Below are 576,716 nucleotides of genomic sequence, written 5' to 3'. Positions count from 1 at the left end.
TTTCACCCAAGTTGCCACCACGAAGAGTATTAAAATAGTGATCTTACGTTTGCCAGACACTTAATTCTCACTTAAACTCACAATTACACAAATATAGTATGGGTTTCTCCAGGCCGTGAATTCATTAGAGCACAGAGATAACGCTGACAAAGTTTTAGGAATTATTGAGAAATATCTCCAGGATTAAATTACAAGAAAAATAGGTGAATAAACAAGACATACATATAATTACACAGAATGATTTAAAGTAAAAAGAAAGGTATAAAGAATCAGAATCCAAGGTGTCTTATGCTGAGATCTTAGATGATCTGGGTGGAGTGAGTCCACCAGGCATCATGATGGGTAGCACCCCTAGCTCCCAGCTACTCCCTGAGAGTGAACAACTAGCAGTTTGGGTTGCTGGGCCTTATAGTCCCATGACTTTCAGCCCCCACCCTTTCCAGGCTCAAAAATAGTCAATTGTTCTCCCAGGGTCTGTGTAGATGCAAATTAGCACAACTACAAGACCTGACACTCATAACTCCCTGGACCGTGAAGGTATTTTGTGAAAGGAAGACTGATAGCATAAGGTGTTACAAATGACCGTTTTAGCAGCCAGTGTGTCTGTGTACTGAACATTCACAATGCCCCCCCCTAGGGTGAGAGCAACCGTTACATCTAGGAAGCTTTGTTTTCACAGGCTAGGGGATATATTCAATTGGGCGTGAGGTTTAGCGAAACTAAAACCTCGCGCCCCTTGCTCCCAATTTTGGAATCCCACGGTATGTGCGTTCCCGATACCCGTGAAATTCATTTAAAAAAAAAAGTTGACTCGGGGGTTTTCATCAGTGATAACCACGTGCTGCGCAAATATATAAAAAAAAAATCACTTACCTGCCCGGGGGTCCCCGGTGGTCTCCATGGCACCTGGTGGCTTCCCCTCTCTCTTCTTACTGGAGAGGAGGCTGCTGGGATTCCCAGGGACTCCTGGGAGGCTCCAGGGCCTGGTGGGTTGGGCAAGGGCAGCTGGGAGATGTAGTTCTCCCAGCACCCATTACAGGGGGGTCACAGAGACACTGGGGGCACACTGACACCGGGACACACACAAACTCATGCGCACACACTTACAAGCACCACACACACTGACATACTCACCCCTGCTGCAGAAGAGCCGGCTCCCGACGCAGGATGAAGAAGCCAGCATTGCCGAAGGTAAGTAATTAAGGACTAATTAAGTTAATTGGATACTTCCAATTGCTTAATTAGTCCTCAGGGGGGGTGCCACGGGGGTGTCAGAGCAAGCCCCGGTGATTTTACCTAAAATCATTGGGGCTTGCTCTCGATAATATCCACACTCCCCATACATTGGTACATTGGTACATTAGTATTAATACATTAGTATGGGGATATTAGTACATTAGTACATTAGTATGGGTACATTAGTACATTAGTATGGGGATGTGGAAATTGTGGTATTCATCAAATTCCGAAAATGATCAATTTTCGGAATTTGATGCAGTTACTATTCGCCACTGTGAGGTGGCGAATAGCAGGTGAAACTTACCTGTATCTGCATGTGCAGGTCCCCCGACGAGTCCCTCCGGTGCTCTGCTCCGTCCTCAGGCTCTGGAGGCTGGTCTGTCATGTGTGCTCCCCAGCAGAGCACAAGAAAGTTTAGACAAAAACAAATTTTTTTTTTTTTTTCTAATCCGTCATGTGGTCTGCTGGGAAACCACATGACAGACCAGCAGGACGGAGCCGGAGGCTGCTGCACGGACAGGTAAGTCGGGGGGGGGTAGGTGAGCGGAGTGGGGAGGGGGGGTACACAAACTTAACGCATCTGTAGGCTGTGCTGCGCAAGCGCTGGTTTTACAGATGTAACAGCGCATGCGCAGCACTGTTTCCAGATGCGATAAGGTAGTGTAGGCAGGAAAAGTATCTATTTCCCGAAAAGCTGTCATCGCAAAAATGACAGCTTTTCGGAATAGACAGTTATGGAGAGGTGGAATGATGAATTTCACCTATAATTAGCTAGAACTCCATGCAAGTTCTAAAGCTAATTATCTCCAGAGAATTTTTAGGTTTAATGAATAGGCCCCTGGGTGCTCATTTCTGTGCCCATCTACTTGACTGAGGATAGCTCCCAGACCGTAGTTAGAGGCATCAGTCTGTACAATAAACCTGCATTTAAAATCCAGGGCCGGCAGCTCAGGAGACTGAGCCAGGGCAGACTTCAGGGCTCGGAAGGCCTGCTCACAGTCTGCCATCCATGCGACTAGATTCAGATGCTTCTTTTTGGTCAGTTAGGGGCTTGGCAAGGGCACTGTAATTGGGTATGAATTTACGGTAGTACCCCACAGTCCCCAAGAATGACCTGACCTGTTTCTTGTCCTGAGGGGTAGGCCATGCTGTGATAGCCTCCACTTTGCTCGGGTCTGGGCGCAAAGTACCTTCCCCTACGTAGTGTCGCAGGTACTGCACCTCAGTCATGCCAAGCTTGCATTTCTCTGGCTTGATAGTCAGACCTGCTCCAGTGATTTTGCACAACACACTATCAAGGTGTCCAGGTGTTCCTCCCATATCTGGCTGAACACAGCAATGTCATCTAGGTACGCTACTGCATGTCCCTCCTGGCCTGCCAGCAGGTCATTGACCAGACGCTGAAAGGATGCAAGGGCATTTTTCATCCCAAAGGGCATTACAAGGAACTTGAACAGCCCAAATGGGGTGATAAATGCAGACCTCTCACGGGCTTCAGGAGACAATGGAATCTGCCAGTATCCTCGGCTGAGATCCATGATAGTGATGTAGCGCGCCTAGGCCAGCTGATCCAGCAAGTCATCTATCCTAGGCATGGGGTATGCATCGCACACTGTGGCCTCATTCAGCCTCCTATAATCAACACAAAATCGGGTACCTCCACATTTCTTGGGAACCAGGACCACAGGGGCCGCCCATGAACTATGAGACCTCTGAATCACCCCTAGCTGCAGCATCTCATCAATTTCCCTTTTCATGGACGCTAACACTTCTGGGGAGGTGCGGTAGGCTGCCTGTTACAATGGGGTATGTGTTCCAGTGATAATATGATGTGTCAGCTAGGTGTGTATTGCCAGGCGACCTTGTAATATGTGTATGATACAGGTGTAGGGTGTCACTAGGTGTGTATTGCCAGGCTTCCCTGTAATATGTGCCTGATGCAGGTGTAGTGTGTCACTAGGTGTGGATGTAGGGTGTCACTAGGTGTGTCTTGCCAGGCTTCCCTGTAATATGTGCCTGATACGGGTGTAGTGTGTCACTAGGTGTGTCTTGGTAGCAGAGCCGGATTTAGACCTCATGGGGCCCTAGGCAAGGTACCGGTTTGGGGCCCCCTCCCTCAAACAATCCTGTGCATACATTACAGTAGGTGTCTCTGGACCCCACTTGGATTGTCACAGGCAAAAATGGGAAAGAAGGAAATGGGAGGAAAGGGTGAAAAATAGGGTGAGACAGGAAGAAAGCTCATCAGGGTCCCTACCTGCCTGGCCTTGTTGGGTGCAGCACTGCTGCTGCTGCTGATTGCTACTGGTGGGTGGCGGTGGGGCTAGCCAGATGGATGATGGATCACCAGCAGGGAGGGACAGGGGCGGATCTAGACTCTTACTTTTGGGTGGGCGGTGTGTGTATATGCAGTGGTGGCAAGGCTGTGCTTGCCACCACATCGGCGATCCATCCATCATCATAGATCCCAATGGGGGCCCAGGGAGTGAGGTACGTGTCGCCTGGGTCCTCAGACTCCTCATTAATCCGGTTTTAGTCACCTGTAGGAGGGGGACCTTGTGTGTCATATCAGAGCCGGGCTAGACCAAGTAGAACCCAGGACAAAAAAATCAATACAGGTTGAGTCTCCCATATCCAAATATTCCGAAATACAGAATATTCCGAAATACGGATTTTTTTTGGCTTGACTGAGAAAATTAAACCTTTGATTTTTGATGGTTCAATTTACACAAACTTTGTCTAAGGCAGAAATTATTACAAATATTGTATAAAATTACCTTCAGGCTGTGTGTATAAGGTGTATATGAAACATAACTGAATTTTATGTATGTACACAAACTTTGTTTGAGCAACAAAATTATTGAAAATATAGTATAAAATGACCAGCAGGCTGTGTGTATAAGGTGTATATAACACATAAATGCATTATGTGTGTATATTGGGGACCCATTCCCAAGATATTCCATTATGATATGCAAATATTCCAAAATACGGAATATTCCATTATCCAAAATACCCCTGGTCCCAAGCATTTTGGATATCGGAGACTCAACCTGTACTGTATTTGTGTGTACTAAATAAAAACTCACCTTACCTATATGGTGGTTTCTCGGCAATGGGGAACCTCTAAAGAAATTGATCCTCCATGGGCAGACAGTGTCCTCAATCAGTAGTCACTATTCACGTTGAAGATCACATGGTCCGGAAGATGCCTGTTTGTGTAGGAATATAACCAATGTCATCATCGTACAACAGAAGTTCAACCTGAAATGTGCCCCCTGTGTCCCCTCCAGCCTCCTGCGCCATGTTCCCCCCAGCTTCCACCTATCTATGTCCCCTCCAGTCCCCTGGCATTCCAGCCTCCAGTCCTCTGTGTACCCTCCAGCCCCCCATCATTCCAGCCTCCAACCACCAGTCATTCCAGCCTTCTGCCCTGTTTCCCCTCCAGCCACCTGTCATTCCAGCCACCTGTCCTCTCCAGCCCCTCATCATTCCAGCCTTCAGCCCTCTGTGTCCCTTCCAGCCGCCTGTCCACTCATCATTCCAGCCTTCAGTCCTCTGTGTCCCCTCCAGCCCCCTATCATTCCAGCCTCCTGTCCCCTCATCATTCCAGCCTTCAGTCCTCTGTGTCCCCTCCAGCCCCCTGTCATTCAGCTTTCAGCCCTCTGTGTCCCCTCCAGCCCCTCATCCTTCCAGCCTTCAGCCTTCTGTGTCCCCTCCAGCCACCTGTCATTCCAGCCTCCTGTTCCCTCATCATTCCAGCCTTCAGTCCTCTGTGCCCCCTCAAGCCCCCTGTCATTCAGCTTTCAGCCCTCGGTTGATGCTAGATCCAGAAGCGGTTCTAGGTCCGGGCAAGCTGGGCCATCACCCGAAGCGCCATGGTGCCCGGCGGGCGCTGGAAAAGCCGACCCTCCCTCCTGGTGCTAAAGTGTTTATGAAGCTTCAGGGGGAGGGAGCGGAGGAGGGAAGGGGCGGCCACACAGGACAGCACTGGGCGCAGCAAAGCCTAGCACCGGCCCTGGCTAGATGTGGCTAAAGGACCTCTCTGACGTATCAACCACGTGACCGCTGCAGGAGGCTGGACTGCTCCTGCATTACCATCCAGGAGGGCACAGAGGGGGCATAAATATCTGGTGAGCGTAGCGAGCCACCGTGCCCGAAGCGTGGCGAGCGTAGCGAGCCCGCGAGGGGACACTTTTGGTCCCCCGTTAGCATCCCTGCCCCTCCCCCTTTCATGCCGGGTCACGTGGGTGTGACATCACAGGTCCCCTGCAGCCCTCTATTCTAGTCATAACCTTCAGCCCTCTGTGTCCCCTCCAGCCACCTGTCATTCCAGTCTCTAGCCCCGTGTCCCTTAAAGCCCCACAACATTCCGGCCTCCTGTCTCCCCTCCAGGCCCATCATCCTGTCTCCCCTCGAAGACCCCTGTCATTCCAGCCTCCAGCCCCGAGTAACCTCAACAACCAACCAGCTCCCCGGCCAACCCTCCAACTTACCTTCATTTCGGCAGCTGGACTGCTCCATTTTCTTTGAGTTTGGGGTCCTGCTGCTCCAACAGCGGCAGCCAGTGTAGTAGTGTGTGCTGCTTGCTCCTAAGGCTCTGACTCTTCCTGACTTAGCACTGAGTTGTCTCTGCAGAGAGCCGTCTGGATCGAGGGGGCATGGCCTAATCGCAGGTCCGTGGCCACACCCCCTTATGGGGAAAAAACTTTGTTTTCCCCTTTTGTGTTACGGGGGCCCTGGATCCACCACAGGAGGGACACAGCGGCAGGCCGTGGATCCGGTGAGTCACACACACGCAGACCCTTCCCTCTTGCGCAGGCAGGCTGCCTCGTGCACACAGTCTCCCTTTCCCAGAAAGCACCATGCAGACAGTCGTGTGGGACTCTCTGGGTGAGGAGGCGGGACCGCGTGTCCTCATGGCGGTACTCGCGAAGTGCTCCTCTGGGAGTCCTGTGACCGGTGATTTCTAAGGGCAAAGGGGCCCGTCCACAGGCCCCTTGGGTCCCACCGGGCCCTAGGCGAGCGCCTAGGATGCCTAGCGGGAAATCCGGCCCTGCTTGCCAGGCTTCCCTGTAATATGTGCCTGATACGGGTGTAGTGTGTCACTAGGTGTGTCTTACCAGGCTTCCCTGTAATATGTGCCTGAGACAGGTGTAGGATGCCACTAGGTGTGTATTGCCAGGCTTCCCTGTAATATGTGCCTGAGACAGGTGTAGTGTGTCACTAGGTGTGTATTGCCAGGCTTCCTTGTAATATGAGCTTGAGACAGGTGTAGTGTGTCAGTAGGTGTGTATTGCCAGGCTTCCCTGTAATATGTGCCTGACACGGGTGTAGTGTATCACTAGGTGTGTATTGCCAGGCTTCCCTGTAATATGTGCCTGATACGGGTATAGTGTATCACTAGGTGTGTCTTACCAGGCTTCCCTGTAATATGTGCCTGATACGGGCATAGTGTGTCACTAGGTGTGTATTGCCAGGCTTCCCTGTAATATGTGCCTGATACGGGTGTAGTGTATCACTAGGTGTGTATTGCCAGGCTTCCCTGTGATTTGTGCCTGATACGGGTGTAGTGTGTCACTAGGTGTGTATTGCCAGGCTTCCCTGTGATTTGTGCCTGATACGGGTGTAGTGTATCACTAGGTGTGTATTGCCAGGCTTCCCTGTAATATGTGCCTGATACGGGTATAGTGTATCACTAGGTGTGTCTTACCAGGCTTCCCTGTAATATGTGCCTGATACGGGCATAGTGTGTCACTAGGTGTGTATTGCCAGGCTTCCCTGTAATATGTGCCTGATACGGGTGTAGTGTATCACTAGGTGTGTATTGCCAGGCTTCCCTGTGATTTGTGCCTGACACGGGTGTAGTGTATCACTAGGTGTGTATTGCCAGGCTTCCCTGTAATATGTGCCTGATACGGGTATAGTGTATCACTAGGTGTGTCTTACCAGGCTTCCCTGTAATATGTGCCTGATACGGGCATAGTGTGTCACTAGGTGTGTATTGCCAGGCTTCCCTGTAATATGTGCCTGATACGGGTGTAGTGTATCACTAGGTGTGTATTGCCAGGCTTCCCTGTGATTTGTGCCTGATACGGGTGTAGTGTGTCACTAGGTGTGTATTGCCAGGCTTCCCTGTGATTTGTGCCTGATACGGGTGTAGTGTGTCACTAGGTGTGTATTGCCAGGCTTCCCTGTAATATGTGCCTGATATGGGTGTAGGGTGTCAGTAGGTGTGTCTTGCCAGGCTCCTGTAATATGTGCCTGATACGGGCATAGTGTGTCACTAGGTGTGTCTTACCAGGCTTCCCTGTAATATGTGCCTGATACGGGTGTAGTGTGTCACTAGGTGTGTCTTGCCAGGCTTCCCTGTAATATGTGCCTGATACGGGCATAGCGTGTCACTAGGTGTGTCTTACCAGGCTTCCCTGTGATATGTGCCTGATACGGGTGTAGTGTATCACTAGGTGTCTTACCAGGCTTCCCTGTGATATGTGCCTGATACGGGTGTAGTGTGTCACTAGGTGTGTTTTGCCAGGCTTCCCTGTGATATGTGCCTGATACGGGTGTAGTGTATCACTAGGTGTCTTACCAGGCTTCCCTGTGATATGTGCCTGATATGGGTGTAGGGTGTCACTAGGTGTGTCTTGCCAGGCTCCTGTAATATGTACCTGATACGGGCATAGTGTGTCACTAGGTGTGTCTTACCAGGCTTCCCTGTAATATGTGCCTGATACGGGTGTAGTGTGTTACTAGGTGTCTTACCAGGCTTCCCTGTGATATGTGCCTGATACGGGTGTAATGTGTCACTAGGTGTGTATTGCCAGGCTTCCCTGTAATATGTGCCTGATACGGGTGTAGTGTGTCACTAGGTGTCTTACCAGGCTTCCCTGTGATATGTGCCTGATACGGGTGTAATGTGTCACTAGGTGTGTATTGCCAGGCTTCCCTGTAATATGTGCCTGATACGGGTGTAGTGTGTCACTAGGTGTCTTACCAGGCTTCCCTGTGATATGTGCCCGATACTGGTGTAGTGTCACTAGGTGTGTATTGCCAGGCTCATGTAATATGTGCCTGATACTGGTGTAGTGTGTCACTAGGTGTGTCTTGCCAGGCTCATGTAATATGTGCCCGATACTGGTGTAGTGTGTCACTAGGTGTGTCTTGCCAGGCTCCTGTAATATGTGCCTGATACGGGCATAGTGTGTCACTAGGTGTGTCTTGCCAGGCTTCCCTGTAATATGTGACTGATACGGGTGTAGTGTTTCACTAGGTGTATTACCAGGCTTCCCTGTGATATGTGCTTGATATGGGTGTAGGGTGTCAGTTGGTGTTTCTTGCCAGGCTTCCCTGTAATATGTGCCTGATACGGGTGTAGTGTGTCACTAGGTGTGTATTGCCAGGCTTCCTTGTAATATGTGCCTGATACGGGTGTAGTGTGTCACTAGGTGTGTATTGCCAGGCTTCCCTGTAATATGTGCCTGATACGGGTGTAGGGTGTTACTAGGTGTGTATTGCCAGGCTTCCCTGTAATATGTGCCTGATACGGGTGTAGTGTGTCACTAGGTGTGGGTGTAGTGTGTCACTAGGTGAGTCTTGCCAGGCTTCCCTGTGATATGTGCCTGATACGGGTGTAGTGTGTCACTAGGTGTGGGTGTAGTGTGTCACTAGGTGAGTCTTGCCAGGCTTCCCTGTGATATGTGCCTGATACGGGTGTAGTGTGTCACTAGGTGTGTATTGCCAGGCTTCCCTGTGATATGTGCCTGATACGGGTTTAGTGTGTCACTAGGTGTGTCATGCCAGGCTTCCCTGTGATATGTGCCTGATACAGGTGTAGTGTATCACTAGGTGTGTATTGCCAGGCTTCCCTGTGATATGTGCCTGATATGGGTGTAGTGTGGAACTAGGTTTGTACTGCCAGGCTTCCCTGTGATATGTGCCTGATATGGGTGTAGTGTGTCACTAGGTGTGTCTTGCCAGGCTTCCCTGTGATATGTGCCTGATACGGGTGTAGTGTGTTACTAGGTGTGTCTTGCCAGGCTTCCCTGTATTATGTGCCTGATATGGGTGTAGTGTGTCACTAGGTGTATCTTGCCAGGCTATCCTGTAATATGTGCCTGATACGGGTGTAGTGTGTTACTAGGTGTCTCTTGCCAGGCTTCCCTGTATTATGTGCCTGATATGGGTGTAGGGTGTCAGTAGGTGTCTCTTGCCAGGATTCCCTGTAATATGTGCCTGATACGGGTGTAGTGTGTCACTAGGTGTGGGTGTAGTGTGTCACTAGGTGTGTCTTGCCTGGCTTCCCGGTAATATGTGCCTGATATGGGTTAGTGTGTCACTAGGTGTGGGTGTAGTGTATCACTAGGTGTGTATTGCCAGGCTTCCCTGTGATATGTGCCTGATACGGGTGTAGTGTGTCACTAGGTGTGTATTGCCAGGCTTCCCTGTAATATGTGCCTGAGACGGGTGTAGGGTGTCACTAGGTGTGTATTGCCTGGCTTCCCTGTAATATGTGCCTGATACGGGTGTAGGGTGTCTCTAGGTGTGTATTGCCAGGCTTCCCTGTTATATGTGCCTGATACGGGTGTAGTGTGTCACTAGGTGTGTCTTGCCAGGCTTCCCTGTGATATGTGCCTGATACGGGTGTAGTGTGTCACTAGGTGTGTATTGCCAGGCTTCCCTGTGATATGTGCCCGATACGGGTGTAGGGTGTCACTAGGTGTGTATTTCCAGGCTCCCCTGTAATATGTGCCTGATATGGGTGTAGTGTGCCAGCCAGCTGACCTAGCTGTACCGCAGACAGTGTCTCACCTTGGCGAGCGTCTGTCAGAGACCCTCCTTCCTGGCCAGCAACTGCCAGGTCTAACAGGGGTTGACACACAGAAGGAAAAGGCTCTTTGCTGGGGCACACTTGAGTAAAGTTTCATATCACATAAACATTTAAATCATTATTTTTATTAAATTTACATAAAATTGTGAGGTATTCTTATATAAAACACAAATGTGGTCAAAAAATACTTTGACCGTACAAATACAAAAACTCAGATATAGATAATATGAACCGAGCTAAGTGGTGAAAATAATAAACCAAATCAAATCTACATTCCACAACTTACATAAAAAAATGTCATACTATCTCCAATCCATATATTGATGGCGTACGAGTATAAATAATTAGTTCAAGCAATGTCTGTTTCCAAAATATTATCCTCAATTAACACTGTATTTGATGACAATAGGGTTCTTTATATCGCAAAGACTACTATTGGATGCATAATGATGTCATTTCTGCATGTTATGTATACAGTATATTTATTCAAAGTAAACGTATATTCTATAATTAAAGTATGCTTATGCATAACTTTTAACAATAACTGTTTTATTACTAATTGGACTCTCCACTGAGTGATAGTCCTACATTTTTATGCAAATCTGTGGAAACCATGTGTTAAGGAACATCGATTTTTCCAAATGAATTAATCCTACAGTCACACTTTTCTGAACCTGCCCAATCTCGTTCGATCTTGGAAGCGATACAGCAACAGGCCTGGCCAGTACTTGGATGGGAGACCACCTAGGAATACCAGGTGCTGTAGGTTAATCCACATTGGAGGATTGGGTTAAACACTTGGAAACAGACATTGCATGAACTAATTATTTATACTCGTACGCCATCAATATATGGATTGGAGATAGTATGAAATTTTTTTATGTAAGTTGTGGAATGTAGATTTGATTTGGTTTATTATTTTCACCACTTAGCTCGGTTCATATTATCTATATCCGAGTTTTTGTATTTGTATGGTCAAAGTATTTTTTGACCACATTTGTGTTTATATAAGAATACCTCACAATTTTATGTAAATGTAATAAAAATAATGTTTTAAATGTTTATGTTATATGAAACTTTACTCAAGTGTGCCCCAGCAAAGAGCCTCTCTTTTCCTTCTGTGTGTCAATACATGTTTATATTAGGCTTTGGGACCACCACCAATATCATAATTTAAGATAAATTATTTCGAATTATGTGATATATTTGGTTTATCTATTTGTGATTATAAATCATTAGTCACTTAACTACAGGCTTGCCTACCCTCCCGATTTGGCCGGGAGCCTCCCGATTTTTGGGTGCCGCTCCCGGCCCCCCGGAAAGGCAGGCAAGCCTCCCGGAAGCTTGAGACCCTCCCCACCTCCCCCCTGACAAAAACGGAACCCCCCACAGCGGGGGGCCTGGTGACGCGATTCACGCAGAATTGCGTCATCGTGGCCCCGCCCCCTGCTTCACAATGCTGAAAATAACAGCATTGTGAGAAGGGGGCGGAGTCACGATGACGCAATCATGCGTCCCCGCCCCCATCCCCGCCCCCAGTGTGCCACCAAATGGCCGCCCCCACCCCCGGCTCCGCCCCCAATGGCCGGCCCCGCCCCCTGCTATTAGCTGACAATCAGCTCCCTCCCGGAAGGCTGGAGCTGATTGTCGGCAAGTATGCTTAACTAGTCACATTTTCGGTTCTGTGCGGAATTTCCCTTCTTTTCTCTTGTTTGAAGGTCTAACATGGGGTCAGGTTCCTGCTCATTTTAGGCAAGTTACACACAACTGAAACACACGCTTCCCAGTAATGATACGCCTTCAGCATGATACTGTGGTAGATTTTCTTTTTACAGCCTGCCTCCTGCACCACTACATAGTCTACATCATTGATGGGCTGTATTATGGGAATTGGTATGAAATACTGCCGGCCGCACGGTTCGATTCCCGGCAGCGCCTGGCCGACAAAAGCACAGTTCCCGGCAGCGGAAGCCCGACAGCGCTGGAAATCCCGATCGGCGCTAAGGTACGTATAAACTAACCTAACCCCCTAACCCTCCTTAGGGGTGCCTAACCTCCGCCCCAAGTCCTAACCCTAACCCCCCCTTCCCCGCTGCCTAAACCTAAGTCCCCCTGGGGAGTGCCTAACACTAAGTCCCCCCTGGGGGTGCCTAACCCTAACCCTCCCTCCCCCGAGCCTAACTCTAACCCTCTCGTGGGGGTGCCTAACCCTAAGTCCCCCCGGGTGCCCTAAACCTAACCCACCCCCCGTGGCTGTCCGCTTGTCCTTCAATCGGGATGCTGGGCACCTGTCTCCTGGCATTGGGGAAATGACAGGCATCTAGATATAGATGCCCAGCATTTCACCCTCACCGGGATATGACAGTCGGGAAGACGGCTGTCGGTATTAAGGAAGCCGGTTTCCCGATTGTATACTGTATTATGGAGTAGGGGCCTTGCCAGGCAGCCTGCAACTTGTTCTGCCACAGCGGGTTTAGGACCAGAACCTTCTGCCCTACCTCAAGTATGCGCTCTCTCACATGGCAATCATACCACCTCTTCATTTTTGCCTGCGCAGCTTTAAGGTTATCCTGCACCATCCCCATCGGGGTTTGCAGCTTCTCCCTGAACTGTACCATATAGTGAACCACTGACTGCTCAGGAGTGACCATCTTACCCTCCTACTCTTCCCTGATCAGATCTAAAGGGACACACATGCAGTTCCCATATAGGAGTTTGAAGGGCGAGAATGCGGTTGATTCCTGCGGCATCTCGCGGTATGCAAAGAGGAGGTGCGGCAGAAATCTCTCCGTCTCTTCCCTAGGACTCCACAAAGGTCTGCATCATCTGTTTTGGGAACCCCAACCTGGAAAATATGGTGATAAGGGCTTCGGCAACCTTATCTGCCTGGATAGAAATATAGATAAGGGAAGGTGGAGGTAGGGAAGGATTGATTACACAGGAATATTGGTGGGTAAAAAAAGATCGTTATAAAGTAATAAAGGTAGAAGGTGCACCCTAGGAGTAAATTGAGTATATCAGAGAGAAGAGAAAAAGGACTCCGTATGTAGGGCACACTCCTATAGAATTAGGAAACTATAAAATATAACTTTTATTGAAATTCATTAAAAAGGAAAAGAGAAAAAAAAATGGCCAAAAATATCGATCAGGTTGGACAAAACAAACAATTCTCCAATCGTAGGAGATACACTGTAATATTACTGCAGTTTATGTTGTATACTTTGGTCAATACCTATGGAAAAAATATATCATATGTATATCTTTCAAAAACCACAAGGCAGGACTTTTAGGTATTAAGATATACAATTTGCATGTAATCGGCAATCACAATTGTTTTTTGTATATATTGAAATATATACAACAGTCAATAATCACAGTTGTTTCATATATATATATATATATATATATATATATATATATATATATATATATAGCACTTAGCTAAGCAAGTGTTCTAGATTGCCTCCAAGCAGATTCTTGCTATGCAGTCATCTCAATTTATGTTGTATATTGAGTCAGTGCCTATGGAATATATATCTCATGTTCATAGTTTCAAAAACCACAAAACAGGACATTGAGTATTGAAATATACAATTTTGAATGAAATCGGCAATCACAATCGTTTCCTGTGTATATTGAAATATATATGACAATTGGTAATCACAGTTGTTTCTGATATATATCTATATATATAGCATTTAGCAATGCAGGTATTCAGGATTGCCTATAGGCAGATTTCTGCTATGCATCCATTTTCAATAGAGGAATAAACAGTGAATCTTCCTAAGTGTGGTAACAGCAATAAAACACATGTATATTACAGTGAAATTAGCACAGTGCAAAAAAGGGGCAAAATAATAAATCATATGAAAGTGAAAAAAATACACACAATTAAAATTGCTATACACCACGGATAACCACAGTAATATATTAATATTGGTAGAGGCATCCCTCTATTCTACCTATGATACTAAGTATAACAAAATGATGATAGATATAGATGAAAGAGTTTTGTACCTAAACACCTGGGATCTGCTGTCTCCTGTCTTATAAATATACAGAGGACAGAAAATGAGAGTCCCCAGTACTGGCACAATGAGGTAAGATAAGGTGCTTCCGCTTTTAAAGCCAATTCACGCTGTTGTCCCTGTTGCCTAACAGCAGCGCAAGGAGTCCCGGTGGCTAGCAGTAATGGGAGAGCAGCAGGGAGTCCCGGTGGCTAGCAGTAATGGGAGAGCAGCAGGGAGTCCCGGTGGCTAGCAGTAATGGGAGAGCAGCAGGGAGTCCCGGTGGCTAGCAGTAATGGGAGAGCAGCAGTGAGTCCCGGTGGCTGGCAGTAATGAGAGAGCAGCAGGGAGTCCCGGCGGCTGGCAGTAATGAGAGAGCAGCAGGGAGTCCCAGTGGCTGGCAGTAATGAGAGAGCAGCAGGGAGTCCCGGCGGCTGGCAGTAATGAGAGAGCAGCAGGGAGTCCCGGCGGCTGGCAGTAATGAGAGAGCAGCAGGGAGTCCCGGCGGCTGGCAGTAATGAGAGAGCAGCAGGGAGTCCCGGCGGCTGGCAGTAATGAGAGAGCAGCAGGGAGTCCCGGTGGCTGGCAGTAATGAGAGAGCAGCAGGGAGTGCCAGTGGTTGGCAGTAATGAGAGAGCAGCAGGGAGTGCCAGTGGTTGGCAGTAATGAGAGAGCAGCAGGGAGTCCCGGCGGCTGGCAGTAATGAGAGAGCAGCAGGGAGTCCCGGCAGCTGGCAGTAATGAGAGAGCAGCAGGGAGTCCCGGCGGCTGGCAGTAATGAGAGAGCAGCAGGGAGTGCCAGTGGTTGGCAGTAATGAGAGAGCAGCAGGGAGTGCCAGTGGTTGGCAGTAATGAGAGAGCAGCAGGGAGTGCCAGTGGTTGGCAGTAATGAGAGAGCAGCAGGGAGTCCTGGCGGCTGGCAGTAATGAGAGAGCAGCAGGGAGTCCTGGCGGCTGGCAGTAATGAGAGAGCAGTAGGGAGTCCCGGCTGCTGGCAGTAATGAGAGAGCAGCAGGGAGTCCTGGCGGCTGGCAGTAATGAGAGAGCAGTAGGGAGTCCCGGCGACTGGCAGTAATGAGAGAGCAGTAGGGAGTCCCGGCTGCTGGCAGTAATGAGAGAGCAGTAGGGAGTAGAAGGAAGTACCTGATACTTAGTCTCCATTCATATGTGGTAACCGTGGTGTGGGGGTCCAGAGTGCTCCCTGAGGAGCCCCCAGCAGGCTGCCCAACACGTGTTTCGCTGGGGCTTTGTTACCGAAGCACAAGATGGTGATGATCAGACCAGGGTTAAATAGCACCGGCCACTGACTGATAGTTTGTCCTATTAGATTGACAATTATATCAGCCAATCTGTGCATAGTATCAGTAGAGGAACAAGACTGTGAGATGTTCTCATGTTCATGTAATCAGTGCAGTACTGACAGCTTGTCATGCTTACAGCTGATATAGCAGCAATGTAATTAAAGTTTGTGCTCATGGTTACATTTGAATAGAGGGAAAAGAAAAAAATACCGCGACTAAGAGCCCGTGCAAGCGCCGACCCACCGTCACTGCTGCCCCCCCACCGGCGCTAAGCCCCGCCCCCCGCGATCCAGGACCCCCATGACCCCCCCTCCCCCCACGCAACCTGCATCTTCCTGGCCTCCGGTGATCTTCTCCGGGCTTCCCGATCAGGTGATCTCCCATACTGCACTGGGGCCTGATCACCTGATGACCGGGCAGCAGTGTACTGTACGGAGACCAGCTGACCGGAGAGGAGCCTTCACCGGAGGCCCGATCACCGGTCCCTGGATTCAGGTAAGTAAAAAAAAAAGTTTAATTTTTTTTTCTTTTTTTTACAGCAATCAGCTTGCGGTCTGTTTAGACCACACAGCTGATTACTGGTACCAGCTCCCACCTCTGTTAGAGCAGAGTGGGAGCCCGGTAACCAGGGGAGACCCTGGATAACGCCACCTCCAGGTGGCGCTATTATCACAGGGCTTCCCCCAGTATTTTTTTACAATTTATTTTTAGTAACTATGGTCGGATCACATTTCCCATTACAATTATGGGAAATGCGATCTGCTTTACTAAAAATAAGTGATACTAGGGGTTGGAGTAGAATTTTACTAATTCTACTCCAATTGCCGTATAGTAACTACAGGTGAAACTAAAATAATGTGAAAAGGGTGAGAAAACACAAAACAGCATTTATCACATTATTTTAGTAAAAATAATGTTAATAAATAGAGCCCATACACATACACACACATACATACATACATACATACACATACATACACAAGCAAACCAAAACAGGATGCAATATGCAATTCTCCATATACGTATTTGTCTCTGTGAATACAAAATCCAGGAGACATTTATTTCTACTTCATATTAGCTCTGCTTTTTCATGAACTCTATCTAGCTAATTCACATATACAGATAAATGAGAAATATTCTTCTGATAATAGGTGTTAAAATATAATTAAGTGTATGATTAATAATTATCATATAGTTTGCTATAATAGTTCATAAAATATAATACAAGTATGTTGAAACAGATGATCATTGAAAAACAAGTTAAAATTACTGTGATAAAAAAATAGTATTGGTGAAACCGATGAGAAAGACAATTGTAAAATATGTAAGAAGGTGCATATAAATTATTAATTATTAAGTTAATAGATGTGCGTAAATATAGTGTAGATAAATCTCTTCATTTTTGAAGATAAGTGAAAGAATAAATAAATTTATATTTATATATATATATATATATATATATATATATACACACACACACACACACACACACACATATATATATATGTATATATATATATATATACATACACACATATATATACATACACACATACATACATATAGATATGTGAGAGAGAATGAAACAAAACAATTGTGCAATTTAGATATTAATGTGGTGGGGTGCCTATGTATGTATATACATACACTCATTCCTCAAAATACCATATTTGTATATAAATCAAAACATGTGTAGAAAAATAAAGAGGTATGAATATAAAACATAATTCTGAACATCTGATAAATAATTAAATAGTCCATATATATATATATATATATATATATATATATACACATACACACATATACATACACACATACACATATACATACACACACAGATATACACACCTGTGGAGCATAGCAGAAATCTAAAGAGATTTTTAGGTGATGTCTATTTCATGAGAGATATATTATAATCATGAAGAATATATTCATTAAGAAAAATATATTTGGGAAATGATATAAATCTAAAGATGGAATCTTCAATATGAGGAATGGAAAAGCAGAGTATGTGATCATGTCATGAAATTAAGTATCAAGGAAGGGACTGTAATTAATAATTTCATTCATCCCATGAGGATTAACAGAACCCATGCAGAAAGTCCATTCACATTCTTTCTTTAACAGCTCTCTTGTTAGGTCTCCCTTTCTGATGTTCATTGATGTTTTTTCGAGACCAAAAGCTTTCAGATCTTTGTGCGATCCATGATGTTGTAGGAAAAAATGTTTGGCAACCGTTGTGATTTTTTTTAAATTCTGTATATCAGATGAAGCATGCTTGATATTCCCTATGTTCCTATATTCTTTGTTTCACTGGTCTAGTTGTCATTTCTATGTAGCGTTTAATACAGGTACATTCAAGGCAGTATATCACTGCCTTGGTATTGCAGATGATAAATAGTTCAATTCTGTACCTTTTTCCAAATTGATCAAAAACTTTTTTCCTCTTAACCATATTTGGACAGGCTTTTCATAGGCCACATGGAAAAGAGCCCTGAATTGTTGGTTTCTTCTTACTTTCTGTTGAAAAATGGCTATGAACAAGAATATCTTTTAAGTTTGTAGCCCTACGCCAACTAATTGAAACTCTTGGATCCAAGTGTTTATTCAAATCTGGGTCAATCATCAAGACATCCCAGTGTTTTTGAAGGATGTTTTTCAAGAGTGCCACTCCTTGCAATAGTTTCTGATGAATCTTATCTTGTCAATTTTTTCTTCTTTCAATTTATTAGTGGGGAAAATTAAAGAGTCTCTCTTTGTTTTAGAAACCAGGTGTCGTGCTTTTTTAATAGATTTTTTACTATAGCCTCTGTATTCCAGTCTCTGAGCCAAATTGTCACATTGGATTTTAAATTTGTGATCATCAGAGCAGTTCCCTCTCAACCTCAAAAATTCTCCCTTAGGAATATTTTGAATGGTTGGTGGGAAATGACAGCTCTTCTGGTATAAGAGGCTGTTGGTTGAGGTAGGTTTCCTATACAAATCAGAGACAAGATTTCCTTCAGTATCAATTAAAATTCTAAGATCCAGAAAGGTGATGGTTTCTTGGCTGATTTCAAAAGTGAATTTCATGTTCAAGTTGTTTTTATTGAGCTTAGTCATGAATTCGTGAAATTTGTCCGCAGTGCTTCCGGATACCGTGTGGCATAATCTACCACCATCAAAATATATTCCTTCCCAGAGCTACTGAGAATAGCTAGGGGACCCACAATGTCTACAGCAACCTGCTCAAAGGGTTCTGAGACAACTGGCAAGGGTATTAAGGGCGCCCTTTTTTCAGATTATAAAAGTCTGTCACTTTCATTCTGTCAATCAACTGATGCATCATGGTTGAGAAGTGCGCTAACAGTTCTGTATATGTGTCAGAGGGACTGTGCTTTGTGTCTCTGATTTTCTGCTGATAAGCTTCAGGGGTGAGGTTGAATCGCTTTAGCAGTGCCTCCTTAATGGTGTGGTAATCACCATCCAGCTCTGGAGGAAGGTCAGCAAATGCCTCCAGCTGGCCCATTCACTGGGTCCCAGTGCAAATTGTCAGCAAGTCCTTTCAAATCCCCTCAGGAATGTATCAAGGTTGCCGTCTTTTTCCAACATAGGGAATTGGGGATTTTTCCTACCCAGGTCACAGGTGGTGTTCTGGCTGTGGAGTCTGGCCAACTCTAGCTGGAACTTATATTCGGTCTGGTGCTCTGCAGCCTCAGCCTCTCGGTTGACTCTACGCTCGGCCACCTCTCGGTCTGCACTTCATTTGGCAGCTTCAGTTTCCTGGTCAGCTCTGTGTGCTACAGCTTCTCTGTCAGCTGTAGCTTGGTACTGCTGCACCAACTGCAGAGTTGTTGCAGGATCCACATCTTTCATATGCCTGGCAGCCATTTGAAGGTAATTCTCTAGTGCAGACTCACTTGATCCAGCAGAGTGGTCTGATCACAGCTGGGCATCCGTTGTAATCTCCAGTACAGACTGAGCTTTTGCAGCAGGGTTGTCCATTGTCTGGCCACATTCAGCAGCAAGGTTCTGATCAGCCTCACTTGTGCTTGGGCCAGTCGATCTTTGTTCTGGCCTGTCCAGGCAATGTTCCTCTGAACACAGATGACCACAAGATCATCCCTTCTCAGCTGCACGTACTCCATGGACATCATTCTGGACCTCAAACTTTTTGCCAAAGAAAAAGATAGAAAAACAAAAACAAGAGAGAGGGAAGGAAACAGAGATCAACTCTGCACAGTATGTCTTTTTAAAATTTTAACCCTGAGCCTACTCTCTGGAGAATTAGGGTGCTATCTTTCTGAGAAGCACACACCGCTAATTAATTTAAGCTCTTATGATAAAAATAGAAAATACCACCCTTTGCCACCAGTTTGTCATGACACCATGCCCAACCTACGCGCAGTTATGCCAACCTGACATAGCTGGGTGGTTGTGACGTGGGTTTCACCCAAGCTGCCACAATGAAGAGAATTAAAATAGCGCTCTTACAATTGCCAGACACTTAATTCTCACTTAGGGGCCTATTCATGATGTTAATTATCGAGGTCCGAACGGACCCTGACAATTAACATTCTAATTCGCCGCGGCCACTGGAGCAATTCAGCATTGCTCTGGCATGGTGGCAGCTGATGTAAAATCAGCTGCCCCCGCCAGTGGATTCACTGCTCCTTGTCGGAGCAGTGATGGCGGTGCACATGCGTGACCTACAGGTCACGCATGCGCACAAGAGCCCCGACATCCAGCGGAAGGAGCCAGACAGGGGCGGAGGGATCTGAAAGGATCCCTTCTCGCAATCCTGACCTACTTCCCATAGGGAAGAGAGGGTTGCGAACACCAAGCGGGGGTATTCACCATCTGAAGATGGCGAATGCCCCCACAGTCAAGCTCCAAAAATATAATATTTTTGCAGCTTGATGAATTCTGTCCCCATACTGGAGATATCTGTGATACTAGTGTATGGGGACAGCGGGCCATTCCACAAATAGAGGTAAGTAGGAGATATCTGTGATACTAGTGTATGGGGACAGCGGGCCATTCCACAAATAGAGGTAAGTAGGAGATATCTGTGATACTAGTGTATGGGGACAGTGGGCCATTCCGGGAGAGGAAGGTAAGTAGGAGATATCTGTGATACTAGTGTATCCACAAATAGAAGGTAAGTAGGAGATATATGTGATACTAGTGTATGGGGACAGCGGCCTTTCCGGGAGAGGGTGGTAAGTAGGAGATATCTGTGATATTAGTGTATGGGGACAGCAGGCCATTCCACAAACAGAAGGTAAGTAGGAGATATCTGTGATATGTCCTGCTTCACCTTCTTAATGAATGGCCCGAGTACTTAATTGTCAGAATTGCAGGTGAAAATGTGCTTTTTCATCTGCTTTTGTGACAATTAAGTGATAATGAATAGGCACCATAAACTCACAATTATTACACAAATATAGCATGGGTTTCTCCAGGCATGTGAATTCATTAGAGCACAGAGGTAACGCTGATAAAGTTTTAGGATTTATTGAGAAATATCTCCAGGGTTAAATTACAAGAAAAATACCTAAATAAACAAGACATACATATACAGTAATTGCACAGAATGATTTAAAGTAAACAGAAAGGTATAAAGAATTAGAATCCTAATAGGTCTTACACTGAGATCTTAGACAATCTGGAGGGTAGCGCTCCCTGATTGTGAACAACTAGCAGTGTGGGTTGCTGGGCCTTATAGTCCCATGACTTTCTCTCCCCCAGCCACCCCCACCCTTTCTATGCTCAAAAATACTGTCAATTATTCTCGCATGGTCTGTGTAGATGCAAATTAGCACAACTACAAGACCTGACACTCTTATAACTCCCTGGACCTTGAAGGTATTTTATGATAGGAAGACTGATAGCATAAGGTGACAAATGATGCTTCTAGCAGCCAGTGTGTGTGTACTGGACTTGCACAATGGCCCCTCGTAGGGTGAGAGCAAATGTTACATCTAGGAAGCTTTGTCTTCACAGGCTAGGTGTCACTTATTTGTTCCAATTAGCTTCTGCAATCCAGTTTTGACACACTACCCATTCCTAGCAAACAGCCATTCCTGAAATATGGAATTATAATAACACACACTTTATCCAGAGCACACGAAATATGTAAAGTCATGACATGGGGCTTTGATGAATTGCCGTAACCCATGGCGGAGGTCACACTGTCTATCTGTTAATCCACTTCTGGAGCAGACTCCCCCAGTGGCATTAAGATGTAAAAAACACAACTCTGGGCTCCTGATCACTACATATAGATGTGTCCACAATTCCACATACATCTTTCCTAAAATCTAGCCATATGGCAAAATGTGCTGAGCCTTTGAATCTGTGATTTAGCCACTCCTTGGAATTTTTCTCAAAATTTGCTACTTTAATCTGCTATAATTATACGGTATGAATACTTTTATAGAAAAAAAGATGGGATCAATCCAGTTGCTACTCATCATGGAGCGTCTCAGCCGTGCTGGCATCTCGTGCAAAATGAAGCAAAAAAGGAAAGGTATATGAGGACACATCTGTATATATAATAAAGCTCCCAGTTCTGGGGTCTGTCTTTTAGTTTGGGCTAATCTCTTGAACCACTGGATGGATTTTGATGGGTTTTTACTATTCTATACAGCATTGGTTAAGGAAGGTTTAGGTGTATGAACCAGTCATCTGTGACAAGAGGGAGCTGAGGAGTGATAACTTTAGTGAAGTAAGTCACATAAAAAAAATCTTGCACCAAGCTGCTGTATAGGAGCTGGCCAGGATGCTGAAACAGCAAGAGAGCATCTAAAACTGATGCTTGGAATGAAGCAAATTACAGAAAAAAATCAGATGTGTTGTGGGACTGAATGCAGCTGCAGGCCCGAGGGCTGCACTCTGATTGGCTATCATTGTCTCAGAGAGTGACAGCAATAGCAATACCTTTGGGGATCATGTTGTTTATTTCCTATAATGCCATTACATTGGAGACCTGCAACATTTTGGGGATTCTTACAGATCCGGTGAGCTCTAGCCATTATTACTCTGTTATTGGACTTTATTTTAATGCTATGAACATGCAAAGAAAAGTACAGTATATGTATTTTTTTTCTCTTTTTTATGGACATTTTAAAAAAAGAGGTTTTCAATTTTTTTCCTTCCTGCTATATATTCATAGACAGGGAAATATAACATACAATCTACACTGCAATTTCAGTTTGGAGTAATATTATTTTTACAACAGAACATATATTTGTTAATTTTTTTGCTACTAGCTGCCCAGTCTGTATATCTGTCTGTCTGTATATCTGTCTGTCTGTCTGTCTGTCTTTTTCATCAATATTATTTTCACTAAAATAATATGAAAACTTGTGTTTTCACACATTTTTACATTATTTTATTTGGACAAAGAGACTGCAATAATATAGAAACCAATTCTGAGAAGGTCACTATCAGCAAAAAGACTGCCATCATATAGAAACAGACAGTGAGAAGGTCACTATCAGCAAAGAGACTGCCATCATATAGAAACAGACAGTGAGAAGGTCACTATCAGCCAATAGCCTGCCATCATATAGAAACAGACAATGAGAAGGTCACTATCAGCAAAGAGACTGCCATCATATAGAAACAGACAGTGAGAATGTCACTTTCAGCAAAGAGACCGCCATCATATAGAAACAGACAGTGATAAGGTCACTATCAGCAAAGAGACTGCCATCATATAGAAACAGACAATGAGAAGGTCACTATCAGCAAAGAGACTGCCATCATATAGAAACAGACAGTGAGAAGGTCACTATCAGCAAAGAGCCTGCCATCATATAGAAACAGACAATGAGAAGGTCACTATCAGCAAAGAGCCTGCCATCATATAGAAACAGACAATGAGAAGGTCACTATCAGCAAAGAGACTGCCATCATATAGAAACAGACAGTGAGAAGGTCACTATCAGCAAAGAGCCTGCCATCATATAGAAACAGGCAGTGAGAAGGTCACTATCAGCAAAGAGCCTGCCATCATATAGAAACAGACAGTGAGAAGGTCACTATCAGCAAAGAGCCTGCCATCATATAGAAACAGACAGTGAGAATGTTACTGTCAGCAAAGAGACTGCCATCATATAGAAACAGACAATGAGAAGGTCACTATCAGCAAAGAGACTGCCATCATATAGAAATATAGAGTGAGAAGGTCACTATCAGCAAAAAGACTGCCATCATATAGAAACAGACAGTGAGAAGGTCACTATCAGCAAAGAGACTGCCATCATATAGAAACAGACAGTGAGAAGGTCACTATCAGCAAAGAGCCTGCCATCATAAAGAAACAGACAGTGAGAAGGTTACTGTCAGCAAAGAGACTGCCATCATATAGAAACAGACAATGAGAAGGTCATTTTCAACAAAGAGACTGCCATCATATAGAAACAGACAGTGAGAAGGTCACTATCAGCAAAGAGACTGCCATCAAAAAGAAACAGACAGTGAGAATCTTACTTTCAGCAAAGAACCTGCCATCATATAGAAACAGACAGTGAGAAGGTCACTATCAGCAAAGAGCCTGCCATCATATAGAAACAGACAGTGAGAAGGTCACTATCAGCAAAGAGCCTGCCATCATATAGAAACAGACAATGAGAAGGTCACTTTCAGCAAAGAGACTGCCATCATATAGAAACAGACAGTGAGAAGGTCACTATCAGCAAAGAGACTGCCATCAAAAAGAAACAGACAGTGAGAAGCTTACTTTCAGCAAAGAGCCTGCCATCATATAGAAACAGACAGTGAGAAGGTCACTATCAGCAAAGAGCCTGCCATCATATAGAAACAGACAGTGAGAAGGTCACTATCAGCAAAGAGCCTGCCATCATATAGAAACAGACAGTGAGAAGGTCACTGTCAGCAAAGAGACTGCCATCATATAGAAACAGACAGTGAGAAGGTCACTGTCAGCAAAGAGACTGCCATCATATAAGAACAGACAATGAGAATATTACTTTCAGAAAAGAGACTGCCATCATATAGCAACAGACAATGAGAAGGTCACTATCAGCAAAGAGACTGCCATCATATAGAAACAGACAGTGAGAATGTCACTTTCAGCAAAGAGCCTGCCATCATATAGAAACAGACAGTGAGAAGGTCACTATCAGCAAAGAGCCTGCCATCATATAGAAACAGACAGTGAGAAGGTCACTATCAGCAAAGAGACTGTCATCATATAGAAACAGACAGTGAGATGGTCACTATCAGCAAAGAGCCTGCCATCATATAGAAACAGACAATGAGAAGGTCACTTTCAGCAAAGAGACAGCCATCATATAGAAACAGACAGTGAGAAGGTCACTATCAGCAAAGAGCCTGCCATCATATAGAAACAGACAATGAGAAGGTCACTTTCAGCAAAGAGACAGCCATCATATAGAAACAGACAGTGAGAAGGTCACTTTCAGCAAAGAGCCTGCCATCATATAGAAACATACAATGAGAAGGTCACTTTCAGCAAAGAGCCTGCCATCATATAGAAATAGACAGTGAGACGGTCACTATCAGCAAAGAGACTGCCATCATATAGAAACAGACATTGAGAAGGTCACTATCAGCCAACAGCCTGCCATCATATAGAAACTGACAATGAGAAGGTCACTATCAGCAAAGAGACTGCCATCATATAGAAACAGACAATGAGAAGGTCACTATCAGCAAAGAGACTGCCATCATATAGAAACAGACAGTGAGAAGGTCACTGTCAGCAAAGAGACTGCCATCATATAGGAACAGACAATGAGAATATTACTATCAGAAAAGAGACTGCCATCATATAGCAACAGACAATGAGAAGGTCACTATCAGCAAAGAGACTGCCATCATATAGAAACAGACAGTGAGAATGTCACTTTCAGCAAAGAGCCTGCCATCATATAGAAACTGACAATGAGAAGGTCACTATCAGCAAAGAGACTGCCATCATATAGAAACAGACAATGAGAAGGTCACTATCAGCAAAGAGACTGCCATCATATAGAAACAGACAATGAGAATATTACTATCAGCAAAGAGACTGCCATCATATAGAAACAGACAATGAAACAGACACAGACATCCATCATATACTGCCATCATATAGATACAGACAATGAGAATATTACTATCAGCAAAGAGACTGCCATCATATAGAAACAGACAATGAAACAGAAACAGACATCATATAGAAAAAGACAGTGAGAAGATTACTATCAGCAAAGAGACTGCCATCATATAGAAACAGACAATGAGAAGGTCACTATCAGCAAAGAGACTGCCATCATATAGAAACAGACAGTGTGAAGGTCACTATCAGCAAAGTGACTGCCATCATATAGAAAAAACAGTGAGAAGGTCACTATCAGCAAAGAGACTGCCATCATATAGAAACAGACAATGAGAAGGTCACTATCAGCAAAGAGAATGCCATCATATAGAAACAGACAATGAGAATATTACTATCAGCAAAGAGACTGCCATTATATAGAAACAGACAATGAGAAGGTCACTATCAGCAAAGAGACTGCCATCATATAGAAACAGACAGTGAGAAGGTTACTGTCAGCAAAGAGACTGCCATCATATATAAACAGACATTGAGAAGGTCACTATCAGGCAATAGCCTGCCATCATATAGAAACAGACAGTGAGAAGGTCACTATCAGCATAGAGACTGCCATCATATAGAAACAGACAATGAGAATATTACTATCAGCAAAGAGACTGCCATCATATAGAAACAGACAATGAGAAGGTCACTATCAGCAAAGAGACTGCCATCATATAGAAACAGACAGTGAGAAGGTTACTGTCAGTAAAGAGCATGCCATCATATAGAAACAGACAGTGAGAAGGTTACTGTCAGCAAAGAGACTGCCATCATATATAAACAGACATTGAGAAGGTCACTATCAGGCAATAGCCTGCCATCATATAGAAACAGACAGTGAGAAGGTCACTATCAGCAAAGAGACTGCCATCATATAGAAACAGACAATGAGAATATTACTATCAGCAAAGAGACTGCCATCATATAGAAACAGACAATGAGAAGGTCAATATCAGCAAAGAGACTGCCTTCATATAGAAACAGACAGTGAGAATATTACTATCAGCAAAGAGCCTGCCATCATATAGAAACAGACAGTAAGAAGGTCACTATCAGCAAAGAGCCTGCCATCATATAGAAACAGACAATGAGAAGGTCACTATCAGCAAAGAGACTGCCATCATATAGAAACAGACAGTGAGAAGGTCACTATCAGCATGGAGCCAGCCATCATATAGAAACAGACAGTGAGAATATTACTATCAGCAAAGAGACTGCCATCATATAGAAACAGACAATGAGAAGGTTACTGTCAGGAAAGAGACTGCCATCATATAGAAACAGACAGTGTGAAGGTCACTATCAGAAAAGTGACTGCCATCATATAGAAACTGACAGTGAGAAGGTCACTATCAGCAAAGAGACTGCCATCATATAGAAACAGACAATGAGAAGGTCACTATCAGCAAAGAGACTGCCATCATATAGAAACAGACAATGAGAATATTACTATCAGCAAAGAGACTGCCATTATATAGAAACAGACAATGAGAAGGTCACTATCAGCAAAGAGACTGCCATCATATAGAAACAGACAGTGAGAAGGTTACTGTCAGCAAAGAGACTGCCATCATATATAAACAGACATTGAGAAGGTCACTATCAGGCAATAGCCTGCCATCATATAGAAACAGACAGTGAGAAGGTCACTATCAGCAAAGAGCCTGCCATCATATAGAAAGATACTGTGAGAAGGTCACTATCAGCCAAGAGCCTGCCATCATATAGAAACAGACATTGAGAAGGTCACTATCAGCCAAGAGCCTGCCATCATATAGAAACAGACAGTGAGAAGGTCACTATCAGCATGGAGCCAGCCATCATATAGAAACAGACAATGAGAATATTACTATCAGCAAAGAGACTGCCATCATATATAAACAGTGTGAAGGTCACTATCAGCAAAGAGCCTGCCATCATATAGAAACAGACAGTGAGAAGGTCACTATCAGCAAAGAGCCTGCCATCATATAGAAACAGAGAGTGAGAAGGTCACTATCAGCAAAGAGCCTGCCATCATATAGAAACAGACAGTGAGAAGGTCACTATCTGCAAAGAGCCTGCCATCATATAGAAACAGACAGTGAGAAGGTCACTGTCAGCAAAGAGACTGCCATCATATAGAAACAGACAGAGAGAAGGTCACTGTCAGCAAAGAGACTGCCATCATATAGAAACAGACAGTGAGAAGGTCACTGTCAGCAAAGAGACTGCCATCATATAGGAACAGACAATGAGAATATTACTATTTGAAAAGAGACTGCCATCATATAGCAACAGACAATGAGAAGGTCACTATCAGCAAAGAGACTGCCATCATATAGAAACAGACAGTGAGAATGGTACTTTCAGCAAAGAGCCTGCCATCATATAGAAACAGACAGTGAGAATGTCACTATCAGCAAAGAGCCTGCCATCATATAGAAACAGACAGTGAGAAGGTCACTATCAGCAAAGAGACTGCCATTATATTGAAACAGACAATGAGAATATTACTATCAGCAAAGAGACTGCCATCATATAGAAACAGTGTGAAGGTCACTATCAGCAAAGAGACTGCCATCATATAGAAACAGACAATGAGAAGGTCACTATCAGCAAAGAGACTGCCATCATATAGAAACAGACAATGAGAAGGTCACTATCAGCAAAGAGACTGCCATTTTATAGAAACAGACAATGAGAAGGTCACCATCAGCAAAGAGCCTGCCATCATATAGAAACAGACAGTGAGAAGGTCACTATCAGCAAAGAGACTGCCATCATATAGAAACAGACAATGAGAATATTACTATCTGCAAAGAGACTGCAATTATATAGAAACAGACAATGAGAAGGTCACTATCAGCAAAGAGCCTGCCATCATATAGAAACAGACAGTGAGAAGGTCACTATCAGCAAAGAGACTGCCATCATATAGAAACAGACAATGAGAATATTACTATCAGCAAAGAGACTGCCATCATACAGAAACAGACAGTGTGAAGGTCACTATCAGCAAAGTGACTGCCATCATATATAAACAGACATTGAGAAGGTCACTATCAGGCAATAGCCTGCCATCATATAGAAACAGACAGAGAGAAGGTCACTATCAGCAAAGAGACTGCCATTATATAGAAACAGACAATGAGAAGGACACTATCAGCAAAGAGACTGCCATCATATAGAAACAGACAGTGAGAAGGTTACTGTCAGCAAAGAGACTGCCATCATATATAAACAGACATTGAGAAGGTCACTATCAGGAAATAGCCTGCCATCATATAGAAACAGACAGTGAGAAGGTCACTATCAGCAAAGAGCCTGCCATCATATAGAAAGATACTGTGAGAAGGTCACTATCAGCCAAGAGCCTGCCATCATATAGAAACAGACAGTGAGAATATTACTATCAGCAAAGAGACTGCCATCATATAGAAACAGACAATGAGAAGGTCACTATCAGTAAAGAGACTGCCATCATATAGAAACAGACAGTGAGAAGGTCACTGTCAGCAAAGAGACTGCCATCATATATAAACAGACATTGAGAAGGTCACTATCAGGCAATAGCCTGCCATCATATAGAAACAGACAGTGAGAAGGTCACTATCAGCAAAGAGACTGCCATCATATAGAAACAGACAGTGAGAAGGTTACTGTCAGCAAAGAGACTGCCATCATATATAAACAGACATTGAGAAGGTCACTATCAGGCAATAGCCTGCCATCATCTAGAAACAGACAGTGAGAAGGTCACTATCAGCAAAGAGCCTGCCATCATATAGAAAGATACTGTGAGAAGGTCACTATCAGCCAAGAGCCTGCCATCATATAGAAACAGACATTGAGAAGGTCACTATCAGCCAAGAGCCTGCCATCATATAGAAACAGACATTGAGAAGGTCACTATCAGCAAAGAGACTGCCATTATATAGAAACAGACAGTGAGAAGGTCACTATCAGCAAAGAGACTGCCATCATATAGAAACAGTGTGAAGGTCACTATCAGCAAAGAGACTGCCATCATATAGAAACAGACAGTGAGAAGGTCACTATCAGCAAAGAGACTGCCATCATATAGAAACAGACTATGAGAAGGTCACTTTCAGCAAAGAGACTGCCATCATATAGAAACAGACAGTGAGAAGGTTACTGTCAGCAAAGAGACTGCCATCATATAGAAACAGACAGTGAGAAAGTCACTATCAGCAAAGAGACTGCCATCATATAGAAACAGACAGTGAGAATATTACTATCAGCAATGAGCCTGCCATCATATAGAAACAGACAGTGAGAAGGTCACTATCAGCAAAGAGCCTGCCATCATATAGAAACAGACAGTGTGAAGGTCACTATCAGCAAAGTGACTGCCATCATATAGAAACAGACAGTGAGAAGGTTACTGTCAGCAAAGAGACTGCCATCATATAGAAACATACATTGAGAAGGTCACTATCAGCCAAGAGCCTGCCATCATATAGAAACAGACAGTAAGAAGGTCACTATCAGCAAAGAGACTGCCATCATATAGAAACAAACAGTGACAAAGTCACCATCAGCAAAGAGACTGCCATCATATAGAAACAGACAGTGAGAAGGTCACTATCAGCAAGGAGCCTGCCATCATATAGAAATAGACAGTGAGAAGGTCACTATCAGCAAAGAGCCTGCCATCATATAGAAACAGACAATGAGAAGGTCACTATCAGCAAAGAGACTGCCATCATATAGAAACAGACAATGAGAAGGTCACTATCAGCAAAGAGACTGCCATCATATAGAAACAGACAATGAGAAGGTCACTATCAGCAAAGAGCCTGCCATCATATAGAAACAGATAGTGAGAAGGTCACTATCAGCAAAGAGCCTGCCATCATATAGAAACAGACAGTGAGAAGGTCACTATCAGCAAAGAGACTGCCATCATATAGAAACAGACAGTGAGTAGGTCACTATCAGCAAAGAGACTGCCATCATATAGAAACAGACAGTGAGAAGGTTACTATCAGCAAAGAGTCTGCCATCATATAGAAACAGACAGTGAGAAGGTCACTATCAGCAAAGAGACTGCCATCATATAGAAACAGACAGTGAGAAGGTTACTGTCAGCAAAGAGACTGCCATCATATAGAAACAGACAGTGAGAAGGTCACTATCAGCAAAGAGACTGCCATCATATAGAAACAGACAGTGAGAAGGTCACTATCAGCAAAGAGACTGCCATCATATAGAAACAGACAGCGAGAAGGTCACTATCAGCAAAGAGACTGCCATCATATAGAAACAGACAGTAAGAAGGTCACTATCAGCAAAGAGACTCTCAGATTAATGTAATAAGTAGAGTAGTATGAACGGTGACAGCAGGGTTATTTGGGGTCTCAGCTGGGGGGTATGATGTTTCTTGGTGTGATTAGTAACAGGAAGTATAGAGGATGATTTCAGTACTACAATAATACGTACACAGCGCCTGGTTCTGTGTGACGCTAATGTGTTCTCAGCTGCGATTTTGCACAGAATGCAGCAGCGACAATATGCTAATGGTAACAAAGCTTCTCCCTGAGCATAGGGACGCTCACCGCTGCCTTCTCATCTGCATATGGTGTCACTTACTTGCATAAATATCAATAACATCGACGCACATCGAGCAGCCATCTTGCCTTTGCAGCAGGTCGGACTCTCATGCTACGATGGAGATTGCAGAGGCTAATTTATGCATGCCAATGAAATGGCATTTTAAATGGTCAGACACACCTGACTTTGCCTAGCCAACCCCCATTACCTTCCCAAAACACTGACTACCTGTTACTCACTTGCTGAGCAAATCCTCTGTGTGAGCATAATCACAAAACAATGTGCACAGTGCGGCTTACACACATGCATGTGAAATGTTAAACAATCGCTCCATCTATGTAATATCAGCATCTCTATATCGGGCTCACAGTACAGCATTGTGTCATACCTGAGATGAGTTTATTCTGTCGTGCACTAGGTGGCGCTGCAGTCACTCGTCTCTCTCTCTGTGGATCTACATTCTCATACATAATATCCTCAGCATCGCTCTCCTGGGACCTGTCTGGATGGAGAAGTGACATTGTAATATTACATGATGAATAAAGTGTGAATGTGGAGAGAGAATGTCATATAAGTGAGATATTTTGGTCGTTGGCATAAGATTATTGATGAACAGGAAATTATAGGAAACAGGGCGGTAATTCAGCACTGGACAGAGTGCAATGCTGCACATAAGCAGTCCTTGCTATTCCGTCCTTGCAATTATGGTAAAGCAGCAGGAGACGTTATGCCCCCAGCATGCAGTAATGATCCGAGGTGTATCCATGGATTCAGCATCGGATTATCGGCGTGATCCTTGGCCAGCTGAGTGACCATGGGGAAATGCAGACCGGCCATCGCATATGTCCAAAGGAGGCCAGTAATCTCCATTCACTGACAGAGATCCTGGCCTCTTCCCACCCCCCCCAACAGTGGCGACACACCTCCTTTTTTGAAGACAGGGACCATTACTTCCCCCTCCCGGCTCCCAAATGGCAGCAGACTGTCAATCACTGACTGCCTGCTGCCAGACTGCATCCGATCAGGCGCATGTGCAGAATGGGTCTTGTGCACGCACAGATTCTCGACTATCGGGCATCTGAGTTCAGCAGCGCATGGCTAAATGAGGCCCACAGTTACTATGTCTTTTAGGAAAACCATTTACATCCACATCTTTCTCATCTACAGAGTGATTTCTATCTGTGTGTGACCTGTGCATCCCTATGGGCCCTTTCCCTTCTATACCGTTTTGTATGTTTGGCTCTGTCCTTTCTTCTATACTGTTATCAGGGCTGGATTACTAATGAGTCAGGTGGAGCTACAGCTCCTGGCCCACCATGAAAATAGGCCCACAGGATCCACTTGTCACAAATGGTGTCTGCGAGTTACCAGTCTCAGGTGGTGATCGGGATTCAACAGAGACCGGCATGACTGGAACCACAGATGACGTAGATAGCTCTATTTGCAAAGTTTGTGTAGCAGTGAAAACTGCCTTTGATGATAAATGACAGGAACTAGGAGGAACCGGACTGGGACCGGCAGGAAGACTTGTTGAGTTGAACTGATGAACTAGGTACTTGACTCTGGACTGGAACTACGTGGATAGAACTGATATGACAGGAACTTGACTCTGGGCTGGAATAATGTGACAATGGCTGAAGGGAAATCAGGTAATGCTGAGATGAGGGTTAAACAGGGTGATCCGGAAATGCTGTGACAAGGTTGGAACTCAGGTGCAGGCTGGATTGGATAATTGGGAATAACAGGTTTCAGGAAGGAATGGGTAGGTTTGGGAATTTTAAGTTCAGGGAGGGAGGAGGTAAAAGGAGCAGGAGTTGATCCACAGCAGGAAGCAAGGCAGGGTGATACGATGCAGGTTTACAGAGTGCCAGGGACCAACCAGGAGTAGGACTAGCAGCAGAGCACAGACCAGGTATTGCTGTAACAGGACGTCTGGATGCCAGGTATTACTGTAGCAGGTTTTTGGGATGCACCAGGGGTTGCTGTCAGCAGGTTACTGGATTGCCAGGTTTAGCTGTAGCAGGTTTTCTGGATGCACCTGGGGTTGCTGCCAGCAGGTTTACTGGATTGCCAGGTATAGCTGTATCAGGTTTTCTGGATTGCACCAGGGGTTGCTGTAGCAGGTTTCAGGGATACACTAGAACGCAGAAACAGCATGAACCATACACCACGGGAAGACCAGATGTTCAGGCCCAGAATGCTATCAGGGGAGGAAATATATACCATGGGTCTGGCAGCAATTGGTGGATACGGACAGGTGGTCTGGTAGTAGCATTCTGAGTGGTGGAAGGCACAACATGCAGAGGAAGTATTCATTTCTGCAGCTCTGAGAATCAGAACCACACCTGTGATTCCAATCAGGGCTAGCAATGCTCACAGACAGAGGAGGCTCAGGTGGACAATCAGTGTGGAAGGGAATGCACACAGAGAAGTGTAGCAGCCAGCAGGACCAGAGCAGATCCTCCAGGCAATCACACACACAGATCCACGGAGCCAGCTGGCAGTGGAAAGTCAACAGGCAAAAGGTAAAAACCAGACAGGGTCGTGACACCACTGCAGTGAATGCAGTTTTGACAGGAAATGAAATAAAAATCCCTGTCAATGCTGTCTGCACTGCAGCAGAAGGATCCAAAGCCCCAGCCATTCACCCCCTCTACTCTCCCCACATCAGCCATCCGAAGCGCTATATATATATTTTGTGATAACTTGGGTAGTTTGCTCAGTAGAGGGTGGATTGGTGCAGTGTTTATGTGCTTTAATGAGGATCCACACACAGCTTTTAAGTAAATAAATGATTCTTTACTTTCCAGCATGGAAACCAGGAAATATAAACAGAAAACAATAAATAACCAACCCGTTTAGGGCATCTAACTCATTTATTGACCCCTGATTATAAGGGTGCAGCTAGTCTGCCAATAAAGTCTCTGCCTGCTTCTCTGTAGGTCTATTGCCTGCTCCAGTCTGGCTTGGCTGCCACAGTTATACAAACTCAGTCAGTCTTGGTGGCTTTCCCTGTATCCTACAGGTATACGCCCTGGCTTCCTCAGCCTGCAGCCCAGCTGCTTGAATATCACAGTCAGAGGGTTATAGTCCCCCGAGCCTCCTGCAGGTCCAGATTCAGGTCCCTTGGCCCCCAATGGCTTGACTTAGCTTCACTGGGCTCTATGGCTTCCACAGTCCCACTTGGACTGTCTCCAATGGCAGCCTGAATGGTCTGCCTTTTCATCAGTCCACACCTAAGCTCTCTCCACAAGGCAGCCATTACACATCTTCCAAAATTCTTTCCTCTTCTGTGTGGGCTGATATCTCCTGCCCCACACAGAACTTGCTGCTTACAGCATCATCTCTGGTGATACTGCCACATATCCCCCTCCACAGCTTGAAACCTCTGGGTTCAGTGACATGGGACGAGGCATTCTCATGATGATGTCCCTCTTCACTCTCCTCATGAGGGAAATCCACCGCATCTACGGTTATACAAACTCTTGTGATCTCTGGGGTCTCATCCTCTAGATTCCAAAATTTATTTTCCTCCTAACTTTTTCTTCACTTTATGGTAGCAATGGTACTTCTTGCTTTCTTTTTGCAGTACTTGAGGCTCATTCCTGGGTACCACATCTGGCATTAAACACTTGAAGTAACTTTTCCTAAAGTGACATGCTTCATCTTCATATTTGTCAACTGCATCAAAATCAAGCAAGTTATTTTCCACAGAATCTGCTGGATTGGACAAAGAACAACTTCTCCTTTGTTTTTTTTAACAGTATCAAGGTTTCTCTTACTTATACCTCTTAAAGTCACATCTTTTGGCCAACTTCTGCTTGTCACATCTTTAACCTTCAGCCTTGAAGCCCTGTATTGGCTACTGGCATATTTCATTGATAACTCCTCTTCTTTCAAGGGGCCAACATTATCCTGAGAGTCACCAGCATCACAACTTCTTTATCTCATGGCTTTGATGGCTATCTGCCACTTCATTATGGCATAGATCTCTTGATTTTCTTGTGTTCCTGATTTTTGAGCCTTGAAAATATGATGAACTTCAACATGTTCCACCAGCACAGGTTGAAGTTCACTCTCCACAGGGGTCTTTTTTTCCAATTCAGTTTAGCTGGACTTTTTGCTTCAAGCTTTGTAACTTGAGACCACTCCACTTCCCCACAGACAAATTCAGCAGCATTGCAAGTTTCATCCCGCTTGCATGAAGGCATTGTTTCACATACATGAGTATTATTTTTCATAATACTCTCAGAATTAACCTTCTCCAAGTTTCTGCGTTCCATAGTAAAACGGTGTAACTGAGTCACCTTCTCATCACTCTGAACACACGGCAACAAGTGAGTCTCATCCTTTGAAGCCATCACTATCTCCGTAGACTTCTGTACATTCCTGCACCTTTGCTTGACAGGTCATGCAATTACCACCTGTATATGTCAGTTCTTTATTATCAACTTCGGGCACAGTTTTGCAATCTGGACCTGTGCCCTTTTGGGAGGATTTCACACCATCGTCTATCACTGTAATCTGAAAGACACTGCAAGGAATCTCATCCACTTTTAGAAGATGGACCATTAGGGAATTTTCCAACTCTATGGTCCCACTGCTCATCACACAATACACTCTGCACTGGTAGTATATCACTCTGCGCACCAGCCTTTTCAGGATCAACCTATAACAATTGCTGCTTGTGTTTATGTACTTCTGCCACACTGGGTTCAGCGAAGATATTAGATGCCATTTTGTGTCCAGAATCCAACTTTAGAGAGTTATTTAACTTCTTTTCTTCTGATTTTCCCAATACCATGTGGAACTTTTTCTTAGCCACAGACAGCTGCTCTTCCAGCTGGACAATTTTCACAATGGCGCTTTCCTACTTGCTCTCAGATTGCAGCAGATTGCGCTCCACAGCTTCATATTCAGCAAGTCTTAAATTTTGTACAATAATTTCAGACTCTGCCATGTTTAATTCACATTGCAACTCCATTTCTTTCGTATTACTTTCCACTTGGAATATTGCAACTGGTCCTGTGTGCTTAGCGACACTTCTCAAGGTTCTCCCTCTGTTCTTGCAACTTCAAAATCATGCCATGGGCAAGGTACAGCTCTCTCTCCAAAGATTCAGGGCCTGATTCAGAGCCGGATGCTATTTGCGGACGCTCGTTCAGAAAAAGGGGCTGGCTATTTAAATTGAGCGCTCGCTCTTTGCGGTCTGTTGACGCCTCTATGTCTGAGCGAGCGAACAAAACATGCGCTCGCTATTTTGTAAAGACGCCCCTTGGCCGCTTGCATCATACGTCATCTCCGCTATTTATTAGATTAATCTAGTACATCGAAAGGTGTATGAACTGCTCGCTATTCTTGTGGTAGCATTTTCCTACCGCAATCATGCGAGCAGTTCAGGCTAAAAGACAACCAAGTGACGCGGTCGATGATGCTGCTTTGATAATTATGCACACCCTTAAAACGCCCGTTTTGACCGTTTGGCACGCCTGCGTTCGGATCTCCACTCCCCATTTTTAAGCACCTTCCCCTGTTATCACCCACAAACGCCTCATCCTGTCACTCAAATTAGCAGGCATTCGCTATTTTGGGAGCACACGATTTCCGACCACACTGACTGGTTGGCACATGCTCATTACGACTCATACGCATGTGCAGATGTGCGAACATCGCTCGGAGCAAACGAGCGGCCGCTTACGAATTGCTCTGAATCAGGCCCTCAGTTTGCTCTGTGGATTTATGCAGACTTGTCTCCAGGAATACATTTCTTTTCGTCAGACATTCTGAAACTGCTCTGGTTGCATTTAAATAGGAGTGAAGAGTTTGTACTTGCTCCTTACAGCTGACTTCAAGATGGACCATCTCTGTCTCTTTTTCTTAATGGTCAGTTTCCCACTGAGAGCCAGACTGCAGCATCTGGAGATACTTCTCTTTTACTTCACAAAACTTTTTAGCCAGAGAACTTTTCTCCAATTCACAGTCTTTAAGCGTTACTTGTGTGGACACAATCAAAGAGTCTTTTTCTTTTAACACCAGAGTCATGTCTGTCACTTTCACTTGCGTGCGCTCTGCATCACTCTGATGTCTCTGGACACATTCAATTCGTCCACTTTCTGTTGAAGTAAAACACACTTTTGCTGCAGTTCAACAATATATTGCTCTAATACGTCATTCTTTGCTAGGAGCCCATCATTCTCATACTTTGTAATACATTTGAATGCTTCAGACTCCTCAAGGCGTTCAGACATTGCTGCCAATTTGAGGTCTGTCTCTTTAAGAACTTCACGATTTTTTATTTCATTCTGCACAAATGCCATTTTCAAAGAAGACAACTCACTCTGTGAGCCGCATTCAATTTGAGTCGAGCCGCAATACCCTTCCGCAGCCCGAACGTTCCGCCGGCTTCGCTGGTTTTACCTGCGTAAAAGTATCGCGCGCGTCGCCGCGTATCCCCATATTCAATTTGAAAGTAGGTGGAAACGGCACCCGGGGAAACTGAAACCAGCGGAAAGTACTGTCAGATTTGGGGAAATCAGCCTGACACTCCCCAAATGATGCTCTGACATGGGGGTTCACTATGGTACCCCCCGATTTGGCTTGCTGAAGGTATTTGGGGTTTTTAAACGGGCTCAATAGCTGACAAATAGTGTTTTTCAGTACTTGATGCAGAATAGTATTTAGGAGTATTTTTTCCTGAAAATAATTTATCCCAGCAAGTTTGTGGTACTTGAAAATGGGGGTCAGCAAATGTAAAAGTTGCTAAAGTGATTTTGAAAAAATCTTGAAAAATCCACCTTCTGCAAACACCTGCAATCAAAAAAACACCTGGGGCATACTTGGGGACCCCCCAGAGTCAAGTTCGCTGGTTTTTAACTTTTGCTCCCCAACATTTTTTTTTTTGCCCCTTTTTTCAAAGTCATTTTTAGGGGTGAGCGGGTTCGGATTTCTGAAATCCGAACCCCCAAGAGCCACCCCGATCCGAGGCCGATCCGAGTCGGGCTCGACTTTTCCCGCCTGACTCGGATCTGAAATCAAGGCAAAACGTCATCATCCCGCCTTCCGGGTCTCGCGGGTTTTGGATCCTATATAAGGTACCCGCGTCGGCGCCATTTTCTCACTCAGCTGTGGACAGTGAAGAGGGAGTTTGGGAGTTAGGGCTGGCTGGGCTGTGTAGTGTAGTGCTGAGCTGTGCTGTTCTGCGCTGTGCTATGCTGCTGTTGTCCATAGGGGCTGTGTCCACTCCTTCAAAGTCCATAGGGGCTGGCTGGACTGTGTTGTGCAGTCAGTTGTCCATAGGGGCTGTGTCCACTCCAAAGTACTGTGCAGTGTCCCAGTCTTAAAGGGGTGCTGTAGTGTTGTCCAGGGGGTGCTCTGTCCATCAGGGGTGCTCCCCCCAAGTGCAAAAAAATATATCTTTTCTGTGTTTGTGAATTGTGTGCACTGTGGCTGCACTGCATCAGCAAAGGAGCAGCTCCAAGCATGCGCCTGTGTCCCATAAGTAAAGGGCCGGCTGGCTTGTCCGTTAAAGGGTGCTGTAACTCCCAAAGTACACTCCAAATAAAATAAAAAAATATTTTCTGTCTGTGAATTGTGTGCACTGTGGCTGCACGTGCATCAACAAAGAAGCAGCGCCAAGCGTGCGCCTGTGTCCCATAAGTAAAGGGCCGGCTGCCTTGTCTGATAAAGGGTGCTGTAACCCCCAAAGGACACTCCAAACAAAATAAAAAAATATTTTCTGTGTTTGTGAATTGTGTGCGCAGTAGCCGCACGTGCATCAACAAAGTAGTGCCAAGTGTGCGCCTGTGTCCCATAAATAAAGGGCCAGCTGGCTTGTCCGTTAAAGGGTGCTGTAACCCCCAAAGGGCACTCCAAACAAAATAATTTTTTTTTTCTGTGTTTGTGAATTGTGTGGGCTGTAGCTGCACGTGCATCAACAAAGGAGCAGCGCCAAGCGTGCGCCTGTGTCCCATAAGTAAAGGGCCGGCTGCCTTGTCTGATAAAGGGTGCTGTAACCCCCAAAGGGCACTCCAAACAAAATAAAAAAATATTTTCTGTGTTTGTGAATTGTGTGCGCAGTAGCCGCACGTGCATCAACAAAGTAGTGCCAAGTGTGCGCCTGTGTCCCATAAATAAAGGGCCAGCTGGCTTGTCCGTTAAAGGGTGCTGTAACCCCCAAAGGGCACTCCAAACAAAATAATTTTTTTTTTCTGTGTTTGTGAATTGTGTGGGCTGTAGCTGCACGTGCATCAACAAAGGAGCAGCGCCAAGCGTGCGCCTGTGTCCCATAAGTAAAGGGCCGGCTGGCTCATTTCTTAAAGGGTGGTGTAACCCACAAAGTGCACTAGTCTCCAACAAAAATAAAAAATTATTTTCTGTGTTTGTGTGCGCCTTAGCCGCACGTATATATCAATATAACATAAATGGAGGACCAAACTGTTTCCGATAAAAATAAAATAGGGAAAGATCAAGAACCACTTTCTCCTAGTGCTGTTGCTGCTGCTGGGAGTTGTTCATCATCCCAGAGAGGAAGTAGGAACACCACTACTTTTACTAAACAATTGACCCTCCAACAGTCCCTAGCGAGGAGGATGATGTACGACAGCAGTCATCCTGAAGCAAAACATATAACTGAGACTGCTATGTTGGTGTTATATGTGCATCCGGTATCCGCCATTAGTGCAGAGGGATTTAGACAATTGATGGAGGTAGTGTGTCCCCGGTTCCAAATCCCATCTAGATTCCACCTGCATCCTCAAAGCAGCAGCGACAAGCGTGCGTCTGTCTGTTAAAGGGTGGAGTAACCCTCAAAGTGCGCTCCACAAACAATAAAAAAATTCTTTTTTTTTCTGTGTTTGAGAATTGTGTGGGCTGTAGCCGCACCTGCATCCTCAAAGCAGCAGCGACAAGCGTGCGTCTGTCTGTTAAAAGATTACATCGGTGACAGCATCCAAGTAGGCATGTCAGGCAGTCCGTAACCTGTACTGGCAGGAAAAAGAGGCAATTTGGAGGCCCCTGTACAAACTGGCTCTATTTTACCTGAGTTGCCCCCCCTCCATGGTGTACTCCGAAAGAGTGTTTAGTGCAGCCGGGAACCTTGTCAGCGAAAGGCGTAGGAGGTTGCTTCCACAAAATGTGGAGAAGATGATGTTCATAAAATGAATTATCAACTCTTCCAGGGAGACCAGCCTCCAGAACGTACAGAGGGACCTGTGGTGGTGTATTCCAGCGGGGACTAATTAATACTCTGTGAGGATGAGGATGTACACAACACTGAAGAGGGTGAGGAATCGGTCGATGAGGAGGATGAGGACGCTGAAATGTTTGGTTTGTTAAAGTGTGCATGTAGTGTTTATACAACATAAGGGTGGGTGGGAGGGCCCAAGGACAATTCCATCTTGCACCTCTTTTTTTTCTTTGCATTATGTAGTGTTTGGGGCCTAGTTTTTCAAACTTCCATCCTGTCTGCCACTGCAGTGTCACTCCTTGATGGGCCACGTGTTTGTGCCGCCCACTCGTACCTCTTAGCATAGTCATCCAGCTACCTCGGTGCAAGATTTTGGACATAAAAACACTATTGTGAGGTGTGAGGTATTCAGAATAGACTGGAAATTAGTGAAAATTAAGGTTATTTAGGTTAATAATAGCATAGGAGCAGAAAAACCCACAAATTCTGTGATTTTAGCTGTTTTTATGCTTTTTAAAAAAAAATACAGATCCAAAACACAAAACAAAGAACCCAAAACATGAAGAAAGATCAAGATCTAAAACCAAAACACAAAAACACGAAAAGTGGCCGATGCACACCCCTAGTTTTTTTTTTATTACCTTTAGAAGACTGTTGCACCCCAAAACCCCAATTCTGCACTTTTTTCCACCACCCATTCATAGGCGATACTTTTCTGCCTATTACATTGCATTGACTTTCCACCTAGGCGGAAAGTCTTTCAAATTGAATACGGTGTATAACCAAAACCAGCGAAAATGATGTCATTGGTGGAAACTTAACACCGATCTTGACTTTTCGCTCCAAATTGAATACGGCTGTATTTTCAATTTGTGCATGCAAAAGCTTCTTTTGTAGACTTGTACTTCTAGTCACTTATCTGGTCACAATAGCGCATAAGTGTTTCATGCCAAACTTCACACAGACAGTCAACTTCTTCTTTGCTGACATAGGGCCTGATTCAGACCCGCTCGTGAGTGCTGAGCGCTCGCAAGCGGGTCGATGGTGCCCATGTGCGCATGAGCACAACGGAGGGAGCTACATCGTGCGCATGCGCGAGACCCGAATAACGACGGCCCAGCTGTCGCTATGGGTCTCGCACCAAAGGGGGCGTGCTGTCGATGGTGAGTGACAGCACACCCCCTTTGGTGGGCGTGCCGGGGGCGTGTCTGCCCAGATGGAGGCGTTCCCATGATAGAGCCAAAAGCACTCCGGGCTTGCGGCAGATGAGACCCTACCACAAGGGTCTCATCGCAAACCCGATGGTCGCAATGGTCTTGACCATCGCGACCATCTTTTTGGACGCTCGCATAAGCTGTGGGTGGTCACCCACAGCTATGCGAGTGGCCAGGAGGCCGCTCCAATTTCAGCTAGGATGGCCCTGATTCAGAGCGAGCGCTGTTGTCAGATTGTCCGGCTCTGAATCAGGCCCATAGTCCTCTCCTAGTGGACCTTGCACCATACACTGACCACACACACTGACATTTTTAGTCTACTTTTTTAATGTCTCTTTGTGTGGATAGACACTTTTTACCCTACCATTTTGAAAGGATTCACCACAGAGGACTTCAAACAGTTTTAAATCACTTCTATGTTACAGACTTTCTTCACTTTCAGACTGTAGAGTCCAGGCCAGGTTTTCCATCTCTCTCTATTGAGAATTAACCTTTGTAGAAGGTCTTCTGCCTTTAGAATATTTCTTTTTATTTCCCATAATTGTTGGCACAAAATACACAGGAACAAATTTTCAACACAGCAAAACATTTTTTTTCATGTGGCACTACAATTCCCAGCATGTATCAAGCAGTCTCAACAGCCTTTCAATAGGAATCTCTTCTCCATTAGTACTGCACCTTGACTTCATAAGCTTGATTTCAACAGAATAAACCACAAAAGCCCCCTCCTCTCTTAATACACCCCTGCCTGTGATGTTACTGGGTGAGTATGAGGGGTGTCTGTGAGGAGTGAGTATGGGGAAGTAACAGAAGTGACCATGGAGACCATGAATGTGTGCTAACACTCTGCTATCAGTGCACCATGGCATCCACCATCAGCAGTGTAGCTTCTGAACTCGAGCTAAGTGTGGCCTCTGTGGCTGTGGCTCTGCATTTGGGAAATCAGCCACATTCACTGACACAACCATGACAATCCCATAACGTGCCAATGAGAAGGACATTTTTTGTACCCACTTCAGGCCACCTCCCAGATACCACCCAGAAATGCCCTATGCCAGTGCCTCACCTCAGGGGAACACGTGCGCTCAGGGGAACACGTGCGCTCAGAGGAACACGTGCGCTATACTAGTTTGCAGGACTTTTTACACAGAAGCATATAATCGCTGAGCTGGGCAAATATCGGCATTATATCTATATCTGAATCAGGCGCTGAGTTTGGAGTAAACAAGAGCAAGTAACTGGGCACCTGGACAAACCATACTGCAATGCAAGGGGGGCACATTTATTATGTTTGCATGCAGGCAGGGGCTTTTACAGACTATGTGTAGCCCCCTCCTCTCTGGTGCCCCATTAGATCCTGACTTGGTGCCAGAATTTACTGCCCAGTGAGGGTCTCATGGAAAATGGTGCCTGTGTCTTATTCCCGAGGACATGTCTACTCTGCATGTGGAACTTACCAGGAAAATGGCAGCCGACATTTGCACTGTGAGTTTTGCTGCTCTATAGCGATGGCCCAGCTTTGCGAAGCAGCACTACGGAGACTGTGGAGAGGTAAGTATAACTAATGCCCTTCCCATCCCCCTCCAACTCACCATGGCCCAGCAGACAAGATAGATGGTACATGACTGTCATACAGAGCCAGAGGGATGGTACATGACTGTCATACAGAACCAAAGGGACGGTACATGACTGTCATACAGAGCCAGAGGGATGGTACATGATTGTCATTCAGAGCCAGAGGGACGGTACATGATTGTCATAAAGAGCCAAAGGGACGGTACATGATTGTCATACAGTGCCAGAGGGACGGTACATGATAGTCATACAGAGCCAGAAGGATGGTACATGACTGTCATACAGAGCCAGGGGGATGGTAGATGACTGTTATACAGAGCCAGAGGGATGGTACATGACTGTCATACAGAGCCAGAGGGATGGTACATGAGTGTCATACAGAGCCAGAGGGATGGTACATGACTGCCATACAGAGCCAGAGGGTTGGTACATGAGTGTCATACAGAGCCAGAGGGATGGTACATGACTGTCATACAGAGCCAGAGGGATGGTAGATGACTGTTATACAGAGCCAGAGGGATGGTACATGAGTGTCATACAGAGCCAGAGGGAAGGTACATGACTGTCATACAGAGCCAAAGGGACGGTACATGATTGTCATACAGAGCCAGAGGGACGATACATGAGTGTCATACAGAGCCAAAGGGACGGTACATGAGTGTCATACAGAGCCAGAGGGACGGTACATGAGTGTCATACAGAGCCAGAGGGACGGTACATGAGTGTCATACAGAGCCAGAGGGACGGTACATGAGTGTCATATAGAGCCAGAGGGACGGTACATGAGTGTCATACAGAGCCATAGGGATGGTACATGAGTGTCATACAGAGCCAGAGGGATGGTACATGACTGTCATACAGAGCCAGAGGGATGGTACATGAGTGTCATACAGAGCCAGAGGGATGGTACATGACTGTCATACAGAGCCAGAGAAATGGTACATGAGTGCCATACAGAGCCAGAGGGATGGTACATGACTGTCATACAGAGCCAGAGGGATGGTACATGACTGTCATACAGAGCAAGAGGGACGGTACATTAGTGTCATACATAGCCACAGTGAATGTACATGACTGTCATACAGAGCCAGAAGGATGATAGATGACTGTCATACAGAGCAAGAAGGGCGGTACATGTATGTCATACAGAGCCAGAGGGACGGTACATGAGTGTCATACAGAGCCAGAGGGATGGTACATGAGTGTCATACAGAGCCAGAGGGATGGTACATGACTGTGATACAGAGCCAGAGGGACGGTACATGACTGTCATACAGAGCCAGAGGGACGGTACATTAGTGTCATACATAGCCAGAGTGACTGTACATGACTGTCATACAGAGCCAGAAGGATGATAGATGACTGTCATACAGAGCAAGAAGGGCGGTACATGTCTGTCATACAGAGCCAGAGGGACGGTACATGACTGTCATACAGAGCCAGAGTGACGGTACATGACTGTCATACAGAGCCAGAGGGACGGTACATGACTGTCATACAGAGCCAGAGGGACGGTACATGACTGTCATACAGAGCCAGAGGGACGGTACATGACTGTCATACAGAGCCAGAGGGATGGTACATGACTGTCATACAGAGCCAGAGGGATGGTACATGACTGTAATACAGAGCCAGAGGGATGGTACATGACTGTCATACAGAGCCAGAAGGATAATACATGAGTGTCATACAGAGCCAGAGGGACGGTTTATGACTGTCATACAGAGCCAGAGGGACGATACATGAGTGTCATACAGAGCCAGAGGGACAGTACATGACTGTCATACAGAGCCAGAGGGATGGTACATGAGTGTCATACAGAGCCAGAGGGATGGTACATGAGTGTCATACAGAGCCAGAGGGATGGTACATGAGTGTCATACAGAGCCAGAGGGATGGTACATGAGTGTCATATAGAGCCAGAGGGATGGTACATGAGTGTCATACAGAGCCAGGGGGATGGTACATGACTGTCATACAGAGCCAGAGGGACTGTACATGACTGTCATACAGAGCCAGAGGGATGGTACATGACAGTCATACAGAGCCAGGGGGACGGTACATGACCGTCAAACAGAGCCAGAGGGACGGTACATGACCGTCATACAGAGCCAGAGGGATGGTACATGACTGTCATACAGAGCCAGAAGGATAATACATGACTGTCATACAGAGCCAGAGGGACTGTACATGACTGTCATACAGAGCCAGAAGGATAATACATGACAGTCATACAGAGCCAGAGTGACTGTAAATGACTGTCATACAGAGCCAGAAGGATAATTCATGACTGTCATACAGAGCCAGAGGGATGGTACATGACTGTCATACAGAGCCAGAGGGATGGTACATGACTGTCATACAGAGCCAGAAGGATAATACATGACTGTCATACAGAGCCAGAGTGACTGTACATGACTGTCATACAGAGCCAGAAGGATAATACATGACTGTCATACAGAGCCAGAGTGACTGTAAATGACTGTCATACAGAGCCAGAAGGATAATACATGACTGTCATACAGAGCCAGAGGGATGGTACATGACTGTCATACAGAGCCAGAAGGATGGTAGATGACTGTCATACAGAGCCAGAAGGACGGTACATGAGTGTCATACAGAGCCAGAGGGACGGTATATGACTGTCATACAGAGCCAGAGGGATGGTAGATGACTGTCATACAGAGCCAGAAGGACGGTACATGAGTGTCATACAGAGCCAGAGGGACGGTATATGACTGTCATACAGAGCCAGAGGGATGGTAGATGACTGTCATACAGAGCCAGAGGGACTGTACATGAGAGTCATACAGAGCCAGAGGGACGGTACATGACCGTCAAACAGAGCCAGAAGGATGGTACATGACCATCATACAGAGCCAGAGGGAGGGTACATGACTGTCATACAGAGCCAGAGGGATAATACATGACTGTCATACAGAGCCAGAGGGATGGTACATGAGTGTCATACAGAGCCAGAGGGATGGTACATGAGTGTCATACAGAGCCAGAGGGATGGTACATGAGTGTCATACAGAGCCAGAGGGATGGTAAATGACTGTCATACAGAGCCAGAGGGATGGTACATGAGTGTCATACAGAGCCAGAGGCATGGTACGTGACTGTCATACAGAGCCAGAGGGATGGTACATGAGTGTCATACAGAGCCAGAAGGATGGTAGATGACTGTCATAAAGAGCCAGAGGGACGGTACATGAGTGTCATACAGAGCCAGAGGGACGGTACATGAGTGTCATACAGAGCTAGAGTGACTGTACATGACTGTCGTACAGAGCCAGAAGGACGGTAGATGACTGGCATACAGAGCCAGAGGGACGGTACATGAGTGTCATACAGAGCCAGAGGGATGGTACATGACTGTCATACAGAGCCAGAGGGACGGTACATGAGTGCCATAGAGAGCCAGAGGGACGGTACATGAGTGTCATACAGAGCCAGAAGGACGGTACATGACTGTCATACAGAGCCAGAAGGACGGTACATGAGTGTCATACAGAGCCAGAGGGACGGTACATGACTGTCATACAGAGCCAGAGGGACGGTACATGAGTGTCATACAGAGCCAGAGGGACGGTACATGAGTGTCATACAGAGCCAGAGGGACGGTACATGAGTGTCATACAGAGCCAGAGGGACGGTACATGACTGTCATACAGAGCCAGAGGGACGGTACATGAGTGTCATACAGAGCCAGAGGGACGGTACATGAGTGTCATACAGAGCCAGAGGGACGGTACATGAGTGTCATACAGAGCCAGAGTGACTGTACATGACTGTCATACAGAGCCAGAGGGACTGTACATGAGTGTCATACAGAGCCAGAGGGATGGTACATGACTGTCATACAGAGCCAGAGGGATGGTACATGACTGACATGCAGAGCCAGAGGGATGGTACATGACTGTCATGCAGAGCCAGAGGGATAATACATGAGTGTCATGCAGAGCCAGAGGGACGGTACATGACTGTCATACAGAGCCAGAGGGATGGTACATGACTATCATACAGTGCCAGAGGGTCTGTACATGACTGTCATACAGAGCCAGAGGGACGGTACATGACTGTCATACAGAGCCAGAGGGATGGTACATGACTGTCATACAGAGCCAGAAAGATAATACATGAGTGTCATACAGAGCCAGAGGGACGGTACATGACTGTCATACAGAGCCAGAGGGACGGTATATGACTGTCATACAGAGCCAGAGGGACGGTACATGACTGTCATACAGAGCCAGAGTGACGGTACATGACTGTCATACAGAGCCAGAGGGACGGTACATGACTGTCATACAGAGCCAGAGGGATGGTACATGACTGTCATACAGAGCCAGAGGGATGGTACATGACTGTCATACAGAGCCAGAGGGATGGTAGATGACTGTCATACAGAGCCAGAAGGATAATACATGAGTGTCATACAGAGCCAGTGGGACGGATTATGACTGTCATACAGAGCCAGAGGGACGATACATGAGTGTCATACAGAGCCAGAGGGACAGTACATGACTGTCATACAGAGCCAGAGGGATGGTACATGAGTGTCATACAGAGCCAGAGGGATGGTACATGAGTGTCATACAGAGCCAGAGGGATGGTACATGAGTGTCATACAGAGCCAGAGGGATGGTACATGAGTGTCATATAGAGCCAGAGGGATGGTACATGACTGTCATACAGAGCCAGAGGGACTTTACATGACTGTCATACAGAGCCAGAGGGATGGTACATGACAGTCATACAGAGCCAGAGGGACGGTACATGACCGTCAAACAGAGCCAGAGGGACTGTACATGACTGTCATACAGAGCCAGAGGGATGGTACATGACTGTCATACAGAGCCAGAAGGATAATACATGACTGTCATACAGAGCCAGAGGGACTGTACATGACTGTCATACAGAGCCAGAAGGATAATACATGACAGTCATACATAGCCAGAGTGACTGTAAATGACTGTCATACAGAGCCAGAAGGATAATACATGACTGTCATACAGAGCCAGAGGGATGGTACATGACTGTCATACAGAGCCAGAGGGATGGTACATGACTGTCATACAGAGCCAGAAGGATAATATATGACTGTCATACAGAGCCAGAGGGACTGTACATGACTGTCATACAGAGCCAGAAGGATAATACATGACTATCATACAGAGCCAGAGTGACTGTACATGACTGTCATACAGAGCCAGAAGGATAATACATGACTGTCATACAGAGCCAGAGTGACTGTAAATGACTGTCATACAGAGCCAGAAGGATAATACATGACTGTCATACAGAGCCAGAGGGATGGTACATGACTGTCATACAGAGCCAGAAGGATGGTAGATGACTGTCATACAGAGCCAGAAGGACGGTACATGAGTGTCATACAGAGCCAGAGGGACGGTATATGACTGTCATACAGAGCCAGAGGGATGGTAGATGACTGTCATACAGAGCCAGAAGGACGGTACATGAGTGTCATACAGAGCCAGAGGGACGGTATATGACTGTCATACAGAGCCAGAGGGATGGTAGATGACTGTCATACAGAGCCAGAGGGACTGTACATGAGAGTCATACAGAGCCAGAGGGACGGTACATGACCGTCAAACAGAGCCAGAAGGATGGTACATGACCATCATACAGAGCCAGAGGGAGGGTACATGACTGTCATACAGAGCCAGAGGGATGGTACATGAGTGTCATACAGAGCCAGAGGGATGGTACATGAGTGTCATACAGAGCCAGAGGGATGGTACATGAGTGTCATACAGAGCCAGAGGGATGGTAAATGACTGTCATACAGAGCCAGAGGGACGGTACATGACTGTCATACAGAGCCAGAGGGACGGTACATGAGTGCCATAGAGAGCCAGAGGGACGGTACATGAGTGTCATACAGAGCCAGAGGGACGGTACATGAGTGTCATACAGAGCCAGAGGGACGGTACATGAGTGTCATACAGAGCCAGAGGGACGGTACATGAGTGTCATACAGAGCCAGAGGGACGGTACATGACTGTCATACAGAGTCAGAGGGACGGTACATGAGTGTCATACAGAGCCAGAGGGACGGTACATGAGTGTCATACAGAGCCAGAGGGACGGTACATGAGTGTCATACAGAGCCAGAGTGACTGTACATGACTGTCATACAGAGCCAGAGGGACTGTACTTGAGTGTCATACAGAGCCAGAGGGATGGTACATGACTGACATGCAGAGCCAGAGGGATGGTACATGACTGTCATGCAGAGCCAGAGGGATAATACATGAGTGTCATACAGAGCCAGAGGGATGGTACATGACTGTCATACAGAGCCAGATGGACGGTACATGACTGTCATACAGTGCCAGAGGGTCTGTACATGACTGTCATACAGAGCCAGAGGGACGGTACATGACTGTCATACAGAGCCAGAGGGATGGTACATGACTGTCATACAGAGCCAGAAGGATAATACATGAGTGTCATACAGAGCCAGAGGGACGGTACATGACTGTCATACAGAGCCAGAGGGACGATACATGAGTGTCATACATAGCCAGAGGGACGGTATAAGACTGTCATACAGAGCCAGAGGGATGGTAGATGACTGTCAAACAGAGCCAGAAGGATGGTACATGACTGTCATACAGAGCCAGAGGGATGGTACATGAGTGTCATACAGAGCCAGAGGGACTGTACATGAGTGTCATACAGAGCCAGAGGGACGGTACATGAGTGTCATAAAGAGCCAGAGGGACGGTAGATGACTGTCATACAGAGCCAGAGGGATGGTAGATGACTGTCAAAAAGAGCCAGAAGGATGGTACATGACTGTCATACAGAGCCAGAGGGATGGTACATGAGTGTCATACAGAGCCAGAGGGATGGTACATGAGTGTCATACAGAGCCAGAGGGATGGTACATGACTGTCATACAGAGCCAGAGGGCTGGTACATGACTGTCATACAGAGCCAGAAGGATAATACATGACTGTCATACAGAGCCAGAGGGACTGTACATGACTGTCATACAGAGCCAGAAGGATAATACATGACAGTCATACAGAGCCAGAGTGACTGTAAATGACTGTCATACAGAGCCAGAAGGATAATTCATGACTGTCATACAGAGCCAGAGGGATGGTACATGACTGTCATACAGAGCCAGAGGGATGGTACATGACTGTCATACAGAGCCAGAAGGATAATACATGACTGTCATACAGAGCCAGAGTGACTGTACATGACTGTCATACAGAGCCAGAAGGATAATACATGACTGTCATACAGAGCCAGAGTGACTGTAAATGACTGTCATACAGAGCCAGAAGGATAATACATGACTGTCATACAGAGCCAGAGGGATGGTACATGACTGTCATACAGAGCCAGAAGGATGGTAGATGACTGTCATACAGAGCCAGAAGGACGGTACATGAGTGTCATACAGAGCCAGAGGGACGGTATATGACTGTCATACAGAGCCAGAGGGATGGTAGATGACTGTCATACAGAGCCAGAAGGACGGTACATGAGTGTCATACAGAGCCAGAGGGACGGTATATGACTGTCATACAGAGCCAGAGGGATGGTAGATGACTGTCATACAGAGCCAGAGGGACTGTACATGAGAGTCATACAGAGCCAGAGGGACGGTACATGACCGTCAAACAGAGCCAGAAGGATGGTACATGACCATCATACAGAGCCAGAGGGAGGGTACATGACTGTCATACAGAGCCAGAGGGATAATACATGACTGTCATACAGAGCCAGAGGGATGGTACATGAGTGTCATACAGAGCCAGAGGGATGGTACATGAGTGTCATACAGAGCCAGAGGGATGGTACATGAGTGTCATACAGAGCCAGAGGGATGGTAAATGACTGTCATACAGAGCCAGAGGGATGGTACATGAGTGTCATACAGAGCCAGAGGCATGGTACGTGACTGTCATACAGAGCCAGAGGGATGGTACATGAGTGTCATACAGAGCCAGAAGGATGGTAGATGACTGTCATAAAGAGCCAGAGGGACGGTACATGAGTGTCATACAGAGCCAGAGGGACGGTACATGAGTGTCATACAGAGCTAGAGTGACTGTACATGACTGTCGTACAGAGCCAGAAGGACGGTAGATGACTGGCATACAGAGCCAGAGGGACGGTACATGAGTGTCATACAGAGCCAGAGGGACGGTACATGACTGTCATACAGAGCCAGAGGGACGGTACATGAGTGCCATAGAGAGCCAGAGGGACGGTACATGAGTGTCATACAGAGCCAGAAGGACGGTACATGACTGTCATACAGAGCCAGAAGGACGGTACATGAGTGTCATACAGAGCCAGAGGGACGGTACATGACTGTCATACAGAGCCAGAGGGACGGTACATGAGTGTCATACAGAGCCAGAGGGACGGTACATGAGTGTCATACAGAGCCAGAGGGACGGTACATGAGTGTCATACAGAGCCAGAGGGACGGTACATGACTGTCATACAGAGCCAGAGGGACGGTACATGAGTGTCATACAGAGCCAGAGGGATGGTACATGAGTGTCATACAGAGCCAGAGGGACGGTACATGAGTGTCATACAGAGCCAGAGTGACTGTACATGACTGTCATACAGAGCCAGAGGGACTGTACATGAGTGTCATACAGAGCCAGAGGGATGGTACATGACTGTCATACAGAGCCAGAGGGATGGTACATGACTGACATGCAGAGCCAGAGGGATGGTACATGACTGTCATGCAGAGCCAGAGGGATAATACATGAGTGTCATGCAGAGCCAGAGGGACGGTACATGACTGTCATACAGAGCCAGAGGGATGGTACATGACTATCATACAGTGCCAGAGGGTCTGTACATGACTGTCATACAGAGCCAGAGGGACGGTACATGACTGTCATACAGAGCCAGAGGGATGGTACATGACTGTCATACAGAGCCAGAAAGATAATACATGAGTGTCATACAGAGCCAGAGGGACGGTACATGACTATCATACAGAGCCAGAGGGACGGTACATGACTGTCATACAGAGCCAGAGGGACGGTACATGACTGTCATACAGAGCCAGAGTGACGGTACATGACTGTCATACAGAGCCAGAGGGACGGTACATGACTGTCATACAGAGCCAGAGGGATGGTACATGACTGTCATACAGAGCCAGAGGGATGGTACATGACTGTCATACAGAGCCAGAGGGATGGTACATGACTGTCATACAGAGCCAGAAGGATAATACATGAGTGTCATACAGAGCCAGTGGGACGGATTATGACTGTCATACAGAGCCAGAGGGACGGTACATGACTGTCATACAGAGCCAGAGGGACGATACATGAGTGTCATACAGAGCCAGAGGGACAGTACATGACTGTCATACAGAGCCAGAGGGATGGTACATGAGTGTCATACAGAGCCAGAGGGATGGTACATGAGTGTCATACAGAGCCAGAGGGATGGTACATGAGTGTCATACAGAGCCAGAGGGATGGTACATGAGTGTCATATAGAGCCAGAGGGATGGTACATGACTGTCATACAGAGCCAGAGGGACTTTACATGACTGTCATACAGAGCCAGAGGGATGGTACATGACAGTCATACAGAGCCAGAGGGACGGTACATGACCGTCAAACAGAGCCAGAGGGACTGTACATGACTGTCATACAGAGCCAGAGGGATGGTACATGACTGTCATACAGAGCCAGAAGGATAATACATGACTGTCATACAGAGCCAGAGGGACTGTACATGACTGTCATACAGAGCCAGAAGGATAATACATGACAGTCATACATAGCCAGAGTGACTGTAAATGACTGTCATACAGAGCCAGAAGGATAATACATGACTGTCATACAGAGCCAGAGGGATGGTACATGACTGTCATACAGAGCCAGAGGGATGGTACATGACTGTCATACAGAGCCAGAAGGATAATACATGACTGTCATACAGAGCCAGAGGGACTGTACATGACTGTCATACAGAGCCAGAAGGATAATACATGACTATCATACAGAGCCAGAGTGACTGTACATGACTGTCATACAGAGCCAGAAGGATAATACATGACTGTCATACAGAGCCAGAGTGACTGTAAATGACTGTCATACAGAGCCAGAAGGATAATACATGACTGTCATACAGAGCCAGAGGGATGGTACATGACTGTCATACAGAGCCAGAAGGATGGTACATGAGTGTCATACAGAGCCAGAGGGACGGTATATGACTGTCATACAGAGCCAGAGGGATGGTAGATGACTGTCATACAGAGCCAGAAGGACGGTACATGAGTGTCATACAGAGCCAGAGGGACGGTATATGACTGTCTTACAGAGCCAGAGGGATGGTAGATGACTGTCATACAGAGCCAGAGGGACTGTACATGAGAGTCATACAGAGCCAGAGGGACGGTACATGACCGTCAAACAGAGCCAGAGGGATGGTACATGACCATCATACAGAGCCAGAGGGAGGGTACATGACTGTCATACAGAGCCAGAGGGATGGTACATGAGTGTCATACAGAGCCAGAGGGATGGTACATGAGTGTCATACAGAGCCAGAGGGATGGTACATGAGTGTCATACAGAGCCAGAGGGATGGTAAATGACTGTCATACAGAGCCAGAGGGACGGTACATGACTGTCATACAGAGCCAGAGGGACGGTACATGAGTGCCATAGAGAGCCAGAGGGACGGTACATGAGTGTCATACAGAGCCAGAGGGACGGTACATGAGTGTCATACAGAGCCAGAGGGACGGTACATGAGTGTCATACAGAGCCAGAGGGACGGTACATGAGTGTCATACAGAGCCAGAGGGACGGTACATGACTGTCATACAGAGTCAGAGGGACGGTACATGAGTGTCATACAGAGCCAGAGGGACGGTACATGAGTGTCATACAGAGCCAGAGGGACGGTACATGAGTGTCATACAGAGCCAGAGTGACTGTACATGACTGTCATACAGAGCCAGAGGGACTGTACTTGAGTGTCATACAGAGCCAGAGGGATGGTACATGACTGACATGCAGAGCCAGAGGGATGGTACATGACTGTCATGCAGAGCCAGAGGGATAATACATGAGTGTCATACAGAGCCAGAGGGATGGTACATGACTGTCATACAGAGCCAGATGGACGGTACATGACTGTCATACAGTGCCAGAGGGTCTGTACATGACTGTCATACAGAGCCAGAGGGACGGTACATGACTGTCATACAGAGCCAGAGGGATGGTACATGACTGTCATACAGAGCCAGAAGGATAATACATGAGTGTCATACAGAGCCAGAGGGACGGTACATGACTGTCATACAGAGCCAGAGGGACGATACATGAGTGTCATACATAGCCAGAGGGACGGTATATGACTGTCATACAGAGCCAGAGGGATGGTAGATGACTGTCAAACAGAGCCAGAAGGATGGTACATGACTGTCATACAGAGCCAGAGGGATGGTACATGAGTGTCATACAGAGCCAGAGGGACTGTACATGAGTGTCATACAGAGCCAGAGGGAGGGTACATGAGTGTCATAAAGAGCCAGAGGGACGGTAGATGACTGTCATACAGAGCCAGAGGGATGGTAGATGACTGTCAAACAGAGCCAGAAGGATGGTACATGACTGTCATACAGAGCCAGAGGGATGGTACATGAGTGTCATACAGAGCCAGAGGGATGGTACATGAGTGTCATACAGAGCCAGAGGGATGGTACATGACTGTCATACAGAGCCAGAGGGATGGTACATGACTGTCATACAGAGCCAGAAGGATAATACATGACTGTCATACAGATCCAGAGGGACTGTACATGACTGTCATACAGAGCCAGAAGGATAATACATGACTGTCATACAGAGCCAGAGTGACTGTACATGACTGTCATACAGAGCCAGAAGGATAATACATGACTGTCATACAGAGCCAGAGTGACTGTAAATGACTGTCATACAGAGCCAGAAGGATAATACATGACTGTCATACAGAGCCAGAGGGATGGTACATGACTGTCATACAGAGCCAGAAGGATGGTAGATGACTGTCATACAGAGCCAGAAGGACGGTACATGAGTGTCATACAGAGCCAGAGGGATGGTATATGACTGTCATACAGAGCCAGAGGGATGGTAGATGACTGTCATACAGAGCCAGAGGGACTGTACATGAGTGTCATACAGAGCCAGAGGGACGGTACATGAGTGTCATACAGAGCCAGAGGGATGGTACATGAGTGTCATACAGAGCCAGAGTGACTGTACATGACTATCGTACAGAGCCAGTAGGATGGTAGATGACTGTCATACAGAGCCAGACTGACTGTACATGACTATCGTACAGAGCCAGAGGGATGGTACATGACTGTCATACAGAGCCAGAGGGATGGTACATGAGTGTCATAGAGAGCCAGAGGGACGGTACATGAGTGTCATACAGAGCCAGAAGGATGGTACATGACTGTCATACAGAGCCAGAAGGATGGTACATGAGTGTCATACAGAGCCAGAGGGATGGTACATGACTGTCATACAGAGCCAGAGGGACGGTACATGAGTGTCATACAGAGCCAGAGGGACGGTACATGAGTGTCATATAGAGCCACAGGGATGGTACATGAGTGTCATACAGAGCCAGAGGGACGGTACAGGACTGTCATACAGTGCCAGAAGCATGGTACATGACTGTCATACAGAGCCAGAGGGATGGTAGATGACTGTCATACAGAGCCAGAGGGATGGTACATGAGTGTCATATAGAGCCAGAGGGATGGTACATGACTGTCATACAGAGCCAGAGGGATGGTACATGACTGTCATACAGAGCCAGAGTGACGGTACATGACTGTCATACAGAGCCAGAGAGACGGTACATGACTGTCATACAGAGCCAGAGGGATGGTACATGACTGTCATACAGAGCCAGAGGGACGGTACATGACTGTCATACAGAGCCAGAGGGATGGTACATGACTGTCATACAGAGCCAGAAGGATAATACATGAGTGTCATACAGAGCCAGAGGGATGGTACATGACTGTCATACAGAGCCAGAGGGACGGTACATGACTGTCGAACAGAGCCAGAGGGACGGTACATGACCATCATACAGAGCCATAGGGATGGTACATGACTGTCATACAGAGCCAGAAGGATAATACATGACTGTCATACAGAGCCAGAGGGACTGTACATGACTGTCATACAGAGCCAGAAAGATAATACATGACTGTCATACAGAGCCAGAGTGACCGTACATGACTGTCATACAGAGCCAGAAGGATAATACATGACTGTCATACAGAGCCAGAGTGACCGTAAATGACTGTCATACAGAGCCAGATGGATAATACATGAGTGTCATACAGAGCCAGAGGGATGGTACATGACTGTCATACAGAGCCAGAGGGACGGTACATGACTGTCATACAGAGCCAGAGGGACGATACATGAGTGTCATACAGAGCCAGAGGGATGGTACATGACTGTCATACAGAGCCACAGGGATGGTACATGAGTGTCATACAGAGCCAGAGGGATGGTACATGAGTGTCATACAGAGCCAGAGGGATGGTACATGAGTGTCATACAGAGCCAGAGGGATGGTACATGGCTGTCATACAGAGCCAGAAGGATAATACATGACTGTCATAAAGAGCCAGAAAGACGGTACATGACTGTCATACAGTGCCAGAAGGATGGTACATGACTGTCATACAGAGCCAGAGGGATGGTAGATGACTGTCATACAGAGCCAGAAGGATGGTACATGAGTGTCATATAGAGCCAGAGGGATGGTACATGACTGTCATACAGAGCCAGAGGGATGGTACATGACTATCATACAGAGCCAGAGTGATGGTACATGACTGTCATACTGAGCCAGAGGGATGGTACATGAGTGTCATACAGAGCCAGAGCGATGGTATATAAGTGTCATACAGAGCCAGAGGGATGGTACATGACTGTCATACAGAGCCAGAGGGATGGTACATGACTGTCATACAGAGCCAGAAGGATAATACATGAGTGTCATACAGAGCCAGAGGGATGGTACATGACTGTCATACAGAGCCAGAAGGATGGTACATGACCGTCATACAGAGCCAGAGGGATGGTACATGACTGTCATACAGAGCCAGAGGGATGCTACATGACTGTCATACAGAGCCAGAGGGACTGTACATGACTGTCATACAGAGCCAGAGGGACGGTACATGAGTGTCATACAGAGCCAGAGGGACGGTACATGACTGTCATACAGAGCCAGAGGGACGGTACATGAGTGTCATACAGAGCCAGAGGGACTGTACATGACTGTCATACAGAGCCAGAGGGATGGTACATGAGTGTCCTACAGAGCCTGAGGGACGGTACATGAGTGTCATACAGAGCCAGAGGGATGGTACATGAGTGTCATACAGAGCCAGAGGGATGGTACATGACTGTCATACAGAGCCAGAGGGACGGTACATGACTGTCATACAGAGCCAGAGGGACGGTACATGACTGTCATACAGAGCCAGAGGGATGGTACATGACTGTCATACAGAGCCAGAGGGACTGTACATGACTGTCATACAGTGCCAGAGGGATGGTACATGACTGTCATACAGAGCCAGAGGGATGGTACATGAGTGTCATACAGAGCCAGAGGGACGGTACATGAGTGTCATACAGAGCCAGAGGGATGGTACATGACTGTCATACAGAGCCAGAGGGATGGTACATGAAAGTCTTACAGAGCCAGAGGGATGGTACATGAGTGTCATACAGAGCCAGAGGGACGGTAGATCACTATCATACACAGCCAGACGGACGGTACGTGACTGTCATACAGAGCCAGAGGGACGGTACATGAGTGTCATACAGAGCCAGATGGACGGTACATGACTACCATACAGAGCCAGATGGACGGTACGTGACTGTCATACAGAGCCAGAGGGACGGTACATGAGTGTCATACAGAGCCAGAGGGATGGTACATGAGTGTCATACAAGGCCAAGGTGATGGTAACTAGCTTCTAGAACTGTGTTTGTAATGTTATATAGGTTACTTACTAACAGTGATTCTTTTCTTCTAGACATCTAAGGGCCTGTTACAGAGTACACTTTTGCCACTGCAGCTTTGATCTCACTCAGTTATAGTGTGAAAATACACAAATGTTAGTAGAAGCATTTCCTGCGTATATCTCCACAGTGCACAGGTAAACGGAGTTGTTGTTTCATCTCGAACTGTGCAAATCATGAAACACCCACTTACTAATGTGTGTACTGTGTATATCTGTTGGCCAGACCACCCAAACATCGGACAAACATCGACTGCGCCACTAGGTCCTCGGTCACAGAGATTGAACTGTGTAACTTCGACAGAATATGGCCACTGTCTGCAGTACCGCGAGCGAGAACTTGGTCGCATGTTCAAGCACCCCCGTGCCCACAATACAGCCTCTTTTTGCGTTAAAGTTTGGTTACCTCCCAATCATCACCCAGATTTGCACGTCCTTCACAGTTATCTTCTCATATCTCTGATAATTAGTACGCAACTATGTGCGCTTAATCGCCGCTTGTGCGTGCGTAGTAAAGATTTCCTGCATGCACATAAGAAAAACAATCGCCCATTTGTACAAATCTAAATCAGGCCCATAGTAAGTATTTCTGAATTGTTTTGAGACTCTCATTTGCGTATTAATTACTGATAATTGACTATGTTGCTTATAATTGCTTGAACTTTCTAAATTATATTAGCTTCATTTTTTACAAGTATTATATTTTGTTATGGAATTTAATATATCCTTATAATTGTGAAGATTATTTTTTATTTAATGATTATGTTAGTGAATTTGGATGTGTGTTGTAGCTTAATCTCTATAGTAGGAATATGGCTGCATGTACTGTGCAACTTCTATATCAGGGGCCTTCCTTTCACTGTGCAGTGTTCCCAATTCCATAGCACCAGAATACTTTTACAGTATATAGGTTCAGCTGATTTTTATAAAGGATGTGCGCCAACCCCTGTGTTTTTGTTTTGGTCTTGGATCTCTATCTCCTCTTGTTTTGGACCTGGATTTGGTTTTGCCAAAACCGCCCCTTGCGTGTTTTGGTTTTGGATCTGTATTTTTTTTTAAAACAATTGATTAAACTGCTAAAATCCATCATTTTTTCCCTACAGTATTATTAACCTTAATCACATAAATTTCCACTAATTTCCAGTCAATTTTGACCTCCTCACACATCACAATATTGTTTTCATCCGGTTTAGGCCCAACATTTGCACAAAGCTAGCTGGCTGACTAAGCTGAGCGGCAGCAGTGGGCGGCACAAACATGTGGCAGTTCAACTTCCATAATGGTACATCAGGAAACAAATGTTTTTATTATTCAAGAGGCCTGAGGGAGTTGGAGTGTGTATGTAGTTGAAGGCACGGACAGGAAGAGTTGATTGTTAGTACATTTCATTTTTTTTTATTCCTAAGCAAATTTATGAGGAAAGAGGGGAGAGCATGGGTGAACAATATGTCCCATGTTTTGCCCACAAAATCAATTTGGTGGTTCAGAATATTTTTTTTTATTAAAGGGGCATGCAGGAGAATCTGTCTGTGGCCATAAACATTTCTGGACATTTTTGGCATTCAGCAACCACATGTCAAATATTGCAGCAGCAGTGGCAGTTCAACTTACAACATGGCACATCAGGAAACTAATGTTTTCATTATTCAAGAGGCCTGAGGGAGTTGGAGTATGTATGTAGTTGAAGGCAGGGAAAGGAAGATTTGATTAGTAGTACATTTAATATAATTTTTTGATTCTGAAGCAAATTTATGAGGGTGGAAGGCAGGGAAGGAGGGAAGGCATTTACAAAAAATATTTAAATCATTCATATCAGTCCTTGCCCCAGAAGAATCCTTGAGCACTATGCCTGCTGCTGCTATGAGTGGATTTTCATCACAGAAAGTGGACCAGGAAGACTACTAGTAGTACTTTAAAAAACAATTGACTGTTAAGCAATCCTTTGTAAGGGGGAGCAAGTATGACAGCAGTCAACCAGTTGCATAATGGATCACTGACGCCATAATATCTATGCTGGTATTAGATGTGCATCCAATATCCACCAATAATGCAGTGGGTTTTAGACAGTAATTGAGGTCCTGTGTCCCCACTACCATCCCATCAAGATTCCACTTCACTAGAAAAGCAATTCCAACCTGTACAGGAACATTAAAAAAATCTTAAGATATCTAGACAAGCTGAATAGAGCAAATGCAAGATTTAAGATACAAGGTTTAAGTCATACATTGTGTCTTTCTTACCAACTGACACAGATCTAAAGAGATGCAAAGAGCTGTTGGTAAGCAAATTGTCAAGTCAAGTGGCAAGTGATGCAGTGATGGCTTCTCCTTCAGTTTCACCAGCAAGTGCATCTGCTGAGAAAAAACTAAACTATCCCAAAAGACCCACTGGTGATGCAGATGTGTCAACACAAAACACAAAAACATTTTGGAAGGATGCGCTGCATATGACATAACAGGGAGGAGATTCCTAGATGGATAAGGTTCCTACCTCTACTTACTCTGGCTTTACAAAGGGTACAGTTGAATTGACAATTGTTGTCCGGATTTGGGTACAAATAATTCCACACATTAGAAGTTAATTTTTTTGTCTTGTGCCCAGGCATGACAATGGGCTTTTCCTTATCATGGACAATAACTGTTTCTTCCACTGGTGCCTGATTTACACAAACAACATCTGTATCCATATTAGCATCAGCTACACAAATACCCTGCTCATCCTGATGCACTTCCACAGAAGCATCAGCACTTTGTTGTGGTCTGTTATTCGGCGTGTAGTCTAATAATTTATTCACGATTGAGCAAAGAAATGAAAAGTTGAATATTAGATTGTGCTACTGCTTACAATGTCACAAGATTTTTAATGAATACACTACATTTTCCACTCAGTGTCACAATATTTTTTTAAATGAATACATATGTTTCCTTAACAGTGTCACAATATTTTTATGAATACACTGCATTTCCACTAACAGTGTCACAATATTTTTATGAATACATTGCGTTTCCACTAACAGTGTCACAATATTTTTTACGAATACACTGTTTTCCACTTACAGTGTCACAATATTTATTATACACTGTGCTACCACTTACAGTGTAAAAAACAATATGTGTAAGAATATTACACTGCGGCCTGACCGGCAGCATCACAGTAAAAAAAAACAAAAAAAATTAAAATAATAATAATAATATAGTACACTGGGGTACAGCACAAAAAAAATATTAATTATATTATTAACTTTTATTTATTTATTCACTGGGCACCCTTGGATGGACAGAGCACCCCTGGTTGGACACAGCAGCCCCTGCCCTGGATGGAGACATAAACCCCTGGATGGACACAGCTGCCTCTTCACTGGATGGACACAACAGCCCCTGGATGCACACAGCAGCCCCTGCCATTAATGGACACAGCAGCCCCTGGAAGGACACAGCAGCCCCAGCCTTTGACAGACCCAGCAGCCACTGCCCCTGGATGGACACAGCAGCCCCTGAATGGACACAGCAGCCCCTGGAAGGAGACCGCAACTCCTGGATGGACACATCAGCCCCTGCCCTAGATTGACACAGCAACCACTATATTGACACAGCAACTCCTGGATGGACACAGCAGCCCCTGGATGGACATAGCAGCCACAGCAGTCACTGCCCCTGAATGGAAACAGCAACCCCTAGCTGTACACAGCAGCCCCTGGCCTGGATGGACACAGCAGCCCCTGAATGAACACAGGAGCCTCTGGATGGACACAGGAGCCCCTGCCCTAGATGGACACTACAACTCCTGGATGGACACAGCAGCCCCTGCCCTGTATGGACACAGCAACCCCTGGATGGACACAGCAGCCCCTGCCCTGGATGGACACAGGAACCACTAGATGGACACAGCACATCCATTCACTACACTTTCCACAGTCGGAGTGACATGGTGCTGGAGACCAGGTACTTTTATAGTATTCAAAACCCACGAGAACCCGACAGTGGGAGGATGATGTTTTGCCTCATTTTGGCAGGAATCCCCAAGCCATGCTCGGATCTCGGCTCATATCACGAAGTTCAGGTGGCTTCAGTTCTCTGAGATCCAGACCCGCTAATCTCTACTTTTTATATATATACATATATACACACCAAATATGTAATAGTAATGATAACCAGTAACAGGAGTGAGAATAACCAGTAACAAGAGCGATGATAACCAGTTACAAGAGCAATGATAACCACTAACAAGATTGATGATAACCAGTAACAAGGTTGATGATAACCAGTAACATGGATGATAGCAACCAGTAACAAGAGCGATGATATCCAGTAACAAGAGCAATGATAACCAGTAACATGTGTGAAAATAACCAGTAACAAGAGCAATGATAACCACTAACAAGATTGATGACAACCAGTAACAAGAGTGATGATAAGCAGTAACAAGAGCAATGATAACCACTAACAAGATTGATGATAACCAGTAACAAGGTTGATGATAACCAGTAACATGGATGATAGCAACCAGTAACAAGAGTGATGATATCCAGTAACAAGAGCAATGATAACCAGTAACATGTGTGAAAATAACCAGTAACAAGAGCAATGATAACCACTAACAAGATTGATGACAACCAGTAACAAGGGTAATGATAACTAGGAACATGGATGATAGCAACCAGTAACAAGAGCAATGATAACAGTAACAAAATTGAAGATAACCAGTAAGAAGATTGATGACATCCAGTAACATGAGCGATGATAATAACCAGTAACAAAACTGATGATAACCAGTGACAAGAGAAATGATAACCTGTAACAAGAGATAATATAACCAGTAACAAAAGAGATGATAAGCAGTAACAACAGATGATAACCAGTAACACAGATGATAATATCCAGTGACAAGAGTGATGATAACCAGTAACAACAGATGATAACCAGTAACACAGATGATAATATCCAGTGACAAAAGAGATGATCACCAGTAATAAGAGTAATGATAACCAGTAACAAAAGAGATTATAAAGAAGTAACAAGAGAGATGATCCCCATTAACATGGATGATAATAACCAGTAGTATGAGTGATGATAACCAGTAACAAGAGAGTTGATAACCAGTAACAAGAGAGTTGATACCAGTAACAAAAGCGTTGATACCAGTAACAAGAACAATGTTAACCAGTAACAAGAGTGATGATAACCAGTAATAAGAGCGATCCTAACCAGTAACAAGAGTGATGATAACCAGTTACAAGACGGTTGATAACCAGTAACAAGAGTGTTGATAATCAGTAACAAGAGCAATGATAACCAGTAACAAGAGAGATGATAACCAGTAACAAGAGAGATGATCCCCATTAGCATGGATGATAATAACCAGTAATATGAGTGATGATAACCAGTAACAAGAGCATTGATACCAGTAACAAGAGAGTTGAAACCAGTAACAAGAGCATTGATAGCAGTAACAAGAGCGATGATAACAAGTAACAAGAGCAATGATAACCAGTAACAAGAGAGATGATAACCAGTAACAAGAGAGATGATCCCCATTAGCATGGATGATAATAACCAGTAATATGAGTGATGATAACCAGTAACAAGAGCGTTGATACCAGTAACAAGAGAGTTGAAACCAGTAACAAGAGCGTTGATAGCAGTAACAAGAGTGATGATAACCAGTAACAAGAACAATGATAACCAGTAACAAGAGCGATGATAACCAGTAACAAGAACAATGATAACCAGTAACAAGAGTGATGATAACCAGTAATAAGAGCGATCCTAACCAGTAACAAGAGTAATGATAACCAGTTACAAGGGCCATGATGACAAGTAAGAAGAGCGATGATAACCAGTAACAAGAACAATGAGAACCAGTAACAAGAGTGATGATAACCAGTTACAAGGGCGATGATGCCCAGTAACAAGAACAATGATAACCAGTAACAAGAGCGATGATAACCTGTAACAAGAACAATAAGAACCAGTAACAAGAGCGATGATGACCAATAATGTCACAACTAATGATGGTAACCAATTACAAGAGCGATGAAGACCAGTAACAAGAACAATTATAACAAGTAACAAGAGCTAAAGTATAATAACCAGTAACAGGACAGATGACCAACAGTAACAGGAGAGATTATACCAGTAAAAGGAGAGATGACAAACAGTAACAGGAGAGATGATAACAAGTAAGAGGAGAGATTATACCAGTAACAAGAGCTACAGTATAATAATCAGTATCAAGAGTGATGACAAACAGTAACAGGAGAGATGATACCAGTAACAGGAGAGATTATACCAGTAACAGGAGAGATAACCAGTAACAGGAGAGATAACCAGTAACAAGAGCGTTGATAACCAGTAACAAGAACAATGATAACCAGTAACAAGAGTGATGATAACCAGTAACAAGAACAATGATAACCAGTAACAAGAGTGATGATAACCAGTAATAAGAGCGATGATGACCAATAATGTCACAACTAATCATGGTAACCAATTACAAGAGCGATGATAACCAGTTACAAGAACAATTATAACAAGTAACAAGAGCTAAAGTAGAATAACCAGTAACAGAAGAGATGACAAACAGTAACAGGAGAGATGATACCAGTAACAGGAGAGATGATACCAGTAACAGGAGAGATTATACCAGTAACAGGAGAGATGACACCAGTAACAGGAGAGATTATACCAGTAACAGGAGAGATGATACCAGTAACAGGAGAGATGATAACCAGTAACAAGAGAGATGATCCCCATTAGCATGGATGATAATAACCAGTAATATGAGTGATGATAACCAGTAACAAGAGCATTGATACCAGTAACAAGAGAGATGAAACCAGGAACAAGAGCATTGATAGCAGTAACAAGAGCGATGATAACCAGTAACAAGAGCAATGATAACCAGTAACAAGAGCAATGATAACCAGTAACAAGAGAGATGATAACCAGTAACAAGAGAGATGATCCCCATTAGCATGGATGATAATAACCAGTAATATGAGTGATGATAACCAGTAACAAGAGCATTGATACCAGTAACAAGAGAGTTGAAACCAGTAACAAGAGCATTGATAGCAGTAACAAGAGCGATGATAACCAGTAACAAGAGCAATGATAACCAGTAACAAGAGAGATGATAACCAGTAACATGAGAGATGATCCCCATTAGCATGGATGATAATAACCAGTAATATGAGTGATGATAACCAGTAACAAGAGCGTTGATACCAGTAACAAGAGAGTTGAAACCAGTAACAAGAGCGTTGATAGCAGTAACAAAAGCGATGATAACCAGTAACAAGAACAATGATAACCAGTAACAAGAGTGATGATAACCAGTAATAAGAGCGATCCTAACCAGTAACAAGAGTGATGATAACCAGTTACAAGGGCGATGATGACCAGTAACAAGAACAATGATAACCAGTAACAAGAACAATGATAACCAGTAACAAGAGCGATGATAACCAGTAACAAGAACAATAAGAACCAGTAACAAGAGCGATGATGACCAACAATGTCACAACTAATGATGGTAACCAATTACAAGAGCGATGATGACCAATAATGTCACAACTAATGAAGGTAACCAATTACAAGAGCGATGATGACCAGTAACAAGAACAATTATAACAAGTAACAAGAGCTAAAGTATAATAACCAGTAACAGGACAGATGACTCATTGTAACAGGAGAGATGATACCAGTAACAGGAGAGATAACCAGTAACTGGAGAGATGACAAACAGTAACAGGAGAGATGATAACAAGTAACAGGAGAGATGATACCAGTAACAGGAGAGATGATACCAGTAACAGGAGAGATGATACCAGTAACAGGAGAGATGATACCAGTAACAGGAGAGATAACAAGTAACAGGAGAGATGATAACAAGTAACAGGAGAGATGATAACAAGTAACAGGAGAGATTATACCAGTAACAGGAGAGATAACCAGTAACAGGAGAGATAACCAGTAACAAGAGCGTTGATAACCAGTAACAAGAACAATGATAACCAGTAACAAGAGTGATGATAACCAGTAATAAGAGCGATGATAACCAATAATGTCACAACTAATTATGGTAACCAGTTACAAGAGCGATGATGACCAGTTACAAGAACAATTATAACAAGTAACAAGAGCTAAAGTATAATAACCAGTAACAGAAGAGATGACAAACAGTAACAGGAGAGATGACAAACAGTAACAGGAGAGATTATACCAGTAACAGGAGAGATACCAGTAACAGGAGAGATTATACCAGTAACAGGAGAGATGATACCAGTAACAGGAGAGATGATACCAGTAACAGGAGAGATGATACCAGTAACAGGAGAGATGATACCAGTAACAGGAGAGATGATACCAGTAACAGGAGAGATGATACCAGTAACAGGAGAGATAACCAGTAGCAGGAGAGATGATAACCAGTAACAGGAGAGACGATACCAGTAACAGGAGAGATTATACCAGTTACTGGAGAGATGATACCAGTAACAGGAGAGATGATAACAAGTAACAGGAGAGATTATACCAGTAACAAGAGCTACAGTATAATAACCAGTATCAAGAGTGATGACAAACAGTAACAGGAGAGATGATACCAGTAACAGGAGAGATTATACCAGTAACAGGAGAGATAACCAGTAGCAGGAGAGATAACAAGTAACAAGAGCGTTGATAACCAGTAACAAGAACAATGATAACCAGTAACAAGAGTGATGATAACCAGTAACAAGAACAATGATAACCAGTAACAAGAGTGATGATAACCAGTAATAAGAGCGATGATGACCAATAATGTCACAACTAATGATGGTAACCAGTTACAAGAGCGATGATGACCAGTTACAAGAACAATTGTAACAAGTAACAAGAGCTAAAGTATAATAACCAGTAACAGGAGAGATGACAAACAGTAACAGGAGAGATTATACCAGTAACAGGAGAGATACCAGTAACAGGAGAGATTATACCAGTAACAGGAGAGATGATACCAGTAACAGGAGAGATTATACCAGTAACAGGAGAGATTATACCTGTAACAGGAGAGATGATACCAGTAACAGGAGAGATGATAACCTGTAACAGGAGAGATGATACCAGTAACAGGAGAGATGACAAACAGTAACAGGAGAGATTATACCAGTAACAGGAGAGATACCAGTAACAGGAGAGATTATACCAGTAACAGGAGAGATTATACCAGTAACAGGAGAGATTATACCAGTAACAGGAGAGATGATAGCAGTAACAGGAGAGATGATAACCTGTAACAGGAGAGATGATACCAGTAACAGGAGAGATGATACCAGTAACAGGAGAGATGATAACAGTAACAGGAGAGATTATACCAGTAACAGGAGAGATTATACCAGTAACTGGAGAGATGATACCAGTAACAGGAGAGATAACCAGTAGCAGGAGAGATGATAACCAGTAACAGGAGAGATGATACCAGTAACAGCAGAGATTATACCAGTAACAGGAGAGATGTTAACATGTAACAGGAGAGATTATACCAGTAACAAGAGCTACAGTATAATAACCAGTATCAAGAGTGATGACAAACAGTAACAGGAGAGATTATACCAGTAACAGGAGAGATAACCAGTAACAGGAGAGATAACCAGTAACAAGAGCGTTTATAACCAGTAACAAGAACAATGATAACCAGTAATAAGAGTGATGATAACCAGTAACAGGAGAGATGATACCAGTAACAGGAGAGATAACCAGTAACAGGAGAGATGATACCAGTAAATGATGATAAATTAAACCACTGATAATAAGAATAATTACATTGAAGAATTATAGATATTACTTGAATTCTGTATAGGAAATAATCAGTTCTCTGATTGTAAGAACCAATTTCATATAAATAAATGCAATATTACCAAGTAACAAGAGCTAAAGTATAATAACCAGTAACAGGAGAGATTATACCAGTAACAGGAGAGATACCAGTAACAGGAGAGATTATACCAGTAACAGGAGAGATTATACCAGTAACAGGAGAGATTATACCAGTAACAGGAGAGATAACCAGTAACAGGAGAGATTATACCAGTAACAGGAGAGATTATACCAGTAACAGGAGAGATGATAACCTGTAACAGGAGAGATGATACCAGTAACAGGAAAGATTATACCAGTAACAGGAGAGATGATAACAGTAACAGGAGAGATTATACCAGTAACAGGAGAGATTATACCAGTAACTGGAGAGATGATACCAGTAACAGGAGAGATAACCAGTAGCAGGAGAGATGATAACCAGTAACAGGAGAGATGATACCAGTAACAGGAGAGATTATACCAGTTACAGGAGAGATGATACCAGTAACAGCAGAGATTATACCAGTAACAGGAGAGATGATAACATGTAACAGGAGAGATTATACCAGTAACAAGAGCTACAGTATAATAACCAGTATCAAGAGTGATGACAAACAGTAACAGGAGAGATTATACCAGTAACAGGAGAGATAACCAGTAACAGGAGAGATAACCAGTAACAAGAGCATTTATAACCAGTAGCAAGAACAATGATAACCAGTAATAAGAGTGATGATAACCAGTAACAGGAGAGATGATACCAGTAACAGGAGAGATAACCAGTAACAGGAGAGATTATAACAAGTAACATGATAAATGATAACCAGTAACAGGAGAGATGATACCAGTAAATGATGATAAATTAAACCACTGATAATAAGAATAATTACATTGAAGAATTATAGATATTACTTGAATTCTGTATAGTAAATAATCAGTTCTCTGATTGTAAGAACCAATTTCATATAAATAAATGCAATATTACCATCGGGTTTGGTTTCTTTTAGCTGTAAGTTGTCAAATTTCAGGTCGGCGTAAGTCACTGCATCAGCCGTCCCCATCACTGTTACTGGCAGATGATGTGAGTGGGGTCAGTGAGTTACTGTATGAGGAGGGGAAGGAAGTGAGGGTAAGGAGAGAAGGGGAATTACTTGTACGGTCTGATAGTTACAGAAAGGAGTATGATAAATACTGTGTGTGAGGATACCGGGTTTATGGTGCATTATTTTTGATTGTCACCCTTCACAGCCTTGTGCAGCACCCTGGTTCCTTTATCAGTCCCCTGGATCACACAGGAATGACACAATAGCAAAGGTACTATGTTACCTTTATTTTACACACACACTATAGTCATGTAAATAGCAACTATATACAATATATTAGGGGTGTGCACCGGCCACTTTTCGTGTTTTGTGTTTTGGTTTTGGATCTGGATCTTTCTTCGTGTTTTGGATCTGGATTGGTTTTGCCAAAACCACCCTTCTGTGTTTTGGGTTCTGGGTTTTGTGTTTTGGATCTGTATTTTTTAGAAAAAAAGCATAAAAACAGCTGAAATCACAGAATTTGTAGGTTTTTCTGCTCCTATGCTATTATTAACCTCAATAACCTTAATTTCCACTCATTTCCAGTCTATTCTGAACACCTCACACCTCACAATAGTGTTTTTATGTCCAAAAGGTTGCACCGAGTTAGCTGGATGACTATGCTAAGCGACACGAGTGGGCGGCACAAACACGTGACCCATCTAGGCATGATACTGCAGTGGCAGACAGGATGGCAGTTTGAAAAACTAGGCCCCAAACTGTACATAATGCAAAGAAAAAAAGAGGTGCAAGATGGAATTGTCCTTGGGCCCTCCCACCCACCCTTATGTTGTATAAACAGGACATGCACACTTTAACAAACCAATCATTTCAGCGCCAGGGTCTGCCACACAACTGTGGCTGAAATGATTGGTTCGTTTGGGCCCCCACAAAACAAGCTGGCAATTAATCTGTCCCTGCAAAAACTGGCTCTACGGAGGCAAGATGTCATCCTCTTCCTCCTCATCCACCGATTCCTCACCCTCTTTTTTATGAACATCATCTTCTCCACATTCTGTGGAAGCAACCTCCTATGCCTTTCGCTGACAAGGTTCCCGGCTGCACTAAACACTCTTTCGGAGTATACACTGGAGGGGGGGCAACTCAGGTAAAATAGAGCCAGTTTGTACAGCAGCCTCCAAATTGCCTCTTTTTCCTGCCAGTACAGGTATGGACTGTCTGACATGCCTACGTGGATGCTGTCACCGATGTAATACTCCACCATTCTGTCAATGGTGACAGTATCATATGCAGTGACAGTAGACATGTCAGAAATTGTTGCCAGGTCCTTCAGTCCGGACCAGATGTCCAAACTTGGTCCTGCCTGCCCTGCATCACCGCCAGTGGGTTGCTTAGGATACCTAAGTTTTTTCCTGGCAGCCCCAGTTGCGGGAGAAAATGAAGGAGCTGTTGACGTGTCACGTTCCGCTTCAGCTGACAGTGTGTTCACCAGCAGGTCTTTGCACCTCTGCAGGCTTGTGTCGGCCGGAAAGAGAGACACCACATAGGCTTTAAACCTAGGATCGAGCACGGTGGCCAAAATGTAGTGGTCTGATTTCAACAGATTGACCACCCTGGAATCCTGGCAAAACGAATGAAGGGCTTCATCCACAAGTCCCACATGCCGAGCGGAATCGCTCTGTCTTAGCTCCTCCTTCACTTTCTCCAGCTGCTTCAGCAAAAGCCTGATGAGGGGAATGACCTGACTCAAGCTGGCAGTGTCTGAACTGACTTCACGTGTGGCAAGTTCGAAGGGCTGGAGAACCTTGCACAATACGGAAATCATTCTCCACTGCACTTGAGTCAGGTGCATACCCCCTCCTTTGCCTATGTCATAGGTGGATGTATAGGCTTGTATGGCCTTTTGCTGCTCCTCCATCCTCTGAAGCATATAGAGGGTTGAGTTCCACCGCGTCACAACCTCTTGCTTCAGGTGATGGCGGGGCAGGTTCAAGAGTGTTTGCTGGCGCTCCAGTTTCGGGACGCAGTCGCTGAATGGCGAAAGTGGCCAGAAATTTTTCGGGCCACCCAAAGCGTCTCCTGCACGCCCCTGTCGCTTTTCAGAAAATTCTGCACCACCAAGTTTATTGTGTGAGCAAAACATGGGACGTGCTGGAATTTGCCCAGATGTAATGCCCGCACAATATTGGTGGCGTTGTCAGATATCACAAATCCCCAGGAGAGTCTAAGTGGGGTAAGCCACTGGGCGATGATTTCCCTCAGTTTCTCTAAGAGGTTGTCGGTGGTGTGACTCTTACTGAAACCGGTGATACACAGCGTAGCCTGCCTTGGAATGAGCTGGCGTTTCTGAGATGCTGCTACTGGTGACGCTGCTGCTGTTGCTGCGTAAGGTGATACATCTACCCAGTGGGCTGTCACAGTCATATAGTCCTTAGTCTGCCCTGTTCCACTTGTCCACATGTCCGTGGTTAAGTGGACATTGTGTACAACGGCATTTTTCAGGACACTGAGGACACTTTTTCTGACGTTTCTGTACAGTCTCGGTATCGCCTGCCTAGTGAAGTGGAATCTAGATGGGATTTGGAACCGGGGACACACTACCTCCATCAATTGTCTAAATCCCACTGCACTAATGGCGGATACCGGACGCACATCTAACACCAACATAGCAGTCAAGGCCTCAGTTATACGTTTTGCTTCAGGATGACTGCTGTCGTACTTCATCCTCCTCGCTAAGGACTGTTGGAGGGTCAATTGTTTAGTAAAAGTAGTGGTGTTCCTACTTCCTCTCTGGGATGATGAATGACTCCCAGCAGCAGCAACAGCAGCAGCGGCAGCAGTAGGTGTAGCAATGCAGGATCCTCCGGAGGAATCCCGGATAGGAGAGTCAGTCATGCCAGTGACATGGCCTGCAGGACTGCTTCCGATCCTGACTAAGGAGGAAATTGACGAGGAGTGAGTTGATGGTGTGGTTTGCAGGCGCTTGGATACAACAGGACAACGGGATTTAGGTGTCCCTGGACTGCTTACGGTCTTAGCCAAAGTTTCTGAACTTGACAGTAACTTTTTATGAACGCGCTGCAGGTGCCGTATAAGGGAGGATGTTCCTAGGTGGTTGACGTCCCTACCCCTACTTATTTCACCTTTACATATGGTGCATATGGCAAGACAGTTGTTGTCCGGATTTGGATAGAAATATTGCTAGACCAAAGAGGTGGAATGTTTGGTCTTCTGCCCAGGCATGACCGTGATGGGCTTTTTCATCCCACGGACAACAACTGTCTCCCCCGGAGCCTGATTTAAACAAACCACATCACCATCAGAATCCTCCTCACCAACTTCCTCCTCAGCGCCAGCTACACCAGTATCCTCATCCTGTTGTACTTCAACAGTGACATCTTCAATTTGCATATCAGCAAGTGGACTGTGGGTGCTCCTTTCAGCACTTGCAGGGGGCGTGCAAATGGTGGAAAGAGCCACCTCTTCCCGTCCAGTGCTGGGAAGGTCAGGCATCGCAACCACCACAACACTTGGACTCTCCTTGGGGATTTGTGATATCTTCTTAGAAAGCACAGTTCTTCGCTGTGCTTTTGCCAGATTAAATCTTTTGATTTTTTTAGTGGGAGGAGGGCTTCCATCGTCATGTGAAGCTGAACCACTAGTCATGAACATACTAGGGATCGACCTTAGCCATTCCTTGCCACTCCGTGTCGTAAATGGCATATTGGCAAGTTTACGTTTCTCTTCAGCTGATTTAAATGTTTTTTTCAAGGTCATTTTCCTGAACTTTGTCATTTGGGATTGTATGTGCCCTCTATTATGACATTGGGCATCGGCCTTGGCAGACGACGTTGATGGCATGTTATCGTCTATGTCATGACTAGTGGCAGCAGCTTCAGCACTAGGAGGAAGTGGTTCTTGATGTTTCTCTATTTTATTTTTATCGGAGAAAGTTTGGTCCTCCATTTATGTTATATCGATTTGATATATACGTGCTAAACACAGAAAATATTTTTTTATTTTTGCTGGAGAGTAGTGCACTTTGTGGGTTACACCAGCCTTTAAGAAATGAGCCTGCCAGCTCTTTACTTATGGGACACAGGCACACGCTTGGTGCTGCTCCTTTGTTGATGCACGTGCGGCTACTGCGCACACAATTCACAAACACAGAAAATAATTTTTTTTTTGGTTTGGACTGGAGTGTACTTTGGGGGTTACAGCACCCTTTAACGGTCAAGCCAGCCGGCCCTTTACTTATGACACAGGCGCACGCTTGGCACTACTTTGTTGATGCACGTGCGGCTACTGCGCACACAATTCACAAACACAAAAAAAATATTATTTTTTTAGCACTAGGGGGGAGCACCCCTGATGGACAGAGCACCCCCTGGACAACACTACAGCACCCCTTTAGGACTGGGACACTGCACAGGACTTTGGAGTGGACACAGCCCCTATGGACAACTGACTGCACAACACAGTCCAGCCAGCCCCTATGGACTTTGAAGTAGTGGACACAGCCCCTATTAACAACAGCAGCACAGCACAACACAGCCAGCCCCTATGGACTTTGAAGTAGTGGATAACAGCAGCACTACACTACACTACACTACACAGCCCAGCCAGCCCTAACTCACACCCTCCCTCTTCACTGTCCACAGCCTCGATTTCAGAATCCGAGTCAGGCGGGAAAAGTCGAGCCTGACTCGGATCGGACTCGGATCGGGGGGGCTCGGGGGGGTTCGGATTTCAGAAATCCGAACCCGCTCACCCCTACAATATATACAAAATTACCAGGAGTATTAGCTAAACTTTAAGGACCCCACCATGTCCCTAAAAATGAGGCCCTTCAGTATTAGAAATATGGACAGTAACTCCATCCTGCTTACCCACCTGGGCTGGGGATAGCTACACCTGAGAGAGGCTGCTGTGCAACTCCACGTTTCTCAGGAAAATGCTTCCTGTGTCCATGACTTGCTGATCCCAGCTGCTGAGTGCTGCTGCTTCCTCCACATCCTCAAAATATTGTAGGCGACACTGCAGCTGCTCCCAGACACTATTAAGCTCTCCTGGACTAAGGACACATTTCCTATACACACTGAAGACATTGATTGGGTTGTCCTGCTGATCATGCACCCATCGGATAAGAGTGCGGTGTGGGCATTCATGGGTGGGGTTGCTGCTGCGGAGCTGCCATTCTGCAATTAGGTCCCCAGACTCATTTTTGCTAAAAGATTGCTGGATTCGACTAGCAGCATATATTCTCTCTTCCAACCATGCAGTGGACCTCTCAGTTGTCCACCTGGGTGGCACCATCATTTCCTCTTCCCTCTGTGTTAACTTTTCTGGCTCCTTCCCAAGAACCCTTCTAGCCAGGGCTGGCACTCTGGTCTCAGTGGCCTGGCTTCTCTGCTATATCTGGAACGTGGAGCTACTTACTTCTTGCATGAACTGTTTCCACTCCAACATATGCAGCAGATTTTCTTCTACAGCACCACTTTTACACTGCATGAACTCATCTATCAGGTTTTCCATTTTCTCCTCTGTAGTAGCTCCCGTCCACAAGCGAGTCCACTGACACGCTCCATCCCAATACTCCTGAATGGGCTGCATCTTTGAGGATTCCTCATCCACAAACTTCACTGTTCTGGGAGACCTGGGGCACTTCTTGCAGTCACAAGCCACCGCTGCATCTTGTTTGACAACAGTACTCAGGGAGTCCCTCTCAGGTCTGTTGCTAAGAAATCAGGACACCTGGCTGCTACTCCGTGAGGACCTCCTACCTGGCTGCACTGTCCTGATTGAATCCCTCTCCTTTTTCACCTCTTCTGATTCTCTGCTCGGATGCCAGCTATAGCGTTCAGCACGTGTCTTCAGGAGACCATTCTCGTGATGTGTTCCAGTACCTCCTGTCCAGCATGTATATCTTTAGCCTCAGCCAGACTCTGGCATCTCAGTGGACTTTTTGTTATTTACATCATGGCAGTCTCGGCCGCAGTGCTGCTTCTGAGTGGATTTTTGGTTACCAACTTAACAGCTGTCTCAGCAGCACTGCAGCATCTGAGTGGACTTTTGTCACTACTTCATGGCTGTCTCAGCCGCATCAAGGCTGTTAGACCACAGCTCAGCAAAAGACTCTCATGATTGCCTTGGTTGCAACTTTTTCACAAGGCCACATCTCAGCCAAGTACACATCAGTCCTCAAGGCTGCAACTTGTCCACAAGTCTATATTCCAGCCAAGTACATATCAGCCCTCAAGGCTGCAACTCAGACTCAAGGCCGCATCCCAGTCAAGTACATATCAGCCTTCAAGTCTGCAACTCAGCCACAAGGCTGAACCTCAGCCAAGTATATATCAGCCCTGAAGGCTACAATTATAATTTTCTCACATCTCCAAACCTTGAACATATCAGTACTCGAGGCTGTGACTCAGCCAAATGTCCACATCTCCTACTTTGTTATCATCAGACCTTTCCGACTACTGCAGGCCTTAAGGCTACTTTCCGACCCAGTATTCTTCAGTTCCTTTGTGTTCAACTTTTCCGATTACCTAAACCATTCTTAGGCTTTTTTAGGGAACTTCTTCCCCCTTCTTGGGGACATTTTCCAAATGGGCTGTGACAGTAGGGCTTCGGTCTGCGTCCCTTGCTGGACACCCTCACTGCATCTTCCATTTCTAGGATACGGCACACTCCTCCTTTCCCTCACTTGCAGACAAGCCAATACTTAAGTGGAATTTTGCTTTTGCTTAATGTCCCCACACAAGTTTCTTTCACTACCTCCGGCACCCCCTGCTAGAATTATGGATTATGGGTTCCTCCAAAGTGAGATAATACTGGGCAGTCACTGACTATTGTGTTTCAAAGCCTGGTCGTACCACAATATTAACCCCTAGCTCTCCTGCCTTCTGGCTGTGCGATCCCCACTGCTTGCCACCAAATGTGAGGATAATGGGTTTATGCATGCATTATTTTTAGTTCTTTACATTGCGGAAGTCTCAGCCACACTGAGTCTGAGTGGATTTTTGGTTACTAATTTCACAGCAGTCTCAGTTGCTCTGCTGCATCTGAGTGGACTTTTGTTACTACATCACGGCTGTCTGAGCCGAATCACAGTTGTTAGGCCACAGACTAGCAAAAGACTCTCACGACTGCCTTGTTCACAACTCGGCCACAAGTACACATCAGCTCTCCAGGCTGGAACTTGGCCACAAGGCCACATCTCAGCCAAGTAGACATCATCCCTCCAGGCTGCAACTCTGCCACAAGGCCACACCTTAGCCAAGTACACATCAGCCCTCAAGTCTGCAACTTGGCCACAAGGCTGTATCCCAGCCAAGTACACATCAGCCCTCAAGGCTGCAACTTGGCCATAAGGCCGCATCCCAGCCAAGTACACATCAGCCCTCAAGGCTGCAACTTGGCCAAAAGGCTGCACCTCAACCATGTACATATCAGTCCCCAAGGCTGCAACTTGGCTACAAGGCCACACCTCAGCCAAGTACACATCAGCCCTCAAGGCTACATTTATCATTTTCTCACATCTCAAACCTTGTACACATCAGCACTTGAGGCTGTGACTAGACCAAAGGTCCACCTCTCCTACCTTGTTATCATCAGACCTTTCCGATTACTGCAGGCCTTAAGGCTATTTTCCTACCCTGTATTCTTCAGCTCCTTTGTGTTTATCTTTTCTGATTACCTAAATCATTCTTACACAGTGAATCTACCCAGGGAATCAGAACACCTTTCTCTCTTTGTGCACTTTCCCCCCTTCTTGGGGCCATTTTCCAAAATGGCTGTGACAGTAGGGCTTCAGTCTGCATCCCTTGATGGACCCCCTCACTCTCACTGCAACTACCATTTCTGGGACATGTCACACTCCTCCTTTCCCTTGCTTCCAGAAAAAGTCACCCTGGTCAATAAAACACTTAAGTGGAGTTTCGTCCCTGCTTAGTGTCCCCCCTCATGTTTCTCTTTTACTACCTCTGGCCACCCCCTGCTAGAATTATGGTTTATGGGTCCATCCAAAGTGAGCTAATACTGGGCAGTTAGTAACTATTGTGTTTCAGAGCCTGGTCGTACCACAATATGAACCCCTAGCTCTCCCTCTTTCTGGCTGTGCGATCCCCACTTCTTGCCACAAAATGTGAGGATACCAGGTTTATGCAGGCATTATTTTCCTCTATTGCCCTTCACCGACTTGCACAGTACCTGGTTTCCAAGAGTTCCTCGGAATGCACAGATTGACAAAATAGCAAAGGTACAACGTTCCCTTTATTTTACACAGCATACTATAGTCATGTAAAAACAGCAAAACAAACTATATACAGAATTGCCAGTATTATTAGCTAAACTTTGAGGACCCCACCACATTCCTAAAAGAGAGGGCCCTTCAGTATTAGAATTGGGAAGAGTTACTCCATCCAACATGGCTGGGGATAGCTACACATGAGAGAGGCTGCCATGTGCCTCCACACTTCTCAGGGAAATGGCTTCTCCATTTGTGTCTTGCTGATGCCAGCTGTTTGACCTGATAGTCCTCTACTTGCAAGAAGCAGGGTGCACTGGCCAGTCACCTGGCTCCAGCCAGTGCACCAGCCGCACACCTGGGACAGCTCCTGAGAGAGCATATATGTGTTGGCTGCATACCCTTCAGTAGACCTTATCCATAGAGCAAGGTCTGTGGATGGCAGGCTGGCAGGATCTCCCCACTCCTGTACCAAGCTCTACATATGCCCTGCCATTCAGGCTAGAAACTCCACTCTACTCAATAAAAGCCTGGGGTTTGGCATTTTGATACATTCAATTTTCCCATGATTAGGTGACACCCCTGAGCCCTGGTATTGGGTGGTTTGAATGCAGTGGCTGGCTATAGAGCAGTTAGTGAGTCTGTTTTTCCCTACTCCCCCTGTGGATTTCAGGTTCCAGGTGGTTAGCAAAGACCACACTACAGGAGAACAATGTACACTTAATCATGTTGATAAGAAGGCTGGCTCCCCTGGGGCTATAGAAGGAGTCCCTATTAACCCCTTATCATCGTTTGTGATGCCAAAGGCCTTCCAGATGATAAGTTGAGATGAGAGCTGAATTAGCTTAAGACTATATAAGAATCCTTAGTTTTTTGTAATTGGTTAGAATTTTGGTCATCTGTTGCTAGGTAGAGAAGTTTGATGGGTTTATTTTAGGGATGTGCAGGCTCGGTTCTACTCGGTTCCGTTCGTTTTTTTTTACCGAATCTTATTGGCTATCCAAAACTCATGACAGCTGATACCCAATAAGATTCGGTAAAAAAATCCGAACGGAACCGAGTAGAACCGAGCCTGCACATCCCTAGTTTCTTTGGTTGGTTGGTTGGTTTCTGACCATGTGTGAGTTTTTGGGAGTGGAATATGTGGACTTTATAAGGCTGGTGTATGCCCAGCACCTTTCTGGATGGTGTTTGTCCCTTGGTGCAATCCTTTGGACAGTGACCGTTGATATTTAATACTTGCATTCTCCCTGTCTGTGTGTTCCTGTATCTTTTCTATCACCCCTTTTTCTTCCCTTTGTTTCCCCTTTTTATTCTTTTTCATCCACTTTTCTCCTGCTCCATTCTCACCCCCCCTTCATTGTTCTTCCCCAGCTCCATCCTTTCCTCTTTATATGATCTTCCCCCTATCTCATCCCTGCCCTAAGCGCAACTCCCCTGTCATTTTATGGATACTCCATGCCCCCTCCTGCCCCTTCCCAGCAAAACCTCAGCCTCCCTTCCCTGATGTACCACCCTGAAGCCTCATCTTCTGCCTGGGGCTCGGCCATGTCCCCTGCCTCCAGTTCCCTGCGGCCTCGCATGTCCCCTGCTACCCTGGAAGAGTGGTCCTGTCTCCAGCGGGGTCACTGCTCATCCCAGCATCCTTCCAGCGTGCCCCAGCAGGCACAGCATCACTTCCGGCGCCTGCGGGTGGCCTCATTCTTTCACCGCCTCCCACACCCAGGCTGAACTTGGCACCTGCCATCCCCTTCCACCGTGTACCCCCCTTCAGTGCTGTATCAAGCTGTGAGAGGCCTGGTTTACAGCCCTGTTTGCGCGGTCCCCCTGCAGGGGTAGCAGCTGCCATTTTGTCCATTCTTATCAGGGTATAGCCCCTGCTATTTCCCTGGGGGGTAATATTGCTAGGGGATCCTTTCTGCAGCACCCCCTCATTTTCCATTGGGGGGGGTCTGTTCCCACCCCTACCCCCCCTTTCCATTGCCTGCCAGCCTTTTCTTCTTTGTTAGCCCACTGGGTCCCCCCCTTCCATGCAGTGCGGTATCAAGCCGCGGGGTCCTGGCACCATGCCCTGCCTGCAATGCACCCCCACCCTGCTGGGGCTACATTAGCCACTGCAGCCATTTTGTTTGCTGGCCCCACCCCCCTACATGCAGTTCCAGCCATTTTCCCCCTCCAAGGGCTACTTTTCCTTTTCCATCATCCTTCCTCCCTTGGGGTGGTTTACCTCCTGCATCTTCTTTCCATGCCCCTCCATTGCCTGCCTGCCTGCATTCCCAACCCCCCTGTCTGGTCATCTCTATTTTTCCCCTCTGTTCCCAACCCCCTCATGGTTTCCCATCTTTTCCTGGCCCATGTTCTCCTCCTCCTTTTTGTCCTCCAGCTGGCCTCCATTCCATTATCGATCCCTTTTTCCCATTATTCTGTGAATGTTCTTCTTTTTTTTGCCCCCCCCCCGTGTCCTGTCATAGCCAGAGCTTTTGGCTTCACTACATGTAGCTTTTGTTGTCTCTTCTCCTTTGCCTCCTCCCACTGCACCTTCTCCTCCTGTTCCTGCACTTCACCCATCTCTGGTTCTTGGTACTTCTGCTGTGGTGCCCGGTGATGTAACATTGTCTGTGGCTTGCTGTAGTGTTTTGCCTAGTGTTCTCACGATGAATTCTGCTTGTAATGGGATCTTGAGTGGAAGCAATGTGGCAGGTATTACCACAGGTGTAGTGATCATTGCCCCTGATGTTGCGGTGCTTATGGCTGGTGTTGATGGAATTCTGGGGTCGGCTGGTGGTGAGCCTGTTGTCCCTCCTTTGGTGTTTTCTACCGATTATTCAGTGTCTAGCGATAGTAGCTCTTCGTCAGAGTTGCCGGCACACCCGCGTAAGTTGTTGTACATGGTTGCATGGAATTTAGTTACAAAGGCTGCTAAGCGTCAGTCAGTTCTAGTTGCTATTGTGGCACCAGTTGAGGATTCTGGTATGGTGCACTGTGCTAATACAGCAGAGGACAGGGGTTTGTGTAAGGGTAAGTTTGTGGATGTTTTTCCCTTATGGATGACATGTGCATATCCTTAGAAGAGGCAGGGAAACCTGGGGGGTGGGTGAGGACTTTTGCTGCAGTTATCACCCCTGGCTTAGTGGCATCCTCGTTTTTCATCCTGCTACCTCAAAACTCACCATATTCATTTGGTGCTTTATATGTTTGTGAGATCCAGGGGTTATGTTTGGAGAGATTGCGATGAACAGTTTTGTTGGTAGCAGGACGGTCAGCTGGTTATGCCACTGGGCCATACAGCTGTTGAGGTGGGTTAGCAGTTACCCAGAAGGCTAAGGCATCTGTGGAGTGGTTCAAAGGGCAGAGTTGACAAATAAGGTTTATTCTCCCTGTGGTATTAGATGAGTTGTCTACATGGTTGGGCTGGTATCCCTTGCGGAGATACCCAAGTTTGCTGTGGGGTTTTTAGTGTGGCTTTACGGTTACCTGTAGATACTGTAGTGCATTGCATGTGGTCGCCCCTCCCCTGGAATTTGCATTCGGCCAGAGAGCTTCCCCATGTGGTATGACAGAAAGTGTTTGCTGAAGTGGCTTTGGGCCATATGTCTGGGCCTTTTACCATTCCTCTTTTGTCGGACCTGTGCATTTCCCCTCTCAGTGTCATGCTGATGTAGGTCCAGAGTAAATATTGTTTGATTCTGCATTTATCGTGTCCTCATGGGGTCTTTATGAACGATGCAATCCCTGACTTGCTTTGCCAGGTTCAGTACCAGTTATTCGATGTGGCACTTGCATTGATATAGGGTTTTGGTCCTAGGGCCTTGATGGCAAAATTGGATTTTGAATCCATTTATTGTCTGCTGCTATTGCACCCTTAGTCCCTATGTTTATGGTTTTAGGTTGGATGGTCAATTTTTGTTGACAGGTGCCTTCCCATGGGCTGTGCATATTTTTTAAAAGTTTGGTATGGGTCATACGGGAATAGCACATTAAATGAACGATTTATGTTAGTCGGCCCATCAGATGGTGCAATTTGTGAGGAGGTCTTGTGTTTTTTGTGCAGGAGCTTGATGTTGCAGTTGCCTTGGAGTAGACGGAAGGCCCTATTTCCTGCTTGTGTTATCTTGAAATTGAAGCAGATATAGTTGCTGTGTGCTGCCGGCTGATATGGTGCAGCGGTTGCTACTGTAGGTTCAGTGTTTGACTCCTCTTGGGTTAAATTGCGTCAGGTGCAGCGGTCCTAGGTTAATTTCATTTTGCTTGCTGGATTATCCGATGGGGCAGGTGTTTGCAGCAAAGTTAGAGCATGCTATTGCGGGGGTCCCCAACCTGCATTTCTGTGTCTGCCTTTACAGAGAAATCCTGAATGACCTCAAGGTTTGGGCTTTATTTTAGTGGATTTAAATTTTAGAGTTGATTTGTGTCATGACCAGGGTTTCTCAGCATGCCGGCCAGCAGGTCATACCTGTGAGGATGCTATGGCAAAGGGGCGTCAGGTGGTGGCGCTGGTGTCTGGTGGGGTGCATTGGCTGCGCGTAGTCCTGTGCGGGCATACTGTCCCTCTGGTCTGGTTAGGCCTGGTGGTGCTTCCGTTCCATTCTGGCATGGGTGCTGCCATCTTGCCTCTGGACATAGTTGCCCTATCCTGGTGTGTCACATGCTCTCTATAGCCTGTCACAGTGCGGCATTGGGTTATAAAGAGAGTGCATAGCTTCCTTTCATTGCCAGTGCAACGTGCTTCTCAGCAAGAGCTCAGAGAGTTCCTGTGCTTGTTCACCTGTCTGTTGGGATCATTACCTAGCCTGCTTCACCCTGCCTTTTCCAGCCCCGCTGGATTCTCCTGCCTCCTCCATTGTCTCTCCCTTGCCTGAGTGCCTGTGTCAGCTGTTACCCTGCTCCATGCCTCCACTTGCATTTCCTGTGGACATTATTTCTTCAGCGTGCAATTCACCTCAGCCTGCCATTCACCTCAGCCTGCAATTCACCTCAGCCTCACAAACCTGGAATACTAGACTGCCTTCTGTTATCACTAACTGGACTTTTTCCCATTACCTCACTACAGTTTCCAAGTGCACTTTAGTGCTATACCCAGACTTTTTGTTTTGCCACATTCATGTCTGTTAAGCCACTCATTAAAAACTCCACGTTTATTTTTAAATCTGCTTCAGTGTCTGCTCCTGTTACCACCCCGGGCCCACAACAAAACCAGCACTTCACAATTTGGTCCTTGCAGCCGGTTGACAATGCTAAGTTACAGTTGTTCACCGATGCTGCTGGTTCAACTGACTTTGGAGCATTCATTTAAGGGGACTGGTGTATTGCTCCATGGCCTGCATCATGGATATCATGTGGCTTTCAGTCTAACCTGCTGTTATTGGAACTTTTTCCAGTTATAGTGGCTCTGGATTTGTGAGATGTTAAGTTGTCTTTATGAATATAATATTTGGTGCGGCAAGCTGAGTGGTGCACGCTATTAATAATAATCAGCGTTCTTCTCCTTTGGCGCTGCATCTGTTGGGGTTCTTAATTTTGAAGTGTTTGCAGGTTATTATTGTTTTTTACGGCGCAACATGTGCCGGTCATTGGGAATGGGATAACGGATTCCCTATCCCATTTTCAATTTGATTGGTTTCGGATGTTGGCCCCTGAGGCTAATCTGATTGAGAAGGCTTGTCTGTCTTCTGTCTGACAGATTGTCAAGCTGGGCTAGTTGGCATGGCTCAGAGGTCCCTGGCTCTGTCTACTTTGTGGGGTTGCGAGGCAGCATGGCGAGACTGAGAGACTTATCTGGTAGGTGTCCTACTGCTGGTAAGTCTTTAGATCAGCACTTGGTTGGGTTTGTGTGGGGTGATTATGAGAGGGGCCGCTCTGAGACAGCCATGACTTCCACCCTAGCGGGTACTGCTTTTACTCTTGCTTTCATGGCGGTTATGACACCACAAAGTAATTTGTGCTGTCTAAGGCCCTTAAGGGTGGTCTGAAGAAAGCTCCATGGTAGGTGATTCTTGCATCCCAATTGATATGGCACTGCTGCTACATCTGGTAGGGGTGATTTCATTAATTGCTTCTTCTGACTTTGAATCGGTTTTGTTCCAATTAGCATTTGCACGGGCATACTTTAGCGCATTTCGATCCATTACTTAAGCATGTGGCACTTTAGACCGGGGCTGTCCTGTGCAAAATCCCCCATTCTAATACTGATTAGTTAGGGTGCGGGTGCTGGGTTACCAAAGAGCCTCACCCTGTTACTGAGTTTTGCCCTTTGTGCTTGGCTGGTTATATGAGGGTCTGTGCCCATCAGCTGGCCCATAATGGTTATTGCATGTGGAGTCCTCCCCCTGGACTAAGTTCCAGTTTGCTGTGTTTAAGCACTGCTTGGGTCAGTTGGGTTTTGATGTTGCACAGTATGGTACTCGCTCTTTCCGTATTGGCATAGCTGCTTGCACAGCGGGCAGTGGGTTACCTCCATATGCCATTCAAGCTATTGGTAGATGGAAGTCATCCACCTTTAAGTCATATGTTAGATGTGTTAAGCTTTAAGTTGTGTTTTTTCCTACCCAGAAACGTTGTTTACCCACCAGTTTTTGAATGGCTAGCATTCAAAAATTGAGGGTGTGAACTGATTTTTTAATTTTTCCTCCAATAAGGCCGCAATTCAATTTGCTTATTATTCATTGGTCGCGGGAGGTTTTTGGGATTTTCTTCACTTGGGTATTGCTACTAACATTCTCCTTCTAGGTTACCACTCTATCCTTTTTCTTTTATATGTTCTGATTACTGACATTTTAGTGCTGTTTGTTCATTACAGCTTTGTTACAGCTCCATGTCTTCTGAGCAAGTGTGGCTTGTGGGCCATTAATTTATTTATTGGGCTGAGAAGCATGGGATGGCAAGAGGGTGGCCCTGTTAGGTGGCCATCATGTTTGGTGGTCTTGAGGTCCGAGTTATGCATTGGTCGCCCTTTTATTCCTTCTGTTTTATCATGAGAAGTGCTGTGGGCGCCCATCATGGAGGTGATGTTATTGGACAGTCGGGGGTATTGAGCTGATTTTGTGGATGAATGCTGACTTGGCCGCCCTATGGTCAAAGTGTGCTTTTTGTGGTTGGATATTGTCCCTCACAATGTATGAACAGTTTTCTAGAGACCTTTTGGAATAGGTTATGGCTCTTAGAAAGATTAATTAGGTTGCTTCTCGTTTTGCTTCTGGGTCTGGTGGTTTGTTGATGTGCACCCAATTTTGCGGCTGGAACAGGCTCAAGTTTTTCGCTCTGATGGGGTACATTTGTCAGAGTTATGGTAGGTGTGTTTTTGGTTGCTGTTTTTTCTTTTTGGATGTGGGCTAGTGTTTTGGTTTGGGTGGCAGGCTGCGGTTCTTTGAACCTGGCATTGGCGTGAAGGTGCTTCAAACCAGCGGCTCCATAAGGTGTTAGAAAACACTGTGGAGCACATTTCCTTTATGGGTCATAGTATGGCTTACCTCTGCGGGAGGACTTTGGGCATCCATCTCTGCAGACACGCACATACTATACAGTATTATAGGGGGTTGTGAGTCTTCACAGCTCAGCTTACAATGACCACAAGGGAGGTGTATCAGTCACTCCCTAATATTGGTTAAGTAACATATGGATGGAGCTGAGTGTTTGTAGCATCCTTCTTTGCCCCCCAAAAGTAAATTAAAACCTCAGGGTCATACCTTCAATAAAAGCAAGTTATGACCATTTAACCAAAACAGTCTGTGTCCGTGTCTTTATTTTAGTATAAGTTAGTTGTAAGTTGTTATATTGTCTTTAATTGCAATTAACTTATGGATGCCTTATAGCTCCCTGTCTGTAGCTTAGAGGGTGGGCTGTGTGTGGTATCAACTTTGGGACTTCCTGTAAGTAACCCAGCAGTACTCAGTCACCTGGCTAGGTCTGGAGTGCTGTCAGGCACACCATTTCACCCCCTGTTTCCTTAAAACACAAATAAACCATTAAGGGGATGCAACGGCAATGTTCCCTTATGTAATACCTAAAGGTCTGATTCAGCATTTATCACTATTCTGTTAATGCGCACATAATGCAGTTGTACTATCAGCAGTCATATGCAAGTGCATTGCAATCAATGCCTCATATAAGGATGCCCACTTTCCCTCATCTCACATCTGTAATACTTAGTGATTGTTTTGCTATATTGCTAACAGCGAGAAACATCGGACCCATACGCACACCTGCACAAGCCCAGACCTTACTCAGAAATTGCTAACAGCCAAGCACACTATGAGACCTCAGGCTGCGTAGGCTGTAGCAGTGGATAGTATATGCTAGTCCCTGCAACGGCATTGAAACGTTATGGCACACCTGCGTTCGTCCGACCACCCCTCCGTCACCACCCACAAATGGTACTTCCTGTCAATCACTCTACTATAGGTCTGTGTAGCCTCTGCGATTGCAGTCCTGATCGCAATAGCTAGTTCGCGCACGTGCACTGCGATGCAACAATTGCCAATTGCGTGCGTGTTAGCAACTGCGATCCTTGCTGAATCAGGCACTAAATACAAACATTCCACCATTATTACATATATCATATGCATCCTATGAGCAGCATTTAGATCTATAGATATGATTCACTGACAGGCGCAAAGCAGCTATATAACAAGAGGGACTGTTGCCCACAGTAGGGTTACTATTACAGACTGAAGTAACAGAATGTGTTCATTATTCATCAATATAAGATCCTAATAATGCAAATGATTCAGTAAGGATCACAATGGCTGCGATTACGCTTGCAGTATCAATGCGATGATATGCTAATGTCTGTGATAGCAAAGTAAACTCAGCACAACATAAGAATGCCCACATCACCTTACTCACATCCGTAAAACTTAGCAAAATAGGGAAACCATCGGTAACATGGAGTACCATCGCAGCCTCACGCACACTTGTAACATGGAGTACCATTGCAACCTCACACACACTTGAAACATGGAGTACCATTGCAGCCTCACACACACTTGTAACATGGAGTACCATTGCAGCCTCACACACACTTGTAACATGGAGTATCATTGCAGCCTCACACACACTTGTAACATGGAGTATCATTGCAACCTCAAACACTCTTGTAACATGGAGTACCATCGCAGCCTCACACACACTTACACAGGCTCTGACCTTACTCAGGAATTACTAACCTCATCACACGCAGTGACTACACAAGACTGAGAGACCATCAGTAACATGGAGTACCATCACATCCTCACACACACTTACACAGGCTCTGACCTTACTCAGGAATTAGTAACCTCATCACACGCAGTGATTACACAAGACTGAGAAACCATCAGTAACATGGAGTACCATCACATCCTCACACACACTTACACAGGCTCTGACCTTACTCAGGAATTACTAACCTCATCACACACAGTGATTACACAAGACTGAGACACCATCAGTAACATGGAGTTCCATCACATCCTCACACACACTTACACAGGCTCTGACATTACTCAGGTATTACTAACCTCATCACACACAGTGATTACACAAGACTGAGACACCATCAGTAACATGGAGTACCATCACATCCTCACACACACTTACACAGGCTCTGACCTTACTCAGGAATTACTAACCTCATCACACACAGTGATTACACAAGACTGAGAAACCATCGGTAACATGGAGTTCCATCACAGCCTCACACACACTTACACAGGCTCTGACCTTAGTCAGGAATTACTAACCTCATCACACACAGTGATTACACAAGACTGAGACACCATCAGTAACATGGAGTACCATCACATCCTCACACACACTTACACAGGCTCTGACCTTACTCAGGAATTACTAACCTCATCACACACAGTGATTACACAAGACTGAGATACCATCAGTAACATGGAGTACCATCACATCCTCACACACACTTACACAGGCTCTGACCTTACTCAGGAATTACTAACTTCATCACACACAGTGATTACACAAGACGGAGAAACCATCGGTAACATGGAGTACAATCACAGCCTCACACACATTTACACAGGCTCTGACCTTACTCAGGAATTACTAACCTCATCACACACAGTGACTACACAAGACTGAGAGACCATCAGTAACATGGAGTACCATCACAGCCTCACACACACTTACACAGGCTCTGACCTTACTCAGGAATTACTAACCTCATCACATACAGTGATTACACAAGACTGAGATACCATCAGTAACATGGAGTACCATCACATCCTCACACACACTTACACAGGCTCTGACCTTACTCAGGAATTACTAACTTCATCACACACAGTGATTACACAAGACTGAGAAACCATCGGTAACATGGAGTTCCATCACAGCCTCGCACACACTTACACAGGCTCTGACCTTAGTCAGGAATTACTAACCCCATCACACACAGTGACTACACAAGACTGAGAGACCATCAGTAACATGGAGTACCATCACAGCCTCACACACACTTACACAGGCTCTGACCTTACTCAGGAATTACTAACCTCATCACATACAGTGATTACACAAGACTGAGATACCATCAGTAACATGGAGTACCATCACATCCTCACACACACTTACACAGGCTCTGACCTTACTCAGGAATTACTAACTTCATCACACACAGTGATTACACAAGACTGAGAAACCATCGGTAACATGGAGTTCCATCACAGCCTCACACACACTTACACAGGCTCTGACCTTACTCAGGAATTAATAACCCCATCACACACAGTGACTACACAAGACTGAGAAACCATCAGTAACATGGAGTACCATCACAGCCTCACATACACTTACACAGACTCTGACCTTACTCCGGAATTAATAACTTCATCACACACAAGGATTACACAAGACTGAGAAACCATCAGTAACATGGAGTACCATCACAGCCTCACACACACTTACACAGGCTCTGACCTTACTCAGGAATTACTAACCCCATCACACACAGTGACTACACAAGCCTGAGATACCATCAGTAACATGGAGTACCATCACAGCCTCAGACTCACTTACACAGCTCTGACCTTACTCAGGAATTACTAACCTCATCACACGCAGTGATTACACAAGACTGAGACACCATCAGTAACATGTAGTACCATCACATCCTCACATACACTTACACAGGCTCTGACCTTACTCAGGAATTACTAACCTCATCACACACAGTGATGACACAAGACTGAGAGACCATCAGTAACATGGAGTACCATCACAGCCTCACACACACTTACACAGGCTCTGACCTTACTCAGGAAGTACTAACCTCATCACACACAGTGATTACACAAGACTGAGACACCATCAGTAACATGAAGTACCATCACAGCCTCAGACTCACTTACACAGGGTCTGACCTTACTCAGGAATCGCTTACCTCAGCGCACACCTTGAGCACACAAGCTGCATATGACATCACAGTGGCTAATTTATGCATGCCCTTGTAATGGTGTTCACACGCACTGGCATACATGCATTTTGCAGACCACACCCCCATCACCCCCCTTAAATGGAACTTCCTGTCAATCAATCTGCGAAGGTTCTGCATAATAACTGTGATCGCAGTCCAGATTGCAGTGAAGAGTTCACAAACAAGCTCTGCAATGCATACACATGCGCAGAGCGCAACAATCATCCAATCACAGTTGTGATCATTATTAAATCAGGCCCAATGTCCATAGCAGTATAATGTACAAACACTTCATCTGCATTATTATTTGCTAAGTTCCGCTGACACACATGCCATGGTGCTGCACAGGAGAAAACACCTATTGTCCACCTTCTGCACTTATACACTGAGAAGGAGAAAACAGGCTGGTAAGAAGTACACTGTCAGGGTCAGAGCCGTAACTAGACTTTTTGGTGCCCTGTGCCAGAAAGAGCATTGGCGCCCCCCTCATTTTTCAAAGGGACATAATGCACCCAAGAAAGGGCCATGGCCTCATGGGGAAGGGCCAGGGAAGAAATAGGGGAGGACAGGAGATGCTGGGGATAAATAGGGACATAATATAGTGCACCTGAGAGAGGGCAATGGGAAGAGACAGGGGAATAATATAGTGCACCTGAGAGAGGGCCATGGCCTCATGGGGAAGGGCCAGGGAAGAGATAGGGGGGGCAAGGAGATGCTGGGGATAAATTTGGACATAATATAGTGCATCTGAGAGAGGGCCATGGCTTCATGGGGAAGGGCCATGGAAGAGTTAGGGGAGGCCAGGAGATGCTGGGGATAAATAGGGACATAATATAGTGCACCTGAGAGAGGGCCATGGCCTCATGGGGAAGGGCCAGGGAAGAGATAGGAGAGGCCAGGAGATGCTAGGGATAACTAGGGACATAATATAGTGCACCTGAGAGAGGGCCATGGCTTCATGGGGAAGGCAAGGGAAGAGATAGGGGAGGCCAGGAGATGGTGGGGATAATTAGGGACATAATATAGTGCACCTGAGAGAGGGCCATGGTCTCATGGGGAAGGGCTAGGGAAGAGATAGGGGAGGCCAGGAGATGCTGGAGATAAATAGGGACATAATATAGTGCACATGAGAGAGGGCCATGGCCTCATGGGGAAGGGCCAGGGAAGAGATACGGGAGGCCAGGAGATGCTGGGGATAAATAGTGACATATTATATCGCACCTGAAAGAGGGTCATGGCCTCATGGGGAAGGGCCAAGGAAGAGATAGGAGAGGCCAGGGGATGCTGGCAATAAATAGAGACATAATATAGTGCACCTGAGAGAGGGCCACGGCCTCATGGGGAAGAGCCAGGGAAGAGATAGGGGAGGCCAGGAGATGCTGGGGATAAATAGGGACATAATATAGTGCACCTGAGAGAGGGCCATGGCTTCATGGGGAAGGGCCAGGAAAGAGATAGGGGAGGCCAGGAGTTGCTGGGGATAAATAGGGCCATAATTTAGTGCACCTGAGAGAGGGCCATGGCCTCATGGGGAAGGGCCAGGGAAGAGATAGGGGAGGCAAGGAGATGCTGGGGAAAAATAGGGACATAATATAGTGCACCTGAGAGAGGGTCATGGCCTCATGGGGAAGGGTCAGGGAAGAGATAGGAGAGGCCAGGAGATGCTGGGGATAGATACAGATATAATATAGTGCACCTGAGAGAGGGCCATGGCCTCATGGAGAAGGGCCAGGGAAGAGATAAGGGAGGTCAGAAGATGCTGGGGATAAATCGGGACATAATATAGTGCACCTGAGAGTGGGCCATGGCATGGGGAAGGGCCAGGGAAGAGATAGGGGAGGCCAGGAGATGCTGGTGATAAATAGGGACATAATATAGTGCACATGAGAGAGGGCCATGGCCTCATGGGGAAGGGCCAGGGAAGATATAGGAGAGGCCAGGAGATGCTGGGGATGAAATAAGAGGAAGCTACAAGCAAGAATGATAATAAACTGAAATTTTACAGGCCCAAACAGCGCACCCTGACCTGTGGTGCCCTGTGCAATGGCGCCGGCCGCACTACCCTAGTTATGGCCCTGATCAGGGTCTGTACCAGAGACGAGCCAGGCAGGGGTGAGTCCTGACACATACAATGCTCGGAGCCTATGACATACAGGCGCTGAGCTCTGGGGCAGATACAGGATAATGATGGTCGTTGCCTCAGCTAATGGGGAAGGGCTAGGGAAGAGATAGGGGAGGCCAGGAGATGCTGGAGATAAATAGGGACATAATATAGTGCACATGAGAGAGGGCCATGGCCTCATGGGGAAGGGCCAGGGAAGAGATACGGGAGGCCAGGAGATGCTGGGGATAAATAGTGACATATTATATCGCACCTGAAAGAGGGTCATGGCCTCATGGGGAAGGGCCAAGGAAGAGATAGGAGAGGCCAGGGGATGCTGGCAATAAATAGAGACATAATATAGTGCACCTGAGAGAGGGCCACGGCCTCATGGGGAAGAGCCAGGGAAGAGATAGGGGAGGCCAGGAGATGCTGGGGATAAATAGGGACATAATATAGTGCACCTGAGAGAGGGCCATGGCTTCATGGGGAAGGGCCAGGAAAGAGATAGGGGAGGCCAGGAGTTGCTGGGGATAAATAGGGCCATAATTTAGTGCACCTGAGAGAGGGCCATGGCCTCATGGGGAAGGGCCAGGGAAGAGATAGGGGAGGCAAGGAGATGCTGGGGAAAAATAGGGACATAATATAGTGCACCTGAGAGAGGGTCATGGCCTCATGGGGAAGGGTCAGGGAAGAGATAGGAGAGGCCAGGAGATGCTGGGGATAGATACAGATATAATATAGTGCACCTGAGAGAGGGCCATGGCCTCATGGAGAAGGGCCAGGGAAGAGATAAGGGAGGTCAGAAGATGCTGGGGATAAATCGGGACATAATATAGTGCACCTGAGAGTGGGCCATGGCATGGGGAAGGGCCAGGGAAGAGATAGGGGAGGCCAGGAGATGCTGGTGATAAATAGGGACATAATATAGTGCACATGAGAGAGGGCCATGGCCTCATGGGGAAGGGCCAGGGAAGATATAGGAGAGGCCAGGAGATGCTGGGGATGAAATAAGAGGAAGCTACAAGCAAGAATGATAATAAACTGAAATTTTACAGGCCCAAACAGCGCACCCTGACCTGTGGTGCCCTGTGCAATGGCGCCGGCCGCACTACCCTAGTTATGGCCCTGATCAGGGTCTGTACCAGAGACGAGCCAGGCAGGGGTGAGTCCTGACACATACAATGCTCGGAGCCTATGACATACAGGCGCTGAGCTCTGGGGCAGATACAGGATAATGATGGTCGTTGCCTCAGCTAATCGCCGCATGTATACGCAGGACGGATATTGTATCTGATCTGATAATTAATGCACTTATGGCTTGGTTGTGTGTAATTGTATGTAGGTTTGCAATGAACACACCCAGTGTCTAATTCAGAATTAAATGTTGTTTATAGTCTCTTACATGTCAATTTCTATCTACTTTGTATAAATTCCCCTCTGCTTCCCCATTCACACAACTTTATTATTTCACTTCTTCATTATAAGCCACTCATCTGTTACATCTTTGTACATATTATTCAGCTACGGTCATGTGCCGTATATTTCCTCTTTAGTTGTGGTTTCTCAGTAACGGTAGGGAGACTTCCGTTGTTACTGATTACTAGACATAAGGCACTAAATAAAAATGATTGATCTTCACAGGTTCTGTACATCTTCCTCACAGTAACTCAGCCCTGATGGTGAGAGATCGGTGAGCAGCTGAAACACCTTAACTCAGAGGTTCCCAAACGCTGTCCTCAAGGCTCCCCAACAGTTCAGGTTTGAGAGATATCCATGGTTGAGCACAGCTGGTTCAATCAAATTGACTGAGCTACTAATATTAAGTTACATGTGCTCAACCATGGATATCGCTAAAACCTGCAATGTTGGAGAGCCTTGAGGACCACATTTGAGAATCTCTACCTTAACTATTAATCCATGTCTTTTATTTCTCACTACTTCTTATTGTTTCTCAAATCCCCAAATTTTGCTCTTTCCTATGGGAGGGAGTTCCAGGGATGCGCCGCCTTCTCACGGACTCCCTGGTGGCTGTGTGCATGCGCGATGTCAGGCTATACTGCCTCCAATGATGAATAGGCCCCTGAAAGAGATGTTGATTCACAGGGGGCAATTCTGTTTGACCTGGTTATCTTCTTCATGTGGCCCAAACCAAATCCTGTACTTAATTGGGGGTCTATTTATTGTCCCTCTCAGAAATTCAGAGTTTCTATCACTATAAGAAAATAATGTGTCTCACAAGTGATGGCAGAGGTAAAAGCAGAGGGGTGTGGTCTGGTGTAGCATGGAGTAGGCGGAATCTTGCCACCTCTCCTGTTCTCATCCTGAGTTCTCACTCATCCTCTGGCAGCTGGATAAGTAACACAATCCCCTCTCTCCCTGGGATGCCAAGCCTGGAGGTCTGAACCCGGGGGCCTCTACTTGGTGCTGGTGCTTCCTGCCACCTCCCAAGCTCTGCAGACTGTATGGCGGTGTTGCATTGATCCATTGTCCTCCTCCTGCTGACTCCCTGCTGGTGATACTGGTCTGCTGCCTTTATGCTGGCTCCACTGTGGTGAGTGGTTTAGTCCTGGACTTCCAACTTAATTTATAATTATAGGCACCTGTGTTTAAATTAGGGGTGAGCGGGTTCAGATTTCTGAAATCTGAACCCCCTCGATCCGAGGCCGATCCGAGTCAGACTCGACTTTTCCCGCCTGACTCAGATCTGAAATTAAGGTAAAACGTCATCATCCCACCTTCCGGGTCTCGCGGGTTTTGGATTCTATATAAGGGACCCGCGTCGGTGCCATTTTCTCACTAGGCTGTGGAAAGTGAAGAGGGAAGGTGGGAGTTAGGGCTGGCTTGGCTGTGTAGTGTAGTGTAGTGTAGTGGAGTGTAGTGTTGTGATGTGCTGCGTTGTGCTGCTGTTGTCCATAGGGGCTGTGTCCACTCCTCCAAAGTCCATAGGGGCTGGCTGTGTTGTGCTGTGCTGCTGTTGTCCATAGGGGCTGTGCCCACTCCTCCAAAGTCCATAGGGGCTGGCTGGGCTGTGTTGTGCAGTCAGTTGTCCATAGGGGCTGTGTCCACTCCTAAGTCCTGTGCAGTGTCCCAGTCCTTAAGGGGTGCTGTAGTGTTGTCCAGGGGGTGCTCTGTCCATCAGGGGTGCTCCCCTCAAGTGCAAAAAAATATATATTTTTTCTGTGTTTGTGAATTGTGTGTGCAGTAGCCACACGTGAATCAACAAAGTAGCGCCAAGCGTGCGCCTATGTCATAAGTAAAGGGTCAGCTGGCTCATCCGTTAAAGGGTGCTGTAACCCCCAAAGTGCACTCCAAAAAATATTATTTTATTTCTGTGTTTGTGAATTGTGTGCACTGTACGTGCATCCTCAAAGCAGCAGCGCCAAGCATGCGTCTGTATGTTAAAGGCTGGTGTAACCCCCAAAGTGCACTCCACAAAAAATAAAAAATTCTTTTTTTTCTGTCTTTGTCAATTGTGTGCACAGTAGCCGCACGTGCATCAACAAAGTAGCATCAAGCATGCGCCTGTGTCATAAGTAAAGGGCCGGCTGGCTTGACCGTTAAAGGGTGCTATAACCCCCAAAGTGCACTCCAAACAAAATAAAAAAATATTTTCTGTGTTTGTGAATTGTGTGCATTGTGGCCGCACGGTTATCAACAAAGTAGCGCCAAGTGTGCGCCTGTGTCATAAGTGAAGGGCCAGCTGGCTTGTCTGTTAAAGGGTGTTGTAACCCCCAAAGTGCACTCCAAACAAAATAAAAAAATATTTTCTGTGTTTGTGAATTGTGTGCACTGTGGCTGCATGTGCATCAACAAAGGAGCAGCGCCAAATGTGAGCCCGTGTCATAAGTCTTTTAAAGGATGGTGTAACCCCCAAAGTGCGCACCACAAAAAAAATGCACAATTCTCATTTTTCTGTTTTTGTGTGCGAAATGTATGCACAGTAGCCGCACGTGCATCAACATAGGAGCAGCGCCAAGCGTGCGCCTGTGTCCCATAAGTCTGTTAAAGGGTGGTGCACTCTAACAAAAATAATTTTCTTCTGTGTTTGTGAATTGTCTGCACTGTATGTGCATCCTCAAAGCAGCAGCGCCAATCATGCATCTGTCTGTTAAAGGGTGGTGTAACCCCCAAAGTGCGGTCCACAAAAAATAATAAATTCTTTTTTTTTCCTGTGTTTGTGAATTGTGTGCACTGTAGCTGCACGTGCATCAACAAAGGAGCAGCGCCAAGCGTGCACCTATGTCCCATAAATAAAGAGCCAGCTGGCTCATTTCTTAAAGGGTGGTGTAACCCACAAAGTGCACTAGTCTCCAACAATAATAAAAAATTATTTTCTGTGTTTGTGTGTGCCTTAGCCGCACGTATATATCAATATAACATAAATGGAGGACCAAACTTTCTCCGATAAAAATAAAATAGGGAAAGATCAAGAACCACTTCCTCCTAGTGCTGAAGCTGCTGCCACTAGTCATGACATAGACGATAACATGCCATCAACATCGTCTGCCAAGGCCGATGCCCAATGTCATAGTAGAGGGCACATACAATCCCAAATGACAAAGTTCAGGAAAATTACCTTAAAAAAAACATTTAAATCATCTGAGGAGAAATGTAAACTTGCCAATATGCCATTTACGACACGGAGTGGCAAGTAACGGCTAAGGTCTTTCCCTATGTTCATGACTAGTGGTTCAGCTTCATATGACAATGGAAGCCCTCATCCCGCTAAAAAAATCAAAAGAGTTAAGCTGGCAAAAGTACAGCGAAGAACTGTGCGTTCTAAGAAGATATCACAAATCCCCAAGGAGAGTCCATGTGTGGTGGCGGTTGTGATGCCTGACCTTCCCAGCACTGGATGGCAAGAGGTGGTTCTTTCCACCATTTGCATGCCCTCTGCAAGTGCTGAAAGGAGCACCCACAATCCACTTGCTGATATGCAAATTGAAGATGTCACTGTTGAAATACAACAGGATGAGGATACTGGTGTAGCTGGCGCTGAGGAGGAAGTTGGCGAGGAGGATTCTGATGGTGATGTGGTTTGTTTAAATCAGGCTCCAGGGGGAGACAGTTGTTGTCCATGGAATGAAAAAGCCCATTACGGTCATGCCTGGGCAGAAGACCAAACATTCCACCTCTTTGGTCTGGCAATATTTCTATCCAAATCCGAACAACAACTGTCTTGCCATATGCACCATATGTAAAGGTGAAATAAGTAGGGGTAGGGATGTTAACCACCTAGGATCATCCTCCCTTATACGTCACCTGCAGCGCATTCATAAAAAGATACTGTCAAGTTTAGAAACTTTGGCTAAGACGGTAAGCAGTCCAGGGATACCTAAATCCCTTTGTCCTGTTGTAACCAAGTGCCTGCAAACCACACCGTCAACTCCCTCCTCATCAATTTCCTCCTTAGTCAGGATCAGAAGTAGTCCTGCAGGCCATGTCACTGGCATGACTGACTCTCCTATCCGGGATTCCTCCGGAGGATCCTGCATTGCTAAGCATTCTGCTGCCGGCGCTGTTGCTGCTGGGAGTCGTTCATCATCACAGAGAGGAAGTAGGAACACCACTACTTTTACTAAACAATTGACCCTCCAACAGTCCTTAGCGAGGAAGATGAAGTACGACAGCAGTCATCCTGTAGCAAAAGGTATAACTGAGGCCTTGACTGTTCTGTTGGTGTTAGACGTGCATCCGGTATCCGCCATTAGTGCTGTGGGATTTAGACAATTGATGGAGGTAGTGTGTCCCCAGTTCCAAATCCTGTCTAGATTCCACTTCACTAGGCAGGCGATACCGAGACTGTATAGAAACATCAGAAAAAGTGTCCTCAGTGTCCTGAAAAATGCGGTTGTACCCAATGTCCACTTAACCACGGTCATGTGGACAAGTGGAACAGGGCAGACTAAGGACTATATGACTGTGACAGCCCACTGGGTAGATGTATCACCTTATGCAGCAACAACAGCAGCATCACCAATAGCAGCATCTCAGAAATGCCAGCTCGTTCCAAGGCAGGCTACGCTGTGTATCACCGGTTTCAGTAAGAGACACACCACCGACAACTTCTTAGAGAAACTGAGGGAAATCATTGCCCAGTGGCTTACCCCACTTAGACTCTCCTGGGGATTTGTGATATCTGACAATGCCACCAATATTGTGCGGGCATTACATCTGGGCAAATTCCAGCATGTCCCATGTTTTGCTTACACAATAAATTTGGTGGTGCAGAATTTTCTGAAAAGTGACAGGGGCGTGCAGGAGATGCTTTGGGTGGCCCGAAAAATTTCTGCCCACTTTCGCCATTCAGCGACTGCGTGCCAAATACTTGAGTACCAGCAAAAACTCTTAAACCTGCCCCGCCATCACCTGAAGCAAGAGGTTGTGACGCGGTGGAACTCAACCCTCTATATGCTTCAGAGGATGGAGGAGCAGCAAAAGGCCATTCAAGCCTATACAGCCACCTATGACATAGGCAAAAGAGGGGGTATGCACCTGACTCAAGCACAGTGGAGAATGATTTCCGTGTTGTGCAAGGTTCTCCAGCCCTTCTAACTTGCCACACGTGAAGTCAGTTCAGACACTGCCAGCTTGAGTCAGGTCATTCCCCTCATCAGGCTTTTGCAGAAGCAGCTGGAGAAAGTGAATGAGGAGCTAAGACGAAGCGATTCCACTCGGCATGTGGGACTTGTGGATGAAGCCCTTCATTCGCTTTGCCAGGATTCCAGGGTGGTCAATCTGTTGAAATCAGACCACTACATTTTGGCCACCGTGCTTGATCCTAGGTTTAAAGCCTATGTGGTGTCTCTCTTTCCGGCCGACACAAGCCTGCAGAGGTGCAAAGACCTGCTGGTGAAAACACTGTCAGCTGAAGCGGAACGTGACATGTCAACAGCTCCTTCTTCATTTTCTCCCGCAACTGGGGCTGCCAGGAAAAAACTTAGGTATCCTAAGCAACCTGCTGGCAGTGATGCAGGGCACATAGGACCAAGTATGGACATCTGGTCCGGACTGAAGGACCTGGCAACAATTTCTGACATGTCTACTGTCACTGCATATGATACTGTCACCATTGACAGGATGTTGGAGGATTACATCGGTGACAGCATCCAAATAGGCATGTCAGACAGTCTGTACCTGTACTGGCAGGAAAAAGAGGCAATTTGGAGGCCCCTGTACAAACTGGCTCTATGTTACCTGAGTTGCCCCACCTCCAGTGTGTACTCCGAAAGAGTGTTTAGTGCAGCCGGGACCTTGTCAGCAAAAGGCTTAGGAGGTTGCTACCACAAAATGTGGAGAAGATGATGTTCATAAAAATGAATTATCAACTCTTCCAGGGAGACCAGTCTCCAGAACGTACAGAGGGACCTGTGGTTGTGGATTCCAGCAGCGATGAATTAAAGCTCTGTGAGGATGAGGATGTACACAACACTGAAGAGGGCGAGGAATCGGTGGAAGAGGAGGATGAGGATGACATCTTGCCTCCGTAGAGCCAGTTTGTGCAGGGACAGATTAATTGCCAGCTTGTTTTTGTGGGGGCCCAAATCATTTCAGCCACAGTCGTGTGGCAGTCCCTGGTGCTGAAATGATTGGTTTGTTAAAGTGTGCATGAACTGTTTATAGAACATAAGGGTTGGTGGGAGGGCCCAAGGACAATTCCATCTTGCACCTCTTTTTTTTCTTTGCTTTATGTACTGGTGTGGGGCCTAGTTTTTCCAACTGCCATCCTGTCTGCCACTGCAGTGGCACTCCTAGATGGGTCACGTGTTTGTGCCGCCCACTCGTGTCGCTTAGCATAGTCATCCAGCTACCTCGGTGCAACCTTTTGGACATAAAAACACTATTGTGAGGTGTGAGGTGTTCAGAATAGACTGGAAATTAGTGGAAATTAAGGTTATTGAGGTTAATAATAGCATAGGAGCAGAAAAACCCACAAATTCTGTGATTTTAGCTGTTTTTATGCTTTTTAAAAAAAAAATACAGATCCAAAACACAAAACCCAGAACATAAAACACGGAAGGGTGGTTTTGGCAAAACCAATCCAGATCCAAAACACGAAGAAAGATCCAGATCCAAAACCAAAACACAAAAAGTGGCCGGTGCACACCCCTAGTTTAAACACAATGCTCATCAATTAACCAGTTTCACACAGGTGACTGCAATCACATATTAGGTGGGAAGTCCAGGACCAGAGCATTTTGTACCTGATGGAAGGGGTCATGTTGGAGGGACTGCATCCTGTGAGTTATCATCTCAGTTCCATAGATCACTTCCTATGTGTGCGGGAATGTAACCTGGCTTCTGTGTACACAACATTCTCATTTCAGATCAAATTCCTATTTCTCATTTCTCCCTCGCTCCCTCTGTTGATTGTCTTTGGAGTTTTAGGAGAGTAGTTGTGACAGGAGAGTATCAGTGATAGGAGAGTAGTAGTGACAGGAGAGTAGTAGTGACAGGAGATAGTAGTGACAGGAGACAGCAGTGACAGAAGAGTACTGGTGACAGGAGATAGCAGTGATAGGAGAGTATCAGTGACAGAAGAGTATCATTGGCAGTAGATATCAGTGACAGGAGAGTATCAGTGACAGGAGAGTATCAGTGACAGGAGAGTATCAGTGACAGGAGATAGCAGTGACAGGAGAGTAGCAGTGACAGGAGATAGCAGTAACAGGATAGTATCAGTGACAGGAGAGTAGCAGTGACAGGAGATAGCAGTGACAGGAGAGTAGCAGTGACAGGAGAGGATCAGTGACAGGAGAGTGTCAGTGACAGGAGAGTATCAGTGACTGGAGATAGTAGTGACAGGAGCGTTTCAGTGACAAGAGAGTAGTAGTGACAGGAGAGATCAGTGACAGGAGATAGCAGTGACAGGAGAGTGTCAGTGACAGGAGAGTATCAGTGACAGGAGATAGCAGTGACAGGAGATAGCAGAGACAGGAGAGTAGCAGTGACAGGAGAGTAGCAGTGACAGGAGAGTATCAGTGACAGGAGAGTATCAGTGACAGGAGATAGCAGTGACAGGAGATAGCAGTGACAGGAGAGTATCAGTGACAGCAGAGTAGTAGTGACAGGAGAGATCAGTGACAGCAGAGTAGTAGTGACAGGAGAGATCAGTGACAGGAGATATCAGTAACAGGAGAATATCAGTGACAGGAGATAGCAGAGACAGGAGAGTAGCAGTGACAGGAGAGTAGCAGTGACAGGAGAGTATCAGTGACAGGAGAGTATCAGTGACAGGAGATAGCAGTGACAGGAGATAGCAGTGACAGGAGAGTAGTAGTGACAGGAGAGATCAGTGACAGGAGATAGCAGTGACAGGAGAGTAACAGTGACAGGAGAGTATCAGTGACAGGAGATAGCAGTGACAATAGAGTATCAGTGACAGGAGAGTAGTAGTGACAGGAGAGATCAGTGACAGGAGATAGCAGTGACAGGAGAGTATCAGTGACAGGAGATAGCAGTTACAGGAGATAGCAGAGACAGGAGATATCAGTGACAGGAGAGTAGTAGTGACAGGAGAGATCAGTGACAGGAGAGTAGTAGTGACAGGAGAGATCAGTAACAGGAGATAGTAGTGACAGGAGATAGCAGTGACAGGAGAGTATCAGTGACAGGAGATAGCAGTGACAGGAGATAGCAGTGGCAGGAGATAGCAGTGACAGGAGAGTAGCAGTGACAGGAGAGTAGCAGTGACAGGAGATAGTAGTGACAGGAGATAGCAGTGACAGGAGAGTATCAGTGACAGGAGATAGCAGTGACAGGAGAGTATCAGTGACTGGAGAGTATCAGTGACAGGAGGTAGCAGTGACAGGAGAGTATCAGTGACAGGAGAGTATCAGTGACAGGAGATAGCAGTGACAGGAGATAGCAGAGACAGGAGATATCAGTGACAGGAGATATCAGTGACAGGAGAGTATCAGTGACAGGAGATAGCAGTGACAGGAGAGTATCAGTGACAGGAGATAGCAGTGACAGGAGATAGCAGTGACAGCAGAGTATCAGTGACAGGAGATTATCAGTGACAGGAGAGTATGAGTGACAGGAGAGTAGTAGTGATAGTAGTGACAGGAGAGATCAGTGACAGGAGAGTAGTAGTGACAGGAGAGATCAGTAACAGGAGATAGTAGTGACAGGAGATAGCAGTGACAGGAGAGTATCAGTGACAGGAGATAGCAGTGACAGGAGATAGCAGTGACAGGAGAGTAGCAGTGACAGGAGACAGCAGTGACAGGAGAGTATCTGTGACAGGAGATAGTAGTGACAGGAGATAGCAGTGACAGGAGAGTAGTAGTGACAGGAGAGATCAGTGACAGGAGATAGCAGTGACAGGAGAGTAGCAGTGACAGCAGAGTGTCAGTGACAGCAGAGTATCAGTGACATCTCCTGTGTTAAGTCTCTTATTGAATACTAAAATAACAGTAATAAAGGAAAATGTATAAGCACAAAACATTTGACATGATGCTTTGCCTCCCCTTTCTGTTTTATAATCTAAAGCTTTTGTTCCTGATTTCATTAGGTTATCTTCTTCTCTCTATAGGGCCCCTTACACTTCATTATTAATAAATGGGGTTAAAGGGGATGATTTTATATCATGGGTCGGGGAATGTGGCATGGCTGTATGCTTTCCCCCATTACCAAGGGCATAGAGAGCCGGGCATGGGGGGAAGGGGGCATGGCCTAATCACGGGAGGAATGACCACGCCCCCTTTGGGGAAAAACACCTTTTGCACCATTGAAATGGAGCTGCGTGCTGGTAAGAGGGGTGCTGTGAGCCCCTTAGCCTGATCCAAAGCCAGGGGGACATGATCAGTGTGATCACCCCTCCCCCACACGCAGAGGAGACTTCCTGCTGCAGCTCCCTAGCAGTGAGCAGTCTCCCACTGCAGTCCATCGGCCCTAACCCGGTAATTAGTAACCGCTACCCCCCTCTTTGCACCCCTGCCCATTACTTTTCAACATGTCCTTTCGTGTGCTTTTGGGGAAACTACAGATCTATCCAAGCATATCAAAATAGGGTAGCATTTGCATATTACTTGCTCCTTTATGTAGGTGACCCTTCAGGAAACTTTGGCCCTCATTAAGAGGCGCTTGCAAGAAGCGAGTGCTCGTTCTGAATGAGGGCGGTTGCTTCTATTTTTAAGTGTGGCCTCCTGGTCGCTAGCTAAACTGTGGGTTACCAGGTTGATGTTCACGATGGTCAAGACCATCGCAACCATCGGGGCTTGCAATGAGACCTTAAGGTTGGGTCTCAGCAACCGCAAGCCCCAGGGAGCTTCCTGCTCTGACTGCAGATGTCAGTGCGGCCACCCACAAAACGGCAGGCATTCCGTAAGGAACGACTCTGTTTGTGAAACCACCCCCCCCGCCCTGCCTACAAAACAGTCTGAGCTGTCGATCAACATCGACAGCCGGCCCTTTTGTAGTGAGCTCCAGAGCGAGAGAATTTATCTCTAGCTACGGGGCTTGCGCACGCATAGTGCAGCTGCTGTGCGTGCGCAGGGCCTAAACATCGACCCGGTTGCGAGCACTCAGCGCTTGCGGCCGGGTCTGGATGAGGGCCTTTGAGTCTTATATTGATCAAAATCCTATGGCAGCATCTCTGGACAAGTTGTTAATGCAGACGCATCAGTTGGGATGATGATTGGACCCGGTCACTCCAATACAATGGTCTGCTTCTTCTCTTACTTGTCTGGAAATCACACTCCCTAAGATCCCTGGTGATCATTATAGACTTAATATGTCCTGAGTTATTTAACATATGAAATACAAAACTAAGGGTTTGTTGTCATCTTGCCCTCTCCTACAGTATCTTGGAAGGGCTAATTTGATCAAGATGGACATGTTCCTTAGACTGCTTTATTTCTTGCAGGTCTTCCTTACTAAAAAGGATGTTAAATTGATACACACATACTTTTGCAATTTTATTTGGTACTAGATGGGATACCTAGCTAGCCCTGAGTTGAAGACTGGACCCTGAAGTACACCTGCAGTCTTTATTTGTTTACAGTGTCCTCACCTATTGCCTTGATCCTGTAAAGGACCCCACTGTTTGCTAACATACATGCAAACAAGAGTGTGGCTGCTATGGTGCCTGAGCTGCCTCTGTGGTCTGCCACTCCTCCTGCACCCAGTCACACATACAAGGTGGGCCTGTCCAGTCAGGGCCATCAAGGGTGGCCCAAATGTGTCAGCAGTGTTGATTACGTGCTGGCCCACCAGCTGTGTGCCGTTGTGCTAGCTGTAATTAGCTGGCAGCCTGGCATCAAATCCACATGTGCTGGCTGCTGATGGCACACAGGGGGAGGTGAGAGGCTGCTGGAGGGACATGGGGAGTTGAGTTGCTGGGGGGCCATAATGTGTAAGGGGCATTACTGTGTGGCAAAATGTTATGAGACATTACTGTGTGGCATAATGTGTAAGGGGCACTATTACTATGTGATGTAATCTGTAAAGGGCATTATTGTGTAGTATATTTTATAAGGGGCATTACTGTGTGGCATAATGTATTAGGGTCACTACTACTGTGTGGCATAATGTGTATAAAGGGTACTACTGTGTTGCATAACCTGAATAACATTGTGTGGTATAACATGAATGGACTCTGGACCTGATTCAGACCCGGTAGCAAGCGCTGAGTGCTCACAACAGAGTCGATGTTTGCCCACTGGGCATGTGCACCATGGAGCCAGCTCCGTTGTGCGATTGCACGAGACCCAGCTAGCAACAGGTGCTCTGTCACTCTGGGTCTCGCACCAAAGGGGGTGAGCTGTCGATGGTGATTGACAGCTCGCCCTGTTTGGTAGGTGGGCAGGGGGGTGGCTGGCCAAACGGAGGCATTCCCGAAGGAACGCCTGCCATTTGGGGGAGGCCCCACTGACATCACCAGTAATGTCAGTGGGAGAGCTTCCTGCTCTATTAAAGCCAGGAGCTCTCTGGGGCTTGCAGCCATGAGACCCTACCACAAGGGTCTCGTTGCAAGCCCGATGGTCGCGATGGTCTTGACCATCATGACCATCAACCTGCCCGGTTGCAATAGCTGTGGGTGGTCACTGACAGCTATGCGAGCAGCCAGGAGGCCGAACAATATTTAAAAAAACATCCTGATTCAGAGCGAGCGCTCGTTCAGAGCATCCGTCTCTGAATCAGACCCTCTGTGTGGGCAAATGTATGTGTTTTTTAACCTCTGGGGGCCCTTTTAAGATCTTGCTATGTGGATCACAAAGTTCTAGTTATGCCCTTTCATACAATCTCATAGGGCTGACTAATATATATGGTCACTTTAAATATGAACTTGCATGAGTTCACACTTGCTCAGACTGTGAGGATAAAAGGATACTTTGTACCTTTCACAAAAGATTTTGGCAAACTGCCAATTTTTTTTACTGGAGCCAGCCCCGGAACTTGTGTAATTAAGAGTGTCCCCATATTTAGGGATTGTGTGACAGTGTGTGGCCCTGATGAAGTTCAAAACTAGGCAAAAATCTTATCCTGGTCAAACTACACCACTATGCCAAATTTGGCGGAGCTAGGTCCAAACTCGGGCTGTGCATAAAGGACAAACAGACAGGCAGACAGACATACAGACAAATAGGCTATCTCATTTATTGTATAGATGATGGGAGACCTTGTGTTAGTCTTCTAAAATTATGTCTACCACGATCAAATAGGGGTACTAATTTTCCTGGCAGAACAATATAGCCATGCAGCCCATTTACATTATTAAATCCGCTGGCTTCATGGGTGATCTTTTTATGCCAATCCTTCACTAGATCCCAATTACATGTTTTTACACTTACATGACCAGTAAGGCATGTAGTCCAGAACCCGACTGTCTAAATCCTGACCACCGGCTTCCAGACACTGTTATCCCAATCGGTAGACCGATGCCCGGCATACCGAACGAAGGTAAGCCGGGCACAGGCAGCCACGGGGGGGAGGGTTTGGTTTAGGGCTCCCGGGGGGACTTAGGGTTACGCACCCCCTTGGGAGGGTTAGGTTTAGGCTAGGGGAAGGGGGGGTTATGTTTAGGCACTTAGAATAGGGATTAGGGTTAAGCACTTGGGGGGAGGTTAGGGTTAGGCACCCCTAGGAGAGGGTTAGGGTTGGGGTAGGGAATTAGGTTAGCAATACTTACCTTAGGAATGATCAGGATTTTCACCCTTGCCAGACACCTGAATAATAATTATCTCATTTTCAGGATCACCCCCATCTTTGATCAACAAGAAAAGCTTAGCACATTATCTGACACCGATTAGGTCTTACGCCCATAGAACCTTAGATCTCCTCTTTCTTCACAATTTGGAATTAAAGGATGGATTCCTACCCTTTCACTACATGAAACTTGGGGGGATTAGCTCTTTGTAGATACACAGCTTGCAGTAATTAGAACTTTGTCAATGTATAGTTGAAATCATAATATATGTATAAGTTTGTAACCAGTCTGTTAAATAATTAATTTCTACATAGGTATATAAGTTGTAAGTTGTAACACACAACCCTTGCTGGGCCCCATTGAGGTTTGAAAATAGATTGTATTCATACAGTTGCAGTCTGCACATACTGGCCAGATTCACCTATTGAGGTCAAACAAGACATAAATTGAGGGGCCTAACTTATACCTGTCACTATCAGAGATGTATAATGAGCCATTCATGGCTTATATGGTGTTATCAGTAGAAAGTGAGCCACTTTCCAATAGAATGACCATTGTAAGATGTGTAGAGAGTGACGCTAAGCATTATTGGTTATTGACAGTGATGCCCATTTTCTCTAGACAAAGGGGCTTTGAGAGTTTATCTTCAGACATTAGGACATGTCATTACTGTATTTCTTTGTCTGAGTATATGTTAGTGCTTACAGAGCATGTGCATGAGGTAAGAATATTCCATGCTATGTTGTACCAATCAGTACTTGGTACCCAGTATGTAACTAATATGGGCTTAATATCCAGAAAGCCAACAACCTATACTAGGGTATATAAATCAAGAGCTAGACAAAGACTCTATGGCTCGTGCGTGGACCTGAGACTGCAGTACATGGTGCCTGCAATGTATATTGGACTACCTGGGTGTTGTTGAAATGAGGGCTCCCCAGATGAAGATGAAGTACATCTTATGTTGGAGATGTCATCTGAATATCTAGACAAAAGTTGTGTATACTGTATACTTTGTATGTTGTTTGTTAATTGTTTGTTTGTTACTTGTAAATAAAGTGTGTTCATTTGTACTCACTCAAATGGTCACGTGTGTGTACTATTCATTTTGATCAGAACGAAACCCACCGTTATGCACTTGGTGTAGAGAAGTGGGATCGGAAGGGTTAAATAGTTTGTGACCAATTGACAGATTCTGTAAAAAAAAACAGGCAATATGATGTTTTGCTTTTTCTCTTGCTGTCCAATACACTGTATTATATTTCATCTGTCTCATTCCTATGAGAGAGGATTATGATTTAGCTGAAATCACATTGTATGATGTTTTCTATTATTCTTAAAAAAAAGAATAGAAAAAATGCTTTGCAAATTAAAACATGTGAAAATTGCAACAGGTAGATTACAGAATAAATTGATAAAATTTCAGAAATGTGTTAAAAACATCTTAGTTTAATCCAACATGTTTGGGGACGCTTTTATAATGTAGTGATGTGAGGCTTTTGAAAGCAAATGATTTTGAATCAGAAGATGAAATGTTGCCATTATGTGTTTCTGAGAGTTCTGAAAGTCTGCCTTTAAGAAATTCCATAGGGAGTGGTACTGAGCTTTTAGAAGCAAGAGTTGAGATGTCAGCTGGTGAGTTACACACAGCTAGCACAGAAATTAGTGAGCTTGAGATACATAGAGAAGTGTGTGAAGTTACACAGATAGAATTTCAGACAGAGATTGAGCAATGTATTCACACTACAAAAAATGTGTTTGATCAGAGAAGTAATTGTGTGATGAAAATGTCTGATGATTTGACAAACTGTGAACAAAATGTTGAAACCTTTGAATTCAGAGAATATGTCCAGAAATCAGAGTCAAAATTTAATGCAAATGAGGTTTCTAACAAAATGCCATTGGTTTGTAGTACTCCTTAGGTGAATGATGGTATATCTGAATTGCCGAGTACTGTCCCATTTGCAATTCACTGTGAAATGAATGAAAACCAAGAAATGTGTGAGTGCCCATTAAAAGAGATGTTGCTAAGTGAAGGGGTGGTGATGACGCCTGTTGCCTTGCCCAATGAGACAAAAGCCAAAGGGTGGAACATAGGTAGAATTTCAAATTAAAAGTCCACGCCCCTGATACTGAAGAATACCCCCACAAGAATATGACTTTTACATGGCATGATCAGCATGTCATTGTTGAGTTTAAAAATGCAAAAAGTGAACAATATGTGTTTTCTGATGAAACATCCATTGCAAATGATGTTTATGGTTTACTTGCTCATTGTGAAGGAGGGGTTTGTGAGCACACACTGACTAACCAGAAGGGGCATACATGCATTACAGACACACTGATTGTGGGAATATTTTGTGACAAAGTTGCAGAGTTTGAAAATTGGAACTTCGCATCCCAGTGTATTTCCTTACAAAGTCTTACCAGCCAAAGGTTTTGAAACAGCTGAAAGGCACACAGTTGCTAATGACAACGGCAGAAACTCTCATGTTGATTGAGGAGTTCAAAGCACTACTTGCTGGCCATGTGAAATTTAAAACAATATTTGAACTGTCCATTTTGGATATCTTTATGAAAACAGCTCCACAGTGGTGGGAAGATTTCCAAGACAGAGAGCATTATTGGTTTAAGGACTATGGTGCTGCCTCCACCCACACATAACCTTTGTGGAGCTTTGTTGGAGCAAAGCAGCTATCTTTACAAGCTAACAGACAAAAGACAGAAGAAGGGGCTAGTGAACTTGTTGCAACTATGACTGTTTTCCAAGTCACTGACAAGACTAAAGGCCCTGTAAGTCTTCACACTGAGAAATGGACATTTGACACAAAGTCTATATGGACTGCTGTTCAAAGCTGTTCAAAGCTGGAAGAACAACGTGGGACATGCTGATACACACACCTACAGCTTTAATGGTGTGTAAATAAGTGATCTGAGCACAGAACATGGTGTGCCATTCACCGCAAAGACAGCACTCATGGTGCTAGAACTGTTAAGCCATGATGGAGCTGACACTGCATTCGTGCAAGCTCAAATCAAAGGGATTCCTTATATCCAAACCATGGTCAGACACACTGCAAAAAACTGTTACATTTGCCAATGGCTGGGAATGTGGCCTACTATGCTTGCTACTGATAGGCCTCCCTACACCCCTGCTTTTATGCAATACACCCATGGAGGGCAACCGGGCACTGTGCACTTTAGGAGGAGTACTGGGCTATTCCACCACTAATTACAGTGTAAAAGATTTCTCCATGGAGAATTCTGAAGGGGGGGCAGAGTGTTCAAGGGGCTACACCTCAAAAGCTATAGGAGGTACGGATCTGAAATTTGGTAAGGGCGAGTAGAACTGTCGCACGGTGCTGCTTGCCAAATTTCAGGGCAAAAACATTAAAAATGTGGATTTGGGAGCAATCTAAATGCTCCAACTGTCAATTTTTCTGACCTTGTGAATTACTAACGCTTTTGTGCAGTAGTCTATTGGGGATTTTTGGGAAGGCAAAACTCAAGTTAGGGGTGGAATTTAGACTTGGGGTTTGTTTTATTAGGTAGCTATTGTGCCAGGGTACATGCTTTTGGGGTTCAGATAACTTAGAAACTTACAGTTTTTAAACTATTACCTCAAGAATGCGCCATTATACAGACAGGACTTTTCAACTTATTGCGCAGCCGCAGTAGGAGCCTCCATTAGGGGGGTGTATGTACTGTGACTTCATTGGGAGCACAAACATGGCTGCCCAGCAATGACAGCAGAGACTCCGGGGCTATACAGTTGCCGCTGGAGCCGGCGGTTCCTTTAGGCAGCTGCGGCTGCCTTCCAGAAGGGGCATGGTTTTGCCCTCACGGAAGCCATGTGAGGATACCCAGTGATGCCTGCACATGACAAACACCCACCCCCTAAGACAAGACATGCCACTAGAACTACCCCCACCACCGCCGTAGGTGATAAGCCATGAGCTATTGCTTGTCACCTGCGGTGGTGGTGGGAGCAGCACCTAGTCTGGTTCCGGTGGCTCTGCTGCCGGCTGGAATACTTTCCTCCCCGGCAAGTGCAGTGAGAGACAGCTGCCTGTGTGTACCCGGCCGGTCCTCCCTCCTCCTCCTCTCCTCCATCCCCAGCTCCCAGCCTCCTCCTCCATCCCCAGCTCCCAGCCTCCTCTTCCCTCCATCCATCCTCCTCCTCTCCCCTGGCCCTCTGGATCACACACAGCAGCAGCCGCCCCCCTCCCTCCAGCAGCCAGGTGTGATGGAGCCTGCAGGATCCGCGTGTCTCTCCCGGATCCTCCTCCTTGGGACATGGCGGACGGGGCCGGCTCGTGGTTTACCCGGTAGGGCATGGCGGCCCGAGTACCAGATCACACCCGGTGGGTGGCAGCGGCAGCAGAGGTGACCCAGCTTCAGGTAAGAAGATGGCAGGTGAGGTCCACCTGCGGCAGCTGGAGCACCTGATCCTGGAGTGGCCGTGCCGCGGGGCAAGGATGAGTGTGGAGAACCTGCTGGCCTCTCTGCTCTGCCTGTACGACGGGTGCTCCAGCTCCACTGGGAGAAGAACATCCATAAATACATCGAGTGGGGTGAGTCACCCGGGCACCGCTGCTGCTGGCACATGGAGGGGGTGTAGGGGGTCACTGGCATGGCCTATGGGGAAGTGCCCATTCTGGGGTGACACTGAGGTTACTGTGATATTATGTGGGAGGGGCAATGCTCATCATGTGGTGACACTGCTGTTGCTAGGGGTTACTGTGGTGTTGCAGGTAGAGGGACAATGCTCTTCCTTGGGTGACACTGCTGTTGCTGGGGCTTATTATATTACAGAAACCCCCTACCCCTGTGTTTGTGACACCCTGTACCCCCCTACCCCTGTGTGTGTGACACCCTGTACCCCCTTACCCCATGTGTGTGTGACACCCTGTACCCCCTACCCCTGTGTGTGTGTGTGACAACCTGTACCCCCCTACCCCTGTGTGTATGTGACACCCTGTACCCCCCTACCCCTGTGTGTATGTGACACCCTGTACCCCCCTACCCCTGTGTGTGACACCCTGTACCCCCCTACCCCTGTGTGTGTGTGACACCCTGTAGCCCCCTACCCCTGTGTGTGTAACACCCTGTACCCCCCTACCCCTGTGTGTGTGACACCCTGTACCCCCCTACCCCTGTGTGTGTGACACCCTGTACCCCCCTACCCCTGTGTGTGTGTGTGACACCCTGTACCCCCTACCCCTGTGTGTGTATGTGACACCCTATACTCCCTACCCCTGTGTGTGTATGTGACACACTGTACCGCCCTACCCCTGTGTGTGACACCCTGTATCCCCCTACCCCTGTGTGTGTATGTGACACCCTGAACCCCCTACCCCTGTGTGTGTATCTGACACCCTGTATCCCCTACCCCTGTGTGTGTATGTGACAGCCTGTACCCCTTACCCCTGTGTGTGACACCCTGTACCGCCTACCCCTGTGTGTGCATGACACCCTGTACCCCCCTACCCCTGTGTGTGTGTGACACCCTGTACCCCCTAGCCCTGTGTGTGTGTGACAACCTGTAACCACCTACCCCGTGTGTGTGTGACACCCTGTATCCCCCTACCCCTGTGTGTGTGTCACACCCTGTATCCCCTACCCCTGTGTGTGTGTGACACCCTGTACCCCCCTACCCCTGTGTGTGTATGTGACACCCTGTACCCCCTACCCCTGTGTGTGACACCCTGTACCCCCCTACCCCTGTGTGTGTGTGAAACCCTGTACCCCCCTACCCCTGTGTGTGTGAGACACCCTGTACCCCCCTACCCCTGTGTGTGTATGTGACACCCTGTACCCCCTACCCCTGTGTGTGACACCCTGTACCCCCCTACCCCTGTGTGTGTGTGACACCCTGTACTCCCCTACCCCTGTGTGTGTGTGACACCCTATACCCCCCTACCTCTGTATGTGTATGTGACACCCTGTACCCCCCTACCCCTGTGTGTGACACCCTGTAGCCCCCTACCCCAGTGTGTGTGACACCCTGTAACCCCCTACCACTGTGTGTGTGTTTTTCCTTAGAGGACACTACTAATGTACGTGGGACCTGGGTAATTCAATTTTTATTTTGCCAAGACCCAGGATTTGCCTACTTTGGAAAGAAGAGGACAGATCTACGCAAAGGAGGAGGTGAGTATGGGATTTTATTACAGGTACACCTTTGGATTACTTACTGGAGAAGAGGACAGAATGGCTTCAGGGATACTAGGTGAGTATGTGAGATAGTGTGAGTACATGTGTGTGTGCATGTGTGAGTACATGTGTGTATGCATGTGTGAGTATATATGTGTGTGCATGTGTGTGTGCATGTGTGTGTGCATATGTGAGTACATGTGTGAGTATATATGTGTGTGCATGTGTGAGTACATGTGTGAGTACATGTGTGAGTGCATGTGTGAGTACATGTGTGTGTGCATGTGTGAGTACATGTGTGAGTACATGTGTGTGTGCATGTCTGAGTACATGTGTGTGTGTGTGCATGTGTGAGTACATGTGTGTGTGCATGTGTGAGTACATGTGTGTGTGCATGTGTGAGTACATATGTGTGTGAATGTGTGTGTGTGCATGTGTGAGTATATATGTGTGTGCATGTGTGTGTGGATGTGTGTGTGCATATGTAAGTACATGTGTGTGTGCATGTGTGAGTACATGTGTGAGTACATGTGTGAGTGCATGTGTGAGTACATGTGTGTGTGCATGTATGTTTGAAGGAAATTATACTTTTCTATGATGTGTCTTCTGTTTTTTTTTTATATTGCTTCTGTTGTGGAACTACAGCTACCAGCAAACCCGTAATGCCCCGCATGTTGGTACTTGTGGTTCTCCAAGTACCAGCATGCAGGGAAGGTTTGCTGGGAACTGTAGTTCCACAGCAAAGCCAATATTTATATTTTCAAATGCACCACACTTGACATAATCAACCCAGCACCCACCACCCAGGGGTGCTGGGGATAGCCCCTGGCTATCAACCTGGGCCTGGGGTGCCCTGAGGAGGGAAAACCCTTTATTGGGGGGTCCCCAACTCCCCAGGGATCCCCGGTCAGGGGTGATGCTGCGGCTGGGGGGCCCGGTGAAAGGTCTCCCCTGGCTGTGGCATCACCCCCCGCTAGAAGGAGTCTGGTGCTGGTTTTGGGAAATACAGGGGGAGCCCTACACATTTTTTTCCACTGTATTTCCAGAACCAGGACCGGCTCAGAGCCCTATGCTGGTTGCGCTAAATACGGGGGACCACTACATCATTTGTCCTCCGTATTTTGACAAGCAGGACAGGTTCTGAAAAGCCTGGTGATGGTTGTGCTTAATACAGGGGAACCCTACGTCATTTCTCCCCTGTATGTAGCACAACCAGCACTGGGGCTCCAAATCCCGGTGCTGGTTGTCTTATAGGGGGCAGGGATACACCGTTTTTTTTAACACATTACATTTTTAACAGATTCGTAGATGGATCTCACTGCTGCATTCGTGCATCTGTTACTTATTGATTTGATTTTCTCAGGTACATACACACTACCAGTGAGCCCTCTGTCACCCACTGATGCCCCCTTTGCACTGCACCGCTGCAACTGCTCTGCACCGCCACTGCTGCCGCTACCCCACACGCTACAGCCATCTCGCACTCTGCACCTCCCAAATTAACCTCCCTTGTGCTGTCCCCTCTTCCACCTGCGTTAAGGCCCCCAATACATCAGAGATGGATTGCAGCAATCATGCAATTTGCAATCGATTGTGTATAAAAATCTTTCCCTTTTTCAATTGATTGTGGCAATTCTGCAATCTGAAATCGATTGAAAATGGTAAAGATTTTTATACACAATCGATTGCAAATTGCACGATTGCTGCAATCCATCTCTGATGTATGGGGGCCTTGAGTGTGCCATTTTGTTTCCCTTCTCCCCTGCAGGTGGCCGGGTTTGATCATCCAAACCCTGATACAGGTAGTTAATACATTTTAAAAAAGCTATGAAATTCCATATTTCAAAAAACCTAACAGTTTCACATGTCCCATTATGACTGCTTGGACATGATCTGAAAATTCACAAAGCCTATTGATTTTATGCCACTCAAACTTCAAAAACCAATGAAATTACGATCATTAAGGCTGACGCCTTAATGGACGTGTTCCTTGCGCAATACAGATATGGTATGCCATCACACCATCACAAAATGAGATTGCGGTCACTCACAGATTATGTCTAAGCAGCCTCACTGGGACATGTGAAACCGTAAGTTATTTTTGTCTATGGAATATATATATATAAATATATATATATATATATTAGGGGTGTGCACCGGCCACTTTTCGTGTTTTGTGTTTTGGTTTTGGATCTGGATATTTCTTCGTGTTTTGGATCTGGATTGGTTTTGCCAAAACCACCCTTCCGTGTTTTGGGTTCTGGGTTTTGTGTTTTGGATCTGTATTTTTTTTTTAAAAAGCATAAAAACAGCTAAAATCACAGAATTTGTTGGTTTCTCTGCTCCTATGCTATTATTAACCTCAATAACCTTAATTTCCACTCATTTCCAGTCTATTCTGAACACCTCACACCTCACAATAGTGTTTTCATGTCCAAAAGGTTGCACCGAGGTAGCTGGATGACTATGCTAAGCGACACGAGTGGGCGGCACAAACACGTGACCCATCTAGGAGTGACACTGCAGTGGCAGACAGGATGGCAGTTAGAAAAACTAGGCCCCAAACTGTACATAATGCAAAGAAAAAAAAGAAGTGCAAGATGGAATTGTCCTTGGGCCCTCCCACCCACCCTTATGTTGTATAAACAGGACATGCACACTTTAACAAATCAATCATTTCAGCGCCAGGGTCTGCCACACAACTGTGGCTGAAATGATTGGTTCGTTTGGGCCCCCACAAAACAAGCTGGCAATTAATGTGTCCCTGCACAAACTGGCTCTACGGAGGCAAGATGTCATCCTCATCCTCCTCATCCACCGATTCCTCACCCTCTTCAGTGTGTACATCCTCATCCTCACAAAGTATTAACTCGTCCCCACTTGAATCCACCACCACAGGTCCCTCTGTACCTTCTGGAGGCTGGTCTCCCTGGAAGAGCTGATAATTCATTTTGATGAACATCATCTTCTCCACATTCTGTGGAAGCAACCTCCTACGCCTTTCGCTGACAAGGTTCCCGGCTGCACTAAACACTCTTTCGGAGTACACACTGGAGGGGGGGCAACTCAGGTAAAATAGAGCCAGCTTGTACAGGGGCCTCCAAATTGCCTCTTTTTCCTGCCAGTACAGGTATGGACTGTCTGACATGCCTACTTGGATGCTGTCACCGATGTAATCCTCCACCATTCTGTCAATGGTGACAGTATCATATGCAGTGACAGTAGACATGTCAGAAATTGTTGCCAGGTCCTTCAGTCCGGACCAGATGTCCAAACTTGGTCCTGCCTGCCCTGCATCACCGCCAGCGTGTTGCTTAGGATACCTAAGTTTTTTCCTGGCAGCCCCAGTTGCGGGAGAAAATGAAGAAGGAGCCGTTGACGTGTCACGTTCCGCTTCAGCTGACAGTGTGTTCACCAGCAGGTCTTTGCACCTCTGCAGGCTTGTGTCGGCCGGAAAGAGAGACACCACATAGGCTTTAAACCTAGGATCAAGCACGGTGGCCAAAATGTAGTGGTCTGATTTCAACAGATTGACCACCCTGGAATCCTGGCAAAGCGAATGAAGGGCTTCATCCACAAGTCCCACATGCCGAGCGGAATCGCTCTGTCTTAGCTCCTCCTTCACTTTCTCCAGCTGCTTCTGCAAAAGCCTGATGAGGGGAATGACCTGACTCAAGCTGGCTGTGTCTGAACTGACTTCACGTGTGGCAAGTTCGAAGGCCTGGAGAACCTTGCACAACACGGAAATCATTCTCCACTGCGCTTGAGTCAGGTGCATACCCCCTCCTTTGCCTATGTCATAGGTGGATGTATAGGCTTGTATGGCCTTTTGCTGCTCCTCCATCCTCTGAAGCATATAGAGGGTTGAGTTCCACCGCGTCACAACCTCTTGCTTCAGGTGATGGCGGGGCAGGTTCAAGAGTGTTTGCTGGTGCTCCAGTCTTCGGCACGCAGTCGCTGAATGGCGAAAGTGGCCAGAAATTTTTCGGGCCACCCAAAGCGTCTCCTGCACGCCCCTGTCGCTTTTCAGAAAATTCTGCACCACCAAGTTTATTGTGTGAGCAAAACATGGGACGTGCTGGAATTTGCCCAGATGTAATGCCCGCACAATATTGGTGGCGTTGTCAGATATCACAAATCCCCAGGAGAGTCTAAGTGGGGTAAGCCACTGGGCGATGATTTCCCTCAGTTTCTCTAAGAGGTTGTCGGCGGTGTGCCTCTTACTGAAACCGGTGATACACAGCGTAGCCTGCCTTGTAACGAGCTGGCGTTTCTGAGATGCTGCTACTGGTGACGCTGCTGCTGTTGCTGCGTAAGGTGATACATCTACCCAGTGGGCTGTCACAGTCATATAGTCCTTAGTCTGCCCTGTTCCACTTGTCCACATGTCCGTGGTTAAGTGGACATTGTGTACAACGGCATTTTTCAGGACACTGAGGACACTTTTTCTGACGTTTCTGTACAGTCTCGGTATCGCCTGCCTAGTGAAGTGGAATCTAGACGGGATTTGGAACCGGGGACACACTACCTCCATCAATTGTCTAAATCCCACTGCACTAATGGCGGATACCGGACGCACGTCTAACACCAACATAGCAGTCAAGGCCTCAGTTATACGTTTTGCTTCAGGATGACTGCTGTCGTACTTCATCCTCCTCGCTAAGGACTGTTGGAGGGTCAATTGTTTAGTAACAGTAGTGGTGTTCCTACTTCCTCTCTGGGATGATGAACGACTCCCAGCAGCAGCAACAGCAGCGGCAGCAGTAGGCGTAGCAATGCAGGATCCTCCAGAGGAATCCCGGATAGGAGAGTCAGTCATGCCAGTGACATGGCCTGCAGGACTACTTCCGATCCTGACTAAGGAGGAAATTGACGAGGAGGGAGTTGACGGTGTGGTTTGCAGGCGCTTGGATACAACAGGACAACGGGATTTAGGTGTCCCTGGACTGCTTACGGTCTTAGCCAAAGTTTCTGAACTTGACAGTAACTTTTTATGAACGCGCTGCAGGTGCCGTATAAGGGAGGATGTTCCTAGGTGGTTGACGTCCCTACCCCTACTTATTTCACCTTTACATATGGTACATATGGCAAGACAGTTGTTGTCCGGATTTGGATAGAAATATTGCCAGACCAAAGAGGTGGAATGTTTGGTCTTCTGCCCAGGCATGACCGTGATGGGCTTTTTCATCCCACGGACAACAACTGTCTCCCCCGGAGCCTGATTTAAACAAACCACATTACCATCAGAATCCTCCTCGCCAACTTCCTCCTCAGCGCCAGCTACACCAGTATCCTCATCCTGTTGTACTTCAACAGTGACATCTTCAATTTGCATATCAGCAAGTGGACTGTGGGTGCTCCTTTCAGCACTTGCAGGGGGCGTGCAAATGGTGGAAAGAGCCACCTCTTCCCGTCCAGTGCTGGGAAGGTCAGGCATCGCAACCACCACCACACTTGGACTCTCCTTGGGGATTTGTGATATCTTCTTAGAAAGCACAGTTCTTCGCTGTGCTTTTGCCAGCTTAACTCTTTTGATTTTTTTAGTGGGAGGAGGGCTTCCATCGTCATGTGAAGCTGAACCACTAGTCATGAACATACTAGGGATCGACCTTAGCCGTTCCTTGCCACTCCGTGTCGTAAATGGCATATTGGCAAGTTTACGTTTCTCTTCAGCTGATTTAAATGTCTTTTTCAAGGTCATTTTCCTGATCTTTGCCATTTGGGATTGTATGTGCCCTCTACTATGACATTGGGCATCGGCCTTGGCAGACGACGTTGATGGCATGTTATCGTCTATGTCATGACTAGTGGCAGCAGCTTCAGCACTAGGAGGAAGTGGTTCTTGATCTTTCTCAATTTTATTTTTATCGGAGAAAGTTTGGTCCTCCATTTATGTTATATCGATTTGATATATACGTGCGGCTAAACACAGAAAATAAATTTTTTTTTGGTTTGGACTGGAGTGTACTTTGGGGGTTACAGCACCCTTTAACGGTCAAGCCAGCCGGCCCTTATGACACAGGCGCACTCTTGGCACTACTTTGTTGATGCACGTGCGGCTACTGCGCACACAATTCTCAAACACAGAAAATAATTTTTTTTTTGGTTTGGACTGGAGTGTACTTTGGGGGTTACAGCACCCTTTAATTGTCAAGCCAGCCGGCCCTTTACTTATGACACAGGCGCACGCTTGGCACTACTTTGTTGATGCACGTGCGGCTACTGCGCACACAATTCACAAACACAGAAAATAATTTTTTTTTTGGTTTGGACTGGAGTGTACTTTCGGGGGTTACAGCACCCTTAACGGTCAAGCCAGCCGGCCCTTTACTTATGACACAGGTGCACGCTTGGCACTACTTTGTTGATGCACGTGCGGCTACTGCGCACACAATTCACAAACACAGAAAATAATTTTTTTTTTGGTTTGGACTGGAGTGTACTTTCGGGGGTTACAGCACCCTTAACGGTCAAGCCAGCCGGCCCTTTACTTATGACACAGGCGCACGCTTGGCACTACTTTGTTGATGCACGTGCGGCTACTGCGCACACAATTCACAAACACAGAAAATAATTTTTTTTTTGGTTTGGACTGGAGTGTACTTTCGGGGGTTACAGCACCCTTAACGGTCAAGCCAGCCGGCCCTTTACTTATGACACAGGCGCATGCTTGGCACTACTTTGTTGATGCACGTGCGGCTACTGCGCACACAATTCACAAACACAGAAAATAATTTTTTTTTTGGTTTGGACTGGAGTGTACTTTCGGGGGTTACAGCACCCTTAACGGTCAAGCCAGCTGGCCCTTTACTTATGACACAGGCGCACGCTTGGCACTAATTTGTTGATGCACGTGCGGCTACTGCGCACACAATTCACAAACACAGAAAATAATTTTTTTTTGGTTTGGACTGGAGTGTACTTTCGGGGGTTACAGCACCCTTAACGGTCAAGCCAGCCGGCCCTTTACTTATGACACAGGCGCACGCTTGGCACTACTTTGTTGATGCACGTGCGGCTACTGCGCACACAATTCACAAACACAGAAAATAATTTTTTTTTTGGTTTGGACTGGAGTGTACTTTCGGGGGTTACAGCACCCTTAACGGTCAAGCCAGCCGGCCCGTTATTTATGACACAGGCGCACGCTTGGCACTACTTTGTTGATGCACGTGCGGCTACTGCGCACACAATTCACAAACACAGAAAATAATTTTTTTTTTGGTTTGGACTGGAGTATACTTTCGGGGGTTACAGCACCCTTAACGGTCAAGCCAGCCGACCCTTTACTTATGACACAGGCGCACGCTTGGCACTACTTTGTTGATGCACGTGCGGCTACTGCGCACACAATTCACAAACACAGAAAATAATTTTTTTTTTGGTTTGGACTGGAGTGTACTTTCGGGGGTTACAGCACCCTTAACGGTCAAGCCAGCCGGCCCTTTACTTATGACACAGGCGCACGCTTGGCACTACTTTGTTGATGCACGTGTGGCTACTGCGCACACAATTCACAAACACAGAAAATATTTTTTTTTTTGGTTTGGACTGGAGTGTACTTTCGGGGGTTACAGCACCCTTAACGGTCAAGCCAGCCGGCCCTTTACTTATGACACAGGCGCACGCTTGGCACTACTTTGTTGATGCACGTGCGGCTACTGCACACACAATTCACAAACACAGAAAATATATTTTTTTTTGGTTTGGACTGGAGTGTACTTTCGGGGGTTACAGCACCCTTAACGTTCAAGCCAGCCGGCCCTTTACTTATGACACAGGTGCACGCTTGGCACTACTTTGTTGATGCACGTGCGGCTACTGCGCACACAATTCACAAACACAGAAAATATATTTTTTTTTGGTTTGGACTGGAGTGTACTTTCGGGGGTTACAGCACCCTTAACGGTCAAGCCAGCCGGCCCTTTACTTATGACACAGGCGCACGCTTGGCACTACTTTGTTGATGCACGTGCGGCTACTGCGCACACAATTCACAAACACAGAAAATAATTTTTTTTTTGGTTTGGACTGGAGTGTACTTTTGGGGGTTACAGCACCCTTAACGGTCAAGCCAGCCGGCCCTTTACTTATGACACAGGCGCACGCTTGGCACTACTTTGTTGATGCACGTGCGGCTACTGCGCACACAATTCACAAACACAGAAAATAATTTTTTTTTTGGTTTGGACTGGAGTGTACTTTCGGGGGTTACAGCACCCTTAACGGTCAAGCCAGCCGGCCCTTTACTTATGACACAGGCGCACGCTTGGCACTACTTTGTTGATGCACGTGCGGCTACTGCGCACACAATTCACAAACACAGAAAATAATTTTTTTTTTGGTTTGGACTGGAGTGTACTTTCGGGGGTTACAGCACCCTTAACGGTCAAGCCAGCCAGCCCTTTACTTATGACACAGGCGCACGCTTGGCACTACTTTGTTGATGCACGTGCGGCTACTGCGCACACAATTCACAAACACAGAAAATAATTTTTTTTTTGGTTTGGACTGGAGTGTACTTTCGGGGGTTACAGCACCCTTAACGGTCAAGCCAGCCGGCCCTTTACTTATGACACAGGCGCACGCTTGGCACTACTTTGTTGATGCACGTGCGGCTACTGCGCACACAATTCACAAACACAGAAAATAATTTTTTTTTTGGTTTGGACTGGAGTGTACTTTCGGGGGTTACAGCACCCTTAACGGTCAAGCCAGCCGGCCCTTTACTTATGACACAGGCGCACGCTTGGCACTACTTTGTTGATGCACGTGCGGCTACTGCGCACACAATTCACAAACACAGAAAATATTTTTTTTTTTGGTTTGGACTGGAGTGTACTTTCGGGGGTTACAGCACCCTTAACGGTCAAGCCAGCCGGCCCTTTACTTATGACACAGGCGCACGCTTGGCACTACTTTGTTGATGCACGTGCGGCTACTGCGCACACAATTCACAAACACAGAAAATAATTTTTTTTTGGTTTGGACTGGAGTGTACTTTCGGGGGTTACAGCACCCTTAACGGTCAAGCCAGCCGGCCCTTTACTTATGACACAGGCGCACGCTTGGCACTACTTTGTTGATGCACGTGCGGCTACTGCGCACACAATTCACAAACACAGAAAATAATTTTTTTTTTGGTTTGGACTGGAGTGTACTTTCGGGGGTTACAGCACCCTTAACGGTCAAGCCAGCCGGCCCTTTACTTATGACACAGGCGCACGCTTGGCACTACTTTGTTGATGCACGTGCGGCTACTGCGCACACAATTCACAAACACAGAAAATAATTTTTTTTTTGGTTTGGACTGGAGTGTACTTTCGGGGGTTACAGCACCCTTAACGGTCAAGCCAGCCGGCCCTTTACTTATGACACAGGCGCACGCTTGGCACTACTTTGTTGATGCACGTGCGGCTACTGCGCACACAATTCACAAACACAGAAAATATATTATTTTTTTAGCACTTGGGGGGAGTACCCCTGATGGACAGAGCACCCCCTGGACAACACTGCAGCACTCCTTTAGGACTGGGACACTGCACAGGACTTTGGAGTGGACACAGCCCCTATGGAGAACTGACTGCACAACACAGTCCAGCCAGCCCCTATGGACTTTGAAGTAGTGGACACAGCCCCTATTAACAACAGCAGCACAGCACAACACAGCCAGCCCCTATGGACTTTGAAGTAGTGGACAACAGCAGCACTACACTACACTACACTACACTACACTACACAGCCCTAACTCCCACCCTCCCTCTTCACTGTCCACAGCCGAGTGAGAAAATGGCGCTGACGTGGGTACCTTATATAGGATACAAAACCCGCGAGACTCGGAAGGCGGGATGATGACGTTTTGCCTCGATTTCAGATCCGAGTCAGGCGGGAAAAGTCGAGCCTGATTCGGATCGGACTCGGATCGGGGGGGCTCGGGGGGGTTCGGATTTCAGAAATCCGAACCCGCTCACCCCTAATATATATATATATATATATATATGATCAGTTTTAAACCCCTCTTTCAAAATCCTGCGTTTGCCACTGAAAATCATACTTATTTTATATTTATTTTATGAAGGCTTACAGTATATTTAGTCCCACATATATCACTCCCTCGGAATGGTGCTCTTTGGGCCTGATTCAGAGATGTACGCTAACCCAATGGCTAGGGCACATCTCCGATGGTGGAAGGACTGCGCATGTGCAGCCCTCTGGCTCTGAATCCACTAGCTGTGTCTCTTGGCCGCAGCCTGATTGACAGGCTGTGTCATTATGGAGGTGGAGCAGAGGTGTTCCCTGGCAGTGGGATGGTAGGCATCCTCATTCAAAGGAGTCTTAATGTTTTTTTATTTTCTGGACTTGTTATTAAAATTAGAGGTCCTGTTTTTTATCTGTAATATTTTTAATGTAATAGCTGTTTGAAGCAGTATTATGCTATGTACTGTACCTCTATTTACTTTTATGTTGGTACATGAAATATCATCTGGAAATCCTCTGTTGGAGATGCAATAAAGGATTTTAATGAAATCTACTGTATGCTGTTGAATCCTCTTTATGTGAGGAAAATTATAAGGTAACCTTAAAACCTGAAGGGGTATTAAGAGGTGTTTACTTTAAATATATCAAGAGGTATGTACCTTGAACATCAGGTGGATAGGACTGTTTTGTCAACACCTATTTTCAGATATAAATAATCCCTCACATTGGGTGGATAAACAATCATTTTAAAATACTACACTATGGGCCTCATTTATTAATGAGTTTTATCACCAAAATGAGTGATACATTTCACTGTTAATGATAAATGGTGCTAAAGCCAATCAGCTCACAACTGCTGTCAACTATTAGAAAAGTGACAGTTGGGAGCTGATTGGCTGGAGCAACATTATTCATACACAGTGACATTTATCACTCATTTTGTCATACCTCCCAACATGACCCTCTCCAGGAGGCACACCATGCTCTGGTCCTGGACTTCCTTGGTAATGTATGATGGGTGGAGGCTCCAGAGGTGGGGCTGCAGTACAGTCCAAAATTCAAATAGGGGAGTCATACCAACTGCCAGTGAGTCCCAGCCAGTGATGTTTGGCAGCGGTTGAAATGACAGTTGGTGTGACTCCCCTATTTGACTTTTGAACTGCGCTGCAGCCCCACCTCTTACTATGGAAATCCAGGACCAGAGCATTGTGTCCCTCCTGGAGAGGGTCATGTTGGGAGGTATGTTTTGGTGATAAAACTCATTAATAAATGATTGTTTCCTTTTGTTCTCATAATTTTGAGGTAAATATAAGGACACAAAGGGCTTGGATGGAATTGCAGAGCCGCCCATAAGCGCACACAAGCGGCTGTGCAATTCTGTCCATTTAAAATGCAAATTCAGAAGGAGATGTCGCACACATACACACACACACACATATACACACACACATATACACACACACACATACATACACACACACACACACACACACCCTTGCTGCATTCGCGTGATCTCAGCTCTGTGACTAAGGCTGCAGCCTGGTGTCACCATCAGAACAATTGCAACTGATGGTTGCCGATGTTCCTTAGGCCAGGCTGTGGGAGCTAAAGCTTCCCATAGCCTGGCCGGGTCCTGGCAGCTTGCAAGGCCAGAAAGTCTGCATGCACCCATACAGTCTCTGCCCTTATCCCTCCCGGAAAATGGGGGCAACACGCCCATTCCGGGAACGCCGCCAGGGAACATCCCCATTCTACCTCCAAAACACTGCAACCTGTCAATCAGGCTGTGGTCAGGAGACACTGCAAGCGGACTCAGAAGGTTGCGCATGCACAGTCCTCCCACCATTAAAGATGTGCGCTAACCATCAGGTTGGGGTACATCTCTGAGTCAGGCACAAAGAGTGCCATTCCGAGGGCGTGATATATGTGGGACTATACATACTGTAAGCCTCCATATAATAAACATAAAATAAGTTAGATTTCAGAAGTTTATTAGTGTATTATATGATTAAGCACCTACAGGTACAATAGTTTACTTTAAAAAATAGAAACATTGTTTAACATCAGTTAACATCGATGTTTCAGAACCAATGTTGAGGTCTAAACAATGTTTTGCCATTAATGTTAAAAACATTGGCACAGTACTTTCAATGTTGTCTTTTCATGTCATATCCTTAGTGCACACACTCCAAGCAGCTCTCCCTGATAACAGCTTCTCTGGCTAGTGAAGATACATAAGTAGCGTAACCATTGCCACCAGCAGGGGGCGGCAAAGATAAGGAAGTACAAAAGTTTATATATATATATATATATATATATATATAAATATATATATATATATATAGCAACTGACATACTGTGTATACTTTACTGTAATAACAGAGTGGAAAACAAAACATTGTAGTTCCAGCTACATTACTGGTCAATGAATGTACAATATAACCATGGAAAATTAGTACTATTTTGGGAGGAAAGGAGGGACCAAAAGTACAGTACAAAATTGTCTCTAGACACAAAGGGCAACATTAATGAGTAGTAACAAAACACAGGGGGAGAGCTAATGAAAACTTGATTTATTGTCTATGGAAAAAGTGCAGCCTTTACAAATGAATTCCTCCTTCCCCCTCTGTGTTGAGACAAGCAATGGGTTAATCTGAAAAAGGACATGAACACACTGTAAATTACTGACAGCCAGTTTTTGAATTATAATATATATCTAGAACCAGTACTGTATATGAAATATGGAGCCATTTTTACAAGCATTATTTTCTATGTTTATCTAAAATGTGATTTTATGTCTCAGTATATGAAGTATGGAGCCATATTTTCAAGGGGAAATTTCTATACTAAGAAATCACTACACACATGCCATCCTCACTGACTCAGATTCCCACATAGTGTTCATGGTGTTCACACCCTCTATATGAAATATGATATTATTCTAAAAAGTTTTATTGTTATTACAATAATATTATTGATATTATTATATTATTGAATTATATACATTTATTTCTGGAGCAAAAAAAAAAATATTTACACTGGGATTCAAACCCTAACTGCCAAGTGTGATGTGCAGTGATTTAACCACTATGCCACAATACCAGTGGATGGGGAGTACCAAATCTGTCTTTTCAGGAACTAATGATAGTTTCCTAGTGACAGTTTTTTTGACCCTAGTACAGTGATTTAGCGGCAAATGCATATTGCACCTTTAAAAAAAGAAACATTCCTCAATACTCCTTGTTTGCCCTCTATTAAAATCCAAAGCAGACCACTACTGTATCTTTGCAACATAGGTGGAACACTATTAAGTGCTACATTACATGATACACTGGCTACCCAGTGGTGAAAGTATGATTGCACCTTTGCTGTACTGCTGAGAGCATGGCACAACAACATATGAGAATTGATGTCATGACAAATTGAGAGCCATGGCACAATTTTGAGAAAGGTGTATGTGGACACATCTGTAGGTGTGGCACCATGAGGTTGGTCGGTAAGGGATGGGGAGAAGAGCTTTGGGCCCACAGTCACATGAATAGGATAGGTTACATAGCAGTCTGTGCACAGGGCACACAGTGACATTAGTGAGATAGGTGTGGTACCATGCATGTGGCCAGTAATGGGTGGGGAGAGGTCTTTCAGCCTACAGTCACACGAATAGGATAGGCTACATAGCAGTCTGTGCACAGGGTACACAGTGACATTGGTGAGATAGGTGTGGCACCAGTCGCGCAGCCGTTAATGGGTGAGGAAAGGTCTTTCCAGTCACACTGCTGGCACTCAAAGCCGCATTTCACCACCGGCTCTCCAGCCACACTACCGGCTCAAATCCGCATCTCACCACCAGCTCACCAGTCACTACCGGCTCTCAAAGCCGCATCTCGTTCCAGCCACACTACCAACTCTCAAAGCTGCATCTCACCACCGTCTCTCCAGCTACACTACCTGCTCAAAGCTGCATCTTACCACCGGCTCACCAGCCACTACCAGCTCTCTAAGCCGCATCTCACCACTGGCTCACAAGCTGCACTACTGGCTCTCAAAGCTGCATCTTATCACTGGCTCTCCAGCCACACTATCGGCTCTAAACTGCATCTCAATTCTGGTTCTCCAGCCACACTACCAGATCCCAAAGCTGCATCACTGGCCTCCAGGCCACTGCATCAACTCTTCAAATTTTACTATTGGCTTTAGCAGCACCATCGGCTCTCATAGCTACACAATCTCCTGACTTTTCTCCCAGTTTCCAGTATCTTCTGCTATTCTCTGGATTCCGAAGGTAACCAGTGTAAACTTCTACTACTTCGAGCATTAAGTCCAGGTGGCCACTTAAGTACCGGTAAACGTCTTTAAGTTCTAAGGGAACAGCGGGTGGCTGTTAGTGGCAGAAGACCTCGCTAGCCTGGATTCTAGGGGTTTACACAGAACAGCCTAGGAATCCGTGACATTGTAGTCAGCCCAAAAATTATTAAAGGAAGATAATTTGGAACTGGCACAGAATCATGCCTAGCTGTTTGCAGCACAGTTTCAAGTACTCACACAAAAGGTCCAAGAGCTTTCCCTTCATGCTGAGGAGGTCCGGTCTCCTGTAGTTTTGGTAACTGTCGAAGAACCCAAGTTGAACCTGTCAGACCATTTTTTGGGGGACCGCAGACAATTCCTCAACTTTAGGGAGAATTGTAAATTCTACTTCAGGTTACATCCTGCTTCTTCTGGGACAATCTCAATGAGTAGGGCTGGTTATTTCCCTTCTCCAGGGAGATCCTCAGACTTGGGCATTTGGGTTACCCTCAAAACACGCAGCTCTCCAATTGGTCAATGCCTTCTTTACTGCCTTGGGATTATTATATGATGACCCAGACAGAACTGCTTTGGCTAAGTTGAAAATGCACTCTCTCAGACAGGGACAGAAGGCTGCAGAAGATTATTCTACTAAATTCCATAGATGGGCAATGGATTCTGGTTGGAATGACTTGGCCTTACGCAGTCAATTCCATCTTGGACTCTCTAAGGCCATCAAGGATATCCTTGTCCATCATCCTCCTTCTGAGTCTTTGTGCGACCTCATGCATAATGCAATCAGAATTGACTGTTGTCTCCTGGAATGAAGTCTGGAGCAGAACCTTCCTACAAGATTGCCCCGGTCTACAATCTGGGTTCCATCTTTAGATCCAGTGGAGCCTATGCAAATTGGTGCCTTTTGGTTACCTCCAGAAGAGAGACTCAGGAGACGTTACCAGGGTCTCTGTTTGTATTGTGGAGACAAGAATATTCCCTGAGTATTTGTTCACTCAGGTCAGTAAAAGGCAAGGCCTAAGTGTTCAGGAGGAATTACATTTATTTATTTATTAACAGTTTCTTATATAGCGCAGCACATGCCGTTGCGCTTTACAATTTGAATCAATATTAACATTATACTGGGTTGTAAAAGACATACATACATACATATATAAGGGTACGAGGGCCCTGCTCACAAGCTTACAATCTATAGGGAAGTAGGTGTTGATATACAAGGAGAGGTGCTACATATTGCAAATTGGTCCAGCCCGATTGCAGATGTTCTTGGTGGGCTGTATAATTCAATCACACTGGAAAGTTGGCCTAGGGTTAGGAGGATGTTAAATTGAAGAAAGAGGAGATGTGATAGGTGTTTACTATAAGAAAAGAGTTAGATAGGGAGCTATAAAAGGTTAGGTGGGCGGTCCTGGAATCTGATAAGCTTATCTGAAGAGGTGAGTTTTCAGAGAACGCTTGAATGTTTGGAAACTAGTGGAAAGTCTTATTGTGCATGGGAGGGTATTCCACAGGGTGGGTGCAGCCCGAAAAAAGTCCTGTAACCGTGCATGGGAGCAAGTAATGCGCGGGGATGAGAGACGCAGATCTTGTGCAGATCGGAGGTGTCGGGTTGGAAGATATTTTGAGATAAGTGAAGAGATGTATGTTGGTGTGGTTTGGTTAATAGCTTTATGTGTGAGTGTAAGCATTTTAAATTGAATACGGTAGAAGACCTGCAGCCAATGGAGGGACTGACAGAGTGGATCAGCAGACACTGAATGTTTGGTGAGAAAGATCAACCTCGCAACTGCATTCAAAATGGATTGTAGTGGGGAGAGCCTGTTTTTGGGAAGACCAATAAGGAGACTATTGCAATAGTCAATGCGTGAAATTAGGAGTGCGTGTATTAGAGTTTTTGCAGTGTCTTGCATAAGATATGGTCGAATTTTGGCTATATTTTTTAGATATATGTAACAAGATTTAGAGACAGATTGAATGTGGGGAACAAAAGACAGTTCAGAGTCAAGGATGACACCTAGGCAGTGAGCTTGTGGGGTGGGGTTGATTGTTGAGTTGTCAACAGTAATAGAGATATCAGGTTGGTAACTGCTATTGGCCAGTGGAAATATAATTAATTCTGTTTTGGATATATTAAGTTTGAGGTGGTGAGATGACATCCAAGATAAAATGGCAGAGAGACATTCAGTGACACGGACCAGCACAGATGGTGACAAATCTGGGGAGGATAGGTAAATTTGAGTATCGTCTGCGTACAGATGATACTGAAAACCAAAAGAGTTGATTAGTTTGCCAAGAGAGGTGGCATATATTGAGAAAAGCAGAGGACCTAATACTGAAACTTGTGGTACTCCAACTGATAGAGGTAGCGAAGTGGAGGTAGAATCAGAAAAGCGAACAGTGAAAGAGCGATTAGATAGGTAGGATGAGAACCAAGAAAGGGCTGTGTCTTGATGACCTATGGATTGTAGTGTTTGTATGAGAAGAGAGTGGTCAACAGTGTCAAAGGCCACTGAGAGATCTAAAAAAATTAGAAGTGAATAATGGCCTTTAGCCTTTGCAGTGACCAGATCATTTACTACCTTAGTCAGTGCTGTCTCAGTGGAGTGTTGGGAACGAAGGCCTGACTGAAGTGGATCCAATAATTTGTGGGTGTTAAGAAAGTGTGTGAGGCGAATGTAGGCAAGTCTCTCCAGTAGCTTGGAGGGGCAAGGTAGCTGGGAGATAGGACGGTAATTTGAGAGAGTGTTAAGAGTCAGATTTTTGTTTTTTTCAAAATGGGAGTGATCACTGCATGCTTGAACAGTGATGGAAAGATACCAGTAGAGAAAGAGAGATTACAGATTTTAGTTAAGTGTGGAAAGAGCACAGGAGACAGAGCTTTACTGATTTGTGAGGGTATAGGATCAACAGGAGAGGTAGTAGAGTAGGAGGATGAGAAGAGTGTAGCTACTTCATCTTCATTAGTGGGGTCAAATGATGAGAACATTTAGGCCTGGCTCCCATTTCCTCTGAAAATTCAATACTAGTCCCTGCAGCTATCCAACTTGTTGATTCCTCCTTGGCAACTTTTGCATTTCCGGATAGTGGTGCAGTTGCAATTTCATGATTTAATTTTTTTTAATCTCTGGGTGTACCCACTGTTCCTTTGGATCAGGAAATTCCTATCTGCAGACTGGATGGAGGAATGGTCTCCAATTGTCACATTATATTCAATACACCTCCTCTCCCAATGACTATTGGAGTTCTACATTCAGAGGTTATTTATTTTTTCCTTCTCCACTGTCACCCATTGTCCTTGGTCTCCCTTGGTGCAGGAATCATAATCCCATCATTGACTGGTCCTACAGGGAAATCATGAGACGGAGTCGTGCCTGCCAGTCTCATTGTCTTGCTGTACCTGTCAGGGCGGTTTAGCCTGCTGTTGTCAAAACTTCTCCAACCATTCTTGTCCAGTACTGGGATTACTCCGATGTCTTTTCTAAGCAATTAGCTAGTGCCTTTCCTCCGCATCGGTCTAATGACTGCGCAATCAATTTAATCCCTGGTGCCAAGCTCTGGTTGTAATCTTTATCTAATCCGGAAGATAAGGCAATGAAGGAATACATCAAGGATGCCCTAGCAAAGGGATTTATTCATCCCTCTAAATCTCTGGTTGGAGCTGGTTTCTTCTTTGTAGGGAAGAAGGATGGGTCTTTCCGTCCTTGCATTGATTACAGGGGTCTCAACAATATCACTGTTAAAAACTCCTACCCACTACCTCCTTATTTCAGTTCTTTTTGATCAGCTGCATCAAGCCACTATCTTTACTAAGATCGATCTTCGGGGAGCTTACAACCTGATCCGAATTAAGAGTGGCGACGAGTGGAAGATGACTTTCAGTGCTCATTCAGGACACTACGAGTATGCTGTTTGGCATAGCCAATGCCCCAGCGCTCTTTCAAAATCCTGCTAATGATGTCCTTCAGGAATTCCTGGGAAGTTTTTAGTTGAAAACTTGACGACATTCTTATTTTGCCACGGTCAGTGGATCAACACCATCAGTATGTTTGCCAAGTTTTGCAGAAGTTGTGAGAGAACCATCTGCATGATAAGCTGGAGAAATGTGATTTCGATGTTTCCCAAATTTTCCTAGGCTACATCATTTCCTCCCAGGGATTTTCTATGGATCCTAGCAAAGCTGAACTGGAATAGGTTCAACCAACTACCCTTAAAGTGATTCAGTGCTTCCTCGGCTTTGCTAATTATTATAAAAAGGTTCATCAAGTCAATCTCTACCATTGCAGCACCCATTGTAGAAATGACCAATAAGGCATCTGACACCTTCAATTGGACTTCCAAAGCTTTTCAGACTTTCAAAGCTCTTAACACCACCTTCACACAGGCTCCAGTGCATGCGATATCCTAATACAGATCTCCCATTTATTCTGGAAGTTGAGGCCTCTGAGGTTGGAGCTGGAGCTATCCTGTCTGAGAAGGATGCTGTTGACAACAAGTTGCAACCCTGTGCATTCTTTTCCCACACGTTCACCTCCGCAGAACGCAACTACAATGTGGGTAATCGAGAGTTGCTTGTGATTAAGTGGGCCTTCAAGGACTGGAGGCAATGGTTGGAAGGGGCCAAACATCAAATCACAATTGTTACTGACCATAGGAACCTGTCATATATCCAGTTTGCGAAGAGATTGAACTCCTAACAAGCACGCTGGGCGTTGTTTTTTACACAGTTCAATTTCCCTATATCATTTTTTCCTGGATGTAAAAACATCAAGGCAGATGCTTTTTCCAGAAACTTTGTTCTAGTGCAGCAGTTCATTAGTTCCGATGAACCGATTATACCTGAATCTCGCATTCATTGTGCTATAACTGGGAATTTGGCTTAGTTTAACCAGGCCTGTCTTTTAGAATCATATCCAGATAAACCTTATGGTCCTCTATTTGTTCCAGAAAGATTCAGGAAGTCAGTATTACTGGATTTCCATTCTTGATGAGCCTTCAGTCATCCAGGGATCAGTAAGACTTTAGAGCTACTCTCCTGTTTAGTCTGGTGGCCCTCTCTGAGCAAAGTTGTTTGTGAATTCATCCTGGCATGCGAGATCTGTGCACAAAACAAAACACCTAGGTCGGCTCTTTCTGGTCTATTGCTGCCTCTCTCCATACCTAAGAGACCTTGGATACACATAGCCATGGACTTTATTGTGGACCTCCCTGTGCTGCTTGATGCTTTGTTATCTGGATGGTGGTGAACAGATTTAGTAAGATGGCACACTTCATTCCGTTGACTAAGCTACCATCTACCAATAAACTCTCCAGCTTGTTCCTCCAGCATATCGTTTGCCTACATGGTCTACCTGTGGATATTGTGTCGGATCCTTTGAAGTCTTCTGTTCTTCCTTAGGCATCTGCCTCAGCCTTTCTTCAGTGTACCATCCACATTCCAATGGGCAAACTGAGCGTCTTAATTAGTCTTTGGAGCAATATGTATGCTGTTATGTCTACAAATGTCATTATGACTGGGTTTCTCATATGCCGCTTGCTGAATTTGCTTTTAACAGCATCCTCAGTGTCTCCTTTCTTTTGCCTCACTGGTCAACAACCCAGAGCAAATTCTTTCAACTCCACCTTGCCTGTTTTGTTTTCTGTCTCTGGGCTTTGGTCTATTTGGAGTAAGGTTCATCAAAGCCTTCGGAAGATCTCCAAGGAGTCTGCTGATAGACATCGGAGGTCATATACTGTATCTTCAAGAAAGATGATTTGGTTTGGCTCTTTACACAAAACATTATGCTTTGCCAACCTACTCATAAACTAGGGCCATGGTTCATTGGTCCATTTCACATCATTGCTCAAGTTAACCAAGTAGCTTTCAAGCTTCAATTATCCAAGTCTCTTCTCATCAACAACACTTTCAAGCTTCAATTATCCAAGTCTCTTCTCATCAGCAACACCTAACACTGTTCTTTGTTCAAATCAGTTTTGAAGTCTGTCAAATTCAAACCTAAGTTTCCATACAGACCTGCTTCGATTGTGGTCCATGGTCAACGCGAATTTGTAGTTGAAAAGATCTTGGACTCTAAAGTTTCCAGGGGTTGTTTGCAGTTCCTGGTCCACTGGAAGGGCTATGGCCTGAAGGAATGTTCTTTGATTCCTCAGAATGCTTTACACGCTCCTAGACTTAAGAAACTTTTATTTTGAGATTTTCCTGATAAACCAGGCTTCGGACGTTCTTTAACCCCACATCAAGGGGAAGGGTGGTGTACTGTTACAAGTCGTGGTCACGACTTGTTTCCTTCCAGCGATTTACCTCCTTCTGGCAGTGCTATTCTAGTTCCATCAGTTGCTTTGCGATCCGTACACTGCAGAATGTCACATGTTTTCCACAACACGGCATGATTGGGTCATTTTCCTATTTGTGCATGCTGGCCCTTTGCTGACTCACCGACTATAGCGTTCCTAGTGGATCTCTCAGCCCTGCTGCATGGTCAGCACTCTTGTAAGCTTTCCTTTGCTTTGTATCCAGCGATATCAGCTTCCTAGCCGCAACACCAACTCCCAAGCTGCTACCAACTTTGTTGCCACTCCATCGGCTTTCCAGCCGCACAATCAGTTGTCAAACCATCAACGGCTCACAAGCCGCACTACCGGCTCAAAGCCACATCTTGCCAATGGCAATCCAGCCAAATTACCAGCTCTCAAAATCGCATCTCAATACCGGCTCTACAGCCACACTACCAGCTCAAAGCCGCATCTCACCACTGGCTCTCCAGTCACACTTACCAGCTCAAAGCCACATCTCACCACTGGCTCACCAGCTACTACTGGCTCTCAAATCCACAACTCACCACCGGCTCACAAGCCACACTTCAGGCTATCAAAGCCACATCTCATCACTGGTTCTCCAGCCACACTATCGGCTCTAAACTGCATTTCACTCCCGGTTCTCAAGCCACACTACCAGCTCCCAAAGCCACATCACTGGTCTCCAGGCCACTTCATCAATCCTTCGATTTGTACTATCGGCTTTAGCCGCACCATTGGCATTCTAAGCCGCACCATCAGCTCCCTAGCTGTACTACTGACTTTTCTACCAGTTTCCAGTATCTTCTGCTTTTCTCTTGATTCCAAAGGTAACCAGTGTAAACCTCTACTACATCTTCAAGTTCTAAGGGAACAGCTGGGAGCTGTTAGTGGCAGAAGACATCACTAGCCTGTGTTCTAGGGGTTTCCACAGTACAGCCTAGGAGTCCATAACACCCTCACAGTTCAACACCTCCTATCCTCCAACACTCTACTCCTTCCCTCACACTCCAGCCCCTTCTTTTCCTCCATCATCCTACTTACTTTACAGTTGATTTAGTCAGTAAATATCAGAGAGAGGATCTGTAGTGTTGCACTTCCTCTCCCAAATACCTCATAGTCCACCACATTATCCCAGCACAACCAGTGTGTGTGTAGTACACTGAGCCATTGCAGACTTCTTGATTTATCACTCACAGTCACCCTGCTCCTTACATCACACTACAGCCCCTTATCTCCTCCATCACCCCGCGTCTTCCCTCACACTCCAGCCCCTTCTCTCCTCCATCACCCTGCTTCTTCCGTTACACCCCAGCACCTTCTCTCCTCCATCACACTGCTCCTTCACTCACACCCCAGCCCCTTCTCTCCTCCATCACCCTGCTTCTTCTGTTACACCCCAGCACCTTCTCTCCTCCATCTCACTGATCCTTAGCTCAAAACCCAGCCCCTTCTCTCCTAAATCACCCTGCTCCTTCCCTCACACCCCAGCACCTTCTCTTCTCCATCACCCTTCTCCTTTCTTCACACCCCAGTCCCTTCTCTCCTCCATCCCCCTGCTCCTTCCCACACCCCAGACCCTTCTTTCCTCCATCACCTTGCTCCTTCCCTCACACCCCAGTCCGAGCCTAAAATTTTTGGTAAGTGAAGATATTTTGGTGCCCCCTGGCTGAATTTGCACAAGGTGAAGGTGCGTGCACCCGACAAAGGAAAGGGGTGTGGTCTTGAGGGAAAAGCCATACTCACGAGCACCAATCATGCTGGGTACATGTCCAGTGCTCTTGGAGCTGCTGGGCATCCTCCCAGTCCCTTTCTCCAGTCAATAGATGCCGCATGCATGCGCATGTCATCTATTCACCATTTCCCCTACCCCCCCATTGGGAACACTTTGTTGGCAAAATAGGGATGGTTGGGAGGCATGCTAAAAGAAAGGGGCATGGTCACACAATAGTATTCCCAATTCAAACTACACCACACAGTAGCACGATCTTATTCACATTACACTGCACATAGGCTCTCCTATCCTCCAACACTCTACTCCTTTGCTCACACTCCAGCCCCTTCTTTCCTCCATTACCCTGCTCCTTTCCTCACACTCCAGCCCCTTCTCTCCTCCATCACCCTAGTCCCATCTCTCCTCCAACACTCTACTCCTTCCCTCACTCTCCAGCCCCTTCTTTCCTCCATCATCCTACTTACTTTACAGTTGTATTAGTCAGTAAATATCAGAGAGAGGATCTGTAGTGTTGCCCTTCCTCTCCCAAATATCTCATTGTCCACCGCATTATCCCAGCACAACCAGTGTGTGTGTAGTACACTGAGCCATTGCAGACTGCTTGATTTATCACTTGCAGTCACCCTGCTCCTTACCTCACACTACAGACCCTTCTCTCCTCCATCACCCTGCTCCTTCCCTCACATCCCAGCACCTTCTCTCCTCCATCACCCTGCTCCTTCCCTCACACTCCAGCCCCTTATCGCCTCCATCACCCCGCATCTTCCCTCACACTCCAGCCCCTTCTTTTCTCCATCATGCTTCTTACTTTACAGTTGCATTAGTCAGTAAATATCAGAGAGAGGATCTACAGTGTTGCCTTTCCTCTCCCACCTACCTCATTGTCCACCGAATTATCCCTGCACAACCAGTATGTGTGTAGCACACTGAGCCATTGCAGACTGCTTATCGCTGCTGCAATGATTTATCACTCACACTCACCCTGCTCCTTACCTCACACTAAAGCCCCTTCTCTCCTCCATCACCTTGCTCCTTCCTTCACACCTTATATCCTCCATCACCTGCTCCTTCCCTCACACCCCAACCCCTTCTCTCCTCTATCCCCCTGATCCTTCCCACACACCCCAACCCCTTCTCTCCTTTATCCCCCTGCTCAATCCCACACACCCCAACCCCTTCTCTCCTCTACTGCCCTGCTCCTTCCCTCACACTCCAACCCCTTCTCTACTCCATCCCTCTGCTGCTTCCCTCACACCCAAACCACTTCTCTCCTCCATCCCCCTGCTCCTTCCCTCACAGCCCAACCCCTTATCTCCTCCATCCCCCTGCTCCTTCCCTCACACCAAAAGCCCTTCTCTCCTCCATCCCCCTGCTCCTTCCCTCACACCCCAGCACTTTATCTACTCCATCACAATGCTCCTTCCCTCACACCCCAACCCATTATCTCCTCTATCCCCCTGCTCCTTCCCTCAAACCCCAGCCCCTTATCTCTTCCATCACCCTGCTCCTTCCCACACACCCAAACCCCTTCTCTGCTCTATTCCCCTTTTCCTTCCATCACACTCCAGCCCCTTATCTCCTCCATCACCCTGCTCCTTCCCTCACACCCAAACCCCTTCTCTCCTCCATCACCCTGCTCCTTCCCTCACACCCAGCCCCTTCTCTCCTCCATCCCCCTGCTCCTTTCATCACACTCCAGCCCCTTATCGCCTCCATCACCCTGCTCCTTCTCTCACACCCAAACCCCTTCTCTCCTCCATCACCCTGCTCCTTCCCTCACACCCAGCCCCTTCTCTCCTCCAACCCCCTGCTCCTTCCCTCACACCCCAACCCCTTCTCTCCTCTATCCCCCTGCTCTTTCACTCACACCCCAGCCCCTTCTCTCCTCCATCACCCTAGTCCCATCTCTCCTCCATCCCCCTGCTCCTTCCCTCACACCCCAACCCCTTCTCTCCTCTATCCCCCTGTTCTTTCACTCACACCCCAACCCCTTCTCTCCTCCATCACCCTAGTCCCTTCTCACCTCCATAACCATGCTCCTTCCCTCACACCCCAGCCCCTTCTCTCCTCCATCACCTTGCTCCTTCCATTACACCCCAGCCCCTTCTATTCCCCATCCCCCTGCTCCTTCCCTCACACCACAGCCCCTTCTGTCCTCCATCACCCTGCTCCTTCCATCACACCCCGACCCCTTCTCTCCTAAATCACCCTTCTTCTTCCCTCACGCCCAAGCACCTTGTCTTCTCCATCACCTAGTCCCTTCTCTCCTCCATAACCATGCTCCTTCCCTCCCACCCCAGCCCCTTCTATTCCCCATCTCCCTGCTCCTTCCCTCACACTCCAGCCCCTTATCTCCTCCATCACCCTGCTCCTTCCCTCACACCCAAACCCCTCCTCTCCTCCATCCCCCTGCTCCTTCCCTCACACCCCAACCCCTTCTCTCCTCTATCCCCTTGCTCCTTCCCTCACACCCCAGCCCCTTCTCTCCCCCATCACCCTAGTCCCTTCCTCCATAACCATGCTCCTTCCCTCACACCCCAGGCCCTTCTCTCCTCCATCACCTTGCTCCTTCGCTCACACCCCAACCCCTTCTCTCCTCCATCACCCTAGTCCCTTCTCTCCTCCATAACCATGCTCCTTCCCTCACACCCCAGCCCCTTCTCTCCTCCATCACCTTTCTCCTTCCATTACACCCCAGCCCCTTCTATTCCCCATCCCCCTTCTCCTTCCCTCACACCCCAGCTCCTTCTGTCCTCCATCACCCTGCTCCTTCACTCACGCCCAAGCACCTTGTCTTCTCCATCACCTAGTCCCTTCTTTGCTCCATAACCATGCTCCTTCCCTCACACCCCAGCCCCTTCTATTCCCCATCCCCCTGCACCTTCCCACACTACACAGCCCCCTCTATTCGCCATCCCCTTGCTCCTTCCCACACACTGCAGCCCCTTCTGTTCCCCATCCCCCTGCTCCTTCCCACACACCCCAGCCCCTTCTATTCCCCAGGCCCCTGCTCCTTCCCACACACCCCAGTCCATTCTATCCTCCATCACTCTGCTCCTTCCATCACACCCCAGTCCTTTCTTTCCTCCATCACTCTGCTCCTTCCATCACACCCCAGCACCTTCTCTTCTCCATCACCCTTCTCCTTTCTTCACACCCCAACCCCTTCTCTCCTCTATCCCCCTGCTCATTCACTCACACCCCAACCCCTTCTCTCCTCCATCACCCTAGTCCCATCTCTCCTCCATAACCATGCTCCTTCCCTCACACCCCTGCCCCTTCTCTCCTCCATCACCTTGCTTCTTCCATTACACCCCAGCCCCTTCTATTCCCCTTCCCCCTGCTCCTTCCCTTACACCACAGCCCCTTCTGTCCTCCATCACCCTGCTCCTTCCCTCTCACCCCGACCCCTTCTCTCCTAAATCACCCTTCTTCTTCCCTCACGCCCAAGCACCATGTCTTCTCCATCACCTAGTCCCTTCTCTCCTCCATAACCATGCTCCTTCCCTCCCACCCCAGCCCCTTCTATTCCCCATCCCCCTGCTCCTTCCCTCACACTCCAGCCCCTTATCTCCTCCATCCCCCTGCTCCGTTCCTCACACCCCAACCCCTTCTCTCCTCTATCCCCCTGCTCCTTCCCTCACACCCCAGCCCCTTCTCTCCTCCATCACCCTAGTCCCTTCTCTCCTCCCTCACACCCCAGCACCTTCTCTCCTCCATCTCACTGATCCTTAGCTCACAACCCAGCCCCTTCTCTCCTAAATCACCCTGCTCCTTCCCTCACACCCCAGCACCTTCTCTTCTCCATCACCCTTCTCCTTTCTTCACACCCCAGCCCCTTCTCTCCTCCATCCCCCTGCTCCTTCCCACACCCCAGACCCTTCTTTCCTCCATCACCTTGCTCCTTCCCTCACACCCCAGTCCGAGCCTAAAATTTTTGGTAAGTGAAGATAATTTGGTGCCCCCTGGCTGAATTTGCACATGGTGAAGGTGCGTGCACCCGACAAAGGAAAGGGGTGTGGTCTTGAGGGAAAAGAAATCATCACGAGCACCAATCATGCTGGGTACATGTCCAGTGCTCTTGGAGCTGCTGGGCATGCTCCCAGTCCCTTTCTCCAGTCAATAGATGCCGCATGCATGCGCATGTCATCTATTCACCATTTCCCCTACCCCCCCATTGGGAACACTTTGTCGGCAAAATAGGGATGGTTGGGAGGCATGCTAAAAGAAAGGGGCATGGTCACACAATAGTATTCCCAATTCAAATTACACCACACAGTAGCACGATCTTATTCACATTACACTGCACATAGGCTCTTCTCTCCTCCAACACTCTACTCCTTCCCTCACACTCCAGCCCCTTCTTTCCTCCATCATCCTACTTACTTTACAGTTGTATTTGTCAGTAAATATCAGAGAGAGGATCTGTAGTGTTGCCCTTCCTCTCCCAAATACCTCATTGTCCACCGCATTATCCCAGCACAACCAGTGTGTGTGTAGTACACTGAGCCATTGCAGACTGCTTGATTTATCACTCGCAGTCACCCTGCTCCTTACCTCACACTACAGCCCCTTCTCTCCTCCATCACCCTGCTCCTTCCCTCACATCCCAGCACCTTCTCTCCTCCATCACCCTGCTCCTTCCCTCACACCCAAGACCCTTATCTCCTCCATCACCCTGCTCCTTCCCTCACACTACAGCCCCTTCTCTCCTCCATCACCCTGCTCCTTTCCTCACACTCCAGCCCCTTCTTTCCTCCATCATGCTTCTTACTTTACAGTTGCATTAGTCAGTAAATATCAGAGAGAGGATCTACAGTGTTGCCTTTCCTCTCCCACCTACCTCATTGTCCACCGAATTATCCCTGCACAACCAGTATGTGTGTAGCACACTGAGCCATTGCAGACTGCTTATCGCTGCTGCAATGATTTATCACTCACACTCACCCTGCTCCTTACCTCACACTAAAGCCCCTTCTCTCCTCCATCACCTTGCTCCTTCCTTCACACTTTATATCCTCCATCACCTGCTCCTTCCCTCACACCCCAACCCCTTCTCTTCTCTATCCCCCTGCTCCTTCCAACACACCCCATGCCCTTCTCTCCTTTATCCCCCTGCTCCTTCCCACACACCCCAACCCCTTCTCTCCTCTATTGCCCTGCTCCTTCCCTCACACCCCAGCCCCTTCTCTCCTCCATCACCTTTCTCCTTCCATTACACCCCAGCCCCTTCTATTCCCCATCCCCCTGCTCCTTCCCTCACACCCCAGCTCCTTCTGTCCTCCATCACCCTGCTCCTTCTCTCACGCCCAAGCACCTTGTCTTCTCCATCACCTAGTCCCTTCTTTCCTCCATAACCATGCTCCTTCCCTCACACCCCAGCCCCTTCTATTCCCCATCCCCCTGCACCTTCCCACACTCCCCAGCCCCTTCTATTCGCCATCCCCTTGCTCCTTCCCACACACTGCAGCCCCTTCTGTTCCCCATCCCCCTGCTCCTTCCCACACACCCCGGCCCCTTCTATTCCCCAGGCCCCTGCTCCTTCCCACACACCCCAGTCCATTCTCTCCTCCATCACTCTGCTCCTTCCATCACACCCCAGTCCTTTCTTTCCTCCATCACTCTGCTCCTTCCATCACACCCCAGCACCTTCTCTTCTCCACCACCCTTCTCCTTTCTTCACACCCCAACCCCTTCTCTCCTCTATCCCCCTGCTCATTCACTCACACCCCAACCCCTTCTCTCCTCCATAACCCTAGTCCCTTCTCTCCTCCATAACCATGCTCCTTCCCTCACACCCCTGCACCGTCTCTCCTCCATCACCTTGCTCCTTCCATTACACCCCAGCCCCTTCTATTCCCCATCCCCCTGCTCCTTCCCTCACACTCCAGCCCCTTATCTCCTCCATCACCCTGCTCCTTCCCTCACACCCAAACCCCTCCTCTCCTCCATCCCCCTGCTCCTTCCCTCACATCCCAACCCCTTCTCTCCTCTATCCCCATGCTCCTTCCCTCACACCCCAGCCCCTTCTCTCCTCCATCACCCTAGTCCCTTCTCTCCTCCATAACCATGCTCCTTCCCTCACACCCCAGCCCCTTCTCTCCTCCATCACCTTGCTCCTTCCATTACACCCCAGCCCCTTCTATTCCCCATCCCCCTACTCCTTCCCTCACACCCCAGCCCCTTCTGTCCGCCATCACCCTGCTACTTCCCTCACACGCCGGCCCCTTCTCTCCTAAATCACCCTGCTCCTTTCCTCACGCCCAAGCACCTTGTCTTCTCCATCACCTAGTCCCTTCTCTCCTCCATAACCATGCTCCTTCCCTCACACCCCAGCCCCTTCTATTCCCCATCCCCCTGCTCCTTCCCTCACACTCCAGCCCCTTATCTCCTCCATCACCCTGCTCCATCCCTCACACCCAAACCAATTTTCTCCTCCATCCCCCTGCTCCTTCCCTCACACCCCAACCCCTTCTCTCCTCTATCCCCCTGCTCCTTCCCTCACACCCCAGCCCCTTCTCTCCTCCATCACCCTAGTCCCTTCCTCTATAACCATGCTCCTTCCCTCACACCCCAACCCCTTCTCTCCTCCATCACCTTGCTCCTTCCCTCACTCCCCAACCCCTTCTCTCCTCCATCACCCTAGTCCCTTCTCTCCTCCATAACCATGCTCCTTCCCTCACACCCCAGCCCCTTCTCTCCTCCATCACCTTTCTCCTTCCATTACACCCCAGCCCCTTCTATTCCCCATCCCCCTGCTCCATCCCTCACACCCCAGCTCCTTCTGTCCTCCATCACCCTGCTCCTTCCCTCACACCCCGGCCCCATCTCTCCTAAATCACCCTGCTCCTTCCCTCACGCCCAAGCACCTTGTCTTCTCCATCACCTAGTCCCTTCTTTCCTCCATAACCATGCTCCTTCCCTCACACCTCAGCCCCTTCTATTCCCCATCCCCCTGCACCTTCCCACACTCCCCAGCCCCTTCTATTCCCCATCCCCTTGCTCCTTCCCACACACTGCAGCCCCTTCTGTTCCCCATCCCCCTGCTCCTTCCCACACACCACAGCCCCTTCTATTCCCCATGCCCCTGCTCCTTCCCACACACCCCAGTCCATTCTCTCCTCCATCACTCTGCTCCTTCCATCACACCCCAGTCCTTTCTTTCCTCCATCACTCTGCTCCTTCCATCACACCCCAGCACCTTCTCTTCTCCATCACCCTTCTCCTTTCTTCACACCCCAGCCCCTTCTCTCCTCCATCCCCCTGCTCTTTCCCACACACCCCAGCCTCTTCTCTCTTCCATCACTCTGCTCCTTAGCTCACACCCCAGCCCCTTCTCTCCTAAATCACCCTGCTCCTTCCCTCACACCCCAGCACCTTCTCTTCTCCATCACTCTTATCCTTTTTTCACACCCCAGCCCCTTCTCTCTTCCATCCCCCTGCTCCTTCCCTCACACCCCAGCCCCTTCTCTCCTCCATCCCCCTGCTTCTTCCCTCACACCACAGCCCCTTCTTCCCTCCATCACCTTGCTCCTTCCCTCACACTCTGGCTGGAGCCTAAAATTTTTGGTAAGCGAAGATATTTTGGTGTCCCCTGGCTGAATTTGCACATGGTGAAGGTGCGTGCACCCGACAAAGGAAAGGGGTGTTGTCTTGTGGGAAAAGCCCTAATCACGAGCACCAATCATGCTGGGTACATGTCCAGTGCTCTTGGAGCTGCTGGGCATGCTCCCAGTCCCTTTCTCCAGTCAATAGATGCTGCATGCATGTGCATGTCATCTATTCACCATTTCCCCTACCCCCCCACCTGGAACACTTTGTCGCCAAAATAGGGATGGTTGGGAGGCAGGCTAAAAGAAAGGGGCATGGTCACACAAGTATTCCCAATTCAAACTACACCACACAGTAGCATGATCTTATTCACATTACACCGCACATAGGCCCTGATTCAGAGCCGGATGCACTGATAGAGCCCTTGCTCTGAATCAGGGCCGTCCTTCTTAATTTTTAGAGCGGCCTCCTGGCCGCTCATATAGCTGTGGGTTACCACCCACAGCTACAGCGAGCGGCCAGGAAAATGGTTGCAATGGTCAAGACCATCGCGACCATCGGGCTTGCGACAAGACCCTTGTGGTAGGGTCTCGTTGCCGCAAGCCCTGGAGTGCTTTCCTCTATCAGAGCCGAGAGCACTCCCACTAACATCACTTGTGATGTCAGTGGGGCTGGCCCCAGATGGTATGCGTTCCCATGGGAACGCCTCCATCTGGGCAGCCACGCCCCCGGCACACCCTGAATTAGGCCCTCAGTTCCTTAACCATCCAGTCGAACCTCAGTTCTGTGTCTATAGCAATTTATTAATTCCATTAAAGTCTGATCCGAAAAGGTTAAACAGTATTTGGGAAGTGCTGATTCTTTGCTGCAAAGTCTGAAGACTAATTAGGGTTGTTTTCCTTCCTGGTGCAGCTAAAACTCTAATAGCTCAGGGTATTAATTGTTCATTGCTCTGATTAATCCCTGTTTCAAGCAATCAACTTAAGTGGGCTGAGTTCTCCTCAGTTACTTGGAGGAGCTACAAAACTGAGCACATCTATTATTATTATTAGCATTTATTTATATGGCGCCACAAGTGTTCCGCAGCGCCTTACACAGTACAAAAACAAATTGTATACAAGTGACTTACAGAACAATACAATACAGGACATGGATAATATATATTGCTACATTAGTGACCATATCACCCAGATAAGCAACAGAGCATAAGCAACCAAGTGTTAGGTGCCCTAGTGGTGAGTAAGAAGTAAATGACACTATAGTAAGGAGAAGCACAAGAGGGTAGATGGCCCTGCTCGTGAGAGCTTACATTCTACAAAGGTGGGGGAAGACAAACTGGGTTGACACAGATGGGGTAGATGGGGACGAATGAGCATGTAGCAAGGAGTTAGAATGATAGCTGGAAGGCTTTGATGAAGTAGTGGGTCTTGAGAGCCCGTTTGAAGGATTGCAAACAGGTGGAGAGTCTGATGCGGAGTGGGAGAGAGTTCCAGAGGTGGGGAGCAGTGCGGGCAAAATCTTGGAGGCGGGAGTGGGAGGAAGTAATCAGCTGGCATGAAAGGCGGCGTGCATTCGTTGAGCAAAGAGGGCAGAGAGGAGCATGAAGGGAGATGAGATCAGAGATGTATATGGGAGAAGATTGGGTGAGGGCTTTGTGAGCGAGCGTGAGAACCTTAAATTGGACTCTGAAAGGGAAGGGGAGCCAGTGTAGGGCTTGTAGGAGAGGGGAGGCAGATACAGAATGTTTGGAGAGGAAGATAAGCCGTGCAGCAGCATTGAGGACAGACTGGAGAGGAGAGAGATGGGATTTGGGGAGGCCAGATAGGAGGAGGTTACAATAGTCCAATCTGGAGATGACCAGTGAGTGTATGAGGGTTTTAGTAGCATCCTGGGTGAGATAGGGTCTGATCTTAGAAATATTTTTGAGATGGAAATGACAGGACTGTGAAAGGTTCTGGATATGTGGTTTGAAGGAGAGGGATGAGTCCAGGATAACTCCAAGACAGCGCACCTTGGGACTAGATGAGATAGTTATTCCATCAATTGATAAAGAAATAGTGGGAAGTGAGGTGATGTGGGAGGGTGGGAAGATGATTAGCTCTGTCTTAGACATATTAAGTTTAAGAAATTGCTGGGACATCCAGGAAGAGACAGCAGAGAGACAGTTGGAGATACGAGTCAGAAGAGAGGGGGAGAGATCAGGGGAGGAAAGGTAGATTTGAGTATCATCAGCATAGAGATGATAATGGAGGTCAAAAGAGCTGATGAGTTCACCTAGAGAGGAAGTATAGAGGGAGAATAGGAGAGGACCAAGAACAGAACCTTGGGGAACACCTACTGTAAGAGGCTGTGGAGGGGAAGAGGAGTCGTGAGAGGAAACTGAAAAAGATCGGTCAGAGAGGTAGGATGACAGCAAGGAGAGGGCAGTTTCACGTAGACCAAGGGAGTGAAGGATATTCAGCAGGAGAGGGTGGTCCACAGTGTCAAAAGCAGCAGAGAGATCAAGGAGAATGAGAAGAGAGTAGTGGCCTTGGGATTTGGCAGCAAGGAGGTCATTGCTGACTTTTGTGAGGGCAGTTTCAGTGGAGTGGAGAGAATGGAAGCCAGACTAAAAAGGGTCAAGGAGGGAGTGGGAGGAAAGAAAAGGCGGTTGTAGACAATCCGCTCAAGGAGTTTGGAGGCAAAGGGGAGGAGAGAGATGGGACGGTAGTTAGAAAGAAGGTTAGGATCAAGGGTAGGTTTTTTAAGAATGGGGGAGACAAGGCCATGTTTGAATGCAGAAGGAACAGTGCCTGATGAGAGGGAGAGGTTAATGAGGTGGGCAAGATGGGAGCAGGCTGAGAGAGAGAGGAAGCGGAGGAGGCGGGAGGGGATGGGATCAAGGGGGGAGGTGGAAGGGGGGGGAGGACCGGATGAGGGCCATGACTTCCTCTCCAGATACAGGGGAGAAGGATGTTAGAGTTGGTAAAGTTGATGGGGAGGGGTGACTAGGGAAAGGAGGAGGTGGAGAGCTGGGGGACTGATTGGATATGATGTCCTGACGTATGGAATCAATTTTAGATGTAAAGTAGGTAGCAAAGTCAAGGGCAGTCAGCAAGGAGGGGAGACGAGGAGGGGGTGGGCGAAGGAGGGATTTGAAAGTAGTGAAGAGACGCTGGGGATTAGAGGACTGAGAGGAGATGAGGTTCTTAAAGTATGACTGTTTGACTGTTTAGAGAGGGAGAGCGCAGCACTATAGGATGAGAGCATAAATTTGAAATGGAGAAAATCTGCCTTAGAGCGTGATCTTCTCCACTGTCGCTCGGCTGTTCGAGAACACTTTTGCAGGTATCTGGTGCATTTGGAATGCCAGGGTTGAGGAGTAGATCTGCGAGTGTGAATAGTGATCGCTGGGGCAACAGAGTTCAGAGCAGAAGTAAGGGAGGCATTGTATAGAGAGGCGGCTTGTTCAGGGCAGGAGAGAGAGAGGATAGGGGAGAGAAGTGAGTCAAGCAGGGAAGAAAAGGAACCTGTGTCGATAGTGTCAATGTTATGCTTAGTAATGGAGGCTTTTGGAGGTAGAGGAGTGGAAGGAGAGAGGGACAGGTTAAAAGAGAGAAGGTGATGGTCAGAAAGAGGCAATGGGGAATAGAGGTGGTCAGAAATATCACAACGTATGATATCACAATATCATACTGACAGACCTGAATGGTGTAGTGCTGCTGTGACATGAATACTGACAGACCTGAATGGTGCGCTGCTGTGACATGTATACTGACAGACCTGAATGGTGTAGTGCTGCTGTGACATGTATACTGACAGACCTGAATGGTGCGCTGCTGTGACCTGTATACTGACAGACCTGAATGGTGTAGTGCTGCTGTGACATGTATACTGACAGACCTGAATGGTGCGCTGCTGTGACCTGTATACTGACAGACCTGAATGGTGTAGTGCTGCTGTGACATGTATACTGACAGACCTGAATGGTGTAGTGCTGCTGTGACATGAATACTGACAGACCTGAATGGTGCGCTGCTGTTACCTGTATACTGACAGACCTGAATGGTGCGCTGCTGTGACCTGTATACTGACAGACCTGAATGGTGTAGTGCTGCTGTGACCTGTATACTGACAGACCTGAATGGTGCGCTGCTGTGACCTGTATACTGACAGACCTGAATGGTGTGCTGCTGTGACATGTATACTGACAGACCTGAATGGTGAGCTGCTGACATGTATACTGACAGACCTGAATGGTGTAGTGCTGCTGTGACATGTATACTGACAGACCTGAATGGTGCGCTGCTGTGACCTGTATACTGACAGACCTGAATGGTGTAGTGCTGCTGTGACATGTATACTGACAGACCTGAATGGTGCGCTGCTGTGACCTGTATACTGACAGACCTGAATGGTGTAGTGCTGCTGTGACATGTATACTGACAGACCTGAATGGTGTAGTGCTGCTGTGACATGAATACTGACAGACCTGAATGGTGCGCTGCTGTGACATGTATACTGACAGACCTGAATGGTGTAGTGCTGCTGTGACATGTATACTGACAGACCTGAATGGTGTGCTGCTGTGACCTGTATACTGACAGACCTGAATGGTGTAGTGCTGCTGTGACATGTATACTGACAGACCTGAATGGTGCGCTGCTGTGACCTGTATACTGACAGACCTGAATGGTGTAGTGCTGCTGTGACATGTATACTGACAGACCTGAATGGTGCGCTGCTGTGACCTGTATACTGACAGACCTGAATGGTGTAGTGCTGCTGTGACCTGTATACTGACAGACCTGAATGGTGCGCTGCTGTGACCTGTATACTGACAGACCTGAATGGTGTAGTGCTGCTGTGACATGTATACTGACAGACTTGAATGGTGTAGTGCTGCTGTGACATGAATACTGACAGACCTGAGTGGTGCGCTGCTGTGACGTGTATACTGACAGACCTGAATGGTGCACTGCTGTGACCTGTATACTGACAGACCTGAATGGTGTAGCGCTGCTGTGACATGTATACTGACAGACCTGAATGGTGTAGTGCTGCTGTGACATGTATACTGACAGACCTGAATGGTGCGCTGCTGTGACCTGTATACTGACAGACCTGAATGGTGAGCTGCTGTGACATGTATACTGACAGACCTGAATGGTGTAGTGCTGCTGTGACATGTATACTGACAGACCTGAATGGTGCGCTGCTGTGACCTGTATACTGACAGACCTGAATGGTGTAGTGCTGCTGTGACATGTATACTGACAGACCTGAATGGTGCGCTGCTGTGACCTGTATACTGACAGACCTGAATGGTGTAGTGCTGCTGTGACATGTATACTGACAGACCTGAATGGTGCGCTGCTGTGACCTGTATACTGACAGACCTGAATGGTGTAGTGCTGCTGTGACATGTATACTGACAGACCTGAATGGTGTAGTGCTGCTGTGACATGAATACTGACAGACCTGAATGGTGCGCTGCTGTGACGTGTATACTGACAGACCTGAATGGTGCGCTGCTGTGACCTGTATACTGACAGACCTGAATGGTGTAGCGCTGCTGTGACATGTATACTGACAGACCTGAATGGTGTTATGCTGCTGTGACATGTATACTGACAGACCTGAATGGTGCGCTGCTGTGACCTGTATACTGACAGACCTGCATGGTGAGCTGCTGTGACATGTATACTGACAGACCTGAATGGTGTAGTGCTGCTGTGACATGTATACTGACAGACCTGAATGGTGCGCTGCTGTGACGTGTATACTGACAGACCTGAATGGTGAGCTGCTGTGACATGTATACTGACAGACCTGAATGGTGTAGTGCTGCTGTGACATGTATACTGACAGACCTGAATGGTGCGCTGCTGTGACCTGTATACTGACAGACCTGAATGGTGTAGTGCTGCTGTGACATGTATACTGACAGACCTGAATGGTGCGCTGCTGTGACGTGTATACTGACAGACCTGAATGGTGTAGTGCTGCTGTGACATGTATACTGACAGACCTGAATGGTGCGCTGCTGTGACGTGTATACTGACAGACCTGAATGGTGTAGTGCTGCTGTGACATGTATACTGACAGACCTGAATGGTGCGCTGCTGTGACCTGTATACTGACAGACCTGAATGGTGTAGTGCTGCTGTGACATGTATACTGACAGACCTGAATGGTGCGCTGCTGTGATGTGTATACTGACAGACCTGAATGGTGCGCTGCTGTGACCTGTATACTGACAGATCTGAATGGTGTAGCGCTGCTGTGACATGTATACTGACAGACCTGAATGGTGTAGTGCTGCTGTGACGTGTATACTGACAGACCTGAATGGTGAGCTGCTGTGACATGTATACTGACAGACCTGAATGGTGTAGCGCTGCTGTGACATGTATACTGACAGACCTGAATGGTGCGCTGCTGTGACATGTATACTGACAGACCTGAATGGTGTAGTGCTGCTGTGACGTGTATACTGACAGACCTGAATGGTGTAGTGCTGCTGTGACGTGTATACTGACAGACCTGAATGGTGTAGCGCTGCTGTGACCTGTATACTGACAGACCTGAATGGTGTAGTGCTGCTGTGACGTGTAAACTGACAGACCTGAATGGTGTGCTGCTGTGACCTGTATACTGACAGACCTGAATGGTGTAGTGCTGCTGTGACATGTATACTGACAGACCTGAATGGTGTGCCATGCCTCTTCCCACCTTACAGAGATGAGCAATGCACTGCTGAGCCTGCTGGGACACCCTCACACCACAGCCACACCTACTCCCAGCATACAGAGAAAGGACCGAGTGACGCAGTTATCACACCTCCTGTTCCTTTGTTCCGCCCTCTCTGTTTACCTTAATTTCGGCATACCTATGATGTGGTGTGAGCCAAAAGATCACTGGAGTGACTGCTATTTTGTGCTATAAATGTGAAGGGTATGAATCGATTTAAGAAACACAAATGGGAATACCCAAGTATGAATTCTGCAAAACAACCGATACCACATAGCGAGGATTTACCTGTACCATCATTCAGTTCTTTGTGCGAAGTTGAATGTGATGATGTAAAAATGTTCATTCCATCCAATAAAAGTGACAACACAGATGAAAGTGAGTTTGCAGAAAGTTCCTCTACACCAAATAAATTTTGTCAAAAGGAACTAAACGATGTAATTTGTGACTTAAATTTTTAGAAAAAAGGAGCCGAGCTTTTAGCATCCAGACTTCAAGAGAAGCTCTGTCTTGAGCCGGATATTACTACAACGTCGTATGGAAATAGAGAGCTAGCCATGCTACCGTTCTTTAGCCAAGATAACCATCTTGTGTATTGCAACAATTTTCCGGAACTTCTCCAGATGATGGGCTTACCAGAATATCGAATAGAAGACTGGCGGCTCTTTTTGTATAGTTCTTAAAGGAGCTTAAAATGCGTAATACTGCACAATGGGAATAAATTTGCGCCGATTCCTATCGGTCATTCAACAAAACTTAAAGAAATGTATTAAAATATCAAATTAGTCTTAGAAAAAATAATTTATTCTCAGCTTCAGTGTCTGTTTGTGTTGATTTAAAAATGGAAAACTTTCTTCTTGGGCAGCAAAGTGGATATACTAAGTATCCTTGTCACATATGCTTATGGTATAACAGTGGCATCACAAGGGGGGTGCGGGCTGCACCAGGGTGTTACTCGCTGAGGGGTGACACCAAGGTGCAGACTGACACTCCCCCACAGTGACAGTAGCTGGGTGCTGCACTGCAGTATTAAGTGCAGCACCCGGCTCCTGACACTGTGAGAGAGCGGCGGCACTGCAACACAATGCAATCAGCACCCCCTGCACCCCCTCCCAATATAAAAAAAACGGGACAAGAGGGATTGGGCCACGAGGCCACGCCCCATCCCACGAGGCTACACCCCTTTGCACAAGGCAATGCCCCCTTTTGGGGTGCGCATGGCTGCGCTGTGCTCACAACGTCCCTCCCCGCACCGGGTGACACAGCGAGGAGGGACGCCACTGTGGTATAGTGGTGCAAAACAGAAGCACTGGCAGCAAACCGTATGGCCTCCAAGAGAAGTTATAACTGTAGGAGAAGCCAACATTATTCATGAGCCCTTAATTGACAGAAAAAAAATCATACTGCCACCTCTCCATATAACACTGGGTTTAATGAAGCAATTTGTAAAATCATTGGACAAGTCAGGTGATTGTGTCATGTATATTTGTTGAACATTTCCATCTCTTAGTATTGAAATTTTTAACTATTTTTAACATTGTTTAATAAATTTTTTCATAAATATTAAAGACGTATGCATATCTCAAAAACTAGAGCCAATTATAAAATAATCATGGCATATTCATGGCAATAGACTGACTGATCCCCACTGTTATCTATGTATAATTAGTAATGTTGGAGTTGTGCACTTGTAGTTTTTCTTTTTGTGTCTGCAACAATAGTCTCAGCAGGTAGCACCTACCATTATATATATATTCAGGGTGTGCAGTCTAGGCCCCTTTATCAGTTTATCAAAATGCTAATTGCAGTGATGGGGCTTATTCACTTCCCTCTGCTTATTTACCACATTATAATAAGTGAGTGGCCCCGTGGTTCTGACCTTATAATCTATAAAGCAGTGCTCTGTGCTTCTTGAGTAGCATTGGAGTACCTGTAACTTTTACATTAAAGTAAACTTTATTCCTCCTTATATAGTATCTGGTGGCATGCCACCTATACACAGACCCCCTTGGGCAGTATACTGCGCACAGTACTATACACTACCCCTTGTGATGCTGGAGGGACCCCTGGGTGTAACTATATAACACACAAGGGTAAAGTAAGACTCAGCAAATAGTTGGAGAATGCCCCATTGGCACCATGCATGGGCACACCCTGCAAAAACTCCCTGAATTATTTATCTAAATTAGGCAAGTACCATATGGCCGTAGCACCCTAGTGACCATCTGGGTATATCTACTGAGAGTGCTGGCCCTGCATATACAGAGTGTTCTGGTGGAAAGTCAGTGGTTCAGACAGCCTCACACTCTGCACTATTACCCCAGGGAGCATCTAGGATGTGTGTCTACCTCTGCAGTACAAACTCTTTTAGTAATTTAGAAGATCAGAACAGTCGCCCCCACAGGGGATCAGAGCATGGGAGGGGGGCCCACACAGGGGATCAGAGCATGGGAGGGGGGTCCACATAGGGGATCAGAGCAGGTGCCCCCACAGGGGATCAGAGGTGGGGGCCCACATAAGTGATCAGAGAATATGAGGGGGCCCACATAGGGGATCAGAGCATGGGAGGGGGGCCCACATAAGGGATCAGAGCAAGGGAGGGGGGCCCACATAGGGGATCAGAGCACAGTGGGGGGCACATAAGGGATCAGAGCATGGGAGGGGGGCCCACATAGGGAATCAGTGCAGATGCCCCCACAGTGGATCAGAACATGGGAGGGAGGCCCATACAGGGGATCAGAGCATGTGAGGGGGCCCACATAGGGGATTAGAGCACAGGATGGGCACATAAGGAATAAGAGCACTGGGGGTCCCATAGGGGATCAGAGCTGGGTCCATTAGAGGGGATCAGAGCAGGTGCCCCCACTGAGGAGCAGAGATGGTCCTCTATAAAGTCTACCTACTGTCCATCTTCTTCTAGATGTCTCTTTCCAAAAAAAACAATATTCTCCCCAATACAGCGCAGGGTTCCCATATTGAAGTTGCATTTCTCTGGTTTCTTCTGGCATATCCAGGGCAGATAAGAAGAGCACCCCATGGTTCTTAGCTGCGGAGTTGCTATAACACAGGGATAATTGTTGTTCTCCTGGAAATCTGTCCTGTGAAGAGAGAGAGACATTATAATAATAGATGTCACTAATTGTCATATACATTCCAGAAGTATTAATGTGTGTATGACATCCTCAGCATCCTGACCACACCTGAAGCAGATTCCACTCACCAGAGACCTGATATAGAAATGGAGGCTGGTACACTCACCAGAGACCAGGAGCCTGATATAGAGATGGAGGCTGATACACTCACTAGAGACCAGGGGCCTGATACAGAGATGGAGGCTGATACACTCACTAGAGACCAAGGTCCTGATATAGAGATGGAGGCTGATACACTCACTAGAGACCAGGGGCCTGATATAGAGGTGGAGGCTGATACACTCACTAGAGACCAGGTTGCTGATACAGAGGTGGAGGCTGATACACTCACTAGAGACCAGGGGCCTGATACAGAGATGGAGGATGGTACACTCACTAGAGACCAGGGGCCTGATACAGAGATGGAGACTGATACACTTACTAGAGACCAGGGGGCTGATATAGAGATGGAGGCTGGTTCACTCACTAGAGACCAGGGGCCTGATACAGAGATGGAGGCTAATACATTCACTAGAGACCAGGGGGCTGATTCAGAGATGTAGGCTGGTTGACTCACTAGAGACCAGGGGCCTGATATAGAGATGGAGGCTGATACACTCACTAGAGACGAGGGGGCTGATACAGAACCCTTGTGTGCCAGCATGTGGTGGTGAGTGTAAACACTCCACCATTGGATGCACCATCTGCACTTGAGGTAGCCTAGTGGGTAGATGTGCGATTGGTAATGCAGGTGCCTTCTCAGATGCGCCTTTGATACTCCCATAACATGGACAAGAGACGCCCTTTGTTGACACTTTAGCTCACCTCCCAGTGTCCACCCTGAGACACCCATGAATCACAGATGCCATCTGCAATCATAGTGAAGTCGTATGCAACTGCATAAACCAACTGCAATCACACACCCTGGTAAACGCATGCGCATTAGTAAAAGAAAACTAAACTGCGTAAAGATTAGGGTTGCCTTTGTCTCCATCAGGCCCAATGTTCAGGGAATTCTCAATTTGGGGGGAGGGAGAGGGACAGATGCACTAAACAAAGAGTTCATCTGAAATGGTGACATAATGTGCTGGACGTTGGTCACGAGGATGTAAGACATACCGGCACAAGTGTTATATTTGTAGAATAAGTTATGAGTTCAATCAATGGAGAACAACATGAAATACTGCACATGCCTTGTCCCATAGATGAAATGGAGATGTTTTTGGAGAGAAAATCAGGTTAAAGACACAGAAAGGGGGGGATATATTCCTAATAATGGTGCTCCTCAGTCCCCTCCCTATTCATTGTCTTCATCTGAGTTTCCCCCCAAATACACCTCCATTTTATCTGTGGTATAAGGTATGTGCAGTACTTCATGTAGTTCTCCATTGACTGAACTTTATTTTGTGCACCCTTTTATCAGATAATAATAGCCAATGGTCATTTCATTATAGAAAAATAGTATATTTGCAGCCAGAGCCTGCCCACATGTGGCTAAAATCAACACCTCGGGACTGAAGGTGTCATGCCTTCAGCATAGGGTTTGTTATGTTACACTAATTCACATTAGCAGCCCCACCTAGTGGTCAGGACAGCAGCAGTTTAAATCTGATCTATTTTGTCCTTATTAACATTCCATAGCAGTCTAGCAATGCATTCTGGGCTAAAGGAGCTGTAAGCAGCCATTTTCCTTTCTCACATGGTCCCAAACAATCTTCATTACATATGCTAAACCTGGTACAACATCCGATGGTGAGTTCTAAGCTTCAACTGTGCCATCATATTGTAGATCTGCTTAGTCAGTAATGCATGTTAGCTGTACTATGTGACACTACAGTCTATACTTTGCATACTGTATGTTTCATGTTGTTTGCATATCCCATGTAATGTATATGTTTGCCTTGCATTCCCATGTACATATAGTAATAGCTTTTCATTGTTTGTTTACAGTTTTACCACTACTTATCATCACTCATATCATCACTTGCACACACACGTGCACACTTGTTTATACTAGGGGTGAGCGGGTTCGGATTTTTGAAATCCGAACCCCCCCGAGCCCCCCCGATCCGAGTCAGGCTCGACTTTTCCCGCCTGACTCGGATCTGAAATTGAGGCAAAACGTCATCATCCCGCCTTCCGAGTCTCGTGGGTTTTTGGATCCTATATAAGGTACCCGCGTCGGCGCCATTTTCTCACTCGGCTGTGGACAGTGAAGAGGGAAGGTGGGAGTTAGGGCTGGCTGGGCTGTGTAGTGTAGTGCAGAGTAGTGTTGTGCTGTGCTGTGCTGCGCTGTGCTGCTGTTGTCCACTACTTCAAAGTCCATAGGGGCTGGCTGGGCTGCGCTGTGCTGCTGTTGTTAATAGGGGCTGTGTCCACTACTTCAAAGTCCATAGGGGCTGGCTGGACTGTGTTGTGCAGTGTCCCAGTCCTAAAGGGGTGCTGTAGTGTTGTCCAGGGGGTGCTCTGTCCATCAGGGGTGCTCCCCCCAAGTTCTAAAAAAATATATTTTTTCTGTGTTTGTGAATTGTGTGCGCAGTAGCCGCATGTGCATCAACAAAGTAGTGCCAAGCGTGCGCCTGTGTCATAAGTAAAGGGCCGGCTGGCTTGACCATTAAAGGGTGCTGTAACCCCCAAAGTACACTCCAAACCAAATAACAAAATATTTTTTCTGTGTTTGTGAATTGTGTGCGCAGTAGCCGCACGTGCATCAACAAAGTAGTGCCAAGTGTGCGCCTGTGTCATAAGTAAAGGGCCGGCTGGCTTGACCGTTAAAGGGTGCTGTAACCCCAAAGTACACTACAAACCAAATAACAAAATATTTTTTCTGTGTTTGTGAATTGTGTGCGCAGTAGCCGCACGTGCATCAACAAAGGAGCAGCGCCAAGCGTGCGCCTGTGTCCCATAAGTAAAGAGCCGGCTGGCTCATTTCTTGAAGGGTGGTGTAACCCACAAAGTGCACTACTCTCCAGCAAAAATAAAAAAATATTTTCTGTGTTTAGCCGCACGTATATATCAAATCGATATAACATAAATGGAGGACCAAACTTTCTCCGATAAAAATAAAATAGAGAAAGATCAAGAACCACTTCCTCCTAGTGCTGAAGCTGCTGCCACTAGTCATGACATAGACGATAACATGCCATCAACGTCGTCTGCCAAGGCCGATGCCCAATGTCATAGTAGAGGGCACATACAATCCCAAATGACAAAGTTCAGGAAAATGACCTTGAAAAAAACATTTAAATCATCTGAAGAGAAACGTAAACTTGCCAATATGCCATTTACGACACAGAGTGGCAAGGAACGGCTAAGGTCGATCCCTAGTATGTTCATGACTAGTGGTTCAGCTTCACATGACGATGGAAGCCCTCCTCCCACTAAAAAAATCAAGAGAGTTAAGCTGGCAAAAGCACAGCGAAGAACTGTGCTTTCTAAGAAGATATCACAAATCCCCAAGGAGAGTCCAAGTGTGGTGGTGGTTGCGATACCTAACCTTCCCAGCACTGGACGGGAAGAGGTGGCTCTTTCCACCATTTGCACACCCCCTGCAAGTGCTGAAAGGAGCACCCACAGTCCACTTGCTGATATGCAAATTGAAGATGTCACTGTTGAAGTACAACAGGATGAGGATACTGGTGTAGCTGGCGCTGAGGAGGAAGTTGGCGAGGAGGATTCTGATGGTGATGTGGTTTGTTTAAATCAGGCTCCGGGGGAGATAGTTGTTGTCCGTGGGATGAAAAAGCCCATCACGGTCATGCCTGGGCAGAAGACCAAACATTCCACCTCTGGCAATATTTCTATCCAAATCCGGACAACAACTGTCTTGCCATATGTACCATATGTAAACGTGGAATAAGTAGGGGTAGGGACGTTAACCACCTAGGAACATCCTCCCTTATACGGCACCTGCAGCGCGTTCATAATAAGTTACTGTCAAGTTCAGAAACTTTGGCTAAGACCGTAAGCAGTCCAGGGACACCTAAATCCCGTTGTCCTGTTGTATCCAAGCACCTGCAAACCACACCGTCAACTCCCTCCCCATCAATTTCCTCCTTAGTCAGGATCGGAAGTAGTCCTGCAGGCCATGTCACTGGCATGACTGACTCTCCTATCCGGGATTCCTCCAGAGGATCCTGCATTGCTACGCCTCCTGCTGTTGCTGCTGCTGGGAGTCGTTCATCATCCCAGAGAGGAAGTAGGAACACCACTACTTTTGCTATACAATTGACCCTCCAACAGTCCTTTTAGTACGACAGCAGTCATCCTGAAGCAAAACGTATAACTGAGGCCTTGACTGCTATGTTGGTGTTAGACGTGCATCTGGTATCCGCCATTAGTGCAGTGGAATTTAGACAATTGATGGAGGTAGTGTGTCCCCGGTTCCAAATCCCGTCTAGATTCCACTTCACTAGGCAGGCGATACCGAAACTGTACAGAGACATCAACAAAAGTGTCCTCAGTGTCCTGAAAAATGCCGTTGTACCCAATGTCCACTTAACCACGGACATGTGGACAAGTGGAACAGGGCAGACTAAGGACTATATGACTGTGACAGCCCACTGGGTAGATGTATCACCTTACGCAGCAACAGCAGCAGCGTCACCAGTAGCAGCATCTCAGAAACGCCAGCTCATTCCAAGGCAGGCTACGCTGTGTATCACCGGTTTCAGTAAGAGGCACACCACCGACAACCTCTTAGAGAAACTGAGGGAAATCATTGCCCAGTGGCTTACCCCACTTAGACTCTCCTGGGGATTTGTGATATCTGACAACGCCACCAATATTGTGCAGGCATTACATCTGGGCAAATTCCAGCACGTCCCATGTTTTGCTCACACAATAAACTTGGTGGTGCAGAATTTTCTGAAAAGCGACAGGGACGTGCAGGAGACGCTTTGGGTAGCCCGAAAAATTTCTTGCCACTTTCGCCATTCGGCGACTGCGTGCCGAAGACTGGAGCGCCAGCAAACACTCTTGAACCTGCCCCACCATCATCTGAAGCAAGAGGTTGTGACGCGGTGGAACTCAACCCTCTATATGCTTCAGAGGATAGAGGAGCAGCAAAAGGCCATTCAAGCCTATACATCCACCTATGACATAGGCAAAGGAGGGGGTATGCACCTGACTCAAGTGCAGTGGAGAATTATTTCCGTATTGTGCAAGGTTCTCCAGCCCTTCGAACTTGCCACACGTGAAGTCAGTTCAGACACTGCCTGCTTGAGTCAGGTCATTCCCCTCATCAGGCTTTTGCAGAAGCAGCTGGAGAAAGTGAAGGAGGAGCTAAGACAGAGCGATTCCACTCGGCATGTGGGACTTGTGGATGAAGCCCTTCTTTCGCTTTACCAGGATTCCAGGGTGGTCAATCTGTTGAAATCAGACCACTACATTTTGGCCACTGTGCTCGATCTTAGGTTTAAAGCCTATGTGGTGTCTCTCTTTCCGGCCGACACAAGCCTGCAGAGGTGCAAAGACCTGCAGGTGAAAACACTGTCAGCTGAAGTGGAACGTGATACGTCAACAGCTCCTTCTTCATTTTCTCCCGCAACTGGGGCTGCCAGGAAAAAACTTCGGTATCCTAAGCAACCCGCTGGCGGTGATGCAGGGCAGGCAGGACCAAGTTTGGACATCTGGTCCGGACTGAAGGACCTGGCAACAATTTCTGACATGTCTACTGTCACTGCATATGATACTGTCACCATAGACAGAATGGTGGAGGACTACATCGGTGACAGCATCCAAGTAGGCATGTCAGACAGTCCGTACCTGTACTGGCAGGAAAAAGAGGCAATTTGGAGGCCCCTGTACAAACTGGCTCTATTTTACCTGAGTTGCCCCCCCCTCCAGTGTGTACTCCGAAAGAGTGTTTAGTGTAGCCGGGAACCTTGTCAGCGAAAGGCGTAGGAGGTTGCTTCCACAAAATGTGGAGAAGATGATGTTCATAAAAATGAATTATCAACTCTTCAAGGGAGACCAGCCTCCAGAACGTACCGAGGGACCTGTGGTGGTGGATTCCAGCGGGGACGAGTTAATACTCTGTGAGGATGAGGATGTACACAACACTGAAGAGGGAGAGGAATCGGTGGATGAGGATGAGGACGACATCTTGCCTCAGTAGAGCCAGTTTGTGCAGGGACAGATTAATTGCCAGCTTGTTTTGTGGGGGCCCAAACGAACCAATCATTTCAGCCACAGTCGTGTGGCAGACCCTGGCGCTGAAATGATTGGTTTGTTAAAGTGTGCATGTCCTGTTTATACAACATAAGGGTGGGTGGGAGGGCCCAAGGACAATTCCATCTTGCACCTCTTTTTTTTCTATGAATTATGTACTGTTTGGGGCCTAGTTTTTCAAACTGCCATCCTGTCTGCCACTGCAGTGTCACTCCTAGATGGGCCACGTGTTTGTGCCGCCCACTCGTGTCGCTTAGCATAGTCATCCATCTACCTCGGTGCAACCTTTTGGACATAAAAACACTATTGTGAGGTGTGAGGTGTTCAGAATAGACTGGAAATGAGTGGAAATTAAGGTTTTTGAGGTTAATAATAGCATAGGAGCAGAAAAATCAACAAATTCTGTGATTTTAGCTGTTTTTATGCTTTTTTAAAAAAAAATACAGATCCAAAACACAAAACCCAGAACCCAAAACACCGAAGGGTGGTTTTGACAAAACCAATCCAGATCCAAAACACGAAGAAAGATCCAGATCCAAAACCAAAACACAAAACACCAAAAGTGGCCGGTGCACACCCCTAGTTTATACGCATCTATTTGTGTACATCCATGCAAGTTCCTCTATCGAATAATAAACTCAGGTCTTCAGATGACATCTGACTGGATTATTGGAAGATAGAGTATTAATTATACTGGCTGCTACAAATTTGTCAGACACTTGTGGGGCAGTACAGTAAAACATCGGGCTCCCAGCATGTGATGCATATATCTGACTTCATCAGCAACATTTTCTGTCAGCAGATACATAGAGACTCACAGATCTGTTACACTGCCAGCCAGAGCTACCTGCATATGACAGTATAAGAGTTTCTATACAGTCTAACATGGCAGCTCAGCAATAGGAGTACCGCCATTGACTACACAGGAATTTCATACTGTCTGTATTGCCACCTGCATATGACAGCACAAGAGTTTCTATACAGTCTAACCATGGCAGCTCAGCAATAGGATTACCGCCATTGACTACACAGGACTTTCACACTGTCAGTACAGCCACCTGCATATGGCAAGACAACAGTCCCTGCACAGTCAAACAGCCTAACAACAGTCGCAATACCCTGACTGCTCAGAGACCTGCTACAGTGTCAGCTCAGTTATCTGCACATTACAATACAGCAGCCTCTACACAGTCAAGCATTTCCATTCCATCATCATGTCACAAAAAACAACATCTTCATACAAAACAAGGTCCCAAGTCTCTAGTTCCTCCAAATCTTTATCTGTCAGCAATGCAGCCATAATGGCACGCGCAAAAGTGGAAGCTGCAAAAGTGTGGGCCACCTTTGCAGAACAAGAGATGGGATTGAATATAGAAAAATCAGGTTTAGAAGCAGAGAAAGGAATAGAGAGATCACATCTGGATGCAGAAAGAGACATGGAGAGGTCACGTCTGATGCAGAAAGAGTTATGGAGAAACAGCGCCTAGAAGCAATTAGTGAGAAGGTCACTGCAGAGAAGGAGGCAGCAGCTGCTATCGCTGAAGCAGCATTCTTACAATCTGTAGAACTTCTTAATATAAGGAAGATCAATGTGCTTGACACAGAGCTTAGATCGCAGAATTCACAACGCACATCACAATATGTAAATCAAGCATCCAAAATGGACAGCAAACCAAACACACTATGCAGTGCCCCCACTAGTCAACAGTGAACTGCAAACTTGCAAACAAGGGAATTCTAGACACAGGGAACCCATGAGGGACAATCTTCCCCCACACAAGGTGTCTGACTCTGCAAACTACAACAAAGGCACAACTACCCGCACACAAAAGTGGTATGATACAAGCCAACAGGAACCAAACAATCCTAACAGGTATGACCACGCACCATTTACTGCACAAACAGCATCTCCTAGAGCCAATCAAGACACATTAGACTTTGCCAAGTTTCTTGCTCGCCGTGAGCTGGTCACAAACGGACTCTCAAAGTTCAATGATCGCCCTGAGAGCTTCAGAGCCTGGCAATCCTCTTTCCAAAATGTAATCAGAGAGTTAGACCTTTCACATAGCGAAGAGATTGACATTTTAATTAAATGGCTTGGGAATGAATCCGCTGAACATGCTAGAAGGATAAGAGTGATCAATATTAACCACCCTGAGAATGGCCTTAACAAGATCTGGGATAGATTAAATGAGTGCTATGGCTCACCAGAGATAATGGAAAGTGCACTATTCAAAAGAATTGATGATTTCCCTAGGTTACCTAACAAATCCTTTCAGAGACTGAGAGAATTAAGTGACCTACTAATGGAGCTTCAAGTAGCCAAGTGTGAGGGAGACTTACCAAGACTTGCCTTCCTCGACACAGCCAGAAGCATTAACCCTATAATGCAAAAGCTACCTTACAATCTGCAGGAGCAATGGCTCACCCATGGTTCCAAATATAAGCAGCGGCACAACGTACCATTTACACCATTCTCTGTTTTTGTGGACTTTGTGCACCAACAAACTAAGACCAGGAATGATCCTAGTTTTTCCTTTACACTGACCAGCTCAACCCCTATTCTACCTAAGCCCCGCAAAATGTCAGTCGCAGTTCACAAGACTAATGTGCATTATACGGATTCTTCCCACAGGTCTACCTATTCTACTCATCAAGAGAACAAAGATAAAGATCCTGCCAAGCAGTGTCCCCTGCATAACAAACCGCATCCTCTCCTGAAATGCAAAGCCTTCAGAGAAAAGTCCCTGGAGAACCACAAAGCATTCCTAAGAGATAATAGCATCTGCTACAAGTGCTGCTCTTCTACAACCACCTTGCCAAGGATTGTAAGGTTAGTGTTAACTGCATAGAATGTCACCGCACAGAACACAACACAGCTCTACACCCTGGACCTTCCCCATTGACTTTACAACACAGATATGGTGTCAGGGAGCATGGCGGGGAGCTCTGTGTGGAGCAAAGAGACACTACTGCAGTCATACAAGAGATAACTTCACAATGTACTGAAGTCTGCAAAGACACTATTAGTGGCAGATCTTGCTCCAAAATATGTTTGGTCAGAGCCTACCCCAATGGCCAGCCAGAGAAAGCTGTCAAACTTTATGCAATCCTAGACGACCAAAGCAACAAGTCTCTAGCTAGATCAACATTCTTTGATACCTTTACCATCAAAGGACCCAGCACTCCATACTCCTTAAGGACTTGTGCAGGAAGTTTTGAGACAATGGGGAGAAGTGCAATCGGCTATCAAGTCGAGTCCTTAGACAGAAAGACATGCCTTCCCTTACCCACTATCACTGAATGCAATGAGATCCCTGATAAAAGGTCTGAAATCCCTACACCAGACGCAGCTATCCATCATGCACATTTAAAACGTATAGCACATCTGATACCAGAACTGGACCCACTAGCCCAGATAATTCTACTCATTGGGAGAGATATCTTATGAGTCCTCAAAGTCAGAAGTCAGATTAACGGTCCACACAATGCTCCTTATGCTCAAAGATTAGACCTAGGATGGGTCATAATAGGAGAAGTATATCTTGGTAAAGTGCATAAACCAGTTATTGTCAACACCATGCTTACCCGTACTTTAGAAACGAATGCCCTTCTCTATTTCAACCATGTCACAATCACTTCCTCATAAAGGAACTACCACACTGCACTGTCATAGTCTCTCCTAGTGACAACCACATCTGTGACAGTTACCAAGAACATTTGGGGTGCACAGTCTTCCAAAGAACAAAAAGGGATGGTCAAGTCGCAATGTCCATAGAGGACAATCTATTCCTGGAAATAATGAAAAAGGGACTAGTCAAAGATGATGCCAACAGTTGGGTTGCACCTCTACCCTTTAAAACACACAGACGGCGCGTAACCTAACAACAGAGAACAAGAATTTAAATGCTTCTCTTCACTAAAACACAACTTCCACAGGAAGCCAGAAATGAAAGATCACTTCTCTTTCATGGACAAAATATTTGAGAACGGTCATGCTTAGATAGCTCCCATTCTTAAAGACACAGATGAATGCTGGTACTTACCAATGTTTGGAGTATTCCACCCAAAGAAACCAGGTCAGATCAGAGTCATGTTTGATTCCAGTGCCAAGTTCATAGGCATCTCCTTAATTGATGTTCTCCTGACAGGACCAGACCTTAACAACAAACTCCTTGGAGTACTCATACGTTTCCATAAGGACTCTATTGCCTTCACAGCTGACATTCAACAAATGTTTCATTGCTTCCTCGTGAGGGAAAGTGACAGGAATTTCCTAAGATTCCTTTGGTTCAGAGACAACTACCCCTCTAAAGATATTGCAGAGTACCACATGAGGGTACACATCTTTGGTAACAGCCCTTCCCCTGCAGTTGCCATCTACGGACTCAGACGTTCAGCTCAAGAGGGTGAGCTAGAGTATGGTTCTGATGTTAGACATCTTGTGGAAAAAGATTTCTATGTAGATTACTGTTTAAAATGTATGCCAACAGATGAGACAGCAATCAGCCTCCTCAAGAGAGCTCAGGAAATGCTTGCCTGCTTTAATCTCAGGCTTCACAAAATAGCTTCCAACAGCAAAGGAGTGATGGAAGCCTTTCCTTCTCAAGATCATACCAGTGACTTAAGGGATTTAGATTTAGGAACCAATTCTCCACCAGTTCAACGTAGCCTTGGACTTTTATGGGACTTAAAATCTGACTCCTTTACCTTCCATGTGAACAGAGGAAAGACCCTACACCCGCAGAGGTGTCTTGTCTGTTATAAACAGCTTGTATGACCCCTTAGGATTTGCTGCTCCTGTCACTATCCGAGGTAAAGCCTTGCTTAGAAACCTAACCTGTGAGTCATCCGACTGGGACGCGCCACTGTCTCCTCAGAAAAGAGATTAGTGGGAGGAGTGGAAAAGTTCTCTGTCCACCTTAACCAACCTTTATATTACATGTTCATATGCCTTTTATAGAAGTACAAAACCTGAGACTATGGGGCATATTCAATTAGCCACGGGGTTTACCCCGCGGCTAATTTGCGCGCTGGATGGGATTCATTTAGCGGGGAATCCACATGCGGGTGTACCTGAGACCCCGCACGTGAGTCCCCGCTCTTAGACTTTACCTCGCACCTCATGTAGGTGCGAGGTAAAATCAGCGTGAGGCCGCCCTATTCGGCCTCGCGCGAGCAAGAATAACACACTGATTCCGCAGTTCTCGTGGAATCAGTGTGTTCTCACGTGGAAGTCCTGTTTTTTGACACGGGGTAAAAGCTATTCTATTCATTAGCTTAACCCCGCGTCGCGGGACTTTCACCCCTAAATTACTCGCGGGAGAAGTCCCGCGGGTAATTGAATATGCCCATATGTGTATTTTCTGATGCTTCAATCCAAGCAATTGCCGTTGTTGCATATCTAAAAACTGTGGATATTAGAGGCCAGTGTCATATTTTGTTTGTCATGGGCAAAGCAAAGTTAGCACCATTTCCAGAGCATACCGTACCATACCCAGGCTAGAACTTTGTGCTGTAGAACTCAGAAGGTGTTAGGATTGTAAATAAGGACGAATACAATAGAAATTTCCATTATATTTACCTTTGCAGAGACAGTATATGCTAACTCAGTTTGTGCTTCGGAAAGCCAAATGTTTTTGGGAAATATTATTAGTTCCTTAAAATGTAAGATGTGTTTATTATTTATATCTTGTGAGACACTATGATTGGCTAAAAGGAAGATAGGGTGGATTTACCCCATGTGGTATTAAGTGTAGGAATGGGATAAAAAGGACCTGTGAGCCCTGTGTATATCTGTGTGTAACTTTTTGAACATCAAGACTTCTATATCATCTGTATGCTGTACCCCCTTGAAGCTAAGTGGAAGGGTCTTTTTCAAGTATGTTGAGCAATAAACATTTTGCCTGACTACGACTGCATCGGAATCCTGCGACCAATAGAATTGAGCAAAACACTATTCCATTCTACAGCTGTTCTGGGTTGAGCCCAAGCATCTCCAAAGCTCAAGCCCTCTGCCATCTACCATGCAGAGCGGGGTCCATTGCGAGGGATCAGGAGCAATCAGCTGACACCAATCAGGAGGTGTAGCTGCAGCTAGTCAACGCATACGCAGCAAAAGCGTTTCCTGGTGCCGGAGGTAAGAGCCTGAGTGTACCTAAGGAGCAGTTAAAACGCCAATGGTAGAGTTTGGTGGAGGCTGCGTTGTTGAACACACACTGTGCAGTGGGTGGAGTCAGTGACAGGCAGTCACTGATGATGAGCAGGAAACCCTGATATCTCAAGATCCAGTGGGGGTCAAACCCAATCTGTGATCAAGAGTGGAAGCTGAGGCCATCCAGTCACAATATTAATTATAATTATTATTTTATAATTTGCAAATGATATTTCTTTACAATCTGACAGAAGAGAGCACAATCCGTCTGGTCTGTCATCTGTGCAGAATGCCACAAACTACGCATTTGTTTTTTCATTATCAGAATGAAGACATAAAATGCAAAAATATTGTATTTCAGGACGTTTATTGTATTCTCATTCTCACTGAGATTAAGTTGATACATATGATATCAAAGCAAAAAGTAGCCAAAATTTACATGATATCTGATGGAAAAAAATGGATCTTTTATAATAATAGAGAGTGATGGAGATATACAGTAGAATGACTATTAGGTGGTAGGGCCTGGCAGGTTATCTGTCCTCCATATCTGCCTGGCTTTATGCCAAGCCTTAGCTGCAGAGTATGGACTGTAAGGCTTAGGGCACATACCTCATACCCCCCTCTTAATCCAGTTGTGTAAACAGCAGTATTCTGAGGGCTACTCACTGATTGGACTGGTCTGGCCACTTCCACATCTTGCCAACCTTCTGTAAACCAATCCAGTAACGTGCTTCACTCTTTTTAATCAATTCCTGAAAAAAAGAAAACACACAATGTAACAACCAGTGGACACATTCTGTAATGTGACCGAAGGTGACTCTCATCCCTCATGGGCAGATTGCTCCCACAGAAGAACACAATAGGAGGAGCGATTTATCTCTATTGGTCACCAGAAAGCAGGAGGAGATGAGCTTTAGAAGGAAATTGCATACTGGGTAGGAATGGTGAAATGTATGAGAGAGACTGCAGCAGTCATGGCAAGAAGAGACAGAAACAGATGAGCTCATTCAGACCCACTCGCTAGATGCGATCGCGCACTCCGAGCGAATGGAAATTTGGCTAAGTGACGCAGGGCAAGTCGTAAGCACTCCCACTTTGTTTTGGCGAGCGATCACTTTTTGTTTGTAGATGCCCAGCAGCCTGTCTAAAGATGCCCACTTGCATATGTCATCTCTAGGACGTGCATGAAACCATTGGTACATCGAGCACGATCGGTTACAATCACAGCGCTTGTGGTTGACTATACCCTTCCGCAAGCACTGCGAGCACTTCAGTGTATATTTCTAGCAAGTGAGATTTCCTATGATGCTGGCTGTTAATTATGCATGCCTCTGAAATGGCGTTTAAAAACTTAGGCATGACTGCGTCCATAACTCCACTCCCCCGTTACTACCGCCCTGCCCCTGTTACCACCCGCAAACGGCCTCTCCTGTCACTCACTCCTCTGGGCGGTCTTTGCAGAGCGAGCGAGCATATCCTGATCGCTCCTACTAGTTTGTGTATGCACACTGCCAACTATACACATGCGCACATTTGCCAACATCGCCAGCAACAAGCGATTGCTTGTTAGCGAGCAGGTCTGACTCAGGACCAGTGAGCTAGACAGTCCCTCAGGCAGCATCTGATACTGCTGACTGCTACAGTAGTCCAGAGAATCAGTACATGTGACAAGACCTGTAATACATACACAGATTACGAGCTTCCTCCTTCCTTCCCCAGCAACCAAGTGCAGAGAGAGAGAGAGAGAGAGAGAGAGAGAGAGAGTACTGTATGAGCCAGAGGGAGTGTGAGACAGAGGGAGTGAGATGGAGAGTGTAAGATAGAGAGCATGTGACAGAGGCCCTAGTTCAGAGCCGGACCTTCTGACAGAGCGCTCGCTCTGAATCAGGGCGTCTTTTTTTTTTTATGGAGTGGCCTCCTGCTGCTCGCATTGCCATGGGTTGCCACCCACAGCTAATGCAAGCAACCAGGATGATGGTTGCGATGGTCAAGACCATCGCGACCATCGGGCTTGCGACGAGACCCTTGTGGTAGGGTCTCGTGGCCGCAAGTCCCATAGAGCTTTCAGCTCAAACAGAGCCGAAAGCTCTCCCACAGCCACCCCCCATGGCCCGCCCACCAAAGGGGGCGTGGTGTCACTAAACATTGACAGCATGCCCCCTTTGGTGCAAGACCCAGAGTGACGAATTGCCCGTCGCTATCCGGGTTTCATGCATGCGCACAACGGAGCTGGCTCCATCATGCGCATGCGCTCTGGGCCACCATCGACATGGTTGTGATTGCTCAGCTCTTGTGACTGGGTCTGAAACAGGCCCAGAATGTGAGATAGACAGTGAGACAGAATGAGACAAAGTGAGTGTAATGGAGGGAGTGAGATGGAGAAAGTACTGTATGAGGGAATGAGACAGAGGACCTCATTCAGACCCGCTCACAAGCACTATATGCTCACAAGTGGGTCGATGGTGAGGGCCTGCGCACGTGCAGTGCTCGCAGTGCACATGCACAAATGGGGCGGCTGTCGATGTTGCCCCGTTTTGTAGGCGGGGTGGCCGGACAAACGGAGGCATTCCTGAAGGAACGCCAACCGTTTGTAGGCAGCCCTGCTGACAGTGATGTCAGTAGGGAGCTTCCTGCTCTGTTAGAGCAGGAAGCTACCTGGGGCTTGCGGTAGACGAGACCCTACCACCTGGAGGCCGACTTCTAAAAACAAAGCGGCCGCCCTCATTCAGAGTGAGCGTTTGCTTATTGCGAGTGCTCTGAATAAGGTCCATAGAGTGAGATGGAGAGAGTAAGATAGTGTGAGTCAGAATGTGAGATAGAGAATGAAACAGAGGCCCTGATTCAGAGCCGGACGCTCTGACAGAGCACTCGCTCTGAATCAGGGCTGTCCTTAATTTTTAGAGCGGCCTCCTGGCCGCTCGTATAGCTGTGGGTGACCACCCACAGCTATAGCGAGCAGCCAGGAAGATGGTCACGATGGTCAAGACCATCACGACCATCGGGCTTGCGACGAGACCCCTGTGGTAGGGTCTCATTGCCGTAAGAACTGGAGTGCTTTCGGCTCTATTAGAGCCGGGAGCACTCCCACTGACATCACTTGTGATGTCAGTGGGGCCGGCCCCAGACGGTAGGCATTCCCATGGGAATGCCTCCATCTGGGCAGCCATGCCCCCGGCACGCCCACCAAAGGGGGCGTGCTGTCACTCACCATCGACAGCACGCCCCCTCTGGTACGAGACCCGGAGCGATGGCTTGCTATCCGGGTCCTGCGCATGCGCACGATGGAGCCGGCTCCATCGTGCGCATGTGCACTGGCCAACATCGACCCGCTTGCAAGCGCTCAGCGCTCGCGAGCGGGTCTGAATCAGGCCCAGAGAGTGGGACAAAGGGAGTGAGATGGAGAGAGTAAAATAGAGGACCTCATTCAGAGCCAGTTGTAAGCGGCCGCTCGGTCGTACTCCTAACGACCGCAAGACTGAAAAAGGAAGCGATCGCACGGCTGGTCGGTCGCAACCAAAGTGACGCCCATACGTGAACAATGCACCTCCTCTATCTAGCAAGTGATAGCAGCTAGCGATCGAGTTGATCAATGTCAGTCATTGTCAGTCGCTGTATGTTCATTTTCTTCTGATGGTTGCGGCCGCTTGTGTTGTGTTGATGCCCACAAAAAAAAAAAAACGCATAGAATAAGCCGTCACCATGAAATATATTTATTCTTATTATTCGCTAATGCAAGCGCAACTGAATCAATTACATGCCAATTAGCAGTGTTATTAGCTACAAACAAACGATTATTAGCTGCTTGCATTGTGTGGCACAAATTAGAAACATCAAACATAACATCAGTCACATTCGATAGTATCGATTGTACTCAGGGGCTTGAGAGAGCACATACCCAACCTCAAGCTGTACGATCAGCCAGGCCTCTAACCTGCTCGCAGAGTGACGTTTTACTACTTCCGGCCTTTTATGTCGGTCGTAGCAGGAAATTTATGTACGCCCCTAAAACGCCCTGAAAACGGTGAGGAACGCCTGCGTATTCAGACCACCACCCCCCGTCAGCACCCACAAACGGCCTTTCATGCCAATCAACTCTCGGAAGCCACTTCCTGCTCATAAGCCGTACGATCTACAGCATTTTGGATCACAAGGTCTTGTACGCACATGCGCATAACTAACCGTATGCATGCGTGGTTTGGAAACATCGGATGCGTATGACAAAGCGGCCGCTTACGATGACTCTGAATCAGGTACAGAGTGTGAGACAGAATGAGACAAAGGGCCTGATTCAGACCTGCTCGCTAAGATGCATACTCTCGCTGCTGCTGATGGTATGCAATATGTATGCATTGTGCATGTGCGCATACCTTAGCGAACGATCACAATGCATTCGCTCGCTGCGCATAGACAGCCCAGCAGAGTGAGTGAGAGGAGAAGCCGTTTCTAGTTGGTAACAGGGGCTGGCCATTAAAAACAGGAGAGTGGAGGTGTAAACGCAGGCATGCCTGAGGATCTCAGCGGCGTGTTAGAGGTGTCATAATTATAAGCCAGCGTCATAGTAGACGTCACCTGGCTGGTTTGTACACTGAAGTGCTCGCAGTGCTTGCGTCAGGGTATGGTCAACCTCAAGCGCTGCGATAGCATCCGATGTAACGATGGTTGCATACACTTCCTGGACATGATGTGCACAAGTGGCCAACTTAAAACAGGCTGATGGGTGTCTGCACACACTGTGATCGCTCTCTAAGAAATACTGCTGTTCGATAGCACTGCCTACACAATTTGCATACACATCGTGGGACAGTATACATCTTAGCGAGCAGCTCTGAATCAGGCCCAAAGTGAGTGTGAGATGGAGAGTGTAAAATAGAGAGTGTGTGAGACAGAATGTGAGATAGACAGTGAGACAGAATCAGAAAGTGAGTATTAGATGGAGGGAGTACTGTATGAGGGAATGAGACAGAGAGTAAGATGGAGAGAGTAAGATAATGTGAGATAGAGACTGAGACAAAAAGAGACAGAGGGGCTGATTCAGACCCGTTCACTATGACGCAAAAGCTCGTAGCTTGCAAATAGTCTCTAACTGCTCCTGCATCATAATGCACGTGTGCATAACAATGGCAGCGTCAAAGTACACCTATGATAGTACATCCCTTGGTGGGATTTCACTCTGAAGAGATCGCTGTGCTTGCGGCAGGGTAAAGGTAACCTTAAGTGCTGCGATCATATCCGATGGTGCTCGATGTACCAATGGTAACAAACACTTGACCAGGAGATGACATGCACAAGTGGGAATCTTATGAATGGCTGGTGGGTGTCTATATACACAAAGTGATCGCATGCCAAGACATGATGGGCACGCTTATGCCTTGCCATGTGATCGCCTGCCATGACCTCACTTAGCCGAATATGCATACGCTGGGAGCGAGCGTACACATCTAGCGAGTGGGTCTGAATGACCTCCAGAGAGCGAGACAAAGGGAGTGAGATGGAGAGAGTAAGAGAGTGTGAGACAGAATGTGAGATAGAGAATGAGACAGAAAGAGAGAGAGTGAGACAAAGGGAATGAGATGGAGAGAGTAAGAGAGTGTGAGACAGAATGTGAGATAGAGAATGAGACAGAAAGAGAGAGAGTGAGACAAAGGGAGTGAGATGGAGAGAGTAAGAGAGTGTGAGACAGAATTTGAGATAGAGAATGAGACAGAAAGAGAGAGAGTGAGACAAAGGGAGTGAGAAGGAGAGAGGAAGAGAATGTGAGATAGAGAATGAGACAGACAGAGAGAGAGTGAGACAAAGGGAGTGAGATGGAGAGAGTAAGAGAGTGTGAGACAGAATGTGAGATAGAGAATGAGACAGAAAGAGAGAGAGTGAGACAAAGGGAGTGAGATGGAGAGAGTAAGAGAGTGTGAGACAGAATGTGAGATAGAGAATGAGACAGAATGTGAGATAGAGAATGAGACAGAAAGAGAGAGAGTGAGACAAAGGGAGTGAGATGGAGAGAGTAAGAGAGTGTGAGACAGAATTTGAGATAGAGAATGAGACAGAAAGAGAGAGAGTGAGACAAAGGGAGTGAGATGGAGAGAGTAAGAGAGTGTGAGACAGAATGTGAGATAGAGAATGAGACAGAAAGAGAGAGAGTGAGACAAAGGAAGTGAGATGGAGAGAGTAAGAGAGTGTGAGACAGAATGTGAGATAGAGAAAGAGACAGAAAGAGAGAGAGTGAGACAAAGGGAGTGAGATGGAGAGAGTAAGAGAGTGTGAGACAGAATGTGAGATAGAGAATCAGACAGAAAGAGAGAGAGTGAGACAAAGGGAGTGAGATGGAGAGAGTAAGAGAGTGTGAGACAGAATTTGAGATAGAGAATGAGACAGAAAGAGAGAGAGTGAGACAAAGGGAGTGAGATGGAGAGAGTAAGAGAGTGTGAGACAGAATGTGAGATAGAGAATGAGAAAGAAAGAGAGAGAGCGAGATAAAGGGAGTGAGATGTAGAGAGTAAGATAGTGGGAGACAGAATGTGAGATAGAGAATGAGACAGAAAGAGAGAGAGCGAGACAAAGGGAGCGAGATGGGGAGAGTAAGAGAGTGTGAGACAGAATGTGAGATAGAGAATGAGACAGAGAGAGAGTGAGACAAAGGAAGTGAGATGGAGAGAGTAAGAGAGTGTGAGACAGAATGTGAGACAGAGAATTAGACAGAAAGAGAGAGAGTGAGACAAAGGGAGTGAGATGGAGAGAGTAAGAGAGTGTGAGACAGAATGTGAGATAGAGAATCAGACAGAATGTGAGATAGAGAATGAGACAGAAAGAGAGAGAGAGTGAGACAAAGGCAGTGAGATGGAGAGAGTAAGAGAGTGTGAGACAGAATGTGAGATAGAGAATGAGACAGAAAGAGAGAGAGTGAGACAAAGGGAGTGAGATAGAGAGAGTAAGAGAGTGTGAGACAGAATGTGAGATAGAGAATGAGACAGAAAGAGAGAGAGTGAGACAAAGGGAGTGAGATGGAGAGAGTAAGAGAGTGTGATACAGAATGGGAGATAGAGAATGAGACAGAAAGAGAGAGAGTGAGACAAAGGGAGTGAGATGGAGAGAGTAAGAGAGTGTGAGACAGAATGTGAGATAGAGAATTAGACAGAAAGAGAGAGAGTGAGACAAAGGGAGTGAGATGGAGAGAGTAAGAGAGTGTGAGACAGAATGTGAGATAGAGAATGAGACAGAATGTGAGATAGAGAACGAGACAGAAAGAGAGAGAGAGTGAGACAAAGGCAGTGAGATGGAGAGAGTAAGAGTGTGAGACAGAATGTGAGATAGAGAATGAGACTGAAAGAGAGAGAGTGAGACAAAGGGAGTGAGATGGAGAGAGTAAGAGAGTGTGAGACAGAATGTGAGATAGAGAATCAGACAGAATGTGAGATAGAGAATGAGACAGAAAGAGAGAGTGTGAGACAAAGGGAGTGAGATGGAGAGAGTAATAGATTGTGAGACAGAATGTGAGAGAGAATGAGACAGAAAGAGAGAGAGTGAGACACAGGGAGTGAGATGGAGAGAGTAAGAGTGCGAGACAGAATGTGAGATAGAGAATGAGACAGAAAGAGAGAGAGTGAGACAAAGGGAGTGAGATGTAGAGAGTAAGAGAGTGTGAGACAGAATGTGAGATAGAGAATGAGACAGAAAGAGAGAGAGTGAGACAAAGGGAGTGAGATGGAGAGAGTAAGAGAGTGTAAGACAGAATGTGAGATAGAGAATCAGACAGAAAGAGAGAGAGTGAGACAAAGGGAGTGAGATGGAGAGAGTAAGAGAGTGTGAGACAGAATTTGAGATAGAGAATGAGACAGAAAGAGAGAGAGTGAGACAAAGGGAGTGAGATGGAGAGAGTAAGAGTGTGAGACAGAATGTGAGATAGAGAATGAGACAGAAAGAGAGAGAGTGAGACAAAGGGAGTGAGATGGAGAGAGTAAGAGAGTGTGAGACAGAATGTGAGATGGAGAATGAGACAGAAAGAGAGAGAGTGAGACAAAGGGAGTGAGATGGAGTAAGAGAGTGTGAGACAGAATGTGAGATAGAGAATGAGACAGAACGAGAGAGCGAGAAAAAGGGAGTGAGATGTAGAGAGTAAGAGAGTGTGAGACAGAATGTGAGATAGAGAATGAGAAAGAAAGAGAGAGAATGAGACAAAGGGAGTGAGATGGAGAGAGTAAGAGAGTGTGAGACAGAATGTGAGATAGAGAATGAGAAAGAAAGAGAGAGAGTGAGACAAAGGGAGTGAGATGTAGAGAGTAAGATAGTGGGAGACAGAATGTGAGATAAAGAATGAGACAGAAAGAGAGAGAGCGAGACAAAGGGAGTGAGATGGAGAGAGTAATAGAGTGTGAGACAGAATTTGAGATAGAGAATGAGACAGAAAGAGAGAGAGTGAGACAAAGGGAGTGAGATGGAGAGAGTAAGAGAGTGTGAGACAGAATGTGAGATAGAGAATGAGAGAAAGAGAGAGAGTGAGACAAAGGGAGTGAGATGGAGAGAGTAAGAGAGTGTGAGACAGAGAATGAGACAGAAAGAGAGAGAGTGAGACAAAGGGAGTGAGATGGAGAGAGTAAGAGAGGGTGAGACAGATGTGAGATAGAGAATGAGACAGAAAGAGAGAGAGTGAGACAAAGGGAGTGAGATGGAGAGAGTAAGAGAGTGTGAGACAGAATGTGAGATAGAGAATGAGACAGAAAGAGAGAGAGTGAGACAAAGGGAGTGAGATGAAGAGAGTGTGAGACAGAATGTGAGATAGAGAATCAGACAGAATGTGAGATAGAGAATGAGACAGAAAGAGAGAGAGAGTGAGACAAAGGCAGTGAGATGGAGAGAGTAAGAGAGTGTGAGACAGAATGTGAGAAAGAGAATGAGACAGAAAGAGAGAGAGTGAGACAAAGGGAGTGAGATGGAGAGAGAAAGAGAGTGTGAGACAGAATGTGAGATAGAGAATGAGACAGAATGTGAGATAGAGAATGAGACAGAAAGAGAGAGAGTGAGACAAAGGGAGTGAGATGGAGAGAGTAAGAGAGTGTGAGACAGAATGTGAGATAGAGAATGAGACAGAAAGAGAGAGAGTGAGACAAAGGGAGTGAGATGGAGAGAGTAAGAGAGTGTGAGACAGAATGTGAGATAGAGAATGAGACAGAAAGAGAGAGAGTGAGACAAAGGGAGTGAGATGGAGAGAGTAAGAGAGTGTGAGACATAATGTGAGATAGAGAATGAGAGAAAGAGAGAGAGTGAGACAAAGGGAGTGAGATGGAGAGAGTAAGAGAGTGTGAGACAGAGAATGAGACAGAAAGAGAGAGAGTGAGACAAAGGGAGTGAGATGGAGAGAGTAAGAGAGTGTGAGACAGAATGTGAGATAGAGAATGAGACAGAAAGAGAGAGAGTGAGACAAAGGGAGTGAGATGGAGAGAGTAAGAGAGTGTGAGACAGAATGTGAGATAGAGAATGAGACAGAAAGAGAGAGAGTGAGACAAAGGGAGTGAGATGGAGAGAGTAAGAGAGTGTGAGACAGAATGTGAGATAGAGAATCAGACAGAATGTGAGATAGAGAATGAGACAGAAAGAGAGAGAGAGTGAGACAAAGGCAGTGAGATGGAGAGAGTAAGAGAGTGTGAGACAGAATGTGAGATAGAGAATGAGACAGAATGTGAGATAGAGAATGAGACAGAAAGAGAGAGAGTGAGACAAAGGGAGTGAGATGGAGAGAGTAAGAGAGTGTGAGACAGAATGAGAGAGATTATGAGAAAGAAAGAGAGAGAGTGAGACAAAGGGAGTGAGATGGAGAGAGTTAGAGAGTGCAAGACAGAATGTGAGATAGAGAATGAGAAAGAGAGAGAGTGAGACAAAGGGAGTGAGATGGAGAGAGAAAGAGAGTGTGAGACAGAATGTGAGATAGAGAATGAGACAGAATGTGAGATAGAGAATGAGACAGAAAGAGAGAGAGAGTGAGACAAAGGGAGTGAGATGTAGAGAGTAAGAGAGTGTGAGACAGAATGTGAGATAGAGAATGAGACAGAAAGAGAGAGAGTGAGACAAAGGGAGTGAGATGGAGAGAGTAAGAGAGTGTGAGACAGAATGTGAGATAGAGAATGAGACAGAATGTGAGATAGAGAATGAGACAGAATGTGAGATAGAGAATGAGACAGAATGTGCGATAGAGAATGAGACAGAAAGAGAGAGAGTGAGACAATGGGAGTGAGATGGAGAGAGTAAGAGAGTGTGAGACAGAATCTGAGATAGAGAATGAGAGAAAGAGAGAGAGTGAGACAAAGGGAGTGAGATGGAGAGAGTAAGAGAGTGTGAGACAGAGAATTAGACAGAAAGAGAGAGAGTGAGACAAAGGGAGTGAGATGGAGAGAGTAAGAGAGTGTGAGACAGAATGTGAGATAGAGAATGAGACAGAATGTGAGATAGAGAATGAGACAGACAGAGAGAGAGAGTGAGACAAAGGCAGTGAGATGGAGAGAGTAAGAGAGTGTGAGACAGAATGTGAGATAGAGAATGAGTCAGAAAGAGAGAGAGTGAGACAAAGGGAGTGAGATGGTGAGAGTAAGAGAGTGTGAGACAGAATGTGAGATAGAGAATGAGACAGAAAGAGAGAGAGTGAGACAAAGGGAGTGAGATGGAGAGAGTAAGAGAGTGTGAGACAGAATGTGAGATAGAGAATGAGACAGAATGTGAGATATAGAATGAGACAGAAAGAGAGAGAGAGTGAGACAAAGGCAGTGAGATGGAGAGAGTAAGAGAGTGTGAGACAGAATGTGAGATAGAGAATGAGAGAAAGAGAGAGAGTGAGACAAAGGGAGTGAGATGGAGAGAGTAAGAGAGTGTGAGACAGAGAATGAGACAGAAAGAGAGAAAGTGAGATAAAGGGAGTGAGATGGAGAGAGAAAGAGAGTGTGAGACAGAAAGTGAGATAGAGAATGAGACAGAAAGAGAGAGAGTGAGACAAAGGGAGTGAGATGGAGAGAGTAAGAGAGTGTGAGACAGAATGTGAGATAGAGAATGAGACAGAAAGAGAGAGAGTGAGACAAAGAAAGTGAGATGGAGAGAGTAAGAGAGTGTGAGACAGAATGTGAGATAGAGAATGAGACAGAATGTGAGATAGAGAATGAGACAGAAAGAGAGAGAGAGTGAGACAAAGGCAGTGAGATGGAGAGAGTAAGAGAGTGTGAGACAGAATGTGAGATAGAGAATGAGACATAAAGAGAGAGAGTGAGACAAAGGGAGTGAGATGGAGAGAGTAAGAGAGTGTGAGACAGAATGTGAGATAGAGAATCAGACAATGTGAGATAGAGAATGAGACAGAAAGAGAGAGAGTGAGACAAAGGGAGTGAGATGGAGAGAGTAAGAGAGTGTGAGACAGAATGTGAGATAGGGAATGAGACAGAATGTGAGATAGAGAATGAGACAGAATGTGAGATAGAGAATGAGACAGAAAGAGAGAGAGTGAGACAATGGGAGTGAGATGGAGAGAGTAAGAGAGTGTGAGACAGAATGTGAGATAGAGAATGAGACAGAAAGAGAGAGAGTGAGACAAAGGGAGTGAGATGGAGAGAGTAAGAGAGTGTGAGACAGAATGTGAGATAGAGAATGAGACATAAAGAGAGAGAGTGAGACAAAGGGAGTGAGATGGAGAGAGTGAGAGAGTGTGAGACAGAATGTGAGATAGAGAATGAGACAGAAAGAGAGAGAGTGAGACAAAGGGAGTGAGATGGAGAGAGTAAGAGAGTGTGAGACAGAATGTGAGATAGAGAATGAGACAGAAAGAGAGAGAGTGAGACAAAGGGAGTGAGATGGAGAGAGTAATAGAGTGTGAGACAGAATGTGAGATAGAGAATGAGACAGAATGTGAGATATAGAATGAGACAGAAAGAGAGAGAGAGTGAGAAAAAGGCAGTGAGATGGAGAGAGTAAGAGAGTGTGAGACAGAATGTGAGATAGAGAATGAGAGAAAGAGAGAGAGTGAGACAAAGGGAGTGAGATGGAGAGAGTAAGAGAGTGTGAGACAGAGAATGAGACAGAAAGAGAGAGAGTGAGACAAAGGGAGTGAGATGGAGAGAGTAAGAGAGTGTGAGACAGAATGAGAGAGATTATGAGAAAGAAAGAGAGAGAGTGAGACAAAGGGAGTGAGATGGAGAGAGTTAGAGAGTGCAAGACAGAATGTGAGATAGAGAATGAGAAAGAGAGAGAGTGAGACAAAGGGAGTGAGATGGAGAGAGTAAGAGAGTGTGAGACAGAGAATGAGACAGAAAGAGAGAGAGTGAGACAAAGGGAGTGAGATGGAGAGAGTAAGAGAGGGTGAGACAGATGTGAGATAGAGAATGAGACAGAAAGAGAGAGAGTGAGACAAAGGGAGTGAGATGGAGAGAGTAAGAGAGTGTGAGACAGAATGTGAGATAGAGAATGAGACAGAAAGAGAGAGAGTGAGACAAAGGGAGTGAGATGAAGAGAGTGTGAGACAGAATGTGAGATAGAGAATCAGACAGAATGTGAGATAGAGAATGAGACAGAAAGAGAGAGAGAGTGAGACAAAGGCAGTGAGATGGAGAGAGTAAGAGAGTGTGAGACAGAATGTGAGAAAGAGAATGAGACAGAAAGAGAGAGAGTGAGACAAAGGGAGTGAGATGGAGAGAGAAAGAGAGTGTGAGACAGAATGTGAGATAGAGAATGAGACAGAATGTGAGATAGAGAATGAGACAGAAAGAGAGAGAGTGAGACAAAGGGAGTGAGATGGAGAGAGTAAGAGAGTGTGAGACAGAATGTGAGATAGAGAATGAGACAGAAAGAGAGAGAGTGAGACAAAGGGAGTGAGATGGAGAGAGTAAGAGAGTGTGAGACAGAATGTGAGATAGAGAATGAGACAGAAAGAGAGAGAGTGAGACAAAGGGAGTGAGATGGAGAGAGTAAGAGAGTGTGAGACATAATGTGAGATAGAGAATGAGAGAAAGAGAGAGAGTGAGACAAAGGGAGTGAGATGGAGAGAGTAAGAGAGTGTGAGACAGAGAATGAGACAGAAAGAGAGAGAGTGAGACAAAGGGAGTGAGATGGAGAGAGTAAGAGAGTGTGAGACAGAATGTGAGATAGAGAATGAGACAGAAAGAGAGAGAGTGAGACAAAGGGAGTGAGATGGAGAGAGTAAGAGAGTGTGAGACAGAATGTGAGATAGAGAATGAGACAGAAAGAGAGAGAGTGAGACAAAGGGAGTGAGATGGAGAGAGTAAGAGAGTGTGAGACAGAATGTGAGATAGAGAATCAGACAGAATGTGAGATAGAGAATGAGACAGAAAGAGAGAGAGAGTGAGACAAAGGCAGTGAGATGGAGAGAGTAAGAGAGTGTGAGACAGAATGTGAGATAGAGAATGAGACAGAATGTGAGACAGAGAATGAGACAGAAAGAGAGAGAGTGAGACAAAGGGAGTGAGATGGAGAGAGTAAGAGAGTGTGAGACAGAATGAGAGAGATTATGAGAAAGAAAGAGAGAGAGTGAGACAAAGGGAGTGAGATGGAGAGAGTTAGAGAGTGCAAGACAGAATGTGAGATAGAGAATGAGAAAGAGAGAGAGTGAGACAAAGGGAGTGAGATGGAGAGAGAAAGAGAGTGTGAGACAGAATGTGAGATAGAGAATGAGACAGAATGTGAGATAGAGAATGAGACAGAAAGAGAGAGAGAGTGAGACAAAGGGAGTGAGATGTAGAGAGTAAGAGAGTGTGAGACAGAATGTGAGATAGAGAATGAGACAGAAAGAGAGAGAGTGAGACAAAGGGAGTGAGATGGAGAGAGTAAGAGAGTGTGAGACAGAATGTGAGATAGAGAATGAGACAGAATGTGAGATAGAGAATGAGACAGAATGTGAGATAGAGAATGAGACAGAATGTGCGATAGAGAATGAGACAGAAAGAGAGAGAGTGAGACAATGGGAGTGAGATGGAGAGAGTAAGAGAGTGTGAGACAGAATCTGAGATAGAGAATGAGAGAAAGAGAGAGAGTGAGACAAAGGGAGTGAGATGGAGAGAGTAAGAGAGTGTGAGACAGAGAATTAGACAGAAAGAGAGAGAGTGAGACAAAGGGAGTGAGATGGAGAGAGTAAGAGAGTGTGAGACAGAATGTGAGATAGAGAATGAGACAGAATGTGAGATAGAGAATGAGACAGACAGAGAGAGAGAGTGAGACAAAGGCAGTGAGATGGAGAGAGTAAGAGAGTGTGAGACAGAATGTGAGATAGAGAATGAGTCAGAAAGAGAGAGAGTGAGACAAAGGGAGTGAGATGGTGAGAGTAAGAGAGTGTGAGACAGAATGTGAGATAGAGAATGAGACAGAAAGAGAGAGAGTGAGACAAAGGGAGTGAGATGGAGAGAGTAAGAGAGTGTGAGACAGAATGTGAGATAGAGAATGAGACAGAATGTGAGATATAGAATGAGACAGAAAGAGAGAGAGAGTGAGACAAAGGCAGTGAGATGGAGAGAGTAAGAGAGTGTGAGACAGAATGTGAGATAGAGAATGAGAGAAAGAGAGAGAGTGAGACAAAGGGAGTGAGATGGAGAGAGTAAGAGAGTGTGAGACAGAGAATGAGACAGAAAGAGAGAAAGTGAGATAAAGGGAGTGAGATGGAGAGAGAAAGAGAGTGTGAGACAGAAAGTGAGATAGAGAATGAGACAGAAAGAGAGAGAGTGAGACAAAGGGAGTGAGATGGAGAGAGTAAGAGAGTGTGAGACAGAATGTGAGATAGAGAATGAGACAGAAAGAGAGAGAGTGAGACAAAGAAAGTGAGATGGAGAGAGTAAGAGAGTGTGAGACAGAATGTGAGATAGAGAATGAGACAGAATGTGAGATAGAGAATGAGACAGAAAGAGAGAGAGAGTGAGACAAAGGCAGTGAGATGGAGAGAGTAAGAGAGTGTGAGACAGAATGTGAGATAGAGAATGAGACATAAAGAGAGAGAGTGAGACAAAGGGAGTGAGATGGAGAGAGTAAGAGAGTGTGAGACAGAATGTGAGATAGAGAATCAGACAATGTGAGATAGAGAATGAGACAGAAAGAGAGAGAGTGAGACAAAGGGAGTGAGATGGAGAGAGTAAGAGAGTGTGAGACAGAATGTGAGATAGGGAATGAGACAGAATGTGAGATAGAGAATGAGACAGAATGTGAGATAGAGAATGAGACAGAAAGAGAGAGAGTGAGACAATGGGAGTGAGATGGAGAGAGTAAGAGAGTGTGAGACAGAATGTGAGATAGAGAATGAGACAGAAAGAGAGAGAGTGAGACAAAGGGAGTGAGATGGAGAGAGTAAGAGAGTGTGAGACAGAATGTGAGATAGAGAATGAGACATAAAGAGAGAGAGTGAGACAAAGGGAGTGAGATGGAGAGAGTGAGAGAGTGTGAGACAGAATGTGAGATAGAGAATGAGACAGAAAGAGAGAGAGTGAGACAAAGGGAGTGAGATGGAGAGAGTAAGAGAGTGTGAGACAGAATGTGAGATAGAGAATGAGACAGAAAGAGAGAGAGTGAGACAAAGGGAGTGAGATGGAGAGAGTAATAGAGTGTGAGACAGAATGTGAGATAGAGAATGAGACAGAATGTGAGATATAGAATGAGACAGAAAGAGAGAGAGAGTGAGAAAAAGGCAGTGAGATGGAGAGAGTAAGAGAGTGTGAGACAGAATGTGAGATAGAGAATGAGAGAAAGAGAGAGAGTGAGACAAAGGGAGTGAGATGGAGAGAGTAAGAGAGTGTGAGACAGAGAATGAGACAGAAAGAGAGAAAGTGAGACAAAGGGAGTGAGATGGAGAGAGTAAGAGAGTGTGAGACAGAATGTGGGATAGAGAATGAGAGAAAGAGAGAGAGTGAGACAAAGGGAGTGAGATGGAGAGAGTAAGAGAGTGTGAGACAGAGAATTAGACAGAAAGAGAGAGAGTGAGACAAAGGGAGTGAGATGGAGTGAGTAAGAGAGTGTGAGACAGAATGTGAGATAGAGAATGAGACAGAATGTGAGTTAGAGAATGAGACAGAAAGAGAGAGAGTGAGACAAAGGGTGTGAGATGGAGAGAGTAAGAGAGTGTGAGACAGAATGAGAGAGAGAATGAGACAGAAAGAGAGAGAGTGAGACAATGGGAGTGAGATGGAGAGAGTTAGAGAGTGCAAGACAGAATGTGAGATAGAGAATGAGACAGAAAGAGAGAGAGTGAGACAAAGGGAGTGAGATGTAGAGAGTAAGAGAGTATGAGACAGAATGTGAGATAGAGAATGAGAAAGAAAGAGAGAGAGTGAGACAAAGGGAGTGAGATGGAGAGAGTAAGAGAGTGTGAGACAGAATGTGAGATAGAGAATGAGACAGAATGTGAGATAGAGAATGAGACAGAAAGAGAGAGAGTGAGACAAAGGGAGTGAGATGGAGAGAGTAAGAGAGTGTGAGACAGAATCTGAGATAGAGAATGAGAGAAAGAGAGAGAGTGAGACAAAGGGAGTGAGATGGAGAGAGTAAGAGAGTGTGAGACAGAATGTGAGATAGGGAATGAGACAGAATGTGAGATAGAGAATGAGACAGAATGTGAGATAGAGAATGAGACAGAAAGAGAGAGAGTGAGACAATGGGAGTGAGATGGAGAGAGTAAGAGAGTGTGAGACAGAATGTGAGATAGAGAATGAGACAGAAAGAGAGAGAGTGAGACAAAGGGAGTGAGATGGAGAGAGTAAGAGAGTGTGAGACAGAATGTGAGATAGAGAATGAGACATAAAGAGAGAGAGTGAGACAAAGGGAGTGAGATGGAGAGAGTGAGAGAGTGTGAGACAGAATGTGAGATAGAGAATGAGACAGAAAGAGAGAGAGTGAGACAAAGGGAGTGAGATGGAGAGAGTAAGAGAGTGTGAGACAGAATGTGAGATAGAGAATGAGACAGAAAGAGAGAGAGTGAGACAAAGGGAGTGAGATGGAGAGAGTAATAGAGTGTGAGACAGAATGTGAGATAGAGAATGAGACAGAATGTGAGATATAGAATGAGACAGAAAGAGAGAGAGAGTGAGACAAAGGCAGTGAGATGGAGAGAGTAAGAGAGTGTGAGACAGAATGTGAGATAGAGAATGAGAGAAAGAGAGAGAGTGAGACAAAGGGAGTGAGATGGAGAGAGTAAGAGAGTGTGAGACAGAGAATGAGACAGAAAGAGAGAAAGTGAGACAAAGGGAGTGAGATGGAGAGAGTAAGAGAGTGTGAGACAGAATGTGGGATAGAGAATGAGAGAAAGAGAGAGAGTGAGACAAAGGGAGTGAGATGGAGAGAGTAAGAGAGTGTGAGACAGAGAATTAGACAGAAAGAGAGAGAGTGAGACAAAGGGAGTGAGATGGAGTGAGTAAGAGAGTGTGAGACAGAATGTGAGATAGAGAATGAGACAGAATGTGAGTTAGAGAATGAGACAGAAAGAGAGAGAGTGAGACAAAGGGTGTGAGATGGAGAGAGTAAGAGAGTGTGAGACAGAATGAGAGAGAGAATGAGATAGAAAGAGAGAGAGTGAGACAATGGGAGTGAGATGGAGAGAGTTAGAGAGTGCAAGACAGAATGTGAGATAGAGAATGAGACAGAAAGAGAGAGAGTGAGACAAAGGGAGTGAGATGTAGAGAGTAAGAGAGTATGAGACAGAATGTGAGATAGAGAATGAGAAAGAAAGAGAGAGAGTGAGAGAAAGGGAGTGAGATGGAGAGAGTAAGAGAGTGTGAGACAGAATGTGAGATAGAGAATGAGACAGAATGTGAGATAGAGAATGAGACAGAAAGAGAGAGAGTGAGACAAAGGGAGTGAGATGGAGAGAGTAAGAGAGTGTGAGACAGAATCTGAGATAGAGAATGAGAGAAAGAGAGAGAGTGAGACAAAGGGAGTGAGATGGAGAGAGTAAGAGAGTGTGAGACAGAGAATTAGACAGAAAGAGAGAGAGTGAGACAAAGGGAGTGAGATGGAGAGAGTAAGAGAGTGTGAGACAGAATGTGAGATAGAGAATGAGACAGAATGTGAGATAGAGAATGAGACAGACAGAGAGAGAGAGTGAGACAAAGGCAGTGAGATGGAGAGAGTAAGAGAGTGTGAGACAGAATGTGAGATAGAGAATGAGACAGAAAGAGAGAGAGTGAGACAAAGGGAGTGAGATGGTGAGAGTAAGAGAGTGTGAGACAGAATGTGAGATAGAGAATGAGACAGAAAGAGAGAGAGTGAGACAAAGGGAGTGAGATGGAGAGAGTAAGAGAGTGTGAGACAGAATGTGAGATAGAGAATGAGACAGAATGTGAGATATAGAATGAGACAGAAAGAGAGAGAGAGTGAGACAAAGGCAGTGAGATGGAGAGAGTAAGAGAGTGTGAAACAGAATGTGAGATAGAGAATGAGAGAAAGAGAGAGAGTGAGACAAAGGGAGTGAGATGGAGAGAGTAAGAGAGTGTGAGACAGAGAATGAGACAGAAAGAGAGAAAGTGAGATAAAGGGAGTGAGATGGAGAGAGTAAGAGAGTGTGAGACAGAATCTGAGATAGAGAATGAGAGAAAGAGAGAGAGTGAGACAAAGGGAGTGAGATGGAGAGAGTAAGAGAGTGTGAGACAGAGAATTAGACAGAAAGAGAGAGAGTGAGACAAAGGGAGTGAGATGGAGAGAGTAAGAGAGTGTGAGACAGAATGTGAGATAGAGAATGAGACAGAATGTGAGATAGAGAATGAGACAGACAGAGAGAGAGAGTGAGACAAAGGCAGTGAGATGGAGAGAGTAAGAGAGTGTGAGACAGAATGTGAGATAGAGAATGAGACAGAAAGAGAAAGAGTGAGACAAAGGGAGTGAGATGGAGAGAGTAAGAGAGTGTGAGACAGAATGTGAGATAGAGAATGAGACAGAAAGAGAGAGAGTGAGACAAAGGGAGTGAGATGGAGAGAGTAAGAGAGTGTGAGACAGAATGTGAGATAGAGAATGAGACAGAATGTGAGATATAGAATGAGACAGAAAGAGAGAGAGAGTGAGACAAAGGCAGTGAGATGGAGAGAGTAAGAGAGTGTGAGACAGAATGTGAGATAGAGAATGAGAGAAAGAGAGAGAGTGAGACAAAGGGAGTGAGATGGAGAGAGTAAGAGAGTGTGAGACAGAGAATGAGACAGAAAGAGAGAAAGTGAGATAAAGGGAGTGAGATGGAGAGAGAAAGAGAGTGTGAGACAGAATGTGAGATAGAGAATGAGACAGAAAGAGAGAGAGTGAGACAAAGGGAGTGAGATGGAGAGAGTAAGAGAGTGTGAGACAGAATGTGAGATAGAGAATGAGACAGAAAGAGAGAGAGTGAGACAAAGAAAGTGAGATGGAGAGAGTAAGAGAGTGTGAGACAGAATGTGAGATAGAGAATGAGACAGAATGTGAGATAGAGAATGAGACAGAAAGAGAGAGAGAGTGAGACAAAGGCAGTGAGATGGAGAGAGTAAGAGAGTGTGAGACAGAATGTGAGATAGAGAATGAGACATAAAGAGAGAGAGTGAGACAAAGGGAGTGAGATGGAGAGAGTAAGAGAGTGTGAGACAGAATGTGAGATAGAGAATCAGACAATGTGAGATAGAGAATGAGACAGAATGTGAGATAGAGAATGAGACAGAAAGAGAGAGAGTGAGACAATGGGAGTGAGATGGAGAGAGTAAGAGAGTGTGAGACAGAATGTGAGATAGAGAATGAGACAGAAAGAGAGAGAGTGAGACAAAGGGAGTGAGATGGAGAGAGTAAGAGAGTGTGAGACAGAATGTGAGATAGAGAATGAGACATAAAGAGAGAGAGTGAGACAAAGGGAGTGAGATGGAGAGAGTGAGAGAGTGTGAGACAGAATGTGAGATAGAGAATGAGACAGAAAGAGAGAGAGTGAGACAAAGGGAGTGAGATGGAGAGAGTAAGAGAGTGTGAGACAGAATGTGAGATAGAGAATGAGACAGAATGTGAGTTAGAGAATGAGACAGAAAGAGAGAGAGTGAGACAAAGGGAGTGAGATGGAGAGAGTAAGAGAGTGTGAGACAGAATGTGAGATAGAGAATGAGACAGAAATTGAGTTAGAGAATGAGACAGAAAGAGAGAGAGTGAGACAAAGGGAGTGAGATGGAGTGAGTAAGAGAGTGTGAGACAGAATGTGAGATAGAGAATGAGACATAAAGAGAGAGAGTGAGACAAAGGGAGTGAGATGGAGAGAGTGAGAGAGTGTGAGACAGAATGTGAGATAGAGAATGAGACAGAAAGAGAGAGAGTGAGACAAAGGGAGTGAGATGGAGAGAGTAAGAGAGTGTGAGACAGAATGTGAGATAGAGAATGAGACAGAATGTGAGTTAGAGAATGAGACAGAAAGAGAGAGAGTGAGACAAAGGGAGTGAGATGGAGAGAGTAAGAGAGTGTGAGACAGAATGAGAGAGAGAATGAGACAGAAAGAGAGAGAGTGAGACAAAGGGAGTGAGATGGAGAGAGTTAGAGAGTGCAAGACAGAATGTGAGATAGAGAATGAGACAGAAAGAGAGAGAGTGAGACAAAGGGAGTGAGATGTAGAGAGTAAGAGAGTGTGAGACAGAATGTGAGATAGAGAATGAGACAGAAAGAGAGAGAGTGAGACAAAGGGAGTGAGATGGAGAGAGTAAGAGAGTGTGAGACAGAATGTGAGATAGAGAATGAGACAGAATGTGAGATAGAGAATGAGACAGAATGTGAGATAGAGAATGAGACAGAAAGAGAGAGAGTGAGACAAAGGGAGTGAGATGGAGAGAGTAAGAGAGTGTGAGACAGAATGTGAGATAGAGAATGAGACAGAAAGAGAGAGAGTGAGACAAAGGGAGTGAGATGGAGAGAGTAAGAGAGTGTGAGACAGAATGTGAGATAGAGAATGAGACAGAAAGAGAGAGAGTGAGAGAAAGGGAGTGAGATGGAGAGAGTAAGAGAGTGTGAGACAGAATGTGAGATAGAGAATTAGACAGAAAGAGAGATAGTGAGACAAAGGGAGTGAGATGGAGAGATTAAGAGAGTGTTAGACAGAATGTGAGATAGAGAATGAGACAGAATGTGAGATAGAGAATGAGACAGAAAGAGAGAGAGTGAGACAAAGGCAGTGAGATGGAGAGAGTAAGAGAGTGTGAGACAGAATGTGAGATAGAGAATGAGACAGAAAGAGAGAGAGTGAGACAAAGGGAGTGAGATGGAGAGAGTAAGAGAGTGTGAGACAGAATGTGAGATAGAAAATGAGACAGAAAGAGAGAGAGTGAGACAAAGGGAGTGAGATGGAGAGTGTAAGAGAGTGTGAGACAGAATGTGAGATAGAGAATGAGACAGAATGTGAGATAGAGAATGAGACAGAAAGAGAGAGAGTGAGACAAAGGGAGTGAGATGTAGAGATTAAGAGAGTGTGAGACAGAATGTGAGATAGAGAATGAGACAGAAAGAGAGAGAGTGAGACAAAGGGAGTGAGATGGAGAGAGTAAGAGAGTGTGAGACAGAATGAGAGATAGAGAATCAGACAGAATGTGAGATAGAGAATGAGACAGAAAGATAGAGAGTGAGACAAAGGGAGTGAGATGGAGAGAGTGAGAGAATGTGAGACAGAATGTGAGATAGAGAATGAGACAGAAAGAGAGAGAGTGAGACAAAGGGAGTGAGATAGAGAGAGTAAGAGAGTGTGAGACAGAATGTGAGATAAAGAATGAGACAGAAAGAGAGAGAGTGAGACAAAGGGAGTGAGATGGAGAGAGTGAGAGAGTGTGAGACAGAATGTGAGATAGAGAAAGAGACAGAAAGAGAGAGAGTGAGACAAAGGGAGTGAGATGGAGAGAGTAAGAGAGTGTGAGACAGAATCTGAGATAGAGAATGAGAGAAAGAGAGAGAGTGAGACAAAGTGAGTGAGATGGAGAGAGTAAGAGAGTGTGAGACAGAGAATTAGACAAAAAGAGAGAGAGTGAGACAAAGGGAGTGAGATGGAGAGAGTAAGAGAGTGTGAGACAGAATGTGAGATAGAGAATGAGACAGAATGTGAGATAGAGAATGAGACAGACAGAGAGAGAGAGTGAGACAAAGGCAGTGAGATGGAGAGAGTAAGAGAGTGTGAGACAGAATGTGAGATAGAGAATGAGACAGAAAGAGAAAGAGTGAGACAAAGGGAGTGAGATGGAGAGAGTAAGAGAGTGTGAGACAGAATGTGAGATAGAGAATGAGACAGAAAGAGAGAGAGTGAGACAAAGGGAGTGAGATGGAGAGAGTAAGAGAGTGTGAGACAGAATGTGAGATAGAGAATGAGACAGAATGTGAGATATAGAATGAGACAGAAAGAGAGAGAGAGTGAGACAAAGGGAGTGAGATGGAGAGAGAAAGAGAGTGTGAGACAGAATGTGAGATAGAGAATGAGACAGAAAGAGAGAGAGTGAGACAAAGGGAGTGAGATGGAGAGAGTAAGAGAGTGTGAGACAGAATGTGAGATAGAGAATGAGACAGAAAGAGAGAGAGTGAGACAAAGAAATTGAGATGGAGAGAGTAAGAGAGTGTGAGACAGAATGTGAGATAGAGAATGAGACAGAATGTGAGATAGAGAATGAGACAGAAAGAGAGAGAGAGTGAGACAAAGGCAGTGAGATGGAGAGAGTAAGAGAGTGTGAGACAGAATGTGAGATAGAGAATGAGACAGAAAGAGAGAGAGTGAGACAAAGGGAGTGAGATGGAGAGAGTAAGAGAGTGTGAGACAGAATGTGAGATAGAGAATCAGACAATGTGAGATAGAGAATGAGACAGAAAGAGAGAGAGTGAGACAAAGGGAGTGAGATGGAGAGAGTAAGAGAGTGTGAGACAGAATGTGAGATAGGGAATGAGACAGAATGTGAGATAGAGAATGAGACAGAATGTGAGATAGAGAATGAGACAGAAAGAGAGAGAGTGAGACAATGGGAGTGAGATGGAGAGAGTAAGAGAGTGTGAGACAGAATGTGAGATAGAGAATGAGACAGAAAGAGAGAGAGTGAGACAAAGGGAGTGAGATGGAGAGAGTAAGAGAGTGTGAGACAGAATGTGAGATAGAGAATGAGACATAAAGAGAGAGAGTGAGACAAAGGGAGTGAGATGGAGAGAGTGAGAGAGTGTGAGACAGAATGTGAGATAGAGAATGAGACAGAAAGAGAGAGAGTGAGACAAAGGGAGTGAGATGGAGAGAGTAAGAGAGTGTGAGACAGAATGTGAGATAGAGAATGAGACAGAAAGAGAGAGAGTGAGACAAAGGGAGTGAGATGGAGAGAGTAATAGAGTGTGAGACATAATGTGAGATAGAGAATGAGACAGAATGTGAGATAGAGAATGAGACAGAAAGAGAGAGAGTGAGACAAAGGGAGTGAGATGTAGAGAGTAAGAGAGTGTGAGACAGAATGTGAGATAGAGAATGAGACAGAAAGAGAGAGAGTGAGACAAAGGGAGTGAGATGGAGAGAGTAAGAGAGTGTGAGACAGAATGTGAGATAGAGAATCAGGCAGAATGTGAGATAGAGAATGAGACAGAAAGTGAGAGAGTGAGACAAAGGGAGTGAGATGGAGAGAGTAATAGAGTTTGCGACAGAATGTGAGAGAGAATGAGACAGAAAGAGAGAGAGTGAGACAAAGGGAGTGAGATGGAGAGAGTAAGAGAGTGCGAGACAGAATGTGAGATAGAGAATGAGACAGAAAGAGAGAGAGTGAGACAAAGGGAGTGAGATGTAGAGAGTAAGAGAGTGTGAGACAGAATGTGAGATAGAGAATGAGACAGAAAGAGAGAGAGTGAGACAAAGTGAGTGAGATGGAGAGAGTAAGAGAGTGTGAGACAGAATGTGAGATAGAGAATGAGACAGAAAGAGAGAGAGTGAGACAAAGTGAGTGAGATGGAGAGAGTAAGAGAGTGTGAGACAGAATGTGAGATAGAGAAAGAGACAGAATGTGAGATAGAGAATGAGACAGAAAGATAGAGAGTGAGACAAAGGGAGTGAGATGGAGAGAGTGAGAGAGTGTGAGACAGAATGTGAGATAGAGAATGAGACAGAAAGAGAGAGAGTGAGACAAAGGGAGTGAGATGGAGAGAGTAAGAGAGTGTGAGACAGAATGTGAGATAGAGAATGAGACAGAAAGAGAGAGAGTGAGATGGAGAGAGTAAGAGTGTGAGACAGAATGTGAGATAGAGAAAGAGACAGAATGTGAGATAGAGAATGAGACAGAAAGATAGAGAGTGAGACAAAGGGAGTGAGATGGAGAGAGTAAGAGAGTGCGAGACAGAATGTGAGATAGAGAATGAGACAGAAAGAGAGAGAGTGAGACAAAGGGAGTGAGATGTAGAGAGTAAGAGAGTGTGAGACAGAATGTGAGATAGAGAATGAGACAGAAAGAGAGAGAGTGAGATGGAGAGAGTAAGAGTGTGAGACAGAATGTGAGATAGAGAATGAGACAGAATGTGAGATAGAGAATGAGACAGAAAGAGAGAGAGTGAGACAATGGGAGTGAGATGGAGAGAGTAAGAGAGTGTGAGACAGAATGTGAGATAGAGAATGAGACAGAAAGAGAGAGAGTGAGACAAAGGCAGTGAGATGGAGAGAGTAAGAGAGTGTGAGACAGAATGTGAGATAGAGAATGAGACAGAAAGAGAGAGAGTGAGACAAAGGGAGTGAGATGGAGAGAGTGAGAGAGTGTGAGACAGAATGTGAGATAGAGAATGAGACAGAAAGAGAGAGAGTGAGACAAAGGGAGTGAGATGGAGAGAGTAAGAGAGTGTGAGACAGAATCTGAGATAGAGAATGAGAGAAAGAGAGAGAGTGAGACAAAGGGAGTGAGATGGAGATAGTAAGAGAGTGTGAGACAGAGAATTAGACAGAAAGAGAGAGAGTGAGACAAAGGGAGTGAGATGGAGAGAGTAAGAGAGTGTGAGACAGAATGTGAGATAGAGAATGAGACAGAATGTGAGATATAGAATGAGACAGACAGAGAGAGAGAGTGAGACAAAGGCAGTGAGATGGAGAGAGTAAGAGAGTGTGAGACAGAATGTGAGATAGAGAATGAGACAGAAAGAGAGAGAGTGAGACAAAGGGAGTGAGATGGTGAGAGTAAGAGAGTGTGAGACAGAATGTGAGATAGAGAATGAGACAGAAAGAGAGAGAGTGAGACAAAGGGAGTGAGATGGAGAGAGTAAGAGAGTGTGAGACAGAATGTGAGATAGAGAATGAGACAGAATGTGAGATATAGAATGAGACAGAAAGAGAGAGAGAGTGAGACAAAGGCAGTGAGATGGAGAGAGTAAGAGAGTGTGAGACAGAATGTGAGATAGAGAATGAGAGAAAGAGAGAGAGTGAGACAAAGGGAGTGAGATGGAGAGAGTAAGACAGTGTGAGAGAGAATGAGACAGAAAGAGAGAAAGTGAGATAAAGGGAGTGAGATGGAGAGAGTAAGAGAGTGTGAGACAGAATGTGAGATAGAGAATGAGACAGAAAGAGAGAGAGTGAGACAAAGAAAGTGAGATGGAGAGAGTAAGAGAGTGTGAGACAGAATGTGAGATAGAGAATGAGACAGAATGTGAGATAGAGAATGAGACAGAAAGAGAGAGAGAGTGAGACAAAGGCAGTGAGATGGAGAGAGTAAGAGAGTGTGAGACAGAATGTGAGATAGAGAATGAGACAGAAAGAGAGAGAGTGAGACAAAGGGAGTGAGATGGAGAGAGTAAGAGAGTGTGAGACAGAATGTGAGATAGAGAATCAGACAATGTGAGATAGAGAATGAGACAGAAAGAGAGAGAGTGAGACATAGGGAGTGAGATGGAGAGAGTAAGAGAGTGTGAGACAGAATGTGAGATAGGGAATGAGACAGAATGTGAAATAGAGAATGAGACAGAATGTGAGATAGAGAATGAGACAGAAAGAGAGAGAGTGAGACAATGGGAGTGAGATGGAGAGAGTAAGAGAGTGTAAGACAGAATGTGAGATAGAGAATGAGACAGAAAGAGAGAGAGTGAGACAAAGGGAGTGAGATGGAGAGAGTAAGAGAGTGTGAGACAGAATGTGAGATAGAGAATGAGACATAAAGAGAGAGAGTGAGACAAAGGGAGTGAGATGGAGAGAGTGAGAGAGTGTGAGACAGAATGTGAGATAGAGAATGAGACAGAAAGAGAGAGAGTGAGACAAAGGGAGTGAGATGGAGAGAGTAAGAGAGTGTGAGACGGAATGTGAGATAGAGAATGAGACAGAAAGAGAGAGAGTGAGACAAAGGGAGTGAGATGGAGAGAGTAATAGAGTGTGAGACAGAATGTGAGATAGAGAATGAGACAGAAAGAGAGAGAGTGAGAGAAAGGGAGTGAGATGGAGAGAGTAATAGAGTGTGAGACAGAATCTGAGATAGAGAATGAGAGAAAGAGAGAGAGTGAGACAAAGGGAGTGAGATGGAGAGAGTAAGAGAGTGTGAGACAGAGAATTAGACAGAAAGAGAGAGAGTGAGACAAAGGGAGTGAGATGGAGAGATTAAGAGATTGTTAGACAGAATGTGAGATAGAGAATGAGACAGAATGTGAGATAGAGAATGAGACAGAAAGAGAGAGAGAGAGTGAGACAAAGGCAGTGAGATGGAGAGAGTAAGAGAGTGTGAGACAGAATGTGAGATAGAGAATGAGACAGAAAGAGAGAGAGTGAGACAAAGGGAGTGAGATGGAGAGAGTAAGAGAGTGTGAGACAGAATGTGAGATAGAGAATGAGACAGAAAGAGAGAGAGTGAGACAAAGGGAGTGAGATGGAGAGAGTAAGAGAGTGTGAGACAGAATGTGAGATAGAGAATGAGACAGAATGTGAGATGGAGAATGAGACAGAAAGAGAGAAAAAGTGAGACAAAGGCAGTGAGATGGAGAGAGTAAGAGAGTGTGAGACAGAATGTGAGATAGAGAATGAGACAGAAAGAGAGAGAGTGAGACAAAGGGAGTGAGATGGGGAGAGTAATAGAGTGTGAGACAGAATGTGAGATAGAGAATGAGTCAGAATGTGAGATAGAGAATGAGACAGAAAGAGAGAGAGTGAGACAAAGGGAGTGACATGGAGAGAGTAAGAGAGTGTGAGACAGAATGAGAGAGATAATGAGACAGAAAGAGAGAGAGTGAGACAAAGGGAGTGAGATGGAGAGAGTTAGAGAGTGCAAGACAGAATGTGAGATAGAGAATGAGACAGAAAGAGAGAGAGTGAGACAAAGGGAGTGAGATGGAGAGAGTAAGAGAGTGTGAGACAGAATGTGAGATAGAGAATGAGACAGAATGTGAGATAGAGAATGAGACAGACAGAGAGAGAGAGTGAGACAAAGGGAGTGAGATGGAGAGAGTAAGAGAGTGTGAGACAGAATGAGAGAGAGAATGAGACAGAAAGAGAGAGAGTGAGACAAAGGGAGTGAGATGGAGAGAGTTAGAGAGTGCAAGACAGAATGTGAGATAGAGAATGAGACAGAAAGAGAGAGAGAGTGAGACAAAGGGAGTGAGATGGAGAGAGTAAGAGAGTGTGAGACAGAATGTGAGATAGAGAATGAGACAGAATGTGAGATAGAGAATGAGACAGACAGAGAGAGAGAGTGAGACAAAGGGAGTGAGATGGAGAGAGTAAGAGAGTGTGAGACAGAATGTGAGATAGAGAATGAGACAGAAAGAGAGAGAGTGAGACAAAGGGAGTGAGATGGAGAGAGTAAGAGAGTGTGAGACAGAATGTGAGATAGAGAATGAGACAGAATGTGAGATAGAGAATGAGACAGACAGAGAGAGAGAGTGAGACAAAGGGAGTGAGATGGAGAGAGTAAGAGAGTGTGAGACAGAATGTGAGATAGAGAATGAGACATAAAGAGAGAGAGTGAGACAAAGGGAGTGAGATGGAGAGAGTAAGAGAGTGTGAGACAGAATGTGAGATAGAGAATGACACAGAAAGAGAGAGAGTGAGACAAAGGGAGTGAGATGGAGTGAGTAAGAGAGTGTGAGACAGAATGTGAGATAGAGAATGAGACATAAAGAGAGAGAGTGAGACAAAGGGAGTGAGATGGAGAGAGTGAGAGAGTGTGAGACAGAATGTGAGATAGAGAATGAGACAGAAAGAGAGAGAGTGAGACAAAGGGAGCGAGATGGAGAGAGTAAGAGAGTGTGAGACAGAATGTGAGATAGAGAATGAGACAGAATGTGAGATAGAGAATGAGACAGAAAGAGAGAGAGTGAGACAAAGGGAGTGAGATGGAGAGAGTAAGAGAGTGTGAGACAGAATGAGAGAGAGAATGAGACAGAAAGAGAGAGAGTGAGACAAAGGGAGTGAGATGGAGAGAGTTAGAGAGTGCAAGACAGAATGTGAGATAGAGAATGAGACAGAAAGAGAGAGAGTGAGACAAAGGGAGTGAGATGGAGAGAGTAAGAGAGTGTGAGACAGAATGTGAGATAGAGAATGAGACAGAAAGAGAGAGAGTGAGACAAAGGGAGTGAGATGGAGAGAGTAAGAGAGTGTGAGACAGAATGTGAGATAGAGAATGAGACAGAATGTGAGATAGAGAATGAGACAGAATGTGAGATAGAGAATGAGACAGAAAGAGAGAGAGTGAGACAAAGGGAGTGAGATGGAGAGAGTAAGAGAGTGTGAGACAGAATGTGAGATAGAGAATGAGACAGAAAGAGAGAGAGTGAGACAAAGGGAGTGAGATGGAGAGAGTAAGAGAGTGTGAGACAGAATGTGAGATAGAGAATGAGACAGAAAGAGAGAGAGTGAGAGAAAGGGAGTGAGATGGAGAGAGTAAGAGAGTGTGAGACAGAATCTGAGATAGAGAATGAGAGAAAGAGAGAGAGTGAGACAAAGGGAGTGAGATGGAGAGAGTAAGAGAGTGTGAGACAGAGAATTAGACAGAAAGAGAGAGAGTGAGACAAAGGGAGTGAGATGGAGAGATTAAGAGAGTTTTAGACAGAATGTGAGATAGAGAATGAGACAGAATGTGAGATAGAGAATGAGACAGAAAGAGAGAGAGAGTGAGACAAAGGCAGTGAGATGGAGAGAGTTAGAGAGTGCAAGACAGAATGTGAGATAGAGAATGAGACAGAAAGAGAGAGAGTGAGACAAAGGGAGTGAGATGGAGAGAGTAAGAGAGTGTGAGACAGAATGTGAGAGAGAATGAGACAGAATGTGAGATAGAGAATGAGACAGAAAGAGAGAGAGAGTGAGACAAAGGCAGTGAGATGGAGAGAGTAAGAGAGTGTGAGACAGAATGTGAGATAGAGAATGAGACAGAAAGAGAGAGAGTGAGACAAAGGGAGTGAGATGGAGAGAGTAAGAGAGTGTGAGACAAAATGTGAGATAGAAAATGAGACAGAAAGAGAGAGTGAGACAAAGGGAGTGAGATGGAGAGTGTAAGAGAGTGTGAGACAGAATGTGAGATAGAGAATGAGAGAAAGAGAGAGAGTGAGACAAAGGGAGTGAGATGGAGAGAGTAAGAGAGTGTGAGACAGAGAATGAGACAGAAAGAGAGAAAGTGAGATAAAGGGAGTGAGATGGAGAGAGTAAGAGAGTGTGAGACAGAATGTGAGATAGAGAATGAGACAGAAAGAGAGAGAGTGAGACAAAGGGAGTGAGATGGAGAGAGTAAGAGAGTGTGAGACAGAATGTGAGATAGAGAATGAGACAGAAAGAGAGAGAGTGAGACAAAGAAAGTGAGATGGAGAGAGTAAGAGAGTGTGAGACAGAATGTGAGAGAGAATGAGACAGAATGTGAGATAGAGAATGAGACAGAAAGAGAGAGAGAGTGAGACAAAGGCAGTGAGATGGAGAGAGTAAGAGAGTGTGAGACAGAATGTGAGATAGAGAATGAGACAGAAAGAGAGAGAGTGAGACAAAGGGAGTGAGATGGAGAGAGAAAGAGAGTGTGAGACAGAATGTGAGATAGAGAATCAGACAATGTGAGATAGAGAATGAGACAGAAAGAGAGAGAGTGAGACATAGGGAGTGAGATGGAGAGAGTAAGAGAGTGTGAGACAGAATGTGAGATAGGGAATGAGACAGAATGTGAAATAGAGAATGAGACAGAATGTGAGATAGAGAATGAGACAGAAAGAGAGAGAGTGAGACAATGGGAGTGAGATGGAGAGAGTAAGAGAGTGTAAGACAGAATGTGAGATAGAGAATGAGACAGAAAGAGAGAGAGTGAGACAAAGGGAGTGAGATGGAGAGAGTAAGAGAGTGTGAGACAGAATGTGAGATAGAGAATGAGACATAAAGAGAGAGAGTGAGACAAAGGGAGTGAGATGGAGAGAGTGAGAGAGTGTGAGACAGAATGTGAGATAGAGAATGAGACAGAAAGAGAGAGAGTGAGACAAAGGGAGTGAGATGGAGAGAGTAAGAGAGTGTGAGACGGAATGTGAGATAGAGAATGAGACAGAAAGAGAGAGAGTGAGACAAAGGGAGTGAGATGGAGAGAGTAATAGAGTGTGAGACAGAATGTGAGATAGAGAATGAGACAGAAAGAGAGAGAGTGAGAGAAAGGGAGTGAGATGGAGAGAGTAATAGAGTGTGAGACAGAATCTGAGATAGAGAATGAGAGAAAGAGAGAGAGTGAGACAAAGGGAGTGAGATGGAGAGAGTAAGAGAGTGTGAGACAGAGAATTAGACAGAAAGAGAGAGAGTGAGACAAAGGGAGTGAGATGGAGAGATTAAGAGATTGTTAGACAGAATGTGAGATAGAGAATGAGACAGAATGTGAGATAGAGAATGAGACAGAAAGAGAGAGAGAGAGTGAGACAAAGGCAGTGAGATGGAGAGAGTAAGAGAGTGTGAGACAGAATGTGAGATAGAGAATGAGACAGAAAGAGAGAGAGTGAGACAAAGGGAGTGAGATGGAGAGAGTAAGAGAGTGTGAGACAGAATGTGAGATAGAGAATGAGACAGAAAGAGAGAGAGTGAGACAAAGGGAGTGAGATGGAGAGAGTAAGAGAGTGTGAGACAGAATGTGAGATAGAGAATGAGACAGAATGTGAGATAGAGAATGAGACAGAAAGAGAGAGAAAGTGAGACAAAGGCAGTGAGATGGAGAGAGTAAGAGAGTGTGAGACAGAATGTGAGATAGAGAATGAGACAGAAAGAGAGAGAGTGAGACAAAGGGAGTGAGATGGAGAGAGTAATAGAGTGTGAGACAGAATGTGAGATAGAGAATGAGTCAGAATGTGAGATAGAGAATGAGACAGAAAGAGAGAGAGTGAGACAAAGGGAGTGACATGGAGAGAGTAAGAGAGTGTGAGACAGAATGAGAGAGAGAATGAGACAGAAAGATAGAGAGTGAGACAAAGGGAGTGAGATGGAGAGAGTTAGAGAGTGCAAGACAGAATGTGAGATAGAGAATGAGACAGAAAGAGAGAGAGTGAGACAAAGGGAGTGAGATGGAGAGAGTAAGAGAGTGTGAGACAGAATGTGAGATAGAGAATGAGACAGAATGTGAGATAGAGAATGAGACAGACAGAGAGAGAGAGTGAGACAAAGGGAGTGAGATGGAGAGAGTAAGAGAGTGTGAGACAGAATGTGAGATAGAGAATGAGACATAAAGAGAGAGAGTGAGACAAAGGGAGTGAGATGGAGAGAGTAAGAGAGTGTGAGACAGAATGTGAGATAGAGAATGACACAGAAAGAGAGAGAGTGAGACAAAGGGAGTGAGATGGAGTGAGTAAGAGAGTGTGAGACAGAATGTGAGATAGAGAATGAGACATAAAGAGAGAGAGTGAGACAAAGGGAGTGAGATGGAGAGAGTGAGAGAGTGTGAGACAGAATGTGAGATAGAGAATGAGACAGAAAGAGAGAGAGTGAGACAAAGGGAGTGAGATGGAGAGAGTAAGAGAGTGTGAGACAGAATGTGAGATAGAGAATGAGACAGAATGTGAGATAGAGAATGAGACAGAAAGAGAGAGAGTGAGACAAAGGGAGTGAGATGGAGAGAGTAAGAGAGTGTGAGACAGAATGAGAGAGAGAATGAGACAGAAAGAGAGAGAGTGAGACAAAGGGAGTGAGATGGAGAGAGTTAGAGAGTGCAAGACAGAATGTGAGATAGAGAATGAGACAGAAAGAGAGAGAGTGAGACAAAGGGAGTGAGATGGAGAGAGTAAGAGAGTGTGAGACAGAATGTGAGATAGAGAATGAGACAGAAAGAGAGAGAGTGAGACAAAGGGAGTGAGATGGAGAGAGTAAGAGAGTGTGAGACAGAATGTGAGATAGAGAATGAGACAGAATGTGAGATAGAGAATGAGACAGAATGTGAGATAGAGAATGAGACAGAAAGAGAGAGAGTGAGACAAAGGGAGTGAGATGGAGAGAGTAAGAGAGTGTGAGACAGAATGTGAGATAGAGAATGAGACAGAAAGAGAGAGAGTGAGACAAAGGGAGTGAGATGGAGAGAGTAAGAGAGTGTGAGACAGAATGTGAGATAGAGAATGAGACAGAAAGAGAGAGAGTGAGAGAAAGGGAGTGAGATGGAGAGAGTAAGAGAGTGTGAGACAGAATCTGAGATAGAGAATGAGAGAAAGAGAGAGAGTGAGACAAAGGGAGTGAGATGGAGAGAGTAAGAGAGTGTGAGACAGAGAATTAGACAGAAAGAGAGAGAGTGAGACAAAGGGAGTGAGATGGAGAGATTAAGAGAGTGTTATACAGAATGTGAGATAGAGAATGAGACAGAATGTGAGATAGAGAATGAGACAGAAAGAGAGAGAGAGTGAGACAAAGGCAGTGAGATGGAGAGAGTAAGAGAGTGTGAGACAGAATGTGAGATAGAGAATGAGACAGAAAGAGAGAGAGTGAGACAAAGGGAGTGAGATGGAGAGAGTAAGAGAGTGTGAGACAGAATGTGAGATAGAAAATGAGACAGAAAGAGAGAGAGTGAGACAAAGGGAGTGAGATGGAGAGTGTAAGAGAGTGTGAGACAGAATGTGAGATAGAGAATGAGACAGAATGTGAGATAGAGAATGAGACAGAAAGAGAGAGAGTGAGACAAAGGGAGTGAGATGTAGAGAGTAAGAGAGTGTGAGACAGAATGTGAGATAGAGAATGAGACAGAATGTGAGATAGAGAATGAGACAGAAAGATAGAGAGTGAGACAAAGGGAGTGAGATGGAGAGAGTGAGAGAATGTGAGACAGAATGTGAGATAGAGAATGAGACAGAAAGAGAGAGAGTGAGACAAAGGGAGTGAGATAGAGAGAGTAAGAGAGTGTGAGACAGAATGTGAGATAAAGAATGAGACAGAAAGAGAGAGAGTGAGACAAAGGGAGTGAGATGGAGAGAGTGAGAGAGTGTGAGACAGAATGTGAGATAGAGAATGAGACAGAAAGAGAGAGAGTGAGACAAAGGGAGTGAGATGGAGAGAGTAAGAGAGTGTGAGACAGAATCTGAGATAGAGAATGAGAGAAATAGAGAGAGTGAGACAAAGGGAGTGAGATGGAGAGAGTAAGAGAGTGTGAGACAGAGAATTAGACAGAAAGAGAGAGAGTGAGATGGAGAGAGTAAGAGAGTGTGAGACAGAATGTGAGATAGAGAATGAGACAGAATGTGAGATAGAGAATGAGACAGACAGAGAGAGAGAGTGAGACAAAGGCAGTGAGATGGAGTGAGTAAGAGAGTGTGAGACAGAATGTGAGATAGAGAATGAGACAGAAAGAGAGAGAGTGAGACAAAGGGAGTGAGATGGAGAGAGTAAGAGAGTGTGAGACAGAATGTGAGATAGAGAATGAGACAGAATGTGAGATAGAGAATGAGACAGAAAGAGAGAGAGTGAGACAAAGGGAGTGAGATGGAGAGAGTAAGAGAGTGTGAGACAGAATGAGAGAGAGAATGAGACAGAAAGAGAGAGAGTGAGACAAAGGGAGTGAGATGGAGAGAGTTAGAGAGTGCAAGACAGAATGTGAGATAGAGAATGAGACAGAAAGAGAGAGAGTGAGACAAAGGGAGTGAGATGGAGAGAGTAAGAGAGTGTGAGACAGAATGTGAGATAGAGAATGAGACAGAAAGAGAGAGAGTGAGACAAAGGGAGTGAGATGGAGAGAGTAAGAGAGTGTGAGACAGAATGTGAGATAGAGAATGAGACAGAATGTGAGATAGAGAATGAGACAGAATGTGAGATAGAGAATGAGACAGAAAGAGAGAGAGTGAGACAAAGGGAGTGAGATGGAGAGAGTAAGAGAGTGTGAGACAGAATGTGAGATAGAGAATGAGACAGAAAGAGAGAGAGTGAGACAAAGGGAGTGAGATGGAGAGAGTAAGAGAGTGTGAGACAGAATGTGAGATAGAGAATGAGACAGAAAGAGAGAGAGTGAGAGAAAGGGAGTGAGATGGAGAGAGTAAGAGAGTGTGAGACAGAATCTGAGATAGAGAATGAGAGAAAGAGAGAGAGTGAGACAAAGGGAGTGAGATGGAGAGAGTAAGAGAGTGTGAGACAGAGAATTAGACAGAAAGAGAGAGAGTGAGACAAAGGGAGTGAGATGGAGAGATTAAGAGAGTGTTAGACAGAATGTGAGATAGAGAATGAGACAGAATGTGAGATAGAGAATGAGACAGAAAGAGAGAGAGAGTGAGACAAAGGCAGTGAGATGGAGAGAGTAAGAGAGTGTGAGACAGAATGTGAGATAGAGAATGAGACAGAAAGAGAGAGAGTGAGACAAAGGGAGTGAGATGGAGAGAGTAAGAGAGTGTGAGACAGAATGTGAGATAGAAAATGAGACAGAAAGAGAGAGAGTGAGACAAAGGGAGTGAGATGGAGAGTGTAAGAGAGTGTGAGACAGAATGTGAGATAGAGAATGAGACAGAATGTGAGATAGAGAATGAGACAGAAAGAGAGAGAGTGAGACAAAGGGAGTGAGATGTAGAGAGTAAGAGAGTGTGAGACAGAATGTGAGATAGAGAATGAGACAGAATGTGAGATAGAGAATGAGACAGAAAGATAGAGAGTGAGACAAAGGGAGTGAGATGGAGAGAGTGAGAGAATGTGAGACAGAATGTGAGATAGAGAATGAGACAGAAAGAGAGAGAGTGAGACAAAGGGAGTGAGATAGAGAGAGTAAGAGAGTGTGAGACAGAATGTGAGATAAAGAATGAGACAGAAAGAGAGAGAGTGAGACAAAGGGAGTGAGATGGAGAGAGTGAGAGAGTGTGAGACAGAATGTGAGATAGAGAATGAGACAGAAAGAGAGAGAGTGAGACAAAGGGAGTGAGATGGAGAGAGTAAGAGAGTGTGAGACAGAATCTGAGATAGAGAATGAGAGAAATAGAGAGAGTGAGACAAAGGGAGTGAGATGGAGAGAGTAAGAGAGTGTGAGACAGAGAATTAGACAGAAAGAGAGAGAGTGAGATGGAGAGAGTAAGAGAGTGTGAGACAGAATGTGAGATAGAGAATGAGACAGAATGTGAGATAGAGAATGAGACAGACAGAGAGAGAGAGTGAGACAAAGGCAGTGAGATGGAGTGAGTAAGAGAGTGTGAGACAGAATGTGAGATAGAGAATGAGACAGAAAGAGAGAGTGAGACAAAGGGAGTGAGATGGAGAGAGTAAGAGAGTGTGAGACAGAATGTGAAATAGAGAATGAGACAGAATGTGAGATATAGAATGAGACAGAAAGAGAGAGAGAGTGAGACAAAGGCAGTGAGATGGAGAAAGTAAGAGAGTGTGAGACAGAATGTGAGATAGAGAATGAGAGAAAGAGAGAGAGTGAGACAAAGGGAGTGAGATGGAGAGAGTAAGAGAGTGTGAGACAGAGAATGAGACAGAAAGAGAGAAAGTGAGATAAAGGGAGTGAGATGGAGAGAGAAAGAGAGTGTGAGACAGAATGTGAGATAGAGAATGAGACAGAAAGAGAGAGAGTGAGACAAAGGGAGTGAGATGGAGAGAGTAAGAGAGTGTGAGACAGAATGTGAGATAGAGAATGAGACAGAATGTGAGATAGAGAATGAGACAGACAGAGAGAGAGAGTGAGACAAAGGCAGTGAGATGGAGAGAGTAAGAGAGTGTGAGACAGAATGTGAGATAGAGAATGAGACAGAAAGAGAAAGAGTGAGACAAAGGGAGTGAGATGGAGAGAGTAAGAGAGTGTGAGACAGAATGTGAGATAGAGAATGAGACAGAAAGAGAGAGAGTGAGACAAAGGGAGTGAGATGGAGAGAGTAAGAGAGTGTGAGACAGAATGTGAGATAGAGAATGAGACAGAATGTGAGATATAGAATGAGACAGAAAGAGAGAGAGAGTGAGACAAAGGCAGTGAGATGGAGAGAGTAAGAGAGTGTGAGACAGAATGTGAGATAGAGAATGAGAGAAAGAGAGAGAGTGAGACAAAGGGAGTGAGATGGAGAGAGTAAGAGAGTGTGAGACAGAGAATGAGACAGAAAGAGAGAAAGTGAGATAAAGGGAGTGAGATGGAGAGAGAAAGAGAGTGTGAGACAGAATGTGAGATAGAGAATGAGACAGAAAGAGAGAGAGTGAGACAAAGGGAGTGAGATGGAGAGAGTAAGAGAGTGTGAGACAGAATGTGAGATAGAGAATGAGACAGAAAGAGAGAGAGTGAGACAAAGAAATTGAGATGGAGAGAGTAAGAGAGTGTGAGACAGAATGTGAGATAGAGAATGAGACAGAATGTGAGATAGAGAATGAGACAGAAAGAGAGAGAGAGTGAGACAAAGGCAGTGAGATGGAGAGAGTAAGAGAGTGTGAGACAGAATGTGAGATAGAGAATGAGACAGAAAGAGAGAGAGTGAGACAAAGGGAGTGAGATGGAGAGAGTAAGAGAGTGTGAGACAGAATGTGAGATAGAGAATCAGACAATGTGAGATAGAGAATGAGACAGAAAGAGAGAGAGTGAGACAAAGGGAGTGAGATGGAGAGAGTAAGAGAGTGTGAGACAGAATGTGAGATAGGGAATGAGACAGAATGTGAGATAGAGAATGAGACAGAATGTGAGATAGAGAATGAGACAGAAAGAGAGAGAGTGAGACAATGGGAGTGAGATGGAGAGAGTAAGAGAGTGTGAGACAGAATGTGAGATAGAGAATGAGACAGAAAGAGAGAGAGTGAGACAAAGGGAGTGAGATGGAGAGAGTAAGAGAGTGTGAGACAGAATGTGAGATAGAGAATGAGACATAAAGAGAGAGAGTGAGACAAAGGGAGTGAGATGGAGAGAGTGAGAGAGTGTGAGACAGAATGTGAGATAGAGAATGAGACAGAAAGAGAGAGAGTGAGACAAAGGGAGTGAGATGGAGAGAGTAAGAGAGTGTGAGACAGAATGTGAGATAGAGAATGAGACAGAAAGAGAGAGAGTGAGACAAAGGGAGTGAGATGGAGAGAGTAATAGAGTGTGAGACAGAATGTGAGATAGAGAATGAGACAGAATGTGAGATAGAGAATGAGACAGAAAGAGAGAGAGTGAGACAAAGGGAGTGAGATGTAGAGAGTAAGAGAGTGTGAGACAGAATGTGAGATAGAGAATGAGACAGAAAGAGAGAGAGTGAGACAAAGGGAGTGAGATGGAGAGAGTAAGAGAGTGTGAGACAGAATGTGAGATAGAGAATCAGGCAGAATGTGAGATAGAGAATGAGACAGAAAGTGAGAGAGTGAGACAAAGGGAGTGAGATGGAGAGAGTAATAGAGTTTGCGACAGAATGTGAGAGAGAATGAGACAGAAAGAGAGAGAGTGAGACAAAGGGAGTGAGATGGAGAGAGTAAGAGAGTGCGAGACAGAATGTGAGATAGAGAATGAGACAGAAAGAGAGAGAGTGAGACAAAGGGAGTGAGATGTAGAGAGTAAGAGAGTGTGAGACAGAATGTGAGATAGAGAATGAGACAGAAAGAGAGAGAGTGAGACAAAGTGAGTGAGATGGAGAGAGTAAGAGAGTGTGAGACAGAATGTGAGATAGAGAATGAGACAGAAAGAGAGAGAGTGAGACAAAGTGAGTGAGATGGAGAGAGTAAGAGAGTGTGAGACAGAATGTGAGATAGAGAAAGAGACAGAATGTGAGATAGAGAATGAGACAGAAAGATAGAGAGTGAGACAAAGGGAGTGAGACGGAGAGAGTGAGAGAGTGTGAGACAGAATGTGAGATAGAGAATGAGACAGAAAGAGAGAGAGTGAGACAAAGGGAGTGAGATGGAGAGAGTAAGAGAGTGTGAGACAGAATGTGAGATAGAGAATGAGACAGAAAGAGAGAGAGTGAGATGGAGAGAGTAAGAGTGTGAGACAGAATGTGAGATAGAGAAAGAGACAGAATGTGAGATAGAGAATGAGACAGAAAGATAGAGAGTGAGACAAAGGGAGTGAGATGGAGAGAGTAAGAGAGTGCGAGACAGAATGTGAGATAGAGAATGAGACAGAAAGAGAGAGAGTGAGACAAAGGGAGTGAGATGTAGAGAGTAAGAGAGTGTGAGACAGAATGTGAGATAGAGAATGAGACAGAAAGAGAGAGAGTGAGATGGAGAGAGTAAGAGTGTGAGACAGAATGTGAGATAGAGAATGAGACAGAATGTGAGATAGAGAATGAGACAGAAAGAGAGAGAGTGAGACAATGGGAGTGAGATGGAGAGAGTAAGAGAGTGTGAGACAGAATGTGAGATAGAGAATGAGACAGAAAGAGAGAGAGTGAGACAAAGGCAGTGAGATGGAGAGAGTAAGAGAGTGTGAGACAGAATGTGAGATAGAGAATGAGACAGAAAGAGAGAGAGTGAGACAAAGGGAGTGAGATGGAGAGAGTGAGAGAGTGTGAGACAGAATGTGAGATAGAGAATGAGACAGAAAGAGAGAGAGTGAGACAAAGGGAGTGAGATGGAGAGAGTAAGAGAGTGTGAGACAGAATCTGAGATAGAGAATGAGAGAAAGAGAGAGAGTGAGACAAAGGGAGTGAGATGGAGATAGTAAGAGAGTGTGAGACAGAGAATTAGACAGAAAGAGAGAGAGTGAGACAAAGGGAGTGAGATGGAGAGAGTAAGAGAGTGTGAGACAGAATGTGAGATAGAGAATGAGACAGAATGTGAGATAGAGAATGAGACAGACAGAGAGAGAGAGTGAGACAAAGGCAGTGAGATGGAGAGAGTAAGAGAGTGTGAGACAGAATGTGAGATAGAGAATGAGACAGAAAGAGAGAGAGTGAGACAAAGGGAGTGAGATGGTGAGAGTAAGAGAGTGTGAGACAGAATGTGAGATAGAGAATGAGACAGAAAGAGAGAGAGTGAGACAAAGGGAGTGAGATGGAGAGAGTAAGAGAGTGTGAGACAGAATGTGAGATAGAGAATGAGACAGAATGTGAGATATAGAATGAGACAGAAAGAGAGAGAGAGTGAGACAAAGGCAGTGAGATGGAGAGAGTAAGAGAGTGTGAGACAGAATGTGAGATAGAGAATGAGAGAAAGAGAGAGAGTGAGACAAAGGGAGTGAGATGGAGAGAGTAAGACAGTGTGAGAGAGAATGAGACAGAAAAAGAGAAAGTGAGATAAAGGGAGTGAGATGGAGAGAGTAAGAGAGTGTGAGACAGAATGTGAGATAGAGAATGAGACAGAAAGAGAGAGAGTGAGACAAAGAAAGTGAGATGGAGAGAGTAAGAGAGTGTGAGACAGAATGTGAGATAGAGAATGAGACAGAATGTGAGATAGAGAATGAGACAGAAAGAGAGAGAGAGTGAGACAAAGGCAGTGAGATGGAGAGAGTAAGAGAGTGTGAGACAGAATGTGAGATAGAGAATGAGACAGAAAGAGAGAGAGTGAGACAAAGGGAGTGAGATGGAGAGAGTAAGAGAGTGTGAGACAGAATGTGAGATAGAGAATGAGACAGAATGTGAGATATAGAATGAGACAGAAAGAGAGAGAGAGTGAGACAAAGGCAGTGAGATGGAGAGAGTAAGAGAGTGTGAGACAGAATGTGAGATAGAGAATGAGAGAAAGAGAGAGAGTGAGACAAAGGGAGTGAGATGGAGAGAGTAAGACAGTGTGAGAGAGAATGAGACAGAAAAAGAGAAAGTGAGATAAAGGGAGTGAGATGGAGAGAGTAAGAGAGTGTGAGACAGAATGTGAGATAGAGAATGAGACAGAAAGAGAGAGAGTGAGACAAAGGGAGTGAGATGGAGAGAGTAAGAGAGTGTGAGACAGAATGTGAGATAGAGAATGAGACAGAATGTGAGATGGAGAATGAGACAGAAAGAGAGAGAAAGTGAGACAAAGGCAGTGAGATGGAGAGAGTAAGAGAGTGTGAGACAGAATGTGAGATAGAGAATGAGACAGAAAGAGAGAGAGTGAGACAAAGGGAGTGAGATGGGGAGAGTAATAGAGTGTGAGACAGAATGTGAGATAGAGAATGAGTCAGAATGTGAGATAGAGAATGAGACAGAAAGAGAGAGAGTGAGACAAAGGGAGTGACATGGAGAGAGTAAGAGAGTGTGAGACAGAATGAGAGAGATAATGAGACAGAAAGAGAGAGAGTGAGACAAAGGGAGTGAGATGGAGAGAGTTAGAGAGTGCAAGACAGAATGTGAGATAGAGAATGAGACAGAAAGAGAGAGAGTGAGACAAAGGGAGTGAGATGGAGAGAGTAAGAGAGTGTGAGACAGAATGTGAGATAGAGAATGAGACAGAATGTGAGATAGAGAATGAGACAGACAGAGAGAGAGAGTGAGACAAAGGGAGTGAGATGGAGAGAGTAAGAGAGTGTGAGACAGAATGAGAGAGAGAATGAGACAGAAAGAGAGAGAGTGAGACAAAGGGAGTGAGATGGAGAGAGTTAGAGAGTGCAAGACAGAATGTGAGATAGAGAATGAGACAGAAAGAGAGAGAGTGAGACAAAGGGAGTGAGATGGAGAGAGTAAGAGAGTGTGAGACAGAATGTGAGATAGAGAATGAGACAGAATGTGAGATAGAGAATGAGACAGACAGAGAGAGAGAGTGAGACAAAGGGAGTGAGATGGAGAGAGTAAGAGAGTGTGAGACAGAATGTGAGATAGAGAATGAGACAGAAAGAGAGAGAGTGAGACAAAGGGAGTGAGATGGAGAGAGTAAGAGAGTGTGAGACAGAATGTGAGATAGAGAATGAGACAGAATGTGAGATAGAGAATGAGACAGACAGAGAGAGAGAGTGAGACAAAGGGAGTGAGATGGAGAGAGTAAGAGAGTGTGAGACAGAATGTGAGATAGAGAATGAGACATAAAGAGAGAGAGTGAGACAAAGGGAGTGAGATGGAGAGAGTAAGAGAGTGTGAGACAGAATGTGAGATAGAGAATGACACAGAAAGAGAGAGAGTGAGACAAAGGGAGTGAGATGGAGTGAGTAAGAGAGTGTGAGACAGAATGTGAGATAGAGAATGAGACATAAAGAGAGAGAGTGAGACAAAGGGAGTGAGATGGAGAGAGTGAGAGAGTGTGAGACAGAATGTGAGATAGAGAATGAGACAGAAAGAGAGAGAGTGAGACAAAGGGAGCGAGATGGAGAGAGTAAGAGAGTGTGAGACAGAATGTGAGATAGAGAATGAGACAGAATGTGAGATAGAGAATGAGACAGAAAGAGAGAGAGTGAGACAAAGGGAGTGAGATGGAGAGAGTAAGAGAGTGTGAGACAGAATGAGAGAGAGAATGAGACAGAAAGAGAGAGAGTGAGACAAAGGGAGTGAGATGGAGAGAGTTAGAGAGTGCAAGACAGAATGTGAGATAGAGAATGAGACAGAAAGAGAGAGAGTGAGACAAAGGGAGTGAGATGGAGAGAGTAAGAGAGTGTGAGACAGAATGTGAGATAGAGAATGAGACAGAAAGAGAGAGAGTGAGACAAAGGGAGTGAGATGGAGAGAGTAAGAGAGTGTGAGACAGAATGTGAGATAGAGAATGAGACAGAATGTGAGATAGAGAATGAGACAGAATGTGAGATAGAGAATGAGACAGAAAGAGAGAGAGTGAGACAAAGGGAGTGAGATGGAGAGAGTAAGAGAGTGTGAGACAGAATGTGAGATAGAGAATGAGACAGAAAGAGAGAGAGTGAGACAAAGGGAGTGAGATGGAGAGAGTAAGAGAGTGTGAGACAGAATGTGAGATAGAGAATGAGACAGAAAGAGAGAGAGTGAGAGAAAGGGAGTGAGATGGAGAGAGTAAGAGAGTGTGAGACAGAATGTGAGATAGAGAATGAGAGAAAGAGAGAGAGTGAGACAAAGGGAGTGAGATGGAGAGAGTAAGAGAGTGTGAGACAGAGAATTAGACAGAAAGAGAGAGAGTGAGACAAAGGGAGTGAGATGGAGAGATTAAGAGAGTTTTAGACAGAATGTGAGATAGAGAATGAGACAGAATGTGAGATAGAGAATGAGACAGAAAGAGAGAGAGAGTGAGACAAAGGCAGTGAGATGGAGAGAGTTAGAGAGTGCAAGACAGAATGTGAGATAGAGAATGAGACAGAAAGAGAGAGAGTGAGACAAAGGGAGTGAGATGGAGAGAGTAAGAGAGTGTGAGACAGAATGTGAGAGAGAATGAGACAGAATGTGAGATAGAGAATGAGACAGAAAGAGAGAGAGAGTGAGACAAAGGCAGTGAGATGGAGAGAGTAAGAGAGTGTGAGACAGAATGTGAGATAGAGAATGAGACAGAAAGAGAGAGAGTGAGACAAAGGGAGTGAGATGGAGAGAGTAAGAGAGTGTGAGACAAAATGTGAGATAGAAAATGAGACAGAAAGAGAGAGTGAGACAAAGGGAGTGAGATGGAGAGTGTAAGAGAGTGTGAGACAGAATGTGAGATAGAGAATGAGAGAAAGAGAGAGAGTGAGACAAAGGGAGTGAGATGGAGAGAGTAAGAGAGTGTGAGACAGAGAATGAGACAGAAAGAGAGAAAGTGAGATAAAGGGAGTGAGATGGAGAGAGTAAGAGAGTGTGAGACAGAATGTGAGATAGAGAATGAGACAGAAAGAGAGAGAGTGAGACAAAGGGAGTGAGATGGAGAGAGTAAGAGAGTGTGAGACAGAATGTGAGATAGAGAATGAGACAGAAAGAGAGAGAGTGAGACAAAGAAAGTGAGATGGAGAGAGTAAGAGAGTGTGAGACAGAATGTGAGAGAGAATGAGACAGAATGTGAGATAGAGAATGAGACAGAAAGAGAGAGAGAGTGAGACAAAGGCAGTGAGATGGAGAGAGTAAGAGAGTGTGAGACAGAATGTGAGATAGAGAATGAGACAGAAAGAGAGAGAGTGAGACAAAGGGAGTGAGATGGAGAGAGAAAGAGAGTGTGAGACAGAATGTGAGATAGAGAATCAGACAATGTGAGATAGAGAATGAGACAGAAAGAGAGAGAGTGAGACATAGGGAGTGAGATGGAGAGAGTAAGAGAGTGTGAGACAGAATGTGAGATAGGGAATGAGACAGAATGTGAAATAGAGAATGAGACAGAATGTGAGATAGAGAATGAGACAGAAAGAGAGAGAGTGAGACAATGGGAGTGAGATGGAGAGAGTAAGAGAGTGTAAGACAGAATGTGAGATAGAGAATGAGACAGAAAGAGAGAGAGTGAGACAAAGGGAGTGAGATGGAGAGAGTAAGAGAGTGTGAGACAGAATGTGAGATAGAGAATGAGACATAAAGAGAGAGAGTGAGACAAAGGGAGTGAGATGGAGAGAGTGAGAGAGTGTGAGACAGAATGTGAGATAGAGAATGAGACAGAAAGAGAGAGAGTGAGACAAAGGGAGTGAGATGGAGAGAGTAAGAGAGTGTGAGACGGAATGTGAGATAGAGAATGAGACAGAAAGAGAGAGAGTGAGACAAAGGGAGTGAGATGGAGAGAGTAATAGAGTGTGAGACAGAATGTGAGATAGAGAATGAGACAGAAAGAGAGAGAGTGAGAGAAAGGGAGTGAGATGGAGAGAGTAATAGAGTGTGAGACAGAATCTGAGATAGAGAATGAGAGAAAGAGAGAGAGTGAGACAAAGGGAGTGAGATGGAGAGAGTAAGAGAGTGTGAGACAGAGAATTAGACAGAAAGAGAGAGAGTGAGACAAAGGGAGTGAGATGGAGAGATTAAGAGATTGTTAGACAGAATGTGAGATAGAGAATGAGACAGAATGTGAGATAGAGAATGAGACAGAAAGAGAGAGAGAGAGTGAGACAAAGGCAGTGAGATGGAGAGAGTAAGAGAGTGTGAGACAGAATGTGAGATAGAGAATGAGACAGAAAGAGAGAGAGTGAGACAAAGGGAGTGAGATGGAGAGAGTAAGAGAGTGTGAGACAGAATGTGAGATAGAGAATGAGACAGAAAGAGAGAGAGTGAGACAAAGGGAGTGAGATGGAGAGAGTAAGAGAGTGTGAGACAGAATGTGAGATAGAGAATGAGACAGAATGTGAGATAGAGAATGAGACAGAAAGAGAGAGAAAGTGAGACAAAGGCAGTGAGATGGAGAGAGTAAGAGAGTGTGAGACAGAATGTGAGATAGAGAATGAGACAGAAAGAGAGAGAGTGAGACAAAGGGAGTGAGATGGAGAGAGTAATAGAGTGTGAGACAGAATGTGAGATAGAGAATGAGTCAGAATGTGAGATAGAGAATGAGACAGAAAGAGAGAGAGTGAGACAAAGGGAGTGACATGGAGAGAGTAAGAGAGTGTGAGACAGAATGAGAGAGAGAATGAGACAGAAAGATAGAGAGTGAGACAAAGGGAGTGAGATGGAGAGAGTTAGAGAGTGCAAGACAGAATGTGAGATAGAGAATGAGACAGAAAGAGAGAGAGTGAGACAAAGGGAGTGAGATGGAGAGAGTAAGAGAGTGTGAGACAGAATGTGAGATAGAGAATGAGACAGAATGTGAGATAGAGAATGAGACAGACAGAGAGAGAGAGTGAGACAAAGGGAGTGAGATGGAGAGAGTAAGAGAGTGTGAGACAGAATGTGAGATAGAGAATGAGACATAAAGAGAGAGAGTGAGACAAAGGGAGTGAGATGGAGAGAGTAAGAGAGTGTGAGACAGAATGTGAGATAGAGAATGACACAGAAAGAGAGAGAGTGAGACAAAGGGAGTGAGATGGAGTGAGTAAGAGAGTGTGAGACAGAATGTGAGATAGAGAATGAGACATAAAGAGAGAGAGTGAGACAAAGGGAGTGAGATGGAGAGAGTGAGAGAGTGTGAGACAGAATGTGAGATAGAGAATGAGACAGAAAGAGAGAGAGTGAGACAAAGGGAGTGAGATGGAGAGAGTAAGAGAGTGTGAGACAGAATGTGAGATAGAGAATGAGACAGAATGTGAGATAGAGAATGAGACAGAAAGAGAGAGAGTGAGACAAAGGGAGTGAGATGGAGAGAGTAAGAGAGTGTGAGACAGAATGAGAGAGAGAATGAGACAGAAAGAGAGAGAGTGAGACAAAGGGAGTGAGATGGAGAGAGTTAGAGAGTGCAAGACAGAATGTGAGATAGAGAATGAGACAGAAAGAGAGAGAGTGAGACAAAGGGAGTGAGATGGAGAGAGTAAGAGAGTGTGAGACAGAATGTGAGATAGAGAATGAGACAGAAAGAGAGAGAGTGAGACAAAGGGAGTGAGATGGAGAGAGTAAGAGAGTGTGAGACAGAATGTGAGATAGAGAATGAGACAGAATGTGAGATAGAGAATGAGACAGAATGTGAGATAGAGAATGAGACAGAAAGAGAGAGAGTGAGACAAAGGGAGTGAGATGGAGAGAGTAAGAGAGTGTGAGACAGAATGTGAGATAGAGAATGAGACAGAAAGAGAGAGAGTGAGACAAAGGGAGTGAGATGGAGAGAGTAAGAGAGTGTGAGACAGAATGTGAGATAGAGAATGAGACAGAAAGAGAGAGAGTGAGAGAAAGGGAGTGAGATGGAGAGAGTAAGAGAGTGTGAGACAGAATCTGAGATAGAGAATGAGAGAAAGAGAGAGAGTGAGACAAAGGGAGTGAGATGGAGAGAGTAAGAGAGTGTGAGACAGAGAATTAGACAGAAAGAGAGAGAGTGAGACAAAGGGAGTGAGATGGAGAGATTAAGAGAGTGTTAGACAGAATGTGAGATAGAGAATGAGACAGAATGTGAGATAGAGAATGAGACAGAAAGAGAGAGAGAGTGAGACAAAGGCAGTGAGATGGAGAGAGTAAGAGAGTGTGAGACAGAATGTGAGATAGAGAATGAGACAGAAAGAGAGAGAGTGAGACAAAGGGAGTGAGATGGAGAGAGTAAGAGAGTGTGAGACAGAATGTGAGATAGAAAATGAGACAGAAAGAGAGAGAGTGAGACAAAGGGAGTGAGATGGAGAGTGTAAGAGAGTGTGAGACAGAATGTGAGATAGAGAATGAGACAGAATGTGAGATAGAGAATGAGACAGAAAGAGAGAGAGTGAGACAAAGGGAGTGAGATGTAGAGAGTAAGAGAGTGTGAGACAGAATGTGAGATAGAGAATGAGACAGAATGTGAGATAGAGAATGAGACAGAAAGATAGAGAGTGAGACAAAGGGAGTGAGATGGAGAGAGTGAGAGAATGTGAGACAGAATGTGAGATAGAGAATGAGACAGAAAGAGAGAGAGTGAGACAAAGGGAGTGAGATAGAGAGAGTAAGAGAGTGTGAGACAGAATGTGAGATAAAGAATGAGACAGAAAGAGAGAGAGTGAGACAAAGGGAGTGAGATGGAGAGAGTGAGAGAGTGTGAGACAGAATGTGAGATAGAGAATGAGACAGAAAGAGAGAGAGTGAGACAAAGGGAGTGAGATGGAGAGAGTAAGAGAGTGTGAGACAGAATCTGAGATAGAGAATGAGAGAAATAGAGAGAGTGAGACAAAGGGAGTGAGATGGAGAGAGTAAGAGAGTGTGAGACAGAGAATTAGACAGAAAGAGAGAGAGTGAGATGGAGAGAGTAAGAGAGTGTGAGACAGAATGTGAGATAGAGAATGAGACAGAATGTGAGATAGAGAATGAGACAGACAGAGAGAGAGAGTGAGACAAAGGCAGTGAGATGGAGTGAGTAAGAGAGTGTGAGACAGAATGTGAGATAGAGAATGAGACAGAAAGAGAGAGTGAGACAAAGGGAGTGAGATGGAGAGAGTAAGAGAGTGTGAGACAGAATGTGAGATAGAGAATGAGACAGAATGTGAGATATAGAATGAGACAGAAAGAGAGAGAGAGTGAGACAAAGGCAGTGAGATGGAGAAAGTAAGAGAGTGTGAGACAGAATGTGAGATAGAGAATGAGAGAAAGAGAGAGAGTGAGACAAAGGGAGTGAGATGGAGAGAGTAAGAGAGTGTGAGACAGAGAATGAGACAGAAAGAGAGAAAGTGAGATAAAGGGAGTGAGATGGAGAGAGAAAGAGAGTGTGAGACAGAATGTGAGATAGAGAATGAGACAGAAAGAGAGAGAGTGAGACAAAGGGAGTGAGATGGAGTGAGTAAGAGAGTGTGAGACAGAATGTGAGATAGAGAATGAGACATAAAGAGAGAGAGTGAGACAAAGGGAGTGAGATGGAGAGAGTGAGAGAGTGTGAGACAGAATGTGAGATAGAGAATGAGACAGAAAGAGAGAGAGTGAGACAAAGGGAGCGAGATGGAGAGAGTAAGAGAGTGTGAGACAGAATGTGAGATAGAGAATGAGACAGAATGTGAGATAGAGAATGAGACAGAAAGAGAGAGAGTGAGACAAAGGGAGTGAGATGGAGAGAGTAAGAGAGTGTGAGACAGAATGAGAGAGAGAATGAGACAGAAAGAGAGAGAGTGAGACAAAGGGAGTGAGATGGAGAGAGTTAGAGAGTGCAAGACAGAATGTGAGATAGAGAATGAGACAGAAAGAGAGAGAGTGAGACAAAGGGAGTGAGATGGAGAGAGTAAGAGAGTGTGAGACAGAATGTGAGATAGAGAATGAGACAGAAAGAGAGAGAGTGAGACAAAGGGAGTGAGATGGAGAGAGTAAGAGAGTGTGAGACAGAATGTGAGATAGAGAATGAGACAGAATGTGAGATAGAGAATGAGACAGAATGTGAGATAGAGAATGAGACAGAAAGAGAGAGAGTGAGACAAAGGGAGTGAGATGGAGAGAGTAAGAGAGTGTGAGACAGAATGTGAGATAGAGAATGAGACAGAAAGAGAGAGAGTGAGACAAAGGGAGTGAGATGGAGAGAGTAAGAGAGTGTGAGACAGAATGTGAGATAGAGAATGAGACAGAAAGAGAGAGAGTGAGAGAAAGGGAGTGAGATGGAGAGAGTAAGAGAGTGTGAGACAGAATGTGAGATAGAGAATGAGAGAAAGAGAGAGAGTGAGACAAAGGGAGTGAGATGGAGAGAGTAAGAGAGTGTGAGACAGAGAATTAGACAGAAAGAGAGAGAGTGAGACAAAGGGAGTGAGATGGAGAGATTAAGAGAGTTTTAGACAGAATGTGAGATAGAGAATGAGACAGAATGTGAGATAGAGAATGAGACAGAAAGAGAGAGAGAGTGAGACAAAGGCAGTGAGATGGAGAGAGTTAGAGAGTGCAAGACAGAATGTGAGATAGAGAATGAGACAGAAAGAGAGAGAGTGAGACAAAGGGAGTGAGATGGAGAGAGTAAGAGAGTGTGAGACAGAATGTGAGAGAGAATGAGACAGAATGTGAGATAGAGAATGAGACAGAAAGAGAGAGAGAGTGAGACAAAGGCAGTGAGATGGAGAGAGTAAGAGAGTGTGAGACAGAATGTGAGATAGAGAATGAGACAGAAAGAGAGAGAGTGAGACAAAGGGAGTGAGATGGAGAGAGTAAGAGAGTGTGAGACAAAATGTGAGATAGAAAATGAGACAGAAAGAGAGAGTGAGACAAAGGGAGTGAGATGGAGAGTGTAAGAGAGTGTGAGACAGAATGTGAGATAGAGAATGAGAGAAAGAGAGAGAGTGAGACAAAGGGAGTGAGATGGAGAGAGTAAGAGAGTGTGAGACAGAGAATGAGACAGAAAGAGAGAAAGTGAGATAAAGGGAGTGAGATGGAGAGAGTAAGAGAGTGTGAGACAGAATGTGAGATAGAGAATGAGACAGAAAGAGAGAGAGTGAGACAAAGGGAGTGAGATGGAGAGAGTAAGAGAGTGTGAGACAGAATGTGAGATAGAGAATGAGACAGAAAGAGAGAGAGTGAGACAAAGAAAGTGAGATGGAGAGAGTAAGAGAGTGTGAGACAGAATGTGAGAGAGAATGAGACAGAATGTGAGATAGAGAATGAGACAGAAAGAGAGAGAGAGTGAGACAAAGGCAGTGAGATGGAGAGAGTAAGAGAGTGTGAGACAGAATGTGAGATAGAGAATGAGACAGAAAGAGAGAGAGTGAGACAAAGGGAGTGAGATGGAGAGAGAAAGAGAGTGTGAGACAGAATGTGAGATAGAGAATCAGACAATGTGAGATAGAGAATGAGACAGAAAGAGAGAGAGTGAGACATAGGGAGTGAGATGGAGAGAGTAAGAGAGTGTGAGACAGAATGTGAGATAGGGAATGAGACAGAATGTGAAATAGAGAATGAGACAGAATGTGAGATAGAGAATGAGACAGAAAGAGAGAGAGTGAGACAATGGGAGTGAGATGGAGAGAGTAAGAGAGTGTAAGACAGAATGTGAGATAGAGAATGAGACAGAAAGAGAGAGAGTGAGACAAAGGGAGTGAGATGGAGAGAGTAAGAGAGTGTGAGACAGAATGTGAGATAGAGAATGAGACATAAAGAGAGAGAGTGAGACAAAGGGAGTGAGATGGAGAGAGTGAGAGAGTGTGAGACAGAATGTGAGATAGAGAATGAGACAGAAAGAGAGAGAGTGAGACAAAGGGAGTGAGATGGAGAGAGTAAGAGAGTGTGAGACGGAATGTGAGATAGAGAATGAGACAGAAAGAGAGAGAGTGAGACAAAGGGAGTGAGATGGAGAGAGTAATAGAGTGTGAGACAGAATGTGAGATAGAGAATGAGACAGAAAGAGAGAGAGTGAGAGAAAGGGAGTGAGATGGAGAGAGTAATAGAGTGTGAGACAGAATCTGAGATAGAGAATGAGAGAAAGAGAGAGAGTGAGACAAAGGGAGTGAGATGGAGAGAGTAAGAGAGTGTGAGACAGAGAATTAGACAGAAAGAGAGAGAGTGAGACAAAGGGAGTGAGATGGAGAGATTAAGAGATTGTTAGACAGAATGTGAGATAGAGAATGAGACAGAATGTGAGATAGAGAATGAGACAGAAAGAGAGAGAGAGAGTGAGACAAAGGCAGTGAGATGGAGAGAGTAAGAGAGTGTGAGACAGAATGTGAGATAGAGAATGAGACAGAAAGAGAGAGAGTGAGACAAAGGGAGTGAGATGGAGAGAGTAAGAGAGTGTGAGACAGAATGTGAGATAGAGAATGAGACAGAAAGAGAGAGAGTGAGACAAAGGGAGTGAGATGGAGAGAGTAAGAGAGTGTGAGACAGAATGTGAGATAGAGAATGAGACAGAATGTGAGATAGAGAATGAGACAGAAAGAGAGAGAAAGTGAGACAAAGGCAGTGAGATGGAGAGAGTAAGAGAGTGTGAGACAGAATGTGAGATAGAGAATGAGACAGAAAGAGAGAGAGTGAGACAAAGGGAGTGAGATGGAGAGAGTAATAGAGTGTGAGACAGAATGTGAGATAGAGAATGAGTCAGAATGTGAGATAGAGAATGAGACAGAAAGAGAGAGAGTGAGACAAAGGGAGTGACATGGAGAGAGTAAGAGAGTGTGAGACAGAATGAGAGAGAGAATGAGACAGAAAGATAGAGAGTGAGACAAAGGGAGTGAGATGGAGAGAGTTAGAGAGTGCAAGACAGAATGTGAGATAGAGAATGAGACAGAAAGAGAGAGAGTGAGACAAAGGGAGTGAGATGGAGAGAGTAAGAGAGTGTGAGACAGAATGTGAGATAGAGAATGAGACAGAATGTGAGATAGAGAATGAGACAGACAGAGAGAGAGAGTGAGACAAAGGGAGTGAGATGGAGAGAGTAAGAGAGTGTGAGACAGAATGTGAGATAGAGAATGAGACATAAAGAGAGAGAGTGAGACAAAGGGAGTGAGATGGAGAGAGTAAGAGAGTGTGAGACAGAATGTGAGATAGAGAATGACACAGAAAGAGAGAGAGTGAGACAAAGGGAGTGAGATGGAGTGAGTAAGAGAGTGTGAGACAGAATGTGAGATAGAGAATGAGACATAAAGAGAGAGAGTGAGACAAAGGGAGTGAGATGGAGAGAGTGAGAGAGTGTGAGACAGAATGTGAGATAGAGAATGAGACAGAAAGAGAGAGAGTGAGACAAAGGGAGTGAGATGGAGAGAGTAAGAGAGTGTGAGACAGAATGTGAGATAGAGAATGAGACAGAATGTGAGATAGAGAATGAGACAGAAAGAGAGAGAGTGAGACAAAGGGAGTGAGATGGAGAGAGTAAGAGAGTGTGAGACAGAATGAGAGAGAGAATGAGACAGAAAGAGAGAGAGTGAGACAAAGGGAGTGAGATGGAGAGAGTTAGAGAGTGCAAGACAGAATGTGAGATAGAGAATGAGACAGAAAGAGAGAGAGTGAGACAAAGGGAGTGAGATGGAGAGAGTAAGAGAGTGTGAGACAGAATGTGAGATAGAGAATGAGACAGAAAGAGAGAGAGTGAGACAAAGGGAGTGAGATGGAGAGAGTAAGAGAGTGTGAGACAGAATGTGAGATAGAGAATGAGACAGAATGTGAGATAGAGAATGAGACAGAATGTGAGATAGAGAATGAGACAGAAAGAGAGAGAGTGAGACAAAGGGAGTGAGATGGAGAGAGTAAGAGAGTGTGAGACAGAATGTGAGATAGAGAATGAGACAGAAAGAGAGAGAGTGAGACAAAGGGAGTGAGATGGAGAGAGTAAGAGAGTGTGAGACAGAATGTGAGATAGAGAATGAGACAGAAAGAGAGAGAGTGAGAGAAAGGGAGTGAGATGGAGAGAGTAAGAGAGTGTGAGACAGAATCTGAGATAGAGAATGAGAGAAAGAGAGAGAGTGAGACAAAGGGAGTGAGATGGAGAGAGTAAGAGAGTGTGAGACAGAGAATTAGACAGAAAGAGAGAGAGTGAGACAAAGGGAGTGAGATGGAGAGATTAAGAGAGTGTTAGACAGAATGTGAGATAGAGAATGAGACAGAATGTGAGATAGAGAATGAGACAGAAAGAGAGAGAGAGTGAGACAAAGGCAGTGAGATGGAGAGAGTAAGAGAGTGTGAGACAGAATGTGAGATAGAGAATGAGACAGAAAGAGAGAGAGTGAGACAAAGGGAGTGAGATGGAGAGAGTAAGAGAGTGTGAGACAGAATGTGAGATAGAAAATGAGACAGAAAGAGAGAGAGTGAGACAAAGGGAGTGAGATGGAGAGTGTAAGAGAGTGTGAGACAGAATGTGAGATAGAGAATGAGACAGAATGTGAGATAGAGAATGAGACAGAAAGAGAGAGAGTGAGACAAAGGGAGTGAGATGTAGAGAGTAAGAGAGTGTGAGACAGAATGTGAGATAGAGAATGAGACAGAATGTGAGATAGAGAATGAGACAGAAAGATAGAGAGTGAGACAAAGGGAGTGAGATGGAGAGAGTGAGAGAATGTGAGACAGAATGTGAGATAGAGAATGAGACAGAAAGAGAGAGAGTGAGACAAAGGGAGTGAGATAGAGAGAGTAAGAGAGTGTGAGACAGAATGTGAGATAAAGAATGAGACAGAAAGAGAGAGAGTGAGACAAAGGGAGTGAGATGGAGAGAGTGAGAGAGTGTGAGACAGAATGTGAGATAGAGAATGAGACAGAAAGAGAGAGAGTGAGACAAAGGGAGTGAGATGGAGAGAGTAAGAGAGTGTGAGACAGAATCTGAGATAGAGAATGAGAGAAATAGAGAGAGTGAGACAAAGGGAGTGAGATGGAGAGAGTAAGAGAGTGTGAGACAGAGAATTAGACAGAAAGAGAGAGAGTGAGATGGAGAGAGTAAGAGAGTGTGAGACAGAATGTGAGATAGAGAATGAGACAGAATGTGAGATAGAGAATGAGACAGACAGAGAGAGAGAGTGAGACAAAGGCAGTGAGATGGAGTGAGTAAGAGAGTGTGAGACAGAATGTGAGATAGAGAATGAGACAGAAAGAGAGAGTGAGACAAAGGGAGTGAGATGGAGAGAGTAAGAGAGTGTGAGACAGAATGTGAGATAGAGAATGAGACAGAATGTGAGATATAGAATGAGACAGAAAGAGAGAGAGAGTGAGACAAAGGCAGTGAGATGGAGAAAGTAAGAGAGTGTGAGACAGAATGTGAGATAGAGAATGAGAGAAAGAGAGAGAGTGAGACAAAGGGAGTGAGATGGAGAGAGTAAGAGAGTGTGAGACAGAGAATGAGACAGAAAGAGAGAAAGTGAGATAAAGGGAGTGAGATGGAGAGAGAAAGAGAGTGTGAGACAGAATGTGAGATAGAGAATGAGACAGAAAGAGAGAGAGTGAGACAAAGGGAGTGAGATGGAGAGAGTAAGAGAGTGTGAGACAGAATGTGAGATAGAGAATGAGACAGAATGTGAGATAGAGAATGAGACAGACAGAGAGAGAGAGTGAGACAAAGGCAGTGAGATGGAGAGAGTAAGAGAGTGTGAGACAGAATGTGAGATAGAGAATGAGACAGAAAGAGAAAGAGTGAGACAAAGGGAGTGAGATGGAGAGAGTAAGAGAGTGTGAGACAGAATGTGAGATAGAGAATGAGACAGAAAGAGAGAGAGTGAGACAAAGGGAGTGAGATGGAGAGAGTAAGAGAGTGTGAGACAGAATGTGAGATAGAGAATGAGACAGAATGTGAGATATAGAATGAGACAGAAAGAGAGAGAGAGTGAGACAAAGGCAGTGAGATGGAGAGAGTAAGAGAGTGTGAGACAGAATGTGAGATAGAGAATGAGAGAAAGAGAGAGAGTGAGACAAAGGGAGTGAGATGGAGAGAGTAAGAGAGTGTGAGACAGAGAATGAGACAGAAAGAGAGAAAGTGAGATAAAGGGAGTGAGATGGAGAGAGAAAGAGAGTGTGAGACAGAATGTGAGATAGAGAATGAGACAGAAAGAGAGAGAGTGAGACAAAGGGAGTGAGATGGAGAGAGTAAGAGAGTGTGAGACAGAATGTGAGATAGAGAATGAGACAGAAAGAGAGAGAGTGAGACAAAGAAATTGAGATGGAGAGAGTAAGAGAGTGTGAGACAGAATGTGAGATAGAGAATGAGACAGAATGTGAGATAGAGAATGAGACAGAAAGAGAGAGAGAGTGAGACAAAGGCAGTGAGATGGAGAGAGTAAGAGAGTGTGAGACAGAATGTGAGATAGAGAATGAGACAGAAAGAGAGAGAGTGAGACAAAGGGAGTGAGATGGAGAGAGTAAGAGAGTGTGAGACAGAATGTGAGATAGAGAATCAGACAATGTGAGATAGAGAATGAGACAGAAAGAGAGAGAGTGAGACAAAGGGAGTGAGATGGAGAGAGTAAGAGAGTGTGAGACAGAATGTGAGATAGGGAATGAGACAGAATGTGAGATAGAGAATGAGACAGAATGTGAGATAGAGAATGAGACAGAAAGAGAGAGAGTGAGACAATGGGAGTGAGATGGAGAGAGTAAGAGAGTGTGAGACAGAATGTGAGATAGAGAATGAGACAGAAAGAGAGAGAGTGAGACAAAGGGAGTGAGATGGAGAGAGTAAGAGAGTGTGAGACAGAATGTGAGATAGAGAATGAGACATAAAGAGAGAGAGTGAGACAAAGGGAGTGAGATGGAGAGAGTGAGAGAGTGTGAGACAGAATGTGAGATAGAGAATGAGACAGAAAGAGAGAGAGTGAGACAAAGGGAGTGAGATGGAGAGAGTAAGAGAGTGTGAGACAGAATGTGAGATAGAGAATGAGACAGAAAGAGAGAGAGTGAGACAAAGGGAGTGAGATGGAGAGAGTAATAGAGTGTGAGACAGAATGTGAGATAGAGAATGAGACAGAATGTGAGATAGAGAATGAGACAGAAAGAGAGAGAGTGAGACAAAGGGAGTGAGATGTAGAGAGTAAGAGAGTGTGAGACAGAATGTGAGATAGAGAATGAGACAGAAAGAGAGAGAGTGAGACAAAGGGAGTGAGATGGAGAGAGTAAGAGAGTGTGAGACAGAATGTGAGATAGAGAATCAGGCAGAATGTGAGATAGAGAATGAGACAGAAAGTGAGAGAGTGAGACAAAGGGAGTGAGATGGAGAGAGTAATAGAGTTTGCGACAGAATGTGAGAGAGAATGAGACAGAAAGAGAGAGAGTGAGACAAAGGGAGTGAGATGGAGAGAGTAAGAGAGTGCGAGACAGAATGTGAGATAGAGAATGAGACAGAAAGAGAGAGAGTGAGACAAAGGGAGTGAGATGTAGAGAGTAAGAGAGTGTGAGACAGAATGTGAGATAGAGAATGAGACAGAAAGAGAGAGAGTGAGACAAAGTGAGTGAGATGGAGAGAGTAAGAGAGTGTGAGACAGAATGTGAGATAGAGAATGAGACAGAAAGAGAGAGAGTGAGACAAAGTGAGTGAGATGGAGAGAGTAAGAGAGTGTGAGACAGAATGTGAGATAGAGAAAGAGACAGAATGTGAGATAGAGAATGAGACAGAAAGATAGAGAGTGAGACAAAGGGAGTGAGACGGAGAGAGTGAGAGAGTGTGAGACAGAATGTGAGATAGAGAATGAGACAGAAAGAGAGAGAGTGAGACAAAGGGAGTGAGATGGAGAGAGTAAGAGAGTGTGAGACAGAATGTGAGATAGAGAATGAGACAGAAAGAGAGAGAGTGAGATGGAGAGAGTAAGAGTGTGAGACAGAATGTGAGATAGAGAAAGAGACAGAATGTGAGATAGAGAATGAGACAGAAAGATAGAGAGTGAGACAAAGGGAGTGAGATGGAGAGAGTAAGAGAGTGCGAGACAGAATGTGAGATAGAGAATGAGACAGAAAGAGAGAGAGTGAGACAAAGGGAGTGAGATGTAGAGAGTAAGAGAGTGTGAGACAGAATGTGAGATAGAGAATGAGACAGAAAGAGAGAGAGTGAGATGGAGAGAGTAAGAGTGTGAGACAGAATGTGAGATAGAGAATGAGACAGAATGTGAGATAGAGAATGAGACAGAAAGAGAGAGAGTGAGACAATGGGAGTGAGATGGAGAGAGTAAGAGAGTGTGAGACAGAATGTGAGATAGAGAATGAGACAGAAAGAGAGAGAGTGAGACAAAGGCAGTGAGATGGAGAGAGTAAGAGAGTGTGAGACAGAATGTGAGATAGAGAATGAGACAGAAAGAGAGAGAGTGAGACAAAGGGAGTGAGATGGAGAGAGTGAGAGAGTGTGAGACAGAATGTGAGATAGAGAATGAGACAGAAAGAGAGAGAGTGAGACAAAGGGAGTGAGATGGAGAGAGTAAGAGAGTGTGAGACAGAATCTGAGATAGAGAATGAGAGAAAGAGAGAGAGTGAGACAAAGGGAGTGAGATGGAGATAGTAAGAGAGTGTGAGACAGAGAATTAGACAGAAAGAGAGAGAGTGAGACAAAGGGAGTGAGATGGAGAGAGTAAGAGAGTGTGAGACAGAATGTGAGATAGAGAATGAGACAGAATGTGAGATAGAGAATGAGACAGACAGAGAGAGAGAGTGAGACAAAGGCAGTGAGATGGAGAGAGTAAGAGAGTGTGAGACAGAATGTGAGATAGAGAATGAGACAGAAAGAGAGAGAGTGAGACAAAGGGAGTGAGATGGTGAGAGTAAGAGAGTGTGAGACAGAATGTGAGATAGAGAATGAGACAGAAAGAGAGAGAGTGAGACAAAGGGAGTGAGATGGAGAGAGTAAGAGAGTGTGAGACAGAATGTGAGATAGAGAATGAGACAGAATGTGAGATATAGAATGAGACAGAAAGAGAGAGAGAGTGAGACAAAGGCAGTGAGATGGAGAGAGTAAGAGAGTGTGAGACAGAATGTGAGATAGAGAATGAGAGAAAGAGAGAGAGTGAGACAAAGGGAGTGAGATGGAGAGAGTAAGACAGTGTGAGAGAGAATGAGACAGAAAAAGAGAAAGTGAGATAAAGGGAGTGAGATGGAGAGAGTAAGAGAGTGTGAGACAGAATGTGAGATAGAGAATGAGACAGAAAGAGAGAGAGTGAGACAAAGAAAGTGAGATGGAGAGAGTAAGAGAGTGTGAGACAGAATGTGAGATAGAGAATGAGACAGAATGTGAGATAGAGAATGAGACAGAAAGAGAGAGAGAGTGAGACAAAGGCAGTGAGATGGAGAGAGTAAGAGAGTGTGAGACAGAATGTGAGATAGAGAATGAGACAGAAAGAGAGAGAGTGAGACAAAGGGAGTGAGATGGAGAGAGTAAGAGAGTGTGAGACAGAATGTGAGATAGAGAATCAGACAATGTGAGATAGAGAATGAGACAGAAAGAGAGAGAGTGAGACATAGGGAGTGAGATGGAGAGAGTAAGAGAGTGTGAGACAGAATGTGAGATAGGGAATGAGACAGAATGTGAAATAGAGAATGAGACAGAATGTGAGATAGAGAATGAGACAGAAAGAGAGAGAGTGACACAATGGGAGTGAGATGGAGAGAGTAAGAGAGTGTAAGACAGAATGTGAGATAGAGAATGAGACAGAAAGAGAGAGAGTGAGACAAAGGGAGTGAGATGGAGAGAGTAAGAGAGTGTGAGACAGAATGTGAGATAGAGAATGAGACATAAAGAGAGAGAGAGTGAGACAAAGGGAGTGAGATGGAGAGAGTGAGAGAGTGTGAGACAGAATGTGAGATAGAGAATGAGACAGAAAGAGAGAGAGTGAGACAAAGGGAGTGAGATGGAGAGAGTAAGAGAGTGTGAGACGGAATGTGAGATAGAGAATGAGACAGAAAGAGAGAGAGTGAGACAAAGGGAGTGAGATGGAGAGAGTAATAGAGTGTGAGACAGAATGTGAGATAGAGAATGAGACAGAAAGAGAGAGAGTGAGAGAAAGGGAGTGAGATGGAGAGAGTAATAGAGTGTGAGACAGAATCTGAGATAGAGAATGAGAGAAAGAGAGAGAGTGAGACAAAGGGAGTGAGATGGAGAGAGTAAGAGAGTGTGAGACAGAGAATTAGACAGAAAGAGAGAGAGTGAGACAAAGGGAGTGAGATGGAGAGATTAAGAGATTGTTAGACAGAATGTGAGATAGAGAATGAGACAGAATGTGAGATAGAGAATGAGACAGAAAGAGAGAGAGAGAGTGAGACAAAGGCAGTGAGATGGAGAGAGTAAGAGAGTGTGAGACAGAATGTGAGATAGAGAATGAGACAGAAAGAGAGAGAGTGAGACAAAGGGAGTGAGATGGAGAGAGTAAGAGAGTGTGAGACAGAATGTGAGATAGAGAATGAGACAGAAAGAGAGAGAGTGAGACAAAGGGAGTGAGATGGAGAGAGTAAGAGAGTGTGAGACAGAATGTGAGATAGAGAATGAGACAGAATGTGAGATGGAGAATGAGACAGAAAGAGAGAGAAAGTGAGACAAAGGCAGTGAGATGGAGAGAGTAAGAGAGTGTGAGACAGAATGTGAGATAGAGAATGAGACAGAAAGAGAGAGAGTGAGACAAAGGGAGTGAGATGGAGAGAGTAATAGAGTGTGAGACAGAATGTGAGATAGAGAATGAGTCAGAATGTGAGATAGAGAATGAGACAGAAAGAGAGAGAGTGAGACAAAGGGAGTGACATGGAGAGAGTAAGAGAGTGTGAGACAGAATGAGAGAGATAATGAGACAGAAAGAGAGAGAGTGAGACAAAGGGAGTGAGATGGAGAGAGTTAGAGAGTGCAAGACAGAATGTGAGATAGAGAATGAGACAGAAAGAGAGAGAGTGAGACAAAGGGAGTGAGATGGAGAGAGTAAGAGAGTGTGAGACAGAATGTGAGATAGAGAATGAGACAGAATGTGAGATAGAGAATGAGACAGACAGAGAGAGAGAGTGAGACAAAGGGAGTGAGATGGAGAGAGTAAGAGAGTGTGAGACAGAATGAGAGAGAGAATGAGACAGAAAGAGAGAGAGTGAGACAAAGGGAGTGAGATGGAGAGAGTTAGAGAGTGCAAGACAGAATGTGAGATAGAGAATGAGACAGAAAGAGAGAGAGTGAGACAAAGGGAGTGAGATGGAGAGAGTAAGAGAGTGTGAGACAGAATGTGAGATAGAGAATGAGACAGAATGTGAGATAGAGAATGAGACAGACAGAGAGAGAGAGTGAGACAAAGGGAGTGAGATGGAGAGAGTAAGAGAGTGTGAGACAGAATGTGAGATAGAGAATGAGACAGAAAGAGAGAGAGTGAGACAAAGGGAGTGAGATGGAGAGAGTAAGAGAGTGTGAGACAGAATGTGAGATAGAGAATGAGACAGAATGTGAGATAGAGAATGAGACAGACAGAGAGAGAGAGTGAGACAAAGGGAGTGAGATGGAGAGAGTAAGAGAGTGTGAGACAGAATGTGAGATAGAGAATGAGACATAAAGAGAGAGAGTGAGACAAAGGGAGTGAGATGGAGAGAGTAAGAGAGTGTGAGACAGAATGTGAGATAGAGAATGACACAGAAAGAGAGAGAGTGAGACAAAGGGAGTGAGATGGAGTGAGTAAGAGAGTGTGAGACAGAATGTGAGATAGAGAATGAGACATAAAGAGAGAGAGTGAGACAAAGGGAGTGAGATGGAGAGAGTGAGAGAGTGTGAGACAGAATGTGAGATAGAGAATGAGACAGAAAGAGAGAGAGTGAGACAAAGGGAGCGAGATGGAGAGAGTAAGAGAGTGTGAGACAGAATGTGAGATAGAGAATGAGACAGAATGTGAGATAGAGAATGAGACAGAAAGAGAGAGAGTGAGACAAAGGGAGTGAGATGGAGAGAGTAAGAGAGTGTGAGACAGAATGAGAGAGAGAATGAGACAGAAAGAGAGAGAGTGAGACAAAGGGAGTGAGATGGAGAGAGTTAGAGAGTGCAAGACAGAATGTGAGATAGAGAATGAGACAGAAAGAGAGAGAGAGTGAGACAAAGGGAGTGAGATGGAGAGAGTAAGAGAGTGTGAGACAGAATGTGAGATAGAGAATGAGACAGAAAGAGAGAGAGTGAGACAAAGGGAGTGAGATGGAGAGAGTAAGAGAGTGTGAGACAGAATGTGAGATAGAGAATGAGACAGAATGTGAGATAGAGAATGAGACAGAATGTGAGATAGAGAATGAGACAGAAAGAGAGAGAGTGAGACAAAGGGAGTGAGATGGAGAGAGTAAGAGAGTGTGAGACAGAATGTGAGATAGAGAATGAGACAGAAAGAGAGAGAGTGAGACAAAGGGAGTGAGATGGAGAGAGTAAGAGAGTGTGAGACAGAATGTGAGATAGAGAATGAGACAGAAAGAGAGAGAGTGAGAGAAAGGGAGTGAGATGGAGAGAGTAAGAGAGTGTGAGACAGAATCTGAGATAGAGAATGAGAGAAAGAGAGAGAGTGAGACAAAGGGAGTGAGATGGAGAGAGTAAGAGAGTGTGAGACAGAGAATTAGACAGAAAGAGAGAGAGTGAGACAAAGGGAGTGAGATGGAGAGATTAAGAGAGTTTTAGACAGAATGTGAGATAGAGAATGAGACAGAATGTGAGATAGAGAATGAGACAGAAAGAGAGAGAGAGTGAGACAAAGGCAGTGAGATGGAGAGAGTTAGAGAGTGCAAGACAGAATGTGAGATAGAGAATGAGACAGAAAGAGAGAGAGTGAGACAAAGGGAGTGAGATGGAGAGAGTAAGAGAGTGTGAGACAGAATGTGAGAGAGAATGAGACAGAATGTGAGATAGAGAATGAGACAGAAGGAGAGAGAGAGTGAGACAAAGGCAGTGAGATGGAGAGAGTAAGAGAGTGTGAGACAGAATGTGAGATAGAGAATGAGACAGAAAGAGAGAGAGTGAGACAAAGGGAGTGAGATGGAGAGAGTAAGAGAGTGTGAGACAGAATGTGAGATAGAAAATGAGACAGAAAGAGAGAGTGAGACAAAGGGAGTGAGATGGAGAGTGTAAGAGAGTGTGAGACAGAATGTGAGATAGAGAATGAGAGAAAGAGAGAGAGTGAGACAAAGGGAGTGAGATGGAGAGAGTAAGAGAGTGTGAGACAGAGAATGAGACAGAAAGAGAGAAAGTGAGATAAAGGGAGTGAGATGGAGAGAGTAAGAGAGTGTGAGACAGAATGTGAGATAGAGAATGAGACAGAAAGAGAGAGAGTGAGACAAAGGGAGTGAGATGGAGAGAGTAAGAGAGTGTGAGACAGAATGTGAGATAGAGAATGAGACAGAAAGAGAGAGAGTGAGACAAAGAAAGTGAGATGGAGAGAGTAAGAGAGTGTGAGACAGAATGTGAGAGAGAATGAGACAGAATGTGAGATAGAGAATGAGACAGAAAGAGAGAGAGAGTGAGACAAAGGCAGTGAGATGGAGAGAGTAAGAGAGTGTGAGACAGAATGTGAGATAGAGAATGAGACAGAAAGAGAGAGAGTGAGACAAAGGGAGTGAGATGGAGAGAGAAAGAGAGTGTGAGACAGAATGTGAGATAGAGAATCAGACAATGTGAGATAGAGAATGAGACAGAAAGAGAGAGAGTGAGACATAGGGAGTGAGATGGAGAGAGTAAGAGAGTGTGAGACAGAATGTGAGATAGGGAATGAGACAGAATGTGAAATAGAGAATGAGACAGAATGTGAGATAGAGAATGAGACAGAAAGAGAGAGAGTGAGACAATGGGAGTGAGATGGAGAGAGTAAGAGAGTGTAAGACAGAATGTGAGATAGAGAATGAGACAGAAAGAGAGAGAGTGAGACAAAGGGAGTGAGATGGAGAGAGTAAGAGAGTGTGAGACAGAATGTGAGATAGAGAATGAGACATAAAGAGAGAGAGTGAGACAAAGGGAGTGAGATGGAGAGAGTGAGAGAGTGTGAGACAGAATGTGAGATAGAGAATGAGACAGAAAGAGAGAGAGTGAGACAAAGGGAGTGAGATGGAGAGAGTAAGAGAGTGTGAGACGGAATGTGAGATAGAGAATGAGACAGAAAGAGAGAGAGTGAGACAAAGGGAGTGAGATGGAGAGAGTAATAGAGTGTGAGACAGAATGTGAGATAGAGAATGAGACAGAAAGAGAGAGAGTGAGAGAAAGGGAGTGAGATGGAGAGAGTAATAGAGTGTGAGACAGAATCTGAGATAGAGAATGAGAGAAAGAGAGAGAGTGAGACAAAGGGAGTGAGATGGAGAGAGTAAGAGAGTGTGAGACAGAGAATTAGACAGAAAGAGAGAGAGTGAGACAAAGGGAGTGAGATGGAGAGATTAAGAGATTGTTAGACAGAATGTGAGATAGAGAATGAGACAGAATGTGAGATAGAGAATGAGACAGAAAGAGAGAGAGAGAGTGAGACAAAGGCAGTGAGATGGAGAGAGTAAGAGAGTGTGAGACAGAATGTGAGATAGAGAATGAGACAGAAAGAGAGAGAGTGAGACAAAGGGAGTGAGATGGAGAGAGTAAGAGAGTGTGAGACAGAATGTGAGATAGAGAATGAGACAGAAAGAGAGAGAGTGAGACAAAGGGAGTGAGATGGAGAGAGTAAGAGAGTGTGAGACAGAATGTGAGATAGAGAATGAGACAGAATGTGAGATAGAGAATGAGACAGAAAGAGAGAGAAAGTGAGACAAAGGCAGTGAGATGGAGAGAGTAAGAGAGTGTGAGACAGAATGTGAGATAGAGAATGAGACAGAAAGAGAGAGAGTGAGACAAAGGGAGTGAGATGGAGAGAGTAATAGAGTGTGAGACAGAATGTGAGATAGAGAATGAGTCAGAATGTGAGATAGAGAATGAGACAGAAAGAGAGAGAGTGAGACAAAGGGAGTGACATGGAGAGAGTAAGAGAGTGTGAGACAGAATGAGAGAGAGAATGAGACAGAAAGAGAGAGAGTGAGACAAAGGGAGTGAGATGGAGAGAGTTAGAGAGTGCAAGACAGAATGTGAGATAGAGAATGAGACAGAAAGAGAGAGAGTGAGACAAAGGGAGTGAGATGGAGAGAGTAAGAGAGTGTGAGACAGAATGTGAGATAGAGAATGAGACAGAATGTGAGATAGAGAATGAGACAGACAGAGAGAGAGAGTGAGACAAAGGGAGTGAGATGGAGAGAGTAAGAGAGTGTGAGACAGAATGTGAGATAGAGAATGAGACATAAAGAGAGAGAGTGAGACAAAGGGAGTGAGATGGAGAGAGTAAGAGAGTGTGAGACAGAATGTGAGATAGAGAATGACACAGAAAGAGAGAGAGTGAGACAAAGGGAGTGAGATGGAGTGAGTAAGAGAGTGTGAGACAGAATGTGAGATAGAGAATGAGACATAAAGAGAGAGAGTGAGACAAAGGGAGTGAGATGGAGAGAGTGAGAGAGTGTGAGACAGAATGTGAGATAGAGAATGAGACAGAAAGAGAGAGAGTGAGACAAAGGGAGTGAGATGGAGAGAGTAAGAGAGTGTGAGACAGAATGTGAGATAGAGAATGAGACAGAATGTGAGATAGAGAATGAGACAGAAAGAGAGAGAGTGAGACAAAGGGAGTGAGATGGAGAGAGTAAGAGAGTGTGAGACAGAATGAGAGAGAGAATGAGACAGAAAGAGAGAGAGTGAGACAAAGGGAGTGAGATGGAGAGAGTTAGAGAGTGCAAGACAGAATGTGAGATAGAGAATGAGACAGAAAGAGAGAGAGTGAGACAAAGGGAGTGAGATGGAGAGAGTAAGAGAGTGTGAGACAGAATGTGAGATAGAGAATGAGACAGAAAGAGAGAGAGTGAGACAAAGGGAGTGAGATGGAGAGAGTAAGAGAGTGTGAGACAGAATGTGAGATAGAGAATGAGACAGAATGTGAGATAGAGAATGAGACAGAATGTGAGATAGAGAATGAGACAGAAAGAGAGAGAGTGAGACAAAGGGAGTGAGATGGAGAGAGTAAGAGAGTGTGAGACAGAATGTGAGATAGAGAATGAGACAGAAAGAGAGAGAGTGAGACAAAGGGAGTGAGATGGAGAGAGTAAGAGAGTGTGAGACAGAATGTGAGATAGAGAATGAGACAGAAAGAGAGAGAGTGAGAGAAAGGGAGTGAGATGGAGAGAGTAAGAGAGTGTGAGACAGAATCTGAGATAGAGAATGAGAGAAAGAGAGAGAGTGAGACAAAGGGAGTGAGATGGAGAGAGTAAGAGAGTGTGAGACAGAGAATGAGACAGAAAGAGAGAGAGTGAGACAAAGGGAGTGAGATGGAGAGAGTAAGAGAGTGTGAGACAGAATGTGAGATAGAGAATGAGACAGAAAGAGAGAGAGTGAGACAAAGAAAGTGAGATGGAGAGAGTAAGAGAGTGTGAGACAGAATGTGAGAGAGAATGAGACAGAATGTGAGATAGAGAATGAGACAGAAAGAGAGAGAGAGTGAGACAAAGGCAGTGAGATGGAGAGAGTAAGAGAGTGTGAGACAGAATGTGAGATAGAGAATGAGACAGAAAGAGAGAGAGTGAGACAAAGGGAGTGAGATGGAGAGAGAAAGAGAGTGTGAGACAGAATGTGAGATAGAGAATCAGACAATGTGAGATAGAGAATGAGACAGAAAGAGAGAGAGTGAGACATAGGGAGTGAGATGGAGAGAGTAAGAGAGTGTGAGACAGAATGTGAGATAGGGAATGAGACAGAATGTGAAATAGAGAATGAGACAGAATGTGAGATAGAGAATGAGACAGAAAGAGAGAGAGTGAGACAATGGGAGTGAGATGGAGAGAGTAAGAGAGTGTAAGACAGAATGTGAGATAGAGAATGAGACAGAAAGAGAGAGAGTGAGACAAAGGGAGTGAGATGGAGAGAGTAAGAGAGTGTGAGACAGAATGTGAGATAGAGAATGAGACATAAAGAGAGAGAGTGAGACAAAGGGAGTGAGATGGAGAGAGTGAGAGAGTGTGAGACAGAATGTGAGATAGAGAATGAGACAGAAAGAGAGAGAGTGAGACAAAGGGAGTGAGATGGAGAGAGTAAGAGAGTGTGAGACGGAATGTGAGATAGAGAATGAGACAGAAAGAGAGAGAGTGAGACAAAGGGAGTGAGATGGAGAGAGTAATAGAGTGTGAGACAGAATGTGAGATAGAGAATGAGACAGAAAGAGAGAGAGTGAGAGAAAGGGAGTGAGATGGAGAGAGTAATAGAGTGTGAGACAGAATCTGAGATAGAGAATGAGAGAAAGAGAGAGAGTGAGACAAAGGGAGTGAGATGGAGAGAGTAAGAGAGTGTGAGACAGAGAATTAGACAGAAAGAGAGAGAGTGAGACAAAGGGAGTGAGATGGAGAGATTAAGAGATTGTTAGACAGAATGTGAGATAGAGAATGAGACAGAATGTGAGATAGAGAATGAGACAGAAAGAGAGAGAGAGAGTGAGACAAAGGCAGTGAGATGGAGAGAGTAAGAGAGTGTGAGACAGAATGTGAGATAGAGAATGAGACAGAAAGAGAGAGAGTGAGACAAAGGGAGTGAGATGGAGAGAGTAAGAGAGTGTGAGACAGAATGTGAGATAGAGAATGAGACAGAAAGAGAGAGAGTGAGACAAAGGGAGTGAGATGGAGAGAGTAAGAGAGTGTGAGACAGAATGTGAGATAGAGAATGAGACAGAATGTGAGATAGAGAATGAGACAGAAAGAGAGAGAAAGTGAGACAAAGGCAGTGAGATGGAGAGAGTAAGAGAGTGTGAGACAGAATGTGAGATAGAGAATGAGACAGAAAGAGAGAGAGTGAGACAAAGGGAGTGAGATGGAGAGAGTAATAGAGTGTGAGACAGAATGTGAGATAGAGAATGAGTCAGAATGTGAGATAGAGAATGAGACAGAAAGAGAGAGAGTGAGACAAAGGGAGTGAGATGGAGAGAGTTAGAGAGTGCAAGACAGAATGTGAGATAGAGAATGAGACAGAAAGAGAGAGAGTGAGACAAAGGGAGTGAGATGGAGAGAGTAAGAGAGTGTGAGACAGAATGTGAGATAGAGAATGAGACAGAATGTGAGATAGAGAATGAGACAGACAGAGAGAGAGAGTGAGACAAAGGGAGTGAGATGGAGAGAGTAAGAGAGTGTGAGACAGAATGTGAGATAGAGAATGAGACATAAAGAGAGAGAGTGAGACAAAGGGAGTGAGATGGAGAGAGTAAGAGAGTGTGAGACAGAATGTGAGATAGAGAATGACACAGAAAGAGAGAGAGTGAGACAAAGGGAGTGAGATGGAGTGAGTAAGAGAGTGTGAGACAGAATGTGAGATAGAGAATGAGACATAAAGAGAGAGAGTGAGACAAAGGGAGTGAGATGGAGAGAGTGAGAGAGTGTGAGACAGAATGTGAGATAGAGAATGAGACAGAAAGAGAGAGAGTGAGACAAAGGGAGTGAGATGGAGAGAGTAAGAGAGTGTGAGACAGAATGTGAGATAGAGAATGAGACAGAATGTGAGATAGAGAATGAGACAGAAAGAGAGAGAGTGAGACAAAGGGAGTGAGATGGAGAGAGTAAGAGAGTGTGAGACAGAATGAGAGAGAGAATGAGACAGAAAGAGAGAGAGTGAGACAAAGGGAGTGAGATGGAGAGAGTTAGAGAGTGCAAGACAGAATGTGAGATAGAGAATGAGACAGAAAGAGAGAGAGTGAGACAAAGAAAGTGAGATGGAGAGAGTAAGAGAGTGTGAGACAGAATGTGAGAGAGAATGAGACAGAATGTGAGATAGAGAATGAGACAGAAAGAGAGAGAGAGTGAGACAAAGGCAGTGAGATGGAGAGAGTAAGAGAGTGTGAGACAGAATGTGAGATAGAGAATGAGACAGAAAGAGAGAGAGTGAGACAAAGGGAGTGAGATGGAGAGAGAAAGAGAGTGTGAGACAGAATGTGAGATAGAGAATCAGACAATGTGAGATAGAGAATGAGACAGAAAGAGAGAGAGTGAGACATAGGGAGTGAGATGGAGAGAGTAAGAGAGTGTGAGACAGAATGTGAGATAGGGAATGAGACAGAATGTGAAATAGAGAATGAGACAGAATGTGAGATAGAGAATGAGACAGAAAGAGAGAGAGTGAGACAATGGGAGTGAGATGGAGAGAGTAAGAGAGTGTAAGACAGAATGTGAGATAGAGAATGAGACAGAAAGAGAGAGAGTGAGACAAAGGGAGTGAGATGGAGAGAGTAAGAGAGTGTGAGACAGAATGTGAGATAGAGAATGAGACATAAAGAGAGAGAGTGAGACAAAGGGAGTGAGATGGAGAGAGTGAGAGAGTGTGAGACAGAATGTGAGATAGAGAATGAGACAGAAAGAGAGAGAGTGAGACAAAGGGAGTGAGATGGAGAGAGTAAGAGAGTGTGAGACGGAATGTGAGATAGAGAATGAGACAGAAAGAGAGAGAGTGAGACAAAGGGAGTGAGATGGAGAGAGTAATAGAGTGTGAGACAGAATGTGAGATAGAGAATGAGACAGAAAGAGAGAGAGTGAGAGAAAGGGAGTGAGATGGAGAGAGTAATAGAGTGTGAGACAGAATCTGAGATAGAGAATGAGAGAAAGAGAGAGAGTGAGACAAAGGGAGTGAGATGGAGAGAGTAAGAGAGTGTGAGACAGAGAATTAGACAGAAAGAGAGAGAGTGAGACAAAGGGAGTGAGATGGAGAGATTAAGAGATTGTTAGACAGAATGTGAGATAGAGAATGAGACAGAATGTGAGATAGAGAATGAGACAGAAAGAGAGAGAGAGAGTGAGACAAAGGCAGTGAGATGGAGAGAGTAAGAGAGTGTGAGACAGAATGTGAGATAGAGAATGAGACAGAAAGAGAGAGAGTGAGACAAAGGGAGTGAGATGGAGAGAGTAAGAGAGTGTGAGACAGAATGTGAGATAGAGAATGAGACAGAAAGAGAGAGAGTGAGACAAAGGGAGTGAGATGGAGAGAGTAAGAGAGTGTGAGACAGAATGTGAGATAGAGAATGAGACAGAATGTGAGATAGAGAATGAGACAGAAAGAGAGAGAAAGTGAGACAAAGGCAGTGAGATGGAGAGAGTAAGAGAGTGTGAGACAGAATGTGAGATAGAGAATGAGACAGAAAGAGAGAGAGTGAGACAAAGGGAGTGAGATGGAGAGAGTAATAGAGTGTGAGACAGAATGTGAGATAGAGAATGAGTCAGAATGTGAGATAGAGAATGAGACAGAAAGAGAGAGAGTGAGACAAAGGGAGTGAGATGGAGAGAGTTAGAGAGTGCAAGACAGAATGTGAGATAGAGAATGAGACAGAAAGAGAGAGAGTGAGACAAAGGGAGTGAGATGGAGAGAGTAAGAGAGTGTGAGACAGAATGTGAGATAGAGAATGAGACAGAATGTGAGATAGAGAATGAGACAGACAGAGAGAGAGAGTGAGACAAAGGGAGTGAGATGGAGAGAGTAAGAGAGTGTGAGACAGAATGTGAGATAGAGAATGAGACATAAAGAGAGAGAGTGAGACAAAGGGAGTGAGATGGAGAGAGTAAGAGAGTGTGAGACAGAATGTGAGATAGAGAATGACACAGAAAGAGAGAGAGTGAGACAAAGGGAGTGAGATGGAGTGAGTAAGAGAGTGTGAGACAGAATGTGAGATAGAGAATGAGACATAAAGAGAGAGAGTGAGACAAAGGGAGTGAGATGGAGAGAGTGAGAGAGTGTGAGACAGAATGTGAGATAGAGAATGAGACAGAAAGAGAGAGAGTGAGACAAAGGGAGTGAGATGGAGAGAGTAAGAGAGTGTGAGACAGAATGTGAGATAGAGAATGAGACAGAATGTGAGATAGAGAATGAGACAGAAAGAGAGAGAGTGAGACAAAGGGAGTGAGATGGAGAGAGTAAGAGAGTGTGAGACAGAATGAGAGAGAGAATGAGACAGAAAGAGAGAGAGTGAGACAAAGGGAGTGAGATGGAGAGAGTTAGAGAGTGCAAGACAGAATGTGAGATAGAGAATGAGACAGAAAGAGAGAGAGTGAGACAAAGGGAGTGAGATGGAGAGAGTAAGAGAGTGTGAGACAGAATGTGAGATAGAGAATGAGACAGAAAGAGAGAGAGTGAGACAAAGGGAGTGAGATGGAGAGAGTAAGAGAGTGTGAGACAGAATGTGAGATAGAGAATGAGACAGAATGTGAGATAGAGAATGAGACAGAATGTGAGATAGAGAATGAGACAGAAAGAGAGAGAGTGAGACAAAGGGAGTGAGATGGAGAGAGTAAGAGAGTGTGAGACAGAATGTGAGATAGAGAATGAGACAGAAAGAGAGAGAGTGAGACAAAGGGAGTGAGATGGAGAGAGTAAGAGAGTGTGAGACAGAATGTGAGATAGAGAATGAGACAGAAAGAGAGAGAGTGAGAGAAAGGGAGTGAGATGGAGAGAGTAAGAGAGTGTGAGACAGAATCTGAGATAGAGAATGAGAAAAAGAGAGAGAGTGAGACAAAGGGAGTGAGATGGAGAGAGTAAGAGAGTGTGAGACAGAGAATTAGACAGAAAGAGAGAGAGTGAGACAAAGGGAGTGAGATGGAGAGATTAAGAGAGTGTTAGACAGAATGTGAGATAGAGAATGAGACAGAATGTGAGATAGAGAATGAGACAGAAAGAGAGAGAGAGTGAGACAAAGGCAGTGAGATGGAGAGAGTAAGAGAGTGTGAGACAGAATGTGAGATAGAGAATGAGACAGAAAGAGAGAGAGTGAGACAAAGGGAGTGAGATGGAGAGAGTAAGAGAGTGTGAGACAGAATGTGAGATAGAAAATGAGACAGAAAGAGAGAGAGTGAGACAAAGGGAGTGAGATGGAGAGTGTAAGAGAGTGTGAGACAGAATGTGAGATAGAGAATGAGACAGAATGTGAGATAGAGAATGAGACAGAAAGAGAGAGAGTGAGACAAAGGGAGTGAGATGTAGAGAGTAAGAGAGTGTGAGACAGAATGTGAGATAGAGAATGAGACAGAATGTGAGATAGAGAATGAGACAGAAAGATAGAGAGTGAGACAAAGGGAGTGAGATGGAGAGAGTGAGAGAATGTGAGACAGAATGTGAGATAGAGAATGAGACAGAAAGAGAGAGAGTGAGACAAAGGGAGTGAGATAGAGAGAGTAAGAGAGTGTGAGACAGAATGTGAGATAAAGAATGAGACAGAAAGAGAGAGAGTGAGACAAAGGGAGTGAGATGGAGAGAGTGAGAGAGTGTGAGACAGAATGTGAGATAGAGAATGAGACAGAAAGAGAGAGAGTGAGACAAAGGGAGTGAGATGGAGAGAGTAAGAGAGTGTGAGACAGAATCTGAGATAGAGAATGAGAGAAATAGAGAGAGTGAGACAAAGGGAGTGAGATGGAGAGAGTAAGAGAGTGTGAGACAGAGAATTAGACAGAAAGAGAGAGAGTGAGACAAAGGGAGTGAGATGGAGAGAGTAAGAGAGTGTGAGACAGAATGTGAGATAGAGAATGAGACAGAATGTGAGATAGAGAATGAGACAGACAGAGAGAGAGAGTGAGACAAAGGCAGTGAGATGGAGTGAGTAAGAGAGTGTGAGACAGAATGTGAGATAGAGAATGAGACAGAAAGAGAGAGTGAGACAAAGGGAGTGAGATGGAGAGAGTAAGAGAGTGTGAGACAGAATGTGAGATAGAGAATGAGACAGAATGTGAGATATAGAATGAGACAGAAAGAGAGAGAGAGTGAGACAAAGGCAGTGAGATGGAGAAAGTAAGAGAGTGTGAGACAGAATGTGAGATAGAGAATGAGAGAAAGAGAGAGAGTGAGACAAAGGGAGTGAGATGGAGAGAGTAAGAGAGTGTGAGACAGAGAATGAGACAGAAAGAGAGAAAGTGAGATAAAGGGAGTGAGATGGAGAGAGAAAGAGAGTGTGAGACAGAATGTGAGATAGAGAATGAGACAGAAAGAGAGAGAGTGAGACAAAGGGAGTGAGATGGAGAGAGTAAGAGAGTGTGAGACAGAATGTGAGATAGAGAATGAGACAGAAAGAGAGAGAGTGAGAATAAGGGAGTGAGATGGAGAGAGTAAGAGAGTGTGAGACAGAATGTGAGATAGAGAATGAGACAGAAAGAGAGAGAGTGAGACAAAGGGAGTGAGATGGAGAGAGTGAGAGAATGTGAGACAGAATGTGAGATAGAGAATGAGACAGAAAGAGAGAGAGTGAGACAAAGGGAGTGAGATGGAGAGAGTAAGAGAGTGTGAGACAGAATCTGAGATAGAGAATGAGAGAAAGAGAGAGAGTGAGACAAAGGGAGTGAGATGGAGAGAGTAAGAGAGTGTGAGACAGAGAATTAGACAGAAAGAGAGAGAGTGAGACAAAGGGAGTGAGATGGAGAGAGTAAGAGAGTGTGAGACAGAATGTGAGATAGAGAATGAGACAGAATGTGAGATAGAGAATGAGACAGACAGAGAGAGAGAGTGAGACAAAGGCAGTGAGATGGAGAGAGTAAGAGAGTGTGAGACAGAATGTGAGATAGAGAATGAGACAGAAAGAGAGAGAGTGAGACAAAGGGAGTGAGATGGAGAGAGTAAGAGAGTGTGAGACAGAATGTGAGATAGAGAATGAGACAGAAAGAGAGAGAGTGAGACAAAGGGAGTGAGATGGAGAGAGTAAGAGAGTGTGAGACAGAATGTGAGATAGAGAATGAGACAGAATGTGAGATATAGAATGAGACAGAAAGAGAGAGAGAGTGAGACAAAGGCAGTGAGATGGAGAGAGTAAGAGAGTGTGAGACAGAATGTGAGATAGAGAATGAGAGAAAGAGAGAGAGTGAGACAAAGGGAGTGAGATGGAGAGAGTAAGAGAGTGTGACACAGAGAATGAGACAGAAAGAGAGAAAGTGAGATAAAGGGAGTGAGATGGAGAGAGTAAGAGAGTGTGAGACAGAATGTGAGATAGAGAATGAGACAGAAAGAGAGAGCGTGAGACAAAGGGAGTGAGATGGAGAGAGTAAGAGAGTGTGAGACAGAATGTGAGATAGAGAATGAGACAGAAAGAGAGAGAGTGAGACAAAGAAAGTGAGATGGAAAGAGTAAGAGAGTGTGAGACAGAATGTGAGATAGAGAATGAGACAGAATGTGAGATAGAGAATGAGACAGAAAGAGAGAGAGAGTGAGACAAAGGCAGTGAGATGGAGAGAGTAAGAGAGTGTGAGACAGAATGTGAGATAGAGAATGAGACAGAAAGAGAGAGAGTGAGACAAAGGGAGTGAGATAGAGAGAGTAAGAGAGTGTGAGACAGAATGTGAGATAAAGAATGAGACAGAAAGAGAGAGAGTGAGACAAAGGGAGTGAGATGGAGAGAGTGAGAGAGTGTGAGACAGAGAATTAGACAGAAAGAGAGAGAGTGAGACAAAGGGAGTGAGATGGAGAGAGTAAGAGAGTGTGAGACAGAATGTGAGATAGAGAATGAGACAGAATGTGAGATAGAGAATGAGACAGACAGAGAGAGAGAGTGAGACAAAGGCAGTGAGATGGAGAGAGTAAGAGAGTGTGAGACAGAATGTGAGATAGAGAATGAGACAGAAAGAGAAAGAGTGAGACAAAGGGAGTGAGATGGAGAGAGTAAGAGAGTGTGAGACAGAATGTGAGATAGAGAATGAGACAGAATGTGAGATATAGAATGAGACAGAAAGAGAGAGAGAGTGAGACAAAGGCAGTGAGATGGAGAAAGTAAGAGAGTGTGAGACAGAATGTGAGATAGAGAATGAGAGAAAGAGAGAGAGTGAGACAAAGGGAGTGAGATGGAGAGAGTAAGAGAGTGTGAGACAGAGAATGAGACAGAAAGAGAGAAAGTGAGATAAAGGGAGTGAGATGGAGAGAGTAAGAGAGTGTGAGACAGAATGTGAGATAGAGAATGAGACAGAAAGAGAGAGAGTGAGAATAAGGGAGTGAGATGGAGAGAGTAAGAGAGTGTGAGACAGAATGTGAGATAGAGAATGAGACAGAAAGAGAGAGAGTGAAACAAAGGGAGTGAGATGGAGAGAGTGAGAGAGTATGAGACAGAATGTGAGATAGAGAATGAGACAAAGAGAGAGAGTGAGACAAAGGGAGTGAGATGGAGAGAGTAAGAGAGTGTGAGACAGAATGTGAGATAGAGAATGAGACAGAAAGAGAGAGAGTGAGACAAAGGGAGTGAGATGGAGAGAGTAATAGAGTGTGAGACAGAATGTGAGATAGAGAATGAGACAGAAAGAGAGAGAGTGAGAGAAAGGGAGTGAGATGGAGAGAGTAAGAGAGTGTGAGACAGAATCTGAGATAGAGAATGAGAGAAAGAGAGAGAGTGAGACAAAGGGAGTGAGATGGAGAGAGTAAAAGAGTGTGAGACAGAGAATTAGACAGAAAGAGAGAGAATGAGACAAAGGGAGTGAGATGTAGAGAGTAAGAGAGTGTTAGACAGAATGTGAGATAGAGAATGAGACAGAATGTGAGATAGAGAATGAGACAGAAAGAGAGAGTGAGACAAAGGCAGTGAGATGGAGAGAGTAAGAGAGTGTGAGACAGAATGTGAGATAGAGAATGAGACAGAAAGAGAGAGAGTGAGACAAAGGGAGTGAGATGGAGAGAGTAAGAGAGTGTGAGACAGAATGTGAGATAGAGAATGAGACAGAAAGAGAGAGAGTGAGACAAAGGGAGTGAGATGGAGAGAGTAAGAGAGTGTCAGACAGAATGTGAGATAGAGAATGAGACAGAATGTGAGATAGAGAATGAGAGAAAGAGAGAGAGTGAGACAAAGGGAGTGAGATGGAGAGAGAAAGAGAGTGTGAGACAGAGTATGAGACAGAAAGAGAGAGAGTGAAACAAAGGGAGTGAGATGGAGAGAGTAAGAGATTGTGAGACAGAATGTGAGATAGAGAATGAGACAGAAAGAGAGAGAGTGAGACAAATGGAGTGAGATGGAGAGAGTAAGAGAGTGTGAGACAGAATGTGAGATAGAGAATGAGACAGAAAGAGAGAGAGTGAGACAAAGGGAGTGAGATGGAGAGAGTAAGAGAGTGTGAGACAGAATGTGAGATAGAGAATGAGACAGAATGTGAGATAGAGAATGAGACAGAAAGAGAAAGAGTGAGACAAAGGGAGTGAGATGGAGAGAGTAAGAGAGTGTGAGACAGAATGTGAGATAGAGAATGAGAGAAAGAGAGAGAGTGAGACAAAGGGAGTGAGATGGAGAGAGTAAGAGAGTGTGAGACAGAGAATGAGACAGAAAGAGAGAGAGTGAGACAAAGGGAGTGAGATGGAGAGAGTAAGAGAGTGTGAGACAGAATGTGAGATAGAGAATGAGACAGAAAGAGAGAGAGTGAGACAAAGGGAGTGAGATGGAGAGAGTAAGAGAGTGTGAGACAGAATGTGAGATAGAGAATGAGACAGAAAGAGAGAGAGTGAGACAAAGAAAGTGAGATGGAAAGAGTAAGAGAGTGTGAGACAGAATGTGAGATAGAGAATGAGACAGAATGTGAGATAGAGAATGAGACAGAAAGAGAGAGAGAGTGAGACAAAGGCAGTGAGATGGAGAGAGTAAGAGAGTGTGAGACAGAATGTGAAATAGAGAATGAGACAGAAAGAGAGAGAGTGAGACAAAGGGAGTGAGATGGAGAGAGTATGAGAGTGTGAGACAGAATGTGAGATAGAGAATCAGACAATGTGAGATAGAGAATGAGACAGAAAGAGAGAGAGTGAGACAAAGGGAGTGAGATGGAGAGAGTAAGAGAGTGTGAGACAGAATGTGAGACAGGGAATGAGACAGAATGTGAAATAGAGAATGAGACAGAATGTGAGATAGAGAATGAGACAGAAAGAGAGAGAGTGAGACAATGGGAATGAGATGGAGAGAGTAAGAGAGTGTAAGACAGAATGTGAGATAGAGAATGAGACAGAATGTGAGATAGAGAATGAGACAGAAAGAGAGAGAGTGAGACAAAGGGAGTGAGATGTAGAGAGTAAGAGAGTGTTAGACAGAATGTGAGATAGAGAATGAGACAGAATGTGAGATAGAGAATGAGACAGAAAGAGAGAGAGTGAGACAAAGGGAGTGAGATGTAGAGAGTAAGAGAGTGTTAGACAGAATGTGAGATAGAGAATGAGACAGAATGTGAGATAGAGAATGAGACAGAAAGAGAGAGTGAGACAAAGGCAGTGAGATGGAGAGAGTAAGAGAGTGTGAGACAGAATCTGAGATAGAGAATGAGACAGAAAGAGAGAGAGTGAGACAAAGGGAGTGAGATGGAGAGAGTAAGAGAGTGTGAGACAGAATGTGAGATAGAGAATGAGACATAAAGAGAGAGAGTGAAACAAAGGGAGTGAGATGGAGAGAGTGAGAGAGTATGAGACAGAATGTGAGATAGAGAATGAGACAAAGAGAGAGAGTGAGACAAAGGGAGTGAGATGGAGAGAGTAAGAGAGTGTGAGACAGAATGTGAGATACAGAATGGGACAGAAAGAGAGAGAGTGAGACAAAGGGAGTGAGATGGAGAGAGTAATAGAGTGTGAGACAGAATGTGAGATAGAGAATGAGACAGAAAGAGAGAGAGTGAGAGAAAGGGAGTGAGATGGAGAGAGTAAGAGAGTGTGAGACAGAATCTGAGATAGAGAATGAGAGAAAGAGAGAGAGTGAGACAAAGGGAGTGAGATGGAGAGAGTAAAAGAGTGTGAGACAGAGAATTAGACAGAAAGAGAGAGAATGAGACAAAGGGAGTGAGATGTAGAGAGTAAGAGAGTGTTAGACAGAATGTGAGATAGAGAATGAGACAGAATGTGAGATAGAGAATGAGACAGAAAGAGAGAGTGAGACAAAGGCAGTGAGATGGAGAGAGTAAGAGAGTGTGAGACAGAATGTGAGATAGAGAATGAGACAGAAAGAGAGAGAGTGAGACAAAGGGAGTGAGATGGAGAGAGTAAGAGAGTGTGAGACAGAATGTGAGATAGAGAATGAGACAGAAAGAGAGAGAGTGAGACAAAGGGAGTGAGATGGAGAGAGTAAGAGAGTGTCAGACAGAATGTGAGATAGAGAATGAGACAGAATGTGAGATAGAGAATGAGAGAAAGAGAGAGAGTGAGACAAAGGGAGTGAGATGGAGAGAGAAAGAGAGTGTGAGACAGAGAATGAGACAGAAAGAGAGAGAGTGAAACAAAGGGAGTGAGATGGAGAGAGTAAGAGATTGTGAGACAGAATGTGAGATAGAGAATGAGACAGAAAGAGAGAGAGTGAGACAAATGGAGTGAGATGGAGAGAGTAAGAGAGTGTGAGACAGAATGTGAGATAGAGAATGAGACAGAAAGAGAGAGAGTGAGACAAAGGGAGTGAGATGGAGAGAGTAAGAGAGTGTGAGACAGAATGTGAGATAGAGAATGAGACAGAATGTGAGATAGAGAATGAGACAGAAAGAGAAAGAGTGAGACAAAGGGAGTGAGATGGAGAGAGTAAGAGAGTGTGAGACAGAATGTGAGATAGAGAATGAGAGAAAGAGAGAGAGTGAGACAAAGGGAGTGAGATGGAGAGAGTAAGAGAGTGTGAGACAGAGAATGAGACAGAAAGAGAGAGAGTGAGACAAAGGGAGTGAGATGGAGAGAGTAAGAGAGTGTGAGACAGAATGTGAGATAGAGAATGAGACAGAAAGAGAGAGAGTGAGACAAAGGGAGTGAGATGGAGAGAGTAAGAGAGTGTGAGACAGAATGTGAGATAGAGAATGAGACAGAAAGAGAGAGAGTGAGACAAAGGGGGTGATATGGAGAGAGTAAGAGAGTGTGAGACAGAATGTGAGATAGAGAATCAGACAGAATGTGAGATAGAGAATGAGACAGAAAGAGAGAGAGAGTGAGACAAAGGCAGTGAGATGGAGAGAGTAAGAGAGTGTGAGACAGAATGTGAGATAGAGAATGAGACAGAAAGAGAGAGAGTGAGACAAAGGGAGTGAGATGGAGAGAGAAAGATAGTGTGAGACAGAATGTGAGATAGAGAATGAGACAGAATGTGAGATAGAGAATGAGACAGAAAGAGAGAGAGTGAGACAAAGGGAGTGAGATAGAGAGAGTAAGAGAGTGTGAGACAGAATGTGAGATAAAGAATGAGACAGAAAGAGAGAGAGTGAGACAAAGGGAGTGAGATGGAGAGAGTGAGAGAGTGTGAGACAGAATGTGAGATAGAGAATGAGACAGAAAGAGAGAGAGTGAGACAAAGGGAGTGAGATGGAGAGAGTAAGAGAGTGTGAGACAGAATCTGAGATAGAGAATGAGAGAAATAGAGAGAGTGAGACAAAGGGAGTGAGATGGAGAGAGTAAGAGAGTGTGAGACAGAGAATTAGACAGAAAGAGAGAGAGTGAGACAAAGGGAGTGAGATGGAGAGAGTAAGAGAGTGTGAGACAGAATGTGAGATAGAGAATGAGACAGAATGTGAGATAGAGAATGAGACAGACAGAGAGAGAGAGTGAGACAAAGGCAGTGAGATGGAGAGAGTAAGAGAGTGTGAGACAGAATGTGAGATAGAGAATGAGACAGAAAGAGAAAGAGTGAGACAAAGGGAGTGAGATGGAGAGAGTAAGAGAGTGTGAGACAGAATGTGAGATAGAGAATGAGACAGAATGTGAGATATAGAATGAGACAGAAAGAGAGAGAGAGTGAGACAAAGGCAGTGAGATGGAGAAAGTAAGAGAGTGTGAGACAGAATGTGAGATAGAGAATGAGAGAAAGAGAGAGAGTGAGACAAAGGGAGTGAGATGGAGAGAGTAAGAGAGTGTGAGACAGAGAATGAGACAGAAAGAGAGAAAGTGAGATAAAGGGAGTGAGATGGAGAGAGAAAGAGAGTGTGAGACAGAATGTGAGATAGAGAATGAGACAGAAAGAGAGAGAGTGAGACAAAGGGAGTGAGATGGAGAGAGTAAGAGAGTGTGAGACAGAATGTGAGATAGAGAATGAGACAGAAAGAGAGAGAGTGAGAATAAGGGAGTGAGATGGAGAGAGTAAGAGAGTGTGAGACAGAATGTGAGATAGAGAATGAGACAGAAAGAGAGAGAGTGAGACAAAGGGAGTGAGATGGAGAGAGTGAGAGAATGTGAGACAGAATGTGAGATAGAGAATGAGACAGAAAGAGAGAGAGTGAGACAAAGGGAGTGAGATGGAGAGAGTAAGAGAGTGTGAGACAGAATCTGAGATAGAGAATGAGAGAAAGAGAGAGAGTGAGACAAAGGGAGTGAGATGGAGAGAGTAAGAGAGTGTGAGACAGAGAATTAGACAGAAAGAGAGAGAGTGAGACAAAGGAAGTGAGATGGAGAGAGTAAGAGAGTGTGAGACAGAATGTGAGATAGAGAATGAGACAGAATGTGAGATAGAGAATGAGACAGACAGAGAGAGAGAGTGAGACAAAGGGAGTGAGATGGAGAGAGTAAGAGAGTGTGAGACAGAATGTGAGATAGAGAATGAGACAGAAAGAGAGAGAGTGAGACAAAGGGAGTGAGATGGAGAGAGTAAGAGAGTGTGAGACAGAATGTGAGATAGAGAATGAGACAGAAAGAGAGAGAGTGAGACAAAGGGAGTGAGATGGAGAGAGTAAGAGAGTGTGAGACAGAATGTGAGATAGAGAATGAGACAGAATGTGAGATATAGAATGAGACAGAAAGAGAGAGAGAGTGAGACAAAGGCAGTGAGATGGAGAGAGTAAGAGAGTGTGAGACAGAATGTGAGATAGAGAATGAGAGAAAGAGAGAGAGTGAGACAAAGGGAGTGAGATGGAGAGAGTAAGAGAGTGTGAGACAGAGAATGAGACAGAAAGAGAGAAAGTGAGATAAAGGGAGTGAGATGGAGAGAGTAAGAGAGTGTGAGACAGAATGTGAGATAGAGAATGAGACAGAAAGAGAGAGCGGGAGACAAAGGGAGTGAGATGGAGAGAGTAAGAGAGTGTGAGACAGAATGTGAGATAGAGAATGAGACAGAAAGAGAGAGAGTGAGACAAAGAAAGTGAGATGGAAAGAGTAAGAGAGTGTGAGACAGAATGTGAGATAGAGAATGAGACAGAATGTGAGATAGAGAATGAGACAGAAAGAGAGAGAGAGTGAGACAAAGGCAGTGAGATGGAGAGAGTAAGAGAGTGTGAGACAGAATGTGAAATAGAGAATGAGACAGAAAGAGAGAGAGTGAGACAAAGGGAGTGAGATGGAGAGAGTATGAGAGTGTGAGACAGAATGTGAGATAGAGAATCAGACAATGTGAGATAGAGAATGAGACAGAAAGAGAGAGAGTGAGACAAAGGGAGTGAGATGGAGAGAGTAAGAGAGTGTGAGACAGAATGTGAGACAGGGAATGAGACAGAATGTGAAATAGAGAATGAGACAGAATGTGAGATAGAGAATGAGACAGAAAGAGAGAGAGTGAGACAATGGGAATGAGATGGAGAGAGTAAGAGAGTGTAAGACAGAATGTGAGATAGAGAATGAGACAGAAAGAGAGAGAGTGAGACAAAGGGAGTGAGATGGAGAGAGTAAGAGAGTGTGAGACAGAATGTGAGATAGAGAATGAGACATAAAGAGAGAGAGTGAAACAAAGGGAGTGAGATGGAGAGAGTGAGAGAGTGTGAGACAGAATGTGAGATAGAGAATGAGACAAAGAGAGAGAGTGAGACAAAGGGAGTGAGATGGAGAGAGTAAGAGAGTGTGAGACAGAATGTGAGATACAGAATGGGACAGAAAGAGAGAGAGTGAGACAAAGGGAGTGAGATGGAGAGAGTAATAGAGTGTGAGACAGAATGTGAGATAGAGAATGAGACAGAAAGAGAGAGAGTGAGAGAAAGGGAGTGAGATGGAGAGAGTAAGAGAGTGTGAGACAGAATCTGAGATAGAGAATGAGAGAAAGAGAGAGAGTGAGACAAAGGGAGTGAGATGGAGAGAGTAAAAGAGTGTGAGACAGAGAATTAGACAGAAAGAGAGAGAATGAGACAAAGGGAGTGAGATGTAGAGAGTAAGAGAGTGTTAGACAGAATGTGAGATAGAGAATGAGACAGAATGTGAGATAGAGAATGAGACAGAAAGAGAGAGTGAGACAAAGGCAGTGAGATGGAGAGAGTAAGAGAGTGTGAGACAGAATGTGAGATAGAGAATGAGACAGAAAGAGAGAGAGTGAGACAAAGGGAGTGAGATGGAGAGAGTAAGAGAGTGTGAGACAGAATGTGAGATAGAGAATGAGACAGAAAGAGAGAGAGTGAGACAAAGGGAGTGAGATGGAGAGAGTAAGAGAGTGTCAGACAGAATGTGAGATAGAGAATGAGACAGAATGTGAGATAGAGAATGAGAGAAAGAGAGAGAGTGAGACAAAGGGAGTGAGATGGAGAGAGAAAGAGAGTGTGAGACAGAGAATGAGACAGAAAGAGAGAGAGTGAAACAAAGGGAGTGAGATGGAGAGAGTAAGAGATTGTGAGACAGAATGTGAGATAGAGAATGAGACAGAAAGAGAGAGAGTGAGACAAATGGAGTGAGATGGAGAGAGTAAGAGAGTGTGAGACAGAATGTGAGATAGAGAATGAGACAGAAAGAGAGAGAGTGAGACAAAGGGAGTGAGATGGAGAGAGTAAGAGAGTGTGAGACAGAATGTGAGATAGAGAATGAGACAGAATGTGAGATAGAGAATGAGACAGAAAGAGAAAGAGTGAGACAAAGGGAGTGAGATGGAGAGAGTAAGAGAGTGTGAGACAGAATGTGAGATAGAGAATGAGAGAAAGAGAGAGAGTGAGACAAAGGGAGTGAGATGGAGAGAGTAAGAGAGTGTGAGACAGAGAATGAGACAGAAAGAGAGAGAGTGAGACAAAGGGAGTGAGATGGAGAGAGTAAGAGAGTGTGAGACAGAATGTGAGATAGAGAATGAGACAGAAAGAGAGAGAGTGAGACAAAGGGAGTGAGATGGAGAGAGTAAGAGAGTGTGAGACAGAATGTGAGATAGAGAATGAGACAGAAAGAGAGAGAGTGAGACAAAGGGGGTGATATGGAGAGAGTAAGAGAGTGTGAGACAGAATGTGAGATAGAGAATCAGACAGAATGTGAGATAGAGAATGAGACAGAAAGAGAGAGAGAGTGAGACAAAGGCAGTGAGATGGAGAGAGTAAGAGAGTGTGAGACAGAATGTGAGATAGAGAATGAGACAGAAAGAGAGAGAGTGAGACAAAGGGAGTGAGATGGAGAGAGAAAGATAGTGTGAGACAGAATGTGAGATAGAGAATGAGACAGAATGTGAGATAGAGAATGAGACAGAAAGAGAGAGAGAGTGAGACAAAGGGAGTGAGATGGAGAGAGTAATTGAGTGTGAGACAGAATGTGAGATAGAGAATGAGACAGAAAGAGAGAGAGTGAGACAAAGGGAGTGAGATGGAGAGAGTAAGAGAGTGTCAGACAGAATGTGAGATAGAGAATGAGACAGAATGTGAGATAGAGAATGAGAGAAAGAGAGAGAGTGAGACAAAGGGAGTGAGATGGAGAGAGAAAGAGAGTGTGAGACAGAGAATGAGACAGAAAGAGAGAGAGTGAAACAAAGGGAGTGAGATGGAGAGAGTAAGAGATTGTGAGACAGAATGTGAGATAGAGAATGAGACAGAAAGAGAGAGAGTGAGACAAATGGAGTGAGATGGAGAGAGTAAGAGAGTGTGAGACAGAATGTGAGATAGAGAATGAGACAGAAAGAGAGAGAGTGAGACAAAGGGAGTGAGATGGAGAGAGTAAGAGAGTGTGAGACAGAATGTGAGATAGAGAATGAGACAGAATGTGAGATAGAGAATGAGACAGAAAGAGAAAGAGTGAGACAAAGGGAGTGAGATGGAGAGAGTAAGAGAGTGTGAGACAGTATGTGAGATAGAGAATGAGAGAAAGAGAGAGAGTGAGACAAAGGGAGTGAGATGGAGAGAGTAAGAGAGTGTGAGACAGAGAATGAGACAGAAAGAGAGAGAGTGAGACAAAGGGAGTGAGATGGAGAGAGTAAGAGAGTGTGAGACAGAATGTGAGATAGAGAATGAGACAGAAAGAGAGAGAGTGAGACAAAGGGAGTGAGATGGAGAGAGTAAGAGAGTGTGAGACAGAATGTGAGATAGAGAATGAGACAGAAAGAGAGAGAGTGAGACAAAGGGGGTGAGATGGAGAGAGTAAGAGAGTGTGAGACAGAATGTGAGATAGAGAATCAGACAGAATGTGAGATAGAGAATGAGACAGAAAGAGAGAGAGAGTGAGACAAAGGCAGTGAGATGGAGAGAGTAAGAGAGTGTGAGACAGAATGTGAGATAGAGAATGAGACAGAAAGAGAGAGAGTGAGACAAAGGGAGTGAGATGGAGAGAGAAAGATAGTGTGAGACAGAATGTGAGATAGAGAATGAGACAGAATGTGAGATAGAGAATGAGACAGAAAGAGAGAGAGTGAGACAAAGGGAGTGAGATGGAGAGAGTAAGAGAGTGTGAGACAGAATGTGAGATAGAGAATGAGACAGAAAGAGAGAGAGTGAGACAAAGGGAGTGAGATGGAGAGAGTAATAGAGTGTGAGACAGAATGTGAGATAGAGAATGAGACAGAAAGAGAGAGAGTGAGAGAAAGGGAGTGAGATGGAGAGAGTAAGAGAGTGTGAGACAGAATCTGACATAGAGAATGAGAGAAAGAGAGAGAGTGAGACAAAGGGAGTGAGATGGAGAGAGTAAGAGAGTGTGAGACAGAGAATTAGACAGAAAGAGAGAGAGTGAGACAAAAGGAGTGAGATGGAGAGATTAAGAGAGTGTTAGACAGAATGTGAGATAGTTAATGAGACAGAATGTGAGATAGAGAATGAGACAGAAAGAGAGAGAGAGTGAGACAAAGGCAGTGAGATGGAGAGAGTAAGAGAGTGTGATACAGAATGTGAGATAGAGAATGAGACAGAAAGAGAGAGAGTGAGACAAAGGGAGTGAGATGGAGAGAGTAAGAGAGTGTGAGACAGAATGTGAGATAGAAAATGAGACAGAAAGAGAGAGAGTGAGACAAAGGGAGTGTGATGGAGAGAGTAAGAGAGTGTGAGACAGAATGTGAGATAGAGAATGAGACAGAATGTGAGATAGAGAATAAGACAGAAAGAGATAGAAAGTGAGACAAAGGCAGTGAGATGGAGAGAGTAAGAGAGTGTGAGACAGAATGTGAGATAGAGAATGAGACAGAAAGAGAGAGAGTGAGACAAAGGGAGTGAGATGGAGAGAGTAAGAGAGTGTGAGACCGAATGTGAGATAGAGAATCAGACAATGTGAGATAGAGAATGAGACAGAAAAAGAGAGAGTGAGACAAAGGGAGTGAGATGGAGAGAGTAAGAGAGTGTGAGACAGAATGTGAGATAGGGAATGAGACAGAATGTGAAATAGAGAATGAGACAGAATGTGAGATAGAGAATGAGACAGAAAGAGAGAGAGTGAGACAATGGGAGTGAGATGGAGAGAGTAAGAGAGTGTAAGACAGAATGTGAGATAGAGAATGAGACATAAAGAGAGAGAGTGAGACAAAGGGAGTGAGATGGAGAGAGTGAGAGAGTGTGAGACAGAATGTGAGATAGAGAATGAGACAGAAAGAGAGAGAGTGAGACAAAGGGAGTGAGATGGAGAGAGTAAGAGAGTGTGAGACAGAATGTGAGATAGAGAATGAGACAGAAAGAGAGAGAAAGTGAGACAAAGGCAGTGAGATGGAGAGAGTAAGAGAGTGTGAGACAGAATGTGAGATAGAGAATGAGAGAAAGAGAGAGAGTGAGACAAAGGGAGTGAGATGGAGAGAGAAAGAGTGTGAGACAGAGAATGAGACAGAAAGAGAGAGAGTGAAACAAAGGGAGTGAGATGGAGAGAGTAAGAGAGTGTGAGACAGAATGTGAGATAGAGAATGAGACAGAAAGAGAGAGAGTGAGACAAAGGGAGTGAGATGGAGAGAGTGAGAGAGTGTGAGACAGAATGTGAGATAGAGAATGAGACAGAAAGAGAGAGTGAGACAAAGGGAGTGAGATGGAGAGAGTAAGAGAGTGTGAGACAGAATGTGAGATAGAGAAAGAGACAGAATGTGAGATAGAGAATGAGACAGAAAGATAGAGAGTGAGACAAAGGGAGTGAGATGGAGAGAGTGAGAGAGTGTGAGACAGAATGTGAGATAGAGAATGAGACAGAAAGAGAGAGAGTGAGACAAAGGGAGTGAGATGGAGAGAGTAAGAGAGTGTGAGACCGAATGTGAGATAGAGAATCAGACAATGTGAGATAGAGAATGAGACAGAAAAGAGAGAGTGAGACAAAGGGAGTGAGATGGAGAGAGTAAGAGAGTGTGAGACAGAATGTGAGATAGGGAATGAGACAGAATGTGAAATAGAGAATGAGACAGAATGTGAGATAGAGAATGAGACAGAAAGAGAGAGAGTGAGACAATGGGAGTGAGATGGAGAGAGTAAGAGAGTGTAAGACAGAATGTGAGATAGAGAATGAGACATAAAGAGAGAGAGTGAGACAAAGGGAGTGAGATGGAGAGAGTGAGAGAGTGTGAGACAGAATGTGAGATAGAGAATGAGACAGAAAGAGAGAGAGTGAGACAAAGGGAGTGAGATGGAGAGAGTAAGAGAGTGTGAGACAGAATGTGAGATAGAGAATGAGACAGAAAGAGAGAGAAAGTGAGACAAAGGCAGTGAGATGGAGAGAGTAAGAGAGTGTGAGACAGAATGTGAGATAGAGAATGAGAGAAAGAGAGAGAGTGAGACAAAGGGAGTGAGATGGAGAGAGAAAGAGTGTGAGACAGAGAATGAGACAGAAAGAGAGAGAGTGAAACAAAGGGAGTGAGATGGAGAGAGTAAGAGAGTGTGAGACAGAATGTGAGATAGAGAATGAGACAGAAAGAGAGAGAGTGAGACAAAGGGAGTGAGATGGAGAGAGTGAGAGAGTGTGAGACAGAATGTGAGATAGAGAATGAGACAGAAAGAGAGAGTGAGACAAAGGGAGTGAGATGGAGAGAGTAAGAGAGTGTGAGACAGAATGTGAGATAGAGAAAGAGACAGAATGTGAGATAGAGAATGAGACAGAAAGATAGAGAGTGAGACAAAGGGAGTGAGATGGAGAGAGTGAGAGAGTGTGAGACAGAATGTGAGATAGAGAATGAGACAGAAAGAGAGAGAGTGAGACAAAGGGAGTGAGATGGAGAGAGTAAGAGAGTGTGAGACAGAATGTGAGATAGAGAAAGAGACAGAATGTGAGATAGAGAATGAGACAGAAAGAAAGGGAGTGAGATGGAGAGAGTGAGAGAGTGTGAGACAGAATGTGAGATAGAGAATGAGACAGAAAGAGAGAGAGTGAGACTAAGGGAGTGAGATGGAGAGAGTAAGAGAGTGTGAGACAGAATGTGAGATAGAGAATGAGACAGAAAGAGAGAGAGTGAGACAAAGGGAGTGAGATGGAGAGAGTAAGAGAGTGTGAGACAGAATGTGAGATAGAGAATGAGACAGAAAGAGAGAGAGTGAGACAAAGGGGGTGAGATGGAGAGAGTAAGAGAGTGTGAGACAGAATGTGAGATAGAGAATCAGACAGAATGTGAGATAGAGAATGAGACAGAAAGAGAGAGAGAGTGAGACAAAGGCAGTGAGATGGAGAGAGTAAGAGAGTGTGAGACAGAATGTGAGATAGAGAATGAGACAGAAAGAGAGAGAGTGAGACAAAGGGAGTGAGATGGAGAGAGAAAGATAGTGTGAGACAGAATGTGAGATAGAGAATGAGACAGAATGTGAGATAGAGAATGAGACTGAAAGAGAGAGAGTGAGACAAAGGGAGTGAGATGGAGAGAGTAAGAGAGTGTGAGACAGAATGTGAGATAGAGAATGAAACAGAAAGAGAGAGAGTGAGAGAAAGGGAGTGAGATGGAGAGAGTAAGAGAGTGTGAGACAGAATCTGACATAGAGAATGAGAGAAAGAGAGAGAGTGAGACAAAGGGAGTGAGATGGAGAGAGTAAGAGAGTGTGAGACAGAGAATTAGACAGAAAGAGAGAGAGTGAGACAAAAGGAGTGAGATGGAGAGATTAAGAGAGTGTTAGACAGAATGTGAGATAGTTAATGAGACAGAATGTGAGATAGAGAATGAGACAGAAAGAGAGAGAGAGTGAGACAAAGGCAGTGAGATGGAGAGAGTAAGAGAGTGTGACAGAATGTGAGATAGAGAATGAGACAGAAAGAGAGAGAGTGAGACAAAGGGAGTGAGATGGAGAGAGTAAGAGAGTGTGAGACAGAATGTGAGATAGAAAATGAGACAGAAAGAGAGAGAGTGAGACAAAGGGAGTGTGATGGAGAGAGTAAGAGAGTGTGAGACAGAATGTGAGATAGAGAATGAGACAGAATGTGAGATAGAGAATAAGACAGAAAGAGATAGAAAGTGAGACAAAGGCAGTGAGATGGAGAGAGTAAGAGAGTGTGAGACAGAATGTGAGATAGAGAATGAGACAGAAAGAGAGAGAGTGAGACAAAGGGAGTGAGATGGAGAGAGTAAGAGAGTGTGAGACAGAATGTGAGATAGAGAATCAGACAATGTGAGATAGAGAATGAGACAGAAAGAGAGAGAGTGAGACAAAGGGAGTGAGATGGAGAGAGTAAGAGAGTGTGAGACAGAATGTGAGATAGGGAATGAGACAGAATGTGAAATAGAGAATGAGACAGAATGTGAGATAGAGAATGAGACAGAAAGAGAGAGAGTGAGACAATGGGAGTGAGATGGAGAGAGTAAGAGAGTGTAAGACAGAATGTGAGATAGAGAATGAGACAGAAAGAGAGAGAGTGAGACAAAGGGAGTGAGATGGAGAGAGTAAGAGAGTGTGAGACAGAATGTGAGATAGAGAATGAGACATAAAGAGAGAGAGTGAGACAAAGGGAGTGAGATGGAGAGAGTGAGAGAGTGTGAGACAGAATGTGAGATAGAGAATGAGACAGAAAGAGAGAGAGTGAGACAAAGGGAGTGAGATGGAGAGAGTAAGAGAGTGTGAGACAGAATGTGAGATAGAGAATGAGACAGAAAGAGAGAGAGTGAGACAAAGGGAGTGAGATGGAGAGAGTAATAGAGTGTGAGACAGAATGTGAGATAGAGAATGAGACAGAAAGAGAGAGAGTGAGAGAAAGGGAGTGAGATGGAGAGAGTAAGAGAGTGTGAGACAGAATCTGAGATAGAGAATGAGAGAAAGAGAGAGAGTGAGACAAAGGGAGTGAGATGGAGAGAGTAAGAGAGTGTGAGACAGAGAATTAGACAGAAAGAGAGAGAGTTAGACAAAAGGAGTGAGATGGAGAGAGTAAGAGAGTGTTAGACAGAATGTGAGATAGAGAATGAGACAGAATGTGAGATAGAGAATTAGACAGAAAGAGAGAGAGAGTGAGACAAAGGCAGTGAGATGGAGAGAGTAAGAGAGTGTGAGACAGAATGTGAGATAGAGAATGAGACAGAAAGAGAGAGAGTGAGACAAAGGGAGTGAGATGGAGAGAGTAAGAGAGTGTGAGACAGAATGTGAGATAGAGAATGAGACAGAAAGAGAGAGAGTGAGACAAAGGGAGTGAGATGGAGAGAGTAAGAGAGTGTGAGAAAGAATGTGAGATAGAGAATGAGACAGAATGTGAGATAGAGAATGAGACAGAAAGAGAGAGAAAGTGAGACAAAGGCAGTGAGATGGAGAGAGTAAGAGAGTGTGAGACAGAATGTGAGATAGAGAATGAGAGAAAGAGAGAGAGTGAGACAAAGGGAGTGAGATGGAGAGAGAAAGAGAGTGTGAGACAGAGAATGAGACAGAAAGAGAGAGAGTGAAACAAAGGGAGTGAGATGGAGAGAGTAAGAGAGTGTGAGACAGAATGTGAGATAGAGAATGAGACAGAAAGAGAGAGAGTGAGACAAAGGGAGTGAGATGGAGAGAGTGAGAGAGTGTGAGACAGAATGTGAGATAGAGAATGAGACAGAAAGAGAGAGTGAGACAAAGGGAGTGAGATGGAGAGAGTAAGAGAGTGTGAGACAGAATGTGAGATAGAGAAAGAGACAGAATGTGAGATAGAGAATGAGACAGAAAGATAGAGAGTGAGACAAAGGGAGTGAGATGGAGAGAGTGAGAGAGTGTGAGACAGAATGTGAGATAGAGAATGAGACAGAAAGAGAGAGAGTGAGACAAAGGGAGTGAGATGGAGAGAGTAAGAGAGTGTGAGACAGAATGTGAGATAGAGAAAGAGACAGAATGTGAGATAGAGAATGAGACAGAAAGAAAGGGAGTGAGATGGAGAGAGTGAGAGAGTGTGAGACAGAATGTGAGATAGAGAATGAGACAGAAAGAGAGAGAGTGAGACTAAGGGAGTGAGATGGAGAGAGTAAGAGAGTGTGAGACAGAATGTGAGATAGAGAATGAGACAGAAAGAGAGAGAGTGAGACAAAGGGAGTGAGATGGAGAGAGTGAGAGAGTGTGAGACAGAATGTGAGATAGAGAATGAGACAGAAAGAGAGAGAGTGAGACAAAGGGAGTGAGATGGAGAGAGTAAGAGAGTGTGAGACAGAATCTGAGATAGAGAATGAGAGAAAGAGAGAGAGTGAGACAAAGGGAGTGAGATGGAGAGAGTAAGAGAGTGTGAGACAGAGAATTAGACAGAAAGAGAGAGAGTGAGACAAAGGGAGTGAGATGGAGAGAGTAAGAGAGTGTGAGACAGAATGTGAGATAGAGAATGAGACAGAATGTGAGATAGAGAATGAGACAGACAGAGAGAGAGAGAGAGACAAAGGCAGTGAGATGGAGAGAGTAAGAGAGTGTGAGACAGAATGTGAGATAGAGAATGAGACAGAAAGAGAGAGAGTGAGACAAAGGGAGTGAGATGGAGAGAGTAAGAGAGTGTGAGACAGAATGTGAGATAGAGAATGAGACAGAAAGAGAGAGAGTGAGACAATGAAAGTGAGATGGAAAGAGTAAGAGAGTGTGAGACAGAATGTGAGATAGAGAATGAGACAGAATGTGAGATAGAGAATGAGACAGAAAGAGAGAGAGAGTGAGACAAAGGCAGTGAGATGGAGAGAGTAAGAGAGTGTGAGACAGAATGTGAGATAGAGAATGAGACAGAAAGAGAGAGAGTGAGACAAAGGGAGTGAGATGGAGAGAGTAAGAGAGTGTGAGACAGAATGTGAGATAGAGAATCAGACAATGTGAGATAGAGAATGAGACAGAAAGAGAGAGAGTGAGACAAAGGGAGTGAGATGGAGAGAGTAAGAGAGTGTGAGACAGAATGTGAGACAGGGAATGAGACAGAATGTGAAATAGAGAATGAGACAGAATGTGAGATAGAGAATGAGACAGAAAGAGAGAGAGTGAGACAATGGGAGTGAGATGGAGAGAGTAAGAGAGTGTAAGACAGAATGTGAGATAGAGAATGAGACAGAAAGAGAGAGAGTGAGACAAAGGGAGTGAGATGGAGAGAGTAAGAGAGTGTGAGACAGAATGTGAGATAGAGAATGAGACATAAAGAGAGAGAGTGAAACAAAGGGAGTGAGATGGAGAGAGTGAGAGAGTGTGAGACAGAATGTGAGATAGAGAATGAGACAGAAAGAGAGAGAGTGAGACAAAGGGAGTGAGATGGAGAGAGTAAGAGAGTGTGAGACAGAATGTGAGATACAGAATGGGACAGAAAGAGAGAGAGTGAGACAAAGGGAGTGAGATGGAGAGAGTAATAGAGTGTGAGACAGAATGTGAGATAGAGAATGAGACAGAAAGAGAGAGAGTGAGAGAAAGGGAGTGAGATGGAGAGAGTAAGAGAGTGTGAGACAGAATCTGAGATAGAGAATGAGAGAAAGAGAGAGAGTGAGACAAAGGGAGTGAGATGGAGAGAGTAAAAGAGTGTGAGACAGAGAATTAGACAGAAAGAGAGAGAGTGAGACAAAGGGAGTGATATGGAGAGAGTAAGAGAGTGTTAGACAGAATGTGAGATAGAGAATGAGACAGAATGTGAGATAGAGAATGAGACAGAAAGAGAGAGAGAGTGAGACAAAGGCAGTGAGATGGAGAGAGTAAGAGAGTGTGAGACAGAATGTGAGATAGAGAATGAGACAGAAAGAGAGAGAGTGAGACAAAGGGAGTGAGATGGAGAGAGTAAGAGAGTGTGAGACAGAATGTGAGATAGAGAATGAGACAGAAAGAGAGAGAGTGAGACAAAGGGAGTGAGATGGAGAGAGTAAGAGAGTGTCAGACAGAATGTGAGATAGAGAATGAGACAGAATGTGAGATAGAGAATGAGACAGAAAGAGAGAGAAAGTGAGACAAAGGCAGTGAGATGGAGAGAGTAAGAGAGTGTGAGACAGAATGTGAGATAGAGAATGAGAGAAAGAGAGAGAGTGAGACAAAGGGAGTGAGATGGAGAGAGTAAGAGATTGTGAGACAGAATGTGAGATAGAGAATGAGACAGAAAGAGAGAGAGTGAGACAAAGGGAGTGAGATGGAGAGAGTAAGAGAGTGTGAGACAGAATGTGAGATAGAGAATGAGACAGAAAGAGAGAGAGTGAGACAAAGGGAGTGAGATGGAGAGAGTAAGAGAGTGTGAGACAGAATGTGAGATAGAGAATGAGACAGAATGTGAGATAGAGAATGAGACAGAAAGAGAAAGAGTGAGACAAAGGGAGTGAGATGGAGAGAGTAAGAGAGTGTGAGACAGAATGTGAGATAGAGAATGAGAGAAAGAGAGAGAGTGAGACAAAGGGAGTGAGATGGAGAGAGTAAGAGAGTGTGAGACAGAGAATGAGACAGAAAGAGAGAGAGTGAGACAAAGGGAGTGAGATGGAGAGAGTAAGAGAGTGTGAGACAGAATGTGAGATAGAGAATGAGACAGAAAGAGAGAGAGTGAGACAAAGGGAGTGAGATGGAGAGAGTAAGAGAGTGTGAGACAGAATGTGAGATAGAGAATGAGACAGAAAGAGAGAGAGTGAGACAAAGGGGGTGAGATGGAGAGAGTAAGAGAGTGTGAGACAGAATGTGAGATAGAGAATCAGACAGAATGTGAGATAGAGAATGAGACAGAAAGAGAGAGAGAGTGAGACAAAGGCAGTGAGATGGAGAGAGAAAGATAGTGTGAGACAGAATGTGAGATAGAGAATGAGACAGAATGTGAGATAGAGAATGAGACAGAATGTGAGATAGAGAATGAGACAGAAAGAGAGAGAGTGAGACAAAGGGAGTGAGATGGAGAGAGTAAGAGAGTGTGAGACAGAATGTGAGATAGAGAATGAGACAGAAAGAGAGAGAGTGAGACAAAGGGAGTGAGATGGATAGAGTAAGAGAGTGTGAGACAGAATGTGAGATAGAGAATGAGACAGAAAGAGAGAGAGTGAGACAAAGGGAGTGAGATGGAGAGAGTAAGAGAGTGTGAGACAGAATGTGAGATAGAGAATGAGACAGAATGTGAGATAGAGAATGAGACAGAAAGAGAGAGAAAGTGAGACAAAGGCAGTGAGATGGAGAGAGTAAGAGAGTGTGAGACAGAATGTGAGATAGAGAATGAGAGAAAGAGAGAGAGTGAGACAAAGGGAGTGAGATGGAGAGAGAAAGAGAGTGTGAGACAGAGAATGAGACAGAAAGAGAGAGAGTGAAACAAAGGGAGTGAGATGGAGAGAGTAAGAGAGTGTGAGACAGAATGTGAGATAGAGAAGGAGCCAGAAAGAGAGAGAGTGAGACAAAGGGAGTGAGATGGAGAGAGTGAGAGAGTGTGAGACAGAATGTGAGATAGAGAATGAGACAGAATGTGAGATAGAGAATGAGACAGAAAGAGAGAGAAAGTGAGACAAAGGCAGTGAGATGGAGAGAGTAAGAGAGTGTGAGACAGAATGTGAGATAGAGAATGAGACAGAAAGAGAGAGAGTGAGACAAAGGGTGTGATATGGAGAGAGTAAGAGAGTGTGAGACAGAATGTGAGATAGAGAATGAGACAGAAAGAGAGAGAGTGAGACAAAGGGAGTGAGATGGAGAGAGTAAGAGAGTGTGAGACAGAATGTGAGATAGAGAATGAGACAGAATGTGAGATAGAGAATGAGACAGAAAGAGAGAAAGTGAGACAAAGGCAGTGAGATGGAGAGAGTAAGAGAGTGTGAGACAGAATGTGAGATAGAGAATGAGAGAAAGAGAGAGAGTGAGACAAAGGGAGTGAGATGGAGAGAGAAAGAGAGTGTGAGACAGAGAATGAGACAGAAAGAGAGAGAGTGAAACAAAGGGAGTGAGATGGAGAGAGTAAGAGAGTGTGAGACAGAATGTGAGATAGAGAATGAGAGAAAGAGAGAGAGTGAGACAAAGGGAGTGAGATGGAGAGAGTAAGAGTTTGTGAGACAGAATGTGAGATAGAGAATGAGACAGAAAGAGAGAGAGTGAGACAAAGGGAGTGAGATGGAGAGAGTAAGAGAGTGTGAGACAGAATGTGAGATAGAGAATGAGACAGAAAGAGAGAGAGTGAGACAAAGGGAGTGAGATGGAGAGAGTAAGAGAGTGTGAGACAGAATGTGAGATAGAGAATGAGACAGAATGTGAGATAGAGAATGAGACAGAAAGAGAAAGAGTGAGACAAAGGGAGTGAGATGGAGAGAGTAAGAGAGTGTGAGACAGAATGTGAGATAGAGAATGAGAGAAAGAGAGAGAGTGAGACAAAGGGAGTGAGATGGAGAGAGTAAGAGAGTGTGAGACAGAGAATGAGACAGAAAGAGAGAGAGTGAGACAAAGGGAGTGAGATGGAGAGAGTAAGAGAGTGTGAGACAGAATGTGAGATAGAGAATGAGACAGAAAGAGAGAGAGTGAGACAAAGGGAGTGAGATGGAGAGAGTAAGAGAGTGTGAGACAGAATGTGAGATAGAGAATGAGACAGAAAGAGAGAGAGTGAGACAAAGGGGGTGAGATGGAGAGAGTAAGAGAGTGTGAGACAGAATGTGAGATAGAGAATCAGACAGAATGTGAGATAGAGAATGAGACAGAAAGAGAGAGAGAGTGAGACAAAGGCAGTGAGATGGAGAGAGAAAGATAGTGTGAGACAGAATGTGAGATAGAGAATGAGACAGAATGTGAGATAGAGTATGAGACAGAAAGAGAGAGAGTGAGACAAAGGGAGTGAGATGGAGAGAGTAAGAGAGTGTGAGACAGAATGTGAGATAGAGAATGAGACAGAAAGAGAGAGAGTGAGACAAAGGGAGTGAGATGGAGAGAGTAAGAGAGTGTGAGACAGAATGTGAGATAGAGAATGAGACAGAAAGAGAGAGAGTGAGACAAAGGGAGTGAGATGGAGAGAGTAAGAGAGTGTGAGACAGAATGTGAGATAGAGAATGAGACAGAATGTGAGATAGAGAATGAGACAGAAAGAGAGAGAAAGTGAGACAAAGGCAGTGAGATGGAGAGAGTAAGAGAGTGTGAGACAGAATGTGAGATAGAGAATGAGAGAAAGAGAGAGAGTGAGACAAAGGGAGTGAGATGGAGAGAGAAAGAGAGTGTGAGACAGAGAATGAGACAGAAAGAGAGAGAGTGAAACAAAGGGAGTGAGATGGAGAGAGTAAGAGAGTGTGAGACAGAATATGAGATAGAGAATGAGCCAGAAAGAGAGAGAGTGAGACAAAGGGAGTGAGATGGAGAGAGTGAGAGAGTGTGAGACAGAATGTGAGATAGAGAATGAGACAGAATGTGAGATAGAGAATGAGACAGAAAGAGAGAGAAAGTGAGACAAAGGCAGTGAGATGGAGAGAGTAAGAGAGTGTGAGACAGAATGTGAGATAGAAAATGAGACAGAAAGAGAGAGAGTGAGACAAAGGGAGTGATATGGAGAGAGTAAGAGAGTGTGAGACAGAATGTGAGATAGAGAATGAGACAGAAAGAGAGAGAGTGAGACAAAGGGAGTGAGATGGAGAGAGTAAGAGAGTGTGAGACAGAATGTGAGATAGAGAATGAGACAGAATGTGAGATAGAGAATGAGAGAAAGAGAGAGAGTGAGACAAAGGGAGTGAGATGGAGAGAGTAAGAGTTTGAGACAGAGAATGAGACAGAAAGAGAGAGAGTGAGACAAAGGGAGTGAGATGGAGAGAGTAAGAGAGTGTGAGACAGAATGTGAGATAGAGAATGAGAGAAAGAGAGAGAGTGAGACAAAGGGAGTGAGATGGAGAGAGAAAGAGAGTGTGAGACAGAGAATGAGACAGAAAGAGAGAGAGTGAAACAAAGGGAGTGAGATGGAGAGAGTAAGAGAGTGTGAGACAGAATGTGAGATAGAGAATGAGACAGAAAGAGAGAGAGTGAGACAAAGGGAGTGAGATGGAGAGAGTGAGAGAGTGTGAGACAGAATGTGAGATAGAGAATGAGACAGAAAGAGAGAGTGAGACAAAGGGAGTGAGATGGAGAGAGTAAGAGAGTGTGAGACAGAATGTGAGATAGAGAAAGAGACAGAATGTGAGATAGAGAATGAGACAGAAAGATAGAGAGTGAGACAAAGGGAGTGAGATGGAGAGAGTGAGAGAGTGTGAGAAAGAATGTGAGATAGAGAATGAGACAGAATGTGAGATAGAGAATGAGACAGAAAGAGAGAGAAAGTGAGACAAAGGCAGTGAGATGGAGAGAGTAAGAGAGTGTGAGACAGAATGTGAGATAGAGAATGAGAGAAAGAGAGAGAGTGAGACAAAGGGAGTGAGATGGAGAGAGTAAGAGAGTGTGAGAAAGAATGTGAGATAGAGAATGAGACAGAATGTGAGATAGAGAATGAGACAGAAAGAGAGAGAAAGTGAGACAAAGGCAGTGAGATGGAGAGAGTAAGAGAGTGTGAGACAGAATGTGAGATAGAGAATGAGAGAAAGAGAGAGAGTGAGACAAAGGGAGTGAGATGGAGAGAGAAAGAGAGTGTGAGACAGAGAATGAGACAGAAAGAGAGAGAGTGAAACAAAGGGAGTGAGATGGAGAGAGTAAGAGAGTGTGAGACAGAATGTGAGATAGAGAATGAGACAGAAAGAGAGAGAGTGAGACAAAGGGAGTGAGATGGAGAGAGTGAGAGAGTGTGAGACAGAATGTGAGATAGAGAATGAGACAGAAAGAGAGAGTGAGACAAAGGGAGTGAGATGGAGAGAGTAAGAGAGTGTGAGACAGAATGTGAGATAGAGAAAGAGACAGAATGTGAGATAGAGAATGAGACAGAAAGATAGAGAGTGAGACAAAGGGAGTGAGATGGAGAGAGTGAGAGAGTGTGAGACAGAATGTGAGATAGAGAATGAGACAGAAAGAGAGAGAGTGAGACAAAGGGAGTGAGATGGAGAGAGTAAGAGAGTGTGAGACAGAATGTGAGATAGAGAAAGAGACAGAATGTGAGATAGAGAATGAGACAGAAAGAAAGGGAGTGAGATGGAGAGAGTGAGAGAGTGTGAGACAGAATGTGAGATAGAGAATGAGACAGAAAGAGAGAGAGTGAGACTAAGGGAGTGAGATGGAGAGAGTAAGAGAGTGTGAGACAGAATGTGAGATAGAGAATGAGACAGAAAGAGAGAGAGTGAGACAAAGGGAGTGAGATGGAGAGAGTGAGAGAGTGTGAGACAGAATGTGAGATAGAGAATGAGAGAAAGAGAGAGAGTGAGACAAAGGGAGTGAGATGGAGAGAGAAAGAGAGTGTGAGACAGAGAATGAGACAGAAAGAGAGAGAGTGAAACAAAGGGAGTGAGATGGAGAGAGTAAGAGAGTGTGAGACAGAATATGAGATAGAGAATGAGCCAGAAAGAGAGAGAGTGAGACAAAGGGAGTGAGATGGAGAGAGTGAGAGAGTGTGAGACAGAATGTGAGATAGAGAATGAGACAGAATGTGAGATAGAGAATGAGACAGAAAGAGAGAGAAATTGAGACAAAGGCAGTGAGATGGAGAGAGTAAGAGAGTGTGAGACAGAATGTGAGATAGAAAATGAGACAGAAAGAGAGAGAGTGAGACAAAGGGAGTGATATGGAGAGAGTAAGAGAGTGTGAGACAGAATGTGAGATAGAGAATGAGACAGAAAGAGAGAGAGTGAGACAAAGGGAGTGAGATGGAGAGAGTAAGAGAGTGTGAGACAGAATGTGAGATAGAGAATGAGACAGAATGTGAGATAGAGAATGAGAGAAAGAGAGAGAGTGAGACAAAGGGAGTGAGATGGAGAGAGTAAGAGTTTGAGACAGAGAATGAGACAGAAAGAGAGAGAGTGAGACAAAGGGAGTGAGATGGAGAGAGTAAGAGAGTGTGAGACAGAATGTGAGATAGAGAATGAGAGAAAGAGAGAGAGTGAGACAAAGGGAGTGAGATGGAGAGAGAAAGAGAGTGTGAGACAGAGAATGAGACAGAAAGAGAGAGAGTGAAACAAAGGGAGTGAGATGGAGAGAGTAAGAGAGTGTGAGACAGAATGTGAGATAGAGAATGAGACAGAAAGAGAGAGAGTGAGACAAAGGGAGTGAGATGGAGAGAGTGAGAGAGTGTGAGACAGAATGTGAGATAGAGAATGAGACAGAAAGAGAGAGTGAGACAAAGGGAGTGAGATGGAGAGAGTAAGAGAGTGTGAGACAGAATGTGAGATAGAGAAAGAGACAGAATGTGAGATAGAGAATGAGACAGAAAGATAGAGAGTGAGACAAAGGGAGTGAGATGGAGAGAGTGAGAGAGTGTGAGAAAGAATGTGAGATAGAGAATGAGACAGAATGTGAGATAGAGAAAGAGACAGAAAGAGAGAGAAAGTGAGACAAAGGCAGTGAGATGGAGAGAGTAAGAGAGTGTGAGACAGAATGTGAGATAGAGAATGAGAGAAAGAGAGAGAGTGAGACAAAGGGAGTGAGATGGAGAGAGTAAGAGAGTGTGAGAAAGAATGTGAGATAGAGAATGAGACAGAATGTGAGATAGAGAATGAGACAGAAAGAGAGAGAAAGTGAGACAAAGGCAGTGAGATGGAGAGAGTAAGAGAGTGTGAGACAGAATGTGAGATAGAGAATGAGAGAAAGAGAGAGAGTGAGACAAAGGGAGTGAGATGGAGAGAGAAAGAGAGTGTGAGACAGAGAATGAGACAGAAAGAGAGAGAGTGAAACAAAGGGAGTGAGATGGAGAGAGTAAGAGAGTGTGAGACAGAATGTGAGATAGAGAATGAGACAGAAAGAGAGAGAGTGAGACAAAGGGAGTGAGATGGAGAGAGTGAGAGAGTGTGAGACAGAATGTGAGATAGAGAATGAGACAGAAAGAGAGAGTGAGACAAAGGGAGTGAGATGGAGAGAGTAAGAGAGTGTGAGACAGAATGTGAGATAGAGAAAGAGACAGAATGTGAGATAGAGAATGAGACAGAAAGATAGAGAGTGAGACAAAGGGAGTGAGATGGAGAGAGTGAGAGAGTGTGAGACAGAATGTGAGATAGAGAATGAGACAGAAAGAGAGAGAGTGAGACAAAGGGAGTGAGATGGAGAGAGTAAGAGAGTGTGAGACAGAATGTGAGATAGAGAAAGAGACAGAATGTGAGATAGAGAATGAGACAGAAAGAAAGGGAGTGAGATGGAGAGAGTGAGAGAGTGTGAGACAGAATGTGAGATAGAGAATGAGACAGAAAGAGAGAGAGTGAGACTAAGGGAGTGAGATGGAGAGAGTAAGAGAGTGTGAGACAGAATGTGAGATAGAGAATGAGACAGAAAGAGAGAGAGTGAGACAAAGGGAGTGAGATGGAGAGAGTGAGAGAGTGTGAGACAGAATGTGAGATAGAGAATGAGACAGAAAGAGAGAGAGTGAGACAAAGGGAGTGAGATGGAGAGAGTAAGAGAGTGTGAGACAGAATCTGAGATAGAGAATGAGAGAAAGAGAGAGAGTGAGACAAAGGGAGTGAGATGGAGAGAGTAAGAGAGTGTGAGACAGAGAATTAAACAGAAAGAGAGAGAGTGAGACAAAGGGAGTGAGATGGAGAGAGTAAGAGAGTGTGAGACAGAATGTGAGATAGAGAATGAGACAGAATGTGAGATAGAGAATGAGACAGACAGAGAGAGAGAGAGAGACAAAGGCAGTGAGATGGAGAGAGTAAGAGAGTGTGAGACAGAATGTGAGATAGAGAATGAGACAGAAAGAGAGAGAGTGAGACAAAGGGAGTGAGATGGAGAGAGTAAGAGAGTGTGAGACAGAATGTGAGACATAGAATGAGACAGAAAGAGAGAGAGAGTGAGACAAAGGCAGTGAGATGGAGAGAGTAAGACAGTGTGAGACAGAATGTGAGATAGAGAATGAGAGAAAGAGAGAGAGTGAGACAAAGGGAGTGAGATGGAGAGAGTAAGAGAGTGTGAGACAGAGAATGAGACAGAAAGAGAGAAAGTGAGATAAAGGGAGTGAGATGGAGAGAGTAAGAGAGTGTGAGACAGAATGTGAGATAGAGAATGAGACAGAAAGAGAGAGAGTGAGACAAAGGGAGTGAGATGGAGAGAGTAAGAGAGTGTGAGACAGAATGTGAGATAGAGAATGAGACAGAAAGAGAGAGAGTGAGACAAAGAAAGTGAGATGGAAAGAGTAAGAGAGTGTGAGACAGAATGTGAGATAGAGAATGAGACAGAATGTGAGATAGAGAATGAGACAGAAAGAGAGAGAGAGTGAGACAAAGGCAGTGAGATGGAGAGAGTAAGAGAGTGTGAGACAGAATGTGAGATAGAGAATGAGACAGAAAGAGAGAGAGTGAGACAAAGGGAGTGAGATGGAGAGAGTAAGAGAGTGTGAGACAGAATGTGAGATAGAGAATCAGACAATGTGAGATAGAGAATGAGACAGAAAGAGAGAGAGTGAGACAAAGGGAGTGAGATGGAGAGAGTAAGAGAGTGTGAGACAGAATGTGAGACAGGGAATGAGACAGAATGTGAAATAGAGAATAAGACAGAATGTGAGATAGAGAATGAGACAGAAAGAGAGAGAGTGAGACAATGGGAGTGAGATGGAGAGAGTAAGAGAGTGTAAGACAGAATGTGAGATAGAGAATGAGACAGAAAGAGAGAGAGTGAGACAAAGGGAGTGAGATGGAGAGAGTAAGAGAGTGTGAGACAGAATGTGAGATAGAGAATGAGACATAAAGAGAGAGAGTGAAACAAAGGGAGTGAGATGGAGAGAGTGAGAGAGTGTGAGACAGAATGTGAGATAGAGAATGAGACAGAAAGAGAGAGAGTGAGACAAAGGGAGTGAGATGGAGAGAGTAAGAGAGTGTGAGACAGAATGTGAGATACAGAATGGGACAGAAAGAGAGAGAGTGAGACAAAGGGAGTGAGATGGAGAGAGTAATAGAGTGTGAGACAGAATGTGAGATAGAGAATGAGACAGAAAGAGAGAGAGTGAGAGAAAGGGAGTGAGATGGAGAGAGTAAGAGAGTGTGAGACAGAATCTGAGATAGAGAATGAGAGAAAGAGAGAGAGTGAGACAAAGGGAGTGAGATGGAGAGAGTAAAAGAGTGTGAGACAGAGAATTAGACAGAAAGAGAGAGAGTGAGACAAAGGGAGTGATATGGAGAGAGTAAGAGAGTGTTAGACAGAATGTGAGATAGAGAATGAGACAGAATGTGAGATAGAGAATGAGACAGAAAGAGAGAGAGAGTGAGACAAAGGCAGTGAGATGGAGAGAGTAAGAGAGTGTGAGACAGAATGTGAGATAGAGAATGAGACAGAAAGAGAGAGAGTGAGACAAAGGGAGTGAGATGGAGAGAGTAAGAGAGTGTGAGACAGAATGTGAGATAGAGAATGAGACAGAAAGAGAGAGAGTGAGACAAAGGGAGTGAGATGGAGAGAGTAAGAGAGTGTGAGACAGAATGTGAGATAGAGAATGAGACAGAAAGAGAGAGAGTGAGACAAAGGGGGTGAGATGGAGAGAGTAAGAGAGTGTGAGACAGAATGTGAGATAGAGAATCAGACAGAATGTGAGATAGAGAATGAGACAGAAAGAGAGAGAGAGTGAGACAAAGGCAGTGAGATGGAGAGAGAAAGATAGTGTGAGACAGAATGTGAGATAGAGAATGAGACAGAATGTGAGATAGAGTATGAGACAGAAAGAGAGAGAGTGAGACAAAGGGAGTGAGATGGAGAGAGTAAGAGAGTGTGAGACAGAATGTGAGATAGAGAATGAGACAGAAAGAGAGAGAGTGAGACAAAGGGAGTGAGATGGAGAGAGTAAGAGAGTGTGAGACAGAATGTGAGATAGAGAATGAGACAGAAAGAGAGAGAGTGAGACAAAGGGAGTGAGATGGAGAGAGTAAGAGAGTGTGAGACAGAATGTGAGATAGAGAATGAGACAGAATGTGAGATAGAGAATGAGACAGAAAGAGAGAGAAAGTGAGACAAAGGCAGTGAGATGGAGAGAGTAAGAGAGTGTGAGACAGAATGTGAGATAGAGAATGAGAGAAAGAGAGAGAGTGAGACAAAGGGAGTGAGATGGAGAGAGAAAGAGAGTGTGAGACAGAGAATGAGACAGAAAGAGAGAGAGTGAAACAAAGGGAGTGAGATGGAGAGAGTAAGAGAGTGTGAGACAGAATATGAGATAGAGAATGAGCCAGAAAGAGAGAGAGTGAGACAAAGGGAGTGAGATGGAGAGAGTGAGAGAGTGTGAGACAGAATGTGAGATAGAGAATGAGACAGAATGTGAGATAGAGAATGAGACAGAAAGAGAGAGAAAGTGAGACAAAGGCAGTGAGATGGAGAGAGTAAGAGAGTGTGAGACAGAATGTGAGATAGAAAATGAGACAGAAAGAGAGAGAGTGAGACAAAGGGAGTGATATGGAGAGAGTAAGAGAGTGTGAGACAGAATGTGAGATAGAGAATGAGACAGAAAGAGAGAGAGTGAGACAAAGGGAGTGAGATGGAGAGAGTAAGAGAGTGTGAGACAGAATGTGAGATAGAGAATGAGACAGAATGTGAGATAGAGAATGAGAGAAAGAGAGAGAGTGAGACAAAGGGAGTGAGATGGAGAGAGTAAGAGTTTGAGACAGATAATGAGACAGAAAGAGAGAGAGTGAGACAAAGGGAGTGAGATGGAGAGAGTAAGAGAGTGTGAGACAGAATGTGAGATAGAGAATGAGAGAAAGAGAGAGAGTGAGACAAAGGGAGTGAGATGGAGAGAGAAAGAGAGTGTGAGACAGAGAATGAGACAGAAAGAGAGAGAGTGAAACAAAGGGAGTGAGATGGAGAGAGTAAGAGAGTGTGAGACAGAATGTGAGATAGAGAATGAGACAGAAAGAGAGAGAGTGAGACAAAGGGAGTGAGATGGAGAGAGTGAGAGAGTGTGAGACAGAATGTGAGATAGAGAATGAGACAGAAAGAGAGAGTGAGACAAAGGGAGTGAGATGGAGAGAGTAAGAGAGTGTGAGACAGAATGTGAGATAGAGAAAGAGACAGAATGTGAGATAGAGAATGAGACAGAAAGATAGAGAGTGAGACAAAGGGAGTGAGATGGAGAGAGTGAGAGAGTGTGAGAAAGAATGTGAGATAGAGAATGAGACAGAATGTGAGATAGAGAATGAGACAGAAAGAGAGAGAAAGTGAGACAAAGGCAGTGAGATGGAGAGAGTAAGAGAGTGTGAGACAGAATGTGAGATAGAGAATGAGAGAAAGAGAGAGAGTGAGACAAAGGGAGTGAGATGGAGAGAGTAAGAGAGTGTGAGAAAGAATGTGAGATAGAGAATGAGACAGAATGTGAGATAGAGAATGAGACAGAAAGAGAGAGAAAGTGAGACAAAGGCAGTGAGATGGAGAGAGTAAGAGAGTGTGAGACAGAATGTGAGATAGAGAATGAGAGAAAGAGAGAGAGTGAGACAAAGGGAGTGAGATGGAGAGAGAAAGAGAGTGTGAGACAGAGAATGAGACAGAAAGAGAGAGAGTGAAACAAAGGGAGTGAGATGGAGAGAGTAAGAGAGTGTGAGACAGAATGTGAGATAGAGAATGAGACAGAAAGAGAGAGAGTGAGACAAAGGGAGTGAGATGGAGAGAGTGAGAGAGTGTGAGACAGAATGTGAGATAGAGAATGAGACAGAAAGAGAGAGTGAGACAAAGGGAGTGAGATGGAGAGAGTAAGAGAGTGTGAGACAGAATGTGAGATAGAGAAAGAGACAGAATGTGAGATAGAGAATGAGACAGAAAGATAGAGAGTGAGACAAAGGGAGTGAGATGGAGAGAGTGAGAGAGTGTGAGACAGAATGTGAGATAGAGAATGAGACAGAAAGAGAGAGAGTGAGACAAAGGGAGTGAGATGGAGAGAGTAAGAGAGTGTGAGACAGAATGTGAGATAGAGAAAGAGACAGAATGTGAGATAGAGAATGAGACAGAAAGAAAGGGAGTGAGATGGAGAGAGTGAGAGAGTGTGAGACAGAATGTGAGATAGAGAATGAGACAGAAAGAGAGAGAGTGAGACTAAGGGAGTGAGATGGAGAGAGTAAGAGAGTGTGAGACAGAATGTGAGATAGAGAATGAGACAGAAAGAGAGAGAGTGAGACAAAGGGAGTGAGATGGAGAGAGTGAGAGAGTGTGAGACAGAATGTGAGATAGAGAATGAGAGAAAGAGAGAGAGTGAGACAAAGGGAGTGAGATGGAGAGAGAAAGAGAGTGTGAGACAGAGAATGAGACAGAAAGAGAGAGAGTGAAACAAAGGGAGTGAGATGGAGAGAGTAAGAGAGTGTGAGACAGAATATGAGATAGAGAATGAGCCAGAAAGAGAGAGAGTGAGACAAAGGGAGTGAGATGGAGAGAGTGAGAGAGTGTGAGACAGAATGTGAGATAGAGAATGAGACAGAATGTGAGATAGAGAATGAGACAGAAAGAGAGAGAAATTGAGACAAAGGCAGTGAGATGGAGAGAGTAAGAGAGTGTGAGACAGAATGTGAGATAGAAAATGAGACAGAAAGAGAGAGAGTGAGACAAAGGGAGTGATATGGAGAGAGTAAGAGAGTGTGAGACAGAATGTGAGATAGAGAATGAGACAGAAAGAGAGAGAGTGAGACAAAGGGAGTGAGATGGAGAGAGTAAGAGAGTGTGAGACAGAATGTGAGATAGAGAATGAGACAGAATGTGAGATAGAGAATGAGAGAAAGAGAGAGAGTGAGACAAAGGGAGTGAGATGGAGAGAGTAAGAGTTTGAGACAGAGAATGAGACAGAAAGAGAGAGAGTGAGACAAAGGGAGTGAGATGGAGAGAGTAAGAGAGTGTGAGACAGAATGTGAGATAGAGAATGAGAGAAAGAGAGAGAGTGAGACAAAGGGAGTGAGATGGAGAGAGAAAGAGAGTGTGAGACAGAGAATGAGACAGAAAGAGAGAGAGTGAAACAAAGGGAGTGAGATGGAGAGAGTAAGAGAGTGTGAGACAGAATGTGAGATAGAGAATGAGACAGAAAGAGAGAGAGTGAGACAAAGGGAGTGAGATGGAGAGAGTGAGAGAGTGTGAGACAGAATGTGAGATAGAGAATGAGACAGAAAGAGAGAGTGAGACAAAGGGAGTGAGATGGAGAGAGTAAGAGAGTGTGAGACAGAATGTGAGATAGAGAAAGAGACAGAATGTGAGATAGAGAATGAGACAGAAAGATAGAGAGTGAGACAAAGGGAGTGAGATGGAGAGAGTGAGAGAGTGTGAGAAAGAATGTGAGATAGAGAATGAGACAGAATGTGAGATAGAGAAAGAGACAGAAAGAGAGAGAAAGTGAGACAAAGGCAGTGAGATGGAGAGAGTAAGAGAGTGTGAGACAGAATGTGAGATAGAGAATGAGAGAAAGAGAGAGAGTGAGACAAAGGGAGTGAGATGGAGAGAGTAAGAGAGTGTGAGAAAGAATGTGAGATAGAGAATGAGACAGAATGTGAGATAGAGAATGAGACAGAAAGAGAGAGAAAGTGAGACAAAGGCAGTGAGATGGAGAGAGTAAGAGAGTGTGAGACAGAATGTGAGATAGAGAATGAGAGAAAGAGAGAGAGTGAGACAAAGGGAGTGAGATGGAGAGAGAAAGAGAGTGTGAGACAGAGAATGAGACAGAAAGAGAGAGAGTGAAACAAAGGGAGTGAGATGGAGAGAGTAAGAGAGTGTGAGACAGAATGTGAGATAGAGAATGAGACAGAAAGAGAGAGAGTGAGACAAAGGGAGTGAGATGGAGAGAGTGAGAGAGTGTGAGACAGAATGTGAGATAGAGAATGAGACAGAAAGAGAGAGTGAGACAAAGGGAGTGAGATGGAGAGAGTAAGAGAGTGTGAGACAGAATGTGAGATAGAGAAAGAGACAGAATGTGAGATAGAGAATGAGACAGAAAGATAGAGAGTGAGACAAAGGGAGTGAGATGGAGAGAGTGAGAGAGTGTGAGACAGAATGTGAGATAGAGAATGAGACAGAAAGAGAGAGAGTGAGACAAAGGGAGTGAGATGGAGAGAGTAAGAGAGTGTGAGACAGAATGTGAGATAGAGAAAGAGACAGAATGTGAGATAGAGAATGAGACAGAAAGAAAGGGAGTGAGATGGAGAGAGTGAGAGAGTGTGAGACAGAATGTGAGATAGAGAATGAGACAGAAAGAGAGAGAGTGAGACTAAGGGAGTGAGATGGAGAGAGTAAGAGAGTGTGAGACAGAATGTGAGATAGAGAATGAGACAGAAAGAGAGAGAGTGAGACAAAGGGAGTGAGATGGAGAGAGTGAGAGAGTGTGAGACAGAATGTGAGATAGAGAATGAGACAGAAAGAGAGAGAGTGAGACAAAGGGAGTGAGATGGAGAGAGTAAGAGAGTGTGAGACAGAATCTGAGATAGAGAATGAGAGAAAGAGAGAGAGTGAGACAAAGGGAGTGAGATGGAGAGAGTAAGAGAGTGTGAGACAGAGAATTAGACAGAAAGAGAGAGAGTGAGACAAAGGGAGTGAGATGGAGAGAGTAAGAGAGTGTGAGACAGAATGTGAGATAGAGAATGAGACAGAATGTGAGATAGAGAATGAGACAGACAGAGAGAGAGAGAGAGACAAAGGCAGTGAGATGGAGAGAGTAAGAGAGTGTGAGACAGAATGTGAGATAGAGAATGAGACAGAAAGAGAGAGAGTGAGACAAAGGGAGTGAGATGGAGAGAGTAAGAGAGTGTGAGACAGAATGTGAGACATAGAATGAGACAGAAAGAGAGAGAGAGTGAGACAAAGGCAGTGAGATGGAGAGAGTAAGACAGTGTGAGACAGAATGTGAGATAGAGAATGAGAGAAAGAGAGAGAGTGAGACAAAGGGAGTGAGATGGAGAGAGTAAGAGAGTGTGAGACAGAGAATGAGACAGAAAGAGAGAAAGTGAGATAAAGGGAGTGAGATGGAGAGAGTAAGAGAGTGTGAGCCAGAATGTGAGATAGAGAATGAGACAGAAAGAGAGAGAGTGAGACAAAGGGAGTGAGATGGAGAGAGTAAGAGAGTGTGAGACAGAATGTGAGATAGAGAATGAGACAGAAAGAGAGAGAGTGAGACAAAGAAAGTGAGATGGAAAGAGTAAGAGAGTGTGAGACAGAATGTGAGATAGAGAATGAGACAGAATGTGAGATAGAGAATGAGACAGAAAGAGAGAGAGAGTGAGACAAAGGCAGTGAGATGGAGAGAGTAAGAGAGTGTGAGACAGAATGTGAGATAGAGAATGAGACAGAAAGAGAGAGAGTGAGACAAAGGGAGTGAGATGGAGAGAGTAAGAGAGTGTGAGACAGAATGTGAGATAGAGAATCAGACAATGTGAGATAGAGAATGAGACAGAAAGAGAGAGAGTGAGACAAAGGGAGTGAGATGGAGAGAGTAAGAGAGTGTGAGACAGAATGTGAGACAGGGAATGAGACAGAATGTGAAATAGAGAATAAGACAGAATGTGAGATAGAGAATGAGACAGAAAGAGAGAGAGTGAGACAATGGGAGTGAGATGGAGAGAGTAAGAGAGTGTAAGACAGAATGTGAGATAGAGAATGAGACAGAAAGAGAGAGAGTGAGACAAAGGGAGTGAGATGGAGAGAGTAAGAGAGTGTGAGACAGAATGTGAGATAGAGAATGAGACATAAAGAGAGAGAGTGAAACAAAGGGAGTGAGATGGAGAGAGTGAGAGAGTGTGAGACAGAATGTGAGATAGAGAATGAGACAGAAAGAGAGAGAGTGAGACAAAGGGAGTGAGATGGAGAGAGTAAGAGAGTGTGAGACAGAATGTGAGATACAGAATGGGACAGAAAGAGAGAGAGTGAGACAAAGGGAGTGAGATGGAGAGAGTAATAGAGTGTGAGACAGAATGTGAGATAGAGAATGAGACAGAAAGAGAGAGAGTGAGAGAAAGGGAGTGAGATGGAGAGAGTAAGAGAGTGTGAGACAGAATCTGAGATAGAGAATGAGAGAAAGAGAGAGAGTGAGACAAAGGGAGTGAGATGGAGAGAGTAAAAGAGTGTGAGACAGAGAATTAGACAGAAAGAGAGAGAGTGAGACAAAGGGAGTGATATGGAGAGAGTAAGAGAGTGTTAGACAGAATGTGAGATAGAGAATGAGACAGAATGTGAGATAGAGAATGAGACAGAAAGAGAGAGAGAGTGAGACAAAGGCAGTGAGATGGAGAGAGTAAGAGAGTGTGAGACAGAATGTGAGATAGAGAATGAGACAGAAAGAGAGAGAGTGAGACAAAGGGAGTGAGATGGAGAGAGTAAGAGAGTGTGAGACAGAATGTGAGATAGAGAATGAGACAGAAAGAGAGAGAGTGAGACAAAGGGAGTGAGATGGAGAGAGTAAGAGAGTGTCAGACAGAATGTGAGATAGAGAATGAGACAGAATGTGAGATAGAGAATGAGACAGAAAGAGAGAGAAAGTGAGACAAAGGCAGTGAGATGGAGAGAGTAAGAGAGTGTGAGACAGAATGTGAGATAGAGAATGAGAGAAAGAGAGAGAGTGAGACAAAGGGAGTGAGATGGAGAGAGTAAGAGATTGTGAGACAGAATGTGAGATAGAGAATGAGACAGAAAGAGAGAGAGTGAGACAAAGGGAGTGAGATGGAGAGAGTAAGAGAGTGTGAGACAGAATGTGAGATAGAGAATGAGACAGAAAGAGAGAGAGTGAGACAAAGGGAGTGAGATGGAGAGAGTAAGAGAGTGTGAGACAGAATGTGAGATAGAGAATGAGACAGAATGTGAGATAGAGAATGAGACAGAAAGAGAGAGAGTGAGACAAAGGGAGTGAGATGGAGAGAGTAAGAGAGTGTGAGACAGAATGTGAGATAGAGAATGAGAGAAAGAGAGAGAGTGAGACAAAGGGAGTGAGATGGAGAGAGTAAGAGAGTGTGAGACAGAGAATGAGACAGAAAGAGAGAGAGTGAGACAAAGGGAGTGAGATGGAGAGAGTAAGAGAGTGTGAGACAGAATGTGAGATAGAGAATGAGACAGAAAGAGAGAGAGTGAGACAAAGGGAGTGAGATGGAGAGAGTAAGAGAGTGTGAGACAGAATGTGAGATAGAGAATGAGACAGAAAGAGAGAGAGTGAGACAAAGGGGGTGAGATGGAGAGAGTAAGAGAGTGTGAGACAGAATGTGAGATAGAGAATCAGACAGAATGTGAGATAGAGAATGAGACAGAAAGAGAGAGAGAGTGAGACAAAGGCAGTGAGATGGAGAGAGAAAGATAGTGTGAGACAGAATGTGAGATAGAGAATGAGACAGAATGTGAGATAGAGAATGAGACAGAAAGAGAGAGAGTGAGACAAAGGGAGTGAGATGGAGAGAGTAAGAGAGTGTGAGACAGAATGTGAGATAGAGAATGAGACAGAAAGAGAGAGAGTGAGACAAAGGGAGTGAGATGGAGAGAGTAAGAGAGTGTGAGACAGAATGTGAGATAGAGAATGAGACAGAAAGAGAGAGAGTGAGACAAAGGGAGTGAGATGGAGAGAGTAAGAGAGTGTGAGACAGAATGTGAGATAGAGAATGAGACAGAATGTGAGATAGAGAATGAGACAGAAAGAGAGAGAAAGTGAGACAAAGGCAGTGAGATGGAGAGAGTAAGAGAGTGTGAGACAGAATGTGAGATAGAGAATGAGAGAAAGAGAGAGAGTGAGACAAAGGGAGTGAGATGGAGAGAGAAAGAGAGTGTGAGACAGAGAATGAGACAGAAAGAGAGAGAGTGAAACAAAGGGAGTGAGATGGAGAGAGTAAGAGAGTGTGAGACAGAATGTGAGATAGAGAAGGAGCCAGAAAGAGAGAGAGTGAGACAAAGGGAGTGAGATGGAGAGAGTGAGAGAGTGTGAGACAGAATGTGAGATAGAGAATGAGACAGAATGTGAGATAGAGAATGAGACAGAAAGAGAGAGAAAGTGAGACAAAGGCAGTGAGATGGAGAGAGTAAGAGAGTGTGAGACAGAATGTGAGATAGAGAATGAGACAGAAAGAGAGAGAGTGAGACAAAGGGTGTGATATGGAGAGAGTAAGAGAGTGTGAGACAGAATGTGAGATAGAGAATGAGACAGAAAGAGAGAGAGTGAGACAAAGGGAGTGAGATGGAGAGAGTAAGAGAGTGTGAGACAGAATGTGAGATAGAGAATGAGACAGAATGTGAGATAGAGAATGAGACAGAAAGAGAGAAAGTGAGACAAAGGCAGTGAGATGGAGAGAGTAAGAGAGTGTGAGACAGAATGTGAGATAGAGAATGAGAGAAAGAGAGAGAGTGAGACAAAGGGAGTGAGATGGAGAGAGAAAGAGAGTGTGAGACAGAGAATGAGACAGAAAGAGAGAGAGTGAAACAAAGGGAGTGAGATGGAGAGAGTAAGAGAGTGTGAGACAGAATGTGAGATAGAGAATGAGAGAAAGAGAGAGAGTGAGACAAAGGGAGTGAGATGGAGAGAGTAAGAGATTGTGAGACAGAATGTGAGATAGAGAATGAGACAGAAAGAGAGAGAGTGAGACAAAGGGAGTGAGATGGAGAGAGTAAGAGAGTGTGAGACAGAATGTGAGATAGAGAATGAGACAGAAAGAGAGAGAGTGAGACAAAGGGAGTGAGATGGAGAGAGTAAGAGAGTGTGAGACAGAATGTGAGATAGAGAATGAGACAGAATGTGAGATAGAGAATGAGACAGAAAGAGAAAGAGTGAGACAAAGGGAGTGAGATGGAGAGAGTAAGAGAGTGTGAGACAGAATGTGAGATAGAGAATGAGAGAAAGAGAGAGAGTGAGACAAAGGGAGTGAGATGGAGAGAGTAAGAGAGTGTGAGACAGAGAATGAGACAGAAAGAGAGAGAGTGAGACAAAGGGAGTGAGATGGAGAGAGTAAGAGAGTGTGAGACAGAATGTGAGATAGAGAATGAGACAGAAAGAGAGAGAGTGAGACAAAGGGAGTGAGATGGAGAGAGTAAGAGAGTGTGAGACAGAATGTGAGATAGAGAATGAGACAGAAAGAGAGAGAGTGAGACAAAGGGGGTGAGATGGAGAGAGTAAGAGAGTGTGAGACAGAATGTGAGATAGAGAATCAGACAGAATGTGAGATAGAGAATGAGACAGAAAGAGAGAGAGAGTGAGACAAAGGCAGTGAGATGGAGAGAGAAAGATAGTGTGAGACAGAATGTGAGATAGAGAATGAGACAGAATGTGAGATAGAGAATGAGACAGAAAGAGAGAGAGTGAGACAAAGGGAGTGAGATGGAGAGAGTAAGAGAGTGTGAGACAGAATGTGAGATAGAGAATGAGACAGAAAGAGAGAGAGTGAGACAAAGGGAGTGAGATGGAGAGAGTAAGAGAGTGTGAGACAGAATGTGAGATAGAGAATGAGACAGAAAGAGAGAGAGTGAGACAAAGGGAGTGAGATGGAGAGAGTAAGAGAGTGTGAGACAGAATGTGAGATAGAGAATGAGACAGAATGTGAGATAGAGAATGAGACAGAAAGAGAGAGAAAGTGAGACAAAGGCAGTGAGATGGAGAGAGTAAGAGAGTGTGAGACAGAATGTGAGATAGAGAATGAGAGAAAGAGAGAGAGTGAGACAAAGGGAGTGAGATGGAGAGAGAAAGAGAGTGTGAGACAGAGAATGAGACAGAAAGAGAGAGAGTGAAACAAAGGGAGTGAGATGGAGAGAGTAAGAGAGTGTGAGACAGAATATGAGATAGAGAATGAGCCAGAAAGAGAGAGAGTGAGACAAAGGGAGTGAGATGGAGAGAGTGAGAGAGTGTGAGACAGAATGTGAGATAGAGAATGAGACAGAATGTGAGATAGAGAATGAGACAGAAAGAGAGAGAAAGTGAGACAAAGGCAGTGAGATGGAGAGAGTAAGAGAGTGTGAGACAGAATGTGAGATAGAAAATGAGACAGAAAGAGAGAGAGTGAGACAAAGGGAGTGATATGGAGAGAGTAAGAGAGTGTGAGACAGAATGTGAGATAGAGAATGAGACAGAAAGAGAGAGAGTGAGACAAAGGGAGTGAGATGGAGAGAGTAAGAGAGTGTGAGACAGAATGTGAGATAGAGAATGAGACAGAATGTGAGATAGAGAATGAGAGAAAGAGAGAGAGTGAGACAAAGGGAGTGAGATGGAGAGAGTAAGAGTTTGAGACAGAGAATGAGACAGAAAGAGAGAGAGTGAGACAAAGGGAGTGAGATGGAGAGAGTAAGAGAGTGTGAGACAGAATGTGAGATAGAGAATGAGACAGAAAGAGAGAGAGTGAGACAAAGGGAGTGAGATGGAGAGAGTAAGAGAGTGTGAGACAGAATGTGAGATAGAGAATGAGACAGAATGTGAGATAGAGAATGAGAAAGAAATAGAGAGAGAGTGAGACAAAGGCAGTGCGATGGAGAGAGTAAGAGAGTGTGAGACAGAATGTGAGATAGAGAATGAGACAGAAAGAGAGAGAGTGAGACAAAGGGAGTGAGATGGAGAGAGTAAGAGAGTGTGAGACAGAATGTGAGATAGAGAATCAGACAATGTGAGATAGAGAATGAGACAGAAAGAGAGAGAGTGAGACAAAGGGAGTGAGATGGAGAGAGTAAGAGAGTGTGAGACAGAATGTGAGATAGAGAATGAGACAGAAAGAGAGAGAGTGAGACAAAGGGAGTGAGATGGAGAGAGTAAGAGAGTGTGAGACAGAATGTGAGATAGAGAATGAGACAGAAAGAGAGAGAGTGAGACAAAGGGAGTGAGATGGAGAGAGTAAGAGAGTGTGAGACAGAATGTGAGATAGAGAATGAGACAGAATGTGAGATAGAGAATGAGACAGAATGTGAGATAGAGAATGAGACAGAAAGAGAGAGAGTGAGACAAAGGGAGTGAGATGGAGAGAGTAAGAGAGTGTGAGACAGAATGTGAGATAGAGAATGAGACAGAAAGAGAGAGAGTGAGACAAAGGGAGTGAGATGGAGAGAGTAAGAGAGTGTGAGACAGAATGTGAGATAGAGAATGAGACAGAAAGAGAGAGAGTGAGACAAAGGGAGTGAGATGGAGAGAGTGAGAGAGTGTGAGACAGAATGTGAGATAGAGAATGAGACAGAAAGAGAGAGAGTGAGACAAAGGGAGTGAGATGGAGAGAGTAAGATAGTGTGAGACAGAATGTGAGATAGAGAATGAGACAGAAAGAGAGAGAGTGAGACAAAGGGAGTGAGATGGAGAGAGTAATAGAGTGTGAGACAGAATGTGAGATAGAGAATGAGATAGAAAGAGAGAGAGTGAGACAAAGGCAGTGAGATGGAGAGAGTAAGAGAGTGTGAGACAGAATGTGAGATAGAGAATGAGACAGAAAGAGAGAGAGTGAGACAAAGGGAGTGAGATGGAGAGAGTAAGAGAGTGTGAGACAGAATGTGAGATAGAGAATGAGACAGAAAGAGAGAGAGTGAGACAAAGGGAGTGAGATGGAGAGAGTAAGATAGTGTGAGACAGAATGTGAGATAGAGAATGAGACAGAATGTGAGATAGAGAATGAGACAGAAAGAGAGAGAGTGAGACAAAGGGAGTGAGATGGAGAGAGTAAGAGAGTGTGAGACAGAATGTGAGATAGAGAATGAGACAGAAAGAGAGAGAGTGAGACAAAGGGAGTGAGATGGAGAGAGTAAGATAGTGTGAGACAGAATGTGAGATAGAGAATGAGACAGAATGTGAGATAGAGAATGAGACAGAAAGAGAGAGAGTGAGACAAAGGGAGTGAGATGGAGAGAGTAAGAGAGTGTGAGACAGAATGTGAGATAGAGAATGAGACAGAAAGAGAGAGAGTGAGACAAAGGGAGTGAGATGGAGAGAGAAAGAGAGTGTGAGACAGAATGTGAGATAGAGAATGAGACAGAAAGAGAGAGAGTGAGACAAAGGGAGTGAGATGGAGAGAGTAAGAGAGTGTGAGACAGAATGTGAGATAGAATGAGACAGAAAGAGAGAGAGTGAGACAAAGGGAGTGAGATGGAGAGAGTAAGAGAGTGTGAGACAGAATGTGAGATAGAGAATGAGAGAAAGAGAGAGAGTGAGACAAAGGGAGTGAGATGGAGAGAGTAAGAGTTTGAGACAGAGAATGAGACAGAAAGAGAGAGAGTGAGACAAAGGGAGTGAGATGGAGAGAGTAAGAGAGTGTGAGACAGAATGTGAGATAGAGAATGAGACAGAAAGAGAGAGAGTGAGACAAAGGGAGTGAGATGGAGAGAGTAAGAGAGTGTGAGACAGAATGTGAGATAGAGAATCAGACAGAATGTGAGATAGAGAATGAGACAGAAAGAGAGAGAGTGAGACAAAGGGAGTGAGATGGAGAGAGTAATAGAGTTTGCGACAGAATGTGAGAGAGAATGAGACAGAATGTGAGATAGAGAATGAGACAGACAGAGAGAGAGAGTGAGACAAAGGCAGTGAGATGGAGAGAGTAAGAGAGTGTGAGACAGAATGTGAGATAGAGAATGAGACAGAAAGAGAGAGAGTGAGACAAATGGAGTGAGATGGAGAGAGTAAGAGAGTGTGAGACAGAATGTGAGATAGAGAATGAGACAGAAAGAGAGAGAGTGAGACAAAGGGAGTGAGATGGAGAGAGTAAGAGAGTGTGAGACAGAATGTGAGATAGAGAATGAGACAGAATGTGAGATAGAGAATGAGACAGAAAGAGAGAGAGAGTGAGACAAAGGCAGTGAGATGGAGAGAGTAAGAGAGTGTGAGACAGAATGTGAGATAGAGAGTGAAAGAGAGAGAGTGAGACAAAGGGAGTGAGATGGAGAGAGTAAGAGAGTGTGAGACAGAGAATGAGACAGAAAGAGAGAGAGTGAGATAAAGGGAGTGAGATGGATAGAGTAAGAGAGTGTGAGACAGAATGTGAGATAGAGAATGAGACAGAAAGAGAGAGATTGAGACAAAGGGAGTGAGATGGAGAGAGTAAGAGAGTGTGAGACAGAATGTGAGATAGAGAATGAGACAGAAAGAGAGAGAGTGAGACAAAGGGAGTGAGATGGAGAGAGTAAGAGAGTGTGAGACAGAATGTGAGATAGAGAATGAGACAGAATGTGAGATAGAGAATGAGAAAGAAATAGAGAGAGAGTGAGACAAAGGCAGTGCGATGGAGAGAGTAAGAGAGAGTGAGACAGAATGTGAGATAGAGAATGAGACAGAAAGAGAGAGAGTGAGACAAAGGGAGTGAGATGGAGAGAGTAAGAGATTGTGAGACAGAATGTGAGATAGAGAATCAGACAATGTGAGATAGAGAATGAGACAGAAAGAGAGAGAGTGAGACAAAGGGAGTGAGATGGAGAGAGTAAGAGAGTGTGAGACAGAATGTGAGATAGAGAATGAGACAGAAAGAGAGAGAGTGAGACAAAGGGAGTGAGTTGGAGAGAGTAAGAGAGTGTGAGACAGAATGTGAGATAGAGAATGAGACAGAAAGAGAGAGAGTGAGACAAAGGGAGTGAGATGGAGAGAGTAAGAGAGTATGAGACAGAATGTGAGATAGAGAATGAGACAGAATGTGAGATAGAGAATGAGACAGAATGTGAGATAGAGAATGAGACAGAAAGAGAGAGAGTGAGACAAAGGGAGTGAGATGGAGAGAGTAAGAGAGTGTGAGACAGAATGTGAGATAGAGAATGAGACAGAAAGAGAGAGAGTGAGACAAAGGGAGTGAGATGGAGAGAGTAAGAGAGTGTGAGACAGAATGTGAGATAGAGAATGAGACAGAAAGAGAGAGAGTGAGACAAAGGGAGTGAGATGGAGAGAGTGAGAGAGTGTGAGATAGAATGTGAGATAGAGAATGAGACAGAAAGAGAGAGAGTGAGACAAAGGGAGTGAGATGGAGAGAGTAAGATAGTGTGAGACAGAATGTGAGATAGAGAATGAGACAGAAAGAGAGAGAGTGAGACAAAGGGAGTGAGATGGAGAGAGTAATAGAGTGTGAGACAGAATGTGAGATAGAGAATCAGACAGAATGTGAGATAGAGAATGAGACAGAAAGAGAGAGAGTGAGACAAAGGGAGTGAGATGGAGAGAGTAAGAGAGTGTGAGACAGAATGTGAGATAGAGAATCAGACAGAATGTGAGATAGAGAATGAGACAGAAAGAGAGAGAGTGAGACAAAGGGAGTGAGATGGAGAGAGTAATAGAGTTTGCGACAGAATGTGAGAGAGAATGAGACAGAATGTGAGATAGAGAATGAGACAGACAGAGAGAGAGAGTGAGACAAAGGCAGTGAGATGGAGAGAGTAAGAGAGTGTGAGACAGAATGTGAGATAGAGAATGAGACAGAAAGAGAGAGAGTGAGACAAATGGAGTGAGATGGAGAGAGTAAGAGAGTGTGAGACAGAATGTGAGATAGAGAATGAGACAGAAAGAGAGAGAGTGAGACAAAGGGAGTGAGATGGAGAGAGTAAGAGAGTGTGAGACAGAATGTGAGATAGAGAATGAGACAGAATGTGAGATAGAGAATGAGACAGAAAGAGAGAGAGAGTGAGACAAAGGCAGTGAGATGGAGAGAGTAAGAGAGTGTGAGACAGAATGTGAGATAGAGAGTGAAAGAGAGAGAGTGAGACAAAGGGAGTGAGATGGAGAGAGTAAGAGAGTGTGAGACAGAGAATGAGACAGAAAGAGAGAGAGTGAGATAAAGGGAGTGAGATGGAGAGAGTAAGAGAGTGTGAGACAGAATGTGAGATAGAGAATGAGACAGAAAGAGAGAGAGTGAGACAAAGGGAGTGAGATGGAGAGAGTAAGAGAGTGTGAGACAGAATGTGAGATAGAGAATGAGACAGAAAGAGAGAGAGTGAGACAAAGGGAGTGAGATGGAGAGAGTAAGAGAGTGTGAGACAGAATGTGAGATAGAGAATGAGACAGAATGTGAGATAGAGAATGAGAAAGAAATAGAGAGAGAGTGAGACAAAGGCAGTGCGATGGAGAGAGTAAGAGAGTGTGAGACAGAATGTGAGATAGAGAATGAGACAGAAAGAGAGAGAGTGAGACAAAGGGAGTGAGATGGAGAGAGTAAGAGAGTGTGAGACAGAATGTGAGATAGAGAATCAGACAATGTGAGATAGAGAATGAGACAGAAAGAGAGAGAGTGAGACAAAGGGAGTGAGATGGAGAGAGTAAGAGAGTGTGAGACAGAATGTGAGATAGAGAATGAGACAGAAAGAGAGAGAGTGAGACAAAGGGAGTGAGATGGAGAGAGTAAGATAGTGTGAGACAGAATGTGAGATAGAGAATGAGACAGAATGTGAGATAGAGAATGAGACAGAAAGAGAGAGAGTGAGACAAAGGGAGTGAGATGGAGAGAGTAAGAGAGTGTGAGACAGAATGTGAGATAGAGAATGAGACAGAAAGAGAGAGAGTGAGACAAAGGGAGTGAGATGGAGAGAGTAAGATAGTGTGAGACAGAATGTGAGATAGAGAATGAGACAGAATGTGAGATAGAGAATGAGACAGAAAGAGAGAGAGTGAGACAAAGGGAGTGAGATGGAGAGAGTAAGAGAGTGTGAGACAGAATGTGAGATAGAGAATGAGACAGAAAGAGAGAGAGTGAGACAAAGGGAGTGAGATGGAGAGAGAAAGAGAGTGTGAGACAGAATGTGAGATAGAGAATGAGACAGAAAGAGAGAGAGTGAGACAAAGGGAGTGAGATGGAGAGAGTAAGAGAGTGTGAGACAGAATGTGAGATAGAATGAGACAGAAAGAGAGAGAGTGAGACAAAGGGAGTGAGATGGAGAGAGTAAGAGAGTGTGAGACAGAATGTGAGATAGAGAATGAGAGAAAGAGAGAGAGTGAGACAAAGGGAGTGAGATGGAGAGAGTAAGAGTTTGAGACAGAGAATGAGACAGAAAGAGAGAGAGTGAGACAAAGGGAGTGAGATGGAGAGAGTAAGAGAGTGTGAGACAGAATGTGAGATAGAGAATGAGACAGAAAGAGAGAGAGTGAGACAAAGGGAGTGAGATGGAGAGAGTAAGAGAGTGTGAGACAGAATGTGAGATAGAGAATCAGACAGAATGTGAGATAGAGAATGAGACAGAAAGAGAGAGAGTGAGACAAAGGGAGTGAGATGGAGAGAGTAATAGAGTTTGCGACAGAATGTGAGAGAGAATGAGACAGAATGTGAGATAGAGAATGAGACAGACAGAGAGAGAGAGTGAGACAAAGGCAGTGAGATGGAGAGAGTAAGAGAGTGTGAGACAGAATGTGAGATAGAGAATGAGACAGAAAGAGAGAGAGTGAGACAAATGGAGTGAGATGGAGAGAGTAAGAGAGTGTGAGACAGAATGTGAGATAGAGAATGAGACAGAAAGAGAGAGAGTGAGACAAAGGGAGTGAGATGGAGAGAGTAAGAGAGTGTGAGACAGAATGTGAGATAGAGAATGAGACAGAATGTGAGATAGAGAATGAGACAGAAAGAGAGAGAGAGTGAGACAAAGGCAGTGAGATGGAGAGAGTAAGAGAGTGTGAGACAGAATGTGAGATAGAGAGTGAAAGAGAGAGAGTGAGACAAAGGGAGTGAGATGGAGAGAGTAAGAGAGTGTGAGACAGAGAATGAGACAGAAAGAGAGAGAGTGAGATAAAGGGAGTGAGATGGATAGAGTAAGAGAGTGTGAGACAGAATGTGAGATAGAGAATGAGACAGAAAGAGAGAGATTGAGACAAAGGGAGTGAGATGGAGAGAGTAAGAGAGTGTGAGACAGAATGTGAGATAGAGAATGAGACAGAAAGAGAGAGAGTGAGACAAAGGGAGTGAGATGGAGAGAGTAAGAGAGTGTGAGACAGAATGTGAGATAGAGAATGAGACAGAATGTGAGATAGAGAATGAGAAAGAAATAGAGAGAGAGTGAGACAAAGGCAGTGCGATGGAGAGAGTAAGAGAGAGTGAGACAGAATGTGAGATAGAGAATGAGACAGAAAGAGAGAGAGTGAGACAAAGGGAGTGAGATGGAGAGAGTAAGAGATTGTGAGACAGAATGTGAGATAGAGAATCAGACAATGTGAGATAGAGAATGAGACAGAAAGAGAGAGAGTGAGACAAAGGGAGTGAGATGGAGAGAGTAAGAGAGTGTGAGACAGAATGTGAGATAGAGAATGAGACAGAAAGAGAGAGAGTGAGACAAAGGGAGTGAGTTGGAGAGAGTAAGAGAGTGTGAGACAGAATGTGAGATAGAGAATGAGACAGAAAGAGAGAGAGTGAGACAAAGGGAGTGAGATGGAGAGAGTAAGAGAGTATGAGACAGAATGTGAGATAGAGAATGAGACAGAATGTGAGATAGAGAATGAGACAGAATGTGAGATAGAGAATGAGACAGAAAGAGAGAGAGTGAGACAAAGGGAGTGAGATGGAGAGAGTAAGAGAGTGTGAGACAGAATGTGAGATAGAGAATGAGACAGAAAGAGAGAGAGTGAGACAAAGGGAGTGAGATGGAGAGAGTAAGAGAGTGTGAGACAGAATGTGAGATAGAGAATGAGACAGAAAGAGAGAGAGTGAGACAAAGGGAGTGAGATGGAGAGAGTGAGAGAGTGTGAGATAGAATGTGAGATAGAGAATGAGACAGAAAGAGAGAGAGTGAGACAAAGGGAGTGAGATGGAGAGAGTAAGATAGTGTGAGACAGAATGTGAGATAGAGAATGAGACAGAAAGAGAGAGAGTGAGACAAAGGGAGTGAGATGGAGAGAGTAATAGAGTGTGAGACAGAATGTGAGATAGAGAATCAGACAGAATGTGAGATAGAGAATGAGACAGAAAGAGAGAGAGTGAGACAAAGGGAGTGAGATGGAGAGAGTAAGAGAGTGTGAGACAGAATGTGAGATAGAGAATCAGACAGAATGTGAGATAGAGAATGAGACAGAAAGAGAGAGAGTGAGACAAAGGGAGTGAGATGGAGAGAGTAATAGAGTTTGCGACAGAATGTGAGAGAGAATGAGACAGAATGTGAGATAGAGAATGAGACAGACAGAGAGAGAGAGTGAGACAAAGGCAGTGAGATGGAGAGAGTAAGAGAGTGTGAGACAGAATGTGAGATAGAGAATGAGACAGAAAGAGAGAGAGTGAGACAAATGGAGTGAGATGGAGAGAGTAAGAGAGTGTGAGACAGAATGTGAGATAGAGAATGAGACAGAAAGAGAGAGAGTGAGACAAAGGGAGTGAGATGGAGAGAGTAAGAGAGTGTGAGACAGAATGTGAGATAGAGAATGAGACAGAATGTGAGATAGAGAATGAGACAGAAAGAGAGAGAGAGTGAGACAAAGGCAGTGAGATGGAGAGAGTAAGAGAGTGTGAGACAGAATGTGAGATAGAGAGTGAAAGAGAGAGAGTGAGACAAAGGGAGTGAGATGGAGAGAGTAAGAGAGTGTGAGACAGAGAATGAGACAGAAAGAGAGAGAGTGAGATAAAGGGAGTGAGATGGAGAGAGTAAGAGAGTGTGAGACAGAATGTGAGATAGAGAATGAGACAGAAAGAGAGAGAGTGAGACAAAGGGAGTGAGATGGAGAGAGTAAGAGAGTGTGAGACAGAATGTGAGATAGAGAATGAGACAGAAAGAGAGAGAGTGAGACAAAGGGAGTGAGATGGAGAGAGTAAGAGAGTGTGAGACAGAATGTGAGATAGAGAATGAGACAGAATGTGAGATAGAGAATGAGAAAGAAATAGAGAGAGAGTGAGACAAAGGCAGTGCGATGGAGAGAGTAAGAGAGTGTGAGACAGAATGTGAGATAGAGAATGAGACAGAAAGAGAGAGAGTGAGACAAAGGGAGTGAGATGGAGAGAGTAAGAGAGTGTGAGACAGAATGTGAGATAGAGAATCAGACAATGTGAGATAGAGAATGAGACAGAAAGAGAGAGAGTGAGACAAAGGGAGTGAGATGGAGAGAGTAAGAGAGTGTGAGACAGAATGTGAGATAGAGAATGAGACAGAAAGAGAGAGAGTGAGACAAAGGGAGTGAGATGGAGAGAGTAAGAGAGTGTGAGACAGAATGTGAGATAGAGAATGAGACAGAAAGAGAGAGAGTGAGACAAAGGGAGTGAGATGGAGAGAGTAATAGAGTTTGCGACAGAATGTGAGAGAGAATGAGACAGAATGTGAGATAGAGAATGAGACAGACAGAGAGAGAGAGTGAGACAAAGGCAGTGAGATGGAGAGAGTAAGAGAGTGTGAGACAGAATGTGAGATAGAGAATCAGACAATGTGAGATAGAGAATGAGACAGAAAGAGAGAGAGTGAGACAAAGGCAGTGAGATGGAGAGAGTAAGAGAGTGTGAGACAGAATGTGAGATAGAGAATGAGACAGAAAGAGAGAGAGTGAGACAAAGGGAGTGAGATGGAGAGAGTAAGAGAGTGTGAGACAGAATGTGAGATAGAGAATGAGACAGAAAGAGAGAGAGTGAGACAAAGGGAGTGAGATGGAGAGAGTAAGATAGTGTGAGACAGAATGTGAGATAGAGAATGAGACAGAATGTGAGATAGAGAATGAGACAGAAAGAGAGAGAGTGAGACAAAGGGAGTGAGATGGAGAGAGTAAGAGAGTGTGAGACAGAATGTGAGATAGAGAATGAGACAGAAAGAGAGAGAGTGAGACAAAGGGAGTGAGATGGAGAGAGTAAGATAGTGTGAGACAGAATGTGAGATAGAGAATGAGACAGAATGTGAGATAGAGAATGAGACAGAAAGAGAGAGAGTGAGACAAAGGGAGTGAGATGGAGAGAGTAAGAGAGTGTGAGACAGAATGTGAGATAGAGAATGAGACAGAAAGAGAGAGAGTGAGACAAAGGGAGTGAGATGGAGAGAGAAAGAGAGTGTGAGACAGAATGTGAGATAGAGAATGAGACAGAAAGAGAGAGAGTGAGACAAAGGGAGTGAGATGGAGAGAGTAAGAGAGTGTGAGACAGAATGTGAGATAGAATGAGACAGAAAGAGAGAGAGTGAGACAAAGGGAGTGAGATGGAGAGAGTAAGAGAGTGTGAGACAGAATGTGAGATAGAGAATGAGAGAAAGAGAGAGAGTGAGACAAAGGGAGTGAGATGGAGAGAGTAAGAGTTTGAGACAGAGAATGAGACAGAAAGAGAGAGAGTGAGACAAAGGGAGTGAGATGGAGAGAGTAAGAGAGTGTGAGACAGAATGTGAGATAGAGAATGAGACAGAAAGAGAGAGAGTGAGACAAAGGGAGTGAGATGGAGAGAGTAAGAGAGTGTGAGACAGAATGTGAGATAGAGAATCAGACAGAATGTGAGATAGAGAATGAGACAGAAAGAGAGAGAGTGAGACAAAGGGAGTGAGATGGAGAGAGTAATAGAGTTTGCGACAGAATGTGAGAGAGAATGAGACAGAATGTGAGATAGAGAATGAGACAGACAGAGAGAGAGAGTGAGACAAAGGCAGTGAGATGGAGAGAGTAAGAGAGTGTGAGACAGAATGTGAGATAGAGAATGAGACAGAAAGAGAGAGAGTGAGACAAATGGAGTGAGATGGAGAGAGTAAGAGAGTGTGAGACAGAATGTGAGATAGAGAATGAGACAGAAAGAGAGAGAGTGAGACAAAGGGAGTGAGATGGAGAGAGTAAGAGAGTGTGAGACAGAATGTGAGATAGAGAATGAGACAGAATGTGAGATAGAGAATGAGACAGAAAGAGAGAGAGAGTGAGACAAAGGCAGTGAGATGGAGAGAGTAAGAGAGTGTGAGACAGAATGTGAGATAGAGAGTGAAAGAGAGAGAGTGAGACAAAGGGAGTGAGATGGAGAGAGTAAGAGAGTGTGAGACAGAGAATGAGACAGAAAGAGAGAGAGTGAGATAAAGGGAGTGAGATGGATAGAGTAAGAGAGTGTGAGACAGAATGTGAGATAGAGAATGAGACAGAAAGAGAGAGATTGAGACAAAGGGAGTGAGATGGAGAGAGTAAGAGAGTGTGAGACAGAATGTGAGATAGAGAATGAGACAGAAAGAGAGAGAGTGAGACAAAGGGAGTGAGATGGAGAGAGTAAGAGAGTGTGAGACAGAATGTGAGATAGAGAATGAGACAGAATGTGAGATAGAGAATGAGAAAGAAATAGAGAGAGAGTGAGACAAAGGCAGTGCGATGGAGAGAGTAAGAGAGAGTGAGACAGAATGTGAGATAGAGAATGAGACAGAAAGAGAGAGAGTGAGACAAAGGGAGTGAGATGGAGAGAGTAAGAGATTGTGAGACAGAATGTGAGATAGAGAATCAGACAATGTGAGATAGAGAATGAGACAGAAAGAGAGAGAGTGAGACAAAGGGAGTGAGATGGAGAGAGTAAGAGAGTGTGAGACAGAATGTGAGATAGAGAATGAGACAGAAAGAGAGAGAGTGAGACAAAGGGAGTGAGTTGGAGAGAGTAAGAGAGTGTGAGACAGAATGTGAGATAGAGAATGAGACAGAAAGAGAGAGAGTGAGACAAAGGGAGTGAGATGGAGAGAGTAAGAGAGTATGAGACAGAATGTGAGATAGAGAATGAGACAGAATGTGAGATAGAGAATGAGACAGAATGTGAGATAGAGAATGAGACAGAAAGAGAGAGAGTGAGACAAAGGGAGTGAGATGGAGAGAGTAAGAGAGTGTGAGACAGAATGTGAGATAGAGAATGAGACAGAAAGAGAGAGAGTGAGACAAAGGGAGTGAGATGGAGAGAGTAAGAGAGTGTGAGACAGAATGTGAGATAGAGAATGAGACAGAAAGAGAGAGAGTGAGACAAAGGGAGTGAGATGGAGAGAGTGAGAGAGTGTGAGATAGAATGTGAGATAGAGAATGAGACAGAAAGAGAGAGAGTGAGACAAAGGGAGTGAGATGGAGAGAGTAAGATAGTGTGAGACAGAATGTGAGATAGAGAATGAGACAGAAAGAGAGAGAGTGAGACAAAGGGAGTGAGATGGAGAGAGTAATAGAGTGTGAGACAGAATGTGAGATAGAGAATCAGACAGAATGTGAGATAGAGAATGAGACAGAAAGAGAGAGAGTGAGACAAAGGGAGTGAGATGGAGAGAGTAAGAGAGTGTGAGACAGAATGTGAGATAGAGAATCAGACAGAATGTGAGATAGAGAATGAGACAGAAAGAGAGAGAGTGAGACAAAGGGAGAGAGATGGAGAGAGTAATAGAGTTTGCGACAGAATGTGAGAGAGAATGAGACAGAATGTGAGATAGAGAATGAGACAGACAGAGAGAGAGAGTGAGACAAAGGCAGTGAGATGGAGAGAGTAAGAGAGTGTGAGACAGAATGTGAGATAGAGAATGAGACAGAAAGAGAGAGAGTGAGACAAATGGAGTGAGATGGAGAGAGTAAGAGAGTGTGAGACAGAATGTGAGATAGAGAATGAGACAGAAAGAGAGAGAGTGAGACAAAGGGAGTGAGATGGAGAGAGTAAGAGAGTGTGAGACAGAATGTGAGATAGAGAATGAGACAGAATGTGAGATAGAGAATGAGACAGAAAGAGAGAGAGAGTGAGACAAAGGCAGTGAGATGGAGAGAGTAAGAGAGTGTGAGACAGAATGTGAGATAGAGAGTGAAAGAGAGAGAGTGAGACAAAGGGAGTGAGATGGAGAGAGTAAGAGAGTGTGAGACAGAGAATGAGACAGAAAGAGAGAGAGTGAGATAAAGGGAGTGAGATGGAGAGAGTAAGAGAGTGTGAGACAGAATGTGAGATAGAGAATGAGACAGAAAGAGAGAGAGTGAGACAAAGGGAGTGAGATGGAGAGAGTAAGAGAGTGTGAGACAGAATGTGAGATAGAGAATGAGACAGAAAGAGAGAGAGTGAGACAAAGGGAGTGAGATGGAGAGAGTAAGAGAGTGTGAGACAGAATGTGAGATAGAGAATGAGACAGAATGTGAGATAGAGAATGAGAAAGAAATAGAGAGAGAGTGAGACAAAGGCAGTGCGATGGAGAGAGTAAGAGAGTGTGAGACAGAATGTGAGATAGAGAATGAGACAGAAAGAGAGAGAGTGAGACAAAGGGAGTGAGATGGAGAGAGTAAGAGAGTGTGAGACAGAATGTGAGATAGAGAATCAGACAATGTGAGATAGAGAATGAGACAGAAAGAGAGAGAGTGAGACAAAGGGAGTGAGATGGAGAGAGTAAGAGAGTGTGAGACAGAATGTGAGATAGAGAATGAGACAGAAAGAGAGAGAGTGAGACAAAGGGAGTGAGATGGAGAGAGTAAGAGAGTGTGAGACAGAATGTGAGATAGAGAATGAGACAGAAAGAGAGAGAGTGAGACAAAGGGAGTGAGATGGAGAGAGTAATAGAGTTTGCGACAGAATGTGAGAGAGAATGAGACAGAATGTGAGATAGAGAATGAGACAGACAGAGAGAGAGAGTGAGACAAAGGCAGTGAGATGGAGAGAGTAAGAGAGTGTGAGACAGAATGTGAGATAGAGAATCAGACAATGTGAGATAGAGAATGAGACAGAAAGAGAGAGAGTGAGACAAAGGGAGTGAGATGGAGAGAGTAAGAGAGTGTGAGACAGAATGTGAGATAGAGAATGAGACAGAAAGAGAGAGAGTGAGACAAAGGGAGTGAGTTGGAGAGAGTAAGAGAGTGTGAGACAGAATGTGAGATAGAGAATGAGACAGAAAGAGAGAGAGTGAGACAAAGGGAGTGAGATGGAGAGAGTAAGAGAGTATGAGACAGAATGTGAGATAGAGAATGAGACAGAATGTGAGATAGAGAATGAGACAGAATGTGAGATAGAGAATGAGACAGAAAGAGAGAGAGTGAGACAAAGGGAGTGAGATGGAGAGAATAAGAGAGTGTGAGACAGAATGTGAGATAGAGAATGAGACAGAAAGAGAGAGAGTAAGACAAAGGGAGTGAGATGGAGAGAGTAAGAGAGTGTGAGACAGAATGTGAGATAGAGAATGAGACAGAAAGAGAGAGAGTGAGACAAAGGGAGTGAGATGGAGAGAGTGAGAGAGTGTGAGATAGAATGTGAGATAGAGAATGAGACAGAAAGAGAGAGAGTGAGACAAAGGGAGTGAGATGGAGAGAGTAAGATAGTGTGAGACAGAATGTGAGATAGAGAATGAGACAGAAAGAGAGAGAGTGAGACAAAGGGAGTGAGATGGAGAGAGTAATAGAGTGTGAGACAGAATGTGAGATAGAGAATGAGATAGAAAGAGAGAGAGTGAGACAAAGGGAGTGAGATGGAGAGAGTAAGAGAGTGTGAGACAGAATGTGAGATAGAGAATCAGACAGAATGTGAGCTAGAGAATGAGACAGAAAGAGAGAGAGTGAGACAAAGGGAGTGAGATGGAGAGAGTAATAGAGTTTGCGACAGAATGTGAGAGAGAATGAGACAGAATGTGAGATAGAGAATGAGACAGACAGAGAGAGAGAGTGAGACAAAGGCAGTGAGATGGAGAGAGTAAGAGAGTGTGAGACAGAATGTGAGATAGAGAATGAGACAGAAAGAGAGAGAGTGAGACAAATGGAGTGAGATGGAGAGAGTAAGAGAGTGTGAGACAGAATGTGAGATAGAGAATGAGACAGAAAGAGAGAGAGTGAGACAAAGGGAGTGAGATGGAGAGAGTAAGAGAGTGTGAGACAGAATGTGAGATAGAGAATGAGACAGAATGTGAGATAGAGAATGAGACAGAAAGAGAGAGAGAGTGAGACAAAGGCAGTGAGATGGAGAGAGTAAGAGAGTGTGAGACAGAATGTGAGATAGAGAGTGAAAGAGAGAGAGTGAGACAAAGGGAGTGAGATGGAGAGAGTAAGAGAGTGTGAGACAGAGAATGAGACAGAAAGAGAGAGAGTGAGATAAAGGGAGTGAGATGGAGAGAGTAAGAGAGTGTGAGACAGAATGTGAGATAGAGAATGAGACAGAAAGAGAGAGAGTGAGACAAAGGGAGTGAGATGGAGAGAGTAAGAGAGTGTGAGACAGAATGTGAGATAGAGAATGAGACAGAAAGAGAGAGAGTGAGACAAAGGGAGTGAGATGGAGAGAGTAAGAGAGTGTGAGACAGAATGTGAGATAGAGAATGAGACAGAATGTGAGATAGAGAATGAGAAAGAAATAGAGAGAGAGTGAGACAAAGGCAGTGCGATGGAGAGAGTAAGAGAGTGTGAGACAGAATGTGAGATAGAGAATGAGACAGAAAGAGAGAGAGTGAGACAAAGGGAGTGAGATGGAGAGAGTAACAGAGTGTGAGACAGAATGTGAGATAGAGAATCAGACAATGTGAGATAGAGAATGAGACAGAGAGAGAGTGAGACAAAGGGAGTGAGATGGAGAGAGTAAGAGAGTGTGAGACAGAATGTGAGATAGAGAATGAGACAGAAAGAGAGAGAGTGAGACAAAGGGAGTGAGATGGAGAGAGTAAGAGAGTGTGAGACAGAATGTGAGATAGAGAATGAGACAGAAAGAGAGAGAGTGAGACAAAGGGAGTGAGATGGAGAGAGTAAGAGAGTGTGAGACAGAATGTGAGATAGAGAATGAGACAGAATGTGAGATAGAGAATGAGACAGAATGTGAGATAGAGAATGAGACAGAAAGAGAGAGAGTGAGACAAAGGGAGTGAGATGGAGAGAGTAAGAGAGTGTGAGACAGAATGTGAGATAGAGAATGAGACAGAAAGAGAGAGAGTGAGACAAAGGGAGTGAGATGGAGAGAGTAAGAGAGTGTGAGACAGAATGTGAGATAGAGAATGAGACAGAAAGAGAGAGAGTGAGACAAAGGGAGTGAGATGGAGAGAGTGAGAGAGTGTGAGATAGAATGTGAGATAGAGAATGAGACAGAAAGAGAGAGAGTGAGACAAAGGGAGTGAGATGGAGAGAGTAATAGAGTGTGAGACAGAATGTGAGATAGAGAATGAGATAGAAAGAGAGAGAGTGAGACAAAGGGAGTGAGATGGAGAGAGTAAGAGAGTGTGAGACAAAATGTGAGATAGAGAATGAGACAGAAAGAGAGAGAGTGAGACAAAGGGAGTGAGATGGAGAGAGTAAGAGAGTGTGAGACAGAATGTGAGATAGAGAATGAGACAGAAAGAGAGAGAGTGAGACAAAGGGAGTGAGATGGAGAGAGTAAGAGAGTGTGAGACAGAATGTGAGATAGAGAATGAGACAGAATGTGAGATAGAGAATGAGACAGAAAGAGAGAGAGTGAGACAAAGGGAGTGAGATGGAGAGAGTAAGAGAGTGTGAGACAGAATGTGAGATAGAGAATGGGACAGAAAGAGAGAGAGTGAGACAAAGGGAGTGAGATGGAGAGAGTAAGAGAGTGTGAGACAGAATGTGAGATAGAGAATGAGACAGAAAGAGAGAGAGTGAGACAAAGGGAGTGAGATGGAGAGAGTAAGAGAGGGTGAGACAGAATGTGAGATAGAGAATGAGACAGAAAGAGAGAGAGTGAGACAAAGGGAGTGAGATGGAGAGAGTAAGAGAGTGTGAGACAGAATGTGAGATAGAGAATGAGAGAAAGAGAGAGAGTGAGACAAAGGGAGTGAGATGGAGAGAGTAAGAGTTTGAGACAGAGAATGAGACAGAAAGAGAGAGAGAGACAAAGGGAGTGAGATGGAGAGAGTAAGAGAGTGTGAGACAGAATGTGAGATAGAGAATGAGACAGAAAGAGAGAGAGTGAGACAAAGGGAGTGAGATGGAGAGAGTAAGAGAGTGTGAGACAGAATGTGAGATAGAGAATGAGACAGAAAGAGAGAGAGTGAGACAAAGGGAGTGAGAAGGAGAGAGTAAGAGAGTGTGAGACAGAATGTGAGATAAAGAATGAGACAGAATGTGAGATAGAGAATGAGACAGAATGTGAGATAGAGAATGAGACAGAAAGAGAGAGAGAGTGAGACAAAGGCAGTGAGATGGAGAGAGTAAGAGAGTGTGAGACAGAATGTGAGATAGAGAATGAGACAGAAAGAGAGAGAGTGAGACAAAGGGACTGAGATGGAGAGAGTAAGAGAGTGTGAGACAGAATGTGAGATAGAGAATGAGACAGAATGTGAGATAGAGAATGAGACAGAAAGAGAGTGAGACAAAGGGAGTGAGATGGAGAGAGTAAGAGAGTGTGAGACAGAATGTGAGAGCGTATGAGACAGAAAGAGAGAGAGTGAGACAAAGGGAGTGAGATGGAGAGAGTAAGAGAGTGTGAGACAGAATGTGAGATAGAGAATGAGACAGAAAGAGAGAGAGTGAGACAAAGGGAGTGAGATGTAGAGAGTAAGAGAGTGTGAGACAGAATGTGAGATAGAGAATGAGACAGAAAGAGAGAGAGTGAGACAAAGGGAGTGAGATGGAGAGAGTAAGAGAGTGTGAGACAGAATGTGAGATAGAGAATGAGACAGAAAGAGAGAGAGTGAGACAAAGGGAGTGAGATGGAGAGAGTAAGAGAGTGTGAGACAGAATGTGAGATAGAGAATGAGACAGAAAGAGAGAGAGTGAGACAAAGGGAGTGAGATGGAGAGAGTAAGAGAGTGTGAGACAGAATGTGAGATAGAGAATGAGACAGAAAGAGAGAGAGTGAGACAAAGGGAGTGAGATGGAGAGAGTAAGATAGTGTGAGACAGAATGTGAGATAGAGAATGAGACAGAAAGAGAGAGAGTGAGACAAAGGGAGTGAGATGTAGAGAGTAAGAGAGTATGAGACAGAATGTGAGATAGAGAATGAGACAGAAAGAGAGAGAGTGAGACAAAGGGAGTGAGATGGAGAGAGTAAGAGAGTGTGAGACAGAATGTGAGATAGAGAATGAGACAGAAAGAGAGAGAGTGAGACAAAGGGAGTGAGATGGAGAGAGTAAGAGAGTGTGAGACAGAATGTGAGATAGAGAATGAGACAGAATGTGAGATAGAGAATGAGACAGAAAGAGAGAGAGTGAGACAAAGGCAGTGAGATGGAGAGAGTAAGAGAGTGTGAGATAGAGAATGAGACAGAATGTGAGATAGAGAATGAGACAGAATGTGAGATAGACAGTAGGGGGTACAGTTACTAAGAATCAAGTTTGGGAGAGTTTGTTATCTCTGGAGAGTTTGAGCATCTTTTTATCAATTGAAATTTTACTAATGTCAAAATAAGGAGAGAGATCTCCTTTAATACGGGAAAGTACTGGAGTGTTAGCAAACTCTGGGCCTGATTCAGACCCGGTCGCAAGCGCAGAGCGCTCATAACCGAGTCGATGGTAGCCCAGAGTGCATGTGGACGACGGAGCTGGCTCCATCGTGCGCATGCGTGAGACTGGGATAGCGACGCGCATTCAGTTGCTCTGGGTCTCGTACCAAAGGGGGTGTGCTGTCGATGTTGAGTGACAGCACACCCCCTTTGGTGGGCGAGCCGGGGGGGGGTGGCTGCCCCGACAGAGGTGTTCCCATGAGAATGCCTAACGTCTGGGGGCGGCCCCACTGACATCACAAGTGATGTCAGTGGGAGAGCTTTCTGCTCTATGTTAGCTGAAAGCTCTCTGGGGCTTGCGGCAATGAGACCCTACCATAAGGGTCTTGTCGCAAGCCCGATGGTCGCAATGGTCTTGACCATCGCGACCATCTCTCTGGCCACTCGCTATAGCTGTGGGTAGTCACACACAGCTATGCGAGCGGCCAGGAGGCCAATCTAAAAAAAAAAAGACCAACCCTGATTTAGAGCAAGCGCTCTGTCAGAGCGACCGGCTCTGAATCAGGGCCTCTGTTCACTTCACCATCGGCCAAACTCAAGTAACTTTTTACTAGTGAAGATAGAATTTAGGAATTTACCAAGATGAGTGTGAAAACACTGGGTTTATGTGTGCGTTATTTTCACCTACTGGCCCTCATCGCCTTGAGAAAGGCTACTGTATATAGCTCCCGCACGGTACCCCGGATCTTTTATGGGTTCAGGGATCACACAGTAAGCACGCAATAGCAAGGTACAAGAGCACCTCTATTACACACACTAATTATACATGAAAAACCGTAACCACACTAAGTACAGTATTTACAGGTAGCACTAACATTAACCACATTTAAAGACTATTATAAAAACCACGCAAAGGAACCCTTCCCACCTAGACAGTCAATAATCACCTCAGGACTATGTGAGCACAGGCCGCTGCACAGCTGTGAGACTCCGGTGGGCATGGTGCTGCTGGGAAAGGTACTGATGAGAGACTTGCTGGTCCCGGCCGCTTGGCCCGAAGAGATTCCGCTACTCGCAAGAGTAGGGCACGCTGCGAAAGACACCCAGCTACAGCTGGCCCACTAACAGCATACCTAAGACAGCACCAGCTGGATAGAGCAGTAAGTTTTGGCTGCGTATCTGTCCCTGGTTTCCCTTTGATGAAGTCTGTTGCTGTAAGTTGGTAGGGTCTGCAATCCTGGCTGGGTCTGGAGGTCCCTCAGCCACTCCACATTAGACCTGTCTCACCGGCCAGGTACCAAGAACAAAGAACCCAGGAGCTCAGCTTTAGACCTTTTTTATCCCCCCCAGCCCAGTGCAGAGATTGGGTGGATTTTGGATGTAAATGTCCATGAGCTGCTGGGACCCCTTGCTGGGCTGGTGCCTGTGTGGATAGTTTATGGCCAGCCTGCATTACTAAGATTCAGTATCCCTATCCCCTACTACTGATACTTTTGCTAACATACAGTATCCCTATCCTCTACTACTGGTACTATTACTAACATACAGTATCCCTATCCCCTACTACAGGTACTATTACTAACAAACAGTATCCCTATCCCCTACTACTGGTACTATTACTAATATTCAGTATCCATATCCACTACTACTGGTACTATTAATAACATTCAGTATCCATATCCCCTACTACTGATACAATTACTAAAACTCAGTATCCACATCCCCTACTACTGATAATATTACTAATATTCAGTAACCATATACCCTACTACTGATACTATTACTAAAACTCAGTATCCATATACACTACTACTGATACTATTACTAGCATTTCATATCCATATCCACTACTACTGATACTATTGCTAACATACAGTATTCCTATCCTCTACTACTGGTACTATTGCTAACATACAGTATCCCTATCCTCTACTACTGGTACTATTACTAACATACAGTATCCCTATCCCCTACCACAGGTACTATTACTAACATACAGTATCTATATCCCCTACTACTGATACTTTTTCTAACATTCAGTATCCATATCCCCTACTACTGATACTATTACTAACATTCAGTATCCATATCCACTACTACTGGTACTATTACTAACATTCAGAATCCATATCCACTACTACTGGTACTATTACTAACATTCAGTATCCATATTCACTACTACTGGTACTATTACTAACATTCGGTATCCATATCCCCTACTACTAGTACTATTACTAACATTCACTATCCCTATCCCCTACTACTGGTACTATTACTAACAGTCACTATCCATATCCACTACTACTGGTACTATTACTAACATTCAGAATCCATATCCACTACTACTGGTACTATTACTAACATTCAGTATCCATATTCACTACTACTGATACTATTACTAACATTCAGTATCCATATCCACTACTACTGGTACTATTACTAACATTCAGTATCCATATCCACTACTAATGGTACTATTACTAACATTCAGTATCCATATTCACTACTACTGGTACTATTACTAATATTCAGTATCCATATCCCCTACTACTGATACTATTACTAACATTCAGTATCCATATCCACTACTACTGGTAGTATTACTAACATTCAGTATCCATATCCACTACTACTGGTACTATTACTAACATTCAGTATCCATATCCCCTACTACTAGTACTATTACAAACATTCAGTATCCCTATCCCCTACTACTGGTACTATTACTTACATACAGTATCCCTATCATCTACTACTAGTACTATTACTAACATACAGTATCCCTATCCCCTACTACTGATACTATTACTAACATACAGTATCTATATCCCCTACTACTGATAATATTACTAACATTCAGTATCCATATCCCCTACTACTGATACTATTACTAACATTCAGTATCCATATCCACTACTACTGGTACTATTACTAACATTCAGTATCCATATCCACTACTACTGGTACTATTACTAACAATCAGTATCCATATTCACTACTACTGGTACTATTACTAACATTCACTATCCCTGTCTACTACTACTGGTACTATTACTAACACTCAGATTCCCTATCTACTACTACTGGTATTATTAATAACATTCAGATTCTCTATCTTCTACTACTGGTACTATAACTAGCATTCAGTATCCCTATCCCCTACTACTGGTACTATTATTAAAAAATAGCATCCATATTCACTAATACTGGTGCTATTACTAACATTCAGTATCCCTATCTCCTACTACTGGTGCTATTACTAACACTCAGATTCCTTATCTGCTACTACTGGTACTATTAGTAACATTCACAATTCCTATCTTCTACTACTGGTACTATTACTAGCATTCAGTATCCCTATCCCAAACTACTGGTACTATTACTAACAAACAGCATCCATATTCACTACAATTGGTTCTATTACAAACATAGTATCCCTATCCCCTAATACTGATGCTACTGATGCTGCTACTAACATTCAGTATCCCTATCCCCTACTACTGATACTACAACTAACAGTCAGTATCCACATCCCCTACTACTGATACTACAACTAACATTCAGTATCCATATCCCCTACTACTGATACTACTACTAACATTCAGTATCTATATCCCCTACTACTGATACTACTACTAACATTCAGTATCCATATCCAATACTACTGGTACTATTACTAACATTCAGTATACCTCTCCCCTACAACTGGTGCTATTACTAACATTCAGAATCCCTATCCCCTACTACTGGTACTATTGCTAACATTTAGTATCTCTATCTCCTACTACTGATACTATTATTACATTCAGATTCCCTATCTACTACTACTGATAATATTACTAACATTCAGTATCCATATCCCCTACTACTGATACTATTACTAACATTCAGTATCCATATCCACTACTACTGGTACTATTACTAACATTCAGTATCCATATCCACTACTACTGGTACTATTACTAACATTCTGTATCCATATTCACTACTACTGGTACTATTACTAACATTCAATATCCATATCCCCTACTACAAGTACTATTACTAACATTCTCTATCCCTGTCTCCTACTACTGGTACTATTACTAACACTCAAATTCCCTATCTACTACTACAGGTATTATTACTAACATTCAGATTCCCTATCTTCTACTACTGGTACTATTACTAGCATTCAGTATCCCTATCCCCTACTACTGGTACTATTATTAAAAAATAGCATCCATATTCACTAATACTGGTGCTATTACTAACATTCAGTATCCCTATCTCCTACTACTGGTGCTATTACTAATACTCAGATTCCCTATCTGCTACTACTGGTACTATTAGTAATATTCACAATTCCTATCTTCTACTACTGGTACTATTACTAGCATTCAGAATCCCTATCCCATACTACTGGTACTATTACTAACAAACAGCATCCATATTCACTACAATTGGTTCTATTACTAACATAGTATCCCTATCCCCTAATACTGATGCTACTGATGCTACTACTAACATTCAGTATCCCTATCCCCTACTACTGATACTACAACTAACATTCAGTATCCATATCCCCTACTACTGATACTACTATTAACATTCAGTATCCATATCCAATACTACTGGTACTATTACTAACATTCAGTATACCTCTCCCCTACAACTGGTGCTATTACTAACATTCAGAATCCCTATCCCCTACTACTGATACTATTACTAACATTCAGTATCCCTATCTCTTACTACTGGTACTATTATTACATTCAGATTCCCTATCTTCACCTACTTGTTCTATTTTTAATGTTCAAATTCCCTATCTTCTACTACTGGTACTATTACTAGCATTCAGTATCCATATCCCTTAGTACTTGTACTATTACTAATAGTCAATACTATTATCCACTACTACTGGTACTATTATTAACATTCAGTATCCCTATCCACTCCTACTGATACTATTACTAACATTCAGTTTCCATATCCACTACTACTGATACTATTACTAACATTTAGTATCCATATCCACTACTACTGGTACTATTACTAACATACAGTATCCCTATCTCCTACTACTGGTACTATTACTAACATACAGTATCCATATCCCCTACTACTGGTGCTATTACTAACATACAGTATCCATATCCCCTACTACTGGTACTATTACTAACATACAGTATCCCTCTCCCCTACCACAGATACTATTACTAACATTCAGTATCCCTATCATTCAGTATCCATATCCCCTACTGCTTGTACTATTATTAAAATTCAGTATCCCTGTCTTCTACTACTGATACTATTACTAACATTCAGTATCCATATCCACTACTACTGGTACTAATACTAATATTCAGTATCCATATCCCCTACTACTGGTACTATTACTAACATATCCCCTACTACTGATACTATTACTAATATTCAGTTTCCCTATCTTCTACTACTGATGCTATTACTAACATTCAGTATCCATATCCACTACTACTGGTACTATTACTAACATTCAGTATCCCTATCCACTACTACTGGTGCTATTACTAACATTCTGTATCCCTATCCACTACTACTGGTACTATTACTAACATTCAGTATCCCTATCCACTACTACTGGTACTATTACTAACATTCAGTATCCCTATCCACTACTACTGGTACTATTACTAACATTCAGTATCCATATCCACTACTACTGATACTATTACTAACATTCAGTATCCATATTATTACTACTGGTACTATTACTAACATTCAGTATCCTTTCCCCTACTGATACTATTGCTAACATTCAGTATCCATATTATTACTACTGGTACTATTACTAACATTCAGTATCCATATTATTACTACTGGTACTATTACTAACATTCAGTATCCATATTATTACTACTGGTACTATTACTAACATTCAGTACCCATATTATTACTACTGGTACTATTACTAACATTCAGTATCCATATTATTACTACTGGTACTATTACTAACATTCAGTATCCATATTATTACTGCTGGTAATATTTTTAAAATTCAGTGTCCATGGGGGCGTGGCCTGGCAGCCTGAGAGTGTGGATGCACTTCTACAGTGCTCCTGCATCACACTTATATTTATTGCAACTGAGCAGCTGCCCAGTTGTGAAAAAAAAGGGCATCTAATACCGGAGACCCAGTGAACCTCCGGTGACTAAGCAGAACTGCCGCGGGTGCTTACTGGTGTCTGCATTGACCAGTGCCTACCTGAATCAGCTCATCCCCGGACTTGCCTGAGGCAGTGATCGGCGCCGCGAGTCTCGTGACACGGACCTGCTGGACGGAACTCCGGTGGCTTGAGTTGAGCGGAAGCTGTGGTGGATACACACCCTCCGGACCCTCTTTGTCTCTGCCTGCTTGGCAGCTGAGCAGCTCCTGTTGCCTGTGTGGCCCAATCTGGAGCCGCCATCCGCGGGAAATGCCATCTTGGATCCTCTATCTTCCTCCTGCTGCTTTGCCTGAGCTCCTGCCCTGCTACTTCTAGGGGGATATCGACAACAGTGTCCTTCCCTGGTCTCCCCAGCCCCACATCCTATCTCCTGGCACGCTGCTAGTAACTTTCCATTTACCATAAGTTACCTGCTCTCCTCCCAGCCGGGCACCACTGTCAACCCTCAGCTCCTCCTGCACCCTGTCCAGTAGTGGTCCCCCATTACCCAAACAGGTATTGCTGTTTAGGAGATACTCCTACACCTGGGTTTTGGAAGCCAGTCACTACTCCTCAGGAGTTTTTACCTTTGCCTCTCATCTCACATTTTTCATCAAAAATCCTTTTTTATGTGATCGCTGTATTCCTGCTCTTTTGCTGCCATCTTCTGGAATTAAAGTGTATTTTACATCTAGTCTATTAAAGTTTAATCTGCCCTGCCAGTCCATATGATGTGATTACCCTGCCAGAACTCCCGGGACCTAGTGGCCTTTTACATGCTCCAGCAATAATCAACACACTGCAGCTTATTATTACATCTATAGATGTCCGCTTGAATCGGAAAACAATTGATTACAAATGAGTGATCGGGAAATACTTGTCGTCTCAGTCTTCTCAAGTCTGACCTGCCACCTACCTATCTGCATTATGTCTCAGAAACCCAAAAAGACAGCGCAGAACTCTTTTACTAATTTTTTCGGCACTAAGAGTAAACCTACACCGCTGTCAGCTGATCATCCTGACGCTTCCAGTTTGTCCCCATCAAGAGAGGTGGAAACTGTAATTGTTCCTCAAATACAAGCAGTCATGGTCAATCTTTTGGAGGGCATCAAAACCGCGTTTGCTCAGGAACCTGCCAAGGCGGTTAACAACTTCAAATCGGAGCTCTCCTCTCTAGGCTCCAGGACGGATGTCCTGGAAACTAAAACAGATGATCTCTATAGGTCCCAGATAACTCTGGACAAGGAACTTTCTTGTCTTCATGCCGAAGTGGAATCCATCAAGGAAAAACAAGAGGATGCAGAAAATCGCTCCCGCCGCAACAACCTGAGAATCCGCAACATATCAGAATCCGTCTCTACCTCTGATTTGCAATCCTTTCTAGATGGCTTCTTTCATCACATTCTCCCTGACCTTTCACAAGCGGACTGATTAATGGATAGAGCTCACAGAACCCTTTGAGCCAAACCTTCTTCTTCCCAACCCCCACGCGATATTATCGTCCGATTTCATTACCGCACCAAAGATCAATTACTCCGGGTGACTAGAGACACAACTGTCATCATTAAACCGTATATGGACATTCAATTATTTCAAGAACTGGCCCCTTCTACCATCCAGAAACAATGAGACTTACAACCTGTTATTAAAATTCTGAGACAACACAATGTTAGATATCGTTGGGGCTTACCATTTCAGCTACAAGTGTTCTCAGCCAATTCCGTGAAATCCCTCGAACAGGGTCAAGATTTACTCTTAAAACTGAACATTCTGCCTGAACCATCGTCCCCTAGACCCTCGTCACCCAAACCTCAGCATTCCCGTCCTCCAGCTCCAGAATGAGGATATGGATACTGATTGTTAGCAGTAGTATCAGTAGTAGGGGAAAGGATACTGAATTTTAATAATATTACCAGCAGTAATAACATGGATACTGAATGTTATTAATAGTTTCAGTAGTAGGGGATATGGATACTGAATGTTAGTAATAGTACCAGTAGTAGGGGATAGGGATCGTGAATGTTAGTAATAGTACTAGTAGTAGGGGATATGGATATTGAATGGTAGTAATAGTACCAGTAGTAGGGGAGAGGAATACTGAATGTTAGTAATAGTACCAGCAGTAGGAGATAGTGATACTGAGTGTTAGTAATTGTACCAGTAGTAATGGATATGGATACTGAATGTTAGTAATAGTACAAGAAGTAGGGAATATGGATACTGATTGTTAGTAATTGTACCAGTAGTAGGAGATATGGATGCTGAATGTTAGTAATAGTATCAGTAGTAGTGGATATGATACTGAATGTTAGTAATAGTACCAGTAGTAGTGGATATGGATACTGAATGTTAGTAATAGTACCAGTAGTAGGAGGTAGTGATACTGAGTGTTAGTAATTGTGCCAGTAGTAGTGGATATGGATACTGAATGTTAGTAATAGTATCAGTAGTAGGGGAGAGGAATACTGAATGTTAGTAATAGTACCAGTAGTAGGAGATAGTGATACTGAGTGTTAGTAATTGTACCAGTAGTAGTGGATATGGATACTGAATGTTAGTAATAGTACTAGTAGTAGGGAATATGGATACTGATTGTTAGTAATTGTACCAGTAGTAGGAGATATGGATAATGAATGTTAGTAATAGTATCAGTAGTAGGATATATGGATACTGAATGTTAGTAATAGTATCAGTAGTAGGGGATATGGATACTGAATGTTAGTAATAGTATCAATAGTAGTGGATATGGATATGGATACTGAATGTTAGAAATAGTACCAGTAGTAGTGGATATGGATACTGAATGTTAGTATTAGTAGTAGGGGAAATGGATACTGAATGTTAGTAATAGTATCAGTAGTAAGGGAGAGAGATACGGAATGTTAGTAATGGTACCAGTAGTAGGAGATAGTACCAGTAGTAGGGTAGAGGGATACTGAATGTTAGTAATAGAACCAGTAGTAAGGGAGAGGGATACTGAATGTTAGAAATAGTACCAGTAGTAGGGGAGAGGGATACTGAATGTTAGAAATAGTACCAGTAGTTGGAGATAGTGATGCTGAGTGTTAGTAATAGTACCAGTAGTAGTGGATATGGATACTGAATGTTAGAAATAGTACCAGTAGTAGGGGAGAGGGATACTGAATGTTAGTAATAGTACCAGTAGTAGGAGATAGTGATACTGAGTGTTAGTAATAGTACCAGTAGTAGTGGATATGGATACTGAATGTTAGTAATAGTAGCTGTAGTAGGGGATATGGATACTGATTATTAGTAATAGTATCAGTAGTAGGGGATATGGATGCTGAATGTTAGTAATTGTATCAGTAGTAGCAGATATGGATACTGAATGTCAGTAATAGTTTCAGTAGTAGGGGATTTGGATATTGAATGTTAGTAATAGTATCAGTAGTAGGGAATATGGATACTGAATGTTAGTAATAGTATGAGTAGTAGGGAATATGGATACTGAATGTTAGTAATAGTATCAGTAGTAGTGGATATGGATACTGAATGTTAGTAATAGTATCAGTAGTAGGGAATATGGATACTGAATGTTAGTAATAGTATCAGTAGTAGTGGATATGGATACTGAATGTTAGAAATAATACCAGTAGTAGTGGATATGGATACTGAATGTTAGAAATAATACCAGTAGTAGTGGATATGGATACTGAATGTTAGTAATAGTATCAGTAGTAAGGGAGAGATATACTGAATGTTAGTTATGGTATCAGTAGTAGGAGATAGTACCAGTAGTAGGGGATAGGGATTCTGAATGTTAGTAATAGCACCAGTTGTAGGGGAGAGGGATACTGTATGTTAGTAATAGTACCAGTAGTAGTAGATATGGATACTGAATGTTACTATTACTAACATTCAGTATATATATCTCATACTACTGGTACTATTTCTAGCATACAGTATCCATATCCACTACTACTGGTACTATTACTAACATTTAGTATCCATATTCCCTACTACTGGTACTATTACTCACATTCAGTATCCCTATCCCCTACTACTGGTACTATTACTAACATTCAGATTCCCTATTTTCTTCTACTGGTACTGCTTCTACTAACATTCAGTATACCTCTCCCCTACTACTGGTACTATTACTAACATTCAGTATCCATATCTTATATCACTGGGCTTATTTAGAACATGTATCACTCATCTGGTCTGATACAGTATTAATGGATTCACTCATACACACACATATATATATATATATATATATATATATATATTGGCAGCATCACCAGAGGTAGTGCTGGTGAGAAGCAGTTTCTGTGTGGGGCAGGACAGATCCGCCCACACGGAGTAGAAAAACATTGTGGGAAGATGCCTAATGGCTGCCATTTGACCAGAACCCTGGTGAGGCTGCTGGTTATCACAGTCAGACAGTCCAGGTGGGGCTGCAGTGTGAGTGAAGCAGGCCAGATGGTCAGGATCATACCTGCAAGGAGGCAAAGAGATCCCTATACCTGTGACACTGTCTTTGTGAGAGGCGGCAGCCAACAAGCTAAGGAAGCTATTCAATGCCAGGAGGCCAGTGTCTAGTCCTGCATGTCGCAGAAAGGACCACCAATCTCAGAGACTGTGAGAGACTTTCATGCAGAATAGCTGCTTCTGTAGAGAGTGTTCAAGAACTACATTTAAGGAATGCTATAAGAAGCATGTTAAAGATGTTCCTTCATTAAGTCCTAATGGATGTATAGTTTGTAGAATGTGGATCCATTTCACCTCTCTTTGGAGGAGAACCTGTCCATGATATCCACCTCTAGCATTAGGGGGAATCCAGTCGATCATTTTGTATTTTATAGTGGATAAGTTATGTTGATGTCCTTGAAAATGTCAGCCAACTGGTAAATCAGTGCCCTTCCCATCAAGTGCCGCAGGTATGCTTGATCTGTGTAGTGCCATGCACTCCTTCATTTGTCTGGTGGTCTTGCCCAGATACAATAGGCCACATGTGCATCTGATGAAACAGACCACGTACCTACTTGAACAGGTTAGGGGATATTTTATATAAAAAATTTTCGCTGACCTGGGGTGGTGGAAATGGCTCCCTATTTTGAGGAAGCTGCAAGTAATGCCGCCTGTGCAACTATAGTTGCCAGCGTTGCGGGTGAGAAAGTGCGATGGGCTTGCCTCTAAATGATTAGATAAATCATTCTGTACAACTATATCTTTGATATTTCTACTTCGACGATATGAAGGTAAAATGTTGGAATTATGTAGAGATGGTAAAGTGGCATCTCTGGCTATGATGGGCCATATAGTTTTGGCCGACTTCATAAACGAATGACTGGCCAAGGAATACTCTTGTGTCCAAACTATCCTGTTTTGCTGGTTATCCTTTACTGTTTGAAGTAATGCCTCTGATCTAGAAATTGCCAGTACTTTTTCTTTTCTTTTTGTAAGGTTTTATAATGATACCCTCAAGGTCAACTCATCTATTTGTTGAATGGCATCGACTGTCTCACTGCAAATGTGCCATATTCTCAGGAAGTAAGGGAGACTATTTTTAAGAAATGGGGGATGCTAACTCCCACCCTGCAGGATCGTGTTTCTGTTGGTTTGTAAAAAATGGTGGTATGTAACTGTAGTGAGTTGGTTACTGACACTAGAATATCTAAAAAAAATGCACAGAATCAAAGCTACAGGAGTAGTTAAACTTAATGGGTGAATCAGTCGAATTAATATCTTCCATCAGACAGACAAAGTCATCTTGGGTTCCAGACCAACAAAGGAAGATGTCATCTATGTACCTACAGTACCCTGTATTTTGTTTAGAAACATTCTGATCATTGAAAAAGAATTGTATTTCTATTTCAAACATGAAGATGTTTGCGTAGCTTGGAGCTACGCATGATCCCATAGCACAACCTGTCCGTTGTCTAAAATATTTGCCATCAAATAAAAAATAATTGCGCGGTAGTGTCAGTTCCAATAACTGTATGAAAAATTCTTCATTAGGACCCCCATAATCTGCATTGTCTGCTATAAATCTCTTAACTGCCACAATTCCCAAATGGTGTGGGATACTAGTATATAGACTAGTAACCTCAATGGTGCATAGTAGTTGTCAAGACGGTAAAGGTGATAAATCCTGTAACTTGTGTAAAAATGCTGTGGTGTCTTTCAAAAAGGTTTGCTGTTTCTGTACCAGCGGCTGTAAAAAGAAATGTAGATATTGGAAAATTACATAAAAAAGAGAGTCTGATGGGGAAATTATGGGCCTGTCTGGTGGGCTCGTCGCATTTTTATGTAACTTCGGGATCGTGTATAGTACTGGGATCTTAGACCACTTTGGTAGTAGAGCTGATCTAACAGTGTTGGGACAAAAGACAAGCCTTTGTTGAAGACCTGGCTCTCCTCTTTAGTGAGGGTACATTCAGATTAGTTAAATACTATGTCCTCTTGTTGAATGTTTTTCTTAACTTGCCGCGCCCACTGGCCGCCAGGTGGAGGTTCTTTTGCGGGTCCAATGTGGCCCTCATTGCTACCCCTAAAGGGGGCTTTTGCTGGCTATTGGATGGTACTTTGTTGACACATTCTGAGTCACTAGTGGACACAGCCCCGCTGGAATTGTCAGTATCAAAAAATGGTTTCTTTCTTCACCTAAATTTTGATTTGTTGTCTTTACCTGGTCCTTTATTATAGGCCCGACTGTACACTTTATGTTCAGCATAGTCTTGGTTGACAGTCTCAAGTTTGGCTTTTTTAAAGGAAATTAAATCAGCACGATACTTGTCTATTTGATTAGACAATTTGTTGAACAAGTCTTGTGAGGTGTCAGATGTAATTTTTTTTAGTATACGTGGATTGAAAAATAGTAATCTTTTCTTTAACGAGATTCCTCTATGATGAGTAAGATTAAGTCAATTGAACATTTGTTCAAAACTGCTGCCCATCTGCAGCAGAAGTTGGCACTGTATCTCCCAATTGTAGGGATATTTCTTATACAAAATCCCCGTGGTATTTTTTTTATCCCTGAAATAATCTGACAGGGACACACCATGTAGGAAATAATCAACCTCCCATTTTTTTAACTTAGTTACTTTGCGTAAAAATTTGCTCAATTGTTTCCTCGCCTGAGGTACTAGCCAGGTTGTCAGTAAAGAGAATATTCACAGCTTCTGAGTATGTAAAACTCAGTGTATCTCCAGATGGAAGACAAATATTACTGAATCCAGGTACATTATGGACATTAGTCATTGCAGGAAGAAAAAATCCCCTCCACCAAAGTCACTATGGGGTGACAACACAGTCCGATAAATGAATGCAAGGGTGCCTTGATAATTGTGTGGATACGTGGTCAAAGTATCCACACACTAAATGATAATGAACCAAAGAACCGGCACTCCAAAATAACCAACAGCAGCATCGGTGCCCTTCCAAAAAAAATCACATGTATGGTATTAAAGCTTTTTCTGAGTTCATGGACACCACCATTAATGAATATTGTTTGACCAATACTGTTAGCCATCCAAATCTCTCCCATACAGAGAGATTAGCCCTGAAAAGTTTGGGTGAATATAGTCTCCCCCCTTGCGGATAAGGGTGGCAGGATCGTGATTCAAGCTCTGTCAAACTATTAGCAATAAATTTATCAACAATTGGCTGACACTACTGTGTACGATAAATTATCCAATGATCCTACAGCTTCATTCAAGAAGGAACTGGATCAAATCTTTCAACTTGCTGTACAGCAATCTATCATCACCAATAAAACCAGATCAGCTCTACTACAGGAATGGCCCATAAAATGCGACGAGCCCACCAGGGAGGCCCATAATTGCCCCACAAGACTCTATTTTTTATGCAATTTCCCAATATCTAGATTTCTTTTTACGGCCACTGGTATAGAAACAGCAAACCTTTTTGAAAGACACCACAGCATTTTTACACAAGTTACAGAATTTATCACCTTTACCGTCTCAACAACTACTATGCACCATTGAGGTTACTAATCTATATACTAGTATCCCACACCATTTGGGAATTTTGGCAGTTAAGGAGATTATGGGGGCCCTAATAAAGAGTTCTTCATACAGTGATTGGAACTGACATTAACGTGCAATTATTTTTTATTTGATGGCAATTATTTTACACAATGGTCAGGTTGCGCTATGGGATCATGTGTAGCTCCAAGCTACGCAGACATCTTCATGTTTGAAATAGAAAGACAATTCTTTTTCAGTGATCAGAATGTTTCTAAACAAATCACAGGGTACTGTAGGTACATAGATGACATCTTTCTTTGTTGGACTAGAACCCAAGATTACTTTGTCTGTCTGATGGAATATATTAAATTCGATTGATTCACCCATTAAGTTTACCTCCTCCTGTAGCTATGATTCTGTGCAGTTTTTAGATGTTCTAGTGTCAGTCACTAACTATCTACAGTTATGTACCACCATTTTTTGCAAACCAAGAGACAGAAACACGATCCTGCAGGGTGGGAGTTATCATCCCCCGTTTCTCAAAAATGGTCTCCCTTACTCACAATTCCTGAGAATATGGCACATTTGCAGTGAGATAGTTGATGCCATTCAACAAATATATGAGATTACCTTGAAATTCCTCAATTGAGGGTATTATAACAAAACCTTACAAAGAGCTAAAGAAAAAGTCCTGGCAATTTCTAGATCAGAGGCATTACTTCAAACAGTAAAGGATAACCAGCAAAACAGGATAGTTTGGACACAAGAGTATTCCTTGGCCAGTCATTCCAAGTCGGCCAAAACTATATGACACATCATAGCCAAAGATGCCACTTTACCATCTCTACATAATTCCAACATTTTACCTTCATATTGTCGAGGTAGAAATATCAAAGATATAGTTGTACAGAATGATTTATTTAATCATTTAGAGGCAAGACCATAGGACTTTCTCACCCGCAACGCTGGCAACTATAGTTGCACAGGCTGCATTACTTGCAGCCTCCTCGAAATAGGGAGCCATTTCCACCACCCCAGGTCAGGGAAACAATTTGACATAAAATATCCCCTAACCTGTTCAAGTAGGTATGTGGTCTATTTCATCAGATGCCCATGTGGCCTATTGTATGTGGGCAGGACCAACAGACAAATGAAGGAGCGCATGGTGCTCCACAGATCAAGCATACAAGTGGCTCTTGATGGGAAGGGCGCTGATTTACCAGTTGCCCGACATTTTTGGGAACATCAACATAACTTAACCACTATAAAATACAAAATGATCGACTGGATTCCTCCTAATGCTAGAGGTGGAGATCATGGACGGGTTCTCCTCCAGAGAGAGGCGAAATGGATCCACATTCTACAAACTATACATCCATTAGGACTTAATGAAGGAACATCTTTAACGTGCTTCTTATAGCATTCCTTAATTGTGGTTTTAGGCTTCATCCTTACAGTATCGTCAGAGGTTCTTTGGCTCCTATATGTTACTAGTTACATTAGCCTCCAGTCCCCATACCACAGTTGTTCTTGTTACACTTTAAGAGCTATCTCTACCTCCTATTATAGATAGAGTTGTGCCCATGGATTTATCAGCATACCCTTTTTATATTTTTGTCCACAGCTCATGATTTATACATAGCATTACTATATTGTTATACAGATTCTTTATGTCTTTTGATGTCTTTCAATGTATAGCGTCTACACAGCTTTACATGCATTTAAGGAGGTTTTCAGAGTGTTTTTGTTTTCATTGCAGTCTGTTTTGTTTATGTCATCACTATGGTGATGGTGCACAGTCAAGCCACGCCCCCTGGAGACGTCTGGAACGTAGGCGCATTGTCGTGTCAGTCACGTCATCAGGTCTCCAATCGAGTGCTGTGACTGTTACTGGTTCACGAGGGTGTGTCATTCACAGGTATTTATTCTCTGTTTTTCTGTGTATTTGTAAGTCTTGATAAAAGGGTTATATCCCTGAAACGTCAATTACACACAGACTGGTGTTATGGTCATATTTTGATCTATGCGAAGCCTTTGGAGTGCCATCTAAATTGCTGCAATATATATATATATATATATATATATATATATATATATATATATATTATATTAGGGGTGTGCACCGCCACTTTTCGTGTTTTGGATCTGGATTGGTTTTGCCAATACCACTCTTATGGGTTTTATGTTTTGGATCTGTATTTTTTTTGGAAAAAAAGCATAAAAACAGCTTTTTTTTGTTCATATGCTATTAATAAGCTCGATAACATTAATTACCACTCATATTCAGTCTATTCTGAATGCCTTACACCTCACAATATTGATTTTAGGCCAAAATGTTGCACCAGGGTAGTTGGATGGCTATGCTAAGCGACACAAGTGGGCGGCACAAACACGTGGCCCATGTAGGAGTGGCACTGCAGTGGCAGGCAGGATGGCAGTTTAAAAAACTAGGCCCCAAAAGGCGCTGTGCAGTGACTTATCGCGTCACCCATCGACTGCTGCTGCTGAGCACACAGGACGGGACTCAGGAGAGAGATAGGCACCGCCGAGGCCGATTGGACGCTGTTCGTGGGGAACTTAGATCCCAGGGCCACTGAGGAGATCCTGTTCAAGCTGTTTCTGCAGGCTGGTCCTGCAATTAACGTTAAAATTCCAAAGGACAAGGATGGAAAGTCAGAATAATTCGCTTTTGTCAGTTTCAAACATGAGGAGTCTGTTCCCTATGGAATGAGTTTGTTAAATGGAATCAAACTCTTTGGGGGGCCTCTGACAATTCAATTCAGATCAGGAAGCAGCCATGGCTCCGCAGAAGCAAATAGCGCAGCCTACTCACCACAAGGAAATGGCAGTTTTACTGGAAACAGTCCATGAACACATGACCGCAGGCCTGATGGCAATGGGGAGTTCACTAAATACTCTGAACTTTCACCTCCTGTTCCAAACTATCATAGATCTTACTCTTCTCCAGACAATCTTCAAAGACAAGCAATGATAAATAACTTTTATAGGTCGGAAACCCCTCATGGATCCAGCACAGCAATGATGGCCCAACCCAGTTAACCGCCATCACATTATCCACCTCACCAACATTGGTACAGTCATGGAGCCAATCATTCTCACCCACACAGATATGATACCTCTTTCAGCCACCGATCCAGTAGAAGCCATAGCTTTCACCCATATCTAAAGGATAGTTACCACAGTAGCAGAGACGCATACTACAGAGGAGGTCAGGAGGAGCACTATCATGGCACTGATGGCTGGAGTCCAAACCAGAGAAAAGAGCCTAGGTGGCATCCATCTCACCACTAATCTGTCATGGTCACGTCTACTTTTTACTGGATCTCTGTTTGGCCAGTAGGATCTTCTTTTAGTTCTATGCAAAAAAAATCCTTTCCTTGAGCTGTTTGGTGTCCTCTAAAGGACCAGAGAAGAAAGCTGCAAAATATTATTCTAGTATTATGGGCAGATGGTTATATTCTCACATTTATTTTTTATGGCTCACATTGTGGGGGTTTTAAACAAGGTTTTTTTATTATTATTATTATTATTATTATTATTATTATTATTATTATTATTATTATTAGTCAATGCAAGAAAATACTTTTTAATAGAAAACAATGTAAAGAGAAAAATATACCCTGCTTTAGAAGAACAGCACATGTCCTATTCTCCAGCAAATGACGAAAAGTTATATTAAATTAAATCTACAACTACACACATTAAAGACACGCTATATGTGCGCTGAAAGGGCCTCACCAGTTCCTAGTGAATGGATGTGCAGAGTGTACGTTCCACCCACACATTCACTACCTGTACTGCACATCCTGTAGGTATTTCATCCACCTTAGTGCTTACAAATTATGATCTAATCCAAATATTTGCCCAAATCACTAATCAAAGGACAGCAGTCGGTGAAATATTGACCTGAAAAATTATTTGTATGAGTGTACCCCTACAGCAGACAGGGCAGCCCCTATAAAAAATATTTGTATAAGAGTTCCCTTACAGCAGACAGGGCAGCCCCTTGATAACACAGCACTACAGCCAGCCCCTATGGACAAGGACAACAGTAGCCAGCCAGCCCCTATGTATTGTATATAGACAACAGTAGCCAGCCAGCCCCTATGTATTGTATATAGACAACAGTAGCCATTCAGACAGCCCCTATGTATTGTATATAGACAACAGTAGCCATTCAGCCAGCCCCTATGAATTGTATGTAGACAACAGTAGCCTGCCAGCCCCTATGTATTGTATATAGACAACAGTAGCAATTCAGCCAGCCCCTATGTATTGTATATAGACAACAGTAGCCAGCCAGCCCCTATGTATTGTATATAAACAACAGTAGCCAGCCACTATGTATTGTATATAGACAACAGTAGCCAGCCAGCCCCTATGTATTGTATATAGACAACAGTAGCCATTCAGCCAGCCCCTATGTATTGTATATAGACAACAGCAGCCAGCCAGTCCCTATGTATTGTATATAGACAACAGTAGCCAGCCAGCCCCTATGTATTGTATATAGACAACAGTAGCCAGCAAGCCCCTATGTATTGTATAAAGACAACAGTAGCCAGCCAGCCCCTATGTATTGTATATAGACAACAGTAGCCAGCCCCTATGTATTGTATATAGACAACAGTAGCCAGCCAGAACCTATGTATTGTATATGAACAACAGTAGCCAGCCAGCCCCTATGTATTGTTTATAGACAACATTAGCCAGCCTTCCCCTATGTATTGTATATAGGCAACAGTAGCCAGCCAGCCAGCCCCTATGTATTGTATATAGACAACAGTAGCCAGCCAGCCCCTATGTATTGTATATAGACAACAGTAGCCATTCAGCCAGCACCTATGTATTGTATATAGACAACAGTAGCAAGCAAGCCCCTATGTATTGTAAATAAACAACAGTAGCCAGCCAGCCCCTATGTATTGTATATAGACAACAGTAGCCAGCCAGCCCCTATGTATTGTATATAGACAACAGTAGCCATTCAGCCAGCCCCTATGTATTGTATATAGACAACAGCAGCCATCCAGTCCCTATGTATTGTATATAGACAACAGTAGCCAGCCAGCCTTTATGTATTGTATATAGACAACAGTAGCCAGCCAGCCCCTATGTATTGTATATAGACAACAGTAGCCAGCCAGCCCCTATGTAATGTATATAGGCAACAGTAGCCATTCAGCCAGCCCCTATGAATTGTATGTAGACAACAGTAGCCTGCCAGCCCCTATGTATTGTATATAGACAACAGTAGCAATTCAGCCAGCCCCTATGTATTGTATATAAACAACAGTAGCCAGCCACTATGTATTGTATATAGACAACAGTAGCCAGCCAGCCCCTATGTATTGTATATAGACAACAGTAGCCATTCAGCCAGCCCCTATGTATTGTATATAGACAACAGCAGCCAGCCAGTCCCTATGTATTGTATATAGACAACAGTAGCCAGCCAGCCCCTATGTATTGTATATAGACAACAGTAGCCAGCAAGCCCCTATGTATTGTATAAAGACAACAGTAGCCAGCCAGCCCCTATGTATTGTATATAGACAACAGTAGCCAGCCCCTATGTATTGTATATAGACAACAGTAGCCAGCCAGAACCTATGTATTGTATATGAACAACAGTAGCCAGCCAGCCCCTATGTATTGTTTATAGACAACATTAGCCAGCCTTCCCCTATGTATTGTATATAGGCAACAGTAGCCAGCCAGCCAGCCCCTATGTTTTGTATATAGACAACAGTAGCCAGCCAGCCCCTATGTATTGTATATAGACAACAGTAGCCATTCAGCCAGCACCTATGTATTGTATATAGTCAACAGTAGCAAGCAAGCCCCTATGTATTGTAAATAAACAACAGTAGCCAGCCACTATGTATTGTATATATACAACAGTAGCCAGCCAGCCCCTATGTATTGTATATAGACAACAGCAGCCATCCAGTCCCTATGTATTGTATATAGACAACAGTAGCCAGCCAGCCCCTATGTATTGTATATAGACAACAGTAGCCAGCCAGCCCCTATGTATTGTATATAGACAACAGTAGCCAGCCAGCCCCTATGTATTGTATATAGACAACAGTAGCCAGCCAGCCCCTATGTATTGTATATAGACAACAGTAGCCAGCCAGCCCCTATGTATTGTATATAGACAACAGTAGCCAGCCAGCACCTATGTATTGTATATGAACAACAGTAGCCAGCCAGCCCCTATGTATTGTTTATAGACAATATTAGCCAGCCTTCCCCTATATATTGTATATAGACAACAGTAGCCAGCCAGCCCCTCTGTATTGTATATAGACAACAGTATCCAGCCATTTCCTATCTATTGTATATAGACAACAGTAGCCAGCCAGCCCCTATGTATTGTATATAGACAACAGTAGCCAGCAAGCCCCTATGTATTGTATATAGACAACAGTAGCCAGTCAGCCCCTATGACAACAGTAGCCAGCCAGCCCCTATGTATTGTATATAGACAATATTAGCCAGCCAGCCCCTATGTATTGTATATAGACAACAGTAGCCAGCCAGCTATGTATTGTATATAGACAACAGTAGCCAGCCAGCCAGCCCCTATGTTTTGTATATAGACAATAGTAGCCAGCCAGCCAGCCCCTATGTATTGTATATGGACAAAAGTAGCCAGCCAGCCCCTATGTATTGTATATGGACAACAGTAGCAAGCAAGCCCCTATGTATTGTATATAGACAACTGTAGCCAGTCAGCCCCTATGACAACAGTTACCAGCCAGCCCCTATGTATTGTATATAGACAACATTAGCCAGCCAGCCCCTATGTATTGTATATAGACAACAGTAGCCAGCCAGCTATGTATTGTATTTAGACAACAGTAGCCAGCCAGCCCCTATGTATTGCATATGGACAACAGTAGCCACTCAGCCAGCCCCTATGTATTGTATATGGACAACAGTAGCCATTCAGCCAGCCCCTATGTATTGTATATAGACAACAGCAGCCAGCCAGTCCCTATGTATTGTATATAGACAACAGTAGCCAGCCAGCCCCTATGTATTGTATATAGACAACAGTAGCCAGCAAGCCCCTATGTATTGTATAAAGACAACAGTAGCCAGCCAGCCCCTATGTATTGTATATAGACAACAGTAGCCAGCCCCTATGTATTGTATATAGACAACAGTAGCCAGCCAGAACCTATGTATTGTATATGAACAACAGTAGCCAGCCAGCCCCTATGTATTGTTTATAGACAACATTAGCCAGCCTTCCCCTATGTATTGTATATAGGCAACAGTAGCCAGCCAGCCAGCCCCTATGTTTTGTATATAGACAACAGTAGCCAGCCAGCCCCTATGTATTGTATATAGACAACAGTAGCCATTCAGCCAGCACCTATGTATTGTATATAGTCAACAGTAGCAAGCAAGCCCCTATGTATTGTAAATAAACAACAGTAGCCAGCCACTATGTATTGTATATATACAACAGTAGCCAGCCAGCCCCTATGTATTGTATATAGACAACAGCAGCCATCCAGTCCCTATGTATTGTATATAGACAACAGTAGCCAGCCAGCCCCTATGTATTGTATATAGACAACAGTAGCCAGCCAGCCCCTATGTATTGTATATAGACAACAGTAGCCAGCCAGCCCCTATGTATTGTATATAGACAACAGTAGCCAGCCAGCCCCTATGTATTGTATATAGACAACAGTAGCCAGCCAGCCCCTATGTATTGTATATAGACAACAGTAGCCAGCCAGCACCTATGTATTATATATGAACAACAGTAGCCAGCCAGCCCCTATGTATTGTTTATAGACAATATTAGCCAGCCTTCCCCTATATATTGTATATAGACAACAGTAGCCAGCCAGCCCCTCTGTATTGTATATAGACAACAGTATCCAGCCATTCCCTATCTATTGTATATAGACAACAGTAGCCAGCCAGCCCCTATGTATTGTATATAGACAACAGTAGCCAGCAAGCCCCTATGTATTGTATATAGACAACAGTAGCCAGTCAGCCCCTATGACAACAGTAGCCAGCCAGCCCCTATGTATTGTATATAGACAATATTAGCCAGCCAGCCCCTATGTATTGTATATAGACAACAGTAGCCAGCCAGCTATGTATTGTATATAGACAACAGTAGCCAGCCAGCCAGCCCCTATGTTTTGTATATAGACAATAGTAGCCAGCCAGCCAGCCCCTATGTATTGTATATGGACAAAAGTAGCCAGCCAGCCCCTATGTATTGTATATGGACAACAGTAGCAAGCAAGCCCCTATGTATTGTATATAGACAACTGTAGCCAGTCAGCCCCTATGACAACAGTTACCAGCCAGCCCCTATGTATTGTATATAGACAACATTAGCCAGCCAGCCCCTATGTATTGTATATAGACAACAGTAGCCAGCCAGCTATGTATTGTATTTAGACAACAGTAGCCAGCCAGCCCCTATGTATTGCATATGGACAACAGTAGCCACTCAGCCAGCCCCTATGTATTGTATATGGACAACAGTAGCCATTCAGCCAGACCCTATGTATTGTATATGGACAACAGTAGCCAGCCAGCCCCTATGTAATGTATATAGACAACAGCAGCCATTCAGCCAGCCCCTATGTATTGTATATGGAAAACAGTAGCCAGCCAGCCCCTATGTATTGTATATGGACAACAGTAGCAAGCCAGCCCCTATGTTTTGTATAAAGACAACAGTATCCAGCCAGCTATGTATTGTATATAGACAACAGTAGCCAGCCAGCCCCTATGTATTGTATATAGACAACAATAGCAATTCAGCCAGCCCCTATGTATTGTATATAGACAACAGTAGCCAGCCAGCCCCTATGTATTGTATATAAACAACAGTAGCCTGCCACTATGTATTGTATATAGACAACAGTAGCCAGCCAGCCCCTATGTATTGTATACAGACAACAGTAGCCATTCAGCCAGCCCCTATGTATTGTATATAGACAACAGCAGCCAGCCAGCCCCTATGTATTGTATATGGAAAACAGTAGCCAGCAAGCCCCTATGTATTGTATATGGACAACAGTAGCTATTCAGCCAGCCTCTATGTATTGTATATGGACAACAGTAGCCAGCCAGCCCCTATGTATCGTATATAGACAACAGTAGCCAGCCACTATGAATTGTATATAGACAACAGTAGCCAGCAAGCCCCAATGTATTGAATAAAGACAACAGTAGCCAGCCAGCCCCTATGTATTGTATATAGACAACAGTAGCCAGCCAGCCCCTATGTATTGTATATAGACAACAGTAGCCAGCCAGCACCTATGTATTGTATATAGACAACAGTAGCCAGCCAGACCCTATGTATTGTATATGGACAACAGTAGCCAGCCAGCCCCTATGTAATGTATATAGACAACAGCAGCCATTCAGCCAGCCCCTATGTATTGTATATGGAAAACAGTAGCCAGCCAGCCCCTATGTATTGTATATGGACAACAGTAGCAAGCCAGCCCCTATGTTTTGTATAAAGACAACAGTAGCCAGCCAGCTATGTATTGTATATAGACAACAGTAGCCAGCCAGCCCCTATGTATTGTATATAGACAACAGTAGCAATTCAGCCAGCCCCTATGTATTGTATATAGACAACAGTAGCCAGCCAGCCCCTATGTATTGTATATAAACAACAGTAGCCTGCCACTATGTATTGTATATAGACAACAGTAGCCAGCCAGCCCCTATGTATTGTATACAGACAACAGTAGCCATTCAGCCAGCCCCTATGTATTGTATATAGACAACAGCAGCCAGCCAGCCCCTATGTATTGTATATGGAAAACAGTAGCCAGCAAGCCCCTATGTATTGTATATGGACAACAGTAGCTATTCAGCCAGCCTCTATGTATTGTATATGGACAACAGTAGCCAGCCAGCCCCTATGTATCGTATATAGACAACAGTAGCCAGCCACTATGAATTGTATATAGACAACAGTAGCCAGCAAGCCCCAATGTATTGAATAAAGACAACAGTAGCCAGCCAGCCCCTATGTATTGTATATAGACAACAGTAGCCAGCCAGCCCCTATGTATTGTATATAGACAACAGTAGCCAGCCAGCACCTATGTATTGTATATGAACAACAGTAGCCAGCCAGCCCCTATGTATTGTTTATAGACAACATTAGCCAGCCTTCCCATATGTATTGTATATAGGCATCAGTAGCCATTCAGCCAGCCCCTATGTATTGTATATAGACAACAGTAGCCAGCCAGCCCCTATGTATTGTATATAGACAACAGTAGCCAGCATGCCCCTATGTATTGTATATAAACAACAGTAGCCAGCAAGCCCCTATGTATTATATATAGACAACAGTAGCCATTCAGCCAGCCCCTATGTATTATATATAGACAACAGTAGCCATTCAGCCAGCCCCTAAGTATTGTATATAGACAACAGCAGCCAGCCAGTCCCTATGTATTGTATATAGACAACAGTAGCCAGCCAGCCCCTATGTATTGTATATAGACAACAGTAGCCAGCCAGCCCCTATGTATTGTATATAGACAACAGTAGCCAGCCAGCCCCTATGTATTGTATATAGACAACAGTAACCAGCCAGCCCCTATGTATTGTATATAGACAACAGTAGCCAGCATGCCCCTATGTATTGTATATAAACAACAGTAGTCAGCCAGCCCCTATGTATTATATATAGACAACAGTCGCCATTCAGCCAGCCCCTAAGTATTGTATATAGACAACAGCAGCCAGCCAGTCCCTATGTATTGTATATAGACAACAGTAGCCAGCCAGCCCCTATGTATTGTATATAGACAACAGTAGCCAACCAGCCCCTATGTATTGTATATAGACAACAGTAGCCAGCCAGCCCCTATGTATTGTATATAGACAACAGTAGCCAGCCAGCCCCTATGTATTGTATATAGACAACAGTAGCCACCCGACACCTATGTATTGTATATGAACAACAGTAGCCAGCCAGCCCCTATGTATTGTTTATAGACAACATTAGCCAGCCTTCCCCTATTTATTGTATATAGACAACAGTAGCCAGCCAGCCCCTATGTATTGTATATAGACAACAGTATCCAGTCAGCCCCTATGACAACAGTAGCCAGTCAGCCCCTATGTATTGTATATAGACAACATTAGCCAGCCAGCCCCTATGTATTGTATATAGACAACAGTAGCCAGCCAGCTATGTATTGCATATAGACAACAGTAGCCAGCCAGCCAGCCCCTATGTTTTGTATATAGACAATAGTAGCCAGCCAGCCAGCCCCTTTGTATTGTATATGGACAAAAGTAGCCAGCCAGCCCCTATGTATTGTATATGGACAACAGTAGCCAGCAAGCCCCTATGTATTGTATATAGACAACTGTAGCCAGTCAGCCCCTATGACAACAGTAGCCAGCCTGCCCCTATGTATTGTATATAGACAACATTAGCCAGCCAGCCCCTATGTATTGTATATAGACAACAGTAGCCAGCCAGCTATGTATTGTATTTAGACAACAGTAGCCAGCCAGCCCCTATATATTGCATATGGACAACAGTAGCCATTCAGCCAGCCCCTATGTATTGTATATGGACAACAGTAGCCATTCAGCCAGCCCCTATGTATTGTATATGGACAACACTAGCCATCCAGCCCCTATGTAATGTATATAGACAACAGTAGCCATTCAGCCAGCCCCTATGTATTGTATATGGAAAACAGTAGCCAGCAAGCCCCTATATATTGTATATGGACAACAGTAGCTATTCAGCCAGCCCCTATGTATTGTATATGGACAACAGTAGCCAGCCAGCCCCTATGTAATGTATATAGACAACAGTAGCCAGCCAGCCCCTATGTATTGTATATAGACAACAGTAGCAAGCCAGCCAGCCCCTATGTTTTGTATATAGACAATAGTAGCCAGCCAGCCAGCCCCTATGTATTGTATATGGACACAAGTAGCCAGCCAGCCCCTATGTATTGTATGTGGACAACAGTAGCCAGCCAGCCCCTATGTATTATACATGGATAACAGTAGCCAGCCAGCCAGCCCCTATGTATTGTATATAGACAACAGTAGCCTGCCAGCCAATCCCTATGTATTGTATATGGAGAACAGTAGTCAGCCCCTTTGTATTGTGTATGGACAACAGTAGCCAGCCAGCCCCTATGTATTGTATATGGACAACAGTAGCCAGCCAGCCAACCCCTATGTATTGTATGTGGACAACAGTAGCCAGCCCCTATGTATTGTATATGGACAACAGTAGCCAGCCAGCCACTATGTATTGTATATAGACACCAGTAGCCAGCCCCTATGTATTGTATATGGACAACAGTTGCCAACCAGCCCCTATGTATTGTATATGGACAACAGTAGCCAGCCAGCCCCTATTTATTGCATACAGACAACAGTAGCCAGCCCCTATGTATTGTATATGGACAACAGTAGCCAACTAACCCCTATGTATTGTATATGGACAACAGTAGCCATTCAGCCAGCCCCTATGTATTGTATATGGACAACAATAGCAAGCCCCTATGTATTGTATATGGACAAAAGTAGCCAGCCAGCCCCTATGTATTGTATATGGACAACAGTAGCCAGCCCCTATAGATTATATATGGACAGCAGTAGCCAGCCAGCCCCTATGTATTATATATGGACAACAGTAGATATTCAGCCAGCCCCTATGGTCAGCATCAGCAACAGCTCCTTTCCCCCCTATTCATAGTATCCAGCCATACTTTATTATTTATTTATTTTTATAACTAACGGTCATACACAACACTGAGCTCCCAGCTCCCTCCTATCTCTGCACACTCCACAGCTGGAATGAAAAATGGCGGCAATCACAGGACCTTTAAAGAATAAAAAACCTGCAAGAATCTGACAGCAGGACAATGATGTTTTGCCTCGATTTCTGATCCAAGAGTCTGACTCTGTTCCCGGTTCAGATCAGGGGGGCTCGAATTTCAGAAAACTTAACCCGTTCATCCCTAATATATAATATACTGTATATATTCAATTTCACTTTCCCAACTCCAACATAGAGCTATGGAACAGTATAGGTCAGCACACCATAATATACACACAGCTAACCTGACAGCTGTTTCAGTGTGTAAACACCTTCCTCAGGGATCAGACCCCTGAGGAAGGTGTTTACACTTCGAAACAGCTGTCGGGTTGGGACTTGATAACATGATTCCCCTACTGCCTGTGCTTTGATAAGTATTTGCTCCTTTATGCACTTTTTTGCACTTTAAATGGATGGCTTATTTATCCCAATAATAAAATGAATTGAATTCAAACTCTTGCTTATATTATTGTGTGCTGATCTGTACTATTCCATAGCTCTATTTTGAAGTTGGTAAAGTGAACACAACTAAAAATTTCTTGAGGTTAAGCACCCAAACAGACATTTGAAAGTGTGTGCAATTTCACTATGGAGAGAAAGCGAGAGAGAGAGACAGAGAGAGACATAGAGAAAGAGATATTACATCACTCATCTGGTCTGGTACCATCATTACGGAGTCATTTTCCTCTATCTTGGCCAGCGTGGCTCCTCTCGTATTGCAGTCAGCCTCAGCAGGAATTCTCTGATTCTTCTCATTGGAGAAATAGTAGCAAAGGTCATTTATCTCCTTCCAGTTCCCTGGGCAGTAGCTAAACCCACCTACTGGAAACAGAGGACAGTTATGTATTACAAATAAGGATTTATACATGTAGGAGATTTATCAGATACAATAAACTGGACCCTCCTTTCCCAGCTGTCTGGCGCCATTTGTGTAAAGGATATAGGGTACTATTTATCAATTAATATTTGTGGGATATTCCCCAAAATTTGTCAAGCTTGGCCCCTGGTAGGTAATGCCACCTGAAGATGGAATTAGTCATTGTAGCATATACTGCACAGTAGGGTACAAATACCAATGAACACTGGGAGAGGGATCTTGTCCCAGCATTCACCACTTGTACATGTGTAGTCATCAGACCACATGTGCACATGTGACGTATCGCAAGTCCCCAGCCAATGAAAGTATAGTGATCTCTAATGCAATCACTTTAATCTTACACATTACAGGGACATGTTCCTATTGGAGCTCCTATCCCTGGATGCGTTTTTCAATACATGTCTGTGGTAGATAATCTCTTATTGCTACTAAAAAGATATAGGGGTATATTTATCAAAATTCATTTTTACTTTCAATTTGATGTTCGATTTAGCTCACCTCAACCAAATCGAAAGTACAAATCCCTCATTTATTAAAATTCGATTTTAGAAGCATTTTCTAAATTGAATTCGATTTGGTTCAGTTTTAAATAGTGATTTGCTGTTCAATTTGTACATGAACAGGCCAAATCGAACAGCAAATCCCACTTCAAAAGGAACTGCAAATCCCTGACTGAATAGAACTGCTTCATACTTTCACATGAGCAGTTTGTTTTCACACAGATACATACATACATACATACATACATACATACATCTTCCTGTAACAAGCTTAGAAAGAGTTAGAACAATTTTTAAAATGACATGGGGCCCCCCCTAAAACAGAACCAGCCCTGGACTTTTCATAGCCAGTCCTGGTTGTCTAAGTACAGGGGAAAAATTGCATAGGGTTCCCATGTAATCTCCAGAACTAGTGGGGGTCTGATTACACAGCAAGGGGAGCTCTATCACTGCACCCCCCAGCCAAAGCATCAGCCATGCCTGCTAGTCAGCCCTGGCCAGGGATCCCTGGGGAGTTGGAGACCCCCCAAATAAAGGGCTATCTCCGCCATCCCTGGGCGGTGGGTGATGGGTTGATAGTGTAAGTGTGGTAAATTTGAAATAGTTTCAAACATTGTATTTTGCTTTGGAACTGCAGGTCCCAGCAAGCCTCCCCTGCATGCTGGTACTTGGAGAACCACAAGTACCAGCATTTGGGGCATAACGGGCCCGCTGGCACCTGTAGTTCCACTGCAAAAGCAATATTTCAAATAACACAGGACTCACACACCGTACATAGTATAAGTTTATTAAACATACATGCACTCACACATGTACACACACACATGTACTCATACACACCTATGTATCCCTGTAGCATCAGTCCCCTTCTCAAGCAGATTATCCATATGGTACCTGTGGTAAAAAAAAAACACACTCACCTTCTCCTATGCGTGGATCGATCCTCTTTGGTCTAAAGTAGGCATCCTGGGACTTTGTAAATTAAAAAACTAATAAACACAAACCACACACTATGTAACAATCACAATGGTTGTTATCTCCTGAATGAAGAACAAGCCTTTGTAGAGCCATATCTGAGCATTTATTGGCTGAGAGAGGTCAGCCCCTGCCTCTCTCAGTCAATGATCGACTCTCTCCATTGAAGTCAACTGAGAGCCACAGGGTAACTAAAGTTTATTTTGCAGTTCCCACCATTGACTTCAATGGAGGGAGCCGTTCATTGGCTGAGAGAGGCGGGGGCTGACCTCTCTCAGCCAATGAATGCTCAGATATGGCTCTACAAAGGCTAGTTCTTCATTCAGGAGATAACAACCATTGTGGTTGTTACATCGAGCAGGAAGTCCACTGGGGCGTGCGGCCATGAGACCCTAAGGGTCTCGTCGCAAGCCCGATGTTACCAATGGTCTTGACCATCGCGACCATCACCTGGCCACTCACATAAGCTGTGGGTGGTGTGGTATGCGAGCGTCCAGGAGGTCAACTTTAAAAAAAAAAAGGGACCGCTGATTCAGAGCGAGCGCTCTGAAACAGCGTCCGGCTCTGAATCGGGCCCTGTGTGCATAGTGAAACATACATATACTCCTTACTTTACATAGCTCCTTTAATCTACCTTCCTCTTATCCCTTTAATCTACCTTCCTCTTATCTATTCTCTACTCTCTTCTCTCTCTGTGCCCCTCCTGCTTCACTTTGTCAGGTCTCTTGCCTTCTTCCCGAGTAGCTTCCCTGCTTACATTATGGACCGCCCGCACTGCTCTGCACCTCCCCCCACCCGTTACTTACCGGTTTCAGCTCCATCTGCTTTGGCCCCCGGGGCTGTTCTGCATGGCCTGTCAGTGACGTTGAGCCCTGCTTCTGCTCCCGTCGCAGGTCGCGGAACTCCCAGCGCCGTGCTCCATTTGTGCGCGCCGCGCTGCACCATTCCTGGTGCTCTATTACTTCAGCCCTGGCCCCCTCATCGGCAGCCTCCGGTCGCAGTGTGGGCGATCTCAATGCAGGGCACGGCAGTGGCATAGAGGGTGCCGCCATCTCTGGCTCCAATAGTGCTGTAAGCAGCCGCCATTTTAGGGCTCAGCGGGTGGCAGGGCCTGTTGCTCCTGATGTAGTAACCCCTTCAGTGCTGCCGGCGGCTACATCTCAGCTTGCTGGACCCACTGTGACTGCTACTGTCCCTGGGCCACTGGCTCCTGTGGCTGGTATAGCAGCTCCCTCACCTTAACATGGCCTCTGCCTTAGCCCCCATGTTTGCGGCCATCCTTCCTCCTACTGCGCAAGCAGCATCATTAAACCCGGTCGCTCCCCTGACTGCTAGCTCCACGTCCCAGGCAGTGCTGGCGCAGACAATTGACACTACAGCTGTCAGCGCGTCTGACGGCATCTCGGTGGAGGGTCCACCTGGTGTGCCTCTTGCCGTTGGGGCCCCACAACCTGCCCTGGCCCCGAATGGCCTTTCTCCATCTTTTGCAGGTTCCGATGATCCCTCATGGGATGCTGGTGACGAAATGACTTCTGGTGCTTATCAATCTGATAGTCTTGCTGATCCCCCAGCTGAGGCGGTTGGTGAGTGTTCGTCCAGTTCTTATTCTACGTTTAGCGATGTCAGGTATTCCACCTCTGATGACTCCAGTGACACTAGCCCCTCCCAGAAAGCTCGCAAGGCGCGTTAGAGTGCAGCTAAGTTTGCTAAGATCGAGGCCGACAGGCTCTTGCAGAGGCCTCGGCGTAATCGCCATGCCACCCGTGATGACAAGGCGCCCGCTGACAGTGCTGATGCAGGGGTGGTATGTTGCGTGAACACCGTGCTCCTGAGAGGTCTCTGCCCATGCATTAAATATAAAATATGGAAGGAACGTTATGTGGATGTATTCTCCCTTACAGATAACATGCGCAAGGAATTGCGAGCTGCTAAGCGCAAAGGCGGTATTGGTTTGGAAGCTTTCCAGACTTATTCTAATTGGCAGGCTGGGATATTTGTCTTCTCCGCCTGCTATTTGGAAACTCGCCCCGTCGAAAACCCCAATATCTTTCAGTACTTTCACCTTTTTCATAGTATGCAAAGGTCCGGCCGAGGGGTTACCTGGCGTATCTATGATGAAGAATTTCATCGTAAGCAGGACAGGCTCCCTATTATTGATTTTGGGTGCAAGGACATTGAGGTTTGGCTCAACGTCACTCAGGGCCCCAGATTTTCCCCAGCTGCGGTTAACCAGCGGTGAAAATTAGGCGCTAGCTGGCCTGTCCACCAGTAGTAAGGGTAAGTGCTTTGCATTTAACTCAACTCAATGTTCATTTGACCAATGGTGTAGTTTTCGCCTCTCTGTAGCAAATGCAGCGATGCCCACCCAGCTTCCGGCTGCTTGAAACCTGTTGCTTCCCCGGCCCCCAGAAACCCTGCCGGCCCCGGGCCTGCTAGTTAAAGCTTTCTCCCCAGTTAACCTGGATGCTATGGCCAAATGGCTCGCATGGTACCGTCAGGGGCAAATGCAGCATTTGTAAGGAGGGGTTTCTGCATATGTATGTATGTACCACCCACATGCCTCTCACACATGGATAGTTAAATTTTTGCAATGTATTGTGTAAGTATAGTTGTACTCACAATTTGGACTGCCCCCCTCCTCCTCTCCCACACACATACACTCAGAGCAGATTACAGACACTTACACTGCACATTACACACATACACACACTGCACATTACACACAGACACTTACACTGCACAATACACACACTGCAAATTACACACACGTACACTGCACATTACACACATACACACACACTGCACATAACACACACTTACACTGCACATTACACTTACTTACACTGCACATTACACACAGACACTTACACTGCACATTACACACACACTGCACATTACACACATACACACACTGCACATTACACACAGACACTTACACTGCACATTACACACACTTACACTGCACATTACACACAGACACTTACACTGCACATTACACACACACTGCACATTACACACATACACACACTGCACATTACACACATACACACACTGCACATTACACACATACACACACTTACACTGCACGTTACACACAGACACTTACACTGCACATTACACACATACACACTGCACATTACACACACACACTGCACATTACACACATACACACACTGCACATTACACACAGACACTTACACTGCACATTACACACATACACACACAGACACTTACACTACACATTACACACACAGACACTTACACTACACATTACACACATACACACACTGCACATTACACACATACACACACAGACACTTACACTACACATTACACACATACACACACTGCACATTACACACATACACACACAGACACTTACACTACACATTACACACAGAGACTTACACTGCACATTACACACATACACACACTGCACATTACACAGAGACTTACACTGCACATTACACACATACACACACTGCACATTACACACAGACACTTACACTGCACATTACACACAGACACTTACACTGCACATAACACACAGACACCTACACTGCACATTACACACATACACACACAGACATTTACACTACACATTACACACACAGACACTTACACTACACATTACACACATACACACACTGCACATTACACACAGACACCTACACTGCACATTACACACAGACACCTACACTGCACATTACACACAGACACTTACACTGCACATTACACACATACACACTGCACATTACACACACACACTGCACATTACACACATACACACTGCACATTACACACAGACACTTACACTGCACATTACACACACTGCACATTACACACATACACACACTGCACATTGCACACAGACACTTACACTGCACATTACACACAGATACCTACACTGCACATTACACACAGACACTTACACTGCACAATACACACATACACACACTGCACATTAAACACAGACACTTACACTGCACATTACACACAGACACTTACACTGCACATAACACACAGACACCTACACTGCACATTACACACATACACACACAGACACTTACACTACACATTACACACAGAGACACTTACACTACACATTACACACATACACACACTGCACATTACACACATACACACACTGCACATTACACACACACACCTACACTGCACATTACACACATACACACACTGCACATTACACACATACACACACTGCACATTACACACAGACACCTACACTGCACATTACACACACACTTACACTGCACATTAAACACAGACACTTACACTGCACATTACACACACCTACACTGCACATTACACACAGACACTTACACTGCACATTACACACATTCACACACTGCACATTACACACATACACACACTGCACATTACACACATACACACACTGCACATTACACACAGACACTTACACTGCACATTACACACAGACACCTACACTGCACATTACACACAGACACTTACTCAGCACATTACACACATACACAAACTGCACATTACACACACTTACACTGCACATTACACACATACACAAACTGCACATTACACACATACACTTAAACTGCACATTACACACATACACACACTGCACATTACACACATTTACACTGCACATCACACACATACACCCACACTGCACATTACACACAGACACCTACACTGCACATTACACAGACACTTAAACTGCACATTACACACATACACACACTGCACATTACACACAGACACTTACTCTACACAATACACACATACACACACTGCACATTACACACAGACACTTACTGTGCACATTACACACATACACACACTGCCCATTACACACATACACACACTACCCATTACACACAGAAACCTACACTGCACATTACACACAGACACCTACACTGCACATTACACACAGACACCAACACTGCACATTACACACAGACACCTACACTGCACATTACACTGCACATTACACACAGACACCTACACTGCACATTACACACAGGCACCTACACTGCACATTACACACAGGCACCTACACTGCACATTACACACAGGCACCTACACTGCACATTACACACAGACACCTACACTGCAGATTACACACAGGCAGTTACACTGCACATTACACACATTCACACACTGCACATTAAACACATACACACACTGCACATTACACACAGACACTTACACTGCACATTACACACAGACACACACTGCCCATTACACACATACACACACTACCCATTACACACAGACACTAACACTGCACATTACACACAGACACTTACTCTGCACATTACACACATACACACACTGCACATTACACACACTTACACTGCACATTACACACATACACAAACTGCACATTACACACAGACACTTACACTGCACATAACACACAGACACCTACACTGCACATTACACACATACACACACAGACACTTACACTACACATTACACACAGAGACACTTACACTACACATTACACACATACACACACTGCACATTACACACATACACACACTGCACATTACACACACACACCTACACTGCACATTACACACATACACACACTGCACATTACACACATACACACACTGCACATTACACACAGACACCTACACTGCACATTACACACACACTTACACTGCACATTAAACACAGACACTTACACTGCACATTACACACACCTACACTGCACATTACACACAGACACTTACACTGCACATTACACACATTCACACACTGCACATTACACACATACACACACTGCACATTACACACATACACACACTGCACATTACACACAGACACTTACACTGCACATTACACACAGACACCTACACTGCACATTACACACAGACACTTACTCAGCACATTACACACATACACAAACTGCACATTACACACACTTACACTGCACATTACACACATACACAAACTGCACATTACACACATACACTTAAACTGCACATTACACACATACACACACTGCACATTACACACATTTACACTGCACATCACACACATACACCCACACTGCACATTACACACAGACACCTACACTGCACATTACACACAGACACTTAAACTGCACATTACACACATACACACACTGCACATTACACACAGACACTTACTCTACACAATACACACATACACACACTGCACATTACACACAGACACTTACTGTGCACATTACACACATACACACACTGCCCATTACACACATACACACACTACCCATTACACACAGAAACCTACACTGCACATTACACACAGACACCTACACTGCACATTACACACAGACACCAACACTGCACATTACACACAGACACCTACACTGCACATTACACTGCACATTACACACAGACACCTACACTGCACATTACACACAGGCACCTACACTGCACATTACACACAGGCACCTACACTGCACATTACACACAGGCACCTATACTGCACATTACACACAGACACCTACACTGCAGATTACACACAGGCAGTTACACTGCACATTACACACATTCACACACTGCACATTAAACACATACACACACTGCACATTACACACAGACACTTACACTGCACATTACACACAGACACACACTGCCCATTACACACATACACACACTACCCATTACACACAGACACTAACACTGCACATTACACACAGACACTTACTCTGCACATTACACACATACACACACTGCACATTACACACACTTACACTGCACATTACACACATACACAAACTGCACATTACACACAGACACTTACACTGCACATTACACACATACACCCACACTGCACATTACACACAGACACCTACACTGCACATTACACACAGACACTTACACTGCACATTACACACACACACACACTGCACATTACACACAGACACTTACACTGCACATTACACAAATACACACACTGCCCATTACACACACACACACACACACTACCCATTACACACAGAAACCTACACTGCACATTACACACAGACACCTACACTGCACATTACACACAGACACCTACACTGCACATTACACACAGACACCTACACTGCACATTACACTGCACATTACATACAGACACCTACACTGCACATTACACTGCACATTACACACAGACACCTACACTGCACATTACACACAGGCACCTACACTGCACATTACACACAGACACCTACACTGCAGATTACACACAGGCACCTACACTGCACATTACACACAGACACCTACACTGCAGATTACACACATACACACACTACACATTACACACATACACACACTACCCATTACACACAGACACCTACACTGCACATTACACACAGACAGTACACTGCACTTTACACACAGACACCTACACTGCACATTACACACATACACACTGCACATTACACTGCACATTACACTGCACATTGACACACACTGCACATTACACACAGACACACACTGCACATTACACACAGACACCTACACTGCACTTTGCACACAGACACCTACACTGCACATTACACACAGACACCTACACTGCACATTACACACAGACACCTACACTGCACATTACACACAGGCACCTACACTGCACATTACACACAGGCACCTACACTGCACATTACACACAGACACCTACACTGCAAATTTCACACAGGCAGTTACACTGCACATTACACACATACACACTGCACATTACACACAGACACCTACACTGCACATTACACACATACACACTTCACATTACACTGCACATTACACTGCACATTGACACACACTGCACATTACACACAGACACACACTGCACATTACACACAGACACCTACACTGCACTTTGCACACAGACACCTACACTGCACATTACACACAGACACCTACACTGCACATTACACTGCACATTACATACAGACACCTACACTGCACATTACACACTGGCACCTACACTGCACATTAGACACAGGCACCTACACTGCAGATTACACACAGGCAGATACACTGCACATTACACACAGACACCTACACTGCACATTACACTACACATTACACACAGACACACACTTCACATTACACACAGACACCTACACTGCACTTTGCACACAGGCATTTTTACTGCACATTACACACAGACACCTACACTGCACATTACACACAGACACACACTTCACATTACACACAGACACCTACACTGCACTTTGCACACAGACACCTACACTGCACATTACACTGCACATTACATACAGACACCTACACTGCACATTACACACAGACACCTACACTGCACATTACACACAGACACACACTTCACATTACACAGAGACACACACTTTACATTACACACAGACTCCTACACTGCACATTAAACACATACACACTGCACATTACACACATACACCTACACTGCACATTGACACACAGACACACACTGCACATTACACACAGACACACACTGCACATTACACACAGGCAGATACACTGCACATTACACACATACACACACTGCACATTACACACAGGCAGATACACTGCACATTACACACAGACACTCAGAGCAGATTACAGAGCAGATTACACACAGACACCTAGTACTGCACATTACACACACTCGGACTACAGACCCTCCCCCCACACCCATGGTATAAACAGAGCTGGGAGGTGCAGTACCTGTGATGATGTTTGTGGCTGTGCTGATTACATGCTGTCTGGACTTGAGCAGATGATGAGGACTCGGAGGAGAGCAGTGAGACATCACTGGCACATGGGAGCTGTCAGGGAGGAGCTGCAGCCCCTGTACAGCTCTCAGCCATCCCCATAGCTACACGGAAGCTGCCCATTCGGAGCTCACAGACCGGCCCTGATGAGACAGAGACAAAGGTCTCTGTCTCACTTTAAAAAAACAAATAAATACTTGTGCACTGTGGGGATGGATTGGCCTGGCAGGGGGGGTTTCTAGGTACTCAGAAACCCCCCCTGCATGCGTTACTGGCAGTTGCGGTGCAGTTTTTGAGTGACGGTTTTAAGTTTGGTTTCCGTTTGCCGATAGCTTCAGTTGTGCCTTTGGGTTCTCCATGGAACCTTCGATCAGCAATAGAGCTGCCGCACATCGTTAGGGACAAAGGACCTTATTCAGAGTCGGTCGCGAGCGCCGAGCGCTCACAACCGACTCGATGTTGGTCCACAGGGCATGCGCATGACGGAGACTGCTCTGTCGTGCGCATGTGCGAGCCCCCGCTAATGATGGATCACCCATCGTCAGCGGGCTCGAAGCAGATGGAGCGAGCTGTCGATGTTGATTGACAGCTCGCTCCGTTTGCTGGGTGGGCCAGGGGCGTGCCCTGCCAAATGGAGGCGTGCCTTACGGAACGCTTGCCATTTTGTGGGCGTCCCCACTGACATCATCAGTGATGTCAGTGGGGAGCTTCCTGCTCAAAACAGATTTGAGCTGTGGGTGTTAACCCATAGCCTAATGACCGACCTGGAGGCGGCCATTCAGGATGCAAGCGGCCGCCCTGTTTATGAGCGACCGCTTGCATCCTACGACCGCATCTGAATGAGGCCCAAAGTCCTTAAGGAGGTGCGGCTCGGTTGCATCATTGGTCCCTTTCTCGACCCACCAAGGGCAGACTTGGTATTGTCCCCCATCGGCGTAGTCCCTAAGAAGACGCCGGGTTCTTTTAGGTTCATTCAGCATCTGTCTTGCCCATCCAGCTGATCAGTTAATGATGCCATTCTGCAGGAGCTTTGCTCGATGTCTTATCAGTCTTTTGATGAAGCGCTGGAGCTAGTCAGGCCGCATGGACCCGGCGCATTGATGGGCAAGGTCGATGCTGAATTGGCTTTTTGCTTGTTGCCCTTGCACCCTGACTCATTCAGGTACATGAGCTTTCACTTGGACAATGGATACTACATAGACAAGTCCTTGCCTATGGGGTGTTCCGTGTCCTGTGCTTATTTTGAAATGTTCAGCACCTTTGTGCATTGGTGCGTCGAGGTTGGTACCGGGGGGCGCGGCATAGCCCATTACCTGGACGACTTTCTGTGCATTGGCCCTGCTGATTCTCCTCATTGTGGGGTTTTGTTAGAGACCATTCAGGCCCTTTTTTCTTTTTTTGGTCTTCCGATTTCCCGCGATAAAACCTTGGGCCCTGTCCCCCGGCTGTCCTATTTGGGTATCAAAATCGATACCTCGGATGGCTGCTGCAAACTTCTGGCTGAGAAAATTCTCAAATGAAAACATTCCATTCAGGATTGCCTGGCTGTGGGTAAGTTGACACTGCGGCAAGCGCAATCTCTCCTGGGATTGCTCAATTTTTCATGCCGGGTGATTCCTATGGGTAGGGTATTTTCCAGGAAGCTCCAGAGAGCCACCGCGGGGGGTTTCAGGGCACACCATTAATTTGGCTCTCTGCTGAAATAAAAAGGGATCTATTTATTTGGCTCTCTATTCTAGCAGACTTTAATGGTGTTCTATTGTGGCTGCCCCTTCCGTCCCCAGCTCTCATTTACAGTTGTTCACTGATGCGGCCGGCTTGTTGGGCTTCGGGTGTTACCTGCGAGGGGCATGGTGCGCTGCCCCCTGGCCGGCTGAGTGGTTTTCCAGGGGTTTAACTAAAGAACTGCTACTCCTGCAATTGTTTCCCATTATGGTGGCGCTGGAACTGTGGGCTCCTGAGTTGCGTGATAGGAGTATTGTTTTTAGATGCGACAACCTAGGCGATGTGCACGCTGTTAATGGACAGTGCGCCTCTTCGTTGCCAGCCTTACTCTTGCTTGCACAGTTAGGCTATTCACAATCCAGGCTTGGACTATAATATTGCTGACGCGCTCTCCCATTTCCAGTGGGACAGATTTAGGTTGCTTGCTCCTGAGGCTTGTTTAGTTGGTGAGCCTTGCCCCCCCTTATGTTTGGCAGGTCATCGAGCCGGCATGGAGGGACTAGCTGAGCAATCCCTTGCTCCGGCTACTTTGCGGGCCTATCGGAAGGCTTGGTCCAAATGGGAAAGCTACCACCATCACCGTGGACCCAGAGGTGAGAGCACGCATAGCTCAATGTTTCTTTTGTTTGGAGTCTTTATGTCTCTGGTCGGTACCGGGCGGTATTTCTTTCTTTTCGCACCTGAAAGGGTGGTTATTAAGGCCAGTTGATAAGAGATGGCCGATTGATGTTCCCCTATTGCTTAAGCTTCTAGCTGCCGTGTCTTCAGCTGTGGTTTCTCATTTTGAGGTTAATCTTTTCTGCTTGGCATTTTCGATGGCGTTTCATGACGCCTTCCAAATATCGGAACTAGTTGCCCCTTCTAAATTAGCGATTTCTCCCATGTCCCGTTCAGACGTCAGTGTTGGGGAGGGGGCCGGGTTGTGCAAAATTTTGCGTTCTAAAACTGATCTAATGGGTCACGGCCATTGGGTCTTCCTAATGGCTTGCAAAGATTACCATGTTTGCCCAGTCCATCTGGTAAAACTTTACCTGGCATTGCGGCCTGTAGTTGGCGTCGCATGGTTGCTTCATGCTGACAGTTCGCCTCTTACCAAATATCAGTTCTATTTCATTTTTAGACACTGTTTGCTCCACATTGGCCTCTCCCCAGGGGATTTCGGCACACATTATTTTAGGATTGCCGCAGCTGGCTTGTCGGTTCCGCAGATCATGGCTCTTGGGCGATGGAAATCGGCTTGGTATAAGCGTTATGTTAGGCCGGTTGCCACTGGCTGAAACTACTGTTGTGTTTTTCTTGCCGTTTTGTCTGCCTATGTGTCATGGGTTTGTTTGTTTTGTTTTCTTGATCTATCTGTTGGTCGTTTGTCTTGTTAGGTCTCCCCTGTCCATCCTACTAGGGTAATACTTGCCACTTGTCTCTTGTAATGAGTGGGGGGGTCTTGAGGGATTTCTTTTTAACTGACTAATTCAGACTAATTCGGCCAACCATACAGTCTCTCAGCAGGTTTTTGGTTTACCTCTCGCCGAGTTGTTTTCATTTTTTCCTCTCTCCACCCAACCCACCCCCCCCCCTACCCTCCCTGGTTTTTTCATTATCGTTCTCTACTGTTGTCCATGCCAATTTAGATTAAAAACTTTAAATTTTAATTTGTTTGATCAATGTTTCATTAGTCAGCTAAACTTAAACTGGATATTAAATAAAACTTACTTAATTTTATAATTTAAAGTTTGTTATTTTTAGTTGATTAGTCTTTTCAAACTAAACATTAATTACTTCTTAGTTTAGAATTTAGTTACAATCAGTTTTCCAAAATTTTTGTGTTATGCTCCAGTCTGTTACTTTCCTGTTAATTACTCTATCTTAAATTACTAATTTTTTCTTTTACATTCCTTCCCCGGCCGTTATAGGTTTGACATTTGATGTTAGGGATGTCTGGATCGTGGGTCACTCATTTGTATTTTGGGCAGCTAAGTCCACCCATGACAAGGACCAATTGTCATGGCCTGTGTCAGCAAGGATTCGTTGGCTAGGTTTTAGGGGTCTGCATTGGGAGTTCCTCAAGCCCAGACTGGTAACCATTGTGTGTCAATTTGGTGTCCCCAAAGTGCTGGTAATACATCTCGGTGGGAACGATATTGGTTCCAGGATTCCCTTGATCTATGGCTTAACATTGTGTCAGACCTCCTCCTCATTATGGGTGCTTGGCCTTTCTGTACTGTTATGTGGTCCTGCATTACCCCTAGGCAGCAGTGGCATGGCGCTCGTTATCCTAAGTCTTTGGATGAGGCTCGTAAGAAGATCAATGCTGCAGTGGCTAAATTTATGCTGTCTCATGGAGGTTTTGTCATTACACATCCTTTAATACGGTACTGTGATAAGCATCTCTATAGGCCTGATGGGATGCATTTGACGGAAGCTGGTTGTGCCAGGGTTTCTCAGCATGGTGGTCACTGGGTATTACCTGTGAGGTCATTGTTGCGAGGGGTCTCTGGCAGGGGTGCTGGTGTTTGGTGAGGGGCATTGGCTGCTCGTGGTTCTATGCGGGCACATTGTCACTGAGGCCTGGTGGTGTTTCTGTTCCATTTGGCATGGGTGCCATCTTGCCTCAGGTCATGTGATTCAAGCTGTCCAATCCTGGTGGGTCATGTGCTCTTTCCAGCCAGTCACAGCATGGCACCAGGTATTTAGGAAAGTCCAGAGCCTTCATTCATTGCCAGTGCAACATGTTTCTCAGCTGCGGCTGAGAGAGAGTACCTGTGCCTTACCTGCCTGACTGTTTACGCTACTAGCCTGAACCTTGCCTGCTCCAACCTGCTGGATTTACCCTGCATCCTCCATATACCTTTTCACCTGCCTGAGTACCTGAACCTGCTATTTCCCTGCACCTTGCCTCCCTTCACTCCCAGCTGGACTTCATTACCTCAGCCTGCATTTGTTACAGCTCACCATACCTGCATTCATTACAGCTTACCAAACCTGTATACTGGACTGTTCCTGCCTGTCACTATCTGGACATTCTCCCATTTGCTTCACCACAGTTATCAAGTACACTTCAGTGCCATTCCCATGTCTGCTGAATCACTTATTAAAAACTCCACCTTTTCATTTAAATATGCTTCTGTGTCTACTCCTGTCACCACCCCTGGTCCACAACAAACCCAGACCTTCACACTGGTTTGATCTTGTTTGTGGGGAGTTTGTTTGCTAGCATAGGTCAGGTGGTTTAGTGTGTATGGTGGAGGGCTGCGATTCTCCGAGGTAGAATCTTGCATTGGCGGGAAGTACGGTTTTATCATCAGCCCGGGTGTAGTGGGTGTGCTCACCTTCTATCTATTTGTAGAGAAGTACTGTACCACTTCTATGGGGGCAGTACAGCCATCTAAGGATGGTATTGTGTTTAGTAGAAGGTCTATGCTTAATACCCAAGTGCAGGGTTTGACATCCACAGGGTGGACTCCGCCCGCAATGCTCTTTTTGGTTGTTGAGTTTGCATTGTTGGGCTTAGATTAGGGCGCATGTGTGGCCCTTTCTGGTCATTCCCTGGGAAGGGATTTTGTACCTCGCCTTTGGGGTTTGTACCTAAGAGGGTGATGGGCACGTATAGATTTATCCAGCATCTTTCCTACCCGGAACGGTGATCTGTCAACGACGCATTTAGATTAGGCAGTTTGCCAAGAGCTGTACCAATTCGTTGAGCAGGCACTGGAGAGGGTGCAAAGTTTTGGTAAGTGAGCTCCCCGGGCTAAAGTGGATATTGAATACATTTTGTTATAATTCCACTTTCACTCCGTATCTTTTCTGGTATGGGAATTTGTGTCGCCGGAACTCATTCTGTAGATAATCTCTTTCCAACGGGTTGTTCTGTTTATTTTTACTTTGTCGACTGTTGCAGCTCACTTTTGCAATGGTGCGTGAAAGCACGCACACGTCACTGGGGGGTGGCCCATTTTTTTTGGTTGCTTTATTGGTAGTGGGGCCAATTGGTGGTTTTAGCTTGCAAGGATTTACTTTTTCTTTACAGGTGTATTTTATCGATTCTCGGCGTACCGCTATCTCTTGAATAAACTGAGGTCTCTGTTACACATTTGTCCTATCTGGGGATACATATAGACACTTTGCTAGGTCTTTGCCGATTGCCTTTGGATAAAGTTTGTGAATTGGGGAAATGTCACTAAAGCAATTGCAATCGCTTATAGGCCATGAATTTTGATTGTAGAGTAGTACTTACTGCCAGGAAATTGTCGTCGCTTTGACCGCTCCATTAGCCAGGATTCAATCTCTCGCCATTTGCGCTTGTCTCAGGACTTGTGGGAGGATCTGCACGTTTGGTTGGTAATGTTTCTTGGAGTTCAGAGGAAGTTAGAATTGGCTGCCTGCTCAGGTATAATGTTATGGGTTTCAGTTGTTTAAGGATGCGTCTAGTTCCGTCATTTTAGGGGAGTTATTGGGGGGCAGCTGTATGCGAGAACTTACCCGGATTCATGGATGTGACAAGATCTAACTGCCAGTTTGCTGTTTTTGGAATTTGTTTTTCCAATCATGGTTGCAATCGAAATCTGGGCTACCTGACTCGGCAGCAGGAGGATTATTTTATGCAGTAATATTTTAGGTGTAGTTCATGCTATCAATATTTGCAGGGCTGGGTCCCCTCCGGTTTTGAGTTTGCTTTTTTTCAACTCTTTGTGTGTTTGCGCAGGAGCATGGATGTTAGGGCACGTCAAGTTCCAGGAGTGGAGTATGGTATGGCAGATGTCCTTGTCTCGTCCATGGATTGGGTTTTGGGGGCTGGCCTCCCCCTTTTTTGTTGAGATAGATGGCTTACCCTGGTCCTGTTAAAATGGGCTGGTTGTAGCACTGGAATTTAAGTAGTTTGTTTTGATGTCATTGACCATGTATACGCTGACGATTTAGTTGATGGTTTGTAATGTTTAGCAAGGTTTTCTGGCTTACCTGGCCAAGGGAGGTTCGCCATTCCATGGCATGAGCAAATTCGTTCCAGAGCGTCCATGTCGGTAGCTCAGTCTAGCATTTTCTTATTTTACAAAGTTTCCTGGTATGTCGGTCTCGAACTGATGGTTTTTTTTTATTAGCTAAGGTAGGGAGAGGTCAGGGGTGGAGCGAATCATTCTAAGTGATTTTGCGAAGACCTATTGAGCTATCAATTTTAAAGGAGCTGATAGTTACAGGGTCGGGGATCGCATAGGTTTATTAAGAGGCACAACTCTTTAATTTGGCATTTTGGTTAGCTTAATTAGGGATCTTTATAATTGGTGGGTTGTTATCAAATAAGAGGAGTTAGACATCAATGGGTTGTTGTTTGAGAATTAAGTTTTCAGTATAACCTGTAATTGTGTCATATTCATAGATTTAAAAAACTGATCAGGTTGCAAAAGGGCGATGGACCTCTATCCCAGCTACAGCCCACCCTTCCACCAATCCTAGTCAGCTTGGCCATACGTTCAATAGGTTACGACCCCAGGCTGCGCACGCTGGCTCTTCCACGCCACTCAGACAACATTTTCTAGGTTTTACTTTACAAGGGTCTTTCACAACTGTTTCATTGCTTCAGATTTGCCCTAGATCAGTTTGGCACACATTTTTCAGGATTGGGGCGGCAGTCTGCATGGCAGCTGCAGGTGATTCATGGACGCCTTAGAACTTTTAGGTCGATGGTAGTCGTCAGCCTACAAGAATAGTTGCGTGGCGATAAGTTGCATAGTTAGCAGCGCTTCTTGCGAGTTTGTTGGGAAACCCAGGGGCCTTATGCCTACTGCTGCTAGGGAGCTTGAGGGGCTTTTCAGATTTCCATCACAGAGGTTTTCTATTTTTCACCTTCAGATGAGTCACCCAACTATTGTTTTCCTTCCCCTGGCTAGGCTGTTTTTCTATAAATTGTATTAGCCTATCCGGGCGTGATTAACCCCTTTTTGCAGGTTTATAGAAATGCTAACTGTTGGGTGTGGTTCATGGGACATTCATGTATCTATTAGAGATGTGCGCCGACCCCCGTATTTTGGTTTTGGTTCTGGATCTCCCCCAGTTTTGGATCTGGATTTGGATCTTTATCCTTGGTGTTTTGTTTTTTAGTTTTGGATCTGTATTTTTTCCAAACAATTATATAAAACAGCTAAAACCACATAATTTGGACCTATTTTTGTTCCTACAGTATTATTAACATTAATAACAATGATTTTCAGGCATTTCTATGCATTTTTAACCATCTGACAGCTCCCAATATAGATTTCATTATTTTTCGCCAATATAGGTCAAAGGCTGCAGCGAGCTGGCTGGCTAAAGTAAGCTATAGAGCAGTGGGACAAACGCACGGCAGTTTAAAAAAATATAGGACATCTATGAGACATTATCACACAGCAGTGGCAGAGAGGATGGCAGTTTAATAAACTATAATAATGTCAGTCGGCAATGCCCCAAATTGTGTCAAATGTAAAGGAAAGAGGAGCAAGATGGAATTGTCCCTCCCACCCACTCTTATGTGGGATAGTAAAAAGGACCTGCACAGTGTAACAAACCAAGCACTTTAGCCACTAGGACTGACACTTTCGTGGCTGAACTCCTTGGTTTGTTTGGGCCCCCACAAAACATTTTTGGAAGGACTACCTTCAATTATTAAGGAGGAGGTTGATGATGAGGGTGTTGGTTGTGGAGATTGCATGTTATGGTCCAAACTGCTGGTAGCTGATACTGGGCTGCTTGTTATTAATTTACACATTATAATTTTGTTAAACAAATTGCATAAACTTGCTGTAAATGACGTAACAGGGAGGAGGTGCCTAGATGGTTAACGTTCCTTCCTCTGCTAACTTTGGCTTTACAAATGGAACAGATGCCCTCAAAACTGTTGTCAGAATTAAGATTAAAATAATTTCACACCCAAGATGTTGCTTTTCTGGCTTTTTTATCATTAGTAAGAACTGCTGCCACTGGTGGCTGATTTACACAACCACATCCTTATCAACAACATCCACATTAGCGTCAGATAGAACACAAATTTCCCCCTCATCCTCCTTTTGCTCTTCCTCCACACTATCATCCTCATTTTTTATTACTTCACCATCTAATACTAGCACAGCCGTCATGGCGTCAGTGATCCGCTGTGAAACTGGGTGACAGCTGTTATACTTACTTCCTCTATCAAAGGACTGTTTAATAGTCAATTGTTTTTTTAAATTACTTCCAATCACGAATGAGGATGTTGATGATGATGCAGGTGTTGGTGGTGGAGATTGCAGGCGCTTGGATCCAGATAGAAGGGAGCAGCTTGGTGACACTGGACTGATTGTTGTTTGTTTTTTTGGCCCCAAAGTTTTAGAATTTCAAATACCCTTTCCAATTTGGCCTTTTCCTTTCCTTGCCACTTCGTGTAGTGAATGGCATATTGTCAATTTTTTGTTTCTCTAAAGCTGATTTAGCTTTAAATTTTTATTGCTTTAACAGGGTAAAAGTAGATTTTTTTAGCCTGACTTAAGCCCTGGTACATCGGCCTCCATAGATGACATTGACGACCTTACATCATCATCATGACTGCTGCCGGCAGCTACAAGACTGGTCTATGGATCCTGCTCTCCTGTCATGTGACTGTGCTCAATACTCACAGCACATACAGCCCATGCACCCCTGCACATCTATGCTGATGACGGTGACAGCCAGGTGTGGCTATCATGCACACAAAAAAAATAATATATATATATTTTTTTTACACTGGGGGTGGGTGAAGATGAGCACCCCCTGGACAACACAGTACAGTAGCCAGCCCCTATATTGACAGTAGTAGCCAGCCAGCCCCTATAGCAACCGCAACAGCTCACAGCTCCCTCCCTTTGCACGCTCCACAGCCAGAATGAAAAATAGCGGCGATCGCGGGACCTTTTACAGAATAAAAAACCCGTGATAAATTGACAGCAGGATAATGACATTTTGCCTCGTTTTCAGATCCGAGTCAGATGGGAAAACCCGAGCCGACTCGGATCCCCTTAGTTCGGGTGGGTTCGGATCTCTAAGATCCGAACCCACTCATCTCCAGTATCTATTGGTCTATTAGGCATCCTTTAATATTTCAGGCACCGCATTTATTAGGTTCAGTGGTTCGGTGTTAGGGGCATGCGCTGGGGTGGCCTTTATTAGATGTTTTATGGACAGATTTGGGGCCCCTATTGGTTGTACATTTGGGGGGCAATGATCTGGGTACTTGCGATTGCATTGCATTTATACTTGCTATTAGGAGGGACCTGAAAATAGTCTACTAGAGATGACCAGCAGAAGGGTAGGCTGGCGGTAATACCTAGTCTGGTCACTAATGGGTGGGCGTGTTATATTGGCACCTTCGATTGCTTACAGGAGAAGAGTTTTTATAGGCCCGATGAGGTACACCTCACAGGCGCAGGTCTAGAGTGTTCTATTCGAAACGCTGCAGTCTTCCTTGGTATGCGATTATTTCCTGATGGATGGCGGGGCTCGGCTCTTTGAGCCGAGCTTTGGCAGAGAAGCTGTGCTCCTAGGTGGCCTATTATAGCATAAGAGTGCCTGGGTAGCTTTTGCCTTTTGATAGTGGCGAGTGGTCATTTACCTTAGGGGGGGACTGGGCCAATATCTTAGGGAGGGGTCAAGGCTGCACCAATTAAGGGAGAATAGTTCTACCTCAGGCCAGTTTGCGCCAGGTGGGGATCTGCCATTTATTTATTTAGTCACATATATTGCCGGGCTGTGGCCTGGAGCACTGCTTTTTTACTGCCACCATCTTTCTAATTACAAATGAATCAACACATTTCGGCTGTGTCCTCTTTTAATTCCACAGAGGTGTCCGTGTGGTTATTTCTAGTTAGTAGTTAAGTGAGTGAATTAGCATAAAGTAAGATTCAAACAACGGGTGACTTATTAGATCCAAATACTTGATTAAGTTTGAGGAAAGATAAGCACCCTGTTTAGTGATGGAATATTGCTAGTTCACCAGGGGTTAAATGAGAGGAGGGGGCGTAGCCAGGATTGTGTCCACCAAAATAATAGCCTATGGCAGCAATAAAGGGCAGGGCCCCTACTATGCATTATAAATAGTCTGGAAGAGGTGCCATCTTCCTCTTTTCCAGTTCTGGAACCCCACACACCCGACTAAGCTGTTTTTTATGTAGTTCTTGTTAATGTTGTTGGATTGTGCAAATTAAATTTTTTCCTTCCAACAGGTGGAGGTGCAGCCTGGCGGGAAGCTGTGCTCCTGGGTGGCCTATTACAGCGTAAGAGTGCCTGGGTAGCATTTGCCTTTTGATAGCGGCTAGTTCATCATTCCCCTTAGGGGGGACCGGGCCATCATCTTAGGGAGGGGTTAATGCTGTGCCAATTAAGGGAAAAAGGTTCTGCCTCAGGCCAGTTTGCGCCGGGTGGGAATCTAGTCACATATATTTGCCGGGCTGTGCCCTTGGAGCACTGCTTTTTACTGCCACCATCTTTCTAATTACAAATTGATCAATACATTTCGGCTGTGTCCTCTTTTAATTCCACATAGGTGTCCGTGTGGTTATTTCTAGTTAGTAGTTAAGTGAGTGAATTAGCATAATGTAAGATTCAAACAACGGGTGACTTATTGGGATTTCAAAATGACCCCCTGTGGTGTACGCCATTACCTCTATGACAGGGATGCACTAAATGGAAAATGCAATAAAAACCCGGTCTCTGTGGTTTTACTGCATTTTCCATATGCACTATTGGGTGGCCACCGTGGCTCTGATGAGGAGGGTAATGGCAGCTTTTGCTGACATTACACTATATAGGAGCATATGGGCTCCTACCACATTGCGCTTTTAAGAGGGATCTGATCAGATCCCCCAGCATGCCCCACGGCCGCCATGTCACTTTGCGCATGCGCTGATGAACTCCTGGGTCATAAGCCCTGAAGTCCAGGGCACAGTGCTGATCACAAAGAACTGCTATTATTGGAAGAGTTATCGGTTACGGTCAGTGGCGTAAGTTCATCCCGGAGGCAAGATATAATTTGGTACCCCCCTGTCACAGCCGCTGACACTGTAATGTAGCAATTCGCATAAGACAGGCTACAGATAGACGAAGGCAGCAGCTGATGGTCTGACATGGAGCTCTACACTAGTGTATGGTGGCTTCTCAGGTGCCGGGAAGGGCAATGAAGGTACACTCCGGGTACATAGTTACAGCCCTAAGTGGGGTGAATATGTTGTGGACAATGCAGGAGGTGCCCCCTTCAGAGCTGGAGCCCGGCGGCAGGTGCCTCCATTGTCTCCCATAGTTCTGCCTCTGGTTATGGTACTGATCGCATAGGTGATCAGTAGTGATGTGATGTGATGTCTGGCAGGATGTACCACACTATGTTAGTGCATCCTGCCCAGGGTCTGATACCAGAGGTAAGAGAGGGTTTAGTTTTGGCAGATCACATTCTTTCCACTAATACCCTTTTACACCGACATAAAAATCTTGGGTTGATGCGCATCAACTCAGGAATCCAACATAGGTACTATGTAGGATAGGCCATGGGTCATTTCCGTGGCACCCTGCAGTGTAAACAGTGCAATCCAGGTCCCAAATGCCCTGCTTCAGTGCGCTTGGAGATGACATCATCTCCAAGCGTCAACTGGAACTCCGTATGGGCCAGATCTCTGCAGGCCCGGCTGAGGTGTGAACAGTGCCTGTTCCAGGCCAGACCCAGAACTTTGGTATAAAAGTGGTATTAGTAAACAAAATAAATCTAAAACAGAGTTGGTTGGTTTAAACAAAATTGAAAAAAAAAAAAAAAAAAACTATTTTTTTTATTAGGCTGTGTCTACAGACCCGGCATCATGACCTCTTCAAAAAAGCCTATTGCAACGGATTCCCCCTGGCATTATTCTGCATATGTTTTTGCTTGTGGTCTTCATTTGAGTGAGCTGAACTAATACAGTAAATTTACATACACAATAGAGAAATGGGGAGGGTGAACCATATCAGAGAGAAACTAAATCTGCCTAGTATCAGCTAATACTCCACAAACTCCTCCCCTAACAATCCTATAGGACAGGAGAAAACCACAACTAACATTCTCAGGGTGTAAACACTCCAACACATAAAGAGGCAACACACAGCGAGACTTCTCATCGTTTCATCTCCGTCATGTTTATTTCAGTTCAAAACCTTCAGCCCTACTGAGATGAATGGAAGGAAGAAAAACTCAGGGCCTGATTCATTACTAGACATGTGCGCCGACCCCCGTTTTTTGGTTTTGGATCTCCCCTGGTTTTGGATCTGGATTGGTTCTGCCAAAACCTCACTTCTGTGTTTTGTTTTCGGTTTTGGTTTTGGATCTGGATTTTTTCTTAAAAAATAAAAACTGCTAAAATCAAATACAATGGGCCTGTTTTTGTTCCTACAGTATAATAACCTCAATAACATTTATTTCCAGTTATTTCCAATCATTTTTGACAACCTCACAATATTATTTTATTTATCTAGTTATGGCCAATAGGTTGCATCCAGCTAGCTGGCTGACTAAGCTAAGCGACACAGTGGGCGGCACTAACATGTGTCAGTTAAGCTTCCAATTTCCAACACAGATACAGTGTGTTACACAGTGTGGGTTGGATACACCAATAGTGCACTTACTGTGACAGCAGAGTCGGCAGAGCGGGGTTGCTGACAGTGTCCTCAGTACATGGAATGGCAGTGCTGCGGTGCTGGCTGTGTCCTCAGTGCAGGGTACCAGTGGTGTCAGCAGAGCAGGGGGTGCCAGTGGTGTCTTTACTGCAGGTTTGTTGGCTGTTTCGGCAGTGCAGGGGTTGCTGATGGTGTCCTCAGTACATGGAATGGCAGTGCTGCGGTGCTGGCAGTGCCCTCAGTGAAGGGTACCGGCGATGTCGGCAGTGCCAGTGGTGTCTTTAGTGCAGGTTTGCTGACTGTGTCAGCAGTGCAGAGGTGTTCTCAATGCAGGGTGTCGGCAGAGCGGGGGTGCTAGCAGGGTCCTCAGTGCAGGTTTGCTGACTGTGTCGGCAGTACAGGTGTGTCCTCAATGCAGGGTGCTGGCAGTGTTGGCAGAGCGGGGGTGCCAGCGGTGTCCTCAGTGCATGTGTGCTGACAGTGTCAGCATTGCAGGGGTGCTGGTGGTGTCCTCAGTGTGGGAGTGTCGGCAGTGTGGGAGTCGCTGACGGTGTCCTCAGTACGTGAGGCAGTAGTGTAGGGGTTTTGGCAGTGTTGACAGCAGTGGATGATGCCAGTAGGGGTGCCAGCGGTGTCGGCAGTGGGGGGTGCCGGCGGTGTCAGGCATCGGGGGATGGTGGGCGCCATCTTCTTTTCCTTCCTGACTGTGTGCAACTGTGCATATTAAATGGGCTTAATGCTGATTGGCTGAGAGCCGTGACAGACGGCTCTCTCAGCCAATCAGAGTTAAGCCAGCTCAATACAAGACCTCGCAACCCGACAGCGGCACCATGAGGTTTTGCCTTGGGTTAGGGATCCGTGGCAGGCAGGGAGATCCGATCTTGGCTCAAATCGCCACAGATCGCCGAAATTCAGGTGGGTTCTGATCTCTGAGATCTGAACCCGCTCATCTCTATTCATTACAGATTGCTATTGCAATTGCAGCTTGGTAATCGCATGCAGATCCACTGTGAAAATATGCTTATGTCTGCAATCGCTATGTCGTCACAGCGTAACATAAGGACGCCCACATCCCCTTACACACATCTGTAATACTTAGCAAAATAGCAAAACTATCAGTAACAGAGTATCATCGCAGCCCTACGCACACTTGTACAAGGTCTGACCCTTAAACCTTCTATCGGATGAGGTGTTGTCATGTGTGCAAACCACTTATCATACTAACATAAAATAAAGACACTGAGACGTGGATTTGGCAGATAACTTGATGGCGATTTATTGGAGCAATAATAATTATTATTTATTTAAGGATGTATGGTGGCAAAGAAAGGACGGCCAGAAATCAGCCAGATCTGCTATTCCCACACACAAACAACAAAAGGCATAGCAGGCGTAGATCGCCCAGAGTGCATACACATAACCATGTAACTCATATCATCAACAAAAGGTAACGCTCACCCCCATCTTGACTTCCCACCCGTTTAGGTGGTGATACTGCCCCCCGTTAGGTTGGTACAGCCAACTACCAGTCAACGAAGGGAGCGCCCTTAAATCATAATTGCACCCGGACTGGCGACCTGCCGTTCTTTCCCGCCACCCAAAACCAAACCCACAACATACCAAAATTTATAGGGGAGGGAGGGTGGGGAATCTGGAACAAAGAGGCTTTGGCCCACACTTTTATCCCACTATATAATGTTCCTGTTACAAACCCGCCCCTGCTTGCCATAGGCTAACTCCCACAAGTAATTTGCATACATGCCTGCCCCCATCCTAGAGGTTTAAAACACCTCTTTTCTTATGCAATCTTTCGGTTTCTCTAAACCTTCTATCGGATGAGGTGTTGTCATGTGTGCAAACCACTTATCATACTAACATAAAATAAAGACACTGAGACGTGGATTTGGCAGATAACTTGATGGCGATTTATTGGAGCAATAATAATTATTATTTATTTAAGGATGTATGGTGGCAAAGAAAGGACGGCCAGGAATCCGCCAGATCTGCTATGCCCACACACAAACAACAAAAGGCATAGCAGGCGTAGATCGCCCAGAGTGCATACACATAACCATGTAACTCATATCATCAACAAAAGGTAACGCTCACCCCCATCTTGACTTCCCACCCGTTTAGGTGGTGATACTGCCCCCCGTTAGGTTGGTACAGCCAACTACCAGTCAACGAAGGGAGCGCCCTTAAATCATAATTGCACCCGGACTGGCGACCTGCCGTTCTTTCCCGCCACAGCAAGGTTCAGCTTATAGAACCGCCGCACCGCCACCATACCAAGTACTACCCCAATAACGCCAACTCCTCAAAAAGATCCCCAATAAACAATGACACACCCTCCTCTGTTAAATGAACTCCATCAGGTCTATACATATAACTAAATCGAAATTGAATGTTATTATGGTAAATGAAACGGCCATAATTGGCCATCACAAATTTGGCAACTGCGAAATTAAGTTTCTTCCTAGCTTCATCATTAGCAGGAAAACTCCTAACCCCACGCCAGACCTGTCGAGGTACAATGCAAGACCAAATTAATTTACACAAGGGCCAGGCCGATAGCACCCTCGCCAAATCGTTGACAATATCAACTCGTAATTCTACAGTGGACCTCTGCCCTAAGTCGTTGCCTCCTAAATAAGCCACCAAAATACGTGGCCTACCAAAAAGCCTTGCATACTCTAACAGTTTAGGACAAAAGGAATGCCATCTCATACCTCTGGAACCTATCCAACGGACCCTAGCTGAATATTCAAAAATTGGAGCTTGATCTGAACTCAAACCTAGCAGCCCAGAAAATATATGAGTGGCCTATAACCCAAATGTCCTGCGTGTCAAAGAGCAATCCTAAAGGTGGAGGAAAGCAGTAAATAAAAAATTAGTAATTGTCATAAAACAATAAAATTTTATGGTGTATTAGTGGGATCTGATAGAACATAAGTGAGTATCTGCCAAAAAGAAAAATTTTCTATTGGTCGCCGACTTTACTATTTGAAGTGGCTGAGACAAACAGAAGACACAAAGGGGAAGAATGGGTGGGGGGGAATTGGGAAAAAACAGGTGAACTCGGCAAGAGGTAAAATAAAAACCTGCTGAGGGATGGACTATGGCCTAATTAAATGATTGAGAATAGCCGAATTGAATCCGTCAGTTCAGGTAAAAATTGTAAAATCCCTCAAGACTCCCATTGCCAGCAATGGCGAGTAGCTAATCCCGAGTAGGACGGACAGGGGTAACAGACAAGACAGGACAGTACATGAGACAAGACAAAAACCAGGCAAGCATAAAATATAAACGTAACCGGAACAGACTGTGAAATGACTTTAAACAAAGGGCCTTCATGCCTAGGTCGAATGTAACCTTTATAACTATCCGATTTCCAATGTCCTAGGGCCTTAATTTCTGATGCCGAGAAACCCGCAGCTGCCGCCGAAGTTGCGGCTCCGATCAGAAATGAGTGTGTACCAAAATCTTGAGGCGGGAGGCCTAAAACTGATACACACCTCTTCAAAAACCAACCAAACTGGTATTTGGTAAGCGGAGTCCTGTCCATATGCATGAGTCATGAACCAGGAACATCCGGCCGCAATAACTCATACTGCATAGCTAGTGCCACGGGGCAGATCTGTTCGTCCCTAGATGGACCCAACGAGATCCACCTACCCCTACCAGTCTGGTCGGTCTTCGACTGCCGAATCCTACAGAGAACAGACCTCTCACTGACCAGGATATCCGAGAGGAGCATGGCGGCATCAACCCATTTGGATGATGCCACCAGCTCCGATACCCTCAAGGTGCCGTGAAAAGCCTCCGAAAACACCACTTGAATCAGGACCGCCTCATACGCAGTAAGAGCCACTCCGAGAACCGCCCCTAATACTGCCGGAAGCAGATGAGCGTCCACAGGTCTCCTACGGTCAGCTACTGGCCGGGAGACCCGTGCCAAACCCTTTAAAGCCTTCACTATCAGAAAACTTTTAGTAAAGTCAGGTTGGCCCTTCAATTTACAATAAAATGCAATGCCCCCCAAAGAGCGCGCAACAGAAGCCCTGGATCTGCCAGCCAAACGGAGACTCCAAATAAAAGAAAGCATCGAACGATGCTGACTCTTACCTGCCTGTTTGCTGCTACGGGAATAATCTTCCCATTCATTCCATGCCTGCCGATATGCTCGCAATGTGGAGGGGGCTAAAGACTGTTCTGCTTAGCCCTCCATGCCGGCTCGATCACCTGCCAAACATAAGAGGGGCAAAGCACAACGTCAGCACCAGGGGCCACAGATCGGGACCTAGCCCACTGGAAACGTGATAACGCATCGTCTATCTCATTCTCCACCCCAGGAATGTGTCTTGCCTTAAACATGATGTTACAGCGCAAACATGTGAGCACAGCTGCGCTAGCAAGCGCAAAACCAGCAGGGAAGCCGCATGTTGCTGATTGTATCGCATGGACCATGCCCAGGTTGTCACACCTGATAATGATGCTGCGATTGCGTAACCATTCCCCCCAGATTTCCAAGGAAACCATTATGGGAAAGAGTTTGAGAAGGAGTAAGTCCTTAGTCAAACCCTTTCCCACCCATTCTTCCAGCCAACGGCCAACGCACCAGGAGCCATCAAGGTAACATCCGAACCCCGTGGTGCCTGCTGCGTCGGTGAACAGCTGCAGCTGCAAATTGTCAGCGGCTGGAGACATCCACAACCGAACGCCATTAAAATCCCCAAGAAACGAGACCCAGACAGAGAGGTCCTGCTTAATCTCTGAGGATAAACGTAGCAAATGTCTCGGTTAGTGACACCAGCCGTGGCCCTTTCCAATTTACGTGAAAAAGCTCTGCCCATTGGAATTACTTTACAGGCCCAGGAGGGATTGCGCCTGCCGCAGGGTAATTCTACTGGAAGCCGTGCATTCCGCTATGGCATTACTTGACAGGCTTATCGAGAGGAATGCGACAAGAACCCACCGAGGTACAGATCTCGATACCCAGGAATGACAAGGGGAAGGGCCCTCCGTTTTGTCCACAGCAACGGGAACTCCAAATGAAAAAACAGCGCTCGTAAAGAAAACAAAAGATAACTGCATCTGCCTGAACCGGAAGGGCCGACACACAGAAAGTCATCGAGATAGTGGGCTATTCCATGACTACCGCAAAAATTAAATAAATAAATTCCGCGCACCAGTGTAGGAAGGTGCTAAAATGCTCGAAAAACGCACAGGACACAGAACACCCCATAGGCAAGCATTTGTCTATGCAATATCCGTTGTCCAAGCTAAAAAACCCATAAACTGGAATGACTCTGGGTGCAAAGGAAGTAGACGAAAAGCTGACTCAACATCTATCTTAGCCATCAGTGCGCCCGGACCATAACACCTAATGACGTCCAAAGCATCGTCAAAAGACTGGTACACCACCGAGGAAACCTCAACTGGTATGGCATAATTTACTGACGAGCCTGGCGGATAAGACAGATGTTGCATGAGCCCTTATTTTCCTGGAATTTTCTTGGGAACCACTCCCACCGGGGAATTCACAAGATCCCTAATGGGGGTTCTGCAAAAGGCCCAGCAATGCGCCTGCGCTAACCTCGCCAGCCACTTTTTCCCTAAGAATGTGAGGCAATTCAAAGGCAGACTTCAAATTTCTAGGCGGATATGTGTCGACATCCCTGCAAATAGGTAAACGAAAACCAAAACTGAAGCCTTTTAACGAAAATTCTGCGTCCTGCAGAACCGGGTACCAACTCAACCATTTTGCTATCGCTGTGACACGGACAGGGGATGGAACTTTACTTAGCACTTGTGCCTTTTGCTGGCTGTGCAGGCTGCTGCTGGGCACCCCCCTTGAAACACTTGGCAACTGGGTGATTGCCACCACATCGCAAGCAGAGGTGACGAAAACGACATTTTAATGTGGAATTATTAAAGGCGAAGCATTTTCCCCAGACGCCTGCTGTTAGCCCTGACGAACTGAACTAGCTGCTTTGCACGCGTTGTACCCCTCATAGGCAGGACGCGAAGGCTGCGTGACCTCCAGCAATGTATATTTGTCGAAGTAGGAGCATAGCTGAGAATGGAGCTTCCCGGTGATAGCTGCTTGGGGCAGTGATTGCAATAATAAGCTGTGCACCCTGTAGAAATTCACTGTAGCACATGTATTCTGTCTATTTTGTAAGTTAAATGCTCAGAATACAGTATATAATACAATCTCCTCTATTGACTGATAATATGATTCAAAGGAGATAAAAGCTAGATCTTAGGTGCTATAGATAAATAAAGCAGAGTCAAAGCCATTACCCCTTACTGTCATATAACGCATCACTAAAGCATTCTATTCCCCCAATGATACCTCAATGCCCAGCATAATACTGACACTGTTTGCTGCAACTGTTTTCTACCATTAAGAGGCATAATCAGCACTTAGACCATCTATAAAATACATCATACGAATGTACTGAATGATATAATTCTGGCATATACAGGACCAGCAGACACAGTAAGTAATTATATGTAGAAGTAGAGCCATCCTGTCTGAGCTGAATCTTTTTATTCCATGTGCCGGCTCCTTTACAGATCATATGAGCAAGTTGGGGAATCTGGGAGAGGGCAGAAAAAGAAACCATGCTCTGTCCTGGACACAGATGCACAGATTGGTCCCCTATGTACTGGATGGTGTATTATCCAGTATTAATAATTGATCCAATAGGTGATCCATATCAGTGCACCCCGTACAGTGCATGTTTTCCAGATCTAGTTGGTGCACAACAATATTCATTACTGGCTTGTTAACTTTTTCTACTGGCTGACACATTTAAAAGATCAACAGGGACTGTAGTGCTAGTTATTTCATTTGTGACACTGAGGGGATCCTAAAAAACATGCAACTTTAGTATTATATGCTATTTCTATTGTAGTCATCATGGTGTGGGCTGAGGGGGGGTTCAGGTAAGGCACTCATAAACCCCTCCTGCATTTGCCTATGGTGCTGGCGATTGCAGCCACAAAGATAATATTGACCAGGGGCATTAAGGACTAAAGGGAAGCACCCCTCCCCCGCACTGGCACACCTTCCACAAAGCTGCTGCAGCCTGAGGGGGGATAGAACTATCAATAGGGGAACCACACCTGCAGCTCCTAATAACATGGGGGCACTGTGGAGCCAGGGACCAGGGTCTGGGGAGGCTCATTACTAGGCAGGACATAGCTACACCCACCCCCAGCAGAACAAGAAATCAGAAAAGACAGTGATTGAGGACAGAAAGGAAAAGTAAAAGCAATGATATGAAGTAAATGAAAAGAGACTAAATACAATAAGGAAAAGGAGGAGAGAAGAAGAGAAGAAGGAGAAGCACTAAGAGAGTTTTATTAAGGAAAATGACAACTGACACAATGCACTTCCCTGTCCTGGAGGAATCTGGAACAAAGAGGCTTTGGCCCACACTTTTATCCCACTATATAATGTTCCTGTTACAAACCCGCCCCTGCTTGCCATAGGCTAACTCCCACAAGTAATTTGCATACATGCCGGCCCCCATCCTAGAGGTTTAAAACACCTCTTTTCTTATGCAATCTTTCGGTTTCTCATCTAGAAGTTGCTAAGCTCGTCACACGCAGTGGGAGCTCAAGCTACGTATGCCGTCGCAGTGGATAATTTATGCACGCCTCTGAAACAGCGGTAAAATGCACTGACATGCCTGAGTTTTGCCGACGACCCCGTCACCCCCCAAACGCTCACTTCCTGTCAATCACACTGCGATGGGTTTGCATAGTCACTGTGATCGCAGTCCGATCGCAGTGAAACCTTTGCGCACACGCATTGCGATTGCATACGCAGAACACAACAATCAGCTGACTGCGTGCGGAATCGCACTTGCGATCGGTGATGAATCGGCCCTTAGTCTGGCTCTCTATTGATGAGATAAAAAAAAGTCTAATACTGTGGATTGTTAATGTTAGAAAACATTAAAAACTTGATTGATCAAAGTCTCTAATACTTAGCAAAGTTTTATAGTATTCAAATAATAAGCAGGAGATATTTTATTCCATTATAACATTAATGCAAAAAAACTGTCCAAAAAAAAAAAGTATTTTTTCCAACTCTGACCTAAGATAATAATGACCTGAGGTCGGCATCAGATTCTCCCCTCACAGCCCTACACACCGTCGTGTTTGTATATACAGTCATCAATATGTAGTATATAGAGACACCTTACCGTATCCCAGGTCATACACATTCCTGCCGCTGTCACCTGCGTGAGAGTAAGAGATGGGAGTCAGGTCACAGCGCGATTATACAGCGGTAATACATAAATATAGCAATACAACTGGGGGAAGAATTATATGGAGTATAATAATTATATAAAAATCATTTAAACCACTAGTCCTGTACTGTGGGCATTTGTGAGTGAAAGTGAAGCTCTTATATGCAGGATATTTGGAAGCCAGTGGAGTAAACAAAAATGTCCTCATACTCCCATACCATGCTTGCCGACATTTAGCTCCCTTCTTCCGGGAGGGAGCTGTCGGGCTTACAGGGCTGGGGGCGTAACGCGGCCAAAGGGGGCGGGGCCCAGCACATGATGCGGCATTGGGGGCGGAGCATGGGTGCGTGACAGCACAATCACAATCGTGGCTCCGCCCCTTCTTCACAATGCCGTGATTAATGGCATTGTGGAGCCACGATGATGCGATTCAGCGCGAATCGCCTCACCGGCCCCCCTGCTGCCTCGGGTTGCACTTAAAAGCGCAGGGGGGTGCGGGCACATTGCCGGGGGCAGGGAGGATTGCCTGCCTTCCCGGGAGGTCGGGAGCGGCCCCCGATTTTCGGGAGGCTCCCGACCAAATTGGGAGGGTAGGCAAGTATGTCCCATACACATACATACATACATATATATGTACACATACTCCTCATACTCCCATACACACACATATACACATACTCCTCATACTCCCATACACACACATATACACATACTCCTCATACTCACATACACACACATATACTCATACTCCTCATACTCCCATACACACACATATACTCCTCATACTCCCATACACACACATATACACATACTCCTCATACTCACATACACACACATATACTCATACTCCTCATACTCCCATACACACACATATACACATACTCCTCATACTCACATACACACACATACTCCCATACACACACATATACACATACTCCTCATACTCACATACACACACATATACACATACTCCTCATACTCCCATACACACACATTATCCCATACACACACATATACACATACTCCTCATACTCCCATACACACACACATACACATACTCCTCACACTCACTTACACACACATACTCCTCATACTCACATACACACATATAGACATACTCCTCATACTCACATACACACACATATACACATACTCCTCATACTCACATACACACACATATACACATACTCCTCATACTCCCATACACACACATATACACAAACTCCTCATACTCACATACACACACATATACTCCTCATACTCACATACACACACATATACACATACTCCTAATACTCACATACACACACATATACACATACTCCTCACACTCACATACACACACATATACACATACTCCTCACACTCACATACACACACATATACACATACTCCTCACACTCACATACACACACATATACACATACTCCTCATACTCACATACACAAACATATACTCCTCATACTCACATACACACACATATACACATACTCCTCATACTCACATACACACACATATACTCCTCATACTCACATACACACACATATACACATACTCCTCATACTCACATACACACACATATACACATACTCCTCACACTCACATACACACACATATACACATACTCCTCATACTCACATACACACACAAATACTCCTCATACTCACATACACACACATATACACATACTCCTCATACTCACATACACACACATATACACATACTCCTCATACTCACACATATACTCCTCATACTCACATACACACACATATACACATACTCCTCATACTCACATACACACATATACACATACTCACATACACACACATATACTCCTCATACTCACATACACACACATATACACATACTCCTCAAACTCACATACACACATATACACATACTCCTCATACACACACATATACACATACTCCTCATACACACACATATACACATACTCCTCACACTCACATACACACACATATACACATACTCCTCATACTCACATACACACACATACTCCTCATACACACACACATATACACATACTCCTCATACACACACATATACACATACTCCTCATACTCCCATACACACACATATACACATACTCCTCATACTCCCATACACACACATACTCCTCATACTCCCATACACACACATATACACATACTCCTCATACTCCCATACACACACATATACACATACTCCTCATACTCCCATACACACACATATACACATACTCCTCATACTCCCATACACACACATATAAACATACTCCTCATACACACATATACACATACTCCTCATACATACACATATACATATACTCCTCATACATACACATATACACATACTCCTCATACATATATACACACACATACTCCTCATACTCATACATATATACACACACATGCTCCTCATACACACACATATACACATACTCCTCATACTCATACATATATACACACACATACTCCTCATACTCACATACACACACATACTGCTCATACTCCCATACACACACATATACACATACTCCTCATACTCACATATACACATACTCCTCATACTCCTATACATACACATATAAACATACTCCTCATACACACACATATACACATACTCCTCATACACACACATGTACACATACTCCTCATACTCCCATACACACACATATAAATATACTCCTCATACACACACATATACACATACTCCTCATACATACACATATACACATACTCCTCATACATATATACACACAAGCACGTGCATCAACACAGTAGCAGCACCAAGCTTGCGCCTGTGTCATAAGTCAAGGGCCGGTTTGGACATCTGGTCCGGACTGAAGGACGTGCCAACAATATCTGACAAGTCTACTGTCACTGCATATGATACTGTCCTCAAAGCAGCAGTGACAAGCGTGCGTCTGTCTGTTAAAGGGTGGTGTAACCCTCAAAGTGCGCTCCACAAACAATAAAAATATGATTCTATTTTTTTCTGTCTTTGTGAAATGTGTGGGCTGTAGCCACACCTGCATCCTTAAAGCAGCAGCGACAAGCGTGCGTCTGTCTGTTAAAGGGTGGTGTAACCCTCAAAGTGTGCTCCACAAAACAATAAAAATATTCTTCTTTTGTTTTCTGTCTTTGTGAAATGTGTGGGCTGTAGCCGCACCTGCATCCTTAAAGCAGCAGCGACAAGCATGCATCTGTCTGTTAAAGGGTGGTGTAACCCTCAAAGTGCGCTCCACAAATAATAAAAAAATTCTTCTTTTTTTTCGGTCTTTGTGAAATGTGTGGGCTGTAGCCGCACCTGCATCCTTAAAGCAGCAGCGACAAGCGTGTTTCTGTCTGTTAAGGGATTACATCGGTGACAGAATCCAAGTAGGCATGTCAGACAGTCCGTACCTGTACTGGCAGGAAAAAGAAGCAATTTGGAGGTCCCTGTACAAACTGGCTCTATTTTACCTGAGTTGCCCCCCCTCCAGTGTGTACTCCGAAAGAGTGTTTAGTGCAGCCGGGAACCTTGTCAGCGAAAGGCGTAGGTGGTTGCTTCCACAAAATGTGGAGAAGATGATGTTCATAAAATGAATTATCAACTCTTCCAGGGAGACCAGCCTCCAGAACGTACAGAGGGACCTGTGGTTGTGGATTCCAGCGGGGACGATTTAATAATCTGTGAGGATGAGGATGTACACAACACTGAAGAGGGTGAGGAATCGGTGGATGAGGAGGATGAGGACGACATCTTGCCTCCGTAGAGCCAGTTTGTGCAGGGACAGATTAATTGCCAGCTTGTTTTGTGGGGGCCCAAACGAACCAATCATTTCAGCCACAGTCGGGTGGCAGACCCTGGCGCTGAAATGATTGGTTTGTTAAAGTGTGCATGTCCTGTTTATACAACATAAGGGTGGGTGGGAGGGCCCATGGACAATTCCATCTTGCATCTCTTTTTTTTCTTTGCAGTATGTACTGTTTGGGGCCTAGTTTTTCAAACTGCCATCCTGTCTGCCACTGCAGTTTCACGCCTAGATGGGTCACGTGTTTGTGCCGCCCACTTGTGTCGCTTAGCATAGCCATCCAGCTACCTCAGTGCAACCTTTTGGATACAAAAACACTATTGTGAGGTGTTCAGAATAGACTGGAAATGAGTGGAAATTAAGGTTATTGAGGTTAATAATAGCATGGATGCAGAAAAACCTACAAATTCTGTGATTTTAGCTGTTTTTATGCTTTTTTTCAAAAAAATACAGATCCAAAACACAAAACCCAGAACCCAAAACACGGAAGAGTGGTTTTGGCAAAACCAATCCAGATCCAAAACACGAAGAAATATCCAGATCCAAAACCAAAACACAAAACACGAAAAGTGGCCGGTGCACACCCCTAGTACAAATACTCCTCATACTCACATACACACATATACACATTGGGCCTGATACAGAGCTGAACGCTCTGACCAGAGCGCTCGCTCTGAATCAGGGCCCTCCTCCATGAAAATGGAGCGGCCTCCTGGCCGCTCGTATAGCTGTGGGTTACCACCCACAGCATATGCGAGCGGCCAAAAAGATGGTCGCGATGGTCTTGACCGTCGTGACCATCGGACTTGCGATGGAGACCCTGTGGTAGGGTCTCCCTGCCACAAGCCCTGGAGTGATTTTGGCTCTATCAGAGCCAAAATCACTCCCACTGACATCACTAGTGATGTCAGTGGGGCCGGCTTCAGACGGTAGACGTTCCCATTGTAATGCCTCCGTCTGGCAGGCACGCCCCCGGCACGCCCACCAAAGTGGGTGTGCTGTCAATCAACATCGACAGCACGCCCCCTTTGGTGCGAGACCCGGAGTGACAGCTTGGCTGTCGCAGTCCGGGTCTCGAGCATGCACACGACGGAGCTCCCTTCGTCATGCGCATGCGCAGTAGGGAACATCAACATCAACGAGCAGGTCTGAATGACCCCCATACTCCTCATACTCACATACACACATGTACATACTACTCATACTCACATACACACACATCTACACATGCTCCTCATACTCCCATACACACACATATACACATACTCCCATACACACACATCTACACATACTCCCATACACATACATACTCCTCATACTCACATACACACACATCTACACATACTCCTCATACTCACATACACACACATCTACACATACTCCCATACACACACATCTACACATACTCCTCATACTCACATACACACATCTACACATACTCCTATACACACACATCTACACATACTCCTCATACTCCCATACACACACATCTACACATATTCCTCATACTCCCATACACACATACTCCTCATACTCACATACACACACATACTCCTCATACTCACATACACACACATACTCCTCATACTCCCATACACACACATATACACACACTCCTCATACTCAGATACACACACATATAAACATACTCCTCATACACACACATATACACATACTCCTCATACTCCCATACACACACATATACACATACTCCTCATACTCCCATACACACACATCTACACATACTCCTCATACTCCCATACACACACATACTCCTCATACTCACACATCTACACATACTCACATACACACACATCTACACATACTCCTCATACTCACATACACACACATCTACACATACTCCCATACACACACATATACACATACTCCTCATACTCCCATACACACACATATACACATACTCCTCATACTCCCATACACACATACTCCTCATACTCACATACACACACATACTCCTCATACTAACATACACACACATACTCCTCATACTCCCATACACACACATATACACACACTTCTCATACTCACATACACACACATATAAACATACTCCTCATACACACACATATACACATACTCCTCATACTCCCATACACACACATCTACACATACTCCTCATACTCCCATACACACACATACTCCTCATACTCACATACACACACATACTCACATACACACACATATACACATACTCCTCATACACACACATCTACACATACTCCTCATACTCCCATACACACACATACTCCTCATACTCACATACACACACATACTCCTCATACTCCCATACACACACATATACACATACTCCTCATACTCACTTACTCCTCATACTCACATACACACATATACTCCTCATACTCACATACACACACATCTACACATGCTCCTCATACTCCCATACACACACATCTACACATGCTCCTCATACTCCCATACACACACATATACACATACTCCTCATACTCACATACACACACATATACACATACTCCTCATACTCCCATACACACACATACTCCTCATACTCACATACACACACATACTCCTCATACTCACATACACACACATACTCCTCATACACACACATATACACATACTCCTCATACTCACATACACACACATATAAACATACTCCTCATACACACACATCTACACATGCTCCTCATACTCCCATACACACACATCTACACATGCTCCTCATACTCCCATACACACACATCTACACATACTCCTCATACTCACATACACACACATATACACATACTCCTCAAACTCACATACACACACATATACACATACTCCTCATACTCACATACACACACATACTCCTCATACATATATACACATGCTCCTCATACTCCCATACACATACATGTACACTTAGGGCCTGATTCAGAGCCGCTCGTAAGCGTCCGCTCATTCGTTCGGAGCGATGCTTTCCCAACTGCGCATGCGTATGGATCGTAGTACGCATGCGCGAACCAGTCAGTGGGCCGAAAATCGTTTGTTCGCTAAATAGCAAATGCCTGCTAATATGAGTGACAGAATGAGGCGTATGTGGGTGGTAACAGGGGAAGGTGCTTGAAAACGGGGAGTGGAGATCAGAACGCAGGAGTGCTTAAAGGTCAAAACGGGCGTTTTATGGGTGTGCATAATTAATATAGCAGCGTCATTGACCACGTCACTGGGTTATTTTATAGTCAGAACTACTCGCAAGATTGTGGTAGGAAAAACCAACCACAAGAATAGCGAGCAGTTCATACGCCGGTCGATGTACTCGATTAATCTAATAAATGGCGGGCATGACGTAGGATGCGATCGGCCAGGGGCCGTAGTTATCCAAAAAACGACCGCAAGTTTTGTTCGCTCATTCAGACATAGAGGCGTGAACAGACCGCAAAGAGCGAACGGTTCATTTGAATAGCCAGCCCCTTTTTCTGAACGAGTGAGCACAAATAGCGTCCAGCTCTGAATCAGGCCCTTACTCCTCACACTCACATACACACATGTACACATACTCCCATACACACATGTACACATACTCCTCATACTCCCATACACACACATCTACACATACTCCTCATACTCAAATACACACATATGAACACATACTCCTCATACTCACATACACACACTTGTACACATACTCCTCATACTCTAATACACAGATTCCTCATACTCCCATACACACATGTACACATACTCCCATACACACACATGTACACATACTCCTCATACTCCCATACACACATGTACTCATGCTCCCATACACACATGTACACATACTCCTCATACTCCCTTACATACATGTACACACACTCCTCCTACTCCCATACACACATGTACACACACTCCTTATACTCTCATACACACACTCCTCATACTCCCATACACACATGTACACATACTCCTCATACTCCCATACACACACATGTACACATACTCCTCATACTCCCATACACACACATCTACACATACTCCTCATACTCAAATACACACACTTGTACACATACTCCTCATACTCCCATACACACATGTACACATACTCCCAGACACACACACATGTACACATACTCCTCATACTCCCATACACACATGTACTCATACTCCCTTACACACATGTACACATACTCCTCATACTCCCATACACACATGTACACACACAACTCATACTCCAATACACACATGTACACACAATCGTCATACTCCCATACACACATGTACACATACTCCTCATACACACATGTACACATACTCCTCATACTCCCATACACACATGTACACATACTCCCATACACACATGTACACATACTCCCATACACACACATGTACACATACTCCTCATACTCCCATACACACATGTACACATACTCCTCATACTCAAATACACACACATGTACACATACTCCCATACACACATGTACACATACTCCCATACACACACCTGTACTCATACTCCTCATACTCAAATACACACACATGTACACATACTCCTCCTACTCCCATACACACATGTACACATACTCCCATACACACATTTACACATACTCCCTTACACACATATATACACATACTCCTCATACTCACATACACACACATGTACACATACTCCTCATACTCAAATACACACACATGTACACATACTCCCATACACACATGTACACATACTCTCTTACACACACACATGTATACATACTCCTCATCCTCAAATACACACATATGTACACATGCTCCTCATACTCACATACACACACATGTGCACATACTCCTCATACTCCCATACACACATGTACACATACTCCCATACACACATGTACACATACTCCTCATACTCCCATACACACATGTACACATACTCCTCATACTCACAGCTATTGTGGAAACATTTGGCGGCATCGCTCAGCTTCTGTCTCTCCTCAGTGAGGCTCTTCTTCTGTTCTTCTGCAAATCGGAGACTTTGATATAGATCATCTTTAGCTCTCTGTAGGTCTCGGTTTGTGCCAGAGAGTTCTCTTTCCTTGTTTGATAAATTATTGCTAGTTGTACGGAGTTTATTCTCAGTTTGAGACAGAGATGTGTGTATTTGTCTGAGTGTTTGAGAGCATGACCTGGACTCTGATTTGGCCAATTGCAGGTTATTATCACACCTGGAGAAAAGAGCAGATAATTATCACACCTGGAGGAAAGAGCAGGTTATTATCACACCTGGAGGAAAGAGCAGATTATTATCACACCTGGAGGAAAGAGCAGGTTATTATCACACCTGGAGGAAAGAGCAGGTTATTATGACACCTGGAGGAAAGAGCAAGTTATTATGACACCTGGAGGAAAGTGCAAGTTATTATCACACCTGGAAACAAAGAGCAGGTTATTATCACACCTGGAAACAAAGAGCAGGTTATTATCACACCTGGAGGAAAGAGCAGGTTATTATCACACCAGGAGGAACGAGCAGGTTATCATCATAAACCTCCCATCGTCTGAGGATTGACCAGTGCGTGAATCATTGACAATAAAACATACTCAATTGAAATAAAGACACAGAGACTTGTATTTGGCCGAATTTGTTAGCTATTTTATTTAATTAACAGATAATTTAATTAATTTTAGTAATTAATTCATTAATTTAAATATGGTGGCAAAGAAAGAATGGCTAACAACAGCCCAAGCCTAACACTATAAACACTCCAACCACAACACTCATGCCTTCTACCTTGACTACCCACCCAGAAAGGTCATGATGCTGCCCCTGGCGGGGGGGTCCAGCAGACTTTAACAGTCAACGAAGGTGAGTGAAACAAAAAGTAAACCAATATTCACAGCGCTAATAAGTAACCTGGCATTCTTTCCCGCCAAAAGCAAGGTTCTGCTAACAGAAACTTTGCACCGCCACCATAGAACTAATGCACAGAAACCACAACCTCAAACAGATCCTCAAGAAAAAGAACCAAACCTTCCTTAGCTAAGTGCACCACGTCAGACCGAAAAAGGTAAGTATACCTAAATTTAATCCTAGGATGTCTGACCACCGCCCCGCCATTTCTCAACACATATTTTGAAACAGCCAAGTTCACTTTTTTCCGAGCTTCATCAATGGCTCTGCCATCAACCACACCACGCCAACAATCTAGGGACCATGAAAGACAAGACTATTTTGCAAGATGGCCAAGCCATCATAATCTGACCCAAATCATCCACCACCGCATGCCATAACTCCAGAGATGTCCTCTTGCCCAGATCATTGCCGCCTAGATGTATCACCAAGACTCTCGGCAAGCCATACTGCTGAACCTGCTGCAAAAGTGTAGGCTTAAGGCTCTCCCTCAACATACCTCTGATCCCTAGCCATCTAAATCCACTAGATCCCGGAAACAATGGCACCTACTGCGCGGTCATGAACTGAGCTGCCCAAAAACAAATGAATGGCCAACTATCCATACAGTACAATCATCACTAGCCATTCCTATAAATGAGGGAAAAACAAAGAAAAGATTAAAGTTATTGTAAAAATCTTAGCATATTTAATAATGTATATCTAACGGGGAACATATTAGTGAGGATCTGCCAAAAAGAATAATTTTGTTCTGAATCTTTAAAGATCAACAAGCTTCTGTGCCAATCTGAAGCGACATGAAGACACAAGAGGATAGGTTAAAACAATAAAAAGGCAGGGGGGGGATTAGGGATAACACAAATTAACTCGACCGGATAGAAAACGTAAAACCTGCTGAGGGACATATAATTATCATAGTAAATCAAATAGCTGAATTAAGTCCGTCAGATCAGGTAAAAAAATCGTCAACTCTCTCCAGACTCCCACTGAAATCAATGGTGAGTAGCTAATCCCCGAGTAGGAAAGACAGGGTAAGAACAGACAAGACCAGGACCAATGAAACTTCATAGACACATAACAAACCATAAGTAACATGCATGCCCAACATTAAACCTCAACGATTTGGCCGAATGTAACACTTATAGCTGGCTGATTTCCACCTGCCCAGAGCCTGAATCTCTGACTCAGGAAATCCCGCAGCAGCGGCGGAAGTGGCAGCACCGATTCGAAATGAATGCGTGCCGAACTCCCCTGGTGAGAGGCCCATGCTGCAAAGACATCGCTGCAGCATCCAGCTAAACTGAAATTTTTGTCAGTGGAATCCCACCGCAATGCATCAGCCATGAGCCCTCCACTGAGGGTCTAACCGATGCATAACGAGTGGCCAAGCCGACCGGACAAATTTGACCATCCGCCGAGGGGACCAATGTTATCCAGCGACCCCTGCCTAACTGATCGGTCTTAGAACGACGCAATCTGCACAGCTAGGACCTCTCACCCACCTTCACATCCGAACGAAGCATAGTTGAATCCCTCCACTTGGAGGGAGCAACTAATTCTGACACCCGGAAAGCACCATGAAAAGCCATGGAAAAAGCTAACTCAAACAAAAGCGTTTCGAAAACGGAAACCGCCACGTCCGCAATCCACTTCTAGGATAGATGGTGACAAGGAAATGTCTATGGGCCATCTTATCGGGGGTAACCAGCTCAATGCGCGCCCATCCTTTCAAGGCCTTTGTGATGACAAAACTCCTTGTAAGGTCAGGGATTCCCTTCAATTTGGAGAAAAACAAAATACCTGCCAGATACCGTGAGACTACTGCTCTTGACCTGCCAGATATGTACAGCTGCCAAATAAAAGAAAGCATCAATTGATGCTGACCCTTACCACCGAGGCCTTGTCCACGGGAAAAAACTTCCCACTCTTCCCAAGACAGTCGGTAAGCCTTGAGGGTTCCTGGGGCAATGGACAGTTCTGCTAACCCCTCCAAGCCGGCTTGATAACCTGCCAAACAAAAGAGGGGCACAGCACACCATCGTCGTCTACATCAGGAGCCAGTGTACGAAAACCTACCCCATTGACATCTGGACAGCACCTCGGCAATCCCGTTGTCAACCCTGGTTACGTGTTGAGCTCAAAACAACACATTGTGATGTAAAAAGGTAAGCACCACCTGCGCCAGCACACGCAAAACCAGCAAAGACTTTGCTCTCTGACCATTTATCACATGCACCACGCCCAGATTGTCACCTCTGGACAAAATGCTGCAATTGCAGATGTGCTCGCCCCAGACCTCCAAGGCCACCATTATTGGGAACAACTCCAAGAGCAGCATATATCTTGTCAAACCTGCACGAATCCACTCCTCCGGCCAAGTTGCGATGCACCAGGATCCCTTCAGGTAGCAACCGAACTCCGAAGATCCTGCTGCGTCAGTAAAAAGCTGGAAATCCACATTGTCCACAAGAGGGGATAACCAGATCCTGACCCCATCAAAATCTGCCAGAAAGGAAACCCAAACTTTCAGGTCTCTTTTTACTTCTGATGATAAACGGATCAAATGGTGTGGTTTGGAAACCCCTGCAGTGGCCCTCTCTAGCTTTCGGCAAAATGCCCTACCCATTGGTATAACTCTACAGGCAAAGTTCATACAACCCAAAAGCGATTGGGCCTGCCGAAGACAAATTTTACGCGCAACCCTTCAACCTTGGATGGATTTTCGCAATTTGTCAACTTTACCGCGCGGAAGACGACAGGAGCCGGCTAAGGTATCAATCTCGATACCTAAAAATGACAAACATGAGAGGGGACCCTCTGTCTTCTCGTCTGCCATTGGTATACCAAAATGAAAAAACAGCGCTCTCATGGAACCAAGTAGCTCGTTACAACGCTCTGAACCAGCGGGCCCCATGCAGAGGAAGTCATCACTATCCCATGATCCCCACAAGAAAAATCCAAGCACCAATGAAGGAAGGTGCTTCATTTTAAAAAAATGCGCAGGAAATCGAACACCTCATAGGCAAGCACTTGTCTATGAAGTATTCCCCCCCATGCGAAAACCCATGAACCTAAACGATTCAGGGTGCAAAGGGAGCAAACGAAAGGCTGATTCAACATCCATCCTAGCCATGAGGGCCCCGCATCCATATGCCCTTACGATACTGAAAGCTTCATCAAAAGACTGATGTATACCTCCTGAACAGTATTCAGGAGGTATAGCGTCATTAACCGAGGACCCCGATGGATAAGACAGATGCCGGATCAGCCAAAATTTTCCTGTATTCCCCACAGGGGAAAGAATCAGATTCCCCACTGGAGGATATGCAAAGGGACCCGCCATCCATCCTAACTGAACCTCTATCTCGATCTTTGCCTGAAGGACTTCAGGAAAAACTCGAGCAGATTGTAAATTCCTTGGGGCACTGACTCGAACTTTGCCTATAACAGGTAACGAAAACCCAACTTGAACCTGAAAAACAAAATTCAGCATCCTGTCTATTAGGGTACTACCCTAGCCACCTGGACATAGCACCCAAATGGAAAGGGGTTGGGGCCCTATTTAGTGCCTGCGCTACCTCCGGCTTTGGGAATAGCTCCACCTCCCAACTTGGTAACCAGTTGGGCCGACAACCGGAAGCAATTAGAGGAGGGGTGTGATCCACTACAATGCAAGCAAAGGTGTCGAAAATGACACCGTTGGCCCTGGGGACAGGTGGCATTATTAATGGCAAAATATTTACCCTTAACAGGCGTCTGCTGGTGCCGCCCGGGGCCCGCCTACCGGCACCCAGGGAAGGGATCAGAATTTGGGTACCATGCACCAGACCCCCCCATATTAGTATCCCCACCTGCCCGAGACTCCTCCACTCCCTCCAACAAACTCTAATATCCCTGCTAAAACCTACAATCCTAAGAACCCATAGGCCATAATTATCACATGATTCCCCACACTGGTCCGCCCCTAGCCTAGCAGGTTTAACCCTCTCCACTCCTATACAGTCATTTTGTTTATCCACCTGGAGGAAAGAGCAGGTTATTATCACACCTGGAGGAAAGAGCAGGATATTATAACACCTGGCAGATAGAGCAGGTTATTATCACACCTGGAGGATAGAGCAGGTTATTATCACACCTGGGAGGAAAGAGTAGGATATTATCACACCTGGGAGGAAAGAGCAGGATATTATCACACCTGGGAGGAAAGAGTAGGTTATTATCACACCTGGAGGAAAGAGCAGGATATTATCACACCTGGGAGGAAAGAGCAGGTTATTATCACACCTGGGAGGAAAGAGTATGATATTATCACACCTGGGAGGAAAGAGCAGGATATTATCACACCTGGGAGGAAAGAGTAGGTTATAATCACACCTGGGAGGAAAGAGTATGATATTATCACACCTGGGAGGAAAGAGCAGGAGATTATCACACCTGGGAGGAAATAGCAGGTTATTATCACACCTGGGAGGAAAGAGTAGGTTATTATCACACCAGGTAGGAAAGAGTATGATATTATCACACCTGGGAGGAAAGAGCAGGATATTATCACACCTGGGAGGAAAGAACAGGTTATTATCATACCTGGGAGGAAAGAGTATGATATTATCACACCTGGGAGGAAAGAGCAGGATATTATCACACCTGGGAGGAAAGAGTAGGTTATTATCACACCTGGAGGTAAGAGCAGGTTACTATCACACCTGGAGGTAAGAGTGTCACAAGCGTGGAATTTAGGAGCTTTTTTCCCGGACTGGGCCTTGGATCTGTATTACTTGGCGCAGACGCTCGCTGGAGGAGACTTGGCTTAATGAAGTTTCTCCGCATGAGAGGGTGCAGCGAACTGACAGGAGTTTGAGGAATGCGGCAGTAACGTGGTAGCTAGGAAGCTACGTGGAGCGGCTGGATAGCCGAGGGTAGACGTTGGTAGCTGAGTGGCTACGTGGAGCAGCTGGATAGCCGTGGGTAGACGTTGGTAGCTGAGCGGCTACGTGGAGCAGCTGGATAGCCATGGGTAGATGTTGGTAGCTGAGTGGCTACGTGGAGCGGCTGGATAGCCGTGGGTAGACGTTGGTAGCTGAGCGGCTACGTGGAGCGGCTGGATAGCCGTGGGTAGACGTTGGTAGCTGAGTGGCTACGTGGAGTGGCTGGATAGCCGTGGGTAGATGTTGGTAGCTGAGAGGCTACGTGGAGCGGCTGGATAGCCGTGGGTAGACGTTGGTAGCTGAGCGGCTACGTGGAGCGGCTGGATAGCCATGGGTAGACGTTGGTAGCTGAGTGGCTACGTGGAGCGGCTGGATAGCCGTGGGTAGATGTTGGTAGCTGAGTGGCTACGTGGAGCGGCTGGATAGCCGTGGGTAGACGTTGGTAGCTGAGTGGCTACGTGGAGTGGCTGGTTAGCCGTGGGTAGACGTTGGTAGCTGAGCGGCTACGTGGAGCGGCTGGTTAGCCGTGGGTAGACGTTGGTAGCTGAGTGGCTACGTGGAGCGGCTGGATAGCCGTGGGTAGACAATGGTAGCTGAGTGGCTACATGGAGTGGCTGGATAGCCGTGGGTAGACGTTGGTAGCTGAGTGGCTACGTGGAGTGGCTGGATAGCCGTGGGTAGATGTTGGTAGCTGAGAGGCTACGTGGAGCGGCTGGATAGCCGTGGGTAGACGTTGGTAGCTGAGCGGCTACGTGGAGCGGCTGGATAGCCATGGGTAGACGTTGGTAGCTGAGTGGCTACGTGGAGCGGCTGGATAGCCGTGGGTAGATGTTGGTAGCTGAGTGGCTACGTGGAGTGGCTGGATAGCCGTGGGTAGACGTTGGTAGCTGAGTGGCTACGTGGAGTGGCTGGTTAGCCGTGGGTAGACGTTGGTAGCTGAGCGGCTACGTGGAGCGGCTGGTTAGCCGTGGGTAGACGTTGGTAGCTGAGTGGCTACGTGGAGCGGCTGGATAGCCGTGGGTAGACAATGGTAGCTGAGTGGCTACGTGGAGTGGCTGGTTAGCCATGGGTAGACGTTGGTAGCTGAGTGGCTACGTGGAGCGGCTGGATAGCCGTGGGTAGACGTTGGTAGCTGAGTGGCTACATGGAGTGGCTGGATAGCCGTGGGTAGACGTTGGTAGCTGAGTGGCTACGTGGAGTGGCTGGTTAGCCGTGGGTAGACGTTGGTAGCTGAGTGGCTACGTGGAGTGGCTGGATAGCTGTGGGTAGACGTTGGTAGCTGAGTGGCTACGTGGAGAGGCTGGTTAGCCGTGGGTAGACGTTGGTAGCTGAGTGGCTACGTGGAGTGGCTGGATAGCCGTGGGTAGACGTTGGTAGCTGAGTGGCTACGTGGAGCGGCTGGATAGCCGTGGGTAGACGTTGGTAGCTGAGTGGCTATGTGGAGCGGCTGGTTAGCCGTGGGTAGACGTTGGTAGCTGAGTGGCTACGTGGAGCGGCTGGATAGCCGTGGGTAGACGTTGGTAGCTGAGTGGCTACGTGGAGCGGCTGGAGCGCAGTGGGAAGGCTTGCTTAGCTAAACTAAGAAACTAGTTGCACTGGAAACTTGTGTGAGCATTGGGGATCATTTTATAGTGGACACTGGGAGCTGACAGGCTGAGAGAGAAGGAGAAGGCTCCACATTGGTGGTAGTGGGGTCACATGGGCAATCCAAGATGGCCGCGCCCATGGACCAGAGGACAGCGCTTCCTGGAGGTAGTCTGTGGGGACCAGCGGTCAGCAGGAGCCGGCATGGGAGCAGCACAGCAGCAGGACCCTCCAGAGGACAACAGCGGAGACTGCCTTGGGAGAAGAGGATGGAGCGTACAACGCGGGAGCCGGAAGACAGCGCGGGTCAGCGCCCGCACAGGTAAGCGACGGGGTCTGATTCTGGGGTCTCCAGGCAGGCGTGTGACAGTACCCCCTTCTTCAAGAGTGGCCACCGGACACTTCCTTGGTTTATGAGGAAATTTTACATGGAACGCTTTGACCAGACCGTGTGCATGGACATCGGAGGCATTTATCCAGATTCGTTCCTCCGGACCATAATTCTTCCAGTCGATGAGGTATTGAAGACGGTTGTATCGACAATGGGAATCTAAGATTCTGTCAACTTCGAACTCCTCTCCCTGCTGTGTTTGAACACTAGAAGCTTTAGGCTGGACCTTCTGAAATCGGTTTAAGACTAGTGGTTTTAAAAGAGAAATATGGAAAGAACTTGGAATGCGAAGAAATGGAGGAAGCTTTAACTTGTAAGCCACAGGATTCAAGACTTTGATGATTGGGAATGGACCAATGAATCGCGGAGCAAATTTCATCGAGGGTACTCCGAGTCTTAGGTTTCGGGTAGAGAGCCAGACCATATCCCCAGGTCGGAAATTTGGAACCGCTCGTCTTTGGCGGTCAGCAAATCTCTTGTACCAGGCTGACGTTTTAGTCAGAGAGGAACTAACCTTTTCCCAGATGTTGGAGAACCGTTGAAGGGACATTTTGGCTGCAGGCACATCTAATGTGGGAAGAAGAGGGAAATCTGGCACTCGAGGATGTTGACCAAAAACTGTAAAAAAAGGAGTTGAGCTGGTGGACGTGTGATAATGATTATTGTGGGCAAATTCGGCCCAAGGAAGAAGTTCAATCCAGTCATCTTGGGAGGAGGAGACAAAAGTGCGCAGGAACTGTTCCAGGTCTTGATTAACCCTTTCGGTCTGACCGTTGGTCTGGGGATGATAAGCGGTAGAAAATTTGAGTTTTACCTGAAGGGCTGAGCAGAGTGACCTCCAGAACTTCGCTATGAACTGTACTCCCCTGTCGGAGATGATCTCTTGAGGAAGGCCGTGGAGCTTGAAGATCTCTTTTATAAAGCTCTGGGCGAGTAGAGGTGCAGACGGAAGCCCAGTAAGTGGTATGAAATGAGCCATTTTAGAAAAACGATCCACGATAACCCAAATTGTGTTGTGGCCCCGAGATGGAGGAAGATCAGAGATGAAATCCATAGATAGGTGAGTCCATGGCTTAGATGGAATTGCAAGAGGTTGGAGTTGAACGTGTGGAACCCGCCAAGGTATCTTGTGTTGGGCACATTTGATGCATGAAGACACATAAGACCTGACGTCCTTTTTCATTGAAGACCACCAATAGGACCGCTGGATAAATTCTAGGGTTTTATCCATACCCAGGTGACCAGAGAACCGGGAAGCATGAGCCCAAAGCAGTAACCTCTTGCGGAGTTCCGGAGCGACGAAAGTCTTCCCAACCGGGGGTATAGAAGATAATTGGGTAGAGGCGAAGAAAGCTGAATTCAAGATTGGTTGGGGCTGTTCCATGGGTAGATCAGGGTTGCTCGTCATGGAACGGGAGAGTGCGTCGGCTTTGAGGTTTTGTGAACCGGGGCGATAGGAGACTTTGAAGTTAAATCTGGAGAAAAACATTGCCCACCGGGCTTGACGAGGGTTCAAGCAATTTGCAGATTTAAGATAAAGGAGGTTCTTATGGTCAGTAAAAATGGTAATGGGGTAATGAGCTCCTTCTAGAAGATATCGCCATTCTTCGAGGGCAAGTTTCATGGCGAGTAACTCTTGATCTCCAATGGTGTAGTTCTTCTCTGCAGGCAAAAACTTCCGGGAAAAGAAACCACAGGGATGAAGTTTTTCATCTTTAAATCGCTGGGAGAGCACTGCACCGACACCTTCAGAGGATGCGTCCACCTCCAGGATAAAGGGCCGGGTGGAGTCTGGTTGCTTTAAGATGGGAGCGGAGATGAAGGCTTGCTTAAGAAGTTGAAATGCAGAGGTAGCTTCGACGGGCCATATAGTTGGATCTGCTCCCTTGCGGGTGAGGGCTGTAATCGGAGCTACCAGAGTCGAGAAACCTTTTACAAACTTGCGATAGTAGTTGGCAAATCCTAGGAATCTTTGAATGGATTTTAAGGAAGAAGGAAGAGACCAATCAAGATTGGCTTGTAGTTTTGACGAATCCATTTGAAGGCCTGTTCCGGAGATAATGTATCCCAGGAATGGTACACTTGAGACCTCAAACAGACACTTCTCTAATTTGCAAAACAGTTGATTGGACCGCAACCTCAGAAGGACTTGTTTGACCAGGTCTCGATGAGTTTGGAGGTCTTGAGAAAAAATCAAAATGTCGTCTAAGTAAACAACCACACACTTGTACAAGAGGTCCCGGAAGATTTCATTGACGAAAAACTGGAAGACGGCCGGAGCATTACAGAGGCCGAAGGGCATAACGAGATACTCATAGTGCCCATCCCTGGTGTTGAAGGCCGTTTTCCATTCATCGCCTGGACGGATACGAATTAAATTATAGGCTCCTCTTAGGTCGAGTTTGGAAAACACTGTGGCTCCCTTGACTCTATCAAATAACTCTGTAATGAGAGGAAGAGGGTAGCGATTCTTAATAGTTATTTCATTAAGACCCCGGTAGTCAATACACGGGCGCAAGCTGGAGACGTGGAAGGTCGAATGAAGCCTTTATTTAAGTTTTTTGTAATGTACTCCGACATGGCCTGAGTCTCAGGGAGAGATAGAGGGTAGGTTCGGCCTCTAGGAGGATTCTTCCCGGGAATCAGATCTATGGGACAGTCCCAATCACGATGGGGAGGTAACAGGTCTGCGCTCTGTTTGCTAAAGACGTCCTGAAACCCATCATAAGCTTTGGGCAGGTCTGTAGAATCCCATACAATGGAAGATCTGATAGGTATTACCCGCTGAAGGCAGCCTTTGAAGCAATTAGAACCCCAGGAGATTATTTGCATGGTGGTCCAATCGATTTGAGGTGAATGTCTCTGTAGCCAGGGTAATCCGAGGACTAAAGAATGAGAGGCTTTGGGAATCACTAGGAAGGATAGTTGTTTGGAATGGAGCACCCCAATGGTAAGTTTAAGTGGTGTTGTACGATGGGTGATGGTTCCACTAGAAATGCGACTACCATCATTGGCGGTTAAAGTGATGACTCGAGGCAACGCTTCCATGGGGATTTGATGCTTCTGGACAAATTCAGTAGTGACAAAGTTCTCTGCCACTCCGGAATCCAGGAGAGCTAATACAGCTTTGGAACCTCGAGGACACTTTAAATGAGCCTGGATGGTGGAATCAGACTTCCTTTGTGATTCAATGGCAACTCCTAACTTAACCTCTCTTTCATAAGTTAGGAGGCGTTTCCCGGACAAATGGGACAAGTTTTAACTAAATGTTGTGGAGATCCGCAGTACATACAGAGGTTCTGCCTCTGCCTTTTCTGCCGCTCCTCAGCCGATAAATGAGAGCGGTTGACCTGCATGGGTTCTTCGCCCAGAGGAGGAGAGGGTAAGCGGGAAACTGGAAGTGGCCTTCCACGATCAAATCTGCCTCTTTCCAAGGCACGCTCCCTGTGACGGAGATCCACCTTGTTGCAGAGAGAGATTAACCCATCCAAACTGGTTGGAAGGTCACGGGAAGCTAGGTCGTCTTTGAGCCTTTCAGAAAGGCCACTCCAGAAGGCAGCGATGAGGGCATCCTCGTTCCAATTGAGTTCTGAAGCCAGAGTCTGGAACTGGACTACGTATTGGCCGACGGTCCTGCTGCCCTGACGGAGGCGTAGAATATCAGCTGATGCGGAAGTGGTTCTTCCGGGTTCATCAAAGATTTTGCGAAATGTAGCAACAAATTCGGGGTAGTTGGAGAGCAGGGGATCCGACTTCTCCCAAAGGGGCGAGACCCAATCGAGTGCTTGGCCAGAGAGTAGAGAGATGATATATGCCACCCTGGTTCTGGCCGTCGGAAAGTTGGCGGATTGTAGCTCGAATTGAATTTCGCATTGGTTTAAAAAACCCCTGCATAATTTGGGGTTGCCATCGAACTTGCTCGGAGGGGAAAGCTGAAGACGAGCAGGAGGTAGAACCGGAAGAGCAGGTGACACCACAGGAGGAGAGGCGGCTTGGGAGCCAGCGGGAGCGGGATGAGCCAGTAAGGACTGAATGTTGTCCAGGCGTGACGACATATCTTGGATAAATTGGATCAGCTGAGCCTGAGAGGTCTCCAGTCTTTCCAGACAGGATAGTACATCCTGCAAGGCTTCTATCCCAGATCCTTGACCACTTGCCGAGTCCATCTGGCCAGTGCAAACTGTCACAAGCGTGGAATTTAGGAGCTGTGTTCCCGGACTGGGCCTTGGATCTGTATTACTTGGCGCAGACGCTCGCTGGAGGAGACTTGGCTTAATGAAGTTTCTCCGCATGAGAGGGTGCAGCGAACTGACAGGAGTTTGAGGAATGCGGCAAAAACGAGGTAGCTAGGAAGCTACGTGGAGCGGCTGGATAGCCGAGGGTAGACGTTGGTAGCTGAGTGGCTACGTGGAGTGGCTGGATAGCCGTGGGCAGACATTGGTAGCTGAGTGGCTATGTGGAGTGGCTGGATAGCCGTGGGTAGACGTTGATAGCTGAGCGGCTACGTGGAGCGGCTGGATAGCCATGGGTAGACGTTGGTAGCTGAGTGGCTACGTGGGTGGCTGGATAGCCGTGGGTAGACGTTGGTAGCTGAGTGGCTATGTGGAGTGGCTGGATAGCCGTGGGTAGACGTTGGTAGCTGAGCGGCTACGTGGAGCGGCTGGATAGCCGTGGGTAGACGTTGGTAGCTGAGTGGCTACGTGGAGTGGCTGGATAGCCGTGGGTAGATGTTGGTAGCTGAGTGGCTACGTGGAGCGGCTGGATAGCTGTGGGTAGACGTTGGTAGCTGAGTGGCTATGTGGAGTGGCTGGATAGCCGTGGGTAGACGTTGGTAGCTGAGTGGCTACGTGGAGTGGCTGGATAGCCGTGGGTAGACGTTGGTAGCTGAGTGGCTATGTGGAGTGGCTATGTGGAGTGGCTGGATAGCCGTGGGTAGACGTTGGTAGCTGAGCGGCTACGTGGAGCGGCTGGATAGCCGTGGGTAGACGTTGGTAGCTGAGTGGCTACGTGGAGTGGCTGGATAGCCGTGGGTAGATGTTGGTAGCTGAGTGGCTACGTGGAGCGGCTGGATAGCCGTGGGTAGACGTTGGTAGCTGAGTGGCTACGTGGAGCGGCTGGATAGCCGTGGGTAGATTTTGGTAGCTGAGCGGCTACGTGGAGTGGCTGGATAGCCGTAGGTAGATGTTGGTAGCTGAGTGGCTATGTGGAGCGGCTGGATAGCCGTGGGTAGACGTTGGTAGCTGAGGGGCTACGTGGAGCGGCTGGTTAGCTGTGGGTAGACGTTGGTAGCTGAGCGGCTACGTGGAGCGGCTGGTTAGCCGTGGGTAGACGTTGGTAGCTGAGTGGCTACGTGGAGTGGCTGGATAGCCGTGGGTAGACGTTGGTAGCTGAGTGGCTACGTGGAGCGGCTGGATAGCCGTTGGTAGACGTTGGTAGCTGAGTGGCTATGTGGAGCGGCTGGTTAGCCGTGGGTAGACGTTGGTAGCTGAGTGGCTACGTGGAGCGGCTGGATAGCTGTGGGTAGACGTTGGTAGCTGAGTGGCTACATGGAGCGGCTGGAGCGCAGTGGGAAGGCTTGCTTAGCTAAACTAAGAAACTAGTTGCACTGGCAACTTGTGTGAGCACTGGGGATCCTTTTATAGTGGACACTGGGAGCTGACAGGCTGAGAGAGAAGGAGAAGGCTCCTCATTGGTGGTAGTGGGGTCACATGGGCAATCCAAGATGGCCGCGCCCATGGACCGGAAGACAGCGCTTCCTGGAGGTAGTCAGCGGGGACCAGCGGTCAGCAGGAGCCGGCGTGGGAGCAGCACAGCAGCGGGACCCTCCAGAGGACAACAGCGGAGACTGCCTTGGGAGAAGAGGAAGGAGGGTACAACGCGGGAGCTGGAAGACAGCGCGGGTCAGCGCCCGCACAGGTAAGCGACGGGGTCTGATTCTGGGGTCTCCAGGCTGGCGTGTGACAAAGAGCAGGTTAAATACTGTAGGGGTAAATTTACTAGTGCTGACCATATAAGCTGCAATTATCAGGGTGATTGCTCCGATAATTGTAGCTTGTGTGCAGGTGACCGAGAGTTATATATCGCTCGGTCAAGCATGCCAGATTTTCCAGCATGCCCGTCCGATGCGATAAAATGGCAGCTGCATCAGGCAGTGTATGCCCAGCCGCGGCCGACAGACAGACATTTCCTGTGTTCCTTCCCATGGAAGGAACAAGGAAATGTCTCATCCCCCGGGGGCGAAGCGCAGATGTTGGGCTAATACACTGTGAGATATCTCACAGTGTATGCCGCGGACATCTGCAGGCTGACAGGCATTTTATCTGGCCATGTATGCCCAGCTTTAGAATCGAGATGGTCCCAATTTTCAATGAGATTAATCTCGCTGGAACTTGCCAAAACTCAGATCAGTTAATCACTTTGTTCCTTATCGATTTGGCTGATGGTGAAGCAGAATGAGATATCTCTCCCGAGTAACTTGTTTTGCAGGAGCTCACTCACCCGAGATTGCAGTGTTTTCTCTCTCCTGAGGTAGATATGTGAGATATGTGCAAGCTGCTTGTGTGTTAGTCCTGTAAAAAACGGGTTAAAATCTTCAAAAAAAATGATGTGGGGTCCCCCCCAAAAGCATAACCAGCCCCGGACTTGTCAGCCTGTACTGGTACCTAAAATTACAGGGAACAAAACGAGTAGGGTTCCTTTGTAATTTAGGTACCAGCACCAGGCTGTCATTCCTGGTTTTAAATATAAGAGGAAAAAAATTGCGGGGTCCCCTAAAATGACCGGGTGTAATGCCACAGCCAGGAGACCCTATTACCGGGTCTCCAGAGCCAGAGCATTATCACCCCAAGCCGGTCAAGCCAAGTCGGGAACTCAGGGGAGGTGGGGAACCCCTAAAAAAGGGGTTCCCCTTCTCCAAAAACCCCAGACTTGCTTTGAAGCCCGAGGCTCTTCCCGGCACCCCTGGGCTGTGGATATGGGTTAATAAAGTGTTAAATTGAAGTAAGCAATTGTATTTTATAGTGGAACTACTGGTGCCAGCATGCCTGCACTTTGGCACTTGTGGAACTACAAGTGCCAGCAGGCGGCAGGCACCCATACCCCCACTGTAAAATAAATAGTTAAATAAAGACATAACATACACATTTTAGGTAGTACAGCTTTATTACACACATACATCAATCACACATACTTACCTGTACCAGCCGGTCGGTCCACTTGTCCCAAGTAGAAATCCATGTGCATGGCCCTGCAAAACAGACCCTATACTCACGTCCATCCTCGCACTGGTTTCTGTAGCATTCAGGAGGGTCTTTGCCCCCCCTAAAAATCATACGTTAGCAGTGTGTGTGGCCACATACCCCGCTAACCGGCTCCCGACTGGTGGTAGTATCATGTAGATGGTGTAGTAATGTCACATTGTGGTGTGATAGTATCATGTAGATGGTGTAGTTATGTTACATTGTGGTGTGGTAGTATTATGTAGATGGTGTAGTAATGTTACAGTGTGGTGTGGTAGCATCATGTAGATGGTGTAGTTATGTTACATTGTGGTGTGGTAGTATAATGTAGAAGTAGTAGTAATGTCACATTGTGGTGTGGTAGCATCATGTAGATGGTGTAGTAATGTTACATTGTGGTGTGGTAGCATCATGTAGATGGTGTAGTAATGTTACATTATTGTGTGGTAGCATCATGTAGTTGGTGTAGTAATGTCACATTGTGGTGTAGTATCATGTAGATGGTGTAGTAATGTCACATTGTGGTGTGGTAGTATCATGTAGATGGTGTAGTAATGTCACATTGTGGTGTGGTAGTATCATGTAGATGGTGTAGTAATGTTACATTGTGGTGTGGTAGCATCATGTAGATGGTGTAGTAATTTTACATTGTGGTGTGGTAGCATCATGTAGATAGTGTAGTAATGTCACATTGTGGTGTGGTAGAATCATGTAGATGGTTTAGTAATGTAACATTGTGGTGTGGTAGCATCATGTAGATGGTGTAGTAATGTTACATGGTTGTGTGATAGTATCATGTACATGGTGTAGTTATGTTACATTGTGGTGTGGTAGCATCATGTAGATGGTGTAGTAATGTTACATTGTGGTGTGGTAGCATCATGTAGATGGTGTAGTAATGTTACATTGTGGTGTGGTAGCATCATGTAGATGGTGTAGTAATGTCACATTGTGGTGTGGTAGTATCATGTAGATGGCGTAGTAATGTCACATTGTGGTATGGTAGCATCATGTAGATAGTGTAGTAATGTTACACTGTGGTGTGGTAGCATCATATAGATGGTGTAGTAATGTTACATTGTGGTGTGGTAGCATCATGTAGATGTAGTAGTAATGTCACATTGTGGTGTGGTAGCATCATGTAGATGGTGTAGTAATGTCACATTGTGGTGTGGTAGCATCATGTAGATGGTGTAGTAATGTTACATTGTGGTGTGGTAGCATCATGTAGATGGTGTAGTAATGTCACATTGTGGTGTGGTAGCATCATGTAGATGGTGTGGTAATGTCACATTGTGGTGTGATAGTATCATGTAGATGGTGTAGTAATGTCACATTGTGGTGTGGTAGCATCATGTAGATGGTGTAGTAATGTTACATTGTGGTGTGGTAGCATCATGTAGATGGTGTAGTAATGTTACATTGTGGTGTGGTAGCATCATGTAGATGGTGTAGTAATGTTACATTGTGGTGTGGTAGCATCATGTAGATGTAGTAGTAATGTCACATTGTGGTGTGGTAGAATCATGTAGATGTAGTAGTAATGTCACATTGTGGTGTGGTAGTATCATGTAGATGGTGTAGTAATGTCACATTGTGGTGTGGTAGCATCATGTAGATGGTGTAGTAATGTCACATTGTGGTGTGGTAGCATCATGTAGATGGTGTAGTAATGTCACATTGTGGTGTGGTAGAATCATGTAAATGGTGTAGTAATGTCACATTGTGGTGTGGTAGCATCATGTAGATGGTGTAGTAATGTCACATTGTGGTGTAGTAGTATCATGTAGATGGTGTAGTAATGTCACATTGTGGTGTGGTAGCATCATGTAGATGGTGTAGTAATGTTACATTGAGGTGTGGTAGCATCATGTAGATGGTGTAGTAATGTTACATTGTGGTGTGGTAGCATCATGTAGATGGTGTAGTAATGTTACATTGTGGTGTGGTAGTATCATGCAGATGTAGTAGTAATGTCACATTGTGGTGTGGTAGTATCATGTAGATGGTGTAGTAATGTCACATTGTGGTGTGGTAGCATCATGTAGATGGTGTAGTAATGTCACATTGTGGTGTGGTTGCATCATGTAGATGGTGTAGTAATGTCACATTGTGGTGTGGTAGAATCATGTAGATGGTGTAGTAATGTCACATTGTGGTGTGGTAGAATCATGTAAATGGTGTAGTAATGTCACATTGTGGTGTGGTAGAATCATGTAAATGGTGTAGTAATGTCACATTGTGGTGTGGTAGCATCATGTAGATGGTGTAGTAATATCACATTGTGGTGTAGTAGTATCATGTAGATGGTGTAGTAATGTCACATTGTGGTGTGGTAGCATCATGTAGATGGTGTAGTAATGTCACATTGTGGTGTGGTAGCATCATGTAGATGGTGTAGTAATGTTACATTGTAGTGTGGTAGAATCATGTAGATAGTGTAGTAATGTCACATTGTGGTGTGGTAGTATCATGTAGATGGTGTAGTAATGTTACATTGTGGTGTGGTGGCATCATGTAGATGGTGTAGTATTGTCACATTGTGGTGTGGTAGCATCATGTAGATGGTGTAGTATTGTCACATTGTGGTGTGTTAGCATCATGTAGATGGTGTAGTATTGTCACATTGTGGTGTGGTAGCATCATGTAGATGGTGTAGTAATGTTACATTGTGGTGTGGTGGCATCATGTAGCTGGTGTAGTATTGTCACATTGTGGTGTGGTAGCATCATGTAGATGGTGTAGTAATGTCACATTGTGGTGTGGTGGCATCATGTAGATGGTGTAGTAATGTCACATTGTGGTGTGGTAGCATCATGTAGATGTAGTAGTAATGTCACATTGTGGTGTGATACCATCATGTAGATGGTGTAGTAATGTCACATTGTGGTGTGGTAGTATCATTTAGATGGCGTAGTAATGTCACATTGTGGTATGGTAGCATCATGTAGATGGCGTAGTAATGTTACACTGTGGTGTGGTAGCATCATATAGATGGTGTAGTGATGTTACATTGTGGTGTGGTAGCATCATGTAGATGGTGTAGTAATGTCACATTGTGGAATGGTAGCATCATTTAGATGGTGTAGTAATGTCACATTGTGGTGTGGTAGTATCATGTAGATGGTGTAGTAATGTCACATTGTGGTGTGGTAGTATCATGTAGATGGCGTAGTAATGTCACATTGTGGTATGGTAGCATCATGTAGATGGTGTAGTAATGTCACATTGTGGTGTGGTAGTATCATGTAGATGGTGTAGTAATGTCACATTGTGGTATGGTAGCATCATGTAGATGGTGTAGTAATGTTACACTGTGGTGTGGTAGCATCATATAGATGGTGTAGTAATGTTACATTGTGGTGTGGTAGCATCATGTAGATGGTGTGTTAATGTCACATTGTGGAATGGTAGCATCATGTAGATGGTGAAGTAATGTCACATTGTGGTGTGGTAGTATCATGTAGATGGTGTAGTAATGTCACATTGTGGTGTGGTAGTATCATGTAGATGGCGTAGTAATGTCATATTGTGGTGTGGTAGCATCATGTAGATGGTGTAGTAATGTCACATTGTGGAATGGTAGCATCATGTAGATGGTGTAGTAATGTCACATTGTGGTGTGGTAGTATCATGTAGATGGTGTAGTAATGTCACATTGTGGTGTGGTAGTATCATGTAGATGGCGTAGTAATGTCACATTGTGGTGTGGTAGCATCATGTAGATGGTGTAGTAATGTCACATTGTGGTGTGGTAGCATCATGTAGATGGTGTAGTAATGTCACATTGTGGTGTGGTAGTATCATGTAGATGGTGTAGTAATGTCACATTGTGGTGTGGTAGTATCATGTAGATGGCGTAGTAATGTCACATTGTGGTATGGTAGCATCATGTAGATGGTGTAGTAATGTTACACTGTGGTGTGGTAGGATCATGTAGATGTAGTAGTAATGTCACATTGTGGTGTGGTAGCATCATGTAGATGGTGTAGTAATGTCACATTGTGGAATGGTAGCATCATGTAGATGGTGTAGTAATGTCACATTGTGGTGTGGTAGTATCATGTAGATGGTGTAGTAATGTCACATTGTGGTGTGGTAGCATCATGTAGATGGTGTAGTAATGTTACATTGTGGTGTGGTAGCATCATGTAGATGGTGTAGTAATGTTACATTGTGGTGTGGTAGCATCATGTAGATGGTGTAGTAATGTTACATTGTGGTGTGGTAGCATCATGTAGATGTAGTAGTAATGTCACATTGTGGTGTGGTAGAATCATGTAGATGTAGTAGTAATGTCACATTGTGGTGTGGTAGTATCATGTAGATGGTGTAGTAATGTCACATTGTGGTGTGGTAGCATCATGTAGATGGTGTAGTAATGTCACATTGTGGTGTGGTAGTATCATGTAGATGGTGTAGTAATGTCACATTGTGGTGTGGTAGTATCATGTAGATGGCGTAGTAATGTCACATTGTGGTATGGTAGCATCATGTAGATGGTGTAGTAATGTCACATTGTGGTGTGGTAGTATCATGTAGATGGTGTAGTAATGTCACATTGTGGTATGGTAGCATCATGTAGATGGTGTAGTAATGTTACACTGTGGTGTGGTAGCATCATATAGATGGTGTAGTAATGTTACATTGTGGTGTGGTAGCATCATGTAGATGGTGTGTTAATGTCACATTGTGGAATGGTAGCATCATGTAGATGGTGAAGTAATGTCACATTGTGGTGTGGTAGTATCATGTAGATGGTGTAGTAATGTCACATTGTGGTGTGGTAGTATCATGTAGATGGCGTAGTAATGTCACATTGTGGTGTGGTAGCATCATGTAGATGGTGTAGTAATGTCACATTGTGGAATGGTAGCATCATGTAGATGGTGTAGTAATGTCACATTGTGGTGTGGTAGTATCATGTAGATGGTGTAGTAATGTCACATTGTGGTGTGGTAGTATCATGTAGATGGCGTAGTAATGTCACATTGTGGTGTGGTAGCATCATGTAGATGGTGTAGTAATGTCACATTGTGGTGTGGTAGCATCATGTAGATGGTGTAGTAATGTCACATTGTGGTGTGGTAGTATCATGTAGATGGTGTAGTAATGTCACATTGTGGTGTGGTAGTATCATGTAGATGGCGTAGTAATGTCACATTGTGGTATGGTAGCATCATGTAGATGGTGTAGTAATGTTACACTGTGGTGTGGTAGCATCATGTAGATGTAGTAGTAATGTCACATTGTGGTGTGGTAGCATCATGTAGATGGTGTAGTAATGTCACATTGTGGAATGGTAGCATCATGTAGATGGTGTAGTAATGTCACATTGTGGTGTGGTAGTATCATGTAGATGGTGTAGTAATGTCACATTGTGGTGTGGTAGCATCATGTAGATGGTGTAGTAATGTTACATTGTGGTGTGGTAGCATCATGTAGATGGTGTAGTAATGTTACATTGTGGTGTGGTAGCATCATGTAGATGGTGTAGTAATGTTACATTGTGGTGTGGTAGCATCATGTAGATGTAGTAGTAATGTCACATTGTGGTGTGGTAGAATCATGTAGATGTAGTAGTAATGTCACATTGTGGTGTGGTAGTATCATGTAGATGGTGTAGTAATGTCACATTGTGGTGTGGTAGCATCATGTAGATGGTGTAGTAATGTCACATTGTGGTGTGGTAGCATCATGTAGATGGTGTAGTAATGTCACATTGTGGTGTGGTAGAATCATGTAAATGGTGTAGTAATGTCACATTGTGGTGTGGTAGCATCATGTAGATGGTGTAGTAATGTCACATTGTGGTGTGGTAGCATCATGTAGATGGTGTAGTAATGTTACATTGAGGTGTGGTAGCATCATGTAGATGGTGTAGTAATGTTACATTGTGGTGTGGTAGCATCATGTAGATGGTGTAGTAATGTTACATTGTGGTGTGGTAGTATCATGCAGATGTAGTAGTAATGTCACATTGTGGTGTGGTAGTATCATGTAGATGGTGTAGTAATGTCACATTGTGGTGTGGTAGCATCATGTAGATGGTGTAGTAATGTCACATTGTGGTGTGGTAGCATCATGTAGATGGTGTATTAATGTTACATTGTGGTGTGGTGGCATCATGTAGCTGGTGTAGTATTGTCACATTGTGGTGTGGTAGCATCATGTAGATGGTGTAGTAATGTCACATTGTGGTGTGGTGGCATCATGTAGATGGTGTAGTAATGTCACATTGTGGTGTGGTAGCATCATGTAGATGTAGTAGTAATGTCACATTGTGGTGTGGTACCATCATGTAGATGGTGTAGTAATGTCACATTGTGGTGTGGTAGAATCATGTAGATGGTGTAGTAATGTCACATTGTGGTGTGGTGGCATCATGTAGATGGTGTATTAATGTCACATTGTGGTGTGGTAGCATCATGTAGATGGTGTAGTTATGTCACATTGTGTTGTCGTAGAATCATGTATATGGTGTAGTAATGTCACATTGTGGTGTGGTAGTGTCATGTAGATGGTGTAGTCATGTTACATTGTGGTGTGGTAGTTTCATGTAGATGTTGTAGTAATGTTACATTGTGGTATGGTAGCATCATGTAGATGGTGTAGTTATGTCACATTGTGGTGTGGTAGCATCATGTAGATAGTGTAGTAATGTCACATTGTGGTGTGGTAGTATCATGTAGATGGTGTAGTATTGTCACATTGTGGTGTGATAGCATCATGTAGATGGTGTAGTAATGTTACATTGTGGTGTGGCAGTATCATGTAGATGGTGTAGTAATGTCACATTGTGGAGTGGTAGAATCATGTAGATGGTGTAGTAATGTCACATTGTGGTGTGATGGTATCATGTAGATGGTGTAGGAATGTCACATTGTGGTGTGGTAGAATCAAGTAGATGGTGTAGTAATGTCACATTGTGGTGTGGTAGAATCATGTAGTTGGTGTAGTAATGTCACATTGTGGTGTTGTAGTATCATGTAGATTGTGTAGTAATGTCACATTGTGGTGTGGTAGCATCATGTAGATGGTATAGTAATGTCACATTGTGGTGTGGTAGAATCATGTAGATGGTGTAGCAATGTCACATTGTGGTGTGGAGGCATCATGTAGATGGTGTAGTAATGACACATTGTGGTGTGGTAGCATCATGTAAATGGTGTAGTTATGTCACATTGTGTAGTGGTAGTATCATGCATATGGTGTAGTAATGTCACATTGTGGTGTGGTAGTGTCATGTAGATGGTGTGGTCATGTTACATTGTGGTGTGGAAGTATCATGTAGATGGTGTAGAAATGTCACATTGTGGTGTGGTAGCATCATATAGATGGTGTAGTAATGCGACATTATGGTGTTGTAGCATCATGTAGATGGTGTACTAATGTCACATTGTGGTGTGGTAGCATCATGTAGATGGTGTAGTAATGTCACATTGTGGTGTGGTAGAATCATGTAGATGGTTTAGTAATGTCACATTGTGGTGTTGTAGTGTCATGTAGATGGTGTGGTAATGTCCCATTGTGGTGGTGTAGTGTCATGTAGATGGTGTAGTAAAGTCACATTGTGGTGTGGTAGTATCATGTAGATGGTGTGGTAATGTCACAATGTGGTGGTGTAGTGTCATGTAGATGGTGTAGTGATGTCACATTGTGGTGTGGTAGCATCATGTAGATGGTGTAGTAATGTCACATTGTGGTGTGGTGGCATCATGTAGATGGTGTAGTATTGTCACATTGTGGTGTGGTAGCATCATGTAGATGGTGTAGTAATGTCAAATTGTGGTGTGGTAGCATCATGTAGATTGTGTAGTAATGTCACATTGTGATGGTGTAGTATCATGTAGATGGTGTAGTAATGTCACATTCTGGTGTGGTAGCATCATGTAGATGGTGTAGTAATGTCACATTGTGGTGGTAGCATCATGTAGATGGTGTAGTAATGTTACATTTTGGTGTGGTAGCATCATGTAAATGTTGTAGTAATGTTATATTGTGGTGTGGTAGCATCATGTAGATGGTGTAGTAATGTTACATTGTGGTGTGGTAGCATCATGTAGATGGTGTAGTAATGTTACATTGTGGTGTGGTAGCATCATGTAGATGGTGTAGTAATGTCACATTGTGGTGTGGTAGCATCATGTAGATGGTGTAGTAATGTCACATTGTGGTGTGATAGCATCATGTAGATGGTGTAGTTATGTTACATTGTGGTGTGGTAGCGTCATGTAGATGGTGTAGTAATGTCACATTGTGGTGTGGTAGCATGATGTAGATGGTGTAGTAATGTCACATTGTGGTGTGGTAGTATCATGTAGATGGTGTAGTAATGTTACATTGTGGTGTGGTAGCATCATGTAGATGGTGTAGTAATGTTACATTGTTTTGTGGTAGCATCATGTAGATAGTGTAGTAATGTCACATTGTGGTGTGGTAGAATCATGTAGATGGTGTAGTAATGTAACATTGTGGTGTTGTAGTATCATGTAGATAGTATAGTAATGTTACATTGTTGTGTGATAGTATCAATGAGATGGTGTAGTTATGTTACATTGTGGTGTGGTAGCATCATGTAGATGGTGTAGTAATGTTACATTGTGGTGTGGTAGCATCATGTAGATGGTGTTGTAATGTTACATTGTGGTGTGGTAGCATCATGTAGATGTAGTAGTAATGTCACATTGTGGTGTGGTAGTATCATGTAGATGGCGTAGTAATGTCACATTGTGGTATGGTAGCATCATGTAGATGGTGTAGTAATGTTACACTGTGGTGTGATAGCATCATGTAGATGGTGTAGTAATGTTACATTGTGGTGTGGTAGCATCATGTAGATGTAGTAGTAATGTCACATTGTGGTGTGGTAGCATCATGTAGATGGTGTAGTAATGTCACATTGTGGAATGGTAGCATCATGTAGATGGTGTAGTAATGTCACATTGTGGTGTGGTAGTATCATGTAGATGGTGTAGTAATGTCACATTGTGGTGTGGTAGCATCATGTAGATGGTGTAGTAATGTTACATTGTGGTGTGGTAGCATCATGTAGATGGTGTAGTAATGTTACATTGTGGTGTGGTAGCATCATGTAGATAGTGTAGTATTGTTACATTGTGGTGTGGTAGTATCATGCAGATGTAGTAGTAATGTCACATTGTGGTGTGGTAGTATCATGTAGATGGTGTAGTAATGTCACATTGTGGTGTGGTAGCATCATGTAGATGGTGTAGTAATGTCACATTGTGGTGTGGTAGCATCATGTAGATGGTGTAGTAATGTCACATTGTGGTGTGGTAGCATCATGTAGATGGTGTAGTAATGTCACATTGTGGTGTGGTGGCATCATGTAGGTGATGTAGTAATGTCACATTGTGATGGGATGGTATCATGTAGATGGTGTAGTAATGTCACATTGTGGTGTGGTAGCATCATGTAGATGGTGTAGTAATGTCACATTGTGGTGTGGTAGCATCATGTAGATGGTGTAGTAATGTTACATTGTGGTGTGGTAGAATCATGTAGATGGTGTAGTAATGTCACATTGTGGTGTGGTAGTATCATGTAGATGGTGTAGTAATGTTACATTGTGGTGTGGTGGCATCATGTACATGGTGTAGTATTGTCACATTGTGGTGTGGTAGCATCATGTAGATGGTGTAGTATTGTCACATTGTGGTGTGGTAGCATCATGTAGATGGTGTAGTATTGTCACATTGTGGTGTGGTAGCATCATGTAGATGGTGTAGTAATGTTACATTGTGGTGTGGTGGCATCATGTAGATGGTGTAGTATTGTCACATTGTGGTGTGGTAGCATCATGTAGATGGTGTAGTAATGTCACATTGTGGTGTGGTGGCATCATGTAGATGGTGTAGTAATGTCACATTGTGGTGTGGTAGCATCATGTAGATGTAGTAGTAATGTCACATTGTGGTGTGGTACCATCATGTAGATGGTGTAGTAATGTCACATTGAGGTGTGGTAGAATCATGTAGATGGTGTAGTAATGTCACATTGTGGTGTGGTGGCATCATGTAGATGGTGTATTAATGTCACATTGTGGTGTGGTAGCATCATGTAGATGGTGTAGTTATGTCACATTGTGTTGTGGTAGAATCATGTATATGGTGTAGTAATGTCACATTGTGGTGTGGTAGTGTCATGTAGATGGTGTAGTCATGTTACATTGTGGTGTGGTAGTTTCATGTAGATGTTGTAGTAATGTTACATTGTGGTGTGGTAGCATCATGTAGATGGTGTATTTATGTCACATTGTGGTGTGGTAGCATCATGTAGATAGTGTAGTAATGTCACATTGTGGTGTGGTAGTATCATGTAGATGGTGTAGTATTGTCACATTGTGGTGTGATAGCATCATGTAGATGGTGTAGTAAAGTCACATTGTGGTGTGGTAGTATCATGTAGATGGTGTAGTAATTTCACATTGTGGAGTTGTAGAATCATGTAAATGGTGTAGGAATGTCACATTGTGGTGTGGTAGAATCAAGTAGATGGTGTAGTAATGTCACATTGTGGTGTGGTAGAATAATGTAGTTGGTGTAGTAATGTCACATTGTGGTGTTGTAGTATCTTGTAGATTGTGTAGTAATGTCACATTGTGGTGTGGTAGCATCATGTAGATGGTATAGTAATGTCACATTGTGGTGTGGTAGAATCATGTAGATGGTGTAGCAATGTCACATTATGGTGTGGAGGCATCATGTAGATGGTGTAGTAATGTCACATTGTGGTGTCGTAGCATCATGTAAATGGTGTAGTTATGTCACATTGTGTAGTGGTAGTATCATGTAGATGGTGTAGTAATGTCACATTGTGGTGTGGTAGCATCATGTAGATGGTGTAGTAATGTTACATTGTGGTGTGGTAGCATCATGTAGATGGTGTAGTAATGTTACATTGTGGTGTGATAGCATCATGTAGATGGTGTAGTAATGTTACATTGTGGTGTGGTAGTATCATGCATATGTAGTAGTAATGTCACATTGTGGTGTGGTAGCATCATGTAAATGGTGTAGTAATGGTACATTGTGGTGTGATAGTATCATATAGAAGGTTTAGTAATGTCACATTGTGGTGTGGTAGTGTCATGTAGATGGTGTGGTAATGTCACATTGTGGTGGTGTAGTGTCATGTAGATGGTGTAGTAAAGTCACATTGTGGTGTGGTAGCATCATGTAGATGGTGTAGTAATGTCACATTGTGGTGTGGTAGCATCATGTAGATGGTGTAGTAATGTCACATTGTGGTGTGGTGGCATCATGTAGATGGTGTAGTAATGTCACATTGTGGTGTGGTAGCATCATGTAAATGTAGTAGTAATGTCACATTGTGGTGTGGTAGTATCATGTAGATGGCGTAGTAATGTCACATTGTGGTATGGTAGCATCATGTAGATGGTGTAGTAATGTTACACTGTGGTGTGGTAGCATCATGTAGATGTAGTAGTAATGTCACATTGTGGTGTGGTAGCATCATGTAGATGGTGTAGTAATGTCACATTCTGGAATGGTAGCATCATGTAGATGGTGTAGTAATGTCACATTGTGGTGTGGTAGTATCATGTAGATGGTGTAGTAATGTCACATTGTGGTGTGGTAGCATCATGTAGATGGTGTAGTAATGTTACATTGTGGTGTGGTAGCATCATGTAGATGGTGTAGTAATGTTACATTGTGGTGTGGTAGCATCATGTAGATGGTGTAGTAATGTCACATTGTGGTGTGGTAGTATCATGCAGATGTAGTAGTAATGTCACAATGTGGTGTGGTAGTATCATGTAGATGGTGTAGTAATGTCACATTGTGTTGTGGTAGAATCATGTATATGGTGTAGTAATGTCACATTGTGGTGTGGTAGTGTCATGTAGATGGTGTAGTCATGTTACATTGTGGTGTGGTAGTTTCATGTAGATGTTGTAGTAATGTTACATTGTGGTATGGTAGCATCATGTAGATGGTGTAGTTATGTCACATTGTGGTGTGGTAGCATCATGTAGATAGTGTAGTAATGTCACATTGTGGTGTGGTAGTATCATGTAGATGGTGTAGTATTGTCACATTGTGGTGTGATAGCATCATGTAGATGGTGTAGTAAAGTCACATTGTGGTGTGGTAGTATCATGTAGATGGTGTAGTAATGTCACATTGTGGAGTGGTAGAATCATGTAGATGGTGTAGGAATGTCACATTGTGGTGTGGTAGAATCAAGTAGATGGTGTAGTAATGTCACATTGTGGTGTGGTAGAATCATGTAGTTGGTGTAGTAATGTCACATTGTGGTGTTGTAGTATCTTGTAGATTGTGTAGTAATGTCACATTGTGGTGTGGTAGAATCATGTAGATGGTGTAGCAATGTCACATTATGGTGTGGAGGCATCATGTAGATGGTGTAGTAATGTCACATTGTGGTGTGGTAGCATCATGTAAATGGTGTAGTTATGTCACATTGTGTAGTGGTAGTATCATGCATATGGTGTAGTAATGTCACATTATGGTGTGGTAGAATCATGTAGATGGTGTAGTAATGTTACATTGTGGTATGGTAGCATCATGTAGATGGTGTAGTAATGTCACATTGTGGTGTGGTAGAATCATGTAGATGGTGTAGTAATGTCACATTGTGGTATGGTAGCATCATGTAAATGGTGTAGTAATGGTACATTGTGGTGTGATAGTATCATGTAGAAGGTTTAGTAATGTCACATTGTGGTGTGGTAGTGTCATGTAGATGGTGTGGTAATGTCACATTGTGGTGGTGTAGTGTCATGTAGATGGTGTAGTAAAGTCACATTGTGGTGTGGTAGCATCATGTAGATGGTGTAGTGATGTCACATTGTGGTGTGGTAGCATCATGTAGATGGTGTAGTAATGTCACATTGTGGTGTGGTGGCATCATGTAGATGGTGTAGTAATGTCACATTGTGGTGTGGTAGCATCATGTAAATGTAGTAGTAATGTCACATTGTGGTGTGGTAGTATCATGTAGATGGCGTAGTAATGTCACATTGTGGTATGGTAGCATCATGTAGATGGTGTAGTAATGTTACACTGTGGTGTGGTAGCATCATGTAGATGTAGTAGTAATGTCACATTGTGGTGTGGTAGCATCATGTAGATGGTGTAGTAATGTCACATTCTGGAATGGTAGCATCATGTAGATGGTGTAGTAATGTCACATTGTGGTGTGGTAGTATCATGTAGATGGTGTAGTAATGTCACATTGTGGTGTGGTTGCATCATGTAGATGGTGTAGTAATGTTACATTGTGGTGTGGTAGCATCATGTAGATGGTGTATTAATGTTACATTGTGGTGTGGTAGCATCATGTAGATGGTGTAGGAATGTTACATTGTGGTGTGGTAGTATCATGCAGATGTAGTAGTAATGTCACATTGTGGTGTGGTAGTATCATGTAGATGGTGTAGTAATGTCACATTGTGGTGTGGTAGCATCATGTAGATGGTGTAGTAATGTCACATTGTGGTGTGGTAGCATCATGTAGATGGTGTAGTAATGTCACATTGTGGTGTGGTAGCATCATGTAGATGGTGTAGTAATGTCACATTGTGGTGTGGTAGAATCATGTAAATGGTGTAGTAATGTCACATTGTGGTGTGGTAGCATCATGTAGATGGTGTAGTAATGTCACATTGTGGTGTGGTAGCATCATGTAGATGGTGTAGTAATGTTACATTGTGGTGTGGTAGTTTCATGTAGATGGTGTAGTAATGTCACATTGTGGTGTGGTAGCATCATGTAGATGGTGTAGTAATGTTACATTCTGTTGTGGTAGCATCATGTATATGGTATAGTAATTTCACATTGTGGTGTGGTAGCATCATGTAGATGGTGTAGTAATGTTACATTGTGGTGTAGTAGCATCATGTAAATGGTGTAGTAATGTCACATTGTGGTGTGGTAGTATCATGTACATGGTGTAGTGATGTTACATTGTGGTGTGGTAGTAACATGTAGATGGTGTGGTAATGTCACATTGTGGTGTGGTAGCATCATGTAGATGGTGTAGTAATGTCACATTGTGGTGTGGTAGCATCATGTAGATGGTGTAGTAATGTCACATTGTGGTGTGGTAGTATCATGTAGATGGTGTAGTAATGTCACATTGTGGAGTGGTAGAATAATGTAGATGGTGTAGTTATGTCACATTGTGGTGTGATGGTATCATGTAGATGTTGTAGTAATGTCACATTGTGGTGTGGTAGAATCATGTAGTTGGTGTAGTAATGTCACAATGTGGTGTTGTAGTATTATGTAGATGGTGTAGCAATGTCACATTGTGGTGTGGAGGAATCATGTAGATGGTGTAGTAATGTCACATTGTGGTGTGGTAGCATCATGTAGATGGTGTAGTAATGTTACATTGTGGTGTGGTAGCATCATGTAGATGGTGTAGTAATGTTACATTGTGGTGTTGTAGTATCATGTAGATAGTATAGTAATGTTACATTGTTGTGTGATAGTATCAATGAGATGGTGTAGTTATGTTACATTGTGGTGTGGTAGCATCATGTAGATGGTGTAGTAATGTTACATTGTGGTGTGGTAGCATCATGTAGATGGTGTTGTAATGTTACATTGTGGTGTGGTAGCATCATGTAGATGTAGTAGTAATGTCACATTGTGGTGTGGTAGTATCATGTAGATGGCGTAGTAATGTCACATTGTGGTATGGTAGCATCATGTAGATGGTGTAGTAATGTTACACTGTGGTGTGATAGCATCATGTAGATGGTGTAGTAATGTTACATTGTGGTGTGGTAGCATCATGTAGATGTAGTAGTAATGTCACATTGTGGTGTGGTAGCATCATGTAGATGGTGTAGTAATGTCACATTGTGGAATGGTAGCATCATGTAGATGGTGTAGTAATGTCACATTGTGGTGTGGTAGTATCATGTAGATGGTGTAGTAATGTCACATTGTGGTGTGGTAGCATCATGTAGATGGTGTAGTAATGTTACATTGTGGTGTGGTAGCATCATGTAGATGGTGTAGTAATGTTACATTGTGGTGTGGTAGCATCATGTAGATAGTGTAGTATTGTTACATTGTGGTGTGGTAGTATCATGCAGATGTAGTAGTAATGTCACATTGTGGTGTGGTAGTATCATGTAGATGGTGTAGTAATGTCACATTGTGGTGTGGTAGCATCATGTAGATGGTGTAGTAATGTCACATTGTGGTGTGGTAGCATCATGTAGATGGTGTAGTAATGTCACATTGTGGTGTGGTAGCATCATGTAGATGGTGTAGTAATGTCACATTGTGGTGTGGTGGCATCATGTAGGTGATGTAGTAATGTCACATTGTGATGGGATGGTATCATGTAGATGGTGTAGTAATGTCACATTGTGGTGTGGTAGCATCATGTAGATGGTGTAGTAATGTCACATTGTGGTGTGGTAGCATCATGTAGATGGTGTAGTAATGTTACATTGTGGTGTGGTAGAATCATGTAGATGGTGTAGTAATGTCACATTGTGGTGTGGTAGTATCATGTAGATGGTGTAGTAATGTTACATTGTGGTGTGGTGGCATCATGTAGATGGTGTAGTATTGTCACATTGTGGTGTGGTAGCATCATGTAGATGGTGTAGTATTGTCACATTGTGGTGTGGTAGCATCATGTAGATGGTGTAGTATTGTCACATTGTGGTGTGGTAGCATCATGTAGATGGTGTAGTAATGTTACATTGTGGTGTGGTGGCATCATGTAGATGGTGTAGTATTGTCACATTGTGGTGTGGTAGCATCATGTAGATGGTGTAGTAATGTCACATTGTGGTGTGGTGGCATCATGTAGATGGTGTAGTAATGTCACATTGTGGTGTGGTAGCATCATGTAGATGTAGTAGTAATGTCACATTGTGGTGTGGTACCATCATGTAGATGGTGTAGTAATGTCACATTGAGGTGTGGTAGAATCATGTAGATGGTGTAGTAATGTCACATTGTGGTGTGGTGGCATCATGTAGATGGTGTATTAATGTCACATTGTGGTGTGGTAGCATCATGTAGATGGTGTAGTTATGTCACATTGTGTTGTGGTAGAATCATGTATATGGTGTAGTAATGTCACATTGTGGTGTGGTAGTGTCATGTAGATGGTGTAGTCATGTTACATTGTGGTGTGGTAGTTTCATGTAGATGTTGTAGTAATGTTACATTGTGGTGTGGTAGCATCATGTAGATGGTGTATTTATGTCACATTGTGGTGTGGTAGCATCATGTAGATAGTGTAGTAATGTCACATTGTGGTGTGGTAGTATCATGTAGATGGTGTAGTATTGTCACATTGTGGTGTGATAGCATCATGTAGATGGTGTAGTAAAGTCACATTGTGGTGTGGTAGTATCATGTAGATGGTGTAGTAATTTCACATTGTGGAGTTGTAGAATCATGTAAATGGTGTAGGAATGTCACATTGTGGTGTGGTAGAATCAAGTAGATGGTGTAGTAATGTCACATTGTGGTGTGGTAGAATAATGTAGTTGGTGTAGTAATGTCACATTGTGGTGTTGTAGTATCTTGTAGATTGTGTAGTAATGTCACATTGTGGTGTGGTAGCATCATGTAGATGGTATAGTAATGTCACATTGTGGTGTGGTAGAATCATGTAGATGGTGTAGCAATGTCACATTATGGTGTGGAGGCATCATGTAGATGGTGTAGTAATGTCACATTGTGGTGTCGTAGCATCATGTAAATGGTGTAGTTATGTCACATTGTGTAGTGGTAGTATCATGTAGATGGTGTAGTAATGTCACATTGTGGTGTGGTAGCATCATGTAGATGGTGTAGTAATGTTACATTGTGGTGTGGTAGCATCATGTAGATGGTGTAGTAATGTTACATTGTGGTGTGATAGCATCATGTAGATGGTGTAGTAATGTTACATTGTGGTGTGGTAGTATCATGCATATGTAGTAGTAATGTCACATTGTGGTGTGGTAGCATCATGTAAATGGTGTAGTAATGGTACATTGTGGTGTGATAGTATCATATAGAAGGTTTAGTAATGTCACATTGTGGTGTGGTAGTGTCATGTAGATGGTGTGGTAATGTCACATTGTGGTGGTGTAGTGTCATGTAGATGGTGTAGTAAAGTCACATTGTGGTGTGGTAGCATCATGTAGATGGTGTAGTAATGTCACATTGTGGTGTGGTAGCATCATGTAGATGGTGTAGTAATGTCACATTGTGGTGTGGTGGCATCATGTAGATGGTGTAGTAATGTCACATTGTGGTGTGGTAGCATCATGTAAATGTAGTAGTAATGTCACATTGTGGTGTGGTAGTATCATGTAGATGGCGTAGTAATGTCACATTGTGGTATGGTAGCATCATGTAGATGGTGTAGTAATGTTACACTGTGGTGTGGTAGCATCATGTAGATGTAGTAGTAATGTCACATTGTGGTGTGGTAGCATCATGTAGATGGTGTAGTAATGTCACATTCTGGAATGGTAGCATCATGTAGATGGTGTAGTAATGTCACATTGTGGTGTGGTAGTATCATGTAGATGGTGTAGTAATGTCACATTGTGGTGTGGTAGCATCATGTAGATGGTGTAGTAATGTTACATTGTGGTGTGGTAGCATCATGTAGATGGTGTAGTAATGTTACATTGTGGTGTGGTAGCATCATGTAGATGGTGTAGTAATGTCACATTGTGGTGTGGTAGTATCATGCAGATGTAGTAGTAATGTCACAATGTGGTGTGGTAGTATCATGTAGATGGTGTAGTAATGTCACATTGTGTTGTGGTAGAATCATGTATATGGTGTAGTAATGTCACATTGTGGTGTGGTAGTGTCATGTAGATGGTGTAGTCATGTTACATTGTGGTGTGGTAGTTTCATGTAGATGTTGTAGTAATGTTACATTGTGGTATGGTAGCATCATGTAGATGGTGTAGTTATGTCACATTGTGGTGTGGTAGCATCATGTAGATAGTGTAGTAATGTCACATTGTGGTGTGGTAGTATCATGTAGATGGTGTAGTATTGTCACATTGTGGTGTGATAGCATCATGTAGATGGTGTAGTAAAGTCACATTGTGGTGTGGTAGTATCATGTAGATGGTGTAGTAATGTCACATTGTGGAGTGGTAGAATCATGTAGATGGTGTAGGAATGTCACATTGTGGTGTGGTAGAATCAAGTAGATGGTGTAGTAATGTCACATTGTGGTGTGGTAGAATCATGTAGTTGGTGTAGTAATGTCACATTGTGGTGTTGTAGTATCTTGTAGATTGTGTAGTAATGTCACATTGTGGTGTGGTAGAATCATGTAGATGGTGTAGCAATGTCACATTATGGTGTGGAGGCATCATGTAGATGGTGTAGTAATGTCACATTGTGGTGTGGTAGCATCATGTAAATGGTGTAGTTATGTCACATTGTGTAGTGGTAGTATCATGCATATGGTGTAGTAATGTCACATTGTGGTGTGGTAGAATCATGTAGATGGTGTAGTAATGTTACATTGTGGTATGGTAGCATCATGTAGATGGTGTAGTAATGTCACATTGTGGTGTGGTAGAATCATGTAGATGGTGTAGTAATGTCACATTGTGGTATGGTAGCATCATGTAAATGGTGTAGTAATGGTACATTGTGGTGTGATAGTATCATGTAGAAGGTTTAGTAATGTCACATTGTGGTGTGGTAGTGTCATGTAGATGGTGTGGTAATGTCACATTGTGGTGGTGTAGTGTCATGTAGATGGTGTAGTAAAGTCACATTGTGGTGTGGTAGCATCATGTAGATGGTGTAGTGATGTCACATTGTGGTGTGGTAGCATCATGTAGATGGTGTAGTAATGTCACATTGTGGTGTGGTGGCATCATGTAGATGGTGTAGTAATGTCACATTGTGGTGTGGTAGCATCATGTAAATGTAGTAGTAATGTCACATTGTGGTGTGGTAGTATCATGTAGATGGCGTAGTAATGTCACATTGTGGTATGGTAGCATCATGTAGATGGTGTAGTAATGTTACACTGTGGTGTGGTAGCATCATGTAGATGTAGTAGTAATGTCACATTGTGGTGTGGTAGCATCATGTAGATGGTGTAGTAATGTCACATTCTGGAATGGTAGCATCATGTAGATGGTGTAGTAATGTCACATTGTGGTGTGGTAGTATCATGTAGATGGTGTAGTAATGTCACATTGTGGTGTGGTTGCATCATGTAGATGGTGTAGTAATGTTACATTGTGGTGTGGTAGCATCATGTAGATGGTGTATTAATGTTACATTGTGGTGTGGTAGCATCATGTAGATGGTGTAGGAATGTTACATTGTGGTGTGGTAGTATCATGCAGATGTAGTAGTAATGTCACATTGTGGTGTGGTAGTATCATGTAGATGGTGTAGTAATGTCACATTGTGGTGTGGTAGCATCATGTAGATGGTGTAGTAATGTCACATTGTGGTGTGGTAGCATCATGTAGATGGTGTAGTAATGTCACATTGTGGTGTGGTAGCATCATGTAGATGGTGTAGTAATGTCACATTGTGGTGTGGTAGAATCATGTAAATGGTGTAGTAATGTCACATTGTGGTGTGGTAGCATCATGTAGATGGTGTAGTAATGTCACATTGTGGTGTGGTAGCATCATGTAGATGGTGTAGTAATGTTACATTGTGGTGTGGTAGTTTCATGTAGATGGTGTAGTAATGTCACATTGTGGTGTGGTAGCATCATGTAGATGGTGTAGTAATGTTACATTCTGTTGTGGTAGCATCATGTATATGGTATAGTAATTTCACATTGTGGTGTGGTAGCATCATGTAGATGGTGTAGTAATGTTACATTGTGGTGTAGTAGCATCATGTAAATGGTGTAGTAATGTCACATTGTGGTGTGGTAGTATCATGTACATGGTGTAGTGATGTTACATTGTGGTGTGGTAGTAACATGTAGATGGTGTGGTAATGTCACATTGTGGTGTGGTAGCATCATGTAGATGGTGTAGTAATGTCACATTGTGGTGTGGTAGCATCATGTAGATGGTGTAGTAATGTCACATTGTGGTGTGGTAGTATCATGTAGATGGTGTAGTAATGTCACATTGTGGAGTGGTAGAATAATGTAGATGGTGTAGTTATGTCACATTGTGGTGTGATGGTATCATGTAGATGTTGTAGTAATGTCACATTGTGGTGTGGTAGAATCATGTAGTTGGTGTAGTAATGTCACAATGTGGTGTTGTAGTATTATGTAGATGGTGTAGCAATGTCACATTGTGGTGTGGAGGAATCATGTAGATGGTGTAGTAATGTCACATTGTGGTGTGGTAGCATCATGTAGATGGTGTAGTTATGTCACATTGTGTTGTGGTAGTATCATGCATATGGTGTAGTAATGTCACATTGTGGTGTGGTAGTGTCATGTAGATGGTGTGGTCATGTTACATTGTGGTGTGGTACTATCATGTGGATGGTGTAGAAATGTCACATTGTGGTGTGGTAGCATCATATAGATGGTGTAGTAATGCGACATTATGGTGTTGTAGCATCATGTAGATGGTGTAGTAATGTCACATTGTGGTGTGGTAGCATCATGTAGATGGTGTAGTAATGTCACATTGTGGTGTGGTAGAATCATGTAGATGGTGTAGTAATGTCACACTGTGGTATGGTAGCATCATGTAGATGGTGTAGTAATGGTAGATTGTGGTGTGATAGTATCATGTAGATGGTGTAGTAATGGTACATTGTGGTGTGGTAGTGTCATGTAGATGGTGTGGTAATGTCACATTGTGGTGGTGTAGTGTCATGTAGATGGTGTAGTAATGTCACATTGTGGTGTGGTAGTATCATGTAGATGGTGTGGTAATGTCACAATGTGGTGGTGTAGTGTCATGTAGATGGTGTAGTGATGTCACATTGTGGTGTGGTAGCATCATGTAGATGGTGTAGTAATGTCACATTGTGGATTGGTGGCATCATGTAGATGGTGTAGTAATGTCACATTGTGGTGTGGTAGTATCATGTACATGGTGTAGTAATGTCACATTGTGGTGTGGTAGCATCATGTAGATGGTGTAGTAATGTCACATTGTGGTGTGGTAGCATCATGTAGATGGTGTAGTAATGTCACATTGTGATGGTGTAGTATCATGTAGATAGTGTAGTAATGTCACATTGTGGTGTGGTAGCATCATGTAGATGGTGTAGTAATGTCACATTGTGGTGTTGTAGCATCATGTAGATGGTGTAGTAATTTCATATTGTGGTGTGGTAGCATCATGTAGATGGTGTAGTAATGTCACATTGTGGTGTGGTAGTATCATGTAGATGGTGTAGTAATGTCACATTGTGGTGTGGTAGCATCATGTAGATGGTGTAGTAATGTTACATTGTGGTGTGGTAGCATCATGTAGATGGTGTAGTAATGTTACATTGTGGTGTGGTAGCATCATGTAGATGGTGTAGTAATGTTACATTGTGGTGTGGTAGCATCATGTAGATGGTGTAGTAATGTTACATTGTGGTGTGGTAGTATCATGTAGATGGTGTAGTAATGTCACATTGTGGTGTGGTAGCATCATGTAGATGGTGTTGTAATGTCACATTGTGGTGTGGTAGCATCATGTAGATGGTGTAGTTATGTTACATTGTGGTGTGGTAGCGTCATGTAGATGGTGTAGTAATGTCACATTGTGGTTTGGTAGCATCATGTAGATGGTGTAGTAATGTCACATTGTGTTGTGGTGGCATCATGTAGATGGTGTAGTATTGTCACATTGTGGTGTGGTACCATCATGTAGATGGTGTAGTAATGTCACATTGTGGTGTGGTGGCATCATGTAGATGGTGTAGTAATGTCACATTGTGGTGTGGTAGTATCATGTAGATGGTGTAGTAATGTGACATTGTGGTGTGGTGGCATCATGTAGATGGTGTAGTAATGTCGCATTGTTGTGTGGTAGTGTCATGTAGACGGTGTAGTTATGTCACATTGTGGTGAGGTAGCATCATGTAGATGGTGTAGTAATGTCACATTGTGGTGTGGTAGTATCATGTAGATGGTGTAGTGATTTTACATTGTGGTGTGGTAGTATCATGTAGATGGTGTGGTAATGTCACATTGTGGTGGTTTAGTGTCATGTAGATGGTGTAGTGATGTCACATTGTGGTGTGGTAGTATCATGTAGATGGTGTAGTAATGTTACATTGTGGTGTGGTAGTGTCATGTAGATGGTGTGGTAATGTCACATTGTGGTGTGGTAGTATCATGTAGATGGTGTAGTAATGTCACATTGTGGTGTGGTAGTATCGTGTAGATGGTGTGGTAATGTCACATTGTAGTGTGGTAGTGTCATGTAGATGGTGTGGTAATGTCACATTGTGGTGTGGTAGTATCATGTAGATGGTGTAGAAATGTCACATTGTGGTGTGATAGTATCATGTAGATGGTGTGATAATGTCACATTGTGGTGTGGTAGTATCATCTAGATGGTGTAGTAATGTCACATTGTGGTGTGGTAGTATCATGTAGATGGTGTAGTAATGTCACATTGTGGTGTGACAGCATCATGTAGATGGTGTTTTTATGTTACATTGTGGTGTTGTAGTATCATGTAGATGGTGTGGTAATGTCACATTGTAGTGTGGTAGTGTCATGTAGATGGTGTGGTAATGTCACATTGTGGTGTGGTAGTATCATGTAGATGGTGTAGTAATGTTACATTGTGGTATGGTAGCATCTTGTAGATGGTGTAGTAATGTTACATTGTGGTAAGTTAGTATCATGTAGATGGTGTAGTAATGTCACATTGTGGTGTGGTAGCATCATGTAGATGGTGTAGTAATGTCACATTGTGGTGTGACAGCATCATGTAGATGGTGTTTTTATGTTACATTGTGGTGTGGTAGCGTCATGAAGATGGTGTAGTAATGTCACATTGTGGTGTGGTAGCATCATGTAGATGGTGTAGTAATGTCTCATTGTGGTGTGGTGGCATCATATAGATGGTGTAGTAATATCACATTGTGGTGTGGTAGCATCATGTAGATGGTGTAGTAATATCACATTGTGGTGTGGTAGCATCATGTAGATGGTGTAGCAATATCACATTGTGGTGTGGTGGCATCATGTAGATGGTGTAGTAATGTCACATTGTTGTGTGGTAGTGTCATGTAGATGGTATAGTAATGTCACATTGTGGTGTGGTGGCGTCATGTAGATGGTGTAGTAATGTAACATTGTGGTGTGGTAGCATCATGTAGATGGTGTAGTAATGTTACATTCTGGTGAGGTAGCATCATGTAGATGGTGTAGTAATTTCACATTGTGTTGTGGTAGTGTCATGTAGATGGTGTAGTTATGTCACATTGTGGTGTGGGAGCATCATGTAGATGGTGTAGTAATGTTACATTCTGGTGTGGTAGCATCATGTAGATGGTGTAGTAATTTCACATTGTGGTGTGGTAGTGTTATGTAGATGGTGTAGTTATGCCACATTGTGGTGTGGTAGTATCATGTAGATGGTGTAGTAATGTTACTTTGTGGTATGGTAGCATCATGTAGATGGTGTAGTAATGTTACATTGTGGTGTAGTAGCATCATGTAGATGGTGTAGTAATGTCACATTGTGCTGTGGTAGTATCATGTAGATGGTGTAGTAATGTCACATTGTGGTGTGGTAGCATCATGTAGATGGTCTAGTAATGTCACATTGTGGTGTGGTAGCATCATGTAGATGTAGTAGTAATATCACATTGCGGAGTGGTAGAATCATGTAGATGGTGTAGTATTGTCACATTGTGGTGTGGAACCATCATGTAGATGGTCTAATAATGTTACTTTGTGGTGTGGTAGCATCATGTAGATGGTGTAGCAATATCACATTGTGGTGTGGTAGCATCATGTAGATGGTGTAGTAATATCACATTGTGGTGTGGTGGCATCATGTAGATGGTGTAGTAATTTCACATTGTTGTGTGGTATTGTCATGTAGATGGTATAGTAATGTCACATTGTGGTGTGGTGGCGTCATGTAGATGGTGTAGTAATGTAACATTGTGGTGTGGTAGCATCATGTAGATGGTGTAGTAATGTTACATTCTGGTGTGGTAGCATCATGTAGATGGTGTAGTAATTTCACATTGTGGTGTGGTAGTGTCATGTAGATGGTGTAGTTATGTCACATTGTGGTGTGGTAGCATCATGTAGATGGTGTAGTAATGTTACATTCTCGTGTGGTAGCATCATGTAGATGGTGTAGTAATTTCACATTGTGGTGTGGTAGTGTCATGTAGATGGTGTAGTTATGTCACATTGTGGTGTGGTAGTATCATGTAGATGGTGTAGTAATGTTACTTTGTGGTGTGGTAGCATCAGGTAGATGGTGTAGTAATGTTACATTGTGGTGTAGTAGCATCATGTAGATGGTGTGGCAATGTCACATTGTGGTGTGATAGTATCATGTAGATGGTGTAGTAATGTTACATTCTGGTGTGGTAGCATCATGTAGATGGTGTAGTAATGTTACATTCTGGTGTGGTAGCATCATGTAGATGGTGTAGTAATTTCACATTGTGGTGTGGTAGTGTCATGTAGATGGTGAAGTTATGTAACATTGTGGTGTGGTAGTATCATGTAGATGGTGTAGTAATGTTACTTTGTGGTATGGTAGCATCATGTAGATGGTGTAGTAATGTTACTTTGTGGTATGGTAGCATCATGTAGAGGGTGTAGTAATGTTACATTGTGGTGTAGTAGTATCATGTAGATGGTGTGGTAATGTCACATTGTGGTGTGATAGTATCATGTAGATGGTTTAGTAATATCACATTGTGGTGTGGTAGCATCATGTAGATGGTGTAGTAATGTCACATTGTGGTGTGGTAGAATCATGTAGATGGTGTAGTAATGTCACATTGTGGTGTGGTAGAATCATGTAGATGGTCTAGTAATGTCACATTGTGGTGTGGTAGCATCATGTAGATGTAGTAGTAATGTCACATTGCGGTGTGGTAGAATCATGTAGATGGTGTAGTAATGTCACATTGTGGTGTGGTAGCATCATGTAGATGGTGTAGTAATGTCACATTGTGGTGTGGTAGCATCATGTATATGGTGTAGTAATGTCATATTGTGGTGTGGTAGCATCATGTAGATGGTGTAGTAATGTCACATTGTGGTGTGACAGCATCATGTAGATGGTGTTTTTATGTTACATTGTGGTGTGGTAGCGTCATGAAGATGGTGTAGTAATGTCACATTGTGGTGTGGTAGCATCATGTAGATGGTGTAGTAATGTCTCATTGTGGTGTGGTGGCATCATATAGATGGTGTAGTATTGTCACATTGTGGTGTGGTACCATCATGGAGATGGTCTAGTAATGTCACTTTGAGGTGTGGTAGCATCATGTAGATGGTGTAGTAATATCACATTGTGGTGTGGTGGCATCATGTAGATGGTGTAGTAATGTCACATTGTTGTGTGGTAGTGTCATGTAGATGGTATAGTAATGTCACATTGTGGTGTGGTGGCGTCATGTAGATGGTGTAGTAATGTAACATTGTGGTGTGGTAGCATCATGTAGATGGTGTAGTAATGTTACATTCTGGTGAGGTAGCATCATGTAGATGGTGTTGTAATTTCACATTGTGTTGTGGTAGTGTCATGTAGATGGTGTAGTTATGTCACATTGTGGTGTGGGAGCATCATGTAGATGGTGTAGTAATGTTACATTCTGGTGTGGTAGCATCATGTAGATGGTGTAGTAATTTCACATTGTGGTGTGGTAGTGTTATGTAGATGGTGTAGTTATGCCACATTGTGGTGTGGTAGTATCATGTAGATGGTGTAGTAATGTTACTTTGTGGTATGGTAGCATCATGTAGATGGTGTAGTAATGTTACATTGTGGTGAAGTAGCATCATGTAGATGGTGTAGTAATGTCACATTGTGCTGTGGTAGTATCATGTAGATGGTGTAGTAATGTCACATTGTGGTGTGGTAGCATCATGTAGATGGTCTAGTAATGTCACATTGTGGTGTGGTAGCATCATGTAGATGTAGTAGTAATGTCACATTGCGGAGTGGTAGAATCATGTAGATGGTGTAGTATTGTCACATTGTGGTGTGGAACCATCATGTACATGGTCTAGTAATGTTACTTTGTGGTGTGGTAGCATCATGTAGATGGTGTAGCAATATCACATTGTGGTGTGGTAGCATCATGTAGATGGTGTAGTAATATCACATTGTGGTGTGGTGGCATCATGTAGATGGTGTAGTAATTTCACATTGTTGTGTGGTATTGTCATGTAGATGGTATAGTAATGTCACATTGTGGTGTGGTGGCGTCATGTAGATGGTGTAGTAATGTAACATTGTGGTGTGGTAGCATCATGTAGATGGTGTAGTAATGTTACATTCTGGTGTGGTAGCATCATGTAGATGGTGTAGTAATTTCACATTGTGGTGTGGTAGTGTCATGTAGATGGTGTAGTTATGTCACATTGTGGTGTGGTAGCATCATGTAGATGGTGTAGTAATGTTACATTCTCGTGTGGTAGCATCATGTAGATGGTGTAGTAATTTCACATTGTGGTGTGGTAGTGTCATGTAGATGGTGTAGTTATGTCACATTGTGGTGTGGTAGTATCATGTAGATGGTGTAGTAATGTTACTTTGTGGTGTGGTAGCATCAGGTAGATGGTGTAGTAATGTTACATTGTGGTGTAGTAGCATCATGTAGATGGTGTGGCAATGTCACATTGTGGTGTGATAGTATCATGTAGATGGTGTAGTAATGTTACATTCTGGTGTGGTAGCATCATGTAGATGGTGTAGTAATGTTACATTCTGGTGTGGTAGCATCATGTAGATGGTGTAGTAATTTCACATTGTGGTGTGGTAGTGTCATGTAGATGGTGAAGTTATGTAACATTGTGGTGTGGTAGTATCATGTAGATCGTGTAGTAATGTTTCTTTGTGGTATGGTAGCATCATGTAGATGGTGTAGTAATGTTACCTTGTGGTATGGTAGCATCATGTAGATGGTGTAGTAATGTTACATTGTGGTGTAGTAGTATCATGTAGATGGTGTGGTAATGTCACATTGTGGTGTGATAGTATCATGTAGATGGTTTAGTAATATCACATTGTGGTGTGGTAGCATCATGTAGATGGTGTAGTAATGTCACATTGTGGTGTGGTAGAATCATGTAGATGGTGTAGTAATGTCACATTGTGGTGTGGTAGAATCATGTAGATGGTCTAGTAATGTCACATTGTGGTGTGGTAGCATCATGTAGATGTAGTAGTAATGTCACATTGTGGTGTGGTAGAATCATGTAGATGGTGTAGTAATGTCACATTGTGGTGTGGTAGCATCATGTAGATGGTGTAGTAATGTCACATTGTGGTGTGGTAGCATCATGTATATGGTGTAGTAATGTCATATTGTGGTGTGGTAGCATCATGTAGATGGTGTAGTAATGTCACATTGTGGTGTGGTAGTATCATGTAGATGGTTTAGTAATGTCACATTGTGGTGTGGTAGCATCATGTAGATGGTGTAGTAATGTTACATTGTGGTGTGGTAGCATCATGTAGATGGTGTAGTAATGTTACATTGTGGTGTGGTAGCATCATGTAGATGGTCTTGTAATGTCCCATTGTGGTGTGGTAGCATCATGTAGATGTAGTAGTAATGTCACATTGCGGTGTGGTTGAATCATGTAGATGGTGTAGTAATGTCACATTATGGTGTGGTATCATCATGTAGATGGTGTAGTAATGTCACATTGTGGTGTTGTAGCATCATGTAGATGGTGTAGTAATGTCATATTGTGGTGTGGTAGCATCATGTAGATGGTGTAGTAATGTCACATTGTGGTGTGGTAGTATCATGTAGATGGTGTAGTAATGTCACATTGTGGTGTGGTAGCATCATGTAGATGGTGTAGTAATGTTACATTGTGGTGTGGTAGCATCATGTAGATGGTGTAGTAATGTGACATTGTGGTGTGGTGGCATCATGTAGAAGGTGTAGTAATGTCGCATTGTTGTGTGGTAGTGTCATGTAGACGGTGTAGTTATGTCACATTGTGGTGAGGTAGCATCATGTAGATGGTGTAGTAATGTTACATTGTGGTGTAGTAGCAACATGTAAGTGGTGTAGTAATGTTACATTGCGGTGTGGTTGAATCATGTAGATGGTGTAGTAATGTCACATTGTAGTGTGGTAGTGTCATGTAGATGATGTGGTAATGTCACATTGTGGTGTGGTAGTATCATGTAGATGGTGTAGAAATGTCACATTGTGGTGTGATAGTATCATGTAGATGGTGTGATAATGTCACATTGTGGTGTGGTAGTATCATCTAGATGGTGTAGTAATGTCACATTGTGGTGTGGTAGTATCATGTAGATGGTGTAGTAATGTCAGATTGTGGTTTGGTAGTATCATCTAGATGGTGTAGTAATGTCACATTGTGGTGTGGTAGAATCATGTAGATGGTGTAGTAATGTCACATTGTGGTGTGGTAGCATCATGTAGATGGTGTAGTAATATCACATTGTGGTGTGGTAGCATCATGTATATGGTGTAGTAATGTCATATTGTGGTGTGATAGCATCATGTTGATGGTGTAGTAATGTCACATTGTGGTGTGGTAGTATCATGTAGATGGTGTAGCAATGTCACATTGTGGTGTGGTGGCATCATGTAGATGGTGTAGAATTGTCACATTGTGGTGTGGAACCATCATGTAGATGGTCTAGCAATGTCTGACATTGTGGTGTGGTAGCATCATGTAGATGGTGTAGCAAGATCACATTGTGGTGTGGAAGCATCATGTAGATGGTGTAGTAATATCACATTGTGGTGTGGTGGCATCATGTAGATGGTGTAGTAATGTCACATTGTGGTGTGGTAGTGTCATGCAGATGGTGTAGTTATGTCACATTGTGGTGAGGTAGCATCATGTAGATGGTGTAGCAATATCACATTGTGGTGTGGTAGCATCATGTAGATGGTGTAGTAATATCACATTGTGGTGTGGTGGCATCATGTAGATGGTGTAGTAATTTCACATTGTTGTGTGGTAGTGTCATGTAGATGGTATAGTAATGTCACATTGTGGTGTGGTGGCGTCATGTAGATGGTGTAGTAATGTAACATTGTGGTGTGGTAGCATCATGTAGATGGTGTAGTAATGTTACATTCTGGTGTGGTAGCATCATGTAGATGGTGTAGTATTTTCACATTGTCGTGTGGTAGTGTCATGTAGATGGTGTAGTTATGTCACATTGTGGTGTGGTCGCATCATGTAGATGGTGTAGTAATGTTACTTTCTCGTGTGGTAGCATCATGTAGATGGTGTAGTAATTTCACATTGTGGTGTGGTAGTGTCATGTACATGGTGTAGTTATGTCACATTGTGGTGTGGTAGTATCATGTAGATGGTGTAGTAATGTTACATTGTGGTGTAGTAGCATCATGTAGATGGTGTGGTAATGTCACATTGTGGTGTGATAGTATCATGTAGATGGTGTAGTAATGTTACATTCTGGTGTGGTAGCATCATGTAGATGGTGTAGTAATTTCACATTGTGGTGTGGTAGTGTCATGTAGATGGTGTAGTTATGTCACATTGTGGTGTGGTAGTATCATGTAGATGGTGTAGTAATGTTACTTTGTGGTATGGTAGCATCATGTAGATGGTGTAGTAATGTTACATTGTGGTGTAGTAGTATCATGTAGATGGTGTGGTAATGTCACATTGTGGTGTGATAGTATCATTTAGATGGTTTAGTAATATCACATTGTGGTGTGGTAGCATCATGTAGATGGTGTAGTAATGTCACATTGTGGTGTGGTAGAATCATGTAGATGGTGTAGTAATGTCACATTGTGGTGTGGTAGAATCATGTAGATGGTCTTGTAATGTCCCATTGTGGTGTGGTAGCATCATGTAGATGTAGTAGTAATGTCACATTGCGGTGTGGTAGAATCATGTAGATGGTGTAGTAATGTCACATTGTAGTGTGGTAGCATCATGTAGATGGTGTAGTAATGTCACATTGTGGTGTGGTAGCATCATGTATATGGTGTAGTAATGTCATATTGTGGTGTGGTAGCATCATGTAGATGGTGTAGTAATGTCACATTGTGGTGTGGTAGTATCATGTAGATGGTGTAGTAATGTCACATTGTGGTGTGGTAGCATCATGTAGATGGTGTAGAATTGTCACATTGTGGTGTGGAACCATCATGTAGATGGTCTAGCAATGTCACATTGTGGTGTGGTAGCATCATGTAGATGGTGTAGCAAGATCACATTGTGGTGTGGAAGCATCATGTAGATGGTGTAGTAATATCACATTATGGTGTGGTGGCATCATGTAGATGGTGTAGTAATGTCACATTGTGGTGTGGTAGTGTCATGCAGATGGTGTAGTTATGTCACATTGTGGTGAGGTAGCATCATGTAGATGGTGTAGCAATATCACATTGTGGTGTGGTAGCATCATGTAGATGGTGTAGTAATATCACATTGTGGTGTGGTGGCATCATGTAGATGGTGTTGTAATTTCACATTGTTGTGTGGTAGTGTCATGTAGATGGTATAGTAATGTCACATTGTGGTGTGGTGGCGTTATGTAGATGGTGTAGTAATGTAACATTGTGGTGTGGTAGCATCATGTAGATGGTGTAGTAATGTTACATTCTGGTGTGGTAGCATCATGTAGATGGTGTAGTATTTTCACATTGTGGTGTGGTAGTGTCATGTAGATGGTGTAGTTATGTCACATTGTGGTGTGGTCGCATCATGTAGATGGTGTAGTAATGTTACTTTCTCGTGTGGTAGCATCATGTAGATGGTGTAGTAATTTCACATTGTGGTGTGGTAGTGTCATGTAGATGGTGTAGTTATGTCACATTGTGGTGTGGTAGTATCATGTAGATGGTGTAGTAATGTTACATTGTGGTGTAGTAGCATCATGTAGATGGTGTGGTAATGTCACATTGTGGTGTGATAGTATCATGTAGATGGTGTAGTAATGTTACATTCTGGTGTGGTAGCATCATGTAGATGGTGTAGTAATTTCACATTGTGGTGTGGTAGTGTCATGTAGATGGTGTAGTTATGTCACATTGTGGTGTGGTAGTATCATGTAGATGGTGTAGTAATGTTACTTTGTGGTATGGTAGCATCATGTAGATGGTGTAGTAATGTTACATTGTGGTGTAGTAGTATCATATAGATGGTGTGGTAATGTCACATTGTGGTGTGATAGTATCATTTAGATGGTTTAGTAATATCACATTGTGGTGTGGTAGCATCATGTAGATGGTGTAGTAATGTCACATTGTGGTGTGGTAGAATCATGTAGATGGTGTAGTAATGTCACATTGTGGTGTGGTAGAATCATGTAGATGGTCTTGTAATGTCCCATTGTGGTGTGGTAGCATCATGTAGATGTAGTAGTAATGTCACATTGCGGTGTGGTAGAATCATGTAGATGGTGTAGTAATGTCACATTGTGGTGTGGTAGCATCATGTAGATGGTGTAGTAATGTCACATTGTGGTGTGGTAGCATCATGTATATGGTGTAGTAATGTCATATTGTGGTGTGGTAGCATCATGTAGATGGTGTAGTAATGTCACATTGTGGTGTGGTAGCATCATGTAGATGGTGTAGTAATGTTACATTGTGGTGTGGTAGCATCATGTAGATGGTGTAGTAATGTTACATTGTGGTGTGGTAGCATCATGTAGAGGGTGTAGTAATGTTACATTGTGGTGTGGCAGCATCATGTAGATGGTGTAGTAATGTTACATTGTGGTGTGGTAGTATCATGTAGATGGTGTAGTAATGTCACATTGTGGTGTGGTAGCATCATGTAGATGGTGTAGTAATGTCACATTGTGGTGTGGTAGCATCATGTAGATGGTGTAGTTATGTTACATTGTGGTGTGGTAGCGTCATGTAGATGGTGTAGTAATGTCACATTGTGGTGTGGTAGCATCATGTAGATGGTGTAGTAATGTCACATTGTGGTGTGGTGGCATCATGTAGATGGTGTAGTATTGTCACATTGTGGTGAGTTACCATCATGTAGATGGTGTAGTAATGTCACATTGTGGTGTGGTAGTATCATGTAGATGGTGTGATAATGTCACATTGTGATGTGGTAGTATCATCTAGATGGTGTAGTAATGTCACATTGTGGTGTGGTAGTATCATGTAGATGGTGTAGTAATGTCAGATTGTGGTTTGGTAGTATCATCTAGATGGTGTAGTAATGTCACATTGTGGTGTGGTAGCATCATGTAGATGTAGTAGTAATGTCACATTGCGGTGTGGTAGAATCATGTAGATGGTGTAGTAATGTTACATTCTAGTGTGGTAGCATCATGTAGATGGTGTAGTAATTTCACATTGTGGTGTGGTAGTGTCATGTAGATGGTGTAGTTATGTAACATTGTGGTGTGGTAGTATCATGTAGATGGTGTAGTAATGTTACTTTGTGGTATGGTAGCATCATGTAGATGGTGTAGTAATGTTACATTGTGGTGTAGTAGTATCATGTAGATGGTGTGGTAATGTCACATTGTGGTGTGATAGTATCATGTAGATGGTTTAGTAATATCACATTGTGGTGTGGTAGCATCATGTAGATGGTGTAGTAATGTCACATTGTGGTGTGGTAGACTCATGTAGATGGTGTAGTAATGTCACATTGTGGTGTGGTAGAATCATGTAGATGGTCTAGTAATGTCACATTGTGGTGTGGTAGCATCATGTAGATGTAGTAGTAATGTCACATTGCGGTGTGGTAGAATCATGTAGATGGTGTAGTAATGTCACATTGTGGTGTGGTAGCATCATGTAGATGTTGTAGTAATGTCACATTGTGGTGTGGTAGCATCATGTATATGGTGTAGTAATGTCATATTGTGGTGTGGTAGCATCATGTAGATGGTGTAGTAATGTCACATTGTGGTGTGGTAGTATCATGTAGATGGTGTAGCAATGTCACATTGTGGTGTGGTGGCATCATGTAGATGGTGTAGAATTGTCACATTGTGGTGTGGAACCATCATGTAGATGGTCTAGCAATGTCACATTGTGGTGTGGTAGCATCATGTAGATGGTGTAGTAATGTCACATTGTGATGGTGTAGTATCATGTAGACAGTGTAGTAATGTCACATTGTGGTGTGGTAGTGTCATGTAGATGGTGTGGTAATGTCACATTGTGGTGGTGTAGTGTCATGTAGATGGTGTAGTAATGTCACATTGTGGTGTGGTAGTATCATGTAGATGGTGTGGTAATGTCCCAATGTGGTGGTGTAGTGTCATGTAGATGGTGTAGTAATGTTACATTGTGGTGTGGTAGCATCATGTAGATGGTGTAGTAATGTTACTTTGTGGTGTGGTAGCATCATGTAGATGGTGTAGTAATGTCACATTGTGGTATGGTAGTATCATGTAGATGGTGTAGTAATGTCCCATTGTGGTGTGGTAGAATCATGTAGATGGTGTAGTAATGTCACATTGTGGTATGGTAGCATCATGTAGATGGTGTAGTAATGGTAGATTGTGGTGTGATAGTATCATGTAGATGGTGTAGTAATGTAACATTGTGGTGTGGTAGTGTCATGTAGATGGTGTGGTAATGTCACATTGTGGTGGTGTAGTGTTATGTAGATGGTGTAGTAATGTCACATGGTGGTGTGGTAGTATCATGTAGATGGTGTGGTAATGTCTCAATGTGGTGGGGTACTGTCATGTAGATGGTGAAGTGATGTCACATTGTGGTGTGGTAGCATCATGTAGATGGTGTAGTAATGTCACATTGTGGTGTGGTGGCATCATGTAGATGGTGTAGTAATGTCACATTGTGGTGTGGTAGCATCATGTAGATGGTGTAGTAATGTCACATTGAGGTGTGGAAGCATCATGTAGATGATGTAGTAATGTCACATTGTGATGGTGTAGTATCATGAAGATGGTGTAGTAATGTCACATTGTGGTGTGGTAGCATCATGTAGATGGTGTAGTAATGTCACATTGTGGTGGGAAGCATCATGTAGATGGTGTAGTAATGTTACATTGTGGTGTGGTAGCATCATGTAGATGGTGTAGTAATGTTACATTGTGGTGTGGTAGCATCATGTAGATGGTGTAGTAATGTTACATTGTGGTATGGTAGCATCATGTAGATGGTGTAGTAATGTTACATTGTGGTAAGGTAGTATCATGTAGATGGTGTAGTAATTTCACATTGTGGTGTGGTAGCATCATGTAGATGGTGTAGTAATGTCACATTGTGGTGTGATAGCATCATGTAGATGGTGTTTTTATGTTACATTGTGGTGTGGTAGCATCATGAAGATGGTGTAGTAATGTCACATTGTGGTGTGGTAGCATCATGTAGATGGTGTAGTAATGTCTCATTGTGGTGTGGTGGCATCATATAGATGGTGTAGTATTGTCACATTGTGGTGTGGTACCATCATGGAGATTGTCTAGTAATGTCACTTTGTGGTGTGGTAGCATCATGTAGATGGTTTAGTAAAATCACATTGTGGTGTGGTAGCATCATGTAGATGGTGTAGTAATATCACATTGTGGTGTGGTAGCATCATGTAGATGGTGTTGTAATATCACATTGTGGTGTGGTAGCATCATGTAGATGGTGTAGCAATATCACATTGTGGTGTGGTAGCATCATGTAGATGGTGTAGTAATATCACATTGTGGTGTGGTGGCATCATGTAGATGGTGTAGTAATGTCACATTGTTGTGTGGTAGTGTCATGTAGATGGTATAGTAATGTCACATTGTGGTGTGGTGGCGTCATGTAGATGGTGTAGTAATGTAACATTGTGGTGTGGTAGCATCATATAGATGGTGTAGTAATGTAACATTCTGGTGAGGTAGCATCATGTAGATGGTGTAGTAATTTCACATTGTGTTGTGGTAGTGTCATGTAGATGGTGTAGTTATGTCACATTGTGGTGTGGGAGCATCATGTAGATGGTGTAGTAATGTTACATTCTGGTGTGGTAGCATCATGTAGATGGTGTAGTAATTTCACATTGTGGTGTGGTAGTGTTATGTAGATGGTGTAGTAATGTCACATTGTGCTGTGGTAGTATCATGTAGATGGTGTAGTAATGTCACATTGTGGTGTGGTAGCATCATGTAGATGGTGTAGTAATGTCACATTGTGCTGTGGTAGTATCATGTAGATGGTGTAGTAATGTCACATTGTGGTGTGGTAGCATCATGTAGATGGTCTAGTAATGTCACATTGTGGTGTGGTAGCATCATGTAGATGTAGTAGTAATGTCACATTGCGGAGTGGTAGAATCATGTAGATGGTGTAGTATTGTCACATTGTGGTGTGGAACCATCATGTAGATGGTCTAGTAATGTTACTTTGTGGTGTGGTAGTATCATGTAGATGGTGTAGCAATATCACATTGTGGTGTGGTAGCATCATGTAGATGGTGTAGTAATATCACATTGTGGTGTGGTGGCATCATGTAGATGGTGTAGTAATTTCACATTGTTGTGTGGTAGTGTCATGTAGATGGTATAGTAATGTCACATTGTGGTGTGGTGGCGTCATGTAGATGGTGTAGTAATGTAACATTGTGGTGTGGTAGCATCATGTAGATGGTGTAGTAATGTTACATTCTGGTGTGGTAGCATCATGTAGATGGTGTAGTAATTTCACATTGTGGTGTGGTAGTGTCATGTAGATGGTGTAGTTATGTCACATTGTGGTGTGGTAGCATCATGTAGATGGTGTAGTAATGTTACATTCTCGTGTGGTAGCATCATGTAGATGGTGTAGTAATTTCACATTGTGGTGTGGTAGTGTCATGTAGATGGTGTAGTTATGTCACATTGTGGTGTGGTAGTATCATGTAGATGGTGTAGTAATGTTACATTGTGGTAAGGTAGTATCATGTAGATGGTGTAGTAATGTCACATTGTGGTGTGGTAGCATCATGTAGATGGTGTAGTAATGTCACATTGTGGTGTGGTAGCATCATGTAGATGGTGTTTTTATGTTACATTGTGGTGTGGTAGCATCATGAAGATGGTGTAGTAATGTCACATTGTGGTGTGGTAGCATCATGTAGATGGTGTAGTAATGTCTCATTGTGGTGTGGTGGCATCATATAGATGGTGTAGTATTGTCACATTGTGGTGTGGTACCATCATGGAGATGGTCTAGTAATGTCACTTTGTGGTGTGGTAGCATCATGTAGATGGTTTAGTAATATCACATTGTGGTGTGGTAGCATCATGTAGATGGTGTAGTAATATCACATTGTGGTGTGGTAGCATCATGTAGATGGTGTTGTAATATCACATTGTGGTGTGGTAGCATCATGTAGATGGTGTAGCAATATCACATTGTGGTGTGGTAGCATCATGTAGATGGTGTAGTAATATCACATTGTGGTGTGGTGGCATCATGTAGATGGTGTAGTAATGTCACATTGTTGTGTGGTAGTGTCATGTAGATGGTATAGTAATGTCACATTGTGGTGTGGTGGCGTCATGTAGATGGTGTAGTAATGTAACATTGTGGTGTGGTAGCATCATATAGATGGTGTAGTAATGTAACATTCTGGTGAGGTAGCATCATGTAGATGGTGTAGTAATTTCACATTGTGTTGTGGTAGTGTCATGTAGATGGTGTAGTTATGTCACATTGTGGTGTGGGAGCATCATGTAGATGGTGTAGTAATGTTACATTCTGGTGTGGTAGCATCATGTAGATGGTGTAGTAATTTCACATTGTGGTGTGGTAGTGTTATGTAGATGGTGTAGTTATGTCACATTGTGGTGTGGTAGTATCATGTAGATGGTGTAGTAATGTTACTTTGTGGTGTGGTAGCATCATGTAGATGGTGTAGTAATGTTACATTGTGGTGTAGTAGCATCATGTAGATGGTGTAGTAATGTCACATTGTGCTGTGGTAGTATCATGTAGATGGTGTAGTAATGTCACATTGTGGTGTGGTAGCATCATGTAGATGGTCTAGTAATGTCACATTGTGGTGTGGTAGCATCATGTAGATGTAGTAGTAATGTCACATTGCGGAGTGGTAGAATCATGTAGATGGTGTAGTATTGTCACATTGTGGTGTGGAACCATCATGTAGATGGTCTAGTAATGTTACTTTGTGGTGTGGTAGTATCATGTAGATGGTGTAGCAATATCACATTGTGGTGTGGTAGCATCATGTAGATGGTGTAGTAATATCACATTGTGGTGTGGTGGCATCATGTAGATGGTGTAGTAATTTCACATTGTTGTGTGGTAGTGTCATGTAGATGGTGTAGTAATGTCACATTGTGGTGTGGTGGCGTCATGTAGATGGTGTAGTAATGTAACATTGTGGTGTGGTAGCATCATGTAGATGGTGTAGTAATGTTACATTCTGGTGTGGTAGCATCATGTAGATGGTGTAGTAATTTCACATTGTGGTGTGGTAGTGTCATGTAGATGGTGTAGTTATGTCACATTGTGGTGTGGTAGCATCATGTAGATGGTGTAGTAATGTTACATTCTCGTGTGGTAGCATCATGTAGATGGTGTAGTAATTTCACATTGTGGTGTGGTAGTGTCATGTAGATGGTGTAGTTATGTCACATTGTGGTGTGGTAGTATCATGTAGATGGTGTAGTAATGTTACTTTGTGGTGTGGTAGCATCAGGTAGATGGTGTAGTAATGTTACATTGTGGTGTAGTAGCATCATGTAGATGGTGTGGCAATGTCACATTGTGGTGTGATAGTATCATGTAGATGGTGTAGTAATGTTACATTCTGGTGTGGTAGCATCATGTAGATGGTGTAGTAATGTTACATTCTGGTGTGGTAGCATCATGTAGATGGTGTAGTAATTTCACATTGTGGTGTGGTAGTGTCATGTAGATGGTGAAGTTATGTAACATTGTGGTGTGGTAGTATCATGTAGATGGTGTAGTAATGTTACTTTGTGGTATGGGAGCATCATGTAGATGGTGTAGTAATGTTACTTTGTGGTATGGTAGCATCATGTAGATGGTGTAGTAATGTTACATTGTGGTGTAGTAGTATCATGTAGATGGTGTGGTAATGTCACATTGTGGTGTGATAGTATCATGTAGATGGTTTAGTAATATCACATTGTGGTGTGGTAGCATCATGTAGATGGTGTAGTAATGTCACATTGTGGTGTGGTAGAATCATGTAGATGGTGTAGTAATGTCACATTGTGGTGTGGTAGAATCATGTAGATGGTCTAGTAATGTCACATTGTGGTGTGGTAGCATCATGTAGATGTAGTAGTAATGTCACATTGCGGTGTGGTAGAATCATGTAGATGGTGTAGTAATGTCACATTGTGGTGTGGTAGCATCATGTAGATGGTGTAGTAATGTCCCATTGTGGTGTGGTAGCATCATGTATATGGTGTAGTAATGTCATATTGTGGTGTGGTAGCATCATGTAGATGGTGTAGTAATGTCACATTGTGGTGTGGTAGTATCATGTAGATGGTGTAGTAATGTCACATTGTGGTGTGGTAGCATCATGTAGATGGTGTAGTAATGTTACATTGTGGTGTGGTAGCATCATGTAGATGGTGTAGTAATGTTACATTGTGGTGTGGTAGCATCATGTAGATGGTCTTGTAATGTCCCATTGTGGTGTGGTAGCATCATGTAGATGTAGTAGTAATGTCACATTGTGGTGTGGTATCATCATGTAGATGGTGTAGTAATGTCACATTGTGGTGTTGTAGCATCATGTAGATGGTGTAGTAATGTCATATTGTGGTGTGGTAGCATCATGTAGATGGTGTAGTAATGTCACATTGTGGTGTGGTAGTATCATGTAGATGGTGTAGTAATGTCACATTGTGGTGTGGTAGCATCATGTAGATGGTGTAGTAATGTTACAATGTGGTGTGGTAGCATCATGTAGATGGTGTAGTAATGTTACATTGTGGTGTGGTAGCATCATGTAGATGGTGTAGTAATGTTACATTGTGGTGTGGTAGCATCACGTAGATGGTGTAGTAATGTTACATTGTGGTGTGGTAGTATCATGTAGATGGTGTAGTAATGTCACATTGTGGTGTGGTAGCATCATGTAGATGGTGTTGTAATGTCACATTGTGGTGTGGTAGCATCATGTAGATGGTGTAGTTATGTTACATTGTGGTGTGGTAGCGTCATGTAGATGGTGTAGTAATGTCACATTGTGGTGTGGTAGCATCATGTAGATGGTGTAGTAATGTCACATTGTGTTGTGGTGGCATCATGTAGATGGTGTAGTATTGTCACATTGTGGTGTGGTACCATCATGTAGATGGTGTAGTAATGTCACATTGTGGTGTGGTGGCATCATGTAGATGGTGTAGTAATGTCACATTGTGGTGTGGTAGTATCATGTAGATGGTGTAGTAATGTGACATTTTGGTGTGGTGGCATCATGTAGATGGTGTAGTAATGTCGCATTGTTGTGTGGTAGTGTCATGTAGACAGTGTAGTTATGTCACATTGTGGTGAGGTAGCATCATGTAGATGGTGTAGTAATGTTACATTGTGGTGTGGTAGTATCATGTAGATGGTGTGGTAATGTCACATTGTGGTGGTGTAGTGTCATGTAGATGGTGTAGTGATGTCACATTGTGGTGTGGTAGTATCATGTAGATGGTGTAGTAATGTTACATTGTGGTGTGGTAGTGTCATGTAGATGGTGTGGTAATGTCACATTGTGGTGTGGTAGTATCATGTAGATGGTGTAGTAATGTCACATTGTGGTGTGGTAGTATCATGTAGATGGTGTGGTAATGTCACATTGTAGTGTGGTAGTGTCATGTAGATGGTGTGGTAATGTCACATTGTGGTGTGGTAGTATCATGTAGATGGTGTAGAAATGTCACATTGTGGTGTGATATTATCATGTAGATGGTGTGATAATGTCACATTGTGGTGTGGTAGTATCATCTAGATGGTGTAGTAATGTCACATTGTGGTGTGGTAGTATCATGTAGATGGTGTAGTAATGTCAGATTGTGGTTTGGTAGTATCATCTAGATGGTGTAGTAATGTTACATTGTGGTGTGGTAGAATCATGTAGATGGTGTAGTAATGTCACATTGTGGTGTGGTAGCATCATGTAGATGGTGTAGTAATGTCACATTGTGGTGTGGTAGCATCATGTATATGGTGTAGTAATGTCATATTGTGGTGTGGTAGCATCATGTAGATGGTGTAGTAATGTCACATTGTGGTGTGGTAGTATCATGTAGATGGTGTAGCAATGTCACATTGTGGTGTGGTGGCATCATGTAGATGGTGTAGAATTGTCACATTGTGGTGTGGAACCATCATGTAGATGGTCTAGCAATGTCACATTGTGGTGTGGTAGCATCATGTAGATGGTGTAGCAATATCACATTGTGGTGTGGAAGCATCATGTAGATGGTGTAGTAATATCACATTGTGGTGTGGTGGCATCATGTAGATGGTGTAGTAATGTCACATTGTGGTGTGGTAGTGTCATGCAGATGGTGTAGTTATGTCACATTGTGGTGAGGTAGCATCATGTAGATGGTGTAGCAATATCACATTGTGGTGTGGTAGCATCATGTAGATGGTGTAGTAATATCACATTGTGGTGTGGTGGCATCATGTAGATGGTGTAGTAATTTCACATTGTTGTGTGGTAGTGTCATGTAGATGGTATAGTAATGTCACATTGTGGTGTGGTGGCGTCATGTAGATGGTGTAGTAATGTAACATTGTGGTGTGGTAGCATCATGTAGATGGTGTAGTAATGTTACATTCTGGTGTGGTAGCATCATGTAGATGGTGTAGTATTTTCACATTGTGGTGTGGTAGTGTCATGTAGATGGTGTAGTTATGTCACATTGTGGTGTGGTCGCATCATGTAGATGGTGTAGTAATGTTACATTCTCGTGTGGTAGCATCATGTAGATGGTGTAGTAATTTCACATTGTTGTGTGGTAGTGTCATGTAGATGGTGTAGTAATGTTACATTGTGGTGTAGTAGCATCATGTAGATGGTGTGGTAATGTCACATTGTGGTGTGATAGTATCATGTAGATGGTGTAGTAATGTTACATTCTGGTGTGGTAGCATCATGTAGATGGTGTAGTAATTTCACATTGTGGTGTGGTAGTGTCATGTAGATGGTGTAGTTATGTCACATTGTGGTGTGGTAGTTCATGTAGATGGTGTAGTAATGTTACTTTGTGGTATGGTAGCATCATGTAGATGGTGTAGTAATGTTACATTGTGGTGTAGTAGTATCATGTAGATGGTGTGGTAATGTCACTTTGTGGTGTGATAGTATCATTTAGATGGTTTAGTAATATCACATTGTGGTGTGGTAGCATCATGTAGATGGTGTAGTAATGTCACATTGTGGTGTGGTAGAATCATGTAGATGGTGTAGTAATGTCACATTGTGGTGTGGTAGAATCATGTAGATGGTCTTGTAATGTCCCATTGTGGTGTGGTAGCATCATGTAGATGTAGTAGTAATGTCACATTGCGGTGTGGTAGAATCATGTAGATGGTGTAGTAATGTCACATTGTGGTGTGGTATCATCATGTAGATGGTGTAGTAATGTCACATTGTGGTGTGGTAGCATCATGTATATGGTGTAGTAATGTCATATTGTGGTGTGGTAGCATCATGTAGATGGTGTAGTAATGTCACATTGTGGTGTGGTAGTATCATGTAGATGGTGTAGTAATGTCACATTGTGGTGTGGTAGCATCATGTAGTTGGTGTAGTAATGTTACATTGTGGTGTGGTAGCATCATGTAGATGGTGTAGTAATGTTACATTGTGGTGTGGTAGCATCTTGTAGAGGGTGTAGTAATGTTACATTGTGGTGTGTTAGCATCATGTAGATGGTGTAGTAATGTTACATTGTGGTGTGGTAGTATCATGTAGATGGTGTAGTAATGTCACATTGTGGTGTGGTAGCATCATGTAGATGGTGTAGTAATGTCACATTGTGGTGTGGTAGCATCATGTAGATGGTGTAGTAATGTCACATTGTGGTGTGGTAGTGTCATGCAGATGGTGTAGTTATGTCACATTGTGGTGAGGTAGCATCATGTAGATGGTGTAGCAATATCACATTGTGGTGTGGTAGCATCATGTAGATGGTGTAGTAATATCACATTGTGGTGTGGTGGCATCATGTAGATGGTGTAGTAATTTCACATTGTTCTGTGGTAGTGTCATGTAGATGGTATAGTAATGTCACATTGTGGTGTGGTGGCGTCATGTAGATGGTGTAGTAATGTAACATTGTGGTGTGGTAGCATCATGTAGATGGTGTAGTAATGTTACATTCTGGTGTGGTAGCATCATGTAGATGGTGTAGTATTTTCACACTGTGGTGTGGTAGTGTCATGTAGATGGTGTAGTTATGTCACATTGTGGTGTGGTCGCATCATGTAGATGGTGTAGAAATGTTACATTCTCGTGTGGTAGCATCATGTAGATGGTGTAGTAATTTCACATTGTAGTGTGGTAGTGTCATGTAGATGGTGTAGTTATGTCACATTGTGGTGTGGTAGTATCATGTAGATGGTGTAGTAATGTTACTTTGTGGTGTGGTAGCATCAGGTAGATGGTGTAGTAATGTTACATTGTGGTGTAGTAGCATCATGTAGATGGTGTGGCAATGTCACATTGTGGTGTGATAGTATCATGTAGATGGTGTAGTAATGTTACATTCTGGTGTGGTAGCATCATGTAGATGGTGTAGTAATGTTACATTCTGGTGTGGTAGCATCATGTAGATGGTGTAGTAATTTAACATTGTGGTGTGGTAGTGTCATGTAGATGGTGAAGTTATGTAACATTGTGGTGTGGTAGTATCATGTAGATGGTGTAGTAATGTTACTTTGTGGTATGGGAGCATCATGTAGATGGTGTAGTAATGTTACTTTGTGGTATGGTAGCATCATGTAGATGGTGTAGTAATGTTACATTGTGGTGTAGTAGTATCATGTAGATGGTGTGGTAATGTCACATTGTGGTGTGATAGTATCATGTAGATGGTTTAGTAATATCACATTGTGGTGTGGTAGCATCATGTAGATGGTGTAGTAATGTCACATTGTGGTGTGGTAGAATCATGTAGATGGTGTAGTAATGTCACATTGTGGTGTGGTAGAATCATGTAGATGGTCTAGTAATGTCACATTGTGGTGTGGTAGCATCATGTAGATGTAGTAGTAATGTTACATTGCGGTGTGGTAGAATCATGTAGATGGTGTAGTAATGTCACATTGTGGTGTGGTAGCATCATGTAGATGGTGTAGTAATGTCCCATTGTGGTGTGGTAGCATCATGTATATGGTGTAGTAATGTCATATTGTGGTGTGGTAGCATCATGTAGATGGTGTAGTAATGTCACATTGTGGTGTGGTAGTATCATGTAGATGGTGTAGTAATGTCACATTGTGGTGTGGTAGCATCATGTAGATGGTGTAGTAATGTTACATTGTGGTGTGGTAGCATCATGTAGATGGTGTAGTAATGTTACATTGTGGTGTGGTAGCATCATGTAGATGGTCTTGTAATGTCCCATTGTGGTGTGGTAGCATCATGTAGATGTAGTAGTAATGTCACATTGTGGTGTGGTATCATCATGTAGATGGTGTAGTAATGTCACATTGTGGTGTGGTAGCGTCATGTAGATGGTGTAGTAATGTCACATTGTGGTGTGGTAGCATCATGTAGATGGTGTAGTAATGTCACATTGTGTTGTGGTGGCATCATGTAGATGGTGTAGTATTGTCACATTGTGGTGTGGTACCATCATGTAGATGGTGTAGTAATGTCACATTGTGGTGTGGTGGCATCATGTAGATGGTGTAGTAATGTCACATTGTGGTGTGGTAGTATCATGTAGATGGTGTAGTAATGTGACATTTTGGTGTGGTGGCATCATGTAGATGGTGTAGTAATGTCGCATTGTTGTGTGGTAGTGTCATGTAGACAGTGTAGTTATGTCACATTGTGGTGAGGTAGCATCATGTAGATGGTGTAGTAATGTTACATTGTGGTGTGGTAGTATCATGTAGATGGTGTGGTAATGTCACATTGTGGTGGTGTAGTGTCATGTAGATGGTGTAGTGATGTCACATTGTGGTGTGGTAGTATCATGTAGATGGTGTAGTAATGTTACATTGTGGTGTGGTAGTGTCATGTAGATGGTGTGGTAATGTCACATTGTGGTGTGGTAGTATCATGTAGATGGTGTAGTAATGTCACATTGTGGTGTGGTAGTATCATGTAGATGGTGTGGTAATGTCACATTGTAGTGTGGTAGTGTCATGTAGATGGTGTGGTAATGTCACATTGTGGTGTGGTAGTATCATGTAGATGGTGTAGAAATGTCACATTGTGGTGTGATATTATCATGTAGATGGTGTGATAATGTCACATTGTGGTGTGGTAGTATCATCTAGATGGTGTAGTAATGTCACATTGTGGTGTGGTAGTATCATGTAGATGGTGTAGTAATGTCAGATTGTGGTTTGGTAGTATCATCTAGATGGTGTAGTAATGTCATATTGTGGTGTGGTAGCATCATGTAGATGGTGTAGTAATGTCACATTGTGGTGTGGTAGTATCATGTAGATGGTGTAGCAATGTCACATTGTGGTGTGGTGGCATCATGTAGATGGTGTAGAATTGTCACATTGTGGTGTGGAACCATCATGTAGATGGTCTAGCAATGTCACATTGTGGTGTGGTAGCATCATGTAGATGGTGTAGCAATATCACATTGTGGTGTGGAAGCATCATGTAGATGGTGTAGTAATATCACATTGTGGTGTGGTGGCATCATGTAGATGGTGTAGTAATGTCACATTGTGGTGTGGTAGTGTCATGCAGATGGTGTAGTTATGTCACATTGTGGTGAGGTAGCATCATGTAGATGGTGTAGCAATATCACATTGTGGTGTGGTAGCATCATGTAGATGGTGTAGTAATATCACATTGTGGTGTGGTGGCATCATGTAGATGGTGTAGTAATTTCACATTGTTGTGTGGTAGTGTCATGTAGATGGTATAGTAATGTCACATTGTGGTGTGGTGGCGTCATGTAGATGGTGTAGTAATGTAACATTGTGGTGTGGTAGCATCATGTAGATGGTGTAGTAATGTTACATTCTGGTGTGGTAGCATCATGTAGATGGTGTAGTATTTTCACATTGTGGTGTGGTAGTGTCATGTAGATGGTGTAGTTATGTCACATTGTGGTGTGGTCGCATCATGTAGATGGTGTAGTAATGTTACATTCTCGTGTGGTAGCATCATGTAGATGGTGTAGTAATTTCACATTGTAGTGTGGTAGTGTCATGTAGATGGTGTAGTTATGTCACATTGTGGTGTGGTAGTATCATGTAGATGGTGTAGTAATGTTACATTGTGGTGTAGTAGCATCATGTAGATGGTGTGGTAATGTCACATTGTGGTGTGATAGTATCATGTAGATGGTGTAGTAATGTTACATTCTGGTGTGGTAGCATCATGTAGATGGTGTAGTAATTTCACATTGTGGTGTGGTAGTGTCATGTAGATGGTGTAGTTATGTCACATTGTGGTGTGGTAGTATCATGTAGATGGTGTAGTAATGTTACTTTGTGGTATGGTAGCATCATGTAGATGGTGTAGTAATGTTACATTGTGGTGTAGTAGTATCATGTAGATGGTGTGGTAATGTCACATTGTGGTGTGATAGTATCATTTAGATGGTTTAGTAATATCACATTGTGGTGTGGTAGCATCATGTAGATGGTGTAGTAATGTCACATTGTGGTGTGGTAGAATCATGTAGATGGTGTAGTAATGTCACATTGTGGTGTGGTAGAATCATGTAGATGGTCTTGTAATGTCCCATTGTGGTGTGGTAGCATCATGTAGATGTAGTAGTAATGTCACATTGCGGTGTGGTAGAATCATGTAGATGGTGTAGTAATGTCACATTGTAGTGTGGTAGCATCATGTAGATGGTGTAGTAATGTCACATTGTGGTGTGGTAGCATCATGTATATGGTGTAGTAATGTCATATTGTGGTGTGGTAGCATCATGTAGATGGTGTAGTAATGTCACATTGTGGTGTGGTAGTATCATGTAGATGGTGTAGTAATGTCACATTGTGGTGTGGTAGCATCATGTAGATGGTGTAGAATTGTCACATTGTGGTGTGGAACCATCATGTAGATGGTCTAGCAATGTCACATTGTGGTGTGGTAGCATCATGTAGATGGTGTAGCAAGATCACATTGTGGTGTGGAAGCATCATGTAGATGGTGTAGTAATATCACATTATGGTGTGGTGGCATCATGTAGATGGTGTAGTAATTTCACATTGTAGTGTGGTAGTGTCATGTAGATGGTGTAGTTATGTCACATTGTGGTGTGGTAGTATCATGTAGATGGTGTAGTAATGTTACATTGTGGTGTAGTAGCATCATGTAGATGGTGTGGTAATGTCACATTGTGGTGTGATAGTATCATGTAGATGGTGTAGTAATGTTACATTCTGGTGTGGTAGCATCATGTAGATGGTGTAGTAATTTCACATTGTGGTGTGGTAGTGTCATGTAGATGGTGTAGTTATGTCACATTGTGGTGTGGTAGTATCATGTAGATGGTGTAGTAATGTTACTTTGTGGTATGGTAGCATCATGTAGATGGTGTAGTAATGTTACATTGTGGTGTAGTAGTATCATGTAGATGGTGTGGTAATGTCACATTGTGGTGTGATAGTATCATTTAGATGGTTTAGTAATATCACATTGTGGTGTGGTAGCATCATGTAGATGGTGTAGTAATGTCACATTGTGGTGTGGTAGAATCATGTAGATGGTGTAGTAATGTCACATTGTGGTGTGGTAGAATCATGTAGATGGTCTTGTAATGTCCCATTGTGGTGTGGTAGCATCATGTAGATGTAGTAGTAATGTCACATTGCGGTGTGGTAGAATCATGTAGATGGTGTAGTAATGTCACATTGTAGTGTGGTAGCATCATGTAGATGGTGTAGTAATGTCACATTGTGGTGTGGTAGCATCATGTATATGGTGTAGTAATGTCATATTGTGGTGTGGTAGCATCATGTAGATGGTGTAGTAATGTCACATTGTGGTGTGGTAGTATCATGTAGATGGTGTAGTAATGTCACATTGTGGTGTGGTAGCATCATGTAGATGGTGTAGAATTGTCACATTGTGGTGTGGAACCATCATGTAGATGGTCTAGCAATGTCACATTGTGGTGTGGTAGCATCATGTAGATGGTGTAGCAAGATCACATTGTGGTGTGGAAGCATCATGTAGATGGTGTAGTAATATCACATTATGGTGTGGTGGCATCATGTAGATGGTGTAGTAATGTCACATTGTGGTGTGGTAGTGTCATGCAGATGGTGTAGTTATGTCACATTGTGGTGAGGTAGCATCATGTATATGGTGTAGCAATATCACATTGTGGTGTGGTAGCATCATGTAGATGGTGTAGTAATATCACATTGTGGTGTGGTGGCATCATGTAGATGGTGTTGTAATTTCACATTGTTGTGTGGTAGTGTCATGTAGATGGTATAGTAATGTCACATTGTGGTGTGGTGGCGTTATGTAGATGGTGTAGTAATGTAACATTGTGGTGTGGTAGCATCATGTAGATGGTGTAGTAATGTTACATTCTGGTGTGGTAGCATCATGTAGATGGTGTAGTATTTTCACATTGTGGTGTGGTAGTGTCATGTAGATGGTCTAGCAATGTCACATTGTGGTGTGGTAGCATCATGTAGATGGTGTAGCAATATCACATTGTGGTGTGGAAGCATCATGTAGATGGTGTAGTAATATCACATTGTGGTGTGGTGGCATCATGTAGATGGTGTAGTAATGTCACATTGTGGTGTGGTAGTGTCATGCAGATGGTGTAGTTATGTCACATTGTGGTGAGGTAGCATCATGTAGATGGTGTAGCAATATCACATTGTGGTGTGGTAGCATCATGTAGATGGTGTAGTAATATCACATTGTGGTGTGGTGGCATCATGTAGATGGTGTAGTAATTTCACATTGTTGTGTGGTAGTGTCATGTAGATGGTATAGTAATGTCACATTGTGGTGTGGTGGCGTCATGTAGATGGTGTAGTAATGTAACATTGTGGTGTGGTAGCATCATGTAGATGGTGTAGTAATGTTACATTCTGGTGTGGTAGCATCATGTAGATGGTGTAGTATTTTCACATTGTGGTGTGGTAGTGTCATGTAGATGGTGTAGTTATGTCACATTGTGGTGTGGTCGCATCATGTAGATGGTGTAGTAATGTTACATTCTCGTGTGGTAGCATCATGTAGATGGTGTAGTAATTTCACATTGTAGTGTGGTAGTGTCATGTAGATGGTGTAGTTATGTCACATTGTGGTGTGGTAGTATCATGTAGATGGTGTAGTAATGTTACATTGTGGTGTAGTAGCATCATGTAGATGGTGTGGTAATGTCACATTGTGGTGTGATAGTATCATGTAGATGGTGTAGTAATGTTACATTCTGGTGTGGTAGCATCATGTAGATGGTGTAGTAATTTCACATTGTGGTGTGGTAGTGTCATGTAGATGGTGTAGTTATGTCACATTGTGGTGTGGTAGTATCATGTAGATGGTGTAGTAATGTTACTTTGTGGTATGGTAGCATCATGTAGATGGTGTAGTAATGTTACATTGTGGTGTAGTAGTATCATGTAGATGGTGTGGTAATGTCACATTGTGGTGTGATAGTATCATTTAGATGGTTTAGTAATATCACATTGTGGTGTGGTAGCATCATGTAGATGGTGTAGTAATGTCACATTGTGGTGTGGTAGAATCATGTAGATGGTGTAGTAATGTCACATTGTGGTGTGGTAGAATCATGTAGATGGTCTTGTAATGTCCCATTGTGGTGTGGTAGCATCATGTAGATGTAGTAGTAATGTCACATTGCGGTGTGGTAGAATCATGTAGATGGTGTAGTAATGTCACATTGTAGTGTGGTAGCATCATGTAGATGGTGTAGTAATGTCACATTGTGGTGTGGTAGCATCATGTATATGGTGTAGTAATGTCATATTGTGGTGTGGTAGCATCATGTAGATGGTGTAGTAATGTCACATTGTGGTGTGGTAGTATCATGTAGATGGTGTAGTAATGTCACATTGTGGTGTGGTAGCATCATGTAGATGGTGTAGAATTGTCACATTGTGGTGTGGAACCATCATGTAGATGGTCTAGCAATGTCACATTGTGGTGTGGTAGCATCATGTAGATGGTGTAGTAATGTCGCATTGTTGTGTGGTAGTGTCATGTAGATGGTGTAGTTATGTCACATTGTGGTGTGGTAGTATCATGTAGATGGTGTAGTAATGTTACTTTGTGGTATGGTAGCATCATGTAGATGGTGTAGTAATGTTACATTGTGGTGTAGTAGTATCATGTAGATGGTGTGGTAATGTCACATTGTGGTGTGATAGTATCATTTAGATGGTTTAGTAATATCACATTGTGGTGTGGTAGCATCATGTAGATGGTGTAGTAATGTCACATTGTGGTGTGGTAGAATCATGTAGATGGTGTAGTAATGTCACATTGTGGTGTGGTAGAATCATGTAGATGGTCTTGTAATGTCCCATTGTGGTGTGGTAGCATCATGTAGATGTAGTAGTAATGTCACATTGCGGTGTGGTAGAATCATGTAGATGGTGTAGTAATGTCACATTGTAGTGTGGTAGCATCATGTAGATGGTGTAGTAATGTCACATTGTGGTGTGGTAGCATCATGTATATGGTGTAGTAATGTCATATTGTGGTGTGGTAGCATCATGTAGATGGTGTAGTAATGTCACATTGTGGTGTGGTAGTATCATGTAGATGGTGTAGTAATGTCACATTGTGGTGTGGTAGCATCATGTAGATGGTGTAGAATTGTCACATTGTGGTGTGGAACCATCATGTAGATGGTCTAGCAATGTCACATTGTGGTGTGGTAGCATCATGTAGATGGTGTAGCAAGATCACATTGTGGTGTGGAAGCATCATGTAGATGGTGTAGTAATATCACATTATGGTGTGGTGGCATCATGTAGATGGTGTAGTAATGTCACATTGTGGTGTGGTAGTGTCATGCAGATGGTGTAGTTATGTCACATTGTGGTGAGGTAGCATCATGTATATGGTGTAGCAATATCACATTGTGGTGTGGTAGCATCATGTAGATGGTGTAGTAATATCACATTGTGGTGTGGTGGCATCATGTAGATGGTGTTGTAATTTCACATTGTTGTGTGGTAGTGTCATGTAGATGGTATAGTAATGTCACATTGTGGTGTGGTGGCGTTATGTAGATGGTGTAGTAATGTAACATTGTGGTGTGGTAGCATCATGTAGATGGTGTAGTAATGTTACATTCTGGTGTGGTAGCATCATGTAGATGGTGTAGTATTTTCACATTGTGGTGTGGTAGTGTCATGTAGATGGTGTAGTTATGTCACATTGTGGTGTGGTCGCATCATGTAGATGGTGTAGTAATGTTACTTTCTCGTGTGGTAGCATCATGTAGATGGTGTAGTAATTTCACATTGTGGTGTGGTAGTGTCATGTAGATGGTGTAGTTATGTCACATTGTGGTGTGGTAGTATCATGTAGATGGTGTAGTAATGTTACATTGTGGTGTAGTAGCATCATGTAGATGGTGTGGTAATGTCACATTGTGGTGTGATAGTATCATGTAGATGGTGTAGTAATGTTACATTCTGGTGTGGTAGCATCATGTAGATGGTGTAGTAATTTCACATTGTGGTGTGGTAGTGTCATGTAGATGGTGTAGTTATGTCACATTGTGGTGTGGTAGTATCATGTAGATGGTGTAGTAATGTTACTTTGTGGTATGGTAGCATCATGTAGATGGTGTAGTAATGTTACATTGTGGTGTAGTAGTATCATGTAGATGGTGTGGTAATGTCACATTGTGGTGTGATAGTATCATTTAGATGGTTTAGTAATATCACATTGTGGTGTGGTAGCATCATGTAGATGGTGTAGTAATGTCACATTGTGGTGTGGTAGAATCATGTAGATGGTGTAGTAATGTCACATTGTGGTGTGGTAGAATCATGTAGATGGTCTTGTAATGTCCCATTGTGGTGTGGTAGCATCATGTAGATGTAGTAGTAATGTCACATTGCGGTGTGGTAGAATCATGTAGATGGTGTAGTAATGTCACATTTTGGTGTGGTAGCATCATGTAGATGGTGTAGTAATGTCACATTGTGGTGTGGTAGCATCATGTATATGGTGTAGTAATGTCATATTGTGGTGTGGTAGCATCATGTAGATGGTGTAGTAATGTCACATTGTGGTGTGGTAGTATCATGTAGATGGTGTAGTAATGTCACATTGTGGTGTGGTAGCATCATGTAGATGGTGTAGTAATGTTACATTGTGGTGTGGTAGCATCATGTAGATGGTGTAGTAATGTTACATTGTGGTGTGGTAGCATCATGTAGAGGGTGTAGTAATGTTACATTGTGGTGTGGTAGCATCATGTAGATGGTGTAGTAATGTTACATTGTGGTGTGGTAGTATCATGTAGATGGTGTAGTAATGTCACATTGTGGTGTGGTAGCATCATGTAGATGGTGTAGTAATGTCACATTGTGGTGTGGTAGCATCATGTAGATGGTGTAGTTATGTTACATTGTGGTGTGGTAGCGTCATGTAGATGGTGTAGTAATGTCACATTGTGGTGTGGTAGCATCATGTAGATGGTGTAGTAATGTCACATTGTGGTGTGGTGGCATCATGTAGATGGTGTAGTATTGTCACATTGTGGTGAGTTACCATCATGTAGATGGTGTAGTAATGTCACATTGTGGTGTGGTGGCATCATGTAGATGGTGTAGTAATGTCACATTGTGGTGTGGTAGCATCATGTAGATGGTGTAGTAATGTCACATTGTGGTGTGGTGGCATCATGTAGATGGTGTAGTAATGTCACATTGTTGTGTGGAACCATCATGTAGACGGTGTAGTTATGTCACATTGTGGTGTGGTAGCATCATGTAGATGGTGTAGTAATGTCACATTGTGGTGTGGTAGTGTCATGTAGATGGTGTAGTTATGTCACATTGTGGTGAGGTAGCATCATGTAGATGGTGTAGTAATGTTACATTCTGGTGTGGTAGCATCATGTTGATGGTGTAGTAATTTCACATTGTGGTGTGGTAGTGTCATGTAGATGGTGTAGTTATGTCACATTGTGGTGTGGTAGTATCATGTAGATGGTGTAGTAATGTTACATTGTGGTGTGGTAGCATCATGTAGATGGTGTAGTAATGTTACATTGTGGTATGGTAGCATCATGTAGATGGTGTAGTAATGTTACATTGTGGTGTAGTAGCATCATGTAAATGGTGTAGTAATGTCACATTGTGGTGTGGTAGTATCATGTAGATGGTGTAGTGATGTTAAATTGTGGTGTGGTAGTATCATGTAGATGGTGTGGTAATGTCACATTGTGGTGGTGTAGTGTCATGTAGATGGTGTAGTAATGTCACATTGTGGTGTGGTAGTATCATGTAGATGGTGTAGTAATGTTACATTGTGGTGTGGTAGTGTCATGTAGATGGTGTGGTAATGTCACATTGTGGTGTGGTAGTATCATGTAGATGGTGTAGTAATGTCACATTGTGGTGTGGTAGTATCATGTAGATGGTGTGGTAATGTCACATTGTAGTGTGGTAGTGTCATGTAGATGGTGTGGTAATGTCACATTGTGGTGTGGTAGTATCATGTAGATGGTGTAGAAATGTCACATTGTGGTGTGATAGTATCATGTAGATGGTGTGATAATGTCACATTGTGGTGTGGTAGTATCATCTAGATGGTGTAGTAATGTCACATTGTGGTGTGGTAGTATCATGTAGATGGTGTAGTAATGTCAGATTGTGGTTTGGTAGTATCATCTAGATGGTGTAGTAATGTCACATTGTGGTGTGGTAGCATCATGTAGATGTAGTAGTAATGTCACATTGCGGTGTGGTAGAATCATGTAGATGGTGTAGTAATGTTACATTCTAGTGTGGTAGCATCATGTAGATGGTGTAGTAATTTCACATTGTGGTGTGGTAGTGTCATGTAGATGGTGTAGTTATGTAACATTGTGGTGTGGTAGTATCATGTAGATGGTGTAGTAATGTTACTTTGTGGTATGGTAGCATCATGTAGATGGTGTAGTAATGTTACATTGTGGTGTAGTAGTATCATGTAGATGGTGTGGTAATGTCACATTGTGGTGTGATAGTATCATGTAGATGGTTTAGTAATATCACATTGTGGTGTGGTAGCATCATGTAGATGGTGTAGTAATGTCACATTGTGGTGTGGTAGACTCATGTAGATGGTGTAGTAATGTCACATTGTGGTGTGGTAGAATCATGTAGATGGTCTAGTAATGTCACATTGTGGTGTGGTAGCATCATGTAGATGTAGTAGTAATGTCACATTGCGGTGTGGTAGAATCATGTAGATGGTGTAGTAATGTCACATTGTGGTGTGGTAGCATCATGTAGATGTTGTAGTAATGTCACATTGTGGTGTGGTAGCATCATGTATATGGTGTAGTAATGTCATATTGTGGTGTGGTAGCATCATGTAGATGGTGTAGTAATGTCACATTGTGGTGTGGTAGTATCATGTAGATGGTGTAGCAATGTCACATTGTGGTGTGGTGGCATCATGTAGATGGTGTAGAATTGTCACATTGTGGTGTGGAACCATCATGTAGATGGTCTAGCAATGTCACATTGTGGTGTGGTAGCATCATGTAGATGGTGTAGTAATGTCACATTGTGATGGTGTAGTATCATGTAGACAGTGTAGTAATGTCACATTGTGGTGTGGTAGTGTCATGTAGATGGTGTGGTAATGTCACATTGTGGTGGTGTAGTGTCATGTAGATGGTGTAGTAATGTCACATTGTGGTGTGGTAGTATCATGTAGATGGTGTGGTAATGTCACAATGTGGTGGTGTAGTGTCATGTAGATGGTGTAGTAATGTTACATTGTGGTGTGGTAGCATCATGTAGATGGTGTAGTAATGTTACTTTGTGGTGTGGTAGCATCATGTAGATGGTGTAGTAATGTCACATTGTGGTATGGTAGTATCATGTAGATGGTGTAGTAATGTCCCATTGTGGTGTGGTAGAATCATGTAGATGGTGTAGTAATGTCACATTGTGGTATGGTAGCATCATGTAGATGGTGTAGTAATGGTAGATTGTGGTGTGATAGTATCATGTAGATGGTGTAGTAATGTAACATAGTGGTGTGGTAGTGTCATGTAGATGGTGTGGTAATGTCACATTGTGGTGGTGTAGTGTTATGTAGATGTAGTAATGTCACATGGTGGTGTGGTAGTATCATGTAGATGGTGTGGTAATGTCTCAATGTGGTGGGGTACTGTCATGTAGATGGTGAAGTGATGTCACATTGTGGTGTGGTAGCATCATGTAGATGGTGTAGTAATGTCACATTGTGGTGTGGTGGCATCATGTAGATGGTGTAGTAATGTCACATTGTGGTGTGGTAGCATCATGTAGATGGTGTAGTAATGTCACATTGAGGTGTGGAAGCATCATGTAGATGATGTAGTAATGTCACATTGTGATGGTGTAGTATCATGAAGATGGTGTAGTAATGTCACATTGTGGTGTGGTAGCATCATGTAGATGGTGTAGTAATGTCACATTGTGGTGGGAAGCATCATGTAGATGGTGTAGTAATGTTACATTGTGGTGTGGTAGCATCATGTAGATGGTGTAGTAATGTTACATTGTGGTGTGGTAGCATCATGTAGATGGTGTAGTAATGTTACATTGTGGTATGGTAGCATCATGTAGATGGTGTAGTAATGTTACATTGTGGTAAGGTAGTATCATGTAGATGGTGTAGTAATGTCACATTGTGGTGTGGTAGCATCATGTAGATGGTGTAGTAATGTCACATTGTGGTGTGATAGCATCATGTAGATGGTGTTTTTATGTTACATTGTGGTGTGGTAGCATCATGAAGATGGTGTAGTAATGTCACATTGTGGTGTGGTAGCATCATGTAGATGGTGTAGTAATGTCTCATTGTGGTGTGGTGGCATCATATAGATGGTGTAGTATTGTCACATTGTGGTGTGGTACCATCATGGAGATGGTCTAGTAATGTCACTTTGTGGTGTGGTAGCATCATGTAGATGGTTTAGTAAAATCACATTGTGGTGTGGTAGCATCATGTAGATGGTGTAGTAATATCACATTGTGGTGTGGTAGCATCATGTAGATGGTGTTGTAATATCACATTGTGGTGTGGTAGCATCATGTAGATGGTGTAGCAATATCACATTGTGGTGTGGTAGCATCATGTAGATGGTGTAGTAATATCACATTGTGGTGTGGTGGCATCATGTAGATGGTGTAGTAATGTCACATTGTTGTGTGGTAGTGTCATGTAGATGGTATAGTAATGTCACATTGTGGTGTGGTGGCGTCATGTAGATGGTGTAGTAATGTAACATTGTGGTGTGGTAGCATCATATAGATGGTGTAGTAATGTAACATTCTGGTGAGGTAGCATCATGTAGATGGTGTAGTAATTTCACATTGTGTTGTGGTAGTGTCATGTAGATGGTGTAGTTATGTCACATTGTGGTGTGGGAGCATCATGTAGATGGTGTAGTAATGTTACATTCTGGTGTGGTAGCATCATGTAGATGGTGTAGTAATTTCACATTGTGGTGTGGTAGTGTTATGTAGATGGTGTAGTTATGTCACATTGTGGTGTGGTAGTATCATGTAGATGGTGTAGTAATGTTACTTTTTGGTGTGGTAGCATCATGTAGATGGTGTAGTAATGTTACATTGTGGTGTAGTAGCATCATGTAGATGGTGTAGTAATGTCACATTGTGCTGTGGTAGTATCATGTAGATGGTGTAGTAATGTCACATTGTGGTGTGGTAGCATCATGTAGATGGTCTAGTAATGTCACATTGTGGTGTGGTAGCATCATGTAGATGTAGTAGTAATGTCACATTGCGGAGTGGTAGAATCATGTAGATGGTGTAGTATTGTCACATTGTGGTGTGGAACCATCATGTAGATGGTCTAGTAATGTTACTTTGTGGTGTGGTAGTATCATGTAGATGGTGTAGCAATATCACATTGTGGTGTGGTAGCATCATGTAGATGGTGTAGTAATATCACATTGTGGTGTGGTGGCATCATGTAGATGGTGTAGTAATTTCACATTGTTGTGTGGTAGTGTCATGTAGATGGTATAGTAATGTCACATTGTGGTGTGGTGGCGTCATGTAGATGGTGTAGTAATGTAACATTGTGGTGTGGTAGCATCATGTAGATGGTGTAGTAATGTTACATTCTGGTGTGGTAGCATCATGTAGATGGTGTAGTAATTTCACATTGTGGTGTGGTAGTGTCATGTAGATGGTGTAGTTATGTCACATTGTGGTGTGGTAGCATCATGTAGATGGTGTAGTAATGTTACATTCTCGTGTGGTAGCATCATGTAGATGGTGTAGTAATTTCACATTGTGGTGTGGTAGTGTCATGTAGATGGTGTAGTTATGTCACATTGTGGTGTGGTAGTATCATGTAGATGGTGTAGTAATGTTACATTGTGGTAAGGTAGTATCATGTAGATGGTGTAGTAATGTCACATTGTGGTGTGGTAGCATCATGTAGATGGTGTAGTAATGTCACATTGTGGTGTGATAGCATCATGTAGATGGTGTTTTTATGTTACATTGTGGTGTGGTAGCATCATGAAGATGGTGTAGTAATGTCACATTGTGGTGTGGTAGCATCATGTAGATGGTGTAGTAATGTCTCATTGTGGTGTGGTGGCATCATATAGATGGTGTAGTATTGTCACATTGTGGTGTGGTACCATCATGGAGATGGTCTAGTAATGTCACTTTGTGGTGTGGTAGCATCATGTAGATGGTTTAGTAATATCACATTGTGGTGTGGTAGCATCATGTAGATGGTGTAGTAATATCACATTGTGGTGTGGTAGCATCATGTAGATGGTGTTGTAATATCACATTGTGGTGTGGTAGCATCATGTAGATGGTGTAGCAATATCACATTGTGGTGTGGTAGCATCATGTAGATGGTGTAGTAATATCACATTGTGGTGTGGTGGCATCATGTAGATGGTGTAGTAATGTCACATTGTTGTGTGGTAGTGTCATGTAGATGGTATAGTAATGTCACATTGTGGTGTGGTGGCGTCATGTAGATGGTGTAGTAATGTAACATTGTGGTGTGGTAGCATCATATAGATGGTGTAGTAATGTAACATTCTGGTGAGGTAGCATCATGTAGATGGTGTAGTAATTTCACATTGTGTTGTGGTAGTGTCATGTAGATGGTGTAGTTATGTCACATTGTGGTGTGGGAGCATCATGTAGATGGTGTAGTAATGTTACATTCTGGTGTGGTAGCATCATGTAGATGGTGTAGTAATTTCACATTGTGGTGTGGTAGTGTTATGTAGATGGTGTAGTTATGTCACATTGTGGTGTGGTAGTATCATGTAGATGGTGTAGTAATGTTACTTTGTGGTGTGGTAGCATCATGTAGATGGTGTAGTAATGTTACATTGTGGTGTAGTAGCATCATGTAGATGGTGTAGTAATGTCACATTGTGCTGTGGTAGTATCATGTAGATGGTGTAGTAATGTCACATTGTGGTGTGGTAGCATCATGTAGATGGTCTAGTAATGTCACATTGTGGTGTGGTAGCATCATGTAGATGTAGTAGTAATGTCACATTGCGGAGTGGTAGAATCATGTAGATGGTGTAGTATTGTCACATTGTGGTGTGGAACCATCATGTAGATGGTCTAGTAATGTTACTTTGTGGTGTGGTAGTATCATGTAGATGGTGTAGCAATATCACATTGTGGTGTGGTAGCATCATGTAGATGGTGTAGTAATATCACATTGTGGTGTGGTGGCATCATGTAGATGGTGTAGTAATTTCACATTGTTGTGTGGTGGCGTCATGTAGATGGTGTAGTAATGTAACATTGTGGTGTGGTAGCATCATGTAGATGGTGTAGTAATGTTACATTCTGGTGTGGTAGCATCATGTAGATGGTGTAGTAATTTCACATTGTGGTGTGGTAGTGTCATGTAGATGGTGTAGTTATGTCACATTGTGGTGTGGTAGCATCATGTAGATGGTGTAGTAATGTTACATTCTCGTGTGGTAGCATCATGTAGATGGTGTAGTAATTTCACATTGTGGTGTGGTAGTGTCATGTAGATGGTGTAGTTATGTCACATTGTGGTGTGGTAGTATCATGTAGATGGTGTAGTAATGTTACTTTGTGGTGTGGTAGCATCAGGTAGATGGTGTAGTAATGTTACATTGTGGTGTAGTAGCATCATGTAGATGGTGTGGCAATGTCACATTGTGGTGTGATAGTATCATGTAGATGGTGTAGTAATGTTACATTCTGGTGTGGTAGCATCATGTAGATGGTGTAGTAATGTTACATTCTGGTGTGGTAGCATCATGTAGATGGTGTAGTAATTTCACATTGTGGTGTGGTAGTGTCATGTAGATGGTGAAGTTATGTAACATTGTGGTGTGGTAGTATCATGTAGATGGTGTAGTAATGTTACTTTGTAGTATGGGAGCATCATGTAGATGGTGTAGTAATGTTACTTTGTGGTATGGTAGCATCATGTAGATGGTGTAGTAATGTTACATTGTGGTGTAGTAGTATCATGTAGATGGTGTGGTAATGTCACATTGTGGTGTGATAGTATCATGTAGATGGTTTAGTAATATCACATTGTGGTGTGGTAGCATCATGTAGATGGTGTAGTAATGTCACATTGTGGTGTGGTAGAATCATGTAGATGGTGTAGTAATGTCACATTGTGGTGTGGTAGAATCATGTAGATGGTCTAGTAATGTCACATTGTGGTGTGGTAGCATCATGTAGATGTAGTAGTAATGTCACATTGCGGTGTGGTAGAATCATGTAGATGGTGTAGTAATGTCACATTGTGGTGTGGTAGCATCATGTAGATGGTGTAGTAATGTCCCATTGTGGTGTGGTAGCATCATGTATATGGTGTAGTAATGTCATATTGTGGTGTGGTAGCATCATGTAGATGGTGTAGTAATGTCACATTGTGGTGTGGTAGTATCATGTAGATGGTGTAGTAATGTCACATTGTGGTGTGGTAGCATCATGTAGATGGTGTAGTAATGTTACATTGTGGTGTGGTAGCATCATGTAGATGGTGTAGTAATGTTACATTGTGGTGTGGTAGCATCATGTAGATGGTCTTGTAATGTCCCATTGTGGTGTGGTAGCATCATGTAGATGTAGTAGTAATGTCACATTGTGGTGTGGTATCATCATGTAGATGGTGTAGTAATGTCACATTGTGGTGTTGTAGCATCATGTAGATGGTGTAGTAATGTCATATTGTGGTGTGGTAGCATCATGTAGATGGTGTAGTAATGTCACATTGTGGTGTGGTAGTATCATGTAGATGGTGTAGTAATGTCACATTGTGGTGTGGTAGCATCATGTAGATGGTGTAGTAATGTTACAATGTGGTGTGGTAGCATCATGTAGATGGTGTAGTAATGTTACATTGTGGTGTGGTAGCATCATGTAGATGGTGTAGTAATGTTACATTGTGGTGTGGTAGCATCACGTAGATGGTGTAGTAATGTTACATTGTGGTGTGGTAGTATCATGTAGATGGTGTAGTAATGTCACATTGTGGTGTGGTAGCATCATGTAGATGGTGTAGTAATGTCACATTGTGTTGTGGTGGCATCATGTAGATGGTGTAGTATTGTCACATTGTGGTGTGGTACCATCATGTAGATGGTGTAGTAATGTCACATTGTGGTGTGGTGGCATCATGTAGATGGTGTAGTAATGTCACATTGTGGTGTGGTAGTATCATGTAGATGGTGTAGTAATGTGACATTTTGGTGTGGTGGCATCATGTAGATGGTGTAGTAATGTCGCATTGTTGTGTGGTAGTGTCATGTAGACAGTGTAGTTATGTCACATTGTGGTGAGGTAGCATCATGTAGATGGTGTAGTAATGTTACATTGTGGTGTGGTAGTATCATGTAGATGGTGTGGTAATGTCACATTGTGGTGGTGTAGTGTCATGTAGATGGTGTAGTGATGTCACATTGTGGTGTGGTAGTATCATGTAGATGGTGTAGTAATGTTACATTGTGGTGTGGTAGTGTCATGTAGATGGTGTGGTAATGTCACATTGTGGTGTGGTAGTATCATGTAGATGGTGTAGTAATGTCACATTGTGGTGTGGTAGTATCATGTAGATGGTGTGGTAATGTCACATTGTAGTGTTGTAGTGTCATGTAGATGGTGTGGTAATGTCACATTGTGGTGTGGTAGTATCATGTAGATGGTGTAGAAATGTCACATTGTGGTGTGATATTATCATGTAGATGGTGTGATAATGTCACATTGTGGTGTGGTAGTATCATCTAGATGGTGTAGTAATGTCACATTGTGGTGTGGTAGTATCATGTAGATGGTGTAGTAATGTCAGATTGTGGTTTGGTAGTATCATCTAGATGGTGTAGTAATGTTACATTGTGGTGTGGTAGAATCATGTAGATGGTGTAGTAATGTCACATTGTGGTGTGGTAGCATCATGTAGATGGTGTAGTAATGTCACATTGTGGTGTGGTAGCATCATGTATATGGTGTAGTAATGTCATATTGTGGTGTGGTAGCATCATGTAGATGGTGTAGTAATGTCACATTGTGGTGTGGTAGTATCATGTAGATGGTGTAGCAATGTCACATTGTGGTGTGGTGGCATCATGTAGATGGTGTAGAATTGTCACATTGTGGTGTGGAACCATCATGTAGATGGTCTAGCAATGTCACATTGTGGTGTGGTAGCATCATGTAGATGGTGTAGCAATATCACATTGTGGTGTGGAAGCATCATGTAGATGGTGTAGTAATATCACATTGTGGTGTGGTGGCATCATGTAGATGGTGTAGTAATGTCACATTGTGGTGTGGTAGTGTCATGCAGATGGTGTAGTTATGTCACATTGTGGTGAGGTAGCATCATGTAGATGGTGTAGCAATATCACATTGTGGTGTGGTAGCATCATGTAGATGGTGTAGTAATATCACATTGTGGTGTGGTGGCATCATGTAGATGGTGTAGTAATTTCACATTGTTGTGTGGTAGTGTCATGTAGATGGTATAGTAATGTCACATTGTGGTGTGGTGGCGTCATGTAGATGGTGTAGTAATGTAACATTGTGGTGTGGTAGCATCATGTAGATGGTGTAGTAATGTTACATTCTGGTGTGGTAGCATCATGTAGATGGTGTAGTATTTTCACATTGTGGTGTGGTAGTGTCATGTAGATGGTGTAGTTATGTCACATTGTGGTGTGGTCGCATCATGTAGATGGTGTAGTAATGTTACATTCTCGTGTGGTAGCATCATGTAGATGGTGTAGTAATTTCACATTGTTGTGTGGTAGTGTCATGTAGATGGTGTAGTAATGTTACATTGTGGTGTAGTAGCATCATGTAGATGGTGTGGTAATGTCACATTGTGGTGTGATAGTATCATGTAGATGGTGTAGTAATGTTACATTCTGGTGTGGTAGCATCATGTAGATGGTGTAGTAATTTCACATTGTGGTGTGGTAGTGTCATGTAGATGGTGTAGTTATGTCACATTGTGGTGTGGTAGTTCATGTAGATGGTGTAGTAATGTTACTTTGTGGTATGGTAGCATCATGTAGATGGTGTAGTAATGTTACATTGTGGTGTAGTAGTATCATGTAGATGGTGTGGTAATGTCACTTTGTGGTGTGATAGTATCATTTAGATGGTTTAGTAATATCACATTGTGGTGTGGTAGCATCATGTAGATGGTGTAGTAATGTCACATTGTGGTGTGGTAGAATCATGTAGATGGTGTAGTAATGTCACATTGTGGTGTGGTAGAATCATGTAGATGGTCTTGTAATGTCCCATTGTGGTGTGGTAGCATCATGTAGATGTAGTAGTAATGTCACATTGCGGTGTGGTAGAATCATGTAGATGGTGTAGTAATGTCACATTGTGGTGTGGTAGCATCATGTAGATGGTGTAGTAATGTCACATTGTGGTGTGGTAGCATCATGTATATGGTGTAGTAATGTCATATTGTGGTGTGGTAGCATCATGTAGATGGTGTAGTAATGTCACATTGTGGTGTGGTAGTATCATGTAGATGGTGTAGTAATGTCACATTGTGGTGTGGTAGCATCATGTAGTTGGTGTAGTAATGTTACATTGTGGTGTGGTAGCATCATGTAGATGGTGTAGTAATGTTACATTGTGGTGTGGTAGCATCTTGTAGAGGGTGTAGTAATGTTACATTGTGGTGTGGTAGCATCTTGTAGATGGTGTAGTAATGTTACATTGTGGTGTGGTAGTATCATGTAGATGGTGTAGTAATGTCACATTGTGGTGTGGTAGCATCATGTAGATGGTGTAGTAATGTCACATTGTGGTGTGGTAGCATCATGTAGATGGTGTAGTAATGTCACATTGTGGTGTGGTAGTGTCATGCAGATGGTGTAGTTATGTCACATTGTGGTGAGGTAGCATCATGTAGATGGTGTAGCAATATCACATTGTGGTGTGGTAGCATCATGTAGATGGTGTAGTAATATCACATTGTGGTGTGGTGGCATCATGTAGATGGTGTAGTAATTTCACATTGTTGTGTGGTAGTGTCATGTAGATGGTATAGTAATGTCACATTGTGGTGTGGTGGCGTCATGTAGATGGTGTAGTAATGTAACATTGTGGTGTGGTAGCATCATGTAGATGGTGTAGTAATGTTACATTCTGGTGTGGTAGCATCATGTAGATGGTGTAGTATTTTCACATTGTGGTGTGGTAGTGTCATGTAGATGGTGTAGTTATGTCACATTGTGGTGTGGTCGCATCATGTAGATGGTGTAGAAATGTTACATTCTCGTGTGGTAGCATCATGTAGATGGTGTAGTAATTTCACATTGTAGTGTGGTAGTGTCATGTAGATGGTGTAGTTATGTCACATTGTGGTGTGGTAGTATCATGTAGATGGTGTAGTAATGTTACTTTGTGGTGTGGTAGCATCAGGTAGATGGTGTAGTAATGTTACATTGTGGTGTAGTAGCATCATGTAGATGGTGTGGCAATGTCACATTGTGGTGTGATAGTATCATGTAGATGGTGTAGTAATGTTACATTCTGGTGTGGTAGCATCATGTAGATGGTGTAGTAATGTTACATTCTGGTGTGGTAGCATCATGTAGATGGTGTAGTAATTTAACATTGTGGTGTGGTAGTGTCATGTAGATGGTGAAGTTATGTAACATTGTGGTGTGGTAGTATCATGTAGATGGTGTAGTAATGTTACTTTGTGGTATGGGAGCATCATGTAGATGGTGTAGTAATGTTACTTTGTGGTATGGTAGCATCATGTAGATGGTGTAGTAATGTTACATTGTGGTGTAGTAGTATCATGTAGATGGTGTGGTAATGTCACATTGTGGTGTGATAGTATCATGTAGATGGTTTAGTAATATCACATTGTGGTGTGGTAGCATCATGTAGATGGTGTAGTAATGTCACATTGTGGTGTGGTAGAATCATGTAGATGGTGTAGTAATGTCACATTGTGGTGTGGTAGAATCATGTAGATGGTCTAGTAATGTCACATTGTGGTGTGGTAGCATCATGTAGATGTAGTAGTAATGTTACATTGCGGTGTGGTAGAATCATGTAGATGGTGTAGTAATGTCACATTGTGGTGTGGTAGCATCATGTAGATGGTGTAGTAATGTCCCATTGTGGTGTGGTAGCATCATGTATATGGTGTAGTAATGTCATATTGTGGTGTGGTAGCATCATGTAGATGGTGTAGTAATGTCACATTGTGGTGTGGTAGTATCATGTAGATGGTGTAGTAATGTCACATTGTGGTGTGGTAGCATCATGTAGATGGTGTAGTAATGTTACATTGTGGTGTGGTAGCATCATGTAGATGGTGTAGTAATGTTACATTGTGGTGTGGTAGCATCATGTAGATGGTCTTGTAATGTCCCATTGTGGTGTGGTAGCATCATGTAGATGTAGTAGTAATGTCACATTGTGGTGTGGTATCATCATGTAGATGGTGTAGTAATGTCACATTGTGGTGTTGTAGCATCATGTAGATGGTGTAGTAATGTCATATTGTGGTGTGGTAGCATCATGTAGATGGTGTAGTAATGTCACATTGTGGTGTGGTAGTATCATGTAGATGGTGTAGTAATGTCACATTGTGGTGTGGTAGCATCATGTAGATGGTGTAGTAATGTTACAATGTGGTGTGGTAGCATCATGTAGATGGTGTAGTAATGTTACATTGTGGTGTGGTAGCATCATGTAGATGGTGTAGTAATGTTACATTGTGGTGTGGTAGCATCACGTAGATGGTGTAGTAATGTTACATTGTGGTGTGGTAGTATCATGTAGATGGTGTAGTAATGTCACATTGTGGTGTGGTAGCATCATGTAGATGGTGTTGTAATGTCACATTGTGGTGTGGTAGCATCATGTAGATGGTGTAGTTATGTTACATTGTGGTGTGGTAGCGTCATGTAGATGGTGTAGTAATGTCACATTGTGGTGTGGTAGCATCATGTAGATGGTGTAGTAATGTCACATTGTGTTGTGGTGGCATCATGTAGATGGTGTAGTATTGTCACATTGTGGTGTGGTACCATCATGTAGATGGTGTAGTAATGTCACATTGTGGTGTGGTGGCATCATGTAGATGGTGTAGTAATGTCACATTGTGGTGTGGTAGTATCATGTAGATGGTGTAGTAATGTGACATTTTGGTGTGGTGGCATCATGTAGATGGTGTAGTAATGTCGCATTGTTGTGTGGTAGTGTCATGTAGACAGTGTAGTTATGTCACATTGTGGTGAGGTAGCATCATGTAGATGGTGTAGTAATGTTACATTGTGGTGTGGTAGTATCATGTAGATGGTGTGGTAATGTCACATTGTGGTGGTGTAGTGTCATGTAGATGGTGTAGTGATGTCACATTGTGGTGTGGTAGTATCATGTAGATGGTGTAGTAATGTTACATTGTGGTGTGGTAGTGTCATGTAGATGGTGTGGTAATGTCACATTGTGGTGTGGTAGTATCATGTAGATGGTGTAGTAATGTCACATTGTGGTGTGGTAGTATCATGTAGATGGTGTGGTAATGTCACATTGTAGTGTGGTAGTGTCATGTAGATGGTGTGGTAATGTCACATTGTGGTGTGGTAGTATCATGTAGATGGTGTAGAAATGTCACATTGTGGTGTGATATTATCATGTAGATGGTGTGATAATGTCACATTGTGGTGTGGTAGTATCATCTAGATGGTGTAGTAATGTCACATTGTGGTGTGGTAGTATCATGTAGATGGTGTAGTAATGTCAGATTGTGGTTTGGTAGTATCATCTAGATGGTGTAGTAATGTTACATTGTGGTGTGGTAGAATCATGTAGATGGTGTAGTAATGTCACATTGTGGTGTGGTAGCATCATGTAGATGGTGTAGTAATGTCACATTGTGGTGTGGTAGCATCATGTATATGGTGTAGTAATGTCATATTGTGGTGTGGTAGCATCATGTAGATGGTGTAGTAATGTCACATTGTGGTGTGGTAGTATCATGTAGATGGTGTAGCAATGTCACATTGTGGTGTGGTGGCATCATGTAGATGGTGTAGAATTGTCACATTGTGGTGTGGAACCATCATGTAGATGGTCTAGCAATGTCACATTGTGGTGTGGTAGCATCATGTAGATGGTGTAGCAATATCACATTGTGGTGTGGAAGCATCATGTAGATGGTGTAGTAATATCACATTGTGGTGTGGTGGCATCATGTAGATGGTGTAGTAATGTCACATTGTGGTGTGGTAGTGTCATGCAGATGGTGTAGTTATGTCACATTGTGGTGAGGTAGCATCATGTAGATGGTGTAGCAATATCACATTGTGGTGTGGTAGCATCATGTAGATGGTGTAGTAATATCACATTGTGGTGTGGTGGCATCATGTAGATGGTGTAGTAATTTCACATTGTTGTGTGGTAGTGTCATGTAGATGGTATAGTAATGTCACATTGTGGTGTGGTGGCGTCATGTAGATGGTGTAGTAATGTAACATTGTGGTGTGGTAGCATCATGTAGATGGTGTAGTAATGTTACATTCTGGTGTGGTAGCATCATGTAGATGGTGTAGTATTTTCACATTGTGGTGTGGTAGTGTCATGTAGATGGTGTAGTTATGTCACATTGTGTTGTGGTCGCATCATGTAGATGGTGTAGTAATGTTACATTCTCGTGTGGTAGCATCATGTAGATGGTGTAGTAATTTCACATTGTAGTGTGGTAGTGTCATGTAGATGGTGTAGTTATGTCACATTGTGGTGTGGTAGTATCATGTAGATGGTGTAGTAATGTTACATTGTGGTGTAGTAGCATCATGTAGATGGTGTGGTAATGTCACATTGTGGTGTGATAGTATCATGTAGATGGTGTAGTAATGTTACATTCTGGTGTGGTAGCATCATGTAGATGGTGTAGTAATTTCACATTGTGGTGTGGTAGTGTCATGTAGATGGTGTAGTTATGTCACATTGTGGTGTGGTAGTTCATGTAGATGGTGTAGTAATGTTACTTTGTGGTATGGTAGCATCATGTAGATGGTGTAGTAATGTTACATTGTGGTGTAGTAGTATCATGTAGATGGTGTGGTAATGTCACTTTGTGGTGTGATAGTATCATTTAGATGGTTTAGTAATATCACATTGTGGTGTGGTAGCATCATGTAGATGGTGTAGTAATGTCACATTGTGGTGTGGTAGAATCATGTAGATGGTGTAGTAATGTCACATTGTGGTGTGGTAGAATCATGTAGATGGTCTTGTAATGTCCCATTGTGGTGTGGTAGCATCATGTAGATGTAGTAGTAATGTCACATTGCGGTGTGGTAGAATCATGTAGATGGTGTAGTAATGTCACATTGTGGTGTGGTAGCATCATGTAGATGGTGTAGTAATGTTACATTGTGGTGTGGTAGCATCTTGTAGAGGGTGTAGTAATGTTACATTGTGGTGTGGTAGCATCATGTAGATGGTGTAGTAATGTTACATTGTGGTGTGGTAGTATCATGTAGATGGTGTAGTAATGTCACATTGTGGTGTGGTAGTATCATGTAGATGGTGTAGTAATGTCACATTGTGGTGTGGTAGCATCATGTAGATGGTGTAGTAATGTCACATTGTGGTGTGGTAGTGTCATGCAGATGGTGTAGTTATGTCACATTGTGGTGAGGTAGCATCATGTAGATGGTGTAGCAATATCACATTGTGGTGTGGTAGCATCATGTAGATGGTGTAGTAATATCACATTGTGGTGTGGTAGCATCATGTAGATGGTATAGTAATGTCACATTGTGGTGTGGTGGCGTCATGTAGATGGTGTAGTAATGTAACATTGTGGTGTGGTAGCATCATGTAGATGGTGTAGTAATGTTACATTCTGGTGTGGTAGCATCATGTAGATGGTGTAGTATTTTCACATTGTGGTGTGGTAGTGTCATGTAGATGGTGTAGTTATGTCACATTGTGGTGTGGTCGCATCATGTAGATGGTGTAGAAATGTTACATTCTTGTGTGGTAGCATCATGTAGATGGTGTAGTAATTTCACATTGTAGTGTGGTAGTGTCATGTAGATGGTGTAGTTATGTCACATTGTGGTGTGATAGTATCATTTAGATGGTTTAGTAATATCACATTGTGGTGTGGTAGCATCATGTATATGGTGTAGTAATGTCATATTGTGGTGTGGTAGCATCATGTAGATGGTGTAGTAATGTCACATTGTGGTGTGGTAGTATCATGTAGATGGTGTAGTAATGTTACATTGTGGTGTGGTAGCATCATGTAGATGGTGTAGTAATGTCATATTGTGGTGTGGTAGCATCATGTAGATGGTGTAGTAATGTCACATTGTGGTGTGGTAGTATCATGTAGATGGTGTAGTAATGTCACATTGTGGTGTGGTAGCATCATGTAGATGGTGTAGTAATGTTACATTGTGGTGTGGTAGCATCATGTAGATGGTGTAGTAATGTTACATTGTGGTGTGGTAGCATCATGTAGAGGGTGTAGTAATGTTACATTGTGGTGTGGTAGCATCATGTAGATGGTGTAGTAATGTTACATTGTGGTGTGGTAGTATCATGTAGATGGTGTAGTAATGTCACATTGTGGTGTGGTAGAATCATGTAGATGGTGTAGTAATGTCACATTGTGGTGTGGTAGCATCATGTAGATGGTGTAGTAATGTCACATTGTGGTGTGGTAGTGTCATGCAGATGGTGTAGTTATGTCACATTGTGGTGAGGTAGCATCATGTAGATGGTGTAGCAATATCACATTGTGGTGTGGTAGCATCATGTAGATGGTGTAGTAATATCACATTGTGGTGTGGTGGCATCATGTAGATGGTGTAGTAATTTCACATTGTTGTGTGGTAGTGTCATGTAGATGGTATAGTAATGTCACATTGTGGTGTGGTGGCGTCATGTAGATGGTGTAGTAATGTAACATTGTGGTGTGGTAGCATATGTAGATGGTGTAGTAATGTTACATTCTGGTGTGGTAGCATCATGTAGATGGTGTAGTATTTTCACATTGTGGTGTGGTAGTGTCATGTAGATGGTGTAGTTATGTCACATTGTGGTGTGGTCGCATCATGTAGATGGTGTAGAAATGTTACATTCTCGTGTGGTAGCATCATGTAGATGGTGTAGTAATTTCACATTGTAGTGTGGTAGTGTCATGTAGATGGTGTAGTTATGTCACATTGTGGTGTGGTAGTATCATGTAGATGGTGTAGTAATGTTACTTTGTGGTATGGTAGCATCATGTAGATGGTGTAGTAATGTTACATTGTGGTGTAGTAGTATCATGTAGATGGTGTGGTAATGTCACATTGTGGTGTGATAGTATCATTTAGATGGTTTAGTAATATCACATTGTGGTGTGGTAGCATCATGTAGATGGTGTAGTAATGTCACATTGTGGTGTGGTAGAATCATGTAGATGGTGTAGCAATATCACATTGTGGTATGGAAGCATCATGTAGATGGTGTAGTAATATCACATTGTGGTGTGGTGGCATCATGTAGATGGTGTAGTAATGTCACATTGTGGTGTGGTAGTGTCATGCAGATGGTGTAGTTATGTCACATTGTGGTGAGGTAGCATCATGTAGATGGTGTAGCAATATCACATTGTGGTGTGGTAGCATCATGTAGATGGTGTAGTAATATCACATTGTGGTGTGGTGGCATCATGTAGAAGGTGTAGTAATTTCACATTGTTGTGTGGTAGTGTCATGTAGATGGTATAGTAATGTCACATTGTGGTGTGGTGGCGTCATGTAGATGGTGTAGTAATGTAACATTGTGGTGTGGTAGCATCATGTAGATGGTGTAGTAATGTCACATTGTGGTGTGGTAGTATCATGTAGATGGTGTAGTAATGTGACATTTTGGTGTGGTGGCATCATGTAGATGGTGTAGTAATGTCGCATTGTTGTGTGGTAGTGTCATGTAGACAGTGTAGTTATGTCACATTGTGGTGAGGTAGCATCATGTAGATGGTGTAGTAATGTTACATTGTGGTGTGGTAGTATCATGTAGATGGTGTGGTAATGTCACATTGTGGTGGTGTAGTGTCATGTAGATGGTGTAGTGATGTCACATTGTGGTGTGGTAGTATCATGTAGATGGTGTAGTAATGTTACATTGTGGTGTGGTAGTGTCATGTAGATGGTGTGGTAATGTCACATTGTGGTGTGGTAGTATCATGTAGATGGTGTAGTAATGTCACATTGTGGTGTGGTAGTATCATGTAGATGGTGTGGTAATGTCACATTGTAGTGTGGTAGTGTCATGTAGATGGTGTGGTAATGTCACATTGTGGTGTGGTAGTATCATGTAGATGGTGTAGAAATGTCACATTGTGGTGTGATATTATCATGTAGATGGTGTGATAATGTCACATTGTGGTGTGGTAGTATCATCTAGATGGTGTAGTAATGTCACATTGTGGTGTGGTAGTATCATGTAGATGGTGTAGTAATGTCAGATTGTGGTTTGGTAGTATCATCTAGATGGTGTAGTAATTTTACATTGTGGTGTGGTAGAATCATGTAGATGGTGTAGTAATGTCACATTGTGGTGTGGTAGCATCATGTAGATGGTGTAGTAATGTCACATTGTGGTATGGAAGCATCATGTAGATGGTGTAGTAATATCACATTGTGGTGTGGTGGCATCATGTAGATGGTGTAGTAATTTCACATTGTGGTGTGGTAGTGTCATGTAGATGGTGTAGTTATGTCACATTGTGGTGTGGTAGTTCATGTAGATGGTGTAGTAATGTTACTTTGTGGTATGGTAGCATCATGTAGATGGTGTAGTAATGTTACATTGTGGTGTAGTAGTATCATGTAGATGGTGTGGTAATGTCACTTTGTGGTGTGATAGAATCATGTAGATGGTCTTGTAATGTCCCATTGTGGTGTGGTAGCATCATGTAGATGTAGTAGTAATGTCACATTGCGGTGTGGTAGAATCATGTAGATGGTGTAGTAATGTCACATTGTGGTGTGGTAGCATCATGTAGATGGTGTAGTAATGTCACATTGTGGTGTGGTAGCATCATGTATATGGTGTAGTAATGTCATATTGTGGTGTGGTAGCATCATGTAGATGGTGTAGTAATGTCACATTGTGGTGTGGTAGTATCATGTAGATGGTGTAGTAATGTCACATTGTGGTGTGGTAGCATCATGTAGTTGGTGTAGTAATGTTACATTGTGGTGTGGTAGCATCATGTAGATGGTGTAGTAATGTTACATTGTGGTGTGGTAGCATCTTGTAGAGGGTGTAGTAATGTTACATTGTGGTGTGGTAGCATCATGTAGATGGTGTAGTAATGTTACATTGTGGTGTGGTAGTATCATGTAGATGGTGTAGTAATGTCACATTGTGGTGTGGTAGTATCATGTTGATGGTGTAGTAATGTCACATTGTGGTGTAGTAGCATCATGTAGATGGTGTAGTAATGTCACATTGTGGTGTGGTAGTGTCATGCAGATGGTGTAGTTATGTCACATTGTGGTGAGGTAGCATCATGTAGATGGTGTAGCAATATCACATTGTGGTGTGGTAGCATCATGTAGATGGTGTAGTAATATCACATTGTGGTGTGGTAGCATCATGTAGATGGTATAGTAATGTCACATTGTGGTGTGGTGGCGTCATGTAGATGGTGTAGTAATGTAACATTGTGGTGTGGTAGCATCATGTAGATGGTGTAGTAATGTTACATTCTGGTGTGGTAGCATCATGTAGATGGTGTAGTATTTTCACATTGTGGTGTGGTAGTGTCATGTAGATGGTGTAGTTATGTCACATTGTGGTGTGGTCGCATCATGTAGATGGTGTAGAAATGTTACATTCTCGTGTGGTAGCATCATGTAGATGGTGTAGTAATTTCACATTGTAGTGTGGTAGTGTCATGTAGATGGTGTAGTTATGTCACATTGTGGTGTGATAGTATCATTTAGATGGTTTAGTAATATCACATTGTGGTGTGGTAGCATCATGTATATGGTGTAGTAATGTCATATTGTGGTGTGGTAGCATCATGTAGATGGTGTAGTAATGTCACATTGTGGTGTGGTAGTATCATGTAGATGGTGTAGTAATGTTACATTGTGGTGTGGTAGCATCATGTAGATGGTGTAGTAATGTCATATTGTGGTGTGGTAGCATCATGTAGATGGTGTAGTAATGTCACATTGTGGTGTGGTAGTATCATGTAGATGGTGTAGTAATGTCACATTGTGGTGTGGTAGCATCATGTAGATGGTGTAGTAATGTTACATTGTGGTGTGGTAGCATCATGTAGATGGTGTAGTAATGTTACATTGTGGTGTGGTAGCATCATGTAGAGGGTGTAGTAATGTTACATTGTGGTGTGGTAGCATCATGTAGATGGTGTAGTAATGTTACATTGTGATTTGGTAGTATCATGTAGATGGTGTAGTAATGTCACATTGTGGTGTGGTAGAATCATGTAGATGGTGTAGTAATGTCACATTGTGGTGTGGTAGCATCATGTAGATGGTGTAGTAATGTCACATTGTGGTGTGGTAGTGTCATGCAGATGGTGTAGTTATGTCACATTGTGGTGAGGTAGCATCATGTAGATGGTGTAGCAATATCACATTGTGGTGTGGTAGCATCATGTAGATGGTGTAGTAATATCACATTGTGGTGTGGTGGCATCATGTAGATGGTGTAGTAATTTCACATTGTTGTGTGGTAGTGTCATGTAGATGGTATAGTAATGTCACATTGTGGTGTGGTGGCGTCATGTAGATGGTGTAGTAATGTAACATTGTGGTGTGGTAGCATCATGTAGATGGTGTAGTAATGTTACATTCTGGTGTGGTAGCATCATGTAGATGGTGTAGTATTTTCACATTGTGGTGTGGTAGTGTCATGTAGATGGTGTAGTTATGTCACATTGTGGTGTGGTCGCATCATGTAGATGGTGTAGAAATGTTACATTCTCGTGTGGTAGCATCATGTAGATGGTGTAGTAATTTCACATTGTAGTGTGGTAGTGTCATGTAGATGGTGTAGTTATGTCACATTGTGGTGTGGTAGTATCATGTAGATGGTGTAGTAATGTTACTTTGTGGTATGGTAGCATCATGTAGATGGTGTAGTAATGTTACATTGTGGTGTAGTAGTATCATGTAGATGGTGTGGTAATGTCACATTGTGGTGTGATAGTATCATTTAGATGGTTTAGTAATATCACATTGTGGTGTGGTAGCATCATGTAGATGGTGTAGTAATGTCACATTGTGGTGTGGTAGAATCATGTAGATGGTGTAGCAATATCACATTGTGGTATGGAAGCATCATGTAGATGGTGTAGTAATATCACATTGTGGTGTGGTGGCATCATGTAGATGGTGTAGTAATGTCACATTGTGGTGTGGTAGTGTCATGCAGATGGTGTAGTTATGTCACATTGTGGTGAGGTAGCATCATGTAGATGGTGTAGCAATATCACATTGTGGTGTGGTAGCATCATGTAGATGGTGTAGTAATATCACATTGTGGTGTGGTGGCATCATGTAGAAGGTGTAGTAATTTCACATTGTTGTGTGGTAGTGTCATGTAGATGGTATAGTAATGTCACATTGTGGTGTGGTGGCGTCATGTAGATGGTGTAGTAATGTAACATTGTGGTGTGGTAGCATCATGTAGATGGTGTAGTAATGTTACATTCTGGTGTGGTAGCATCATGTAGATGGTGTAGTATTTTCACATTGTGGTGTGGTAGTGTCATGTAGATGGTGTAGTTATGTCACATTGTGGAGTGGTCGCATCATGTAGATGGTGTAGTAATGTTACATTCTCGTGTGGTAGCATCATGTAGATGGTGTAGTAATTTCACATTGTAGTGTGGTAGTGTCATGTAGATGGTGTAGTTATGTCACATTGTGGTGTGGTAGTATCATGTAGATGGTGTAGTAATGTTACATTGTGGTGTAGTAGCATCATGTAGATGGTGTGGTAATGTCACATTGTGGTGTGATAGTATCATGTAGATGGAGTAGTAATGTTACATTCTGGTGTGGTAGCATCATGTAGATGGTGTAGTAATTTCACATTGTGGTGTGGTAGTGTCATGTAGATGGTGTAGTTATGTCACATTGTGGTGTGGTAGTTCATGTAGATGGTGTAGTAATGTTACTTTGTGGTATGGTAGCATCATGTAGATGGTGTAGTAATGTTACATTGTGGTGTAGTAGTATCATGTAGATGGTGTGGTAATGTCACTTTGTGGTGTGATAATATCATTTAGATGGTTTAGTAATATCACATTGTGGTGTGGTAGCATCATGTAGATGGTGTAGTAATGTCACATTGTGGTGTGGTAGAATCATGTAGATGGTGTAGTAATGTCACATTGTGGTGTGGTAGAATCATGTAGATGGTCTTGTAATGTCCCATTGTGGTGTGGTAGCATCATGTAGATGTAGTAGTAATGTCACATTGCGGTGTGGTAGAATCATGTAGATGGTGTAGTAATGTCACATTGTGGTGTGGTAGCATCATGTAGATGGTGTAGTAATGTCACATTGTGGTGTGGTAGCATCATGTATATGGTGTAGTAATGTCATATTGTGGTGTGGTAGCATCATGTAGATGGTGTAGTAATGTCACATTGTGGTGTGGTAGTATCATGTAGATGGTGTAGTAATGTCACATTGTGGTGTGGTAGCATCATGTAGTTGGTGTAGTAATGTTACATTGTGGTGTGGTAGCATCATGTAGATGGTGTAGTAATGTTACATTGTGGTGTGGTAGTATCATGTAGATGGTGTAGTAATGTCACATTGTGGTGTGGTAGCATCATGTAGATGGTGTAGTAATGTCACATTGTGGTGTGGTAGCATCATGTAGATGGTGTAGTAATGTCACATTGTGGTGTGGTAGTGTCATGCAGATGGTGTAGTTATGTCACATTGTGGTGAGGTAGCATCATGTAGATGGTGTAGCAATATCACATTGTGGTGTGGTAGCATCATGTAGATGGTGTAGTAATATCACATTGTGGTGTGGTGGCATCATGTAGATGGTGTAGTAATTTCACATTGTTGTGTGGTAGTGTCATGTAGATGGTATAGTAATGTCACATTGTGGTGTGGTGGCGTCATGTAGATGGTGTAGTAATGTAACATTGTGGTGTGGTAGCATCATGTAGATGGTGTAGTAATGTCACATTGTGGTGTGGTAGCATCATGTAGTTGGTGTAGTAATGTTACATTGTGGTGTGGTAGCATCATGTAGATGGTGTAGTAATGTTACATTGTGGTGTGGTAGTATCATGTAGATGGTGTAGTAATGTCACATTGTGGTGTGGTAGCATCATGTAGTTGGTGTAGTAATGTCACATTGTGGTGTGGTAGCATCATGTAGATGGTGTAGTAATGTCACATTGTGGTGTGGTAGTGTCATGCAGATGGTGTAGTTATGTCACATTGTGGTGAGGTAGCATCATGTAGATGGTGTAGCAATATCACATTGTGGTGTGGTAGCATCATGTAGATGGTGTAGTAATATCACACTGTGGTGTGGTGGCATCATGTAGATGGTGTAGTAATTTCACATTGTAGTGTGGTAGTGTCATGTAGATGGTGTAGTTATGTCACATTGTGGTGTGATAGTATCATTTAGATGGTTTAGTAATATCACATTGTGGTGTGGTAGCATCATGTATATGGTGTAGTAATGTCATATTGTGGTGTGGTAGCATCATGTAGATGGTGTAGTAATGTCACATTGTGGTGTGGTAGTATCATGTAGATGGTGTAGTAATTTTACATTGTGGTGTGGTAGCATCATGTAGATGGTGTAGTAATGTCATATTGTGGTGTGGTAGCATCATGTAGATGGTGTAGTAATGTCACATTGTGGTGTGGTAGTATCATGTAGATGGTGTAGTAATGTCACATTGTGGTGTGGTAGCATCATGTAGATGGTGTAGTAATGTTACATTGTGGTGTGGTAGCATCATGTAGAGGGTGTAGTAATGTCACATTGTGGTGTGGTAGCATCATGTAGATGGTGTAGCAATATCACATTGTGGTGTGGTAGCATCATGTAGATGGTGTAGTAATATCACATTGTGGTGTGGTGGCATCATGTAGATGGTGTAGTAATTTCACATTGTTGTGTGGTAGTGTCATGTAGATGGTATAGTAATGTCACATTGTGGTGTGGTGGCGTCATGTAGATGGTGTAGTAATGTAACATTGTGGTGTGGTAGCATCATGTAGATGGTGTAGTAATGTTACATTCTGGTGTGGTAGCATCATGTAGATGGTGTAGTATTTTCACATTGTGGTGTGGTAGTGTCATGTAGATGGTGTAGTTATGTCACATTGTGGTGTGGTCGCATGATGTAGATGGTGTAGTAATGTTACATTCTCGTGTGGTAGCATCATGTAGATGGTGTAGTAATTTCACATTGTGGTGTGGTAGTGTCAAGTAGATGGTGTAGTTATGTCACATTGTGGTGTGGTAGTATCATGTAGATGGTGTAGTAATGTTACATTGTGGTGTAGTAGCATCATGTAGATGGTGTGGTAATGTCACATTGTGGTGTGATAGTATCATGTAGATGGTGTAGTAATGTTACATTCTGGTGTGGTAGCATCATGTAGATGGTGTAGTAATTTCACATTGTGGTGTGGTAGCATCATGTAGATGGTGTAGTAATGTCACATTGTGTTGTGGTGGCATCATGTAGATGGTGTAGTATTGTCCCATTGTGGTGTGGTACCATCATGTAGATGGTGTAGTAATGTCACATTGTGGTGTGGTGGCATCATGTAGATGGTGTAGTAATGTCACATTGTGGTGTGGTAGTATCATGTAGATGGTGTAGTAATGTGACATTGTGGTGTGGTGGCATCATGTAGATGGTGTAGTAATGTCGCATTGTTGTGTGGTAGTGTCATGTAGACGGTGTAGTTATGTCACATTGTGGTGAGGTAGCATCATGTAGATGGTGTAGTAATGTTACATTGTGGTGTAGTAGCAACATGTAAGTGGTGTAGTAATGTCACATTGTGCTGTGGTAGTATCATGTAGATGGTGTAGTGATGTTACATTGTGGTGTGGTAGTATCATGTAGATGGTGTGGTAATGTCACATTGTGGTGGTGTAGTGTCATGTAGATGGTGTAGTGATGTCACATTGTGGTGTGGTAGTATCATGTAGATGGTGTAGTAATGTTACATTGTGGTGTGGTAGTGTCATGTAGATGGTGTGGTAATGTCACATTGTGGTGTGGTAGTATCATGTAGATGGTGTAGTAATGTAACATTGTGGTGTGGTCGCATCATGTAGATGGTGTAGAAATGTTACATTCTCGTGTGGTAGCATCATGTAGATGGTGTAGTAATTTCACATTGTAGTGTGGTAGTGTCATGTAGATGGTGTAGTTATGTCACATTGTGGTGTGGTAGTATCATGTAGATGGTGTAGTAATGTTACTTTGTGGTATGGTAGCATCATGTAGATGGTGTAGTAATGTTACATTGTGGTGTAGTAGTATCATGTAGATGGTGTGGTAATGTCACATTGTGGTGTGATAGTATCATTTAGATGGTTTAGTAATATCACATTGTGGTGTGGTAGCATCATGTAGATGGTGTAGTAATGTCACATTGTGGTGTGGTAGAATCATGTAGATGGTGTAGCAATATCACATTGTGGTGTGGAAGCATCATGTAGATGGTGTAGTAATATCACATTGTGGTGTGGTGGCATCATGTAGATGGTGTAGTAATGTCACATTGTGGTGTGGTAGTGTCATGCAGATGGTGTAGTTATGTCACATTGTGGTGAGGTAGCATCATGTAGATGGTGTAGCAATATCACATTGTGGTGTGGTAGCATCATGTAGATGGTGTAGTAATATCACATTGTGGTATGGTGGCATCATGTAGAAGGTGTAGTAATTTCACATTGTTGTGTGGTAGTGTCATGTAGATGGTATAGTAATGTCACATTGTGGTGTGGTGGCGTCATGTAGATGGTGTAGTAATGTAACATTGTGGTGTGGTAGCATCATGTAGATGGTGTAGTAATGTTACATTCTGGTGTGGTAGCATCATGTAGATGGTGTAGTATTTTCACATTGTGGTGTGGTAGTGTCATGTAGATGGTGTAGTTATGTCACATTGTGGTGTGGTCGCATCATGTAGATGGTGTAGTAATGTTACATTCTCGTGTGGTAGCATCATGTAGATGGTGTAGTAATTTCACATTGTAGTGTGGTAGTGTCATGTAGATGGTGTAGTTATGTCACATTGTGGTGTGGTAGTATCATGTAGATGGTGTAGTAATGTTACATTGTGGTGTAGTAGCATCATGTAGATGGTGTGGTAATGTCACATTGTGGTGTGATAGTATCATGTAGATGGAGTAGTAATGTTACATTCTGGTGTGGTAGCATCATGTAGATGGTGTAGTAATTTCACATTGTGGTGTGGTAGTGTCATGTAGATGGTGTAGTTATGTCACATTGTGGTGTGGTAGTTCATGTAGATGGTGTAGTAATGTTACTTTGTGGTATGGTAGCATCATGTAGATGGTGTAGTAATGTTACATTGTGGTGTAGTAGTATCATGTAGATGGTGTGGTAATGTCACTTTGTGGTGTGATAATATCATTTAGATGGTTTAGTAATATCACATTGTGGTGTGGTAGCATCATGTAGATGGTGTAGTAATGTCACATTGTGGTGTGGTAGAATCATGTAGATGGTGTAGTAATGTCACATTGTGGTGTGGTAGAATCATGTAGATGGTCTTGTAATGTCCCATTGTGGTGTGGTAGCATCATGTAGATGTAGTAGTAATGTCACATTGCGGTGTGGTAGAATCATGTAGATGGTGTAGTAATGTCACATTGTGGTGTGGTAGCATCATGTAGATGGTGTAGTAATGTCACATTGTGGTGTGGTAGTATCATGTAGATGGTGTAGTAATGTCACATTGTGGTGTGGTAGCATCATGTAGATGGTGTAGTAATGTTACATTGTGGTGTGGTAGCATCTTGTAGAGGGTGTAGTAATGTTACATTGTGGTGTAGTAGCATCATATAGATGGTGTAGTAATGTTACATTGTGGTGTGGTAGTATCATGTAGATGGTGTAGTAATGTCACATTGTGGTGTGGTAGCATCATGTAGTTGGTGTAGTAATGTCACATTGTGGTGTGGTAGCATCATGTAGATGGTGTAGTAATGTCACATTGTGGTGTGGTAGTGTCATGCAGATGGTGTAGTTATGTCACATTGTGGTGAGGTAGCATCATGTAGATGGTGTAGCAATATCACATTGTGGTGTGGTAGCATCATGTAGATGGTGTAGTAATATCACATTGTGGTGTGGTGGCATCATGTAGATGGTGTAGTAATTTCACATTGTTGTGTGGTAGTGTCATGTAGATGGTATAGTAATGTCACATTGTGGTGTGGTGGCGTCATGTAGATGGTGTAGTAATGTAACATTGTGGTGTGGTAGCATCATGTAGATGGTGTAGTAATGTTACATTCTGGTGTGGTAGCATCATGTAGATGGTGTAGTATTTTCACATTGTGGTGTGGTAGTGTCATGTAGATGGTGTAGTTATGTCACATTGTGGTGTGGTCGCATCATGTAGATGGTGTAGAAATGTTACATTCTCGTGTGGTAGCATCATGTAGATGGTGTAGTAATTTCACATTGTAGTGTGGTAGTGTCATGTAGATGGTGTAGTTATGTCACATTGTGGTGTGATAGTATCATTTAGATGGTTTAGTAATATTACATTGTGGTGTGGTAGCATCATGTAGATGGTGTAGTAATGTCACATTGTGGTGTGGTAGTATCATGTAGATGGTGTAGTAATGTCACATTGTGGTGTGGTAGTATCATGTAGATGGTGTAGTAATGTTACATTGTGGTGTGGTAGCATCATGTAGATGGTGTAGTAATGTCATATTGTGGTGTGGTAGCATCATGTAGATGGTGTAGTAATGTCACATTGTGGTGTGGTAGTATCATGTAGATGGTGTAGTAATGTCACATTGTGGTGTGGTAGCATCATGTAGATGGTGTAGTAATGTTACATTGTGGTGTGGTAGCATCATGTAGATGGTGTAGTAATGTTACATTGTGGTGCGGTAGCATCATGTAGAGGGTGTAGTAATGTTACATTGTGGTGTGGTAGCATCATGTAGATGGTGTAGTAATGTTACATTGTGGTGTGGTAGTATCATGTAGATGGTGTAGCAATGTCACATTGTGGTGTGGTAGCATCATGTAGATGGTGTAGCAATATCACATTGTGGTGTGGATGCATCATGTAGATGGTGTAGTAATATCACATTGTGGTGTGGTGGCATCATGTAGATGGTGTAGTAATGTCACATTGTGGTGTGGTAGCATCATGTAGATGGTGTAGCAATATCACATTGTGGTGTGGTAGCATCATGTAGATGGTGTAGTAATATCACATTGTGGTGTGGTGGCATCATGTAGATGGTGTAGTAATTTCACATTGTTGTGTGGTAGTGTCATGTAGATGGTATAGTAATGTCACATTGTGGTGTGGTGGCGTCATGTAGATGGTGTAGTAATGTAACATTGTGGTGTGGTAGCATCATGTAGATGGTGTAGTAATGTTACATTCTGGTGTGGTAGCATCATGTAGATGGTGTAGTATTTTCACATTGTGGTGTGGTAGTGTCATGTAGATGGTGTAGTTATGTCACATTGTGGTGTGGTCGCATGATGTAGATGGTGTAGTAATGTTACATTCTCGTGTGGTAGCATCATGTAGATGGTGTAGTAATTTCACATTGTGGTGTGGTAGTGTCATGTAGATGGTGTAGTTATGTCACATTGTGGTGTGGTAGTATCATGTAGATGGTGTAGTAATGTTACATTGTGGTGTAGTAGCATCATGTAGATGGTGTGGTAATGTCACATTGTGGTGTGATAGTATCATGTAGATGGTGTAGTAATGTTACATTCTGGTGTGGTAGCATCATGTAGATGGTGTAGTAATTTCACATTGTGGTGTGGTAGCATCATGTAGATGGTGTAGTAATGTCACATTGTGTTGTGGTGGCATCATGTAGATGGTGTAGTATTGTCCCATTGTGGTGTGGTACCATCATGTAGATGGTGTAGTAATGTCACATTGTGGTGTGGTGGCATCATGTAGATGGTGTAGTAATGTCACATTGTGGTGTGGTAGTATGATGTAGATGGTGTAGTAATGTGACATTGTGGTGTGGTGGCATCATGTAGATGGTGTAGTAATGTCGCATTGTTGTGTGGTAGTGTCATGTAGACGGTGTAGTTATGTCACATTGTGGTGAGGTAGCATCATGTAGATGGTGTAGTAATGTTACATTGTGGTGTAGTAGCAACATGTAAGTGGTGTAGTAATGTCACATTGTGCTGTGGTAGTATCATGTAGATGGTGTAGTGATGTTACATTGTGGTGTGGTAGTATCATGTAGATGGTGTGGTAATGTCACATTGTGGTGGTGTAGTGTCATGTAGATGGTGTAGTGATGTCACATTGTGGTGTGGTAGTATCATGTAGATGGTGTAGTAATGTTACATTGTGGTGTGGTAGTGTCATGTAGATGGTGTGGTAATGTCACATTGTGGTGTGGTAGTATCATGTAGATGGTGTAGTAATGTAACATTGTGGTGTGGTAGCATCATGTAGATGGTGTAGTAATGTTACATTCTGGTGTGGTAGCACCATGTAGATGGTGTAGTAATTTCACATTGTGGTGTGGTAGTGTCATGTAGATGGTGTAGTTATGTCACATTGTGGTGTGGTAGTATCATGTAGATGGTGTAGTAATGTTACTTTGTGGTGTGGTAGCATCAGGTAGATGGTGTAGTAATGTTACATTGTGGTGTAGTAGCATCATGTAGATGGTGTGGCAATGTCACATTGTGGTGTGATAGTATCATGTAGATGGTGTAGTAATGTTACATTCTGGTGTGGTAGCATCATGTAGATGGTGTAGTAATGTTACATTCTGGTGTGGTAGCATCATGTAGATGGTGTAGTAATTTCACATTGTGGTGTGGTAGTGTCATGTAGATGGTGAAGTTATGTAACATTGTGGTGTGGTAGTATCATGTAGATGGTGTAGTAATGTTACTTTGTGGTATGGGAGCATCATGTAGATGGTGAAGTAATGTTACTTTGTGGTATGGTAGCATCATGTAGATGGTGTAGTAATGTTACATTGTGGTGTAGTAGTATCATGTAGATGGTGTGGTAATGTCACATTGTGGTGTGATAGTATCATGTAGATGGTTTAGTAATATCACATTGTGGTGTGGTAGCATCATGTAGATGGTGTAGTAATGTCACATTGTGGTGTGGTAGAATCATGTAGATGGTGTAGTAATGTCACATTGTGGTGTGGTAGAATCATGTAGATGGTCTAGTAATGTCACATTGTGGTGTGGTAGCATCATGTAGATGTAGTAGTAATGTCACATTGCGGTGTGGTAGAATCATGTAGATGGTGTAGTAATGTCACATTGTGGTGTGGTAGCATCATGTAGATGGTGTAGTAATGTCACATTGTGGTGTGGTAGCATCATGTATATGGTGTAGTAATGTCATATTGTGGTGTGGTAGCATCATGTAGATGGTGTAGTAATGTCACATTGTGGTGTGGTAGTATCATGTAGATGGTGTAGTAATGTTACAATGTGGTGTGGTAGCATCATGTAGATGGTGTAGTAATGTTACATTGTGGTGTGGTAGCATCATGTAGATGGTGTAGTAATGTTACATTGTGGTGTGGTAGCATCACGTAGATGGTGTAGTAATGTTACATTGTGGTGTGGTAGTATCATGTAGATGGTGTAGTAATGTCACATTGTGGTGTGGTAGCATCATGTAGATGGTGTTGTAATGTCACATTGTGGTGTGGTAGCATCATGTAGATGGTGTAGTTATGTTACATTGTAGTGTGGTAGCGTCATGTAGATGGTGTAGTAATGTCACATTGTGGTGTGGTAGCATCATGTAGATGGTGTAGTAATGTCACATTGTGTTGTGGTGGCATCATGTAGATGGTGTAGTATTGTCACATTGTTGTGTGGTACCATCATGTAGATGGTGTAGTAATGTCACATTGTGGTGTGGTGGCATCATGTAGATGGTGTAGTAATGTCACATTGTGGTGTGGTAGTATCATGTAGATGGTGTAGTAATGTGACATTTTGGTGTGGTGGCATCATGTAGATGGTGTAGTAATGTCGCCTTGTTGTGTGGTAGTGTCATGTAGACAGTGTAGTTATGTCACATTGTGGTGAGGTAGCATCATGTAGATGGTGTAGTAATGTTACATTGTGGTGTGGTAGTATCATGTAGATGGTGTGGTAATGTCACATTGTGGTGGTGTAGTGTCATGTAGATGGTGTAGTGATGTCACATTGTGGTGTGGTAGTATCATGTAGATGGTGTAGTAATGTTACATTGTGGTGTGGTAGTGTCATGTAGATGGTGTGGTAATGTCACATTGTGGTGTGGTAGTATCATGTAGATGGTGTAGTAATGTCACATTGTGGTGTGGTAGTATCATGTAGATGGTGTGGTAATGTCACATTGTGGTGTGGTAGTATCATGTAGATGGTGTAGAAATGTCACATTGTGGTGTGATATTATCATGTAGATGGTGTGATAATGTCACATTGTGGTGTGGTAGTATCATCTAGATGGTGTAGTAATGTCACATTGTGGTGTGGTAGTATCATGTAGATGGTGTAGTAATGTCAGATTGTGGTTTGGTAGTATCATCTAGATGGTGTAGTAATGTTACATTGTGGTGTGGTAGAATCATGTAGATGGTGTAGTAATGTCACATTGTGGTGTGGTAGCATCATGTAGATGGTGTAGTAATGTCACATTGTGGTGTGGTAGCATCATGCATATGGTGTAGTAATGTCATATTGTGGTGTGGTAGCATCATGTAGATGGTGTAGTAATGTCACATTATGGTGTGGTAGTATCATGTAGATGGTGTAGCAATGTCACATTGTGGTGTGGTGGCATCATGTAGATGGTGTAGAATTGTCACATTGTGGTGTGGAACCATCATGTAGATGGTCTAGCAATGTCACATTGTGGTGTGGTAGCATCATGTAGATGGTGTAGCAATATCACATTGTGGTGTGGAAGCATCATGTAGATGGTGTAGTAATATCACATTGTGGTGTGGTGGCATCATGTGGATGGTGTAGTAATGTCACATTGTGGTGTGGTAGTGTCATGCAGATGGTGTAGTTATGTCACATTGTGGTGAGGTAGCATCATGTAGATGGTGTAGCAATATCACATTGTGGTGTGGTAGCATCATGTAGATGGTGTAGTAATATCACATTGTGGTGTGGTGGCATCATGTAGATGGTGTAGTAATTTCACATTGTTGTGTGGTAGTGTCATGTAGATGGTATAGTAATGTCACATTGTGGTGTGGTGGCGTCATGTAGATGGTGTAGTAATGTAACATTGTGGTGTGGTAGCATCATGTAGATGGTGTAGTATTTTCACATTGTGGTGTGATAGTATCATGTAGATGGAGTAGTAATGTTACATTCTGGTGTGGTAGCATCATATAGATGGTGTAGTAATTTCACATTGTGGTGTGGTAGTGTCATGTAGATGGTGTAGTTATGTCACATTGTGGTGTGGTAGTTCATGTAGATGGTGTAGTAATGTTACTTTGTGGTATGGTAGCATCATGTAGATGGTGTAGTAATGTTACATTGTGGTGTAGTAGTATCATGTAGATGGTGTGGTAATGTCACTTTGTGGTGTGATAATATCATTTAGATGGTTTAGTAATATCACATTGTGGTGTGGTAGCATCATGTAGATGGTGTAGTAATGTCACATTGTGGTGTGGTAGAATCATGTAGATGGTGTAGTAATGTCACATTGTGGTGTGGTAGAATCATGTAGATGGTCTTGTAATGTCCCATTGTGGTGTGGTAGCATCATGTAGATGTAGTAGTAATGTCACATTGCGGTGTGGTAGAATCATGTAGATGGTGTAGTAATGTCACATTGTGGTGTGGTAGCATCATGTAGATGGTGTAGTAATGTCACATTGTGGTGTGGTAGCATCATGTATATGGTGTAGTAATGTCATATTGTGGTGTGGTAGCATCATGTAGATGGTGTAGTAATGTCACATTGTGGTGTGGTAGTATCATGTAGATGGTGTAGTAATGTCACATTGTGGTGTGGTAGCATCATGTAGTTGGTGTAGTAATGTTACATTGTGGTGTGGTAGCATCATGTAGATGGTGTAGTAATGTTACATTGTGGTGTGGTAGTATCATGTAGATGGTGTAGTAATGTCACATTGTGGTGTGGTAGCATCATGTAGATGGTGTAGTAATGTCACATTGTGGTGTGGTAGCATCATGTAGATGGTGTAGTAATGTCACATTGTGGTGTGGTAGTGTCATGCAGATGGTGTAGTTATGTCACATTGTGGTGAGGTAGCATCATGTAGATGGTGTAGCAATATCACATTGTGGTGTGGTAGCATCATGTAGATGGTGTAGTAATATCACATTGTGGTGTGGTGGCATCATGTAGATGGTGTAGTAATTTCACATTGTTGTGTGGTAGTGTCATGTAGATGGTATAGTAATGTCACATTGTGGTGTGGTGGCGTCATGTAGATGGTGTAGTAATGTAACATTGTGGTGTGGTAGCATCATGTAGATGGTGTAGTAATGTCACATTGTGGTGTGGTAGCATCATGTAGTTGGTGTAGTAATGTTACATTGTGGTGTGGTAGCATCATGTAGATGGTGTAGTAATGTTACATTGTGGTGTGGTAGTATCATGTAGATGGTGTAGTAATGTCACATTGTGGTGTGGTAGCATCATGTAGTTGGTGTAGTAATGTCACATTGTGGTGTGGTAGCATCATGTAGATGGTGTAATAATGTCACATTGTGGTGTGGTAGTGTCATGCAGATGGTGTAGTTATGTCACATTGTGGTGAGGTAGCATCATGTAGATGGTGTAGCAATATCACATTGTGGTGTGGTAGCATCATGTAGATGGTGTAGTAATATCACATTGTGGTGTGGTGGCATCATGTAGATGGTGTAGTAATTTCACATTGTAGTGTGGTAGTGTCATGTAGATGGTGTAGTTATGTCACATTGTGGTGTGATAGTATCATTTAGATGGTTTAGTAATATCACATTGTGGTGTGGTAGCATCATGTATATGGTGTAGTAATGTCATATTGTGGTGTGGTAGCATCATGTAGATGGTGTAGTAATGTCACATTGTGGTGTGGTAGTATCATGTAGATGGTGTAGTAATTTTACATTGTGGTGTGGTAGCATCATGTAGATGGTGTAGTAATGTCATATTGTGGTGTGGTAGCATCATGTAGATGGTGTAGTAATGTCACATTGTGGTGTGGTAGTATCATGTAGATGGTGTAGTAATGTCACATTGTGGTGTGGTAGCATCATGTAGATGGTGTAGTAATGTTACATTGTGGTGTGGTAGCATCATGTAGAGGGTGTAGTAATGTCACATTGTGGTGTGGTAGCATCATGTAGATGGTGTAGCAATATCACATTGTGGTGTGGTAGCATCATGTAGATGGTGTAGTAATATCACATTGTGGTGTGGTGGCATCATGTAGATGGTGTAGTAATTTCACATTGTTGTGTGGTAGTGTCATGTAGATGGTATAGTAATGTCACATTGTGGTGTGGTGGCGTCATGTAGATGGTGTAGTAATGTAACATTGTGGTGTGGTAGCATCATGTAGATGGTGTAGTAATGTTACATTCTGGTGTGGTAGCATCATGTAGATGGTGTAGTATTTTCACATTGTGGTGTGGTAGTGTCATGTAGATGGTGTAGTTATGTCACATTGTGGTGTGGTCGCATGATGTAGATGGTGTAGTAATGTTACATTCTCGTGTGGTAGCATCATGTAGATGGTGTAGTAATTTCACATTGTGGTGTGGTAGTGTCAAGTAGATGGTGTAGTTATGTCACATTGTGGTGTGGTAGTATCATGTAGATGGTGTAGTAATGTTACATTGTGGTGTAGTAGCATCATGTAGATGGTGTAGTAATTTCACATTGTGGTGTGGTAGCATCATGTAGATGGTGTAGTAATGTCACATTGTGTTGTGGTGGCATCATGTAGATGGTGTAGTATTGTCCCATTGTGGTGTGGTACCATCATGTAGATGGTGTAGTAATGTCACATTGTGGTGTGGTGGCATCATGTAGATGGTGTAGTAATGTCACATTGTGGTGTGGTAGTATCATGTAGATGGTGTAGTAATGTGACATTGTGGTGTGGTGGCATCATGTAGATGGTGTAGTAATGTCGCATTGTTGTGTGGTAGTGTCATGTAGACGGTGTAGTTATGTCACATTGTGGTGAGGTAGCATCATGTAGATGGTGTAGTAATGTTACATTGTGGTGTAGTAGCAACATGTAAGTGGTGTAGTAATGTCACATTGTGCTGTGGTAGTATCATGTAGATGGTGTAGTGATGTTACATTGTGGTGTGGTAGTATCATGTAGATGGTGTGGTAATGTCACATTGTGGTGGTGTAGTGTCATGTAGATGGTGTAGTGATGTCACATTGTGGTGTGGTAGTATCATGTAGATGGTGTAGTAATGTTACATTGTGGTGTGGTAGTGTCATGTAGATGGTGTGGTAATGTCACATTGTGGTGTGGTAGTATCATGTAGATGGTGTAGTAATGTAACATTGTGGTGTGGTCGCATCATGTAGATGGTGTAGAAATGTTACATTCTCGTGTGGTAGCATCATGTAGATGGTGTAGTAATTTCACATTGTAGTGTGGTAGTGTCATGTAGATGGTGTAGTTATGTCACATTGTGGTGTGGTAGTATCATGTAGATGGTGTAGTAATGTTACTTTGTGGTATGGTAGCATCATGTAGATGGTGTAGTAATGTTACATTGTGGTGTAGTAGTATCATGTAGATGGTGTGGTAATGTCACATTGTGGTGTGATAGTATCATTTAGATGGTTTAGTAATATCACATTGTGGTGTGGTAGCATCATGTAGATGGTGTAGTAATGTCACATTGTGGTGTGGTAGAATCATGTAGATGGTGTAGCAATATCACATTGTGGTGTGGAAGCATCATGTAGATGGTGTAGTAATATCACATTGTGGTGTGGTGGCATCATGTAGATGGTGTAGTAATGTCACATTGTGGTGAGGTAGCATCATGTAGATGGTGTAGCAATATCACATTGTGGTGTGGTAGCATCATGTAGATGGTGTAGTAATATCACATTGTGGTGTGGTGGCATCATGTAGAAGGTGTAGTAATTTCACATTGTTGTGTGGTAGTGTCATGTAGATGGTATAGTAATGTCACATTGTGGTGTGGTGGCGTCATGTAGATGGTGTAGTAATGTAACATTGTGGTGTGGTAGCATCATGTAGATGGTGTTGTAATGTCACATTGTGGTGTGGTAGCATCATGTAGATGGTGTAGTTATGTTACATTGTAGTGTGGTAGCGTCATGTAGATGGTGTAGTAATGTCACATTGTGGTGTGGTAGCATCATGTAGATGGTGTAGTAATGTCACATTGTGTTGTGGTGGCATCATGTAGATGGTGTAGTATTGTCACATTGTTGTGTGGTACCATCATGTAGATGGTGTAGTAATGTCACATTGTGGTGTGGTGGCATCATGTAGATGGTGTAGTAATGTCACATTGTGGTGTGGTAGTATCATGTAGATGGTGTAGTAATGTGACATTTTGGTGTGGTGGCATCATGTAGATGGTGTAGTAATGTCGCATTGTTGTGTGGTAGTGTCATGTAGACAGTGTAGTTATGTCACATTGTGGTGAGGTAGCATCATGTAGATGGTGTAGTAATGTTACATTGTGGTGTGGTAGTATCATGTAGATGGTGTGGTAATGTCACATTGTGGTGGTGTAGTGTCATGTAGATGGTGTAGTGATGTCACATTGTGGTGTGGTAGTATCATGTAGATGGTGTAGTAATGTTACATTGTGGTGTGGTAGTGTCATGTAGATGGTGTGGTAATGTCACATTGTGGTGTGGTAGTATCATGTAGATGGTGTAGTAATGTCACATTGTGGTGTGGTAGTATCATGTAGATGGTGTGGTAATGTCACATTGTGGTGTGGTAGTATCATGTAGATGGTGTAGAAATGTCACATTGTGGTGTGATATTATCATGTAGATGGTGTGATAATGTCACATTGTGGTGTGGTAGTATCATCTAGATGGTGTAGTAATGTCACATTGTGGTGTGGTAGTATCATGTAGATGGTGTAGTAATGTCAGATTGTAGTTTGGTAGTATCATCTAGATGGTGTAGTAATGTTACATTGTGGTGTGGTAGAATCATGTAGATGGTGTAGTAATGTCACATTGTGGTGTGGTAGCATCATGTAGATGGTGTAGTAATGTCACATTGTGGTGTGGTAGCATCATGCATATGGTGTAGTAATGTCATATTGTGGTGTGGTAGCATCATGTAGATGGTGTAGTAATGTCACATTATGGTGTGGTAGTATCATGTAGATGGTGTAGCAATGTCACATTGTGGTGTGGTGGCATCATGTAGATGGTGTAGAATTGTCACATTGTGGTGTGGAACCATCATGTAGATGGTCTAGCAATGTCACATTGTGGTGTGGTAGCATCATGTAGATGGTGTAGCAATATCACATTGTGGTGTGGAAGCATCATGTAGATGGTGTAGTAATATCACATTGTGGTGTGGTGGCATCATGTGGATGGTGTAGTAATGTCACATTGTGGTGTGGTAGTGTCATGCAGATGGTGTAGTTATGTCACATTGTGGTGAGGTAGCATCATGTAGATGGTGTAGCAATATCACATTGTGGTGTGGTAGCATCATGTAGATGGTGTAGTAATATCACATTGTGGTGTGGTGGCATCATGTAGATGGTGTAGTAATTTCACATTGTTGTGTGGTAGTGTCATGTAGATGGTATAGTAATGTCACATTGTGGTGTGGTGGCGTCATGTAGATGGTGTAGTAATGTAACATTGTGGTGTGGTAGCATCATGTAGATGGTGTAGTATTTTCACATTGTGGTGTGATAGTATCATGTAGATGGAGTAGTAATGTTACATTCTGGTGTGGTAGCATCATGTAGATGGTGTAGTAATTTCACATTGTGGTGTGGTAGTGTCATGTAGATGGTGTAGTTATGTCACATTGTGGTGTGGTAGTTCATGTAGATGGTGTAGTAATGTTACTTTGTGGTATGGTAGCATCATGTAGATGGTGTAGTAATGTTACATTGTGGTGTAGTAGTATCATGTAGATGGTGTGGTAATGTCACTTTGTGGTGTGATAATATCATTTAGATGGTTTAGTAATATCACATTGTGGTGTGGTAGCATCATGTAGATGGTGTAGTAATGTCACATTGTGGTGTGGTAGAATCATGTAGATGGTGTAGTAATGTCACATTGTGGTGTGGTAGAATCATGTAGATGGTCTTGTAATGTCCCATTGTGGTGTGGTAGCATCATGTAGATGTAGTAGTAATGTCACATTGCGGTGTGGTAGAATCATGTAGATGGTGTAGTAATGTCACATTGTGGTGTGGTAGCATCATGTAGATGGTGTAGTAATGTCACATTGTGGTGTGGTAGCATCATGTATATGGTGTAGTAATGTCATATTGTGGTGTGGTAGCATCATGTAGATGGTGTAGTAATGTCACATTGTGGTGTGGTAGTATCATGTAGATGGTGTAGTAATGTCACATTGTGGTGTGGTAGCATCATGTAGTTGGTGTAGTAATGTTACATTGTGGTGTGGTAGCATCATGTAGATGGTGTAGTAATGTTACATTGTGGTGTGGTAGTATCATGTAGATGGTGTAGTAATGTCACATTGTGGTGTGGTAGCATCATGTAGATGGTGTAGTAATGTCACATTGTGGTGTGGTAGCATCATGTAGATGGTGTAGTAATGTCACATTGTGGTGTGGTAGTGTCATGCAGATGGTGTAGTTATGTCACATTGTGGTGAGGTAGCATCATGTAGATGGTGTAGCAATATCACATTGTGGTGTGGTAGCATCATGTAGATGGTGTAGTAATATCACATTGTGGTGTGGTGGCATCATGTAGATGGTGTAGTAATTTCACATTGTTGTGTGGTAGTGTCATGTAGATGGTATAGTAATGTCACATTGTGGTGTGGTGGCGTCATGTAGATGGTGTAGTAATGTAACATTGTGGTGTGGTAGCATCATGTAGATGGTGTAGTAATGTCACATTGTGGTGTGGTAGCATCATGTAGTTGGTGTAGTAATGTTACATTGTGGTGTGGTAGCATCATGTAGATGGTGTAGTAATGTTACATTGTGGTGTGGTAGTATCATGTAGATGGTGTAGTAATGTCACATTGTGGTGTGGTAGCATCATGTAGTTGGTGTAGTAATGTCACATTGTGGTGTGGTAGCATCATGTAGATGGTGTAGTAATGTCACATTGTGGTGTGGTAGTGTCATGCAGATGGTGTAGTTATGTCACATTGTGGTGAGGTAGCATCATGTAGATGGTGTAGCAATATCACATTGTGGTGTGGTAGCATCATGTAGATGGTGTAGTAATATCACATTGTGGTGTGGTGGCATCATGTAGATGGTGTAGTAATTTCACATTGTAGTGTGGTAGTGTCATGTAGATGGTGTAGTTATGTCACATTGTGGTGTGATAGTATCATTTAGATGGTTTAGTAATATCACATTGTGGTGTGGTAGCATCATGTATATGGTGTAGTAATGTCATATTGTGGTGTGGTAGCATCATGTAGATGGTGTAGTAATGTCACATTGTGGTGTGGTAGTATCATGTAGATGGTGTAGTAATTTTACATTGTGGTGTGGTAGCATCATGTAGATGGTGTAGTAATGTCATATTGTGGTGTGGTAGCATCATGTAGATGGTGTAGTAATGTCACATTGTGGTGTGGTAGTATCATGTAGATGGTGTAGTAATGTCACATTGTGGTGTGGTAGCATCATGTAGATGGTGTAGTAATGTTACATTGTGGTGTGGTAGCATCATGTAGAGGGTGTAGTAATGTCACATTGTGGTGTGGTAGCATCATGTAGATGGTGTAGCAATATCACATTGTGGTGTGGTAGCATCATGTAGATGGTGTAGTAATATCACATTGTGGTGTGGTGGCATCATGTAGATGGTGTAGTAATTTCACATTGTTGTGTGGTAGTGTCATGTAGATGGTATAGTAATGTCACATTGTGGTGTGGTGGCGTCATGTAGATGGTGTAGTAATGTAACATTGTGGTGTGGTAGCATCATGTAGATGGTGTAGTAATGTTACATTCTGGTGTGGTAGCATCATGTAGATGGTGTAGTATTTTCACATTGTGGTGTGGTAGTGTCATGTAGATGGTGTAGTTATGTCACATTGTGGTGTGGTCGCATGATGTAGATGGTGTAGTAATGTTACATTCTCGTGTGGTAGCATCATGTAGATGGTGTAGTAATTTCACATTGTGGTGTGGTAGTGTCAAGTAGATGGTGTAGTTATGTCACATTGTGGTGTGGTAGTATCATGTAGATGGTGTAGTAATGTTACATTGTGGTGTAGTAGCATCATGTAGATGGTGTGGTAATGTCACATTGTGGTGTGATAGTATCATGTAGATGGTGTAGTAATGTTACATTCTGGTGTGGTAGCATCATGTAGATGGTGTAGTAATTTCACATTGTGGTGTGGTAGCATCATGTAGATGGTGTAGTAATGTCACATTGTGTTGTGGTGGCATCATGTAGATGGTGTAGTATTGTCCCATTGTGGTGTGGTACCATCATGTAGATGGTGTAGTAATGTCACATTGTGGTGTGGTGGCATCATGTAGATGGTGTAGTAATGTCACATTGTGGTGTGGTAGTATCATGTAGATGGTGTAGTAATGTGACATTGTGGTGTGGTGGCATCATGTAGATGGTGTAGTAATGTCGCATTGTTGTGTGGTAGTGTCATGTAGACGGTGTAGTTATGTCACATTGTGGTGAGGTAGCATCATGTAGATGGTGTAGTAATGTTACATTGTGGTGTAGTAGCAACATGTAAGTGGTGTAGTAATGTCACATTGTGCTGTGGTAGTATCATGTAGATGGTGTAGTGATGTTACATTGTGGTGTGGTAGTATCATGTAGATGGTGTGGTAATGTCACATTGTGGTGGTGTAGTGTCATGTAGATGGTGTAGTGATGTCACATTGTGGTGTGGTAGTATCATGTAGATGGTGTAGTAATGTTACATTGTGGTGTGGTAGTGTCATGTAGATGGTGTGGTAATGTCACATTGTGGTGTGGTAGTATCATGTAGATGGTGTAGTAATGTAACATTGTGGTGTGGTCGCATCATGTAGATGGTGTAGAAATGTTACATTCTCGTGTGGTAGCATCATGTAGATGGTGTAGTAATTTCACATTGTAGTGTGGTAGTGTCATGTAGATGGTGTAGTTATGTCACATTGTGGTGTGGTAGTATCATGTAGATGGTGTAGTAATGTTACTTTGTGGTATGGTAGCATCATGTAGATGGTGTAGTAATGTTACATTGTGGTGTAGTAGTATCATGTAGATGGTGTGGTAATGTCACATTGTGGTGTGATAGTATCATTTAGATGGTTTAGTAATATCACATTGTGGTGTGGTAGCATCATGTAGATGGTGTAGTAATGTCACATTGTGGTGTGGTAGAATCATGTAGATGGTGTAGCAATATCACATTGTGGTGTGGAAGCATCATGTAGATGGTGTAGTAATATCACATTGTGGTGTGGTGGCATCATGTAGATGGTGTAGTAATGTCACATTGTGGTGTGGTAGTGTCATGCAGATGGTGTAGTTATGTCACATTGTGGTGAGGTAGCATCATGTAGATGGTGTAGCAATATCACATTGTGGTGTGGTAGCATCATGTAGATGGTGTAGTAATATCACATTGTGGTGTGGTGGCATCATGTAGAAGGTGTAGTAATTTCACATTGTTGTGTGGTAGTGTCATGTAGATGGTATAGTAATGTCACATTGTGGTGTGGTGGCGTCATGTAGATGGTGTAGTAATGTAACATTGTGGTGTGGTAGCATCATGTAGATGGTGTAGTAATGTTACATTCTGGTGTGGTAGCATCATGTAGATGGTGTAGTATTTTCACATTGTGGTGTGGTAGTGTCATGTAGATGGTGTAGTTATGTCACATTGTGGTGTGGTCGCATCATGTAGATGGTGTAGTAATGTTACATTCTCGTGTGGTAGCATCATGTAGATGGTGTAGTAATTTCACATTGTAGTGTGGTAGTGTCATGTAGATGGTGTAGTTATGTCACATTGTGGTGTGGTAGTATCATGTAGATGGTGTAGTAATGTTACATTGTGGTGTAGTAGCATCATGTAGATGGTGTGGTAATGTCACATTGTGGTGTGATAGTATCATGTAGATGGAGTAGTAATGTTACATTCTGGTGTGGTAGCATCATGTAGATGGTGTAGTAATTTCACATTGTGGTGTGGTAGTGTCATGTAGATGGTGTAGTTATGTCACATTGTGGTGTGGTAGTTCATGTAGATGGTGTAGTAATGTTACTTTGTGGTATGGTAGCATCATGTAGATGGTGTAGTAATGTTACATTGTGGTGTAGTAGTATCATGTAGATGGTGTGGTAATGTCACTTTATGGTGTGATAATATCATTTAGATGGTTTAGTAATATCACATTGTGGTGTGGTAGCATCATGTAGATGGTGTAGTAATGTCACATTGTGGTGTGGTAGAATCATGTAGATGGTGTAGTAATGTCACATTGTGGTGTGGTAGAATCATGTAGATGGTCTTGTAATGTCCCATTGTGGTGTGGTAGCATCATGTAGATGTAGTAGTAATGTCACATTGCGGTGTGGTAGAATCATGTAGATGGTGTAGTAATGTCACATTGTGGTGTGGTAGCATCATGTAGATGGTGTAGTAATGTCACATTGTGGTGTGGTAGTATCATGTAGATGGTGTAGTAATGTCACATTGTGGTGTGGTAGCATCATGTAGTTGGTGTAGTAATGTTACATTGTGGTGTGGTAGCATCATGTAGATGGTGTAGTAATGTTACATTGTGGTGTGGTAGCATCTTGTAGAGGGTGTAGTAATGTTACATTGTGGTGTGGTAGCATCATGTAGATGGTGTAGTAATGTTACATTGTGGTGTGGTAGTATCATGTAGATGGTGTAGTAATGTCACATTGTGGTGTGGTAGCATCATGTAGTTGGTGTAGTAATGTCACATTGTGGTGTGGTAGCATCATGTAGATGGTGTAGTAATGTCACATTGTGGTGTGGTAGTGTCATGCAGATGGTGTAGTTATGTCACATTGTGGTGAGGTAGCATCATGTAGATGGTGTAGCAATATCACATTGTGGTGTGGTAGCATCATGTAGATGGTGTAGTAATATCACATTGTGGTGTGGTGGCATCATGTAGATGGTGTAGTAATTTCACATTGTAGTGTGGTAGTGTCATGTAGATGGTGTAGTTATGTCACATTGTGGTGTGATAGTATCATTTAGATGGTTTAGTAATATCACATTGTGGTGTGGTAGCATCATGTATATGGTGTAGTAATGTCATATTGTGGTGTGGTAGCATCATGTAGATGGTGTAGTAATGTCACATTGTGGTGTGGTAGTATCATGTAGATGGTGTAGTAATTTTACATTGTGGTGTGGTAGCATCATGTAGATGGTGTAGTAATGTCATATTGTGGTGTGGTAGCATCATGTAGATGGTGTAGTAATGTCACATTGTGGTGTGGTAGTATCATGTAGATGGTGTAGTAATGTCACATTGTGGTGTGGTAGCATCATGTAGATGGTGTAGTAATGTTACATTGTGGTGTGGTAGCATCATGTAGAGGGTGTAGTAATGTCACATTGTGGTGTGGTAGCATCATGTAGATGGTGTAGCAATATCACATTGTGGTGTGGTAGCATCATGTAGATGGTGTAGTAATATCACATTGTGGTGTGGTGGCATCATGTAGATGGTGTAGTAATTTCACATTGTTGTGTGGTAGTGTCATGTAGATGGTATAGTAATGTCACATTGTGGTGTGGTGGCGTCATGTAGATGGTGTAGTAATGTAACATTGTGGTGTGGTAGCATCATGTAGATGGTGTAGTAATGTTACATTCTGGTGTGGTAGCATCATGTAGATGGTGTAGTATTTTCACATTGTGGTGTGGTAGTGTCATGTAGATGGTGTAGTTATGTCACATTGTGGTGTGGTCGCATGATGTAGATGGTGTAGTAATGTTACATTCTCGTGTGGTAGCATCATGTAGATGGTGTAGTAATTTCACATTGTGGTGTGGTAGTGTCAAGTAGATGGTGTAGTTATGTCACATTGTGGTGTGGTAGTATCATGTAGATGGTGTAGTAATGTTACATTGTGGTGTAGTAGCATCATGTAGATGGTGTGGTAATGTCACATTGTGGTGTGATAGTATCATGTAGATGGTGTAGTAATGTTACATTCTGGTGTGGTAGCATCATGTAGATGGTGTAGTAATTTCACATTGTGGTGTGGTAGCATCATGTAGATGGTGTAGTAATGTCACATTGTGTTGTGGTGGCATCATGTAGATGGTGTAGTATTGTCCCATTGTGGTGTGGTACCATCATGTAGATGGTGTAGTAATGTCACATTGTGGTGTGGTGGCATCATGTAGATGGTGTAGTAATGTCACATTGTGGTGTGGTAGTATCATGTAGATGGTGTAGTAATGTGACATTGTGGTGTGGTGGCATCATGTAGATGGTGTAGTAATGTCGCATTGTTGTGTGGTAGTGTCATGTAGACGGTGTAGTTATGTCACATTGTGGTGAGGTAGCATCATGTAGATGGTGTAGTAATGTTACATTGTGGTGTAGTAGCAACATGTAAGTGGTGTAGTAATGTCACATTGTGCTGTGGTAGTATCATGTAGATGGTGTAGTGATGTTACATTGTGGTGTGGTAGTATCATGTAGATGGTGTGGTAATGTCACATTGTGGTGGTGTAGTGTCATGTAGATGGTGTAGTGATGTCACATTGTGGTGTGGTAGTATCATGTAGATGGTGTAGTAATGTTACATTGTGGTGTGGTAGTGTCATGTAGATGGTGTGGTAATGTCACATTGTGGTGTGGTAGTATCATGTAGATGGTGTAGTAATGTAACATTGTGGTGTGGTCGCATCATGTAGATGGTGTAGAAATGTTACATTCTCGTGTGGTAGCATCATGTAGATGGTGTAGTAATTTCACATTGTAGTGTGGTAGTGTCATGTAGATGGTGTAGTTATGTCACATTGTGGTGTGGTAGTATCATGTAGATGGTGTAGTAATGTTACTTTGTGGTATGGTAGCATCATGTAGATGGTGTAGTAATGTTACATTGTGGTGTAGTAGTATCATGTAGATGGTGTGGTAATGTCACATTGTGGTGTGATAGTATCATTTAGATGGTTTAGTAATATCACATTGTGGTGTGGTAGCATCATGTAGATGGTGTAGTAATGTCACATTGTGGTGTGGTAGAATCATGTAGATGGTGTAGCAATATCACATTGTGGTGTGGAAGCATCATGTAGATGGTGTAGTAATATCACATTGTGGTGTGGTGGCATCATGTAGATGGTGTAGTAATGTCACATTGTGGTGTGGTAGTGTCATGCAGATGGTGTAGTTATGTCACATTGTGGTGAGGTAGCATCATGTAGATGGTGTAGCAATATCACATTGTGGTGTGGTAGCATCATGTAGATGGTGTAGTAATATCACATTGTGGTGTGGTGGCATCATGTAGAAGGTGTAGTAATTTCACATTGTTGTGTGGTAGTGTCATGTAGATGGTATAGTAATGTCACATTGTGGTGTGGTGGCGTCATGTAGATGGTGTAGTAATGTAACATTGTGGTGTGGTAGCATCATGTAGATGGTGTAGTAATGTTACATTCTGGTGTGGTAGCATCATGTAGATGGTGTAGTATTTTCACATTGTGGTGTGGTAGTGTCATGTAGATGGTGTAGTTATGTCACATTGTGGTGTGGTCGCATCATGTAGATGGTGTAGTAATGTTACATTCTCGTGTGGTAGCATCATGTAGATGGTGTAGTAATTTCACATTGTAGTGTGGTAGTGTCATGTAGATGGTGTAGTTATGTCACATTGTGGTGTGGTAGTATCATGTAGATGGTGTAGTAATGTTACATTGTGGTGTAGTAGCATCATGTAGATGGTGTGGTAATGTCACATTGTGGTGTGATAGTATCATGTAGATGGAGTAGTAATGTTACATTCTGGTGTGGTAGCATCATGTAGATGGTGTAGTAATTTCACATTGTGGTGTGGTAGTGTCATGTAGATGGTGTAGTTATGTCACATTGTGGTGTGGTAGTTCATGTAGATGGTGTAGTAATGTTACTTTGTGGTATGGTAGCATCATGTAGATGGTGTAGTAATGTTACATTGTGGTGTAGTAGTATCATGTAGATGGTGTGGTAATGTCACTTTATGGTGTGATAATATCATTTAGATGGTTTAGTAATATCACATTGTGGTGTGGTAGCATCATGTAGATGGTGTAGTAATGTCACATTGTGGTGTGGTAGAATCATGTAGATGGTGTAGTAATGTCACATTGTGGTGTGGTAGAATCATGTAGATGGTCTTGTAATGTCCCATTGTGGTGTGGTAGCATCATGTAGATGTAGTAGTAATGTCACATTGCGGTGTGGTAGAATCATGTAGATGGTGTAGTAATGTCACATTGTGGTGTGGTAGCATCATGTAGATGGTGTAGTAATGTCACATTGTGGTGTGGTAGTATCATGTAGATGGTGTAGTAATGTCACATTGTGGTGTGGTAGCATCATGTAGTTGGTGTAGTAATGTTACATTGTGGTGTGGTAGCATCATGTAGATGGTGTAGTAATGTTACATTGTGGTGTGGTAGCATCTTGTAGAGGGTGTAGTAATGTTACATTGTGGTGTGGTAGCATCATGTAGATGGTGTAGTAATGTTACATTGTGGTGTGGTAGTATCATGTAGATGGTGTAGTAATGTCACATTGTGGTGTGGTAGCATCATGTAGTTGGTGTAGTAATGTCACATTGTGGTGTGGTAGCATCATGTAGATGGTGTAGTAATGTCACATTGTGGTGTGGTAGTGTCATGCAGATGGTGTAGTTATGTCACATTGTGGTGAGGTAGCATCATGTAGATGGTGTAGCAATATCACATTGTGGTGTGGTAGCATCATGTAGATGGTGTAGTAATATCACATTGTGGTGTGGTGGCATCATGTAGATGGTGTAGTAATTTCACATTGTTGTGTGGTAGTGTCATGTAGATGGTATAGTAATGTCACATTGTGGTGTGGTGGCGTCATGTAGATGGTGTAGTAATGTAACATTGTGGTGTGGTAGCATCATGTAGATGGTGTAGTAATGTTACATTCTGGTGTGGTAGCATCATGTAGATGGTGTAGTATTTTCACATTGTGGTGTGGTAGTGTCATGTAGATGGTGTAGTTATGTCACATTGTGGTGTGGTCGCATCATGTAGATGGTGTAGAAATGTTACATTCTCGTGTGGTAGCATCATGTAGATGGTGTAGTAATTTCACATTGTAGTGTGGTAGTGTCATGTAGATGGTGTAGTTATGTCACATTGTGGTGTGATAGTATCATTTAGATGGTTTAGTAATATCACATTGTGGTGTGGTAGCATCATGTATATGGTGTAGTAATGTCATATTGTGGTGTGGTAGCATCATGTAGATGGTGTAGTAATGTCACATTGTGGTGTGGTAGTATCATGTAGATGGTGTAGTAATGTTACATTGTGGTGTGGTAGCATCATGTAGATGGTGTAGTAATGTCATATTGTGGTGTGGTAGCATCATGTAGATGGTGTAGTAATGTCACATTGTGGTGTGGTAGTATCATGTAGATGGTGTAGTAATGTCACATTGTGGTGTGGTAGCATCATGTAGATGGTGTAGTAATGTTACATTGTGGTGTGGTAGCATCATGTAGATGGTGTAGTAATGTTACATTGTGGTGCGGTAGCATCATGTAGAGGGTGTAGTAATGTTACATTGTGGTGTGGTAGCATCATGTAGATGGTGTAGTAATGTTACATTGTGGTGTGGTAGTATCATGTAGATGGTGTAGCAATGTCACATTGTGGTGTGGTAGCATCATGTAGATGGTGTAGCAATATCACATTGTGGTGTGGATGCATCATGTAGATGGTGTAGTAATATCACATTGTGGTGTGGTGGCATCATGTAGATGGTGTAGTAATGTCACATTGTGGTGTGGTAGCATCATGTAGATGGTGTAGCAATATCACATTGTGGTGTGGTAGCATCATGTAGATGGTGTAGTAATATCACATTGTGGTGTGGTGGCATCATGTAGATGGTGTAGTAATTTCACATTGTTGTGTGGTAGTGTCATGTAGATGGTATAGTAATGTCACATTGTGGTGTGGTGGCGTCATGTAGATGGTGTAGTAATGTAACATTGTGGTGTGGTAGCATCATGTAGATGGTGTAGTAATGTTACATTCTGGTGTGGTAGCATCATGTAGATGGTGTAGTATTTTCACATTGTGGTGTGGTAGTGTCATGTAGATGGTGTAGTTATGTCACATTGTGGTGTGGTCGCATGATGTAGATGGTGTAGTAATGTTACATTCTCGTGTGGTAGCATCATGTAGATGGTGTAGTAATTTCACATTGTGGTGTGGTAGTGTCATGTAGATGGTGTAGTTATGTCACATTGTGGTGTGGTAGTATCATGTAGATGGTGTAGTAATGTTACATTGTGGTGTAGTAGCATCATGTAGATGGTGTGGTAATGTCACATTGTGGTGTGATAGTATCATGTAGATGGTGTAGTAATGTTACATTCTGGTGTGGTAGCATCATGTAGATGGTGTAGTAATTTCACATTGTGGTGTGGTAGCATCATGTAGATGGTGTAGTAATGTCACATTGTGTTGTGGTGGCATCATGTAGATGGTGTAGTATTGTCCCATTGTGGTGTGGTACCATCATGTAGATGGTGTAGTAATGTCACATTGTGGTGTGGTGGCATCATGTAGATGGTGTAGTAATGTCACATTGTGGTGTGGTAGTATGATGTAGATGGTGTAGTAATGTGACATTGTGGTGTGGTGGCATCATGTAGATGGTGTAGTAATGTCGCATTGTTGTGTGGTAGTGTCATGTAGACGGTGTAGTTATGTCACATTGTGGTGAGGTAGCATCATGTAGATGGTGTAGTAATGTTACATTGTGGTGTAGTAGCAACATGTAAGTGGTGTAGTAATGTCACATTGTGCTGTGGTAGTATCATGTAGATGGTGTAGTGATGTTACATTGTGGTGTGGTAGTATCATGTAGATGGTGTGGTAATGTCACATTGTGGTGGTGTAGTGTCATGTAGATGGTGTAGTGATGTCACATTGTGGTGTGGTAGTATCATGTAGATGGTGTAGTAATGTTACATTGTGGTGTGGTAGTGTCATGTAGATGGTGTGGTAATGTCACATTGTGGTGTGGTAGTATCATGTAGATGGTGTAGTAATGTAACATTGTGGTGTGGTAGCATCATGTAGATGGTGTAGTAATGTTACATTCTGGTGTGGTAGCACCATGTAGATGGTGTAGTAATTTCACATTGTGGTGTGGTAGTGTCATGTAGATGGTGTAGTTATGTCACATTGTGGTGTGGTAGTATCATGTAGATGGTGTAGTAATGTTACTTTGTGGTGTGGTAGCATCAGGTAGATGGTGTAGTAATGTTACATTGTGGTGTAGTAGCATCATGTAGATGGTGTGGCAATGTCACATTGTGGTGTGATAGTATCATGTAGATGGTGTAGTAATGTTACATTCTGGTGTGGTAGCATCATGTAGATGGTGTAGTAATGTTACATTCTGGTGTGGTAGCATCATGTAGATGGTGTAGTAATTTCACATTGTGGTGTGGTAGTGTCATGTAGATGGTGAAGTTATGTAACATTGTGGTGTGGTAGTATCATGTAGATGGTGTAGTAATGTTACTTTGTGGTATGGGAGCATCATGTAGATGGTGAAGTAATATTACTTTGTGGTATGGTAGCATCATGTAGATGGTGTAGTAATGTTACATTGTGGTGTAGTAGTATCATGTAGATGGTGTGGTAATGTCACATTGTGGTGTGATAGTATCATGTAGATGGTTTAGTAATATCACATTGTGGTGTGGTAGCATCATGTAGATGGTGTAGTAATGTCACATTGTGGTGTGGTAGAATCATGTAGATGGTGTAGTAATGTCACATTGTGGTGTGGTAGAATCATGTAGATGGTCTAGTAATGTCACATTGTGGTGTGGTAGCATCATGTAGATGTAGTAGTAATGTCACATTGCGGTGTGGTAGAATCATGTAGATGGTGTAGTAATGTCACATTGTGGTGTGGTAGCATCATGTAGATGGTGTAGTAATGTCACATTGTGGTGTGGTAGCATCATGTATATGGTGTAGTAATGTCATATTGTGGTGTGGTAGCATCATGTAGATGGTGTAGTAATGTCACATTGTGGTGTGGTAGTATCATGTAGATGGTGTAGTAATGTCACATTGTGGTGTGGTAGCATCATGTAGATGGTGTAGTAATGTTACATTGTGGTGTGGTAGCATCATGTAGATGGTGTAGTAATGTTACATTGTGGTGTGGTAGCATCATGTAGATGGTCTTGTAATGTCCCATTGTGGTGTGGTAGCATCATGTAGATGTAGTAGTAATGTCACATTGCGGTGTGGTTGAATCATGTAGATGGTGTAGTAATGTCACATTGTGGTGTGGTATCATCATGTAGATGGTGTAGTAATGTCACATTGTGGTGTTGTAGCATCATGTAGATGGTGTAGTAATGTCATATTGTGGTGTGGTAGCATCATGTAGATGGTGTAGTAATGTCACATTGTGGTGTGGTAGTATCATGTAGATGGTGTAGTAATGTCACATTGTGGTGTGGTAGCATCATGTAGATGGTGTTGTAATGTCACATTGTGGTGTGGTAGCATCATGTAGATGGTGTAGTTATGTTACATTGTAGTGTGGTAGCGTCATGTAGATGGTGTAGTAATGTCACATTGTGGTGTGGTAGCATCATGTAGATGGTGTAGTAATGTCACATTGTGTTGTGGTGGCATCATGTAGATGGTGTAGTATTGTCACATTGTTGTGTGGTACCATCATGTAGATGGTGTAGTAATGTCACATTGTGGTGTGGTGGCATCATGTAGATGGTGTAGTAATGTCACATTGTGGTGTAGTATCATGTAGATGGTGTAGTAATGTGACATTTTGGTGTGGTGGCATCATGTAGATGGTGTAGTAATGTCGCATTGTTGTGTGGTAGTGTCATGTAGACAGTGTAGTTATGTCACATTGTGGTGAGGTAGCATCATGTAGATGGTGTAGTAATGTTACATTGTGGTGTGGTAGTATCATGTAGATGGTGTGGTAATGTCACATTGTGGTGGTGTAGTGTCATGTAGATGGTGTAGTGATGTCACATTGTGGTGTGGTAGTATCATGTAGATGGTGTAGTAATGTTACATTGTGGTGTGGTAGTGTCATGTAGATGGTGTGGTAATGTCACATTGTGGTGTGGTAGTATCATGTAGATGGTGTAGTAATGTCACATTGTGGTGTGGTAGTATCATGTAGATGGTGTGGTAATGTCACATTGTGGTGTGGTAGTATCATGTAGATGGTGTAGAAATGTCACATTGTGGTGTGATATTATCATGTAGATGGTGTGATAATGTCACATTGTGGTGTGGTAGTATCATCTAGATGGTGTAGTAATGTCACATTGTGGTGTGGTAGTATCATGTAGATGGTGTAGTAATGTCAGATTGTGGTTTGGTAGTATCATCTAGATGGTGTAGTAATGTTACATTGTGGTGTGGTAGAATCATGTAGATGGTGTAGTAATGTCACATTGTGGTGTGGTAGCATCATGTAGATGGTGTAGTAATGTCACATTGTGGTGTGGTAGCATCATGCATATGGTGTAGTAATGTCATATTGTGGTGTGGTAGCATCATGTAGATGGTGTAGTAATGTCACATTATGGTGTGGTAGTATCATGTAGATGGTGTAGCAATGTCACATTGTGGTGTGGTGGCATCATGTAGATGGTGTAGAATTGTCACATTGTGGTGTGGAACCATCATGTAGATGGTCTAGCAATGTCACATTGTGGTGTGGTAGCATCATGTAGATGGTGTAGCAATATCACATTGTGGTGTGGAAGCATCATGTAGATGGTGTAGTAATATCACATTGTGGTGTGGTGGCATCATGTGGATGGTGTAGTAATGTCACATTGTGGTGTGGTAGTGTCATGCAGATGGTGTAGTTATGTCACATTGTGGTGAGGTAGCATCATGTAGATGGTGTAGCAATATCACATTGTGGTGTGGTAGCATCATGTAGATGGTGTAGTAATATCACATTGTGGTGTGGTGGCATCATGTAGATGGTGTAGTAATTTCACATTGTTGTGTGGTAGTGTCATGTAGATGGTATAGTAATGTCACATTGTGGTGTGGTGGCGTCATGTAGATGGTGTAGTAATGTAACATTGTGGTGTGGTAGCATCATGTAGATGGTGTAGTATTTTCACATTGTGGTGTGGTAGTGTCATGTAGATGGTGTAGTTATGTCACATTGTGGTGTGGTCGCATCATGTAGATGGTGTAGTAATGTTACATTCTCGTGTGGTAGCATCATGTAGATGGTGTAGTAATTTCACATTGTAGTGTGGTAGTGTCATGTAGATGGTGTAGTTATGTCACATTGTGGTGTGGTAGTATCATGTAGATGGTGTAGTAATGTTACATTGTGGTGTAGTAGCATCATGTAGATGGTGTGGTAATGTCACATTGTGGTGTGATAGTATCATGTAGATGGTGTAGTAATGTTACATTCTGGTGTGGTAGCATCATGTAGATGGTGTAGTAATTTCACATTGTGGTGTGGTAGTGTCATGTAGATGGTGTAGTTATGTCACATTGTGGTGTGGTAGTTCATGTAGATGGCGTAGTAATGTTACTTTGAGGTATGGTAGCATCATGTAGATGGTGTAGTAATGTTACATTGTGGTGTAGTAGTATCATGTAGATGGTGTGGTAATGTCACATTGTGGTGTGATAGTATCATTTAGATGGTTTAGTAATATCACATTGTGGTGTGGTAGCATCATGTAGATGGTGTAGTAATGTCACATTGTGGTGTGGTAGAATCATGTAGATGGTGTAGTAATGTCACATTGTGGTGTGGTAGAATCATGTAGATGGTCTTGTAATGTCCCATTGTGGTGTGGTAGCATCATGTAGATGTAGTAGTAATGTCACATTGCGGTGTGGTAGAATCATGTAGATGGTGTAGTAATGTCACATTGTGGTGTGGTAGCATCATGTAGATGGTGTAGTAATGTCACATTGTGGTGTGGTAGCATCATGTATATGGTGTAGTAATGTCTTATTGTGGTGTGGTAGCATCATGTAGATGGTGTAGTAATGTCACATTGTGGTGTGGTAGTATCATGTAGATGGTGTAGTAATGTCACATTGTGGTGTGGTAGCATCATGTAGTTGGTGTAGTAATGTTACATTGTGGTGTGGTAGCATCATGTAGATGGTGTAGTAATGTTACATTGTGGTGTGGTAGCATCTTGTAGAGGGTGTAGTAATGTTACATTGTGGTGTGGTAGCATCATGTAGATGGTGTAGTAATGTTACATTGTGGTGTGGTAGTATCATGTAGATGGTGTAGTAATGTCACATTGTGGTGTGGTAGCATCATGTAGATGGTGTAGTAATGTCACATTGTGGTGTGGTAGCATCATGTAGATGGTGTAGTAATGTCACATTGTGGTGTGGTAGTGTCATGCAGATGGTGTAGTTATGTCACATTGTGGTGAGGTAGCATCATGTAGATGGTGTAGCAATATCACATTGTGGTGTGGTAGCATCATGTAGATGGTGTAGTAATATCACATTGTGGTGTGGTGGCATCATGTAGATGGTGTAGTAATTTCACATTGTTGTGTGGTAGTGTCATGTAGATGGTATAGTAATGTCACATTGTGGTGTGGTGGCGTCATGTAGATGGTGTAGTAATGTAACATTGTGGTGTGGTAGCATCATGTAGATGGTGTAGTAATGTTACATTCTGGTGTGGTAGCATCATGTAGATGGTGTAGTATTTTCACATTGTGGTGTGGTAGTGTCATGTAGATGGTGTAGTTATGTCACATTGTGGTGTGGTCGCATCATGTAGATGGTGTAGAAATGTTACATTCTCTTGTGGTAGCATCATGTAGATGGTGTAGTAATTTCACATTGTAGTGTGGTAGTATCATGTAGATGGTGTAGTTATGTCACATTGTGGTGTGATAGTATCATTTAGATGGTTTAGTAATATCACATTGTGGTGTGGTAGCATCATGTATATGGTGTAGTAATGTCATATTGTGGTGTGGTAGCATCATGTAGATGGTGTAGTAATGTCACATTGTGGTGTGGTAGTATCATGTAGATGGTGTAGTAATGTTACATTGTGGTGTGGTAGCATCATGTATATGGTGTAGTAATGTCATATTGTGGTGTGGTAGCATCATGTAGATGGTGTTGTAATGTCACATTGTGGTGTGGTAGTATCATGTAGATGGTGTAGTAATGTCACATTGTGGTGTGGTAGCATCATGTAGATGGTGTAGTAATGTTACATTGTGGTGTGGTAGCATCATGTAGATGGTGTAGTAATGTTACATTGTGGTGTGGTAGCATCATGTAGAGGGTGTAGTAATGTTACATTGTGGTGTGGTAGCATCATGTAGATGGTGTAGTAATGTTACATTGTGGTGTGGTAGTATCATGTAGATGGTGTAGTAATGTCACATTGTGGTGTGGTAGCATCATGTAGATGGTGTAGTAATGTCACATTGTGGTGTGGTAGCATCATGTAGATGGTGTAGTAATGTCACATTGTGGTGTGGTAGTGTCATGCAGATGGTGTAGTTATGTCACATTGTGGTGAGGTAGCATCATGTAGATGGTGTAGCAATATCACATTGTGGTGTGGTAGCATCATGTAGATGGTGTAGTAATATCACATTGTGGTGTGGTGGCATCATGTAGATGGTGTAGTAATTTCACATTGTTGTGTGGTAGTGTCATGTAGATGGAATAGTAATGTCACATTGTGGTGTGGTGGCGTCATGTAGATGGTGTAGTAATGTAACATTGTGGTGTGGTAGCATCATGTAGATGGTGTAGTAATGTTACATTCTGGTGTGGTAGCATCATGTAGATGGTGTAGTATTTTCACATTGTGGTGTGGTAGTGTCATGTAGATGGTGTAGTTATGTCACATTGTGGTGTGGTCGCATCATGTAGATGGTGTAGAAATGTTACATTCTCGTGTGGTAGCATCATGTAGATGGTGTAGTAATTTCACATTGTAGTGTGGTAGTGTCATGTAGATGGTTTAGTTATGTCACATTGTGGTGTGGTAGTATCATGTAGATGGTGTAGTAATGTTACTTTGTGGTATGGTAGCATCATGTAGATGGTGTAGTAATGTTACATTGTGGTGTAGTAGTATCATGTAGATGGTGTGGTAATGTCACATTGTGGTGTGATAGTATCATTTAGATGGTTTAGTAATATCACATTGTGGTGTGGTAGCATCATGTAGATGGTGTAGTAATGTCACATTGTGGTGTGGTAGAATCATGTAGATGGTGTAGCAATGTCACATTGTGGTGTGGTAGAATCATGTAGATGGTCTTGTAATGTCCCATTGTGGTGTGGTAGCATCATGTAGATGTAGTAGTAATGTCACATTGTGGTGTGGTAGAATCATGTAGATGGTGTAGTAATGTCACATTGTGGTGTGGTAGCATCATGTAGATGGTGTAGTAATGTCACATTGTGGTGTGGTAGCATCATGTATATGGTGTAGTAATGTCATATTGTGGTGTGGTAGCATCATGTAGATGGTGTAGTAATATCACATTGTGGTGTGGTAGTATCATGTAGATGGTGTAGTAATGTCACATTGTGGTGTGGTAGCATCATGTAGATGGTGTAGTAATGTTACATTGTGGTGTGGTAGCATCATGTAGAGGGTGTAGTAATGTTACATTGTGGTGTGGTAGCATCATGTAGATGGTGTAGTAATGTTACATTGTGGTGTGGTAGCATCATGTAGAGGGTGTAGTAATGTTACATTGTGGTGTGGTAGCATCATGTAGATGGTGTAGTAATGTTACATTGTGGTGTGGTAGTATCATGTAGATGGTGTAGTAATGTCACATTGTGGTGTGGTAGCATCATGTAGATGGTGTAGTAATGTCACATTGTGGTGTGGTAGCATCATGTAGATGGTGTAGTTATGTTACATTGTGGTGTGGTAGCGTCATGTAGATGGTGTAGTAATGTCACATTGTGGTGTGGTAGCATCATGTAGATGGTGTAGTAATGTCACATTGTGGTGTGGTGGCATCATCTAGATGGTGTAGTATTGTCACATTGTGGTGAGGTACCATCATGTAGATGGTGTAGTAATGTCACATTGTGGTGTGGTGGCATCATGTAGATGGTGTAGTAATGTCACATTGTGGTGTGGTAGCATCATGTAGATGGTGTAGTAATGTCACATTGTGATGTGGTGGCATCATGTAGATGGTGTAGTAATGTCACATTGTTGTGTGGTAGTGTCATGTAGACGGTGTAGTTATGTCACATTGTGGTGTGGTAGCATCATGTAGATGGTGTAGTAATGTCACATTGTGGTGTGGTAGTGTCATGTAGATGGTGTAGTTATGTCACATTGTGGTGAGGTAGCATCATGTAGATGGTGTAGTAATGTTACATTCTGGTGTGGTAGCATCATGTTGATGGTGTAGTAATTTCACATTGTGGTGTGGTAGTGTCATGTAGATGGTGTAGTTATGTCACATTGTGGTGTGGTAGTATCATGTAGATGGTGTAGTAATGTCACATTGTGGTGTGATAGTATCATGTAGATGGTTTAGTAATATCACATTGTGGTGTGGTAGCATCATGTAGATGGTGTAGTAATGTCACATTGTGGTGTGGTAGAATCATGTAGATGGTGTAGTAATGTCACATTGTGGTGTGGTAGAATCATGTAGATGGTCTAGTAATGTCACATTGTGGTGTGGTAGCATCATGTAGATGTAGTAGTAATGTCACATTGCAGTGTGGTAGAATCATGTAGATGGTGTAGTAATGTCACATTGTGGTGTGGTAGCATCATGTAGATGGTGTAGTAATGTCACATTGTGGTGTGGTAGCATCATGTATATGGTGTAGTAATGTCATATTGTGGTGTGGTAGCATCATGTAGATGGTGTAGTAATGTCACATTTTGGTGTGGTAGTATCATGTAGATGGTGTAGCAATGTCACATTGTGGTGTGGTGGCATCATGTAGATGGTGTAGAATTGTCACATTGTGGTGTGGAACCATCATGTAGATGGTCTAGCAATGTCACATTGTGGTGTGGTAGCATCATGTAGATGGTGTAGCAATATCACATTGTGGTGTGGATGCATCATGTAGATGGTGTAGTAATATCACATTGTGGTGTGGTGGCATCATGTAGATGGTGTAGTAATGTCACATTGTGGTGTGGTAGCATCATGTAGATGGTGTAGCAATATCACATTGTGGTGTGTTAGCATCATGTAGATGGTGTAGTAATATCACATTGTGGTGTGGTGGCATCATGTAGATGGTGTAGTAATTTCACATTGTTGTGTGGTAGTGTCATGTAGATGGTATAGTAATGTCACATTGTGGTGTGGTGGCGTCATGTAGATGGTGTAGTAATGTAACATTGTGGTGTGGTAGCATCATGTAGATGGTGTAGTAATGTTACATTCTGGTGTGGTAGCATCATGTAGATGGTGTAGTATTTTCACATTGTGGTGTGGTAGTGTCATGTAGATGGTGTAGTTATGTCACATTGTGGTGTGGTCGCATGATGTAGATGGTGTAGTAATGTTACATTCTCGTGTGGTAGCATCATGTAGATGGTGTAGTAATTTCACATTGTGGTGTGGTAGTGTCATGTAGATGGTGTAGTTATGTCACATTGTGGTGTGGTAGTATCATGTAGATGGTGTAGTAATGTTACATTGTGGTGTAGTAGCATCATGTAGATGGTGTGGTAATGTCACATTGTGGTGTGATAGTATCATGTAGATGGTGTAGTAATGTTACATTCTGGTGTGGTAGCATCATGTAGATGGTGTAGTAATTTCACATTGTGGTGTGGTAGCATCATGTAGATGGTGTAGTAATGTCACATTGTGTTGTGGTGGCATCATGTAGATGGTGTAGTATTGTCCCATTGTGGTGTGGTACCATCATGTAGATGGTGTAGTAATGTCACATTGTGGTATGGTGGCATCATGTAGATGGTGTAGTAATGTCACATTGTGGTGTGGTAGTATCATGTAGATGGTGTAGTAATGTGACATTGTGGTGTGGTGGCATCATGTAGATGGTGTAGTAATGTCGCATTGTTGTGTGGTAGTGTCATGTAGACGGTGTAGTTATGTCACATTGTGGTGAGGTAGCATCATGTAGATGGTGTAGTAATGTTACATTGTGGTGTAGTAGCAACATGTAAGTGGTGTAGTAATGTCACATTGTGCTGTGGTAGTATCATGTAGATGGTGTGGTAATGTCACATTGTGGTGGTGTAGTGTCATGTAGATGGTGTAGTGATGTCACATTGTGGTGTGGTAGTATCATGTAGATGGTGTAGTAATGTCACATTGTGGTGTGGTAGTATCATGTAGATGGTGTAGTAATGTCACATTGTGGTGTGGTAGTATCATGTAGATGGTGTGGTAATGTCACATTGTAGTGTGGTAGTGTCATGTAGATGGTGTGGTAATGTCACATTGTGGTGTGGTAGTATCATGTAGATGGTGTAGAAATGTCACATTGTGGTGTGATAGTATCATGTAGATGGTGTGATAATGTCACATTGTGGTGTGGTAGTATCATCTAGATGGTGTAGTAATGTCACATTGTGGTGTGGTAGTATCATGTAGATGGTGTAGTAATGTCAGATTGTGGTTTGGTAGTATCATCTAGATGGTGTAGTAATGTCACATTAAGGTGTGGTAGAATCATGTAGATGGTGTAGTAATGTCACATTGTGGTGTGGTAGCATCATGTAGATGGTGTAGTAATGTCACATTGTGGTGTGGTAGCATCATGTATATGGTGTAGTAATGTCATATTGTGGTGTGGTAGCATCATGTAGATGATGTAGTAATGTCACATTGTGGTGTGGTAGTATCATGTAGATGGTGTAGCAATGTCTCATTGTGGTGTGGTGGCATCATGTAGATGGTGTAGAATTGTCACATTGTGGTGTGGAACCATCATGTAGATGGTCTAGCAATGTCACATTGTGGTGTGGTAGCATCATGTAGATGGTGTAGCAATATCACATTGTGGTGTGGAAGCATCATGTAGATGGTGTAGTAATATCACATTGTGGTGTGGTGGCATCATGTAGATGGTGTAGTAATGTCACATTGTGGTGTGGTAGTGTCATGTAGATGGTGTAGTTATGTCACATTGTGGTGAGGTAGCATCATGTAGATGGTGTAGCAATATCACATTGTGGTGTGGTAGCATCATGTAGATGGTGTAGTAATATCACATTGTGGTGTGGTGGCATCATGTAGATGGTGTAGTAATTTCACATTGTTGTGTGTTAGTGTCATGTAGATGGTATAGTAATGTCACATTGTGGTGTGGTGGCGTCATGTAGATGGTGTAGTTATGTCTCATTGTGGTGTGGTCGCATCATGTAGATGGTGTAGTAATGTTACATTCTCGTGTGGTAGCATCATGTAGATGGTGTAGTAATGTTACATTGTGGTGTAGTAGTATCATGTAGATGGTGTGGTAATGTCACATTGTGGTGTGATAGTATCATTTAGATGGTTTAGTAATATCACATTGTGGTGTGGTAGCATCATGTAGATGTGTAGTAATGTCACATTGTGGTGTGGTAGAATCATGTAGATGGTGTAGTAATGTCACATTGTGGTGTGGTAGAATCATGTAGATGGTCTTGTAATGTCCCATTGTGGTGTGGTAGCATCATGTAGATGTAGTAGTAATGTCACATTGCGGTGTGGTAGAATCATGTAGATGGTGTAGTAATGTCACATTGTGGTGTGGTAGCATCATGTAGATGGTGTAGTAATGTTACATTGTGGTGTGGTAGCATCATGTAAATGTAGTAGTAATGTCACATTGCGGAGTGGTAGAATCATGTAGATGGTGTAGTATTGTCACATTGTGGTGTGGAACCATCATGTAGATGGTCTAGTAATGTTACTTTGTGGTGTGCTAGCATCATGTAGATGGTGTAGCAATATCACATTGTGGTGTGGTAGCATCATGTAGATGGTGTAGTAATATCACATTGTGGTGTGGTGGCATCATGTAGATGGTGTAGTAATTTCACATTGCTGTGTGGTAGTGTCATGTAGATGGTATAGTAATGTCACATTGTGGTGTGGTGGCGTCATGTAGATGGTGTAGTAATGTAACATTGTGGTGTGGTAGCATCATGTAGATGGTGTAGTAATGTTACATTCTGGTGTGGTAGCATCATGTAGATGGTGTAGTAATTTCACATTGTGGTGTGGTAGTGTCATGTAGATGGTGTAGTTATGTCACATTGTGGTGTGGTAGCGTCATGTAGATGGTGTAGTGATGTTACATTCTCGTGTGGTAGCATCATGTAGATGGTGTAGTAATTTCACATTGTGGTGTGGTAGTATCATGTAGATGGTGTAGTAATGTCACATTGTGGTGTGATAGTATCATGTAGATGGTGTAGTAATGTTACATTCTGGTGTGGTAGCATCATGTAGATGGTGTAGTAATGTTACATTCTGGTGTGGTAGCATCATGTAGATGGTGTAGTAATTTCACATTGTGGTGTAGTAGTGTCATGTAGATGGTGAAGTTATGTAACATTGTGGTGTGGTAGTATCATGTAGATGGTGTAGTAATGTTACTTTGTGGTGTGGTAGCATCATGTAGATGGTGTAGTAATGTTACATTGTGGTGTAGTAGCATCATGTAAATGGTGTAGCAATGTCACATTGTGGTGTGGTAGTATCATGTAGATGGTGTAGTGATGTTACATTGTGGTGTGGTAGTATCATGTAGATGGTGTGGTAATGTCACATTGTGGTGGTGTAGTGTCATGTAGATGGTGTAGTAATGTCACATTGTGGTGTGGTAGTATCATGTAGATGGTGTAGTAATGTTACATTGTGGTGTGGTAGTGTCATGTAGATGGTGTGGTAATGTCACATTGTGGTGTGGTAGTATCATGTAGATGGTGTAGTAATGTCACATTGTGGTGTGGTAGTATCATGTAGATGGTGTGGTAATGTCACATTGTAGTGTGGTAGTGTCATGTAGATGGTGTGGTAATGTCACATTGTGGTGTGGTAGTATCATGTAGATGGTGTAGAAATGTCACATTGTGGTGTGATAGTATCATGTAGATGGTGTGATAATGTCACATTGTGGTGTGGTAGTATCATCTAGATGGTGTAGTAATGTCACATTGTGGTGTGGTAGTATCATGTAGATGGTGTAGTAATGTTACTTTGTGGTATGGAAGCATCATGTAGATGGTGTAGTAATGTTACATTGTGGTGTAGTAGTATCATGTAGATGGTGTGGTAATGTCACTTTGTGGTGTGATAGTATCATGTAGATGGTTTAGTAATATCACATTGTGGTGTGGTAGCATCATGTAGATGGTGTAGTAATGTCACATTGTGGTGTGGTAGAATCATGTAGATGGTGTAGTAATGTCACATTGTGGTGTGGTAGAATCATGTAGATGGTCTAGTAATGTCACATTGTGGTGTGGTAGCATCATGTAGATGTAGTAGTAATGTCACATTGCGGTGAGGTAGAATCATGTAGATGGTGTAGTAATGTCACATTGTGGTGTGGTAGCATCATGTAGATGTTGTAGTAATGTCACATTGTGGTGTGGTAGCATCATGTATATGGTGTAGTAATGTCATATTGTGGTGTGGTAGCATCATGTAGATGGTGTAGTAATGTCACATTGTGGTGTGGTAGTATCATGTAGATGGTGTAGTAATGTCACATTGTGGTGTGGTAGCATCATGTAGATGGTGTAGTAATGTTACATTGTGGTGTGGTAGCATCATGTAGATGGTGTAGTAATGTTACATTGTGGTGTAGTAGTATCATGTAGATGGTGTGGTAATGTCACATTGTGGTGTGATAGTATCATGTAGATGGTTTAGTAATATCACATTGTGGTGTGGTAGCATCATGTAGATGGTGTAGTAATGTCACATTGTGGTGTGGTAGAATCATGTAGATGGTGTAGTAATGTCACATTGTGGTGTGGTAGAATCATGTAGATGGTCTAGTAATGTCACATTGTGGTGTAGTAGCATCATGTAGATGGTGTAGTAATGTTACATTGTGGTGTGGTAGCTTCATGTAGATGGTGTAGTAATGTTACTTTGTGGTGTGGTAGCATCATGTAGATGGTGTAGTAATGTTACATTGTGGTATGGTAGTATCATGTAGATGGTGTAGTAATGTCCCATTGTGGTGTGGTAGAATCATGTAGATGGTGTAGTAATGTCACATTGTGGTATGGTAGCATCATGTAGATGGTGTAGTAATGGTAGATTGTGGTGTGATAGTATCATGTAGATGGTGTAGTAATGTAACATTGTGGTGTGGTAGTGTCATGTAGATGGTGTAGTAATGTCACATTGTGGTGTGGTAGTATCATGTAGATGGTGTCGTAATGTCACAATGTGGTGGTGTAGTGTCATGTAGATGGTGTAGTAATGTTACATTGTGGTGTGGTAGCATCATGTAGATGGTGTAGTAATGTCACATTGTGGTATGGTAGCATCATGTAGATGGTGTAGTAATGGTAGATTGTGGTGTGATAGTATCATGTAGATGGTGTAGTAATGTAACATTGTGGTGTGGTAGTGTCATGTAGATGGTGTGGTAATGTCATATTGTGGTGGTGTAGTGTTATGTAGATGGTGTAGTAATGTCACATTGTGGTGTGGTAGTATCATGTAGATGGTGTGGTAATGTCACAATGTGGTGGTGTAGTGTCATGTAGATGGTGTAGTGATGTCACATTGTGGTGTGGTAGCATGATGTAGATGGTGTAGTAATGTCACATTGTGGTGTGGTGGCATCATGTAGATGGTGTAGTAATGTCACATTGTGGTGTGGTAGCATCATGTAGATGGTGTAGTAATGTCACATTGAGGTGTGGAAGCATCATGTAGATGGTGTAGTAATGTCACATTGTGATGGTGTAGTATCATGAAGATGGTGTAGTAATGTCACATTGTGGTGTGGTAGCATCATGTAGATGGTGTAGTAATGTCACATTGTGGTGGGAAGCATCATGTAGATGGTGTAGTAATGTTACATTGTGGTATGGTAGCATCATGTAGATGGTGTAGTAATGTTACATTGTGGTAAGGTAGTATCATGTAGATGGTGTAGTAATGTCACATTGTGGTGTGGTAGCATCATGTAGATGGTGTAGTAATGTCACATTGTGGTGTGATAGCATCATGTAGATTGTGTTTTTATGTTACATTGTGGTGTTGTAGCGTCATGAAGATGGTGTAGTAATGTCACATTGTGGTGTGGTAGCATCATGTAGATGGTGTAGTAATGTCTCATTGTGGTGTGGTGGCATCATATAGATGGTGTAGTATTGTCACATTGTGGTGTGGTACCATCATGGAGATGGTCTAGTAATGTCACTTTGTGGTGTGGTAGCATCATGTAGATGGTGTAGTAATATCACATTGTGGTGTGGTAGCATCATGTAGATGGTGTAGTAATATCACATTGTGGAGTGGTAGCATCATGTAGATGGTGTAGTAATATCACATTGTGGTGTGGTAGCATCATGTAGATGGTGTAGCAATATCACATTGTGGTGTGGTAGCATCATGTAGATGGTGTAGTAATATCACATTGTGGTGTGGTGGCATCATGTAGATGGTGTAGTAATGTCACATTGTTGTGTGGTAGTGTCATGTAGATGGTATAGTAATGTCACATTGTGGTGTGGTGGCGTCATGTAGATGGTGTAGTAATGTAACATTGTGGTGTGGTAGCATCATGTAGATGGTGTAGTAATGTTACATTCTGGTGAGGTAGCATCATGTAGATGGTGTAGTAATTTCACATTGTGTTGTGGTAGTGTCATGTAGATGGTGTAGTTATGTCACATTGTGGTGTGGGAGCATCATGTAGATGGTGTAGTAATGTTACATTCTGGTGTGGTAGCATCATGTAGATGGTGTAGTAATTTCACATTGTGGTGTGGTAGTGTTATGTAGATGGTGTAGTTATGTCACATTGTGGTGTGGTAGTATCATGTAGATGGTGTAGTAATGTTACTTTGTGGTGTGGTAGCATCATGTAGATGGTGTAGTAATGTTACATTGTGGTGTAGTAGCATCATGTAGATGGTGTAGTAATGTCACATTGTGCTGTGGTAGTATCATGTAGATGGTGTAGTAATGTCACATTGTGGTGTGGTAGCATCATGTAGATGGTCTAGTAATGTCACATTGTGGTGTGGTAGCATCATGTAGATGTAGTAGTAATGTCACATTGCGGAGTGGTAGAATCATGTAGATGGTGTAGTATTGTCACATTGTGGTGTGGAACCATCATGTAGATGGTCTAGTAATGTTACTTTGTGGTGTGGTAGCATCATGTAGATTGTGTAGCAATATCACATTGTGGTGTGGTAGCATCATGTAGATGGTGTAGTAATATCACATTGTGGTGTGGTGGCATCATGTAGATGGTGTAGTAATTTCACATTGTTGTGTGGTAGTGTCATGTAGATGGTATAGTAATGTCACATTGTGATGTGGTGGCGTCATGTAGATGGTGTAGTAATGTAACATTGTGGTGTGGTAGCATCATGTAGATGGTGTAGTAATGTTACATTCTGGCGTGGTAGCATCATGTAGATGGTGTAGTAATTTCACATTGTGGTGTGGTAGTGTCATGTAGATGGTGTAGTTATGTCACATTGTGGTGTGGTAGCGTCATGTAGATGGTGTAGTAATGTTACATTCTCGTGTGGTAGCATCATGTAGATGGTGTAGTAATTTCACATTGTGGTGTGGTAGTGTCATGTGGATGGTGTAGTTATGTCACATTGTGGTGTGGTAGTATCATGTAGATGGTGTAGTAATGTTACTTTGTGGTGTGGTAGCATCAGGTAGATGGTGTAGTAATGTTACATTGTGGTGTAGTAGCATCATGTAGATGGTGTGGCAATGTCACATTGTGGTGTGATAGTATCATGTAGATGGTGTAGTAATGTTACATTCTGGTGTGGTAGCATCATGTAGATGATGTAGTAATGTTACATTCTGGTGTGGTAGCATCATGTAGATGGTGTAGTAATTTCACATTGTGGTGTGGTAGTGTCATGTAGATGGTGAAGTTATGTAAAATTGTGGTGTGGTAGTATCGTGTAGATGGTGTAGTAATGTTACTTTGTGGTATGGTAGCATCATGTAGATGGTGTAGTAATGTTACTTTGTGGTATGGTAGCATCATGTAGATGGTGTAGTAATGTTACATTGTGGTGTAGTAGTATCATGTAGATGGTGTGGTAATGTCACATTGTGGTGTGATAGTATCATGTAGATGGTTTAGTAATATCACATTGTGGTGTGGTAGCATCATGTAGAGAGTGTAGTAATGTCACATTGTGGTGTGGTAGAATCATGTAGATGGTGTAGTAATGTCACATTGTGGTGTGGTAGAATCATGTAGATGGTCTAGTAATGTCACATTGTGGTGTGGTAGCATCATGTAGATGTAGTAGTAATGTCACATTGCGGTGTGGTAGAATCATGTAGATGGTGTAGTAATGTCACATTGTGGTGTGGTAGCATCATGTAGATGGTGTAGTAATGTCACATTGTGGTGTGGTAGCATCATGTATATGGTGTAGTAATGTCATATTGTGGTGTGGTAGCATCATGTAGATGGTGTAGTAATGTTACATTGTGGTGTGGTAGCATCATGTAGATGGTGTAGTAATGTTACATTGTGGTGTGGTAGCATCATGTAGATGGTCTTGTAATGTCCCATTGTGGTGTGGTAGCATCATGTAGATGTAGTAGTAATGTCACATTGCGGTGTGGTTGAATCATGTAGATGGTGTAGTAATGTCACATTGTGGTGTGGTATCATCATGTAGATGGTGTAGTAATGTCACATTGTGGTGTTGTAGCATCATGTAGATGGTGTACTAATGTCATATTGTGGTGTGGTAGCATCATGTAGATGGTGTAGTAATGTCACATTGTGGTGTGGTAGTATCATGTAGATGGTGTAGTAATGTCACATTGTGGTGTGGTAGCATCATGTAGATGGTGTAGTAATGTTCCATTGTGGTGTGGTAGCATCATGTAGATGGTGTAGTAATGTTACATTGTGGTGTAGTAGTATCATGTAGATGGTGTGGTAATGTCACATTGTGGTGTGATAGTATCATGTAGATGGTTTAGTAATATCACATTGTGGTGTGGTAGCATCATATAGATGGTGTAGTAATGTCACATTGTGGTGTGGTAGAATCATGTAGATGGTGTAGTAATGTCACATTGTGGTGTGGTAGAATCATGTAGATGGTCTAGTAATGTCACATTGTGGTGTGGTAGCATCATGTAGATGTAGTAGTAATGTCACATAGCGGTGTGGTAGAATCATGTAGATGGTGTAGTAATGTCACATTGTGGTGTGGTAGCATCATGTAGATGTTGTAGTAATGTCACATTGTGGTGTGGTAGCATCATGTATATGGTGTAGTAATGTCATATTGTGGTGTGGTAGCATCATGTAGATGGTGTAGTAATGTCACATTGTGGTGTGGTAGTATCATGTAGATGGTGTAGCAATGTCACATTGTGGTGTGGTGGCATCATGTAGATGGTGTAGAATTGTCACATTGTGGTGTGGAACCATCATGTAGATGGTCTAGCAATGTCACATTGTGGTGTGGTAGCATCATGTAGATGGTGTAGTAATGTCACATTGTGATGGTGTAGTATCATGTAGATAGTGTAGTAATGTCACATTGTGGTGTGGTAGTGTCATGTAGATGGTGTGGTAATGTCACATTGTGGTGGTGTAGTGTCATGTAGATGGTGTAGTAATGTCACATTGTGGTGTGGTAGTATCATGTAGATGGTGTCGTAATGTCACAATGTGGTGGTGTAGTGTCATGTAGATGGTGTAGTAATGTTACATTGTGGTGTGGTAGCATCATGTAGATGGTTTAGTAATGTTACATTGTGGTGTGGTAGCTTCATGTAGATGGTGTAGTAATGTTACTTTGTGGTGTGGTAGCATCATGTAGATGGTGTAGTAATGTTACATTGTGGTATGGTAGTATCATGTAGATGGTGTAGTAATGTCCCATTGTGGTGTGGTAGAATCATGTAGATGGTGTAGTAATGTCACATTGTGGTATGGTAGCATCATGTAGATGGTGTAGTAATGGTAGATTGTGGTGTGATAGTATCATGTAGATGGTGTAGTAATGTAACATTGTTGTGTGGTAGTGTCATGTAGATGGTGTGGTAATGTCACATTGTGGTGGTGTAGTGTTATGTAGATGGTGTAGTAATGTCACATTGTGGTGTGGTAGTATCATGTAGATGGTGTGGTAATGTCACAATGTGGTGGTGTAGTGTCATGTAGATGGTGTAGTGATGTCACATTGTGGTGTGGTAGCATCATGTAGATGGTGTAGCAATGTCACATTGTGGTGTGGTGGCATCATGTAGATGGTGTAGTAATGTCACATTATGGTGTGGTAGCATCATGTAGATGGTGTAGTAATGTCACATTGAGGTGTGGAAGCATCATGTAGATGGTGTAGTAATGTCACATTGTGATGGTGTAGTATCATGAAGATGGTGTAGTAATGTCACATTGTGGTGTGGTAGCATCATGTAGATGGTGTAGTAATGTCACATTGTGGTGGGAAGCATCATGTAGATGGTGTAGTAATGTTACATTGTGGTATGGTAGCATCATGTAGATGGTGTAGTAATGTTACATTGTGGTAAGGTAGTATCATGTAGATGGTGTAGTAATGTCACATTGTGGTGTGGTAGCATCATGTAGATGGTGTAGTAATGTCACATTGTGGTGTGATAGCATCATGTAGATGGTGTTTTTATGTTACATTGTGGTGTGGTAGCGTCATGAAGATGGTGTAGTAATGTCACATTGTGGTGTGGTAGCATCATGTAGATGGTGTAGTAATGTCTCATTGTGGTGTGGTGGCATCATATAGATGGTGTAGTATTGTCACATTGTGGTGTGGTACCATCATGGAGATGGTCTAGTAATGTCACTTTGTGGTGTGGTAGCATCATGTAGATGGTGTAGTAATATCACATTGTGGTGTGGTAGCATCATGTAGATGGTGTAGTAATATCACATTGTGGAGTGGTAGCATCATGTAGATGGTGTAGTAATATCACATTGTGGTGTGGTAGCATCATGTAGATGGTGTAGCAATATCACATTGTGGTGTGGTAGCATCATGTAGATGGTGTAGTAATATCACATTGTGGTGTGGTGGCATCATGTAGATGGTGTAGTAATGTCACATTGTTGTGTGGTAGTGTCATGTAGATGGTATAGTAATGTCACATTGTGGTGTGGTGGCGTCATGTAGATGGTGTAGTAATGTAACATTGTGGTGTGGTAGCATCATGTAGATGGTGTAGTAATGTTACATTCTGGTGAGGTAGCATCATGTAGATGGTGTAGTAATTTCACATTGTGTTGTGGTAGTGTCATGTAGATGGTGTAGTTATGTCACATTGTGGTGTGGGAGCATCATGTAGATGGTGTAGTAATGTTACATTCTGGTGTGGTAGCATCATGTAGATGGTGTAGTAATTTCACATTGTGGTGTGGTAGTGTTATGTAGATGGTGTAGTTATGTCACATTGTGGTGTGGTAGTATCATGTTGATGGTGTTTTAATCTTACTTTGTGGTGTGGTAGCATCATGTAGATGGTGTAGTAATGTTACATTGTGGTGTAGTAGCATCATGTAGATGGTGTAGTAATGTCACATTGTGCTGTGGTAGTATCATGTAGATGGTGTAGTAATGTCACATTGTGGTGTGGTAGCATCATGTAGATGGTCTAGTAATGTCACATTGTGGTGTGGTAGCATCATGTAGATGTAGTAGTAATGTCACATTGCGGAGTGGTAGAATCATGTAGATGGTGTAGTATTGTCACATTGTGGTGTGGAACCATCATGTAGATGGTCTAGTAATGTTACTTTGTGGTGTGGTAGCATCATGTAGATGGTGTAGCAATATCACATTGTGGTGTGGTAGCATCATGTAGATGGTGTAGTAATATCACATTGTGGTGTGGTGGCATCATGTAGATGGTGTAGTAATTTCACATTGTTGTGTGGTAGTGTCATGTAGATGGTATAGTATTGTCACATTGTGGTGTGGTGGCGTCATGTAGATGGTGTAGTAATGTAACATTGTGGTGTGGTAGCATCATGTAGATGGTGTAGTAATGTTACATTCTGGTGTGGTAGCATCATGTAGATGGTGTAGTAATTTCACATTGTGGTGTGGTAGTGTCATGTAGATGGTGTAGTTATGTCACATTGTGGTGTGGTAGCGTCATGTAGATGGTGTAGTAATGTTACATTCTCGTGTGGTAGCATCATGTAGATGGTGTAGTAATTTCACATTGTGGTGTGGTAGTGTCATGTAGATGGTGTAGTTATGTCACATTGTGGTGTGGTAGTATCATGTAGATGGTGTAGTAATGTTACTTTGTGGTGTGGTAGCATCAGGTAGATGGTGTAGTAATGTTACATTGTGGTGTAGTAGCATCATGTAGATGGTGTGGCAATGTCACATTGTGGTGTGATAGTATCATGTAGATGGTGTAGTAATGTTACATTCTGGTGTGGTAGCATCATGTAGATGGTGTAGTAATGTTACATTCTGGTGTGGTAGCATCATGTAGATGGTGTAGTAATGTTACATTGTGGTGTAGTAGCATCATGTAGATGGTGTAGTAATGTCACATTGTGCTGTGGTAGTATCATGTAGATGGTGTAGTAATGTCACATTGTGGTGTGGTAGCATCATGTAGATGGTCTAGTAATGTCACATTGTGGTGTGGTAGCATCATGAAGATGTAGTAGTAATGTCACATTGCGGAGTGGTAGAATCATGTAGATGGTGTAGTATTGTCACATTGTGGTGTGGAACCATCATGTAGATGGTCTAGTAATGTTACTTTGTGGTGTGGTAGCATCATGTAGATGGTGTAGCAATATCACATTGTGGTGTGGTAGCATCATGTAGATGGTGTAGTAATATCACATTGTGGTGTGGTGGCATCATGTAGATGGTGTAGTAATTTCACATTGTTGTGTGGTAGTGTCATGTAGATGGTATAGTAATGTCACATTGTGGTGTGGTGGCGTCATGTAGATGGTGTAGTAATGTAACATTGTGGTGTGGTAGCATCATGTAGATGGTGTAGTAATGTTACATTCTGGTGTGGTAGCATCATGTAGATGGTGTAGTAATTTCACATTGTGGTGTGGTAGTGTCATGTAGAGGGTGTAGTTATGTCACATTGTGGTGTGGTAGCGTCATGTAGATGGTGTAGTAATGTTACATTCTCGTGTGGTAGCATCATGTAGATGGTGTAGTAATTTCACATTGTGGTGTGGTAGTGTCATGTAGATGGTGTAGTTATGTCACATTGTGGTGTGGTAGTATCATGTAGATGGTGTAGTAATGTTACTTTGTGGTGTGGTAGCATCAGGTAGATGGTGTAGTAATGTTACATTGTGGTGTAGTAGCATCATGTAGATGGTGTGGCAATGTCACATTGTGGTGTGATAGTATCATGTAGATGGTGTAGTAATGTTACATTCTGGTGTGGTAGCATCATGTAGATGGTGTAGTAATGTTACATTCTGGTGTGGTAGCATCATGTAGATGGTGTAGTAATGTCTCATTGTGGTGTGGTGGCATCATATAGATGGTGTAGTATTGTCACATTGTGGTGTGGTACCATCATGGAGATGGTCTAGTAATGTCACTTTGTGGTGTGGTAGCATCATGTAGATGGTGTAGTAATATCACATTGTGGTGTGGTAGCATCATGTAGATGGTGTAGTAATATCACATTGTGGAGTGGTAGCATCATGTAGATGGTGTAGTAATATCACATTGTGGTGTGGTAGCATCATGTAGATGGTGTAGCAATATCACATTGTGGTGTGGTAGCATCATGTAGATGGTGTAGTAATATCACATTGTGGTGTGGTGGCATCATGTAGATGGTGTAGTAATGTCACATTGTTGTGTGGTAGTGTCATGTAGATGGTATAGTAATGTCACATTGTGGTGTGGTGGCGTCATGTAGATGGTGTAGTAATGTAACATTGTGGTGTGGTAGCATCATGTAGATGGTGTAGTAATGTTACATTCTGGTGAGGTAGCATCATGTAGATGGTGTAGTAATTTCACATTGTGTTGTGGTAGTGTCATGTAGATGGTGTAGTTATGTCACATTGTGGTGTGGGAGCATCATGTAGATGTTGTAGTAATGTTACATTCTGGTGTGGTAGCATCATGTAGATGGTGTAGTAATTTCACATTGTGGTGTGGTAGTGTTATGTAGATGGTGTAGTTATGTCACATTGTGGTGTGGTAGTATCATGTAGATGGTGTAGTAATGTTACTTTGTGGTGTGGTAGCATCATGTAGATGGTGTAGTAATGTTACATTGTGGTGTAGTAGCATCATGTAGATGGTGTAGTAATGTCACATTGTGCTGTGGTAGTATCATGTAGATGGTGTAGTAATGTCACATTGTGGTGTGGTAGCATCATGTAGATGGTCTAGTAATGTCACATTGTGGTGTGGTAGCATCATGTAGATGTAGTAGTAATGTCACATTGCGGAGTGGTAGAATCATGTAGATGGTGTAGTATTGTCACATTGTGGTGTGGAACCATCATGTAGATGGTCTAGTAATGTTACTTTGTGGTGTGGTAGCATCATGTAGATGGTGTAGCAATATCACATTGTGGTGTGGTAGCATCATGTAGATGGTGTAGTAATATCACATTGTGGTGTGGTGGCATCATGTAGATGGTGTAGTAATTTCACATTGTTGTGTGGTAGTGTCATGTAGATGGTATAGTAATGTCACATTGTGATGTGGTGGCGTCATGTAGATGGTGTAGTAATGTAACATTGTGGTGTGGTAGCATCATGTAGATGGTGTAGTAATGTTACATTCTGGCGTGGTAGCATCATGTAGATGGTGTAGTAATTTCACATTGTGGTGTGGTAGTGTCATGTAGATGGTGTAGTAATGTTACATTCTCGTGTGGTAGCATCATGTAGATGGTGTAGTAATTTCACATTGTGGTGTGGTAGTGTCATGTGGATGGTGTAGTTATGTCACATTGTGGTGTGGTAGTATCATGTAGATGGTGTAGTAATGTTACTTTGTGGTGTGGTAGCATCAGGTAGATGGTGTAGTAATGTTACATTGTGGTGTAGTAGCATCATGTAGATGGTGTGGCAATGTCACATTGTGGTGTGATAGTATCATGTAGATGGTGTAGTAATGTTACATTCTGGTGTGGTAGCATCATGTAGATGGTGTAGTAATGTTACATTGAGGTGTGGAAGCATCATGTAGATGGTGTAGTAATGTCACATTGTGATGGTGTAGTATCATGAAGATGGTGTAGTAATGTCACATTGTGGTGTGGTAGCATCATGTAGATGGTGTAGTAATGTCACATTGTGGTGGGAAGCATCATGTAGATGGTGTAGTAATGTTACATTGTGGTATGGTAGCATCATGTAGATGGTGTAGTAATGTTACATTGTGGTAAGGTAGTATCATGTAGATGGTGTAGTAATGTCACATTGTGGTGTGGTAGCATCATGTAGATGGTGTAGTAATGTCACATTGTGGTGTGATAGCATCATGTAGATGGTGTTTTTATGTTACATTGTGGTGTGGTAGCGTCATGAAGATGGTGTAGTAATGTCACATTGTGGTGTGGTAGCATCATGTAGATGGTGTAGTAATGTCTCATTGTGGTGTGGTGGCATCATATAGATGGTGTAGTATTGTCACATTGTGGTGTGGTACCATCATGGAGATGGTCTAGTAATGTCACTTTGTGGTGTGGTAGCATCATGTAGATGGTGTAGTAATATCACATTGTGGTGTGGTAGCATCATGTAGATGGTGTAGTAATATCACATTGTGGAGTGGTAGCATCATGTAGATGGTGTAGTAATATCACATTGTGGTGTGGTAGCATCATGTAGATGGTGTAGCAATATCACATTGTGGTGTGGTAGCACCATGTAGATGGTGTAGTAATATCACATTGTGGTGTGGTGGCATCATGTAGATGGTGTAGTAATGTCACATTGTTGTGTGGTAGTGTCATGTAGATGGTATAGTAATGTCACATTGTGGTGTGGTGGCGTCATGTAGATGGTGTAGTAATGTAACATTGTGGTGTGGTAGCATCATGTAGATGGTGTAGTAATGTTACATTCTGGTGAGGTAGCATCATGTAGATGGTGTAGTAATTTCACATTGTGTTGTGGTAGTGTCATGTAGATGGTGTAGTTATGTCACATTGTGGTGTGGGAGCATCATGTAGATGGTGTAGTAATGTTACATTCTGGTGTGGTAGCATCATGTAGATGGTGTAGTAATTTCACATTGTGGTGTGGTAGTGTTATGTAGATGGTGTAGTTATGTCACATTGTGGTGTGGTAGTATCATGTTGATGGTGTTTTAATCTTACTTTGTGGTGTGGTAGCATCATGTAGATGGTGTAGTAATGTTACATTGTGGTGTAGTAGCATCATGTAGATGGTGTAGTAATGTCACATTGTGCTGTGGTAGTATCATGTAGATGGTGTAGTAATGTCACATTGTGGTGTGGTAGCATCATGTAGATGGTCTAGTAATGTCACATTGTGGTGTGGTAGCATCATGTAGATGTAGTAGTAATGTCACATTGCGGAGTGGTAGAATCATGTAGATGGTGTAGTATTGTCACATTGTGGTGTGGAACCATCATGTAGATGGTCTAGTAATGTTACTTTGTGGTGTGGTAGCATCATGTAGATGGTGTAGCAATATCACATTGTGGTGTGGTAGCATCATGTAGATGGTGTAGTAATATCACATTGTGGTGTGGTGGCATCATGTAGATGGTGTAGTAATTTCACATTGTTGTGTGGTAGTGTCATGTAGATGGTATAGTATTGTCACATTGTGGTGTGGTGGCGTCATGTAGATGGTGTAGTAATGTAACATTGTGGTGTGGTAGCATCATGTAGATGGTGTAGTAATGTTACATTCTGGTGTGGTAGCATCATGTAGATGGTGTAGTAATTTCACATTGTGGTGTGGTAGTGTCATGTAGATGGTGTAGTTATGTCACATTGTGGTGTGGTAGCGTCATGTAGATGGTGTAGTAATGTTACATTCTCGTGTGGTAGCATCATGTAGATGGTGTAGTAATTTCACATTGTGGTGTGGTAGTGTCATGTAGATGGTGTAGTTATGTCACATTGTGGTGTGGTAGTATCATGTAGATGGTGTAGTAATGTTACTTTGTGGTGTGGTAGCATCAGGTAGATGGTGTAGTAATGTTACATTGTGGTGTAGTAGCATCATGTAGATGGTGTGGCAATGTCACATTGTGGTGTGATAGTATCATGTAGATGGTGTAGTAATGTTACATTCTGGTGTGGTAGCATCATGTAGATGGTGTAGTAATGTTACATTCTGGTGTGGTAGCATCATGTAGATGGTGTAGTAATGTTACATTGTGGTGTAGTAGCATCATGTAGATGGTGTAGTAATGTCACATTGTGCTGTGGTAGTATCATGTAGATGGTGTAGTAATGTCACATTGTGGTGTGGTAGCATCATGTAGATGGTCTAGTAATGTCACATTGTGGTGTGGTAGCATCATGAAGATGTAGTAGTAATGTCACATTGCGGAGTGGTAGAATCATGTAGATGGTGTAGTATTGTCACATTGTGGTGTGGAACCATCATGTAGATGGTCTAGTAATGTTACTTTGTGGTGTGGTAGCATCATGTAGATGGTGTAGCAATATCACATTGTGGTGTGGTAGCATCATGTAGATGGTGTAGTAATATCACATTGTGGTGTGGTGGCATCATGTAGATGGTGTAGTAATTTCACATTGTTGTGTGGTAGTGTCATGTAGATGGTATAGTAATGTCACATTGTGGTGTGGTGGCGTCATGTAGATGGTGTAGTAATGTAACATTGTGGTGTGGTAGCATCATGTAGATGGTGTAGTAATGTTACATTCTGGTGTGGTAGCATCATGTAGATGGTGTAGTAATTTCACATTGTGGTGTGGTAGTGTCATGTAGAGGGTGTAGTTATGTCACATTGTGGTGTGGTAGCGTCATGTAGATGGTGTAGTAATGTTACATTCTCGTGTGGTAGCATCATGTAGATGGTGTAGTAATTTCACATTGTGGTGTGGTAGTGTCATGTAGATGGTGTAGTTATGTCACATTGTGGTGTGGTAGTATCATGTAGATGGTGTAGTAATGTTACTTTGTGGTGTGGTAGCATCAGGTAGATGGTGTAGTAATGTTACATTGTGGTGTAGTAGCATCATGTAGATGGTGTGGCAATGTCACATTGTGGTGTGATAGTATCATGTAGATGGTGTAGTAATGTTACATTCTGGTGTGGTAGCATCATGTAGATGGTGTAGTAATGTTACATTCTGGTGTGGTAGCATCATGTAGATGGTGTAGTAATGTCTCATTGTGGTGTGGTGGCATCATATAGATGGTGTAGTATTGTCACATTGTGGTGTGGTACCATCATGGAGATGGTCTAGTAATGTCACTTTGTGGTGTGGTAGCATCATGTAGATGGTGTAGTAATATCACATTGTGGTGTGGTAGCATCATGTAGATGGTGTAGTAATATCACATTGTGGAGTGGTAGCATCATGTAGATGGTGTAGTAATATCACATTGTGGTGTGGTAGCATCATGTAGATGGTGTAGCAATATCACATTGTGGTGTGGTAGCATCATGTAGATGGTGTAGTAATATCACATTGTGGTGTGGTGGCATCATGTAGATGGTGTAGTAATGTCACATTGTTGTGTGGTAGTGTCATGTAGATGGTATAGTAATGTCACATTGTGGTGTGGTGGCGTCATGTAGATGGTGTAGTAATGTAACATTGTGGTGTGGTAGCATCATGTAGATGGTGTAGTAATGTTACATTCTGGTGAGGTAGCATCATGTAGATGGTGTAGTAATTTCACATTGTGTTGTGGTAGTGTCATGTAGATGGTGTAGTTATGTCACATTGTGGTGTGGGAGCATCATGTAGATGTTGTAGTAATGTTACATTCTGGTGTGGTAGCATCATGTAGATGGTGTAGTAATTTCACATTGTGGTGTGGTAGTGTTATGTAGATGGTGTAGTTATGTCACATTGTGGTGTGGTAGTATCATGTAGATGGTGTAGTAATGTTACTTTGTGGTGTGGTAGCATCATGTAGATGGTGTAGTAATGTTACATTGTGGTGTAGTAGCATCATGTAGATGGTGTAGTAATGTCACATTGTGCTGTGGTAGTATCATGTAGATGGTGTAGTAATGTCACATTGTGGTGTGGTAGCATCATGTAGATGGTCTAGTAATGTCACATTGTGGTGTGGTAGCATCATGTAGATGTAGTAGTAATGTCACATTGCGGAGTGGTAGAATCATGTAGATGGTGTAGTATTGTCACATTGTGGTGTGGAACCATCATGTAGATGGTCTAGTAATGTTACTTTGTGGTGTGGTAGCATCATGTAGATGGTGTAGCAATATCACATTGTGGTGTGGTAGCATCATGTAGATGGTGTAGTAATATCACATTGTGGTGTGGTGGCATCATGTAGATGGTGTAGTAATTTCACATTGTTGTGTGGTAGTGTCATGTAGATGGTATAGTAATGTCACATTGTGATGTGGTGGCGTCATGTAGATGGTGTAGTAATGTAACATTGTGGTGTGGTAGCATCATGTAGATGGTGTAGTAATGTTACATTCTGGCGTGGTAGCATCATGTAGATGGTGTAGTAATTTCACATTGTGGTGTGGTAGTGTCATGTAGATGGTGTAGTAATGTTACATTCTCGTGTGGTAGCATCATGTAGATGGTGTAGTAATTTCACATTGTGGTGTGGTAGTGTCATGTGGATGGTGTAGTTATGTCACATTGTGGTGTGGTAGTATCATGTAGATGGTGTAGTAATGTTACTTTGTGGTGTGGTAGCATCAGGTAGATGGTGTAGTAATGTTACATTGTGGTGTAGTAGCATCATGTAGATGGTGTGGCAATGTCACATTGTGGTGTGATAGTATCATGTAGATGGTGTAGTAATGTTACATTCTGGTGTGGTAGCATCATGTAGATGGTGTAGTAATGTTACATTCTGGTGTGGTAGCATCATGTAGATGGTGTAGTAATTTCACATTGTGGTGTGGTAGTGTCATGTAGATGGTGAAGTTATGTAAAATTGTGGTGTGGTAGTATCGTGTAGATGGTGTAGTAATGTTACTTTGTGGTATGGTAGCATCATGTAGATGGTGTAGTAATGTTACTTTGTGGTATGGTAGCATCATGTAGATGGTGTAGTAATGTTACATTGTGGTGTAGTAGTATCATGTAGATGGTGTGGTAATGTCACATTGTGGTGTGATAGTATCATGTAGATGGTTTAGTAATATCACATTGTGGTGTGGTAGCATCATGTAGAGAGTGTAGTAATGTCACATTGTGGTGTGGTAGAATCATGTAGATGGTGTAGTAATGTCACATTGTGGTGTGGTAGAATCATGTAGATGGTCTAGTAATGTCACATTGTGGTGTGGTAGAATCATGTAGATGTAGTAGTAATGTCACATTGTGGTGTGGTAGCATCATGTAGATGTAGTAGTAATGTCACATTGCGGTGTGGTAGAATCATGTAGATGGTGTAGTAATGTCACATTGTGGTGTGGTAGCATCATGTAGATGGTGTAGTAATGTCACATTGTGGTGTGGTAGCATCATGTATATGGTGTAGTAATGTCATATTGTGGTGTGGTAGCATCATGTAGATGGTGTAGTAATGTTACATTGTGGTGTGGTAGCATCATGTAGATGGTGTAGTAATGTTACATTGTGGTGTGGTAGCATCATGTAGATGGTCTTGTAATGTCCCATTGTGGTGTGGTAGCATCATGTAGATGTAGTAGTAATGTCACATTGCGGTGTGGTTGAATCATGTAGATGGTGTAGTAATGTCACATTGTGGTGTGGTAGCATCATGTAGATGGTGTAGTAATGTCACATTGTGGTGTGGTATCATCATGTAGATGGTGTAGTAATGTCACATTGTGGTGTTGTAGCATCATGTAGATGGTGTACTAATGTCATATTGTGGTGTGGTAGCATCATGTAGATGGTGTAGTAATGTCACATTGTGGTGTGGTAGTATCATGTAGATGGTGTAGTAATGTCACATTGTGGTGTGGTAGCATCATGTAGATGGTGTAGTAATGTTCCATTGTGGTGTGGTAGCATCATGTAGATGGTGTAGTAATGTTACATTGTGGTGTAGTAGTATCATGTAGATGGTGTGGTAATGTCACATTGTGGTGTGATAGTATCATGTAGATGGTTTAGTAATATCACATTGTGGTGTGGTAGCATCATGTAGATGGTGTAGTAATGTCACATTGTGGTGTGGTAGCATCATGTAGATGTAGTAGTAATGTCACATTGCGGAGTGGTAGAATCATGTAGATGGTGTAGTAATGTCACACTGTGGTGTGGTAGCATCATGTAGATGGTCTAGTAATGTCACATTGTGGTGTGGTAGCATCATGTAGATGTAGTAGTAATGTCACATTGCGGAGTGGTAGAATCATGTAGATGGTGTAGTATTGTCACATTGTGGTGTGGAACCATCATGTAGATGGTCTAGTAATGTTACTTTGTGGTGTGGTAGCATCATGTAGATGGTGTAGCAATATCACATTGTGGTGTGGTAGCATCATGTAGATGGTGTAGTAATATCACATTGTGGTGTGGTGGCATCATGTAGATGGTGTAGTAATTTCACATTGTTGTGTGGTAGTGTCATGTAGATGGTATAGTAATGTCACATTGTGATGTGGTGGCGTCATGTAGATGGTGTAGTAATGTAACATTGTGGTGTGGTAGCATCATGTAGATGGTGTAGTAATGTTACATTCTGGCGTGGTAGCATCATGTAGATGGTGTAGTAATTTCACATTGTGGTGTGGTAGTGTCATGTAGATGGTGTAGTAATGTTACATTCTCGTGTGGTAGCATCATGTAGATGGTGTAGTAATTTCACATTGTGGTGTGGTAGTGTCATGTGGATGGTGTAGTTATGTCACATTGTGGTGTGGTAGTATCATGTAGATGGTGTAGTAATGTTACTTTGTGGTGTGGTAGCATCAGGTAGATGGTGTAGTAATGTTACATTGTGGTGTAGTAGCATCATGTAGATGGTGTAGTTATGTCACATTGTGGTGTGATATTATCATGTAGATGGTGTAGTAATGTTACATTCTGGTGTGGTAGCATCATGTAGATGGTGTAGTAATGTTACATTCTGGTGTGGTAGCATCATGTAGATGGTGTAGTAATTTCACATTGTGGTGTGGTAGTGTCATGTAGATGGTGAAGTTATGTAAAATTGTGGTGTGGTAGTATCGTGTAGATGGTGTAGTAATGTTACTTTGTGGTATGGTAGCATCATGTAGATGGTGTAGTAATGTTACTTTGTGGTATGGTAGCATCATGTAGATGGTGTAGTAATGTTACATTGTGGTGTAGTAGTATCATGTAGATGGTGTGGTAATGTCACATTGTGGTGTGATAGTATCATGTAGATGGTTTAGTAATATCACATTGTGGTGTGGTAGCATCATGTAGAGAGTGTAGTAATGTCACATTGTGGTGTGGTAGAATCATGTAGATGGTGTAGTAATGTCACATTGTGGTGTGGTAGAATCATGTAGATGGTCCAGTAATGTCACATTGTGGTGTGGTAGCATCATGTAGATGTAGTAGTAATGTCACATTGCGGTGTGGTAGAATCATGTAGATGGTGTAGTAATGTCACATTGTGGTGTGGTAGCATCATGTAGATGGTGTAGTAATGTCACATTGTGGTGTGGTAGCATCATGTATATGGTGTAGTAATGTCATATTGTGGTGTGGTAGCATCATGTAGATGGTGTAGTAATGTTACATTGTGGTGTGGTAGCATCATGTAGATGGTGTAGTAATGTTACATTGTGGTGTGGTAGCATCATGTAGATGGTCTTGTAATGTCCCATTGTGGTGTGGTAGAATCATGTAGATGTAGTAGTAATGTCACATTGCGGTGTGGTTGAATCATGTAGATGGTGTAGTAATGTCACATTGTGGTGTGGTATCATCATGTAGATGGTGTAGTAATGTCACATTGTGGTGTTGTAGCATCATGTAGATGGTGTACTAATGTCATATTGTGGTGTGGTAGCATCATGTAGATGGTGTAGTAATGTCACATTGTGGTGTGGTGGCATCATGTAGATGGTGTAGTAATTTCACATTGTTGTGTGGTAGTGTCATGTAGATGGTATAGTATTGTCACATTGTGGTGTGGTGGCGTCATGTAGATGGTGTAGTAATCTAACATTGTGGTGTGGTAGCATCATGTAGATGGTGTAGTAATGTTACATTCTGGTGTGGTAGCATCATGTAGATGGTGTAGTAATTTCACATTGTGGTGTGGTAGTGTCATGTAGATGGTGTAGTTATGTCACATTGTGGTGTGGTAGCGTCATGTAGATGGTGTAGTAATGTTACATTCTCGTGTGGTAGCATCATGTAGATGGTGTAGTAATTTCACATTGTGGTGTGGTAGTGTCATGTAGATGGTGTAGTTATGTCACATTGTGGTGTGGTAGTATCATGTAGATGGTGTAGTAATGTTACTTTGTGGTGTGGTAGCATCAGGTAGATGGTGTAGTAATGTTACATTGTGGTGTAGTAGCATCATGTAGATGGTGTGGCAATGTCACATTGTGGTGTGATAGTATCATGTAGATGGTGTAGTAATGTTACATTCTGGTGTGGTAGCATCATGTAGATGGTGTAGTAATGTTACATTCTGGTGTGGTAGCATCATGTAGATGGTGTAGTAATGTTACATTGTGGTGTAGTAGCATCATGTAGATGGTGTAGTAATGTCACATTGTGGTGTGGTAGCATCATGAAGATGTAGTAGTAATGTCACATTGCGGAGTGGTAGAATCATGTAGATGGTGTAGTATTGTCACATTGTGGTGTGGAACCATCATGTAGATGGTCTAGTAATGTTACTTTGTGGTGTGGTAGCATCATGTAGATGGTGTAGCAATATCACATTGTGGTGTGGTACCATCATGGAGATGGTCTAGTAATGTCACTTTGTGGTGTGGTAGCATCATGTAGATGGTGTAGTAATATCACATTGTGGTGTGGTAGCATCATGTAGATGGTGTAGTAATATCACATTGTGGAGTGGTAGCATCATGTAGATGGTGTAGTAATATCACATTGTGGTGTGGTAGCATCATGTAGATGGTGTAGCAATATCACATTGTGGTGTGGTAGCATCATGTAGATGGTGTAGTAATATCACATTGTGGTGTGGTGGCATCATGTAGATTGCGTAGTAATGTCACATTGTTGTGTGGTAGTGTCATGTAGATGGTATAGTAATGTCACATTGTGGTGTGGTGGCGTCATGTAGATGGTGTAGTAATGTAACATTGTGGTGTGGTAGCATCATGTAGATGGTGTAGTAATGTTACATTCTGGTGAGGTAGCATCATGTAGATGGTGTAGTAATTTCACATTGTGTTGTGGTAGTGTCATGTAGATGGTGTAGTTATGTCACATTGTGGTGTGGGAGCATCATGTAGATGGTGTAGTAATGTTACATTCTGGTGTGGTAGCATCATGTAGATGGTGTAGTAATTTCACATTGTGGTGTGGTAGTGTTATGTAGATGGTGTAGTTATGTCACATTGTGGTGTGGTAGTATCATGTAGATGGTGTAGTAATGTTACTTTGTGGTGTGGTAGCATCATGTAGATGGTGTAGTAATGTTACATTGTGGTGTAGTAGCATCATGTAGATGGTGTAGTAATGTCACATTGTGCTGTGGTAGTATCATGTAGATGGTGTAGTAATGTCACATTGTGGTGTGGTAGCATCATGTAGATGGTCTAGTAATGTCACATTGTGGTGTGGTAGCATCATGTAGATGTAGTAGTAATGTCACATTGCGGAGTGGTAGAATCATGTAGATGGTGTAGTAATGTTACTTTGTGGTGTGGTAGCATCATGTAGATGGTGTAGCAATATCACATTGTGGTGTGGTAGCATCATGTAGATGGTGTAGTAATATCACATTGTGGTGTGGTGGCATCATGTAGATGGTGTAGTAATTTCACATTGTTGTGTGGTAGTGTCATGTAGATGGTATAGTAATGTCACATTGTGATGTGGTGGCGTCATGTAGATGGTGTAGTAATGTAACATTGTGGTGTGGTAGCATCATGTAGATGGTGTAGTAATGTTACATTCTGGCGTGGTAGCATCATGTAGATGGTGTAGTAATTTCACATTGTGGTGTGGTAGTGTCATGTAGATGGTGTAGTAATGTTACATTCTCGTGTGGTAGCATCATGTAGATGGTGTAGTAATTTCACATTGTGGTGTGGTAGTATCATGTGGATGGTGTAGTTATGTCACATTGTGGTGTGGTAGTATCATGTAGATGGTGTAGTAATGTTACTTTGTGGTGTGGTAGCATCAGGTAGATGGTGTAGTAATGTTACATTGTGGTGTAGTAGCATCATGTAGATGGTGTGGCAATGTCACATTGTGGTGTGATAGTATCATGTAGATGGTGTAGTAATGTTACATTCTGGTGTGGTAGCATCATGTAGATGGTGTAGTAATGTTACATTCTGGTGTGGTAGCATCATGTAGATGGTGTAGTAATTTCACATTGTGGTGTGGTAGTGTCATGTAGATGGTGAAGTTATGTAAAATTGTGGTGTGGTAGTATCGTGTAGATGGTGTAGTAATGTTACTTTGTGGTATGGTAGCATCATGTAGATGGTGTAGTAATGTTACTTTGTGGTATGGTAGCATCATGTAGATGGTGTAGTAATGTTACATTGTGGTGTAGTAGTATCATGTAGATGGTGTGGTAATGTCACATTGTGGTGTGATAGTATCATGTAGATGGTTTAGTAATATCACATTGTGGTGTGGTAGCATCATGTAGAGAGTGTAGTAATGTCACATTGTGGTGTGGTAGAATCATGTAGATGGTGTAGTAATGTCACATTGTGGTGTGGTAGAATCATGTAGATGGTCTAGTAATGTCACATTGTGGTGTGGTAGAATCATGTAGATGTAGTAGTAATGTCACATTGTGGTGTGGTAGCATCATGTAGATGTAGTAGTAATGTCACATTGCGGTGTGGTAGAATCATGTAGATGGTGTAGTAATGTCACATTGTGGTGTGGTAGCATCATGTAGATGGTGTAGTAATGTCACATTGTGGTGTGGTAGCATCATGTATATGGTGTAGTAATGTCATATTGTGGTGTGGTAGCATCATGTAGATGGTGTAGTAATGTTACATTGTGGTGTGGTAGCATCATGTAGATGGTGTAGTAATGTTACATTGTGGTGTGGTAGCATCATGTAGATGGTCTTGTAATGTCCCATTGTGGTGTGGTAGCATCATGTAGATGTAGTAGTAATGTCACATTGCGGTGTGGTTGAATCATGTAGATGGTGTAGTAATGTCACATTGTGGTGTGGTATCATCATGTAGATGGTGTAGTAATGTCACATTGTGGTGTTGTAGCATCATGTAGATGGTGTACTAATGTCATATTGTGGTGTGGTAGCATCATGTAGATGGTGTAGTAATGTCACATTGTGGTGTGGTAGTATCATGTAGATGGTGTAGTAATGTCACATTGTGGTGTGGTAGCATCATGTAGATGGTGTAGTAATGTTCCATTGTGGTGTGGTAGCATCATGTAGATGGTGTAGTAATGTTACATTGTGGTGTAGTAGTATCATGTAGATGGTGTGGTAATGTCACATTGTGGTGTGATAGTATCATGTAGATGGTTTAGTAATATCACATTGTGGTGTGGTAGCATCATGTAGATGGTGTAGTAATGTCACATTGTGGTGTGGTAGCATCATGTAGATGTAGTAGTAATGTCACATTGCGGAGTGGTAGAATCATGTAGATGGTGTAGTAATGTCACATTGTGGTGTGGTAGCATCATGTAGATGGTCTAGTAATGTCACATTGTGGTGTGGTAGCATCATGTAGATGTAGTAGTAATGTCACATTGCGGAGTGGTAGAATCATGTAGATGGTGTAGTATTGTCACATTGTGGTGTGGAACCATCATGTAGATGGTCTAGTAATGTTACTTTGTGGTGTGGTAGCATCATGTAGATGGTGTAGCAATATCACATTGTGGTGTGGTAGCATCATGTAGATGGTGTAGTAATATCACATTGTGGTGTGGTGGCATCATGTAGATGGTGTAGTAATTTCACATTGTTGTGTGGTAGTGTCATGTAGATGGTATAGTAATGTCACATTGTGATGTGGTGGCGTCATGTAGATGGTGTAGTAATGTAACATTGTGGTGTGGTAGCATCATGTAGATGGTGTAGTAATGTTACATTCTGGCGTGGTAGCATCATGTAGATGGTGTAGTAATGTTCCATTGTGGTGTGGTAGCATCATGTAGATGGTGTAGTAATGTTACATTGTGGTGTAGTAGTATCATGTAGATGGTGTGGTAATGTCACATTGTGGTGTGATAGTATCATGTAGATGGTTTAGTAATATCACATTGTGGTGTGGTAGCATCATGTAGATGGTGTAGTAATGTCACATTGTGGTGTGGTAGCATCATGTAGATGTAGTAGTAATGTCACATTGCGGAGTGGTAGAATCATGTAGATGGTGTAGTAATGTCACATTGTGGTGTGGTAGCATCATGTAGATGGTCTAGTAATGTCACATTGTGGTGTGGTAGCATCATGTAGATGTAGTAGTAATGTCACATTGCGGAGTGGTAGAATCATGTAGATGGTGTAGTATTGTCACATTGTGGTGTGGAACCATCATGTAGATGGTCTAGTAATGTTACTTTGTGGTGTGGTAGCATCATGTAGATGGTGTAGCAATATCACATTGTGGTGTGGTAGCATCATGTAGATGGTGTAGTAATATCACATTGTGGTGTGGTGGCATCATGTAGATGGTGTAGTAATTTCACATTGTTGTGTGGTAGTGTCATGTAGATGGTATAGTAATGTCACATTGTGATGTGGTGGCGTCATGTAGATGGTGTAGTAATGTAACATTGTGGTGTGGTAGCATCATGTAGATGGTGTAGTAATGTTACATTCTGGCGTGGTAGCATCATGTAGATGGTGTAGTAATTTCACATTGTGGTGTGGTAGTGTCATGTAGATGGTGTAGTAATGTTACATTCTCGTGTGGTAGCATCATGTAGATGGTGTAGTAATTTCACATTGTGGTGTGGTAGTGTCATGTGGATGGTGTAGTTATGTCACATTGTGGTGTGGTAGTATCATGTAGATGGTGTAGTAATGTTACTTTGTGGTGTGGTAGCATCAGGTAGATGGTGTAGTAATGTTACATTGTGGTGTAGTAGCATCATGTAGATGGTGTAGTTATGTCACATTGTGGTGTGATATTATCATGTAGATGGTGTAGTAATGTTACATTCTGGTGTGGTAGCATCATGTAGATGGTGTAGTAATGTTACATTCTGGTGTGGTAGCATCATGTAGATGGTGTAGTAATTTCACATTGTGGTGTGGTAGTGTCATGTAGATGGTGAAGTTATGTAAAATTGTGGTGTGGTAGTATCGTGTAGATGGTGTAGTAATGTTACTTTGTGGTATGGTAGCATCATGTAGATGGTGTAGTAATGTTACTTTGTGGTATGGTAGCATCATGTAGATGGTGTAGTAATGTTACATTGTGGTGTAGTAGTATCATGTAGATGGTGTGGTAATGTCACATTGTGGTGTGATAGTATCATGTAGATGGTTTAGTAATATCACATTGTGGTGTGGTAGCATCATGTAGAGAGTGTAGTAATGTCACATTGTGGTGTGGTAGAATCATGTAGATGGTGTAGTAATGTCACATTGTGGTGTGGTAGAATCATGTAGATGGTCCAGTAATGTCACATTGTGGTGTGGTAGCATCATGTAGATGTAGTAGTAATGTCACATTGCGGTGTGGTAGAATCATGTAGATGGTGTAGTAATGTCACATTGTGGTGTGGTAGCATCATGTAGATGGTGTAGTAATGTCACATTGTGGTGTGGTAGCATCATGTATATGGTGTAGTAATGTCATATTGTGGTGTGGTAGCATCATGTAGATGGTGTAGTAATGTTACATTGTGGTGTGGTAGCATCATGTAGATGGTGTAGTAATGTTACATTGTGGTGTGGTAGCATCATGTAGATGGTCTTGTAATGTCCCATTGTGGTGTGGTAGAATCATGTAGATGTAGTAGTAATGTCACATTGCGGTGTGGTTGAATCATGTAGATGGTGTAGTAATGTCACATTGTGGTGTGGTATCATCATGTAGATGGTGTAGTAATGTCACATTGTGGTGTTGTAGCATCATGTAGATGGTGTACTAATGTCATATTGTGGTGTGGTAGCATCATGTAGATGGTGTAGTAATGTCACATTGTGGTGTGGTGGCATCATGTAGATGGTGTAGTAATTTCACATTGTTGTGTGGTAGTGTCATGTAGATGGTATAGTATTGTCACATTGTGGTGTGGTGGCGTCATGTAGATGGTGTAGTAATCTAACATTGTGGTGTGGTAGCATCATGTAGATGGTGTAGTAATGTTACATTCTGGTGTGGTAGCATCATGTAGATGGTGTAGTAATTTCACATTGTGGTGTGGTAGTGTCATGTAGATGGTGTAGTTATGTCACATTGTGGTGTGGTAGCGTCATGTAGATGGTGTAGTAATGTTACATTCTCGTGTGGTAGCATCATGTAGATGGTGTAGTAATTTCACATTGTGGTGTGGTAGTGTCATGTAGATGGTGTAGTTATGTCACATTGTGGTGTGGTAGTATCATGTAGATGGTGTAGTAATGTTACTTTGTGGTGTGGTAGCATCAGGTAGATGGTGTAGTAATGTTACATTGTGGTGTAGTAGCATCATGTAGATGGTGTGGCAATGTCACATTGTGGTGTGATAGTATCATGTAGATGGTGTAGTAATGTTACATTCTGGTGTGGTAGCATCATGTAGATGGTGTAGTAATGTTACATTCTGGTGTGGTAGCATCATGTAGATGGTGTAGTAATGTTACATTGTGGTGTAGTAGCATCATGTAGATGGTGTAGTAATGTCACATTGTGGTGTGGTAGCATCATGAAGATGTAGTAGTAATGTCACATTGCGGAGTGGTAGAATCATGTAGATGGTGTAGTATTGTCACATTGTGGTGTGGAACCATCATGTAGATGGTCTAGTAATGTTACTTTGTGGTGTGGTAGCATCATGTAGATGGTGTAGCAATATCACATTGTGGTGTGGTAGCATCATGTAGATGGTGTAGTAATATCACATTGTGGTGTGGTGGCATCATGTAGATGGTGTAGTAATTTCACATTGTTGTGTGGTAGTGTCATGTAGATGGTATAGTAATGTCACATTGTGGTGTGGTGGCGTCATGTAGATGGTGTAGTAATGTAACATTGTGGTGTGGTAGCATCATGTAGATGGTGTAGTAATGTTACATTCTGGTGTGGTAGCATCATGTAGATGGTGTAGTAATTTCACATTGTGGTGTGGTAGTGTCATGTAGAGGGTGTAGTTATGTCACATTGTGGTGTGGTAGCGTCATGTAGATGGTGTAGTAATGTTACATTCTCGTGTGGTAGCATCATGTAGATGGTGTAGTAATTTCACATTGTGGTGTGGTAGTGTCATGTAGATGGTGTAGTTATGTCACATTGTGGTGTGGTAGTATCATGTAGATGGTGTAGTAATGTTACTTTGTGGTGTGGTAGCATCAGGTAGATGGTGTAGTAATGTTACATTGTGGTGTAGTAGCATCATGTAGATGGTGTGGCAATGTCACATTGTGGTGTGATAGTATCATGTAGATGGTGTAGTAATGTTACATTCTGGTGTGGTAGCATCATGTAGATGGTGTAGTAATGTTACATTCTGGTGTGGTAGCATCATGTAGATGGTGTAGTAATGTCTCATTGTGGTGTGGTGGCATCATATAGATGGTGTAGTATTGTCACATTGTGGTGTGGTACCATCATGGAGATGGTCTAGTAATGTCACTTTGTGGTGTGGTAGCATCATGTAGATGGTGTAGTAATATCACATTGTGGTGTGGTAGCATCATGTAGATGGTGTAGTAATATCACATTGTGGAGTGGTAGCATCATGTAGATGGTGTAGTAATATCACATTGTGGTGTGGTAGCATCATGTAGATGGTGTAGCAATATCACATTGTGGTGTGGTAGCATCATGTAGATGGTGTAGTAATATCACATTGTGGTGTGGTGGCATCATGTAGATTGCGTAGTAATGTCACATTGTTGTGTGGTAGTGTCATGTAGATGGTATAGTAATGTCACATTGTGGTGTGGTGGCGTCATGTAGATGGTGTAGTAATGTAACATTGTGGTGTGGTAGCATCATGTAGATGGTGTAGTAATGTCACATTCTGGTGAGGTAGCATCATGTAGATGGTGTAGTAATTTCACATTGTGTTGTGGTAGTGTCATGTAGATGGTGTAGTTATGTCACATTGTGGTGTGGGAGCATCATGTAGATGGTGTAGTAATGTTACATTCTGGTGTGGTAGCATCATGTAGATGGTGTAGTAATTTCACATTGTGGTGTGGTAGTGTTATGTAGATGGTGTAGTTATGTCACATTGTGGTGTGGTAGTATCATGTAGATGGTGTAGTAATGTTACTTTGTGGTGTGGTAGCATCATGTAGATGGTGTAGTAATGTTACATTGTGGTGTAGTAGCATCATGTAGATGGTGTAGTAATGTCACATTGTGCTGTGGTAGTATCATGTAGATGGTGTAGTAATGTCACATTGTGGTGTGGTAGCATCATGTAGATGGTCTAGTAATGTCACATTGTGGTGTGGTAGCATCATGTAGATGTAGTAGTAATGTCACATTGCGGAGTGGTAGAATCATGTAGATGGTGTAGTAATGTTACTTTGTGGTGTGGTAGCATCATGTAGATGGTGTAGCAATATCACATTGTGGTGTGGTAGCATCATGTAGATGGTGTAGTAATATCACATTGTGGTGTGGTGGCATCATGTAGATGGTGTAGTAATTTCACATTGTTGTGTGGTAGTGTCATGTAGATGGTATAGTAATGTCACATTGTGATGTGGTGGCGTCATGTAGATGGTGTAGTAATGTAACATTGTGGTGTGGTAGCATCATGTAGATGGTGTAGTAATGTTACATTCTGGCGTGGTAGCATCATGTAGATGGTGTAGTAATTTCACATTGTGGTGTGGTAGTGTCATGTAGATGGTGTAGTAATGTTACATTCTCGTGTGGTAGCATCATGTAGATGGTGTAGTAATTTCACATTGTGGTGTGGTAGTGTCATGTGGATGGTGTAGTTATGTCACATTGTGGTGTGGTAGTATCATGTAGATGGTGTAGTAATGTTACTTTGTGGTGTGGTAGCATCAGGTAGATGGTGTAGTAATGTTACATTGTGGTGTAGTAGCATCATGTAGATGGTGTGGCAATGTCACATTGTGGTGTGATAGTATCATGTAGATGGTGTAGTAATGTTACATTCTGGTGTGGTAGCATCATGTAGATGGTGTAGTAATGTTACATTCTGGTGTGGTAGCATCATGTAGATGGTGTAGTAATTTCACATTGTGGTGTGGTAGTGTCATGTAGATGGTGAAGTTATGTAAAATTGTGGTGTGGTAGTATCGTGTAGATGGTGTAGTAATGTTACTTTGTGGTATGGTAGCATCATGTAGATGGTGTAGTAATGTTACTTTGTGGTATGGTAGCATCATGTAGATGGTGTAGTAATGTTACATTGTGGTGTAGTAGTATCATGTAGATGGTGTGGTAATGTCACATTGTGGTGTGATAGTATCATGTAGATGGTTTAGTAATATCACATTGTGGTGTGGTAGCATCATGTAGAGAGTGTAGTAATGTCACATTGTGGTGTGGTAGAATCATGTAGATGGTGTAGTAATGTCACATTGTGGTGTGGTAGAATCATGTAGATGGTCTAGTAATGTCACATTGTGGTGTGGTAGAATCATGTAGATGTAGTAGTAATGTCACATTGTGGTGTGGTAGCATCATGTAGATGTAGTAGTAATGTCACATTGCGGTGTGGTAGAATCATGTAGATGGTGTAGTAATGTCACATTGTGGTGTGGTAGCATCATGTAGATGGTGTAGTAATGTCACATTGTGGTGTGGTAGCATCATGTATATGGTGTAGTAATGTCATATTGTGGTGTGGTAGCATCATGTAGATGGTGTAGTAATGTTACATTGTGGTGTGGTAGCATCATGTAGATGGTGTAGTAATGTTACATTGTGGTGTGGTAGCATCATGTAGATGGTCTTGTAATGTCCCATTGTGGTGTGGTAGCATCATGTAGATGTAGTAGTAATGTCACATTGCGGTGTGGTTGAATCATGTAGATGGTGTAGTAATGTCACATTGTGGTGTGGTATCATCATGTAGATGGTGTAGTAATGTCACATTGTGGTGTTGTAGCATCATGTAGATGGTGTACTAATGTCATATTGTGGTGTGGTAGCATCATGTAGATGGTGTAGTAATGTCACATTGTGGTGTGGTAGTATCATGTAGATGGTGTAGAAATGTCACATTGTGGTGTGGTAGCATCATGTAGATGGTGTAGTAATGTTCCATTGTGGTGTGGTAGCATCATGTAGATGGTGTAGTAATGTTACATTGTGGTGTAGTAGTATCATGTAGATGGTGTGGTAATGTCACATTGTGGTGTGATAGTATCATGTAGATGGTTTAGTAATATCACATTGTGGTGTGGTAGCATCATGTAGATGGTGTAGTAATGTCACATTGTGGTGTGGTAGCATCATGTAGATGTAGTAGTAATGTCACATTGCGGAGTGGTAGAATCATGTAGATGGTGTAGTAATGTCACATTGTGGTGTGGTAGCATCATGTAGATGGTCTAGTAATGTCACATTGTGGTGTGGTAGCATCATGTAGATGTAGTAGTAATGTCACATTGCGGAGTGGTAGAATCATGTAGATGGTGTAGTATTGTCACATTGTGGTGTGGAACCATCATGTAGATGGTCTAGTAATGTTACTTTGTGGTGTGGTAGCATCATGTAGATGGTGTAGCAATATCACATTGTGGTGTGGTAGCATCATGTAGATGGTGTAGTAATATCACATTGTGGTGTGGTGGCATCATGTAGATGGTGTAGTAATTTCACATTGTTGTGTGGTAGTGTCATGTAGATGGTATAGTAATGTCACATTGTGATGTGGTGGCGTCATGTAGATGGTGTAGTAATGTAACATTGTGGTGTGGTAGCATCATGTAGATGGTGTAGTAATGTTACATTCTGGCGTGGTAGCATCATGTAGATGGTGTAGTAATTTCACATTGTGGTGTGGTATTGTCATGTAGATGGTGTAGTAATGTTACATTCTCGTGTGGTAGCATCATGTAGATGGTGTAGTAATTTCACATTGTGGTGTGGTAGTGTCATGTGGATGGTGTAGTTATGTCACATTGTGGTGTGGTAGTATCATGTAGATGGTGTAGTAATGTTACTTTGTGGTGTGGTAGCATCAGGTAGATGGTGTAGTAATGTTACATTGTGGTGTAGTAGCATCATGTAGATGGTGTAGTTATGTCACATTGTGGTGTGATATTATCATGTAGATGGTGTAGTAATGTTACATTCTGGTGTGGTAGCATCATGTAGATGGTGTAGTAATGTTACATTCTGGTGTGGTAGCATCATGTAGATGGTGTAGTAATTTCACATTGTGGTGTGGTAGTGTCATGTAGATGGTGAAGTTATGTAAAATTGTGGTGTGGTAGTATCGTGTAGATGGTGTAGTAATGTTACTTTGTGGTATGGTAGCATCATGTAGATGGTGTAGTAATGTTACTTTGTGGTATGGTAGCATCATGTAGATGGTGTAGTAATGTTACATTGTGGTGTAGTAGTATCATGTAGATGGTGTGGTAATGTCACATTGTGGTGTGATAGTATCATGTAGATGGTTTAGTAATATCACATTGTGGTGTGGTAGCATCATGTAGAGAGTGTAGTAATGTCACATTGTGGTGTGGTAGAATCATGTAGATGGTGTAGTAATGTCACATTGTGGTGTGGTAGAATCATGTAGATGGTCCAGTAATGTCACATTGTGGTGTGGTAGCATCATGTAGATGTAGTAGTAATGTCACATTGCGGTGTGGTAGAATCATGTAGATGGTGTAGTAATGTCACATTGTGGTGTGGTAGCATCATGTAGATGGTGTAGTAATGTCACATTGTGGTGTGGTAGCATCATGTATATGGTGTAGTAATGTCATATTGTGGTGTGGTAGCATCATGTAGATGGTGTAGTAATGTTACATTGTGGTGTGGTAGCATCATGTAGATGGTGTAGTAATGTTACATTGTGGTGTGGTAGCATCATGTAGATGGTCTTGTAATGTCCCATTGTGGTGTGGTAGCATCATGTAGATGTAGTAGTAATGTCACATTGCGGTGTGGTTGAATCATGTAGATGGTATAGTAATGTCACATTGTGGTGTGGTATCATCATGTAGATGGTGTAGTAATGTCACATTGTGGTGTTGTAGCATCATGTAGATGGTGTACTAATGTCATATTGTGGTGTGGTAGCATCATGTAGATGGTGTAGTAATGTCACATTGTGGTGTGGTGGCATCATGTAGATGGTGTAGTAATTTCACATTGTTGTGTGGTAGTGTCATGTAGATGGTATAGTATTGTCACATTGTGGTGTGGTGGCGTCATGTAGATGGTGTAGTAATGTAACATTGTGGTGTGGTAGCATCATGTAGATGGTGTAGTAATGTTACATTCTGGTGTGGTAGCATCATGTAGATGGTGTAGTAATTTCACATTGTGGTGTGGTAGTGTCATGTAGATGGTGTAGTTATGTCACATTGTGGTGTGGTAGCGTCATGTAGATGGTGTAGTAATGTTACATTCTCGTGTGGTAGCATCATGTAGATGGTGTAGTAATTTCACATTGTGGTGTGGTAGTGTCATGTAGATGGTGTAGTTATGTCACATTGTGGTGTGGTAGTATCATGTAGATGGTGTAGTAATGTTACTTTGTGGTGTGGTAGCATCAGGTAGATGGTGTAGTAATGTTACATTGTGGTGTAGTAGCATCATGTAGATGGTGTGGCAATGTCACATTGTGGTGTGATAGTATCATGTAGATGGTGTAGTAATGTTACATTCTGGTGTGGTAGCATCATGTAGATGGTGTAGTAATGTTACATTCTGGTGTGGTAGCATCATGTAGATGGTGTAGTAATGTTACATTGTGGTGTAGTAGCATCATGTAGATGGTGTAGTAATGTCACATTGTGGTGTGGTAGCATCATGAAGATGTAGTAGTAATGTCACATTGCGGAGTGGTAGAATCATGTAGATGGTGTAGTATTGTCACATTGTGGTGTGGAACCATCATGTAGATGGTCTAGTAATGTTACTTTGTGGTGTGGTAGCATCATGTAGATGGTGTAGCAATATCACATTGTGGTGTGGTAGCATCATGTAGATGGTGTAGTAATATCACATTGTGGTGTGGTGGCATCATGTAGATGGTGTAGTAATTTCACATTGTTGTGTGGTAGTGTCATGTAGATGGTATAGTAATGTCACATTGTGGTGTGGTGGCGTCATGTAGATGGTGTAGTAATGTAACATTGTGGTGTGGTAGCATCATGTAGATGGTGTAGTAATGTTACATTCTGGTGTGGTAGCATCATGTAGATGGTGTAGTAATTTCACATTGTGGTGTGGTAGTGTCATGTAGAGGGTGTAGTTATGTCACATTGTGGTGTGGTAGCGTCATGTAGATGGTGTAGTAATGTTACATTCTCGTGTGGTAGCATCATGTAGATGGTGTAGTAATTTCACATTGTGGTGTGGTAGTGTCATGTAGATGGTGTAGTTATGTCACATTGTGGTGTGGTAGTATCATGTAGATGGTGTAGTAATGTTACTTTGTGGTGTGGTAGCATCAGGTAGATGGTGTAGTAATGTTACATTGTGGTGTAGTAGCATCATGTAGATGGTGTGGCAATGTCACATTGTGGTGTGATAGTATCATGTAGATGGTGTAGTAATGTTACATTCTGGTGTGGTAGCATCATGTAGATGGTGTAGTAATGTTACATTCTGGTGTGGTAGCATCATGTAGATGGTGTAGTAATGTCTCATTGTGGTGTGGTGGCATCATATAGATGGTGTAGTATTGTCACATTGTGGTGTGGTACCATCATGGAGATGGTCTAGTAATGTCACTTTGTGGTGTGGTAGCATCATGTAGATGGTGTAGTAATATCACATTGTGGTGTGGTAGCATCATGTAGATGGTGTAGTAATATCACATTGTGGAGTGGTAGCATCATGTAGATGGTGTAGTAATATCACATTGTGGTGTGGTAGCATCATGTAGATGGTGTAGCAATATCACATTGTGGTGTGGTAGCATCATGTAGATGGTGTAGTAATATCACATTGTGGTGTGGTGGCATCATGTAGATGGTGTAGTAATGTCACATTGTTGTGTGGTAGTGTCATGTAGATGGTATAGTAATGTCACATTGTGGTGTGGTGGCGTCATGTAGATGGTGTAGTAATGTAACATTGTGGTGTGGTAGCATCATGTAGATGGTGTAGTAATGTTACATTCTGGTGAGGTAGCATCATGTAGATGGTGTAGTAATTTCACATTGTGTTGTGGTAGTGTCATGTAGATGGTGTAGTTATGTCACATTGTGGTGTGGGAGCATCATGTAGATGGTGTAGTAATGTTACATTCTGGTGTGGTAGCATCATGTAGATGGTGTAGTAATTTCACATTGTGGTGTGGTAGTGTTATGTAGATGGTGTAGTTATGTCACATTGTGGTGTGGTAGTATCATGTAGATGGTGTAGTAATGTTACTTTGTGGTGTGGTAGCATCATGTAGATGGTGTAGTAATGTTACATTGTGGTGTAGTAGCATCATGTAGATGGTGTAGTAATGTCACATTGTGCTGTGGTAGTATCATGTAGATGGTGTAGTAATGTCACATTGTGGTGTGGTAGCATCATGTAGATGGTCTAGTAATGTCACATTGTGGTGTGGTAGCATCATGTAGATGTAGTAGTAATGTCACATTGCGGAGTGGTAGAATCATGTAGATGGTGTAGTAATGTTACTTTGTGGTGTGGTAGCATCATGTAGATGGTGTAGCAATATCACATTGTGGTGTGGTAGCATCATGTAGATGGTGTAGTAATATCACATTGTGGTGTGGTGGCATCATGTAGATGGTGTAGTAATTTCACATTGTTGTGTGGTAGTGTCATGTAGATGGTATAGTAATGTCACATTGTGATGTGGTGGCGTCATGTAGATGGTGTAGTAATGTAACATTGTGGTGTGGTAGCATCATGTAGATGGTGTAGTAATGTTACATTCTGGCGTGGTAGCATTATGTAGATGGTGTAGTAATTTCACATTGTGGTGTGGTAGTGTCATGTAGATGGTGTAGTAATGTTACATTCTCGTGTGGTAGCATCATGTAGATGGTGTAGTAATTTCACATTGTGGTGTGGTAGTGTCATGTGGATGGTGTAGTTATGTCACATTGTGGTGTGGTAGTATCATGTAGATGGTGTAGTAATGTTACTTTGTGGTGTGGTAGCATCAGGTAGATGGTGTAGTAATGTTACATTGTGGTGTAGTAGCATCATGTAGATGGTGTGGCAATGTCACATTGTGGTGTGATAGTATCATGTAGATGGTGTAGTAATGTTACATTCTGGTGTGGTAGCATCATGTAGATGGTGTAGTAATGTTACATTCTGGTGTGGTAGCATCATGTAGATGGTGTAGTAATTTCACATTGTGGTGTGGTAGTGTCATGTAGATGGTGAAGTTATGTAAAATTGTGGTGTGGTAGTATCGTGTAGATGGTGTAGTAATGTTACTTTGTGGTATGGTAGCATCATGTAGATAGTGTAGTAATGTTACTTTGTGGTATGGTAGCATCATGTAGATGGTGTAGTAATGTTACATTGTGGTGTAGTAGTATCATGTAGATGGTGTGGTAATGTCACATTGTGGTGTGATAGTATCATGTAGATGGTTTAGTAATATCACATTGTGGTGTGGTAGCATCATGTAGAGAGTGTAGTAATGTCACATTGTGGTGTGGTAGAATCATGTAGATGGTGTAGTAATGTCACATTGTGGTGTGGTAGCATCATGTAGATGTAGTAGTAATGTCACATTGCGGTGTGGTAGAATCATGTAGATGGTGTAGTAATGTCACATTGTGGTGTGGTAGCATCATGTAGATGGTGTAGTAATGTCACATTGTGGTGTGGTAGCATCATGTATATGGTGTAGTAATGTCATATTGTGGTGTGGTAGCATCATGTAGATGGTGTAGTAATGTTACATTGTGGTGTGGTAGCATCATGTAGATGGTGTAGTAATGTTACATTGTGGTGTGGTAGCATCATGTAGATGGTCTTGTAATGTCCCATTGTGGTGTGGTAGCATCATGTAGATGTAGTAGTAATGTCACATTGCGGTGTGGTTGAATCATGTAGATGGTGTAGTAATGTCACATTGTGGTGTGGTATCATCATGTAGATGGTGTAGTAATGTCACATTGTGGTGTTGTAGCATCATGTAGATGGTGTACTAATGTCATATTGTGGTGTGGTAGCATCATGTAGATGGTGTAGTAATGTCACATTGTGGTGTGGTAGTATCATGTAGATGGTGTAGTAATGTCACATTGTGGTGTGGTAGCATCATGTAGATTGTGTAGTAATGTTCCATTGTGGTGTGGTAGCATCATGTAGATGGTGTAGTAATGTTACATTGTGGTGTAGTAGTATCATGTAGATGGTGTGGTAATGTCACATTGTGGTGTGATAGTATCATGTAGATGGTTTAGTAATATCACATTGTGGTGTGGTAGCATCATGTAGATGGTGTAGTAATGTCACATTGTGGTGTGGTAGAATCATGTAGATGGTGTAGTAATGTCACATTGTGGTGTGGTAGAATCATGTAGATGGTCTAGTAATGTCACATTGTGGTGTGGTAGCATCATGTAGATGTAGTAGTAATGTCACATTGCGGTGTGGTAGAATCATGTAGATGGTGTAGTAATGTCACATTGTGGTGTGTTAGCATCATGTAGATGTTGTAGTAATGTCACATTGTGGTGTGGTAGCATCATGTATATGGTGTAGTAATGTCATATTGTGGTGTGGTAGCATCATGTAGATGGTGTAGTAATGTCACATTGTGGTGTGGTAGTATCATGTAGATGGTGTAGCAATGTCACATTGTGGTGTGGTGGCATCATGTAGATGGTGTAGAATTGTCACATTGTGGTGTGGAACCATCATGTAGATGGTCTAGCAATGTCACATTGTGGTGTGGTAGCATCATGTAGATGGTGTAGTAATGTCACATTGTGATGGTGTAGTATCATGTAGATAGTGTAGTAATGTCACATTGTGGTGTGGTAGTGTCATGTAGATGGTGTGGTAATGTCATATTGTGGTGGTGTAGTGTCATGTAGATGGTGTAGTAATGTCACATTGTGGTGTGGTAGTATCATGTAGATGGTGTCGTAATGTCACAATGTGGTGGTGTAGTGTCATGTAGATGGTGTAGTAATGTTACATTGTGGTGTGGTAGCATCATGTAGATGGTTTAGTAATGTTACATTGTGGTGTGGTAGCTTCATGTAGATGGTGTAGTAATGTTACTTTGTGGTGTGGTAGCATCATGTAGATGGTGTAGTAATGTTACATTGTGGTATGGTAGTATCATGTAGATGGTGTAGTAATGTCCCATTGTGGTGTGGTAGAATCATGTAGATGGTGTAGTAATGTCACATTGTGGTATGGTAGCATCATGTAGATGGTGTAGTAATGGTAGATTGTGGTGTGATAGTATCATGTAGATGGTGTAGTAATGTAACATTGTTGTGTGGTAGTGTCATGTAGATGGTGTGGTAATGTCACATTGTGGTGGTGTAGTGTTATGTAGATGGTGTAGTAATGTCACATTGTGGTGTGGTAGTATCATGTAGATGGTGTGGTAATGTCACAATGTGGTGGTGTAGTGTCATGTAGATGGTGTAGTGATGTCACATTGTGGTGTGGTAGCATCATGTAGATGGTGTAGTAATGTCACATTGTGGTGTGGTGGCATCATGTAGATGGTGTAGTAATGTCACATTGTGGTGTGGTAGCATCATGTAGATGGTGTAGTAATGTCACATTGAGGTGTGGAAGCATCATGTAGATGGTGTAGTAATGTCACATTGTGATGGTGTAGTATCATGAAGATGGTGTAGTAATGTCACATTGTGGTGTGGTAGCATCATGTAGATGGTGTAGTAATGTCACATTGTGGTGGGAAGCATCATGTAGATGGTGTAGTAATGTTACATTGTGGTATGGTAGCATCATGTAGATGGTGTAGTAATGTTACATTGTGGTAAGGTAGTATCATGTAGATGGTGTAGTAATGTCACATTGTGGTGTGGTAGCATCATGTAGATGGTGTAGTAATGTCACATTGTGGTGTGATAGCATCATGTAGATGGTGTTTTTATGTTACATTGTGGTGTGGTAGCGTCATGAAGATGGTGTAGTAATGTCACATTGTGGTGTGGTAGCATCATGTAGATGGTGTAGTAATGTCTCATTGTGGTGTGGTGGCATCATATAGATGGTGTAGTATTGTCACATTGTGGTGTGGTACCATCATGGAGATGGTCTAGTAATGTCACTTTGTGGTGTGGTAGCATCATGTAGATGGTGTAGTAATATCACATTGTGGTGTGGTAGCATCATGTAGATGGTGTAGTAATATCACATTGTGGAGTGGTAGCATCATGTAGATGGTGTAGTAATATCACATTGTGGTGTGGTAGCATCATGTAGATGGTGTAGCAATATCACATTGTGGTGTGGTAGCATCATGTAGATGGTGTAGTAATATCACATTGTGGTGTGGTGGCATCATGTAGATGGTGTAGTAATGTCACATTGTTGTGTGGTAGTGTCATGTAGATGGTATAGTAATGTCACATTGTGGTGTGGTGGCGTCATGTAGATGGTGTAGTAATGTAACATTGTGGTGTGGTAGCATCATGTAGATGGTGTAGTAATGTTACATTCTGGTGAGGTAGCATCATGTAGATGGTGTAGTAATTTCACATTGTGTTGTGGTAGTGTCATGTAGATGGTGTAGTTATGTCACATTGTGGTGTGGGAGCATCATGTAGATGGTGTAGTAATGTTACATTCTGGTGTGGTAGCATCATGTAGATGGTGTAGTAATTTCACATTGTGGTGTGGTAGTGTTATGTAGATGGTGTAGTTATGTCACATTGTGGTGTGGTAGTATCATGTTGATGGTGTTTTAATCTTACTTTGTGGTGTGGTAGCATCATGTAGATGGTGTAGTAATGTTACATTGTGGTGTAGTAGCATCATGTAGATGGTGTAGTAATGTCACATTGTGCTGTGGTAGTATCATGTAGATGGTGTAGTAATGTCACATTGTGGTGTGGTAGCATCATGTAGATGGTCTAGTAATGTCACATTGTGGTGTGGTAGCATCATGTAGATGTAGTAGTAATGTCACATTGCGGAGTGGTAGAATCATGTAGATGGTGTAGTATTGTCACATTGTGGTGTGGAACCATCATGTAGATGGTCTAGTAATGTTACTTTGTGGTGTGGTAGCATCATGTAGATGGTGTAGCAATATCACATTGTGGTGTGGTAGCATCATGTAGATGGTGTAGTAATATCACATTGTGGTGTGGTGGCATCATGTAGATGGTGTAGTAATTTCACATTGTTGTGTGGTAGTGTCATGTAGATGGTATAGTATTGTCACATTGTGGTGTGGTGGCGTCATGTAGATGGTGTAGTAATGTAACATTGTGGTGTGGTAGCATCATGTAGATGGTGTAGTAATGTTACATTCTGGTGTGGTAGCATCATGTAGATGGTGTAGTAATTTCACATTGTGGTGTGGTAGTGTCATGTAGATGGTGTAGTTATGTCAAATTGTGGTGTGGTAGCGTCATGTAGATGGTGTAGTAATGTTACATTCTCGTGTGGTAGCATCATGTAGATGGTGTAGTAATTTCACATTGTGGTGTGGTAGTGTCATGTAGATGGTGTAGTTATGTCACATTGTGGTGTGGTAGTATCATGTAGATGGTGTAGTAATGTTACTTTGTGGTGTGGTAGCATCAGGTAGATGGTGTAGTAATGTTACATTGTGGTGTAGTAGCATCATGTAGATGGTGTGGCAATGTCACATTGTGGTGTGATAGTATCATGTAGATGGTGTAGTAATGTTACATTCTGGTGTGGTAGCATCATGTAGATGGTGTAGTAATGTTACATTCTGGTGTGGTAGCATCATGTAGATGGTGTAGTAATGTTACATTGTGGTGTAGTAGCATCATGTAGATGGTGTAGTAATGTCACATTGTGCTGTGGTAGTATCATGTAGATGGTGTAGTAATGTCACATTGTGGTGTGGTAGCATCATGTAGATGGTCTAGTAATGTCACATTGTGGTGTGGTAGCATCATGAAGATGTAGTAGTAATGTCACATTGCGGAGTGGTAGAATCATGTAGATGGTGTAGTATTGTCACATTGTGGTGTGGAACCATCATGTAGATGGTCTAGTAATGTTACTTTGTGGTGTGGTAGCATCATGTAGATGGTGTAGCAATATCACATTGTGGTGTGGTAGCATCATGTAGATGGTGTAGTAATATCACATTGTGGTGTGGTGGCATCATGTAGATGGTGTAGTAATTTCACATTGTTGTGTGGTAGTGTCATGTAGATGGTATAGTAATGTCACATTGTGGTGTGGTGGCGTCATGTAGATGGTGTAGTAATGTAACATTGTGGTGTGGTAGCATCATGTAGATGGTGTAGTAATGTTACATTCTGGTGTGGTAGCATCATGTAGATGGTGTAGTATTTTCACATTGTGGTGTGGTAGTGTCATGTAGATGGTGTAGTTTTGTCACATTGTGGTGTGGTCGCATCATGTAGATGGTGTAGTAATGTTACATTCTGGTGTGGTAGCATCATGTAGATGGTGTAGTAATTTCACATTGTGGTGTGGTAGTGTTATGTAGATGGTGTAGTTATGTCACATTGTGGTGTGGTAGTATCATGTTGATGGTGTTTTAATCTTACTTTGTGGTGTGGTAGCATCATGTAGATGGTGTAGTAATGTTACATTGTGGTGTAGTAGTATCATGTAGATGGTGTAGTAATGTCACATTGTGGTGTGGTAGCATCATGTAGATGGTCTAGTAATGTCACATTGTGGTGTGGTAGCATCATGTAGATGGTGTAGTAATGTTACATTGTTGTGTGGTAGTGTCATGTAGATGGTATAGTAATGTCACATTGTGGTGTGGTGGCGTCATGTAGATGGTGTAGTAATGTAACATTGTGGTGTGGTAGCATCATGTAGATGGTGTAGTAATGTTACATTCTGGTGTGGTAGCATCATGTAGATGGTGTAGTAATTTCACATTGTGGTGTGGTAGTGTCATGTAGAGGGTGTAGTTATGTCACATTGTGGTGTGGTAGCGTCATGTAGATGGTGTAGTAATGTTACATTCTCGTGTGGTAGCATCATGTAGATGGTGTAGTAATTTCACATTGTGGTGTGGTAGTGTCATGTAGATGGTGTAGTTATGTCACATTGTGGTGTGGTAGTATCATGTAGATGGTGTAGTAATGTTACTTTGTGGTGTGGTAGCATCAGGTAGATGGTGTAGTAATGTTACATTGTGGTGTAGTAGCATCATGTAGATGGTGTGGCAATGTCACATTGTGGTGTGATAGTATCATGTAGATGGTGTAGTAATGTTACATTCTGGTGTGGTAGCATCATGTAGATGGTGTAGTAATGTTACATTCTGGTGTGGTAGCATCATGTAGATGGTGTAGTAATTTCACATTGTGGTGTGGTAGTGTCATGTAGATGGTGAAGTTATGTAACATTGTGGTGTGGTAGTATCATGTAGATGGTGTAGTAATGTTACTTTGTGGTATGGTAGCATCATGTAGATGATGTAGTAATGTTACTTTGTGGTATGGTAGCATCATGTAGATGGTGTAGTAATGTTACATTGTGGTGTAGTAGTATCATGTAGATGGTGTGGTAATGTCACATTGTGGTGTGATAGTATCATGTAGATGGTTTAGTAATATCACATTGTGGTGTGGTAGCATCATGTAGATGGTGTAGTAATGTCACATTGTGGTGTGGTAGAATCATATAGATGGTGTAGTAATGTCACATTGTGGTGTGGTAGAATCATGTAGATGGTCTAGTAATGTCACATTGTGGTGTGGTAGCATCATGTAGATGTAGTAGTAATGTCACATTGCGGTGTGGTAGAATCATGTAGATGGTGTAGTAATGTCACATTGTGGTGTGGTAGCATCATGTAGATGGTGTAGTAATGTCACATTGTGGTGTGGTAGTATCATGTAGATGGTGTAGTAATGTCACATTGTGGTGTGGTAGCATCATGTAGATGGTGTAGTAATGTTACATTGTGGTGTGGTAGCATCATGTAGATGGTGTAGTAATGTTACATTGTGGTGTGGTAGCATCATGTAGATGGTCTTGTAATGTCCCATTGTGGTGTGGTAGCATCATGTAGATGTAGTAGTAATGTCACATTGCGGTGTGGTTGAATCATGTAGATGGTGTAGTAATGTCACATTGTGGTGTGGTATCATCATGTAGATGGTGTAGTAATGTCACATTGTGGTGTTGTTCATATTGTGGTGTGGTAGCATCATGTAGATGGTGTAGTAATGTCACAATGTGGTGTGGTAGTATCATGTAGATGGTGTAGTAATGTCACATTGTGGTGTGGTAGCATCATGTAGATGGTGTAGTAATGTTACATTGTGGTGTGGTAGCATCATGTAGATGGTGTAGTAATGTTACATTGTGGTGTGGTAGCATCATGTAGATGGTGTAGTAATGTTACATTGTGGTGTGGTAGCATCATGTAGATGGTGTAGTAATGTTACATTGTGGTGTGGTAGTATCATGTAGATGGTGTAGTAATGACACATTGTGGTGTGGTAGCATCATGTAGATGGTGTTGTAATGTCACATTGTGGTGTGGTAGCATCATGTAGATGGTGTAGTTATGTTACATTGTGGTGTGGTAGCGTCATGTAGATGGTGTAGTAATGTCACATTGTGGTGTGGTAGCATCATGTAGATGGTGTAGTAATGTCACATTGTGTTGTGGTGGCATCATGTAGATGGTGTAGTATTGTCACATTGTGGTGTGGTACCATCATGTAGATGGTGTAGTAATGTCACACTGTGGTGTGGTGGCATCATGTAGATGGTGTAGTAATGTCACATTGTGGTGTGGTAGTATCATGTAGATGGTGTAGTAATGTGACATTGTGGTGTGGTGGCATCATGTAGATGGTGTAGTAATGTCGCATTGTTGTGTGGTAGTGTCATGTAGACAGTGTAGTTATGTCACATTGTGGTGAGGTAGCATCATGTAGATGGTGTAGTAATGTTACATTGTGGTGTGGTAGTTTCATGTAGATGGTGTGGTAATGTCACATTGTGGTGGTGTAGTGTCATGTAGATGGTGTAGTGATGTCACATTTTGGTGTGGTAGTATCATGTAGATGGTGTAGTAATGTTACATTGTGGTGTGGTAAGTTCATGTAGATGGTGGGGTAATGTCACATTGTGGTGTGGTAGTATCATGTAGATGGTGTAGTAATGTCACATTGTGGTGTGGTAGTATCATGTAGATGGTGTGGTAATGTCACATTGTGGTGGTGTAGTGTCATGTAGATGGTGTAGTGATGTCACATTGTGGTGTGGTAGTATCATGTAGATGGTGTAGTAATGTTACATTGTGGTGTGGTAGCATCATGTAGATGTAGTAGTAATGTCACATTGTGGTGTGGTAGTATCATGTAGATGGTGTAGTAATGTCACATTGTGGTGTGGTAGCATCATGTAGATGGTGTAGTTATGTTACATTGTGGTGTGGTAGCGTCATGTAGATGGTGTAGTAATGTCACCTTGTGGTGTGGTAGCATCATGTAGATGGTGTAGTAATGTCACATTGTGGTGTGGTGGCATCATGTAGATGGTGTAGTAATGTCACATTGTGGTGTGGTAGCATCATGTAGATGGTGTAGTAATGTCACATTGTGGTGTGGTGGTATCATGTAGATGGTGTAGTAATGTCACATTGTTGTGTGGTAGTGTCATGTAGACGGTGTAGTTATGTCACATTGTGGTGTGGTAGCATCATGTAGATGGTGTAGTAATGTCACATTGTGGTGTGGTAGTGTCATGTAGATGGTGTAGTTATGTCACATTGTGGTGAGGTAGCATCATGTAGATGGTGTAGTAATGTTACATTCTGGTGTGGTAGCATCATGTTAATGGTGTAGTAATTTCACATTGTGGTGTGGTAGTGTCATGTAGATGGTGTAGTTATGTCACATTGTGGTGTGGTAGTATCATGTAGATGGTGTAGTAATGTTACATTGTGGTGTGGTAGCATCATGTAGATGGTGTAGTAATGTTACATTGTGGTGTGGTTGCATCATGTAGATGGTGTAGTAATGTTACATTGTGGTGTAGTAGCATCATGTAAATGGTGTAGTAATGTCACATTGTGGTGTGGTAGTATCATGTAGATGGTGTAGTGATGTTACATTGTGGTGTGGTAGTATCATGTAGATGGTGTGGTAATGTCACATTGTGGTGGTGTAGTGTCATGTAGATGGTGTAGTGATGTCACATTGTGGTGTGGTAGTATCATGTAGATGGTGTAGTAATGTTACATTGTGGTGTGGTAGTGTCATGTAGATGGTGTGGTAATGTCACATTGTGGTGTGGTAGTATCATGTAGATGGTGTAGTAATGTCACATTGTAGTGTGGTAGTGTCATGTAGATGGTGTGGTAATGTCACATTGTGGTGTGGTAGTATCATGTAGATGGTGTAGAAATGTCACATTGTGGTGTGATAGTATCATGTAGATGGTGTGATAATGTCACATTGTGGTGTGGTAGTATCATCTAGATGGTGTAGTAATGTCACATTGTGGTGTGGTAGTATCATGTAGATGGTGTAGTAATGTCACATTGTGGTGTGGTAGCATCATGTAGATGGTCTAGTAATGTCACATTGTGGTGTGGTAGCATCATGTAGATGGTGTAGTAATGTTACATTGTTGTGTGGTAGTGTCATGTAGATGGTATAGTAATGTCACATTGTGGTGTGGTGGCGTCATGTAGATGGTGTAGTAATGTAACATTGTGGTGTGGTAGCATCATGTAGATGGTGTAGTAATGTTACATTCTGGTGTGGTAGCATCATGTAGATGGTGTAGTAATTTCACATTGTGGTGTGGTAGTGTCATGTAGAGGGTGTAGTTATGTCACATTGTGGTGTGGTAGCGTCATGTAGATGGTGTAGTAATGTTACATTCTCGTGTGGTAGCATCATGTAGATGGTGTAGTAATTTCACATTGTGGTGTGGTAGTGTCATGTAGATGGTGTAGTTATGTCACATTGTGGTGTGGTAGTATCATGTAGATGGTGTAGTAATGTTACTTTGTGGTGTGGTAGCATCAGGTAGATGGTGTAGTAATGTTACATTGTGGTGTAGTAGCATCATGTAGATGGTGTGGCAATGTCACATTGTGGTGTGGTAGTGTCATGTAGATGGTGTAGTAATGTTACATTGTGGTGTGGTAGCATCATGTAGATGGTGTAGTAATGTTACATTCTGGTGTGGTAGCATCATGTAGATGGTGTAGTAATTTCACATTGTGGTGTGGTAGTGTCATGTAGATGGTGAAGTTATGTAACATTGTGGTGTGGTAGTATCATGTAGATGGTGTAGTAATGTTACTTTGTGGTATGGTAGCATCATGTAGATGATGTAGTAATGTTACTTTGTGGTATGGTAGCATCATGTAGATGGTGTAGTAATGTTACATTGTGGTGTAGTAGTATCATGTAGATGGTGTGGTAATGTCACATTGTGGTGTGATAGTATCATGTAGATGGTTTAGTAATATCACATTGTGGTGTGGTAGCATCATGTAGATGGTGTAGTAATGTCACATTGTGGTGTGGTAGAATCATATAGATGGTGTAGTAATGTCACATTGTGGTGTGGTAGAATCATGTAGATGGTCTAGTAATGTCACATTGTGGTGTGGTAGCATCATGTAGATGTAGTAGTAATGTCACATTGCGGTGTGGTAGAATCATGTAGATGGTGTAGTAATGTCACATTGTGGTGTGGTAGCATCATGTAGATGGTGTAGTAATGTCACATTGTGGTGTGGTAGTATCATGTAGATGGTGTAGTAATGTCACATTGTGGTGTGGTAGCATCATGTAGATGGTGTAGTAATGTTACATTGTGGTGTGGTAGCATCATGTAGATGGTGTAGTAATGTTACATTGTGGTGTGGTAGCATCATGTAGATGGTCTTGTAATGTCCCATTGTGGTGTGGTAGCATCATGTAGATGTAGTAGTAATGTCACATTGCGGTGTGGTTGAATCATGTAGATGGTGTAGTAATGTCACATTGTGGTGTGGTATCATCATGTAGATGGTGTAGTAATGTCACATTGTGGTGTTGTTCATATTGTGGTGTGGTAGCATCATGTAGATGGTGTAGTAATGTCACAATGTGGTGTGGTAGTATCATGTAGATGGTGTAGTAATGTCACATTGTGGTGTGGTAGCATCATGTAGATGGTGTAGTAATGTTACATTGTGGTGTGGTAGCATCATGTAGATGGTGTAGTAATGTTACATTGTGGTGTGGTAGCATCATGTAGATGGTGTAGTAATGTTACATTGTGGTGTGGTAGCATCATGTAGATGGTGTAGTAATGTTACATTGTGGTGTGGTAGTATCATGTAGATGGTGTAGTAATGACACATTGTGGTGTGGTAGCATCATGTAGATGGTGTTGTAATGTCACATTGTGGTGTGGTAGCATCATGTAGATGGTGTAGTTATGTTACATTGTGGTGTGGTAGCGTCATGTAGATGGTGTAGTAATGTCACATTGTGGTGTGGTAGCATCATGTAGATGGTGTAGTAATGTCACATTGTGTTGTGGTGGCATCATGTAGATGGTGTAGTATTGTCACATTGTGGTGTGGTACCATCATGTAGATGGTGTAGTAATGTCACACTGTGGTGTGGTGGCATCATGTAGATGGTGTAGTAATGTCACATTGTGGTGTGGTAGTATCATGTAGATGGTGTAGTAATGTGACATTGTGGTGTGGTGGCATCATGTAGATGGTGTAGTAATGTCGCATTGTTGTGTGGTAGTGTCATGTAGACAGTGTAGTTATGTCACATTGTGGTGAGGTAGCATCATGTAGATGGTGTAGTAATGTTACATTGTGGTGTGGTAGTTTCATGTAGATGGTGTGGTAATGTCACATTGTGGTGGTGTAGTGTCATGTAGATGGTGTAGTGATGTCACATTTTGGTGTGGTAGTATCATGTAGATGGTGTAGTAATGTTACATTGTGGTGTGGTAAGTTCATGTAGATGGTGGGGTAATGTCACATTGTGGTGTGGTAGTATCATGTAGATGGTGTAGTAATGTCACATTGTGGTGTGGTAGTATCATGTAGATGGTGTGGTAATGTCACATTGTGGTGGTGTAGTGTCATGTAGATGGTGTAGTGATGTCACATTGTGGTGTGGTAGTATCATGTAGATGGTGTAGTAATGTTACATTGTGGTGTGGTAGCATCATGTAGATGTAGTAGTAATGTCACATTGTGGTGTGGTAGTATCATGTAGATGGTGTAGTAATGTCACATTGTGGTGTGGTAGCATCATGTAGATGGTGTAGTTATGTTACATTGTGGTGTGGTAGCGTCATGTAGATGGTGTAGTAATGTCACCTTGTGGTGTGGTAGCATCATGTAGATGGTGTAGTAATGTCACATTGTGGTGTGGTGGCATCATGTAGATGGTGTAGTAATGTCACATTGTGGTGTGGTAGCATCATGTAGATGGTGTAGTAATGTCACATTGTGGTGTGGTGGTATCATGTAGATGGTGTAGTAATGTCACATTGTTGTGTGGTAGTGTCATGTAGACGGTGTAGTTATGTCACATTGTGGTGTGGTAGCATCATGTAGATGGTGTAGTAATGTCACATTGTGGTGTGGTAGTGTCATGTAGATGGTGTAGTTATGTCACATTGTGGTGAGGTAGCATCATGTAGATGGTGTAGTAATGTTACATTCTGGTGTGGTAGCATCATGTTAATGGTGTAGTAATTTCACATTGTGGTGTGGTAGTGTCATGTAGATGGTGTAGTTATGTCACATTGTGGTGTGGTAGTATCATGTAGATGGTGTAGTAATGTTACATTGTGGTGTGGTAGCATCATGTAGATGGTGTAGTAATGTTACATTGTGGTGTGGTTGCATCATGTAGATGGTGTAGTAATGTTACATTGTGGTGTAGTAGCATCATGTAAATGGTGTAGTAATGTCACATTGTGGTGTGGTAGTATCATGTAGATGGTGTAGTGATGTTACATTGTGGTGTGGTAGTATCATGTAGATGGTGTGGTAATGTCACATTGTGGTGGTGTAGTGTCATGTAGATGGTGTAGTGATGTCACATTGTGGTGTGGTAGTATCATGTAGATGGTGTAGTAATGTTACATTGTGGTGTGGTAGTGTCATGTAGATGGTGTGGTAATGTCACATTGTGGTGTGGTAGTATCATGTAGATGGTGTAGTAATGTCACATTGTAGTGTGGTAGTGTCATGTAGATGGTGTGGTAATGTCACATTGTGGTGTGGTAGTATCATGTAGATGGTGTAGAAATGTCACATTGTGGTGTGATAGTATCATGTAGATGGTGTGATAATGTCACATTGTGGTGTGGTAGTATCATCTAGATGGTGTAGTAATGTCACATTGTGGTGTGGTAGTATCATGTAGATGGTGTAGTAATGTCAGATTGTGGTTTGGTAGTATCATCTAGATGGTGTAGTAATGTCACATTGTGGTGTGGTAGCATCATGTAGATGTAGTAGTAATGTCATATTGCGGTGTGGTAGAATCATGTAGATGGTGTAGTAATGTTACATTCTGGTGTGGTAGTATCATGTAGATGGTGTAGTAATTTCACATTGTGGTGTGGTAGTGTCATGTAGATGGTGTGGTAATGTCACATTGTAGTGTGGTAGTGTCATGTAGATGGTGTGGTAATGTCACATTGTGGTGTGGTAGTATCATGTAGATGGTGTAGAAATGTCACATTGTGGTGTGATAGTATCATGTAGATGGTGTGATAATGTCACATTGTGGTGTGGTAGTATCATCTAGATGGTGTAGTAATGTCACATTGTGGTGTGGTAGTATCATGTAGATGGTGTAGTAATGTCAGATTGTGGTTTGGTAGTATCATCTAGATGGTGTAGTAATGTCACATTGTGGTGTGGTAGCATCATGTAGATGTAGTACTAATGTCACATTGCGGTGTGGTAGAATCATGTAGATGGTGTAGTAATGTTACATTCTGGTGTGGTAGCATCATGTAGATGGTCTAGTAATGTTACATTGTGGTGTGGTAGTGTCATGTAGATGGTGTAGTTATGTAACATTGTGGTGTGGTAGTATCATGTAGATGGTGTAGTAATGTTACTTTGTGGTATGGTAGCATCATGTAGATGGTGTAGTAATGTTACATTGTGGTGTAGTAGTATAATGTAGATGGTGTAGTAATTTCACATTGTGGTGTGGTAGTGTCATGTAGATGGTGTAGTTATGTAACATTGTGGTGTGGTAGTATCATGTAGATGGTGTAGTAATGTTACTTTGTGGTATGGTAGCATCATGTAGATGGTGTAGTAATGTTACATTGTGGTGTAGTAGTATCAAGTAGATGGTGTGGTAATGTCACATTGTGGTGTGATAGTATCATGTAGATGGTTTAGTAATATCACATTGTGGTGTGGTAGCATCATGTAGATGGTGTAGTAATGTCACATTGTGGTGTGGTAGAATCATGTAGATGGTGTAGTAATGTCACATTGTGGTGTGGTAGAATCATGTAGATGGTCTAGTAATGTCACATTGTGGTGTGGTAGCATCATGTAGATGTAGTAGTTATGTCACATTGCGGTGTGGTAGAATCATGTAGATGGTGTAGTAATGTCACATTGTGGTGTGGTAGCATCATGTAGATGGTGTAGTAATGTCACATTGTGGTGTGGTAGCATCATGTATATGGTGTAGTAATGTCATATTGTGGTGTGGTAGCATCATGTAGATGGTGTAGTAATGTCACATTGTGGTGTGGTAGTATCATGTAGATGGTGTAGTAATGTCACATTGTGGTGTGGTAGCATCATGTAGATGGTGTAGTAATGTTACATTGTGGTGTGGTAGCATCATGTAGATGGTGTAGTAATGTTACATTGTGGTGTGGTAGCATCATGTAGATGGTGTAGTAATGTTACATTGTGGTGTGGTAGCATCATGTAGATGGTGTAGTAATGTTACATTGTGGTGTGGTAGTATCATGTAGATGGTGTAGTAATGTCACATTGTGGTGTGGTAGCATCATGTAGATGGTGTAGTAATGTCACATTGTGGTGTGGTGGCATCATGTAGATGGTGTAGTATTGTCACATTGTGGTGTGGTACCATCATGTAGATGGTGTAGTAATGTCACATTGTGGTGTGGTGGCATCATGTAGATGGTGTAGTAATGTCACATTGTGGTGTGGTAGCATCATGTAGATGGTGTAGTAATGTCACATTGTGGTGTGGTGGCATCATGTAGATGGTGTAGTAATGTCACATTGTTGTGTGGTAGTGTCATGTAGACGGTGTAGTTTTGTCACATTGTGGTGTGGTAGCATCATGTAGATGGTGTAGTAATGTCACATTGTGGTGTGGTAGTGTCATGTAGATGGTGTAGTTATGTAACATTGTGGTGTGGTAGTATCATGTAGATGGTGTAGTAATGTTACTTTGTGGTATGGTAGCATCATGTAGATGGTGTAGTAATGTTACATTGTGGTGTAGTAGTATCATGTAGCTGGTGTGGTAATGTCACATTGTGGTGTGATAGTATCATGTAGATGGTTTAGTAATATCACATTGTGGTGTGGTAGCATCATGTAGATGGTGTAGTAATGTCACATTGTGGTGTGGTAGAATCATGTAGATGGTGTAGTAATGTCACATTGTGGTGTGGTAGAATCATGTAGATGGTCTAGTAATGTCACATTGTGGTGTGGTAGCATCATGTAGATGTATTAGTAATGTCACATTGCGGTGTGGTAGAATCATGTAGATGGTGTAGTAATGTCACATTGTGGTGTGGTAGCATCATGTAGATGGTGTAGTAATGTCACATTGTGGTGTGGTAGCATCATGTATATGGTGTAGTAATGTCATATTGTGGTGTGGTAGCATCATGTAGATGGTGTAGTAATGTCACATTGTGGTGTGGTAGTATCATGTAGATGGTGTAGCAATGTCACATTGTGGTGTGGTGGCTTCATGTAGATGGTGTAAAATTGTCACATTGTGGTGTGGAACCATCATGTAGATGGTCTAGCAATGTCACATTGTGGTGTGGTAGCATCATGTAGATGGTGTAGCAATATCACATTGTGGTGTGGTAGCATCATGTAGATGGTGTAGTAATATCACATTGTGGTGTGGTGGCATCATGTAGATGGTGTAGTAATTTCACATTGTTGTGTGGTAGTGTCATGTAGATGGTATAGTAATGTCACATTGTGGTGTGGGGCATCATGTAGATGGTGTAGTAATGTAACATTGTGGTGTGGTAGCATCATGTAGATGGTGTAGTAATGTTACATTCTGGTGTGGTAGCATCATGTAGATGGTGTAGTATTTTCACATTGTGGTGTGGTAGTGTCATGTAGATGGTGTAGTTATGTCACATTGTGGTGTGGTCGCATCATGTAGATGGTGTAGTAATGTTACATTCTCGTGTGGTAGCATCATGTAGATGGTGTAGTAATTTCACATTGTGGTGTGGAAGTGTCATGTAGATGGTGTAGTTATGTCACATTGTGGTGTGGTAGTATCATGTAGATGGTGTAGTAATGTTACATTGTGGTGTAGTAGCATCATGTAGATGGTGTAGTAATGTCACATTGTGGTGTGATAGTATCATGTAGATGGTGTAGTAATGTTACATTCTGGTGTGGTAGCATCATGTAGATGGTGTTGTAATTTCACATTGTGGTGTGGTAGTGTCATGTAGATGGTGTAGTTATGTCACATTGTGGTGTGGTAGTATCATGTAGATGGTGTAGTAATGTTACTTTGTGGTATGGTAGCATCATGTAGATGGTGTAGTAATGTTACATTGTGGTGTAGTAGTATCATGTAGATGGTGTGGTAATGTCACATTGTGGTGTGATAGTATCATTTAGATGGTTTAGTAATATCACATTGTGGTGTGGTAGCATCATGTAGATGTAGTAGTAATGTCACATTGCGGTGTGGTAGAATCATGTAGATGGTGTAGTAATGTCACATTGTGGTGTGGTAGCATCATGTAGATGGTGTAGTAATGTCACATTGTGGTGTGGTAGCATCATGTATATGCTGTAGTAATGTCATATTGTGGTGTGGTAGCATCATGTAGATGGTGTAGTAATGTCACATTGTAATGTGGTAGTATCATGTAGATGGTGTAGTAATGTCACATTGTGGTGTGGTAGCATCATGTAGATGGTGTAGTAATGTTACATTGTGGTGTGGTAGCATCATGTAGATGGTGTAGTAATGTTACATTGTGGTGTTGTAGCATCATGTAGAGGGTGTAGTAATTTTACATTGTGGTGTGGTAGCATCATGTAGATGGTATAGTAATGTTACATTGTGGTGTGGTAGTATCATGTAGATGGTGTAGTAATGTCACATTGTGGTGAGGTAGCATCATGTAGATGGTGTAGTAATGTCACATTGTGGTGTGGTAGCATCATGTAGATGGTGTAGTTATGTTACATTGTGGTGTGATAGCGTCATGTAGATGGTGTAGTAATGTCACATTGTGGTGTGGTAGCATCATGTAGATGGTGTAGTAATGTCACATTGTGGTGTGGTGGCATCATGTAGATGGTGTAGTATTGTCACATTGTGGTGAGGTACCATCATGTAGATGGTGTAGTAATGTCACATTGTGGTGTGGTGGCATCATGTAGATGGTGTAGTAATGTCACATTGTGGTGTGGTAGCATCATGTAGATGGTGTAGTAATGTCACATTGTGGTGTGGTGGCATCATGTAGATGGTGTAGTAATGTCACATTGTTGTGTGCTAGTGTCATGTAGACGGTGTAGTTATGTCACATTGTGGTGTGGTAGCATCATGTAGATGGTGTAGTAATGTTACATTGTGGTGTAGTAGCATCATGTAAATGGTGTAGTAATGTCACATTGTGGTGTGGTAGTATCATGTAGATGGTGTAGTAATGTCACATTGTGGTGTGGTAGCATCATGTAAATGGTGTAGTAATGTCACATTGTGGTGTGGTAGTGTCATGTAGATGGTGTAGTTATGTCACATTGCGGTGTGGTAGAATCATGTAGATGGTGTAGTAATGTTACATTCTGGTGTGGTAGCATCATGTAGATGGTGTAGTAATTTCACATTGTGGTGTGGTAGTGTCATGTAGATGGTGTAGTTATGTAACATTGTGGTGTGGTAGTATCATGTAGATGGTGTAGTAATGTTACTTTGTGGTATGGTAGCATCATGTAGATGGTGTAGTAATGTTACATTGTGGTGTAGTAGTATCATGTAGATGGTGTGGTAATGTCACATTGCGGTGTGGTAGAATCATGTAGATGGTGTAGTAATATCACATTGTGGTGTGGTAGCATCATGTAGATGGTGTAGTAATGTCACATTGTGGTGTGGTAGAATCATGTAGATGGTCTAGTAATGTCACATTGTGGTGTGGTAGCATCATGTAGATGTAGTAGTAATTTCACATTGCAGTGTGGTAGAATCATGTAGATGGTGTAATAATGTCACATTGTGGTGTGGTAGCATCATGTAGATGGTGCAGTAATGTTACATTGTGGTGTGGTAGCATCATGTATATGGTGTAGTAATGTTACATTGTGGTGTGGTAGCATCATGTAGATGGTGTAGTAATGTTACTTTGTGGTGTAGTAGCATCATGTAAATGGTGTAGTAATGTTACATTGTGGTGTAGTAGCATCATGTAGATGGTATAGTAATGTCACATTGTGGTGTGGTAGTATCATGTAGATGGTGTAGTAATGTTACATTGTGGTGTGGTAGCATCATGTATATGGTGTAGTAATGTTACATTGTGGTGTGGTAGCATCATGTAGATGGTGTAGTAATGTTACATTGTGGTGTAGTAGCATCATGTAAATGGTGTAGTAATGTCACATTGTGGTGTGGTAGTATCATGTAGATGGTGTAGTTATGTAACATTGTGGTGTGGTAGTATCATGTAGATGGTGTAGTAATGTTACTTTGTGGTATGGTAGCATCATGTAGATGGTGTAGTAATGTTACATTGTGGTGTAGTAGTATCATGTAGATGGTGTGGTAATGTCACATTGTGGTGTGATAGTATCATGTAGATGGTTTAGTAATATCACATTGTGGTGTGGTAGCATCATGTAGATGGTGTAGTAATGTCACATTGTGGTGTGGTAGAATCATGTAGATGGTGTAGTAATGTCACATTGTGGTGTGGTAGAATCATGTAGATGGTGTAGTAATGTCACATTGTGGTGTGGTAGAATCATGTAGATGGTCTAGTAATGTCACATTGTGGTGTGGTAGCATCATGTAGATGTAGTAGTAATGTCACATTGCAGTGTGGTAGAATCATGTAGATGGTGTAGTAATGTCACATTGTGGTGTGGTAGCATCATGTAGATGGTGTAGTAATGTCACATTGTGGTGTGGTAGCATCATGTATATGGTGTAGTAATGTCATATTGTGGTGTGGTAGCATCATGTAGATGGTGTAGTAATGTTACATTGTGGTGTGGTAGCATCATGTATATGGTGTAGTAATGTTACATTGTGGTGTGGTAGCATCATGTATATGGTGTAGTAATGTTACATTGTGGTGTAGTAGCATCATGTAAATGGTGTAGTAATGTCACATTGTGGTGTGGTAGTATCATGTCGATGGTGTAGTAATGTTACATTGTGGTGTGGTAGCATCATGTATATGGTGTAGTAATGTTACATTGTGGTGTGGTAGCATCATGTAGATGGTGTAGTAATGTTACATTGTGGTGTAGTAGCATCATGTAAATGGTGTAGTAATGTCACATTGTGGTGTGGTAGTATCATGTAGATGGTGTAGTGATGTTACATTGTGGTGTGGTAGTATCATGTAGATGGTGTGGTAATGTCACATTGTGGTGGTGTAGTGTCATGTAGATGGTGTAGTGATGTCACATTGTGGTGTGGTAGTATCATGTAGATGGTGTAGTAATGTTACATTGTGGTGTGGTAGTGTCATGTAGATGGTGTGGTAATGTCACATTGTGGTGTGGTAGTATCATGTAGATGGTGTAGTAATGTCACATTGTGGTGTGGTAGTATCATGTAGATGGTGTGGTAATGTCACATTGTAGTGTGGTAGTGTCATGTAGATGGTGTGGTAATGTCACATTGTGGTGTGGTAGTATCATGTAGATGGTGTAGAAATGTCACATTGTGGTGTGATAGTATCATGTAGATGGTGTGATAATGTCACATTGTGGTGTGGTAGTATCATCTAGATGGTGTAGTAATGTCACATTGTGGTGTGGTAGTATCATGTAGATGGTGTAGTAATGTCAGATTGTGGTTTGGTAGTATCATCTAGATGGTGTAGTAATGTCACATTGTGGTGTGGTAGCATCATGTAGATGTAGTAGTAATGTCACATTGGGGTGTGGTAGAATCATGTAGATGGTGTAGTAATGTTACATTCTCGTGTGGTAGCATCATGTAGATGGTCTAGTAATGTTACATTGTGGTGTGGTAGTGTCATGTAGATGGTGTAGTTATGTAACATTGTGGTGTGGTAGTATCATGTAGATGGTGTAGTAATGTTACTTTGTGGTATGGTAGTATCATCTAGATGGTGTAGTAATGTCACATTGTGGTGTGGTAGCATCATGTAGATGTAGTAGTAATGTCACATTGCGGTGTGGTAGAATCATGTAGATGGTGTAGTAATGTCACATTGTGGTGTGGTAGCATCATGTAGATGGTGTAGTAATGTCACATTGTGGTGTGGTAGCATCATGTATATGGTGTAGTAATGTCATATTGTGGTGTGGTAGCATCATGTAGATGGTGTAGTAATGTCACATTGTGGTGTGGTAGTATCATGTAGATGGTGTAGTAATGTCACATTGTTGTGTGGTAGCATCATGTAGATGGTGAAGTAATGTTACATTGTGGTGTGGTAGCATCATGTAGATGGTGTAGTAATATCACATTGTGGTGTGGTAGCATCATGTAGATGGTGTAGTAATGTTACATTGTGGTGTGGTAGCATCATGTAGATGGTCTTGTAATGTCACATTGTGGTGTGGTAGCATCATGTAGATGTAGTAGTAATGTCACATTGCGGTGTGGTAGAATCATGTAGATGGTGTAGTAATGTCACATTGTGGTGTGGTAGAATCATGTAGATGGTGTAGTAATGTCACATTGTGGTGTGGTAGCATCATGTAGATGGTGTAGTAATGTCACATTGTGGTGTTGTAGCATCATGTAGATGGTGTAGTAATGTCACATTGTGGTGTGGTAGTATCTTGTAGATGGTGTAGTAATGTCACATTGTGGTGTGGTAGCATCATGTAGATGGTGTAGTAATGTTACATTGTGGTGTGGTAGCATCATGTAGATGGTGTAGTAATGTTACATTGTGGTGTGGTAGCATCATGTAGATGGTCTTGTAATGTCACATTGTGGTGTGGTAGCATCATGTAGATGTAGTAGTAATGTCACATTGCGGTGTGGTAGCATCATGTAGATGGTGTAGTAATGTCACATTGTGGTGTGGTATCATCATGTAGATGGTGTAGTAATGTCACATTGTGGTGTGGTAGCATCATGTAGATGGTGTAGTAATGTTACATTGTGGTGTGGTAGCATCATGTAGATGGTGTAGTAATGTTACATTGTGGTGTGGTAGCATCATGTAGATGGTGTAGTAATGTTACATTGTGGTGTGGTAGTATCATGTAGATGGTGTAGTAATGTCACATTGTGGTGTGGTAGCATCATGTAGATGGTGTAGTAATGTCACATTGTGGTGTGATAGCTTCATGTAGATGGTGTAGTTATGTCACATTGTGGTGTGGTAGTATCATGTAGATGGTGTAGTAATGTCACATTGTGGTGTGGTAGCATCATGTAGATGGTGTAGTAATGTTACATTGTGGTGTGGTAGCATCATGTAGATGGTGTAGTTATGTTACATTGTGGTGTGGTAGCATCATGTAGATGGTGTAGTAATGTTACATTGTGGTGTGGTAGTATCATGTAGATGGTGTAGTAATGTCACATTGTGGTGTGGTAGCATCATGTAGATGGTGTAGTAATGTCACATTGTGGTGTGATAGCATCATGTAGATGGTGTAGTTATGTTACATTGTGGTGTGATAGCGTCATGTAGATGGTGTAGTAATGTCACATTGTGGTGTGGTAGCATCATGTAGATGGTGTAGTAATGTCACATTGTGGTGTGGTGGCATCATGTAGATGGTGTAGTATTGTCACATTGTGGTGTGGTACCATCATGTAGATGGTGTAGTAATGTCACATTGTGGTGTGGTGGCATCATGTAGATGGTGTAGTAATGTCACATTGTGGTGTGGTAGTGTCATGTAGATGGTGTAGTTATGTCACATTGTGGTGAGGTAGCATCATGTAGATGATGTAGTAATGTTACATTCTGGTGTGGTAGCATCATGTAGATGGTGTAGTAATTTCACATTGTGGTGTGGTAGTGTCATGTAGATGGTGTAGTTATGTCACATTGTGGTGTGGTAGTATCATGTAGATGGTGTAGTAATGTTACATTGTGGTGTGGTAGCATCATGTAGATGGTGTAGTAATGTTACATTGTGGTGTGGTAGCATCATGTAGATGGTGTAGTAATGTTACATTGTGGTGTAGTAGCATCATGTAAATGGTGTAGTAATGTCACATTGTGGTGTGGTAGTATCATGTAGATGGTGTGGTAACGTCACATTGTGGTGGTGTAGTGTCATGTAGATGGTGTAGTGATGTCACATTGTGGTGTGGTAGTATCATGTAGATGGTGTAGTAATGTTACATTGTGGTGTGGTAGTGTCATGTAGATGGTGTGGTAATGTCACATTGTGGTGTGGTAGTATCATGTAGATGGTGTAGTAATGTCACATTGTGGTGTGATAGCATCATGTAGATGGTGTAGTTATGTCACATTGTGGTGTGGTAGCATCATGTAGATGGTGTAGTAATGTCACATTGTGGTGTGATAGCATCATGTAGATGGTGTAGTTATGTTACATTGTGGTGTGATAGCGTCATGTAGATGGTGTAGTAATGTCACATTGTGGTGTGGTAGCATCATGTAGATGGTGTAGTAATGTCACATTGTGGTGTGGTGGCATCATGTAGATGGTGTAGTATTGTCACATTGTGGTGTGGTACCATCATGTAGATGGTGTAGTAATGTCACATTGTGGTGTGGTGGCATCATGTAGATGGTGTAGTAATGTCACATTGTTGTGTGGTAGTGTCATGTAGACGGTGTAGTTATGTCACATTGTGGTGTGGTAGCATCATGTAGATGGTGTAGTAATGTCACATTGTGGTGTGGTAGTGTCATGTAGATGGTGTAGTTATGTCACATTGTGGTGAGGTAGCATCATGTAGATGATGTAGTAATGTTACATTCTGGTGTGGTAGCATCATGTAGATGGTGTAGTAATTTCACATTGTGGTGTGGTAGTGTCATGTAGATGGTGTAGTTATGTCACATTGTGGTGTGGTAGTATCATGTAGATGGTGTAGTAATGTTACATTGTGGTGTGGTAGCATCATGTAGATGGTGTAGTAATGTTACATTGTGGTGTGGTAGCATCATGTAGATGGTGTAGTAATGTTACATTGTGGTGTAGTAGCATCATGTAAATGGTGTAGTAATGTCACATTGTGGTGTGGTAGTATCATGTAGATGGTGTAGTGATGTTACATTGTGCTGTGGTAGTATCATGTAGATGGTGTGGTAACGTCACATTGTGGTGGTGTAGTGTCATGTAGATGGTGTAGTGATGTCACATTGTGGTGTGGTAGTATCATGTAGATGGTGTAGTAATGTTACATTGTGGTGTGGTAGTGTCATGTAGATGGTGTGGTAATGTCACATTGTGGTGTGGTAGTATCATGTAGATGGTGTAGTAATGTCACATTGTGGTGTGGTAGTATCATGTAGATGGTGTGGTAATGTCACATTGTAGTGTGGTAGTGTCATGTAGATGGTGTGGTAATGTCACATTGTGGTGTGGTAGTATCATGTAGATGGTGTAGTAATGTCACATTGTGGTGTGATAGTATCATGTAGATGGTGTGATAATGTCACATTGTGGTGTGGTAGTATCATCTAGATGGTGTAGTAATGTCACATTGTGGTGTGGTAGTTTCATGTAGATGGTGTAGTAATGTCAGATTGTGGTTTGGTAGTATCATCTAGATGGTGTAGTAATGTCACATTGTGGTGTGGTAGTGTCATGTAGATGGTGTGGTACTGACCTCTTTGTGGTGGCGGGGTCCATGTGGGAATGGCTCATTTCCATAAGAGCTGCCACTGAAGACAATAAGACTACAGATGCCCTGGAACTAACTTGCAGTCCATGACTGTATTTACCTATACTACCTACATGGATAGACACATTGTAAGTACAAGCATGCATTGCACTCCTCCTGAGCACTTTGGGTATGGTTAGCCTGATCAGCCAGACTGGTGCCATTGGCCAATCAGATTTCCTTGCTGACCCAATCATTTGTACTCTGGGGACCATATCTCAGCAATTTGGGGCTACTCTGCAAAATGTGAATTCACCATGAACAGATCTGCACATTATAATCATTTCATAGTGCACGTATCCCGCTGTCCTGTGAGAGCGACAATCTTTTTGCCAACCTGCTACACATTCGTGATTATTTTTTTTAATCATTCAAGAATGAATGAAATTCTAGTGATAATAATCTTCCATTTAGAGAATAGCTCAGTTTCATCATCTCTAATACTGGAGATAACACAAATTAATACTTTGTACATCAGTGTCACTGCTGGCTGCTTACAGAGATGTACAGTGTAATTATTATTATCTCTCAAGCGATTTGGAGGATAGAAGTTGGCGGCTGTACTTACTCAGTCTGTTTCTCTTGCAGTTTGTTCTCTGTGTTCCATAGATTATCCTGGAGTCTCCGGGAAGTGGACAGAAGGTCGTCTTTCTCCTTCATAGTTCTCTGCAGTTGCTGAGTGGTTGTTCTCCACTGTTCTTGACTTTTATCCAGGGAACTCTTGGTCCATTCTAGCTCCGCCCTGGTCTGTCTCAGGACTTCCTCCATCGCCTGTGCTCCAGAGTCCTTCATGATGATCTTACTGGTTAAACTTGAATTCAGATTGTCATGTTGTCCCCACAGTTCTTCTAATCTGATGGCTATTTCATGTTTGTCCTGGGACACCTGTGACACTGGTACATACAGAGAGACAGTATGATATACAGTAATACTATGATATTTCATTCTATTTTTCTTCATGTAGACATATTTACTAGGTAGCACAGTTGATATGGGCTTTACTTTTGCGTCTGCCTCATGGGAAATTCGCCACTGACTACACAGCAGCTGGTCATATGAAGTGTGGGTCACCGCTTCAGGGGCATGTACATCTGCAGGGGATCTGTATCACATGTGACTGTATGGGCCTACCTGGATTTGGATGCAGCAGCGGCAGGTGAGTGTCTTTGGCTGAAGTCACGTCTGGCAATTTATGCTAATGCCGCTACAGAGCCCTTTCCTGGTGAACATCTGTGTGTCCAAATGTGCAAGGACTGAGGCGCCCACTCTGATCATCGCCAGGTGCGGCAATCATGCTCAGTGCACATTTAGAAGGCACCACTGGTCGCACCATTGAAACTTGCAACAGCCCCATGCCAGATGCAGAATCTCCATGAACGTTTGGCTTCCAATGTGAGAGAAAGAGCATCTGTGTAGGCAAATATGCCTGCAACATGCCCATAACACGCCTATCTCTGTGCATCGTGTAGTCAATGCCCATTTCCGACAGCATCCGCAACCCCCATGGGTTTCTATTAGGGATGCGATGCTGTCAATTTTATCAAGCTCTGAAACCCACCCCAGCAAAGGCTGCAGCACATGCGAGGTCTGTAGTACACTAATGTGCAGGAGCCGTTAGAAAGGAGTGAAGAGACCACTAATACGCAGGAGCCCTTATAGAGGAGTGAAGAGACCACTGATGTGCAGGAGATCTTATAGAGGAGTGAAGAGACCACTGATGTGCATAAGCCCTTATAGAGAAGTGAAGAAACCACTGATGTGCAGGAAACCTTATAGAGGAGTGAAGAGACCACTGATGTGCAGGAGATCTTATAGAGGAGTGAAGAGACCACTGATGTGCAGGAGCCCTTATAGAGGAGTGAAGAGACCACTGATGTGCAGGAACCCTTATAGAGGAGTGAAGAGACCACTGATGTGCAGAAGCCTTTATAGAGGAGTGAAGAGACCGCTGATGTGCAGAAGCCTTTATAGAGGAGTGAAGAGACCACTGATGTGCAGGAGCCCTTATAGAGGAGTGAAGAGACCACTGATGTGCAGGAGACCTTATAGAGAAGTGAAGAGACCGCTGATGTGCAGAAGCCTTTATAGAGGAGTGAAGAGACCGCTGATGTGCAGGAACCCTTATAGAGGAGTGAAGAGACCACTGATGCGCCGGAGCCCTTATAGAGGAGTGAAGAGACCACTGATGAGCAGGAGCCCTTATAGAGGAGTGAAGAAACCATTGATGAGCAGGAGCCCTTATAGAGGTGTGAAGAAACCACTGATGAGCAGGATCCCTTATAGAGGAGTGAAGAAACCACTGATGAGCAGGAGCCCTTATAGAGGAGTGAAGAGACCACTGATGTGCAGGAGCCCTTATAGAGGAGTGAAGAGACCACTGATGAGCAGGAGCCCTTATAGAGGAGTGAAGAGACCGCTGATGTGCAGGAGCCCTTATAGAGGAGTGAAGAGACCACTGATGAGCAGGAGCCCTTATAGAGGAGTGAAGAGACCGCTGATGTGCAGGAGCCCTTATAGAGGAGTGAAGAAACCATTGATGAGCAGGAGCCCTTATAGAGGAGTGAAGAAACCATTGATGAGCAGGAGCCCTTATAGAGGAGTGAAGAGACCACTGATGAGCAGAAGCCTTTATAGAGGAGTGAAGAAACCACTGATGAGCAGGAGCCCTTATAGACGAGTGAAGAAACCATTGATGAGCAGTAGCCCTTAAAGAGGAGTGAAGAAACCATTGATGAGCAGTAGCCCTTAAAGAGGAGTGAAGAGACCGTGAGGACCTCAGGGATGGGTTATATGAGTTCCTTTCCTGAATGTGCTATTAAATACATTCAGGCAGCATTATTGCGTCCTGCAATGCGATCATGAGCGCTAATATTGTGTTCAGTCCACATTGAACATGTGATTCTAGATTAATAGGCCCCACAGTATGTAACACCCATATAAGAAATGTTAAACTGACTGTTTCACTTGTAAATCCGATATTCGTGAGACAGAGGCATTTCTAGAGAGGAGGGGGCCCGAGTGCAGTCTCTGTCATGGGCCCCCTCCTCTCTTACCGGTGGACAGCAGCTCACTGATCGGTGCATGGCTAGCACCGCACTTGTAGACTCTGGGCATAAGCGTGTGCCCAGAATCTACAGCGCATGAGCCGGTTACCGGGAAAATGGCTGCGGCGCTGGTGAGTCTGATTTCTCCACCATCAATGCACCATCAGTGGCAATATTGCTTACTCGAGCAGCCCCTGTCTGACAGAGTTTTACTTGCAACTTTTTCAAAACACGGTCTCTTTGTCTACGGTGCTGTGAAAGAGAACGCATATGCTTGCCGAAACACGCCCATAGCACGCACATGGTCCATGACACTCACTTAATAGGCACATAGCATGCCAATGGCAGTCTCATAACACACCCATGACACTCCCATAACCCATACAGAACTCACCCATGACACTCCCATAACACACCCATGACACTCCCATAACACATCTATGACACTCCCATAACACATCTATGACACTCCCATAACACGCCCATAGCACGCACATGGTCCACGACACTCACTTAGTAGGCACATAGCATGCCAATGGCAGTCTCATAACACACCCATGACACTCCCATAACCCATACAGAACTCACCCATGACACTCCCATAACACACCCATGACACTCCTATAACACAACCCATGACACTCCCATAACACATCTATGACACTCCCATAACACATCTATGACACTCCCATAACACGCCCATAGCACGCACATGGTCCACGACACTCACTTAATAGGCACATAGCATGCCAATGGCAGTCTCATAACACACCCATGACACTCCCATAACCCATACAGAACTCACCCATGACACTCACGTAACACACCCATGACACTCACATAACACACCCATGACACTCACATAAGACACCCATGACACTCCCATAACACACCCATGACACTCCCATAACACATCTATGACACTCCCATAACACGCCCATGACACTCCCATAACACACCCATGACACTCCCATAACACACCCATAACACACCCATGAAACTCACATAATACACCCATGACACTCATGACATTATCAAAACACATCCATGACACTCACATAATAAACACATGAAACTCCCATACAACTCCTATGACACTCCCATAATACTCCTGTGACACTCCCATAATACTCCTATGCCACTCCCATAATACTCCTATGCCACTCCCATAATACTCCCATGACACTCCCAAAATACTCCTATGCCACTCCCATGATACTCCTATGACACTCCCATACTACTCCTATGACACTCCCATAATACTCCTATGCCACTCCCATACTACTCCTATGACACTCCCATAATACTCCTATGTCACTCCCATAATACTCATATGGCACTCCCATAATACTCATATGCCACTCCCACAATACTCCTATGGCACTCCCATAATACTCCTATGCCACTCCCATTCTACTCCTATGACACTCCCATACTACTCCTATGACACTCCCATAATACTCCTATGACACTCCCATTCTACTCCTATGACACTCCCATACTACTCCTATGGCACTCCCACAATACTCCTATGGCACTCCCATAATACTCCTATGCCACTCCCATAATACTCCTATGGCACTCCCATAATACTCCTATGGCACTCCCATACTACTCCTATGACACTCCCATAATACTCCTATGACACTCCCATACTACTCCTATGGCACTCCCATAATACTCCTATGCCACTCCCATAATACTCCTATGGCACTCCCATAATACTCCTATGACACTCCCATAATACTCCTATGACACTCCCATAATACTCCTATGACACTGTAATAATATAACCATGACACTGTAATAATATAACCATGACACTCCTATAGATAGGGGCATATCTATAACGGGTGCAGGGTGTGCAGAGCATATGGGCCCCTCATACAGAGCACCCATAAGGTGCGTACACACTGGGCGATTAAAGTGGATGACTGAACGATGACGATATCGTTATCATTCAGTCGTCCACTTTATTGTCCATGTTTAACATCAAAACGATGAACGATAACGACAACACTCTAAATGCGATAAATGAACAAACCTGTTATATACAAAAAGCTTTAAAACACTCTAAAAGTCCCCCCTCACCTCCAAATAATAATTAGCAGTGGTTGTGTGGGAGGCAAGATGGCGTGTACCCCGGCTCCTTTCCTCTCTATATAAACTCTTTCCTAGGAAAAGACGATTTTCAACAAATGATTGTGATGGGATCACAGAGCGAGAGAGAGACTTTACCATACTCTATATCCCAATGAGGTTTCACTGCTCAAAGCCAGCTAACATCTCCTGAATGGTCCAGATTCCCTCGTCACATTATAATCTATGGAGGAGAACCATGACCTGAGGTTTCTGAGGCCAGTAATTTGCAGCAGAGATGGAAAATGTAGCCCAAGTGATTGGTTGTAAAAACACAAGATGGCTGCCAGCAATGCGCCAATAAACATGGGAGATACTCACAGCACACGGACAGTCCGATGACGGCAGCCAGGGAGACGAGTAGCAGGAGGAAGAGGATGGCAGTGACGTACTTGCTGAGAAGGTCGTATACACCTGCACACAAAACAGACAGGGGCCAGATCTACAGTATATCATTATTTACATGTGACTACAATATATAATGATATATAAATACATTCATATAGGGCCTGATTAGCATCTACACTATGGCCCTCATTCAGAGGCGGTCGCAAGAAGTGATCGCTCTCTCTGAATGAGGGCGGCCACTTCATTTTTTTAGTGCGGCCTCCTGGTCGCTAGCTAAGCTGTGGGATACCATCCACCGCTTAGCGACCGGCCAGGGTGATGGTTGCAATGGTCAAGACCATCATGCGACGAGACTCTAAGGTTGGGTCTCGGCAACCGCAAGCCCCAGGGCGCTTCCTGCTCTGATCAAGCAGGAAGCTCCCCACTGACATCACTGCTGATGTCAGTGCGGTCACCCACAAAATGGCAGGCATTCGCTTGGGAATGCCTCCATTTGTGTAGCCACCCCTCCGCCCCGCCAACAAAATGGGGTGAGCTGTCGATCAACATCGACAGCCGCCCATTTTGTAGTGAGCTCTGGAGCGAGAGAGTTTCTCTCTCGCTCCGGGGCTTGTGCACGTGCAGTGCGGCCACTGCGTGTGCACAGGACCTTAACATCAACCTAGTTGCGAGCGCTCAGTGCTTGCGACCGGGTCTGAATGAGGTCCTACATGCGCAGATCAAGCATGTGTAAAATATGTACTGTGCATGTGCCGCAATTGCACTGCATCCGACATCGGCAGCGCATCCACCTCTGAAACAGCCCCTTTATCACTAATTATTGGTCTTATGAGCAGGCGACCTGGTTCCACAACCACTCTGCCCTGAGAACCCTACAGGCGAATACCACAGACCGGTGCCCCTGAGTATATGAATGCAAGCGCTCCATTTCCTTATCACCCATTTTGTGTGGGGAATATGGCGTCTTCAGATTGCTCTCTGTACTGGATGTAGTCAAGACACCAACGGTCAAAATGCTGACTGCCAGTATCCCGACACTGATAGCATGGCATGAGACTAAAGATAGGCGTCTAAATACCGACGTCTATCATTAGCCCCACGCCAAAATCCCAATGCCCCGGCATACCAAATGTAAGCAAGCCAGATGTCGCAAACTGTTAGCTGCGGGGGGCAGAGGGTTAGGTTTAGGCTAGGGGAAGGGGGGGTTAGGGCTAGGCACCTTTGGAGGGAGGATAGGGTTAGGCACCCCTCCGGGAGGGTTAGGTTTAGGCTGCAGGGAGGGGGTTTAGGATTAGGCTCCATGGGGGAGAGTTAGGATTAGGCATCACCCCCAGAGTCTTTGTGTTAGGCCCCCAAGGAAGGGTTAGGGGGGGTGTGGAGGGTTAATTATACTGACCAGCCAGTATTGGCAATGTGTTCCGTCAGCTTCCAGGGTCGGGATTTGAACCTGCGGCTTTTAAGCCGTCTGTATTTCATACCCAACCCAATATGTACAGGCAGAGTATATATCAGTGCTGTGTTTCTCCATCATTACCGGCAACACCGTCTGTATGGTGTAATCACACTGGGCACAGCGCATCACCGTCTGTATGGTGTAATCACACTGGGCACAGAGATATCCTGGGGGCTTATTACTGTAAGTGACACTATCTGAGTGTGAAGCGCTGGGGACTATGGGCTTCATTCAGAGCCACTCGTAAGCAGCCACTCGTTCGTTCCGAGCGATGTTCGCACATCTGCGCATGCATACGGATTGTAATACGCATGCGCGAACCAGTCAGTGCGGCCGAAAATCGTGTGCACGCTAAATAGCGAATGCCAGCTATTTTGAGTGACAGGAGGAGGCGTATGTGGGTGGTAACAGGGGAAGGTGCTTGAAAACGGAGAGTGGAGATCCGAACGCAGGCGTGCTTAAAGGTCAAAACGGGTGTTTTAAGGGTGTGCATAATTAGCAAAACAGCGTCATCGACCACGTCACTTAGTTGTTTTATAGTCAGAACTGCTCGCAAGATTGTGGTAGGAAAAACCAACCACAAGAATAGCGAGCAGTTCATACGCCGTTCGATGTACTCGATTTATCTAATAAATAGTGGACATGACGTATGATGCGAGCGGCCAGGGGGCGTTTTTTCCAAAATTACGACCGCAAGTTTTGTTTGCTCGTTCAGACATAGAGGCGTGAACAGACCGCAAAGAGAGAACGGTTAATTTGAATAGCCACCCCCTTTTTTTGAACGAGCGAGCGCAAACAGCATCCGGCTCTGAATCAGACCCTATGTTGGTGCTATAGAAGTATAAGGATAATAAATCCTCTTATTTTTTCACTTCTCTATTCATTTTTATATTATTTATGTAATTTTAATTCTTTTACTTTTCATTAACACTTATTGATTTATCCTTACACATCTATCCTTTACACTTCACTATCACCTTTTTTCCCCTTTTCGTGTGATGCCCTGGGGATGGTCCTTGGCCAGAATTTTTTGGAGTGCCTTGCTTCTCGGACGTGAACCCCTTAATGTTAGTAATGCTGGTATAGAGGAGCCTTGATGTCGGCCCAGTGCTTATTCATATATTTGCAAATGTATGTAACCAATACCTCTGAATTTCTATTATCATGTAGGATTCAAGTATTTTTGATTTAGCTGCAGTGTGCTGGAGGGCAAATTCCTTTTTTCTGTAGTTCAGTGTAAACCCCGCCCTTTACAAGCACCTGTAGTATATCATTAAGCTGATTGAGCAACTACCATATTTTTTGCTTGCAGTTTGGAGGCATGAAGGGAGTCAGCATTAGGAGGGGGTGCTGATCCTTATAGTGCCATGTGGAGGTTTTTTGGGGTAACTCCAAGGCAAGTTAGCTCTCAGCTCATACATGTACTGTTATCATGCAGTACACCAATTTGTAATTATATGACCCAGAGTGGGTGCTACAATTATATAGCAATAATTATTTTGGGGTGAGCGTTTGGGAGTGGGGCCCCCGGGGTTGTTCTGGCTGGACCTTTCTCATGCCATCACCACTTAATTCACATATAATATTTTTTCACTTCTCTAATCGTTTGTATATTATTTATGTCATTTTAATTCTTTTACATTTCATTAACACTTATTGATTTATCTTTACACATCTATCCTTTACACTTCACTATCACCTTTTTTCCCCTTTTTGTGTGATGCCCTGGGGATGATCCTTGGCTGGAATGTTTCGGGATGCCTTGCTTCTCGGACGTGAACCCCTTAATGTTAGGGACGCTGGTATAGAGGAGCCTTGATGTTGGCCCAGCGCTTATTCATATATTTGCAAATGTGTGTAACCAATACCTCTGAATTTCTATTATCATGTAGGATTCAAGTATTTTTAATTTAGCTGCAGTGTGCTGGGGGGCAAATTCCTTTTTTTTCTGTGTTCAGTGTAAACCCCGCCCTGTACAAACACCTGTAGTATGCCATTAAGCTGATTGAGCAACTACCATATTTTTTGCTAATAAATCCTCTTACCATGTATTTTAGCCCCTCGAGCATTTGGTTTTGATGGAGTCTTATCCTCTCTTTCTTCATTTTCTCTCAAACTGGTCACATTCTCATACGTTATTTCCCAGTCTTCATACGTGCGCACTTGTGTTGCATCTACATATGTGAGATACGTGATGATGCCAGTTACAATGAGATACGTGATGATGCCAGTTACAATGAGATACGTGATGATGCCAGTTACAATACAGTGAGATATTGGACTGTTGTGTCTTTATCAGCTACGTAAGAACCATAATACTTGTACTGTACATACAACACTTTAATGGTGTTCAGGGAACATTCAGATAAAAACACTTTCAGTTCCTCCTCCGTGTATGGGTGATGGTACATAATATCCAGCATGGCTGCCGGACCGTGTAACAGGAAATGATGCTCTCTGTAATCTTTTACTTTCTAAACTTTCCCCTTATTTTCCCCCAACAAACTCTAGTTTCATGCAGAAATATGGTATTACAATAACCAATGCATAACCGTACGTCATGCTGGTGTACACAGAACCAGGGCATATTCTCTGTGTGTACGGCGATGTAATCTGGGCAGTGTGGCACAAGGTGGGGGGACATACTGAGGCTGGGCATGTAATGGACGCTGTGCAGTTAGAATGTTGCGGATTACAAGGTCGGCGTTCATACGGACAACAGCAGAAAGCTGCAATGATAATCTCAGTATGAGTAAATTGACATGAAAGTAAGGACAGCGCACAACAAAGATTTCCCTCAGAACGTTATTTGTTATACACTGTATTAAAATGAGAAGTTGTATATAAAGTGCAACAACATACTGTGATGAATAAATAAATAGTCACAAATCCCAGAATTGGAAGGCGGCAGCTGTGTTATTGTAGTTCCGTTTGGCAGATGTATAAGAAAGTTCTGAAAAAGGCTAAAGAGACATTTGGGAGCCAATTAACCTGCCAGTATATTTTTGAGGTGTGGGAGGAACCCAGGTACCCACAAGTACAGGGAGAATACACAAACTCCACATAGTTAGAGCAGTAGAGGGAATGGAACCCACGACCTCAGTGCTACGAGGCAGTAATGCTAACCACTACACCATCTGTGTTTATAACATGTAGATATACCCAGAAGATCTCTTGGTATTCCTTTAGTATTCCACAGATATGTACAGGATGGGTGCACAACGAGCTCTGCTACCTGCTCTTCAGGTTAGTCCAGTGGTTCTCAAACTCGGTCCTCAGGACCCCACACAGTTCACATTTTGTAGGTCTCCTAGCATTTGCACAGGTGTACTCATTACTCACTGACATATTTTAAAAGATCCCCAGGTGGACCTACTTATTTCACTTGGGATTCTGAGGAGACATGGAAAACATGTACTGTTTGGGGTCCTGAGGACCGAGTTTGAGAACCTGTGGGTTAGGATGTCCATATTTGCCTGCAGCATGTCGTGTTGCTAACTGCTGGATTACTCTCCTGGACTGATTGCACGTCTGTGAGTCTTCCTGCCTGTGAGAGCCGCAAATTCCAGACTTTGGTAATCCAGCTGATGAGGAAAGGCCCCCATACATAAACAATCCAATGTGAAGATTTGTTGCCCGATTTTAGGATTTTCCAGTCTAGCAATCTGCACCCATACATTGCAGATCATTGTCAGCAAACACAGATCTGCCAATCTTGAAAGGTTCCATCATTTTACTGGTAACGGTCTGCAAATCTGCTGATCATCGCCATACACTAGCAATCTACAGCCCCAATCCTTCTGTAACATCCAACATGTTGGACAATCTGATTTAACAATTCCAATCACTTTTTGGTTGCAATCTGTGAAGCCCAAACATTGCAGATTTATATACACAATCGATTGCTGATGTATGGGGGGTTTTAGACCTGAGCTGCAGAGATCATTTGGATGCACTGCTCTGAGGAGATCTAAGATCACAATGTATAAGAGAGTATGTGCATTCATTCTATTTTCTAATGTGGCTAATGAGAATAATCTCAATAATTGCAGATATTTTGCAACAATTTCTCCTTTTGTTTCAATGTATCATGTTCATTTCATGTTACGTTACTACATGAATATTAGTCATTGTATAATAAATTGTATTTCTCTTCATTTGTGACCTTTTTAGTTGTATAAACATAGGACTTCTGAACGCTTCCTTTTATTGTCCTATTTCTGCTATACCGATATATAGGGCCCTATTTATCAAACCAGTGATGATAATGATTATTATCACATTGCAATAATCAAAGGTATCACACTGATTTATCAACATTTGTACTCTGGGACATTGCCTACAATACAGCTGTGTCCCGGCAAATCCTCACCGCAGACTTCTCACTGTATTTTTTAGTAAAAAGATCGGAGTAGGAGGCGACTTCCTTACACTGGAAAATATGATGTTCATCAAAATGAATTACAAAATCCATGAGAAGACCTTGTGGTGGGGACTCCCATCCCCTTAGAGACTGTAGGGAGGGATAAAATGAATGGCCTACAGCCTTGAATGGGAAACTTGCTCATCCCCTCTGGCACATGAGGGGGGGACCTGAATCCCTCCCAGTTTTTCTCAACCCCTGTGCCTTTGAGGGGATTGGTCACCTTAGGTAGTTATTTGTGGAACCATACAAATGCATGCTGGGTATTGCAGTTCCATGGATGTTTTGTACAGATGAAGATATTTCAATACATTGATAATTACTATAGTAAAGCAAAATGACTAATTACCTGGGTCCAGGCTTGCTGGAGGGGCTCGGCAGGGGCCCGGGTCCGGCCCCGCCCTCCCACTTACATCACAGCAGCCCAGCACATGCTGCTGTGTGCTGGGCTGCACTGGGAGACTGCTCTTGGCTGCTAAGTGTCCACAGCAGCCTCCTATGCCTGTGGGGGGAGCGATCATACTGATTGCGTGCACAGGGCTGAGGGTCTCACAGTGCCCCCCTCCCCAGCGTAGAGTGCTGTGCAAAAAGGGTTTTTACCCCAAAGGGGCATGGCCTAATCTCAGGAGGCGTTGCCATTCCTCGGGCTTGGCACGGCTCTCTACGCCCCTGAGAAGGGGTCACCATGCAGAAATCTTCAGAGGTGCCCCTGATCAGTGTAGCTATTGCTTCCCTATACACTGGTATGGGGAGAGTGAAGCACAGAAAGCTCAGCTCTCTATTTCACCTCTACAAAAGAATTCACCACATAGGATGGCGTAAGCAGCGCTGTTAGGGGAGAAGAGCGGCGAAGATTTGCTGTCTTCCTGTCTTCTTCCCGTTGTCTCTGCCCCTCCTGTGACAGCAGCCAATCAGAGGAGCCACAGGAATATGCCAGAATATACATTTGCTTGGTCACCTCCTTCTGACTGGCCACTACTGCCTCAGTGCCCCCTTGCTCTGCCCTTCCCCCACCGCCATTACTAAGGTGACCTGACATATGCATATGCTGGGTCACCTCCTCCTGACTGCCTGCTGCTGCCCTGGTAGTGCCCCCTTGCTCTGCCCTACCCCCACCGCCATTACTAAGGTGACCTGACATATGCATATGCTGGGTCACCTCCTTCTGACTGGCCGCTACTGCCTCAGTGCCCCCTTGCTCTGCCCTACCCCCGCTGCCATTACTAAGGTGACCTGACATATGCATATGCTGGGTCACCTCCTCCTGACTGCCTGCTGCTGCCCTGGTAGTGCCCCCTTGCTCTGCCCTACCCCCACTGCCATTACTAAGGTGACCTGACATATGCATATGCTGGGTCACCTCCTCCTGACTGCCCGCTGCTGCCCTGGCAGTGCCCCCTTGCTCTGCCCTACCCCCACCGCCATTATTAGGGTGACCTGACATGCATATGCCAGGTCACCACCTCTTTACTAGAGAGGAGCAGGTAGAACAGAACCGCTCATCACTACTCTTAACTGCCCCCTTGTTCTCCCCTCGCACAGACCCATAACTGCCCCCTTGTTCTCCCCTCGCACAGACCCATAACTGCCCCCTTGTTCTCCCCTCGCACAGACCCATAACTGCCCCCTTGTTCTCCCCTCGCACAGACCCATAACTGCCCCCTTGTTCTCCCCTCGCACAGACCCATAACTGCCCCCTTGTTCTCCCCTCGCACAGACCCATAACTGCCCCCTTGTTCTCCCCTCGCACAGACCCATAACTGCCCCCTTGTTCTCCCCTCGCACAGATCCATAACTGCCCCCTTGTTCTCCCCTCGCACAGATCCATAACTGCCCCCTTGTTCTCCCCTCGCACAGATCCATAACTGCCCCCTTGTTCTCCCCTCGCACAGATCCATAACTGCCCCCTTGTTCTCCCCTCGCACAGATCCATAACTGCCCCCTTGTTCACCCCTCGCACAGATCCATAACTGCCCCCTTGTTCTCCCCTCGCACAGATCCATAACTGTGGCTGCTGCAGCACTGAGGTGAGAAGACCGGAGGTCAGTGAATGCGCAGAAGGGAACAACCTTACTGAATGCAGAGGACCATGGGGGAGACTCATCGCTGCAGCCCGGACACCGGATCGCATCGCTGGATAGGTAATTATACATAACTTGCTACTTAGTCAAACTATATATCACATCAAAATGATGCAATTTGCAGTGAAAAGTAACAATTCAATATGGTAAACATACATGAATAGGCCCCAATGTCTCTCTAACGTACATACAAAGAAAAATGACGTCATTGAAGAAAGTAGAAATACAATGATAATACTTATGGCCAGCTGGTAACTGCTCATCAACGTGCTATCATAATGATGGGCCTGGGGATGTAGTCCTATCTCCTGCTCCTCCCACATCTTTAGGACCCTGTATTGGTCAGAGATCATACAGCGGAGACCGTGAACACTTGTTCCACCCCTTGTAATCCACAAAGCACCCATTGTCAGACTGGGGCATGAAAGGAACACTGGAGAAACCAATTTTAGGGGACCATGTGATAACCTGCTACTAGAGGGACATTGTCAGCCTGTGTAGGATGAGATTAGAGCTTAGCGACATATCATTATTTCATAGGATATTAAAAGAATAATAAGAGTTTTATATTTTTGGACAGAATAAGTGGTTACCCTTCCCTCATAGAGACATATAGTAACCTGGCTAAGGGCCTGATTCAGAGCCGGACGCTATTTGCGGACGCTCGTTCAGAAAAAGGGGCTGGCTATTTAAATTAAGCGCTCGCTCTTTGCGGTCTGTTGATGCCTCTATGTCTGAATGAGCGAACAAAACATGCGCTCACTATTTTGGAAAAAACGCCCCCTGGCCGCTCGCATCATACGTCATCTCCGCTATTTATTAGATTAATCGAGTACATCGAAAGGCGTATGAACTGCTCGCAGTGCTTGTGGTTGGATTTTCCTACCGCAATCATGCGAACAGTTCAGGCTAAAAGACAACCAAGTGACGTGGTCGATGACGCTGCTTTGCTAATTATGCACACCCTTAAAATGCCCATTTTGACCGTTTGGCACGCCTGCGTTCGGATCTCCACTCCCCGTTTTCAAGCACCTTCCCCTGTTACCACCCACAAACGCCTCATTCTGTCACTCAAATTAGCAGGCATTCGCTATTTTGCGAGGACACGATTTTCGACCGCACTGACTGGTTCGCACATGCGTACAAAAACCCATATGCATGCGCAGATGTGCGATATGCGAACATCGCTCGGAGTGAACGAGCGGCCGCTTACGAGCGGCTCTGAATCAGGCCCTAAGTCCCTGGGCTCTCCAGCTGCTGTGGAAATACATATAGTATGCCTTATTGGTTGCTGTAACAGCATGCTGAGGCAATTGAGTCAAAGTTAGTGCCATTGCAGCCATCCACAATTTAACCACAGCTTGCAGACCAGCGGCCAATCAGAGCCAGCCATGGTGAACCAACCATGTCTCACCACATTATAGCTCCGCCCCCTAGTGGCGGTTTGTGTTGATTCTGCAAATTTTGGTAGGCCAGTTCAGTGGTGGATAGAAAGTGGAGACGAGATCCTGAAGAAGGAAGACTAACGGATGGGGTGATGGTTAGCATTACTGCCTCACAACACTGAGGTTGTGGGTTTGATTCCCTCCACAGCCCTAACTGTGTGGAGTTTATATATTCTCCCTGTGTTTGCATTTGTTTATTTTGTTCGCTCCGGTTTCCTCCCACTCCTTCCTTATGTTAATTGGCTCCCAATTAAAAAATAACCATAGTGTGTGTGTGTGGCTTACCAAGAACAGGCAAAACTCTCTACTCATGGCAGCCAAGTATAGATGTGGTGAAGCGTAACTACAGTGGATGATATGGGGCCAGCGGCATGTGGGGCCTGAATTCAGGGCCACTCTCTTCTGCACCCAGCTCACATTGGCATCAGTACTAAATAGTATGATAAGAAGAGGCAACAACACAGTATTGAAAATACAAAGGCACAGTCTACAAACTACTTGCCATGATGTGTGTATTTATTGGATACAGTAGACAAAGGCAAGTAACTTGTAGACTATCCCTTTCTACCAGCCCTCCATCTTACATTGTATTGCATTCAGCACAAGGGAAGAAAAAAGTAACCAAGGTCAATGGGCGCAGTAAGCAGGTGCCCACCAATGTGTACTGGGGTACCTGCAAAGTGAAATAATATGAACTGGTGACACTGTGTGACATAATATGAACTGAGGGTATTGTGTGGTATAATGTGACCTGGGGAACTGTGTCATATAATGTGACTTGGGGGAACTGTGTCATATAATGTGACCTGGGGGAACTGTGTCATATAATGTGCACAGTGTGGTATAATGTGTACTGTTGGCACTGTGTGGAATAATGTGAGCTGTTGGCACTGTGTGGTATAATGTGAGCTGTTGGCACTATGTGATATAATGTGATCTGGGGGCACTGTGTGACATAATATGAAGTGAGAGTACTGTGTGGTATAATGTGACCTGGGGAACTGTGTCATATAATGTGCACAGTGTGGTATAATGTGTACTGTTGGCACTGTGTGGTATAATGTGAACTGGTGGCACTGTGTGGTATAATGTGTACTGTTGGCACTGTGTGGTATAATGTGAACTGGTGGCACTGTGTGGTATAATGTGAACTGGTGGCACTGGGTGGTATAATGTGAACTGGTGGCACTGTGTGATAAAATGTGAGCTGGGGGCACTGTGCGACATAATATGAAGTGAGGGTACTGTGTGGTATAATGTGACCTGGGTGAATTGTGTCATATAATGTGACCTGGGGAACTGTGTCATATAATGTGACCTGGGGGAACTATGTCATATAATGTGACCTGGGCGAATGAAATCTGGTATAATGTGAACTGTTGGCACTGTGTGGTATAATGTGACCTGGGGAACTGTGTCATATAATGTGACCTGGGGGAACTGTGTCATATAATGTGACCTGGGGGAACTATATCATATAATGTGACCTGGGCAAATGTAACCTGGTATAATGTGAACTGTTGGCACTATGTGGTATAATGTGAACTGGTGACACTGTGTGGTATAATGGGATCTGGGGGAACTGTGTCACATAATGTGACCTGGGGGATCTGTGTCATATAATGTGACCTGGGTGAATGTAACCTGGTATAATGTGAACTGGTGGCACTGTGTGGTATAATGTGACCTGGGGGAACTGTGTCATATAATGTGATCTGGGCGAATGTAACCTGGTATAATGTGACCTGTTGGCACTGTGTGGTATAATGTGAACTGGTGGCACTATGTGGTATAATGTGAACTAGTGGCACTGTGTGATATAGAACTGGTGGCACTGTGTGATATAATGTGAATTGAGGGCACTGTGTGGTATAATATGAACTGCTGGCACTGTGTGGTATAATGTGAACTGCAGGCACTGTGTGGTATAATGTAAACTGTTGGCAATATGTGGTATAATGTGAACTGTTGGCACTATGTGGTATAATATGAACTAGTGGCACTGTGTGGTATAGAACTGGTGGCACTGTGTGATATAATGTGAATTGAGGGCACTGTGTGGTATAATGTGAACTGTTGGCACTGTGTGCTGTAATGTAATCTGTTGGCACTGTGTGGTATAATGTGAACTGGTGGCACTATGTGGTATAATGTGAACTAGTGGCACTGTGTGATATAGAACTGGTGGCACTGTGTGATATAATGTGAATTGAGGGCACTGTGTGGTATAATATGAACTGCTGGCACTGTGTGGTATAATGTGAACTGCAGGCACTGTGTGGTATAATGTAAACTGTTGGCAATATGTGGTATAATGTGAACTGTTGGCACTATGTGGTATAATATGAACTAGTGGCACTGTGTGGTATAGAACTGGTGGCACTGTGTGATATAATGTGAATTGAGGGCACTGTGTGGTATAATGTGAACTGTTGGCACTGTGTGCTGTAATGTAAACTGTTGGCACTGTGTGGTATAATGTGAACTGGTGGCACTATGTGGTATAATGTGAACTAGTGGCACTGTGTGATATAGAACTGGTGGCACTGTGTGATATAATGTGAATTGAGGGCACTGTGTGGTATAATATGAACTGCTGGCACTGTGTGGTATAATGTGAACTGCAGGCACTGTGTGGTATAATGTAAACTGTTGGCAATATGTGATATAATGTAAACTGTTGGCACTATGTGGTATAATATGAACTAGTGGCACTGTGTGGTATAGAACTGGTGGCACTGTGTGATATAATGTGAATTGAGGGCACTGTGTGCTGTAATGTAAACTGTTGGCACTGTGTGGTGTAATGTAAATTGAGTGCACTCTGTGATATAATGTGAACTGGGAGACCTGCAATGAGGCATAAAATAAGCAAGTGTTGTAAAGAGATTGTGGGCCTCTTCAAAATTCTGCTATGGGGTCCACAAAGTTCTAGTTACACCTCTGTATCAATGGGTGACTCAAACCTGTTCAATATAAGTTAGTTCAGGGTTCACAGGAAGATCATGGGATTCACTAATGGGCAACTTTTAAATGACTCCAAAAGTGGAAACCCCCATTTATATGTGTGCAAGGTGGGAGAGGGACTGATTGCCTTATTGCAGTCTCTTAACAGGAGTGAAGCGCACTGCAGCGTTGTAGACTGTATTGCGATGAGAGTACCCACTGGGGCTCTAGGGGACACTTGCTAGCTATTTGCTCCATTTAAAAAAACAAACTTATAGAAACATTGTGGGAACTTTACATAAGACACACAGCAATTATTGCCTTTATTCTTGGTATATGATTACTAGAGTATATATATATATTATTGTGCTACTTTGGTGCTATTATTAAATGTTATTTTACAATTAAGTTTAGTGTTTGAATTTACAGTGTTCAGATATAGGCGCTGTCTTACTTGGTTCATGTTATAGGCAATTTTTGCCATCAGGGGGATTGGTTTACCCCCTAGCTAGCCGCCATCTGACACTAATTTCCACATTTGAGGTGCAGTTTTTCTTTTCTTTTTGCTGTTGACATTTATATTCTTCTATCCAAATTATTTCTGGATAAGGCCCATAATCACTAATTATTATAATTCCCTACATGTACCTTATGGTGCTGTCCTGCAGTTAGATTAAGTCATCTCCAAGCGCTGGAAGAAATGTTCCACTATACCCGTGTGCAGTGTCAATGGCGCTGATCCGGGAATAATATAGCTTGGCACCTCAGTAGAAAAGGTCTGTCCTAGGTGTGACCCGTTTTTGAACTGTGTTCCAAATCTTGGGTCAGACCCAGGATTTAGGTGTAAAAGCGGTATAATCGGTAGGCAATCGGGAAGCCGACTGCCTAAATACCGGCAGCCGGCTTCCCGACTGTCATATCCCGGCAAAGGTGACATGCCGGGTGTCTAGATGTAGACGCCCGGCATTTCCCCGATGCTGGAAGACCGGCGCCCGGCATCCCAATCGTAGTGATGCCGGGCGCCGCGAGCGGACAGCCACGGGGGGGAGGGTTAGGTTTAGGGCTCCCGGGGGGGACTTAGGGTTAGGCACCCCCCGGGAGGGTTAGGGTTAGGCTAGGGGGAGGGAGGGTCAGGGTCAGGCACTCTGGGGGGGGACTTAGGGTTCGGCACCCCCCCGGGGGACTTAGGTTTAGGCAGCGGGGAAGGGGGTGGTTAGAGTTAGACACTTAGAGGGGGGATTAGGGTTAGGCACTTGGGGGGAAGGTTAGGGTTAGGCACCCCTAAGGAGGGTTAGGGTTAGGGGGGTTAGGTTAGGTTAGACAATACTTACTTATCAACGTTCGGGATTTCCAGCTCTGTCGGCCTGCCGCTGCTCGGAACTCTGCTGATGTCGGGCTGCCGCTGCCGGGAATACCGATTCCGTATAATCTACTTCCTTCTTGTGACCACACATGAGCTTTTTACTTATCTATATACACTGACAATAACATCCACAACCTGTCACCATAAAAATCTGGTTTACAAATCCCACAACTATATTTATCTCTTTCTCCTGCTGCTTCTATTAGCTGGTGACATATCACCAAATCCAGGCTCTATCCACATGCCCTACTCACAACTGAATATAAACTCAGCTAACCTCATACACATCACATGCCTCCCTTCACCCTCCAAGCCACTAACATGTGCCTTATGGAATGCACGCTCTTTTTGCAAAAAACTAACATCCATCTATGATCTCTTTATCTTAACTAACCTCAACCTTCTGGCAATAACAGAAACATGGATCACACAATCAGACACCTCCACTCCTGCTGCACTCTCACACGGTGTCCTACATTTCACACACACCTCCAGGCCTGGTACCAGTAAAGGAGGTGGGGTAGGAATATTACTCTCCCAATCTTTCACATACACAGTTCTCCCACAGGTACCCTCACTCACATTTACATCATTTGAAGTACATTCCATCAGGACTTTCATCCCTTTTTCTCTATGAGTTGCTGCTATCTATCACCCACCTGGGCCACCCCAACAATTTCTGGAACATTTTTCTGCCTGGCTCCTTCACTTCCTACCTTGACATCTCCATAATCATCATTATGGATGATTTCAATATCCCTGTTGACAGTCCACAATCTCCTCATGCCTCCAATCTACTCTCTCTAACCTCCTCTCTCAGCCTCTCCCAATGGACTCCACTACTCATAAGGATGGCCATTGCCTTGATCTTGTATTAACCAGACTATGCTCAGTTTCTGATTTCACTAATGCTCCTTTCTCTCTTTCAGATCACAACCTCATCACCTGCACACTCTCCTCCATTACGTCAACCTCTATGTCATTGAAATCAACCAAGCCTCCTCAAACCCAAAGAAATATTAATGCTATTAATTTTAACAACTATCCACCTCTCTACGACAACTACTCTCACCTATTTCTGCATTCACTTCTCCTGAGACTGCTGCATCACACCTGAACCAGAATCTAGAAAAACCACTCAATGAAGTAGCTCCTGCTACCCACAACACTCCACGTAGATGTCAACCATGGCATTCTAACTTAGCAAGGCATCTACAAAAACTCTCAGATAATGTCAGTGGTGTAAGTCTCGTACTCCAAGTGACTTCCCCAGATATAAGACTATTTACAGTCTAAGGCCCTCTGCTTTTCTCAATCTATACCACCTCTCTTGGCAGGAATGGGATTGAAATGCCAGTGGCTGTTTAGCCGCCAGTTCAAATCCCAACAGCAGATGGCTGACGGAGGAGATCCCGACACAGGTATGTTCCCTATCCCTAACCCTCTCCCCCCTATCCCTAACCCTCCCTTAGGGGTGCCTAACCCTAACTTCCCCCCTAGTGCCTAACCTTAACCTCCCCCCCAGGGGTGCCTAAACCTAACTCCCCCCTCTCCACTCCCTAAACCTAACCCCCCCCTCTCCACTCCCTAAACCTAACCCCCCCTCTCCACTCCCTAAACCTAACACTACCGGGGGGGTGCCTAACCCTAACCTCCCCCCTAGTGCCTAACTCTAACCCCACCCTTCCCCTAGCATAACCCTAACCTTCCCCAGGGGGGTGCCTAACATTAACTCCCCCCGGGGGTCCCTAAACCAAACCCCCCTATCCCCAGGCTAAATGTAATACTTACTCATTAGCGACAATCGAGATGGCGCGGGTCAGGGTTCCGGCATCGGGATTAACATAGGCATCGGTATTTTGACACTTATGTTAAATCCCTTGCCAGGATTACACTGTCGGTATTTAGACCAGCGGCCATGCAGCCACTGGTCTCATAACTAAATACAATCTTTGCAAACTAATCAGCTCTTCTGGATTTCAGTATCATCTGTACACGGACAATACTCAAATCTACCTATCCTCCCCAGATTGTCACCATCTGTGCTGGTCTGCGTCACTGAATGTCTCTCTGGCATTTCATCATGGATGTCATCTCGCCACCTCAAATTTAATATATCCAAGACTGAATGAATCATAATACCACCAGCCAATAGTAGTTACCAACCTTATATCTCTATCACTGTTGATAACTCGACAATCCACCCCACCCTACAAGCTTGCTGCCTTGGTGTCATCCTTGACTTTGAATTATCCTTTGTTCCCCTCATTCAATCTGTTTCAAAATTATGTTACATACATTTAAAAAACATATACAAAACTCGACCATATCTCATACAAGACACTGCAAAAACTCTAATCCATGCACTCATTATTTCCCACATTGACTATTGCAACAGTCTCCTTACTGTCACAAGCCGCTGCCGCATCTTGTTGGACAATGGTGCTCCTGGCAGTTATCTTGGTTGGCTGCTGGGAGACGGAGACACCACACTATCAACTCATGAAGTCCTCCCATTTGGCTGTACAGCATCTCTGCTGGGACTGGACTGGTTCTTCCTCTTTTTTCTTTCCTGCTGATGCATTGCTCCGATGCCAGTGATAGCATCTTACATGTGTTTCCAGTTCCATAGAGTTGGTATCTTTCATTGTTATCCTTCAGCGTCTCCAGTCCAGAGTCTATTGTGTCTGGTACGAAAAACATCCCGGCGGCCCAGTCCGTACTGCAGCGTCTGTGGGTCCATGCTTCCAGCTTCTCAGTGCCGTATCATATTCCGGTGGCACAGTCTGCATTACAGTGTCTGAGGGTCTCCAGCCTTACACTGTGACAACCTCCACTGTATTGTGGATCCATCATCTCACAGTTGCCACACCACTTCCCGGTGCCATAAACCGCAGTGCAGTGTCTGAGTGGACTTAACATTGTGGTTATCCTAGCCAAGTATCTCCAGCCCTCAAGGCTGCTCTGTAGACATATGGTCACCACCCTTGCCAAGTGTCTCCAGCCCTCAAGGCTGCTACTGTATGTGACACCTGGTCACCATCCTTTCCAAATGTCTCCAGCCCTCAAGGCTGCTATGTGACCATTCAGTTACCATCCTTGCCAGGTATTTCCAGTCCTCAAGGCTGCTATGTGACCACCAGGTCACCAACCCTGCCAAGTGTCTCAAGCCCTCAAGGCTACTATGAGACCACCAGGTCACGATCCTTGCCAAGTATCTTCAGTCCTCAAGGCTGCTATGTGACCAACAAGTCTCCCCCTTGTCCAACTACTCCAGCCTTGGACTACAACTGCACAATCCTATGGTTGATCCCATCACTCCAATAATTGCCTACTTCTGAAGTGAATCTCCCTGGGATTCATTACACTTACTGGTTTTCCAAAGAACAGGCTCTCGCCACTATAATGCGTTATAAATGCAGCTGCGAGGCTGATCTTCCTCGCCAAATGTTCTTAATTTGCTGCCACGCTCTGTGAGTCCCTCCATTGGTTACCAGTTTTCTACTGTATTCAATACAAACTACTTTTACTTATACATAAGGCTATTAACCAAACCACACCTATATTTCTTCACTCATTTAAAAATATCTCCCAACCAAACATCTCCGCTCAGCACAAGATCTGCTCTATGGAATGCCCTACCACGCACAATAAGACTTTCCTCTAGCCGCCAAACCTTCAAGCGTTCCCTGAAAACTCACCTATTCAGACAAGGTTATGAGATTCCAGAAACACCAACATAACCTTCATAGCCTCCATATTTAATTACATCCCCTCTCACAGTCCACACATAACCTCACACATTGTCTTTCTTTCATATCCTCCTGATATTTGGCTGACATTCCTGTGTGAGTGGATCATACAGCCCACCAAGAAACTGTGCATTCTGGCTGGACCAAAATGCAATATATAGCACCTATTCTTTTGTATCAATGCCTATTTCCATATAGATTGTAAGCTTGCGAGCAGGGCCTTCCTACCTATATACAGTCAGGTGCATAAATATTGGGACATTGACAGAATTTTCATATTTTGGCCTCTATTCACCACCACAATGGCTTTGAAATGAAACAAACAAGATGTGATTTAACTGCAGACTTTCACATTTAATTTGAGGGTAATTACATCCAAATCAGGTGAACGGTGTAGGAATTACAACGGTTTCTATATGTGCCTCCCACTTTTTAAGGGGCCAAAAGTAATGGGACAAACTAAACAATCCTAAATCTAACTTTCACTTTTTAATACTTTGTTGCAAATCTACTTTGCAGGCAATTACAGCCTGAAGTCTGGAACGCATAGACATCACCAGAGGCTGGGTTTCATCCCTGGTGATGCTCTGCCAGGCCTCAACTGCAAAAGTCTTCAGTTCCTGCTTGTTCTTGGGGCATTTTCCCTTCAGTTTTGTCTTCATCAAGTGAAATGCATGCTCAATCGGATTCAGGTCAGGGGATTGACTTGGCCATTGCATAACATTCCACTTTTTAGCCTTAAAAAAACTCTTTGGTTGCTTTTGCAGTATGCTTCGGGTCATTGTCCATCTGCACTGTGAAGCACCGTCCAATGAGTTCTGAAGCATTTGACTGAATATGAGAATATAATATTGCCCGAAACACTTCAGAATTCATTCTGCTGCTTTTGTCAGCAGTCACATCAATAAATACAAGGGAACCAGTTCCATTGGCAGCCATACATGCCCATGCCATGACACTGCCACCACCATGCTTCACTGATGAGGTGGTATGTTTTGGATCATGAGCAGTTCCTTTCCTTCTCCATACTCTTCTCTTCCCATCACTCTGGTACAAGTTGATCTTTGTCTCATCTGTCCATAGGATGTTGTTCCAGAACTGTAATGGCTTTTTTAGATGTTGTTTGGCAAACTCTAATCTGGTCTTCCTGTTTTTGAGGCTCACCAATGGTTTACATCTTGTGGTGAACCCTCTATATTCACTCTTGTGAAGTCTTCTCTTGATTGTTGACTTTGACACATATACACCTACCTCCTGGAGAGTGTTCTTGATTTGGCCAACTGTTGTGAAGGGGTTTTTCTTCACCAGAGAAATTATTCTTCTGTCATCCACCACAGTTGTTTTCCGTGGTTTCCCGGGTATTTTGGTGTTGCTGAGCTCTCCGATGCGTTCTTTCTTTTAAAGAATGTTCCAAACAGTTGATTTGGCCACACCTAATGTTTTTGCTATCTCTCTGATGGGTTTGTTTTGATTTTTCAGCCTAATGATGGCTTGCTTCACTGATAGTGACAGCTCTTTGGATCTCATATTGAGAGTCGACAGCAACAGATTCCAAATGCAAATGTCACACCTAGAATCAACTCCAGACCTTTTACCTGCTTAATTGATAGTGAAATAACGAGGGAATAGCCCACACCTGTCCATGAAATAGCTTTTGAGTTGATAGTCCCATTACTTTTGGCCCCTTAAAAAGTGGGAGGCACATATAGAATCCGTTGTAATTCCTACACCGTTCACCCGATTTGGATGTAATTACCCTCAAATTAAATCTGAAAGTCTTCAGGTAAATCACATCTTGTTTGTTTCATTTCAAAGCCATTGTGGTGGTGAATAGAGGCCAAAATATGAAAATTCTGTCAATGTCCCAATATTTATGCACCTGACTGTATCTGTCTGTTATTACCGAGTTTTGTTCTATTAATGTTTCCAATTGTGAAGTGCAACGGAATATGTTGCGCTATATAAGAAACTGTTAATAAATACATTTGCTGCAGACAAACCCCTGGTTGCAGTAGAGATGGGCAGTTCAGTGAAATATGAACACAACCAAACTCAATGGATCCAAGTCAAATCGAGTCCCAGTTCAAATAACTTTGGGGGTTCGAGAAGAACCGAGGCCCGGTTTGGGTCTGCAGTAAATTCAGAACTCAGATTTTAAAAAATGACCTCTGGTTTTGGATTGCAGGTAAACGGGTCCAAATTACATAATTTTAGCTGTTTTATAGTTTGTTTGTTTTTTATTGATTTTATTGATTTTATTAAGGAATCCAAAACTGAATCAGAACCAAAACAAAGAGGTCCGCGCACATCTTTAGTTTACAGTAATATCCACAAATGTAAATGAGGAAAACCTTTCAGGCCCAAGTGTAATAGGTCCCTATTTGACAAAAGTGCTGATTCTTGGATAATTTTGCCACAGCTTTTAAAGCGGCAACTTTTCTAAAACCAAAACCAACCTGGTTTTGCCTTTAAAAATAATCTGCTGTAAATCCCTCTGCAAAATCATCCAAAAATCTGAACATTTGTGAGTCCAGGGCTTATTACACTTTACCCTCTGTCTGCTAAGTCCCCAGATGTGTATAGTGAATAGCGCACGAAGTTAGCAGCCTTGGCAGATGTGTATAGGGAATAGCGCAGGGAGTTAGCAGCCTTGGCAGATGTGTATAGGGAATAGCTCAGGGAGTTAGCAGCCTTGGCAGATGTGTATTGGGAGTAGCGCAGGGAGTTAGCAGCCTTGGCAGATGTGTATAGGGAATAGCGCAGGGAGTTAGCAGCCTTGGCAGATGTGTATAGGGAATAGCGCAGGGAGTTATCAGCCTTGGCAGATGTGTATAGGGAGTAGCGCAGGGAGTTAGCAGCCTTGGCAGATGTGTATAGGGAATAGTGCAGGGAGTTAGCAGCCTTGGCAGATGTGTATAGGGAGTAGCGCAGGGAGTTAGCAGACTTGGCAGATGTGTATAGGGAATAGCGCAGGGAGTTAGCAGCCTTGGCAGATGTGTATAAGGAATAGCGCAGGGAGTTAGTAGCCTTGGAAGATGTGTATAGGGAATAGCGCAGGGAGTTAGCAGCCTTGGCAGATGTGTATAGGGAATAGCTCAGGGAGTTAGCAGCCTTGGCAGATGTGTATAGGGAATAGCGCAGGGAGGTAGCAGCCTTGGCAGAGGTTTTTAACCCTTTTAACAGTTTCTTGCAATCAGTCCAGTTTCACTGAGTTATATCTTTGTTCCTTCTGCATCCCTCTCACAGCCCAAATCTTACTGATGTCTGTTGGGTGACACCAAGTAAATTCCCCATCACCCCACAAGTTCTTATAGAAAAAACCCAACATTATCTATTAATTCCCAGTAACCGTTACATAGGTACTAACCTGCCTGGTGGGTTGATCTCACAAACCTCAGGTCAGCGTAGACCACAGCCATGAGTGCTCAGGACATTAATCACCGGCTGTTACACTGGGTACAACATTAGAGGAAGTGCAGAGAAAGCCAGTTCCTACGTATGACTGAGCCCAGGGGCAGCGATGTATAACCTTGTCTCTGAATGCAGAGCAGACTTTCCAGCACCTACAGTTTTAGGTTTCAGTTGTGTGGGTGAGAATCGCCCATGAAAGTGTTTGCGCTATTCTCCTACGGGCCCTAAGACATGAAATACACAGGATGTTGTACAGGACCAGTTACAGATAAGTAGATTGCATTGTTAAGCTTTGGTTCTGCCTTTATTGTAGCAGTAAGAAGCAATATGGTGGCTTAGAGCCAATGCTCTCTGGGGAAATCTATACAGGTCATTTACATGGCAGCTCTGTGATCCTCCCACTGGGTAGCCTAATGCTGATACTCTGCTCATAGAGGGCTGTGTATACCCAGACCGGCACTGCTGAGCCCCAGCAAGGGAAATGATGCCGGTCAGTCGACATGAGACGGATCTGATAGTATACTCCATTACAATGCGCCTTATATTTTCTATATAATGTTGATGGCAAAATTGGAGATGTCAGAGAACTATAAGATAAACACTAAGGGGTATGATTATTTTTGTTTGGCGCGACATTCATATATGTCATTTATGCAGCATAGTTGTGGGAAATTGATGCAGTAAACTGTATAATTAATATAGATATTTAGAAACATTTTCTTCAATTATCATTCCCATAATTGTATCCATTTGCATAAGAAGAAGCTCTGTACATATCTTTAGTAAATTAAATGTCTTGTTTTTTTTTTCTTGGGAAAATATAAACATTATTTATTGTCATAAAAGGATTTGTGGATCGCTGTCCGCCTGGCACTACATGCACAAATACACTCCCCATATAAAGGGCCTGATGCAGCGAGGATCGCAGATGCTAATATGTGCACAATCAGCCGATTGTTGTGTTCTGTGCATGCGTACGCACCGCAGTGCGCAAGCCGGACACTGCGCTCGGGACTGCGATCGCAGTGACTACACAGACCCATTGCAGAGTGACTGACAGGATGTGCCACTTGTGGATGGTCACTGGGGCGGGGGGGTGGACGGCCAAACACAGACATACCACTGCGTTCACACCATAAATTATCCACTGCGTAGCTATATGCAGTGTGAGGTCTCATAGTGTGCGACGAGGTTAGCATTTTCTGAGTGAGGTCAGGGCTTGTGTACGTGTGCGTGAGGCTGCGATGGTTTTCCATTGTACCGATGGTTTCACTATTATGGATGTGCGTATGGTAAAGTGGGCGTCCTTGTGTAGTGCTGAGTTTGCATTATGATCACAGGTGTCTGGCTTGCTGTCGCAGTTGAACTGCATGTGTACGCAGTATTGCGATCCGTAGTGAATCAGGCCCAAAGCTTTGTATAAGTCTGAGAGTCATACATGGGATCAGTAACTGGCAGGCAGTGCTGGCCATTGTAGTGCTACACTGGAGGTTTTATGGTTCCTCATGGTAAGATAGCTATCAATTTAAAAGCACATAATTGTACCCATTATATAATGACAGACGTATGCCCTTTATCTTATGGGGGAGGGCGTAATAATCCTTTGCCCCATAGATAGTGTGACGCTGTCCCAGGGGCAGAATCGGAGGACTAAACACTACCTCTGTGGCAGCGGCACCCTCGCTGCAATTCTGCTGCATCTGAGTATGATCAGTGTCTGGGCTGAATAAAATCACAAACCCATCTATATGGTGTTGGCGTAGTGGTGACCACAGCTGGCACAAGCACTGATACCTAGGACAGAGAATGTTGCTGCCGGGGGTTATGCCGGTAGAGTTCTGACTGGGAGACTAAGCAGAGCCAAACCAAGCTACAGGCACATTGGGGTAAATTTACTAAGAATCGTGTCTGGTCCATGTTTGTCTGTGTTTAAACACGGATAGGATCGATTGAACACAGGTTTTATTTTTTTTTTAATGAAATACGTTAATTTACTAAGCTCCCATGTTTAACTGGATCGTGTTTTCCGATGGCTTATGTGATCATGTTTCCTACCCGTGTTCCCTGTAGCCCAACACTCCTGAACATGCAGCCTGCACAGATCAGTGAGATATGTGCAGGCTGCTTGTGTGTATATTTGCATATAAAAAAAAGTATAGACTTAAGAAAAAATATGGCGAGGGGTTCCAGGCCAAAAGCATAACCAGCCCCGGGCCCTGTGAGCCAGTCCTTGTTCTAAAAATATGGGGGATAAAATGTGTAGGGGCCCCCGTATTTTATGAATCAGCACTGGGCTCTGTGAGCCAGTCCTAGTTTTAAAAATACTGTGAAAAAATGGTGTGAGGTTCCCCAT

The 576,716-nt window shown here is 43.6% G+C and overlaps 1 protein-coding gene and 2 pseudogenes across 1 annotated transcript; 2 read left to right on the top strand and 1 right to left on the bottom strand.

Annotated features, from left to right (window-relative positions):
• The first annotated feature begins 10,719 nt into the window (after positions 1 to 10,719).
• On the top strand, positions 10,720 to 10,838 carry LOC148474248 (5S ribosomal RNA; annotated as a pseudogene).
• Positions 10,839 to 150,217: 139,379 nt separating this feature from the next.
• Positions 150,218 to 574,399, bottom strand: LOC148474246 (uncharacterized). The gene is made up of 9 exons (XM_088458892.1): positions 574,320 to 574,399; positions 556,988 to 557,116; positions 553,463 to 553,555; positions 548,527 to 548,851; positions 359,849 to 360,126; positions 351,112 to 351,147; positions 319,145 to 319,299; positions 163,797 to 163,882; positions 150,218 to 150,769 (listed from the first exon to the last, which is right to left on the bottom strand). The coding sequence occupies exons 1-9, from the start codon at positions 574,369 to 574,371 to the stop codon at positions 150,571 to 150,573; spliced, it is 1,353 nt and encodes a 450-aa protein (XP_088315018.1). The 5' UTR covers positions 574,372 to 574,399; the 3' UTR covers positions 150,218 to 150,570.
• Positions 305,763 to 308,888, top strand: LOC148474247 (uncharacterized; annotated as a pseudogene).
• Positions 574,400 to 576,716: the final 2,317 nt, after the last annotated feature.

This window comes from Taudactylus pleione, unplaced genomic scaffold (assembly GCF_031769625.1).
Source record: "Taudactylus pleione unplaced genomic scaffold, aTauple2 ptg000862l, whole genome shotgun sequence".
Lineage (NCBI taxonomy): Eukaryota > Metazoa > Chordata > Amphibia > Anura > Myobatrachidae > Taudactylus > Taudactylus pleione.
Note: the sequence above shows the minus strand (reverse complement) of the source record. Positions and strands in the feature narration are given on the sequence as shown.

Bases quoted from the DNA above. Each gene is read 5' to 3' on its own strand.
- LOC148474246 (XM_088458892.1), bottom strand. From the start codon at position 574,371: ATGGCTGTGGTCTACGCTGACCTGAGGTTTGTGAGATCAACCCACCAG. The intron at 548,852-553,462 runs GTGAGTATCTCC...TGTATGTACCAG, and splicing joins CATCGGACTGTCCGTGTGCT to TGTCACAGGTGTCCCAGGAC. The intron at 163,883-319,144 runs GTACCAGACCAG...TCTTTTTTTCAG, and splicing joins AAAATGACTCCGTAATGATG to GAATTGATTAAAAAGAGTGA.